The 576716-nt window shown below is 39.5% G+C and overlaps 10 protein-coding genes and 2 long non-coding RNA genes across 35 annotated transcripts; 8 read left to right on the top strand and 4 right to left on the bottom strand.

Annotated features, from left to right (window-relative positions):
• Nucleotides 1-162396: 162396 nt before the first annotated feature.
• On the bottom strand, nucleotides 162397-179812 carry C1H3orf85 (chromosome 1 C3orf85 homolog). Its single transcript, XM_030235171.2, has 4 exons — nucleotides 179705-179812; nucleotides 170698-170846; nucleotides 170415-170500; nucleotides 162397-168665 (listed from the first exon to the last, which is right to left on the bottom strand). Exons 1-4 carry the CDS (start codon nucleotides 179751-179753, stop codon nucleotides 168566-168568), a joined length of 384 nt encoding a protein of 127 aa, XP_030091031.2. The 5' UTR covers nucleotides 179754-179812; the 3' UTR covers nucleotides 162397-168565.
• Nucleotides 179813-208740: 28928 nt separating this feature from the next.
• Nucleotides 208741-211576, top strand: LOC108962807 (uncharacterized). The gene is made up of 4 exons (XR_001991517.3): nucleotides 208741-208813; nucleotides 209538-209653; nucleotides 209780-209892; nucleotides 210418-211576. It is a non-coding gene; the product is annotated as an uncharacterized LOC108962807 (long non-coding RNA).
• A 36928-nt stretch (nucleotides 211577-248504) lies between these two features.
• LOC127060237 (uncharacterized) lies at nucleotides 248505-293051 on the bottom strand. Its single transcript, XR_007779018.1, has 3 exons — nucleotides 292941-293051; nucleotides 261892-262001; nucleotides 248505-248616 (listed from the first exon to the last, which is right to left on the bottom strand). It is a non-coding gene; the product is annotated as an uncharacterized LOC127060237 (long non-coding RNA).
• Nucleotides 249129-286117, top strand: GUCA1C (guanylate cyclase activator 1C). Its single transcript, XM_009095472.4, has 4 exons — nucleotides 249129-249332; nucleotides 281441-281590; nucleotides 284237-284324; nucleotides 285987-286117. Exons 1-4 carry the CDS (start codon nucleotides 249129-249131, stop codon nucleotides 286115-286117), a joined length of 573 nt encoding a protein of 190 aa, XP_009093720.4.
• Nucleotides 293052-302478: 9427 nt separating the features above from the next.
• HJURP (Holliday junction recognition protein) lies at nucleotides 302479-328323 on the top strand. 7 transcript variants are annotated; one of them, XM_050981086.1, is made up of 17 exons: nucleotides 302484-302686; nucleotides 303524-303590; nucleotides 305637-305692; nucleotides 306621-306648; nucleotides 310300-310346; nucleotides 310927-310966; nucleotides 312401-312456; nucleotides 313382-313409; nucleotides 317069-317115; nucleotides 317696-317735; nucleotides 320301-320359; nucleotides 321510-321608; nucleotides 322374-322434; nucleotides 323316-324667; nucleotides 325163-325226; nucleotides 325395-325482; nucleotides 327481-328323. In XM_050981086.1, the coding sequence occupies exons 1-17, from the start codon at nucleotides 302603-302605 to the stop codon at nucleotides 327524-327526; spliced, it is 2262 nt and encodes a 753-aa protein (XP_050837043.1). In that variant the 5' UTR covers nucleotides 302484-302602; the 3' UTR covers nucleotides 327527-328323. The 7 variants fall into 7 exon arrangements, with proteins under 7 accessions (XP_030090749.2, XP_050837048.1, XP_050837063.1 ...); XM_050981091.1 differs by lacking the exons at nucleotides 317069-317115; nucleotides 317696-317735 and having other exon boundaries at nucleotides 302482-302686; XM_050981106.1 differs by lacking the exons at nucleotides 310927-310966; nucleotides 312401-312456; nucleotides 313382-313409; nucleotides 317069-317115 and having other exon boundaries at nucleotides 302483-302686.
• A 702-nt stretch (nucleotides 328324-329025) lies between these two features.
• On the bottom strand, nucleotides 329026-403242 carry LOC103820730 (T-cell receptor-associated transmembrane adapter 1). Of its 4 annotated transcripts, none has more exons than XM_050981165.1 (9): nucleotides 402931-402984; nucleotides 394731-394801; nucleotides 342603-355698; nucleotides 338495-338841; nucleotides 337250-337360; nucleotides 335651-335687; nucleotides 334232-334293; nucleotides 332888-332946; nucleotides 329026-331749 (listed from the first exon to the last, which is right to left on the bottom strand). In XM_050981165.1, exons 4-9 carry the CDS (start codon nucleotides 338517-338519, stop codon nucleotides 331489-331491), a joined length of 555 nt encoding a protein of 184 aa, XP_050837122.1. In that variant the 5' UTR covers nucleotides 338520-338841; nucleotides 342603-355698; nucleotides 394731-394801; nucleotides 402931-402984; the 3' UTR covers nucleotides 329026-331488. The 4 variants fall into 4 exon arrangements, with proteins under 4 accessions (XP_050837122.1, XP_050837124.1, XP_009093719.1 ...); XM_050981167.1 differs by having other exon boundaries at nucleotides 338495-338741; XM_009095471.4 differs by lacking the exon at nucleotides 338495-338841.
• Nucleotides 390157-401295, top strand: SH2D1B (SH2 domain containing 1B). Of its 2 annotated transcripts, XM_009095470.4 has the most exons (4): nucleotides 390157-391911; nucleotides 395123-395186; nucleotides 397468-397636; nucleotides 400850-401295. In XM_009095470.4, the coding sequence occupies exons 1-4, from the start codon at nucleotides 391673-391675 to the stop codon at nucleotides 400888-400890; spliced, it is 513 nt and encodes a 170-aa protein (XP_009093718.4). In that variant the 5' UTR covers nucleotides 390157-391672; the 3' UTR covers nucleotides 400891-401295. The 2 variants fall into 2 exon arrangements, with proteins under 2 accessions (XP_009093718.4, XP_050837130.1); XM_050981173.1 differs by lacking the exon at nucleotides 400850-401295 and having other exon boundaries at nucleotides 397468-397765.
• A 481-nt stretch (nucleotides 403243-403723) lies between the features above and the next one.
• On the top strand, nucleotides 403724-429737 carry CIP2A (cellular inhibitor of PP2A). Its single transcript, XM_009095469.4, has 20 exons — nucleotides 403724-403890; nucleotides 404857-405004; nucleotides 406637-406749; nucleotides 408651-408745; nucleotides 409363-409459; nucleotides 410407-410529; nucleotides 410681-410823; nucleotides 411563-411638; nucleotides 412715-412942; nucleotides 413426-413585; nucleotides 414429-414570; nucleotides 415350-415449; nucleotides 416319-416437; nucleotides 418926-419118; nucleotides 421324-421398; nucleotides 421482-421592; nucleotides 422370-422566; nucleotides 426341-426423; nucleotides 426923-427062; nucleotides 428123-429737. The coding sequence occupies exons 1-20, from the start codon at nucleotides 403726-403728 to the stop codon at nucleotides 428291-428293; spliced, it is 2679 nt and encodes an 892-aa protein (XP_009093717.3). The 5' UTR covers nucleotides 403724-403725; the 3' UTR covers nucleotides 428294-429737.
• A 19421-nt stretch (nucleotides 429738-449158) lies between these two features.
• On the top strand, nucleotides 449159-495541 carry MYH15 (myosin heavy chain 15). Its single transcript, XM_050981404.1, has 43 exons — nucleotides 449159-449279; nucleotides 452150-452298; nucleotides 453368-453471; nucleotides 454003-454146; nucleotides 455587-455743; nucleotides 457083-457110; nucleotides 457981-458089; nucleotides 459375-459392; nucleotides 459977-460069; nucleotides 461349-461412; nucleotides 461505-461603; nucleotides 463473-463576; nucleotides 463997-464135; nucleotides 464703-464821; nucleotides 465908-466057; nucleotides 466365-466535; nucleotides 467608-467787; nucleotides 469070-469202; nucleotides 470985-471052; nucleotides 472476-472563; nucleotides 472793-472910; nucleotides 473137-473260; nucleotides 473931-474067; nucleotides 474445-474700; nucleotides 475160-475402; nucleotides 476025-476201; nucleotides 476718-476863; nucleotides 477447-477537; nucleotides 478506-478895; nucleotides 479858-479984; nucleotides 481111-481229; nucleotides 481714-481910; nucleotides 482944-483293; nucleotides 483847-483971; nucleotides 485335-485450; nucleotides 487403-487595; nucleotides 488270-488473; nucleotides 489488-489613; nucleotides 489996-490166; nucleotides 490659-490763; nucleotides 492019-492114; nucleotides 492629-492766; nucleotides 494554-495541. Exons 2-43 carry the CDS (start codon nucleotides 452205-452207, stop codon nucleotides 494569-494571), a joined length of 5829 nt encoding a protein of 1942 aa, XP_050837361.1. The 5' UTR covers nucleotides 449159-449279; nucleotides 452150-452204; the 3' UTR covers nucleotides 494572-495541.
• Nucleotides 495542-496511: 970 nt separating this feature from the next.
• HHLA2 (HERV-H LTR-associating 2) lies at nucleotides 496512-508443 on the bottom strand. 10 transcript variants are annotated; one of them, XM_050981349.1, is made up of 9 exons: nucleotides 508278-508443; nucleotides 507955-508139; nucleotides 507264-507366; nucleotides 504346-504439; nucleotides 502953-503273; nucleotides 502244-502504; nucleotides 500147-500437; nucleotides 498072-498163; nucleotides 496512-497241 (listed from the first exon to the last, which is right to left on the bottom strand). In XM_050981349.1, exons 2-9 carry the CDS (start codon nucleotides 508017-508019, stop codon nucleotides 497218-497220), a joined length of 1251 nt encoding a protein of 416 aa, XP_050837306.1. In that variant the 5' UTR covers nucleotides 508020-508139; nucleotides 508278-508443; the 3' UTR covers nucleotides 496512-497217. The 10 variants fall into 10 exon arrangements, with proteins under 10 accessions (XP_050837306.1, XP_050837298.1, XP_050837295.1 ...); XM_050981341.1 differs by having other exon boundaries at nucleotides 496512-497189; nucleotides 508278-508441; XM_050981338.1 differs by lacking the exon at nucleotides 496512-497241 and adding an exon at nucleotides 497274-497550.
• A 51-nt stretch (nucleotides 508444-508494) lies between these two features.
• IFT57 (intraflagellar transport 57) lies at nucleotides 508495-521610 on the top strand. Its single transcript, XM_009095465.4, has 11 exons — nucleotides 508495-508721; nucleotides 510044-510206; nucleotides 511248-511366; nucleotides 512294-512384; nucleotides 514285-514353; nucleotides 514880-515002; nucleotides 517070-517141; nucleotides 517737-517868; nucleotides 518776-518838; nucleotides 520587-520653; nucleotides 521189-521610. The coding sequence occupies exons 1-11, from the start codon at nucleotides 508537-508539 to the stop codon at nucleotides 521365-521367; spliced, it is 1263 nt and encodes a 420-aa protein (XP_009093713.1). The 5' UTR covers nucleotides 508495-508536; the 3' UTR covers nucleotides 521368-521610.
• Nucleotides 521611-539413: 17803 nt separating this feature from the next.
• Nucleotides 539414-560873, top strand: CD47 (CD47 molecule). Of its 5 annotated transcripts, XM_030234024.2 has the most exons (11): nucleotides 539414-539568; nucleotides 542738-543088; nucleotides 546674-546763; nucleotides 548424-548525; nucleotides 548893-548985; nucleotides 549508-549603; nucleotides 551620-551712; nucleotides 553442-553473; nucleotides 555772-555796; nucleotides 556446-556473; nucleotides 558508-560873. In XM_030234024.2, the coding sequence occupies exons 1-10, from the start codon at nucleotides 539523-539525 to the stop codon at nucleotides 556469-556471; spliced, it is 954 nt and encodes a 317-aa protein (XP_030089884.1). In that variant the 5' UTR covers nucleotides 539414-539522; the 3' UTR covers nucleotides 556472-556473; nucleotides 558508-560873. The 5 variants fall into 5 exon arrangements, with proteins under 5 accessions (XP_030089884.1, XP_050842265.1, XP_030089886.1 ...); XM_050986308.1 differs by lacking the exon at nucleotides 556446-556473; XM_030234026.2 differs by lacking the exons at nucleotides 555772-555796; nucleotides 556446-556473.
• Nucleotides 560874-576716: the final 15843 nt, after the last annotated feature.

The raw sequence follows: 576716 nt of genomic DNA, 5'->3' as shown, positions 1-576716 counted from the left end.
AATACTAATCTGCTGAAGTTAAATTGACTCCCAAGATTTAGCTGGATGAGTGAAACATGAACATTAAAATATTCAGATGCCTGTGCAAAGAGTGACCTAATTATCCTGGATGATGTTCTTGTCTTAAAGCAAACTGTTTTTAGCTTTTCAGTCTAAACAGTGAAAAGGATGAGTTGTCTTTGATCTGCCTAGTGTTTGCATACGTAGGCAAATCTAGATCGCATGCAGGCATATAAGAGCTTTCCCAAATCCAGACTTTCATGCAAAAACATTACCTACTTAAGAACCCTAGGAAAAGCTTAAAGAGTCAATAGGAGATCCTGGAAATGCTGTGTTTCAGAGTCATCCTTTAAAAAGCATTGATAAATTGCATTATATTGTTTGCAGCATTACCAAAACCCTAAAAACACCCTCAAGTTATTATTCTTCCATTATCTTACTTTACTTTTTTCAAAAACTGAGTCCATTTTAAAACTCATAATCTTTTATTCAACCTATAAAAGTCTATCTTGGGGTCCTCTCTTTTTTCTTTTTTTAATACAGGATTGAAATCACTGCTTAGTAGCAGAATAAAAGCAGGTTGTTGTTTGGGAATTTGTTTTGTTTTGTTTTCAGTTATGTGATGTTCCCCTCCTGATCAGAAAGGTAAAAAAAATAATCCTTGAAAGATCTTTTTCTGTCTTTTTTCACTGGAGGCATTGTGAGTGCCTGTTTTTTTGGGTTTTTTTTGGTTTTGTTTTTTTTTTTTTTTGTTTTGTTTTTTGGTTTTTTTTTTTTTTTTTGCTTTGCAGGTCTGTCTAGCTTTTAGTGCAGCCAAGTTGTTTTTTGGTCCCTTAGGGGCAAAGAAAACCCTTCTTCATACTGAATTCAACAGTTCAGTATGTGGTATTCTCCCTTAGAAGGGAAAGTTTCTAAATGCTAAACCTATATAGAGAACTTTGACTGCTCTGTGTGACCACAGACTTCATCACATATGCCATGATTCCAGGAAGAATGAAACGGAATGGAATAGAAGGCAGGTCCCTAATGTGATTGTTTTTAATTATTTACAATGCTGAGTGTTTTTTAATGGGACTTAGGTACCTCTGCTCCAGATCATTTCTCCATCTCTTACCTTCAAAACTCAACAAATTGTAGGGTTGCAGCATAGTTCAGCAATAATACTCCTTCTTCCAGCTCTTAAACACTGATGATACTTAATTGGAAGATGTGATGGATATTCAGACTTGACACCTTTTAGTTTCTTTTCTGTTTCTCTCTTTTTTTTTTTTTTAATGGACAGTTTTGTTGCCCAGTTGGAAATCTATGATTCTTTTACATGTCTCTGCAATGATAACAAGCTTGAAAATAAAATAATACTTAATAATCTAGTAATGATGTATAACTTGGAAAACGAAGACCACAACTGATTATATTTTACTTTGGGTTCAGATGAATATACAACCCCATCCAAAGTATCAGCCTTAATTTGTAATGGGTTTTCCTCTGCTTTTCAGGGCTTTCTAGACAAAAAGAAATTTTCTCCCATTTCTCAAATTCATACATATCCCTCTCATACACATTCTTTTTTATATGTTTTTTAATTCTCAAAGCCCTACAAGGAGAGGAGCAGTATCAGCCTCTTAAAAATGAGGAAACTGAGGTACAGAGCATGGTAGAAGCCAGTCATCTCTAGCAGGGATGTACTCAGCTGCAGGGAGACCAGAGTTTCCAGAGTCCAATGAAAGTGATCTCAGTAGTGAACCAGTCTGGGAATCCTTCTTAAGAAGACCTCTCCATATTAGCTAGTTTGTTCCTATGCTTGCACTAGACTCAGCTGGTTACTTGAAGCATTTTTACAGGTGGGTATTACATAGCACCTTGGCTTACGGGAAACGATACCTTAGGACTTGATATGGTGTGTTTTGCTTGTTTGGGACAAACATGAATTCATGCAAATATCTATAGAGAAAGTACATTTAAAAAAAAAAAGAAAAAAAGGGAAGTGATTTTAATGTGTCTTCCCATGTGGAAATTAGCCCATTCCTGGGGCTGTTGTACAGTATAATTGTTTCTTTTGTGTTGCATGACATAGAATGTTGTTTCTTTTCCCTGACTTACTGATACTTGAGAAGGGCAATTACAGTAATATATTTATGTTTTTAGGGAACTATAAAAGTGTGTCAAACACAAATGTTTCATCTGATTGTTAATGTTCCAAACAGTTGGGTGTGCAGAACAGTCTTGACAAGAAATGTATGCTAATGTGAGATGAGTTTTATGGATCTGAAAAAATAAATAAAGAAATAAATCTCAACAGAACAAAACATATTAATAATTAAAAACAAATACTAAAACATAACTCAGGAGGTGACAGCATATGCAGCTAGTGTGACTCATGCAATAGGCTCCCTGTATTTATAGCTGGCTCTGAGTGTGGTTCAGAAATTTGTCTGCTGTTTTGAGCATGTCCTCACTTTTGTATATCCCAGCATGGCCACTTCTAGCTAAGTTCAGCAATAGGAAATACTCTTCATTTTTTAAAACAAAAGCAGAAAAAGTTTGAATTTCCCTTGATAAAGGTAATAAATAATTTAAATACAGATGTGGGAAGAGAATAAATAAAGCCCGGAGCAAGCAAGCTTATCTTTACAGCCAAACTGCTGGTACTGGGATGCTCAACAGGCTATTATTTTGTACTTGAACATTTGGGAAGCAGAACAGCAGAAGTGAAAGGCAGGTTCTCTTTCAAGACCATTATTTGGATAAGGAAATTTTCTCCTTGTGCAAATGTTAATGCTTGCATGCTTGAATTTTGTACCCGATTGATGAGGGTGATGCTTTCAAACTATTATCATTTCTTTGGTGTATTTTCTACATGTTAATAGAGCACTGGTATAAGGGAGAAGAATCTGTGTGCAGTACAGAATTGTTATTTTGACTAGGTGTAAGCCTATAATTTTTCAGCTGTGTCTCAATAGTACTTTCAAACACATCTTTAAATGCCTTGTGGGGGAATACAAGCCTGCAGTCTAAAATCATAGTTCTTTTGAGATATTTTGCTAAAAATGGTCATTGAGCTACTCTGAAGCAAAAAGAGTAATTGAATGAACAACACTCCGTTAAACTAAATAGGTTGTGTGAGTATTCTAATTATTGTGGGCAAAACTGATTAATTTAGTCTTATACTCTGGACATGTATTTATGCAGATTGCAAGAAAAGGAGAAAGGAATCCTTTCTCAGTGATGAACTCATCAGTGCAGGGAAGCTCACAGTGGTGGATTAGTCTGGAAAAATTAGGAGTCAGACTTGGCTGTATTCTTTAATGGAAATATAATCAGCAATACATCTTGATGAAATGTGCACTGCCATCACATAATACCCACTTGGAGGTGAAGTAAGGGCTGGAGGCAGTAGTCCAAAACCATTAACATCCCCCAGGGTGAATATAATAGGATGATAAATGCTTGCTGGGAAAGGATTCATTTCAGTTTTCAAATGATTTTGAAAGTAGAACAGAAAGTCAGTAATTTTATATCAATTTAGTCAACTCATATTTTAATTCAGTAATGAAAGACTTTATGTCCATCCAACCTCAGTGTAAATGTAATACCTGAGTTAGGTGTTGGCATTATTTTTGTTAGCTCAGTTTCACAAAGGAAGGTGCCAGGGTAGGAATCCTTCTGGTGTACAAAGTGATTCATTCTTCTACAGAACAGCATCAATCTACTGAGTTTCTTTAAAGGAACAGATAAGAAAGACAAGGTCCCTGGACAGATATTTGGGTCAATGGACTTGCCCTGACTGCATCCTTTCTTTTATTTCTGCCAGGAGTGATAGGGGCTGAGATGGATCAGAAACAAATGTTCATCATGGATATTTTAAAACCCTTTAGAGAAGGAAGGAAATGGCTTGACTATTTTGGTTTTATACAAGGACGCAGTGCTTTAGCAACTTATTTTTCAATTAAAAGAAAATAATTATGCAAGATATTTGGAGGTTGTATAGATGCTGGAGACTCTTAGTACTTCAATTTATCTACTCTTGCTACAGCAATAGGCACCTTGTGGATGATTGCAGAAGAAACATTTCATTTTAATTGGATCACTAAATTGTCATTAACCCCAAAGGATTAAGTTTTCTACAACATACACTGTATAGGTCATAGCAGAGAGAACAATATAATTGTGTTATTTTATTTTAAACCTTCATACTTTTTAAATCATCTTCCCCATTTTAAGGGATATGAAAGCAGAGAAAGCACTGTTCCTCTGCATCTGAATGGATGCAAGGAAATGTTATTGCTTTGTCGGAAGTATTGGGCTTTGAGAGAGATATTAAAAAGAAAATTACTTTCTCATGAGCTATCTTGCTAATAAATCAGAATCTGGTACCTACATTACTCATAACTGAAAAAAATGGGGCATATTTTACCTCTCCTTAGTAAAACTATGCTGCTGCAAAGGGATCCAAATTGAAAAATATTTATGTGTATGCAATTAGTCACTTAGATTTCACCTTTTGGTCATTGCCATATTTATTAAGGAGTTTAGTTCTGCTGGGCAAGTACATAAGGACTTTGCAGTGTCTCAGCACACCTGAATCCTTGGAAGAGCAGATGTATCTAGCACACTGTTAGTAAAGTAGCAGCAAACACAAATCTGTGAGTTCTTACCTTTGACTTAAATTAAGTAGAGAAGTAGAGATGACACTTGTACTGCTCTCTCCCTCTTTAGTTTATTGCTGCCTTGAAGACAGTCAATAATATTGCTGGTGCATAATATTTGTATCTTACTACTACTTTAAGTAGTGTCCTCTTACCAAAATTTAGCCACAACCTTTCCCACAAGCTCAAATTCTCTCTTAATGGTGTTCTTGTGCTTCTGGAAAATGGTCAGCTTTTATCAGAGATTTAGGAATGCTTTAGCTTCTGGCTAGGTATGGTCTGAACTAGAAGCCTAAGAGAAACAGTAATGAAATCTTTTTGTATTCAGAGTGGGTATCAAGTGCTGACTCCTAATGTCTGTCATTACCGTGTTGGAGAGAAATGCTAATAATGAGATAGGATGGAAGCAAACAAGTGGGTTAAATATAGTACGAATACTTAGGGGTTTATGTATTTGGATAGTTGATGGATAAATGAGAATCCTTCTTAACTTTGTATGTTTGTGTTGCTGATGTAGCCAAATGTCTTGCAGACTGTCAGTGAGTGGACAACCCTGCATGGTCTGGAAAAGATCAGTGCACTGCAGGCAATGTGCCAGCAGGCATGAAAACATCAGTATGTGAAGCATGGAGAAAAAAGGCATGTGGTACATCTCAGCTGTAGGAAAGGCAAGCCTTGCTGATAGCAAAATCCACAAAGTCAAACATTACCTGAAAGGCCACTATGCTGAATCCCAGCCAACTTCAGTTCACCTAAAATATACAAATACTTGGGTTAGTTCTGGAGTCTGAGAGCTGAGCACAAAGAGTGCAAAGATGAATAATCTGAGTGGTAAACCCAGGTGTGCTGCATATGTCTTTCATTCACTTTGCAATTGTGCCTCTTTCTGCTGACATGGTGGTTTTGCTTTTGTAGTTTTTGTACTCACCTCTTGAGCTTCCAGAGACCTGAGGGAGAATAGTTACAGTGTATTATTAAGCGTAATATAAAGTACATTAATTAATAAGTGTAGCATAAAGTGTATTATTATTCCTTCATGAGGAAGGAATTCCCTTTGTTAGCTGTGTCTCTCCTAAAGCCTTTTTGGGAGATGCTTACTGATGAGATTCAGGGTAGTAGCTGGCATCCATTTCAAAGGATTTGCTTAGGCCCTGAATCCTGCTATATGGCTTCCCTTAACATTGCTACACCAGTTTTCCAGCAACTGAACTAAATACTTGTCTCTGATATGTCAGAGGTGCCTGACAGACAGCCACTGCTAAATTACTGGTCAAGACAGGTACCCGCAATGACCATTCTTTCTGTTCAGTGATACAGGGAATCTGTTAGCCCTGGCTGAGAAAAATGTCAGACTTGTAGGAGAAGCAAAATCAATTGCCTGCAGGTAATGTCTTTCATTAAAGAACCTGTGAAAGAAATTAATAAATTTCCCTTCAGAAATTCTCTACCACCATTTCCTATTAAACGTCTCAGATTTATCCTAGTGACAATCATCTGGGAGGACTAATTGTGTGTAGATGTAATGGACATCATTCCTTTTTTAGAATGGTAGATGAGATTTAAGTGTAGTATCAAGCTAACCTTTGTGCTTGCAAAGAACCAAACTAGCCTCCTCCTGATCACTTTTCCCAAATTTGGGATATCCAGAATTACAATTCAAATTTTAGGGGGAAATTGATGCGGACGTTGACAGTATTTTATTTACCACAGCAGGAACATAAAAATGGTGTGAGGTTTTACAAGATCTGCCTTTGAAGGCAAGGGTAACTTAGGTTATTGCTAATGGGTTGTTTGGGGTGGATTAGAATGAAATGACACAGAGTGATTGGTTGCTCATAAATATGAGCACCAATGTGTTGGTTGCAAAGGAAAAGAGTTATGTAGCTGGTTTTGCTATTATCATCAGAAATATAGTAATATCAAAGCATAAAAGAAAGCACTTCAGAAAGGGTATAAGGAAAATAAAAAAAAAGAAAGGATAAGAGTAGATAGGAGAGAAGAAAGATCACCACTGTGGCTCCAGTGACAAGACTTGATGTTTGTAATTTTGGTGTCTGTTGTTTGAATTGATGCTCACAGTCTTTATCTGTCAGAGGTGGGAGAAGCCCATGAAACACAAAGTTCAATGGGTTAATATACACTTAGTTTTACATGGAAACACCATCTACCTCCCCTGGGGGGGCAGTCTGAGGCAACACTGCAAATCATGTGGAGTCGTCTGGTGGAAGGTCCCGGAAATTAGTCTGGGGGCACTTCAGGCATCTTTGATGGTTTATGACCCCTTCTAAGGCATGAGGGCTGCCTCACTGAGCCAGTCATGCCCCATCACAAGGGATGAATACCTTCAGGCCCAAGTGTGAATGTTCGAGTGCTACCCCAGGTAGAAGTTTTCCATGTGAGCCAGGTGTGTAAGGGGGGACATTGGCATGACAAAAACCATTATCCCACTTAGCAGAATCTGCCTTTTTACTCTTCCCCTATCTGGCTCAGAACCTGGCTTGTTGCTAAACAAAGGTTGGTTTGTTGTGGTCATTCTCTAGTGAGGGATGTTCACTTTCTCTGTCTTGTGCAGATCAGAGGTTTTGCCACCACACATAAAAACTCAAGTCCTCAACCTCATTTGAGGGGTGCAAACCTTCCCTCAGTAAAGCACCTGCTGATTTTGCAGATGGCTGAATTTTTGAGTCCTTAACCACTAACATTTCAGTATCTGTCAGATGTTTACTCATTTGACAAGAGACTATACTAAGAATTGTTGGAGACTCAGCAAGCAGAGAAGTGGCTGATGTGATCAACTGCCTTTTCAAGTGATTTAGATTATAGAAGTTTGAGAAAGGCTGTGCTCTAGTTATAAAAACTCTTTCAAATACTCGTCTATTAAAATAAATAAATTCCAAAGAAGAAATAGCTTAATATATCCTTAAGAGTGTTTGACAACTCCATGCTGATTTTTTCACAATGGCATTTTGCATCTGTAGCTTTATGGAGCTGGAGATGAGATCTGGGAGAACTGAGCTGAGGCTCAGGCTAGCAAAAATTGAGAGAATGGGATCTTAAAGTTAAACCTCCCTAGGCAAGTTTCAGGTCTGAAACTGCTTGTACGCCTAGGCTTTACTATGTGAAAAAAAAGAAAGTTTTTTTTCAACCGGAGACACTCTGGTCTGTACCTCTCCAACCTCATGGACTGGAGAAAAAAGAAAGATTACATCAATTTTAGAAAGCATTTTAGACTGCAATGGGAATTAATTTTTTGGCTGGTCTGGTTTTATTGGTGACTTTTTAAAACAGAAGATAAGCTATTACTCCAACAAGGAAGTCCATTCTGTGCAAGGGCATTGAGGGAAGTGTTGATCTTCTGGATTCCTAAAATCTGTATCAAAAGTGTTATTGTAATTTTAGTGGTTGAACCAGGCAAGATACTGCTGTCTGCTTTTTTCACAGAATTTTGTCTGAATTTGAATTTCTCCAAATGCAAAACTCCAAGAATTTTAATTAGGGACTCTTAATTTCTCCCTCACTGGTCTTTCTTAATTTCTGAGCTTTAAAAAATAGGGGTATTTAAGGATATCTATATATATATATATAGATAGATAGATATATATATATAATTTTTTTTATTGCATTCTGTTAAGCCTACAAATAAACTTTCAAAGACCTGTGTTTACAGCTGCAGTGCTGAATTATTACTCAGAGTAAGAAAGATGGCTGAATTCCATATGCACATATGCTATCAATTTTTGAGTATTGAGGATTAATTTACTACCACTTGCTTTAATGTTTTAGTCAAGAATTCTCTTTTTATATAATAGACTGAAGTGTCATTCTTAAAACAAGGAGTTGTAGAAAAGAGAAAAATGCCTCTCAGATGAAGAGGAGAAAAGTATGTGTCACCTTCGACACACAATCCAGACTTTTGCAGCTGTACTGTAGTCATGGGCAGGAGTCTAAAATAGAAAAATGGCAACTCAGGAGGAATAAAATTATGGCTTGACGACTCTCCAAAGGCTAGTTTGAGCTTTAAGTCAAGGCAAAGAACATTGATTCAAATGCAAGATGCCATGTCTTCCCCCCTTTTGTTGTATACTTTTCCTCTGAGGTTCCTCTTGCTTCTGGTTTTTCCAAGTGTGCTGCATTTCTTAGTAAAACTGAGGATTAAGATAAAAATAAAAGTGGAAAAGTGATGGTGAGTGTTTTATGTTACGGACAAAAGTTTGAAGGGAGAATGTAGCTGAGAATGAAAATGTGGGGAGCTGGAGCTCATTTCACCCACTGTAAAATATCTTCTGCAAGGTAATGATGAAAATGCTTTTAACTCCCAAGATGAGGCTGTGAGTCAGCTAAATTCTCCTGTTCTGATCTAATAAGTCTATTGTAGTTTTTGACTGTGAGCCAGCTGTTCCACACAGAAGGCCCAAAATTTGTCTTTCTTTAGTAACTGAGTGCAGCTTGCCAGGCAATGGTGTCAGTGAGGGGCCAGTGCCATGATGCAGAACAAATGAGTCCTTCAGACTCCTTGGTTTATTTGCTTGAGTTTTTTTCCAAAGGATGGTCACTTTAAAATGTGTTCCATTTCTAATTATGTGGCCTAAAAGATTGAAGCCATGTAATCAAAATATTATCTTAATTAAACTAATTACGGACCCTTACTCGGAGAGAAATCTCAGGATATTTCTAATGTGAGCAGCTAATTAAGGTCTAGTAGAATGACAGCTTAATTTCTTATGCTTGTGTGGAGGTATCAGTTTAAAAAAAACTTGTCTATAATCTGCTATAATATGGTTAAAATAGTCATATTCTTAAGTGCATTTAAGATAAAATTACAGTTTCTAAATTGGTTTAATATCATCAGCCATCAAGGGAAGTATCTTAACTTAGGGTTCTTTATTGAGAACTACATTTGATAGAGTGTGCTTCTAGACCAATATGAGGTACTTGATTTGTAAAATAGGATAAATAAATGTACTTGTTTAATATTGTAATTAAATAGCAAAATGCTATTTATTATTAATTTATTTATAATAATTATATATAATTAATTTAATTTAATTATATTAAATAATATATATTGTTATTTATACTTGAAAAGCTACTTTGCAGTTTTAAGTTTTCACTAGAGAATTACTTTTGAAACCTTGGGAAGGCAGTCAGTGAAGACAGACCTCTAATGACTTGTTGTCACTCTTTGACTTTGGGAATTCAGTTTAAGCATGTCAGGTCTTTTGAAAGGAAGGTTTGTTAATGCTCTCTCTATGCTACAGGATACACAAAAATTTGAAAAGTCAATATAAACCTTGCCGGAATGGCCATATGAAAAGGAACATGTGATAAGGAAATAAGGAATCCCTCAGACTTCTGCCTTAGGCTTCATACATCGGTCAGGGGCAAGTTTCCTAAATTGGAGGAGGAGCTGCTGGGTCACTGCCTGCTAGTCATCATGCCCAAAGATTCTGTTCATGCTTAAAGGCAGAATTAATTCAGAATTAATTCAGCTTACAGGCTGAATCAAAAATTTGCTTTGGTTTAGAGGAAGAGAAGCTTGAATTTTATTTTACTTTAATTTGGTTCTTTAGCTTTAAACTGCTTCCCAAATGTACATTTAGTAAGAGGATGAATGAAGAGAGTTTTGGTTAAAACAAGCTGTTTGAAACCTGGTAGTGTCTGAATGAAATGGCCCACGGCTGCTTTCATTCAGGGTGACAAGACAGGCATTTACTGTAATCTTGACTTCCAGGAATTGTTGGGCTCTGGAGCCATCCATAGGTTTAATTTCTGAGTCCAGCCTCTCCTGAGAAGCCCAGGGGTGACATTTTGGTTCAGCTGTGGCCCTAATCTTGCCCTGAGCAGAGCCAGGGACCCCAGCCCATCTGCTTTGGCTGGGCACCAGCTCAGGATCCTCGAAGACTCTGCCTGCCTGCAGGAGGCTGTACCTAGATTAGCCCCTATGGCAGCCCTGCTTCTCTGCTCTGTACCCTCACAGAAGGGGTTGCAAAGCCTGTGTTGAAAATATCTCTCTGCTTATAGCTTAATGAGGGCGTGTTGGAGTGTGGGGAGGAGTCTACAGCTGACCAAACTTGGAGGGAACTTCTTCAGAAAGGTGCTGCATTGTCTTGGAGAAAAAGTTTATGCTGTGCCCTCAACTGCTCAGGCAGTAATCCACAATCTTAAAAGGGGAAAAAAAAAGGACATAATTAAATATCTTCCAAATCTATGCTGTGAAATAATCTATTTTCTGGGAAGATTAATACTATACAGGCAAAGGCCTCTCCTGCCACAAACTGAGAATACTGCCTATCCAGCTCTGCTTTCTTCTTATGTCTGCAGGAGATTCTGTCCATTTCCACAATTAAGTTGTTTAACAAAGTAATTTTATTTGTTGGAAATTGCTGCTCACCATTAGACTTTTTTTCTGTGAGATTCTTGCAGATTAGCACAAACCTTGGGAATGCATGTGGCAGCTCTTGGATGCTGTATCCGTGGATGAAAATCACCTACAGAAATCACAGAATCATAGAATGGTTTGAATTGAAAGAGACCTTTGAAGGCCATCTAGTCCAAATTTGCTGCCATGAGCAGGGTCACCTTCCACTAGACCAGGCTGATCAGAGCCCTGTCCAACCTGACCATGAATATTAGCAGGAAAGGGGTATCTACCACCTCTCTGAGAAACCTGGTTCAATGTTTCACCACTCTCATTGTAAGAAATCATTTCCTCACAACTAATCTAAGTCAAGCCTCCTTCAGTTTCAAAGCACCACCCCACTTCCATCACAATAGCCCCTGCTACAAAGTCTGTCCCTGTCTTTCTTATGGGACCCTTCAAGTACTGGAAGAGCTCATGAGGTCTTCTAAGAGCCTTCTGTTCTCCAGACTGAACAACTCCAATTATCCAGACCTTTTGTCATCTCTTTGAGGTATTACTCTCCAGAATTGTTGAGCATTGATGAGAATGACTGGGTTTTCCCTTTAAAGGGATGTAGCCCTGAAAATGATAGGTAAATACTTGGCCCCTCTTTTGTGTAGGGATGAAGGCAGGAATGAAGAGATTTTTCATTAATTTTTAAATTATATTTCAAAGAGGTCCTTGATCTATTTGTCTCATGAACAAGTTACCCCTACTTGTGATTGTGAGACAACTGTCCACTCATTATTTCTGAATTAATATTAGTAGATATCACATGGTTTGGAATAAACATTCACTCTGAAGCCCAGCTGGGCATACAAACTTTCAGGCCAGCAGCAGTAGATGATGAAGCCATTCAATACCTCTTTGATGCCTCAGGGCAGACAGCATGCTGGGAAAGAGGGGCTCTTCATTGTAAGGTGCTCTGTCCACCTAGCCTTCCCAAAGTTTTAGTCTCAGCTCCATTGTCACAGAAGTACTCTCTTCAACGCTACAGGTTCCAGGAATTCCATTGTCACTTTTCCTCACATTTTGAGTGGAGTCTGTTGTATTTTTGGCCTTCCAGTTGAACCCAACCTAATCAAGCACTATCATCATTGATTGCAACATTCCTTTTGAAATACTTCAGAGTCTGTTTTCAGGTTCAATTTTGTGTCTCTTAGTCATAGTCTTGTTGAGTGTCATATCTTCCACACTGAGAACAATTCAAAGCTCAGTCCTTAACTTCAGCTTAATCCTTAGCATCATCTTTCTTCATTGTCATTGTCTCCATGTGTGATGTCTCCTTTCCTTCCTACAATACCTTTCATTACTCTCCAAATCAGAACTGTCTTAAGGGAAAACTGTAGTCATTTTTCTTTGATTTCTTAGACTAACTAGCAATAATAGCACAGGCTGTGAGGTGGGTACTTTCAGGCTTGATTAGATTTCAAACACAACATTTTTTTAGAATAGCAGCTGGAGGAAACAATAGAAGCTACAGAGGTAAAGGAACAAATTGTTCTGATTACATTTAAAAGTACAGTGAAAGTGCCTGAGAATGTAAAAGCAAACAAAGCCCTGCAGCCTTCTTTTACAATGTCTACATCAAGTCTTCTTTCTGAGAGTGTGTTTTCAGCTATTCTCGGTCCCTCTATCTACAAAACAACCAAAACTCTTCTTGTCTAGTGTAGAGCTTACCTCTATACATAGTGGTGTTGTTATTTTGGGACTTCATGGATTTTAGTATTCACAGAAACAGTTTATTCTTCTCCTATGTCTTTCTAGATGAGAAAGTAGGAGTGTAAAATTATCAGTGGAGAGAACTTCAGCTGTGAAGGACTTCGAATTGACTTGGATGCTGGGTTAAAATCCAATCTTTCATGAATAATTCAAGCTGTCTTGAATTAGTGTGATGGTTCCTTGAGGACACATCCTTGCAACTGACACATACAGCTGTCACTTACATACTCAGCTTTTCATGATAGAAAAGCAATAGAACATTTTGGAAGTCCTCTGGTGCTAATCTCATCATCTTATTGAAGTTGTATTTTTTCTGTGACTGAAATGAACATCACAAATGGGAAGAGTAGAATCCCTAATTGAGAGTGTTCATGTAACCCAATGTGGCAGCAGCTCTCTGGCCAGTGAGCTGCACATAACTTTCCCAGGCCTTTCTGGGAAAGGCTATGAGAAGATCAGAGAAAAAAATGAGAAACAATTCCTATCTTCACTTGCTGCACCTGTTGTTATGAACATGTGGAATGTGTTATGGAGATTTGTTTACCAGTGGGTGGTTTTTCAATTAGTCAATGGTGATGGCATTTGGATTGGAGGACCACTTAGGTCTACCTGTATCATAACTATATATAAATGCAATGGGTTTCTTAAAAATAATATATTATAATAAAGAGATTGTTCAGCCTTCAGTGAATCATGGAGTCAATGCTACTTATTACCAGTTTGGGGATGCCTCACAACAACAACCCCGTAGCTCCATTTGCAGTGTACATTCCTCTGTTAAGATTTGATGGGTCCTCATAGTTCCAGATGATTTGCCTGGTCTTGGTTCTTCAGATGCTGGTCCCCAGGAATCAAACTGCCAGAACTGGTCTTACAGCCACAGCCATATTGCTGCTCACTTCCAAAGGACTGTGCAGGACAGCTGTGATCTGAGCGAGCTTCTTTGCAGGCTGGATCCAGAACATGTTCCCTGAGCATGCATTTTGTGCCAAAAAATGGGAAAGTTTTTCAGAGCTATGTAGGAGATTGTAGTGGCCTTCTGGATCTCCATCTGGGATCCATGGTCTTTGTTCTACGGAGTGCTCGTGATAAAGTAAAACAGCTAATAATGCTTTTAGTTGACATTGCTGGTAATCAGAAACCTGGTAAGCCTGCAGTAAATAAAAGGTTAAATACTGAGTCTCAAAAAAAGATAGTTAAGACATGACTTAAATGAGCCTTTCTCACTTCATAGAATTTCAGTGAGAGGCTCAGCACTGTTGGCAATGTGTTTAAAACCATGTCTTTTAAGTTTTTTCTTAATACTCTAAATTCATAATTATGACAACTGAAATTATTCATCCAGTTTAATTTTGTCTGTTTGAATACACTGGAGATTTTGTTAGTTGCTTGCCCTCACACTTTTCTAATTTAAAAGTTACAGATAACTGAATATTTCTGTGTTTATGGTCTCTATAGCTGGGTCATGTCAGTTCTCATACTCTGTAAAATTTTAATAAAGGAATTTAGGATGAAGCTTGCTATTAAGTGTGGGATGAATTCTGCTATTAATATTATGATACTTTTATAACATAATATTAGTAATATGTTACTCTTGCCAAGAACATTCAAGTGAACAAACCTGAAAAGAACACAGGAAAATGACTAACAGTTAAACATGGAGTTATTTAAAAAAATTTATGTCAAACCAATGTAATTTTCTTCTCAAATTCTCCCAGGGTAAGAGGCATTGTGGTTAGAAAAGAGATGGTACGTGCCCTGGACCCTGAATTTTCTCAGGCTTTGTACACTGTCCTATATGACAGTCTCATTAGCAGACTTGAGAAACATAATGTGGAAGAAATTAATAAGGAGGATGCAGGGCTATTTGGAAAACTTTTGAGCACTGTTAGTGATTAACTGTCAAAATGAAAGAAAGAACTGACTGGGATTCTTCAAGGACCAGCCTAGGCTCTAATGCAACTCAACATATTTATTAATGACCTGGATGATGGAATAGCCTGTGTGTCATCAGATTTGAAGCTAGGATGGGCTGCAAGAATGACAGAAGACAAGGTCAAAAATGAAAATGCTCTCTACAAAATGAAGAATTTGGCTGTAACAAATAAGATGCTACTCAAGAGGGAGGAATCTTCTTGCAGAAAAATGAATGATTAATCCTACAGCATGATCTTGGAGGGGTTCACAAGCTGAGAGGAAATCAACAGTTATGCTGATGAGAAGAAAGCAAACATCTCCAGTGGTCTATACTAAGAGTTACATGCTGTCTGCTCTGCACTTGTAGAGCCCTGAAGTGCAGGAAGGTTTCAGGCAGATACTAGGAAAACTACTTTTGCCATGTAGATGTCATACACTAAAACAGATTTTCTGCACAAGTTACAGCAGGCAGTAAGATGTTTTGTAAGTAGGAAGCAGAAGGAGCTTCCAATAGGGTGAGGGGATGGACTTAACGAGTATTTTGTCGTCCGCCCTGCTTTCCTGCCTGTTTCTGGCATCCCTAAGGAAAGCCTGGAAAAATCAATGACCTGGATCAGGGGCAAGGCTCATGCTAGACATTAATCATAAGCTGGAAGAAGACTTATGCCACAAGTGCTCCAAATACATGTTTTACCTCAGTCTGCTGATCATGGAGCTTCCCAAAACTAGAGTAGAAAAAATCATCCAAAGTTTTGTAGGAAATATCATATGCTGACAGTTCATACATTCATGGTGACAAAAACATGACTAAAGGAATTCCCTAAAATTAATTCTGTAATGTTTCAAAAGCTTGCTGTAAATGCAGTGAAAGCATAGTTGGAGATTTAAGAATTGAAAAGTTGAATTCATGGCAAATTAGGTATTTCTGTAGTCTTGAGCTGTATAGTCAAGTAGGTAGGTATCTTCTCTCCCTAATTCTAAATTAAATGCTGACATACCTGGAGCATCTAATATCTTTAAATTATATACAGGGCCAATATATTACCCTTTGAATTTTCTTTGCTAATCAAAAGTCCACTCTCTTTTACAGTGACTTTTTATTGCATTATTAGAACCATGCACCACACACATTTTCCATAAAAATGTAGTTGTAATTATTCTTAGGAAAAACAATATAACAAAACACACAAAGCAAAGTTTATGCTCTGTGATTTCAGCTGTTGGCTTTGAAATTGCCTTTGGTTGTAGAACCGTATAAACTCTGCATTCTGGTGGTGGTGGCAGACAACACCCCCTAGCACCCTCTTACTGTGAATAAGAGAGTTGTCCCCTTTTTTCTCACTCCCAGAATGTCTCCTAGTCTGAAGTGCAGATCACCACACTGGTCTGACTGTGTTCACCCTTGTTTTGGTGTCTGTGGGTGAATTAGGGTTTAGCTAATTCACCCACAGAATTAGCTGCTCCTAGAATACAAATAACTCCCCATGACTGCAGGTATGGCAGAATCAAGGGCATTTTAATTAACTGATAACTAACAAATTCAGAAAGAAAACCAAGCAATGCACTTAAGAAGATGATGTAGTAAAGCCAATTCCTAGAATATTTACTAAAGGTGAGAATAATGAACAGAGTGTCTTTGGTCCCACATCTGAATGTTTTGAAAGTTGTGGAAATGGAGAAAGTGACAGGAATTTTTACTGTTGCTTTGGCAATGCATAGATCAGGATTTTATGATTTCTGCACCACAAATATAAAACCCTGTTGATTTTTGAGGTTAAACAATTAGCAGAAGAATTTCCTTCTAAATAGGCTGAAATAGTTTTAAATATATAGAAAAGATATACTGACTTAAGAAAATGAAACTTTTCTCTGGAGTATGTCTTCACCTTAAATCCCATCTCTTTTAAAGTGTGGGTTTTTTTAATAAATGCTGTGTTCTTTTGAAAACAAAAGGGTTTATTTTCACTACCATCTGATGGGCCTGCCTATGCCTGGAATGTAATGCCATTAATCTTATATGTGACTAATGAACACCAGTTATTCTCCAGGATAACTGTGATACATATGTGGAGAAGACTTTCATGTGTTAATTGCTTGACCCTGAAATTAGCACAAGCAGATGGGCCTGAGCAGATACTGAGGCTGACTTGAGGTAAAAGAAAAGACCACTAATGCACTCCGTAACATGTAGTGTGTGAGAAACAATTTTCTTTATTTAAATAATTTATTTCTCTTTCCCATCAGTTTCACTGTTTTAATATCTTGAGTCTGGCTGATGTGAGAAGGATACCAGCTTAGTTATTTACCACCTGTAATTTGGTACACTGTAATGATAAAGCTGTAAGGTAAATTACTGTTTAGTACCAAGAACATCGAAAAATATATTGCTTAATTATAAAATGAAGTAGAAACTTTATTGTGGACTTTCTTCACAGTTATAAATAAACTGTTAATTGTCTATATCCCTGAGTATGTGGGGAGGAAGATAGTGTTTACTTTTAATTTTGGACTTTAAATAAATTTTAAGTTGTCTTTGTTTCAGAAATATCTTGTGTATAGGTTACGTTACCTTCAGCCAACCCAGACAACATCAAAAACTTCCAGCCTTTTATGTGAAGTAATTCAGCACCAAATGTCATTTGCAGTCTATGTCACATGAAGAAAAGGGAGCTGATTGGGGATTTGGGGGAGGGAGAGCAGTTCTGTAGTAGTTGTGGCTTTGTTAGAGGCTGATACTTGGTGCTGGATTGCTGTTTGACTGCCTTGTACTTGCATCTTCTTCAGTCAGTTCCTCCAGGAGGTGTGTCACAGGGAAAAAGCAGCCTGTTGTTGGCAAAGATAGTTTGACCTCATTACTGAGGCAGAGAGGTGTATTCTTTAATCATAGCCCTAAGGCCTCAGGAAACTCTGGACTTTTTCCAAGATCAGCTGGGATTAGCCTAGTACTTTGATGTTGTTATAGACATCCCGTGGAGACTCTAGTGGAAGAGGGTGAGTGAATACTGACTGGCTGTGGTCCTGGGTTTCTTGGGCAAGAGAATGATTTGTGTGGGAGAAATTGGACCAAAAAAGAAAATTGTTTCATGCTAATTGCAATTTCCAATGGTAAACCTGGAGGTGAGCTGCCACTGACAGGCTCTTAAACTAATTAACCAAATAGTCCAGCACCCCATGCTGTGTAATGTTACACAACTATGCATAAACAACTCTGCTGAAGATTTATTCCGACCCCAAACTTCCAACAGGCTCTGCTGAAGTCAAACAAGCTGTTTGAAGTGTCATGATGATCTGCAGTCCTCCTGTCTGATGCACTATATGCTTGACTCTAATTAACAGTAATCAAATAAGGAAAACCTTAATCAGCATTCAGCAGCTATTACCCTCAACTTAGTAAAGAGAAAACATAATTTCAGAAGAGAAATAAACAAGTGGTATCATGTGGAACTATAATAAATGCTTTTAAGTGGCTTTGTGAAAAAAATTTGTTGTTGTAATATACCATTAAACAATGAAGGAAGGTCATAAGGGATAAAAAGAAAGGGTTGAGAGGAAGAAAATCCCATGATATCCAAGCTTGGCTTCCATTCAGTCCTGTTTCTGGAATGTAAGCAGCATTTTTATCTCTCTTGACTTTGGATGTAGAAAGTAAAGTGTTAATTATATTTCACTCTTAGGAAATACAAGCAAAATGTTATTTTATAAAGACTTATACAAGACTTATACTTAATATGTTACCATATATAGCTCATTGCAGTCTATAAATACTCGTGATCTTGTGATGGGGACTTAGGTAGGGGGTTCACACAGGTATCAGTACCCACCACATCCTGATTTGATCTATATGCCCTGCTTCCCACCTTCATAGCATCTGAAGGATCCTTTTTAAACTTTTCAGGGTGGTAGAAAAGTCATCTATTAGACAATTTTGATCGCTAAATACAAGCTTTGAGCCATGAGTCCCTGTACCTCTATGCTACACTGCTGCTGGGTTCATGAAGAGTGCCCAGAGCAGAGAAAGATTCTCAGAGAGCCCTATGGTCACTGCAGTTACCTGGAAGCTTCCTCTGGTCTAGAAGATAGAGATGCTTTCAGGAAATCATTTTCTCCTTTGAATGACTACAGATGATGAGATTCCTGACCTGCCTGGGCATCCAAAGAGCATGGCCCTTGACTGTCAGTTGTTCATTCCTTGCCCACAGATATACTCTTTCTGCTATATCAGAATAATTGTTTTGCATCAAGTCCTTTGAACCCACTTACAGACAGATACTGCAAATGCTTATCTTCAAATTCTTTTTCTCCTTTCCCTGTGTTCCCAAGGACATAAATGGATGCTCTGTGACTGAAGGCCTTTATTTTCTCTTAAGTACCATGAGTTTGTGCATAACTGTAAGCAATTTCTCTCCTGACTGTGCAATTTCCCTTGGCGATGTTTAAAGGAACATTTCTAAATTCTATTTTCAAACTGTTAGAAATAGCTCTCCAGAGCTTCCACTGCTGAATACTAATAACTTTATATTAACATAAAAGGATATCTTTATCAAAGATCACCATTTTAGGGGAAGGTGGTAGTATATGCATCTCAAGGGGCATGGGGAAGCTGTTCTTAGGCTCATGGAGGTTTTTGTTCTTTTTCTCATCTTCCATAGTTTGGTTACTGTTAAATGAAATTAAATGTGCCAAAGGATCTGTGGTGAGTTTTTGCTAATGTGCATGCAAGACTTATCAGAGGGTGTTAGAGAATGCTGATTTCTCCCAGATGCATGTAATTTCAACACCTACTCATCCTGAAACTTAGATTACTTTGCCCTAAGACTTTTTGTAACTGAAGCTGTTGTTGGTGACTTTGGTATTTTTGCGTAAGCCCACATGGCTGCAAGGAACTGCAGAGAGATGTACATAGTGGAACAAAGGGCAAATAATGGTCTGGAAAACCCAGAGTCCTGTTTGATATGTCTGGAAATCGTGTGGCTGTAGGCAGTGTTCAATTAAATAATCTTGAGTTTGTGTAGGAAAAGAATTTGCAACCACTGACATGCCCCTCAAAATCAGCTTTCTTGTTTACCTCAAGAATATAATTCATCGAATAAAACCTAAGGTGATCCTGCTAGGCCAATATATGTCCTTCATTCATGAAAGCTGAGCAGTTGTGTCACACAGGGGCTGTGGAAGATGTACCTGGCATGACCTTTTCCCACACGATGTTGTGTAAGTGTTGTGAATCTCCAGCTAGATCCAAGTGGAACTGAATAAGTAGAAAATGCATTTCCTGTCTTTCAAACCAGACTTTGCTTTCAGAATTCCTTCAGAAACATGTTTTGTGCAGTGAGCTGCAGAAGTTGGGGGAATTAGTTGAAATTTCTAATATGCTTAGAATATTTGAAGAAATATTTATTTCACAGGTACATTACAGGCTGGATATTGTCAAACACTGCATTTCTAGGAATCAGTAAGACCTAAACACATTCATCATTGCTTCTCCTTCATCACGCCACTCAATATTTTAAGATTTTGAAGAAAAGTGAAAACCAATCCATACATACAGCAATATTTTTGGCTGTTTAAATTTCTCCTCCTGCAACCCAGGTGCCTAATGTTTCTAGTCTGAAAGATTTCACTGTGATTTAAAAGGTATCTGATGTGTGGTGCTGTCCCAAGGAGGAGCTGAGGCTCTTGTGAGTGGCATTTCACTGCCTAGTAGCAGAGCAGATTGTCAGTGTCCCCTCGTCTGCTAAGCTCACATCCTGGTTGAAAATAGATGGTATTTGGAGGTCACAGCACCCAGCTATGAAATGTGTTGGCACAGCAGGGACTGCACTGCAGGGACTGCTGCATTTCCCAGGCGAGCTATGCTGGGGTGGGACAGGGAAGCAGCTGGATACAGCGACTTCTGCTGCCACCACTGACAAGCTGTCAGGTATCATGAGCCAACACACTGTGCTTCTGATCTGTGAATCCTTTGGCTTGAACAAAAAATGTTCAGTGTCTAGTACCTCTCATCACAATTTTTTATGAAGCAGCATGAGATTCTAGGCTGGACAGAACTCAGGAGTGAGAAATACTGCAATATGTGGTTTTTTCATCTGTTTCTGTAGTTTTTCTCTTTTACGCTGGAGTAATAGATTTCCTCAGAAACAAAATATACAATTACTCTTTGTGCAGACCTGTCAAAGTTAAAATGTTGAAATTGTTATGTAAATATCATTCACTACTGTTGCATTAATTGATGACTGAAATGAATAATTTTAGTCAGATTGTAGTTTTAATTTTTATTAACAGGGTTTTAAGTGCCTGGACCTGGAAAGCACTTAAACACTACATCATCCAGATTCCATAGGACAATATTACCCTTTTGATGATATTTTAATGAATTAAAGTAAATCCAAGACTTCTAACACCTTAGATTTCCTTACTTTTTCAGTAAGTATTTCATTCTGTGGTTTCTAATATTCATAGATTAATATGGGAAAAGGCCTATGACTGACATCTTTTAAGATTAAAAATGAATACATATAAAGTGCCCATTATATTCTGTTTTCCTCTCTTTATTATCTTTATTCCCCAATTCTTTTGGTGTACTACAAACATTCAATTGGTCTTTGAGAACTGGGAAAACAGGAAATTGTTTCTTTCCCCAGTGGAGAAAGAGTGCATGTTTTAATTTTCACTCTTAATTTCACCTGTCTCTGCTGCTTTTGGCAGCAAATACATTTTCATTTCTGTTTATTGTTGTATGCCATAGTCAGTGATAACATGAATTGTTTCTTTCATTTATATTTTAATATGACTCTGCAAATCACTCAAGTTTTAAAAAAAATACAATGCTGCCACTATCATTCATATTTGCTTCCTTCCTTCTGCAGAAATTTTATTATCATAGTCTTTATCCTCTGGTAATGCAGAGAATAAAGCATCTTGAGAGGCTAAACCAATGTCTCTGAAATTTTGAAAAATCTTCTGGAAATGTTTCTTTTAACTGTATAAAAGCCTGAAATACCTGCTTCTAAGAAACTTCTTAAAGCCAGGGTAGTCCAGACACCTATGCCACTTCTCTCAGGTTTTTTGGGAATGCCTCTTGTGGTACCTCATACTTCTCATTTTGCTGGAGTTGGTGGGCCCTGGTCCTTAGTAGGTGTTTTATGCAACTCTGAGTCACTGAGCTTTCATTAATGTAGGTTGATCAGACATTTCATCCCACGAGCTGCAGTATTTTGGAGCACACCTCCACGTTTTAAGTCTCATAAAGATCAGGTTAAAATAAATCTGCTGCACAGCTTGCATCTACCCTGAATTCTTCCACAGTGGTGGTGTGTTTCTGGTAAAGCAGCAGTGAAGTATCCCTGGCCAATTGCTGCAGAGCACAATATTTTCCAATGTGATAGGCTTATTGCGCACACAGTAAGTCTAAACTTCTACCGTGTTACTTCCCTTTTTTTTTTTTTTTTTTTTTTTAACTTTATGGAGACTTCCTCTGAGAATAAGGATGTTGTTTCAGTCTCTTTTCTGCAAAGGCTTGCCACAAGGGTAAAAATACCGTGTGTGATGGACTGTCTCTGTTCCACAGAGGATAAGTAAACTTTCTCATGTGTTTCATATGGGCCACTGACATGTTTTAAAATGAAACTGAAACACTGAATTAAAAGAGATTCTACTTAAAGAGGTATGAACCAGTTCTTTTGCATTGGTATTAAATGCATTCCTGACATTTTTTGGAATTCAGATTTGATTAAATTTGATGTTTCTCTTAATAACTTTTGTTTGCTCTGATGTAAACATATTGTAGCTGGATACATTCTATAACTGCTGCTAAGATTGTATTTTGATTAAAAAATCCCAGAAGTTTAGATTCCATGTTTATTTTATTGCTTTTTTTCTCTGTCTAGATCCTTTATCCATAGTAATATCCATTCTCTTAAGAACTTGACAATTTATCCTTCACTGAAAAACTCCTACCTTCAACATCATAAGGGAGATTAATTTTTCTTAACATCGCTCTTTAGTTCTACTAAAAGATGTCAAAATGTCTGCACTTCAGAATGAAAGTGTCTATTTTATCAGCATAGCAGATAGTGTACATGCAGTACTGCTTTCAGATTTTAAAAATGTCACTGTAGTTTTATTGTGAATTATCACTGACAGACTTGATTTTAAGAGTTAGAAACCAAGGTTTTAAAGGGAAGAATGTGTCTAAATGAGATGATGTAATATGGAAATGTGAGTAATTACATGGTAAATTGAGAAGACTCAAGTAATTCAGTTCAAACTAAGACTCTTCCAAACTGCCGTTATTTTAACACTGAGTTAAGTATTTTGTTCACTTATTTTAAGTTGTATTTATGTGACAGTCTGCCTGCATATATTACTCTTCGTTGTTGCAGAACAAAGAGCATCATCTGTGTTGACACATGGATACACTTGGGTCATCTAAAATCCCTCTAAATGATTTTGTAGTTGTGTATATTGTGTATGATTTCCAGCCACAGAATAAGGCACCCAAAGTGTCATACAAGTGCCAACAGTTGTCATGTGTCCAGAGCCACAACAGGGCTGAGCACAGGGATGTTAATCAGCCATTCTGTGAACTGCTTCCCTTGTCCTATTTTGCTAACTTGCCTACTGACTATTGAAATCAAAGTTTCTGCCAGAGATCCACTAATTTTTTTATAGGAAATATCTGTTGTTAAACAGTCCTTTTTTGCACCGTTCAGCTCTCATTTCAATACATTTCTTAGATAAAATATATAGTATGTTTCATGTGAAATATCATTATAACAGGAAAGCAAACTTACTGACTGGCTTCCAATGAAAATTTTTTGTTTAAAAAGTATGTTTGGATAGTACTCAAAACTTTGATCACTAACCTGGATGCTAAGGGATCCAGACAGTACTGGTTTAATCAAATGAATAAATAATATCAAATTAATATCTTAGAAAAGTTAATTGTTTTCTGGGCTTGTGGCCTATTGTGACCCAAAGATACAGCTTCTGAGAAGACAGCTGTTAAAGGAAGCAATATAGAATGAAGACATAATTTGATTATTTCTTCACCAGAGTAGTCTGACTTAAACAAAAACTATAACAGAGAGGGTATGAACTGAAAGACTTTTCTATCAAACCAAGTCCTAAGGATCAAGAAGTGAAAAAAATAAGGGTGAAGGAGGGAGGGAGGGAACTTTCAAAGCATACAAGGGATCAAAAATGGAAATGTCATTTTCTCCAAAGAGGAGGAATCCCTACAGAAGTGGGTTGATGGCATTTTGGAATTAAGCCTGGAGGGAATGGATGTTTAGTAACATCTAATACACTTCAGCTGGCTGCATTAATGGTCCTCTGGGCTATAACTTTCCCATAACAATGAAACACAAAATTCTTCAAATAAAACCTGCTGGGTGTCACAGGCACTTTAAGCACCCTCTTGATAACAATTCTGAATGTAAAACCCTTCTCATAGGATTATTTGTGTGACAGCTGTCACAGGTGCACCTCTAAAACACTAAGTTTAAAACACTGCACAGGCTTGTCTTTGCCAGAGTGCGAACAGTTTTTCCATTTCATCTGACCTACAGGTCTGAGAGCAGAGGTGCTAGATACGTCTGCTGTTCACTGGGGAATTGGGTTCTGTTGGGGAATATACCTCCCTGAGGTTTTTGCGGGCACACAATGGAAATTTGGGAAGGGAGAACTGCAACTGTAAATTGCCTGCATGGGAAGTCCTACAGGGGTAACTGTGGATAATATTTAGGCATGTGACAAAGCTCTTAGACTTCCAAATAGTTCCAAAATTTCAGTGGCTTTTGTGAAGCATGTAAGCCAGATTCAGAATCACTCTGCTCTGGCTAGACCAAATCATTCTTTCAAAATATATGGGGCTGATAAAGTGCTAAACTGATCTAACAGAGGGATAAAACCATATTTGTGTTCCTCACAGGTTATCTGGTTGAACCTTAACAAGTTTATTGAGTTTAATGTAGTTTTATTGAGCTCCAGTTGTTTTCTGCGATAGCTTCCTCTGTCTTCTCATCAGGTGCTTATGAAAACTTAAAGTAGTTAATTCTGTTGAGACACTAAAATATTAAAGAGGTATCAGTACTCCCCACATGATTTACTAGGCACCACAAGACAAAATACTGTAAGCAACCGTAGTCCTTAAAATGTTGTTTCCATCAGGCTGTAGGGAACTGGAGATGTTGTCTTTGTGTTTACCTAGGTCTGTGTCTCTCCTTGGCTGATAACAAGCTTCTCTCTGACACTTGTAATAGATGATTTTTCAAAGCTTGGGATTTTTGCTTAAAGATAGATTGCTGAGAGCCAGGAGGCTGAATCTGGCAAAGTACATTTGATGTAAATGTGCAGGCAATTCCCTTGGCTTGGCTTTATGACTTTGCAGCTGCCCTGCCCTCACCCTCCCAGGCTGTGCAGCAGGGCAGGACTGTGTTGTCCCAACCCTGCTGTGATACCAAGAGTCCGGGAGCATCCTGCAGCTCCACTGAGCATCATCTGGGCTCTCAAGGATTATCTACACATGATTATCTGCACCGCTTTTATCTGCACAGCTTATTTCCAAGTCCAGGACATTTGGAAATAAGTTAGCACATCTGCCTCTGCTTGTTTGGTTGGTTCTGGGGTTTTTTTGCTTCCTGGAAGAAGGAAGAGTAATCATGAGATGACAAGCCTGGCATGTTTGCAGCCCAGTTTATTTTTTCTAAGAGTGCATTCTGAATTCTAAGTGTTAGAACACTTAAATTCCCTTCTACCTAAGGTACAGTGCCATGTTGCTACTAAATTGCTTGTCAAATGGCCAGTTTCTTAATGCTGCATGGAAGACTTCACATGCATCATGCATATTTTGTTTGTTGGTTTAAAGTTCTTCAGCAACTTATTTATTAAAAAAAAAGAAAAAACAAAACATAAAAAACTCCAAAACCCAATAAAAAAACAAAACCAAAACCCCCAAGTTTTCCTAGCACCTGCTACACTGATGTTTTATTTCTGTGTCAGACTCAGGTTCTGTAACCAACTCTGTGTTGGTTAGAGACTTAAAGACTTTCCGATTTTTTTTTCTCTGCTTCATAAAAAATATGATTGATTGCAGATGACACTGACAGACAGAACTAGCTGGGAAAAGTTTTAGTGCTGGTTTTGCAGCCAAATCTAAAACCTCATGTGTAATGCTGAGAGTCAGCAGGATTTTTGCAGATTTGGAAACTGTACAATTACCAGAAAGGGGGGGGAAATCTAATGTCTGCATGAAAGCGATTGTAGAGATATTGCAGGCTGTACAAACAGTTTCCAGGGTTATTTTAAAAGAATCTGGAGTACATAAAAAGCCTTCAAGGAAAAGCTGTGTATCAGATGATTGGTGCCACATTGCTAGCAGTTGTGCCAGAGACATTTGAAGAATCACTTTGCTCCATGAATATCATGATAGTAAACTACTGTGCAACAGCTGTCAAAATACATATTGATGAATCTTGACATTCCCCAAGATTGTCAGATCCTCTCTTGCTTTTTTACAGGAAGTTCATTAATTTTTAATTGATGGTTTACACTTCTAATCAGTGTGGCACTTAATTATAAAGATGCCACACAGAGCTACTAAAATGACATTTTTCATGTTCTTTGTCTTGTTTCTTGGCTCAGGTTAAACTCCTGCCAGGATTGCTCTGTGTATTTACAACTACTATGATTACAAAACGGGCATAATTTTTCATCAGCTTTGTATCAGTTCTCCCCAAGACAAATTATATGCCAAGGTGCAGTCCTTGTAGTCTTGCATCCCTGTAAACACAATGACACAATTTACAAATACTAACATGTACGAATTATTCATGTAACAGTGTGTATTTATGCAATGGTCTGATTTTAATAAAGTAGGATAGAAATCTAACTTTTTAAAAACAAATGAGCAAAACCAACCTAAGAACATTAAGGATACTTTATGTGATATTATTTGCTTATCAATGAAGAAAGATTTTGCTAAATCCATCTTCTGCTTATTATAAAAAAACATTATAATAAGATTCAATGTTTTCTGTAACTAATATATAAGAGAACTTTTCCTGTCTACATATTTTTTTACCACAGCAAAAAGCTGATCTTCCATGTTGGATGTTCTGTGTCAGGTTTCTAATGGAAGCTTTGTTGAACTCATGGTGATTTAAGGACAATGACACAGAAAAGCTATGAAGTTAGAGGTGATCGCTTTTAAATATGACAAAAATAACCTACTTTAGAAACAACATACAAACTATGAGATGCACAGGCTGCTTGTCAAGTTAGAAAAGGCAGTAGCAAGCTCCAAAATCCAATACAGATTGGGAACAATCTTTATGACTTCCACTGGGAAGGCAGTGAGATTGATATAGTGTTTTATACCTGTAGAGCACAGAGTTGTTGGGAAAGGAGTTGAAGTGGATGTCTATATGGGAAGGATAAAGTTATGATTTGAAATGCCCAGTAGAATTGTGATTTATCACTCAGAAATATAAGACCAGGAAATTGAGGGATTGTTTTTGCTGTCTTGCTGGCAAGCATACATTTTTGTCTGTTTGGAATGGTTGTTCAGTTTAAGACACAGAAAGTTCAGGGTAAGACCAGAGGCTTTTAGCAAATTTCTTACACAGTGTTTTGGTGTTTCTTTCAAAATCTGACTTAATTCCTCAGAAGGGTGCCCCTCTGTGTACAGGGGGTATATTCCTCTCAGAGCAAAATGAAGTCTGACGGTGTAGTTATATAAAAGGGATTTTCTTTGGGGATGCATCAGATATTTACTGGGGTTTTAACAAAATGTATGCTTACCTTTGGGGTTTTTGATTATTTTAGTGTATATTGCTACTTCTAAGCAACCATTTTGGTGGCTAGTCATGCTAAACGAGAAATTGATAGTGATAAGGGAGTATACTAAATTTGCTCATTCAAAAGAGGAGTCTCCAAATTTATGAAATAAACTAGAGTTAAAAACCACTAATTTTCTTCACTAGTTTTGTGAAGATAATCAGAATGTCATCTGAATGTGCTAGCTTTACCACCAAAGATGTAAAACTTGTCTTTCAAAACTGGTGATGTAAATGGTGCTATATTTTGGGTCCTTCTTGATACTTCTGAGTCTTACCATATCCAGTTCTATTTTCTACATAGGATGTGCCAAAGAAAAGGTTGGAATGATCTTCTCAAAAGGATAAGATGCAGTAATTCTGTGACCAATACATTTAATTGCTTTCAAAGAATATGACTTCGTACCAGTTGGCATTGAGACTGGGCCTAAGTGAGTGTGTCTTTCTGAATGCATTATCAGCAACTTGAGCAAATTTTTGGCTGACAGATTTTCTATCGGAAATTAAATTTTGACTATAGAGAACATGATGATGAATAGCATCCCTGTTTTGTGAATTTCATTTAAGTACTAAGCATTTTTTTTTAACTAAATGAAACATACTTTTTGGTCTTGCAACTAAATGTGTCCTGACTAAAATAAAATTATGTGCTTTAGCTAAACTACTCAATAAAAAATGTTGCCCTCTCCTGTGTGTGATGCTTATCAGAAGCTCACAGGATATGTATTGACTGGAATATAATTTGGTTGCATATCACATTCTCTTCCATAGTCAGAGTCAGGACTTCACCCAGAGAAAATCTGAGGGAGGTGAGAAATAAAGGTGCTGTCCCTTGATAACCTGTAAATCAATTCTGCCATATCCCTTAGTGGAGGGTCTCAGTTAAACCCTGTAAAACATTGATTCATGGATAAAAATAAACATCTGCAGAAAGACAGTGTAATAAAATTAGCTTAATTTTTTCAGGATTCACTGTAGAAATGGAGTATTTCCTAAAGAGTTTGAAAAGTTTCTGTTATTCTAGGATTTTTTGCATAAGAAAATGTAAAATATTTTAATGTAGGCTACTAATTTTAATCACTAAAATAGTCTTATTTCCTTTAATAATGTTTTATAAAGCATTTTGAACAATGTGAAGGGAATGAGACCATTTTGAGTTGCAAATGAATCCCTTTTAATAATTGTTCATCTTTAGAGGTAGAAAGTATCTCACAGGATACTTTAAAACTGAGAGTATGAGCTAATAATGTTCTTCTCACTAGACTAGCAAGAGCAGGTCTACTGTCTTAACACTAACTCCCTGATTTGTCGAAAAATGTAATCAAATCTACTTCATGCTGTCCTTACAGGGTTTTGTTAAATAGGTTTCGCCATTAGATATTCATGCCCCAAAGGTATTATAATGTATTTTAATTTTGCATTTGAAAGGAAACAGTTACAGTACTTGCATACAGCAGTATATTGAGTATATTTTTTGAGCAATAAATGTGAAGCAGAGAATAATAAGATAATCAGGCCTCCAATTAGATCAGTGACTGTGATTCAAAGTTGGGTCCTGTTGGATTTTATGAAATCCTGTGGGGTTTTAAATGTTGCCTGGGCTGACTTTGGACATGAGCACTGTCAGTGAGTCCCTGACAGTTTTGTCATGAATTGAAGTGTTGAGTATATTTGCTTTTAGTCTCAGTTTAGTATGTATGGGGTCTCAGGTCTCATTTAAAAGCAAGGTTCTACATCTGATGGCTGCCAAAACAACTTAGGGACACCAAGCCTAAAGCTATGAGTAAACAAAACCAAGCAATGGGAAATAATTTATTTTTCTCTTTTGTTTTCCTTGACAGAAGTTTTGGACATATCTTACTGCTGTTATTAAGGTTTTTATTAGCTTTAAAGTAGCTCTCAGATTTAACTGGTCATTTATTTCTGGTTACATATTGTAATCACCTTTTGGTTAATTGAAGAACTTTGAGGTTTTGTACCGTTCCTTTTTGGCAACCCACTTCAAAAAAATGTTAGAATAACACCTCAGCTGGAACTGTGTGAGAATAAATGGCAGTTGCTGGAACAATTGTGTTTCCGCAATTCCAAAATATTTGGCATAATGGATTTTTTGGTTTTTTTTTTTTTTTTTTTTTTTACATTTTGCCACTGTGGGAATTAACTTTTTCATTACTCTCTTGTCCTTAGGAGCAGGTGTCCCTCCTCTGTCTGACTCAGTTATCTGCTGCAGCAGTTGATGAGTCCTTGTGTGTGTTCTAATATGTCTCACAGGTATTTTGGTCTTTCTCCATCAGAAAGAGAATTTCAAAATTCAGTGAAAGTTCTTGACATTTTTAAGAAGGGATGGAGAGGCAGTGCTCTAAAATATCAGGAAGTTTACATTTATATATGCACATATACACAGACATTTCAAAGCTCTTTTATAAGTAAAATCTTTGCTAGGATTACCTTTATCTTGCAGCTTTGTAATGAAACTCATATTTAAAAAAACTTCCCCAGAAGGCTATTAAGACACTGAGCATGATCTGCAAGTGAGAAATTTCTCCTTATTTCCCTCCCGGGGGAAGCCTTAGAGTTATGTGGAATTTTAGATTTTTATTTTTATGCCTTATAGTTTACCTGAAATTGAGAAAATCTTTGTCATAAATTTAAAAGACAAATAAGCTCTCTACAAAGTATAGCAAAGGGTATAATTATATTCTCATCATTTTACAGGGGAAGCATTTATGAGTAATTGGTGGTTTAAGTAAGCTGTTATGCTTGCCTCCTTTAAGCATAGCTACTTTATAACATATCTTCAAGTGTGGGTTTCAGCTTGTTTTTTGACAGCAAACTCATATTTCTGTAATTGTTGCTGTGAACATCTGCAGCTGATGTCATGGTCTTAAGCTGAAAGGACTGTAACCTGTCCTATCAAATCAACACAATATTTGTAGTCATCAGCATAATTTTACAATTAGCTTTTAATTAAACATGGCATTGCTCTTGTCTTTCCAGTTTCCAAGCAGCACTGGGGTCTGTTTTTGTTGCTGAAAATCCAGCTATTGTCCTTTGAGGCTGCTCATGCTACTTCAGACTCCTCCCGCATTTTCAGTATACCATTTAGGTAACTGCTTTGCCCTGTCTAGATGTTCTGGATCCACTGACTTCCTTTGCTCAGTATTTACTACAGTTAACAGAATTAAATAGAAACCTCAGCTCAAAATCCTTCAAGTTTATCCACTACTTTTCTTATAGTTTTTTGCATTTCTATTTTTAAATTATAGCTGACCTTTTCTTATAACATAAAGTTGTAGGACCATATGGTTTTGCTGGTAAAAGTGTGTTATGTCTAAATATCTTCTCTGATATCTGAGCAATAATACTGCCCAAAAGTTTCAGCAATGGATTCTGAATTTTTAGAAGAATAGTTATCCTGATTTCACACTGAACTACTTGGAATGAGTACAGGATTTTCGGTTGCTGTGTATTAAACTGCACAGAAACAAAGCTGTGTATGTCAGGCTTGCTATCTGTCAGTGTAGGCAGCAGTGAATTACTCACTGTGGGTGAGTTAAAAGTTGTTATAAGATTTGGTGTTAATGAACAGCAGGGAAAGTAAAACATGCTTTTCATACTAAGTACTTCATTGCGAAAAAAAAGCAAAGAAACCATGTATTTTTGTTCATAAGCTCTTGACTTGAGTTCAACAGAAGCAACATGACCCAAATGTTGTGGCAATTTCTGTCACTGATTGTTTTGATTCTCAAAGTGGTATAGCTATTTAGAGAAAAAGCGTCGAGGAAAAGCAGCTGTACACCCTAAGGCAAAGTGGCTGGGTTAAGTTGTTTAGGTTTAGGGGTTTAGATTTTATTCTTACTTGGGATAGATGCAGACATGTAAACAACATCAGGGTAGACTGTAGGGCAGGACAACTTAATGCTATTTTAAGCACAGTCCAAAACTTTCTGAAGCTGGTGCTCAGGCTAGTTCTTTATGTCACCATGAAACTTTTGATTTGTCTGTTCCTAAAAGAAAGATGGCATATTTTGTGTGTAAGTGGGAATTGCACAAGGACTGCTTTGTAACTTGGATTCTGGATCCAACCACTGCTACCTAAATAGTATAAAACATGGTAGTGGCTTTTGAGAAGATCCTTGAGGCCTTGCTTTTCTCAGTGCTTACTGGAAGAAAAATTTACATATTCAAAACTTGTCAGCGCCTCTGATGTGGGTTTTCCTCTCTGTCTCTCCATATTTAATACCTTTCAACTCACAGGCTGCCACAAATCTGACAATGTTCATGCTCACTCTGAAGGGTCAAATGTACTTCAGCACTGGGTGAATCAAAAGATTGATCAAACTACGAGTTTTCTGGTCAAACTACTGTGGTTTCAGATGCATGTTGCTATGACTGAAAAAAACCCCAAACTAAACTTAATATAAACTTATCCAGTTGCCTGCATGTTGGTTTTTTGGTTTTGGAGGTTTTTTGAGAAGTAGTTCAAGGCTGTTGTGTGTTAGCAGTTCTTGGCAAATCCCACATGCTGTAAATTCCATCTACTTTCAGGTACAGTTATGATTTTAAAAAATCTGTTAGGTTTTATTCAGCTCTTCAAAATAGAAGAGAAAGAACTGAAGAGCCATGATTTAAGATAAAGAGTGTGATTGAGCAGTAAGTGCATTTGACTATGTTCCTGTGGCTATTTAAGAAATACAGTGATTTGGGAGTTGCTTTATTTTAAGAATCCCTTCGCTTTGAAGTCAGTAGCTAGATGCCAAATTACCTAATTTGAAACTGATGTGTGCAACTCAGGGAAGAGAGATCCCAGCAGCCACAGCAGCTTCTCAGGTGGTTTCCAAATTCTGTGAGATGTAATAGTTGGGATATAGAAAGCAGCTCTCCAGTCTGCATTCAAACTGTGGTTTTTCTGCTGGGACTGACAAATGGGAAATGTTACGTGCTCTAAGAAGTGAGCTGAGGCCACAAGTTCTTCCCATATGCCACTGAGCTTCTGCCAGAAATTAATGATTTTTAGCCATTACCAGTCTGAGCTTTCTTTATAATGAATAAATAGTGACAAGCTACCTAGCTCATTAATCCTAGAACTATGAAAAGTTATTTTTAGCTCTCTCAGAATTATTCTATGCCTCTAGTAGAAGGATTTTACTGCTTCCAGAAGGCTGAGCGATGTTTGGGAAGCAGACTCCTGGAAGGAGGCTAGGCAAGCAGACTTCTGTTCAGTGTGGGTTGGTTTTAAAATATTACACTATGCAACATAGCTATAAGTGAGGAAAAATTAGCTTTGTTCAGTGCTTGGATTAATAATTATTTCTATTTTCAGTTCTTACTTTCAAAGAGAAGCTAAAATGATTTTAAAGTAAAATTTTAAAAAGTCTTCTGGCAATGAGTAGTGAGACTCATTGGGAGTCATCACATGGGACAGACTCATTGGGAGTCATCACATGACTGACAGACAGACAGAGGGAGGATGTACTTTCAGGTCACAGGTATGCTCCAGAAGACATCAAACTTGCAAACCTGCACATTATAGACAGCAAAGTATGTAACAGAGTACAGGAGCTCACCCATAGTGAAACCAAAACCCAAACTGCTTCTTGCAAGTACTGGAGCTAGCTAATTTCCAGCTGTGTTTCTAGAGCCACTCCTACTCCTTCCCCACCTTATTTTTCATTCTTTTTGCATGTAATATGAGAGATTTCCTTCCTTTGTGGGAAATACTGGTCTGAACTACATGTATGCTCTCAGAAGCTGTCCCAGAAGCCCATTTCCACCTGAGTCTGGGGGGTGACAGTGAGACACAGACTAAGGGACTACACCCTTTTGAATCATTAGATCCATGTAATGGTCCAGGGCTCCTATGTGTATTCCGCTATCATGGAATCTACTGTGAATTTGGCCTCAAATACAAAAGAAATGTTTAGTGGGAATGCTTCAGGGCAACAGTTTAGTCTCTTCAAATGTCTATGGTGTCATTAAATCAACAAGTCCTTGCACAGTCCCCTTTGCAAAGGAGGCAGATTAGGAACACAAACTGTGCCAGACTGAATCACCAGCACCAGAAACCCACACCCTGTAGCAGATTTTACTTGCCCCTCCTGGGTTCTGCTAATTTTTTTTTAATCGATTTTCATCCAACTAATTGATATTGCTTTCAAACACAGTGTTAGTAGCTGAACTTCAGTGCTCCAGCCCCATTGTGTTAGGTCACATTTCACTTCTGTAGTAAGTGGGTCGAAACACAGTTCACGGCTGACAAGATAGTTTCTTACGTCTTGCATTATTAATAGCTGACATTACTGAACGTGTCAGACAAGGTCTCCTTCTCCTACATGCTCTCACGTGCTCGCCCTCTTACTTGCATTTGCCCTCCTGTTGCTCTTGCAATCACAGTCACCTGCTCTCATGCACTTCCTTGCTCTCCTCATGCTCTTTCCCACTTGGTCTTGCTCTCTCCCCCTCCCATCCTGTCTCACTCACCCTCACTCTTTCTCATGCCCTCTTGCACACCACCTTTTACACACACCCTCTTTCTCTCCATTTCCCCATTAAGCTGTCAAAATCAGATTCCTGATTTCCAGCTGCCTAGAAAATCCTTTAAAATACCTTCCCAATTCATAAGCACTTAGAGATGCACGGTCATACTTACACTGTAGGCCTGTCTCTCATAGCCTCAATTACCTTGTACATATTGTTACAGCAAAATGTTTTTTTTGAAAAGTGAGACATACTTAATTGGATTGTAGACTGACTCACATTTTACAAAATAAGCACCTACATTTTATTCTGTAATTACAATCCTGGAACACTTTCTGGTTCTTCTTTCTCCTGCAAACTAAAGCTCAGTGTGGATTGTGCATGTGATTTTTGGCCTTAAGTAGCCCCAGTCAACTTTTCAGCAGTTTCAACTGTCTGACATACCTAAAAGTGAAGATCTACTTTTAGAAAGTTTTATGGGATTTTTAAGTCCTGAAATTTATTTTCTTTATTTCTTGGAAGAAGCACAAATGTGAAATGACCTCATTATTCATGTTTTCTTCACCACTTGTTTTTCCCACCCCAGTAAGCAAAATGAAAGACCAAAGGCTGAATGAATATTTTTCCATTTTGTCAGAAATCCGTTTCCTTCAAAACCAAGGCATTCTTATTTATTAAAATAGGCAGACAACTCAAAGTCACTTGTGTGGGTGTGTTGGTTCAATTTACTTCATACAGTAGGCAGCATCTAATTTAATTTATTTTGTAGAATAAGTCTTAGATGTGAAACTGTGTTTTTATTCTCAGAGATATGATACGAGTGATTTCTTATGTGTCTTTGTTGTCGAGGAAATTCTCAGGACACACAGACTCAGATCCCACACATTAAACTCCATTTCCTTGAAGTGTCACATGAAAAAAAAAACACTTGTATTAATGTATATCTGTGATTTTTCTGCCTGTGATTGTTCATGTAGTAAGTACAGGTTTTGTATGCAAGGGACATACAAAGAAATGGGGAGGTTAAAAGGCGACTTGCAAAGTATAAAGAGAATACTTTTTCAGCTGAAGTGTGTTCAACTCACTTCATTAAATTAGTCTTAAAGAGTAACTTACAAATGTTACTATTATAAATTTATACTTGAAGGTCACAAGTTCTAATCCTTGCTTAAAATCTGACTATACTGCATAAATGTGTTTAATTCTAAAGTCCTAGGAATAAATATTTTGGCTGATTTTCATAGGCGTGGCTGGATCAGTGGTAGTAATGAAGGCTGTGTCTTTTGCAATTAGTATTGGAAAATAATTTTGGTTTTGTGATGGGTAAGCAAACAAGCTAAACTTCTGTCTAAAGCTAAACTTTGTTTTTTTCACAAAACAAATGAAAAAGCTAATGGCATTTTATATTTTGCGGTTGAGTGCATAGCACTTAAGACTATCACGAGCTGTAAATGCCCCACTGTTCTGTTTTTCTTGCTGAGTTCCTAAGCACATACGATTTTTTTCTGCTGGAGAGCCACAGGAGTAAAGGATACATGTCCGATCGGCTGTCTGTCTCTGTCGGACATGCGTGGGGTGGTTCGCGTGGGACGGTTCGCAGGCTCCCCGCGATGAACAGACGAGTCTGGACTCCTCTATAGTTCAGTCTTCAGGTTGTTTATTAAAGCTTATCTCTAAGGTTTTTGTTCTGCCCAGCCGAGATCTGACCAGCAAGGCAGCCACAAGCACTCTCTGCCCCTTTAGGGCGGTCGCACATTCTTATACTGATAATTGCGTATGTGATATTTACAATTTTTCTCCAATACCCATCACCTTTATTAAACAGTGCACCTTTAGTATGAACCAATCTAAAATGCACACATCACAGAGAAGATGGATGACAAGAAGAAGGAGAAAAGCCACGAGGTCGGGCCTGAATCCTCCATCTTGCCTCCATTAGACCCCCCTGTACCAAAACCTTAAAACCTATATTCTATTCTATAAAAACACCTGCCCTACACCATTCAAACCTCTGAAACTTCCATACCCTCATGCTTTGATAGCACAACCCTTGAAGGGTCAAAATCAAGCCACCAGGTGCCTTTGGCTACATTCCAGGACTTCTGAGCCCCCCAAGGAGTCTCCCTGGGACTCAGAGCATCCGAGGTGATGCACTGAGTTCCCACAGATACACACCTCAGCAGGATGTTCTGAAGAAAGAACAGAGAGAAATAGATGGGATGAGGTTTTCTGACTAAGACTGACTAGAGACAGGTTGATGCTTTTTCTAAATCAGTATATACAATTGCATTCAAGGGCAAGTAACTTTCCTTTCATGCAAACATTGTCTTTAGAATATGTCTATTGAGTTTGTAGTCAGCTAAAACATGTTTGACAAAGCTATTTTGACCATCCTTAATGATTAAATATGGCTATTAACATAGAAAGGATTAAATAATTACATGCTATAACACTTTATATGCAATTACCTTCCAGTGACCCTTGCCTTTTGGCCCAGGAATGTGTGACAGATGTCAGCAGAGTTTTTTTTATGGATATTTTTAATAACTTGAAAAAAATATTTTGTTACATTCCTGGTACTTGTGCACAAGTTTAAAAGAAGCACAAAAAGATGTGACGTGGTTTTATTTTATATATTTTTCTGAATTGTGACAGTTGGATATTATCAGTATGCTGTCTGTTAGCCAATATTGTAACACTCTCAGCAATAATTCATCTAACTAAACTCTAACTTCTGGTTCTCAAAAGAATTTGAATCTTCTAGAGTTTTGTTTCTTTTTTAAAAAAACTAACTGTTGCAGTCCTTTTCTAGTGGTAAGCATAAGTGGGTACCTTAAATTACTACAAACATAAAAGATAAAATTATCTTGACATGAGATGTTCTGGGCTAGATTTTGCCAGCCCTAAAGGGATAATTTAATGAGTGCATTAGTTTCTGGTATATTTTCTCCAATAATGCAAGCAAGCAGGTTTTTTTCTTTTTTAATTACTTGATTGAAGACAAGGTAAGTCTTTTCAACCATTAAATGAAACTAACATGCATGTTCCTTCTTCATAAAAGCAATGAAATCCTGTATTTTCTCATGTGATCAACAGTTTGGCTGGTTTTTTTAAACCAAACCAAACTATACCAAAACAAAAAAGCACTTCTGCCACATAAAGAGGAATTTCCTAAAGACATTGGAGAAAGGGAAATAACATTTGAGAGTAATTTTTAATATCACTCTGATGCAGTGCTCAGTCATACTGTGGTTTTGCCCTTTCTATCAAAAGCGTCTGTGGAACCCTCTTGTTCTTGGGGAGCAGGAGATCATAAATGACCACATAAATGACCCTGGAGTCTGACACCTGCCTGTTTTTTATCCCCAGCAGACTTTGCTGTTCCTGAAGCAACTCCATAAAGTACAGCAATAGTCTAGAACTGCAATGAGTCTGCTTCCTAAACAACATGGCCCCTAGAAATGTTTGCCTTTTGTTTTCAGCAAAATCTTTACTCTAAGCAGATGTAGAATTCACCTGTAATAATGCAGTGTGTATTTAAGATACTACAAATATCAGTGAACAACCTTTAATAGGACATAACAGTTGTCAGGATGTGTTGGTAAAGGTTTCCCAGAAGAGACTATATTTCAGCTAGAAAAGGGCAAACCTGACAACTTATTTTGAGATTAGAAGCACAATCAGTGGGAATGTTCCACCAAATGCACAAAGAGATATTGAAGATAATACTTCATCTACAGATGAAGCATTGCCCTTTCTCCAAAGTAATATCTAATTATTAATGCTTGCCCAAGAATAGCTGTGCTGCTTCATGTGTCTCACCTTTTTAATACTTGCACTTTTAGACTTGGTCTTTAGGAATGGTAACATCCCCCATAACCTTTAGAGTTTAATTTTTGGTATAAATTATGTAAAGAAAAATCATTTATTAACCACTGACAATGGAGCTAGGAGGTCATCCTCGACAGTGACTAATAATCTTCAAAGAGAACTCTATGATGAAAAAACAATTTCTGAGATACCAGTGGCAGCAAATCAGAAAGTTATTAGCACACATCACATTGTCACAGCAAAAACAGCATGACCAAATCTTTGTTGAGAGAGTAAGGGATTTAAGAATTTAGGGGAGACGCATTCAAAAAGTTTGGCTTTCTCACTGCTGGTAATGGGTATGGATGAAATGGTTACATGTGTCAAGGGGAAGAAAGGACACAATTATCTATCCTAAACAAGCTTTAGCAGAGTTTTGTCTTCACTTGATACTGATACTTTCTAGTGGTTAATTTGGCTGTGCAATGGGACTTGGATGAGCAAAGCACTGACACTTGCAGCAGTTACACAGGATGAGAGAAGAACACAGTAAATTCTATGTTTCTGCACAACTCCATGCCTCAAAAAGTGTCAGCAGGCAGTGTTTTCAAACATGTGAACAGTTATCTCTCCCTCTGTAAGACCAATGATCAGAAAAGCTTGGATTCTGGGAGTTTGTGTCCATATTTTTTGTTTATGGGAAATCTCTTATTCCTGTTCTTCAGTAGGTGCAGGAGACCTATAAAAAGCTTTTTCTTATGGACTTGTCATGAGGTGTTCAGGTATTTCTAAACATTAAATAGCTGCTGTGTTTATATAAAATGAAGAACTTGTTTAACGTTGAGAATTAGTAAATGGATTAACTCAATTACATATTTTCATTTTTTGTCTCCATCTCATCTAAGCGAACCCTGCAAAATTTTGTCTCTTTCTATTCAGTGTTGCAAGAACATGTATATTGTAAGTTACTTAACAAAATTTCTCTGATTCTTAGTTAAGCTACAGATATGCAAGGCTCCAGATGTTAGCTTAAAGCTCAGATTTATTGCAATTTCAAGCAGAAGCTCTCTGCTTTATATAGCAGAAGAAAAAGAAGACTTTTTTCTTTTCCCCTTAAAGGTCATGTTGTTTTTCAGAAAATGTCCTCAGTATTTCTCCTTTGGTCACACTGGGATATTAACCTCTGAGGGCAGAAGCACAACAGGCTTCCTTCAATGGTCTAATTGCTCTTCATCCCTATTCAGCACGATGTGCTGTTTCCTACAGAACTGAGGAACAAAATTGACAAGATTACTATGACCAGTCATCTTGTTCCAGCATAGCCAATTCATGGATATTTCTGTTACAGTCTGTAAGAATTCGTTGCTTCATCCTCCTAGAAACGGAATTGAATAGAACCTGATTTTTCTGGAGATCCTGATGTCTAAAAGATAGCCAAGAGTAGACAAGTGGACAGGGAGATGGACTGGAAAGAAGCTGAACTGCTGGCCTCAGTATATTGTGATAGTGACTTGAATTCTTGCTAGATGCCAGTCACTGGTAGGATACCCAGGGATCAACACTGGGGCCGGTACTATTATTCCTGACCTAGACAGCAGGACAGAGTGCAGCCTGAGAAAGTCTGAAGGAAATACGAAAGTCCAATGGGTGGATCTGATGGTGGATACCACAGATGTCTGTGCTGCTGTTTGAAATATCTTAACAGGCTGAAGAAATGGACCAAGGAGAAGCTCATAAAGTTCAACAAAGACACGTGCAGGATCCAGAGGAGAATAACTCCACGCACCAGTACAGACCAAGGCCTGAGAAGCAGCTTTGAAATAGAGGTGTTGGGGGGCCCAGTGGACCAAAACCATTAAACATGAGAGAGTAATAAACCCTCATGGCAAAGCAGGCTACATTTGGAAGAACACTGCCAGCGGGGTGGCCCTTGGTTCCAGTCATGCCTGCTATGTCAAGAGTTCTATGTCCAGATCTTTCCTCTTCAGTAGAAGAGGAGACATGGATATACTGGAGCAAAGGGCACAGTGATTGAGTGAGTACATACAGGGACATATAGAGAGAAGCTGAGAGCTGGGATGGTTTACCCTTAAATGAAGGCTCAGCACAAGGAAAACATTTTGCCATATGCAGAGTCAGAACACTGGAATAAAGAGAAGCCTACTGCCTGGAAAGGTTGTGGAGCCCCCAGGCTGTGAGATATTCAAAACCAAACTGTTCATGATCCTGGACAACTTGCTGTATCTTGAGCTGAGGGGTTTGGACCAGACAGTCACCCAAGATTTCTTTCTGAGACAAGCTGTGATTCTGTAAACTTGGTACAATCCATGTTTCCCTGGTACAGTGCTAAATGGAAACAATTACAGCCTTTTCATGGAGCATGAGGCCAGTGGTTATTTAGCCTGAAGGTAGACACATTCCAATTTTGCCTAAACTGATCCAAACAAATGGGAAGAGAACTGTAGTTTTATTGTGCCAGACTTGTTTTCTAGCTTTTTCCACAATATTGACTCACTTAAATGGAGATAGAAATTAGGTTTCAAGTGCTGAAAATATCCAATTAATAGAGATTGTTGAGCAACTCTTTTGCAAAGCTCCTAATCTGCAAACACTTTTCCAATCGATAGCTACTACTGTTCAATATAACCCCAAGATGACTGTATTCTGTCAGCTGAGAGTGAGACACAGAGCTCTTGAAAGATTCATGTCTTCAGGAAAATATTTTTTTTATTTTTTTGTTTTATGATGCATCCTACAGAGTGGCATGAAATTCAACATTCCTCATTCCTTTCATTTATTGGTATAATCATCTCTTAGTTGCACAAGGTTTCCAAAGTGCTCTTTTTCTACAGTTCATACTATGATTCAAGGGCCATTCCCTGATGACCCCTGATGGGTCATTCCCATCTCTTGGTGGGAAAATGCTTGCACATCTTCCCCAAATCCTTTGTGTCCTCTCCTTCAGTCATTAACTAAGTCCAAGCCAAGAACTGACATGTCTTGAGAATTTCCAGTGGTGCTGTGAGTGGATTGAGATTATTGGCAAAATTCAACAATGTGCACTACAATGCATTTTTGCTGTAGTAAGTTTTAACCTACATTTCATGGTGAGGAAAGCCTCTATGAACTCACCTGCAGTATATAGTGGTGTGATTAATGAATATTCATGTAGAGAAAAGGGTGTCTGCTCTGACAGACAGAACAGTAATCAGTTTCAGGATTGATGAACATTTATGCTGCAGTCTACCCCAGACAGTGCATGCTGGAAAAATTAGCACCCTGCTTCCCTTGTCAAAGCTCAAAATGAGTGGAAACAATTTTTTTACTTTTTTTTTTTTTTTCTGTGCAAATTGTTAATTGCTAATTTTACACTCTTTTTCTGCCAAGTCTTTCTCAAGGTGGCAGATTACTGCATGTGGTGAATTTCTTAGTGTTGTCTGGAAAAAAGTGTCACTGGTTCAGATGATGCTACAGACTAGTAAGGAATTGCTTTTATTTTATTTCAGGGTGCATCAGAAGTAGCTGTTTTTCCTCTATGACCCTGATCAGAGGGACACCAGTGCTCAGTACCTGTCATTCAGGCAGAGGGAGCAGTAAATCTTGTTCAGCACATTGCTCCAAAAGGAGCCTCTGTCACACCAGGTCCCCTGAAATCTCTATTCCCATAAGATAAAGATAACCAAACAAGAGGATCACCAAGGAAAAGGCAAAATTCACAGATCCTTGAGGGGGAAAAGAAGAGATGGATAAATTTCATGCTTCCAAATAGCTTCTCAGTTACATCTTTCATTTATTGAAGAGAGGTATCTGTTCAAAAGGTATTGTAGAGAAAGGATTAAATATTCAGGCGACAACAATGTGCTGAAACCTGCAAGACAGAGATACCTGTTACAGGAATGCAGTGGAATTCCAGATTGAAAGGATGAATTCTTGCATTCAAAACTGGAATGCTGTATATGAAACTTGTTTATTTGCAACGTGTTTTTCCCCAAATGTATCAGTATTTCAAAAGCACTTACTAAGAAAACCAGATGGATTTACTGATGGAACAGTGCTGTTATGGATTTGATATCATATTTCTGTTGTTTGAGAGAAAGTAGGAAAAATTGCCCTGATATGTAAAATTGCTGATTAATATATAAGTACTTACACATGACAATCATTGGGTAAATCTCTTTATTTTACTGCAGGGATTACAGAGAAAATATAACACGCAGAAAAATTTTTTGTTAATCTATCCACATAACAGTGGAGATATGAAATCTTTAAAATGCTCAAGATAGACTACAAAAGACTGTCCTTAGTCAGCTTATTTTAAAATACAGTGGGATCACATTTAAAACCAATTTTAGCCCATTGATCAGGTGGAGGTTGAGAGATGAATAGATTTTTTTTAATCGTTAAAGTAGCAGCCCTTTATATCTGGCACTTACCCAACGGTCTGCCGTGTGCCTTGTGAACATTTCATCAGTACTTGCAGGGCAGCAAAGCTGTATTATAAGATGCTGTTTCTGATGAGCTAGAGAAAAAACAAACCCTCAGCAAAATCATGTTTTGCAAGTTTGCATGCAACACAGCCTTTCTGACCTGCTTACTTCTCCCAAGTCTGCAATTGAAATATTTTTCTGAAACTTGGGGATGTACATGCAAGAATAGGAGCAGACTGTACTGTGTATGTATGTGCGCCTGGGTCTCTTATTGTAGGAAAAGCCCTTTTTCCTTTTCATGGCTCCTGAAATTTATGCAGTTGGCAAGCATTACAAGTTGTAATTGTGAGTCACTGGATGTTAACCCAAACACTCTCTTTCTTTGCAGGCATGGAATAAGCAACAGGGGGGGAAAACAAAGGGGCAAAACAGCTTGCTTGGTTATATAAACAAATCAAATGACTACTGCTGCCCATCAAGTTTTTCACTGCAATAGAGACTCACTTCTCCTGGTGAGTTGATGGTGCCAAGATTATTACACGTTGTACTTATCATCAAATCTGCTTTCTATACTAATTAAATCTCTTGGCGTACTCTCTTGGCATCTCTTGTGCAGACTGGCTGTAGCTTTGGACACAGGCATAAATATGAGGCTCTGTCTGTGTAAATTCTCAGTACCATTTATTTTGATTCCTGGAAAGTGAAAGAATAGAGCTTAATATTTTCAGCTTCTTTCTGCTACTTTAATTAAAATCAATATCTGTCACTATGAAAATGGATGGTCTTCCTGGACAAGAGCTATCGGCCTGTTCAGAGAGAATGGAGTGAAGGGAAAGGCGTTGTAAGACTGTGATTTGTCTTACCCTTAGATATGACATTGAGATCTTTTAAAAACTAGTTTTTTGCATCTCCTATTGAAAGAAAAGGATATTGGGAGGGAATAGTATTTAAAAATATAAAGCTTATCAGGAGCTGTTTACATTTTAATACAGTCCCAGAGCTGAATATGGAGATTTTATGCATTGACCCTGACTTTTGCTGATGCTGTATTTTCAATCTGAATGGGTTTTCAGAATAAATGGGAATCACACAGAGAACTCTGTCACTGCTTAGGCTCTGTTTTGACAGTCTTCATTCTGGATACTGACCACTGTATCTCCACAATTCAGGTAAAGATTAATTTTTTAAAAGTGTGCTTGAACTACTGGTCCATTTATTTGGGAATAAATGGAATTTATATTTTAAGGTATGGTTTATATTGTTTTTTCAACACCAGGTAAATGCAGAGAGTCTTCCTGCATGTGGAATTGTTTAGTGTGCAGAAGACATCCCTGGTACAATGTACGTAAGAAATTAATATGTAAAATACATCCTGTAAACAAAGCAATAAACTCTATTTGTCTGTGTCTTTCAGAAAGATAAAAAGCAGTTTGGCAGTGTCATAAAAAAATTTGTTTCTTCTCTTATATTATTCCTTTTTAGTTAGGCCAAACTTTTTTCTGTTTAATTTTTCCCACGAAACTCAGCTTATCAGAGTAACTTTTATGGCCACTTTCTTTAAGGCAGCAGAACTTCCACGAGTTAAGATTGCTTGCTTTAGGATTTGTGGCTGTAATGCTGGAATGGTCTAAAACTGTAAAGTAATATAAGTGGGTCTTGGAAGGGCACAAGTTTGCACTCATGGAAAAGCAGAACAGTGAAGTTCCCAGTAAGGCTGTCATTAACACAACACAGCTTTTAGCTTAGAAACGGATGCAGGAGACAGAGAGCATAAGTTTGGATGCCGATTAAGAAAAGTCTACTTCGCTTTGTCTGAAGTTCGTTTAAACTTTATACTAGCCACAAAAAGGAAGTTATTGGTTAAAAATTGACTTGTTATGAAGCTGCTCTTAAGCAAGACACTTGATTTCTCTTTCTGGCTTTCCTATCATGGTCTGTCTTCTCTGTATTCCGCACAACTGGTTTTTTTCATATCTGCTAAGACAGTTGGACCATTTAGTGAGTAAAAGCTAAGATTCAGTGTGTTCATACCACCATGTCTATCTTAATATTTTGCTTGATAGGCAGGGCAGCTTCTGAGGATAGCGCTATTGACAGAACAAAAAATACAAGGAGCATGGGAGTATTGGAATTAGAGCTGTCTGGAAACCCTGGTAGCATTAGTTTTCCTTATTTGCTTCTTAAAATCCTGCTTGACACCTTTGTCTGCATGTATGCAAAGCTGCAGGCAGGTTGCTGTATCCAAATGGCTGGAAATGCTAGTTTTTTCTCCTCAGGCTGGCTGTCATGACACCGAAACAAAACAGCATAACTAAGTTCCTTTTTGTTACTAAGACAGCAAGGCTTGAAATAGTATTACTAATTCTCACTGGACATCTGTTGGTGAATGAGACAGAAAATTCAATCTTATTTCAGAAATAATGTGAATATGTAAAGAAACTTAAATTGAATATGATAATAGACCTGTTCACAGATCTGTTCCCCCATTTGTAAACAGACAATGGTTTTTGCGATCAAGAGTTATATCAGGTAGCATTTAGTTTGTTAGGACATAGGCTAGTGAAATCTAGACTAACAGTGAGTAGATTGTTGTTAACATGCAGCAATTGCATGTAGCAGCTACCAAAAACTGAAACAAGTGTTCCGTTCTACATATGTTTCTATAGTTTTATACATTTTATCTTCTGCTTGACTATGTCTTGTGTCAGAATATCAATATTTCTTGGACTGGTATTTAGTTAGATATATTATAGTGTCTCAGAATTAACTGTTACCTCAGGAAGGAGGCATGAGAAGCGTTCCTTGTTAATGATCATCTCCTAAAACATTGGAGATAAGTGAGCAGAAGATGAAGTCTGAGATCAATTCTGGTTTTTTTTGCTTAAAAACATGCAACTGCATTTTAAAAATTATCCATAATTTTGAAAAAAAAAAAAAAATTCTCTTTTAACTGAGCACAATGTGGTGCAGCTAAATCATGTATTACTGGATTTGTGTTCTTTGTGACTGTGGTTGAGGTCACGTTGCAGATTTCAGCTGTGATTTCAGTTTAGAGCCCCAGGGTACGGGCTTGAGCCCGTACTCTCTGGTCACTCGTGCACCAGAATTCGTTGTCTTTCTCCAGTCTGAACTTGTCCAATTGTCTCATCTTGTTCTATAAAAACTGAGTGCTCAAACTTTTACAGTTGCCTTTAGCACAAGCATCTGGGACCTCTCTGCATGGTTTTTTGCAATGTACATGTGAGGCCAAATGATGGGAAACTGGGATTAGGAGAATTATTCACATTTTTGTTGTTAGGAAATGGAGAAACTGCAGTGTGTCTTGGCACTTCCCTGACTCTATTCAGACTTGTCCAGCACAGACAAGTGCTGTTGGTATGTTGTACCTACAGTGTTATTCAAGTGCTGCTTTAAGAAGCTGCCCTGAAACTGGTAGGGATAGAGTTGGGAGCAATCACTGTGTAGGATTAGCACTGCAGGCCACATTAAAGTATTTTTCTGACTAGTATGGTGATTTGTATTTTATCCATGCAATATGTTAGTTATTTATAAGTATTCTGTATTCTTGCTAGCAGAATATGAAGAACAATGGAGATTATTTCATGCATCAGAGTGTCTGTGCACACAATAAATTCCCAGGAGAGGGAAGAAATCTGGGGAGTATGGGAAGTCTGGAGCAGAATCTGATGTGTAACTAGGGCTTACTTTATGAAAAAAATCCTCAACAAATCAAATATCTAAAGACTAGAGAATGAAATATCTTTCCGGTTACACAGAAAAAGAAAATTTTCACTGAGACTGGCTGCTTGCTGACCTGGCCAAATACATGTAGAACATAATTTTTAAAACTATTACAAGTGAAGTGTTTTGTTTTCCATATATTATTTTTCTGCCTGGATGCATTTTGTCTACTGTTAAGGAGATATAAGGCAAAAACTAAGTTATTGCAGCCATGCAAATGGGATGGCTCATGATGTTTAACTGGTCTAAAAGGAAGTAAATGATAATTACTTGACAGATTGAGCAATAGGTGTTTTATTTCTTAATCTCTCTAATTTCATTACTACTAAAGAGAACATTCTCTTATAATTCAATGAACAATGGCATTCATTGGTTTTTGTTAGAAATGTAAAAAAAAGGCCTGAAGAATTCAGCAAAAAACATTTTTTGTGCGTTTATATGTTCTGGATGCTGGTATTTTTCAAGGGTTTTCTGGTAAGGCTTCTTTTCATTTTGTTATTTTGCACAGTTTTTCCTGAATGAATCGTTGTGTCATATAGACCTTCACTGACTGAATTCTGACCTTCTCTATTTGGAGCTGCTGTAAGGAAAGGCACGTGGTCTGTGTTGGTAAGGATTGGACCAAATGTCCACTCTACCTGGAAGTGAGATCCTAAATAGTTTTAGGGCTGTTTTGCAAGCTCATATGAATTATTATTTGTCAGCTCCCCATGAACTGGATTAGAACTGTGGTTGCATATAAGTTCGCAAGGTCTCTTTTTGTTGACCCTAAGAGCAGCATGTTGCCACCTTTCACAAGAAACAGTAAACAGAATGCAAGGCTCTTATGAAGTTCAACAAGTCCAAGTGCAAGGTACTGCACCCGTGTCAGGTCAAGCCCAGACATGAGACCAGACTGAGAGATGAAGTCATTTGAGAGCAGCCTTTCAGAGGAGGACTTGGGGGTTCTCATGGATGAAAAGCTGGACCTGAGCCAGGAATGCGTGCTTGAAGCCCAGAAGACCAAACAATCCTGGGCTTCATCCAAAGCACTGTGGGCAGCAGGACAAGGGAAAGGATTCTGCCCCTCTGCTCTGTCCTTGTGAGACCACCTGGAGAACTGCATCCAGTTATGGAGTCCCCAGCACAGAAAGGACATCGACTTGCTGGAGAAAGTCCAGAGGAGGGCCATGAAGATGATGAGAAGGCTGGAATATCTCTTCTGTGAAGAAAGGCTGAGAAAGTTGGGGCTATTCAGTCATGGAGAAGACTTTGGGGAGAGCTTAGAGCAGCCTTTGGGTACATTAAGAGCTTTTATACAAAAGAATGAGAGCAATTTTTTTAATGGGCAGACAATAATAGGACAAAAGGGAATGGTTTTAAACTTAAAGACAAGATTTAGGTTAGATTTTAGAAAGATGGTCTTAACTGTGAGGGAGGTAGGAAAGTGGAACCAGTTGCCCAGAGAAGTTGTGGATGTCCCATTCCTGGAAACATTTCAGACCAGATTGGGTGAGGCCTTGAGCAACCTAGTCTAGACAGGGATTTGGGAACTAGATGAATTTAAGGTCCCGTCAAACCCAAGCCTTTCTATGAAATGACTCTATGACTTCCTAAATTCCCAATTCTAGCTGAAAAATGTTTAGCCTCAAACTAATAGTGTTTATGGGTCTAATCAGCAAGAGCTATAATGTTTTCACAGGATGCTCCTGAGTGCATCTAGTTATGGAGGTTCAACAAAACCTCTTTGGATATAGCAATTTCTGAAGCATTGTGATTCCACCTTCTAAATGAATAGCTTTAATGTGTCATAGCTGTCTTTTCCAGACATCAGCTGCTTTGTAAATCATTGCAGCTGATAGCATATTGGGTTGCCAGAAAGCAATTGCACAAGACTTTTTTGTATTTTCCCCCTCATCTCTCATTCTATCTGAACCCACCTCTTTTTCATGTTAATTTTAATGTAAACCTTTTTTGTTTGGGTTTTTTTTAAGGCTACATAGTGTCTGCAGCTCAATGCATTAGCAGTGCCCTGCAATCTGGGGCAGACAAGTTCCATATCAGTAATTTAATAAGCCATACATAAAAAAAACTCAGCATAGATTTATTTTATTTTAAAATTGAATAGGGTCAGCTGTGTGAGCAATGTATCTGCCAACTACTGTCATTGTCTTGCCTAGGCAAGCTCATTTATCTTCGTTAGTAAACAACTTAAAAGGCAAAGAAGTTGGATGGCTTAAGGGAATGTTATTAGGACACACAATCTCCGATGTCTTGCCTAAATCCAGGCTGAACAACTTATTAGACATCTACCAACAGTATGCAGTTAGGGGATGCAGCTAAATATACAACTGTTATTAGCCGGTGACAGTGGAATAGGCAGTTGTCACATCTGGGAGGTCAGCACAGTTAAAACAATCACAGTCAGGGTGTCTGCAGAGAAAACAATAAAGGTTCAAGCTTGTAAATTCTGACAATCGCCAACATTTGAGGTGCATGCATTCAGTTGCAAAGTCTTAAAATTTAAGGGCCACTGACTGGAAATCTTAGGCATAGCTGACAAATCTAATTTTTTTTTCTACCTTTTTAAACCTAAATTCTTTGGCATGTGGAATGCTTTATGTTCTCTGGTGGGAAACTATGATTTGTGATACATGAAACAGTTCAAATAAGCTGTTCAAACCAGTAAAAATTAGTGAACAAGTTGTTTAGTTTTCCAGTCACCTAATTTCTTATACCATCAATTCAGTAGTCCTATGTCAACTAATATAACATCAATTTGAATATGTGGTTTAAGCATGGGTACACAAATGGGTACACATGCTGGATGGTGGGGAAGGGTGTTCTCTGCTGAAGAACAACAGCAAAACCACTATAAATTAAAATCATATAATCTGCCTTCATAAAAGCCAGCATTAACTTCCAAAGCCTTTCTGGGACCATTAAAATGTCTGTATTTCCCAGAAGAACCCATTACCCTAAGTGTATCCCTGTGGACTCCAAGAACTCCAGCTACATTTGAGAAGTATCTCAAGGGCAACTGCTTCCTCTGTGTCTAAAAAGAGTGTTGTTTTTCTCTTTTTCTGAAGACAGCACAGACTTGAAATTATCTGTTTAGAGGAGAAAAAGAAGTTATAGAATATACCAAGTTTAATGTCAACACCTGCAAAGCTACTTGTCATGTCAACTGTAGAACTTGGACAATTTTATTATGAAGTAGTTTGAAACACTTAAATGATAAAAATTGATAATAGAAAACTATTGGGGTCATGTAGGCTTCTCAGTATTCAGACTGCAATAAATCTTTCTAGTGCTATTGTCCCTTTTTTCACTGAAGCAGAATGTTTCCAACATTCTTCTCTTTTGCTCCAGAAGACTGTTTCACAATACACTATATCTTACTGTTTACTTAATTTCTGAAACTTTTTACTTTATTGCAGAGATGACCAGAGATTAATTTGTTTGTATTTTTTTTTCTGTGATTTTAGTAATGATGGGAATATGTATTTCCCAGATAAAATTAAGCATCTGAAATTGCTGAATCACGCCTCAAGTCTGTTCTGTAGAAATGTCCTTCAGCTTTGCACATAAAGAAATGCAGTGAGTTATAACGGTAAGAGTAAGTTTTTTCTTACTTACTCTTTGCAACACAGAATACAACAATGTATGGTAAAAAGTTCACTAAATAGAGGTCAGCAAAGCCTGGGAAGGCAGTGAAAGGTTTTCCTAAAAAGCTGTCAAAGCAAGGAGTACAAAGTGTAGAAAGGGCTGATGATGCTTTGCTGTCTTGGTAATGCTGCAGCTATTTCATAAGCAGCAATTTTTTTCTCAGTGTTCCAGGCGCCAGAGTGCAGCCCCTTTGTTGGAAGCTGACAGCAGGGATATATGAATGTATGAAGGCTACTTGCAGAAAACACTAGGAAACTCTTGAGGATGCACTTATTGGGCATTTGGAAAATCAGAAGTAGCTGAATAGTTGTTTTGACTGTGAAGTTGGCAACACAGTGCTGCTTAGACCCTTTCTTAAACTTCCCAAGACTCCCTCTCTCACATACCTCAGAAAATGATAGGAAGGAGTGCTAGCCCAAGGTTGTTCTCTTCTCATTAAAGCATTGGGGTTTTTTGAAAGATAAGGGTGGTGATTGTAAGAACTGTGCTTTTACTTGGCCTACCAAAGGAGCAGAGTAATGAAACCAAATCTCTGCATGAAGTAATTGGGAACCAATTAATATCAAAACTCTGGGGCATATATTACACAAGACTTAAGCAACTAGTCAAAAATAATTTGACAAGAATGTCCCTTATTAGAGAAAACAAAGATGAGTACACTTGCACAAACAGGAAGAAAATAAAATTAAAAATGTAGTTTGAAACATTTTTTCATTGAGTTTCACTTTGTCTAACATTACATTTTACTTAGCTACTTAAGAAGACTATTTCTATTTAAGCATTGAAGATTAAAGGCCAAAGATCAAATGGGCTGTAATAATTTTTAAACTAATTTTTAAAAAGATAAAAATATTTATGAAAGATTGAAATTATTCAAAGGTTATAAGTATTGCTTCAGTACATATTTCTGAGATTACTATTAGCAATATTAGTTTTGACTTTATTCTTGGATGAAAAACTATATTAACAATATTATCATTATTCTCAGAGGAAAAAGTAAATACATCAGTTCTTTTAGCAGTTCTGCTGCTGTTTCAGTATTTTTCATTTTGCTGTTCTGACTTCTTTGTATGAAAACCAAAGGAATATGAAAGAACTGAAACAATAGGATATTTCTGTTTCGGTGGCTGACGGCATATTAGCCAGTAACTACTGTATCAGTGCAAACACTGCCCATTTATGAAAGAAGAAGCAAACAACAGAGAAAAGTGAAAGTATTTCTTAGGTAAGGGTTTATCTGCCAAATTAATAGGTAACTGTTGATGTTGCTGTAGATTTAAAATAAATGTATCAAATATTGAAGCCATTGGTTGATGAAGTAGGAAGCTGTATGAATGAAGGAAAAATTACAGATTTTCTGTGTCACATGTTATCTCAAAACAAACAGCAAGTGCAATCAAATTTATGAAGGATTGATTAATACTGTTCTCTAAATTATTTCTTTTATTGTTTTCCTGATAAGCAGTCACTCAAGGAGATCAAATTGTTTAGACTGGGGAGAAGGAGACTCAGAGGTGACCTTATCACTCTGTACAACTTCCTGAAAGGTGGCTGTAGTCAGGTGGGGGTTGGTCTCACTCTCCAGGCAGCAACTGGCAGAAGGAGAGGACACAGTCCTAAGCTGTGCCAAGGGAAATATAGGTTAGATATTAGGAAAAAGTTTTTTACAGAAAGAGTGATGATGTACTGGAATGGTTTGCCCAGGGAGGTGGTGGAGTCACCCTCCCTGGATGTGTTTAAAAAAAGACTGGATGTGGCACTCAGTGCCATGGTTTAGTTGAGGTGATAGGGCATGGGCTGGAGTCAATGATCTTGAAGGTCTCTTCCAACCCAGTCATTCTGTGAATTCTGTGAATGTATCCACAGTCTGACTTTGTTACAAGCTGGAAATATGTAAGAAAAAAGGGGAAAAATTTCCTAGCTATATATTATTTTCCTCTGGGATCTTTTTTTCTTGTTTGTTTGTTTAGGTTTTTGAGTTTTGTTTGGTTTTGTTGGTTGGTTAGGTGTTTGGTTGGTTTTTTGGTTTTGTTTTTCTGGTGGAGTGTAGTGGGCTTTTTAATTGTGAAAAGCAGTTGATGGGAAGAGCTGGGCAAAGTTTATCAATTGTCCGACTACTGTGCTCTCTGAGAACTTAAGCTGTTCACTGAGAGAAGTGTGTCTTGGCATTTTATAAGCATCATTCTTAAGAAAGCACTTAATGAAAAGAAGAAAAATCTAGGCCTAGCATAGATAATTTTGTTATCTCTGAATACCTCACTGGAGTAAGCCCTGCAGTCAGACCAACTAACTCATGGTTCTTAATAATGATATAATTATTCTGTAATGCTTGTACACTGAGTGAAACTAGCAAGGGACCATCCATTTTGAAACATTCTGCAGGTGGGGCTAATAACTGCAGCTACAGTCAATTAGTTAATTAGTTATTAGAGTTAATTTAGTGTTAAAAGCTTGATGATAACCTCAGAGCCACTTGTAAAGCTTTTCTCTTTTAGTTCTTGTCAGAGTCTTTTCTGAGCCCACCAGAATCCTATTAATACATATCCTGTCACAGGGTTTCTGATGAACAGAAACCAGCTATTTTTTTTACTAGGAAATTTCAGATTTTTTCAGGATTTCTACACACAAAGTATGTTTTAATGAAAAGTATTATGGCAAAAGCTATGGCTTTTTAAATGAGAGGTTTTCTTCTTTTTTAACCTTATGATTTGGTAAACTTCAAGAATGCAGCAAAGCAAAAGAGTTCCCTAGTGCCCTTGGGAGAGCAGCTGGGCTTGCTTGTTTGAGAAAACAAAAACCAAAAAACCTGTAGTGCTGCCTTCTCACTAAATGACTTGCAGAAGGGTCCAGATGAGAAGAGTTAAGGATGGCAGCATGCTGGAGAGAGAGAGGAGAGGACATGAGTTCTGAGAGCTTTCTTTACCCAGCCAGGACATGTGAAGAAGCAATAAGTTTGGTCCAAAGCAGGACTTCCAGTTTCTTTGCTTAATTATGTGGAACTACCCCTGCTCTCTTGGAATACCTAAAATAAACCAGCTTGAGACAGCGGTTAACTACAGCAATTGCAGAGCTTGTTTGCCTGACCTAGAAAACAGGGGAACAAAAGCATTCATTTACTTCCATTGCTGACCAAAACAAAAACAATCATCCCCAGTCCCAAATGCAAGACCTAGAAGATCTGATCATCCTCAGATTAAATATGTAAATTTTTTAGACAAAATAGTGGACAATTTTCTTTTGCTGAGTTGCCAAACACACAATATTTTTTCTCAAATATTTGCACATGTGTGTGTGGGAGCAAAAGACATTACAAGGATCCGTGGGTGCTGTTGCGGAGTCAAGAAGGTCATTCCAGGGCTGAAGTAGCTTCTGGGAGACCCTGACTGTCTTCCTGAGTTACTGACCCCTGAACAGTATCTGTCTTTCTTTAGGTGTTTTACCTCAAAGGGAGAAAGGTACAACTGCTCCCAAACCTTGAATTCTCGGGGCTTGTGAGTTTTGCTTTATCTGCCTTATTGGAAGGTGGCCAGATCTGCAGATGTTTGTTAGTTCATTTATAGTTTAATTTCATTTTCACTGGTAAAGGTGACTTAGAAAACACCCTGCTACAACTGACAACTTTGTCAATAGACAACATCTTGCAAACCATAAATGCTGGCTTACCTGACCTTTTATTTATTTTTTTTTTCTCAGAAATGGCAGCTTTGGATGCAGAATCCAGGTCTGGAGCAAGTCAGCATCGGCTTTAAGAGGTAAAAAGATACTTTCCATATTATGTTTATGGGGAACATTTTTTAGAAATTGTCTAAAGGTTGATAATTTCTAGCTTTTCTCCTTCAGCTTCTACTCATTCAATATCCAACCATTAGGAAAACTACAATTTTTTGAGCTATTGGTGTTTCTTGAGTCTAAGGACTCTATGACTCACTAAGGTTTATAGTTTTGTTACTCAGTGATCTTTTTTTTAATTTTTAATAACCATCTTCTTTTTTGGAAGGGTGTGCGGTGGTGGGGGGGGGGAAGTAAGGAGGAGGCTCATTAAAATTTTTGATAATAAACCAAGTTGTGTTGCATTAGTGTTAGCTGGAGTGAAACTAGTTGCTAAATGTAGATGTACTTGTATGCAAATGTCCTTGGCACCAGGCTCAATGCCAACTTCACAAACTTGGACCGCCATCATGTTGCTATTTGTAGGAAGCACCTAAACTCAAGAGTAGAATACAAAAGAAACTGCTAAGGCAGCTGTTGAAGATAAAAACTAGTTTAATTTCTTAACTATAGCACAGCTTCGTACTCCATTTGCTTTAACACTCAGCTCCTGGGGTCACTCCTGTGAAGGGATTTTCTGTTGTGCCAAGACAAAAACACACATAAACCACATGGAGGATACAACAATTATCTCTTATCAATATATAGAGTAACGAGCTGGGACTATCAATTTTGAGTGGAGATTTTATGTTTGCTGTTCTTGTGTTTTCTCTCAAGGAGTCTGTACTGGCCGAACATCTTCCAGTCAAATGTGGAAGAGTAAAACTCCATGCATCTTGAGATGGAATGACCCACAATTTTGCTGATCTGCCTTTGTTTTTTATTTTGTCACGATGTTGTTGCAGTCTTACTTGAAAACTCCTAGTAAAGTTTCAGCTTGTCCCTTTTCTTTCTGTATTCTTTCTTTATTTATACTTTTTCTCTTCCAGGACTTGGTAACTTCAATTAAGCTCTTGCTAAACACTTGCATTCTGACTGACATGGGAGTACAGCTATGATTTCATCTATAAGGTTTTTTTCATTAAAACCTGTCCACTATTTCCCCTCTTCCACTATATATTTAGGAAAAATCCATTTGAAGTTCTACTTATACTCATAATGTACGTACGAATTATGTTTGAAACTAAGCAGAAACTTCTGATTTCTGAAATTTTAATTGGCAGCTGTGAGAGCAACACGGTTTTGCTTATATTTTTATATTGCAACTGAGAATTCAGTCAAAATTTAGCAATAATAGGATGTATAGAGCTAGTAAATCACTTCATCTTTTTGTAGTCAGAATGAATTAATTTCTTCTTTCAAAGCTATCTGGATTCAACAGCATTGGCTAATTTAGCAAATGTAGTTTTTCAGTGCCCTGTAAAAATGGTGATTCTGCTCCCCAGCTTGATTTTGCTAGGTCGTGGAACCATGTGCGTTTCAGTTGTGACATGCAAAGTTTAATACATTTTCATTTAATGTCTATTGAGCTTGTAGAGCTTTATTTCTTTTTTTTGGCCTGGGTTTATTGTTGTTGTAAATAACAAAATGTAAGAATATAATATCACAGTAGGACAAAAAAAAAAAAAGAAGTTTGCAGAAAAAAGACAAAAATCTTCCACTTGTGCTCAGTGTTGGTTTCGCAAAGGACTAATCCTTATAAATCAAGGAAGAAAAAAGTCTTACAACTTTTGCTCTTGTGATGTCTTCAACTATGGTTCCTCATTGCCTGTATTTTACTATTAAAAAGCATAAAGTTGTTACAGAGGCCTTAGAACTCTGAGCTCAATTTAAAGAAGGAATGGCTAATTTCAATGCTGTCGTCTCAGGCCATAAATTTTACAGGTTATGAGTGTGAATAGCTGGAAGCAATGTTCTCATTCTCTTTAAATTTAAGTTCAACTTCTATTCTTTTCATGGTGACATTCTTGCACTTCTGAAAGGGAAAAAAGGAATAGTGGCTGTTGCAGGAAAATTCTCGAATGCCTCACAAAGGAAACATTCCTATTTCTCTTGTTCTTAGGATAACTAATTTGGGGGCTTTAAACCTTATTTTGCATGGTGTTCTCATCTATTTATAATTTTATGAGTGTCTTTGTGGTTGCCTTCCTTAAAATATTTTATTCTGATGATAGTATAAAAGCTATTCAAAACAGAGCACAGTCCATTTGACTGCTGGTTATCTATTGGCTGTCTATTGAATGTAATGTTCAAAACACTAAAAACAGAACCATGGTGTGCAGCACCTTGCTCAGTAGTGTGGTGGATGGCTTATTTTCCCTGTATACTTTGCACAAGAAAGCAGTGGAAAAATCATCTTTTAATTTGAGCAACTTTTTGGAACCATTTTATTTTTCAGTCTCTACATTCTGAATGATATATAAGACCATGGCAAAAAAAAAAAAATCTCTTACCTTGAAGAGGAGATGGTTTCAGCTTTGTCCATTATGCTCGTATTCTTCCTCAGTCTGAAAGTCTTTTCAGTGATAGTGCCAAAGGGAGTAGCTTGGCAGCATGAGTTGTTTGGCAGGGTGCTCAAAACCAGGGAAACATTCTTTTACTGTTTGTTAAGGAGAAAAGAATGTGAGTCATTAAAATTTTCTCCCAAACTGCTCTTTGCTGTGTTGATGACATTTGTACAAAACAGTAGTCATGAAGAGCTGATCCACAGTCACATCTGTGCCAGCCTTGAGGTCTCTGGTCACTTAATTCTGTCTCCCAGTTCACTTCAACATTTCTGTCACCTTAATCTACAGCATGATCTCCAAACTGGAAGTATTTAATTATTCCAAGTTGGTAAAACATGCTAGTTGGACTCCTCAGGAAGCCCGAACCAAAAGTATGACAATGTGACCAGATCAAATCCTGTTTGTGTTTGTGCTGTACCCTAAAACATCTATCAGGTTTTGTGGTAAAGTTTTCATATTCTTGCTAAGTTATTCTGGACTTTATAATAAGAAATTAATGTTATGTTGCAGGCTTTACATAGTCAGAAATGTCTGTGGTTTGGTGCTTTGTCTTCACTTCACTTGCTATTTCATGCCTTTTTTTATTCGAACCAGACACATTAATAAATACTTTTCTAATTTAGCAGTTTACTATGCTTGAGTTTCTCAGCTTGTTTTTTGTCTTCTTCCTGTAGAAAGATGAATCTTTGTGAATCCCTGGCTCCCTCCTAGGAGTTGTTTGCAACTAATATCTTCCCTAGTTGTCTTTTCCTTGACATGTTTTGGAAAGGGACTTTATTTTTAAGACTACTGTCATTTCCTCCTGTGTTCCTCAGTGAATTATTTCTCTTTCTTTTTCCCTCTCCCCTGAATATGGCTGTTTAAAATATTTCTTTCTTGACAGTTCTTTACCCAAGCTTTTTTCAAAATATGAAAATATTCCTTTTAAATACTTCTCAAAATACTATTAAAAATGTACAAAATGTACTATGCCTCCCTTTTGATAATTTTCTGATTGCTTTTTCCTGATTTTATTTCCTTCTTGGGAGAACTTGTGTTGTTTGTTTAAGTTTGAAAGTGTTATTTCCTGACCAGCTGCCATTGTTTCTGACAGGCCTTGGGAAGACTTGCTAATTATCTGTGCAAATAAAGAAGCCTTGGTCCAGATGGAATCAGATCTCTGATACCTGGCTTTTGAACCATCATGTGGACTACCATCAGGTGTGGGCTTGCAGAAAAGTGTATCAGGGATACAGCTCAAGGTAAAGTTTGTATCTGCTATTTAGGCATTAATCTTTATCCCTGGCGACTGCTTCATACCATGACTGTAGAAATGCGTGTCCTATTTCATTTGTGCACTTATCTTTCTATTCTGGGCATATTTTGTGGTTTCAATAGTAGGGAATACTAAATTGTTAGTCTTGTTTTTTCTATTTTTGTCATTTTATAAAATACAAACACCTAATTTCTCTCTCTTCTTGTAAATCTGAATGGTAGATCTGTGACAATTCAGCTAATCATGTCAAAAATGAGCAGCTTTGGTTCATGAATTGGAATGGAAAACTTGTAAAACTGCTTGTAATAGACTCTCCTGGTCTCCATCCCCTTGCCAGACCTCTGAAAAATCCTTTAATAATCTGATATTTTCAGTTATTTGGGGAAAAAGAAGAAAAAAATTTCCTTAGGGATTCATTGTCCCCTTCTCAAGCAATGCAAAGCAGAGTTATGGAATGCCATAGCAAACCTATTTGTCTAAATGTCCTTAATAGTCACCAGTAACACATTTAATTGTCTGAAACAGTCATTGTTAGTGATGGTTCTTTTAAGTCTTAGGGGATCATTTCTGCTGTTCACATTTAAGTTTTAGATGAAGCTGCCAGACCAGATGGGCTTCTGAAGAGAGCACAGAACAGACTCCTCCAGACAACAGAAAATGGTAGGACTAATTCTTGTTTTCCTGATAATAAAAGATGCCATGGGAAATTATCCTTATAATTTGAGTGTTGAAATTAGATATCTAAAGTCAGGGGAACATTACGAATTTTGTTTTCATGTCCTTGTTTTGTTTTGTTTCATTATTGTGCACTTAATTCATAGTGTGTCAAATTTGTGGATGTATATAGTGGCTTCTTAATTCAAGGATAGCTGGAAGCTTTTTGTGGTTATTTTTGGGCCATCTGGAACATGAACCTTAATCTTCCTAAGCTGTATTTTGAAAGGGCTGATGGACTCATTTGCCAGAGTTTAATTTGACAGAAGAGTGGTTTTATCTGTTCTATCAATTAAAGCATAGTCTATTTGTTATCAGTCAACAATATCATTTATAATAAGTACTGTAACTGTTAAATGCAATATGTTGCCCATAAGGTGGCTGTCCTGTTGTTGTCTCTCTCTTCAAACACCGTTTTTTTTTTAATTGAACAACCTATTGCTTTTGCTTGAAGCATGGTAATCAGGAATATAACACTGAAATATAACCAGGAACTCAGCCCACAGAACTCTGATGAGTGTGGAGGCTAAATGTAGCAGAACAGAGAGCAAAGTGGAATCACTGTCAGAATTACTAAAAACTTATTCTTTCAAATTTAAGTAAAGAGAAAGGGTTCTTACTGCTATTTTAAGTCAATAAAAATATTGTGACCAGTACATGTTCACTTATCCTGAAACATTCATTCCAGAGAGCAAGATCATACTTTGTCTGACTGTGTACCTAAAAAAAAAAAAACCAAAAAACCAAAAAAACTGGAAGAAATAAAGGTACTCTTTAGAATCTTTCATGGTTGGGAATATTGTTTTTAAGCTATGTTTATATTTCATCATTTGAAGCTTTTCACAAACATATTGTGGAAGTTTATATTGGTGCCAGTCCCACAGAAATGCTTTGAAGTGAGCTTCCAGCATTACATATAAGTAAAAAGTAGTGCTGGGGATAATAACATACATGTTTCTCTCATTCTTCTGAGTTTTTCCTGAGCCTTAACAATGACTATTGATTACAGTAGCTATGAAGTCTCTGCAAGTGCTGTATTTTTCCCTTGCTGTTGAGCTATCAGTACCTGCTCTATACTGACTATTCCTTACTATCAGGAAGCTCAGCCAAGAGTGACTGAGACTTCACCACTGAAGAACATGCCCACAGTAGAGGTCTGTTTCTCTCTGTGAAGCTGGTGCTGATGAAGTTTTATCAAAAGGGAAAAGGGTGCAATTAGAGGACTCCTCCCCTCTTTGGATTACTCTGCTTTTTAATGTTTTATGAGCTGTGCAGCATGCTTCCACCCTGTGTTCGGGAAAATATGTGAATACCCAAAGGAAAATAGAATTTGCAGTGCTGAGCCTTGCAAAGGGACATGGGCAACTTGGAGGCTCTCTGAAATATTTAATCCTTTAATTAAACTCCTGTGTTTTCTGAGGGTAATCAGTATCAGGGAAATTGCATTGGGCTTTGGTGTGCCAAGCACTGTGATTTGTAGTCACAGTGTCTCACAGAAAACAGTTTGTTGAGTGTACTCAAAATTTCTAAATATTTGAAGGAGTAAGCTGCTGACAAGTAAAAATGAATACCTTGATAGCAATTTCTGTACTTTTTTTTCTCAAGAAATTGTTCCAAAGCACTTTGAGAAAAGGAACAATACGTCAAGTTAACGTTTGTTTCAGGCCATGTGCCTGATTCTCCATCTGGAATCATATTTTCAGGCAGTCTGTCTGGACTTTTGAAGTTATTCAAGGCATGAGGTACAAGACTTGCATGCAGAGCTTCTGTAGAAATGGAAAGCTGATAGCCCTGTCTGAGGTCAGACATGCTTCAAATGGGCAAAGACCTCCAGAGAGCTCTGCCACTGTACCTTATATTTGGTCTGTGCTCTGCCTTGGTAGTCTTTCAGAGTCATATGCTGGATTTTGCATATGCCAGGTCGTTTGCACCGTCTGCAGCACAAGACTGTTGAGCAGAAGGAGGATGGGCACTTGGATAATTGATGTCAGTCTTTTTGGAGCAGGAACCATTACTGAGGCACAAAACTCAGGAAACTAAGATTTTGGCATTTATGTCAACAAGAACAGTCACAAGTGGTGCCATGTCCTGATCTTTAGCAACTCACATTTAAATGCATGTGCAAGGTGTAGAGTTTGTAGGTAATTCCTCCAGAATAGTGATGATGTCTGTATGGGCAGACAAGGGAACCTCCCATCCTCAGATAAGAAAATAATATAGAATATTTCTATATTCTTTATAGAAGAATAAGAATAAGAAAATTATTCTATATTCTTATAAAGAATATTCTATATTCTTCATAAGAATATAGAATATTTCTATATTCTTATTTCCTATATTCTTTTTCTATATTCTATATTCTTATTTCCTATATTTCCTATATTAAATATATAAGAAAAGAATATAGGAAATATGTGCTATATGGTCTCAGTTGCTGGGTACTGGAATGAATGGCTCATCTTTACAGACTGAGGACTTTATATAAGCATTTGTCAAAATTAATCTTGTCGTTACTACACATTTTAAGGTCTTCCATTTTGGATCCTGATAAAGGCAGTCCCCAGGGCTGACTGGAGTTGTGGTGAAATGACCAACTGCAATGTTTCTCATCATGACACAATAGCAAATATTTCAGTCTGGCAGCTGTCATTTCCCTTAACCCTTTTGCCAGCAAGTGTAAAATTCACTCAAAAATAATTTAGAAAAGAAAAATAAAACAGAAAATAAAACAGCCCTATGATAGTATTGTTGTGGCTTGACTCTAGACCCTAAACTTCTCTCTCATAGTGCAAAGCATTCCCTCACAGATCCAGGTGTGGTCCAGTCAACAAAAGGAAGTGTCAGACAAATAGACATAATGCTCAAAATATTCTAGTGTTGACATGGAGGATCTGATTGGACACTACAGAACAAATTAAGGTAAAAAATTGTGGGTTTAGTCTCAGTAAGAAGCAGCAGGGCTGTCCACAGCTCATTTCACAGCGAGCCTAACACTGTAAAATTTCAGAATTGCCATGTACCCTGTTCTTCATGGAACAGGTCCAAGCATAAGCCGAATTAGACCACAATCCACCCAAGCTATGCCAAATTAAAGTCACTGAACTATAATACTCACTGTGAAGATGTTGTTTTATTTTTGGGTTTTGTGTTGGCCGTAAGCTGTTTACAGGAACTTGCCAATTTAGGCTGATGTTGAAAATTGTCTTCCAATTACAGTTTGGGAGGAGGGTGATAGTGGTATACTGTCCAAAAATTTTAGAAATACCTAATACTTTTTGGGATGATGCCATTAAAAATGTTACAAACTCTACACTGCTTGGGGAGTTAAATTATCTCTTTTGAGGTATGAAAAAAAATATTGTGGTCACTGAAGAAACCAGATTCATAAAATCTCTCATCTTACTGTGATTTTTTTGTAGTTTCCTTTAGAGATTAGCAAACCAGCAGCCTTTGCATAACTCCTGCCACTGCCCAGCAGGCGAAAAGGCAGAGGGTGAGCAGATGGGTCTGGAGCCCTGACTGAGGGCATGGATGTGAGTCCTCAGGCCTCAGTCATGCCTCCCACAGGCCTGTAAGTGGTGGGTCCCAAACAGAAACAGGCTCCAGCTGTGGCTGCGTTGTTCTATCAGCAGCAAGAAAAATGTATGTGATTGTGCAGTGCTTTGACTTATCAACTTCTTCAGTTTGCACTTCACCTAAACGGCAGAGAAAAGCACAAATATATGTTCAAACACACAGAGATGCAGTTGTACATTTTTCTGTATGTATATACACATCTGTTCATGTATATATATGTACAAACACATTACACACATAAATCTGCATCACCAGAAAGCGTGGGTATCTTATACCGTGATGAGAATACAGTACTTAAAATTTTCATCCACACTGTTGTGGAGGAAAGAAATAGAATTAAACCCAGAAAGGTGAAGAGTTTGTGTTCATATGAAGGATCTTGGTATGATGGCAATTTCCTGCAACCTACTGCTAGTCTAAGAACCTCTGTAAAATATCTTTCTATAGAATACCCAAAGATCACATTAGTGTCTTTAAAATATCCCTTAATGACTCCTGATCCTTTCTGTATGAAACCCAAGAGCATTTACAGATAGCTCTATCATATTGCATCCTATGTTTTGGAAAGAAAAAGATGAAATTCAGCTGACTGCCTTCTCATGAGCTTGCTAAATTATCTATAATTTGGAGCATTTAGTTTTTGGGTGAGTTTGGATAATTAAAGCATAGTCCATTAGCTAAAATTTACAAGCATTGCTACCTGCACAGTTCTGTTCCAGGAGAAATGGTTTTTCACTTTTGTGGTGAGCTTTTCCTTTCACAGGGGAGTTTTCTAGAAACAATGGCACTAGAAGAATATGAATATTTGAATATCCCTATAAATTGTTATCTATCCATTGCAACATTTTTTTTCAAATACCTCATCACTTTTCTGTGTTTTTCGTTACACTTGCTTTCTGCATTTATTTGATTTTTTTTTCAAGGGTCCCTATTTGAGGAGATAAGGACTTGAGAAAATGAGAGGAGGCACTCTGGTTTTGCGTTACATACTGTTAATATAAATATTTTACCTCTTTTTACCTCTTGATTCTAATGATTATTGGAAAGCTGTCTTGTTCCACTTTTAGCATGAAAACTTCAATAGTTCCTTTAGTAGGTGTTTCTCAAAAGACCAAGCTGGAAATCCTATCCCTGCTATCTCCTATTGTGGATCAATCTATGGCCCCAAAAAGAATGGGTAATGTGCTGTGTCATTGCTTTCACCCTGAATTAGCAAGCTGTGGAGCTCTAGGGCAGGAGGTGTAGGAAATTTGCCCTGGAACATTTCTCATTTCAGAAGGTAAGAACAATTATCCTTGGAGCTCGTTAACACTTTGTGGAAGTGTTAACTAAGTAGGGCTCACCAATCTGAGAAAGTGCAAAATGTTTGAATTGTGTTGGCTCTTTTTCCCAAGCTACTCCTATATTTTTCCTGCTTTGTTTAGACACGGGATTTTAACAGCAGAGATAGAAGGACTTTCTTTGCCCCTCAGTGTTCTACTCTCTCTTGTGCTGCTGCTTCAGTCCTTTAAAAGTCTCTAGACTGTAAAGTGCAGTCATGTTCTTTCAATACAGTCCTGTGAGAATTAAAAAAAAAAAAATAAAAAACATAAAAAAACCCAACAAACTCAAACAAAAACCCAAGAAACTTGATGACCAGTAGCTCCTCCTTCTTAATGATCCCTGGGCATTTCAACAGGAGGCAAGTGGGAGCACTGATGTTCTCAGAAACTTTCCCAGTCCAAGCAGATAGAAACCAGAGTATTTTAAAGGTTTCTGCTGGTGATGCATTGTTCACATGGGTCTTAGGATGAGGGAAGAGACGAGAAAGTTGACTCCACTTTCAGAAGGTTTGGTTTATTATTTTATGATATATTTTATATTAAAACTATACTAAAAGAATAGAAGAAAGGATTTAATCAGAAGGCTAAGCTAAGAATAGAAAAGGAATCAACAACAAAGGTTTGTCTCTGGACACGTGGACCGTGATTGGCTATTAATTAGAAACAAACAGATGAGACCAATCACAGTTCCACCTGGTGCAGTCCACAGCAGCAGATAAGAATTGTTTGCATTTTGTTCTTGAGGCCTCTCAGCTTCTCAGGAGGGAAAAATCCTAAGGAAAGGTGTCGGAACTCAGGACATACCTCTTGGAGTCTGGAGTTTCCTGGGACCCTTGCCAGGGGGCTCAGAGACCCTGGCACACAGCCCAGAACACCATCGGGTTCGAGTGCGGGCTGTGGAACAGCTTGGCACCTTTGCATGAGGAGATAGAGGCCACGGCAGTTTAGATGGTATAGGGATAAAGTATTCACAGAGTGTAAATGTAGGTTTTAGGATTTTTGGTATAGGGGTTTCTGGTGACAAGATGGAGGGATTTGGGCGTGTCTAGCCTTTCTTCTTCTTCTCTACCTCCATCTTGTCTGGTGATGTTGGCACTTTTAGATTGGTCTAGAGTAGAAACTCACTGTCTAGCGTAGATGATAGGTATTGGAGAATAACTGTAAATATTGTGCACGTAGTTTTTAGTATATAAAGATAACACCGCCCTGGGGGAGGGCGGAGTGCCTCTGACTGTCCTGCTGAACGGATCTCGGCTGGACAGGGAGAAAGAATTTTATAGATAAGATGTAATAAATAACCTTGAGACCGAAAAATGAAGAGCCCTGACTCCTTCTTCAAGCACTGGGCTGGGAAAAGAAACTTTTTGAACTTTTTCGGGGTCACTCTGACCAGCTAGAGAGAGAGACCCCGGCAACTGGCAGTCCCTGGGTGGGCCAAAGAAAAGGTGCCTAAGAGTGTGTGGGGACAGAGACAAACAGCCGGACTCCACAGTAAGGATTTTTCATAGAACATGTCGGTGACAGGCTGGGAGATGGAAGATACACCAGAAGAATTGACAGTTTAGTGCTGGGTTCTTCTTCTAGGATATGGGGGCTGAATTGCTATTAGACACTGGGCTTACCTCCTCTCAGGCAGCTACCCTGATGTGATCATCACAGTCTTCTTATCCATGTTCAGGCCTTTGAGGCATGAACAGTTTTCTAAAGAAAACTTTGCTCTGGAAAGCTGTTGTGTTCCCATATGTGTTTAGGTTTGACAGAATGGTAGTAAAAATAAAATCTTTCCCTCCCCTGATTTTTCACTTAAAAAAAGAATATAAGGGTTGAATATTTCCACTGAGCAAATACCAAATACTTGGAGGATCACACAGTTTGAGCTCAGCCTTCAGGAGAACTAAAATAATTGGAGTAGCTCAGACCAGTGGGCAGCACTAGGTATATCTTTGCCTTGCACAGGACAAGAAGGAGAAGCAACACAGCCAGTTCAACACGTCACTGCATTTGGGCTGCTTGGTACAGCTCAGCCAATGGACCCCAGGGTGATGGCTCTGTTCTGGGGGACTCCTTCACCTTCTGCTCCCTCGTGGGGCATCTCTAACATCTCACCATCTTGCTCATCAAAGAGAGGCCCATAACTGTTAGTTGAGTCAGTAAAACACTTAAGCCTGGACGTTACTTGGGCATCAGGGCAGAAATGAGCAAAGCATACTGAAGTGCTTACAGATCTCCCAGTTTTCATAAACTTTCCCTTGGCCAAAATGACTTGTTCTACCCTTTTGTGATATTCAAAGCAGGTAAAACAGTAAGTATTTATAACCCCATTGAATAGCTGCTAACTCTTCTTTGCCCTGCCTCAAAATGTATGGTAACATATTTTTTAACTCCAGCAATTTGGCACCAACCTATACAAGGATGTAGAATATAAAGAAAAAAAAATTGGGGCTAAATCAATCTCAGATGATTAAAAATTAATCTTATAACTGTGTAAAAGAGTACATACTTATGAGACATTTAAACTGGAAATGTGTAGCAAATCATGTGGGCAGGAGAAATGTCTGATCTCAAATGGCAGTGCAAGTCAAGGGAGCTTCCTCCCTGCACACATTTGGTTTTAAAAAGTCCTTGTATTTTTGAGGGTAGTTGCTATTTACTAGCCCATGGTAAACATAATTACCTCTTCTATTTGCCAACTGGCAAATACTAAAGCAAATCCTAACCAGTGTGCTGGGGCAAAGAAGTACTTTCCGTTAGCCCCAGTGCAGCTGCAGCCTGATCTCTTCTGACAGCTGCCCCCCTACATTCCCTGGCCTCTCTCCATGTCTTCCCCCTGTAGCTGCTGGGCTAGAGCCATGAATTTTTTGTGTGTGATTAGCATGTTTAGCTTGGTGCTTCTCTGAACAGGGATTTGCTGCCTCAGTGACCAGTAGTTTTTGGGACCTGTCTGAGCTCCTGCTGACACCAGGAAAATTTGCTGCCATGTGTCCCTTACTGTCTCTGTGACTGTTTGCCAAGTGGCTCGGAGGAGTCTATGATATCCTCAGTTTCCATAACCTCTTCTGCTTTCCTGTTTGTCAACAGTGCTCTGACTTTTTTCCTGTACTGTAGGACACAAGGATATTTTGGTGTTGTACTTTCAAATAGTTGAATTTTTGATGCAAATGCCTTGGTCATTTGCACTGCTCACATGAATTTAATTCACATGAAAAGGAATCAAAGAAAATTCTACGAGGTGAAATTTTCTTCCCCCTTTTCCAGTTTCAATTCTAGAGATGTATTGTGATTTGACATTTAAAATTTTGTTTTATGCTACTTTTGGTCAGGAGGGGTTAGTGAGACATTGTGATGTCCTGCTTCCAAAAACCAAAATTAGGTTTAGGAAAGGTGGGTGAGGGGTGCATATGTGGTCATATACATGCAAAGACATTCCAACTCTGCTGCTACCTTAACAGGAAAATACAAGTTTCTCGGCTGTGTTTATTTATTATCCTCCTCTTTAAATTACTAAATAATTTTTTTTTTAAGTAGCTCAGGAATAAAGGCACTGTAATATTGTAGATAACAATTATTTATTGATGAGTAGTGCTTGGTCTGAGAAACTTAGTTTCTTATGACTATATCCACATTTATAGATATCTTTCATTAATAAGAGGTGGTTTAAGGAGGTATTTATTTTAAGTTCATAGGATTTATTGTGGACTTGGCAAGCCAGTATCTACTTTGGATTTATTTGAAGCAGATGTTAAGCAGAGAGAAGAAACTGACACATCTGTAGTGGTTCCATAGCTGTCTGAATTATTGTTAGAATCCCAGCACTGGCACATCTCTAATTTAATACACGTTTCAGCAGTGACTGTGGTAATAAAATCCGAAATGCCTCAATCTCCTTTCATTAAAGTCAGGAGAAAAAAAAGAGATCTGTATCAATATGAACAGAAGTGTTCCTGACCAACATGAAAGCATCCTTTTATGTAACAAAAAGAGACTAATCTTCTTTTCTATCTATTGCTCTATCTTGTTATTCTACAAGCTATCTATTGCAGGCCTGTGTTTCTTTTCAATCAAATGTTATGCTATGACATAATTCTTCATGCCCTCAAATGGTTAATTGCAAAGTTGAGTTTCAAAGGACCATGCCTCACTTCTGAACTGAGCAGCCGAAATCACAAGAGAGAGACAAAAGATGAAAATGGCTTGGATCTGAAATGTAGGAAATTAATAAAAACAGTATCAAAATCATGAGTTACCAACTGCAAAACCTATTTTTATTTCAAGGACAGAGGCCAGTCCTGCACTTCAGTGAACCGCAATAGGCATCCTATCTGGTTGGGGCAGGCAGCATCAAGGGGTGGGGCACAGAAAGCCCCTAGCACGGATTCCTGCCTCAAACAAGGGCTAGTCTGCTCAGCATCTTGGTCTCTGAGATGGGGTTGCCTTCCCAGAGCTGACTTGCAGTAATAAAAAGGGCTAATGCCACCTCCCTGTGCTGCCTTCTTTTAACAAGTATCTCAGATTGTTTCAACTGCTTGCCAGACAAGCATTCCCATTTTGTTTAGAGATACCTCAGAAAAAAATGGGGTTGAGCTGACTTCCAGGAAGACAGGTTTGAAATAAGTAGCAAACAGAGGCCATTTGTAAGTCTGCAGAAGCTAAAAGTTAATTATCTTCCCAGTATCTGAACAGATATTATACCACTGTGTTTTATAGCAGAGCCTTCTGTAGGGCGGTCAAACATCTGCTCAATAGAGCAGCCCACCACCAGGAGTGTGTCTGATTAATCCTGCTGTGCTGTGAAGGGGCATCAATCCTGTCAATCCCTTTGGACAGTCTTGCACTTGTTTCAACAATTATCTGCTGCTAAGTTACTATAGTAAGAGTTGAAAATAAATGGGGGGTTTTAGGACATAGATATCTGTGAATTTGCTGCCTTAGCATCTAGTTTTAGGATTTACCTATTATGTTGCAAATAATAGGGTAGGGAATTCATAATTTTGATGAGCTCTAATTGCACAGATAATGTTGGTACAGTTATCCATTTATGATTGCTTTGATCACTTGATACACAGTAATTCTCTGATTTAATGCCTTATGCAGTACAATATAACTCCCTCTCTTGATATAAGAATATACACCTCAGGAAGAAAGTTAATTGCCTTCAGAAACAAAAGAGAATTTAAACTTTGGGGCTAATTAAATTCTCATCTGCAGTTGTAAATTATTTTAACTACATTATACAGAATGTAAGTAGGATTTATCTGCTTCTCATTAGAAAATAGTATCATATAAGCACAGTAAAATGTTCCAATGAGACATTTTCTATTACAATAAAATATTCCATTGAACCTTGTTATGTTTAAAATTATTTACTCTAGTGAAGCATGTGCAAAAGTCAGAATTATAAATAAGCACAACTATTCAACCAAAGAATTATAACATAGCTAGAGAAGCATTCACTGTTATTTTGTTTCTCTTAAATTCATCTCTAAAAAAAGTGCTTCATCAGAAATTTAGGGATTTATTATTGGCTTCACATTGATAAGATTGAAAAAATGACTAATTGTGTGCCATGGTCATCTGGGAGAGTGAGGAAATATTTTGCCTTATTAACACTTGTCTATAATGCGTTTTAAAAGTTCTAAGTGATCCTTCCAATTTAGAGACTCAAATAGTTAAAAGCTGTGGGTTTTTCCCTAAGGAAGATAAAAAGAAGGAAGCATCTATGATGACTCACATACACTAAACCCAATTTGAAAAAAAATAAGCTAGACAGAAACAAATGCACAGCACACTGTGACATCCTGCTCTATTGCAGCAGATTAAGTCTCTCCAAATTGCTTTGAGCACTTCTAGAGGGAGAACACAAACATATGTCGATGTTTTGGTGAGTCACTTCCTAGAGACAGGATATATTCTCATCACATGGTCTGTCATTAGCTGGCAGAGTTGTACAACACTAACACTTTTGAGATATGACTGTCCAGTTTGGCTGCTTGCAGGAATTTTACATCTGACTACTCCCTTTAGATTGAACCAAATTTTCGCAGCTGTTTAACATACAAAAGAGATGTTCTCATTCTACGAGGAGAATGGCTTGTATAAATGGGTAGTTTATGGAAAGGTTTTGTCAGAAAGCACTTTAGTAGAAGACTATAACTAGATCTTTGGATCCAGAGAAGTACCAGTACTCATTACTGGTACTATGAAATATTTGATGTGAAGATTTTTTTGCCTCTTCGTTATTTGAGTTCTTTCCCTAAGCATTTTTTGGGTTTGATTTGTTTGTTGGATTTTTTTCGTCAAAAAAAAAAAGATTGAAAGTATTTAGTACTGAAGCTTTTTCACAAGCATCCCACCAAGTTGTCTTTTAAATTTGCCCTCTCCAGAAATTATTTAAATTTGTTAAATTTTCAGTAGAACTTGCAAAGGGAAAAAATATTTTAATCATCACTGTTGTGAAAGGAAACTATAAAATATAAGCAAAGAATATGATTAAAGTTAAAATTCAGAATAAGATAAAAATCTCATTTAGAGAAATTTTGTAATTCGGAGATTTTGAAGCATTACATTTTGAAGTTCTGCCTTGTCAAAGTATTTTTTGTCGAGTTATACTTGGCAAGAAACAAAGCAGAACAAAAATGATGGTAAAACATACTTGCTAGAACTTCATGTAAGTGTGCTCCTTCTGCTACTGAAATTTTTGTTGAAGGGTTTTGTTTTTTTTAAATTCCATTAAAATAATTGGTATAAAATAAATTTTCAACCTTAAAAAGACACAATTCTTGACACTCCTGGTGTCCAGTGGAGAATTCTCTCACCTGCACGGATCTGTGGCAATAGTAGAAAGGGCTTTTCCCTGTATTCTTGAAATTTAAATTGTGCATATACAATTTGAAGGGTTTTTATGGAAAGGAAAAGTAACTAATATATTTTTTTCATTCTATAGCCCATTATGTTGCACTAAAACTGTCAAAATTTTAAATGTGTGTGGGCTTTGCCTTTTTCTACATGTGGCTTTTCAGGAGTCTGGCTTTTTTATATTTTCAGGTTTAAAAAGCAAAGCTGCAACAAATGACAAACACATGGTGGGACAGAAATAATTAAAAACCTGCCAAGGAAACACACATTTTTCGTGGCAAAACATTAACATTTTAGTGTACAATAGTAACATTTGTGATTATGTACATGTTGTGAGATGAATTTAGTTACCTTTGCAGAGAGGAGTCAAACTGTGAGCAGAAAAATAGCCAGTGATATTTGACTTGAATCTAGAAAGGCTGTTAAGTTAGATTTACATTTCAGTAGAAATTTCTGTGCTCATCTTTTCCTCTAACATATGAGAATATTCAAACATTTATGTATAAATCCTCATTATAGCCTTCTGATATAGGAAAATAGCGTCAATTTGCCTGAAGAAGGGAAACTGGCAAATGGAGAAATTTTAGTGTTTGAATTAAACACCTCATCAACAGCATCAATGCTGCTTTTACTATGAGGCATTGTTGGTGCAGAAACAAGTATTTATTAGATTGAGTAAAATGGTATAATTGACAGATCTTCCTGGGTGAAACTTTTCACAAGGGGCTATCTGTGTAGATGAAGTACCGGTCAGGAATTGCAAGGAGCTGTGGACAGCCATTCATTAGAGATAGTAGAGTTGCTAGAAATAATTCAGCTTTATTAGTTTTTTTATAAATTTTAACTTGTGTTGATATAGCAATGTGTTGATTCATTGAAATAGCTGGTGGCTTGGACCTTGGTGTCACATCAATGGCAAAAGGAAATTACCTCCTTATTAGTGTATAGACTAAGCTAATGGTTTTGTCTAGCATCTTTCTTACTGACCTGCTTGTTGGCTGTGACCAAGTCACATATCAAGAAAATATGAAGCCCCTCACATTTTCTTCTTTGAGTTATATGAATGTAGCTTAATATGCCTGTCAGGTTAGATGTCAAAATTTAGACCCCATGTTTCACCTGCAAGTACCCCAGTAAATACAAAATATGAAGGACAGGAGTCTTCTCTGTTTGACACAGCCTGTAAGCTGAGTGTTCACTCTGAAATGACTCTGAGAAGTTAGACATTCTCATTTTCTCCTTCCCTTCTGTTTCACAGTGAAATGTGTTGGCTAGGAAGTAACAGTGAAAGGGCTGCTAACCTGAAGAAAAGTTTTCAGAAATGTCCCTATGCTAAATCAGGAGGAAGTCAAGACCTTTCAGCTTGTTGTGAGAAATTGGAGGCAACAGCCTAGTGGAAGAGTTATCACCTGAGACTGGGAAGAAGAAGAGTTAAATTGCTTAAGAATCTGGATTTGGCTAATGTAACTTGAATGACAATAAAGTAATAAAGAGTGATAAAATAATGAAGAGTGATAAAGTAACACCCTTCACACAGGGTCATTGGCTATCTGAGGACAACATGCAGTGCCTGAGTAATTCCTACCTATGCTTAAGATTTTTTCCAACTCAAATTTCCATCTAGAAACATCATAAAATATGTTTGGCTTAAAACTTTCTCTAAATATTGCAGCAAAAGCTTTGCATGCATTATTGTTTACTTCCTGTAAAAAGACTATCCTAGTACAAGACTTTACACCAAGAAAATTCGTTTTATTTTCATTTCAAAGGACTAGAATCCAGTGTGTGGCTTTTTCTTTTCCCTGGTTGATGCATGGTTTTTAACATATCCATTTTTGACTGATCTTGAAAGGGCTACAAAATAATTTCCTCATCAGTCAGATGTCCATGGTGGCTCAGTAGTCTGACTGTGATCACAGACTGTAATGTGTTACCTCAGCATTAGACTGGGAACCTTGGAGTTTCCCTTCTACAATGAAAAATTAATTAGGCAAGAGAATGGAGGCAGCCTAATCTTTTAATAATAGTCCTCTTAGGCTCTGTTACAGACAAACTCTGTTAAGTAAGTAATGCTTAGATGAGCACGAGGCATAATCTGATCAGAGCCCAAAGCCTGTTCTCTATGCTGAGCTCTGGGTGTCCCAAGGCAGAACAAAACTTCATGTCTGCAGGAGGTTCTAGGGCCTTCTCCTGATAGTATTGTGGCAAAATAGTGACTGCACTTCTGAATAGGATGTTTCCTTATGATTAACGTCTGCGGAGTTCTCTTTCTTCTCTTAATGTTTTTCTCTTGCCTATTTCTTACCTCTCAGATCAGACTCCTAGCTCAACAGGACCAGGTATAACTTCATTTAACAGGTGGAATGTGCTAATAGACATTTCATTAAGATAATGCCTAACATGTTCTAGTCAAATACCAATATCAGAATAAAAAAAAATTAATAATTGCCTTTTCACTTGAATCCTAGCTTGATTAATGTTACTAGCAGTGCCAATATTATACTCAGGTATATTTGAGCTTCTAAGGAGCAAGATGTGAAGCAGAAAAAATATCTTTTTTGTTCAGAGTAACAAATAAAGGATTTTAGAACTTACAGAAATCTCCTTTTTCTTTTCATCCATTATTTTATAAATTATTTTAAGTTTTCTTCCCTTGAGTGTTGCACAGGAAAATCATCTCCACAATTACTGTGTGTTTATCATTGCTTGCAACTGTGCATGCTACCAGTCACTGTTTAAAGCCCATTTAAAGTATTCCTACTGGCAAATGTCAGACTCCTGTGTAGAGTTGACATCCTGCAGTAAATCCTGCCTGCCTTGTCCCTCTGAGGGGGACTTATGACTCCAAGAGCACAGTCAGAGCAGAAGAAGTGTTCCAGCCTGTGCACTGGCAAGGCAAGGGGGAGCAGCAGAGGACAAGGGGAAGCTGCAGCTTAGCCCCAGAGAGGGAGTGCAAAGTGAGCAGCTGCAAGAGAACTGCCAGCAGCACACTTGAAAGCAGAATACAGATATGTTTGTACATGCCTTCCTGACTGCTGTCTCCTGACCTTCCTTTCCCCATCCGCCCATGCTGGAATTACCATAACCCACTTTCAGGGCAGACACTTCCTCTCTCCAACGGGCTAGTCATTTCAGGAGAGCTTTGTTGTATGAATACTAAGTTAGTAGAACTCTTCCTTATATCCACTTCCCCCTCCTGCTGCCTCCCATCTCCTGTTCTAAAACATGGCAGCCCTAAAATTGTGACACCTTTTCCCCAGCCATGTTGTGCTCCCTTCCTTACAACTCTCATTTCTTCTATGGTGCTGCACTCAGCAACTAAATAAGTTTTTCTAAGAGCTTTCTTTTTTGAAACCTAAAATTATCTCCACCAGTTTAGCAGTTCATGTCTTCAATAGCACTTGCCTTCATGATTCACAGAGGTTCAGTTCTAAGAAGGAAATATATTGGTAGTATAGAGCAATTATTATGTTTTTCAAATATTTATTTATGGCAAACATTTTAAGATCTTGTGTGCGCTGTCCCTCTGTCTGTTTATGGATGCAAATCTCTTCTCTTCCCCAGTTATTTTTACTTCATTAGCATCTAGAAGTCTCAGCAATGGCCCTTTAGTTATATATACTGGGGAAAAACCTTTGAGGAATATACCCTTTGAGGAAATCAACATGATCATAGCAGAATTCTGAACACCTTTTACTTGTTACCATCTGGTTTTCTGGATATGTATTAAAGGGAGTGTGAATGTCAGCTGTTGGAAGTGCATATGGGAATTTTTCATCTCATAAGACTTCTTTTCTAATTTTTATTATTAACCTGAATTCTGAGGGAATGTACATGTTTAGGTGGCGCAGACTGGAGTCTTTTTACCCTTAACTAGAAATATTACTGAGGCAGCAGCTGCTGTACAATTTTCTGCAGCAAAATGAATGCAGAAATGTACAGCATATTAACTAGATTATTTCAGGGGAAGTACGTAGGCTTTTTGCTGAAGACAGATTATTCTTAAAATAAAATTATACACACATGCATGTACATATGTACAAATGCTTACACAAAAATAGTCTAAAAGCAAGAACAGCCATGGTGATTTCCATTTCCAAAGTAGAATTAGAATCTATAAGTAAATCAGTTTGGCCTTATAGATTGTAGTAACCCAGCAACTTAGTAAATAGGGGGAACAAAAGTGTAGAAAATGTAAAGAAATGAGACAAAACTGCCAAAAATTAAAACATCAAAACATTTCTTCTTTGGGGGCAAGCGCTGACCCTAGGAGTAATGTCAACAATTTTATATCATGCTTAAAACCAGCATCTCAGTGGCAGAACATCACATGTAACTGTGAACAATATGTTTGCCCTCCAGCAAATAAATCAATGAGAGAATAAATAGCATGGCAGGAAAAAACAGAGTGAGACACATTTCTTCCTGATACACAAGCTCATCCTTTTCATAAATTAAGTGTGTAGGAGAAATAGGTAGAACATTCTACTGCTGAAAAAATGCTTTAAATGTTTGTTATAAACAATGCTCAAGCAATCACAGGAAATGTGGGGTTCAGATTGAGGTATTCATCTCTTCAGATGTATACCTAAGAGGAATTTTTATTAATTATACTGTCTTTTTGGGTATTTAAGTCTAATATAAAGAACCTATATTGGCTTATCGAAGGCAGACTGCAGTTCACCTTTAAAACACACAACACAAAAATTAAGATGAAAACTCTCATAAACTGCAGTTAACTTGAGAACTTTATTTGCTATTTGGTAGAGTATAAGCTGAGGGAAACAGCAGGTACTGAATGTTTAATAAAAACATAGGAATGGGGTGTTAAATTGGGACATCTATTTTGAAATCAAACTAGACAAGCATTCATCTTTTTATTAATCCTTCCTTGATTTCCAGACATTCTATCTGTCTTTCTAATTGGAATCACTTTGATGATAAATATATAAGTTTGTTGTCTTGTGTTTGTAACAATGGCCTGAAGATGCAACAGCATCCCAAGAAAGACACAGTTAACATCTCTTATTTAGACCATCTGAGCAGAAAAAAACTCTCACCAGTTTTTGGCCTCAATAGAAAAGCTGTATAACTAAACCTTAAAACAGGGTACGAGTGCCTTTGGTTTTTTACCTGTGTTTTGAAGGAGATTTTAATTGTCAGATCTGCTGGTGAGTAGACTTGCTCAAGCCTGAGAGCTTGCCTGCTTTTCCAGCTGGTCCCATTGATGCACACAATCTCTGCCTCACTAAGTTATGGTCTCACCTTAGGTATAAATATTTTAAAAGGCAGAGATATTTTTCTCAGACATTTTATTAATAATCACATAGCACTTGTATATTGTCCTCAAGATACTAGAACAACATGAATCCCCTCAGATGTCAGCAGTGGCTGAATTTAAGGTCAGAAAATGCAAACAGAAGGGGAAAAGTGTGCTATCACAGGCTCAAAAAATTGAATATCATCAATTCTTGTTCCACTCTCTCCCTAATTTCTTTCATACACCCCAAGTCAGAAACAGTGAGGAACAGTTTCCTAAAAATAATCACGCAGCCAAAAATACCAATGCACTAAATAGTGCAGTTGGACTACATACTTGAAGAGGGTAAAAGAGTCTGTGTTACATCTACAGAATGAGGCCTTGATCATCTTCCAGAGTACATATAGGAGATTTAGGTTCCTAATTAAGGCAATTCTCCACAAGCTTCCTTTATATAGTAAACATCCTTCAAATCAGTACTGGTAAACCTAAATCAGAAAAAGAAAAGCAAAAATCTAGTATCTGTGTTCAGCTACTAAAAGCTCTATTCTGCACACATTATTTCATTAATTTCTTATTTTAATGAAATACAGATTATAAATTGTGTTAGTATTTGTCTACTTTAATTTGTGTATATACTAGGTTCTAAATTCCATCATAAGGATTCCCTTAGTCTCTCAGCTTACCATTAAATGTTCTTAAAAATGCTCTAGTGACCTGGCTGAGAAGGTGTTCAAGATGGTCTCCTGAGGAAGCAAGTAGGTACTCTCTAATCTTAGAGTTGAAAGTGGGGACAAGTCATCAACACAAGCTAGATGCTGGGGTGTTTTCTGCCAGTTCCTTCTGTTTGACTGTCATCACAAGAGGCTTAATATCTGGGTATTTGATAGTTATTGTTTAAAAGTATTGTTTAACTGCAAATGTTACTGGGTTTGGTGCAGAACTTTCTACTTCTCCTGAGCCATGAGGATTCCAGTAAAAGTACTTTGAAATTGCTGGACAGTGTTCGGTGAATGAGGTAAAGAAGTGATGAATCCAGGGTAGGGTTCTCCTTTGAGAGACAAGTCTGAGGTGAGACATTTCTCTCTTCAGATATTGGTGAATTGAGTAGAATATTCCTGGCTGGTACCATATCTTTCCTTAGACATTACAGTACCATACTACTTCAGTCAGATAGTATATTCAACATGAATATAGGAAAAGAAACATTCTTAGAAGTCAGGAACTAGTCTTCTGATCTATTTCCATAATCATAAATAAATGACAATAAAGAAGTGAACAATCTCAGTAATACAGGAAGGTTTTTTCTAGCCTATAACCAGGTCTCAAACACAAATGTTACCTGGGTATTCTCTTATTTGTAACTATGCACTCAGAAAACATTTTCTAGACTTTGAGACAGCCATTCATTAAGCTCAACTTTGAACCATCTTCAAGTGAATTATACATATGTCTGGAGCTGTTTGCTCTATCACAAGGTGTGTGCTCTCAAGTCATGTGACCATTGTTCATCCTTTTCCTCTTTAAAGAAATTATGCTGGATCAGAGCAGGTGTATAACAGCAGATCAACAGTCTTTTCTCTCAACAAGTTCGATGAACTAGGAAAGAATTCAGGATGGAGGTGAGGGTGACCATGCTTGCCACTGCAAATTTGACAAAAGGACAAAACCCTCTTAAAAATGAAATAATCAGTTCCTTAAAACATACTGTGTGTCTTTCTTCATAGAGAAACATTTACTTTACTTAGATACATTAATAATTTGAAAACTCCTTCCTTCCCGCTATCAAAAAAACCCAACACAAGAACAACAACAACAAAAAAACCCCAAAACCTCACAAACCCATAAAGGATAAGTTCATGTGTTTCAAACAGCTGTCTTTATATTGGAATTGCCATGCCATGGAATAATTCTAACATTTTGGAGAGCAAAGCAGGTTTTTTATGTCATGCTTCTGTTTATACATCAGATTTACATCAAATTCTCTTTCTTCCTCACATACAGCTTTCCACCACCACTAGAAAACCTGATCACCTTCATCTGCTCAAATCCTCTTCTTTCCCTTCTTCTCTCAAAGAAAACCCCTCAAAGTCTATTATTTTTCCGGGCAGCTTGCTTGCCAAAAGCAAAAGTCATAAGAAATAGCATAAGTACTTTCTAGGAGTAAAAGAAAAGTGGTTGTTTGAAGCCTTCTACTCTTACCCCTTCTCTTTGCCTTGAATTAGTGTTTCTTAATTATGATTTTACCTATTAGATAGCACTGATAGTCCATCAGCTCTAATATCTTATCTCTCACAAACATCTGATCTTAGTGCTTCAGAGAAAAGTGAAAAGTGTATGTTGGCTTTGAGAGCCTGAGATATACTCAAAGGGAACAGGCATTTGGCTCTGGTGTCTACAGTCCTCAGCCAGCTTTGTGAAGTATCAGTTGGGATTTCTCTTGCCTTAGTAAAACTAATATGCATTAAGGGTACTGCCAGTAATCCATCATCTTGTAAATTCATAAAAATTGGATGAATGAAACAAAATATAATATGATTTTCAGGGGATGAAATTGTAAAATATCTTCGTGTTTCAAATTTGAATTCAATAGAAGCTGAGGTTTGTGGAGTTTAAGAACTTACAGTTGATTTTTGTACTTTATATTATTTGTAAGTGCTCTGAAGTGCTGCAAATCTATAATCTATTTTCTTTTGTTTACAAAGAATTTGAAATGCAATCTTTGCTTTGTGAAGAATTTTCTAAGAACTACATTTAACCTGTACTGTATTCAGAAATTCACCACCACAGATGAGGGAATTACTGCTTGCACAGTTACAGGTATTAACCCTCTCTTTTGGAAAGCACAAATTCATAAAGAATATCCCATATAGAGAGAGTGTTGCAGGTGTTTGAATATCAGACTTTGATGTAGCACAATGTTCAGAAACATAGCATTATTATCTGGATTTTTTTCATAGTAGAATATTAGAAATAATATTTACTCTGAACTTATTTGTTAAAGTGCAGCCTGGTTACAGCCAAATCCATGGTTAGTACAAAAATTTGCTTATTTTAGCTCTTGTTGCCCAGTGAACCTTTTCGTACACAAATGTCTAAATAAATTTGCTAAAAGCTTGATCTTGTGGATTTCAGGTTAAGAAAGAAATACTACCAGAATTATTTTTGTGTGTGCTCAAAAATTACCCAGATGGTTTCAACTCCAGTAGTGGTTACCCAGTATGCTGTACAAAGTGAAAGTTATATTAATTTCTTTATTTTAGATGAACTCTTTCAATATGCCACTCCTACATCAGATCAATGACAGGTGCTAACACTCTGCACTGCAACCAGAACCTGCTTTAGTATTGATTTTCATTGAATATATAGCTAGGTGGTCAGTTAGCAGTGTGCTTTTGGAAAACGCCCTAGTGCTAAAACTGTATCAACCACTACACAAACTCTCAGAGATATTTGACCTCAGATAAAACTTTATGGTGCATATTTATAGCTAGCACCAGAGTTAAATGGGTTTTAAAATGGATTCGTGTAGTCATGATAGGCTCCTTGTGAGGTTATCAGTTTAGCAGCTGAGCTTGTTTGCTTGTTATTATTGTGAGCAAGAGCTATGAGCCTCAGTTAAAGATAGAGCCAATCCACTCCTGGTCATAGACAGCGTGGATAGGCTCAGGTTTTCAGCAGATCTCCTGCCCTCTTCTTCCATGCATTAGTAACGGTTTCTTCGTGTCAAGCAGGCATGTTGTTTCTTAAGACATTTACCAAAAAAGAAGGATTAGAAAATCAGAGCTTCTCAAAACAAGAAATTTCTGTCTTTTTGGCACAGACTGCCTTTTAAAAATACAGCAAATTTGTTGCATGTGTGATGTCACATTTAAAGTACTGTTATATATTTTCTTCTTTGAGATGGCATCTACACAGAGAAAAAAAAAAGTTCATTCTGTAAATGAAATTGCCTTTTTGCCACCCTCAATTCAGACACAGAGCAAAAACCTGTTTTATCTCAGTGGCAAAAGCAAAGGTGTGTTTTGCTTTCCTACATTTCCTCCTGGTTAGCCTTAGTCAGGTGTAACAGACCTGCTTCCTGATGCCTAAATTCCTCTATATCAAATAATCTACATCATTTTCTGCATTACCTAGACACTCAATCACTCTTCTTCCATGGTTGCAGAGGTCTCAGAAAGGTGCTGAGCATGCTTAGCATACAGACTGAATCTAAAACTATCAAAGGGTCTTTATGGCAAATGCAAGTATTTTGAATTGATCTTAATGCAAATGTTCTGCTAGGTTACTACAGAGATGATGTTTTTTAGCCAAAGCAAGAAGAAATGCAATGTCAGTGTGCTTGACCTGCATGTACCTTTAGGTACACAGCAAATTCAAGTCCTAGATTTCTTTCACAATCCTTCTATTTAATTTCTTGACTGGTTTTACTTTCCCAAAATTTCTTTGATCGAAATCCACAATACCTGCATCATATCTATTGGTTATTTATTTCCCTTTGAGTAGGTATCACTGAAAATCTCCATTGTGAGGTTTGTGATGCAAGCACATTCACAAAGCCAAGAAAATTTGGGTTGAAAACATCCTGGGAAGAAGAATGTTGGTGAGAGATGGCTGCAGTGAAATGCTGATGCATGAAACCTTAATATTACAAGCTCTGGCAAGTGCATTGTGCTTAGCAAACTGTGATGTGCTGACCCAAGGGTCATGCAGACAAAAAGTTAAACTACTCATTTCAATCAAAGTAATGGGAATAGGCATGTTACAAATAAAAGGATGCCATCAAGCTGCCTTTGTAGCACAATCTGCATGTCAATAAAACAGGTTTACATGAGAGTTACCTTCAGAACATTATTCCTTTCCATTGGTATATATCTCTTAAGAATAGTTCAACCATAGTATTAGGAATTACTTGGACAGGCCACAAGATAATTAAATTTATATATGTGCAGATTTCTTTACCAGGCTACTCTTTGTAATGGCATAGAGTAATTAGCTCTTGATATTTCTTTTCCTTCAAAGTATGAAGTATAGGCTAGAATCAGGAATTCCTGCATGGTTAAGACTCACTCCTTGGAGGAATGAGCGAAAGATTTATACTCTAGAATTACGCAAATACCTGGAGGTGGGAAAACTGGTTCAAATAACTATTCTAACTGTTGGCTGTTCATTTAAGCCTCTCTCCTCTGCACCTCTGAATTTATTTGTGGTCTCTGAAAACATGACAACTTTTACTGGAGCTGATATGTCACTGCTAAAAGAGAAGAGGCATATTTTTTCCACTTTCAGAATGAAAAAAGTTATGACCAAGTCTGTGACATATACATATAAACCTGATCTTTAATGCAACACTCTGGTTACACTAAGATTGTGTTCATTTACATTGTTAAAAGGTGACAGAACAACCTACATAAAAACATAATAAAATATGTTAATTCAACCACAGTGCAAATTCATGATCATCATATTACATGGTGACAGCCCAATATGCCTTGTTTTGTCTAGTGACTTTCAGTACATGTGGAAAATGTTAGAAATTAAAGCTGCAAAATTCATTCATGTGGCATCTTTGCTACATGTTGATATCAAAATATTTTGTGTCATGAATATGCTAGTAATGTTCAAAATGCTATAAGGTACTCAATACAAATTGAGGTGTTTGTTGAGAGGATGTTCAATATCTTTAAGGAAAATTCTTGGGTCTTTTAGTCAGCAATTGCAATTGCATTAAAATACGTTCTTTGCAAATGCCTTTGTGTAATTAAATTAAGTAATTCATCCATTGGGAACCAGAAAGTTAAAGGTTTGATACACAACCACTTATTTAACTTTGTGTAACTGTGTATAAGACAGGACAGGTGTTGTGAAAGAGATTATGTTTATCAAGTACCACCTATTTGTGGAGTGTGGCAGAAGTATTTGCTTGCTTAAACCAGTGAATTGAAAGAATTTAGCTGTCACTCATCTAGAAATGGTCCCTCCCCTTTAGCAGTCTCCTCTTCAAATCTTAGAATCATAGAATAATGTGGGTTGTAAGGGACCTTTAAAGGCCATCTAGTCTAATCCCTGCAATGACAAAGGACACCTTCCACTAGACTAATTTCCTCAGAGACCCATCCAACCTGGCCTTGAATGTTTCAGAGGATGGAGCATCTACCACCTCTCTGGGCAATGTGTTATATAACACAAACTTTGAAAATGGGACAATTCAATGCCTTTGTAAAATGTTGCCTGTCATGGCTTGCCTTTGATATATTCTTATTGAAGCTTCTATATATTAATTGTATGCATATCTAAATGGAGCATAAAAAAATTTTTATCGATGATGTGAAAGAAGGAGTCTGTGAAGGGATCTGGTAAGGGGATTAATTTCAGAAATGAAATTGCTGCCAAAATTATCAAACTAGATACATGTGTATGAGTTCATTAAAATATTGTTATGGGAGGGGTTTCTGTGAGAGCCAATAGGAAGTTATGCATTAAGGTTGTCCTCTCACTTATGTACCTTACTATAAACACATGTAAATTGCAAATAATTATGCATGCATGGAAACAATAGCATGAAAGAGTACCTAATGATTGGTGTCAACTTCTTCCTCCTCTTCAGTACTTCTTCTCATCTCCCAGCAGGCCCTAACTGACATTTCCAGTTTGGGAGACAGTTATTCAATGTCTTCCTGCCAAATTGTGTGAGACATTTCAATGCATTAAGACTTTTGGGGTGAAGACTTTTCTAAATAGGTCTGATTGGGCTGATAACCACTTCTGATCCAGACTGAGTGTCATAAAAGACTTCCAGCTGTTATTATTTCAAACTCAGCAGCCCCCAGAATCAACCACGATGTTTAATATATGTTTTACAGAAGTACTTGTATAAAGCTATTAATTGAAACTATTTGTAGGATCTATTCAGAGTGAGACTTGGTACTGATGATGAATGGCTTCATTGTGCTAGGTCATTATGGTCCTAAGTAATTTTCTCGGTTAGTACTTTTTCTTTTATAGCCAAAAATCAAATAATAATGATGAATTGCAGAGAAATGAAAAAAGGTATAATTGACAAAATAGATTATTACACCCTGTGACTGGATGTAATGAATTGCAGCAGGAATTAAAGACAGAGCTTTACCAGTTAAACTCAATTTAATCTGTCTAGGTAGTGAAATAGATATTTCTGTAAAGCCCTAATCTTTTTAAGGTTATCTAAAGGTAATACAAAGTCCACAGACTTTAAACTAGTGGTGTTCAAGGGGCTTAACCCTAGAGGTTTGATTTTTAAGAAGTATTAGGTCTTGACCAAAGTGGTTAAGCACAAAATCAAACCAGAACCAAAATCAGCCCCTGCCCAATCATGCTTAACAGGCTTTTGTCGGTTCTTGTTTGTGCACAGCCTACCTCCAAAGATTCATCTGGCAAAATAAAAGGCCTATTCAGAACAGAGCAATGGCCAGATGATCAATGCTCAGCATCCCTTAGTGGTATGATCAGAAATACACAAGTTTGAGCTAGTAAACTGGCAGATATTTGATGTGGCCATGGTTCAGACCAAACTGAATATGCTAGGCATGTGTATACTCTTCCTGCCCTTCCATATCCCCCCCCCGCCCCTTTTTCAGTAAATGCATTGAGGTTTAAGCCTGTGCTCTGTAAAATCCAAATATATATAGCTGGAGAAGTAGAAGGATCCATTTGATATCTTATATCTTTGTGAATTGTTGAATCATTCAGTGATGCAATTGTATCTAAAATGGTTGGTTTGCATCTTTTTAATGTTTCATCACATTCCTGTCACCATGTGTTAATAAGGAAAATGGCTAAAGAATTCCAGAAATAGAAGGGAGGTAAACTGTGCTTCCTTCATTAATAGCTGGGAGGACTTGCTACACAGGAGATTTCTTAAGTATGGATACTTTGTTAATTTTGACTTTCCCCTTGCAAATATATTCATCTGAAGTCTAATAAAGATTTAGGAATGATCTTGTAGCTTGAAAATTTTAGTCTTTTAGCTCTCTAAACAGGCTTTAGAAATAATTCCATGCATTTCTTAGCAAGGAGCCTGTTAGCTAGCTTTCATTTAGATTGTGTGTTCTTTGCTTTTCAGTTTCTTTTATCCATTAAAAAATAAAAATATCCCAGCAATAGAGCTCTCTGAATAAAATCATTCTAGGAGGTGTAAAAGTTCGAATTCAGAGTACAAAACGGAATGTTTCCCATGTAGGGATTGTGGAATACTAATAAACCTGGCACATCAACTTGCTGCAGCTCCTTACAAGTCCTGTAATTCAAAAAGTTCACCTTGAAGTTTGTATATAATTTTCCAATTCATTGTAGATGCAACTTTCTTTGTTAATACTGGCATTTTTTTTCATACCCAGAATGATGAGACAAACAGGTTTCAGTAGCAGCCTTGTCAACACATTAATTTCTTTAGGTAATTTTTTTGTCCTCATGACTCTTCCTCTCCCTCTAACCTCAGTTACTGTGATATAACCTTATTTTATTTTCTTTCTCCTGTAACTCCTGCTGTTGTCAACACACATTGATTTTCCAGTTAAACACACTGATTTCTGAGCTTTTTGTATTTCATTCCAGTTGGACCAATCTTCTTTCTTTTACAGCACTTAAAATAGTATAAATTTAATGTTTTGGGTTTGGTGGGGTTTTTTTGGGGGAGGTGATGGGGTTGTGGAAGTGGTGGTTAATTTGATTTGGTTTGGTTTGATTTGTTTGTCAGATGGCCTTTTTTGTGGACAGCTGGTAAAGACAGGGGATTCCAGCCCTCTACACTGCTCTCATGAGAGCCCAGCTGGAGAGCCCACATGGAGAACCACCCAGCATAGGAAGGACATCAGTCTGTTGGAGCAATTCCAGAGGAGGGCCATGAAGAAGATCAGAGGGAAGGAAGACTTCTATGAGAAGAGTCTGAGAGAATTAGGGTTGAAGAGCCCAGAGAAGAGAAGGATCCAGGGACACCTAATAGTACCTTCCAGTAGCTAAAGAAAGCCTACAAGAAAGGTGGAGACAGAGTTTTGACAAGGGCAGGTAGTGAAAGGACAAGGAGGAATGGCTTCAAATTGAAAGAGAGCGGGTTTAGATTAGGTATATGGAAGAAATTCTTTCCTGTGAGGGGCGGTAAGACATTGGAATACACTTCCCAGAGAAGTTGTGGATGCCCCAACCCTGGAAATATTCAAGGCCAGGTTGGATGTGGCTTTAAGTAATCTGATCTCATGGAAGGTGTCCCTAGCCATGACCAGGGGGTTTTAAACTGGGTGGTCTTTAGGTTGTCTTCCAACCCAAATCATTCTATGATTCACTATTTCTATCTACCCACTGTCTCCTCATCTCCTGTGCTAGGATCCTGAATGTTTCAGATCAATTACTATGAACCTGAAAATTCATTAAATCTTTGGGATATTCTGTGTAGGCACTTGCCATTAAAAACAAGAATGGAAAGAAAATACACAGATAATGCAGCAAATGGTTATAATTAAGCATTAATATATTTTTGGGCCTCTTTTATTTTATTGTTCTAGTGTATGAGGAATACATATATTATTTAAGAAAATAAACCAGGAAATTTGGAAAAGTGTTTCCTTTTGAATTTAAGTTTAATGTATGTAATATTTCCAGGGATCCCCAAGGAATAAACTTTACATTTCTTTTATCCCTTCTTGAGCATTTTTACTGTGTTTATGAGGAGGTATAAAATGCAAAATAATAGAATAATTTAATATCCTGAGTTGGAAGGGACTCACAAGGATCACTGAGTTAATCTTGTGGCCTTCACAGGACACCCCAAGAATCACACCCTGTGCCTGAGAGCATTGTCCAAACACTGCTTGAGCTCTGTCAGGCTTGGTGCTGTGGCCACTGCTCTGGTGAGTCTGTTCCAGTGCTCAACCACCCTCTGGGTGATATCAGGAATATCGCCTATCCCTGATATCCAACCTAAACCTCCCCGGCTCAGCTTCCTGCCAATTCCTCAAGTCCTGTTACTGGTCACAAGGCTAAAGAGATCAGTGTCTGCCCCTCTTCTTCCCCTAGTGAGGATGTTGAAGACCACAATTAGGGTTCCCCTCAGTCTCCCCTTCTCTAGGCATGCTGAGCAAATTATGAGCAAAAAAATAAATCAAATTATTAGACAATTAAATATTTATTTCATTGGCATTTAAGGATCCATTGTGATCGAGGCTAAGGTATCTTAACCTGACTTGGAAATGAGTATGCATCCAGGTAAGGTGTGATGGCATGCACAAAATAATGCTTCAAGTGTTTTAAAACACTGGAAAATAAATTATTGGGGTCTATCTTCTGTGGAAAGGTAAACGAGATTTCTGCAATTTTAGTTTCCTTCCTTCTTCTCCCCCCTGCCCCTATCTGTTAGGTTGTCTTGAATGTAAATGGTAACATTTTCACATGACACCTTCAATAACAGTCTTAAATTTTGAAAAATCTGTATATCCCCCTGGAAACATAGTGTAAGATACAAGCATATAAAAATAATTTGAAGAAAAATTAATTCACCTGACTAAATTCTGTCTGAAAAGCATTTAATCTCTATTTGCTCCTCCCCAGAAGACAGCTGGATATAGGGAGGGAAGATAAACACCCTTGACTTCACTTCTCAGAAAATATCTGAACCATGACCAAGAGGAATTGCCTAGAGGCATGAAAGAAATGGCACAAAACATCTATTCAATCTTTGTCTCTTCTACCATCACCACTTAGTGCAAATTTATAGTATGAAGCATTTCATGTAGATGACTTTTCAGGTGAGGGCTGGGCTATGGCTGATTTGCCTTTCTCAGCCCACTGGACAAGCACCTGTCAGAAGGTAACCAATCTGGCAGCTGTTGCTGCAGTTTTCAACTGCACAATCTAATGCTTTGTAACTCTACACCCACTGTCATGAAATTTAAGAACCTTAATATGTAAAAGCCATGCTGTATTACTAATTGCTCTCCTGCTTCATCAGTGTGTTTTTCTCCACCAGCATCAACCTAGGGGCTAAGAAAAATCTCCTCAGCCCCCACAAGCTGCAGCAGTTCCTCAGTTTTGGATACTTTTGAGCACCGACCTCTTTCTCTCACCAGAGCTGGGCTTTATATTCTGGCTACAGTTACATCACACACAGGAGAGAGTTACAGTCAAGCTGTGTCCACAGAAAGGCCTCACATTTCAGGAAAAACACTTCCAAAACACTGAAGGAGTGGTTAATTACTTCAGAAATTACTTTATTTCAAATTGCTTCAAATACTTTTCTGCCTGGCCATTGAGAGCACTACATTTGGAGCACAGTCTGAAGTCCTGATCCTCTGCAATTGTGGGAGGTGAACTGTAAAACAAATGAGGCGCAGAGGTGATTTGGGAGGAGTGTCTCTCTTTAAAAAGATGTTGAAAGTCCTCTATTTATATCACTTGAGGAAAGGGAATGAAAGGAGTGAGAACAAAACCAAAGGCCTTAGTGAAAGGATTATGTACAAGAAACAGTAGATTTTTCAGTGTCTCAGAGTACAGCTGGGCTGGAGAGAAGATGATGTAAGCTTCAGGTATACCTGCCATGGTAATGGGAGATTTAAAAAACAAAAACAAAATCTATGTAAAATGAAATAGCATATATTTATGAGCAAGACTGTATGTTTTGTTTATAATAGCAGGAGACCAGACTTAGCATACCTGAAAATCTCATTAATCTTCTGCTTTTAAGCTACCATTAATATAGCCCTCAAACGTCAAAATTATATTTGAACAAATCCTCAACAGTGTATTTAACTACTTACTGCTCTGGAAATCTCTGTGAATGTAAAGAGCTAGTTTGCTTGTCTGCCCAGAAATTGATATAGTAGAAAAGTGTGTTGGATTATAGAGTATTACACCACTGTAGATGGGATACCATCGAGCAGCTCAATTGTTAGAGTTCTGTGTCTGACACAGTCCAGGTATGAACACCTTGACTGCCACTGGAAAGAAAGATTGCAGGAATACAGATTTGTGTTCTTGTCTGCAGAAGATAAAGAAGAATAACATACAGGTTTGATAAAATGGGAATGGCAAAACTGTCTAAAATACTCTCAGAAAGGCTGCACTCCAGGAGCTTTTTAAAAAGGAGGTAAAATACACAAATCTGTTTTTACAATAGCTGCACATTGATGGAGCTAGAGTTGTTGGAAGGAAACTAGTGGAAAAAATGAGAAAGCATCAAAAAAGTGAGGTAATTGTGATGTGCTGATTGTGTTAAGGGAATGATAAATAACCATGTTTAGGGTGGATGATCTAGTGAAGGATAGCAAATACAGAAAGTAAGAAAGGGAGTGAGGGACTTGTGCTTTAACTGAAGGTAATCACAAATGCTGATATTCTCTTTAATTAAATATACCTTCTTCTCATTTATTCTTTTTTAATAGGAAGAAGCAGTTCAGTTGCCACATCAGATGATGAAATTAGGTATTTTATTCCCTGACTAAATCTTCCATCTGGCAGCAGTGTAAGAACATCAGGATAATAAATATATTCTAAAAGCCTCTGGCATCTCTCCACAGGAACTCTCTGTCAGATAAAGTTCAAATTTTGATAATTTAGCTAAGTAAATCTTTTGGGTAGGACTAAAAAGCACAAGTTGTCATTCTTTCTTGCATAAATGCTACCTAACAATTTTTGCAGTCATTTTTAGACTTTGAGCAGTTCAAAATATGTCTTGGTGGGACAACCAAGTTGTAACCAGGACCACAAAGCCCAGCTGAAGACTGCTCTCCACTGGAGTACTGCTGAGGGCAGCAATCCAGCAACCCCATTCTTTGGCACTGGAGAGGCTGCACCTGGAGCACTGTGCCCAGTTTGGGGCGCTTCAGAAGATTGAGAGGCTGAGGTACTGGATGGAGCCCAGCAGTGTGATGCGGGCTGGTCCGGGCAGGAGTGCAGAATGGAGAAAGAAAGGCTGTAAGAGCTGGGATTGCTCAGCCTGGAGATGGGCAGGCTGAGGGTAAGAAGCCCTGACTGCTTCCTGATGGGAGTGTGTAGGGGAGACAGAGACAGATGGTTTTCCACAGTGTCAGGTAAGAGAATGGACGCAAGCTGCAATGCAAGAAATTCACATTTGCAATTGAAGAAAATAAATGTCCATAAAGAATTAGGGCAGGTTCAAGTGTCACCACTGGAGATACTTGAAGCGTGACTGGGTAGGATCCAGAGCAAACTGATTGAATTCTGAAGTTGGATCTAAGATCTTCAAAGTGGGTCCTGCTCTGAGCAGAGAGAGTAGACTGAATAAACTCAAAAAGTCCCTTCCATCAAAAGCTGTTCTACCTTCCCAGGAAAATTCAGTTATCATTCTGATAAGGAGATATTTTCTCATACTTCAAATGACTAAGCTGAGGCAGCAGTTACATAGGCTGCCTAAGGCTACAAAGCTGTTTAGTGGCATCAGATTTCAGTAAATGTTTGCTTTAAACCTTTCTTTTTTCTCATTTGAAATATGCCTTCATATATTTTCTTAGAATCTGTGTTTTTTCCAACTTACTGGGTCAACTCTTTTTTTCACAGACTACTGATCCATGTAGTATTAGCAACACTGAATATACAACTGTTTACGTACTCTTCCAGGTTGATCTTTTAATTGACCCTTGCATATTTTCATTTGTTGTAATGTCAGGAGGGCATAACAGTTTCACTGCATGTGTGAATGAATATACAAAGGTTAACCATTGCCTTTAAGCAGACAAAAGAGAGCCATGTGAGTGGATTCCAGATGACATCTAATGTTTAAAAATTATTATTGTTCAAATAAATGTGAGGAGAAAACTAAGCAGATGTTATACACACACTAGATGATAGATAGATAGATAGATAGATAGATAGATAGATAGATAGATAGATAGATAGATAGATAGATAGATACACATACCAAACTGATTTGTTAAAAAAAACCTACCAGCTTATAGGAAAGAAAAATGTTGGCTTTAGGGAGCTCCTGGGGGAATTTTCATTCACTGCTCCTCAGCCAGGCTGCATGCTGACACTGATTTCCTGACATATCAGTCTGCTCCTGAGAAACAGGTGCCACACACAGCCTACTTTGTAGGTGCTATTTAGTGCCTTCTACTGCCTTACAAGTGTGTTAAGATTACCTATGCCAACTTAACAAAATGGTAAGTTAGGGCCTTCATGTTTATATTTAAAGGCTTTATAAAGCCCCTAGTAAAGTAACAGCTTCTAGTAACATGATAGGCATGTTACCTGAATATAAACTAATGATCTTGTTCCTGTGAGTGTTGAAGATTTTGCTTTGTTTCATTTAGCACTGCTAAGTATTTCCAAATTTAAAGATGTTGAAAGTTTATTTGCAAGTCCTACACTCCCTCAAGTCTGTTAAACTGCAGGCCAGGGTCTCTCCATGAAAGTCAGTCCAAATTTGTCTCATCCCATTTCTATTTCTAATTGAAAAATTGTGGCTAAAAGCAGAGATGAAAGAGTCAAATCATAGTCCATTTACTGGAAAGAAGTTCATGCTAGTTATAACATTTTTTTTTTTTTAAAATACATGAAAAAACTATTGCTAAGTGCTTGCATATAGTGCAGCTGTAATTCTTTTTTATCTGTCTTGCTGCAGTTTGTGTGTCTGCGTTTCTTGTCTTGTTGTGATAATTGAAGAATGTTTTTTCTTTATTTTTCGGAGCTCTACAGTGCTGGCATTTATCAAGAGAAGACACACAGCACAGCCTTGCATAAATAATGGCACTGGACCAAGTACAGCTGAGGTGGTTGCCAGCACAACTCCATTGAACTCAAAGGAATCGCACCACGGGTGAGTCTGGCCCTAGGCTCAGGTCATGGAGGACTTTAACATGACAATTTTCAGTAATGCTTCAGCTGTTTGAGGTAGTTGAGTCTGGGTTTGCCTTTTGGTTGAGTACTGTATTTTGCTTCAAATAAAGGAGCTGAACTTCTGCTCAGTGGGGTGAATGGGGCTTTTGTAAGTGGACTACTTCTGCAGTTTCTGTCCTCACTTAATCCGCTGTGAGTGCTAAATGACTCAATTTCATAAGATATCGTGACAATAGTATTGGGGTCCAGCAAATTCCTGGGAAGGTGCACTGTGCTGAATATTTTGTGGGGTTTGCTCTAATCTTGTAGTTAATATATTGTATTTTACATGACAAGATGCTGCCTGTTGCCTGAATGTCTGTTCTCTTTTACACAGGTTAGAAACCTTCAAACAGCACTGATTTTTAATGGTGTCTGGTTTGGTTTCTCTCATTGGCCACTGTATACATACACCTGTAGTAATCAGCTTCACAAATAATGAATTAATAAATGACTTCTAGTCTGCAAGGACTGTGTTAAGCATGTTGCAGTAGGGCAGGTCAGTAAGTTTATAACAGTATTATAAACACACTAAAAAGCCAGAGACTTACCAGAGGAAGACAAAACAGATTGGATGTTAAATTTGGGGATCTATTAAAGAACAGCAAACCAATCCAGATGTCAGATTCATATTGCTAAGCACTGCTGAGTCAGTATCTCAGCATTAAACAGAGGTGCCTGTCACTTGAAATACATTATAATTCAGGCCTGGATTTAATTGATCATTGTTAGATCATGATAGCATCTCATCTTTTTTAATAGTAGGTGTTTTTCTTGGAGTCAGGGTCATGTAGTGAAGTGAGAAACTGTGGCATATGTTTAAATCAAGTGGCCCCAGAGATATGTCTTTGGACTTGAAGAAGTTCAGTGCCCACAAAAAGAAGGTAATGTGAAGCAAATGTGCAAATGTGAAGAATATCAATGACATTTCAGGGTTTTTTGTTTTTAAATATCAGATTTTATGCCAATATTTTCAAGCTTGGGGGAGTAGAGAAGAGAGAACTAAGATAATGATAATAAAAGCAAATTGTAGAAAACTTTGTGTGAAGAGGAATTTAAAATGCAATCAAATGAACAGTTCAAGCTTCTGCAGCTTTGTGTCATATTTTACATTTCATAAAATAATTTTTTTCTTCAATTGGTGGAAAAAACCCAACCCCTTTGGAAATAAAGTGTCATTTAAAATAATAAATCAAGTTTATTACAGTACACCCAAAATTTGTATTTCAATTATTTTAAATTTTAAATATAAAATTCTTGCTTGTCAGTAGGCAAATGTTCTATATTATCCTGAAGAAGAATATCTACCTCCAAAGTGCAGATGTAACTAGTTCGTGTAGCCTAGTTAATAATTTGGAATCAATAGATAACTCTAGATATGCATTTAATCATAGCATTGGAGAAAGTGCAATAAAATTTTGTAGAAAAATCCTTGTCTCTTTTACAGAAGCAAAAAAAAAAATCCAACAGAACTATGCTTTTTAAAAAGCATGCTGTTAAATAAGAAAGACTTGTTTTATTCATTATTAGTCTAATTTTCTCAAACTTTTGCCATGAATATTCTCCATAGAGATTTTTTCAGGGTAGGGGAAACCCAACAACAACAAAATACAAACCTGCATCTCCTTTTATGTAAAGAGGAGTAAAAACATTATTAAATCAATGTGTTATTCAATTAATGGATAATAAAAACATGAAGGATTAGTCCTGGGGAAAACACATCCCCACACCTGCTTATGTCCCTGACTCGAATTGCCTTCACTCTGTGTACTTCCACTCTAAGAGACAGCCCGAGCAGCAGACCCAGTGAGCAGCAGACCAGTGAGGCTGTGCACTGTGCAGGCTCTGAGGGTCTCACAGGCACATCTGGCTTCATTCAGCTTTCCTGTCTGCTGTACCCTGGAACTACTGTTTGCTCTCACCTACGCTTTGTTCCACTGGCTGCTGTTAGCCAAACAGAGCAGACTGCGGAGGAAAAGCAAACAGGGCCTCTGACTGTCTCTTCCTTAGAGGCAAAGTTCACTGCAAGCTCTTGGGGTGTAAAGCCTTCTTTGCACCTGGCTCCCAGACCCTCAGCAGTGCTAGGGGTAGCAGGGACGCCTTTTAAGCTCCATGGCCACGGCCTGGACTCTGTTAGGGTAAAACCAATGCTAGACAGATGATAAAGTAGCATGCTCTGCAGTGACAATTTGTAATGAGGTTTGCCAAGTTATTCAATTTCTGAATAATATAAATATTCCATTGGAAAATCAACCCTGCTGATGTTAATGGACAGATTACAGAGAAAAAAAACAACTGTGTGAACAGTATATAATCTGTCTGCGACAAACTTTAGTAGGTAAGACCTCCAAACAAGAGAAGCTAGGTGGTCCTTTCTTTGACTGAAGCCACTGTTACCAATCTTCTAAGCTAAACACACATTTCACAGCTTGTTGCTTCTTGAATACATTCAACTGAGTTCACTTTGTGTGCCAAGTACTTGTTCAGAATACACTGAACATAACATCTAGTTTTTCTGCCAAAGCAGCCTCTGTCAAGCTTCCCTCCCGCATTTAGCCAGCTACAAAAGCTGTTCCTTGCTAGTGAATTCCAGTACCACAAGTGTTTTCCCTGAATAATTATAGCAAATGCCCTTCTTTTATTGCTTTATAAAGTGAGTGTTCAAATCACCAGTTTTCCAGAGGAGACAACAAGGCTATTCCTGCCTTGGTTAACAGAAGGCTTGGAAAGAATGCACAGGCTAATACGTTGCTTGCCTTCTGTTACCTCTCTCCTTTAATTTTCTCAGTTTTGTGTCAAACAATTCATTAAATCATGTCCTTAAAATCTTTCCAAGGAAGTGAGGAGATTCCTTCTGTTTGTGCTACATGTGCAGCCTTAAAGCAGCTTCCTTTTCAGGCAAGTCTGCACCTGCTTGTCTGTCATCTCCCTGGACAGTCTGGAATTATACTTGCAAATATAATTGTCAACTTTTGTAGGGATTCAAACACAGTGACATGCATGCTAATTCTCCTGTTGCTTCTCAGCCTCAGGACAAATCACAATAATTTCCCTTGAATTGTTCAGAGGAACACTCAGTACAGGGCACAAAGTTGGATTTGGTCACTCAGGGTTAAATCGATAAACACTTTAACTAACAACTTTCCAGTGTCTGTCTAGGAGACACTTTTGGGGGTTCTAATATAAATGAGAAAGTGATGCGGTTTGGTTAAGCCCTGTAAAAAAAGCCTTAGACTAGATAAGGATGACAATTATATTAATGCTTTCATTGCAAATGTGAGCCAAGTGTATATTTTGGCAGTAAGGAGCAATCTGAAATCATGAGCTCATCCTTGCCAAAGCTGTATTTCTAAGGTCCCTTTGTATTTAGGTGTCTAGCTGCAAAACCATACCAGCAATGCACTGTTGTGGTGTGTGTTCAGTTCCCAATTGAGTTATCTCCCCTGTTTTGTATTGTTCTCTCCTTTTGTGATGCTTCCCGCAGTTACAACCCTATACCCAGTTCGATGGTTCAGTCCTGGTTCCCCCTTTCCCTAGAATGGTGTCCTCCCTGTCTGGGCTCGCTGCCAAGCCTTTGTCTCCACCCCCGTTCCCCTGGCAACTGCCCCTTTTTGTTACATTTTCCCCTCCTCCAGAGCCTTGTTCATCTCCTGAAACCCCCCCATCCTTCCGAAACTTCTCCCTTCCACAGGGGGTGATTGGGCAGGTGCCCCGAGCCCCTCCTTTGTTCGAGTATCACTTGTTGCCACCGGTGTCAGTCATGTTGAATTCCCCTCCTCAGTTTCCCCCGATTGGTTCTTGTACACCCCTTTATATACTGCTTCTCCCCCTTTTGTCCTGGTCTTTTCCCGCCGGATTCTGTGGAAACAATGATACATTAAAATCACTGGACTACACCAGGCGTGTTAAGACCCTCTTTTCTCTCCGGCTTCTCTGCCTTGCCGCTCCTTTCGATACTGTTGCTGCTTCTGCCGAGGCGCAGCCCGGACGTCCCTGATGGATCCGGGTAGTGCCCCTCGCTGCTAGCTGCTGCTGTGCTCCGAGCTAGCCCCGGCCGCCTTCTCCCCCGCTCGGACGGGAGGGAAGTGCATTCGACGCAGCAGCGCGGCAATGCACTAACTTTGAAGTCACAAGCAGTTCCCATTAGTAATTTTTTTTTTAATTTTGAGTCTTGGTTTGCCTTCCAAATATATTCAGTTGCCTGACTTGCAGAGAGGCAGCAGAGATTTGGCTCCACAACACAGTATTGCTACCTTAAAGATGACATCAGCTGCCCTGGATCCAGAGAGATTGTGTGAGGGTGGGTGACACCTGTATTGGATCTGGTGAGCCCAAGAGGGGTGTGAGGTGCCCTTGCACTGAGGACCTCTGAATTCTGAGGAAACAAACATTCCCAGCTCCACCAGACACTCACATTCCTTACCTTGTGCTGGCGCCAGTGGTGGGCTGGCCCTTGGAAAGGTAGTTCAAGGAGATAAACCAGCAGAAAATTAACCCTACCAAATTAAGTAGTCTTGTTTAATAAGTGTTTGAGTCTACAAGAAGAATGTTGTCACATCTCAAGGACAGTTTGCAGGTAAATCTCCTCAAAAAAGCATTGTTAAGTAATTTGTGATGAAATTATGGGAGTTGCAGTTAGCAAGTTCAAATTTACTGGAGTCCAAGTCTATAATCACCATAAAGAAAACATTAAGAAACACACAATCGGCTCTGTTTTGGCTTCTAGTATTTATCTCATCTGAGTTTTTGAGTCTGGGTGAGGCAAACAGAATAGAATTTTTTTATCAGCAATGTATAGGTGTCTGGCCATGCTTTAACTGGTTGTCATTCTTCTGCCACTTTCCTCTGCTTTCTGAGGATGTTCAATTTCTCCAATTATTTGTCTTAACCTTGGCCCCCCTGCACTTGAATTATGACTTCTAGAGCATCTTTTCAGTAAGAAGTTTTGGTTAGAACAGCTCTGAAAACTCTCTGACACTTCTGAGCAAGATCACCACATCTTATCACCTTTTTACTTCTGTTTTGTCTTAGACAGGATTTAATGGTGAAGTTGTAGTAAGCCAGATAAAAGTTCTGGAGGAATGGTACATTTCCAATTAGTTTCTGATGAATGAAAGCATTATTATAGAATAATATAAGGCTCCAAGTTTGTCTGGTGTTTCTCAGCTGCATCAGTTGTATTAATAGGATTTTTCCTTGCCAATGGGATTCCTCACAGGTTGCAAGCAGTGGCTTCATAACCTAGTTGATGAACTAATAAACAGAGACCTTGGTTAAGGTGAATCAGGCAAATTTACTGATGAGCAGATTTAGAAAACAGTTCTGCTTCAAGGAACTTCTTTTATCTTCATGTTTCAAATCAAGACAAACCTTAGTACAAATAAAAAAAGTCAACATCTCATTTCACTGTAACTAGTTTAGTCTATTTTGTGAAAATATTATCAGAGACTTTAAATTAATTGGAAGAAGGAGAGGATATTGCATGTTTAGGCATCCAGGTTTGCATATCCAGAAGGTGGGAGTCATCTCCTTGCTGGGTGAACTGTCTTGAGGGTTGCAGCCTTCTCTGAGTTATTTATGACCCTGAAATAGAAGTGAGGTTAATCAGATTTTTTTGAAATGCATCTCAAAAGGAGTTTTTATCTCACTCAGAAGAAGTTCAATAAATTTATTGAAGAACACCAGGAACGAAAACAGTGCAAGAAACTGCTGTTTGCCTACCATAATGAATTCAGTGAAGCAATTATCAGAGTTACAAAGATTTGAGGGCCTTTGCCACTCTGGGAATACTGTTGAATTGGCTCAGCCTACAAGACAATGAGGCTGTTGCTGGCTCAGCTCCTCTGTCTGGCCAACCACCATGCATAGAGGTTTTGTCCAAGCTGTTTTACATGTGCATTTTGAAACACTGATATGAGTCACATCACACAGACACATAGCCTTGGTATCACACAAGTGGTATGCACAACATACTGACTTCCTCATTCTCTATCTCCTTTTTTCCCTCTGGATTCACTCTGCGGGCTGCAAGAAGCTTGTGCTTTGGCTTTTGGAAGAGAGTTTTTCTCTACCTCAGTTTTATGTTATTTGAGGTATTCATATGTTAATGCATGCATTGAATGCTTACACTCATATGTATAGACACATGTAAACAGAAGACATATGCAAAAGTTACTTGCATATATAAAAGCTTAAACTCTTTTTTTTTCCTTTTTTTTTCCTTTTCCTTTTCAATATGAAGTTATTTATGTTGGAAATCATATCACAGTAGTGTGCATTGCCAGAGCATCTGAGTTTTTGTGGCTTCATATTATTTTTCTTTTTATATTGCATTTTCACCTCTCACATTAACTGTTCCAAGAGACTCTGGTTGCCACCATCTTTCTGCAGTGTAGCTCTGTTTGACAGCAGGTATTGAGTGTGTGTTCATAAGCACTCCAGCTCTGCCTTCAAATTCAGGGCTCACTACTGGCTGTTTAGAATGCATGTACATTCACACCAATATGCTCATGCTAACATGTCTTGTCTCTCTTATCTGGTTTGTTTCTCCAGGTGTTGCCTTCTGCCCCAGGTCGCCCTTTCCCTTCAAGAGTACAAAGGCGTGTGTGTCAAAGAAAAGGGAGCACATAATGACTCCTGCTCTGTCAGGAGAAACAAAGAAGGCCACTGTTCTTGCATTGTACACTTTTTCTTTGATAAGTTATTAGATTTTGTTGATGTCTTTACTTGTTCCTTGCAATGGAATGTCTACTGGCTTCTTAATGAGATTTTGAATTACAGTATCTGCATCCTAAACAAAGGGTGTTAAGCATTTACAGTACTTGAATAAATATTCAGCAGATCAGGAAGTGGAGGGGGTGGAGAAAGGGGTGGAGAAAGGTTTTCTGTCTCACACACATACACAGTTAATCTCATCTTGTCCAGGACCTAGAAATATATTTATGCTTAAATCTTCATGTTTTTCACTCCAAAGCACTTATTTTACCCATCTTAAGAAGAGGTAACAAAGTCTGGCTTTCTGTAACTTGACTGTGTAACCCAGCCAGTGGTGACCTTTGAACACAGGAAATGCTATGGTCAATTTTGCTTTGAAAGGTAGCCACAGGTAATGGAAATATGGAGATTTTGCTGCTTGCTACAGCACGAGTAAGCCTGTGATAAAGTTAAGCTTCATCTTCTCTCCTTTTGCTTCTTTCCCTCACCCCCACCCCAGTGAATTTGTACATGGCGAGAAACACTAATCTGAACTGCAAATTTCACACCAGTTATTGAATATAGGCCAACACTGGTGTCATGATTTGTGTCTTGCTTGGGTCAAAGTTCTGCTGGCTGAAAACAGCTGCTGTTTTAAGGTGTTACTGTTCCTACCTCCTGCTGCTTTTTACCATTCCACCACCAAAACTGAACTGAGAAAAGCCCAGAGCATTCCTCAGCCATCCAGATGCCAAGTCTATCTCCTTCTCTGCCACCAAGCCTTTGACACTGACATGCCAAGCTCTGTTCACAGACCCTGGTGGTGGTACATCAGCCTCTGGCACAGGATAGTGCCACACACCTGCAGACACCCATCTTTCCCACTACCAAAGATGTTTTGGGTGTACACAGCTCCCCTTGGCTCTAGGCAAAGATCGAAACACTCCCCTGTTTTTCCAGCTGGCCCTAAACACTCCCCTGTTTTTTCAGAGACCCCTGCACTTTATCTTCAGGGTTTTAATTAGTTGTTTGCCGTAAGTGTGCAATCCATTCCCAGTGTAATCACCCAGTGGCAAATATCCTGCCTAGGGAGTTCCTCTCCTGCTGAACTCATGTTAAAGTTGCTGGAAAACACAAGGTGTTCCCTTAAATTTGGAGAGTCCTGTCCTTGACCTAAGAACAACTGAATTTCACTGAGACTACATCAAAGGGAAGTGAAGCAACCTGAGACCACAAGTAAAAAATAAAAAAAAAAAACCAGAAATACATGCCTTTTTCACATTTCCCTAATCCAGTTGCAACCCTAAACATATTTACTTTCATAATGCTTACTGTGTAGTTGAAGGATAAAGGATACAGTTCATTTTGATGTTTTTATTCATATGCCATTTATGCTAAAACACTAGGCAGTTGGTGTTTTGTTGTTTCTAACAAACACCAGTCTCTCAATTCTTTTTAGTGACAAAATTTCCATTTGTTTGATCATTTGTATTTTCATATAAAAAAACTGTATTAATTTGACATGAATTTACTTGTTTACACCTTTCAGTTCTAAACTCAGTGGATTTGTCTTTTTGTTTCGATCACACTCAGACTTTTTATTTCACTGTGAGATCGTATATCCCAGCTGAAGGAGTAATTTCAAACTGACATTTGCCTTTTGTAATCCTGTGTGGAATTGCCTAGATAGCTAAGCTTTGTTCAGCCTGTAACTGAAACAGGAAGATGCAGACATCAACAAACGGGTGGCTCAGTCTCAGATGGCTCCATACAGCATTACATCAGGAGCAGAAGTTTACCCTGAATGACACATTGGCTTGGGTGCACTCCAAAGCAACAGAAGGACCACCATCGTGGCTTAAGCTGTCAAATTGCAATACCCTGGTTTTGCTAACATGAGTTTAATAATGACACATTATTTGCCTAAAGCACAACTTTTCATTGACACCTTCTAAATTTCAAATAATCCCTTGTCTTTATACCTAAGGTTTGATATTTAAAACCGATGAGAACTTCAAAGACTAGCTGACAAAGTCATGCTGAGATGAATTGTCTCTGAGCCTTACCAACATTAAGGCACTCTGAGAACTCACTTTCTAAGCATCTCAGATTTGGTGTCTGGAAAAAGCGGAATCTGGTGCCACTATCACAGAGTGCCTTAGTTACATGTGTCTGAAAGAGGAGTGGCTGCACACATGGCAGGGGACTGCTGCTTCAGGAAAAGGCACGAAGGGAACACTCAGGCATTTGCCTGGAAAGCCATACTGCTTTGAGAGAGTACCTATTTTCTTAATCTTAATAAAAGTTAACCAAATGGTGCAAACAGTGAAGTTATTTGTGCTCCAAGTGCCTACACTAGATCTGCAGAAAGAAAGGACTTTGAGGTATGATCTATTAAAGCACTGACAGCTTTTAAGGTGAGGTAGAAAGTTCAGCCTCCACAGAAGACAATTGTCCTTTGTTACCAGAGAGCTCAGAAGGAAAATTTATTACTGTCAGCCAAAAATTTAAGCTGGAGTCATGCCACCAGAAAGACTGTTTGCACAGTTCTGCTTTAATAGATACTGTCTTGATACTTGGGTGAGAGACTAATAATATGACATGGTGTACAGGAGTCCTCTCCAATTCATCCACTTGACTTCTCACATATTTTCTTTCCATCTGAAATCTTGTAACATTCTTAATCAAAGGTCACAGGAGACACTGATACGCAGGTAAACTTTATATATGGCGAGGCAAGGTTATCACATGTGATAAATCTGGGCTCTCTCTAACATTTCAGAATCTCTTGGAAGAGAGGAGCTGAACTTGGGGTAATTCCCATTTTCAAGCAAATTCTTATAGCTACATGCATTCATACTCCTATATTTTTATACATGTATATTTACATACACTGTATATATTTGTATAAAATTATGCATATATATTTACATGTGCATATATATATGGTGTATATACATATATATATATATATATATGCAAATGTGCATATATATATGGATATACACCATACATACATATATGCATATTTTAATTCAGTAGGTTCTCAGAAGATTACAGCTACTCCCCAGTTAATTTTTTCAAGTAACTCAAAAACCAGTCTTGGGAAGGAAAAGAATAAAATTAATGCTTCACATTTTCAATCCAAAGGAATAAAATACCTCCATCTTACATTGCAAAACTGAATAATTCATTTTCAAAACACAAACATTTTCAAGTGTGTTTTGAAATGTTCGTGGGAAGACAACATATTTCATTCTGCCCTAGCTTTTGCTGTCTTGCTCAATATGACAAAAGTCACCAGCAAAAGATCAGGAATGAATTGTTGTCTCCTGGAGGATAAATCCTCTCACATCATTGCTGTGAGCCATCTGCCATGCATTTTTAAGCATCTTGCCCCTAACATCAGTACTAAGTGGCTGCAGGGAGCACTCAGCATCCCAGGCAACTACCAACCAATTGGACAGATTGCTGGAAAACACCACTCTCAGAGCACCTTGCTGGGGTGAATCCAGTAAGAATGGCTATACATTTGGAAAAAAAGGGTCATCAAGTGCTGTGGCTTTTACAGTGGCACCTACTACGGCCTTCAATTATGTTTAGCATGTGAATATGTTACATTTACTACCTGAGGATTTTAAAATATTTTTAGCTTTAAGGGGAGTATTTCGCTGATGGGTAAAATAAGGCATACAAAAGGTGAAAAAAATCATTCCAGCTGGCCTGCTTGGCTCTGGTAGATGTGCAGAACGGGAATGAGACACATGGGACTATTTTCTTCACACCCATATATTGCATGATTCAGTATATAACCTCCTTCAGCCTCTTCCGCTCTGTTCCTTGAAAAGAGCCACATGATGTCCCAAAAAGCTGGGGATGCTCTTAATGGCATTACCACTGTAACAAAATTGGGCTGGTACTAAACAATCACGGCCACTCACACCTGTTCCAATTGGTGAAACAAAACTCTCTCAGGATGAAACAGATAAATAATAGGAAAAGTAAGTCTTTTCAGATCAAAATTCTGACAATACTGTGTCAACAAGAAAAATACAAGAAAGTTTAAGAATGTGTAGTAATCTTTTGAGTAATCTTTGTCTCTTTTCTGCTTGTCCGATCACACTTTATCATGGACAGTCACTGTACTGCAGCCATACTGATTTAAACATTTGTGCCTTTTTTTTGGTGGGTTTTTTTTTTTGGTTTGTTTTTTTTGTTTTGGTTTTTTTTTTGGGTTTTTTTTTTTTTTTTTTGTTAGGCTTGGCTTCCTGCTGTATTTGATGCAGAGAAGCCAATTTGGTTTTTTTCTGTGCAACACTATTTCAGCTTGTGTCCTCTGTAGCTTTCCTGCTGTCTCTTTTCCTCTCATATTTATCACACTACCTTCCTTTCCACCCCTTTTGGGCTTGTTCTGGTTTGAGTTACAAAGATATTATAAATTCTATTGAGTGTTGTTACAAAAATGCTTCTTCTTGTATTCTGAGGTATTGACCCCATTGCAGCTGAAGGCTCTTTTCAGGTCTAAATGGTGCATTTCTTCCAATTTGACCTGCTATCTCATATGTGTCCTTTAGTAACATAATTTTAGAGCAGAAAAGACATCAAGATCCACTGTGGGATGTAGAAAAGACTATAATCTTACAAAGCGAGTCTTTCTATTGCCTTTGACTGTGTGTCATTTTGGGGATGCTTCTTTCACAGGAACACTGAGTGAAACACAGGGTCTCACATTATGTGAAGAAGTATTTCTCAGAAACAAATATGAATTTGACCCCTCTTCCTCAAAGTAAAAGAAAAAATTCCAGCTGATATTGGCCACAATAGCAGCAGAATAACGTTTTGACACTTAACACATAGAGAAGTATGTATAGAGACACGAAGTACACAATCATATTGAGAAGCACATAAAGCATGTTATAAAGCTCTGGCATAACTGAGTAATAACTGAGCTGCTGAGTTAATTTGTGCCCTGTCAAAGAAAAATACCATTTCATAAATGCATCCAAAGGTTTATGCAGGGGGACACTTGATCCTGGTAAGCTATCTCAGACAGAATGGGTGTCATGGTTTTAGACTGGGCACAATGCCAGTACTTCCATGAAAACACATCCACCCTGGTGTCTACTGTGAGATGTGATCAGAAATAGAGCAAGCACACTCCAACTTAGGAATAAAGGAAAGAAAACTTTATTAACACACACACACACACACACACACACACACACACACACACACACAGAGAACAGAATGGAAATCTTCCAAACACATTTCTCCTCCCCCTCTCAACCCACATTACAGCATACAATACAAACTCAAATCTCCCTTCAGTCCCCATCTCCCAGGTTTTAATTCTCAGTCCATTATCCTTCTTCAAACAATCAATACATTCCATTAAAGAGGAAGGAGTCTTCTCCTTGTACCATTTCTTGACTAACCCCTTTCCATATTCCATGCTCTCACCATGGAAATGGACCAGAAGATTGCTTTTGGGGTTTCTCTTTTTAAGGATACTTTGGTCAGTTCCAGAAAACGACAGTCTCTCCATTTTGGGATAACAAAATCCCCCCCATTTCCCCCGGGGCTAGGGCTTCACGACAGAGATCATCTTCCTCATTCCTGATCTCTGCCCATCACCACTCTTCACTGCCTTTCTTGGATCCGAGCCGTTGCTTTCCCCCCAAAACTGCAGTCTCTGTGTTACAATAGAAAGTTAGTCCGTCCACAGCATACAAGAAAAAGTTCAGCCGATAAAACTGCTCCTCCATTTATCTCCTCCCAAGTAAATTCTTCTCATTATCTCCACTACTCCCTACTCACACAAACCTCTCATTTCACTTGTCCATTTCTTCTTGTTCTTATCTCTTTCCTCCGGGAGGATCAACGTTTGCAAGGTTTCCATCGTGAAGAAAAAAAAAAGGGTTAAAATCATTTGGTGCCAGACTCCCTTCTCACTTTTGGCTGACTTCCCAGGAGCTGCAAGGCGTGTCTTATCTCTTTTCTCTCCTTTCTCTCTCTCATCTCTAGGAAGCGGGGTGGGGGCGGGGGGGGGGAATTTGCTTGGTGCTTTCACTACTTCCACCCCTCCATCCTTTCACTTCCCCCCCACACCCCGGTCTCTCTCTCTCTCTCCCCACAGTCCAAGGCCTCCGGCCTAGCTCACGCCGCCTCGTGGCCTTTTCCCCTCCCCCACCCGGCCTACAGCCAGAGGGGGAGAGAGAACTGACCTGATCCCTTTGCTCACCGAAAAGCCACAGAGCCACCTCCTCCAAGTTCTGCTTTTTATACCCTGTGTTCTCAGAGGCGGAACCATCTCCTCATTGGCCCAAACAGGTGCCAATATTCACACCTGAGCCCCCACTGTCTCCAAAAAAAAACCCCACTTCCTTTCAAACCAGGACAATGGGCTAATTTCCTTCTTTTCCACATTTGCCCCTGTTTCCTGGAAAAAAAAAAAAAAAAAAAGAGGGTTTTGCTTAGAGGGATAGCCTGCCCATGCTATAATCTATGTCACTGGTAAATCATTTGCTTTGTGAGTATAAGGAAGTTTGCACCCTCATCTGGCTCTAGAACCTGTTTTCTAGGGCAGCTGCCACTGCTTCAGGAGGCAGTTAATACAACTTTTTCTATTTAAAATTTACTTGTTTACTCTTTAAAAATCCCATGCTCAAAAAGTTGAATAACGTAGTTCCAGTATAGCTCCAGTTCAATTTTCTTGAAATCAAAATCTGTGTCCTCCATACAATATAAAAAGCCCCATAATTTTAATACTGAATAAGTATAATTAAAATAGTCTGAAAGCTCAGCAGAGTTATTAATTATTAGAGTTATTAGTTAATAATAATCAGTTATTAAACTGACCACATAGCAGCTGAATCCTGGATGGCCTGAGGAAATAATGTATTTTCAGTACCACAGCAATCAAATTATCCCAGCTTTCTGCAAACACTAACTTTGTCCCAGGATGACAATGACCTGGTTGACTCTGCTGTTCCATCCTAAAGCACTGGTATAGCCATGCTGAAAAACCTACCTTTCTGGGCTAGAAATAAGATAACTGGTCAATTAGAACAAGCTTAGCAGTCCTCTCTCCTTTGACAAAAAAGGAAGGCTTATTAGATGGGGGCTAAAAGACTAAAAACCATGAAAAAATGTACTGCTTTCAGTCAAGTTCACAATACCTGACTGTCTGGAAATGGGAATCTGTGCGTAAAAAAGCACTCTGAAATTCCTCTTTTGCTGCCATTTATTATTGCTGCTGGGAGATGACAGAGGTAATATGGTTAGGGGAAAGCTACCTCTTGTGGAGAGGAGCCAGTGAAGATCTCATGGTTTGGCCCATCAGCATCAGCATCCCCCAACATTTGGGACAAAGGCTTTGGCCCAAACCTTTTGTGGCTAACTATGTTTAAATGTGGTTTAAAAAAAAAAAATGGAAGGGTTAGAGTTTTTTAAAAAACACATTGGTAATGTTTAAATTATTTTCTATTTTGGGCTAGCAGGCTATTAAACTTCCATTTTCTAATTCTGAAGTCAAAGTTCATTACTGACTATGAAAGTGTATCCCAGAACCAGACTGCAAAGCTCAGTCTCCACATATAAGGCAATAATTTAAGATGCCAGATTTACATTCCCTTAGTATTTGGGAGCATTAGAACCAGCAATACTTTAAAGTGTTATCAATGGATAAAATTAATCTGTACTCAGTTCTGATACCACCCAAATGTGGAAGCCTGTATGTACAATTGTGTGATATCTCTCCATCAGAGCCTAGTGTGAGGAGTTTTGAATGCCACACCTGAATGATCCCAAAGATTCAGAGGAAGATTAAGTGTTTGTAGGTTTCTAATTTGGAAGAAACAGGAAAAAAGAGAAGAGGGTGGTAGTTTTTAATCAATGGTGACTACATATACAGCTTGATAATTCTCAGCCTCCCATAAAATGCCTTATCACCTCTACATAAATTAGAAGTTAACAATTCCTAAAATTAAATATCTTTTTGTTTCTTTTTAATTTGCTTTTGATTTCTGCTTCACTAGTAAGGAGAGCTACAAAACTTTCCTTGGCTAATTCTTCCCCAGCAAAGCAGGAACGCCTTTTGGGGATCTGAAAGAATGCATTCCGGTTTTGGCTAGCAAAGCCTTTGTCTCCCTTCACTTCCATGTTTCCCTGGGACACCAGTCTGTCTTAAGACTTTCAGGAAGTGAAGCAATTAAGGGACATTACAATAAAGAGATAAAGAAAAGTAAAAACTTTTAAACTTTTTTTTTTAAAGTAAGAAGTATTTTAACTCTATGCCCCATTAAACTTCTGCCAGTTGCATGTTCAAGGCCATTGTCCCTTTATTCCCATTTTCCTTCCCATGCACAGCCACGTGTGGCTGTAAGCTGCAAAGTCCTCTACTCCACAGCCAGTATCATTTTCACACAATGTTATGGTCTGTGGTTCTTCTGACTGCCCAGAGATGCTTTTGAAAGTTAAAAATACTCTGTTGCAGTGAAAAATAATGATATTCTAAAAAAGGATATGTCTGACCTGTTTGAGTTGAAATTAAATATTAGGAAGGCCAGGATGAAAGGAGTGAAAAGATAAGATCTACTGATGAATCTATTACTGTGCCCTGGGGGCCTATTGACCCACTAGAGCTATGGGTTAAGGCAGGATGGATCACTTTTGGCTAGTTAGAAATCATGTAAAAAACCGTATTTAAAAGCAATGCCTTCTGTAAGCCTGAAGACTGTGGGCTATGCTGAGGACCAGGGATTCCAGAGACTGAGAAGGATTTTGGACATCTAATTCAGAGGAAGAGAGAGAGATTTTAAATTAAGCATTCAGCAGACCTGAAATGCAATAGTTAGTTTTAATGGATATTTCTGAAAGAAAAAAGCAAGAGGATGAATGGATGAGAGAAATAACTGGCCATATTGTCTAGCAGAGGAAAGAGGAGCAGAGCATGATGGGCAGCCAGTAGGGGGTAAGAGAAAGAGGGGAAGCAAGGGATAGGGAGTGAGTGGAAGAGGGAGGGAGCAGCTTACCTGCAGGGCTAGCAGCACCTGGACCTGCATTAGCAATTCCTGCTGCTTAGCAAATCCTGCCAGCTCTGTCAGAGAGCAGGGCATTACTATGCCATTCAGTCACTGGGGGAGTTGATGGCAAACCTCCTCCTGCCTCAGCACTTGCTTCCCCAGAAAAACAAAAGTCTTGGAAAATTTTGATCATTATGTATTGCAACTTGATCACATGCCTTGCTTGAGTATTTCTGCTTTTCATAAATCCCAGGTCTTGATAGATGCTTCCATACAATAAAAATGAGCTGGTGAAGCAGCAGAAAGGTCAGTCTAATTTTCATCTGCTTCTGGGTGAGGCTGGGGCAGGTGTTTTATGGTGAACTTTTTCTTATCAAACCCAGTCCTTGAAACTGCAGTTAATTCTTGACAGAATATCTTCAGTCATGTCTTAAAAATAGTTGGAAATTTAAGTATATGTTGCAAGCTGACAAGAGTGCTGGACCCTGCGGCTTTGCACTATCACACTTACTTGCACTAAGGAATTTAACAAGTTACTGTTGAAATATCTCACTGAGCCTTCACCAAAAGCTTCTGCAGCCTTCCTGCTGCGACTCTTGCTGAGTGAAAGCTGGTGTCCTTTCTTAATTTGAACTGTTTTTAGATTTCTTCTGAATATCAGATTTGTCCTACTGGGTAAACTGAGGCATAAGTCTGGGAAAGCCTTTTACAAAAAAGGTCATTTTCTCCTGGTTAGAAAAGATTACTGGAGAGTATGTCATGTTCTCCCAGCAGGTACTGTCAAAGGCTGATGTCTGCCTCTTCACAGGACGCACAAAACAGTGTTAGATCACAGCTGCCTGGAAGCTTATGGTAAGGAAAGGAAAAATAATCATCACCTACCTTTTTAAATGCTGCATTGAGCTTGCTGGAAATCAAAAACAACCCTGTCCTGCAAAGCTGACATTTGAAGAAATGTTGTGTTATTGGTTTTCAGTGTTTTTTATGGTAGGAAAAATGTCTTCCTCTGCCCTGTGTTTTCTACCAACCTGTCAATTGCCTGGTTACCTGCAGCCTGCCTGACTTCTTTTGAGCCTTCTTTTGCTGAGACTTCACGTTTTCAAAAACATTTTGGTACCTGGCTTGAGGGATCTTTTAATGTGGCCTGCAATTTATGATGTTCCTGGAAAGGCAGACCTTTTCAATTTGGCAAGACCCATTTGACTATGGGATGCTAGTACCACCTGGATTTTATTTTCTCCTCCCACCTCCACCACTTTGTTTTAAACTTTGCCAGGCAAAGGTCTCTCACCCTTTTCCCTTGAGTCTCCATACTTCAATATGCAGTAGTGCTGTGTAAGCAGTGTATTGGCCTGGTAAAAATTTCAGCCCTGTGCTGGGAGGTATAACAGCTTCTCTTGGGAGGACCCACTTACTTACCTGTTGCCCAAAACAAAGTAATGAATCTGAAGCACTCTGCACCTCAAATGATGCTTCACTTCAAAAGTTAGAGCACAAAAGTGACATTGGAAATAAAGGAGCAGGGAAGCAGCACCTGGAGTCAGCAGTCCATGCTGCTGTTGCCTCCCCTTCCCTTGGGTGCTTTCTGCACATTGTTAATGCAATACCTGCTGGCTCTGCAAATACAACTGTGGTTTCATCAAACACAGAGAATGTTTGGGGCTAAGACCTTGTTTTCCAGCTGGCCCCACAATACGTGCAGGCACTGAGTCTACATCCATTTGTTTGCTTCCACTGAGTAGGTTTGGACATGTGATCACCTTCTGGTACACACCTCCAGGGTCCTTGAAATGCCAGAGAGAGGGGCTGCACAACAAAGAGCAAGGTGACTTTAATTAGCTAAGGCATCACTACTGCAATGCCAATGCCTGTACATGTAGAGTTGGTATTCTGATTTCAGAAGTTAAAATATACATTTTTTGCTTTTTAAATTTATGTTTTAATGTTTCATTTAGGTTTACATTCTTTATTTTATTTTGCATTGGGAAATACTGCAATGCTTACTGGACTGCATGCTAATAAATATCATAAATATTAGGTAAAAAAATTTTGTTTCTTCTATAGCTTTATTTCCTTTTTATTAGTAATGCTAGGTGAAGTGCAGTCATTAAGATACATATATATGGATTGAGCATGAACCAGGTGTGGGAGAAAATTTTGGAAAGGAATTGACATTTGTGCAGTTTAATATCAATGGTAAAGCTTTTGACTTTTGTGGGAGCTGAGTTTAGCTGCTGTTAGGTGCTTTTTTTTAAAATCCTTTAAAAGAAAATGGAACCAATTTCATGCTGACTGTTCTCAAATGCATGAAAATATGTACTATTTAAGGCCTTTTCACTCTTTGACCTTCTTGCTGAGAACCAAAGTCCACCTGCTTATTTGGAACTACTTTGAATTCACCAATGTATCAAGGGAGACTTGAGAAAAATCTTCATTATTTTAGAGAGCCTTACACTTAGTAAGTGTCTGGCTGCCCAGAAAAACAAGTCTCTTATTTCTGAAGAGCTCCCAGCCTCAAAAGACATGGCTGCAAGTGGAGCTGACAAAGTAAAATGCCAAAGCTAAGTGACAAAGGGAGGAAGTGGGATGCCTGTGATTTATTAAGACAATTGGTGAAAATGTGTGCCTGTCAAATTAGTCTTTATATTTTAAGGAAAAACCCTACAGCTGCACACATAATTGATGTCCTTCATGGACTGATTTTCTGGTGATTAATAAAGAAAAAGTCACTGCAGCAAGGGACAGCTGAGGAGAGAGGCATGAGGAAGGGTAAATGCACGAGTATTTGCAGGACAGGTAAGTTAAGCAGCATCAGCAGAGGTGAAGAAAACCAGGAGACAGTGCAGAGAAGTGAGAAAATGATCAGTTATACAGATCCAGGGTGAAGAGACCGGCACTGTAAAACCTGGCATACTGGAAATGGCCAGCCTGGTTGGGACCAAATTATCTGCTTTATATATCTTCACTGTGGATATTTCTGGGACAGTATTTGTCATCTGTTTTTATGATTCTCCAAAGTGATTGTTAAAGGAACCAGACAAATACAGAAAATGTTTGTGGGGAAGCTCTGCATGTGAGTAGGGTATTTGCTGCTGAAAAACATTCCTAAAATTCCTTTTCTAGTATCTAAGTATTGATGTGGCCTGATGGTGTGTGACTGCCCTCACGACTGTGTCATTATCACTTTTACTAAGGATCACAATGGGCCATGGCTGAGGAGCCTACGCTGTCTGGGAAGCTCCTGTCAACCACGAAATTAATTTCCCTAGTCTCAGAAAAACACAAATTAGAAAATGTGGTGCATGGCTCATGGCTTTCAGCCCTTGCTTGAATATTAAGCTTGTCACTTATGGATCTGTGATTAATTTCAGATTTGCTTTCTCTTTGTTTTAGTAGCTTAATATTTTCTGCTGGAGTTACATGAGTGCTTCGTCCTTTAATTTGTATGGTCCCAGGACACATACGCTAAGCAAAAAAATTCTTGCACCCATTACACAAATGGGAAATGAACATACAGAAAACCCTCAGCAGTTTGCCCAGATTCACAGAGGAAATCTATGACCAAATATTGCACTGACAACAGATCAGTGTAAGTGCAGTGACCAGGCTGCTCTGTTAATTGCTACTGGACTCAGCACAGGTGCTTGTAAAGCAAATTTTTTGGAATTGGGCAGGCCAGAACACATTCAGATTAGCTTAGGCATGGATTAGTTTAGGCTGTTCTTGGGTTTTCAGTACATAACACTATACTGATACATATGAGAAAAGAGACTTTTCTTGTATTTTCATGCATTACACAGAAGAGTCCTTTATACATTTATTTGCCTAAAAATGTTGACTTTGCTTCACAATTTGTCATGAAAGTCTCCAGTGTCCTATTAAAATCTGACAGATAAATGAAAAATTATTTAAATGTCTTACATTTTCTGGTCTAGCACATAGAAATTTTTAATTGGAACAAAAGTATGTTAAACTGAATTTTCAAGGAGGTAAAAATTCACAGTTTTTGACTAACATTGTTTCAACTATGTTTTTTTTCTACCTTCTGTTCAGTTGCTCTTTCAGGGGTTTTCTCTTTTTTTAGATTCCCCTTTGCCATAAAAGTCTCTCAAGAGTTTCATTTTGTGAACAGGCATTCTATTAAATGTGTAATTGGATTCAATGAGATATACTTACACTTTGAGAAGAGTTTTTCTGTCTTCTCTGTAGTTCTAAACTGTCTCTATTGCAGTGATCAGTAATGCTTGTGGCTGGTGGGATAGTTCAGGTCAATCTGCAGCCAGGACTTATCCCTTGCCCATGGCTGAAGCAGGAGGAAAGTCCCCAGGTGGATCACTGAAGCTGAATGATCTTCAGCCTTATGGTGCTTCACTTCAGAACCGGGGCTAATCTGCTTTGCTGAAGAAACAGGTGGGCTATAGACACACAGAGTGGCTATTTGACCAGAAGGAAAGACAGACTTCAGATCTTTGACATTATTCCTAAACAGACTGCGTGAAAGATGTATTCTGAAGAGAGAAAGGGATGTGGCTAGATCAACAAAAAGTTATATTACAATAATCTTTAATACTTTCAGTTGTTCTTCAACAATTTACAGTTCCTTTTCACTTTTACATTGTTACTGTCTTAATCAGTTTTTACTTTAGAAGTCGAAACTCTGGTATATATACTTTCAGTGAAAAAATATGCATGGGCATATGGTCCCTTGGCTAGGAAAGCTTTGCTTTGAAGAAGCCTATTTATGACAAACTTCTTGACCAACTCTACATCCCCCTCCTTCCTATATGTATTTAGCTAGCCCAGAATGCTTCTCTGAGACAAGGTATTTTCCTTGCTGCTTCTTTTAATATAATGTTGATGTCTTCAGCAAAAGAAACTCCAGCACAGAGACAGAAACTGTAGAATGAGAGTGGAAATTTCTTGAATTGGTTGGATGTGAAAGCAGTGTGTCTCTGACTCAGAAAAATTTTGTGGAAGGGACTTGAATGTGCTAGTTTGTTATGAATTTAACAAAGCCCCTAGCCAAGAATGCACATTGTGCAAAAACAGTCCAAACACTACCAGAATCACCATCTTGAATGCAAAAGAGGCTGAGCCAGACAGCAATGTACAGCTGCCCGTATCCAGATTTAGAAGGTACCAGAAGTGATACCTTTTCTACACCCATCACATCTACATTAACTACGGAAAGAGCCATTCCCTTACTAAAACCTATCAGTACTGCATAAAATCAGTCTGAAAAAAAAATCCTTATCAAAATAAAGCTTGCTATTAGAGATTAAATTTTAATGGGACTCTCATTTTTTCAAGCAAACCAGATCAAGCATTTGCCCTTTTATTAAAGCACTAATTCCAATTATGAGAGCTGTAATTAAGGGCATGTCAGTGGCCCAAAGAGTGCTCATCTGGTAGATTATCTAGACCTTTTACTAACAGACTGAGAGTAAAATAACTTCCTAAGGTGTTTCTCCTCTCCCTCCCAACACGAGCCATCTTTACATGCAACCGAGGTGGTGCTTGTGGTGCTTATCAAAGGTTTATTCTCATGCTGGAATGGGAAGGACAATATCCATCTTCAGGTGAGGAGGAGGGTCAGCACAAGACTGTGTGGGTCTTGCCTTTCAAATGCCTTGTGCATTTTCACTTCGACTGAACTAGAGCTGCTTCAAAGGTTTGATGCAGTGAAAGTTGCTTGCAAAGGCACTGCGGGGGGTTGCGGTTCCCGGTGGTATGGGAGTCCCGCACGGGTCCTTGTCCTGGGCAGTCGGGCGGATCCAACTCCCCGGGAGAGCTGTCTCCTCAACTGCTCTGCAGGTGGTCCCGGTCCTGGCTAACTCTGGCACACCAGTTGATGAAGGAGGGCTCCACACAAGCAGTCACTTTCCAAAACCGGTTTATTTGAGGGAGGTGAAGGAAGGAGAAGGTGAGAAGGGGCGGAGAGAAGTGGGACGACAACCTGCTTGAAGGGTTGGCTGGCTGTAGGAGCCCTGAGAGGGGCAGGAACAAGGCTTAAGAGGGACCGGCGGAGAGGAGGGGTCAGGGTGCAGCGGTCCAATAGGGAGAGGGACCAGGGGAGGAGCAAATGTGGGGTGTTTGGGGGAGAGCGAATGGGGAGAAAGAAGAAGGGCGGAGCTGGCGCGCAGGCCAATGGGGGAGAGGGGGTAACAGAGCTTTCTAGAACTTGGGGAGGGAGCCCCGGAAGACGGGCACCTACAGGGGAGTGCCTTCCCACGGCAACTCCTCCCTGCAGTCCCCAGAGTCTCCTCCCACAAGGCACCTCTTCTTGGATAAAGGGAGAACACTGGAACAACATGCAGAGATGGGGTTGGATAGTCCTGATGTGCCTGGAACTCCTTACAGAGGGTAGGAGTATCAAATTATTCTATTGCTGGGAAAGGAATTCTGCATGAATTGGAATGTGGTGGCCTAACTGGGGCTTATTACTGGTTATGTTTTTTAAATAAAAACCTTCACTTATTCTTTTGGCTTCTCCCATTCAATTACTGATTCAAAATTGCTTTGATTCAAAATTTGGTTCTAATAGACAAATTGGTTTCCTGCTATATTATCTTTCCTCAAATGTAGTCTTAAATACTACCATATAGCTATTTAGACCACCTTTTCATGAAAACTAAATTGTGTGATGTCATCTTAGGCTTTCTTACCCAATTCTGTCCCAAAATCATGCTGATTTCCCATGATGTCTTCTTGGCTTGTAACAAACTGTCCTATTTTGAAAGGGAATCACCAGGAAAGTGTCTCAGCAAACAATATAGCCAACTCAGTAGCTGATGTGCTTGAACCAAATATTTCTGCCAAAACTGGCAGGAATTGCATGAGTGCTAAAGCAGCAGGCAAAGAATTTCACAGCAAGTTAAGCAAGTCTGCTTCACTCTATAAAGACTTGCTTCTGTCATGATTAACATCTTTTTTTCTTTTTTTTTTTTTTTCCATGCAGTAATAGTTGAAGTGAGATCTTTGCCACGAAAAGGTGTCTCATATGTCAGGTCTCAGAGTATGCAACACTAGAAGTGGAAGAATGAAAATTCCTTGAATTAAGATGTCTCCCAAATACCTGTGTCATCTATGTGTGGGTAGCTTGTCAGGATCCTTTTAAAGCTTAATCTTTCCCTAATTCAGAGCAATGCTTAAAAAAATTAAGAAGGATCTTCCAGCTACTTAATAGGGTGACTATGATACAGTTGATGGAAAAAATATTTAGCATTTTAAAAGCCTTCAAAGACTCAAGAGAGACATGAGTTTAATTCTTCCCAAGCCATATTGATTCTTACCTAATGCTCAGTTTGGATTGATCTGCTTAGAATGAAGATTTGGCACTAATGGCAATTTTAAAATGTCAAAGACCCAGTGTAAAAAAGAGTGAGAAAATGCACATAGAAAAAACTGTCATCAATATTGAAAAACATTTCCTTTCTTTTTTGTACTGACTAGGCTTCATTTGGTATTTTTAAAAATTCGTTATCCACATTTGTTTGGAAAAATGTCTCATGAGCAGCAGAGGGAAAAGATTCCCAGTTACAACCACCAAGTGAGGATTTTCTGGCAGCTGCTGAAAGATCACTTTAATCCAGACACAGGAAAAGGGACTTACTCCCTTTATTAGAGAAATAAACCCTCAATATGTTCAGCTTATGACCTACAGCAATCTGACAGAGCTGGAACGGTGCACTCCACTAGAGAGGGCTACAGCAGTTTCTTATAAAGGTTGTCTCTTTGGCAACATTCATTTTACACTGCCAAGTTACTGGGACTGGCAGGCTGCAGTGGCTGCCTTCGTATTTCTCTATGGCCCTGTAGGACAAAGGGATAAGTTTTAGTCCTATGCAGTCTTTTCTTCTTCTTTCCCTTCTTTCCCAGTGACACAGACCCAAAATATGTGTTGTTTTCTTACATGCCTCTATAAATAGAGCTGACTGCTATTAACCTCCCAACATTTCTGAAATGGTCAGTAATTCTTTCTGTGTATCTGCTTGCAAGATTGACTAAGTGTGACTTTGGCATTTCTCCTGAGGAGACCTCTCTTCAAAGTGCTTTGAATTAAGAGTGGGATACATATGACATAAGGATTAGGAGAGAAGTTCCTTCCTGCAGGAGTGCCTGAAGACCAGCGCCAGTGAAACAGGTAACAAAAGCATCAGCCTGTGAAGAATGCAGAGTGAGGGGAGAATCAAGAGTAATTTCACCAGGGGGGATTGCAATTGATTGTAATTGCAAAATGGCCTAGAAGGACATTTGCAGGTTTTTGCAAAACTTTATAAAGGAAACAAAAATTTATAAAGGAAAAAAACAGAGGGAGAGTGTGAAGAGGTGAAGAGAAGAGGTTAGGAAGAAACCAGAAGCGGAGACTGGAATATGCAATAGTTGTTTCAGGTGCAGACACCAACAGGGAAAGCAAAGGGATCGATCCAGAGCATCTGGAGCCTGATGGAGAAAATGAAGGGAGTGGATGTGCAAATATGCATTCTGAAGTAATTGATGTGCATCTCACCCTTCAAAGAGCTGTTTTAGACCACAGAAAATGGCCATCACCATAAGGCTGAGGTGACTTTTGTGGTAATTATGCAAAGTTCATAGCTGAAAAAATATTGAGTTGAATGCACTAGCTCTTTGGGTTTTAAACAAATCAACAACAAATTTGCATACATCCATGAAAAAAACAACTGAAAACCCATCACTGGTTTGTTTTGGAAAGGTAGGTACAAGAAACAGCAGAAAATGGTTGTTCCATAGCACAATCTCCTCTTTCACGACTTTATCCTGAACTTGCAGCTGTTGTTTCCAGAAGAGCTACTGCTGGTCAACAGAAACTGGCAATGGTATTGAATCATTTGGCTATGCACTTGTTTACACCAGAAATGCTGAGCAACACAGGATTAGGAAAACACACTGATGAAAGACAGGGGAGAATCAAGAATTTATTTTACAGTCTGTCAAGATTCCCTTGTTTCTCTTTTTTTCCTCAGATCATATGAGGTAATGAGATTATTTTATTATCCCAGTGCAAATGTTGAAAATAGAAAGGGTTGGAAAAACTACCTTTGTGTTTCTGGAAAGTGAGATGGGATTTCTTCATTAACAAGTTCATCTTTTTACTAGCATTGTATTTTTCCCATCCGAACAATCAGGCTTGGTTCTAAACCCAAATTTCCATGAAGGAAAACCCTCCCAAAGAATTTGAAATGGTGATTTTTATCTCTATTCATTAGGATTATTATTTTCATTTTGCCTTCAGCAGTTGAGGACGCTTGAAAATCCGAGACGGGCTCCTTGAGCAGGTCGCGGCGCTGGCGCCGGGAGGCAGCGGAGTGTGTGCCCCCTCTAGTGAGCTCTGATCCCAGCATCTGGGATCAGCCTGCCCGGGGCCTCCGGGCAGCTTTCAGGGCTTCATCCACAAAGTGTTTTCTTCCTCAGGTAACATTCATACTAATTGTGCTGCTCTGTCTGTGGAAACTGCTTATACAGGCTGAGTCACTGCTGGAGCAGGGGAATGTGGAGGAATCTAGGTCGGCCACAGGTTTGCTGAGAAGGTCATTGTGCTCTGAAATTTTGACACCTATGTACAGTGTTTCTGAAAATCCTTTTCATCATACTTAGACAGCTCTTTGAACCCTCTTTCAATGAACAGCAAGTTTAAATTAAGGAGGAATAGAGCACTGACTGACTTCATTCCTGTGCAACACTTTGAGATGCTCAGGTAGAAGGAAATCTTAGTGGAAGATAGTCCCCGAAAGAAAACTGTCAGTGGTGGAGCACACTGCCAGTGCAGAGCAACTCCAACCTGATGGTAAATTGCTCATATGCAACCTGCAACTCTGCCATTTGGTCATACTGATTCTATAATAGCACTCGTTTAGTATATAAATATTGAAGAGGGAGGGGAAAGTGTGCAAAATCTAGTTTTTACAGGGTATTTCTGTATTTGAGTGGTGTAGAGATAAGCATACTCTCTTAAGGAGAGCCTGGGATATAAATATCACATATCAAATAAGAATTTACATGAGAAGTAATAAAACTGTCTCTTATACTTCAGACATGGTTCTCTTTCATTTCAGGGTCAGTAGGAAGAGTATAAATGAGAAGGAAGGGAAACGTGTTGGTTTTGTCCTAGTTTATCCTCCATCCTTTAAAACATGAAACATAAAAAACAGAGGAACAAATTATTTAATAGTTGTATGTGATTGTTCACAAGGTTATAGATATCAGGGTCTGGGTTTCTGAAGAAAGATAAGGATTCTACTGAAATGGTTTCTTTCTTTTCTTGGACAAAAAGGTACCCTCTGACTGTTCTCGTAGCAAACATCAGTCTTGAATAAGATAGGAAAAATATAGGGGTAAGAGGAAAAGGAGTGAAATATTTGTTTGGAATGTCCTATGAAAGCCCCTGCAAAATCTGGGTTTGGATAATCAAGTTATTATTTAAGTCAGGGAAGTAGAACATGACTTTTATTTAAAAACATGTCTGTGACAAAGCTGTTCCATAATGCAAATCATTAAACTCCCAATGCATTTTGAGTTTTGACCTGGAGGGAAACCAACAGATTTCACTGCCTTCCCTTTTGGCCTCTGAAAAGGGCAAAAACTGTGTAGCCTGCAGAGGAAACATCAGTCTTGGCAGCTCTGCACCACCTATTTTTGTTCAAACTCTAATGAATGGATAAGATGTTGACCCCTAGGCACAAACTGCCCATTCATCATGATGCAACAGAAATATCTGAAGTCAGGTTAATAGTCACTAGAGTGTGATTTGTCTAAATATATACATATATATATTTAAATCCTTATTTTAAGTCTATAAAACACTTTGGTTATGGGCATATTTTCAAAACTTTGCACTGGAGACCAGGCAGAACCTGGTTAATTGTTTATGGATATTGAAGATTATTAAACTGTTGTGATTATTGGACTGGATTTTTTTAAGAGTAAAATGCATGTCAAGCTCTTTTAGTTTTCTTACACCAGTTGTTTATTTACAAAATTCTTCTGCCACGTAGACCTTTGCACAAAAATCAAGCATTTAATAAACTCTCAAGTTTTCTCCACTATCCTTAGACAAAAATAATTTACAGAGAAGGAAAGTGTAAAAAGAAAGCCAAAAATCTTACTAGGCAAAACTTTCCTAATTTTCAGTAGACATTTCATTCATGTATAAGATAACTTGTTCCCCCGCCCCTCCCCCCATTTTTACTGGCAGGAAGTTTCAGGAAACAAGGATGAAGTTCATTAAGTTTTCCCCTCTCAGAAATCTTTACTAAAAGGCACAAGATATGTATGAATGGTGTTAGAGTATAAAGGCTTCATGATTCCGACTGCTGACAGTACTTCCATAGAAGAAACTAGGCTTATCCATGGAAACCAAGGATTCACCAGAACTCCCTCCTTTCCCATCCCCTTTTAGCCATACAAGAACTAATTGTGGTGTCAGCTGCCACAGGAATGCAAGGCATGTATCTGGTGAATCAAAAGAATAGCAACTGCTGTCAGCAGCATTCCTGCTCCTCATCCAAAATTGATGGCACAGGGAGCAGTTTACACAATCTTTGTCCTGCTTACAAGTAGGGGAGGGGTGTAACTTTTTTATGTGTCTTTTATAAATCTTTCTTTCAAATACGTATATGTACACATATCTTTATGGCAACTACACTTATTTTTTGGAAGAAATATTTATGTTTGCCTATGGATGATTACATTCTCTAAGTATGTTAGAAACTTAAGATATTTGGGTATACAATGGTGCCATTTCCTTTTTACTAACAGTAGCTCAAATTTTCTTGTAATGATGTGAAAGTTCTGGTCCACTAAACAGAAGATGACTACTGTCATCTTTGTTTGAAGTAGGAATATTTCCTCTGCTCCCTTAGCTGAAGTGCCACTCTTTGAAGTGTAATAAGCTAGGCATAGGTCCAACATTTTATCTCAATTCTAATATGAAACTTTGATTTAACTTGTGAGAGAGTTGCATGTCTGGAAGGCCACCAAAATTGGGCCCTAAAGCTTCAAGCCATCTGCAAACCAAGACAGGGGTGCAAGTTGACTTTTGTAGTTTAGGTATTCTAAACAGAGCTATCTTATACATAGAAAAGAAAGCCTGTGAATATAGAGCTCCTGTTGTCTGCGCCTCTGTTTCATGCAAAGTATGTACATATTGAAACGAGACAAAGTTAGTAAATAACATTAGGCATGAAGAAACAAGCCACTGCTATTCTACATGGTTCATTTTGATGCTGTGGTTAAAAAAAAAAAACAAACTAACTAACTAAAAAACAAAACCCAAAGCAGCAAACAACAAAAGCTGTATTTTTTTTTCTTATTCAGAATGGTCACAGAGCTGAATGTTTGTGTCTTGTTTAGGTAGATCACCATGAAAGAGCATCTTTGTTGCCTTTCCAGCAGGCTAGAACTGGTTCAAGAAGATGGGAGAAGCAACACCAACAAAAATTTTAAGTTGTGATATTAATTTTTATGAGGTTTTTTTAACTGCCAAGTCGTACTCAACTATATTGCATAAGTGAATGCACTCCGAGCTGTAGGCAAGACAAATGAATGCAAATATATTCTCACAGAACAGCTTGTAAGAACATACCTTTTTATTTCTCTTTCCCTGATTTAGGTGACTAAAGGTATCTGTTCCTAGAAGCAGTTTAAGAGGCCCAACTGCCCTTCAGACAATTGCTGAGACTTTGAAGTTAATAAAGTAGCTTATGCTATAATTTTGTTTTCGTATATGCAATATGATGGCTTTCATTCTGAGGAGGTGGTTCTATGGTAGACAAGACTCCAAGACTCTTCCTACATTGCTTGTGTGTAGGCTGCCTCCATTTCCTCTGTTTGGGGGAGAAAAACTTGTACATAGTGATGGGGTAGCAATATTTACACATGCATTTTGACAACTAATACTTGTAATATATTGAGGTTGTGAACAAAAGTTGCTCTGAAAATTTTAAAATAATAGCCTTGAGATCCAGCACCTTAAATTTCAAAGGGTGAACATTGAGTCACACAGGAATGGAATGAATGTCCCTCTAAACCAGTAGGTTTTTTTTATATCCAGGTACTTCTTCAGTAGTCATTCTAGGTTCACAGTGATACAAATCAGAATAGCACTTTGCTTCTTTCTTCAGCTGGGACCTGCTTTTTCACAAGTTACTACCTGAGCTGAAGATACACATCCATGTGCCATATAAAGCCTTACTGTGCCATATGAGGTCTTACTGTTTAAAAGCCTACAACAAAACATAAGATAAATCAACAAACACACACCTCCACCATTACCCCTCATATCAAAGCCCAAAGCATTGTTCCATTGCAAAAAGTCTATAAGATTTTTGCTCAGATGACAGGTGCAGGTTACATTCATAACAGTCAAGAAACAAAACAGATAAATAAACACACTCTGGCACCTAAGCTTTGCATAACAGTTAGTACGATGCTGGGGCTACTTAACAAAATTTAGGATAGAAACAGTTGACTCATTTTATCACTTTAATGAAGAGGATAAAAAGCATCAGAAATTGGAGAGCCTAGTAAAAATTTTGAAAAGTAATGGTTCAGTTTAGAGATAAAATTAAGTACACTTTAAAGACTGCTAAAGGGTACATTTCACAACCTCTATGATTTTTAGCATAGGTATCAGTTTCTGGAAAACAGATAACAATTTTTATAGCCTACAGATAACGTTGAATAGGATGTTTAGAAAATATTGTTGCGATTAAAAAGCATATTATTTCTTTGTTGATTATATTATTTAAGATATGTTATATGAATTATTTAATCCTGACATTACAATATATGGAGAGAAATATTTCAATTTATCTTCAATTCAGATAATGATGCCACAGAAATAGCATGAGAGAAAATATTATCAAGTCATAATTTACCAGATTTGTGCTAAAATACTGAGGTATGAGCTGTAAGAATGACCTTGATAAGTTTTAAGTTTGTCGTTGTGCATAATAAAAGTGATAACTAAATGCATACATCTAAATTAATATTTAGAAATTATTTCTTCTCTAGGGCAACAGTGTAAAGTCTGAAGCACTGTGTGTAGTGCTAGTCATCCAGGCCCAAAAAAGCTGAACTGTAATTACAGCAGGAGAGGACAGACTATTGGAAAAGTTATGTGGAAATGCATTTTCTTTTCAAATGAAAAATTAAACAGGTTAACTTGTTTATCTAGCAAAATCATGACTGCAACAGGATATTTTCTAGAATACATGGTACAATGTGGGAAAAGAGACATTGGGAAATAAAGGGCAGTGTTGATTTGAGGATAAATCAGTTATGAATTAATTTGGGATGAACATTACACAAATTTCCAGCAAGTTGCAGAGCAGTGGGGTCACAAATATTTGACCTTACAGGGAATTATGATGAGACTGCATGAAATGAAAAGAGTTGGCAACAACTTTACCCTTGTCTTGCTGTAAACACAAGGAAAACTACCTGCAGATTTATTCTGAATTCAAGGATTGTTAATTCTGTTCACTTTCCCTACTTTCTCTTAGGTTACGGCTGTTTGACTTCTGAAAGAGACTTTTCAAGTGGGAGTTCCAGTGCAGTGAAGCCAAGGCACACCATGCTCGACGGTTTCAGTGTCTGTTGTTCCTTGTTGCCTTGTGTCAGCAGAGCCAATGGTGTCTGCAGGAATAGCTTGGGAGCTCTCCTCCTGTCCAGACTGTTGCCCTAATAATTCAGTTATGCTGCCATCCTGTAACTACAATTGTCTCCCTTTTTGCTGAGAAAACTTTAAGCTAAATCTCAGCCTGAACTGCCTTGAATGTTAAGTTGCAGCTTTGTTGCAGTTTGAATGCATGATGTCTTTTAGGCTGTTTCTGACAAGGCTTCTGAGTACTTTAACAAAGGTGGGTGAAGTGTTTCTTCTGTTGACACACGTTTCTCTATGAGCAGTCACAAGTGTGAGCTCTTGGTAAGGATGGCAAAGTCAGTTCAAGTACTTTCTGCCGTCTTCTTTTTTAATACTCAGAAAAGCTTTTACAAATTCATAGTTATTGCATTCTGTCTGACCTCCAGACAAGTTTTTCCTTCCTGGAGAGGAAGAGACTGCAATGCAGGAAGTTTTTCTGGTTTGTTTTTTACTCTGGTAACTTCAGCAGTCTCACCAAGAGCTCAGCACCTCATAGAGTTGCACAGGTACAGTGAAAAAATACTGAAGCAAAAGCTGGACCAAGCAGCAGAGGATCTTCTTGATCCAGCTTTGATGCCAAAAGTGTGTTTGTGTAGCTATACTATTTAACATGGTGTTAAACCCCATGTTGTGCAAGACTAATTGGATAGCTGACAGGTAATAAAGCAAGTGCTTAAAAGACTGCGGACTGGGCATATTTCCCAAATCCAGAGATAGGGCTATTCTGGGAGCTTGCTAGAATCTCCCTCTCACGGGTATAGCCATCTATTAAAAAGCAGCTATGTACATTTACATGGGTTTGGTTTGTTCTTGTAGCCTAGATGGAGGATTCCTAGGTACAGCTTATGATATCCAAGATTGATGGATTAGGTATGGCTGTAACTCCATTAATTTTCACTGGCACTGGCAGTCCTCTGAGACTAATCTGGGAGCAGGAGGCTGCTGGAAGGAAAGGCATCTGTCCCATTCCTGGTGTTTGTCATATGCTGGTGACAGGCTGGATGGGATCACTAAGATTTGGCTCTGAAAATTAGGGAGAACCTTTCAACATGTTTGCACTTGATGTTATTGGAAGATCCCAGTGGAAGACAGACCTGAGCCTGGTTTAAGATTACTTTCTTCACAGATGAAGTTGCAATTGATCAGGTTTATTTTCACAGCTGTTCAGCTGTGATTAGGCAGTACTTTTTGGCTGTTGGGTACAGCAGGCCTTGGGCACAGTGTGTGTTGATGTTTTCTTTTGTAATAGAGCTCTGTCGGTGGTGGTTTCATGGCAGCATGCTAGTGCTGGTGTGGGTCTGCCCTGGGAGTATGTATACACTCTCATAAAGGCAGGGCATGATTCTGCCTTTGATGACCAGGATGGCCATATGGTCTTCTCATACATCTTCAGCAACACAAACTAGGTAAAGAAGTAAGGACAGTTTCTAGGAATCTGTCTTACACCATAAAGAAAGGATTGAGTGGGACTGTGATGCCCTGTCATTACACTTAGAGGCAGGTGGACCTTGGACACCCAATGAGATGTCACGAGCCCATGCTGCTGCATGGGAGAAGAGAAGGACTGACACTGAGCTTCACCCTTATCCCACTTTGGCACAAGAGTAGAGATTTCCTTAGAGGAAAATATCTGGATAGTGTCACAGACATATTTTCTGAAAAATCCTTTGCTAGAATTTTTTCACCTGAGAAGCTGAGAAACCTCAGAGGAAAAGAAAAATAATAATTATCGGCTGGTGTAGAATGCAACAGGTGCATCTTTGTTTGGTCCATGTGAGTTGTTTCTACTTGATGACCAATCACAGGTCCAGCTGTGTTGGGACGCTGGTCAGTCACAAGATTTTATTATCATTCCATTCCTTTCCTGTTGAGCCTTCTGATGAACTCCTTTCTCTTTTCTTTAGTATAGTTTTAGTATATATTTTTCTTTTAATATAATATACATAATAAAATAAAAAATCAGCCTTCTGAAACATGGAGTCAAGATTCTCATCTCTTCCCTCATCCTGGGACCCCTGCGAACACAGCCACAGGATAGTCCCCAGTAAGAACAGTGTACATAACACCATAAAAGAAGGTAAAGAGAGATGGCTAAAATGGTCTCCTCCAGTCTTGACATGGGAGCAGCAAATGTCCTTCCTATTTTCAATGGAGGAAATACTACATAAAAATAATTGAAAGGTTTTGAAAAATACAATTTTGTGAGAAGTTAGTGAAGGAAGATACTCTTCTGAATTCACTATTTAATATATTCAGCAGTCAGTGTTAAATTCCTGCTCCTAACATTTGCAAGTGTATCAGAGATGTGCTCTGCCAGACTGTAGAAGCAGTTCTTCAGAGAGATCAAGAATACTAAACAACAGAGTTCATTTAAATGAAATGCATTTTCATATGAGAAGAAATAAAATAATGTGTCTAGAAACATAGATCAACATTAAAAAATAGGGGGAAAGAAAAGTAGTGACTCTGAAAAAGAGATTAGAGGGGGCATTGGATCAGTGTGACGTCCCTACAATGACAGGAAAGGTGGCATGTGCTTTGGAGTCGGGGAAGAATGTATGGAAGCAATAACATAATTTAATGTGTGAGTACAAGTTAGAACCTGGAAATGGTTTCATTTCATACTTTTTAAAAGGATATTAAAAATTGCAGAGTGAAGAAAGCAATAATAATTACTAAAGAGGAAGAGAAAAAGCTGTATAATGAGATACTTGCAGATCAAGTTGTTCTTTATACTAGAACAGATGGAGAAATTACTTGATTTGTATATAAATGTTTCATGGGAAGAACAAATGAATATGAAAGTGCTCCTAAATTAGCAGAGAAATACACAAGAACTAATAGCTGGAAACTCAATGAGACAAGCTCAAAATTAAGTATTAGGCAGGGAGTTTTTATTATTATATTTATTTAGCTGTTATTAACCAGTGGCAAAATGAACACAAATCAACAAAAACAAGGGTGGGATATCTTCAAATTAAGAACCAGCTTTGAGCTATTCTCCTAAATACAGTTTAAATACAAATACAGGCTACAGACAGAGATTCTTTCCATCCAAAACCTTGTTTTAAGAATTGTGTTGTATTTAAAATAATGTAAGCAGTGAGGAAATAGTCTTTCACTCCTCTGGTAATATCCTGGAACACATTACCTGTACCATTTTTCAATTGTTTCCATGTGTTTAGCACGGAATATCATTATTGATGTTAATTGAACTTAATCAGGCTTTCTTACTACCTCATGTGATACACTGACCTTCCTTGAGCCAGGCTCTTCCTAATTCACAGTCTACCTGGTTTTGTGGCTATTTTTTACAAGGCAATGGAAGTAAATGTGAATGACACCAGAAAAAAAAGTGTTAAGGTTTTTGTAACAAATGAGAAAAGGAATCCAGGGTTCCTCAGGATCTGAGAGAGATGCAGAATTGCTAAGAACTCTAGAGCTGCCCAAATGCTGTGCCATATCTCCATTTCTAAAAAGTAGCATAAACACCAGTTCTGCTGTGTAAAAGACTCAGAGGACTGCAGTCTGTATAGATTTTGGCTGGGGTGGAGTTCATTTTCTTCCTCGTAGCTCCTGTGGTTCTGTGTTTTGGATCTGTGCTGGTAACAGTGAGAAGTTTGCATGATTGCTGAGAAGAACATGTACAGCATCAAGGCCTTTTCCGTTTCTCTTACCTCCCCATCAGCAGCTGGGCTGGGGAGCACAAGGAGCTGTGAGGGGACAGAGCCAGGATAGCTGATCCCGGGATGTCACACACCATATGGCATCATGCTCTGCATATAATGCTGGGGGAAGAAAGAGGAAGGTGGAACACTGCTGCTTGTTTTCCTAAGTCATCTGATCCATCCTCCTGATGGAGCCCAGCTTTCCTGGAGATGTCTGAACAACTGCCTGCCTATGGAAAGTGGCGAGCAAATTCCTTGGCTTGCTTTCGTTTGTGTGTAGAGCTATTGCTTTACCTCCTACACTCTTTCTTTACTTTTTCAACTTTTATTCTTCCCATTTTCTGCCCCATCCCACTGAGGGGGGATGGAGCAGAGAATGGGAAGAATAAAAGTTAAAAAGTGAGCAAGTGGCTGTGTGAGGCCTAGTTGTTGGCTGGGGTTAAACCACAATACAGACTTAGTTATTGAAATGAAATTGTCCAATATTTGTACCATAGGCAAAATTATGTAGTAGTGAATGAGCAGAGTTACATTTGGTCTTAGAGATGGGCAAAATTTAAAGCATGGGCATAATATAATGACAAAAATCTGTCACTCAGCCTTCTTCCTCTCTTTTAAGTGCTGTAGTCTGCAATGCATAAATTATTTTTCTGTCTTTACATTAACAGGCCAAGTTCTCCATCATGCTCATAATTTTGATTTGAAGAGTCTCTGTGCTTGAAGTATTTCTGTTTTCGTCTGGTTCTAGCTACAATCTGAGCATCTGTCTGGACAGCTTTGGTTCTGCAGTAGTTAAACATCCTGTGACTTGTCTTCTGTTGTCACATTCCTGGTCCTTCCAAAAGGCGCATATGGGCCACTTAAAACTTTCATTTAGCTCATTAGTAATGTAAGTGTAGCTTGATGGTGTGCCAGATGCTCTCCAGTTCAGAGAAATATGCCCATCTGAGTGTGACTCTCTCCTACGAAATGTGCTTTCTACAGCAGATTTCCTCAGACAGATCAAATGTCTTTCATGGTTGTGAAGAACTGATTCAACATCCCCTTTTGTACAATTTGCAGAGATTAACTGCTGTTTTGTGCTCTGCTCCCAGCCTCAACCCAGGACATGTTGGACAGTGATACTGGGGCAGCTTGGTGTGGCCCCTGAGAATAGGTTGCTACAGAGATCTCTTCAGGGTCCCAGAGAAGATGGCTGAAATACAGGTGCAAAGCACCGTCTGGCAAGGGAGAACCTTTAGGTTTAAAGTGGACAGTATCAACTGCCTTAGATACTGATTTCACTGAACATTCTTTGTCCTTAGCAACATCACCATTGTGGTACACCAAGGGTGCTATTTGTGAATGGCATTTTCAGTACTATTTTTCCTTCAGCCCTTACCCAATAATGAGGCTTTCTCCATATGCTTTTCCAACCAGAAAGGAAAATCTTTTGTTTATAGATTGATCTACTTAAGGAGATGTGGTGCTGCTTCTTGTTTCTTAAGATTCAGAGCTCTTCTAGACTGTTTCTGTGTAAATTTCTAGGGGAATGAGTAAGAAAAAGAAAAGGAAGACAGAAGGAATATTTTATGCAGCTGTTTGGCAATCTGTGAAATAATCTGGGGTCTTAGCCCCACAGGTGTCTGTGTGACATTCCCCATCATTATTTTTAACCTTTTTGCTTTTACAAGCAAAGAGGGCAGGAAAGTGCAGGAAGATTAGGCCAGCTACTTTCCCATGCCTAGATGTAGTACTCCAGTTAACAGACAAAGATACTGGGAAAGAATATTGTGAAGGCTGTGCATAGGGAGCTGGTGGGCCCCCACGTGGCACCTAATTTTTGGAAGAAATGTGGGGAAAGGACTTTTCAGCTTCCAGATTGGTTTCTACAGAGCCTTTCATGAAAACTCTAATGTTGAAGATTCTTCGTTCCAAAAGCCCTCAGATATAATTTTTTTTTCATCATATAGAAAAATAAAATGAATATACACAGAGTTCATATATGGGGTTTCACATTGGATTTTAAAGCTAAAGCAGTGTCAATCTTGGTGGGAAAGAAATTTCATTAATTTTATTAAGTCAATGATCAGTTAGCTTTTATATCTGCATCTAGATCGGTGAACTGTAAACTTATGTGGTAAATTGGTGAGGTACCTTTTAAACCATGAAAAAACAACATTAGCTGCAGTGTTCAGTATGTCTACTTATTGTAGGCATAGAACTGAATACAATAGAACTGCTACTTTCAAACACAGCTGCAATTTTCAACCAGGTGGCTACGCTGAACAGATGATTGCATTTTGTTCCCATGGAAATTTACCCATGTGTTTAGCTATTTATAGTATCTATTGCTGATGGAAGCCATTATAACCTGGGTGAGCAAAATTGGGAACTATATTAGGAAACATATATTTTTGATAGTTATTTTCTGTTTACTGTACCTTTTTTTTCTCTCTACATTTTTCACTACATTGGCTGTCATTCAAAAACCTAGAGTTCACTGCCCACCCTGAAAATTTGCTGTTCCTTGACTTCTTTGGCCTCTATCTCAAAAGAAGGATATTGTAACTAAAACCAGGGTAGACATTTCAGTTACTCCAGACTCCGTCTTTAAAAGGCGGAGAAAGCAGGTTCATCAGAGTGAAAATTTAGGGAATGCTATTCCAGTATGAACTCTGTAAGAAGTCTGGGCTACTCTGTAAGAAGTCTGGGTAAGATTTGTGTGTCTGTGGCATCTTATAAGCATGAGAAAAGCTCAGAGAGAAAGGTGTGCATAAGAAGGCACTTGTTGCTGATAAAATGGCTTTTAAGCTCTTCTCTCACCTCCTCCTCAGATGAAGGTATGCATAGCAGGGAAAACTGATAAGGGATTTTAAATTATTCTGCATTAAATTTTACCTCCCTGTGATTTGTGGCTACCTCCTTGTTACTTAAATGCTTTAGAGAAAGCGCTCTGCAGACACCACCACACACACCTCTCACAATACTGATTAACTCAGGGGGGTTTTAATTTAGCTTAGATAAATATCATACATGCTTCAGATTAGCCCAGGTTAAAAAATGTTCCTCCTCTAGGAAAGAAAGTCACCTTGCTCAATAGAAGTCAAATTGTTGTGGTTTTTTTCTCAGGAGGTGTCTCAGTCGTGCTCAAAGACTGAGTGTCCCTAGTGATGGAGAGTGCCAGAGCAATCTGCTGTGACAGTGACACTCCTGTCTCTTTCCCAGGCTCCAACACTACAGAGCATCATGATGCAGCTCTGATGAGTGTTTTGCTGGGCTAGCTGGGATCTGTAGGGCCCAGGAAGAGAAAGGTTTTTAACAAGAGGAGGAATCTCTGCTCACTTCTGCAGAAAGTATAAGGTGGATAAGTTTTTTCCTTGTACCCTTCAAGTACAGGACTTCCTTGCAGATGGCAGTTCCCTTCAAGATCTCAGCTGGCTCTCCCAGCCAGCAGATGTGGTGTGCCTACACAAATCCAGCATGGGCATTTGATAGAAAAGCCAAAAGAAAAAGTGAGAAATTGGTGCATCCCCTGCTCCACTTTCTTGGAAGAAAAAGGCTGTGCAGTGTTCATGCCCATGTGCCAGGAGACTGGAAGCAAAGATAAAGCATGCAGGACAGACACTACTGTCACCATCATTGCAGAAATCATGGCCATGAAGCACGTAGATGACTAAATGCACCATGATGTTCTGCTACATTTTACATTGTGCCCTGTACAGCAATACACTCAATATCCACATTTAGTTTGAATCAGGTGTTCCTGATCACTTCTTTGAGCTGAATGACTTTATCATCCCTCCCTACCAAGCTTTGCTTCCCCTTGCCAAGTGCTGTGACAGCCCATGAGCTGAACTCCTGTCAGCTCAAACCTAGCTGGAAGATGCTCTCCAGCAGTCAGCATGTGCTTTCTCCACAGAAGCAAACTAAACTCTCACAAAATATGCAATATGTGAATCCTGGGTCCTTAACAACAAATATTTTCCCTTTTGTTCTCTCCTATTAGGATAATTTATGTGCAGGTGTCAGGAACATATACAAGAAATTAACTGTGTTTACCCAGTTTTTCTCAGAGAACTGATTTATGATTTACTGACCAGCTTTCTGTTGTTTCCAGCTTGCCTTTTTCCTTCTCATTGTCTTCTACTTACTACTATGACTGACAGAATCCAGTCAGGAGAGGAATTAAAAAATTTTGGGTCATTGTTTGACTATATGCAAGTGAAAGTTGAATCTTATTAGATGGTCAGTCAGTAAAAATAATCAATTTCTTCTTCACAGGTAATGTGATTTTCTCTGGCCTTGCAAAATGTGTGCACACTTCACTTGATACACCTTTGTCATCGTTTGAGCCTGGCACAATGCTCAAACGAGAATACCTCTTTCCCTGGCACGAGAATACCTCTTTCCCTGGCATCCACTGTGAGATGTGATCAGAGACAGAGCAAAGCAGGCTCCAACTTGAGGTTGAAAAGGAAAAAACTTTATTAACCTAAAGCTACAAAGAAAAACACACAGAACACATAGAACACAAGATGAAAACCTTCCAAATTTCTTCCTCCTCCCCCCACCAAATTTCCAATTCAATTACCACCCTTTAGATAATCAATTCTCAGTTCCTCGAGAAGAGAGGAGTCCCTCTTGCACCACGGACTTCCCCAGGAAACAGTCGAAACTTCTCGTGTTTCTGTGTCACGTGTGGCACCGCCCGGAGAACATTTGCCATCGTGACCTCTTCCTTCCATGTCCAGTGCTCTCACCACTGCACATGGACCAGAGCTGCTTCTAGGGTTTTTCCCTTTAAGGACACTTTGTCCAGTTCCAAGAAGAGCACAGTCCCTCTCCTTTTGGGACACCTGTTCCCCCCAAATTTCATCCCCTGGGGCCGAGGGGTCTCTTGAACAGAGATCATCTTCCTCTTCTTCTTCAAAGACGGAGGGCACCACCACCACCCTCCTCACCCGTCGTCTCTGTTCACACTCCTCCACATCACTGCACTCTCCTGGCTCTGAGCCATTGCCTCCCCCTAGAATGCAGTCTCTGTGTCACAGGAACACAAGTGGTTCTGTCATGGCTATACAAGAAAAGTCCAGCCAAAGGCCACTCCATCATCTCCTCCCACCTAGGATTCTTCTCAACATCTCTCAGTCTGAGCAACTTCAGGAGGAATCAGCATTTGCAAGGTTTCCATCATCCCAAGAAGGGTTAAAAGTCTCAGGCTCTGCCAGGTTTGCTTCATGAACTCTCACGGCTGGCTGCCCTGCTGGGCACTCCTCCTTCACGCCAGCCCTGCTATCACTGGCACAGGCTCTGGCTCTCTCTCCCTCTCTCCGGGGTGGGGGGGGGTGGGAATGGGGGATGGCTGCCCGAAGCCCTTGCAATGTTCTTCTCCACCCTTGGGCCCAGGCCTGGCCCACCTCCCTCCGGCCACATGGCTCCCCTCCCCCCCTGCCCAGCTCAGAGCTGGGCAGGGCGGATCTGGTCAGTTCAAAACTGGAACCCAAAAGGAAATTCCCCTGGGAGTTCACAGCTTTTAACCCCCTGTGTTCTCAGAGGCGTATCCATGCCCTCAGTGGACAAACCAGGTGCCAATATTAAAATCTGAACACCAATTGGCTTGACCACACCATCCCAAAAAACTTCATTTCTTCTCAAACCATGACAACCTTTTATTTCATGCCTCAGTATGCAATGATCGCTTTCTTCTAACAATTAAGCTGGGGATAATCTCTATCAATTTCGTAATAATTTTCTATTATATATTAACAAATGAGATCAGAAATTTTACACACTTACTCTTGTATTAGTTCTGTGCAGATGTCTTTTTAAAGTTCTAAATTGCGCAATGCAGACTAAAAACTACTAACTGCCTACAAGTGCATGCTAAGGAATAAGTATGTAAAAGCAGAAGCACTTGTTTTAGCTCACAAGCTTTTTGAAATAGGAGCGGGAAAAGCCCTTCTGTTGAAGTGTGGAAAACCAGCTTGTTGAAGTGCTATAATCTATCCTCGGTAGGATTGGGAAGGATAATTTACTTGAATCCTCTGTAGAGGCATATTGTAATCCTTACCAACTGTTATCAAATCAACCATTGCAGTGAGAAGTGGTTACAGCCCAGGCAACACAGATAAGGCGTGAACACAAAGAGACAGGTTTCCTCTGAAGAGATGATAATGCTATAGCCACAATCACATTGTTCTCTAATTCCTGTCAAGCTGCTTCAAGAGTGGGGGAGTCAATAAAACATTCCTATCATAGACTAGAGGCTCATTTGTATTACCCAACAAAATCAATCAAAACAAAAATTTCATTTTCTAGTGGCCTTGATGTAGGTTCCTCAATCATTTTCTCATTAAATATTTCTTGGATAACTTGTGATGTTCACTGGGGAATGACTAAAACATTTTACACATGATGGTAAAATATTTTCTCCTGGTACTATCAGGGAACATTTAGGATTTTTAGGCTCTGAAGCATGGAAACTATTAAAGCGTCAGGAATCTGAAGATCCTATCTTTGGCAGTGTAGTAAATATACCAATATCAAAATTCTGTGCCTAATGCTGAAGTCATTAAAAAGCAAGAATGATTTCTTCAGTGAAAGCACACGTTCCAAGGTAATAAATTTCCTTTGGAAAAGCAATGCCTGTCAAACTCATGAAAATTTTCCATTACTCTGTGATCTTCCAGAAAGTGATTGATAAATATTTTTCACTTCATTTCCCATTGCACTATTTAATGGACTCACTTGTGCTTGGTTGCTCCCCATCAAGTTTGGTAGGTGTGCATCACCTGATTAGGTTCTTCTTTTACTTAGAGGGTTCCAAAGATGTAGCCAAATTACAAGTTTATGGATGGTTAAATTTAGCCACTTGCCAGTTTTATTTTCTCACTCATAGGTCATTTAAAGAAGCCACTGTATTTTTCCCACATCATGCAATAGTATAACAAGTAGATAAAATTGCTATCTCTTCACACTGCACAAGAGATGTGATTCTAATAGGACCTGTAAAATTGACTCAGAAAACCTTGGAGAGACTCGAGAATCTGGGAGTTCTACTTAGGTCAAAGTTGAAGTAGAAAATTTGCTCTTTCTAAACCATTAAGTCTCTGAAGGCTCCATGAAGATGATACTCAGGAAGATTACTCTAGAAGTGAGAAAAAGAACATACCAGAAAGGATTTGGTTTAAGAGCTGTCAGGAGGACCTTTGGTATCAAACCTGGATTTTTTGTGCTGGCAGTAGGGTCAGCCCTTAGCTGTTCCATGAACTTCCAGAGCAAATTGTGGGTGAGGGTGATGTATCTGGTTTTGGTAGTGGCATAAAATGGGAAATTATAGCAAAAGGATATAATCTAGGTAGAGGGTCTCTGGCAAATTGGTCTTCACTGAGCACCTTGGTAGTGGGAACTGAGACAGCTTCTTGAGGCTGCCTTGGCTCTGGCCAAGAGCAGTGTAAGGGAAGACCTAAAATCTCAGGTGGACTATTCTGCTGGATTAGCTCCAGACTACATGTAGTACTGCCCCTGTCTCTGTGCCACAAGCCTCAAAAAGCAGCAACAGAAAAATGCTGCAGCTCACGAGGTGCTCATACAAATGTCAGAGGACAGAGCTGAGCAGCTGATGGGACAGCTGATATTGTGACGGTGAGCTCTGATCTGATATAACTGGAAAGCAGGCACGGCTTCAGAAGGGTGGGGTAAGGAACAGTCTTGACTATGCTGCAGCTGACTCAGATAGACTTTTGGGGGAGACTCAAGTGTTTATTTGTGATCAGAATAGGACCATTTTAGTACCAAGCCTTTAAAAACATTTCTTACCAATTTTCCCTTTTCATCCAGGGAAAGGATTCTGTACTCATCTGCATCCAACTCCTTGTAAAGGGCTGTCTCTCTTTAATGACTATGTTTCACTTCATCCAAAGATTAATAGCAGCACAATTATTAATTGTGAATCTATAGTCTTTTGCCAAGGTAGGGAGAGTGTAACTGCTCATAAACATTAGCTCCAGATGAAATGCCACATTCAAGGTCTCAGCTGTGAAGCTGTGCTTTTAATTAATTTTCAGATTTTTCATTCGTTCTCAGAGATATCACAAGAATCTGCAAATACTCATTTAATCTCCATGGGCTGAACCCTTCTTCCATCCTTCTGGTGGTGGTTTGTTTGCCTTCTTGAACCCACTGGCACAACAGCCAGTTTCAAGGGCCTTGAAAACTCTAGGAGCCTTTTCCACAAAATCAGAAGTACTTGCCACCTAGCAGCAGGATTTGACTGCAAAGACTGCCAGCCTAAGGAGATGCAGTAAGGAAAATGGCTCAAAAGAAAACCAAACCAACATCTAAACACCTTCATGCTGAGACCATCCTTTAGCCCATGTTGTTAGCTATTCCATTGTTTTTTTATTCCTGCTAGAAATGGTTACAGAATAAAAAGCTGCAGAGAGTCAGATCATTTTTGCACACTGATCAACATTCCTGTGTTGATCTTCAACAAATTGAGATGAATTTTTGACACTAAGTGTTGCAGGATTTTCCAGCCCCAGAATTTTCTTTTTCTTGGCTCTACTCCCATCTATTGGAACTGTTCCAGTTTTCCATGATTGGTTATAATATAAATAATTTATAAATGTTAATGAATTGGAGAACCCTTCAGCTAAGCAATTTTAGGCATTGTGGTGTGCAAGTAAGTTGCCTAGACTTGTTGATTACTTATGCCCATGTTTAATCATGGCAGATATGGCCTTTTTAAACTATTTTACAATGTTTTGTATTACATAAAATAGATGAATTCTCATTTTATAATTCTTTTTATAGAATGTAAATATCTAGTGAACATTTTAATTTTTCTCTGGTGTCATTCATAATATCTATCTTGAAATGTATTTAATCCTTAGTCAGGTGCTACTTATTAAAATTCCATTTTATTGTTCTTAATTACTTTGCCTGCTGAGATTTCACTGAGTTTTTAAATTACCATACATTGCTCATATGACTTAGCTGCTTCTCCAGTTTTTCCTTTTTTAAAATATTCATTTTCTCTATATTCTTGCAACTAGGTCTCTTATCAGTAGGATTTTTTTTTACTGGTAATTTTTTGAGTATTTTTTTCTTTTTTCTTTATATATAAAGTGGTGGGACATGGAGGTTTCTAGTAGCATATCAGTAATTCCAAGTTTATAGCTCTTGAAGTTTTTTAATGGTTCTGGTAACAGCTATTCTAAGCAAGGAAGAAATGGCTTTTAAAGTTTTTCCCAGGGTATATAGATAGTATGACTGACTGTATATTCTGGATGCACAGTGTAGATATATGTTGACTATGATTTTCTTCCATGGATGAAGACCGATTTTGGTTAATGTTTATTTCCTTTTTGCCCCTTAAGGAGAAATTCAGGTTTGAGTCAAATTACATTGAACAAAAAAGGTCCCTTGAGTATGAAATTTGTCTATTCCTTTTTTATTTTCCTTTTTTTCAAACTCAAATATTGAATTCCAGCATTTTGAGATGTGTGATACAATCTTTCAGCCTAAAATCAGCTATGACTTGTTCATTCTGCACACTGTAATTACAAGTTTAAGGAATATTTTTTTTTGTTTTCCAGTGGGATTTTTCTGATGTGGGATAAAGCTCATCCATCTCTTAATTTTACTTTAATCAGTTACAAATTTAAACCTCAAGTGTTTTAAATTTATTAATCTGATTCAAATTAAACAAATAAGTATGGTGGGCCCCAGCTTGCGATGTTGCATTAGAAAATAGAGATACCATGTGCCAGCTTAGTAATATGAATTGTTGGTTTATTTTAAAGTGTGTGGTCTTTGTGGAAACACAGCATCTTAATGACAGTAGTTTCCTTGACATATTTTTATAAATTGTAATCAGGCTATGAAAAATGCAACAATGAAAGTCATGGTACCAGGGACAAGGAAAAACAGGCAAATTTCAGCTCAGTTCTCACTCCATTGTAGCGTGAGAAATCAGTATGTCAAATTTTTGTGTAATCCTCAGACAGGCCTGAGAAACATTTCTGTTTACATATTCACAGGCTTATCACAATTGGTGTTATATTCCCTTGTAATTAAATAGTAAAGGGAATGTGCTTGAAAATTATTTTATATGTGTTGATATTTTGGTCATACTCAGATGACGGTGAAGAAACAGTCCCTTTAGCCTGACTCCAGTCTGGTATGGAGGTGTGTATCTCACAGCTGCCTCTGTGGCACCAGTCCCAGCTGCCTTCAGCATGCCACAGCAGCAGACAGGAGTTAAGGATAGCCTAGTAATTTGTGCTTTCCTGCTTTTTTTTTTTTTTTTTTAGTGTGTAACTATTTCAGCATAACCCCTTTGTTTTGCTGAGATTAACTTGGTTTGCATTTTTAAGCATCTCAAAAGGAAGCCTAATAGGCACTAGGGCCCCCTATTTTCTTGAAAACAATAGATTTAAATAAATTAGAGTTCCAAACAAACCCATCAGGGAGTCAGCAGATTAATCTGGGTATCCCAGAATCTGGAATGTTTTCCTTGACATGTTTCAAGAGCCAGGGGAAGGCTCATAGCATGACAAGTCAAAGGTCTGTGGGGGTGAGGTTGCAGAGCTCATTTACTGGCACACAACAGACCATGGCAACTGCAAAAACAATCTCCAGTTTGGCAAGCAGTTTGAAGTAATCAGGATGCTCTAACAGCAAGGATGCTCTAAACACTAAGACTCTTCCTTCTCATTACATAGTATGGATGAACCATTCATTTTAATCTTCCCATCATTCCAGCAAATTTTTCTTAAATCTGATCAGGTTTTTTTCCCCTCACATTCATATATGAATATTAACCCTGCTAGCCCCTTTTGTTTACTGTCTGGCCTCAAGCCTATGTGTACATTTTTGTGTTTATGTGCGTGTGTGTGTGTGTATATATATATATATATATATGTATACATACACACAGGCAAGCATACATATGTGTATACATATTAGAAAAACCTTTTCCCTTGTGCTTAAAGTTACTGCATATGTAATGTTGTGAGTCTGACATGTTTTGTGTGTGGCTGGAAAAATGCTGCTGAAACTACATATTTTCCTTTTATTTTAATAAAATTAAACAATTGCTTCTGGGTCTAGGCAGCCATACGTACCGTACAGTCCCCCTAACAGCTGTGCCACCTTACCACCTCCCTAGATTTGTGTCAGATGTTCTCACAGGCTAAATGAATACTTATACACTATGGCAAAAGTGGGCACAAATATTGCTTTCCTTCTCATTGCAATCAGATCCCAACAACCTTCTGAGGGATCAAGGTATATGTGAGGTCATTTTTTCCTGTGTAATGACAAGGAAGTGAAGCAATTTTCATTTATGCTTTAGGCAAGGGTGACAGTGTCTGTCCAAGATTTTTCCACAGTTTGCAGTCTCAGAGACAGGATTGAAATAAAAGCACAGTATGGATATTCCTTTGTTGCTCTCCCAGTCCTAGAAAAGCTCCTGGGGAGGGAAAATAGGTTTAAAAGAGAGTGCTAAGATGTCTGTTTCTGAAACCAAAAATAATCTACTGGTTTACGCTTCTGCTTCTGGAAAAAAAAGCAAACTTTGAGGCTTTAGCGGTTTTACAGATGGTAGCCAAGATCCTGTCCTTGCACCCTCAGTGGCAGACAAGGCCTTGATGTTTGTTTAAGTGTTCATATTGAATCCTGCTCTGGAAGCACAGGGTTCTTTTATTGAAGATGAGAGACACTAACAAAGGGTTTTCTGAAAGGGCTGACAGCACCTGCTGATGTTAAACTGAATCTCTTCCCTTTTGGACAGTGAGGCTGGGGGTGTGTTAGTGGTGAAGCTTCACTTTGAAACATAGTTGTGTGCCTGTGCAATCACTTTAATGTCCAAGCATGGTTTGGCACAGGGGCCTGCTTACTCTCTCTGTGCTGGGGAGGCAGTGAATACCAGCATGGCAGAAAGCAGAATTCTGGGCATTTAAATCTTCTCAGCCAGCATATTTGCCTGGCCCTGCATAGGGAAGCTGCTGGTGTACGGATAGTGAACCACTTTCCAGAGCTGTTCCTCTTCTCTCATCTACACCTGCCCTACATGGGCACCCACTAAGCCAGGATATGAAGGAGGCATTTGATTTCCTTGTGAGAAAATAAAGAATACATTCAGCTGAATTTGATAACTCCCCACTGAGGAAGTATTTTTTTTCACAGAGCTGTCAGCAGAAAGCAAGAGTGTTACATTCAGTTTATTAGCAGTGATCCTGTTGTATCAATTATCCAATGTTTTTGGTGGTGGTGTGCCAAGGTTATGCATCTTGGTTTGCATGGGCTTGACCAGCCTTCCTGTCTGTGCCACCCAGACCTTTGGAATAATTTTGCTTTGTAATTTGAGCTTGCTTTAGGCCACGATGAGCAAGAAAGGTGGCAGCTGCATCAGTGTCTGTTATTAAAATCTGTGAAGTTGAGTAGTGTGTTGATGGCAGCAGGGTTATTTTCTATTTTTCAACAACATGAAAGAAAAGTCAGATCAATTATACATCTCACTCCCACACTACTAGTGGATGGACAGACAAGGGGCTTTTTCAGCTGATGCCTAGTGTGCTAAGTAAAGAGATTATTCCCCTCAGTTTGATTCCTTCATGTAATGAATGATAAGTAGATTAATCAGTGGGGTAAAAGGTGTGACAGATAACAAATAAATTACACAGTGTAATTTTGCATGATGCCCTGACACATGTAGTAGGCATGTACTGATGTACAGACTTGCAGTCACTTCTGATTGTGCCTTGATGTTTCAAAAAGTTGTGCTTCCAACTGATTCCTCAGATGCTCTTAAAATTTTAGGATCTTTTCAGGGCACAGAAAACCCTTGATAAATCTTCTTAATGAGCCTCAGAACTCAATTTAGTGGGTTGTTGTTTTGGTTTTGCTTCCAAGGAATAACATTCTATTACAAACTGTGATATTTGTAGTTTTCTCCTAACTCCCAAGCGCTGCTTTGGCTTGTGGGGAATTGCTATCAGGTGACACAGAGGACAGGCAGGTGTCATGCGAACCATCCTCCTGATCACTGGCTGTAACAGCAAGACAACAGCAGAGGCAAGGCTTTGCTTCATTGCAAATCAGTATTGCACTCATATTAATAAATCACCTGGCATCATGAATGGTGAGGAGGAAAGGTAATAATTTTAATCTTTTTTTTTTCCTGGAATCCGTGAGCCAATAGATTATCAAAACTCTATTTAGTTCTTTGTTTGTAAATGGCCTTTTCTCAAAACATTGGTAGATTGACTCTGACCAGTACAATATCTTTTCTTCCATTTCTTATTCTCTTAAATTGTTCTCTGATAGGATGGTCAGCAACTCTGCTAATTAGGCCCTCCACTGACTCTCTTTAGGGGTATAAAAAGTAATATAATTTTTAAAAAATCACTTTATATGCAGTATCTATTTATTTTTTTTACTAATCCAGAAAAGAATACCTTATAGTCATAGTATATAATTTTTTTAAGTCTATGGATTTCAAATAATTCTTTAAAAATGTAAATAATGTTTACAAGTAACTGCTCTCAGTAAAAATAAATATTTGTCTGATATCAAAACGGTGCTAAACACTTTCAAGTTTCCCATTTGACTGTGCTGGCCAGGTAATATAAAAGCTGTCTTCCTAAATTCATAAATTGTAATTTATCACATACATAGCTTCTGGTGTTCACTTTCTGTGAATAACTCCTGAAGGATAAAAAAAAAAAAGGCGCAGTAAAAATAATACTTGCAGCAAAGGATGGACTTAAAACATCTAACAAATTTAAAACAGGAAGTGTCTTCCACTGGTAACTAATGTTTTGAATTCTGGAAATATTTTTAAGGTTGGCTCAAAGCTTTATTTTATCACAACCATGGCATGATGTATTATGAGATACGTGTATTTTTCATGTAGTAAATTGTAGCATGGATGAAAGGATACTGTCCATCAAAACAAATTTTATGGGATTGTTGTATATTATTCTTTTATTTTCATTTGTGTTATTTTTGCAAATGTTCACTTGTTTTGAAAGATCAAAAATATAGCAGAATTTCCTCATGATTGTAGTGAAAGCCATTAGTTGTGTTAATGAAGTTATAGGGAATATTTTTTTATTGCTGATTAACTGACACAATTAGTAAGAGGAAAAATAATTATCAGTGTTCTTAAAAAATAAATGCAAAGATCTAACGAACTCTGAGTCCCACAGGGACTTTTGATATTGGAAAGGATTTTTTAGGTCATATGAATATTTGCTTTTTGTCCTCATTCTAGCAGATAATGTAATTTTCTGAATTTATTCTTACTGTCTCACTTGGTTTCATAATTTTTTTGATCCTGTTAGGTCAGCAGTGAGACAGTAAGAATAAATTATGTGTAGGATAACATCCAGGTCCTACTGGAAGCGTCAATTCTTTACACCATGACTGTCTTTGGAATTGAAAAGTGCAGTGGTACTCTCAGTTTGAAAGTACGTGCTCTTGTCTTAGGCATTTTGACCTCAGGTAGCATTTGTTTTGAATATTTTTTGGCTTTTTTTCTGCATCCAAGCAAGGAGGAATCTGACAGAGCCTTTACCTTACATACAGCTTTCCTAGGTTAGATTGAATTTTTTTAACATCAAGTGCCTTTTAGGTTGCTCCCAGGCTTCAAAGACAACCAAAAAATGTTGTGTGATGTGACACAGAACCTAGAGATGACCCTTACTTTCCTGAATCAGCGGATGGAAGAGCCACAGGGTTTAGACACAGGCCATTAGTGTTTTCCATATTGATTATATATGATTCCACCACCACATGATGATGAACAGGGTCTCATCATGTCTCATATTTTAATTTGGTGTGCTTTATTTACTGTATTCGCTTAGCCTGCCAACTTCAGAAATATTCATAAAGGAGATGTAGCTGTGGTTGTTTTAGCAACAGTTTCCTAAAGACAGCCGGCAGAACCATGTGCACATGCATCTTTGATTTAAAGATTTCTTTTCAGGCACAACAGCCTTCCTCAGCTAAGTTAGCAGACTTCAAAGCTAAGCACAAAATGAAAACAATTGCTCAGGTACCTGTTAAGGAAACCACCTCTGAAAGAAAATGTCATTAGTATGGCAGAGTAGAGACAGTTCATAAGGCAGTTATCTTGCTAAGGGAAAGAAAGAAAATACAATTTCTACTCTGTGGAACACAGAAAGATTAGTGGAAGAGAAAGGATATTATACTATGCCATGAAATCACTATCTCTGCTTAATCCTTGTTTTCTGGTTACTACAAGTTCAAACTGTTAGTTCTAGGCTCTCCTTTGGAAGGCATTTTGGAGATCTTTAAAAATCAGGACTATGAGATCAAAGGTGGTATGCTTGTGAAAAGTGCTCTTTATATAAAACGGGGATATTAAATCTGTGTCAAGAGTCTTCACACAGCTGAATCTCAAAAATATTTCGTTCAGCACTTCTAGTCCTCTGAGTGTGTCATGCTGAGTCCCACAGGATGAACTTCTGAGATTGGAAAGGATCTTTTAGGTCAGATATATGTTTGGTTTTGTCTTCACTCCAGCAGATAGTGTAATGTATCTTGTTAAATGGGATTTACACTGGCTAAGTCTATTGACATCTCCCTTTCATCTGCAAGATAGCTGTGCCTAAGTGCTACTGCTTCTGTGCTCAAATCCTCAAGTCTATACTAAGTTTTTATTGACTCATTTCTGAAATTCCATGTTGTTCTTAAAACTGAAGTCAATCTCATTCACTGTGACAGTACCTCACAAGTGGGTAGGGGAGTCCTAGAGCACAAACTGCTGCCCCAGACAGAGATCTGCCCTGGTGTGCTGTCCCCACTCTGGAAATAATATTTTGATTAGTTAAGGACTTCTTGAACCCCCTTGGACTGATCTTGCAGCTGAAGCCATGCAACCTGGCATTTTCTCATTCTGTGAGGTTCCTTGCTCATTCTGCATCTCTTTCACTAATCTTGATTCTATAGGCCTGGAGAAATGCCATGGTCAGGGAGATGCTCTGATGTTCAGAGTTGCTCAGGTTGCTCATTAGTTTGGGTTGCTCAGAGCCCCATCCAACTTGGCCTTGAACACTTCCTGGGATAGGGTATCCACATCCTCTCTGGGCCAAGAGCCTCACCACCTGTGCCAGAGCCTCACTCACCCTATGCCAGAGCCTCACCACCCTCACAGTAAAGAATCGCTTCCCCAGTTGTCCTGTCACAACATGTCTTAGCAAAATTTCACCCTTCAGCTTTCTTGCAGCCCCCCCTTAGGTACTGGAAGATGCTATAAGGTTTCTCCAGATCCTTCCTTTCTCCAGGCTGAAATACCCTGTCTCTCTCTCTGTCAGTCCTTGTAAGAGAGGTGCTGCACCCTCTGATCCTATTCATGACTCTTTTCTGAAGTCACTCCAAGAGGTACACTTCTTTCTTTTGCTGGAATCCTGGACCTGGATGCAGCAGTCCAGGTGGGTTTTCACAAGAGTAGAGGGGAAGAATCCCTTCCCTTGCCCTGCTGGCCACACTGCTTTGGATGCACACCAGGATACACTGGCTTTGCTGGGTCACATTTGGCTTCTTGTCAACCAGCACCTCCAGAGTCTTCTCAGCAGAGTCACTCTCAACCCATTCTCCAAGCCTATATCTGAGCTTGATGGGACCTTCTTGTTGCTCAGCTGAGTCCTGGGCTCTTCTCCCTTCCAGAAGCCGCATTGCTCCAGTGGCAGGTCTGTTGTCACCACGCCTTTCCTGGCTCCATACATACAATGAATACTGAGGGAAACAGCCATAGCATCTGTGACACCAAATAAATGATTTTAGTTTGTCATTACAGTTGAGCAACAGTTAGTGGAAGACCTGGATACCTTTTATTCACCAACATTCATTTAGGAGTTAGGTGTCAGGACGGTAGGATTATTCATTCAATTCATTTATTTCTTATTTTCATCTCCTTAAGAATCTTCCTGGTCTGTGCTATTATTCAAGAAGGTGTGCACATCTTTAACACCTTCTCTTTGACAGCAGCCACTGTGGGGTATTTCTGAGGGATGCATGGAACTCCAAGGGTTGATATCTCAGTGCAGTTCTGTCTCTGCCATGTGGGACAGGTGTTTTACTGAGACAAGAGTCAAGGGGCTGTGGCAGGTTGTTTCTCCAAGCAGTGGTAAAATGAGACTACTGAAGTAATTAAGAAGTTGTTTTACCACTCTGGTGATCCCTAGAGAATCTATTACCATTTTTACATTAAATAAAGGACAGTTAGATCTGACATACTGTCTTTCTTCCTGAGATGATGACAGGGAACAAATTAATTCCAGTTTTATCCAGTTTAATTAAGCCATCTCAAAGGTGTTACATTCCCTAGGATGTTCTGATTTTTTATTATTTTTATTTATTGTGACAATATACTATTCTTAATCTGCCTTTTTGCTAGAAATACAGTGATTTAGTTAAACTTTATATTCCTAAGTAAGAGTCTGGGATACACTAACTGAATAGTATTATTGAGCATAGATGGTATAACAGAGGCTGGTACAGATACTTCCAACATAGGTTGGCAAACATTTTCAATAAGGCTCTTACTGTTCTGTTCCTTGGGAAACTATGATTGTGATAAAAATGTCACACCTGGAGCGTTTCTTGTTCCTTTTTTCCGGATTTTTTGAGCATAACTGACTATTCTTTCATTACTGCATAACTACTGTTGTTACCTATTCTTTAATAAGTTAGATGGAAAGTACAAAATTATTTTATGGAAATATTTTATTACAGTTTTGCAAAGATGGAAACCTTAATAATGAACGAATCACTTTGGCACACTCATGCAGGTTGGTAATTCAACAGTGCATTAGGTATGCCCATGTTAAAATAATTCCTTTTATTTAGCAGAAAAGGCTAGTCTGGCCAACTTGGTAGTTTTATATTTATTCATATGGTTTTTATAGAGCCTGTTGATGTTATAGTGCCTGAAGAGGTTATTATAGTGCCTTTGAGTGCCTTGAAATCAATAATGCATATTTATTTCGATAAAACTCAATTAGTTTTATTTTCATTCTATAGAAATAAAAGTGAAAAATGTCAAACCTGTAATTCTGAGGTGGCCCAGGCTCTGTCCACGGGTTTTTACCAATCTTGATCTGTTACTTTGGACCACTCTTGATTCGAAAGGATAAGAAGTTGAAACAGCTTTTCGTTTTGTTTAATCCTACTTACCCGTTGGACAAGAGTCCTCCGTGTGTATCAGGTAAGTTACTCATTTGACATTGGAGCCAGGGGTGGATCTCAGGCATCTCTGAAGACATTGGTTCCTTTAAGATGCTATGGAAGGTGCAGAGAGCAAAGCTGAACACCAAGGGTTATCCCTGTACCTCGGTTCTGGGCAGGTAGAGAAGCGATTTCCTTAATCCTGCTTGTAGAGTTTTCCCAGGGGCTGCTGGAACTCTGTAGTCTGCCTTTGCTCCGTCAGAGCAACACAAGAGCTATGACTCTGAAGTTCATTCCAGATTTGTTAGAATTATTTTAAATCACATTTATTTCACAACTAAATGTGGGTTGTAAGTGAAAAAAAAAAAAAAAAGTAAGGCTGAATTAATAAATCAAGTCCAAATATATTGTTTTACTAGAAACCAAGTATTCTATCTGTAGTAAAATTCTATGGTTAATGTTATTTATCCTATTTTTTAATAATATTATTTGACCTCAGCAACTAAACTGAAAAATCTGATTTCTAAACACAAAATTGCCAATCTTAACATTTAATTCAAAACAATATTTTTAAATAAACATTTTTATTTAAGGTGGGTTTTTTTGACCCCCAGTTATCTTGTTTCAAAAATATTCCTTGGAATTTAGTTAATCTCAAGCAGTGTTTTGGTTTGCTCAGATGTGCATATTTCAGAAGACTTTATTTGCCAGAAAAACTTCACTCAGCTCAAATTATTTGAGTTGAGATATCTTTTTCTTTGGCCCAATCTGAACCCAGTAAGTGAATTATTTTGCCTCTTGGTACCAGTGATGTAAAAAGTGTCAGAAGTAATGGATATCTCTGTGGTTGGAGGGCAATGGCTGATTTCTACAGCCAGTGTACCACCTTCTGCTGAAGCTGTCATCTGCAGGCAAGTGATTTCTAGATCCATCTGTGCTATTTGTTTCAAGCTGTTCAGTAGCTTCTTCACAGTCCTGTGCTGGTTTTTTTATGGTACTGTAACAGTAACCTAACAAATCCTCTCTGCCTGCACAAAATCAGAGGATGCTTAAGTTTTAGATGTTGCTACCGACTTACATATTTTCTTATGGCTTTCAACTTTTTTTGCTTTTCTGAATTTGACAGGTTTTCAGCTCCAGTAGGAGGTAAGTATTCACTGAGGGCATTATAGCTCTATCTTCATTTTTCTGCACTTTCCTACTTCTCATCCTCTGTTCTGATTTTCTAATTCAAAAATCAAGTCACTTTTGCAATTTCTTTGTAATGTATTCTGTGCAACCCTTGTTCTCCAGCATTTTTAGGAATTCATGTTGCCTTCTTAATTGACCTGTCATTTATGCACCGTATCTGTAATTCTTGGGTGATACTTGGTAACCATTCTGAATGAATGAGCTGTCTGCAGGAAGGATTATTCAGACTGGTTACTAAACCATCCTTGCTCATCAGACATGCACACATAACTATGTATTTTGAGTGTGAGTTTGATTTGGTCAGCTCAATCTATTACATCAATGCTAGAGTTAAATTAATCTTTTGACATAGACAACTGCAATTTGAGATAAAGTGCAACTGTGTTAGTCAAAGGCAAAATACTAGTATAGAATCCTGGCTTGCCTCATTGCTTAATTAGTTTCATAAATATGTGTTTTTACAAAATTGAGACAATGGTTTTGAAGATCTTTTTTTTTTTTTTCCCTATGAAGTTGTAATCAAAGTTTATCTCTCTTCTCCTTCCTTTTTCTCAGAAGTTTTATAAGCAGATCATTCTAAGTAACTGAACTTTAAAACCAGATATGTAGGTGGGAGTTATTGCTCCTCAGAAGCTGAGATGATTTTCCAAAACACGTGTGTTTTAGTTTGCTTTTTTACTGTGTGTGTTCTTGACATGAGTCATTTCTGATTAGTACACAACTGTGATAAGTCTTCTGCCAAACTTTGTATCTTAATGTTGCCTATAGCATCCATAGTTTTAGTATTCCTTGCCTGACAGAAGTTTTCAAGAGTAAACAGTGCTGAAAGAGTTAACATGCTAGGTTACAGGCCAGTTATATTACTAAAAGCAGAACTGGATGAAGAATCAACATTTCCCTGACATTCCTTCTCCTTCTTCACTGCACATGATCTGTTAATAACCTTTAAGATCGATCTCTACCAGAATTCTCATTATTTGTCCTTCTTTCTGCCCTCAAAAAGAACATGGTAATATCTGTGCAAAGAACAGTCTGTAGAAGGTCATGGCAGGCACAGTTAGGTCTCCCTTGGAGGCTTTCAAGAAAGGGTTTTCTTGCTGGTGTTCAGATATTCCTATTTATAGGATCATCACAATGCTATAAGGAGTATCTTGCAGTTAAACAAAACCCCAGGAAGTCCTTAAGCCAGATCAAGTCCAGATGGATGAGTTTTTTTACAATGTTCAGAAATTTAAAATACTGTCAAGAGGTGCATATGTAGTAAAAAGGAAGCTGTTCTGTTAATCTGTTAACCAGAAAGAAAACATCCTTCTTTCTCTTAGCCAACCTGTTCACATTGGGCGATTTTTGGCTCAAATTCTCAGGAAAGCATTATTGTCCTGTGTGCTCATGAGTATCATTAGATGCAGGACCTTCCAAGTCAATTGCATTAGACTTTGAACTGATTTCCTTGGAGTCTCTACATATATTCAAATGTTGATTTCCATGTCTATTCAGATCCACCTCTCCTTTCCTTCCCCATTAAATCTACACTAATGCAATAAAGAAAGAATCTAGCCCTTTTTTCAGGAAACAATTACTGAACATTTACCCCCTTAAGAAAGACTAAAGCAACTTCTGACAGATCAGGCACTATCTTCTGAACATAACTGCCTCTATTAAACTTATTAAGGGCAAAATAACTTTCCCTGACTCCCCAGCTCGCACAGCCTCTCAGCAAGCACATTTCACTGTGAAATGCCTCTGTCATTCTATTATCAAATACTAAATAGACAGATATACTCCAGGCAAATAATACCCACCACTGGTTGTTGGTTTAGAACAGATACTCTGTAAATCAGCTACTTTAGAATGATACTCCGTGGGTTTCTATTATAGTAGCAGTCCCCGCTAGAGAATAACAAGCATTGCCTCTATGATTGCAGAAGACTGATCAATCGCTTTATTGTTACTACGCTATGCTACACCATTAAGAAAAACCAATTGCCTTTGCCAGACAGTCACAACACATGCGTGGATCCAATTGGCCAATGAATCCAAAACATCATCACCAGTGTCCAATTAAAAAATCACGCTTTGGTAAACAAATCTCTATAACACATTCCACATGTGCACAACAACAGGTGCAGCAAATGAGAATAAAAATAGAATGTTTCTCATTCTATTCTCTGAGCTTTCTCACAGCTTCTCAGGAAATCCTGGGAGAGAGCTATGTCTCTCACTGTTCAGAGGCTATGCGATTATAGCAGGTTTCAGACAGACAGTCTTACAGCTGAGGGAAGCCATAGCTAAGGTTTTGGGGCAGGAAGAGTTATAGTGCCAAAGGACAGCTATTGAGAGAACTTTGGTGCACTTAAATTGTTGTGTCTTCCCTTAATTTGGAGATTGGTCAACATAGAGAATTGGAGCATGGCAGCAAACATTTAATATTTATGCAGTGGCAGAGGCTCTAAGTGTAACACTCCATTTGATGGTTGAGGCAAAAATGTCTGTGACTTTAGTCCCCCTTCACTCCACAAAAGTGAAATCATATTAATTCACAGAAACAAAAAGGATCATTCCATCAAGTCATACTCTTGAAAAGGTCAACAAAATGAAATAAGTCCCATCTTCATGCTAAATCCTGAAAGATTTCCAGGTTCTCCTATCTGTGAATTGAAGTCTGGCTTCTGTCTGTGACTCTTCATTTGCAGATAAATGCTCCTAAGAGATGATTTCACTGTAATTCCTAAGTCAAAACAAACTGGGAAATCCACTGCTGTGTGTGTCAATATCTAACAGTACACAGCATGTGTGAGTGCATAACATTACTTTGCATGCTGGCACGAGCAATGGATCAGACTACAGAACAATTACCTTTACTCTAAAATTGTGCCTTCTATTATAGTGTCTTCAGTTTTAATGAAGATCAGCTGTGACAAAGCTACACGGCCTAATGGAAGTACCAGAGTGAAATTGCTTTTCGAAAACAAAAAGCTGTTTAAAAAGCCAAAAAAGGACTGGGGGAGCCATGAGTGAATTTTCTACACTAACATTTTGGCATTACTTTGTGGAACCTTGTGCTATCAGCAAGAAATGAAAAATTGCAGTTGACATCTACACCTGGCATTTGTCTCCATTAACGATTAATGCAGGGACTCTGTTCTCTAGGCTTAGTCTCCACCTGTCAGGTACTCTTTAGGAGAAAAGAGATCAGGGAGAAACCAAATAGATTTAGGCTTCCTTATTTTGAACCAGATTTTCCAGTGAAATCTACAGGCAAGTGTTATACTCACATTCTTAAGGAGACTATTTCAAGTGTGGCCCTGTCTGTCTCCCCTCCTTCAAAGCTGCTGTTTCATTCACTTGTCTACCATGGGAATTTTCTGCCTGTCTTTTCATATCAGGAGTTATAAATCAATTGTTATACTTGGCCCATCATTCAAAGATGATGGGAAGCCTGTGGCATAGCTGTGTTTTGATAGAGCCCACTTCTGTGTCTCAGAAACAGGAGGCTCTGCTGGTAGACAGAGCCTGAAGAGTCCTTCTATCTGCTATGGGAACAGCAGCCCCTTGGTGGAGATTCAGTGAAGCAGGAAAGCTGGAAGGTGGTTCCTCTGCGTGTCTCAAAGGAACATCCCACTGCCAGCAGTGATCTTGGTATGGCTGTAAATGGTTCCAGATTCCCCATCTCCTCCTTACTCAGAGGATAATATCCAAGAACTTTGTGCTGAAAGCTGGTTGTTTTTTCTTGCATTGAGCAGGAATGGCTGCAGCTTAAGAAGACAAAGCAGAAGTACCACACCCCTAGCTTTTAAACGCATTGATTTTAGAGGTTATCCATATCTTTCTGGCATGTTAGGGGCACCAACTCAATATCTACTTGTTGTAGCTCCCAGGAGCTCTCCTCAACTCCTAGAATTGGAGGCACACTACAGCACTAACCCAGCTCTGTAGTTTTTTTGGGCAATGATCTCCACGATGTAAACTTGGGCCAAATTTTTCCAGGGGTGCTGGGGCATGATATGGTTCTCTTTCATGGCTGAGTTATAATTGTCTAACGAAAGTTTGCTGTTTTACCATGGTCATTGGAAATATCTTTGAAAGACAGCATAGAATGCAATAAAAGAAATAACAGGACTGAATAGAAAACCAAGAGTTGTTATAGCAACAGATGAAGGAGATTTTTTTTTAACAAACTCATGTACTTGGATCTTAGAACCCTAACATAGCTGTAAATGAGAAAGTCTAAATGGTACCTCTTAGTCTTGTGTGTGTTTGCTGTACTTGCACACCAGGCTGACCAAAGCTGAGTGCCTCTATTGCTGCCATCATAAGCTCTAGCTTTCAAGACACGTTGAGGATCCAAGCCTCGGATATATCAGCCCAGCCCATCATCTGCTGTAATCAGGTCGATGTTTTTGGAACACAGTCATTTGTACTGAAGCCCATGTGGACCAGGCTTCCACCTGCCCATGAGGTACTGTGCAGGCACAGCCTAGCTGAGCTTGCCTTGTTTTGCTGTCAGCAGCAGCATTCTGAAGATCCCAGAGATTTAAAGCAGACTGCTTTAAATGAGAGATGGTAGCTGCTGTGCCATCTCTCACCTGGCACGGGACATGTCTAATCCACTCACTAATAACTAAATGTCAGCTGCACGAGCCTGGATTTGAACTAGCATCCCTGCCCCTTGTAATGCTAAAATAGTAGCTACCACAAGAGTAGTTTTCCTCACACACAAATGTAGAAGGGATTAGAAACATCCACAAACAAGGCATAGATGAATATATGTTCCACTAGAAACCAACCAGATATTTGACCTCAGGTTCATATTTCTGTAAATGAAATGATACTTTGCCACGTATCTTGGCAAAGTATCATTCATTTTCTCAAAATGATGCAATAAAAGCCATTTCTCATTCATCTCAGCTGTCTTGTACTGTTATGTTACAAATGATTACTGTTAATTCTATGTTTAATTGTGCTTAGCATAATTTATTTGCTATCCAGTGTTTTTAACTATTGGATATAGCAAAATATGGTTGTTTTCTCTTCTGCTTCCTTCTGCTTCTCATTTGTGGATGCTGAAAGCAGCTGAACCTGTTCCATGTGAATGGAAATAATTATGGGTATGTACAACAAATCCATTAATCTCAAGTAGGTATCTCATGTGCAGCTATGCTTGGAGTACTCTTCATGAATTGTCTTCATCTTTCCTGTCCTTACAAAATTCCTTTCTTTTAGTTTTCTGTCGCAAACCTATTCTCTGAGAACCTAACTCCTTTCTCTTGCTAATAGGGTTTGCAAGCAAAATGCATTTCAACTAAAATTGTTAATCATGACATGCTTCCTTAACCAAAATGCCTGTCCCAGAGATTCTGGAGGAAAGGGAAGTCCTGAATCTTTCAAATGCAATTGGAGCAGTAGGACTATTTTGTACAATGTGAGCCCAAAAAAAAGCAATTTTGCTCAGTGTCATTGTCCCATACATTTAAAGTCTATTTTTCCTGGGTTCCAAATGCAGAGCACTCAGGACATTGTCGCTTTGGTTTTTTAAGATTTTCTAAGCCTTCTGATGTTGACATTCTTGTAGAGAACTTTCTCACATACTTTCCGTAAATAACTCATTGTTTTGTATTCTTTTATGGAGGAAGAGAAATTTGATGGACTGTTGGTTTGTCCAGTATCATTGGAGAGGTGGTACTGTCACCCTCCAATCCAATGTTGCTTTTAGAAAACCATAAATGTTGGAGTCAAAAAATAAACTTCCTTTTTTCTCTTCACCTTGAGAATAGCAGTGTGTGCCTGTGTTCTTTTGCATCCTATAGCAACAGGGCACAAATACTTTATTTTGTAAAGTTTAATAGTCTGAAAATATTCCATGTATTTCTGCTACACTCACTTTTATTTTCCTCTTGGTTTTGCCTTTTTAATCCTTGTGTGCCATTTGTCAGTCACTTATCAGACTATGAGTAAACCTCGTTCATTGGTGCCTAGAGGTTCTGCTTGCCCTTGAACCCACTGCAGGATGATTCTGTTAAAATCTTACCCTCCAAGGCTCCCAAAGTGCTTGAGTAGGAATCCATATGAAAAACCGAGCACAAACCAGGGTGCTGAAGTCAGGCAGCAACTAGGAAGTGCACCATGGCTTTCAAAGAGGGTGAGAACTGTGCATCCAGCATAGCAGCAGATGTGTTCAGGTCTCAGTACATACACATTAGTGTACGTATTTCCATGGCCTTTCAAGTATGAGAACAGGGACTTGTGTGCATAACCCTGTGGTACAGCTAAAGAACTTCCTGAGGTACGCAGATGGAAGTTGCTCCTCCATCTCAAAATCAAATCTGATAATGCTCTTATCACTGCCTTTTAAATATACTGGTTTTGATTATATCAGGGAATGTTTCCAGCTTATCATTATTCAATTTATGTTACTTTTGTTTTTTATTTACCAAAAATACACTCTGTGTGAAAAAATGAGATTTTTCATTTTCCTTAATGGAAGGAAGCTTTTGAGGATGTCTCAGCTTTTGTTCATTTTGTTCATTTTGCCTTGCATTTTGTCATTATTCTGCCAAACAGAATAATGACAAAATGCAAGGCAGTGCATAGATTGCATCTAATGTGATTAGTCTTCTAATGCAGAGGATGTAAGGAAGAACACTGTCAGCAAGTAAAATGGACACCATAGTAAATATTTAAAGAGTGCAAGGCTACTCTGAAATACAAAAAACCCATACAAAATAGCAATTTTTTTCCCTGTAGATTCTGGTCTTATGTATATATAGTACTTAATTACCTTAAGGAGGAACTGCAGTGAGACTGCATGGAGATGGAGTGTTGGGAGAAGCAACATAAATTTGGTATGGCAGGTTATGATTAAATCCTTACCCCAATTAGATTTTGCAAAGGTGCACTTCAGGCAGCAATTGGAAATATGGGAGGTGAATGGCAGTAGAAATTTAAGAATCTATTTATGTTATAATGCACTGTAGACCTCTCCACACAATTGTCATAGTTCAAATCCAGCTGGAAATGAAGCACTACACAGCTGCTTAACCAGGCAAAAAAATGCAGCCACAAAAAAAGTGACCTCAGTTAAGAACTGAGTTGTATCTTCTACCCAGTGTTGAAGTGGGGTCTAGCATTTTATCTGATTTCTGAGTTCTTTCCCATTTTTCTACGAAGGGTTTGATGATGGGACAAAGAGCTTTCTTGTTTGCTTTTGTGAATGGGCCTCCAATCTATGCACCGAACCTCAATAGATGGATAGTGCTTTCACAGACATGCCTGGGAACTTCTGGATTTTATGATCCAGATGGTTCATCTGAGATCTATAAAAGCAAAAAACCCCAAACCATACTCTACTATTTGCATATGCAGATGGATCTTACCATCTTCTGTTTCCCAGATAATATTTCTTGTATTTTCAGCTTGTCACAATTAGGGCTGGTCAGAATCATCTCAATTTTTAAATTGTTATATATTGCTGATTAGAGTTGTTTTTAAAACTTTTTTTTTTTTTACTTTTTTTTTTTTTTTTTTTTTTTTTTTTTTTTGTGTGTGTGTGTGTGTGTGTGTGTGTGTGTGTGTGTGTGTGAAATACTCCAGCAGTAGTGCTATCGATAATTATCAGCAGCCCATAATGGAATTTTTGCTTGAAAGAGAGACAGGCAAAATATTAGATGTAGCCTGGAAAATCAGCAGAATTGAAGTGTGGTGGAGACCACACCTGGGCCAATCACTAGCAATACATAGCTGTATGCTATGTATTGCTAGTGATTGGCCCAGGTACCTGCATGCAGACTATTTTGAGCTGTGTGTACATAAAATCCCTATTCCTCCTAATGCCCCGTATCAAACTGAAAAGCTGTGCAGTCTTAAGCTCATATGAATTAAAAACTCTCCCCAGCTTACAAACATCTGAGGATGTAAAAATTCTTGTTTGTTAGCAAACTTCAGCTACCCTTTCCTGATCTCTAACCTTACCACAGCTTACATGTCAGTGCAATGTTATTTTGATTTGAAAAACTTGTTTAGGAATTGAGGAGTTTTTCTGGTGTCACAGTTCCAAAATTGGGGTATATTAAAGGACTGTGTCAAAAATACATGGATAAAATTTAATAGTTTTGTTCTCAACATTTTGAACTATTCTGGTGTCTTCTGTGAGGGGAGCTCCCCAGAAGGTCATAAATAAATTTCATAGAAACATTTGAGTTCTTCATTTAGTACTTTTTCTTTTCAGCTTAATCCAAAGAACAGATTTGATTCACAGAGAATAGAGTGGTTTTGGCATTAATTTCTAAATAAAACCTGAGGATGGCAAACTCTGTGTGTGTGCATAGACTCACAGTAGGAACTGGGGCAATAGACTATCCTGTAAATGGTCCCTAGTTAAGTATCATTTTCTTTAAAATGTCCCTTTTTCTCCATAACTGGTATCTTTAGATAGATAATATTTTGCAAGCAAGGAAAAAAATCAGCTGTTTCAGTAGGGACACACATTAATTTAATTGCTGTTATTGCATATTTCCATATCAGCAAGGTATAATCTGCATTATTTTTCTAGTGTCATAATATTCTTTCCAGTTCAATAGCATTCTTCAAAGTGAAAATCTCAGCTGTTTTCTGTTAGTTTTCCACCTAGGACGAAGATTTAAAATCAGTTGTATCAGTAGCTTGTTCATGCTGGCATTGAGATTATATTTTCTTCCCCCTCCCTAAGTATCCTAATGTCTTTTTCTGTTCCCTGCCATGGCTCCACTCATGAAAAAGCCACGCAAAATTAAAGATTCAAGGCTTTCTTGCAGCAGGAGTCTTTTTCAGGAGAATGGGTATCTAAAAAGCTATGTGTTAGCAACAAAAAATATTCCACTCTGATTATGGAGATCTTTGCAAAAATTTTGTAATGGCAGGATTTTGCACTAACTGACATGGAGTGAAAAAGTTATGTGGGGACAAAAAAGAGTAAGTAATTGTTGATGTGAATGTAGCAGATTTTGTTCAGTTTCTTTACTGACTTTAGGACCCTAGAGCATAGAACTTCATACAGTCCTAATTAGGATGCCAGGGGAAAGAAATTATTTAGATCTCTGTTTAGTATTCTGTAGAAGTGGTACGTCCTACAAGAGTGTCAGATCCATGGACCTCTCCAGGGAAGGAGGAGAGCTAGGGAAGCATGATGATTATTTAATGCATACAAATGCTGGATAAGAATAGTTATATCTAATGAAAATGCTGTGGGGGTGATAGCCACTGTTTTCATTTGTCTCCAACTGCAGATGATATGTCCTGCACTTTTCCTCTTTGTGCATGTCTTCTTTGGAGTTGTAAATGTACAATTAATGCAGCATAGAAATGTGCGCTAGCCATGTTATTGAAAGTTATCATGGCATTAACTTTCAAAAATAGTAGCAACTTGAAGTTGAGAGTAGCAACTTGAAGTTGAAGCTGTATAAAAGATTTTCCTGTGAGGAACTCCATCATACAAAGCATTGAAATTTATTTCAATATTATTTTATTGGAGCTTTTTAATTACTATGGACAGATAAGCAGGTGTATCCATTATCTTTGCAGAACATTTGTATTAATAATGTCACTCAATTTCCAATGATTGCCACAGAATATTCTGTCCCTTTTAAGAGCTTTGTTTAAGCTTATATGCAAAAGCCAATCTTCTACAGGGCCCCTTCTCTTCCACTGGGCTCCCAAGTCACAGCTGTCTTGCTCAGCTGGCTGACAGCCCTCCCTTATGCAATACAGCCAAAGAAAACAGAAAAAATCCCTCCTGGAGCACATCCATAATAGCAAGTTCTGAATGCATGCATGGTAGACAGAACAATAGTCACCTTTTTTGTTTTAAGATAATCCTGCTGTTTATAAAATGTGACAAAAGGTCATTTTCTAATGCAAAACTGTACTTTGAATTATTTACAGGTACTTCTGGGGGTTTTCTTTTTTTTTTTTTTTTTTAAGATCCACAACCTGAAGCCCAGCAATTTATTTAAAAGCATAACTTTGCTTCTAAGTGGGATATTTGCAGCTATGATAAGGGATGAAAGAAGATATATTCTAGTTTACACATCCTCTTCAAACAAAATTAAGTATCAAGTTCTAACACTGAATTTGAAGTAGCGACAGATTTCTTGTAATACTACAGAACTCACCAAAGCCTTACATGTAATGTTCCTGGTTTGGAGTGATATCCAGATTTATGTTTCAAGCAGGAGTGATACTTTTAGTGGATAAGCTAGGAAAATAATTATTTATGGATATCATTTATGCTGCACTGTTCTGAGTTTTATCTGTGGGAGAGCCCATCTCTGTATTCAAAATACACATAATGAAACAATGAAGAAATTCAGGGTTTGCTGTAGCACCACAAGAAATACCCATTTCAGTTTGTAATGAGATTTTTAAAGTACTGCTGAGAAGATTTCAAATATCTATACTGGCTGCAAACAAGTTTTTGTCCTTGAGTTATCTTGATTTCATTTAATTCAGGACAGTTCAGTGTTTGTATTATACCTCCACAGCTCTCAGAATCTTACATAGAAAAGGGCCATTAAGATCCATTGCACTCCCTCTTCTTTGCAGGTCAAGGCAGTATTGTTCCTTAAATTGCATTTTTATGGCATTTCCCTAGCCTTGGTAAAGCTTTGTTAGGCTGATTTTAAAAAAGGACATCTACAGGAAATGACCACACAGAATGAAGATGAGAAGGCTTCCAATTTTGGGAGCTGATAAAATTGGATTGTGGTATTTATGCCAAAATGTGGCAGGAGTGTCTTGAAAAGCGCATTGTGGATGACTCCTGCTGATAAGTGTAGAATTGCAAGTAAGGGTGTCCACTTGTGGCTTCAGGGCATGAAAACACAAGTGAAAACACTTTATGAAAATCAAGTTTATGACCTTAAGGTTCTGCAGTTGTGCACTTTTAGGATGCTGATACAAAAGTGAGAGAATACTAGATTGAACTCTTAGACGTATCTGTTCAGGTATTTTCTCTTGAACTCTGAGTCTTAGATACTAGTCATACAGTTGAGAAAAATTGCAAGATATTGTCCTAATTTTAACATTAAAACAGATTTTGGGTTTTATATGGAAACTTGTAAGATTTAATTTTTGTCTGCTGACTAAAGGGAAGTGCTTTATCTGAGGGAAAAATTAGGAATTGCATAGCCAGCAGTAGAATGGTGGAAAATAGGATTTATACAACTTAAAATACCTTTACTTTCTAATTCTAGTGCTATTATGAACAAAATATTAAAAATTAAGATAATTTAGAATTTATCAGAAACAACTAATAGGATAAGTGTTCTGCTCAAATATCTGTTTTTAAAAGCTTTTCTACAGCTTTTTCTGGCTGCAGTCTGTGGTCTTATTTATAAGTTGCAGTTCAATGTGGAAATGGCACAGCTGTTAAAAATAAAGAGGTAACAAATATAAGCATTTATGTAAGTGACATTAGATGGCTTACCATGTATGGCATATGGTACCATATATGATATATGACTCAAACAGATTGGACAGTTGCTGCTAAGACTGCCTTTACCTAAAATTCCCTTCTTTCAGTATGTTTTTTTATTATTATCATCATCATCATTTTAATTTTATGAGCTAGTTTTGAAATATTAGTAATACTCTCCATGCTGCCCTCTGACTTTTAAATCCACAGCTCCTTCACTGGAATGTTAACTATTAGCATCTTTCATGTGACCCTTTTATTTAACAGTCTCATCCTGTTTTAAAAAACTTTTTCTCCTAGATTTATACATCCTATGTCTTCCTCTTCTCTGTAAATCAAGTGCCCCTGTAGGGCATGGTCACCTTTTTCTTTGATAAATACTAAGAACAGGAAAAACACCTAAAATGCTATTGAAAGTCATCAGTTATGGCCTCTCGAAATGAACAGGGCTGCTCATGGCTGAGAGTTCCAGTCTCTCCACAAAACCCCAAGGAATGCTCTCCACAGCTGAAATCCCTCTGCAACTGAAGCAGTTACAGACAGTGGGTTCCTCAGGCTGAGGTAACTGTCCTTGTGCTTACACACGGCATATGTGAAGTAGTGTCACTTATTTTGAGTTTCTGTCATCTGGAGAATCCTTGATGCACATTTGCAGAGTTCCTTTGTTTTGCCTTTTTTCTTGACAGAGGGATTGGCTTCTGAGAACAGGATTCACACCAGTCTGTTAGCGCATTCCATATGGCCACACATTCCTCCTCACTGGTTATAAAGGGTGCCACAAATGAGTTGATGTGCTCATCCACCTCCTCTGAAATTCTGAGAAGATAAACCCTCACTAAGGCAGGATGGGCAGGTGATACAGCTCCATGATGAGCAGCTTCTGGGAAAGGAGTTGGAGTAGGGGCTAAGGGTGAAATGAGAACTCAAAATAGAGATATTGTCTCAAATTCAAACCTCAGCACTATGCTATGAAGGAAATCATCTCCATCCCAGTCAGACAGAGTACACACACCAGGAATGCTCAGTTCACAAAGAAAAAAAAGACCTCATTCCCCAGCCCTTGAGGCTATCTGCAGCCAGCTCTACAAACGTGCCTGTGAGATCCCAAACCAACTTGACGGTTTTCTGCAGCATGTAGGGTTGGGCATTTTCTGCAGGACAAATTCTGCCCTAATTGGTGACATCTGTACAAACACACTTGACAGTGGGGTTTGGGTGGGACTGATTTCCTCCTGATGTTTACGTAGGTCATGAATGAGCAAACAGCAATAGCATCTTTCCCTCTGTAGTGTGGTCTCATTTAATTGGCAAGCTAGGAAAAAAATAGGGAGAAATTTCTATCATGGCAGTCTGCTACTATGATGGTTGACAGTATATGGATCTGTACAAAAAAAAGAAAGATCTTAAAGTGGCTCTTCAGAGAGGCAATCTACTTGGAATATTTTTTCCTCTGTCTACACAGGATGATGTATATAAAGAAGCACAAAAATACTAAACACATGTGATCTTGTGAATGGGAATTTGCTGGCTACAATTACACATGTAAGTCAGACTTGAAAATAAACCATTTAAAAAATTAATCCTGCACAGAAGACCAAAAGAAAAAGGAGAGTGACCACTCTGAGAGCCAATAGTTTGCCAATTGTTCATATACCTGAACACCTGCTATATACTGTGAGTTTCCTGGTTACCATTAGGCCTGCCTTCCATGTGGGGTTTCTCTCCAGTAGACTTCAATGTAAGGGACCAGAAACAGGGGCTACTTAACATGAGTGCTGCTGGCTGTGTGTAGAAGGGTGCTTTGTATTTTTAATTCCCCATTTTTTGAGAGAGCAAGCACTAGTATCCTGGAGCTCTTCCTTCAATAAATTACTAGACATTTTAATAGAAGAACATCCTTGAACAGAAAAGAGAACAGGGTTCTGAAAACCACGTTTGTTCCACTGACTTACAATGAGCTTTTTTTTCCCTTGTTTTTTGATTTTTAAAGTTATCAATACAGCACCAGTAGCTTCATTATACCTCAATTTCCAGCTTCTCTCAATTCCACAGCTTTCTCTAACTGTTGAGGTGGTGTTTGTACAGAGAAGGATGAAGAATGAGTGGTTAATTCTCTTCTTATATGCTTCAGTGTGTCCACTGCAAAGGAATCAGGCCAGGCTGGAGGGACTGCAAACCAAAGCCAAGTGCTGATTGATCTCTGTTGCCCCTTTTCTGCTTTTTTCTCATGCTCTATTGGTATTCAGCTGTATCTCAGCATCTCCTTAACTTCTCCAAAGCCAAAGGTAAGTCTGCATCAAGAACAGTATTGCTTTACTTTCTTCACCTGTAACTATATTATACAGGTCTGTCTAAACACAAATTGTCAAAGTCATATCCCTGGGATGTTATGGTACAGGGAAATGCCTCCTCCAGCCTGTGGTGGACTTGTGTCTATTGCTGCAAAAATCCTCTGTGCTGAGAAAAAAAATGTAAGCGCTGGATGGGAGTTCAAAGGTGAAGTGACTTTTCAGAAGAAAGAGAACACTGTGATTACAGTCTGGAAAGTGAATAATTTTAGATTAGTTCTCTGTATAATCTTCTGATGGTGCTTGAAACCATCTTAGTGTAAGGGGGTGTGAAGAACGATTGCTGTTTCTCTGGGATGGAAATGTGGTTTATTGAGGGAATTATGTGTCAGAAGTTTCCATTGTAACAGCACCAATAAGGGGTGGAGTGAAGAGGTTCTTTGGTGGGGCTTTTGTTTTCCTTTGATCCCTTCAAAACAGTATGGGCTGATTTATTTGTCTGAACTGATATCAGTGATGTTCTATTTATCTACAGAAAAAGTGCAGCTGAAGCTGGCACAGGCATAAAAAAAGTATTTCTATTTTAAGCACCTGTCCATCAAGTGTCTTTCCATAAATTCATTTCAAGTAGAGAGATCACTAAGTGACACCTTTTCATCATTATCAAATTAGATTTGGACAAAAGATGTTGACATAAGACTCACTGACTTTGCCATTACTTGTGAAGCACAGACCTTTCCTATCTCTGCACACAATTTAAGACCACAGTTATGGTCTGAAATAGAAAATATTTTGCTTTTATAAAAAAATAATCTGAAGGTTGGAACGTCAGCTGCTCTTCTGTCTGTGAGAAATCTGCTTGTCACCTGGAGGAAATAGTTAAAATGGCTCTTGCAGAATGCTGATACTGATCTATGGTGTCTTTTAAAAGTGCTTTTTAAAAAGGCTGGTAAGTCTGACTAGTCTATTGATGAGCAAATAGCACTGTGCAGGATTCTTTCTTCATCTGAGACAGGTTTTTTGACAAAATTATGATGGGACTGTACATAATAACACTTGAACTACAGAAGAAACTATAATTTCCTAAATAGGACATGGGAATTACAAATGGCAATCCAGAATAATAAACAGGGATTAGCTAATTAAATTTTACCTGCGCATGCTACATTCTGTCTCTTTTTCCTGTTTTAGTTAGAAGATTCAGACATGGGTGAGTTGCTTTAGATTAAAATAAAAAACTATAGTGCTCTCATCTTCAAACTCAATTAAAAGTAATTACCATTTTTTAAAAACTTTTTCAAGGCAGGGAATTGCAGGATTACACTTTTGCATGTTCTCACAAGTTCCTTTCTCTTGGCATGCAAGCAAGTTGCCAGTCATTGTAGAAAATGTTTTGGCAGTACCTTCCTGACACTTCTGTGTGGGAGGTGTAAGAAGAAATAGGGAGTTCGCTCTTTGCTGCAACCATTCTTTCAAGAAGTGAGATTTTCGAGGTGGAGATGCTTCCTAAGAACTAAGCAATGGGGGTTATCAAAGATTTCCAAAGGGGAGAATAGCAATATTTATAGAATGGCCTTGAAACATAATATTTGTTTAAAACTTTTACTACATGAGCAATAGCCTGCTGTAAACAGATTTATGTGGTGTGCATGATCCATCTTACACCGAACTCCAGCCAACTTCTTCAACTCTAGAATCCAAATTCTGTGCTTCAGATGCTTTCAGGGTGGCTTTCCTGGCTTGCACTTGGAGCCCTTTGGGTTGACTGACTTGTGCTGGGAGCCCTGGGGGACAGCAGGGAAGCCAGGAGCAAAAAGAAGTGATGGCCCAATCACAGCTGTCTCCTCCTTGATGGCACATACAAGCCTTGGTAAGACAGGTTTCTTTGGACTCTGCACAAATTCTGCAAGGTCAAATGATGAGTGGAGGGTCCCTACTTCCTCTGACCTCATGGGGTCTCCTAGCTGTGTCTGAACTGCCTCTCCAGAGCCCCGTCTGGCTCCATCTTCTCCTGTCCAGGCCAGTGGTGACATACACCAGGTGACAAACACCCTGATCCTTGTTTAAAAAACACAAGCCCCAATTTGACCCTACCCCAGTCTTCTCTGTCCAAACTGTTGTGTTGCCGTTTTCTACTTCGTGTCAGGTCTGCAAATAAGCAAAACCTCACAGCCCTTCCCCATGTACATGATGGTTCCACCTTTGAGTATGGCTTGTATGATGCCACCTCCCATTTCTGGAGTTATTCTGTGCAGGGCCAGAAGCTGGACTTCATTATCTTTGTGGATACCTTCCAGCTCAGGATATCCTGTGATTCTGTGATTTCTTCTCGCTTCCTCCTGCCAGGAAGGGAGATCTTTACAGTAACAGGCACAGCCATGTGTGTAATCCCAGAGCATGATCTGAGACCTTTTTTGGATAAAGGCTGGAGTCTCCCGCGTGGTGTCTTTTCAGCAGGCTTGCCTCCTTACAGTAACCCTGCCTAAGAAAGGAAGCAGCACAGCAACACACTGTCATCATGGCTTGTGTAATGATAAATACTCTGCTGGATGACTAAATCACTTGGTCTTCCCCATGATAGCCTTAAGCCAAAAAAAGTCTCAAGAGGGAGAAGAAAAGATGTCTTTAGAGGAACAGCATACAAAATTTATAAGTTATTTTCTGGGAAAGAATGCTCTGTGTGCAAGATCTTTAAAGTGTGAAGGTTTTAAAGGCACAGGGATGAAAAAGGTAGTAGTTCAAAATCCAGACATTTTATTTTTTGAAAGAGAAATATTTTCCACTCCTTTTAGTTCATTAATTTTTCCTACTTTTTCCTACTTTCTATGTCTTGAGGCCACATGAGTTTCCAATTCCCAGACAATGTGATCAGAATCACAATGTTTTGTGTGACCCCCATTCCCCTCCACCTGCACATGGCACATTTCATCTTTTCTCCTTGCTGCCCTCCTGCTCACTGTACCTTTTTGCATGAGCTGCCTGGACACTGGGCTGTTATCTCACAATCACTTGCCCCAAAAACCACTGAATGAAAGGGTTCATCTGCAGCATCCAAAAATGGAAACATTGGCACAAATATTCATAAAAGTCCTTGCAAGGAAAAGCAAGTAAATTTGAAATTAAAATTCTATTCAAATTCTATTGAAACTAAATCTAAAAGATCACTTTGTGCTTCCACTTCACTATTTTCAGCTGCCTCATGCAGACACTTCCCCTCCTCACCTGTTCTGTGCTTCTTTGTGCCCCAGCTCCAGGCTGCATCTGCCAGACATGAGCTCTTCCCAGCCAAACTCACTCACTCCCATGGATGCTTTGCTCTCCTGGAAGGAGGCAAACTTATTTTTTGATTCAGTTTTTACTCTCCCAAGCCAAATTTCTTTCCAATGTTGTGTTTCCACTAAATAAAGACTTGCTCTCCTTATATAAGAAGAAGCTCAGGAGTATTTCTGTTGCAAAATAGGGCTCATAGTTGGTGTTTAACTATGCTATTTAACTGTTTCTACACTTACCAAGGAGTTACACCTTCATTTTTCTCTGTTCTTTTCCCAGACATATCAATATTAACCTCTGAATGTGAAATGTGCTTATCTGCCAAAGTTTTTAGTGGATACCAGCTCAAAAATTGACTAAAACACTTTTTCAAACCACTAAATCGGAAAAATACATGCAGCTCATTACTAACTCTTGCCACTAGGCATGATGGTAATCAATTGATTTAGGCTGATTATCGGCTGATTTGAGAGGTGTTTTGGGCTTTACAGAAGGTGCTAATATTGAGACCTGGGATTTATTCAATGATGTGCTGAATGACTTCCAGGACTGATGTCATCTTGCAAGAAGAAATTCTTGAGTCATCCCATGTAGTTTTAAAAATCTGAGGCTCTTTTTGGAAGACTCTCTTTCTCTCACCATTATGATAGTACTATGAAGAGGAAGAAAAAGTCGGTGAATTTAATTCAAACAATCTGGAGCTTTGTGGGACAAAATGAAACTCGGTCCAGAAGCTAGAATCACTAGTAGTAGCTGTAGTTTCAATAAGGCTGTGTCAATAAGCCATTTTGCAGATTTAAATTAATTTCATATCCTTTTGACTGACCTGATTTCCTCTGAATGTGCTTAAAGAAAGTATTTCCTCTGTAAGTTTGCCAAGGCCACAAGGTTGAGGGTTAGTGCTAAAAAGCATCTCTACTAGAACATGGAAAGGAATTCAGGTAATTCAGATGGTTATCTATGCATAAGTTAGTAAAAATACAAGTAACCTCTCTTCATGCAACTTTCAACTGGAGTTGAAGTGTCATGTATATCCATGCATGTATATTTGTGGGCTGAAAATTTTAATTGTTCTTCTGCTGGTCAATAAGATGAGTGCCCAGCAGGACCTGTGCTCATTCCTCCTAAAAGGAAAGACAACATAACAGGATCTGCAGCAAAATTTGCAGCTTGGCATTCAAGATTAAATATGATTTTATAGTTTCTAAGAAATGTAATATTAAAAAATGTATAAAAGCTGTAAAATTAAAATAAATACATAAACCCAACTGAAAAAAAATCACAACTCTTATTTTCTTCAAATTGCTCAAGCCTGCTTCAGTGACATTGAGCCCAAGGAAGAGATTAAAATTAAAAATTGAGTTTCACTCTCAAAGGAGACACTGCTAGCACATTATTATATCTGTCTTTTGTAGGGATTGTTCTATTCTACCTGTGCAATCTTTGCATGGATTCCTCACCCTCCAATGTTTCCACTGATGAAGTACCTGTATAACTGCTATCGTTAATTATTTTTGGAGGCACTGCCATACCATATTAGCAGGGCATCCATACATGCTGGAAAAGCCTCAGGCCTCATTATCACCTTGTAATCCACTGACACTTTCCAGCCTTTTTTGGAAATCCATGTTCCCACTGTGAACTGTTATGCCATCTTAACAGACAACTTTTCTGAGTTTAAAAAAAAATCTGTGGTACATATTTACTTGCATTAATACAAGCTTGGAGATCTCTAAAGCCCATGGTTTAGCAATCTCTTATTGGTCCATTCCATTTAGCTTCCAATCTAGGCAATGGGGAAAAGAAGAAAACGAAGCAGGCATATATATATATACACATATATATATATACACACACATATATATATATATACACACATATATATATATATACACACATATATATATATATATAGAGAGAGAGAGAGAGAGAGAGAGAGATACATGTATTTAGCCTGTCCTTGAGGAGACTGTCTACAAAACTGTAGTTTAGTCACAAGTTAATAACAATCCTGTCACAAGATAATGAGACAGAAACACAATCCGTTTTTTGCATTGGACATAATGATTGGTAGGGCTGCTGCACATCAAGTGATCTTGTACTAGAAAGGTAATGCATTCACTTCTGTCCTCTTCAGTGCTGTGAGCTATTTTGTGTGAGTCTGAAACACACGTTTCAGGATGTCCAATATTAGGGTGTGGTAAGATCAACTCTAAATTGATTGAGTCCTGATGCTGCAAGACTTGTACGAGAAGATATATCACTTGTACCAGGGTCAAATGCAAAGGACAGATCCAGTCTTTGCCAGCCAATTTATTGACACAGATGAGCTACTTTCAATCCTTGCTCAGAACCAGAACTGACAGTTTCAAAACATTTCTCTGAGAGTTCCCATTCCAGACAACTGGATATTAACAGCAGTCTCAAGCTAGCAGAATTCAGGGCACATTAGTTCAATTTGAAAAAGATTCTGAGAAAACTTGGCTTGCCAAGGCTGTCTAGTGAGCTTCTGAAACAGATACAGTTATCTGTTCCTGGTTCTCCTGACTCATTTCTTCTAATCAACTGGCTACACTGTAGGTGATGCAGTCTTCTTCTGCGTAAATCTCTATTACTCATTAATAGTTCTTTCAGAAGCTGATTTTAGGAGGGTGTGAGTAAATTTTCAGCATATGTTGGTAACTGCCCCTCCATTTCCACCATGAAATTTAACATGTTATTTAAGAACTGACAAGAAAAATCTTGTCAAATAGGATCCTGTCCTCAGTTGTCACTGCTCCCATTAATAACGTAGCTTCAAAGCTTTCACTGTGGGAAAGAGGGGTCTATCCGATGAGCAATTCTCTCAAAATCCTTCAGCCTTCTTTTCTGGTATCAGACTAGCATGCCTAAATTACAAAAATTATAATTTCAAGAGAAAGTACTTTTTTGTAAATCTCTTCTTTTGTAATTGCTGCTGCATATGCTGTTCCTGATCCAGTTGACTTGACAGATCAAGGTAACCTGGACATTTTAGTGAGGCACAGAGTAATCTCTGGTTCCTATAAACAGTACCTGTAGTTGTACTTGAGCTAGATTTAATCCTCTGGCAATTATTAAGAGAATGAAAATAGATTTTAGCTTGGGGCGGAGAGGATGAGAAAGGAGTATGAAACCATGTAATCCTGAATAATGAAAAGGGAGGTTATTTTCTTATTTGTAGAAAAATTATTTCTGTTATCCACAAAGTATGATATTGAATTGTTTGTACACTTAGCAAAAGGTAACTGTTTCAAATGATTTATGAGTAAAATCATGGGGTTTTTAAATTTTTATTCCTCTTAAGTTCACTATTGAAATGTTTTAAATAGGCTCTTCCTCATTACTGCAAGTCCTCTAAATTTAAAAACCACAAGTCAGCACATGTAGCTTTGCTATAATGTAGTTGCTTTATGAGATACCACTGGAAAATTCAGACTGCATCCTGCCCACATTTTAATGTGGGGCTGTATAGGTCCCAGGCCATCAGGAAGCTTGTGTTAGATCTTTTGGCAGTGAGCCTCCTGCCTGAACTCCACAGCAAGGGTAGCACCATAAATATTTCAACAGAGACACCAAGAGGAAGCAGCACTTTATAGTTCTCAGTGCTCTGTTCAACTAAAGCCAGTTTGAAGTTACAAATAATATCTTTTTTAAGTATTTCTTCTAAATAACTACCAAATCAGTTGTTTTTCACTGCTAGGCAGCCATTGCCACCATCCACGGTTTTCTTTTTTGTCACTTTCTTTCTGTGCTTGTTTTCTTGCGCTCAGATAGTCCTACCTTCATTTTGAAGATGTTACAATAACTGCCTTCTCATTGCACCTTGCACAGTCCGGCCTTGCATTTATGATAATAGGATTGACAGCAGTTGTAAGGATGTTTTATAAGCCTTCCTTGAGTAAGCTCCCCGCTGCACAGCAGCTTTCAATCACAAGCAGAACATAGCTGAATTATTCAGATGGGATTTCACATACTTATTCAGTTCTGCCACGGAGGCAGTGACTGGCATGAAATCACCTTAGCAGTGGCTGCTATGACCAGGAATAAGGAGGTGAATAGAAAGTGTCACTCCAAGCTGACTATCCTGTGATGCCTCATAGAGAAAGAAGCTTTTAGGAGTTTACCCTAGAGGGCTGAAATTCATCTTTCTGTCCCTTCTTGTCTCCCTGTCCCTGTCTGGATTGACATTGGCATAGGGAAACCTTGCTCCCCTTGGGAGGCGGTGATTAAATTTGCATTATGAGTCTCAATGAGTACTTGTTCTATCTCTAAGGCAGTCAGCTGCAGCTCTCAGCCTGCCTAGTGCTGCAGTGGGATGTGGCTTGGGCTCGGGCTCAAAAGGAACAGATATTTCCTGTGTTGCCTTGCGTTGATCACCTTTACAGATATCCAGCTTGATACCACTTATCTCTCATAGAAGGAATTGCTCCTCTTTTTAGCAGCTGGTAGAAAATTGAAATTCATATCTCTTCAACAGTCTTTGAGGCAGAATAGTAATTATTGATGTTTGTTTACTTAATAGTCACATACAAAGACTGCTTATTTCCTGGCTGAACTTTTTGCTTTTTGGATAACTTTCCATGTTTATATTTTAACTACTGAGCTCATGTTCTCTAGTGCAAAACACTAACAATTTATTTCACAATCTACATGAAGTGGTTGTGGCAATGCACCTGCCTCAGGTGGGTGGTTTATATACTTAATCAGCCAACATAAATTGCTTTGAACACAGCTCACTCTTGCTGGCAGCCAGCAGCAGGTGCAGATTAGATGAGCATTTTGTCTCAGCTGTTCTGGTTTAAATTAAGACAACAGAAGATCAAATGTAAAGCAAGGCACAATATCAGTGTGATACAAGCTCAAAAGGTTTATGCATTAAAATTATCTGGGACCAGGTTCAGTCACATGAACTACAACAGTGATGAAGCAGTGCATAGAACTTTCATTGAATACCAGTTGCCACTGTTCTGTTTGAAGAAACCATTTCAGGTCACAAAACAAGTGGTTTTTTCTCATTACCTCTATATACTCACCTGCTGAGTTTATAGACAACTGTATCTTAGTACCTATCCCACATTCAACACTTGTAATGTAGATTATATATAGGTTACTTGGATTCTACAGCTTTTTCTATTCATTGTGTTCAGAATGACTTGCTTTTCTCATTAAAAGAAAGCTGTGGAGTACTAATCTTTTTCTTCAATTATTATTGAAATGACCAGTCTTCTTACTTCTCCTGTCATGTCTGACTACAGTGAATTCCTTCTCTGTTTCCCTAAAAAAGCAAGGCTCCTACAACCATGTTGTCTCCATAGGTACGTGTTTATCCCTTATGCCTAGCCACAGTAATTTTTTAACTTGTGGGCTGTTTTCAATTCAACTTGGCAGAGTAGAAAAGATTGCAAAGGCAGTTTGAGTCTTCTAAGATTGGGAAAATTAGGGATACAAAAAGCTGGGGAAATAGGCAAGTGCTCTGAGGAAGGATTTGCAGCATGACTGACTTGCCACTCCTGTGGGAGGGATACCCTGTAAGGGCCTTGCCTGGCAAAAAGCTGCTGCTGGAAATAGATATCAGCGATGAGACACCTGGAAATCCTGATTTCTGTCATTCTGTTATTCTAATCACTGTGTTCACATAAGTCAGAAAGAGTTGGAAAATCAGGCTGCCTGGTGGATGTTCTTCATCCATCCAGTTAACATCTATATAGAGACAAACCTGACTCTAGCTTCCTGTGACTACTCTTCCTCTCTGCATGTTCCCTCTCTCTCAGAGGAACTCTGTTCTCTCTAGCCTCAGCGAGCTCTGGTATTTGTGTGGCTTAGGGTTTTTTTCCTCAAGAAAACTTGCAGTATTCAGAAAATAATAATAAATACTGCTCTCCGTTGCACCAGAAGCAAAATGCCCTGAGACCTGTAATTCCACTCCCACAACCAGCACAGATGTACTTGAAGTTCTCTTTAGTTTAACACTATTCCTTCATTTTCTCATTGCTAAGGTATTGCATGTGTCGAAAAAGCTCTGCTGCATAGAAAAAGCAAGGAGATAAAACTTGTAGGTGGAAACATAAAGATGTGTTGGAAAAGTCAGCAGAAAAGGGTCCAGCTTTACTTGTGTTAAAGCGCTGAAACAATATGTGAAGATAAATGGGGAGCAAATTCACAGAGTAAACATTTTACCCTGTTATTAATAAATGCAGATGAAGGAGTTTAATATTCAAATGCTGTGAAAGCCATTTGCTCATTGTCATGAGTGGCATGTATTTGACAACACAAAATAAGCACCTCATCCTCCACACTACTCATGCGTGCACAATTCTTCCCATTTAATTCAGCAAGACTAATTATCTGAATTAGTGACATTAGCTTGAAGCTATGGATTTGCAGATTGAGTATCGAGTCTTTGGCTTTCAGAACAACTCCTTTAAAGGAATTAGTCATGTCTAAGTACAACAGATCTGTCAAATTGCATCCCCTGGCATTGTCTGACTTTTTGGTCGCAAAGCCAGCTTTGTCAAGACTGTCCTCTTGGCAATAGACAGTGGTTATCCTAATTTTATGGCTCTGACAACCCTAAAATGGCTCATAAGGGTTAGGCAGTTACCTCACTAGCTGACAGCAGATAGTAGCTGATAGCACTTCACATTGCCTTCCACCTCACTAATGGACTTTGTCATCCCCACTCCAGGGATGTCTACTGTCCATCTGCAAACCAGCTCCTGAGCTACCCCCATTTTGGTTTAACTTGACATGCAGGCATGAAAACTGCAATTTATGCACAGAGAGATCACAAACCTCTGCCTTGACAGAAATGACATCAATTAGAGAGATGGGCAGAAAAGAGCAGTACTTCAGGAACAGGTTCGCAAGTGGTGTGAGCATCAACGCCTGCAGAGTTGCAACTTCTCTGGGACCAGCAAGATGCTCAGCTGGAGCAGGTGCATCCTTGCAGTTGTAATGCATATCCACTTAAAATAAAAGGCAATGCTTATCCTTACAGTCCTGCATTTTGCTATAAATTGAAGAGTTTCAGTAATTCCATCATGTCTGTACTGCTGCTGAGGAAAATACTGGAATCTTTTGGGTCTGGAGCCCTAGCTTATCCAAAATTGACCAGTGCAGAGAAGGCAGGCAGCAAGGACAGGCCACGACTGTGTTTAACAAGTGAGGTCTTTAGACTATACATCACTTGTCACCCCTTATCTTTGAATGAACTGTTCATAATTAAGTAGTGTGACTAAAGATCTAAAATCCTACATGGCAAACACTGAACTTGCACCTCATTTATCTCTTTCAAGTGTTTAATGTATTTTCAGCTTCAGTTAACGAATAATGGCAATTTCAGGCCCATTGTCCTATGCAGGGAAATTAATAATGGCCTAAGGATAGTTTCATACCTAGAAGCATGGTAGATTGCTAAAAAGCCAGAATGTGGATTTCTTTCTAGAAGATCCAACATTATCTTCAAATTTGTTCCAGTTAGTGTACAGTCTATATTCACAAAGAATCCTGAAAGCACAGCATGAAGAAACTGCTCTTTTTGCACAAAAAGCAAGTAAAAGTTTCCTTCCTTGACCTACCCTGCCATTAGGTTACCATACATTTTGTTTTCCTCAACAGGTCATCTTTATTCATACAGGAATTTTGACCAAGTTTGAAAAAGCTTTTAATTGCTAGCATTATATTAATAACATATAAAAGAAACATAGAAGCCTCATCCTCTCTTCAAAGATGTTCTGAAATAAGGTATATTAATTAATAGGAACCAGGAAACTTCCAAGCACAAGAACATAAAGAACATTTGTCACCACCATTTTCTTTATAGAAAAGGAGCCGTGAATGTTTCTACCATTTCCTATTTCTGTGGAGTAAGAAAAAACAACTCACAGTAATAGCTATGAGTTCAGTTCACTTTGGCATTTGAGACCAAGTACAGCAGATTAAATGAGGAAAGAGAAGTGTTGACACAAATGAAAGTGTACTACAACACCTACTACTAGTACTTGAAAAAATGGAAATGCACTTGAACTACAGAGGTATACCTGAAGCAAATGTGCTCTACTTCTCTCATCCATCCAAAGTGATGGGTTTTCATTACTTATTCACCTCTCAAAAATGTTTAATGTTTAAGGAAAATACTGAGAAATAAAAATGTGGTTTTCAGTCACAGAAGCAGGAATGCATGCCTTCAAATAATTGTTTAGTCAAAATAATGTTTTACGTGAAAACACTTGGTATTTTCAAACCCAACCTGCTAAAAGTTCATGGTTGGTTTTCTTCAACTTCTTATTCAATTTACCACGACCTACATCTCAGTTCTACTTATGAATATAAAATATGCAGTATTTATACATAGAATTAGTGTGTTAATTTTAGGTTTAGACCCAAGTGGGATGAGATAAAGTCATCTTATGAAATACATAATGGCAAATACATAACATGCTATATCCTAACATCGCCAGATACAAGATGTGTAGGATTTAATAGCTTGTTGCTGGAGAAGAGTCCCGGACTGCTGTAGTTGCTCCATGTAGGATCTGATGTTGCTGCTAGAAAAGATGGAATAAATTGCTTTTAGAAAAAAAAAAACCAAAAAAAAACCACACAGAATTAATTTAAAGACCCTGTCAACATCTGTAGTCTTCAGATTTGCCAGCTTTTGCAAATGTTTTCTTCTGGAAGTACAGCCCATGAACCAAATCCCTGCATAGGTTGTATAGGCTTTCCATTTCAGAATTATCACTAGTCAAGAAAAAAAAGGTTGAAAAAAATTGTTCTACTTTTCTATAATGGTCTTTGTAACTTCTAGCTTGATGCTTCTTTGCTACTATATGGCTTCTCAAAAACTCTAGATGTCAATTCCAGTCACATTAGCATTGGGAAGTTTATTTCAGTCTGTGAGTTAACTAGCCTTGCTTTGAAATCATAACCATATTTCAGTGGGAGTGCCTGCAAATGTGTTTATGTAAGTGGCTTTAATCCTGTCATACGACAATCATTAGGATTATCTTTCTGGAGGCATAACTCATTCTGAAGTCTGCGTGGCAGCTGCTGAAATCACAGCCATCAAGCACATGGATGCACAACCAGTAATTAGACAAAGGGCTTTTCTCTGTGAGAAATTTTTCTGATGGGAAAGACAGTGGGTTTTTTTCAGAAAACTGAATAAAGTGTCTTCAGGTAAATTTGTCATAAGGCAGAAGTGACTGCTATCCACCCATATCAGTATCAGAAACTGTGAATGAATAACCTGGTGCTTCTTTCCTGTTGCCCAAAGGCACCAGCTGAAGCCTCAGCAGAAGAGAAAGTAAATTATAGCTTTTAGCTATTCTCTCCTCCTTTGCTTCTGCTCAGGGTAAGTGAAACTGGTGTCACCTTTCAGGTGGAACAGTCCTGAAAAGCTCAGAGAGTCTCCAAGTCTTATAAAAAGGTCGTTTCAAAAGCTGCTTTTCAAAATGAAACATGTTTTCAAAAAGAAAGGTACTTTCATCAATAAAATTCAAAGCATATGCAATTCAAAGTATATTAGAAGTTTACCCATTTTCCTATTAGTGGTTTCAGTTAGACTGACAGATTGTTGTCTTAGTAATTATTTTAAGCACTGAAACTGTAGAGTTTAGTTCTACCTGCTCCTGTCTATTTTTAAGGACTGCAGTATCTTCACAGGAAAAGTGTTCCACAGGAATAATGTGGATACTGTGCTTGTCCAACGCAATAATTTAGTAATTGTTCCCTAAATTTGAAAAAATTTTGTTCCAAAAACGTGTCCAATTTTAGTACAATCCTTAACAATTTCTCTGAGACAGTTTGCAACACTTCATTTCATGTACTCCTGTGCCATTCTATAAATATTTCTTTTACCAACTGCTATGTCTCATTCTCTGTTTTGTTCTGCCGAGGTTTTAGTCCACACTGAATATAGTTTTGTCACTGAAATAGATGGCATTTTTTATCTTTTCTTTTTCTCCTCAGGAATTGCTTTCTGTCTGCTTTTTAAATCAACTCTATAGGAAGCAGTTTAGTTGGAATATATATTCTTTAAGCCCTTAATGAGCTTTTCCAAAACATACTCAAAAAAGACTCTACCACAATAAAATGACCGCATTTAAATAACCATTAAACTTGGACAGCAGAAACAAATCGTCTTTAATTTTTCAATATACAATTGGGTTTTTCACTGTATCAGGTTATGACACTATAAACCAATTGTCAGCAGTTTTTTAGGGGTCAGTTTTACTTACTTAGGTACACACAGGCTCCAAGTCTATGAAATGCTCTCTTGAGATACCCCATTGAACACAGCTCTCGAAGGATCAAAGGCAAAAGGGTCCAAGTCCATGTAGTATTGTGCTGTTTCCCTCAAAGCTGCCCATGATTCACTAATCTGAAGTAGATCAATACAGAAAGGAATATTCTGAGCTTTAATACTAAATAAATATTCTCTGTGACTACTGAGCAGCCTTGCCCATGTTGATAAATCAGAAAAATTTTCTCCCTTGACCCTAAGGATTTATGTTACACATTAATTCCAGACCCATGCTTTCTATTTCTCAGTAGGTGCTGCATGAGGAAGGAAGATACCTGTTCAGCCACAGTGTATGCCCACGTGTTCTGGCTGCTGTCTGAGTCCCAGTAGCTTGGAGAATATGGTACGTGTCGTTTGAGCCGCATGAATTGATTCGCTGATTCTTCTGTCAGAAAGGGTGCTCCAAGGACACTCAAAACAGAAGCTGGTGAATATTTTTCATATCATAAAAATATGTTAGAATGTGCACTTCAATAATACACTTTTATCCACAGAACACTGTTTTGAATCTGTAGTAATAAAAATCAAAGATGGTCCTACCTTAGATTCACAGAAAGAATATTTCTTTTCAGGCCCGAAGTTAATAAAATAAATGTTCTAAATCATTATTTTGCTGTTGAATCTGAAGTAAATAAATTTGCAACTTAATTAAGGAACTAATTTATTTTTAATGCTGTAACGGTTTGAGCTTGGCACAATGCTAGTGCCCTCATGAAAACGCTTCCTCCATGGTGTCTGCTGTGAGATGTGATCAGAAATAGAGTAAAGCAGACTCCAGTTTAGGAATAAAAGGGAAAAAAAAACTTTATTAACTGACAAATATAAAAGAAAACACACAGAACATGGGATGAAAACTTTCCAAAAACATTCCTCTTCCCCCCACTAAATTTCCAATACATTCACCCTTCAGATCACCTCATTCTATCACTGCTCTTCAGATTATCAATGCTCAGTTCATGGAGGAGAGAGGAGTCCCTCTTGCACCATGAGCTTCCCCAGGAAACATAGTTGAAACTTCTTGTGTTTCCATGTCACACGTGGCACCGCCTGTAGATCTGCCATGGTGACATCTTCCTTCCATGCCCAGTGTTCTCACCGCTGGACCAGAGCTGCTTCTAGGGTTTTCCTTTTTAAAGGATGCTTTGCCCAGTTCCAAAAAGAGCACAGTCTCTCACTTTTGGGACACCTGTCCCTCCCCCCCTCCCCCCCCCCCCCAGATTTCACCCTCTGGGGCCGAGGGGTCTCGAGAACAGAGATCATCTTCTTCTTCTTCTTCCCTGGAGATGGAGGGGCACCAACCACCACCCTCCTCACCCATCGTCTCTGTTCATGCCACTCCTTCACATCACATCACTGCACTCTCTTGGCTCTAAGCCATTGCCTCCCCCCTGAAATGCAGTCTCTGTGTCACAGGAAAAAAAAAATGGTTCTGTCCATGGCCATACAAGAAAAGTCCAGCCAAAGGCCACTCTATCACCTCCTCCCACCTAAGATTCTTTTCAGCTTCTCTCGTGGCTCATTTCCTCTTATCTCTTTCTCTCTTCTCATTCAGCTCCAGGAGGAATCAGCATTTGCAAGGTTTCCAGCATCCAAGAAAAGGGTTAAAAGTCCCAGGCTTTGCCTGTCCAGAACTCCCACGACAGCTCTGCCAGGCACTTTCTCACAGCACACCCGCCCCACCCACACGCCACCCCCCCTTCTCGACCGGCCGTGCTATCAAATTTCAAGGTGGCACAGGCACAGACACGAGCTCTCTCTCTCTCGGGGGGTGGGGTGGACTGCCCAAAGCCTCTCAGGGTTTCAGGGTTCCTCCACCCTTCCATCTCGCAGGGGCCTTCACCTCCCTTCTCTGTCCAAGGTCCAGCCTACCTCATCCAGCTGCATAGCTTCCCCTCCCCCACCCAGCCCACAGCTGGGCAGGGAAGGTCTGACCTCTTCCACCCACTGGAACCAAGAGATCTTCCCCCTGGGAGTTCTCTGTTTTTAACCCCCTGTGTTTTCAGAGGCATAACTATGTCCTCAGTGGCCACACCCGGTGCCAATATTCAAATCTGAGCACCTATTGGTTTGACCACAGCATCCCAAAAACCTGACTTCCTCTCAAACCATGACAAATGCAAATTTCTTTTTACAAAAATCCTCTTAGACTGTATTGCACTAGTCTCAGGAGTGCTGAGAGCCTAACATCTTTTAAAATAACAAAAACCCTACCCATGAATGTATCTATGGTTTCTGAACTTCCTGGTTTATATATGATATTTACTCTCATTGATATCAACATAGAAATTGCATGCTTGGAAATTACTTTCTGAAGATATTGCACTTCTAATCTTGTTATTGCATTGCTTCAGATAGCTTTTGAGGTCACCATAGATGCAGAAGGAGTCCTTGCAGATCTTGAAAAAACATATTTCACAAGATAAAGGTCAGAATTCCTCTTTAGCCTCATATAAAAGTTCCTGGTACAGAAAAAAAGCCTTTTCCTTTTAGTCTCAAGTGTTTGAGACAAATTAATTTTGAGACATAAATTAATTTAGGGCTAAAAGAGTCCAAAATAGTATGTCAGTACAAATCACACGATTTTTAATGAACCACTGATTAAGATGGAGGTCAGATCCATCAGCTGAGCTGAGGCCAGTGTCTGTAAACAGCTGTGCTCCAATTTAGTCAAGTGGGTTTAAATGGACACTTGAGAGTGACTTGCACATACTTGGAACACAAAGGGCCAAGAACTTGAACCCTTTTCTAATATGTCTTAGAGTAGGAGCTCAGCAGGGCAAGCTATAACCTCACTCACAGCTCTCCTGATTCCTGAATTTCTAGGAGGAAAATCCATCTGGGAGTATCAAATGTTTGCTTTCACATGCAATTTCAGTTGAATCCAGTTCACTTGTAGATGATCAGGAAAGCCAGCAATAATTACAATATCGTTGCTTTTTATTTTTTTTAATAAAAGAAAATGTTTTCTGAATTCATATAGGTAGAAAAAATGTGAGCTAGAGTGTTTGCTGCTCCCTTTCACTTTGTTTATTTTCAGTGCCAAAAAATGCTTTAAAAAGAAGATGAGAAAGAGTTTATACAGTAATGAACAAAAAAAAAAAAGTGAGGATGGTTGTAATCTTTGCTCTTAATATAGACATCAAATAGTACTTTTCTAAAGTTACTTAGCAAGCAATCACAGTCCCTGCTACTTCAGTTTCTTCATATTCCAAGTTACTATAATCATAAACTGGAGGTAGAAGTTTTAGGGTAGGGAGTTTTCAAGGAATACCATCTTCAAAAATGTTACCAACTCCATGAAAAAAAGTAAGTTCAGACATTTGGTGGAGAGCTGGGAAAGAAGAAAACATATTTCATGCATATGTCTATTAAACTGCTATACTTGTATTCTAGAGCTGCACAAGAGAAAACTAAGCTTCTGCCAAATTTTAACATTCCTCTGACAATTTACTATTTTCCAATAGAAAAATCTATGAGCCGTTAATTTCTCTTTAGTGAATAAGGGGATTTTTTTTTTTTGGTATTAAATATTTTGTACGCTCATGATTACATTTCTGGACTGAAATAACTGAACTGGATCAGAAAATGACTCATTAAGAGGCTTCCGTTTTCTTTAAATGTACATATAGTTAGTAAGGGCTATTAAACATTACATTTTATCACCAATATGTGCTCTGGCCCTCCAAATTTGAAATAAGCTGCAAAAAAAAAGATCATTAAGCAGGTCTACTTTTTTTTTTTGCTGCCAGCATCTTCAAAAATGATCTCGTCATTCCACAGATGAGACAGCGAGGTGTTATCTTGGCTACTGTGGTGCAGAGACCTGCATCTTCAGGGTATTATATGTCAATTTTTAATATATAGTGCGCTCTGGCTGCATCTGTATCCAATAAGAAATGCCACCCCTAACTAGGCTAAGTATTCACTTTGAAGTGCATTTGCCTGCTCTGAGGAGAGGCAGGTATGCCAGCACTGCTCTTGGCTCTTCTTGTCAATGCTGACACCCAGTTCTTATTCTTTTCTAGCTGCTATTTCATTTCCTGGGAGCTGTCTCTGCAGAACTTGTCCCCAGCTGCTGGGGCACTCCAAAAATGCAGAAGTACTAAGAGAAAATCAGGTAAGTGCCTTTATATATCACCTAATCCTTCAGGCAAATCTCCTTCTCTCTTTGTCTTGCTGTAAAGATCACAATAAGTCTCTGAACACGGCAAACTTGATTCACCTCTGGAAAAACTCCAGTAAGATGATTGCTAGTATAACCAGAATTAGCCCTGTTGGTCTTTCAGTACAGCAGAGCTCAGAGAAAGCAAGGTCTTCATTTAGCTCTTATGTGGACCAGGGGCCATCAGACCAGCTGTCTCCATCTGAGAAACCCCTCTGAATGCAGTGTAGAGTTTTCATCAAATGAACTATGTCTTCCTTCAATTTAAGTTTCTTGGACTGGGTGTAATTTTCCCCCTCCTTTTGAATAGCTTAACAAAATATTGTGGAAGGATTTGCTTTATAAACACACAGTATTCCTGAAGGAGTGTGTCTTGAAGAAGATTAGGATACTAACCAGGAGATTGGAATTTCAGAGCATCTGATGTGAGACTAGAGGGAGTTAGGAGCAGGTGGGTGATGTTAATAAAATGGCTCATAGTGCGTAAAGTTGAGCTGCATAAAATTAAGAACTTCAAGTTGTACTGAAACAGTTAACTCACCATGAAGATCAGCCAGACATGCTGTAATCTTTTTTTGGTTTGAGGTTTTGGGTTTTTTTTATTATTCAGTACTGTTTTCCTCTCTTAGATAAATATGTGATTTGAAAAGTACTTTTAGATATAAATGTCCCTCTGGGAAAATAGCAGGAACGTCTGTGGAGGGTGAACTATTGCTGAGGTTCTATCAGCTGCTACCAGTTAGAATGTTTCCTTTCATCATCTCCTGAAGATTCACTCAGTGTTCTCACATGAAAAGCAAATTATACAAAGAAATTGGCTGATTTTAGCAAGCAGATGCTTAGCTCACATAATTATTGCCTTCAGCAGATAGTTTTGTCTATCCTGCGCACCTAAAGACATTGTCCAGAGAGAAAATTGTTAGTAGTCATTATTACTACCATGCCTTCTGAACATCTAATTTTGGATTACTATGATCTAAGACTAAAATTGAGAATATATGATGATACAACCTTGCCATCTTTGTCAAAAAAGCAAATGTGCACTTAATCCAGCATTGAGTATATTAAAAAAAACTAAACCAATGACAAAAGTCTGATTATGAAAAGGCATATAAAATATCTTGTAATGTCAAAGTAATAATAAAAAATATCACAGTATAGCAAGCAAACTGCACTCAAAATACAAAATCAACCTGGACACATCTTAAATTGCTGTGCTTTAAAATATCTTCATCCTATACTTGAATGGAAGCATATTTCTCTTTACAAGGATAGATTTCCAGAAAGCAACATACTCAGCTTGGTGCAGCCACAAAATCTTCCCAGGAAGAAATCTTTTTCTATCAGCTGAATGTGCAGTGATCCACTTCATCACACAATCAAAAAGGTGATTATGTGATTAAGTTTTGACACCTTTGCCTGCTAATGGACCTATTTAATTGATATGCGTTTTCTTCTGTAAAAGTTAAGTAGCCATAGCCATTGTGTGCTTCGTAGTCTGGGGAGAGCAGGCAGGCCACAATTTGCACATCTAATGGCAGAGTTTATTGATAAGAAGACAAATCTTCAAACTTGCCTTTGTACAGGATATGTTTCTTCCACTCTCTACCCCAAAGCCTGTTTTTATCCAGATCAGCACTATTGTATAAGTGGTAAGGAGCAAAATTTGGTCTTAGGACCAAAATTTATCCCTGGTGTGCATCTACCACAGGGAAAAGTGCTTTATCTCTGATTTGTTGTGATATTTACAAAAAACCTGACAATGAATTAGCAGCACTTCAAACACTCTCTGTGCACACTATTGTTTCTTCCTAGTTTCTGACCACTTGAAAACACATTACTTAAGTTAATACCAATGTAATTTAAATGTCAAATGTTGGCAATTGCTCTGGGTCCTTTCCTTTAGGTCTAATAACTCTTCTTATTATTGTCTATGGTGACTCTGGTCAAAATCTCAGCTCATGGAGGTAAGGCTGCCAGTCTTATCAGCTCTTTAGGACAGAGCTCGGACAGAGGCTAAACCTGGACAGAGCTAAACTTCAACCTTGCTGAGGTGGCAGATGCTGACGTGGTAGGAACTTTGAAAAGTAAATCAAGTCTGTAGTTCAGGTGTGTTTCCTAAGACTGTGAGCCAGAATGGACCACCTCCCCACCACATTTCAGCTATCTGACTTTCTAAATTTAAGTTCACAAAGTCAGACCACAGAACTCAGTCTGAGGACTCAGAATACCACAGTGCAAGAGCTGAAAAGAACATGGCAGCAGCTACTTCTCTCCTCACTCAAGCATTTCTCTAGATTATGTGGCATTCCATGGAAATCAAGATGTGACTGTCAGTGCAATGCATAAACTAGTTAGATTGCAGCAAAGACAGACTTGTGGATTCTGCAGGCCAACTCTGGCCCAGATGTCACCTTTTTTCAGTTGAAAAGTATAATTGTATTAATGTCTAACACCTGCACATTGCTTTTTTAAAATATTTTTTTTTAATGCTTGTATGTACATGTCAGGACTCATCCCCATAAGGGCCAACAATTGTTGGCATCAGTTCTTGGCACCAATCTGTCACCATCATACTACTAGTTTTATACCCTCTCTCTGGGAGTTCCCATGGGCAGCTCCTTTTAACACTCCTTCACTCTTCTTTCTGCACAGCCAGCTGACACCTTCCAGTCCCTTGCATGACCGCCTTGCCCTTACTGCTCCGCACTGACAACAAACCCGTGCCCTAAATGCTCCGCGCTGCCAACAAACTCCAGCTCTCCTCTTTATCACCTAACACACTTTTTTATAACACCCATCCTTATTGGACATAGCTGTGACCTATTAAGGGCAGGCCTGTTCCTACTCTTTGGTAATTAGTACAGCTGCAACTCCTCAGGGATGAGATTGCCTTCAGCACTACCTCTATTCTCCTACAATCCATCCTCCCACATGTACATAGGCTTTGTATCCTGGAATGTTTGTATGATAACAAGCCATAGAATAGAATTAAATCAGTCAGATTTGCTAATACCTGTTGACAGCAAGATTTAAAGTCATTGATTAGGTGCTTCAACTCTTTCTATATCACCCAGTCTTTGAAATTTTGGCTTTATCTGTTTATTTTTCAAGCTTGAAGTAAAATAGATTTTATTCTTTGACAATTCTTAATTTTATATCACAGGACACACTCTGGTTCAAGAGATGTCATTAACAATCCTTAGAGATACAGCATCAGCCTCATTCCTTCATCAGCAAAGGCAGAGAGGTTACAGACACTTAATGCAGAATTAGCTATTGAACATATTCAATATGTGTGATGATCCCAGGGGTCAGGACAGTTTTCAGGCATGGGTAAATAGCAAGGCAGTTTGGTAAAAATCCTAAATAATCCTAGGGAAGGAGCTACTTCCACTGTAGCAAAGTATTAGAAAAAGCACCAGTCCATTGGTCCTCTCAGTGGGTCCTGTTGAGATTTCCTTTCTACATCCATTTGAGGCAAAACACCCCCATCAGACACCTGAGAGACTTCAGCAATTATCTCAGTGCCAAGACATCACACTCCTACCTCATCCCTTGCTGTTGCACTCTCCAGAAGCTAAAGCAAAAGGTCCAGAGTGCCTATTCTCAGCGCTGTGACCATGGTTTACTATGAGGAGTGATTTATAGCAGCTGAATTGAGGGTATGAAAAAAAATAAGATTCTCATGAGAGTCTTATAGTCTCTATTTTACTTCACCACCCCTTTCACTGTTGCTGAAAAGGATTTACAATTAGTGAAAAACTGAACTGATTGTGATCAATTAAATTTTTAACAGCTCATTAAAAACTAGTTATAAGTAGTTCTGCAAGTATTTTGGAGAATAGAAACCTGAAAAAGAGGGAAAATCAAGACAAGAGACATAAAAGAGAGGAAAGTAAAGTCTTCCAAAAGGAGGGGCCACAAGCTGCTGTGCTCCCAGCTTGGCCTCAGGTAACACTGTTTGTGCTATAAATGGCCTTCAGTGGAAAGGAGGTGAAGTTCAAGAAGATAGGCAAGTACTCAGGAATTGTATCAGTTCAACTGAAGATCAGGAAGGACAAATAAGGGGAAAAGGTTTATAGGTGAGCTCAAACTTGCAGGAGAGACAAAGTCCCTTTCCATCTCCTTATGTCTCTAAATAGCCTCACCTCACTGCAGCCAGAACTCAGTTTCATACTGCATGGAAGTGAATTCACACCATAAGAGAGATTATACCTGACTGTGGTCCCAATTTGCAAAACATTTTTCAATAATCCACAATTAATCATTGTCTCCCTCATTCTGCCTTAGCTACTCACATCATGTATTTACTGCATGTGTATTGGAGCACTCAAATCTAAGAAATGCTTTTAATGCATGCATGTGGATAGACCATCCTGACAAGATACAGGCAATCACTTGGGAAGTCAGCTGTCACTTACTGCCTGCCTGGTTTCTTCTAATTTTCTGAGAAACAAATTAATCCTGCAGCACGTGCATCACTGATCATTGACTGTACCAGTGTGTGCTGCTTTGGGAAGAGCATGTGGTAGCCCTACCCCATCCATTTTCCCTCTGGTCCAAGTTTTACAGGTTGAGTCTTGTTTGTAGATGCTCTGGTTACACAATGCTGTGAAGGATCAGCATCCAGACAGCCTGAGAACTATAAAACAAAGTCTCCTTAAGAAATTCAAGCCAGGTATTCCAGAAATCACTTGTGAAATAGATAATTTTGGGTCCTTATAAATGCATGTGAAATTGTTTCCTACAAACAATAAATGTTGAGATAAGAATAATATTTAAAGAAGATTTTGTAGAAACAGCATCAAGCTCTTTTTACAATTTTAGCAGTTCAGGAAATCATCCTGTAAGAATGCCTTTCAGTCAGAAATGCATCCTTGTTCCTTATACATGAGCAGTAAAAGGCTCAAAAGTATTCACAAGGAGCAGAATCAAACTATATTTCACAAAATTTGCCATGCAATCTTGCGCTCACCCACTCTCCTGTATGTCCCTGCTGCAGTGATTTTCAGTTAATTGTCTTCCTTTGGTGCTATTCTGGTGGTAACACAGGGTTTTTTGCCAGCTATTTAACAAACATGAAGTGAATGACATGAGATAGGATGCCGAGCACTTACCTGTAAACAGCAGAGCAGACGCCAAAATTTGAAACATTTTCAGAGACATGGCAAATTATTCAGAAAGGGTTTCCTTTGTCAAGTGAAGAGAGTGATACAGTTTTATACTTTGTTATCTTTAGGTTTATTAATCATTTACCAGATATGTGTAAGGGGTTGGTTCAGGCAGAGGGCAGGGTACAGTGCTTAGTTCAGATTTGTCCTATATGCCTCTGTTTGTACACTTTGGACTTTGTAAACTGAGCCTCTAATGAGCCATAATGGCTCATTATTGTGTGGATAGATTTACTTCTCTATAAGTTTTATGGTGCAAAATAGCAAATTGGGCTTGTTATATGAGCATTTAACAGGTAAGCCTCAGTCAGTCTTTTGCATGACTATTTTCCCCCTCATGCTGGTGATAGGCACAAGCAGTTTATAGTTTGCTGTAAATACAGATAGTGTTTGAGTCCACCTGCTCTGAGAGCAGTGAGAGTATGCCATATATTTCAGCTGCATACTGCTCAGGTTAAGAAGATAAAGCTATAATAAAATTTACTGAAAAAGCACTAATCAGGGAAGAAGGGAAGAGATTTGGGTTCTGACCTGAGCCAGGCAGAAATCCCAGGGTGTCTTGTTGCCTCCTGCTGTAAGGACTCTGTAATGTGGGACACTATGAGTTCATGCTGCCTTCCCTTTCCCACCCATCCAGTTATCTGTTGCCTTTTCATATTCAACTCACCTGTTGGCAGTTGTACTGCAGAGCAGTTTATCTTCGTAAGCTCACCTACACCGACGATAAGAGAGTAGAGCAAAGCTGAGCTCTGTCATGCGTTGGCACTCTTAGATCTGCAGTCCATCAGCACAGGCTGGTGTGTACTCCGAGGTCTTCATGTCAGGCAATCAGACCCTGCTGACGTTACAGGTCAGGGACCAGGCTCCCTGTGGATGGGCAGTAGTACTTCATCCTCAAATACGCCATCCAGTCTAGAGAGTGCATGGAGTAAAGGTTTGCTGGGAAGCAAAAGAACATCGAGTTATGTAGTTACAAAGCCTAACAGTTTTTTATTGCACACAGGTGGGTAGGAGGGCACACTATTGAACAGCAGGTCTAACAGTGAAATCCTTAACTTTGCTGTACATCATGTCACAAATTTAGTATTATTTTAGTATTGTTCCAAAAAAGAAAAGAAAATCAATCCATCCATCCCTGGTAGCAAATTAAATATGGAGGCAGGTGTTCTGCATTCTGGTGCCATATTAACAACAAATATTAATTATCCAAACTTATGATCAGTTTCCCCACCTCTGAGCTACTATATTAAATTTTAGATGCCAGCTTTTTTGTGGACTAGAAAAAAAGATGTAATGACTGGGATATTTGCTAATAGGTGAGCAAGAACTATAGATCCCCCAGAAACAAGTTCCAGGAATGCATACAAGTTATCCTTTCACCTCACAAACTTTGTGGGTCATTGACTCTCCCCTTCCACACTTTTCTCTTAAATGGGCCTGCATTTCTATTGCAGCTTTCCTCCCACAGGTTTTCCTCGCAGTTCCTGATATAATGATTGGAAGAACATGTTGGTGTGTCATTTTATATTTATTGAAGTTATATCTTCTTTAGCGTGCAACCTGCTCACAGAGGTGGTCTCTGCTAGGGATATGGTACAGATGAAGAGAAAAGAGCAGCCAGCAACAGATCACAGGGAGGCATGCTGGACTGGTAACAAAGACTCAAGTCACCTACTCCTTCTATTTCATCTTAGGAAGCAAGAGGAAGAGAGGAAGTTTTTTCAGGAACAGGAGTCGAAAGAGTGGTAAAACAGTTAGAGGCCATAAATCCCAACTGATTCTGAGTAACCTAAGTCCAGGCTCCCAGCCTCGCTCCCATGATTTCCAAATAAAACCTGGAGAATATGACTTGTCTATATCCTTTACTGATGAGGCTTTGAGTCTATTATAGGAAACGTCCTCCCCGAGAGGCACAGAATATCTTCTGGTAGGGTCACAACATGATGGGGATGTTGCAATGCTTGGATTTGGCTCTGAGTTCAGAGCATAAGGCTTTCTCTGCTGTAAAGTAGAACAGTGGTCAGCCAGATTAAGCTTTGATACAAGATCTAGGAAGCAGCTAAATTACAGGTAGCCTGTCCCCTAGGACATAGAGATCCCTGACACCTGAACACTCCTCCAGTTTTCCTTTGTTTCATCCTCTATCCTGCCGGGTTTGCTTCTCGTCTGTTTCAGGCCTTGCTCTTGTCCCACACTCTTGTCTTGTGTAGACTGCCCAGCTCTGCGTTCTTCCCCTAAGACGCATCTTCCGTCTTGCTGTGTGTTTTGCAATTTCACATAAAAAGACGTTATGCCTGTAAAACCCAACATCTTTAGACTGAAGAATTTATAGATCTCATATGAGGAGAGTGGCTTTCCAGTGTGATTTTTCTTTCTTCCTTCCTTTGGTGTCCTGTTTCCCATATCCACAAGGGATGTTCAGCTCTGACATTCACTCCCTCCCTACATCCTACCCCAGTCATGCTTTTGCGAAGTCTCACTTCTGCTCACAATAGCCAGTGCTTTTCCTGAAGTCCTCTAATGTATACGTAGTTTGGGGCTTGCATGCGCCCTACTGGCTCACATACAAAAAATTTCAGAAGACAGATGACTTCTTAGCAGTTCTTTGAGGGCATTATACAGGCAATCTGGATATCACTAAAAACCCATGAAAAGCATGAATTTTTTCATTGAATGTAAAATTTCAGCTGTTAAACACTAGCAGATTAAGGCTGTAATTTTTTGGAAGATTTGTAACTTGGCCCAAAGGCTCAAATTTTCATATGGAGGAATCAATCATTGTATCATTCTCTTATGATGCCCTCCCTCTCCTGTCAGACTTCTATTCCCTACTTTAAAACACAGAAAGCTTAGTTAAAGGAGTTGTCATCAGAATATTCAGTGCAAATTAGACTTTCCCACACACATCCTCATCTCATTTGCAGAAATTATCAAGATATTGACTAAAGTGGTTCCAAAAATTTCAGCTTGATGCAGATATCTTACATAGTAAAAAAAAAAAAAAAAAAAAAATTAAAAAACTCAGACCAAATTGTAAAAGTTCAAATGAGTTATAGGTGAGTGAAAGTAGGATTATCTGAAGGGACATTTTAGGCAATATACAATGCTACCACACTTACCAAGAAGGTGTAAGGTAGACTTCAAACAGCAGAACTCTGTTTGGGAAAGAAGACCAGACCATTTTTTCTTTTGCATTTCATATCCTTAGACAGAAAATCACCATTTCAGAGGAAATATCTGTGTTCTTCCAGTAATACTATTAATTATTTTTCTTTAAGAAAAAAGAGTAAAACCCCAAGCCTTAGCTGATTGTAAATGAAACCATTTTAGCAAGAAAAGGATTTAAAGAGGTTGGATTCATCTTAAAAAACATCCTGAAGAAGTTGATGGTGACTGGCTATACCATGAGGTTTCCAGCTCCTTGAATGATTATTTTATTTATTTTTCACAGGTGGAGTGGTAGTAAAATATTTGAGAGGGTAGCTGAATATCCTTAAGATTTTTTGTTGCTTCAATTTGGTTGAAAGCAGGTAACATAGAAAGTTATTGGGAAGGACAAAGCAGGTAGGAAATCTTAGTTGGGTTGGGAACAAAAAGCTGAACAACTTGAGATGGAAAATCCATATTCTTTCTCTTCTTTGGCACCAGCTTCTCATCTGCCTTGGAAACTTGATTATTTTGATTCACTTTCACCAGCTAAGTATAATGCTAATATATAAGATTTTGTAAACCTCTATGTAACTGCTGAAAAATGTAATCTTCTGATGTATTCAATATGAACTTCCTTATTTATTGTAGCTTGTCTAACACTTACCAGTTCTCTTTGCTCATCTCTAAGACATCTTTGATTTAAGTAAATGTGCCAACACCAGTGTTTAACTTCAGGTTTTGTGCATCTGAAAATGCCTGTTGTATTGCTGTGGTATCTTTTCAGAGTACAGAGGAAAAAAATGCTAGGTAATATTTAAGGGAACGTGAAACATATAGAAAAACCTCTCTCAAGAAAAAGGACTAGGGAGAGGGAAAAGAAAATAATGACCATTGTTGTTGTGACCAGTACCCCATGACCTGTACAACCACCATGTTGAAACTCAGGGCTTAAAATTAGAGGCAGTAGTTTAGTCTTTGTGTTTCCTGACTAATTTTCAACACCTTAGTTTTGTAACCACTTCTAATATCCATAGATGAACAAGTTTCACCACTGAACCCTGCCCCTGATCATTATTTGGGCAACATTTTTTTCTGTTACTTTTGTCTTGTGGGAAAGCCTGGCATAATTCTACATCCTATTTCTTGCTTGGTGGAAAGGCAGGAAGGCTACAGTTTGACCTGTTTTCAGTGTGTTTGCTGCTGCAGTTCGGTAGAAAAAATGATCCTTGGCAGGAGTTTTGAAAATGTACCCCATGACTTTCAGTATTTTGTGTCAGTCACTGATTCCAGTGAATGTTTTGTATATTCTGTCCCAGAGCGTCTGAGAAGTGCAAGTCTGGAAAGACACCTGCAATCAGCCTGGCTCTGAAGGCACATTCCCACACAGGAACTTGGGGCAGCACACTGGTTCCAGACATGGCAAGTAGTGCAGGAGAAGTTGCCTCTCTGGAGTTATCACTGCTGACTGACTTACCTCTAGAAAATATTCTCCCCTTGCAGAAATTCTTTATTCCCTATTTTTCCAAGGTGACAATGTAAAGGCAGTTTGCATAAATCTGTGTGGTGTGGAATTTAACTAAGACCCAAAGAGAGGTCTAATTGTGAGCAAGTTAATAGATCTTTTATTAACCACTACTTCAAATATATGTCATATTTTGAAGTAAGCCTACTAGCACAAGGTGAGGTATTTAGCACAGCAGGACTGTGCACTTTACACCTTCTGACTTGGACATGTGCTTTAATTTAATTTTTTCTTCCAAACAGCTACAGCTCCACCAGTCCCATCCTGCTGCTCTTGTACTTGAGCACTTTTGTTCCTCTTGTATTTATGTCTCCCAAGGCTCAAGTAGCTCTCTTTTCATGGTGGGAGAAGGCATGAGTGCTTTATCTTGACTTGTCTTCCCAGAATTGCTCTCTGTAAAACTCTTACCTTCCAACGGCATGTACTCTTCATGTACAGTTTCCCAGTTCCAGGAGCAGATTGTCCCCAGTATCTGCACAGCATGGCCATGTCTGAGGCAGAATTCCCACACTGGTCTGCAGTCCCTCTGGCTTTCTGGGTGTACATAATAGTTTACAGCCTTGTTCTTTCCATGACCACAGGCATTTCAAGCCCCCTGCAAGTATCACCCACTGGCTCAAATCTCGTAGTCATTTTCTTAACATGTGTTGAGTCACCAGCACGCACGACTACTGATGGTGGTTTCCTTCCTCTAACTGGTGCAAAGTTTAAGAAAGGATGCCAACATCCAGATAAGTAGACTAGAAAGCTAATCACTGCTTTAAATGGTCATCTGCTTCCCAAAGTCATGATTTTCATACCTGACTGTAATGCCTAAGTAGTATATTTCTTGTTGCTGAGATTGCAATGACTGAACTTCTAACATTCTTTGCAGAACATTTCCTATGGTACAAACAGTGTTTTACTAGAATTTCAGCAATTTCATTATGCTTTACAATATGACTGATTTGGTAGCTGTTGAGTGCCTTATTTTCATGGGATAATGTGTGTCTTCAATGCAGAGTGAAATTAGAAATGCAAAAGGAAATTGGTGGAGCAACAAATATGTGTATTGCGTAGATTTTTTTTAACCATTGAACTCAAGTACATGTCCCAAGGTGTAACCGAGTGACCTGCTTAGTCACTCTCACTGATAATTGAGAGTGGCCTTGTTCTCAGTTCTCCTGAATGCAGCTGTTCCAATGAAACAAGAAAATACAGTGGCATCAGAATGCCCAAGAAAGTAGAGCAGTGTGCGAAATCTCCAAGAGGCTGTCAGTGTTTTATAATCTGAATGCTTTCTTCCTGTTCTGCAGAAGATTATGCAGTCTAGGTGCCTTTTCCTGTTTAAAGTTTAGGTTTCTACTTTAAAACCTCTCATGGAACTATGACCTGCAGTTCTCATGGCATCAGCCAGAAATTGTCACAGCATTCCAGAGGGGTTGCTACTGTCTGATCTTGCTGCAGTGTAGATATTAGCTGACAGCTCTTGGAGCCATTCTAATCCATCACTCCTGATCCACAATGGAAAAATTCTGGCTTGCAAAAACAAAACACACACTCCATGATCCTCTTGATGTAGCTTAAAGCTACATCCAGAATCGTCTGTATGTTTTTCTTGTCTTTCTGCCACAAGTGATGTAGGAACTGTAGTAGCTGCAACTTGAAACAATTTTAAATACATATTTTTACAAGCCCCTCCCCTTTTCTAGAAATTAACATATATTGCTTCCCCTGAACAGATCTGGGATGGTGTTTATTAAGTCAAGATGATCTAGGGAGGGCAGGACCTGATCAATCTGCTCTCTCTAACATGATCCCTTGGAGGCAGAGCATATGAATACCATTTCTCAGTTAAAACAATAAAGCTGTTGGGAGTGTCTTGTGCTGTCACCCCTTTTTACTTACGTAGTGCCACAATTTCTAACAGCTATAAACAAACAAACGTTTTAGTTTGTCATAGAGTCAATTTTTATTACTTCTTAAAAGCTGAATACCATGCAGCCAGAAGAATTTACTTTGATGTATGGGACTGAGCATCAAACCGTAGCCTGCATTCTCACAGTCCTGTTACACAACTGGGAAAATTAGTGTCCCAATGAGAAATAAGAAAAATTCTATAGCTAGAGCAAAATAAGGGGCATTTTAGCTCTGTCACAAACTACAGTAGGAATTAACTGCCATTGGTGTGACTTATGCCACGGGTGTATTTAACACAGTCAAGCTAAATCCTTGTTCTGTGAAGTCCATCTGTTAATCTGGCTTTGATCCTCCTGTCACCTACTGTTGCTGAAGATGGATGAGCTGATCCTTATGTGCACTTGGAAGATAAGACTTGGGTTTAAATCTCATGTGCTGGTAAAACATGGATAGATGCCCTAAGAATGGAGCTACACAGGTATGAAATGTCATTAGATCTCGCTAATTACAGTAGCACAAATCTGCATAGCTCCAGCTCTTCATAGATCATTCTGTGACACTATCACAAAAGGAAGGGGGTGCTATAATAGATAAAAAAAAATATATATATTATCATTACAGCTCAGTAGAGAACAGCCCTGGAAATTGCAGCACCATTTTAAAGGGTTATTAATGGATATACAGAGTGCAATATAAAAAAAACAGGTTAAAATGTAGTTTGAGATAGGGGATTAGATGCCTTGGTCTGCATTTTGCTGCTTAGAAATTCCTAACAGAACCCTCTGAATTTGTGTTGGAATCACCACAAAAAGCAGCTCTCAGTATATCTAAAACTGAGGATATTACTCCTGTTCATTAACATGGCACAGTTATTTAGTACTGCTAAGTAATTCTAGTTCTTAAAAACATTCAAATTTATTTATTTTAGCTCTACTCATTACTTCCATAGTTACTGCAGATATGTTCGATAATTCGCCATTATTATGTTTTTAAGGATATATTTTTCATATTTGTGGGATCTGAAGTGACTATCGCAGTGAGAAAAATATCAACTCTCAGCTGGTTGGTAAAAGCTTTTTCAAAATCAACCATGCCTTACAAAAGTGATACAGGAATTGATAATGATGTCAATGAAGTAATATAATTCAAATGTTTTGGGTTTCAGGTTTGGCGGTTTTTTTTTCATTGTTTCCTAATGAGAAAAGGATTTTATTGGGTCACATCCTCCATGATTGTGTTTCCTTTGCTATTTCAGGAATGACTGATGTCTGTGGCTTATCAAACTCAAGAAAATACCAAAGACGTTCTCTGCATTTTATAGGAAAAGTAACTGTTACAACTTCATTATGATTTGTCTGATTGGTCAAAATCACAGTAATTATTAGCACTAAATCTGGGAAGGTATAATCTACTTTGGCATGGTGGAGACGCAGTCTCTGAGCCTCATATCTTAATTTCCTACACATACACAACAAACACAACACATACACTCCTCAAAGGAGTGTAACGTTGTGTTTCTTGTCTCCAATAACCAAACAGCATATACCTCTAAAACTCTTTACTGTGTGTGCCAATTTATTGTTTTCCATTTTATTATTATGATAGATAAATTCTTTAACATAACTACTGAGAATACATGAGAAATTGCACAATGTACAAGTTACTTGCTGAAGTTACTTCATGAGAGCACTATAGCTTGCTAGCAGTACAGGGGGAAATAGCAATTTTAAAATAATTTTTGATGTAATTTAAAAACCAACATAAATAGTTCCCAGATTAATTATATCCATTTTCTTTTTAATCAAAAATAAGTAATCTTGTTTAAGAAGTAAAACAATATTTTTAAGTCACAAGATCTAGAAATTTACTCTTTATATTTCAAGCACTTTCAAAGTGCAAAGTGCCTGGATGCAAGACTGAAATATCTTGTCAAGATAAAAGAAAGTAGCGAGTATTATTTAACTTTCACAGTAGAGGATCTGTACTTAAACAGGAGGTGGGAGAGAAATTTCTTATAACTGAGTATTTCCAGAAAGTCATTAAGTAAACATGCCATGAAAACATGATAAACAGAAATAGTATTTTGACAAGGTGTTAATTCATCAGTCTGCTCGATGAGCCCAAAGATTGAAAAAAATTGTCCAAGCTTCTTAATGCCTTCCTGGTATTATTTCCTCTCCTTCTGGAGGCAGGGGAGGAAAACAAAGTTCATTTGAGATGTACTTGTGAAATAAAGGGTAATATAAATAATATTATACCTAAATATTTCTCTGCTTTGTGAAAAGCTAGTGTTCTTCAAGTTGCCTATTGTCAGGCTGTGTCTTGAAGTTCATAAGTGAGCCTATCAAATGAAGCAATTGGAGAGTATTTCCTGCTGTGCCTTGCCTCTTGTCACTGACAAGTCTACAGAAAACACCTGGACTTACCTCTGCCTTGTCCCATTCCTAAGAAATAAATGTAATCCTTGTAAAATTGTTCTACTGTCCACTTTTTCTCCCAGACTACATGCTCCTGATGATGGTGAGACATAAGGGAGAAGATCTGTTAAAATATGTCATTAGAGGATGGGATAGGAAAAGGTAACTGTGATGAATCCATCTTTGTGAAATCTCTTCCCTTTGGATCTGACCAGACTCTCGCAGCTGGAAATGTGAAACTCCACCCACATCAGCAACATTCAGGTGTTAATGAAAATGATCAATAAAATGACAAAGTATTAGCCCTCAAAGGCACCCTCAAATGTCACATCCTTCCTGAGATGCTGTAGACGCATCCCTGCAAATTCCCTTGGCAAGTGTTGGATGTCTCTGATGCACATTTAGTGAAGCACTTGCCTTGGCATAAAAATCAGATTGAAATATCAGGATCCTAAAAGTTGCATAGCAACATCTGGAAGGCCTAAGGGCTATTTTATTGTAAGTGTCCCTAAGATGTTTAAGCTTTCTGACCTTCCCCTTGCGTCAGTGGTGTTCTCTCCTTCATTTCACTTGAAATATTCAGTAGCTTACCTTCTAAAGCTTTCTCATTGTCTCTCTTGATATCAACCTTAGCTGCTGATGTGACAGCTTTTTCTAATGTAAATATATGAACTAAATGGTTTGGATAAGAGCCAAGAAACATCTTGCCTCTTGGAGAATTGTAGTAAACAGATATTGTATTAAGACCTTGCTGCTCAGAGTTAAAAAAAAAATCCTAGCAAATTACTGCCTGAACAACAACTTACTTCTACAAATCACGCAAAGGACACACAGTACTCACAGCTCTTGGTCAATCCCACTTGCTTCCTGGGCTTCAGCATCCCTGAGCTTCCCACAGATGGGTAGCAATGGCTTTAAAGTTTAAATTACATTTATTCTTTGGAGTGGCTTTATTCCATTCCTGCAGATGACTTGTAAAAAGAAAGCTAAAGCTTTTTTGCCTTTTTGTTCTGCTTTTTTTATGTTTTTTTTCTTTATACAAGGACTTTAATTTGGGAATCCCTCCCCACCTGGAAGAGCCAGCCACAGAGCTTTCTGGCACTTTTGGCCTTAGTCAGTGGCCACTAGGTGCTGAGAGTGTCATGATGCAGGGTGGTTTGATGTGTTAGACATCCATGTGCATCCCAGTTGCTCCCTCCTGCTAAAGCTGGGCCTGTCCCTGCTTGTATAAGCAATGCCATCCATTTACTGAGGACAGGCCCAGGATGGTGCACTTGGAAGGAAGCCCAGCCTGTCTTCACTGCTGCTTCCCTCCTCCTCAAAGGGGAGAGACCCAATCATCAGTATCAGGATTGAGATGAGGAAATAGCTCTCTTTCCCCCAATGTTTGCATCTCAGGAGGAGGGAGTGAAAGGGGAAAAAGTTTGTTCTGATTGCTCCTGTGTGGGAGAGGGCTTTGGCTCCAACTCCCCTTGCTAACACTCTGTTAGTGTTGACATCTACGCAGCTCCTCAGAGGTGATGTTTTTCGTAAGTCGTAGAGGGATTTTGAAACAAAAATAACTTTAAATAGTTCTGTGGATTACTGAGAATTTTAAGACCTTTGAAGCCATGTGCCAGCACTGGCCAGCAGCTCCCCCAGGCAGCCTGGTGTGGTCCTCAGGCACTCTGGGGGCTGCTGTGAGAAAGGGGCAACTCCTGACATCCTGCTGGTTGGGGCACCTTGGTGTTGAGCTGATGCCTTCAGATTCCTCAGGGAAAGTCTCTAAGGCATGATGCCTGTGTGTTTGCAGGAAACCTTCTGCCCCTGCATTGAGAATCCAGCTGTGCAACAAGAAAGGAGAGGATAAATTAGGCAGCCCAAAATTTTCCCTGACACAAGCTTTTGGTTAAATATGTTCTGGTTCTCTTCTCTGGGGATCTCACAGGGGAATTCAGAGAACTTTCTTTGAAAGCAATACTCAACTAAAATTTTTTTTTGAGAACATATAAGTTAGAAGGATTAATTTTTCAATGTAAAGGTCCTGTCAGTGACTCTGTAGTGTTTGTTTTCAGAGTGACCAGACTTGACATATTCACTGGTAAGCACAGTGAGCCCCTTCATAGGGGAAGTGACACTAATTGCCCCCGGGAAACATATGGAGAATGGAGAATGTACTGGTCTGTGACTAGATCTTCTGTTTAACACTCCTGCAGGCACTCTGCTCAGGAGTTGAAAGCTCAGCTTCAGAAATGTCAGATGATGACATTTTCACTTCCCTTTGAAAACTATCCCACATTCATATGGATCTTGCCTGTTAGGAACCTTGTTTTCCCTTTTTTTTTCCTCTAAACTGTTTTGTGCTTCAAATAGAAGGCATGCAAAACTATATGTTTTGCATTTGTGTGCAAAGCCGATTTCTTGTTATTATGGACATCAATGAGCCTGGGAAAGTGCTATTTCTGGGTGAACTGTTTTCCACTGACCTTTCTAATCTTTGTCATTGGTAGAAAGGAATGTCAACTGCACAGAGCTGAGCATTATCAAACATGTTCTGCCAGTTATCTTGCTAGAAACATGAGCTGAGCTGATCTGTTTGATTCCCCTAACAGCACCTGTTTCTGACAATAAAGATCCAACCATTATTTTTTACTATTGTTACTATTACTATATACTATTATTATTATCATTATTATTATTATTATTGTTATTATTACTACACAGGAGACCTATAAAACAACTTTTTTTATAGTTTTGTGATGTCTCAGAAGCTAGCCTTCACTTGTGCTCCTCCCTTCTTCCACCATGTGTGTTATTTCCTCTGCATGCTGCCAGGAGTATCAGATGTGGCCTTGAATGGAGCCCAGCATTTGTGTAGCTCTCATCAGGTGTTTACAGGATGCCATGAAAAGTTTCCTTTCTGCACAGCTTGCAACAAAATTAAATACACCCATATGTAAAACACGACATTAGTAAATGGCAAAAAATTGAACTAGAATAGCACATCAAAACATTTTATCAGCTCTCTTCTGTGAGTGTAAGGGAAAACTTTCAACCAAAAGAGTGTTAATTTCCTGATTTTTTTTTTTCCCAATGTGTAGAGGTGAGCTAAAAGCAATAGCTATCATGTGACCTTAAGTAACGTAGTTGCATGAGTCCTGAGCTGAATCGGTAAACTTCTCTCTGCTGCTAAAAGGTAAATTTCTTTAAATTTTTGAAATACCATGCACATAGACTAATTTATTATAAAAGGAAAAATATTTCTAGATCAATGAATATGTGTACTTTATTTTTATTAGAAGAAAAAAATCAATATGAGACTGGGGGGATTGCTTTTTATTGTTTCTAAGATGACTGTGCATTTTTTAAAGGAATGTCTGATTGATCTTTAGAGAAGCCTCTCTGACTTGCTTTAAACAGTAGCACCACCACATGTCAGGAAGTGGTCAGAGGTGCAAAATCCCATATTAACTCTTAATCCTCTGATTAGAAGATAAAAAACCATAAAAGTACGCTATAAGGAAAATATTCAGTAACTTTTCTTAATTAGATAAAACCAGGATATTAGTTCTATTTGCAAGCCAGAATAATTTCCTGGCTAAATATTTTTCCTATGATTCTTCTTCCTTCGTTGTTCAGTTTTAAGTAATTTCTTATACAGCAGTTAAATTGTATAAGGGGTCAGAGAGTCCCCCTGACTGCTGCATTCTGCCCTTTCTCCAGAACCCATATTTCATTACTTGTTTGCTGCAGCCCTTGTTGTATTGTCCTTTTGGTTTGTCTCTGCATGTTGCAGTCCTCTGGAAGAAGAGGTAAAGTGAAAATCTAGCCAAAACCCCTAAGAATTAAGAATTAATTTTGGGACTCTCATGCTCTCTTAGAGATGTAGCCATAGTGAAAAATCAAAAGAGCACTTGAGAACACTCTTTGCTCTGAATTTGCCAACTCTGTCATGCTGTACAGCTATTGCCATGGAAAGCTGACCTGCAGCAGTGCAATTCGAGCATTAAAATAAATTGTGGCGTAAATGAATGCATATGACCTTTTGCTTTGAAGTTAGTGAGGGAAGAAGCTTGCAAGGGATTCTCATTTACTTTCCGAAAAATATGTAGAACTTTAATTGAAACATGATTTGAGCATTAATTCATGTGCTTAATTGCTTAATTCATGTTACTGAGGTGTGGCTGGCACCTGAATTCCAGTCCTTGTATTTTGCTTAAACCAGGTAAAGTGTAACGACAGAAGATCAGTTATCTGGACAAGATTATATATTATTTAAATCCAATATTTTAAAGGAAACTGCCATCAACACCATCTCTCTGCAAGAAAAGAGTCAAGACATATTTGCATCACCACATATTATAGTTTTCTACATGGTCCCACACAGTTTCCAGAAGTTCTTTATAAGAAATGGCTGTAATGGTAGTAACTTTTATTGGTTTGGAGGCTCTGTGGTAAAATTTTGTGCTTAATTTTGCCATTGTGTTTTGTAATCTCACATGTGAACACCATTAAAGTGTTCTGGTATGACAGTGCTCTCATTCACAGGTTGCTCCTCTCTGGGGAAAAAGCCACACGCTGTTGAAGTAAGGAGTTCTTAGCTGTCTTAAAAGTGTTTTCTGGAGTTCTCTTTCTGTGTCTTTATTTGTATGTCTCTTTTGAAGACATTTGCCCTTTTTCTAGTAGCCAAATTGTGTTGTAATAAAAAAAGTGTCTTTGTTATTTGCTATCTCTACCACTGTCAGGCAAATAATGCAAAACTTGTTTCCTGGTATCTTTAAATTTGACACAGGCTGAAAATAAGCTGTTCCTAACATGGTGTTGCCAGGTATTTTTGCAAGCAAGAGCTTTGTATTTAAGCCTTTAAAAAACATCAAGTATGTGGATTTTCCTAAGAAACAGAGCTCTTTGCTAGTTTCAGTAGGTAACAGTACCTCCCAGAGCTCCCAAATCTGGTTGTGTTCCCCTTGCCGTGGGACAGCAAATCAGGCTGGTCTCTGTGAGGCCACTCAGCTCTCTGATCTCAAGTATAAGACATTTGCTGTTAACAATATTCTCCTTATGCTAGAAATGGGAATGATGCCCTTACCTTTTCTGAAGATGGAAAATCAATATACTCATGATCCTGAAGTATCCAGAGCTTTATGCCAAATACAATGCAAATATTGGCTAACTTGTAATTAAGTATTATATATATTATGTTGCAAATAGAATAGAATAGAATAGAATAGAATAGATATTTATGGTTTTATATAGCTTTATAGAATATTTTTGGTTTTATATATGATTAGAGGGTGGATCCAGCCATTGCAATTTGTTCTCTTGTCTCTGAAATTCTTCTCTGGCTTCTATTGGTGACTTGACACAGGTGGAAGGGTGAACGTGTTAGCTGCATGGTGTTTGCTGAGCAGGAGGAAAATGTGTTTGATTCCCACCAAGCTCAACAGATAATAATATACCCTTGAGTTCCGATAACTGCTTTGTTTTGAAGCATCATGAGCACTAAGAAAATTACATTTTTGAAATTCTGTATTGCAAATAAAATTTGAGGTATTATCTGATGAATGCCTCATAGGCACAACTCAGCAAATGAAAAGCCTGTTTGTATTTCAGACAAAGGAAAGTATTTAATTTATTCTGGAAAGTTTCCTAAATGGACTTGAGACGTTAAGATTACTAGCTATAATTGTCTCTGATCTTAGAAAGTTGTTCATTTAGTGACAAATTCCAAAAATCAGGCAGAATTAAATATATGGCTGTGAGTAGTCAAAAACTAATGAGTTAGCTAACTCAGTGCTTAGATTACAGCTGTGGCTAATAATGTAGATGAGTACTCTGGAGTACTTATTTTAGTTATCTCTAAGAAATCTCTCAGAAATGTATTTTTTTCTAATCATCCTTCTTCCCATTGTCTTATAGGAGTTCTGAAGAATGATGTCAACTGTTATTCATATTCTTGCTTTGTATGGATGGAGTTTCTAACTGATCTAGATAAGAAAAACAGACAACTTCCTTGGTACACAAATTCTGCAGGGCGGCCTGAGATTGAAATGGTTGTTCCCTTCTCCAGAAACATTGGTTATGCTGGAATTATAAGGAGAACAACAGTACTAGTACTGCAAATTTAACCTTGACACATCAAAGTGCATCAGATGTATTTCCACATTCCTTAAAATAGAGTAGCATATTGATAACAAGCTTTTGAGACTAATCAGTTCTTTCCTAATTTTTTTGCATGTGAATATTATTCTCTGAAAGAGAAGAGATAATGACATAAATACTTCCCTTAACTGTTTTCTCAGAAAGCAGATCTTAACAAGGCAAATTGCTTTTCCTTATTTGCCACATAAGCAGTTTGGGTAAAGCCTTCAGTTAACTGTCTCTTCCGTCTGATCAAACTCAAGGATATTTAAGTGAGTGATGTTTCTAAATCAACATCAACATTTATACTGTTTTGAAAAGAGCTCTCACTAATGACCCTTCTTGCTCAAAGGCTGGCTCACTGTCTGCTGTTTGAGGGAAAATCAAATAGATAAAATGGGCTGTGTCTGACCTTTGTGCACCAGAAAACAGAAAGAAAGGTAGTAGAGATAGAGTAGTATAAAATCTTATACTTTCACAAGAATTTATTCATGTTTCTGGCAAAGACAAGAGAGAGTGGGTCTGTGTCCCTGTGAAAACTCCTGGACAGTAGAAGTCTGAAAAATGTTTCAGTCTCTGCGTAGATGAGACTCAGCATCCTTGCAGTTCATATGCTGGTGTGTTTAAATGCCTGTGAGTAAGTAGTGGCCACCAACAATAGCTATTGGATATTTTCTCATACAGTCAAAGCCTCAAGTAAGAAACCCAAGAAATTTTCAGCAAGTGCTCTCCATCTGTAAATGCAGATTCGCATCTGCTGAGGAGAAATGTGATACCAGCACAACAATAAAAAAGAAGGGCAAACATCTTCATGCTATAGAAAAAAAATAAAACTCTCAAAACATTTCATGTGTGTTAGGGGGAAAATTATAAGCCAGAAACCCTAAAATAAACATCATGTTTCTGTAAAAGAGTTACCAAGGGTAAGAAACTGTGACTGCAGAACAGTTTCTTATTAGCTGTTCTTTTCTGTCCTTCTTCATGTCACATGTTGCAATACACAATGCATGGATCTAAATTTCAGATATGCTTTATATGTGTTTTGTATTGCCTTTGGTAACTTTCCCACTCCAAATACATAACTCAGTAACAAGGATGTTGATAAACTCTTACAAGAAAGGACTGTGGATAGCAGCAAGTGTGATCTGGGGTGTTCCGTAAAATTTTGTTATAATAACAGTTCATGATGACAGCTAGGAGGGCCAAAAAGATAAGGAATATTGTACGAGTTCCACTTGGGATTAATCTATTCCTGGAAGCATGCCGTAGTTGTCTTCCTCAGTTTTCATTTGTTTTTGTTTTTGTTGTTTCAATTTTGGTTTGGTTTGGGATAATTTTTTTGTAAGAGAAAAAGCTTTCCTTTGTTGAAAAAGTAAATTGTCTTTCTCAGCTGTTTAGTCATTTCTCCTTGAGGTAATGAAGTAGTGCAGGAGCTTCAAGCATTCCAGATATCCTTATCTTAGTTAATGTTTTACAGATGTTGAGAATTTGGCAGAAAAGGCCAAATAGCAGTTAGAGCATATCAAAAATTTTAGAAGAACCTTCCAATGACAATACCCCTGTGAGAAGGACAGTTCTTTGAACTGATCTCTAGTCATACACTGGATTTCTTATTTGCAGTCATTCAATGAGTATGGTAGAGAACAGATCTGAACCCAGTTCTTTAGGCTGCAAGGTTACAACAAAGTAGTTCAGGCATTCTGCTGTAGGTTTGTAGCGTATATCCATTGGTTGGTGTCTGGGTGATCAGCCAATTTTGCTACCTGTTTCAGGGGTAGTCCTTGAAAAGATCTCCACAAAAATAGTAGTCAGCAGCATATATTTCAGAACTATTAATCACATGTCTTGAAATGAAAACTATTAGCAGATTTCTCTCTGCTTTTATTTTCCTGAGCAAAAACTCTTTACAAATGCCTTTCTTTTGTGAGGCTAAATATCTTGAGAACAATTCTTTCAGTTGTGATTTCTCAAAGAAATTAAACATTCAAGAGTAAGAATGTTTATTTTCTATTCATGGAAAACTAGTGCATGGAGTACACTTTTAATTATTTTAGATAATTGTCCTAATGCTTTTAGAGTGACTCAGTGCCAAAGAACCAATCACAGATTATGTTTCTTCATGTTGAGGAGATGCCACTCACTTTTAAATAACTTTTTAAATACTGAGGCTGAATTGATGAAATGATTTGGTGCCTTCTGTGGTGCAAAAAGTACACAAGCTCCCATTTTATTGGTGATAGCTTTACAATGATCTAAAAATATCATTAATGTGCAGACATTTTAATCTGCAGCAACAATGAAGTATCATTTATGATGCCATGTAGTCACCACTTTTTATAGTGTTCAGTTCCTTAATTTTCTCTTTGGCCAGGTTTACCATTGTTAAAATACATCCAGCAAACGCCATGCTAAGTGACTCAGGCTAATACAACAGAAGTCAGCCAGATCTACTACATTTTGAGAAGAATTCATGTAAATGCTATGTAGACATTGAGGGGTTTTTTTGCTCTTCACTTGCCTTTGGTGCCATGTTTTTTTAATGTCTTTACATAGGATGCAAGCATATTTGTTTTAGCTTGTGCCTTACACAAGTGACAGAAATTCTTGGGGTTTTTCCCTTCACCTTTACAATTCTGATTTTACAAATACTTTGAAGTTCTCCATGATTTCTCTCAATTTCTTCTCTCATTGCCTTTGCCTGAATCAGCACAGGGTGTTATCCTAGTTATTGTGTTCCAGGCATCTAAACGAGGCAAGATTTGGGAAGAGAGATTGGTGTACTTCCTCCTCCTCAACTCTACTTCTGCAGCAGAAAACATGTATTTACATCACTAGTGGCTTTCCTAGCAGGACTACGACCTGAAACTATGAGCTTTGCTTCCATGGTTTTGTCTGAACTGAAGCAGACCTTAGAAAATAATATCCTTCTTTGTGTGTGTTTGAAAAATGAATATTTTTCTCTAAGACCTTTAATTTTTTCAATGTCTTAAACTTTGGGGCAATGGAGAGCCCAGCTATATACAGAAAAAATTTGAATGCTGAGCTGCTGGGCAATTGGCATGGCTTCATTGGGCTACTGGGATCATTTCTTCAGCAGACTCAGCAGGAGCATGGTCTGTTATTACAGCAAGCAAATAACATCTCTGGAGGTGAAAAATAACATGGAAATGGTGCTACTTTTTTAATAAAAAGGAATATAGAGGCCTGGTTGTAAAAATGAAATCAAGTATGGAGGCAGTAACAAGGTTTGGTTGTAGAAAATAAATGGGACAGCATTATGACAATAGTCAGGCATTTTTCAGCAAGGTTGGAAGAACAGTAGAGAAAACATTTAAAATAAATAAATACTGCCTATGTTAGCCAGGATTTTTTTTACAAGAACTACCTAGAATATAAAAAAAGGCAAGTTCAACTCTTAAAAAGGAGGAAGCCATGCTGGAAATAGGGAGTGCTTTAATTAGTGATCAATCTTTGTATTTATTTTTGTGGCACTTTTGTGTCTTCCGGTCCATAAGGGTAATTTCAAACAGATTTTTAAAGCCCCATCTTCCAGTGATGCTTTTAGAGGAAAGTTCCAAATTGCTGGGATTTTTTTTCTTTAGAGAGCATGTCAGATATGTCAAAAAACCTGACTCTCAGTTCTTAGAAGGAATTTCTTAGAAATCATGAGCTGAGAGGAAGAAATAGCCTAAACAGAAAGGCCATACCTGGTGACCAAAAGAAGCTGTGAAAAATAAAGACTTGAGGCTGTGAAGGACAAATCTGTGGAAAAGCTGCAGGTCTCCATGCTAATCTCCCATGCTTTGTTTCAGGTTTCAGCAGGGAGCAACAGTGAGCACAAAAACAAGGGGGAAAGGGGGAACTGAATCTTCCTTTGGTCCTGGAGCAGAGCGCGCTGAAAATGGGTGAAGAGCTCCCTGAAGCCACACTCAATGGGCAGGAAACACAACCTTGTCCTTCGTAGTTGGCCAAGAACTGCAACCAGGAAATGGCTAACAAAGCAACATAACCAGGGCAGAGGAACAAGTCTGTCTCTCCCAGCAGCCCATGCTTGTTTCCAACTTGTTTTTCACTACGACTCTTTCCACACTGACAGCAGTTCCTGCTGATTTAGTAACTCTGCAGGACAGCCATGCCTTGGACCTGTCTATCTATCATTAAATCCCACCAACTAGTAAATTTTTATGCAACATAGCCCCAGTATTCCATTATAGGTGTTGTTTCTAGCCAAGCATAGTGAGTGTTTATTTCTTAGATTCAACTCCAGATAAAATGCTCAGCTGAATCTTCCTTGTAAGGATCTGACAAACTCACTGTGAAGAAAATTTACAAAATCCTCTAAATTTACACAAAGCTTGTGGAGGTCACCTAGAACACTCCAGTCTAATAACTCTGTGATGAATGTGTCTTCTTTGCTTATTATGCACTTCATATTCACTATATAATAGTGTTTTCACTTTGAAATCTGCAAATAAACTTATTTACATGTTAAACATTTCATCCCTCCAGGATGGCAATCACTGAAAGACTAGGTAGCTATTATTGTATTTTGACCCACAGATGAGAACATTTCTTCAAGCTGAGAAGGCAGTTGCAAATCACTTGCCTTCTTTTTTTTCTCTAGACTCAGGTGAGCAGATTTGCATTATTGTTGCACTCTTGGATATTTTACTTTTCGAACCAATGCACTTGAAAGTTTAAGTAACCTTTTTTGTCATGGTGGGAATTGACTTAGATTGTGGGGTTACTTATAATTTAAATAAAGTTCAAATCACACTGGCAGGCAAGTCTGTTAAAGCGTAACCATCTGTGACAAAAAAAAATGCTTGGCAGTCACTGCCACCTAAGGCAGTGAACATGGTCCAAAATATCACCTTAATATGGCCCTCTCTTTTTTTCCCTTGTGTCCAAAATGTACAAAAGTTGTCACATAAGAATATAGGTCACTTATGCAGGTCTTTTAAAAGGGCCCCTAATCCTTTAAACACATCTTTTACACAGAATTGCTCCTTAAGTAAATCTTTCTATACCTAATCAGTGGACAGATTCCCACTCCTGCTGGAACCTGATCCAGCTCTCTCAGATGTCAGCACAGAGACTCTGACTAAGTGTACAAGCTGAAGCAATTCATTATTTAGCAGCTAATTTGTTAATACAGGTCCTTAATGGAAAGACTGATCATTGTCCCTATCAGTCTGTACCACATGTACATATGTAAAATGTTGCTGAGTCTTGTCATGGAGGTCTGAGTAAAAGGTCTCTGTTAAAGCTTCTGCTTTGTGTGAAATGCAGCTCAGCCAAAAGAAGATATTGGAATTTCAAGCCCCATACAAATGGCACAGGGTTTTCTGGGTGTTCAGCCTATGTCAGATATATTCAGGTCTAACACATATAAATGCTGGTGGCACAGCTTCTGTAAGAGCTTTGAGTAAGTCTTTAGGAAGACTTGTTTCCAGTCCTCTTTGTTTGTGATAAATTACAAGTGTTGGCATGCTGTTCCCTGTGTGATGTATGAACAGACTTGATTTTTATCCTGATCTGGTTGTCAGGTTTTTATCAGGATTAAGTTTACTGCTGTTTAGATGCACATTTTCTTGCATCCTTTGTAGCTGCAGAGTCCAGGAATAAATTTTTCAGTGTTTAACCTTGACCTTATTTCTGTCTTTTCAAGTTAATGGTGTTTGGCCAGTGCTCTTTCCCTGCCTGCTGCTTGTAATCTGCCTGCTGGCTGCGGGGTGAGGTGCAGATTGTACCTGTCATATACACAGCTGGATTTCATAAATGATTCACAACTATTTTCAAACAAGTGCACGTTTCATAAACTCCTTGTAGTAGATGTTTTATAAACTCAGCAAGCCCAATGAGTCCGACAATATAAATCAGAAAAGACCAAGGCTCTGAGGGGTTTTTTTATTATGACCTTGCCTGTCCTTAAACCTAGATTTCAATCACAAAACCAACCTTTCCAGCTCAAACTTCTGAAACTGGATCACAAACTCGTGGCTTTCCTCTTTCTTGTCTCATGTTTTCCCTGTGGATTTACTGTCACAAGTAATTCTTGCTCTGTGCCTTTATTTTTGTGTTCCACTGAGCTTGACTAAGGGCTCTTTTGCTTGGGGTATATAAGTTTAAATATTTGGGTTCTATCTAGCAGTGTTAGCATTTCTCCTACTTCTTTTTCTAATTGTGATAACTGCTTAATTATAATAACTACTTAAGAATAATAAAGTAATTGTTCCTGCTAGGCAGTTTTCCAGTCAGAGTTGTAAAAAAACTTGTAGAGTTGCTACCCTTTTTTGGGTAAATTCAGAATTTATTGAAGTATTTGTATAAATTTTGTAAACATTTAAGCTGAAAATAGATATCTAAAGTCAACTGCTGAGCCCAGTAGAAAGCAGCACACATAAAACTTGAAAGGTACACTTGGTCTGAGGAGCAATATCAAAGTGTGGGTGACATTTTGGAAAATGCTGAGCACAAACTTATCAGGATAAAGACGTACAACAAAGACTGCTAGCTTGAAGAAAGTGATGTTCAAGAGTTGTGGTATTGACATAGTGTAATCTTTAGCTCCTGCCCTGAGGAGTTGCTTTTCATTGCTTGAAGTCTCAAGGTGGCTGCCTGCTAAGTAGTGTCAAAAAATGAGTCACTGCAGGTTTCCTGCTTTGAATTGGAAAGCACTCTGGATCAGAAAGGATTTCAGGAGCCTAAGCCTTTCAGTTTCTTCAGCATAAAGCAAGTTAGCTGATGTCTTCTAGATGACCTCTGAAAGTCACTTGTAATTCTTCAGCAGGCTGGAGCCCCTGCTGAAATGCCACCGCAGCTCACGCCACATTGTGATTTGAGTCTCCTAGAACAATAACCATCCAGAGCCACCCTTGCTGCAGATGCTAGGTAAATATTAAAATACTTTTTGAGTGACCAAAAAAATCATTCCTGCTGAAAATAAACTACAATTCTTCTGTTCTAAATATGTGGAATAGTGACAATATTCACTTTTCCCATCGTTTTTGGAGTTGTATCAGTTTTTAGCGTAGTATTAATTTAATTTGCATGTTCTTTCTTTGTTCAATCATTTTTTAAATATTAAGCCCATTATCTTGGTTCTCAGTCATGTTTAATGGACTTCTCTGTGATTTGTTCTATTTTAAGTACTATTGCCAGTTCTCTTTTTTTTATGTATCATATTTGATTTTCCCCTTTTTTACTTCATTTTACTATGAAATCAGAATCTCTTCAGATCCTGTAATGTGCTGCTACATTCTTACATTTGTTACAGATTGAGAAAGAGAAATTAGAGTGAAATTAGCTCTAATCAACTCTATATATTACCTCCCTCACCCTAGAGTTTAGTGCTTTGTTCAGTTGGCCTTTACCTGCTCTTTTTTTTCCTCCACCAATGTGTGCTATTTCAAAATCCTTTTATTTAGTGAGGAGAGGCAGCTGTAAGGCAAAAAAATATCAATCCAACTGATTCTTGATTGCCTTTAATTCCTAAATTGTTTTTGTAACTTGCTCAGTAGTGGAAATGTCAGAGAGTCACGTTAGTTGTTCCTGTCAGCTAAATTCTATGTGCTTTCCACATTCTGCAGCTCCTCCACAAAACATGTAAATTCAGGGTGTCTGTGTTGAATGCTGTCATTACTGTTCAACAACTCAAATGCTCAGGTTTGAGTTCCTGGCTTTCATATCTCTCTTCATTCACTGATTCCATAAGAATCAAAAATGAAAAAGGGATGGCTCATGCTATCAATATCCAATTTTTAAGTCTTATTTCTTTGCATCCATAGAAATTGCCATCTTCATATATTCTTGGCTCTTTCAGGACTGGCATCCTTTGAGCTATGTTCCTCCCACACCTGACGTTCCTGCTGGTTTGGGATCCCAGTCTGCACTTCACATTGTGTTTGTTAAGAAAATTCCTTCACACAGACAAGTGGCAAGCAAAACACTCTATATTCAGGACCAAGATGCTCACAATTGTGTCTACCTTTCAAGGAGTCTGACTCCACCTTCCCTACCCACTGATGTAAATGTTTTCTTTTTAGCATAACTTGAGTTGTTTAATTACAGCATGAAAATATTAGGCGTATGTTCAATTTCCAGTTATTATCAGTGTCATTTCTTGTTTGGTTTACGTGCCACAAAGATTCTTTTTTTAAAAAATATCATTTTGTTTTGACATTCCAGGTTCTGCATATTTTGAGCTGTGCTGTTGCCAGTGCTCTATGGGTGTTTGGTCTCTGAGAACCCTCTGGACTAAATAAATGCCTTACCATTCACATTTTATATCTGACATATTCTTGAACACTTCATTGCTTCAGGTCCAATATTTTGTTCTGCCTATTTTCAGACTCAGAGAGAGTCATTCTGACTAACTATAAGAATCTTTCAGGTAACATGAAAAATTTGTGCTATTCATACTCCTGTTGTGCTGTGCTGCCACATTCCTTTGTGCTTTTCTTAGAAAGTGCTAAGCACTAGTTATTGATTAAGAACTTTTGCTGCAACATATTTCACTTATTTCTCCCCTGTCAACATGGTCTGAAGGTGTAGGAAATACTTATCTGAACTCCTGTTGTCCTAAAGGTTTCTGCAATAACTGGAATTTATGGCTCTGAGCTACTCTGTGGTCCCATAAGGCATAGATAGATAGATAGATAGATAGATAGATAGATAGATAGATAGATAGATAGATAGATATAGACAATAGATATTGAAAACCAGCATTCATTGAAATTGCATATTTGACTCATGCTTACTGTTCTTAAAGAGATTAATCTTTTGCTAAAAGCACAGCTACATGATTATATTTTTTTCAAAGTTTTTTTTAACCACCATGCTATTCTTCCAGCTCAAAGTGAACTTCACATCGGCCAATCTTTTCTTTAGTTTTTGTCATCCACAAAAGTACACCATAAGGGTCATCAATTGCTTGTTCACTTCATGGTCCTTGAATAAACAGAATATCTGTTGCTTCATAAAAACACCAGAGTAGCAGCATCCTTCTGAAATAACAAACCTTGACTTTTGTGATAGTCAGTCACATAAGAAAAGGCAGAAACAAACTCTTCAAAATTCCTGGAAGTTTCAAAAACAAGCTGCTGCTTCAAACAGGGCAAGCTGATTGACTTCCATGACTTTAATATGTATCTGATACTACCTGATCTTGAGCAGGAGTACAAGTGCTGATCGGACGCCTGTGGCAAATCTGTTCCAGGGTCTACACAGACCCTCAGTTGCTCCAGTCCATTACACTGACTAATTATACCCCTTCCAATCATTTCTGATTGCTTCAGTAGGTGGAGCTGTAACACATTCAGATTTTCTCTTGGCCAACATGTGCCATTACTGGTGCACTGAGAAGCACAGCATCTGCCTCCCAGCCCTGCACATATTTATCCCTTTTATACAGATTGGCATATTGAATCATATTTAAATTGCACATAAAAAGGAAATTCAAGTTCTGTGCTCATTCTGCTGGTTGGGAAAAGCAATCAGTCTCTGTTTCTAATATGCAGTCATCAGGTCTTTGATGGCTGTTTTCTACTTTTCGAAAGAACACAAAACATGTCTAGGCTCAATTTTGATATTTTGTGTTTTGGGGAAAAATAATCTCCAGCACAGTACATTTTTCTTATTTTTCCACTTGCTGGTTTGAAACAGTCTCTTTGGAGCAGTTGAGAATTCATGAAATCATCTCATTAAGTTTTTTATCAATTTTAGAATCATATCAAATCCACTGACAATTGTTAGTTTTCATGTTCTCAAGCAGTTTACTCTTTATATTGCCAATGACAGCCCTTTAAATAATAGAACACTTTTGTATAAATGGACATTTCTGATAATTTTTGCAAAATTGCTCTTAAAAAATCAGTGCAAGTGAAAAAAAAAGAAGAGCCTGGTAATGAGACTAATTTACTCTTCAAATGTTACAGCATCATTTGAACATTGTCACATCATCTCAAATCATTCTTAATTCTAAAAACCCTTTTCCATTTCAATTTTCTGTGGAAAGCTTTCTGCAAAAGCAATGAGAGTATCCAAATTAATTTTAAAGATCACAAAATTGCTATTTCCTTTTAGAAGAAGAGCTGTCTTCTACAGATCTCCTGTATGCAAAATTATCTTAATGGTATCTTTTTTCATCTTAGTATTCTCCCTTGAGCACTTTGAGTGCTTTCTAGTTCTCTTTGGTTGCAGCTCAATATTTCAAGCAGGCATCAGAAACATTACAGATTTTGGCTTCTCTCCTTTGAGTTCTAAGAGCTTCTCTGATGGGAGCTGACTGTTCACATCTTTTCTCAGTGCACCATATAACCCAGCAGTTCCTACCTTTTTTCTCTACATTTTATTTTTCTAGGAGTTTCTAAGGTCCATGAGTTTTTCTGTCACTTCACTGCCCTGCCCATGCAGCCCCATGGAGGGGCTGCTGCAGTCAGTGTCTCCAGCCTTGGCCCTTCATCCTTGTCTTGTCTCTTGGGCACACTGCGTTTCCCAGGGGCAGGAGGAATTTAAGGGTGTCAGAGGGATGAAGAAAGGAGGATTCATTTGCAGATTTAGTGTCTCTCTTGGCTAGCCTGTGTTGCCATCTCCAGGGTTTAATGCCCAGCAGAGCTCAGCAGTTTGTACATTGACATATCTCTTGATTAAGGTGTGCATGCCCTACAAACCTCTAGTATAAACAAGGACTAGAAAAGAACCAATCTTTCATAAAATACCTACTTTTTCTTGTTAGTTCTTGTAGAAGATTTTTCATGATCTCTATCAGCAATTCTACATTCATTTTCAGATTTAAATATAGCTGTCCCATTTGGAAAATGTAATTATTGACACTGGTGTTATCCAAGACACTTTATTTGTTTAATCAGCTGAGTTGTCAGGTCAAGTTAGCAAATCCATTTGTATGAATCACAGAGAAGCTTGCAGCCCTGGTGTATCAGTTTACGGTATTTATTGGTACATGTGCTGGATAGTCTGGAAAATTACGATTCCTTTGCCACATTCCTATGCAATTCATCATACACAAATACTTTTGAAAATCCCTGTGAAAATAGTACCACAAACATGAGAAAAAACTTGTGGATTTTACATTGGAGTTGGAATTTTAAGGACACATTTTAAGGAACTTGCTTAACATTATAGCTAGCAGGTGCTGTGCATTGTAGAGCCATGTGTTACTGCTTTGTCAGAAGGTAAATTGGTCAAAACTGTGGTAATCCATTACAAAGGCCTTAATGTATTAAGAAACATTGTATGTGCTTGCAACTGTCTTGAGGGGTCTGAAAAATCTACCCTTTGAAGAAAAGATTATAAGATTATAAGAAAAGATTATAAGGGATACATGTTATGTTATTCATAACATGTATCCCTTCACCTCAATCATCAATAAAAAGGCTGCAGTAAATGAAGTTAAAAGGCAGGAATGTAGCTGAAGATTGATATGCAATGTTAACCTGCTGGCACCGTTTTGTTGCATTGTGTGCCCTCTCACATTGCTGTTTAGTACGTGCTTGTGGTTTACAAAGGTGAGCTAAGCTTAAATAACATTAAAACTCAGTAACATTTTCTTGAGAATCTTCACACTTTGTTCATAGATCTCTATACTTCCAGACTGTTTAAAAGCAGCATCCACAGTGATATATGATCACTGTTTAGGGATACTGTCTTTTAGAGAAGAATCTTGCTTATTGAGTGAGACTGTAGTGATTGTTCTTGAAACTGGTAAGTGCAAAAGGACGGAAGAAAGGTCCAGTGTAAAGCATAAACAGGAGAATGAAAATTTACAAAATATATCAGTTTGTTAATGCATAGAGTTCATCTGAGTATTTTCAGTTAAAAAAATAAAAGCAAACTTTTCACTTTGATCAACTGATTTCCCCATGGCAATGGACCTGAATTTTAATAGCTGCAATGAACAAATGCTTTTTCTGTGGAAATTTATTTTCTTTTCTCTTTCCCTATCACTTTTCTCATCCTTAAAAAAAAAAAAAAAACCCACACACAAACAAGAAACCCCAACAAACCAAAACCATAAAAAAACCTCAAATGTACCTTTCTTTGAAATGTGTATATCTATCTATCTATCTATCTAATCTATCTATCTATCTATCTATCTATCTATCTATCTATCTATCTATCTATCTATACATATTTATATTTATTTGTAATTCACACATGTGTATGAATTACAAATAAAAAACACGTTATTACTTCATAATTATAGTAAAGAATTGAATTCCAGGTTTCCTAGAAGAAAGAACTGGAAAACAATAATTCTCAAGAAACCAAAACAAAGTCATGAAATCCCTTCTCTGAGAGGCAGCCATCTTTTCATCGGTATGTACCCAAGTCTGCCATCCCATTCCCCTGCACTTCCCCTCTTGCTTTTGTAAAAACCATTCATCAGTTAGCATGCTCCTAAGGAATAATTTGGGTTACTGAAAAAGTTTTTTCTTATTGTTGCAGGTTGCATTATTTGCTACTTCTCCTGCTCTAGGTCTGCAAGCGAACTGCACTTTCTCACTCAAACTGGGGTTATTGTGAGATATCCTGAAAAGTGGGGAAACTCACTTCTCAGAAACGTCTGGCTAATTGTTGTTGAGTTTGTGCATATGGCTGGGGCTGGCAGGGGTGGCAGTACCGCTCTGCCATCTGCAGTGGCTGCAGCCACACAGCACCAGGCAGCTCGCAAGGAACAGGTGCCTCCCGGCAGTTTAGCCACGCTCCTGGTGGCTGTACATGCCTGGAGGTGAGCAAGCACTTAGCATCTCACAGATGCGAAACTAATGACTTTTAAATCTAATATGGCCAAGTTTTCATGCCAATTATCAAATGAATGTTCCTATTTCCTGTAAAGATGTGCTTTATAATACTCCCAGCTACACTTTAACTGACTATGTGGTGCAGGCTGTCTGGGCAAACAGGCTGTAAAAGAAGCTAAGTGCCAATTAAAGCTTTGGGAAGCAGCTCTTTTGTACAAACCCAGCAAGGCACTGTAGCGTACATAATATTGCTTATACACATCCTGAATTTCTGCCTTTCATTTCTAATACACTTCAGCATCACCTGGCTTATAGGACCCTGGACATTCCTGTGGAAAATCAACAATGGCAGGCCTTTAGAAAAACAATCTGTTTATTTTTAATTTAATTGTTCCAAACCATATCAAGAACAAGCTGAAGGAAAGGTTCTTGACATTATCCCTCTGGTGGACTTAAATGATAGAGAAGATCAACAGACCAGTTTGCTGTTAATTACATATTTACTGTTACCAAGCTGGAAGTGTTTAATAGCTTTGGGATCAAATTCTGTCCATCCTCCAAGGCAAAATCTTAAGAAATTGGGCTGATTATAATTCCCTAAGTTTATGTGTACTGAATTTCTTATACTTCCTTATGTTTAAATCAATTGTATTGTGGGCGACAACAAATAAATGTTTTTTTCAATTTACTTCTTTCCACAGTCTCCTGTCTCAACATGTACACAGACTAGAACTCTCTCTGTAGCTTCTCTAGAGATGATAACAGCAAGGCTTTTTTCCTCTGCAAACATATACAACTTTGGTGAATTAATAGAAACATGTGGATTTTACATGTTTCTATTAATTCACCAAACAGAAACATGGAAAAGGAGGACCAGCAGTAGATGCAGGTAGGTAAACAATTGCTAACCATGGAACTAAATTACTTTCGAAATTATTTATTCAGAACATTCACACTTTTCAGTATTTGGAAGGAGTCTGCCATTTCTATCTGTGTTTTACAGTTTATTTTATATTTACTTGTCAAGGCCATTGGTTTTTATTTTTTTAATTTTTTTCTTATCTTCTCATCTCACATCTGGTTTTGCTTTTTCTTTTTTTTCTTTGTGGAGAGGAAATTCCTTCAAGAGGTCAACGTCAATGTATCCTGCTGTTGCTTTCAGCTCCATCTCCTCTATGAAAAGGTGGGAGCAAAGGCTTGGCAGCCTTTTAAATTTATTATGATTCAGTTTCCATCGTACAAACATTAAGAAGAAAAACCAAGTCAGCTTTCTGAATAAGGGGTAGCTTTGCAACCAACGTAAGACCCAGACTGTATTCTCTTTTACAGAAGAATGTAACTTGCTCTGTTTTACTTGATGCAAAATTAGATTTATTTTTCCTCCTTCTTCTCCTGAAAAAATAGCCTGCTTAGCTGTACTAGTATCTGTACAGGAAAACATAGAAAGAATGTGTCAGGAACTTGAAGAGAAACAAGGACAGAATGCAAAATATTAAAAGATTGGTTCTTCCATCTAAGGGACAGAGAAAAATGCTCTGGGATAATTGCAATGCATAAAGAAAGCAATGTCTCACATTCTGATTCCATTTGTTAGAAGTGTGGGGAAAATTTTCTTCTGTGCCTGGGAGATTAATTTAAAACTATGTTAAAGTTGGTTCTGGAGCCCCGAAGTGCAGCTAAACCACTCAGGACAGCAAGTATGTAACAGGCAAGGCTGCTGGTAGTTTATGAAGCTGGGGGTTTTCAGAGGAATATTCTGCTGTCAGATTCCAGCTGGTATATTCCTGTACTGGTTTCTGGGAGGAGCCTGTACTTGCTTCTCCACAACATCCTGTTAAAAAAATGATTTTTATGATTATGAGCTTGGGTCGTAATTCCTAATGTTCGGAATATTTTTATTCATTTAGTGTATTCTTTTGGAAATGAAGGAAACAGAGAGCCTGGATTATCTTTCTTGGCCAGGTCATCTTCAAAGTAGATCTCGGATATCCTTGGGAATACCACATGAGGACACCAGTATTCTGTAGGTACCCTGAGCCCTTTTACCTCCTCCTCAGCAGAGCTGTGACTTTGTGTTCTCTGCAAGAACAACTGAAATCTAAAGCTATCTCTGTTATCTCTTAAAAACTCTACTTATCTTCCCTTTCAGCCAAGTGCTTTGATTTTTCATCAAGATTGCAGTAGGAATTCTATGGTGGCTCATATTCTCTGTATCAGTTACCAGTATTCGGAAGCCTCTGAGTTTTCTTGCTATTAGAAAAGGTAGATTAGTAATTTTTTTTCTTGCTTTTGCTATTATTTTCTCTCACACATTGACAGCTATTCAATGTCAATGAACAAATTCTTTCCAAACACAGCTTGGCAATTGCCATCAAACAGGAAATATGTAAAGCATTAAAAAAAAATTAGAAGTAACAGCCTGTTCATTTTTTACAATCTAGAAAATTATGTAAGTCAAAGAAGTGCTATCAAATATTTGGAATAAATGTAGAAAACAGAATTTAGGGCAGATATTTAAATTGTAACAACATCTGTGGGATCAGAATGCATGAAAAATTACAACCCAAAAATAAACCACAAACTTAGCAAGGTTTATATTTAGGAGTTTTTTAATCATTAGACCTTGCTTAAAAACTTACATGTTTTCTCAGGAAACACCAATTTTTAGTTGTTGACAAGACATTTACCAACATTTGTAATATCTGAAATTTGAGATATCTAAAATTATAGCAGGATAAAATCATTTGTAGGAGAGCTAAAAAATAACTGGTTCTTGCTTTCTTCCAGGTCATCCTGCCTACGAAGTTGTTACTCCTGATTATGCTGTTTCAAGTTGGGGGTTTTGCTGGAAAAAAACACAGGAAATGTCTTTGTTACTTCCTCAGGCTCCAAAAGCTCTTCCTTTCTTTCATCTGCTATACATTTTCATGTTTTTGTTTTATTCACTGCTCCAAGTGCTTTTAGTTCCAGCTAGTTTTTTTTTTGGATTTGGAGCCCCTGTAATAGATATGGTGGGTGTGCCTTTGGATGTACAGTGAGCAACTCCTGATGCACAGACTCTTACTGGGAATGAAGCCCCTCGGAGTCATCCTCACAATGCCTCAGGTGGAGCACTAGGAGAGCATAGCCACAAACAAGCCTGACCACTTGGCCCAGATGAGCAGGGTTTCTTAGTTTCTTGTTTTTCATGTTGGTTTTTTCTCTCTGGATGACATTGCCAATCCATTAAATATACTCAGTAAAGCAGAAGGGAAACACAGGGAGAGGATGTAAGTCAAAAATTGTACCCATGGCAATTTCTGGATAATTTTTGCATGCTGAGCATAAATAGTAAACAGATAACTGATGCACTTGCTGTGCAGCTGTCACCTTGTCTGGGAATATATGTAGGATCAAAGACCAGTAAATGCCCTGACACCTCTTAAGAGGCATATTTGGTGTAGAAGGATTTAGCAATTCAAAAGCTAAACTGGGATCTACGAAAGGTCATTGTCTGGTCAGCCAGTTTATTTTTGACCTAAGCTGTCTTTAATTCAAGAAACAGAAGGACTGGGATAAGCAAGTACAAACCTAAATGGGCAACTGGCTGCTGGGTGATGTTGAAGCTGAGTCACCCTAAAGGCCAGCCCACTTGTACCCTCAATCAAGAGAGGAGAAGGTAAAGACAAGAATGATAGAAAGCATATCCTCCCTGCCCATATGATGCTTTGGTATCAGTGAAATCAAGCCATTTCTGTTACAATGTCAAAGAAAGAAAAAGGAAAGGCAAATAGAGAAATATGTAAATTTTAAATAAAATCTGCCTATGTACACTTGCAAATTATCTGAAACCCTTGGTTTGTCCAAGTAAAAGCCATATTTTAAAGGTGGTAATCTGGTTTTTGTAATATTTCTTTATTCCAGTGTGTATTACAAATTTATGCAGTATGAATAAATCCTAAGCTTTCTCATAACAACTCAGGAGGGAAAGTAATGAACAATCTTAATACGGCTTTCTTATAAATAAAACATGCTATTATGTTTTGTTTAGGGTCTTAAGTCCTCAAGTCTATGCTAGTGTCGTGGTTTGAGAGGAAATGAGGTTTTTTTGGGATGGTATGGTCAGACCAATGGGTGTTCAGATTTTAATATTGGCACCTGGTTTGTCCATGGAGGGCATGGATACGCCTCTGAGAACACAGGGGGTTAAAAGCTGTGAACTCCCAGGGGAATTTCCTTTTTAGTTCCGGTTTGGGACTGAGCAGACCCTCAAACCCTCCCTGCCCGGGCCCGAGCTGGGCAGGGGGGGAGGGGAGCCATGTGGCCGGAGGGAGGTAGGCCAGGCCTGGGCCCAAGGATGGAGGAGAACATTGTAAGGGCTTCGGGCAGCCATCCCCCATTCCCTCTCCCACCCGGAGGGAGAGAGAGAGAGAGAGCCAGAGCCTGTGCCTGTGATAGCACGGCTGGCATGAAGGAGAACGGGGGTGTGCCCAGTAGGGCAGCCAGCCATGGGAGTTCATGAACCAAACCGGCAGAGCCTGAGACTTTTAACCCTTCTTGGGATGATGGAAACCTTGCAAATGCTGATTCCTCCTGAAGTTAATGAGATAGAATGGGATAGCAGGAAATGGGCAAGTGAAAGATATTGAGAGAAGTTGAGAAGAATCCTAGGTGGGAGGAGATGATGGAGTGGCCTTTGGCTAGACTTTTCTTAAATAGCCATGACAGAACCCTTGAGTTCTGTGACACAGAGATTGCCTTCGAGGGGGAGGCAATGGCTCAGAGCCAGGAGAGTGCAGTGATGTGAAAGTGTGTGAACAGAGACGACGGGTGAGGAGGGTGGTGGTGGTGCCCTCTGTCTTGGAAGAAGAAGAAGAAGAAGAAGATGAACTCTGTTCAAGAGACCCCTCAGACCCAGGGGGTGAAATTTGGGGGGGGACAGGTGTCCCAAAAGGAGAGAGACTGTGCTCTTTTTGGAACTGGACAAAGCATCCTTAAAGGGAAAAACCCTAGAAGCAGCTCTGGTCCATGTGCAGTGGTGAGAGCACTGGACATAGAAGGAAGAGGTCACGATGGCAAATGTTCTCCGGGCGGTGCCACACGTGACACGGAAACACGAGAAGTTCTGACTGTTTCCTGGGGAAGTCTGTGGTGCAAGAGAGACTCCTCTCTTCTCGAGGAATTGAGAATTGATTATCTAAAGGGTGGTGATGGACTGAGAGTGGGTGATCTGAGGGGTGGTATTTGAATTGGAAATTTGGTGGGGGGAGGAGGAGGAAATTTGGAAGGTTTTCATCTTGTGTTCTGTGTGTTTCTGTTGTAGTTTTAGGTTAATAAAGTTTTTTCTTTCATTCTTAAGTTGGAGCCTGCTCTGCTCTGTCTCTGATCACATCTCACAGTAGATACCAGGGAAAGAGGTATTCTCATGGGGGCACCTGCATTGCATCAGGTTCCAACCATGACAGCTAGTGACTGGAATCATCATGTTCTGGTTTTAAGGCTATGATTTTTTTTTTCAATAAAAGCATGAGTTTGTCACTCTTAAAAAGGAAATTTGTCCTGTTTCAGGTAATATTTTTCTCATAGTTTGGGCACCCAGCTCTGTTTCTTGCCAAGTCTATTTTCCTCATCCTTCACTACCATCAAGAATGTTCTTTTGGGGAGGAGCTTTTGGCTGCCTCAGAAGAGTTGCTGTCTTTCTATTTCAGCTTAGGTTTCCTTTTCCCCTCCCTTTTCCACCTTGGACACAGAGGTGTTGTTGCAATACTTAATTAAGCAGTATCTAATAGACCAGGTGTGATAGAACTCCCCAAAATCTCTATAAAAAGCTTTTTACCCAGTTCCGTCCTGAAATATCACTGATGTGGTTGTTTCACGGATTTGTGTAGCTATAAAAGCTCTCAATTACTATCATTACACAAGTCTCTAAAAATATATTGATAGGCTTAAGTCTCCCTATTTCTGATTCAACTCACTAAACACAGCCCCAGTCTGTTTCTCTGGCTGACTACCTTTTTCCTCTTGTCCATTTTCATCTGTTTGTTTGACTCTGGAGGAAGGAGGAAAAAAAAAAAACAAAGTCATTGCCATGACCTCAACAGTAGCTGGGAAAAAAAGGAGTGAAGGAATGAAATATTTCCAGTACTCCAGTGTATAAATCATAAAAGCCAAAGTGGGATACCTGCTTACTTCATCACAGTGCATCAGAACCCACTTCTGCTGACTTCCCCACAGCTCTGACCTGTGTCTGACAGCCCAGACACCAGATCCCAGCTGAGCACATGCTGGGATCTCAGGGACAGTAATGTGGGGAAGAGAAGGTGCAACTCATCTTTTTGCAGCTGCCAGTACCTCTGGGTGCAGCATTATGGCTTGTTTGCTTGCTGCTTATGAGATTTAGAATACTAGTGATAGTTGCTGAGTTGTATGAATCAAATGAAAAGCAATTTAGCTTTGGTAAAGCATAAAATCAGGCAGAAGTCCCTGCTGCAAAAGATGCACAGAGGCCCATAGCTAACCTGGCCAGATGTGCGGTACCCAAGGATGTTTTAAGAGGAGAGATGCTGGACTGGGGCAATGAACTACCAGTTCTGCTGTCACAAGGAGCAAGGGTGGTAATTGCAAGGGAAATAGTCACACAGGGCATGCTGTCATTAATATTTCCTGCCTGTCTTTGCCCATCAGGCTGTGCAGCAAAGCTGTGGACTTTTTGTGCAGAATACAAACTGACAGAACTGTCTGGACACCCAGATAACTTGGCAGTCAAGTCTATTCACCTGGGACCAGGACATAATTTTCAGCAGTTCTCAATGAGCTTCAAACCTAGAATAAGAAAACAAATTATACTTGTGTATGCCATGTACACTTATCAACACTTCCTGTACTTTGTGCTCCACATACTTCACCAAAACAAAATTGTCTCATTCTTCTGAGACACATTCTGTCAGAGACAATGAAAGGATGAGAAATATTTTCTGGAAGTTTACTTGGCTCTGTATTTTTTTACAGTAAATCTTCCATTGTTTCCTGTGATCTTGAGATTTTAACAATTTATTTTCTAAACCTAAATGCCCATGGGTAGGTTTATAAATATTTTGGAGTTAAAATATGTAGGTTTTAAGCCGTAAAATTAAATATACTAAGCATTTACATAATTTAGGACACCATTATTATTAATTGCTTTGATCCAGACATGCCCATTAAATTGATGAGAACTCCTCAAAATTTTATTTTGAGTGCCTCAATAAAGTTTTCCCAGAATTTAAATGCATCTGCATTCAGAAACCTTGCCTGGTCTGCCTCTGTTTTTCATCATAGGAGACAGGAATATATTTAGCTTCAAGAAGAATTATTTAGTTAAAATGTAGTCTTAAAGCTCCCATGGCACTGGAGACTTTTTAGGAAATGTATTTTACAAATTGATGCTAAAGTATCTTCTTTTGCTTACATTTGTGTTTTGGGGTTTAGACAGGTGGGAATGCCTTTCATGCTGAAAAGAAATAACACATCTCTGTAGAGTGCTCTACTCTCTATACTTCTCCACTTCTATTTTGCACTAGGCACTTAAAGCATGTCTTCAAATTATAGATATGCAGGAGTTCACAACTTGCCTAGTGGAGTTTAATGATGAAGAGATGCTTCTTGTGAATTTAAGGATTTTCAGAGGACTTAGCAGAAATGAGATAATCAATCTTGCTGCAACCATTATGTGAGATAGATAGTTAAATGAAAAAAAAACCAGCCCTGATGCTTCTGTGGCCTCTGGAAGAAAGCCCTGGAAGGGCAGTACAAGGTCACACAGGCCTGTGCCCTGGCAGCTACTTCCTTCAGTTAGCCTCTTGTCCAGGTGTGTTTCTTGATATGGATAAAATTTGGATAAAATGTGTATATTCTTCAACCATAAACTCTGAAAACTACTCAAACATGTTGCTCATGCAGAGGATAACTGGCTGGTTTTGGTTTGTTTGGGTTTTTTTTAAATGCAAAGAGGGTAGCTTCATTCTGGAACATGTTTCATTTGTAAGTGACAAATGGTATGTGAAAGCCTCAGGGGCAACTCAATATTAATGAGGCCAGACAGCAGAAGTCCCCATTGCTGCTCATAGTGGTGAGCCAATATAATTGGAACTACATAAAGTGAAACAGAATTTCTCAAGGTAGAACCGCTAAAAAGTCATAAAAATAAAACACCTTGCTTCTGCTCTTTCCAGCATCTCAAGAATATACTGCCATTCTCTCATTTGATTTTTTCCACATATGTTTTATTTCTTAATGCCCTCTTCCTTCATTTTTCACCTCTGCCTAAAAAGTGTGTTAATATTTTGTAAAGGCTGATTTGCTGATTTCATTTTTGTCAGTTTTTGTTTGGTCACTTCTAAAGACACAAGAGACTGCAGCAGTTCAGAGCATCGCTGTTTACCAGAACCCATTACTTCAAGAAAAGAAGAATGGAGGCAAAATTTTTAATCTAAGTCTAACCATCAAAATCTAACATTAATCCTCATTCTTAACTCTTCTTGTGAGTATTGTCTTACAGAAGTGTGCTCCCTTTAAAGTTGTCTCACTCTTCCTTGTGTACTAGAGGCATGCAAGGCAGGACTCTTCATATCAGCAGCACACTGTGAACAGAGGCCTTGCCAGCTTAGTTCAGGTTTAATTTTCAACCTTTTTTTCTCACAGCTTCCAGCCATCCTACGGAAGTGTTTATTTTACAGATGGCCAGCTTGACCTACTGACTTTATAACAGGAAAATATTCCTATGTCTCAGTTTATCATAGCATGGTTAAACAGGTGCTGCACAAGTCATTCTGAAGAACTGAGAAGACAGATGTTTCAAGTCAAAAGTTTAATAAGGGGTGTCTTCAAGGAGAACCTCCTGTAACCGGGTGGGTATTCTTTCCACTCAATGTTTCTGAAATACAGTATTTTATTGTTTAATTTGTCTGTTTTCATGAAGGAGACTACGGTAATACCAGTAAGAGTGAAGAACGTGATATTTAAATGGCCTTTACAGTTAATAAGGAAAAAGACACAAATGTTGTATGAAAGTTTAAATGTCTTGTTATGTTTGCCCAATTATCCCTTTATCAAAAAACCTCAAATATTAAGGTAGCAGCAATTTTAATTGAATAATTTAGAATATATAAAATCAGATACACTTAAAATATTGTCAATATAATTTGGTTAAAATAAGGGATATTTTGGTTCCAATAATAGTGCGTAAGCAAAAGGAAAGAAAATAACCATGGGGTATGGAGTGCAGGGTCCTTGGACCCCTGCCACCTCACGTACAAAGTTGCCAAACAAAGTTCTGCCTTTTATGCCATATGTTAATGCCATCTCCTCCCATTTTCGATTCATCACACTTCTACCTCCACCCCCATCACCACCTTTACTGCACATGCTCCACTGCTCTTTTAGGTAGTCGCACCACTCTTTGGGGGTTGTCACTGAGGAAGGCCTCTCCTCTTCCTCGATGTCCTTTAATTCCCCTTTGGGTTACACATGGGCACCAAGCTAGTGTAATGTAAGCGAAAACTAACATAATATTACATTTAAGCATAAAAGCAAAAATCTCATATAATTAGCATTTTCCTGGGAGCCAACCAGATTTCCTTTTCTTTCTGGTAATTTTTAGTAACTGTTATCTCTTGCTTTTTCCTGCTTTGAACATCTGCAGGAAAAGGGTGGGTGGAACCCCTCCTCTCCCTTTCTTTCTTGGCAATACACCTTTTAACTGTTTTATTATTTCCAAATATTAATTACTGTATCAATATTGATTACTGTTTCAATTTTGTCAGCACAAATCATACATATTTACCACAGTCTTTATATTATATATGTTCCTCTGTTCAGTGTAGAGTCAAAAATATAAAATTATTTTCTTCTGTCCATGAGATACATGTATTTTCATACACCAAAAATTGAAAAATTGTTGCAGAAGAACTGATTATTTGACTTGTACTTGCACTTAATGCCCAGCCTATGTCAGTGGCAGAAAATTCTCTGCTGCAACACAGAAAAACTATTGATAAACATTAAATGAACAGGACTCACCAAAATTTGGCTTAGATCAGAACCTCACACTGCTCAATCTCAAAGCATCATGCAAAAGTACTCATTTTCAGATTCAGAAAGACACAAAGACTTGAATAATAAATTACAAGTCCTAAAATTTAATATCTGTCTGATTTTCCCAGGGCACTTGAATTCAAATGCATTTGATGACCTTCTGGAGCAAAACCGGTGGAACAGGAAGTTAGCTGGAGCTGAAGCTGTCGAGCTACTGCTTCCACAACAGTAGCACAATCCTTTGTGCATTTCTGTGACTTCTGTGACACTGAGAGTGTTGGAATTCAGTGGAATGGAAATGAAAGCCAGCAGTGTGAATTGCAATATGACAGCAGATTTAGTGGTTAGTAATTTCTCAAACAGCTTTAAGATGTTGGACTGATAGTTAGAAAAATATTGATTTCTCTCACATAGGAAGCAACATTTAGAGAATATTTTCCTTCCTCTATTACTGTTTAAATCACACAAAAACACTCTATATAAAAACAGATTAATTCCGTTTTGACCAAGTAGGAATGAAAAGAGTGTAAGCATTTAAACTACTGCTAGATATCAATGAACTTAAAAAAATTCTACCAGAAAAAACAAATCACATGGTTGAGCAGTTTTGGCTTTAAATTTGGATGGGTGATGGAAGGAAATTATTATTATTTTGAATAACACATACTAATATTGCAAAATCCTGGTATATAGAATGGCCTCTGTAAGCAAAATCAGACCTACAGATCATTATGCTCAAATTTTTATTAAGGGCAAAAGAAGAAGCATGCTTTGTGCAATGCCAAGAATTTAATTTAAATCCAAATGGGAAAATTAACTATTTAATTAAATAGTGTTTATTATCCCATTGAAGTCATTGTTGCCAACATATTTTATGAAAAATCCTTTACTTAGGATTTTTCCTTTCCTGAGAGCTGAGAAGAGTCGGAACAAACTAAACAATTCTTATCTGCTGCTGTGGAATGTCACGGGAAAATCTGTGATTGGCCCCGTCAGACTGTTTCCAATTAAGAGCCTATCACAATTCACCTGTTTGGCCCGTCTCGGGCTGAGAAGACTTCAGTTTACACATTCCTATTCTATTCTTAGCTTAGCTTTGTAGTGAAATCCTTCTCTTTATTCTTTTAGTATAGTTTTTATATCTTATATATCATATCATAATAAATCAAGCCTTCTGATGCATGGAGCCAACTGTCTCGTCTCTTCCCTCATCCTGGGACCTCAGAAAACCCTGTAACAAGTCATCATGGAAAAAAATAAGTACTTTAAAAGAAAAAGTATAATACTACAGAGCTGCCATATTCATGCTATCTAGTATCTGCTGCTTCTGATATTATGCTCAGCTTTCCTGTGCCCCTTGGGCATTGGAGCTTTCAGAAATAAGAGGGGATCATGCAGCTCAAATCTTTAGCCACAAAAAATATGATCTTTTTTGATTTCTTCTGTCTCATCTTGGGAGCCTCTTGAGTAATATTTCTGTGTTTTTTAATGTGTCATGCACCTTGCTTGCTCTTTATTGAGCAGTTCATGGTGCAGCTGGATTTCCTATCCATGGTCTATTTCACACAAGCTGAATGTTTGTTCTCCATTCTCTTTGTACCTCTGCAGGAGGTGTTGCTCAGCTCTCAGTCTGCATTTCTCCAGCTGACCATTGGTGAGTTGTGGATGGTGCTGGGGCTCCTGTGTGAAACTGACCCATCTCTTACCATCCCATGCCTCCACTTCTCTAGACCATCTCCTGTGTCCTACTTTCCAAGGTGCTAACATGCCTTGTCTTTTACAGACAATATCTAGATAAAACTATTGTACCATAGAAAGATAAGCAAAAATAAAGCAAATTAAGCATAACCACATGGTCATTTGAAAAATTTCTATTATATTTAAGCTGGGAAATTGCAGGCAGCTCAAGAAAAGCTTAGACAAAGTAAACTTGGAAAGCTGCTGTCCTGAGGCCTCGCAAACTCAATACTGCTGCTAGCATGGCAATACACTATGTACTGGGCACCAGGGCTACCCTGCACCAGCTACAAAATGATATATATTGTCTCCATTAGTATTGTGATTCCTGTTCAGGACATCACTCTTGGAAACATTTTGGAACTACTTCAGTTCATTTTTTATGTGTCATGTCATGTCTCTGGTGCCATATTTTCCCTCCTTGAAGGGTTTATGGTCCCAGTTCCTGACTTTTTATTGGGAAGCTGACAGCAGGTTTCAGTCATTCCTACTCAAGGATGGGCCATCATTTCTCACACTTCAAGTCACGGCAATTCATCTGCCCTGAGTGTTACCCATTCTGGGATGTGGCAGTAGGTCAGGGAATATGAAAAGCAGGCTCCTCTGTGACGGGCTACACTGAATGTTTCCTTTTGTTTTTAACAAGAGCTGTTTGCTTACATTCATCTTGATACATTAAATTTATACAAGGTCCAATGAATAATTAGTCATGAAGGATGCAGTTAAGCATATTATTCAGAAGAAAGGTAAAAATGGGGCACAGAGTTAGACATTAGGTTCCACATTTACAATAATTTGGGAAGGGCTTTGATTTGCTGTCTCTGGTTGTCCCCTGATTTGTGCCTTACATGGAGAGTTCAAACATACTCCTCTAGTGTAGAAGGTAGAGGCTCTAAGGACTTGTGCAAAAAATCCCCATGGTTTTAGAGAAAACTAATCTTTCAATTCATCACTTGAGTCCTTTTGATGTTGTTTCTCCACTAGCTATCTTCCATATTGCCACAGTAATAAATTACACCCAGTAAAGTATGTGTAGAAATAAATGTTGAATGGCCTTTTGTGTTTATGATCTGCTCTGTTATTGCATATAAATGTCTAAATGCAGCTATAGGGAATTAAATACATATCATCTTTTGACAAGGAACAGCTGACAGCAAATTCCCTCAGGTTCATTCTCATGACTTAATAATAGGGAGTGGTTCTGCTTCATCTCTGCAAACATATATCAAATATTTATGGCTCCTGTTGGACCCAGCCTAACAGTGAACTTAATCATTTGAGCCACCCATCCTTTTCTCTCATGTTCATAGTTTCAGTTCCCAGGGCCTCATCCTGGTGAAGGTAAATGGATATGTGATTGAAAACCAGGCAGCTTCATGGGATCTTATCAAAAAGCTGTTCTGTGTGGGAAGTGGAGGAGACACACATCCCATGGAGAGAGTTGGAGACCCTTTTGTTTGAGCAGAGGATATAAAGTCATGTTGGAGACCTGCATGCATGGTGTAGTTCTAATCTGAAAATTAAATTTGCAAACAAAATTTCAAATGAAACCTTGCTTCTGGTAGCTCTACTAAAAGAAACTAAGTGACAAGGAAATGCTGTTGTCCCTCTGATGCTCAGCCAGTCCCTTCACATCAGTGCTCTATTTTGCTTGTATAATTTTAGCACCATCTTTACAAAAAAAGTGGCTTTTGCCTGCCTCTATTGTAATTAATAACTAGCCTTTCTTGCAGATACAGCAAGCAGTGGTACTGTGCATGCATCTGAGAAGTGTACGCTTCCTAGAGCTGACAGCTAAAATTAAAAATGCCTATTTTATCATTTGGTGTCAAAAGGAACAATGCAGAGTGCATTCAGAGAAGGATCTATTGTATAAAACAAAGCCTTTCTTCCAGTCACTCTGGAGACCAACACTGTGTGAGAACACAGTGCTCTGCTTTAAATCATTAAAGATAACTTCTTGCCCTGTAATGCAAGATAATGATAGCACATGATATTCTTCTCTTGCTGGTTCTTTCTCATGTATTGATTTGCTCTATCCTGTAGGTGTGATAGACCAGGATGCTTACCCTTTATTCCTCTGAGCACTTTGAAGAAACTACTACATTTGACAAATGACTAAAAAAAAAATCATCTTAAAAGAGTCAACTGAATCAAAAGCAACTGGAAAATCTGCTGTCACAGGTGAGCTGTTACTTGAAGATTATCCAGCTTTCGACTAATTTGTGGTTTGTCTTTGAAAAGTTCTGCTGAACTCAGTCTGGATATGAGAACTGAGCAGTGGATATTTTTTGTTTGTTTTCTGGGCTCCCTTCCCTCCCTATCTCCTGGGAAGAAAAGATAAAAAAGCCGAGTGGTTATAGAGATTTGTGGGCCACAGGTATTTGTCCCATGGCAGCTATGGGGTACCATCATCTAGTTAAAGATTATTTGTTTGAACATACTTTTTGTAAAAGAAAAAAAATTACAAAAATATCTAAATCTATCTGTTTTCCACACACAAAAAAAAAAAAAGTTCTGACTGTACAAACATTAAAACAATGATACTACATTTAATATATGAATGTTTTTTAAGTTTGCCTTAACTCAGGGGTTTTCATATGGGCATTAGGAATCTTCAATCTGCTGCTGTAACCTCGCATCCAAACACAGTGCAGATGCTTATAACATCTGAAATAATTATACATTATTGCCAAACACCAAGTTTGCTGGGAATGAAACAGATGTTGACAAGTTTGAAGGATATAGACCTTCTTCTTCCTAAACCTGAAATAAAGAAATCAGTGCTTGCTTTAAAGTAGTACTATGTTTAAGGAATTTAGGTTGTTTAAGGAAGAGGATGTATTAGTAGTGTAGCCAAGTTGTTAGCAACAGCCAAGCTTTTTCCTAAATGCTGTTAAGGAATTGTTTTCCTAAGTCCCTGGAAGGAGTGGTCAAAAGTAGTTCAAATGCAAGTATGTCATTCAGGATATTGAGCCTAAGCCCAGCACATGGTTTCCAAGGAGACATCTTGCATTAAGAACTGTTCCATTAGATCAAGGGGCAAACGTCTGCTGTTCACAGGAATTTGCACCACAAAACCATAGAGTTTAGTGCTTCTTCAGATGACAAAGTTCTTGTTCTCAGAAACAAACTTCTGATAGTGTGAGCTAGGACATCTGCTTGTTTCTGCCATATTTAGGGAACAGAAAATTACTGCTTGGTCAAATTATCATTTTGTGATGCATAATACCATTCTTTTAATTCTGATTTCTGAATATGTCTTTTCTTGAGAGAAAAAGAGATCATAAGACTTTCCTTAAATATATTTGATGTCTAATTGCTGTCTTAACAGTTGAAATTTTCCTTATGGACTAGATATGCAGTGGTTGCATAGTTCTAAAAATTACTTGGCATGTTCATTTTTAGACGACATCATTCCATCTTTCTGTCACATTACGCTCTTTTCCAAACTATTCCATTATTTTCCAAGAAGAGGACTGAGAAAGTTTTAACTAATAATTAGAGATGAAGCACCTCAGGTAATTTCTGCCCTTTGCTACGTAGCAATAAAAGGACAGAAAATTGGTTCATGTTTTATTTGTCTTTATAGCCCCACAAGTATATATTAAGCTGATTTTGTTAATTGATATGAAATCAGTTCTCCTGTGTCCATTGTGCAGTGTGCTCTCAAGTTGGGCAGTGTCACACAAACCCTTCTGCCCTGTGCAGCAGCTGGAGCTGCAGTGTTAGTGCCATGGCACCAGCTGCTCTTCAGCTGCACAGGGAGCACCTCCAGAGCCTGGGTCTCAACACCACAGCCTGCTCTGTGACAGAGAGACAGTTATTGGAGCTTCCTTCAGGAAGAGGGACTTCTCCACCCTGGGGTTTCCAGAATGGTAAGTGCTCCCTTTCCAGGAGCCCTATTCGGCGCTGGGACTTCTTTGTGCTTTGTCTCTTTGAACACTGAGGTGTTCAAAGCTGAAGGTGGATTCTGCACATAGTTTCTTAAATGTTTGCTTTCTTTCCGGCTCTTTGGTAAAGTAGGAATTACAGAGTGCACCATTCTGCCATTCCTCAATCCTTACAGGTTTTTACAGGGTATGGTTTGATGTTTTCTCACACTCATTTTCTTTCCCATCTCCATTCACTCTATTATGTATCACTTCAAAAGATCAGGCTTTCCTTCTACAGCATGGAGCCTTCTCTCTTCCCCACTGTAAACTGCATCTTTAGCTATCCTGACTTTTCAAACTATCCCTTTTTGCCTGTCCTCAGTCTCATAGCCCATGTGCTTTTTATCTCCATAGTGACATCTATCTACCTGTTTCTTCATCAGATTTTCCATTCAAGTCACTTCATTCAGGGAAGTTAGTTCTGTTTAGGATTTCACCACTGCTCTCTGGGCAATATCTGTTTGGTTGATTAAGGATTTCTGACCAGTTTATACAAGAATCAGATGCTTGGACACATGTCAAGTCTTGCAAAAGTTGCCAGCCAGAAACATGCTCACAAAAGGATAGTCAGTAGTTGTGTGGATTATCTTTGCATCTGTTTTTAATAGAAAAGCTGAAATCACTCCAGCTACAAGAAAGCACATTGACTCCACCTCTTACTGTAAATCAAAGATGACTCCAACTCCGACGAAGGGGAGAGAGAATGATGCATCTGACTCCATCATCCGAAGGCGAATTAATTACTTTATTATACTGTACTATGTACATTTCATCTGAACTAAATCTGCCAAGCACTCAGTCTTGCTCACAACTGCACAGAACAGCACTCATCTCCCATTCTCTCATGACTGTCCCATGACAGTCCCACACACACACACTTCTTGGCCCTGATAGGCGAAGGGAACAAAACATCCTCACTTTGGGTAAACAATCTCCACATTGCATTCTACTTTAGCACAACACAGGCACAGCAAGCGAGATAAGAATTGTGTTTTCCTTCTTCTCTGCTTGTCTCAGCTTCTCTCTGTTCAGAGGGCATGTGAATGCCACAACCTCTCATGTTGTTCTTTGCAAGGATGGTAATACTCTTCTCTTTTATCCCTTCAGCTCATCTGTATATTTGATAATTTTTCTGCTCTACTTAAGGAATTTACAAACAAGTTCCTCATTATCAAACATCACAGTTCCTATTTATATTTCTTTCTTCTCTAGAACAAATTACATCTTCCTATGTAGTTGATACAGTGATCAGAAATTATGCATAAATTAAGTTACAAGTAAAATTACTTTTATTTCAGAATTTCTCCTTTAGTTTGCCAAATGCACGTCTTCTTAGCAATATTTCCTTAAAATTTCTTTTAGGAATTTTGCTTCTCCCCAATTTAACAAATTGGATTACTCTTATCTTCATATCGTTTTCTTTTTTTTCCTGAAGTTTGTCTATTCCAGCATTGATTATCTTTGTTTTTGTTGTGCCTATCTTCTATATTTTGGTATTTAATTGCCTGGTAGCATAATCTCTATTTTCTATTTAGCTCAGTGTTTTCAGTTCTTACTTAATCCTGGTTCATTTATGCCAAGTTGTTCACTCTCCCAGAAGAATTATAAGACAAGGATTTGGTAAAGTTGAGAGTTTAGAGCATGTAGAATATAGGAATGCACTGATGGTCCATAAATGGGATAAATAAAGGTTTCATGAGTCATCATGCACCAGCTACCACAGAAATGCTGAAACTTTGCTTTAAAATTTAATTTGATTCACTTGTGTTACTGCCATACTGACGTTTTTTCCCTTAGAACATCTCACATTTATGTAAACTATATAAACTATTGGCTTTTCAGTCTGAGGGCAGTTTCTGGCTCCCAGAACTCCCTCTCCAGAGGGTAGAAAGGGTGCAGGCATTGGAGCCACCTCTGCTGAACTGAAAGCTTCCTGTTATGAAGGTTTTCTTTTTTTCCGTTGGACAGCTTTTTTATTCCATATTCTATTGTACCTTCTTTGACGGAAATCCCTTGCCAATTTCTCTTGAAAAATCTAAATATAACTCCATCCTCTGAATTTGCCTTTATCTTAGTGGTAATACCTTGCAGTTAAAATAAATGTTTTTCTGCTGTACAAATGAATAAGGAATAACACTTCAGCTGTGCATGGATCCAAAGGAATTTTGATAAATGTGTGCATTTTATCAAGGTGGCTTTATACTACTTCTTTATACCATAGTCTTTTCAAGTAAAACACCATTGATTTCACTAGAGTCCCTTTTTTCCAAATTCTCTCTCAAACTACAAAATCTTTTGAGGATTTCCAAGTGAAGAGGGGTTAAGCTCTTTATTTTATGCTTCTTGAAATTAGGTCACTTACCAAAGAATAGTAAATTAATTCCAAAAATGTAGTGATAGCACAATGCAGAAAAGTAGTGCATAATATATACTTCTCAAAATGCAATGCTAACCTTTACTCTTAGAAAAGAAAAAAGAAGAGAAAATAGGCATTGTTACATATGGTTTAAGTGGTAGTAATTTTTTTTCTCAGAAAGGAAGTATAAATGCATACATATATTTGAGAATTTGTGGGGGTTTTATGTATAAACAGAGTTTAGCTATTTTCTAAAAAATGAACAGAAATTTCACATAAAAAAATTTAGCTGAAAGTAGCTGAAAGCTGTTGCAGTAGTATTACATATGGCTTGCCATGTTCCTCTTCTCCCTTTAGAATTTTTTATAGCATTTCTGGGAGTAGACTAGGTGGTGAGAAGGGCCCTTGGGCTGAACCAGATCACAAATTTACCTGTAGGATTTTGGCCTCACACTTATGAAATTAATATATGCATTTATTCCATCAAGAAACTCCAAATATAATTTTATGCTGAGTGACCACTCTTACAAAGCCAATAATATTTCCATAATATTCTTTGTGCCAAGAATATTATGGAAAAAATTTCTGCACATAGCATGTTTTTTATGTGTTGAAAATGTATGCAAAATAGGAATCCCAAAGTGAGAATAATTTAGTGCTGAACTAGTGTGATCTATGAAAATTTACCATGCAAACTGCTCATATTAAAATAAATTTCTATTCCTGTTTTTGATAAGTAGTTTTATTTGATAAATTTGCATTCTGTTCATCCTCCAGTCTTCTGGAGAACCTACTTAACACCTGACCTCGAGACCTTTGAGAAGAAAAATGAAGGGACATTTCATATTTTCATTTTCTAAGTTTCCTAAAAACAGAAAATACAGAGTTCAGGTGGTAACACCCAGAAAATTGTATGCCTGCAGTTTGTGTGTTTGTCCTGCATGGGAGTAGGGAGAGGTGGTTTGATATTACCAGAACAGGCTGAATGATCTCTGAGAAAGGAGGTGTTCACAGTTGAAGTGACCTTTTTTTCCACCTGCTTGTAAGGGTAGTTACACATTTGGAAAAGAGGGTTTGCAGCTTATTTCTGTAGGTGTTTCTTTGTGCTGCTACATCAGGGGGCATGCTGAATCTGAGCATTAACTTAAAATGTCAGTAGCTAACCTTTTGATCAGTCATTCAGTAAGTCTTTACCATTTAATGACAGGCATATATAATGAAGTGCCAAAATTTCACTCACCTTTTTCCTAGAGGGCTTTTCATTAGGACCACAAACAGCTAGCTCTTCATTCTGGAGGCAGCAGATCTCCAGGAACAAATGTATTTCTTTCTTTGGTTTCATGCTTTCTAACAAGTACTTATGCTAGTGCTAGAAAAAAAAATGAAAATACTCCATGCACACAGTCAGCTTTTGGCTTAACACAGTACAAAATAGAAACTTGTCCCCAGAAAAGTCCTGCTGTGTCTCACAGGGATAGTGCACCTCATTGGAAACCCATTTAGTGTTAGCAGGGAAGTAGAAAAGGTCAAACTTTACACTTATTCATGAGTTAGTCTGTAAACCCAAACATAGATAATTCTTAAGTAGTATAACCAAGCAGAAGCGGTGGAGGTCTCAGCATAGCTGGCCTCTTCCCTTCTCTGAGGGGTACATGAATGCTTGCAAAAGCAAGCACCAAAACTAATTTTACTTGAGGGATCTGTTTGTCATTTCTCTGCCCAGAGAACTGTAGGGGGGAAAGGGCCACATGCAAAAAGTGGGTTCTAAAAGGTGCTGTACTCAGGATAAAGACTTTCCATCTTCAAATAAAACTAAATCACCTGGATGATAAGCATATTGTCTTTTCCTTTGGAACCATGAGGATCATCCCGTGCTCCTGAGATGCAGTATTGCAGTTTTTTCATTCTCCACCTTACCTTTAGCTCTGCAAAGTGATTTTTTTGTAACCAAGCAGGTTCAAATGTGCTTTCAAAAACACTGAAGATTATGCAAATACTGTCAAAAGTGATTTGCCAGACCTACTTCAAAGTAAAATATTTGTGCTTTATTTGTGAGCCCTGCTTGATGGCTAACCCACACCTCGTGAGAGAGGTGTGCAGGTGAGAGCCACACAGGTCTCCCCAGCACAGACTGTTGCTGAGCTGGGTTTGTGCAGCTCTTGAGCTGCTGGGCCACCATGGTAGCAGTCACTTGCTGCACTAAAGCTCTGTGCACTAAACACCAAGAGGTTACAGCAAGACAAACCTCCAAAAGGCATTTGTCACAAACCAGGGGCTGATGTAAGACAGCCCCATGTACTGAATCTCGCTTTTGAATCTTGTTTTAGAAGAGTCAGTTTCTTGGAGGAGGGACTTTTCTCAATATTTTTAAAAGGGTCTTTTAAAAATAAAATAAAAACAAATAAAACAAACCCTGGGCTGAAAAAGCTTTTGGAGTGTGTATAGTGATTGCTTTTGTGCTTTCTTTTCCAAGAACATAAGAAACCTCATTTCAAATTCTGAAGTAGTTTTAATAATTAAAGAACCACTGATTTTTCCCAGGGGATCATTTGTGTGCACAGGCCAGAGTGTCACTGAAACACAAGTTTTTCCTTTTGTCATTTGACAGACAGAGGCGCATGGAGGAGGAAACACAGTCAAATAAAAATAAAAATTATTGTTAAAAATCTGTTCTGTTAAATACCACATAGGGAAGACCAAACAATCAGAGCAAAGAAAGGGCAGCCTATGGCACAGTTGCAGGAACTTCTGTACTCAGTAAGTGGTATCTGACTTTATAGGAAGAATTAATACATTTAATGTTGAGCTGGTTTGGTTAGGTTTTAATGCATAAATTATGACATTCCTTAGCACTTCAGTGGACACTAACTTCCCTGGAGCAATCTCCAAGTCTCCCAGAAATAGGTGTGTGCTGCTTTTGCTGTTCTTACACGCCTATTTTCATGTAATTCTCTATTGTTTCACTAACATTCGCTGCACATCTAAACACAAATATAAGGTTAGCTCAAGCTGCTTTTATCATAGTAGTCATTCAGGGAACCATTAATATGGTAATATCCCTCAAGCATACAGAATTGGGTGTCTATTTAAAAATTTCTCTCCTAGGACCTTTACCCTGCACACTGATCTTAAAATTGTAAACATGGTGATGTTACATTTCTCAGTGAAAATTTTCTTGTAATTGTAGATACTGGCTATATGTTTTAACATCTTCATTTTGAAACTGGCTGGTAGTTCAGAGCAAGATATGGATTTTTTTTTTCTCCCATTGACAGAGGCTGTGTGAAATACCAAATTCAGAAACACGTTTGGTATGTGCCATATAGTTAGCAAGTGCTTTGGAAAAGGGCATTCATTTGCTAAACCACAAATATTTCCACTCATCTTTTAGCTGATAAATGATGATGAAGCTCATCTTCTGCAAAGATAATTTTATTACGGTGATTGGATCAACTCAGGATTAAAGCTTCTTAGATTTGGCAGTAACCTCTTATACTACTGCAGGTCATGCTTTTGACAAGGGTACTAATTGCATTGCTTATGTGAAGGTTTGGTTCTATTTGTTTTTCCATTAGAATAGCTCCATTTTAGAGACAGTTAGCTCATTGTACTTTGCAACCTTTTTTTATTCAGAACAAAAAGTTAACTTTTCTTCAATTAGATTGTTCTCACATTCCCTCAAGTATCAAAAAGATAGAACCACTTTTATTTCACATGGCTAAAAACTCTACCCACACACATCTTGAAAGATTAAAGACAGGGGAAGGGTGTATGCGTGAACTAAGCAAATGTCTTTGCCTTGGATAGAGACCAGACCTCTCTTACTACAGATTTCATTCCTGAAAGAAATTGATAAGAATGGTAATGTATATACAATTAGAAAATAATGTGGTGTAATGGCTCCTATGATTCACCTTGCCCCAGATTTCTGTGTTGTGCTAGAACAAGCAGAATGTCAGAGAGTAGTAAATAAAGCTGTATGTTAATACAAGTCTAAATTATAAGGCACAGCAGAAGTAATGCTTTTAATTAAACTGGCTGGGATAAAAATGTATTGGTGCTGTCAGTCTTCATGCTTTAGGATGCACATCGATCACTCAAAAGGGTTGGGGAAAAATTTATCCCCTCCCAGCCTATTCTTCCTCCTTTCACTGCAACTTTATTGAGTATAAGCATGACTGCATCCTGGTTTATTTGCTTTCCCCTATTGTTGACTCCCCTATTGTTGACTGAAGATTACATGAAATATTGGTTTAACCTGATAAAATAATGCCTGGTCATATTAGCAGCAAGTAGTAGAGAGGCATTATGTGGCCACATGTGAACTGATTAGGCTTTTATTGGTTTTCTGATTTTCTGAAAAAGAGGTGTGTCAGATCTGTCTTAGCAAGATTAACCTGTCATTAACCTAAGTGCTAGGAAAAAGATAATGGTTTACCAGCCAATAAGCTGTTAATAGAATTTTTTTTTTTCTTATAGTAGTTAATCAGTGAAATCTAAAAGCATCCCTATTTTTCTACAAAATGTAAAAGCACTCATATTTTTCTACAAAAACTGCAAGCAGGATGTTGCACCAGAAAATGGTGCTTTAAAGAGATGCCTCTCTCCTGAAAGCTGTCCACTTAAACCAGAACTCTGAACTGGGATTTTTTAGCATGGAGGTACGTTCATTCATTTTCCAGAAATGTGATTTAAGATCTCCTCCATGCACCCCAGGCACAGAAGTGCAAGTAAGATGTGGAATATCCTTTAACAATTTCAAGGCTTTTTCAAAAGGAAACATTCTGCAATGTGACAGAGAAAGAGACATCCCAGAAACTGATTTCAGATTATGAAAGCATTCAACATGCATGTTTTTAAGGTAAAAAAAACCTCCAGCCTAGCTTGGCTCCTATGTAATTTTGCAGGTACCTCTTCCCAATCTCCAGGAAATCACCTGTTTTGTGAACCACGGATGCAGCTGAAATTGATGTGAAAAACAGTGGTCCAGAAATTATCTGTGTGAGGAATTTCTTTAAAATGCCAGAGCTGTTCTATGGTAACAAATTGCATCAAAATTGAACACAGGGGTGATGCTAAACCTCCTGCTGCTCAAAGAAACATCTTTTAAACTGGTGTCTTATCGTGCTGTACTACCACTGCAGGTTGAAAGCATTTGTGCAAAAATGTGAATTTACCATGGTTCTTGTAAACCATGACAAAAGGCTGTGCTGTGGCAGGAAAAGTAACATGGATGGACTTTCAATGTCTTAAAGCTGTAATACTCTTAATATGGTGACTGAGCACTCTAAATCTCTGGCTTGGGATATCATTTGCCTTAATTACTTGTGGATCATCTGTCTTAAAGTTGTTCTTGAAAACATAAGGTTGGTGATGCAGTGAAAGTCAACTGAAAAATTTGATATATAACTTCAATTAATATTTCCTTACAAGTAGTTACACAAATATAAACAACTTAGAAAAATATAAAGCCCTCTAAATAGCAGGTTTATCTTTTTCTTTCTCTCTTTACCCTCCTTTCCAAATAAAAAAAAAAAGAAAAAAAAGAGAAAAAAAGAGAAAAAAATAAGAAAAGAGAAAAGGTACTGATACAGTATATGAGGGGTAAAGACATTTAATACATATTAACTTTCAGAAATAGAAATTTGATAGTCAAAGGCCAATTACCAAAATTATGAAGAAATACTGCAAAAATAATTTTTTAAAAATACTTAGAATTGAATTTTCCAGAATCAAAAGGGAAAAGCATAAGAAGAAGTTAAATCAGGTAAAGATTAGATGGTATTAGCAGGTTGTATTCATTGATTTGTTGTAACATCTCACTGCAGTACACATTGGGATTTTTAAAGCACAATGAGTATTAAAACAAATCCTAATGACATTTTTAATTGAACAAAAGAAATCTGCACCAATTTTTGGCAATTTTGATGGAAAAGGAGAAGAACTTTCAAATCAAGAAGTAATAGCAGTATGTATGGATAGCAGGTTTGCATTAGGAATTAGCAGTTAATTTAAGAGCAGAACATTCCTGAGTTGATTGAAAGCAAAATAATTCTATTAAGCTACATGTCAGTAAAGTTCTGAGTGCTTATAGCACACAACTGTTTGCCATAAGGGATACAAAGTTTGGTACTGAGCAGGGCTCCAAGGGTGTGTTACATCTATTATCAGACCTTGGAATTCATCCATTTTGGGGTGATATCACAGGAAGCCATTTAGGTTGCAGTCCTTTTGGTCAAGATGAACCACTGCTATGTTACTTTTGTTTACATTTTGTTCCATGTTTTTCCTTCATTTGAATACTTGACTGCATGCAAATAAACTCATTTTTAAGAGGCAGCATGAATGATAGAATTGCAGCATAAATTAGTATCATCCAGCCTAATTCTTGCAGATCATTACCAAATGTTGGAAATGAAATTTCCCACCAGCTGAATCCTTTCTGTAATAGATGGCCTGTTCTCCTGATGTGGAAACAAAAGTTGAGTCTATACACAGTACTTGGTGCTGTGGACAGCACCAAGACATCTTGAGGACACTTTTTTGTTTTACACCAATTTTTAATTTTTTTAAATTTTTTTAATTGAGCAAGCATTCACCATAACACAAGTTTTACCCATCCTGCATCATTCAATCCTAATCTGTCTTTAATTCCTGCTTAAATACTATTCTGGTTGTCCTATAAATGGTGAATAGCTATAAACTCACCCCAAATGGCTATGCTTTAAACATTAACTTTTCAAAATTACTGTATAATTCTCCCCAGGTATGCAAACCCCCCCCCCCAATGATTATATTTTGCGATTCCATGGAGTTTCTTTTAGCCCTTTATCACTGTCTCAGTTTTTTACACTGATTTGCCATTGATTTGCCATTCCTTGCCTTGTTCTCCGCACAGAGTCTTTCTCTCAATTTTATGTTTTAAGCCACGCAAATTCTGGCATTTTGGCAGAATAAAATAAGGTAGTAATTTTTATTACGACTAAGCCCAGACTCTTTGTGAAAACTAGCCTGGGTTTTCTTAAGTTCCTGGATATCTGGCAATTTCACATGTACTGAGATCTGCCATTTAATCTGTCACATGGAATAATGTAGGATACCTTTGATAGATAGTTTGCAGAATACGTATTATTCCTGTTTCAGAACTAGCTGAAATGTCTGATAATCATTATACCATGCTTTACCTCATTTTTATGTGTTCAGATAGGTAGCTTGTTACTTTTAACACTTCTCATCATGCCTGAGTGGTGACAGTAATAGCTTCAGCATTGCTTTCTATTTGTAGGAATGTGTTGTTAAGAACTGGAGTAAGTTACATCTGTCCTGATCCTTTCCTTCCTTGGAAAGCATGACGTTGCTTCCTTTCCTCATCCCTTTAATCATCTGTTGGACCTGGTTGGCAATAGCTGCATCAACACACTCAATGGCACAGCTAAGCCTTCTCAAAACTGGATTGAAAACTCACTGTGGCCACCAGAGAGAAACAAGAGCTGTAATTGCTCTTCCTCATGCTGGGGCCTTTTCATCCCCTGACAGCACCCTGCTCTTCAGGAGCTCTCAGTTTTCTTTTCTTTAATTCTGGGGGATTTGAGGTGAGTTTTGGTGTTGGATTTGGTTTTCTCTTGGTTTTTTTGGTGGGGGGAAGTGGTTTTTTTGGTTGGGTTTTTGGGTTTGTTTTGGGGTTTGGTTTTTTTTTGCTTTAAATTTAGAAGTTTGCCTGTCTTGTTTTGTGAACTAATAATTCTTGACTTTCCTTGACTTCTGCACCAGACATCTAGCTCCATGATTAACTTTTGTAACTGGTCTGATTTCATCGTGGCTGATAATCAACTTTCTCTTATGGCAAAAAAATTTCAGTACTGTACAAAGACACTACATAAAACCATCTTTCTGGGGTATCTCTACTGATAAGCAGCAGTGCACATGGACAGAAGATAATCAATGCCAATTACACTATGAAAAAGAATCTGCTATTCTCAGATGGTAACTTCTATCACCTGTATAATAAAGGCCTGCTACTAGCCCGGTTAAAAATCCCTTTTCTTCTGAAATATGTAACAGTTCTCTAAGATAAAGTTTTGTATAATCAGCCTAATATCCAAGAGCAAGTGTGAAATTGCCCACTCATTTTTCAGTAGGCAATTAAACAGGGCGGTTAAAGCAGTTGTGTGCTATACAGGAATGATGGGAAATTGTACACCAGTAGGAATCTGTACCTCAGATTAAACCTCAGGGTTTTCAGTTTCTGTCTCCAGCAGACAGCCTGCACTCCACTGCTTTCCCTGCAAAACCAGTCTTGTTTCTACTTCTTCCTTTTGGACTTTGCAGGCCCAAGGGCAGAATGAGCAAAGAGACCGACCTGGCACTGCTCTGGGAGGTTCAAGCTGCTTCTGTCAGATTTTCACAGCAGCTGTTAACACCCTCATTAGTTCAACCACACCTCTTAGACGTCTCTATATCTGCTTATGATCTGTTATTTAGTAACCATCAGCAGACAGATATATTTAAGATAATTAAGTCAGTCAAAGCACTTGCAAAAAGTTTAATCTTTTTCACCAGATCTAGTAAACTGCTTTATGTGTACTTACATATATATATATATATATATATATATATATATATATATACATATATATATATATATATATATATGTATATATATATAACCTTTGTTCAATATTGTGAACAGCAACTGGGTATCCACCAGCCCCTCTCTCACACCCTCACCCTCTCCATTCCCCAGGGGCTCGAGGAGAGAATAGGAATAGAAAAAGTGAGAAAAATTTGTGGTTCAAAATAAAGACAGTGTCATAATCTGTTTTATCATAACAGTGAGCTGGTGTTTGAAGCGGTGTTGATTGAAATGGGAAATAACTAATACACAAATATTTATAGCTCAGCTCCACCATTTTACACCCATTAACATCAGTGGACCTGCTTCTGATGAATTTAATTTTAATTTAATCTGATTTTAATTCTGATTTTAATTTTAATTTAATCTTATGCATGGGATTTTGCCTTCTATACCCACTGAAATTATTCTTTTTTTCTTTTAAAAATTTAAATCACAACTGCAGTCAATTTTGAGAAACTAATTCTACAAGCCACATTTTTTGTTAATAAATGCCTTTTGATATAAATTATATCTTGTTTATTATTTTCTTCTTCATTTACTGGTAATTTATTTTATAAATATTGGGTTAAGACAATAAATCTGACATTGTTGATGGAAAGTAGCCTCAACTTTTTTCAGAAAGAAGAGTTTAAAAGCAGTTAATAAACACCTATTTTCTAAACTGAAAAATAAATAAGGTTATTTCTAAGACCCTGCTATTCACCCAGTGTATTAAAGTCTTGTCCAAGGCCTCAGATCCCTTAATCATGCTTAGTTTCAGTGGTATATTTTTAGCACTTAGTTAGAACAATATAATTGCTACTTTATGCAGCTGCAAGAAAATGTAGCTGCTTAACTCCAGTGTGCGAAACACAACACGTAGTCTTGCAAGGCTTGGAGCAACATCTGCTCTCATAAATTTGCTTTAATAAGACTCCCTAGGCCAGAGTGCTGAATGTCTGACCCTACTCTTGTCAGGGTGGTTAAATGCAATGTAGCATTCAGCCAGCTATCTTGTTCTTTTTTGGATGGATGAGTGTAAAGACATGTAGACTGTGTCTATGCAGAGGTAAGATAAATGGAAAAGGCACTTCAGTAGCACTAATGCAGGTGCTAAAATAGTATTATATCACAATGAGGTAGTATCTGGACAAATAATTTTCCTGTAGTACCTCAGTCATTTATCTTTATGTGGTATCTTGAACTGCTGCTGTATACAGCATCAATTTCTGCACTTTACAGTACATATCAAAACTAGGAACTGTTGCTTTGAATTTTTCATGTACTTCTTTTAAATGTCAGTGAATGGAAGCCCATCAAAGTTTTCAGTTCAGCTTATTTCTCAAATAGTGTAACATTTCTGAAGATGGCAACAGTCAGAATATTGGTGTGGTACTGAAATACTAGATATTTTAGTGTAAAATATCCAACACTTTTTTAAAATCCAAAATACAGAACACTAGGTGTTTCTTAAAAGTTTTAGTCTGTTTATTTTTGTGCAAAAGTGCCTATTGATGAATACGCAATGATGAATTGTGTTAACTGTTTGATTTTGCATGTTTAAATTAATTCATTTCTAAGGTTTCACTCCACTTCTTATTTGCCCTTTAATAAAATTTACAACTCTAATTCACTTGTCTCCCTGCTAGAAAAGCACCTGTCTCCTGCTGGATGAAAGAATATGTTGAAGGATGACTTCTGCTCATCCCTGACTGATACTATTGAACTCCTTTGGGCAAACAAACTATTTAATCTACATTTATCTGGCTTGCACTATGTGTTTTACACTCTACCCTGCACAGCTAGGCTTTCAAGGATTCCATGCTTCTCCAAGAAACATATACTCTTGTTCCCAAAGCACAAGCAGACATTTAATACTTGAGCTATTTTCACTCCACTTCTTCCAAACTCTTGCAACTCTTTATCTTCCAGAGAATTATTAGCACCACCATTGTTTGGAAGGGCTCAAACCTACTTGAACTTAGTAAGTTTTCTGTCAGCTCTTTGCTTTCACTTAGCTGTTATGCCTAATTTTGTTCTGCCTGGCTGAAGTGACTAGGATAGACATCCCTTGCTCCCTGCTTTCTGGACCAAGTGTGCTTGAGGATTGTGCTGCAGGGTTGGAGAAAACCAGAGTTCCCCAGCGCAGAGCCCTGGGAACAGCATTCTCAGCCTAGTTGAAGTTTCACCTGATTCCAGAGCCCTGACTCAAAAATGAGGACGGCATGTCTCCCTGATTTCAGGTTTTATTTTGACACTAACTGTGGTAGCTGTAGCATGTTAACAGCCATAAGAACTGCTGAGGAAGAGAACCTCTAACTTTCTTTAAGTTCTTCTTCTTCTGCTCTCTGCTTATTTAGTGTACTGAGGAAGTCTGTAACATCACACGGAAGCTGTTGCAGTGACAGCATTCACGGGATCTTGGGGTCCTCCTTGTGCATGTGTAGGAGAACACTGGAAATGCCAATCTCTTATCCAAAACAAGATTTCCTATGCATATGTTTTAGAAATCCTGCTGTGCTCACCTTGTGTACAGATTGTTTTCAGTCATTTTTCAGTCTTTTTCAGAGCCTTATGGGCAAATACAAACAAAATTTGAGCACTGTGAAAAATACCCAGAACATAAAAACCTCTGACCAAGTTTCCACCAGCCCAGGACATGTGCCCCACAGTTTTATTCTAACCAGAAATTCTCAGGCACTCAGTGATCACTCTGGAATGTGATTTTGTAACACTATGCTTGGGTCAGAGTTAGTTTTCAGGGCTTGGCTGTTGTTTGTTTCTATAGGGGCAGTGCTGTTCATCCATGAGAGCAGTGATTTTAATAAGGAAGGGAACCAAGAGATTCCACCCTTTGCACGCTGAATTCCTATTTTACAACATTATATAATTCTAATCCCTGTTTCAGCCCTTCAGCAGGATGAAAATGGCAGGTATTTGGCACTTTTCCTGTCACTATCTCTATAGTATAATGGTGGATTTAGCGGGGTGAAGTGAGGATTTTCATCTCTTACTGCCTCTTATGTATGTCTCTGAAGCCAGTAATAGTCATCCCTCCTGTGGGTATTCAGGACTGGTGTTTAAGGGCCGAAAGACTGTTCCTTTTTCTAGACAGTGAGTTGAAAAAGCTGCAAGTAGTTTGTCCTTGGATGAGGGAGGAAATCTTTGCTTTAGTGCTGAACTCAGCACTCGGGAAATTGTGTGAATTGAATATGTAAGTTTTTGGCAGATGTTGCATTTCTACCAGATTTGAAGGAGGAATGTGGATTTGAGAGTATAGCTTTGAAACACTGCACTTAGAATTTAAAACAGATGCATTGTGGCAGCAGTGCTATCTAAATTGTCTTTGTCACTCTCTTTCACTTTCTACCGCATTTTAATTTGGCTTGTGATGCACTACATGTTTTACATAGGCATAAAATACCAAATTTACTCACTTGGCAGATTTGTCTCATGAGACTGGTGTGTAGTAAAAAGCAAAGTGTTAATTCAGGTTCTGAATACAGAAGCAGTAAAAGTTTTAGATATATTCAGCCCATTTACCCTCTGAAAAAAAGGAGAAGTATACTAACTTCTTATTTAAATATTATCAACTTGTGAAATAAGAAAGTGGAGATATGAATAAGTTTTAAATGTAGTTTTCAGCAAAATGGTGACATTTCTGTTCCAGTGAATATAGCTGCTGTGGCCAGCTATTTCATTAAGATTGTTAATATGATGACTCAAAGTTATTTTCTGAGGGAGAAAAACAGTTTCTTAATTAGAAAACATGTTGAAGTCACTCAAAAACTTTTTAGTAATTTTGACAGAGGAAAAACTGATGTGTTTTGTTTTGTTATTCTTTTATTCAGTAAATGCAGTTTGTAGAAAAGCGAGAGCATGCTGCAATTGAACTGTCCGATTTTATGTTATGCATCAAGCAGACTCTTCAAATGTGTGTTATAAGCATGATACAGCAGCCTTATCATTACTATGTGCCTGAAACTGAGCAGATGCCCAATAAAATTGCCAGAAACACCAGTGGTTCCCTAAAGTGACTTTTCTGCCAATAGGGAAAACTGCCCTAAACCCAGCCTTTCAACACAATTCTGTGGGAAAAGACAACAACCTTAAGGCCAGAAGCACAGGCATCTGAAGAGCTACCAGTGTCAGACCTGTTTCAGGTAACACTAAGCTTGCTCAAAGCTGATTTCCCTTGCTCTCTGAGTGCAATGGCATAATAATTCAGTGTTTAAGGCAAGGTCTCACACAAGCTTGCAGTACAGTTTCTAGGTGTGTTTAGCCTCTATTTGTCATTTTGGTTGCACTTCATTTATTGAAATGACATGACATCATTGACTGCTTTGCATCCCTCTTAAGACATTCAGTAATTCAATCAGTTATTAGGCAATGCAGATTAGGCAACATGAATACTCTGTCTGAAAGAAGTTCCTCCTTCACCCCTTTTCTCTGCTGTTACTCCTACTCTCCTTGCTGAACTCACAACCACTATGCAAGCAGAGCCTTGAGTAAATACACCCTAAAATGTCCAGTGGGAGCTGCTGCAGCCCTGCAGCAGAAGGCAGCTCTTCATAACCCCTTCCACAGATGGAGACAGAGCTGTGGGAGGGGATCTCATCCCCAAGATGCCAAGTGACTAAGTCAGGTGTCAGATCTGCACACACTCTGGCACCAGCATGGTTTTACTGCAGCTCAAATCTCTTTCTGTGCTGCAGCTTCTTATCTGAAATAAAGGAATTGTTTTTTAAAACATGGACTCTTTCTATCATTGAAGTATAATTAAAATAAAAAAGCTTTCTGCACTACTGGCACTGTGTGGAAGGCACATTGATGGTGTCAGATAGTGCAGATCCAGTGTGAAGACTATTGACATAGTAAAAAGAGTTGGCCTGCTGTCCAGTTCTTTAATTTTAATCACAGCAAATTATACACTATAGTGGCCAGATGGTTTGGTTTCACTTTATACAGCTGGTTGAAAAAAGTCAGAATTAATTATCATAAAATTGAGAAGTTTTTAGCTACTTAAAAGCGTACTAAATTAGAAACTGCCCATTAAGGATGTTTTCTACTTCGTCTTCTGGTGGAATGGTGTGCACTGAAATCTTGTAAGCACTTTGTAAGTATGATTTTAATCTTTCTCCATAAAAGCCCTGACCAAGTTACAAGAAGTTAAAGCTTTGTGGAATTTAAAAGCATTGGTTTCATTTGTTGCACAGTTTGTTTTCCTCCACTGTATGAGGAGATAACTGCATTACAAAGTTCTTAGTAAGATGCTCTGACTGAGTGACCAAGACATGGCTTTCCTGGCCTGGGTGCTTTGGAAATCTTCATCATTGATGTATATTTGCTTTTATTATCATTGAACTTTTCAGATATCTGATGTTGGTTTTTCCAAACATAGAGAGAGAGAACTGTTAAGAGAACAGTTTTCCTGCACACCTGGAGAAAATCTTACATCTATGTTTACAGTCTGGGAACCAACAGCTGCCTTATTGTATTCACTCAGAATGCAGAGCTGCTGTTTCATGGTGACCCTGACTGTGGCATTGTCACAATTTTTCCAGTGAGTTCTGTATGGGAAGTGATTGGTTTCTCCTGTCTTTCCATGCAGACAGGGTCTGCTTTTGTCCCCATCCTCAGCTGCACTGACAGTGTGGTTGAAGCAATGTGCAGGGTGCTGGGGAGGCTGTAGAGTGGCCTTGGTGAGGAGGGGTGAGGACTGCCCCATGCTGAGCATAGCCAGTTCCAGCTCATTCCACCGGACTGACCACAAGGCTCAGCTGAACCCTGCAGCCACAATGGCAGTGCCTCAGGGAAAGTCCACGTGAGAAAAGATCAAATGCTGACAGTGAGTGAGGAGTGGCAGGAGGGTGTGAAAAATAGCCCTGTGGACACCAAAGTCAGAGGAGGAGAAGATGTTTTAGGTGTCCAAGCAGAGATTTTCCCTGCAGGAGATCACACTGGAGCAGGCATCCACACTGCAGCCTGTCGCAAGGACCACACTGTGGCAGGTGGACATGCCCTGAAGGAGCCACAGTCCATGGAAAACCCATGCTGGAAGGACCCCACAGGAAAGAGCCACCCTGCAGGAAAGGAAAAGAATGCAGAGGAAGGAGAGGCAAAGAGGAGCTGTTATGGACTTACCACAGCCCCCACTCCCTGCACTGCTTGGAAGGAGGAAGTGGCGTCAGGAATGAGAGAGTGAAGTTGATCATGTCGAAAAGAGGGACTTTGGGGAAGGTTTTGTTTTGTCTTTCTTTCTCTGGTTGGTACTTTATTTTAATGGAGTATAAACTAAATTAATTTTCTCCAAGTCAAGTCTGTTTTCCTCATGAGAGTAATTGGTAAGCAAACTCCCTCTCTTTAACTTGACCCTTGAGCTTTGTCATCTTCTTTTCTCCCCTGTCCTGCTGAGGAGGTGGAATGAAGAGCAGTTGGGTGGCATCTGTCAGCTGGCCACTGACAACCCACCACAATCACAGCAGAAATTGTTACACTTGAGGAGTCACTCTGGAAAAGTACAGCTACTCAGCTTGATTAGTTTTACCACTCCAAGTTACATGTGCTTAGTTGTCATGTTTTGCCTCTGTGGACGAATTGCCACCCAATTGTTTCTACAACTGTGCAGATGGACAACGAACTCAGAAGACAGCACTGCAACACCATTCAGAGGAGCTGCTGCTCACTCTGTTCCCATTAATAAGTTGCTTTTCTGCAGCTTCTGGAAACTGCTAGTTCAATTTAGAATTAAAAGCTTTCAGATACCTTTACAATGAAAAGTAAAAATCAGATATTTGCATGTGAAGTTTGAATTGCTTCCCCATCAAGGACCCAGGAATTTTTTTTCAGAGACCTTTACTCCAGTACTGCAGACTTACTATTTTTAAATACTCCAATGTCATCTTTAAGGTATAAGAGGACAAATCAGCTATCAGTATTCACCTGCTGATGATAAAGAGTTAATTTGCTCAGCTAAGGCTTCTATACCCTCCTGAATCTAATTAATGTTTTCTCTATTAGCTTTTATTCAGTTATTTCTTCTTTAAATTTTTTTTTACTCCTTTTATACACACATAGTACCTTGTGAATGTAAATGCTAATTATTTTTCTTTTTAAATAAGATTCCACCTAAACAATTAAAATCATGCTATGTCCAGGTAAAAAAAAAAATTTCTTTAAAGACATGCTACTGAATAGGTGTTACATTGCTTTGTGGATGCTCTTTCCAAGAAAAAGAGCATGATTTTATTTCTATTCTTGAATTTATTAAGAAAACTATGTTTAATACTTCGAGGAGCTTTCTTAAATTATGTCAAGTAGACAAACAAGTCAAGCCTAATTCAGAAAACCTGCACATGGCTTTAGCTTTCAGTTATTGTTGCAAAATATTTTGACAGTCAAAACTAGCAAAAGAGTAATGAAGACTGAATTTATTTCACTTAACTGGGTTTTTTTTATTATTTTTCTTTTTTGGGGGAAGCGTGAATACATTAATTTCTTTGCTAACAGCCTGGAAAATTGGTTTCAAACTCATTAATGCAAAGCAAGGATTAATTTTGAGTAACTCTTCACACTGAGAGGAATTACTCTAAGAGGTGTATCTTATGTTTTAGACAAATCATATCAACATGATGTCTTTTAAGAACTGTGATAGAAGAAAAACTATTAAAGGGTCTATTAAAGGGTCTTAGTTTAACAGCTGAGGGGAACCTACCTGGTTTCATAAACAGAATACGAAATGCCCACTTCTTAAGCTAAAGAGCACATTTCTTTTCATGAAATTAAACTTTCAGGCAGCTTCAGAACACCAATCTGTTTTTTCCCTCCCTTTTTTCCTTTTCAAATTGTGATTCCAAGTCTGAACCAAATTTTTCACAGCTTAGAGCTCAAGTGATTTACCCTTAATAGTGAATGCTGATATCATTACCTGTTACATGATGATGAAAACATTTTAAAAATGAAAAAAATAAATCTGTAATAGATCAGCAAAAATGTCTGGAAACAAGGATCTTTGCATTCTAAATGCTAACAGATTTCCTTGCCTTTATTTTAATTGCATGTGCTGATTAAGCACATTAAGCACATGCATTCCTCCTCTGAATACACTGGAGTTGTGTCTTCTTACTCATAGAGCCCAGCTTCTCAGTGCAAGTACTCTAATGTGTATTTTTATCAACTTCTCAGACTAAAACACAAAGCAATACTCTTTGTCAATACTCAGTTAAAAGAACACTCAAATAAATGTTGTTCCTGCTAGTATTTTTTCATATCTTAAAGTTTGTTAAGAATTGCAGCAGCCAGGAACTACCTTGAGATTGCTGTGGCAGCATGAGACAACTTTAGAGCACAGTCAGAGCTGCATGGCACAGTAGTGATAAAATTCCTCTTGAGGAATATAAACTATAAAAGATTGAAAAACCTTCATGCATCTCTTTTCTTTTTAGTTACATTCCATGCTGGTTTTATTTTTATGCATTGCCTCTGAGGCTGTAATATCAAATGCTGATAGTAAGATAAAAAGATATTATTTTCCTTTTTGTTTTCTTTGTCCTATCCTGTTATGATACTTTGCATTCAACTCTTCAGGGTCCTTCTGACAGAAAAATACAGGACTAACAAAGTTACCAGGTTCTTTCAGTCGGAACTCACTTACATAAAAAATTGGCATCATGGCTGGCCAAAGGTTTTGGATATGGTACAAAGTTACTGGAATCACACAAGTCCATTCTATATCAGTGGCTGCTGACCAGACATGAACCATGGAAGGACCTAACAGGCCTCCTTGCATGTCCTCTGTTAGGGATTATTAACCATGCTGAGTTACTAGCTGGTAATTCGTAATTCTCTACATGCTGAAGAATATTCATAGGAGTTCTCAGTAGTTCTCACTAGAAATATATTTTGAAGGGACTTTTGAGTTGCCTATATTCAGGATATAAAATGAAATGTCTGTTTAGATTTAAAAGATCTCATACTGTTTAAAAATGAAAGAGAAAAATTCTATCCTCACCAAATCCACAAAGCAGACTATGCTTGCAAACTGCAGCAAAGCTGTGAGCTGCGAACATATCTTTTCAAGGAAAACTTAATAGTCTGAGGGGAAAGATGGCAGAATTGCTGAAGTCCCTTCACAGGGTAAATTACATTAAATTACATTTAATTTTCAAATATTTATTGTTATGTAACAAAGAAGCAAAATGCGGCTGATTCTGGGCTTCCAGAGTTAGTAGCATGTTTGGCTATAAGCACAGATGCACACAGATAGCACAGATATCCATCTTTGGATTTTTTGTAGGGAAGCATCTCCTGCTGCACTGGACTTGAACATGCTTGTGTTTCCCACTGAGTCCCTGTGGTTTGTGAGAGAATCTGGTGCTTTGTGTGCCATGAATTCCTCTGCCTCTTTACCTTGCACTCATCTTGCCACTTAGATAAGCCCAGACTCTATCCCAGGGAGGGACTGACAGATTCCATGCAAATTGCTATGAAGTCAAATTGTAATTTATTAAATGTCAGATTTAATTTAAATGAATTCTGTGTAAGCATATTACATATGTTCTTCAAATTGTGTTTAAATAATCACTTACTAAATATTATTTGTTAAATTGTTTCATTAATTCCTTTTGGTGAATTTTATGATATTTACTCTCCTTCTGAAGAAGAAAGAAGTTTTTTTATCCTATCTTTTTTTATACTTAGGTAGAGGAAAGGGGATGGTTGTCTTTTTTTTTTTTTTTTTTTTATACAGAGTAGTGTGGGTTGTGTAAGAGTCCCAGAAAGATTATGAGATTATGGTGTCACCTTAATACATTATAAAGGGCTTTAGTAGCATTAGAATATTACTTAAGTAGCCTTAACAACAATTCAGAACCAACTTACAAAACCAGTTTTAAAAGGCATCTAATGAAGTTTGAGAACCACCAGGAATTATTATTAATTATAAAAAGAGAAGAGGAAGAATTAATGTTTAATTGTCATCTAGTCATCTCCTCAAAGCAGGCTATCACAAAAATTTGTTCTCTTATTAGTTGATATCAGTAGAACCTTGCTGTCCCTTTATGCTTCATGATTTTGATAGCAGACAGATTTCTGCATAAGTATTTTTGTCATGTGAGAAAACACATACAGGACCTAAAACAACAACAAAGTATTAATTTACAGGTTTATTATTGTGTATTCAGACTCATGTATTTTCACATACAATCACACTGTGAAGCTTACAAGCAAATTAAATCAGAAAATGTCCTAATAAAGAAGCATTAAACCTGTGTAAAAAAATTATAGGAAGATGCAAATACGAGCTGTAGAGAAAATATAATTTACATGAATGCTTTTATGGTAAATATGCAATTTACAAATAAACTTAGTTTTTTACAAATAAACCTGGGTACAATGCAGGTTTGCCTGCATTGTACCCAAACATCCATTTAAGACATGTTTCAGAACAACATAATTTTTCCAAAATTATTGATCTTCAGTCAGTCAGTCTGACCACCAGCTGGATAAAGTAAGCCAGTTAAACACTCTCTGAGACATGTCTGGCATAAAAATAGCCACACTTCACTAGACAGGTCTAAGATACTCAGGTCAACTCTTCAGTCTCTGCTCTCCTGTCTCTGGCAAAAGCCAGGAGACATGCCTAGGGAACAGGCACCCCTCAGTCATCCTCTCTGCTTTAAGCAGCCTATGGCCACACAGTCAAAGAAGAGATTCAACAAATCAGTTAAATGGGCTTTTCCTGCCTGAAATTATCTGGATTTTTTTGACTCATATTTACTTTTAGCCTCCATACCACCTTGTGCTAATCAGTTCCACATTATAATTGCACTTTCTTCTTCTTTTTTTTTTTAAGAAATCTAATTCTTTCTCAAATTGGTTTGCAGGAATGTTTGAAAGAATTCCTGAAAGGCTGCCTTGAGGTTAAAGGAAAATAAGATTTTCATTTCAGCGACCTGTGGGTTTTATGTCTACAGATAGGATCATTTCCTGTCACTGTAGTAAGGGGATCAGATAAAACTTTTAAATGTTGCTGTCTTCCTACATATGTATCCTTCCTATGTATCTTTAAGTCCAAATGTTTTATTCCTGTGGCTTGCAGAGGCTGATGGCGCTAATATATAGCTATGAGAGAGACTCAGTGTGAATTTTGCTTTGGGGGATAGCTGGGGTCAGAGTTTAGTCTCTTGAAGCTTCTCCCTATAATAGATGTGGGTTTCTGTGTACTAATATTGTTGTCCTCATCCTCTGCAATTCTTAATTGTCAAATGTCTCATTGAATTTTCCCCTATATTTTATAGCATCATCCATAGCAAACTTGAAATTTCCTACATACAGTCTGTCACACCCTTAAGGCTTTTTATTTCATAAACAATGTAAGTAGCCTTGAGTCCCCACCATCACATATGAAGGCCTAAGTGCCATCTGGAACAGGGCTAGGAGGTTCCAGGTGACATGGGTGGTTCCTTACAATCATATTCAGAGGCAAATAAGCACATGCCTATTTGAAAGAGACACGAATAGGCAATGGATTTCTGTGTGTGTAACTATTGATACTGGATTTAAGTCATTGGAACTAAATTTTGTTTTTTACTGTAAGCATAAATTCAGTTTTTTCTTTTCAGGCCTCACATTTATGGCAGAATTTAATATATATTTTTTTCATCCTTTCTTGAAGCACCTTGCATTCTGTCCCTCTGATAGGTGTTGCTTTTCTTTTCCATCTGCCTTTCCTCCCTTTTGTATTACATTGCTTGCAGATCTACAATATGAGTTCCCTGCTTCTACTCTCTCCCTCATTCTACATCTGGACTTTGTTGGAGGGTAATACACATGAAAAAATGTACTCCACAGCTAACGTGGATGTGGACATGCAATAGGTCTGAGAAAACTGTGCTTTAAATAGAAAAGTAACTTTTCCTCAGAGTGAAAGTGAGGATATTAAATGGCTAAAAAGAACGCTGTTGCCAGCAAAGCCCTTCTAATCTGTGTGCCCTTCATCACTATAATCCCTTAGTAAAGCTATTCCAGCAGGAACATGGCCAAGAACTCCTTGAAAAGCAGCTTCTTCTCCTACTGGTGCCTAATTCTGGCTTTCATGTTTCCATTTGAGTCTGGTTTATTGCACTGCTTCTTGATGTTTTTTCATGTTTTCTTTTAATTCTTTTTAAATAATGACATTGCTGATAAGCATGTCACATTTGTTCGTATGCCTATTTTTTCAAATGTTCCACCTTAAAATTTGATGGGTTTTTTCCAGATTCATCAAATAGATAATTTAGAATAGCTTGATGATTATCATGAAGAGTTATTTAAATAAAATGCAGATTTTTTTTTTTACATTTTTACCTTGTCTTCTAGAAGGACAAAAACAACAGAGTTCAGAGAGTCTTCCATGCTATCTAAAGGATCTGTGCACACTTTCAAGGATGGACATGGCTTATTTCTTAACATTCTCATTTATGCTGTTGCTTTTTTCAGAAGAAAGTTTGAAAATAATTATGTACAAAAGAACTGTCTATGGCTTCTGAAACCTGTGCTTCAAAGCTTTGATTTCTTTTCCTTTGAACACTGCTGGTATTTCGGGAGGCCAGGGGTGCGGGGGGAAAGAATACTGAGTAACATTTGAGTTTTTTGAAACTTCCTCTTTTCATTGAACAAGAAATTTGGTAGATATACACTTGGGAAATTCTGTTTTGGCATTTCCAATTCCTAACTATTGAAAATTTAAATTTTATGAAAAATAATAAAAGACTGAACATTGCTATTTTAAGCTACCTTTCTTTTGCTTGGTGTTCATTTTTATTTAGAATATGGTATTCTTTGCCTGCTAGGGATATTTTGAAGTGACATATTTCCAAATATGACTTCACATGTTTCAGGTTCTGGTTTTATTCAGTATTTCATATAGAAAATCCCTGCTGCTTCTCAGTATTGAAGGTCTTGATCTTGTAACTGACAGGATGTTCGTGGGCAACTATTTTTGCTCTGTTAAAAGTGATGCAAGGAATGAGTAGATATTAGGAAAAAAATCACATTTTAATAATAACTACAGTATATGTCTCTGTTGAAGTCCTCCAGGCATCCATGTGCACTTTTTTCCCCCTCCTCTCCCTCCTCAGCAGCACTGCCCTGACTAGCTGCAGACTCTGGCTTATGCAACATAGGAGCAAATTTGTGCTGAAAGTCTTCCAGCAACATCCCAGCTTGTTGCCCTTTTACACTGAAGGCTGGTACCCATTTCTGAAAAATATCTTGCAATTCTGATGTTAAATGAGTAGCACATCACAGCTCTTTATTTGCCTAAAAATACTGGAGGACCACATGAACCTGCACGCCGTGGCCCTAAACCTTATGTATCAGAGGCAGCTTGCCCAGCTGGTTCTGCCACCAGTTACACGCCATGGATGCACCACCACAATGCTCATCACTCTTGGCACCTGAAAACCAGGACTCATGATATGTCCAACAGCAGCATTCAGTTCCTTCGCTGTCTTGAGACCAAATTTGTCTTTCCTGACTGGTGATACTGCTTTTGCAACTGAGCGTCCAGGAGCCTTGGCCCAGAGGAAGATTGATCTTATGCAGCTGCACAGCACTTGAGGGCAATAGGACTGTGCCCTGCTCTCCAGAGCCAAGCTGCTCAAGTGGTGCTCACCTTCCTCTGGTGAGACATCACTGCAGGCCACTGGTGAGACCACCACCTTGGCAGTAGCCTTAGGTGTAACAGCTGTATTTTTACATTCCCCCTGTTTAGTTTCGAACTACTGTATGCCATAGTACCTGCTGTAGTGCTTAAATGCTGTAAACTTGTACACTACTATGTACTGCAATACAGCACAGCCATTATGACTCTACAAATTTCCACAAACAATTTTGAGGCAGTAGAAGCAGCAGTCCTGCACCCCCCATACTGCTGCCCCTCCTTTTCCACCCTCACTTTTTCTGTTCTCTTGTAAAACCCACTATTGTGACACAGGCAATGCAAAAATGTAAGCAATGTTTTCTAAAGCTAACTATATTTATTGGTATTCAATCTTATTGCAAGCTTTTGCATGGATCTGTTCTAACACTGGTCCCCAAGTGCAACCACAAACTCTTCTGCTGGCCTAAGGGAAGGGAAAAGATGGGATTGAAAGAGAAATGGCAGTAGGGAAGCAATTTTCAAGACAACATTCACTCACAGGAGACTCAGTTGCTTGTAGAACTGCTGACTAAAGACAAGCTTTTTGTGCTTAGTGTACAGCCACTTTCAGTTTTTTCAGGTTATCCAAGTCAAGTTATTTTGCAGTTTTGACCTGTAAGGTAAAATTTGGATCACCATATATACTGAAATAATAAAAAGGAAAAGTCAACTGCACAAAATGTATACAAGCTCCAAGGCAGCTGCACAAAATGTATACAAGTATTATAATGGTTCTAAGTTTTTGTTAAAACTTTATAAATTGTAAAAATAAAGGTTTAGAAACTACCCTCAAAGTTTCTGCATGTTGCTTTTTCAATATTCATTCAGTTTAAACACCTTTAGCAACACAGATGCAAGCACAAGATGAGAACTGGTATAATCAGTTCATCTGAGGCTCTGCAGCCTGACTGTGCACAAAGACTCTAATTAGCTGCTAAAACCACAGGGTACTAAAACTGGGTGCCAGTAATCTTTCTAGGGTGCTATATTTACTTAGTCTATCTTGGTAGTGACCTGTAAGAGGTTTAAAGTAGCTCTCAAAGGCAGAGTTGGTATTTGAATGATCATTGTTGGGAAGCAAGAATCAACATTTGGATGAATTAATACTGAAAAAGATTACCTGGTATGTTTGATGCAATGGGTGCTGCTGGATCAGCAGATGACATTAATGCTATGGAAATTCATCACTGGTACACAAAGTTTATGAAGGAATGCCCATCTGGACAGCTTTGCCTGCATGAATTTAAACACGTCCTGGATCTACATGGACTTACTCCTGAAGCTAACAACTATGTCGAACAAGTATTTCATACATTTGACATGAATAAGGTAAGAATTCATTCTTGACTTCTGGGCTTTCTTATGGCTGTATCATTTGATGCACTCAGAGACATGCCTCAGAGGGCTGCAAGCTCCCTGCTCAGAGGTAATGGAAGTGATTCCATTAGAATAGAAAAGTCTAAGCATATAACAAAGAATGGCGGGCAAACCATGTTGAATGCTCTGTTCCCAGTACATTTTGCCAATTTGTAAGTTTTTTATAGTCATTCTAATACATGCTGATGGTTTCTCATCTTTGAAAACCAGATTTTTATAGTTATTTTCAGTGTGCATTAATAATTTAAATTTTTATTTATATAGCTGCTTAGAAAAATCTTTCTAAGGCAGTGAGAGTTCAGCTGAACCCATAGGTATTAATGTTTTCAGTTTATGCAACATAGGCACAAGAAGATTCCATCTGTCACGGGATTCATTCTGAACACCTTCTGTGGCCTAATTCGGTATCAGTCAATCCCTCTTTCCCAAAGGCACATGTGTTTGGTTTTGATCCATCATCCCAGTTTTACTGCTTAACATCCTAGCTCCTGCTAAAGATCTGTCCAGCAGCTGCTAGATGCATTGCTGTCTTATGTTATTCCAACGCAGCCTTCGTACAGGTTCCTCCTAGCCACAAGACTCACCCAGAGTTATTTTCCCCTTAAGCCACAGTAACACTTTCTACCAAATGTGACAAAAGGAGTGAAAAGTCATCTGTAATCCCTAAAAGAGTCACAGAAATTAGGCTTAGGCTGAATTGCCAATAATACAAACTCAGCTTTCAGCTAACAGAACAGATGGGCCCATCTTGGTAGAAAAAATATTTAAAAAAAACAATAAAGCATTAATGTTCTCTACCCACATTGTTTATCTCAATGAGTTTAGAGATATGGAATTAAGTAATTATACTTGTTTCAGAAAATGCTGAGTATGAGGTACCTTGTTTGTTTTCACATGCAACAGTGCCTCTATTACACTGTTTTCTTTTGTTTCCATATACATCTCCACTCCCAATTCAGCTTGCTTTTTTGGAATTATGTAATTCTTTCTTCCATAATCCTCGAGGATTCTTCCTATAAAACGAGGCTCCTTGCATGCTCTTTTCTTCCCACTGCCAATTACCAGATGGTTAAACATACTGAAATTTGATTGGGTAGTACCACCTAACTCAATAAATGTGCTAATTACAGATGAAGAGCAAACTTCCAGTCTGCCTGACTGGCAGAAATTGTTAATTGACTGTGCTCTTTTGAATTAAAGATTTGACGCATTAAATTCTCCAGGAAAGCTTTATGAATGCTAGCCTTCCTGGACAGCGCACATGGATGGTGTCTGAGCTCACCTAAGAGCTTTTCTAGTTTAAGTTGTTTAAGCATTTCCAGTTTAACTTGTTTAAGCATTAATGTGCACTGCAAAAAGCCCTTGACTCTTCAGTGATCTGGAAAAGTGTGGGGAGCTTTGGGTGTTGGGGATTTTTGCTTTTTATTTTATGGGAGAACATCTTTTTGGTAGTGTTGGTATTTTAGAAGTCCCTAATTACCTTTCTCCCATTACAACTAGCTTATTACCCATGGAGCAGTTTACCCAAGTCACCTGAGGAATATTAAGATGTATGCCTTAAACTTCTCAGGTTATATACACATCAGTTAGACTCTTGCTACCATTTAATCTGTCATCCCCTTCTCTGGTATCCCGAACTTTTTAATCAATTGGTATATTTCCACCAAATTTCAAAGAGCAGGCATTTCAGTTAATCACTTCCTAATGTTTTCATAAAATTTGGCAGTTGGGTAGCAGGGACACACCCAGAATGAATGCCCTATTCATGCAGAATTAAGGTTTTATTCATTGTTTAAGGCAACAGCTGGCTGACAAAATGATCAGAAACTTGTTTTCTTTTGCCTAGAGAAAATACAGGATGGAGCTGGGGTACCAGTGTTTGGGGTTTTAGGAGACAAAAGACACAGTTTGTATGGGTCTAGGCTTTTGTTTTGCACTTCCCAGAAGGCCTTTTTTAATTAATATACCATGTTAGACAGAGAAAGATCCTTCAGTTTTTTATCAGTTTGGAAGTCTTCTCCCCATTTTAATGAAATTTAACAATGATTTGGCCTTTAGAGCTTCATAAAATCCACTGTAAAAATGGTTTTGCTAGGCTTAAACCTCATTATTTAATAATGTGCTCCCACTGAAAATCTGACGTTCATTTCCTGTTCTGCAAGATGCCGTAACAATCCTCTACTAGCTACTACTAATCTGAGGCATAGATTTTATTGTGTGCTTTCTTAATTGAGCTGTTGCTCAGCTGCAGCAATAGGACCAGGCAAAGTTATTTAGAAGGCAAAACAGGAATGGCACATTTAGAATTGTCAGTTACATAAGATTTTATAGTCTATATCCATTTGGAGATGGAAACAAGATGAAGAAAGGGGCTTCCATTCCCAGAAAAACGGCTGGCAAGTTTTAATCCCTGCCCAATCTATTTATATAACTTAGCAGTTGGAAAGGCTTAAACACTTAGAAAAATTAATCAAATGAACCAGAGTGTTTTATTAGAATGTTTTAAATTTTTCCTTTAAATACTAATTAAAAAGTCTATTTTTTATTAAATGGCAACAGTATAGCTACATTATTCAGATAAAACACATAGCATCTAGATAAGCTGTAGCTCAGTTTTATTCTTCTCTTGCCTTGAATAAAGTCTTGTGAAAGCCTCATTGAAAACCGTGTGGCAAACAAGAACCAGGACCTCTCAAACAAGGAGACAGGATTTCATAAGTTTCCTCTTTGGCATTTACACTGCATCTGTTTAGACAAGATGTGTATATTTACCTATTGTAATTTACGTTTTCTGTGAAGTCATTCTGTGGGGCTTCAGGCTGGCTTAGGGGACTGCTTTACATAACAGAATGAGCTCAGCTCATACCAGCTTGCCAAGAGAAATGCATTTGTGAGTTCTATGGCTTGGCATGGCTTTCTCAGTAACAGTATCCTCATAGTATTTTTGGTCATTCTGACTGCATCAACACTTCTAAGGAGAGCATGGCTCAGGCAGAGTACAATGGAAAAGAATTTGTTTTCTGGATTCTGGTCTTAATGCAGAAAATCAGCTCAAGACTCCTTTCCTTGCTTAGCAGAGACAAAGGATCTTCGAGATGACTCAGCTCTTTCCAAGTTAGATGAACCAAGTCTCTCTGCCCTGCCTCATACATCAAGGGAAAAGCAACTTACCCGAGTCAGTGGAAACTAACTCTTGCTTAACAGAAGATTTTTTTAAATCAGTTTATGAAAAAATCCTACACGTAAATCAAGTTTCTGAAGTGGCATAACACATGCACATGTAAAAAGCCATAATGCCATTTTATTTTGACATTGAAAATTACACCATTAGTTTTTTGTTTTCTTCACCCTGTTCCCTCCAAACACACTCTGCCCTGAATTCTGCATGTTAATTTTCTCTCATCGAGGATTAAATCTTCTCTGCTGCCATGGTGGTAAAAATCACTGTCAGATCTATGACATTAGTGGATGAGGAAAAGAATTTGAGATTAAATTTCTTGCAACACGCATGCATTTATTTAGGAAGTGAGATTCCAAGCAAACAACAAACTTATATTAATGCAAGCTCCTCCCTGAACCTGAAATTACTGAAGATGACTCTGTCAGCTTCCAGTTTCTATGATAACAAAAGTGCTATGCTTTAAATATTCAAATTTCTATCACTTTATTATCTGAAAATCCATCACTGAGCCTGTGAACAGAGCATGTGTGTTAAGTGGATTATGCAAATAAAGCAATATGATTGCTTTTTAGTGTCTCCCTATGCTCTTGCTGTTTCAGAATTATATACATAAAGACATGTTGCTAGTTTTTTTTAACCTTAGGATTATATTAGGGAAAGTACTTATACCATGCTTGGTTTAGAGGATATGTTAAATCAAAGTATGTACCTTTAATTGGAGAGCCATGAAGAACCTGTTTTCCATAATAAGTTCCCTTCCCAAATTTCATTAGCTCTGATTTATACCTTTTCTTCAGGTGCTGTCACGTGAACTTCACCCAAGTTTGTATTTAAATAACTTGATATTTTCTGTGAGACATTTCTGTGAAATCTGAACATTCTCATCCCCCCCACCCCCACCCCCGCCGATGCTAGTGATGGTGTATGGTCTATTTCAAGTCTAGCAAGAGTACCAAGGCTGCAAACCTAACACAAGCTCTTATACAATATGAGCATAAATGTCATGTTTCGTCTTCAAGAGAGTCCCTGCAGAAGCACTTGAGAACACCTCAAGGTCACTCCAGACAAAGAGAAGGACCCACCTATTGACAAGCTCTTAAAAAATCTCCTAAACAAGTTTGTTTCCTTGTAGGTGGGGATGAATGAGAGCCTTAAAACCTTCAGGTTTTCCCCTTTCACTACTGGTAGGTTGTGTGAATATTTTTGTCTTCACCCTCCTTTTTCAAAATTACTTTTCCCACCATCTTTAAAGTAAATTCTGTTCAGAGCTGCATTTTCAGACAATTACAATGAATCTTTACTAGCTTTCTTCTTTATTTTATCATTGCCTTTTTTATTCTTATTTGGAAAGCTTGTAAAAGACTTATGCAGCTGTTTTACTTCCCTATTCACCTCTTATAAAAAACAACTTTTAAAGCTAGGTGGTGGAAGGAAGGCAGACTCCAATTTTTGCATAGATCAGAAAGATTTTTTTTTTACTTCAAGAAGATAAATGGAAAGAATTGATAAGAGCAGTCAAAAAACCACCGGGAATAAACAGGAATAAGTAGATAACAGCTTTTGAGGGGAGGGAAGAAACAAGTGAAATGTAAAAAAAGTAAAATTTACAAAATCGAGGCACAAGTATAAAGAGATGGGAATAAACGTTCAAGGAGCAGAAGGAGGAAATAGTGCCTCACCCCTTCTTTGTAGATTAATTGAAACCCTTGTGGAACTGAAAAGCCAGCTATGGAGAAAAAGTGTTGAAAAGATAGTTAGAATCTTAACCTGAGCTTCATTCTCCCATCAGAAAGAGAGCTGATAGCTGGACAGAAACAACACACAGGAATAAATATGGTTGTTTGCTCACTGCAGTGAGAGAGAGAGAGGGCTGGCAGTGGCAGCCTCAAGATCCAACCTCTGGGGGTGTCTCTCTGCAAAGCCTCTCCCGTGTCCCAGAAAAGCACTGGAACAGGGATTACTGGACCCAGAAATACCAGGGCGCTCTTTCGCAAGAGCAAGAGCCCTTGTCTTGCGAGCCCAGGCCACTAGGAGATGCCAGTGGCTCACTGTCTGCTCACCTCGGGAAAGACTTCAGGCACCAGGAAGGAAAATGTCTCCAGTCAAAACAATGGCCCCTAATTAGGGAACACAGCCTCGTCTTTGAATTAAATGTTTGCTGATGACTCTATTGGATTGGCTTTCCTTTTCCCAAAATGCTTAACTCAGAGGATTCTATTGCTATAAGGAAAAAAAAATTGCAAAAAAAAAATTTCAAATTCCTTGCCAATAGCCGTGCTGTGTAGGCAGATAAAAACAGGAAGCCGGGATTTAGAGTTGTTTAAGGATCTATATGTAGCATTATTAACTGGCAAAATCCAATTTGTCTAAGTTGAAAGCCTTCACAAAAACAGTCTGTGGCATCAAAACATTGTTGGGGGTTAGAGTGTATTTGGATCTATCACCGTAACATGAAGATTTCTGGAGATCTCCCATCTAGTTCATCAGCATGGAAAAGTTCCATGATTTTTTTCTTCTTAATTGTCCCAGTTGGAGCCAGGACATTTCACTGGCCTCTCAGAATTTCCCTGGATGAGAGGACTCTTTCACTTAATTTTAATAAGACCGCTGAAAAGTAGCAGGTTAGCAATAGCAGGGATTGTTAGTCCCACTTGCAGTTCCCTGATGCCCACCTGACAAGGTGCAGCCCAAGCTCTTGCCCACCCTGAGTTTAGGAAAATCAATGAATTCAAATAGCTACTGAAAGAAAGTATTCCTGACTTATTCTCCTGACAAAGGAGGATGCACCTCTTCGGCAGCTAGAAACTTTGATGAAAATAACAGCTTCAGCAGTGGGTCTTCATTGTAAATCATGAACTAAAAAATGTAAAATGTAAAATTGGTATCTCAGAGCACTTCCCATAATCATTGAAACTAAAGGAACAACACTACAAATGGTTCTGTGGAAAGGGTAAAACTTGATATTTCATTATGCATGGTTTGCTGGTTTTATAGGTACAGGCACGCTGTAGCATGTGTGGCTAACAACACCCACAAAATTACATCTGTAACTGGTTTAATGACCAAAAAAGCCATCTTAGACTGGGCTCTGCAGAATTAAGATAAGCACAGTTGACTTTCTCATCACGAAGATATGATGAGCTATATTCCTAAGCTCCATGTCAGGAATAATGAAGTAGTACTACAAAAATAAATCAGACATACTACGCTCTTATAGCTTCATTGCTTTAAAAGTCTATTATGTCACTGCTTTCTTTATCAGTTTTAAAGCTATACAAAAACTCAGAGTTAATTGTTTGTCCAACAATGGTAGGGGGCACACAAGGAATGTGGCTGTGAACTAGCAAAGTTGGGCCAGTGCTTGACCAGTGTTTTCAATGAGACAATAATTCAGCAATTGTATGAATTGCTGAATGTCCCACAATGGTGCCAGAGTTTAAACACCACAGAAAGCAGCAATGATCTCATTTTTCCCTATCCCCATTCTTGAGTTAGTAAGAATTTGTGAATCCTCTTACCTCACGCTAGCGGGTTGTGTCCTTGAAGAAATTTGTCTCATTGGGGCAAAATCTTTCTGGTTTATAAAGAAGTACAGCCCTTAAAAGCAAGCTACATTCTGATGAAGATAGAAGAAAGAAGGTCAGCTTGGTCATCCTTGTATTATGGATAGAAGAAATGCAGAATTTAGAAGCTAAACATTCATTCAAATTGTTAGAAAACTGTAGAGTAGTCCATTGGGAGAAGATGGTGATGGTTGAGGCCTAATAGTTTGGGTCTTAAAAACCAAAAAAAGCAAGCCATGAAAAAAGAAAAACCCCTTACCAGTGAAAGCATTCAGAGGTAAATTTTCTGACTAGGATAGGCCATTCCAGCTCTTCTGGGAGGATAGCCTTCTCTTTCCAAAATTTTATGTCTTGTCCACATGACTCTCTTTCATTTGGGCTCTCTAGGTAGTCTCTCTGAAAACACCTCAACCACATCTGCTTGAGCTGGGAGATAGGTTGCATCTACCTTAAGAGACATAAATGGACTCTGAAGTTGGCTACAGATGATGAGTGGCCACATGCCTATGTGGAGTTGGAAGGTACTGGAGGGAGATGGCAGGATAGGGGGAAGAAAACCATGCTCTGAAGTCAGGGATATGGGAATGCCTGCAATGGTGCTTTCTCTTGTTAGGAAAATTAATCCACAAACACCAGAGGTTTATGTCCAAAAAGGAGACAGAGGAGTCCTTTTACTTTATTCAAATAAAGGGAGAGGCCATGGGGCATTACTTGGGGGCCTCTCAAATTTTTGGAGGACGCAGCCTCCCTTTTTATCCAAATTTCCTGGCCACATTTCCCTTCTCTCATCCCCCATTGGCTGAGGTACTGGAGAGGTACAGACTTCCCGGAACACCTGATACCAGAGATTTCTCGCTAATGTATAATTGTCCCTTTAAATTTTTAATTCTTATGGAATTTTGGGGGTTTTTCTTCTCCATTGTTTCTTTCATCTTTCAATGCCTAATTTCATTAATCAGCAAACCTAAAGTTTATTTGTAAAAGCAAATATCTTTTTCCATTAATCAGTGGAATCCTTCCCATTGTTTCTTTTACCTCCCAGTGCTAGTTTTATCTACCAGCAGACCAACAGCTTGTTTGTAAAGACAAATCCACTATTCCTCTCAATCCCTCCTCTTTTATTTTTTTAATAATTGTCTTTACAAACTTTAGTTATCATTGATTTAATTTTCTGTTCCTAGGTCTTTTTTTTTGTTTGTTTTGCAATTGTTTGAAGAGATCAATTTCTGTCTTTTTGTACCCATCTTTGGATCAGTAGGCATGGCTATTACCTGCATCCCTTTGATCACATGTTGAATAAATTGTACTAAGCAAGGGATCATACATGGTAAAAATATTAGAGTTGCTACAGTACATATGAAAAAAAAGCAGTTGTTTAACCCATAGTCCACCAGGTAATGAAAACATGTATGTCCCATTCCTATTCCCATCCTTTCCATGTTTGGAGCAGTACATAAGCTAACTTTATTTCTTTTGTTATTTGTTTTACTACCTTTCCATTTTTATCTATTTGCAAACAGCAGTTTGAGTCATTTAATTTGCCACGCACTCCCCCTTCTTCTGCTAATAAATAGTTTAATACCATCCAATGTTGTAATATTGCACTTCTCATCTGAGTAGATTGGTCAGCAAGGAGGTCAAGAGCTGCACCTGTCTGGTTCATTATTACTTCAAAGACAGCTTGTAACCTAATTATCTGATTTAAATTGTAAATGGGCTTTCTGGAACTCGATATTAATTCATTAGGATTCCATGTTGCTGGTCCATAGTGTTGTATAATTCGTTCAGGTGGCTATTCCTCTTCACCCCAACTAGGGACAGATCAATTGACTGCTTTTCACTAATTAGATCATTACATACTTTGATTCCTAACTGATTTCCCTGAACTTGTGGTAGCAGAAAGAACAATGGTCTAATATACCCTATATAACATATCCCTGACCAGTTTGGGGGTAACCTGTGGTAAGCATATCAGCCACAAATCCAGCAATGCCCTTTTAAAGCCCAGGTTCCATTGGCAAAGGGACCTTTCCAATTTTCATCATCAATCAGTGAGTCAAAACACAGCTTGCTTCCTGGGCCTAGTGGTCTCCCAACAATGGTTGCCTCACCATAAGAATCACAATATTTGCATCTCCAAGCTCCCACCTGAGGTTTCCACCTGCAGTTACATCTCAGGCCTGTTTTGTTATATCTGGACCAGAATTTATTAAAAAGAGTTCGAGTTCTATTCTGGTGTTGACACTTCTACTGATAGTCACGGACTACATGTGTCCTACTTGTGGAATTATCTTGGGGACAGCTTTATAAGGGGTCAAAAAACTTCTCCTTCCCCACTGCTTTACAGCCTTCAAAATCCTTTCGGTAATTAAGGAAGTTACACCTTACCCAACTAACATTAGTAAGCTTTACATGTGCTTGATTTCATCTACATTGACATCTGGAACAATCATAAGGAGAGCAGTTGGGGGTCCAACAATCTAAACCCAAAGATAAAGTCCAGTCACAAACGCTTTTTCCCACATATATGTTTTCTGATCTATTTAGACAATAAATGCCTCTTTATTGTCTAAATAGATCAGAAGAATGAAGCTGCCATGGACTTCCTTCTTCATCTCAAAATCCTGTTCCATTATGGACCTCACTCAGGGTACTAACCTACCATTTAGGCTTGACTGGGCTGGCCACCCATGGCCAGCTTTCAGATACCCCTGGCCCTCTGCAGACCCAGCAATTGCTAAGGTTAAAGGTTTTTGCTACTTCTCCCAAGGTTCAATCAATTATTTTTCCAGTTTTGTCCCAACCTAACTGACAATATAAGGGTAAGATTATTAGGAGAAACATTCTAATGGTGTAACCTAATCTCCTAAATCTAAATTACATGATCCCTTCTAAAACTAAGAACCTCTAAACCATTTTCAGAGCAGAACTAAGGAATCTGATCTATCTTTTTTCTCATGGTTCCCTAGAGAGACAGTTTTGCTTTACCTGCAGTGTGCATTTTCCAGGTGCCCATGTTGTTCCATTGATTGCCCTTGAACGAAAACTCTTTATTATGGGACTATAATTTTCAGTGTAAGTGTGTAGTCCCATTTTCACATGTTTGTATGGGTTTTTTTTGATTCCCAGGATATTGTACAGGTTGCAGAAAGGTTCTTGGCATCTCAATAGATACTGTAATTTTATCTTCACCTTTTAGAATCAGCTTTGTTTGGTACAGGTAACTCATTAGGAATTGTTTCACTGTGTTTTATATATATATATATATATGTAATATATAAAACATAAAATATATATACAAAAACATAATATATATATACAAAATAAACATAATATACAAAAACATAAAATATATAAACTTTGTGGTTTATATCTATACACAAAGTAGTCTCTACACCCATGGTTTCAGCATTCTTTGAAATGTCTTTGTTATATTAATTTATTCAGTTTAGCTCCATATTGTCATCAATTTTCTATTTTTATTTGTAAATAGAAATGCTCCAATGCCTTTGGCTTCTGGAACAGATCATTTCTTTACAATTTCCACTGTCTCAATACGTGCTTTGTCTGCAGCTCATTAAGTGCCGTCAGACTATACAGAGGGTTATAAATTTTAATCTTATTTTGCTTCATAAAACTCACCTTTCTTTTTATGTCAGGTGTTATATCAGCCAAATTATACCATTCTAGTCCCCTGCTAGGGGTGAGGGATGCTGTGAAACTGAACTGTAAATCAGATTATTTTTTACCCAGGCATTTTTGCTGTCTTTACAGGTGTTTTAGTTATTCCTATTAAGCTATAGGGATTTTGAAAACAGGCATTACTTTAAAAGCATTCCAACCTTGACTTAGCATTCTCTTATAAGACTTTTGCCAGAATGTACAAAGTCTGACACAAAGTTGGATATCTCAGGCCTTTCTTTAAGGCAGCGCAGAAGTCTCTCATGTGCCTCAATCACTGTGACCACACTTCCCCAAGACTTGCTATTTGGAAACAACAAGCAGAAGTAATGTATGATTTTTTCAGGGGGAGAAAAGAGGAAGGAGGGTAGAGGGATCAGTATGTGTGAGCAAGTCCCAAGTTCCCTGTGCCTAGAATGAAATCCAGTGACCAGTGTCTGTACCAGGTAATGTGAAGAGATGGAAGGGAACTGTTATTGCCCAGGAGAAAAAGAGAAAAGAGGAAGGATGACTAGCACTGGGTGACTTATTGATGGACAGTTCTTAACCTAACCATATCATGTCAGATTTTCAGCCTGCTTAAGTCTTGTTCCTGATACCCTGTTGTCTTGGTTTCAGCTGGGATAGAGTTAATTTTCTTCATAGTATCTGGTACAATACTGTATTTTTGATTTAGTAGGAGTAATATTGATAGCACTCTGATGCTTTGGTTCTTGCTGTGTAGTGTTTATCTTAAGTCAAGGACTTTTCATTGTCTCATGCTCTGCCATTGAGGAGGTACATAAGAAGCTGGAAGGGATCACAGCCAAGACAGCTGACCCAAACTGGCCAAAGGGATACTCCATACCATGGAATGTCATGCTCAATATACAAACTAAGGGGAGCTGGGAGGGGCCAATTGCTGCTCAGGGACGGACTGGGCATCTCTCAGAGGGTGGTGAGTAATTGTATTGTACACCACTGGTTTTTCTTGGGTTTTACTCCTCTCCTGCATTATTATTATTAGTTACTATATTTATTTTATTTCAATTATTAAACTCTTCCTATCTAAACTCCCTAGTTCTATCAGTTTTTTTCCTGTTCTCCTCTCCATCCCACCAGGGGTGGGGTGGGGTGAGAGGGAGAGCACAGCTTTCTACAGTACTCAGTTGCCACTTGGGGTTAAAACACGATACCTGTCTTTGCTGTTTGACGTGATGACTGGTCATTTCTTTAAGAGCAGGGCAGGATGGCTGAAGAAGAAAGTTCAGAATTGTCACCAGACCGTGCATCCCCAAGAGTTTTGTCTGCTTTCCTTTCACCTCCCTTGTCCTTGCATCCCCTTCATTCACCCTCAGTGTTCTAGCCAGTGCCCACCTGCAGATGAAATGCCTACACAGGGTGTGTTCCCATTCTCTCTCACTCACTGGGATCACACAGCAGGTCTAGGGCTGGGATGTGGTCTCTGCAGGAAAGGCAACACACTGACTATCCACTTTGCTCTATGTTCTTTGCCTGTTGAACCAGTTTGGGCTAAACTGATGGCAACGTCTGTATCTTTCTGTTTGATCTTCAGAGGTTCATGGGCCCTGAGAAGTGTCCAAGGTTTCTTACTCAAATAACACATTTTTAAGTATATGATAATAAACTTGTTGATGTCCTTGTGGAGAGAGCTGAAGCACAGACCATTAGGAGTATGGGAGTCCTTCTCAAAAACTGACCTCATCCTATAATATTGGTTGTTCTCTGGCTGAATTCAGACTGGAGGATGGTTTCCATTTTTCATGGTCACTCACTTCCTCACAGGACTATGCTCTTAAACTCCCCTGATTATAAATGAAAAGGATGAGTAGCAGTGTCTTGTTTCTGTGTCACTAACATCTTGTATGTTTACACCGGTATTTATAGCTCCTCATTTCTTTGTCCTATAGTAACGCCCCTGAGCTGATCATCTCCTTGTATAAAAGCTAATCAGTACAGAAGTATTACTGATACCTAACCCCTCCCTGAGCCTATGGAGGAAGAAGGAATTCAGCTCCTGAAAGTTGTAAAATAAAAAGCAGGACTACAGCACTGACCAAGAGCAAACCTTTTTTAATTTACTTACCAGAATAAGTTGATTCCTGTTAAGGAAATTACTGTAAAAGATTCCTCTTCCACTCAAATTCTGTGACAAGGCTGCTGACCAAAACCGTGTGTTATATCTGGAAACCCATGCTGAGAGGGAAGAAATAGGATATAATTTGCACACAAATACAAAATCCCACACAGCATATTTATGATAAAAGGTATATCAAGGAGGAATCCAAAGGCCTCAATTTTTAGAAATGCTTAATCCACTTAGAGCAAAGAGGATGTAATTACAGGCATTGCTGCTTGCACTCTCAACTTTTCCATACCTATTTGCAGCAAAAATTATAGATATTCCGTACAACTATTCCAGAATTAGACTCTTGTGTGTTATTAAGAGTTTGTCCTTAAAATCAATCACTTCTACAATATCCTCTTTATTTTTTTAATAGGCATGTTTGTAGTCAACAGAAGTGTGATGAACTATAATTTGACCATGGTGCTCTTTGCCACAATTTGAAATCCCATCTATTTTGACTTGGGCATTAAAGGTAATCTCATGAGTAGAGATAGGCACTACATAAAAATAGAAACTTATGCTGTAAGATGTTTAACGTAGCCATTTAAAAGCCATATTAACCTGAGCTGTGGTCATGAGCAAGACATTGAACCTGGGAGACAGAAATGTGAACAGACAAAAAAGAGACGCTTACTGTGTAACAACATGGGCTCCCAAGAATCCTTACCAGATCCCCCTGCACAGATGCACCATTATTACAGCAAATTTATGAGAGAATGTCCATCTGGGCTGCTTAGTCTGCATGAATTCAAGAAACTTTTGGATCTTCAAGGGCTGGATCCACAAGGAGACCTATATATTAAACGAGTGTTTGATATCTTTGATCTGAACCAGGTAAACCTTTGGTTTTTTTGGTTTTTGGGGGTTTTTTTTGTTTGTTTGTTTGTTTTTTTAATCTCATACTATTGCTTTGTTTGTGAGTTGTAGTCTGCAGGCTCTTTTTTGTGCTATCCTCCCAAAACTGCTCTTGTGGACAGGTTTGGCATTAAGGTGCACTAGAAGTGAAAAAGTGAGACTGTGCTTTGAGGGTTTGCATTAGGACTTCTGTTAGTACTTTCTGGGGACACTAAAAAATTTCAGGAAACAATTCTTAAAAAGAGAGGCAATTTCCAGATCACTGGTTATTTTTGTATTCATTGCTTATCCTGTGCTTGTATATAAGCATATGAAAGGCTGGTGTGCTCAAAGTTAATAAGTTCTTACAACAATGTTCAACAAAGGGGAAATGTGGTCTGCACATAACTGAAGATGAAGGGCAGTGTATCTAAAAAGATTTAAATGGATTTTCTCAGAGTACTATATTGAATGTGTGGCAGAGGTGAAAACAACTCAGATGAGGAGTTCACACTCAATGTACAAGTCACAAGACCAAATACTACTGAAGGAAGATGTTCAGAAGTTTCTCCAGGCTATACTTCTAATTTACCCTTTTTTCTACTACAATAACTGCTTATGATTGCAATCAGCTGTCTGTAATGTAGCTGGCTCCCAGACAGACAAGATATATTTTCCTTAGCAGTACAGACAAGGCTGAAGACACAGTCATCTGGTACTTCTGTGTAGCATCCTTTTCTACGTCTGTCTTGAGCACTGCCTCATGTTTGTAAGGTCCTGGAGCTGGCCACCTGGAGCCCTCCAGTCATTGTGATGCTGAGTGGCCTGGGGCACACACTCTGCAGTACTGTGAAACCTCCATACTTGTTGAGACCTTTAGATTCTGGATTAATGTAAAAGTGAGGAGAGTGGAATCAAAGCAGGTTAGAGAAAGAGCATTTGCTCACCCTTTGCTGTGGCAGTGGCCAAAGACACTTAAAATAGGAATCATCTGCTAATTGCTGCTACTCTATTTGGTTTTACAGAGCTGTGTCACTCCTCTGCAGGCTGTCGTCACTTGTACACAAAGTGGTTAAACTACCAGACACTAAAACATCTGCTTTTATGAGAAGTAGAGCGAGGACAGATGCTTGGGGGGACTTAACACGCATTTTAAATGTAGACAGGAGGTATGTATGGCATCAAAACCAGAGAGGCATAAAGACTGCACCAGGACTGACAGCTGGAGATCACACTGCCTTTTGAGCACAGCTTTCGGGATCGCTGTCCTGAAAGATCTCAGCTGCCTCATCTGTGTTGCTGAACTCCCTCTTTTACTGCCAACTTTCTTGCTACATCTTTCTGAACTTTTGTCTTCATCCTTGTCTTCCTCAGATGTGCTAAGATCAATACAGGCTAAAGAATGGGGTAATGGCCAGAGTAACGACCAGGAATTCAGTCTAGCAGAAAAGCAAGTTCATCACCCATCCCATTGCTGGCTATCACAACTTTCAGGAGCACATCCTCAGGGGACTGTGGGGTATGGCTGTATAGTCATCACAGGAGAAAGCATTTCCCCCTGCTGTCTTCTCCCTTGACTGTATTTTGTAATTCTTTGGGTCACATATGCCAGACCAGTGAGGGGTGTCCTGTTTGATTACACAGACTGGACAGGTTGGAATGCAGTCCCTTCACCAGAGAAAGTCATGTGTGTCCAGATGGTTTCTTAGTGGATCACCTCTACCAATCCCTACAGATATCCTTTCTTTTCAGGTGTTTCATAACTAGTTTTTCTAAAAATTTCAGCTTTCCGTGTAATGTGGAGTTGAATAGCAAGGACATCCCAACCAGTAGATCAGTTTCCAAGCAAAAAAGAAAAATGAGGAAATAAACCCCCAGAAAACAGAGCAGAGAAATAGGTATTAAACAGTAGAGCAGCTGGGAATCAAGCTAAAGTGCAGCAAAGCTCAGAAATCTATGCTGATCTATAGCCTGTGAGCATTTGTAAAGATATGTTAGATATTGAGAGGATAAACCTTGCTAGGGAAGGATGTCAGGCAAACTAAATTAAAACTGGCATATTTGAGACAAACAGATATTTTTATTCAGAAGAAAATTAAAAAGAGCAATTTAAGATGCAAGATTTATGTCCTGTGCCCATGGCAATATTTTACAGAGTTTTACAGATTTGCTGTATTTTAATTTCTATTCAGTATAATGATTGTATTACTTTTCTTTTTCTAGCATTGTTAAAAGCACTCTATTTTCATGAATTTAATTTTTTTTTATTTATTACCATGATGAATTGCCACTATGTTTAAGGAATACTTTTAGAAACAAGAAGCATTGATCAAATGCTTTTCAAATACACGGCTGTGATTTTTTTATATGATTAAACTGAGAATAAAGTGGCAACAGCCAGCTTCTTAGGGCAGGAAGAAAGGAATGTTGTATGTTGTTGATGAGGTAAAATAAGAGGATCTCTTCATTCCATATACTTGCTTTTTGTCCTATAAGCTTTCTACAGATTTTTATCTGCCCCAGGATTTTTGGAAAAGATGTAGGATTTCATTCTGAAAAGTTTTTAGTTAAGTACAGATGCGTGAAGAGCAGTCAATGGATGGCTGACTGGGGGCATCACACTGTGGGCTCTGAAATGGCAGCTATTATTGTACAAATAAGGGGTCTGTGACATTTTGTCAGAACATTTAGGCACTGTGCTATATTAAATAGATGAGAATCATTCATCTTCAAGCCACAGAAGTTATTGGATGTAAGTACATAATGCACAAATACAGAAATAATTTGGTCATTTTTGCTTGCACTCAGTTCCTTCAATACTTTAACAGCTTGTAAAGATCAAAATTTTGCTTTCTTTTCTGCCACATTATGTCAGCAATAGAGAGAGATGGGGAGACTGACTAGGTGATCAGAATCCTATTTTATTGTGGGATACAAACGCTTACATACTATTTCAGAAAGACTAGTAATGTGTCTTGTACACGTACACAAACTTATGCATATAACAACACCTCTTGATTGCAGAGATTAATGAGATTTTCTTTTTCCAGTAAACCTGTCTGATTTACTCTTCTTGCAATCTAGGTCTAATTTTCAAAGTTCTTTTTGCTTTTGCCAAGGCATCCTGTTATCAAATCTCTTATGTTAACCAGGTCCAAAATCCATAGTCTGTCTTGTGTCCCCCTAACATCCCAAAAACATTCTTTTCTGGTTTTTGTTTCCTAATCAAGGGGTCACTATCCCAGTGACTGGCGGAGTATACAAAACTTCTTGATAGAAATTATTCCCTTTGTCTTAAAAGTACCCTTCATACTAAAGTGCTGTTATAAATAGATGGTTGGCAAACTTGAACCTCCTCTCATGCTTCCTCCAGCTGACTTTTTATAGATATATGACCTGATTTTTTCCTGCTCTAACCATGGTTTAATAGTGGACTTTTACAGTTTAAAATAGTTATGACTTCTATTGCTGAAGCTTATAATAATTATTTAGTTTAGGGACTAGTTTACAGTTGATCTAAATCTAGAGAAATCCGATATGGAAAACTTGAGTCATTTAATGTGGTCTTCTCAGCATAAAATGTATTATTCACATGTAGGCTTCCATTTTCTTAAAATAGGAATCTACTCAGAAAGCTCTGCTAAAAGAGTTAGTCCTGTGATTATCTACAATTCCAATTATAGCAGCTTAATGCCTTGAGTTAATCTGAGGACATCCATGTTTGGAAGTATTTAACATAGATCAAGATGTAAAACACTCTTGAAAGGTGCATAGATTTTCTCCTCTGTGTTTCATGTGTGCTCAGTTTAAAACTTCTAGTATGTAAAGTGTGGAATATTAACCTTATAGGCTGCTAGCGCAACAGTAGAATGTAACTACAGTAGTGAATTTCACCTTCTCATCAACTTTGCTGCTTCCTGTTACAGACACTCTTCACCCTCTTAGGATTTTCAGCAAAAACCCTAAATTCCAGTAAACTCAAAATAGTTTAAAAGGAATAATAGCAGCATGGTAAGATTTTTCTGACAATTTTTGATAGATTGATAGCCCATTCAAAAATCATTACACTCAAGTTATCCATACAAATACCAACAGGAATACAGTTGCAAGCCAAACCTTATAATTTCCTGCCTTTCTCTAGGTTGGAGATAAAAACTAGTTCAGCTCCCCACTCACAGAAATTAATGGCCAGTGAACAAATGACAGGGAAGAGGACATAGTAATTTAATGCCATGCGGAGATTGTGGTCTCCTGTGGTCTCAGCAGGAGGGAAAGCATATCATGCCAAAGAGGCAATGGTGCTGTGGCTGTTTGGCCTCTTGGGCTCAGTTATCTCCCATGCTAATGTGTGTACAGGTACCTCTGTGAGGTACAGGCACACCTGTGAGGTACAGGCACACCTGTGAAGTACAGGCACACCTGTGAGATGCAGGTACATGCGTGAGGTGCAGGTACAGCTATCAGCACTGCACAGGCATTTGTGACTCTGGCTCACCAGGGTGCCCCTGTTCAATGCATAAAGGCCATTCCCAGGCAGCGCCTGTTTCTGTGGGAGGTTAGTGACAAAGGCTGTGTCTGAAAACCTTTCTTCTGAAGAACATATTAAATAAGCACTAGTGAGTCTCTTGTGCAGACCACCAGTGGTTTCAGAACTAAGTGACCCTATGGACCAGGAACACAGCTATCTTTTTAATTTTTTAAAAATCTATCTCTAGATTTTTTGGGGGGGATGACGACTATCATGTGACTTTTTTTTCAGGCCTTCCTCGCCCTTTGTGGGATGCTTTGCTTATAAATAAACATACAAACAAGCAAACAAATAAATACGCTAGTGAAGTTTGAAAGCCATTCTTCATCATTCTTAACAGCACTGAAAAATAAAGGTGTAGAACATTCAGAACTGTAATTGCAAAATTCACTTTCCTTGAGATTCTCACAAGGAGTGCAAAAGGTAACATTTCAGCAAATATTTTGTTGATGACTCATACGTTAACATTTGTAAGCATTACTTTATAATGACATTGGCAGAATAAGTGGTAGGTTTATCTTTTGCCACAGCTTTCCAATGAAAACTTTCAAAATAATGTGTTTATTAAAATACAAGCGCAACCAAATTAATTTTTAAAGCATTTCTTTTCTTAGATTTGAAGAGTCCCTTCTTAGGGAAAAATTATCTCAGTCTTCTTCGCCCTTAAGCTATTTGTTATAAAAGAGTAGAAATCTGCAAGCATTGGACAGACCACGTCAGAGAACAGTATTTTCTGCTACTTCTTATGCAGAGATAAAGTTGGTAGAGGCACAAAAACGGACACTCCACAGCAGTTTTAGAAATCTTTAGATAAGGAGCCACCAGCTGATGTCAATCCTTAATCATTTTTCTACTTTATGTTTTTCGTTTAAAATGCAAAGTAGTTCTCTGATAGAGTTCATCTGACATCATTATGCAGATTAGAATGATTTAAAAAAAAATTAAATTAATCCATTTAAAATACAAAGAAGAAAGTTTTAAAAAGATGTTTGATGTAGAACAGATAATAAGAAGTGCAAAAATATGTTACATCAACAGAACTTTGTTGTGTGTAGGGATGACTACACAGCAATGCAAACTGAATCCCAAGTTATATCTTTTTTTTCCTTTTCTCCTTTTTTTTTCCTGAAGAATAACTGTTTCCCTTCACTCCTGATACTTTGAACAAAGCTAAGAAGTGTTGGGAGGCAGACCACCTTTCCTTTTTTTCTCATCCTAGCTCCACTGTCCTGCTGTGTCTTTATAATTCAAATTATCAAGTAGACTTTTCAGCATGTGATTTTGTGTTTTGGATATAAACAGATGTTATCTTCTTCTGGTTATAGGGACATGAATGTGGTTAGCCAAGCATAACATCTTCAGTATTGTAGAAGGAAATGAGAGTCATTTGGCCATGAAATTCCCTATCAAAGCAATGGTTGCACCTCATATTCCATGAAAAGCATAAAAATGTCCAAGAAAGATTTCATAATTTTCAGAGGTCTTTCGCTGCTGATTGTAATTTATTCTTCATTTGACTTTCAGCTGGTTTTTTCCTTCCACTTTTTCCATCTTGAGAATTGTGTGAGAGAGAAGAATGTTATTTTCATCTCTATGAAGCATCTAGTATAGAGATTCTGGTGAAGATATTATTTTGTTAAAGACTGCAGGGCCAAACTGAGCAGTTGTTACCTAGCATTATTGGATATTTACCAATATAGCCGGACAGGATGTGCCTGAGCTTGTCTGGCCCTTGGTGCTGAACCAAATAGCGGCACTGTGGTGTTTCACCCCAGAGACACTTTTGGCTAGCGGTGTGCTGCAGCTGAGCACATGGAGGCAAGTCCAGGCATGCAGGAGCTCCAGTGGCTGTGGGATGGACCTTCCCCCGTAACAGGGTCTGCTCCTCAGGTCTGCCTCTGGCGGAGAAGTTTTAAGACGATGGTGAAGGAAAGGAGTCGGTTCTGATGGAGGGTTTTGATCCAGAGCTTTATTCTGGCCCACAGGCCTCTGAATCCAGCAACAGCTCAAACAGAACTGCCCGAACAGTGTGGATGCTGTTCTTTTAACCCTGGGGAGAGGGAGAGGGAAGGGGTAGGAAGCCCACCAACCAGGTACATGAGAGGAGGTCTTAAGGCATAAAGGACACCTGGAAGGCCCAATGCCCCTCCAGGGGTAGAGGGCATCCTTTGAATCTGCCAATCACTCCACACCCTTCTGGAATGCCAGGATTGACAGACAGTGCTGGGAGGGGTCAGAGAGGGAAAGGAGAGGTGATTGACACACCTGTCAGGGAATTATCAGGGGAGGGACTGAGTTTCTGAGATAAACCCTGAAATCACAATGCAACATAGTGTTCATGTGTTAGCTGCCTTCCACATGATCGCAGAAGGTATGAAGAACTCTTAAAGGATTAAAAATATGGGTACTAGAGAGCAATGCTTCAAAAACTACCAGGAACCAAAATATTAAGCATTTCCACTTCTTGTGGGATTAACTATAATGGCTCAGAATAACTTTGCTAACTGTCCTTTCCTGGAAAATATAATTTTCAGTTGGGCTTCCTTTCCCAGACTGTCTTGCTCTGCGCTGTGACCTCAGAACAGCAATAGCTGTTCTGGAATAGCAGCTGTGATATGAATTGTCAGGCTGCCTAAGCAGCCACTTAGCCCCTTTGCTACATCCTTACATGTTTGCAGGCATTACCAGAACTGACACAATAAAATTGGGTGCAATAGTTAATTTTATATATATATAATATAAGGATTATAATCAGAGAAAGATTTCCCCAAACTTTCCTGAACTGCTTTCCTCTTTTGTGCCATGAATCTCTGAATAATTAAGCAAACATACGTTCAGCAACACACATAATTTTAGGGATGTCTTCAGCCTGAAATTACTCCTTGATGCCTTTTCTTAGCCTACTCTAACCAAGCAGCTTAGGTAAATCAACAAGGTTACAGCAGCAACATCTGCATGACACTATGGGGTCAATAATCATATAAACTGATATTGCATTGAGGCAGGATGCTTTATGTTATTCCTTTTCCATGGTTCTTGCATTGGCCCAGCACTTCCACTTTGCCCAGAGAAGTCTAACTCTTGCTTTTACTGATTTTGAAGATTGTGTCACTCTCACAAATGTCTCCACAACAAGAAAACACCAGAAAGCTTTGTTTTATGACAGTCATTGCTATCACACTGTAGTCAGCAATAAAAGCCTGTATGTAAAAAAATTAATCAGCTTCTAAACCAAGGGCTGGAAGAAAAAAAGACTCTAGGCTGGTCTTAGACAGAAAGAATTCTTCTGTCAGAAGTAACAAAAATCTACAGCTTTTCCTTCCTGATATATTTGGACTTTTTGAAGGTGACATGTAAAAATTCTGTTCCCATTAGTTTCAGACACAATCCAACAAAAACAACAAAGCCAAATCATTTGCTTTTCCTTAATTTGGAGTAATGCTGCATAAAATTATCTCAAATGTAAACTAGCCTGATTACTGTAAATGAGGAGGTTAAATTACGCTTTGCTGTGTTAAAGGCAGTATAGTTACCTAATTTTTCTCAGTATGCTTAAATGCCTTTGAAAAGTGCGGAGCCTCGATAAAAAATTCCATGTTCTATGAATATTTCACTGGTTTCCAAATACTACTCTATTCATTTACAGACTATACTAAAGAATGCCTTTGTTCTCCTTCTAAACTGTCTCCCAAATTTTTTACATTCAATTTTATATATTGGTTCCAAAAAAAAAAATTCTCTAATATTATAAATACTTCACGTAGTTACTGGTGCAATTTCATAATCTTAAGTTTGTTTTCTGTTTGTTTATCATGGGGCACACTACTGCGATAGTACAAACTTATGCCATAATAAGTTACCATTACCAGCTAAAAGCCTATATTATCATTAAAATCATCACTTGCTTAATGCAAGTACAGTTGAATTCTTGACTGAAGGATTTAACATTATGAGTTTTGAGTTATAAGCTAAAAGTTTTAGACTAGAGGTAATTCCCCAGTAGTGACACAGCACCCTCAAGCATGGGAGACCAATTCTTTACATGGGACATTAAAGAAATGCCTGCTATAGCACTGCAGAATTCAGTGGCCTTTGTTCTGTTCTTTCTTTGTTTGTTTTTTTTTTCCATTTTCAAAAGGGTAATCTGAATTTCCAATAAATGTTTCTCTTTAAAATCCAAATTTTAAAATATTCAAGTAGGTAAGTGTTACAGATTAATACTCCATTGAATTTTCCTTGCATCATACAGCCTTGATATGTAACTGGTTTGGATCAGGTTAGGGTTTCTTTGAAAAGTTAATTTAAGTGCAAATAAATTAGCATGTATTCTGCAGCCATCATTGAGTTTAAGAAGCATTTGGACCATGCCATTATCAGGTAACACTGTAATTTTGTCATGTTATGTGAATAGGCAATGGAGATTGACTTTGGACTATTAATCATAATTATTTTAAGCATTACTTTAAAATTATTATTAAGATAAAGGCAAAATTAATTGTAATGGGAAACAGTTAGGAAGGTGCTTCTATTATTCAAAGAAATGGTAAGATTTAAGGCATAACTGTCTTTTTTTTCTATTTATTTATACATTAATTAAGAGTAAACCAGTTATTATAGTAACAGTCTACTATAAAAATACAAGTAGTTTAGGCAATGATAGTATATGCGTGTAACTTCTAGAAGCTGTCTTTCACACATCCCTTGAGATTCACAGAGCATTATATGGAATCGCCCAAATCTGCCCAATAGAACATCTTTGCCACTAGAAAATATGTATGTCTTCAATGTACCTTTGTTGGGGGTTAGGATTTTTCCTTTTGTTTCCTTTTCTTATGGAATTTTGTCCCTCTAGTTGGTGAGAGACAGACTAATGACTGGTACCTTGTAGGTGTAGAAGAAGGGACTACAACTTCCCTTGCCCCTGATAAGTCACAGTTGTACTAATTACCAGAAGAGGAAGAACAGTCTTGCCCTTAACGGGTTGCAGCTGTGACTAATAAAGATAAGTGTGATAAAAGGGGCCAGTCCCCAGTCAGGGGGAGCATAGAGGAAGAAGACCTTGAGGAGGTAGAGGAGCTCTGAGGAAGAAGTATGAAACAAGGAAGAGAGCTCCTACTGCAAAAGATTTGCTGTGAGGTTAGTCTGGGTCTCATAGAGCTGGAGCCTACAGTCATAATTGAACTAGTAAAAGCCTGTATTCAGAGGCAGCAAGGAAATACTTGCAGTCATATTCCAGTAGGATATAGCCAGCAGTCAGTCTGACAGAAAAGCCAACAGTAGGAACTCGCTGTAGTCAGAGTCACGATGGCTAAGCGTAAAGAAGAATAAACTGAGACCCTTTTCCCATTGTTAAATGAGAGTCTGGGTCTTGGCTCATTTCTACCCCTAATGAAAGGTCTGCTGTTAACAGACAAGAGAAATGGCCAAGGTGGAGGAGTTCATGGAAGGGATGGACAGCATGGTAATGATCCTGACAAGGTCAGGTGCACAGGGCAAATGTTGTGGGCCCTGGAAGAGCTAGGCCCATCTCAATACAGCACCTTCAGTGCAACAATTAATGCCATGGACAACCAAGAGACAGTAGGTTCCATTGCCAACAGGCACAGGTATCAGAGAGTCAATGGCCCAATGCAGGCTCATGTCTCTGTTTTGATTTAGGACCTTAAAGAGATTAGAAAGGTGAGGAAGAACAGTGTAGTACCAGTGCGAGTCACAGTCCCCAGTATCAGAGCCTGATGTGCTCCAGCTAGGGAGAGGGAGTACTCTGCCTGAGCTGAGCTGTGGTTCTTCCTGTGTGACCATGGGGAACACATGGGAAGGTGGGATGGGAAACCCACTTCTGTCCTGGCAGCACAGGTGTGTGAATTTGAAGAGGAAAACACTCACTGAGGGAGTTCCACTAAAGTGAAAACAGCCTCAGTCTCCCATGACCAAGCTGCCAGGTATAAGAGAAGGGATGATGATCTGTTGGATCCCCTTGAAGGTACCTCTACCATGTTTGCCCAGGAAGAAAATAATAACCAGGGTTAGAGGGTAATCTATCCAGGAAGATGCATGGGAAAACTCGATCTTCTGGATGGTGTGGATCCTATGGCCTGGCACGTTGGAACCACAAAAATACGATGCCTTAGTTGATACTGGTGTGCAGTGTACCCTAATACCATCGGGACATGTGGGGGAGGAACCTGTTTCCTTTGACAGGGGGAACACAATAATTGACCCTGTTGGAAGCCAAGGTGAGCCTGACTGGGAAAGAGTGGAAGAAACATCCTATTGTGACTGGCCTAGAGGCCCTGTGTATTCTGGGCATAGACTTCCTCCAAAATGACTATTACAAAAACCCAAAGGGGCTTTTGGCATAGCTGCTGTAGAGGCAGAGACCATTAAGCAGTTGAACACCTTGCTTGGATTATCAGAGAATCCTTCTGCAGTTGGACTTCTGAAAGAGGAGGAAAAACTAGTACCAATTGCCACCTTGAGAGTGCATTGCTGTCAGTACCAGATGAATTGAGATGCTGTGATTCCCTATCCACAAAATGATCTGTGAGCTGGAGAGCCAAGGGGTGGTCAGCAAGACCCACTCACCCTTCAACAGTCCCATCTGGCCTGTGCACAAGTCTGACAGAGAATGGAGATTGACTGTGGACTATCATGGCTTAAATGAAGTGACTCCACCGCTGAGCCCTGCTGTGCTGGACAGACTGGAACTCCAGTATGAACTAGAGTCCAAGACATTGCCTACACGTTTTTCTCCATTCCTCTGGCAGAAGAATGCAGGCTTCAGTTTGCTTACGCCTAGAAGGGTGTGCAGTGCACCTGGAACCGACTGCCCCAGGGGTGGAAACACAGCCCCACCATCTGCTATGGACTGATCAAGGCTGCACTGGAAAAGGGTGAAGTTCCAGAACACCTGCAGTACATTGATGGCATCATTGTATGGGGGAACACGGCAATGAAAGTATTTGAGAAAGGAGAGAGGATCATCCAGATTCTGCTAGAAGCCAGCTTTGCCACCAAAAAGAGTAAAGTTAAGTGACCTGCTCAAGAGATCTGGTTCCTGGGAGTAAAGTGGCAAAATGGATGGCATCAGATTCCCACCAAGGTCATCAATAAGATCACCCCAATGTCTCCACCGACCACCAAAAAGGAGACACAAGCTTTCCTAGGTGCCTAGGTTTTTGGAGAATGCACATTCCCGAGTACAGCCAGACTGTGAGCCTTTACCTGGTCACCTGCAAGAAGAACAATTTCCACTGGGGCCCTGAGCAACAACAAGCCCTTGCCCAGATTAAGCAAGAGATTGCTCATGTGGTAGCTCTGGGCCCAGTCACCACAGGACCAGAGATGAAGAACCAAGGTGCTCTACTCTGCAGCTGGGAACAATGGCTTGTCCTGTAGCCTTTGGTAGAAGGTGCCTGGGGAGATTCAAGTCACTGGGATTCTGGAGCCGGAGGTACAGAGGGTCTGAAGCCAGCACTGCTGTGATAATACAAACTTCTGTTGTAATAATTTGTCAATACCAACTAAAAGCCTTCATTATCATAAAATCATCACTTGCTTAATGCAAGTACAGTTGAATTCTTGACTGTAGGAGTTTTGAGTTACGGTCTAATTGTTTTAGACCACGTGAGGAAGTTGTGACCGTGCTTGCACCACAGCGCACCCTGCAGCTCTGGGGGAATCATTGCACCTGCCCTGCCCAGTGGGGAGCCAACAGTGCCCCTGCCGGCTGTGGGCATAACTGCACCGAAGGGGAAAGTGCCTGCGGCTGTGGTTGGGATTCTGGCTCTGTTTCTTGTTGTTTGCCTTGTTATACATACTAGTAATGAACTGTTACTCTTTTTCCCATATCTCTGCCTGAAAGCCCCTTAATTTCAAAGTTATAGTAATTAGGAGGGAAGGGGATCATATTTCCTCCCACTTTCCTTAGGAGACATCATTCTTTCAAACCAAGACAACTTTTCCTGGAGGTTTGTCCTGCTACATTTTTGAATTTGTCAAACAAGAAAAATCTGCTAGGATTTGCTGGGAAATGTGTTAAGATGTCACGGTGGCATTTTTCTGTTTTTTTCCTCTCTTGCCTACTGCTTTAATTTGGGAAAGATGCTCCTAAAAGCACAAGCAAAGGCTCAAAATTAGGAGTGCAAAGACCTAAACCCCAGCATACTGGAGAAGATGGCAGAGGGCTAGGTCTTTACAGTACAGCCTTCCTGGGCAGAGGCCCCAGCCTGGTGAGTTTGTCTTCTCCAGTAATATTAAAAGAAAATTGTCTATGACAGCAAGGAGTTAGGGGGTAGTTGTTCATTTTAAAGAAATACAATTGTTTGTCATCTTAACATTTTGTGTTTTACCAGGGTAGCCTGCAATTCCGAGAGCCAGGACACATAGCTGGCTCTGCATTTCCAACTCCTCCAATGTAAATGTCCTGGTAATTTTTAAGTCCCCAAACCTTGCAGGTCCTCTTCATCTGGGCAAAGCAGAACCTTGTGCACCGGCCTGGTCAATACAGCCTCATCCCTTTACATAACCATGAGAGTGCAATGATTACAAAACCGCTTAACAATCTGCAGCTCCTAATTCCTGGCTTTGTTCTTCATCCTTATTTCATAATCTTTGCTTGCTGAGGTCTTCCCCACCCCATCACAAATGCCAGCCCTGTTTACTTACAAAACTTGTGATTCTGGCCAAGCCCAAATTCTGATATCAGATCCTAGGGAAGTATCAAAGTAACAGAGTTACAAGTAGCTCTTTAGTTCTTCAACAATTGCATCTGCAACCTCTGAGGAACAGATGAAAGTACTCAGAAGTAAAAACAAACCAAGGATTGTTGGATTCAATGATCTTTAAGGTCTTTTCCAACCAACATGATTCTATAATTCTGTGATGCCATGAAACGGGGGAAGAAGAAATGCAGTGAAATTAATCCTCCTTTAGGTTTCTGAGGGCAGAGAAAGCAGTGCTACATTTGGAATTGGATCCAGAAAGAAAGAAGCGCATAGGATTAGCTATAAATTTCACAGTTATTCTGAGCTGTTTGACCCATGCCTCCTCCCTCTCCCTTAAGAGGTTTAAGGACTATTCTGAAAGACAGGCAGTTGGCAAAGAAGGTGACTTAATGATCTAAACCCTAGGTTTGAAATACCTGCACCATTTATGTTTGCACACTTATTAATCCTGATAAACAATTTGAGCTATTCTCCTGCTGTCGGATTGAGTTCAGAGATTTTTAAGGAATAAATTTTGGAAATAAGGCACTGCTTATTGTGCCACTCCACTCTTGGTGGAGCCCACAGTGGTTCAAGTAAAATGATAAGTTCACTCACCATAGGGTTTTCAGGGACAGAAATTGTCCCTTTCCACATGCCTGGCCACAGCATGTCGTATGAGATGGCTGACTATCCCTGTAGGGGATTCCTGTCACTGCTAGAAAATCACTCTCAGGGAAGAGCTAGGCAGCCAAAACACCATGTTCAGATCACTCTGGCACAGCCTTGGATAACCATGCTGTTTCAGGTCAGCTGTGTATTCATAGCTGACAAGTCAATTATTTTTAATCTCTACTATAGTTTGAAGTCCTAAGAGTTTTTAAGGATCTGTGAAGATTACCAGGGCTCTTCTGGAAGCCAATAATGCCCTCCTACAGCTCCAGGGCTGGAGTATTAATGGCCCTTGTATAATGTGGCAGTCCTGCCCAGCCCAGCTCTGCCCCTGGGGACACACGTCTGTGTCCTCACCAAATAATGGTGAACAGCCTCCAGTAAAGGTTCAACTGACAGCCTGAAGCAAAAATCTCTCATAAAAGGACAAAATTAAATTCCTTTTTCTTCAGGAGATCCAGTAGCTAATGAAAAACTGAAATGGGCTCTGGGCCTTAGGCACTCACAAATGATAGTGCCCTGAGGACCAACTTCATACCATCAGCAAGCTCTACTTGCATTTTTGGAGCCTCTTTCTGTCTTTGTTGTATGAATCAATCTGTTGCAAGAGGCTTAAAAAATCATTCATCAGCAAAAGCAAAACAAATTACAAAAGCACAGTATCAAAGGGCACAAACACATGCATGACCCTAAAGAGTCCTTAAACTTCTCGTTCAGCCAGTCAAACTGTTAAAAGACTAAAAAGAGGTCTACATTTTTATTAAGCCTACTATGTATAGAAATACTGGAGACTTTGAGGCATGTAAAAGAAGCTCTGAACCCATTCTTTTGGTATGTCTCCAGCCCACTCCTCAGAACCACATTAGGAGAATTCTGTCCCTCTATTTTGCACCACACCCAGAAGGGTACCCTGGGAACTGACTCCACCTGCTCCTCTCTGTTCATTTGGGCAGGGGAGGGTGCAGAACTTCACCATCCCTACAGGTGCCCATGGCAATGTGCTGCAGGCAAGGAAGGCAGAGCCAGCACTATGCAGACATGGAAAAGAAACCTTCACACACCCAAATTTGTCTTTTCTACTAAACTGATGAATAAGCCAGTTTCACTAGCATTAATTTAATTTAATAGAAATATTACAAATATTTGACAATTACAGAGTTAAACACCAAAAGTAAATAATTTGTATCTTCCACCACTGGTAATCAGCTCTGCTTATTATGTTGTTGGGCATTATTTAAAAATTATTTTATTATTCTTACAGTAGCTGTTTGTTGGTGAATTAATGACTTCCTAACAGGTAACAGATACATTGCTGTGCATTCTACAGAGAGATATTTTACAGAGCCCAGAGACACATAAGGACCTACCTAGATACTTGTATTGAGAATGATTATAGAACAGCAGATGGGTAAATCAGTGCAGCAGTATTCTTTTAATAACATCATAACACATTGATTGCATTATTTGTTGTACTCACAGAACCACAGGATGATCTTCTTAGGTTACTGTTATGATGTTTTTCACTGTTTAATGTAGTATTTTGAGATGCTACTGTAAAAAGTGCACTATTTCTCCTTATCTCAGAAAGTTCTGTATATGTGCAACAAGATCACTGTAGCCTTCTTTGTCCCATAAATGTTTTCTTTTTTACCTACAATGCATGTTTTTTGGTGTAGAAAGGAAAACATTACATTTCTCATCAATGCTTTTATGAAATGCTTCTGGTTCCACATCAAGTAGACAAACATGTCTAAGTCTTCTCAGTATTTCTGTTCCTGAGAAATAGAAACTGTCTGCTAGCTACCATGTCACCAGTAGTGTTCCCATGACTGCTCAAAGTGGCAAGGGCTTTCCTGAAACTGCAGTTTCTCCCAGGTGTTTTTCAGAGGTAGGAGTTTTTTCATCCTGGCCTTCAGTCCCTTCCTATTTGGGACAGGCCATATAATCCACCAGATCAGAATTATACACCCAAGGACATTAGACTGGTTATTACACTGTCCAGATTCCTGATGTTTTGTCAAAGCAACAATAGTGACACCAAGATGCAGAAAGAAAGCAAACAAAATTATATTTTCCAAAATCCCAAGTGAAATGTAAGGGAGCAAGAAGAAAATTAATCTGCTCATGCATATCCAGCAATCCTTAAACTAATCTGTAGTTGCAGTAAGCAGTATGAAATGCAGAAAAAAGCAGCAATGTAAAATGCATTTAACCACATTCTTAATAGATATATCAAATCAGATTATGGAAAATGAATCAGCAAAATGCATTTTGACCTCCAGTAAAATACTTTATGAGATCCTTCTTGAAACAATACTTGCAAAATAGAAATTAAAGCCAGTGTGCCAAAAAGAAGATTAAGTTTGTAGTGCGTGATATGACATTCTTGCTTAAGCATCTGTTTTTAACACTGAGCCTAATTTTGTTTGAAAATTATATGTAGTTACTGTCAAATCTTATTTAATCTTAAACCGTGGTTGAATGGTGTCTTTGCTGCATTTGCTTGTGATTGGAATTACAGTAAAACAAGCAACTACTAGAGCCTCCAGAGGGTCTGTGAAGCAATGGTCAGTCTGCACAGCTTATGCACACACCATTTCTGCACGAAGGCTGAATCCAGTGTGCTTGAATACATTGGATTTATCTCTTAGGTGCCACTTTGCTGATCAGCCTTGCACAGAAATCAAAACAAACACTACAAGGGTATCCCAGGAGGTCTGACCCTGATTAGTATCATGAGGGCACAATTGTGAGGAATCTAAGAGGAGAATGAAGAAACGAAAAAAAAAAAGAGGATGGACTCCTATTTATAAAAATATATCCGATATTTGAGAACCTACATTCACTTGCACAATCTATTGTGATTGAATCTAGGCAGGTAGATGTGGGGGGATGCTGCTAGGAAAATTAATCCACAAACATCAGAGGTTTATGTCCAAAAAGAAGACAGAGGAGTCCTTTTACTTTATTCAAATAAAGGAAGAGGCCATGGGGCATTCCCCTGGGATCTCTCAGATTTTTGGGGGACACAGGCTCCTTTTTATCCAAATTTCCTGGCTGCATTTCCCTCTCTCTTTCCCCACTGGCTGAGGTACTTGAGAGGCACAGACTTCCCAGAACGCCAGATACCAGAGATTCCCCTCTAATGTATAACCCTCCCTTTTAGTTTTTAATTCTTATGGAATTTAGGGATTTTTCTTCTCCATTGTTTCTTTCATCTTTCAATGCCCAATTTAATTTATCAGCACCCTAAAGTTTATTTGTAAAAGCAGATATCTTTTTCCATTCCTCAGTCAGTGGAATCCTTCCCATTCTTTCTTTTATTTCCCAGTGCTAGTTTTATCTACCAGCAGACCCACAGCTTGTTTGTAAAGACAAATCCACTATTCCTCTCAATGGTTTAGGCATTTCGGTTTGTTTTCAATGGAAGTTTGGTTAGAAGAGCTCTCAATTTTAGTATATTCTAGCCCTGACAAATTCCTGTTTGTTGTCAGTCGTTGCATGCTCACAGGTTTGGTTCCTTGTCACAAAAATATACTGACAGGAGGTCTTCAAAAGACATGTAAGGTGTGGCACTTAGGGACACAGGTTAGTGATGTACTTGGTAGCTGTGGGTTAACTGTTGGACCTGGTGACCTTGAGGGTCTTCTCCAACCTAAATTACTTTAGGATTCTGATTTTGGCAATGAGTTGCCGTGCATCCTTACAGATCTTCTTTTCCTGTAGTACAATACTGAGGACTGATTAAAGCCTGTAAACCTCAACTGGCAAGATGTCTATTGATATACAGCAATAAAACTAAATAACATGCTAAACTTACTGGATACTCATCCAACCTTTTCAGTCAAAGGCCATCTGAAACTGACAAGTCTTTCCAAGGTTTTCTGACCAATTGGATTCTGACCAATTGGATTCTGATCACAAGACTAAATTTACCAGTTGTTAATTCATTTTGTATGCATATGAGAAACAGTTGGACCAAGCAGGATCCAAATTCAGCAACTGTTTCTTCCATCCTAATCACATGTCTACAGAAACAGAAGAACCTGATTATGGAGGCCTGTCCTTGAAAGGCTTCTATCAGTAGCTTGAGCAAAGCAGTAAGAAAATTAATCTGAAATCAATCTGAAATTCTGTCTCCCTATAAATATCCCCAGTCCTCAATATTTAGAGTCGGGTTTATGCCTTGAAGGCTTTGTATCCCATGCAAAATGTTTATCAGAGAGACTTGATTTTTATTTGGATAAACCATAGTACTTAGGGTTCATGACAGAGTATTGGTTACAATTTTAAAACACTTATTACAGGATCCCTAAGATGAATAACACCTGGAACAGCTCTGGAAATCATATATATTTCTGTAGTATAGATGTAAACAACTCCACTCTAGATATCTCATTAGTACCAAACCAGACTATCCCAAACTCCTCTTTTCCACATGTCAGTCTGTCACAAAACTGTTTCTTTTCCTTTTAAAAACTGTCAATAACAATTGCTCAGAACAGATTTGCCCCTCACCTCCACAACACCTGGATTTCAGGGGACAACAAAACTGTCCTTCCTAATACCTTTTCCTGTAGCTCTTCCAGTTGAGTGCATCCTTTTATCCTTTTTTGATACCACAGAAAATTTCTATATTAAGATGGTTCATAAATCAATGTGTATTGTAGGGACTTTGATGACCTGTTTCCGTGCAATTGCCAGAAAGAACAGAAAACCAGTGTTATTAAATAGGTGTGGTTTTTTTCTCTCCCTCTATCTCTCTTAGGATGGATTTATAGACTTCTTGGAGTTCATAGCTGCAATAAATTTGGTTATACGAGGGAAAATTGACCAAAAATTGAAATGGTATTTCAAGCTATATGATGCTGATGGAAATGGATGCATTGACAAAAAAGAACTATTAAGCATATTCAGGGTAAGTAAGTTATGACCAATAGCAAGAGCATTTGATATAGTGCATTGCCCTGAAACAGTGGTTCATCATGTGCTGTAAATGGACTGTCAGTACTTTATCCAAAGTTTTATGCTTGTAAAATCAGAATTAACAGTGGCTAGTAGTGACACTCCTGACATTAGTTTCTTCCTTATTGAGCACATCTCAGAAGCATTTTACTTTAAACCATAGTTCTACAGATAAAGTGCTTTACTGGAAGTGAAATAGAAACAGTAGAGACATTACTGTGATAAACTGTGCTACAAGGCAGGGTAAGACAGTAGCAGCATAATGAACAAAACAGATGGTTACAAGTTTATGTGCCAGTCTATGGTGGAAAACTGTCTTCTCAAACTGATCTTGCAGCAAGAAAAATATAGATGTCAACAAAATATTACAATATTTTAATTTTTTGAAAGGCTTTTAGATTTGTTTACTACAAAAACCATTTTAAAACTAAATCATAGAAATATAATTTTAAATCGCACAGTGATATTTGGATAAAAATACTTCAAAAATTTTCCAGAAAATGGGTCCACTTCAAACCCATAAAACCAAAGGAGTGCAATTATTTCTTTAAAATTATCTTCACAGTTTTCAACTTGCTCTAATGAAATAACATTATCCTCTTAATTAGCTGCTGTCATCCAAAAGGTGTGTTAAGAAGGCTCCTTACAAGTAAATATGACTCAGTACTGCTCCCTAAATGTACAGGACTCACTACAGATCAAAGCTTTGCTGCAGGGAGCATCAAACCTAAATAGAGATTTTAGTGCCATAACAAACAAGGAATATACTTTTCCTGGATTCTGCATTACTGCTGGTGCCAAGCCAGTCGCTGTTAGAGACTTTAAATAGCTGCTGCCAAAACTGAAAGGAACTGGAGCCGGATGGAGCTACCAGGTCAAACAAATAAAGCTGATCACCTAAAGAGCAGCTTTCTAAAGATAGAAGGAGAGGCTGAATCTTCCATATTTCTCCTTTGAGACTAATGAAATCTTTCTTTCACAAATATTCTCCATTAATTTTCACCCAGAGCCAATGAGTCAACAGTGTTTCATCTGGGGCTTTATCCAAAATGAAAATTAAAATCAAAATCCTTCCAATGTAAAGAATATTTATTTTTTAACTTACCTGTTTTTAAAACCAGTGTATACCTCTGTGTGTTTCCATCTCTTTTGTAGTATAAGAACTTTAACTTAAACCTGCCTAAATCATTGACCTAGACTAGATTTAAAATGGTGGGCCCAAAAAGAAAAAAAGAACAAACAGGCTCACAGCCATTATGATGTGCCCAGCTTATAATAAGCATCAGTAAACAATGGCTTGTCCAAAAAGATGTGTAATATCTGAGACATTCATTTAGAAACACAGAAGTGCTATTAAAATTAAATCTGTCTCCACAGCTATGCAAACTATGGACCAACATACCACTACCAAATTCCTTCCAGATAACCATGCACCCTTTCAACGCCCAATATTTTTTATTTAAGGGGCTTCTGTGGTAGTCAGTGACACAAACACTTCAGGAACCACTGCTTCACTCTTGGCACTGCAATAAATTTAACTGTGGAAGGGATATAACTTTCTACTTAAGACTGCGGGAGGGTCAGACATATAAAACACCAAAAGTATGAGTAATAGAAACAAGTTTATGAAACTATTTCTGTAAAATTATTGCTGCTTTTTGAAACAGACAGGAAGCTGGGGCATTTGGAGGGGGCATTTTTATGATTTTATTTGGTCAAGAATTATTTATCAGTGAATAGATGAATAATTGTTTTAAAATATGTGGTCTAATATAATATTTGGAAAGAGACACAAAAAGAAACAAGTGGCACATATAGTGACTTATCTTACATAACACAGTTCACCTCAAGATAATTCAAGTGCAGAAAACCAAATTCTAGAGTGTTCCCATTATACAATGCATATGCATGTTGATATATGCACATATTTTCCCCGTCAATGGGACACAGTTTTCCAAAAACATACATTTATACCTTTACTCCAAATATTGAGTCCTATTGCCACAAAAAAAACCCAAAACCAAAAAACACCAAACCAACCAACCAACCAGAAAAAAAAAGGAAAAAAGTAGAGGGGTTTCTTCTGGTTTTCTTATCTTCTCTGAAGGACAAGTAAACTGCCAACTTCCAGGACGGCCAGTCTTACTTTATTTCTGACTTTATTTCTGATTACTAAATTAAACACGTATTAGTAGAAAAATGACTTAGGATTTCTCTGCATGTCCTTTCAGATGTGAAAAACAATACTGCATTTTAATCACACAGACCAAAGGGCACTCTCTGAAGGCATGGAACTCTCTAGGGCCAGATAAAAATGCTGATGTGGACTCGAAAGTGAATTACAGAGCCAGCGGTACCACAGGGTTCTTCACACCTTCAGAGATATGCAAATTAATCTGTAATCTCTAGGCTGTGTTATGTTAATTAAATTTCAAGTCCTTATTACTGACAATTTACTTGAAGTAACTATTTATTTAGTGATTTTTGAAAGGGTTTGTGAACTAAAGAGTTGCACTTCAAGTACTGCATCTTACAGTGTATTGTTTTCACAACTTGATGGGAAAAACTCTGAAAGAACTTTCTGTGTTTCTGCCCTCAGGCAATCCAGGCTATTAATGGCTACACCAACATGAGTGCTGAAGAGTTCACTAACATGATATTTCAGAAGATAGATGTGAACAATGACGGTAAGAATCTAGGTTTTGTTGGCATTGGCAGGGACTCTTCTGCAAGAAGGGATTTGAACATGCAGCTGAAGGATGACTGGTTTAGATAACTGAAAGCCCAAATCTGCTCTTTGCCCTTATTTTACTTCAGTTTCACAGTGGAGTGTAAATCAACTGACAAAGAAATTACATGCAGTAAAAACAGCTCCTGCACTGTTCATCCAAAATGCCAGTTCTCAGGTCGCATAGCAAAATGAAAGTGTGATTGGCAGTGGGAGAGTAATATATTTGTGTTGGTATAATCTATTTTAAATCCTTAAAAAAAAACCAAATAGGATGAATGGTTGCACATGCTCTAGCATGTTCTAAAGACTGATGAGCAGATTGGATGTTCCTTGAAGGCTGACTGTCAATGAGTGCTAAGATATATGCTCATGGCTTTTCCTCAAGATACTAAATTAAGCCACTTGGCCTTGCACTTGGAAACTATAATTTCATTTCACTGCTTCAGAGTTGTTTCTAATTGAAAATTTATTACGGATGAATGTCCTTCCTTATACTTCTAATCATGAAGATAATCCTTCCACTGGCAACTGTTTTACAGCAATTGCTGCAATCATTAGTAAATTAGGAACATTAGGAAAGCTAAAAAAAGCAAAGTCAGGTCACAGACAGTAATTCTGGGCAGTTTGGCAAAGGGAGGGGCATTTTTATGGTCCTATTTAGTGTATTGAAGTTACTCTTTTAAAGAGTTGTTTGCAATATATAATCAGAGTATAAACAGTGGTCTTGCGATGCGTGTGGAGGATGCCTTAGTGGAGAATTTTTTTGACCCACCTCCTTGGCCCACTCTTTGGTGAAGACAAATTATGAAAGGAGTGCAAATAACACAGTCAAAATCTAACCCAAATTCTATTTTAGGATTATTCACTGCTTTGACCATACGTTTACTGGCAAGTAATAGCTGTATCACTGGAATAACCCCTAGACAGAGAAATATGGACATTTCTGTGCACTATGCAAACAGACACATGCTTAGAACTGGCCTTTGTTGACAGGGAAAAGAGCGGGAAAAGAGGAGAACATTAAACAATATTCCTACTCTTCAATAAAAGAGATTTTATTGTTGTCTTGAAACTTCAAAGTTATTAGCTGATTTTGACATGACCCCAAAAAAAATCACACTCTAAATGGCCATTTCAGTTCCTTGAAAGAATTTACCTATCAAATCACTTTGCTGTTTTGTTTTCCCTACATTTGATAATGGCTCTAAATAATCCTAGTAGTCAACACAGGGACTATGACCACTAATCCTTAGCAAATCACACCCTAATCTCTTTTTAAATCAGCTCAAATATAAATTCCAGTTAGCTCAGTGAGAAGTGGCCAGTACATCCAAATTCAGCCCTGATACAGGCTTCATTAGAGCCCCTTAACACATATTTATGAGCACTTATAGTTGTTTCAGACTTCAGTGAAAGCTATATTTGACCTGTTTTAACAGAAAAACAATTGAGTGAGGATCTGACTGATGCAAAGTGAGAAATCATTAGTAAATAATCTACTTGCATTTGCCTATCAGCAGCTTGCATAAGGGATTCAATCTGGCGTGAATGGTCATTTGTTCGCTAGAGAGATTGCTGCAGTTTCTCAGCTTCTAAAGATTATCTGACTTTCTTTTAGGGGAACTGACTTTAGAAGAGTTTATCAATGGTGTGGAAAAAGACGAGGACCTAATGGAATTAATTACGAAAAGTTTTGACCTTTCCAACGTACTCAAAGTCATACAGAACGGCAGGAGAAACAGTGTCTGAAGGATCCAGTCATGGAGGTGGTGTCTGTCTCATAATTTCAAGGAAGATAATATTTGCTATATTCAGAGAGGCTGATGTTGTCAAAGCCTGCCTGGGCAATACTGAGCAGCCTTCTCCAGGAGTAACAGTTTTCAATCTTTCTATATCTCCTTCTATTTTCTTTATTCTTTCCCTTGCTAATGACTGTAGCAGCCATAGGGAAAAAAAAAAGAACTGAAAAAAACCCCAACAACTTTTGCCTGCATATAATAGAAAAGATATTTGATGCAGTAAAAGTCTCTAGATCTCTATTAACATGTTGTGGTCAAACCCTGGTTGACTAGCTGCTCGCTCACTCCACTCTAGTGGGATGGGAAAGAGAATTGGAAGAGCGAAAGTGAGATAACTTGTGGGCTGAGATAAAGACAGTTTGTTATGGAAAGAAAATGCGCACAAGCAAAGCAAAGCAAGGAATTCATTCTGCATTTCCCTCAGGCAGGAAGATGTTCAGCCATCTCCATGGAAAGCATGGATCCATCAAGCATAAGGGTGACTTGAGAAGACAAATGCCACCACTTTGAACATCCTCTTCCCTCCTTCTTCTCACCCAGCTTTATATGCAGAACATGACTCCACATAGTGTGGGACATCCCTGTGGTAGATTGGGGCTGGCTGTCCTGGCTCTGTCCCCTCAGAACTCCTTGTGCACCCCCAGCCCACTCAGTGGTGGGGTGGGGTGAGAGGCAGAAAAGGACTTGTCACTGTGCAAGCGCTTCTCAGCAGTAATGAAAACATCTTTGTGTTATCAGTATAGTTTTGGTCACAAATCCAAAGCACAGTCTCATACCAGGTACCATGAAGAAAATTACCACTATCCAAACTGAAAACAGCACGTTCTCTTCTGCTCAGACTAATGGATAAAATAATGAAAATTATGTAAACTGCAACTTTTCTAGAAGACACAAAGTTAAATTCTTTTTCTTTTAATAATGTGTTCTTTAACCTACTATCTAAAGTGTGGGCACAAACTTTTAGATTGGACTGGGTTCTATCCAGATGAATTAAGAACAAAGCCTGCTTTGTATTAACCTAACATTTGCTCTAATCAGTATTCAAAATTGGATTAAGTTCTCCGGGAAACACTTCAGACAGCTTAATATTCCCAAGATGTGTATCCTCCTTAACAAGCTCTCTACTACTCTTGATTTTATTACATTTGTTAATTAAAATAATGTGGTATTTTGATGGTTTTTCCAGGGCTCAGCCACTGTTCTTTTAAATTAACCTTTTATAAAAGTGTTGGAGTTAAATTTTGTTGTCTTTGTAAAGCAAAATTAGAAGTTCAAGGAATTGCAAAACTCAAATCATTTTGTAAGCGCTCCCAGAGATTTGTGTCCTTTGATTTTATGTCCTTCTTTGCAAAAAAAAAAAATGTTTTTACTGGGCTTTTGCCAGGGCTGTATGAAACAAAAGGTAAGAGTTATAGGGCCACTTGTACTTCTGCAAAACAGACAGCCTTTCCCTGACTAATTTAGGTACCTTTGCCCTGTCCAAATACCTCGGTGAAGGCTTTTAGCAATGGAGTCTTTCTGAGAGTTCTACCTCCTGTCAAACTGTCTTGCATTTGTCTCTCAATGTGGTAGCCAGGACTGCAGGGAAGGCATCTGCAGGTGGCATGATCACATATTCTTCATTTTTTTAGGAAAGCAGGCTCAAAGCACAACCTTACTTTGTAAATAACAAGACTAATTCTATGAACTGTAATGGAATGGCATGAAATGTGTGCAAAGGGAAAACTATAGCTCTTTCTGGTTCTATCAGTATTGATTCTCTCAAGTCTGTAACAAGTTTTATCAAATTAATATATTATATCATAGGACTAAGTTCTCCTTGATTGACAATGCCCAGCAGGAATTACACTAATATTAATTACTGTTAGAAACATCAGAATTAAGCAAAATAATTTGTGGAAGGATTGGAGCAAGTGGAACAAAACAGTTATTAAGACTTCAATATGAAAAAGTTTTTCTTCAAAATTCACTTCAACTCCATGTTCAGTTGCACATGAAATGTACTACTCCATCATCTACAGTTATTATCCCAGGTTCTGGTTGATCAATGAAATATAGAAAGAATATGCAACATGCATCACTTGACATTACAAACAATTCCAAAATTATAGAACTGACATTTGAATCTTTTACATCCTTAATTAAAAAAAAAAATTGTGTATGAGATTGCTGGTGTTTTGAATTTTATGTTTTTGTATTTATTCATCTTTGACACATACATATGTCACTGTCAGCTTTCTCACACCCAGACTTCAGAAAATCACTGTTCTTAGTCTGATGCTTTTGTATTTAAAGCCTATGAGGGTCTTTCAGGATTCACTATACAATATTTAAAATAAAATGGTCCAGTCTAAGCAGCTTGGGCGTATGGAAACAGCTGTACTTGGGATTTTTTGTTTTAAACGAATGAAGTGATAGACATGCAAAAATAGCTACTGTGAAAAACACCAATCACTTGTTTTTAAAATTTTAAAAGTTTAATAGTAATAAAATGGTCATAAAAGTAGTAATACAATTAGAGTAATAATAATTTGGACAATTTGAATTAGGACAATACGAGACAATAAAAAAAAATGAGTTGCGGAAGTCTGGGCACCTTTTTCTGGGCAGCACAAGCCCAGAAAAGGACACCCATTAACAGAGGATTAATCCTTAAAAACAACAGCCTGTTGCATATTCATACACTTCATACATGATGCATAAATTCCATTCAAATACAGGATTCTGTCTGGTCATCGTCAACTTCTTCCTCATAAGCCTAACAGCATCATCCTGGCTGTGCAAGCTGGGAAGAAGTTCGTTTCTCCTGATAACGGAGCAATAAATTCTCTTTCTCTGGAAGATGCTTTCCTGTGGCTGCTATCTCAGTGAGGCCTTTCTTTAGAAAAAAAATTATCCTACATAGCATAGCTTCTATTTTAACATTTTGTTATAACCTAAAACTATATTTACCACACTACTTAAGAGAATTAATACAGCATTACTTTCTAACACAACACGTATAATACTCATTTTAATATTTGCAAAAAGCCAATCATAAAATACGCATTTTTCACACTACTATCTATAGACACTGACTCTTTTTTCATAAGTGGATTTTTTTAAGAGTATTTCCAGTTAAATTTGCCTAATTTTTCTGCATAACTGTAATTATATGAAGTGAATTACCCATTCTGGGGGAGTTCTGTGCTGCATTATAAAACAATGTATGTAAGGAAATTCTTGGTCATTTTTTTTAGATTAAATTAGGAAGGTGTATCTGAAATGCTCATTTCCTACACTAATTTGAAATCATTTAGCAGAAACCTGTGTAATTAAGATGCAAGCATAGATGTATTTTAATGTAAAGACTGTGGCACATAATTTCAAAAATTATTTATCTACAGTAACTCCACATGTTGGCATGTGGAAAAATTCTACCCAAATTTTTTTCTAAGTTGATTAACATACATTTCCTTTGACTAGTTAAACACAATTTAATCTCAAGCAGCTGCTTGAGATAAATGCATTATGGCCATAACTTCTCTCTAAACTTGTCAGCTGCCCATCAAGCGTATCAGTAAAATCAGGTGACATATGGAAAACCTGTCAGGTGTGACCCCGCCTCCCAAAATCTTGTTCTGAAACAACATGATGCTGCAACTCATCATTCTGGAGGCAATTTGTAGTCACAAAGGTATACTGTAAATTGACCATCAGAATGCCTCATTGAGTTGCTGGTTGCATGGACAGCAGAAAAAGAAAAAGAAAGCCCAGTGTTAGTGCATGTTATATACACACCTTAGTAAACACTTGCATGGTTCAGGGCATTGCTGACCTGATGATCCTGAGGGTGCTTCAGCCCACAAGGTGCTTTTGCTTAGAAGCCCCGCATGAGAGAAAAGGTTCTTCACCCAGAGGGTGGATGGTCACTGGATCAGGCTCCCCAAGGCAGTGGTCACAGCCCCCAAGGCTGCCAGAGCTCAAACAGCATTTGGACAATGCTCTCAGGCCCAGGATGTGGCTCCCGAGGATGTTGCTGTGTAGGGCCAGGAGTTGGACTTCATCATTGGATGGACATGAAAAGTGACATCTCCTGCTTAGGCCTGCACTGATTTTTGCCTTACAGCAGCCATATGACAGAAGAGTCAGCCACTAAAGGTAACTTAGTTATTCTAAAGGTGTTGCTGTATCACTGCTTAATTTTTATTTCCACCTCCTCTGCAGTAGAATCATAGAAATGTTTGGGTTGAAAGGGACATTAAAGATCACCTAGTTCCCAATCCCCTGCCACGGACAGGGAACTTTCCACTAAACCAGTTTACTCAGAGCCTCATCCAGCCTGATCTTGGACACCTCCAAGGGCAAGGAGTCCACAACCTGCAAGACAATTCAAGACACCTTGCTAGGCAGTTTTTACTGTGCTTAAAAACAACACTGCATTGAAACAATAACTTTTGAGTTCCAAAGAACCATCCAGCTCCAGTTTGAAATTAAGGCCTGAATTTTTTGTCACATTTCAAGCTGCACAGTTTACAGAAACTCATGTCCTGTGCAGAATACTGGAGATGCTGGGAGGACTGGATGGAGTCACAGAACACCCAAAAATCATAAAGGAAAAGAAAGGGCAAGAAACTATAAAAGGGAAAGGAGGTAGCAAAGATCTCAGGCAAAGATCTCAGGCAAAGGAATATCATGATGTGACAATCTCTGTCCCTAAGGACATATTCTAAAGGTAAGTCTAAATGTCAAAGTAGGGAAAAGAGGAAAAGGAAGAAGAGACTGAGTCTACAGAGGGGCACATTCACGTTCTCTACCTCAGACAATACCTGACAAAAGGTGCACAACAAAACCAGAAATATATGGTACTTAATCTGAGGGTCTGTCTGAAATTTGGCTTTCCTTGCTGCCCTAATAGAACCAAAATCTTTTCCAACAATGCACTGAAGGTAAAGCTCAAAAGAGGTCAAACACGTTAGCCTGTATCTCTTTACCATCTCCTGGGCAAAGCTAACAGTCTTCTGATATTTTCTAGACATAAATAGTCTTTTGAAGTTTTCTAGCATTCAGAAAAAATCAGATTAGTACTGTTACAAATAAAGAATCTGAAATAGTGATAATCTGCCCAGCAGTATCTTCTGCAGGGGTACTGAACCTGATTTCTCCTGTACCAAGGGAACTGATCACTCAAGACGTCTTCTGTTTATTCACTGAGAATGTTCAACAGCTCAATAAAATAAAGGTACTTTCATTGCTCCTCTCTATATTATTTTCATTAGCTGGGCAAGTTAGTAAGGTAGCAACTAATGTGTTGGCATGGAGAGTTTTCCATGCTGTGGAAAACTGCTATTTATTTAGGAAACACAGTAAATTCTTCCTCACAAGTTCCTTCTGAATAGCAATTGGTAGCTGAGTGTAAGCAACTGACATAAAGAGAAAATGGTAGTATTTTAGATCTCCTATCCCATGAGTCATCTAGTCACTTGCATATAAATAGCTATTACAGATGTCTTAAATTTCACCTTTCCTGGAAAACTCAAAGTACACTCAGAATGATAAATTAATATGAAATTGTAGTCCATTTGTGGTCCCATGTAAGTCAATGATCCCATTGATTGCAAACCAGAACAGAATTTCTTCACTAACATTTAAACAATAGATCAAATCCTTGATTTATTCAGACTCTGACTAACCTTTTGTGTTGCACTCATTAAGCTTTTATTAACCTTTTATGTATTTCAGTGGGTTACTGGTAAAGGCTGTAGGGAAGGAATGAAAGAAGTATTTTGAAACATTTTTTAAAAACAGGTGATGTATTAGAATCGTGATAATTTTTGTTTTAAAGGCCAATGAAACATTAATGAAAAGGGTTGACACAGTTTTGAGGGCATCAAAAGAGACTAAACTCCCATCAGGCTTCAGGGACAGCTTTTCATTCTTATCATCCATTCACATGCCCCTTCCATCTTTGTTACCAAAGCAATAAAAACTACGTGGGTTGTTTTCTTTTATTCTTTTACACTTGCAGCATACCTCCAGCACTTAGCTTTACTGGTTCTGAACAATATTGAAAGAGTTTGCACCTTTTCTTCTATATTTTATTTAAATTACAAATATTTGACAAATCGCTTCTATTGTGGAAGATTTCAAACCCCTCCAATTTAAAATACAGATCACTATTAAAAAGCTGCTAACAGAAGGAATATTTGAACATTGCAATTAAACATGTTTTTATTGTTCCTATTATACTAAGGGTGCTCATATCAAAAGAGAATCTTTTTTCCCTTGTCCTCTTTTATTTTCTAATTAGGTCAGTTTTCCCTTTCATATGCTGTTCACCACCTCAGCCTCTAATGGCCATGTCAGTTAGCAATCAGATTCGAGGGAAGAATATAATAATTTAGTAATTTTCTAAATCATGAAAAAATACACAAAAATACACAAAAAAATCCAACATGATTTTTAACAATCAGTCAATTTTTTTTGTTGTTGTTATTTAAGATGGTGAGATTCCCAAGTACACAAATTAGGAACCGCTTTTTCTTAGCTCATCAGTGGAAAGAGGAAGTTCTTGTAGTGGTAGGTCAGCACATGAGACCCACCATCTTAAGAAGCTTGAGTATAAAAAAACCCAAGCAAAATAAATGCATAGTCTTGCTCCATGAAAAGGGTACCTCCCAGAAATGTGTTCTGTCTGCCAGGGTTAGTAAATGCCTCTGGAGAACACAGTTATAAATATCAATTTGCTATTTTCTGGTGGTTTTGATTGTTGTAGCAAGCACATTTGTACTCACTCAGATTCACAATGTGTTCTGCTGTCCCCTTCACAGCCTCCTCCATAGACAAGTGCCAAATGCTGCCACACCCTTGGAGAGAATCCAAATGTGCACAACAGGCAAAATTGGAAGGGACCAAAAAGATATCTGCTTACAGCCCTTCGCCATGTGCAGGGATGCCTCCCACCAGAGCAGTTTGTACATAACCCCACCCAACCTGGCCTTGAACACTTCCAGGGATAGGGCATTCACAGCTTCTCTGGACATGTTCCAGAGTCGCACCACCCTCACAGAAAAAAATTTCTTCCTAATATCTAATCTAAATCTGCCCTCTTTCAGTGTGAAGCTGTTCCACCTTGTCCTGTCACTACCTGCCCTTGAAAAAAATCTCCCTCAATGTTTCTTGTAGGCAGCCTTCGGGTAGCAGCAGGCTGCAATTAAGTCACCTCAAAGCCTTCTCTTCTCTAGGCTGAACAATCCCAATTCCCTCAGCCTTTCCCCTGGAAGACAGGATCCATCCCTTTAATGATCTTGGTGACTCTCCCCTGGAACTCACTGATTGTTTGCATCTTTTTTCCTGTTTTGGTCTGCTTGTTGCTGAGGTGGGATTTTTTCCCCTGCAAATCCTTTCTGCTTTCTTCTACTTGTCCAAAGTACTACTGCAAGATCAAGGGAGAGGGAAACAAACCCTGAGAACAAGCAAGAGAGGACAGATAAAAATGGCTTTTTGGCATCTGGGGAGTAGCTTTGTGATAGAGAAAACTTTTTACTTACATATGTGCTACTCATGCTGCATGGTTTAATTTCTTTCATTTCTGCTTTGCATTAACATTCAAGGCCCACTGAGAAGAAGAATCTTCCTTTTTACTGAAGAGATATAATCAAGCATCCTTTCCTATACATCTAAACCAGAGACATCTGGAAATGAGAGCCATGGTGCAAGGAGGCCTTGTGACACAAGGCTCTACTAATCACTGAGATAAATTTCACATGTTGTGGTAATTTGCAGTAAAAACTGCCACAGATGGTGTTAGTTAATTTCTGTGAAGTTTGTGAGATTAGTATTTGGCTACAAGCCTGTCTTCACATATCATATCTGTGATACTGAACAGAGTGCAGAGATGGAGCAGCCCAAATAAGTAAAATTTTTCTTAAAGAAGATTTTGTTGAGACTCAGTATCGCTGCAGCCTCCATAGTAATCTGGGGACCAGATACAGTGAGCTGTATAAATCCAGTTCTAACTTCCCTCTATAAATAATCCTACTATATATCTGTAAATGATTCCTGATCAGCTGTTGTTTCTCCACACGCTGGTAATCCAAGTAATCCTTTAAAACACACAAGCAAAAGGTACAAGGCCTTCACTGGCAGCTCCTTTGCTCCCTCCCAGCACCCATCTCCTTGCTGAGACCCCCCCACTTCACAGTGTAAGTCCGTTTTGACCTTACCAGACATCCTCTAATCACAGAGGAATGTCTAAGCAAATAAATGTTAACCTCAGGCATCATAAGAGTAAGGCAGAAAAAGCAATTATTTTGTTTTCTTTCTGAATTATTTAATTGTACCAGAAAACAAACAGAATCTTTAACTGAGCATATTGGGTTAAGTTACAGGGAGCACAACATTCGTCTTGTTAAAGCAGCACGAGATAAACAGACATGCAGCTTAGAGTCAGACAATAGGCGCTAAGGGTGCCGGATGATGGGAAGGACCACGGTGTAACAGGGTAGACTGGGAACATGTCCTCAAATGGGGCATTTCCAAGCACAGGTTCTATTAGGAAGCACTGTACTGGTTTGTGTAGAGGGTGTACGGCTGGAGCTAGGGGAGCTGCATGAATCCATAAGTGTGAGAAGCAGGATTGGATTAGTGAATGTAGGCAAGGTGCCTCAGGACACCACAGCTCTGCAGAACCCTGTGCTTCAAGACTTTCAAGGCTTTCTCTGTTCCTCTTGACCTTGCTCTCAATTCTATCTACCTGCACCCAAGCTACCCCAAATCAACGCATCACATGTTTTTATTTGCTACCTAGCACTTGCATCCAGATCTTTTATCCCTTATGATTTTTTTTTTTACACTCAAATTTTTCAGCCACCTTCACACAGACACTATCTTAATTTTAAAGTACTCTTCCTGGAAGACATTTCCTTCCACTTTCTTGCAGAGATCTCACAGAAGGCAACTGAAGGGTGGGGGCAGAAAGAGAAAGGAGAGAAATTCAGAACTCCAGGCATCAATGCAACTGTCCTTTGCATCTCAAAAGTGACAGGCCAGACATTTAACTCCTCATTTTGCAGTTCACAGTCATCAGGAGCCAGAGAACCGAGACAATCAGCACACAAAAGTGATGCCACCCACCAACCCTTTAGCCATAAATTCCTACGAGCTTGGCAAAGGGGGAAGGATTCACAGCACACCCTTTTTTGGGTAGGATATAAGTCAATTTTACAACACATAGGTGTACATACCACGTAACTCTGACTTAGCCTGCTATACAAAAATACCTGAGAACACGTCACCATGTTTGAGGACTTCCTGGTGTATAGCGAAGGTGCCCATGCCCTGTGTAACACTACTATCCTTGTTAATGCTGCAGTCTCGGTTATTTGGAAGCCACTGAGATACCTCTGCCCTGACGACATTCACATCTCCCTTGGCAGGACAGATCCAGCAACAATTGAATTCCACAAAGATTGCCATAGATGAAAGAGAAGCTGAGGATTGCTTCTTGAAAGGGGAAGGGAAATAGTAGCTCAGACATAGCTCTTATTTTGGTTTTGTTCTCCACAGCAGTGAGCTTAGCTTAGAAAAGTGTACGTCTTCACAACCAGAGCCCAGAAAGACAATTTCCTGTTTTCTCCTGGCAAACACTTCTGCTCTTTAACCCCATAGAGCCTCTATAACCAGACACTACCACAGCATTTGTGCCATTCTGAACAAGACCTTTCACTCCCTGCACACTCCCTGCACACAGTTTGCTCAGCCAACTGTAAATGTTTATGAGCAGTTTTCTAATTAAGACAAAGACACATCCTTATAATGAAATCAATCTTTTCTAGCTAAGGAATCATTGGAGTTTCATCTGATTTGAGGGACCAGGCATATGTTGTTCAACCATGAAGACCAAATACTATTGTGATCACTTCAAAAGTATCTTGTGGGCTAACACTGGCTTGCCCAGCCATGGTTAAACAATTGCAAATGAGAAACATTCACAGCATCTTTGTGTATAATTTGTACACTTGGTTCAGAAAGCACTGTGTATAAATCTCAGCTAAATCACTTGCAATGAACAATTCCACCATTCAGTACAGATACTAAGCATTGGAAGCTTACAGAACATTATGGAAATGTATCTTCCATCCTCAGGAGATGGGAGGATTTTAGTTCCTGGCACTGAAGGCATGCTTGAACGAGAATATGATTAAACTTTTATAACTGCTCAATGTTTTCTTGGCACAATCAATATTCTTTTCAATAAGCCCTCAGCCTGTTCTGGAAACACAGCCAATATTTGTTGTTCAGTAAATGGGGTTTTATTCTTCATTCCCGCTGATCTGAGCAACAGAATACATTGATCACAATGAGTACTGAGTTCAAATATTTTAAAACAATTTAATCGGGTCATGCAGGACAGAGGTTAGATAGTAGTGATGATTACAGTACATCTTTTAGTGGTCTCTGTTACAGATGAATGTGCTTTTACACCACCTCCAATGTACCCAACTGCAATCATCCACTTGTGCAAGCTGGCAGGAATGAATGGGGTCACACGCCTTGATTGCTTCCTTCCCTTCAAAGGCATATTGAGAGGGACACCACAAGTAGCCGCACATGCCTCAGGAGGACCAGCATCCAGGGGGGATATCCTGACCTTTCTATACTGACGTGGGTGGGAGCACCTAGGGGAATTGCCTATGATTATTTAAATGTTAATACTGTCAAGAAAGGGGATGCTAGACCAGAACTTAGGGTGTGCTTACAGCCTGTTCACTGATGTGCCAACAGCATGTGCACAACCCTGGGCAAATCACCTCACTCTGCACCTTGGGTTCTCTGTCTAGCAAGGCAAGGTTAATAATTCTTGCCATCTTTTGTGGAGCAGTTTGATACCTCTGCAAGAGAGGCATGATGTGACTGGAAAGTTGTGGCATTTGTTCAGCACATTGGTGACACTCAGTTTTTTGCCAACCCAAGCAGGAGTTACAGAGCTACTTCTACAAAATGCCTGAGAGAGTGAAGAGTTTGGAGCAAAAGTCAATCCAGACAGTTTCAACAGATGCTGAAAACTGAGAACAGTGGTGAGTAGTAAAAGGGACAAGAATCACTCATTCCTTTTCAAGGAAATTCTCATCCTTTGCTTCAATAGTAATACAATTCTATTAGATCAGATTTCTGATCTAAATTATTAAAAATAATAATAAGTCCTAAATTATTAAAAATTACTTTTGTTCTCTCTTCTGCATTCTCACATGTGATGGAAAAAGGATTGACATTTCTTGGTGATTGCTGTCCTAGTAATTGTTTATTCCTCTATCCACAGATGGAGTGGTTGAACTTGGGATCTGTCTTTATAAATGAGCTGGCAGTCAAACATATTTCAGTGATCAGAAGGCTTCAGAAATAACCAGGTTATACAGCAAAAATAACCTGCTGTAGGTTGAGTCCTGCAGCAGCCAAGCATCCACATGCAAACCAGGACAGAGTAAGAAAACAGAGAAGTCAAGGTAAAGACACTTAAGTAGGTGACAGAAGAGGGAAAGCATCCCCCTTTGAGAACTGAGAACTTTGTGATGCAAAAGAGTCCTATGAGAACTAAGTGATGCAAAAGCAATGACTCATTATTTCCCATAAGAGAAGTCTTCAACTAATGGCCAACCTGAAAGAAAAAAGCCTCTCATCTTCTTCTTTATCTACTCCAGGTTTTATTGCTGAGCATAACGTTGTACAACATGGAACATCCCCTTTGCTCAATTCAGGTTTAGATGTCTTATTTGGTCTCCTCCTGACTTCTTGCATAGGTCCAACCTACTCACCCTCACTGGAGTGGAGGAGAAGCAGCACAGAGGGAAAAAAGAAAAAGCCTTGTGTTTGCAATCACTGCTCAGCAATAGCTACACAATTGCTGTCTTACCAGCACCACCTTCTTTAGCCACAAACCCAAAATTTAGCAACCAAAGGGCTGCTATGAAGGGCTAGCTTCATCCCGGCCAGATCCAGTACATCAGAACCAAAAAATTAAAATAGTGAAATCCCATTCTGGCAGAGGAATGATTAGACTGGAACTAATAAAATTACTCCCAAACAAAAATACACATGCTCTTGACAACTGGGGGCAGTACAAAGCCTTCAGAAAACAAGGAATCCAGTAAGCTCAGCCTTAGAGCCTGCTCCAAATGTGCTTCCAGCAGGACTGCCCACAATTTTTAGAAATAGGGAAATTATAGAACTAGCGTTATTAATCCCAGGGCTATGTTTGGGAGCTCAGCGACATTTTTTACTTGACAAGCAAGATCTTTTGATGCCTTCCTGATGGCCAAGTGTGGTTGGTTTTTTTGTTTTCTTTCATGCTTTATGTAAGCAGAGTTAAGGAGTGCTTGGGTGTGTTTAAGTATGATAAGGGTTGAAAACATTTCTCTGTGTAACAGACGCTCATGCAGGAACTGCCTAATGTGAAGAAACTAATTTATGACTTTGGGTGGAGTTGTAAGTAAGGAGGTGTAAAATAGCTCTTTCTCTCCCACCTCTCAGAGAGCTGGGAAGGCAAAGCTCCTTTGCAGAGGGAATGATAAGAAGTGCCTGCCGCAGCACCTGGCCTGTGCTGACTCTTTTACTGTGGAGTTTTCCTGGGATGCCCACACTTCCCTTCTCCACAGCTCTCCTGCACACCTACAACTACTTCCCCCTCCACTCTCCTCAGTGTTTTTTTTTTTTTTTTTACAGTCTCTGAATTTCTAACTATATTCACTGGCTTGACACAAGCTGATCTGTGCAAGGTTTTCTGGAAAAAAACAGCTTTTTATGCTTTTTTATTCCCTTGTACAAAGAGAGACAGTAGCATGCAATCCTAAAGAAATACACTGAAGATAGAGGAGTTTGTAATTTCAACAGTTAACGTGATGTTTTGGCTGTATCTGAAGATCAACATTTACAGAAAATAGATGTGTAAATTGCCTTTTATATAGTTCTTCAGAGGCTGCTTTCAGGAAATTATTTATTATTCCAGATGCCTAAGTAGTCAAGGATACCGACTGACTGGAAAAAGTTCAGAGCAGAATAGTAAAAATGATCACTCAGTGAAGATGAGCTGTGGAGGACACATACAGGCCTCTCCAAATATGAATAAACACCATGAATAAAACAATAACACACAGCAGTAGGGTAACAATGACACACTCAACTCAATAGGGTAAACAATGACACACTCAACTCAGAGCCAAAAATTATTCTTCTATGAGTCAAACTAATCAAAGGATAGTTGAAGTTAAATCTTCTGCCACATATTTCTGAACAGCTCTACTCAACAGAAAGGCAGAAGATGTAGAGCTTGGACAGAACAGAGGATGAGGTTCTGTTGTTACAAAGGCACCAAAGTTTTCTTCTTGAAATGTCTGTTTCTGTATCATATTAATACATCCTCTTTTCTAGCAAAAAATGGCACAATGATCACTGTTTACTTATTACTATGTAAACAGTGAACATTGTGCCACTTTCTTTAGTTTGTCAAAAGTTTGATACACAGTCTTGCTTTGCAGTCAACATAAATTCACCCAAGCATTAGCTAATCTTTGTTGACTTTGTGGTTCTTAAGGTCATGCAGTTTAAAATTTTTTTTGGTTACACCTTATCAAATACACCAGTTACTGCTGGCTTAGGACAGTTTCCATGCACAGCTGTTGAATGTCAATCTCATTTTCTTATACGGGTGATAGACGAAATTTTTTGCTCTTGAGGGCTCCTGTCACTCCACTGAAGTGTACCATGAATTCAAAATAGACAAAAGTAACTTCTGGATAAAATTGAAATAACTGGATCACACCCTTGTTTTCCTAGGTTGATGATTACCTCAAATATTAAATAAGTCAGGGGCTACTTCTATTATTTAGGCTGTGAAGTCAGTGAGTCCTAAGCTAGAAAATGTTAGAGGAAAGTATTTAATCTCAGCCTGTGTGTGCACTGTATTTCATCCTTAAGTTATCAAAGCACTACAAGGGGACCACAGAACACCATGATGAAGGCCATGACAACCCTAAATCTGCCGGTGAAAAAACAGAGATAGTCTGATGCTTCTTTTTTAATCCCAAGTGACTTAATGACGCATTTTTTTTTCCATATCATTAGCACTTTGAAAGATGGAAGTATTGGATAGTAAGTTACCTGTTATTTCCTTTTATCCTTCTCTAAATGTGGGGCTCCAGGTCTCATTCTCTGCATATCATGTAAAGCTGGCCCTCAATATGCATAGATTTACTTGTCTACTAATAAAATTCCTACTACTAGTCCAAACTAACCCGATACTTGACCATGTTGGAAGTATCAGAGAAATTATATTTCATCTATTCAAGGGAGTGAAATTAGTAGTATATTTTACCAATGGGAAAGGAAAGATTATAGGCACTTGCTTCAAACTACTGAGTGCTCATCAACTTTGTCAATCTGCGACACAGAGATTCTAATTTATTTAGGGTAGTTACACTTTTCCCCCCCTATTTTTAAATCTTAGGAAGTTTATATAAGCTTTGATATTTCAAAGCACAGCTTCCATCAAAGTGAATGTAAAGACAAAGTATTGAGAGCTTCTGCAAATATACTCCTGGGTATGTAACAGGAAAATAAAGAACACAGAATTAGGTGCTCCTCAGTGAGATTCTGGGTTTTTAAAGATGATTTGTCGTGCAGTCATCCTGGTCGAAATAGAGTGACAAATGTAGGAGTGGGACCTGTTATGTCACCTTGGAATTACCATGCTCATCTTTTCCTGCATGCTGAAATCAACACTTCAGAACTCTTCTGGCTGGCCTGCTCAGCACACACATGTGATTTAACCACTGAGAGCAGTATTTCAATGCAGTGCTGGCAGAAAATCATACCCTGAAATATGGTAAGACCTTAATGAAGAACCAGAAAAAGGGTAAAGCCTTAGTGCAGATCTTACCTGCCAGAAACAGGGTAAAGCCTTAGTGCAGATCTTGTCAGATGTGAAAACTTCACAATCATACTAGTAAGAATGCTTAAATGTGGATCAAATATGTATTTTTCTGAAGCACTACCGTTTAAAAAAGTAAAATTTAATACAACTAAGTATTAACATTTTATACAAATAAGTAAGTAAATACACGTCAGCTTTAAACAGTAAGGGATTATGAAAAATGCATCTGTCTTTACGTTACCAAAATGGAAAATGTTTTTTTAATGGAAAGTTCCAAGGAAATTGACTTGCTTGATGGTATTTTACTTAAAAAAAAATCTTTATTTATAGAAAACCAATGCCTACTTGAAGAATACTGGGAAGGAACAGAATGGTATCCAAAATACCAGTGCCAATAGGCAGGTAACGCTTTGACTTTGTGTCGTGGGGTGACAGCCTTCATCCCAATATCGTGTGTTGTGTCTGGCCTTTCTTCCCCCCCCCCCCGGCCGTCTTGCTGCGGCGGGGCGGGGGGGGGGGGGGGGGGTGAGGGTGACCGGGCACCTCGGCTTTTGCTTTTGGCTGGCTGCTGCTGCTGCTTAGCTTGCTGGCTGCTTTTGCTTTTGCTTGCTGCTGCTGCTTAGCTTGGCTGGCTTGCTTTTTTTTGCGCTCTTCTTTTTTTTTTTTTTTTTTTTTTTTTTTTTCCTTCCCTTTCCCTCTTTCTTACCCTCCCCTGAAGATACCGTACCGGCTCCGGACCTGACCTGGGACGTCCAGGACCCCCCGGAGTCTGCGAGAAGAAGATCAGCACCCTCCACAACACTGCCTGGTTTCTTTTTCTTTTCTTGTGTTGGGGAGTGTTCCTTTGTTACTTGTTATTAAATAGGTTTTATTTTCCACTTTGCTCCTCCGAGGAATTCCTTCCCGAACCCGGTATTGGGGGAGGGGTGGTTGGAGGTTTGTTTTAGGGGACTCCCTTTCGGAGATTTCCCCTAATTTGTCCTAAACCAGGACACTTTGCTTCTCCCCAAAGTCCTGCAGGCTTCGCGGACCCGATAGACAGTGACTGGGGAGGGCGTGACCGCCGGCCACTGAACGACACTTACAAATTCCCCAGCCCCCACTGCTCTGGCGGTGTGTGCCGAACCCGACAGAGACACAACATTCTGGGCGTTTCTGTCTGGAGCAGCCCAGGGGGCCGCCTTGCCCTGCGGCGGCGAGTCCCGCCGGCGGCGCCGTGCGCCGCAGCCAATGGGAGCCCGCCGCCAGCCCGCGTTGACAGTTGAAACAACGCCCCGCGTCGCGCAGGTCTTGGCGCCCAAAGCCAGGACTTGGAGGCGGGGGGATCGGGCACTCAGCAGCGCCTCCAACCAATCAGAATATAAAGTCCGCTAATTGCGGATTTTTATTGGCTACAGCTCCAGAACTGATTTTAGCAATAACCAATCGGACGCGACGAAGCGGCGGCGGTTTGAATTGGGGCGGCAGCGGCCGGCCGCGGTGTGCAGAGTGGAAGGTGGCCTGCGGCAGCTGCGGGAATGATTTTTCGTCATGGAGGGCGATCCCACGCTGAAGGAGGGTCTAGATCGCAACAACTCCCGATTCGTGTCATCCATGAACCGGATCTTAAAAAAGGTGAGCTATGGGGACCGACGTGGCCGCCGGTTCCGGGCGCCGTCCTGAGGCGAGCGGGGAAGCGGGGACTCAGAGCAGCCGTGCTGTCTGTGCTGGGCCACGCACTCCTGTGCCTTGGCAGGAGAGGGCTGGCAAGAGCCAGGTCCCGGGATACAGCCACAAAAAGGACAACTGGGACTGCCCGTGCTGCATACGCGATTTAGTCACAAGCGCGAACTGCCTTCAAAGTGTCCTTAACCCTGACTAGCTTGCGTTAGACGGGAGGTTTTTTATGAACTTAAAGAAAGTGGGGGACTCTGTGAATCCTCGCTTGGGAGCTGTTCTGTGTTTAAGGTGGGGGCATGATCCTCCTCCGTGCACAGACTTACGCGTTTATCCCGGGATGCGGCCTTTCCCGTTCAGGAGATGTTTTGTGCCGCCGCCGGCCTAAATCTGGCTCTAGATGGATTTTCTCGGCTAGTGCCACATCGGATGTTTTTACTTGTCATGAGCTGTTGGTCTTAGCTGGGGGCTGCTATTAGTTTCAACAACAGAAATTTGGGTGAAACTCAGAGAGCGACTTAACTGCATTTTTAAACTCTCTGGAGCCCTGTTTTGGCACTGGCTGGCTTATACCTGAGGTTCAGTGGCTTGCACACATGCTTAAAATACACCGGTTTCCTCTAGGAGTTAATATTTCCAGATTGCTGATTTATAGTTTTAGCCAATAACACAACTTACTGATAAGTTCATATTTAGGGTAAAAGAAAAAATTGTCCTAAAACCAATACATAAAACAGACATTGCAGATATTACTTTGATAGTTTGTTCTAATAGTTAATGGTTCTTTTTCTTTAGTATAATCATCCATTCGAGAATGACATACTCATATCAATGTCTACTCTCACTTATGAAACACCTGACGGTAAGAACTCCTTAAAACTACAATGTTTACATACTGTATGTGTAGACTTAGTAAAGCATGCAAGTGTTGGTAGCTGCAGAATATTTAAGTGTGACAGATACTGAATTTTGTTCCCTAAGGTATCTTAAAGAATATGTAGACTTTGGAATATACCAGAGATTCCCCTGTAATGTATAACCCTCCCTTTTAATTTTTAATTCTTATGGAATTTAGAGGTATCCCAGGCCGGGGGTCTATATACAAATCACTAACAGGACGCTACTGCTGTGGAACGTGCCTTGAGCTGTTTTATTTTTCAGCATCAGTCTCATTACATGGTTATGACAATGGGAAGATGCCATCAGCTCATCTCCCAGGCAGCAAAGAACCTAATGTTACAACTTACTTTATAACTTTTTTGACCAATCACACAAAGCAGAGGCATATTGACAGTAGTTCCATCCAACCGCTATAAGCACATGCACCTTTGGTTAAAACAATGCTTGCTTATTTCGAATACAATGCCTGCTTGTAAGCCTTAAAACACAATGCACAGAGCTCCATTATTAAGCTTCAAACTTCCTAATATCTTCTTAGACATACTTTTCTGCAGCTTAGTAACTTACACTAGACAACCGTTGACAGAGCATTGTTCTATTTGTCCTTGCTTTTCAACTTTGTAAATAATTTTTCTGGTGACCTATCTGATTAGCTCTAATGACAGTTCTGTTTTATCTGAGACCTGCAGATTTTTTGCAGCTTTCCCAAAACTCTCTGATTTGAGGTTTTTCTTCTCCATTCTTTCTTTCATCTTTCAATATCTAATTTCATTAATTATCAAACCTAAAGTTTATTTCGAAAAGTGTTATAACTGACAAGATTCACTAGGCCACTATTCAAACCAGCTCCAACTGGCGCCTTTTGTTCATGCCAAAGAAAAGGCGCAAAATGGAGCTGGCTTAAATAATGGGCGCTGAAAGGGAGAAGCCATCGCCCTTGCCCACTGTCTGGAGCACGGCTGCCTAGAAGCGGGCAAGGGAACTGAGTTCATTGCCAGCCCTGCCAAGATAGCAGCGGCCTCCAGCCGGGCATTCCCGGCCACGTGGCCGCTCTCAGCACAGCTCTCGACCACGTGGTTCCTTGCCGCGCCGCACGGGCCCGCAGCATGGCCCTGCAGGCTCCACCAGTAAATGGAGCAGCGCCACTCCTCGGAGACCACAGAGATAGAGAGCTTCTTGCAGTTTTTCTGGTCCTTAAATACATTGTCATAGAGGCATTACCAGCTTTTCTAATTGGCTTAGCAGCATGCCTCCTCTCAGAGCCAGCCAGCGATTAGTTTTGCCAGGCACGGGAGAAGCTTTCAGCAGCTCTTCCCTGAAAATCACTTCTGTGACTGGCCTTCTCCCTCTTTACCAAAAATCAAGCTCTATGAAAACTACCACATTCATGAACTGCCGTGTCAGTTTCTATAACTTACTGGAGAGATCGGGGAAGTAGAAGCTGTGCACCAAAGGTTTTTACAGACTGGCAGGCTTACATTTCATATGCATTATGCAGTGGGAGAGGAAGGAAGCATTCACAGAGTACTGTAATGGACAGCTTTGCATATCTAAGGGTTTGGCGATGCTTTTGGGTTAGTGATCTGTGTTCGGTATGGAAGGAATACGGATCTCAGCCCCGAAGAGCCTTAATTGTGGCTTTAACTAACCTCAGGTACCATGGAGTCTGCATTCATCAACTGAAATCTAGAACCTAAAATCTTTTGCCTCTTTTCTCCTCCTGGTAGAATATGGGGCTGTAGTGCTCTTTGGATTTTAGCTCAGTCTTGTTTGACTCAGCATGTGATTATGTTTTTTGTCTTGCCTGACTTCTCAACTTGAATTGCCATATTCTCCTGGTTTGTCTTTCTCAAAACTTTTATTTCAGCAAATGTGGTGGTAGACAGTTCAGATTTGCTAATGCTTTCTTATTCTGTAATATGTTGTTCCTAAATGTTTGTTAGAGCCATACTCAGTATAGATGGTATTATGATAAGTGGTAATATTATTACTTTTTGGTTTTTTCTAGGACCTAAAAAATGGGACACGGAGTCAAGGACTGAAAAACAGAAGAAAAAATTTACGGTATTTAGTAGTGCAGTCCTACATAGTGCAGCCAAATGCAGCAATATTTCTTTATGGATGTATAGATAGATAGGATTATATTCTAATCTTGCCGTGCTACAGAATATTTTCAGAGGTATTGAAGAGGTCAACATGTGCTTTACAATAGAGTTTTAGGGTAGTTTAATATTGTTTCCGATGCATTAGGCTAAAATAGATGACCATTTATCAGTGGTTAGCACCACTTGTAAACCTGGAGAGATTTTTTTTTTTCCAGTTGCTGTCTGTTGGGAATGTGTATTTTTGGAACTCATCAGAATGTGTTCTGTGCAGTTAACGAATTGAATCGATTTATCTTTGTTCAGGCAGTCAGCTCTTTGATTCTGCAGAGGTTTCTGGTTTCATCTTTAGTTTCTTTCTCTTTCCCTGTGAAATAATGCCAGATTAGTTAAAGAACCTTTTCAGTCTCACCAGTCAGTGTGTCAGGTAAACCCATGGCCTGTATGGCGTGCCCTGGCAGTAACACAGAAGCCGTTCTGAGCCCCACAGAGTAGGGGCATGGGTGGATTTAATGGAGACCAAAAAGAGGCTGTATTTAGGGTTCCCTTTCCACTCCTGGTAATGCCTCGTGCGCAGTCTACTAAGCACTGCTGCCCAAATTCTCCCAGCCTAATCCGTAAAAGACTGTGAGGGAAGTTCTCTGTCTTGGCCTCTTCTGTGGGCCCAGGTATGTTCTCGCAGTGACTTTAGCAGCAAGAGTAAGGGAAAAAGTGAATGATCAGGTAAGTTTTACTAGGTACTTGTGGCTTTCCTGGTTCGTCCAGGGGAAACCTGAGACAATTGAATGGCCTTGTAGATGTGGGCTATGCCAAAGGAACTAAAGACGATGGCTGTAATTATTTTGCTGTTCTTTTAATCCTTCTGACTTTTTTTTTTTTTTTTATTGCAGAAGATTAGTCCAAGGCCAAGGAGCAGAGGTAGTGTTTTTTTTTTTTTTTTTTTTTTAAATATCTGTTGCAAATTATCTTAAGCCAAGAGTCTTGACTTTAAGGACGGTATTCAGGTTCATGCTAAAGCCTTTAGGATACGCATGGGTTTTTGTGTGAGAAACCGTCTAATATTTCATCAGCACTTATGTTCGTAAGGATTCAGAAATGTCATCTAAAGTGTTCAAGATTAAGTACATTATATTTCATGCTGCTATCAAAACCAGCTGATCAATTGATAAGCAGCCCTTATCAATTAATGAAAGAGTTTTTTGTTGTATTGTCAGTTTTGTCAGATAACCATTGAATCTTAAAGCTTCCAAGCCTGACTTGCGTGCACGTAGTGGTGAAATATGAATGTTGTTAGCTTTTTGAAAATTACTAGGTAAGTGGGCATATTAAAAAATATGTACTAAACTAATCTCATGAAGTTGCATAATGGGCTATCCATAATGTAGCAGATTATTCAGTGTAGTCAATGAATCAGCATGCCTCCAGGAAAAAGTAGCATACAGTTACTTTATTGGGAATCACTTGCAGAATAGAAATCAAAGCATGTCTGTAAGTCAGAGTGTAGATATGATACTACTTGGACGGGATGTGTGACATCTGGGCATTTTCCTGAAAAGGAGCTGTATGTTCCAGTAAAATATATATCTCCAGTGGGATAAATGACGGGGGAGAAAATTTTCCAGTGTAGTAGAGTGAATCACACAGAATCACTAGACTGGGAGAGACCTTCAAGCTCATTGAGTCCAACACCTCAGCTAAACTGTGGCACCGAGTGCCACATCCAGTCTTTTTTAAACACATCCAGGGATGGTGACTCCCCCACCTCCCTGAGCAGATCATTCCAGTACTTTATCACTCTTCCTGTAAAAATCTCTTTCCTGATATCCCACCTGTATTTCCCTTGAGTCTGGGTCCTCTGTTTCTGTCCATTGCTGCCTGGAGAGAGAGACCAACCCCCACACCCACCTTTCTGGAAGTTGTAGAGAGTGATAAGGTCACCCCTGAGTCTCTTTTTTTTTCTCCAGGCTAAACACCCCCAGCTCCCTCAGTCACTCCTCCCAGGGTTTGTGTTCCAAGCCCCTCAGCAGCCTCGTTGCCTCCTCTGGATGCGCTCCAGTGTCTCCAGGTCCTTCCCAAACTGAGGGGCCAGAACTGGACGCAGCACTGCAGGTGTGGCCTCACCAGTGCCAAGTTCAGGGGAAGAATGACCTCCCTGCTCCCGCTGGCCACACTGTTCATGACACAGGCCAGGATGCCTTTGGCCTTCTTGGCCTCCAGGGCACACTGCTGGCTCATGTTCATGTTCTCCAGTACCCCCAGGTCCCTTTCTGCCAGGGCACTGTCCAGCCACTCTGTCCCCAGCCTGTAGCGTTGCAGGGGGGTTATTGTGGCTAAAATGCCACCTTGCCAAAACGAAGGTGTGTTGGGCTCTGTTCTCTCAACGTTGTGTAGTTGGGTTTTTTTGGTGTTACAAGTGACATTTGTCTGAGAAACTTTTATTTGGAGCACCATAGGACAAAGCACCGCCTCGCACCGGTCTTCCTCCACAGCACTGCCAAAAACCTTCTCCGTACGGTGGTCAGATACAGGCTTTGAATCACCCTAAGAAATCTAAATGTAGAGCTGGAAATTGAGGGTCTGATACTAAAGGTTTGAGATGGTCCTGACCTTTACCTCTTGTTCCATTTGGCTAATGGGGCAAAGTAGTACAAAGCTGTGGCTATCACTCTCTGATAAAACAGGGAAAGAAAGTTAAGGTTTTTTTCAAAGAAACAGTATTTAAAATTATTTAGAATAAATATTTTGCTAATCTTTGCAAATCTCCTTCATGGTCTGAATATCCTAGAAGCTCTTAAGAAATAGAGTTTAAGTTCTTGTCTTAACTACTAGAAAGTCTTGATCTTATCAATTTTAAATTTAGTGTGCTCCATTTCAGATGACCATGAAAGGCAGAACAATGGGTAATATGTGGTTTTGCAGCTTCTAATGTTACTTGAGAAAAGTATGACTTGAAATAAATCAAGTCATCCTAGGGAAGAAATTTCTAACTAAGTAGTAAAGTTGGGTGAACAGCTTTCTTAGAAAAAACGTAAGCCTTCCATAGATTTGTGTTTTTATATGTGTATATACATATAAATCTCACAGAATCTCACAGATTTTTTCCAGCTTAAGAAAACCATGCTCTGCTCTGGCTTTGTTTAATTGAAACACAAGGACCCATGAAGCCATTGGAACTTGTCTGGTTGTGGTTATTGTTAGCCTTAAAAAAACCCATACACCTTAAACCCTCAACCCAAAAAAGATACATCTGTCTATGGATTATTAAAGCTCATGTACAGATTTTACTCACTCTTAAGTAGGCTTAAGTGTTTTAAATTAGGATACATAATGGTTTGTGCTATTAAGTCTAAACATTAAACAAACACCTATGAATGGACCCCTCCCCTTAGAATATAACTAGTGTTGTTTATTCCAGCTCACAATTCTGCATTTTGCTAGATTTGAGTTTTCCTATTTGGGTGGCATGTCCAGCACCCTCGTCAAGTTTTACTGATTCAAACCTCAGTCCTTTGAGTGCTGGGCTTTTTTTTCATATATGGCAGGTCTCAGTGAGGGAGGACCAGGTATGTTCAATTTCAGCCTCCCACAGAAGGGAAATTTTTGTCATATATTGGCTGCTTAAATTGGCTTTTTTTCCTTGAGAGTTTTTTGGGAACAAAATGTGCTTCGTGGTGTTTCATAGACCTTGCTCAGTAAGGGATTTCAACTGGACGCTACTTTGTTCTTCTAAGGCCCTCTGTTCCCAATCCAGATATGTTTGGAAGAGGCACTCTTTGGCTTCTAAAAGAATTTGTTGTTAAGGAAGCATTACAGTAGTGTTTTGCAAAATAATGAGGATTAATTTCCAGAGAAGGTCACAGCCTTAGTCAATCCAGAGCCTTCTGGTTATATGCTTGTTGAATTTTATGAGAGAATGGTTCTCTAGCCACCGGTTGGAAAATTGTGCTTTAACCAATTATCAGTGCTCTGTGTCCAAACTTGAGGGGATCATGGCAGGTTTTTTACAGGACTTGTCCTGTGCGCTTTTGTGGTTATGTACTTGATTTAAGTAAATAACAGAAGAGGGAATACCCTTTGTTAACACTCAGATGATAGCAGGTCGGGTTGGCCACTGAGAAAGGTGTCTGACAAATTTGGGCTAAAAGTTAAAGAAAAAATTTCATGCCAAGAAGTTGAAGGTAATAGACTTATTTTGGAATACTCAAAGGCTGAAGAGACAATTTTTGAAAGCTGCTTGAGCCAACCAAGGATATCACACCCCGCTGTAAAAACAGCACACACAATGCGTGAAGGTATGCACAAGTGCCTTGAAAATAAAGCACCCAAAACAGGTTTTCTGCGTGGTTCAACAGTGATAAAAAGTGTGCTGGAGTACTTTGGTTTGTGTTTCGTTATGGTGTGATTGGCCAGAGTGAGTCAGAAAAAGAAACCAGTTACTAGAGCCACTGGTGATAGGATGTAAATGGAGGGAAAAAGAAAAGAAATTGAAAACAAAAATAGCAAGAGAGGCTAAATATTATGAAAGTAATAGAACTTTTTTTCCCCTCCCATCATGCTACGAAATATCAGAGAAGCAGAGCCGTGGTTTTGAAGATAAGCCCTCAGCAGCACACGAGGTATGGGTGCTACCTTGCATCTGTTTTCATGGAGGGTTCCAGGCCAGGCTGGCTGAGGCTTTGAGCAAACGTGGCCATCACAAGAGGGGTTGGTACTAGATGGTTTTTGAGGTCCCTTCCAACCCCAACCATCCTACGTCAGCCTCTTTGGGGAAATGTATTTATGTAGTCAAAAGCTAAGAAGTCGTTTATGAGCAGGTGGTCCTGTACCACGATATCTGTACTGGATTGCAGCTGTATTATTAGGTTTTTTTTGAAGGGGGAGAGAGAGCAGTTGGATATAGGCTCTTCACCAGCAAGTGCCTTTTTAGTTAGGCAATATGTGGGCCTAACTTTTTAAATTACTGTTTGTAAAACCTGTGTAGTCTAGAATAGCTTCTTTTGACTCAAAGTAAGTTTGTGACTAGACTTGTTAATAAAAATGGTGTGATTTGGTCAGAATTTGTGGACTACAGCTGCGTTTGTTTCACTCCCACCACTCCACAAAGAACTGAGCAAGTGGTGAAAGCAGAAAATTCTATGGGCTAATTAATATAGCGTAAGCTACCAGGCTTTAAAATTCTTTTCATGTGCTTTTAAGGAATCTTCTGAGAGCTCTGGTGCAGATACATCTGATACAGGTGGGTTTTTTGTATTTCCTACTTATCTAACCTTTATTTAACTTTGTTGAGAAAAGTGAAAGATAGCGAGGTTTTGACCTTGTATTCCCGAATAGTTACTTGATTGTGTTAATTAGTGGGAGCTGCCTTTGACTTTTTTCATATTTATAACTAGTACTATTCAACATTTTTGATCTTGAGCAAATGCAAAATTCCAGTGTTTTTCAGCGACTCAGCTAAGGCTTGGAAGTAGCCAGCATTAATGGCTGAAAGAGAAGTTGCAGTGTAGTATGGTTAGCTTGGGGTTTAAGTATTCTGGTATGAAATTAGCTTGTTCATCTACATAGCTGCCTCTAAGGCTGGCAATTACTTCCCAGTTTTGAGGGAAATGTTTCCTACTCTCCATTTGAGAGCATAAATTCAAATAAGCATTTGAATGATAAAATAATTTCTGCCAAATTAGACAGGACACCGTTTTTCTTGACCTGCTCAATGAAAGCCAGGAAAATTATTTCTCGGCCGCGTGGTTCCTTGCCGCGCGGCACGGGCCCGCAGCATGGCCCTGCAGGCTCCACCAGTAAATGGAGCAGCGCCACTCCTCGGAGACCACAGAGATAGAGAGCTTCTCGCAGTTTTTCTGGTCCTTAAATACATTGTCATAGAGGCATTACCAGCTTTTCTAATTGGCTTAGCAGCATGCCTCCTCTCAGAGCCAGCCAGCGATTAGTTTTGCCAGGCACGGGAGAAGCTTTCAGCAGCTCTTCCCTGAAAATCACTTCTGTGACTGGCCTTCTCCCTCTTTACCAAAAATCAAGCTCTATGAAAACTACCACATTCATGAACTGCCGTGTCAGTTTCTATAACTTACTGGAGAGATCGGGGAAGTAGAAGCTGTGCACCAAAGGTTTTTACAGACTGGCAGGCTTACATTTCATATGCATTATGCAGTGGGAGAGGAAGGAAGCATTCACAGAGTACTGTAATGGACAGCTTTGCATATCTAAGGGTTTGGCGATGCTTTTGGGTTAGTGATCTGTGTTCGGTATGGAAGGAATACGGATCTCAGCCCCGAAGAGCCTTAATTGTGGCTTTAACTAACCTCAGGTACCATGGAGTCTGCATTCATCAACTGAAATCTAGAACCTAAAATCTTTTGCCTCTTTTCTCCTCCTGGTAGAATATGGGGCTGTAGTGCTCTTTGGATTTTAGCTCAGTCTTGTTTGACTCAGCATGTGATTATGTTTTTTGTCTTGCCTGACTTCTCAACTTGAATTGCCATATTCTCCTGGTTTGTCTTTCTCAAAACTTTTATTTCAGCAAATGTGGTGGTAGACAGTTCAGATTTGCTAATGCTTTCTTATTCTGTAATATGTTCCTAAATGTTTGTTAGAGCCATACTCAGTATAGATGGTATTATGATAAGTGGTAATATTATTACTTTTTGGTTTTTTCTAGGACCTAAAAAACGGGATACGGTGTCAAGGACTGAAAAACAGAAGAAAAAATTCATGGTATTTAGTAGTGCAGTCCTACATAGTGCAGCCAAATGCAGCAATATTTCTTTATGGATGTATAGATAGATAGGATTATATTCTAATCTTGCCGTGCTACAGAATATTTTCAGAGGTATTGAAGAGGTCAACATGTGCTTTACAATAGAGTTTTAGGGTAGTTTAATATTGTTTCCGATGCATTAGGCTAAAATAGATGACCATTTATCAGTGGTTAGCACCACTTGTAAACCTGGAGAGATTTTTTTTTTTCCAGTTGCTGTCTGTTGGGAATGTGTATTTTTGGAACTCATCAGAATGTGTTCCGTGCAGTTAACGCATTGAATCGATTTATCTTTGTTCAGGCAGTCAGCTCTTTGATTCTGCAGAGGTTTCTGGTTTCATCTTTAGTTTCTTTCTCTTTCCCTGTGAAATAATGCCAGATTAGTTAAAGAACCTTTTCAGTCTCACCAGTCAGTGTGTCAGGTAAACCCATGGCCTGTATGGCGTGCCCTGGCAGTAACACAGAAGCCGTTCTGAGCCCCACAGAGTAGGGGCATGGGTGGATTTAATGGAGACCAAAAAGAGGCTGTATTTAGGGTTCCCTTTCCACTCCTGGTAATGCCTCGTGCGCAGTCTACTAAGCACTGCTGCCCAAATTCTCCCAGCCTAATCCGTAAAAGACTGTGAGGGAAGTTCTCTGTCTTGGCCTCTTCTGTGGGCCCAGGTATGTTCTCGCAGTGACTTTAGCAGCAAGAGTAAGGGAAAAAGTGAATGATCAGGTAAGTTTTACTAGGTACTTGTGGCTTTCCTGGTTCGTCCAGGGGAAACCTGAGACAATTGAATGGCCTTGTAGATGTGGGCTATGCCAAAGGAACTAAAGACGATGGCTGTAATTATTTTGCTGTTCTTTTAATCCTTCTGACTTTTTTTTTTTTTATTGCAGAAGATTAGTCCAAGGCCAAGGAGCAGAGGTAGTGTTTGTTTTTTTTTTTTTTTTTAAATATCTGTTGCAAATTATCTTAAGCCAAGAGTCTTGACTTTAAGGACGGTATTCAGGTTCATGCTAAAGCCTTTAGGATACGCATGGGTTTTTGTGTGAGAAACCGTCTAATAAGTCATCAGCACTTATGTTCGTAAGGATTCAGAAATGTCATCTAAAGTGTTCAAGATTAAGTACATTATATTTCATGCTGCTATCAAAACCAGCTGATCAATTGATAAGCAGCCCTTATCAATTAATGAAAGAGTTTTTTGTTGTATTGTCAGTTTTGTCAGATAACCATTGAATCTTAAAGCTTCCAAGCCTGACTTGCGTGCACGTAGTGGTGAAATATGAATGTTGTTAGCTTTTTGAAAATTACTAGGTAAGTGGGCATATTAAAAAATATGTACTAAACTAATCTCATGAAGTTGCATAATGGGCTATCCATAATGTAGCAGATTATTCAGTGTAGTCAATGAATCAGCATGCCTCCAGGAAAAAGTAGCATACAGTTACTTTATTGGGAATCACTTGCAGAATAGAAATCAAAGCATGTCTGTAAGTCAGAGTGTAGATATGATACTACTTGGACGGGATGTGTGACATCTGGGCATTTTCCTGAAAAGGAGCTGTATGTTCCAGTAAAATATATATCTCCAGTGGGATAAATGACGGGGGAGAAAATTTTCCAGTGTAGTAGAGTGAATCACACAGAATCACTAGACTGGGAGAGACCTTCAAGCTCATTGAGTCCAACACCTCAGCTAAACTGTGGCACCGAGTGCCACATCCAGTCTTTTTTAAACACATCCAGGGATGGTGACTCCCCCACCTCCCTGAGCAGATCATTCCAGTACTTTATCACTCTTCCTGTAAAAATCTCTTTCCTGATATCCCACCTGTATTTCCCTTGAGTCTGGGTCCTCTGTTTCTGTCCATTGCTGCCTGGAGAGAGAGACCAACCCCCACACCCACCTTTCTGGAAGTTGTAGAGAGTGATAAGGTCACCCCTGAGTCTCTTTTTTTTTCTCCAGGCTAAACACCCCCAGCTCCCTCAGTCACTCCTCCCAGGGTTTGTGTTCCAAGCCCCTCAGCAGCCTCGTTGCCTCCTCTGGATGCGCTCCAGTGTCTCCAGGTCCTTCCCAAACTGAGGGGCCAGAACTGGACGCAGCACTGCAGGTGTGGCCTCACCAGTGCCAAGTTCAGGGGAAGAATGACCTCCCTGCTCCCGCTGGCCACACTGTTCATGACACAGGCCAGGATGCCTTTGGCCTTCTTGGCCTCCAGGGCACACTGCTGGCTCATGTTCATGTTCTCCAGTACCCCCAGGTCCCTTTCTGCCAGGGCACTGTCCAGCCACTCTGTCCCCAGCCTGTAGCGTTGCAGGGGGGTTATTGTGGCTAAAATGCCACCTTGCCAAAACGAAGGTGTGTTGGGCTCTGTTCTCTCAACGTTGTGTAGTTGGGTTTTTTTGGTGTTACAAGTGACATTTGTCTGAGAAACTTTTATTTGGAGCACCATAGGACAAAGCACCGCCTCGCACCGGTCTTCCTCCACAGCACTGCCAAAAACCTTCTCCGTACGGTGGTCAGATACAGGCTTTGAATCACCCTAAGAAATCTAAATGTAGAGCTGGAAATTGAGGGTCTGATACTAAAGGTTTGAGATGGTCCTGACCTTTACCTCTTGTTCCATTTGGCTAATGGGGCAAAGTAGTACAAAGCTGTGGCTATCACTCTCTGATAAAACAGGGAAAGAAAGTTAAGGTTTTTTTCAAAGAAACAGTATTTAAAATTATTTAGAATAAATATTTTGCTAATCTTTGCAAATCTCCTTCATGGTCTGAATATCCTAGAAGCTCTTAAGAAATAGAGTTTAAGTTCTTGTCTTAACTACTAGAAAGTCTTGATCTTATCAATTTTAAATTTAGTGTGCTCCATTTCAGATGACCATGAAAGGCAGAACAATGGGTAATATGTGGTTTTGCAGCTTCTAATGTTACTTGAGAAAAGTATGACTTGAAATAAATCAAGTCATCCTAGGGAAGAAATTTCTAACTAAGTAGTAAAGTTGGGTGAACAGCTTTCTTAGAAAAAACGTAAGCCTTCCATAGATTTGTGTTTTTATATGTGTATATACATATAAATCTCACAGAATCTCACAGATTTTTTCCAGCTTAAGAAAACCATGCTCTGCTCTGGCTTTGTTTAATTGAAACACAAGGACCCATGAAGCCATTGGAACTTGTCTGGTTGTGGTTATTGTTAGCCTTAAAAAAACCCATACACCTTAAACCCTCAACCCAAAAAAGATACATCTGTCTATGGATTATTAAAGCTCATGTACAGATTTTACTCACTCTTAAGTAGGCTTAAGTGTTTTAAATTAGGATACATAATGGTTTGTGCTATTAAGTCTAAACATTAAACAAACACCTATGAATGGACCCCTCCCCTTAGAATATAACTAGTGTTGTTTATTCCAGCTCACAATTCTGCATTTTGCTAGATTTGAGTTTTCCTATTTGGGTGGCATGTCCAGCACCCTCGTCAAGTTTTACTGATTCAAACCTCAGTCCTTTGAGTGCTGGGCTTTTTTTTCATATATGGCAGGTCTCAGTGAGGGAGGACCAGGTATGTTCAATTTCAGCCTCCCACAGAAGGGAAATTTTTGTCATATATTGGCTGCTTAAATTGGCTTTTTTTCCTTGAGAGTTTTTTGGGAACAAAATGTGCTTCGTGGTGTTTCATAGACCTTGCTCAGTAAGGGATTTCAACTGGACGCTACTTTGTTCTTCTAAGGCCCTCTGTTCCCAATCCAGATATGTTTGGAAGAGGCACTCTTTGGCTTCTAAAAGAATTTGTTGTTAAGGAAGCATTACAGTAGTGTTTTGCAAAATAATGAGGATTAATTTCCAGTGAAGGTCACAGCCTTAGTCAATCCAGAGCCTTTTGGTTATATGCTTGTTGAATTTTATGAGAGAATGGTTCTCTAGCCACCGGTTGGAAAATTGTGCTTTAACTAATTATCAGTGCTCTGTGTCCAAACTTGAGGGGATCATGGCAGGTTTTTTACAGGACTTGTCCTGTGCGCTTTTATGGTTATGTACTTGATTTAAGTAAATAACAGAAGAGGGAATACCCTTTGTTAACACTCAGATGATAGCAGGTCGGGTTGGCCACTGAGAAAGGTGTCTGACAAATTTGGGCTAAAAGTTAAAGAAAAAATTTCTTCAATTTCACGCCAAGAAGTTGAAGGTAATAGACTTATTTTGGAATACTCAAAGGCTGAAGAGACAATTTTTGAAAGCTGCTTGAGCCAACCAAGGATATCACACCCCGCTGTAAAAACAGCACACACAATGCGTGAAGGTATGCACAAGTGCCTTGAAAATAAAGCACCCAAAACAGGTTTTCTGCGTGGTTCAACAGTGATAAAAAGTGTGCTGGAGTACTTTGGTTTGTGTTTCGTTATGGTGTGATTGGCCAGAGTGAGTCAGAAAAAGAAACCAGTTACTAGAGCCACTGGTGATAGGATGTAAATGGAGGGAAAAAGAAAAGAAATTGAAAACAAAAATAGCAAGAGAGGCTAAATATTATGAAAGTAATAGAACTTTTTTTCCCCTCCCATCATGCTACGAAATATCAGAGAAGCAGAGCCGTGGTTTTGAAGATAAGCCCTCAGCAGCACACGAGGTATGGGTGCTACCTTGCATCTGTTTTCATGGAGGGTTCCAGGCCAGGCTGGCTGAGGCTTTGAGCAAACGTGGCCATCACAAGAGGGGTTGGTACTAGATGGTTTTTGAGGTCCCTTCCAACCCCAACCATCCTACGTCAGCCTCTTTGGGGAAATGTATTTATGTAGTCAAAAGCTAAGAAGTCGTTTATGAGCAGGTGGTCCTGTACCACGATATCTGTACTGGATTGCAGCTGTATTATTAGGTTTTTTTTGAAGGGGGAGAGAGAGCAGTTGGATATAGGCTCTTCACCAGCAAGTGCCTTTTTAGTTAGGCAATATGTGGGCCTAACTTTTTAAATTACTGTTTGTAAAACCTGTGTAGTCTAGAATAGCTTCTTTTGACTCAAAGTAAGTTTGTGACTAGACTTGTTAATAAAAATGGTGTGATTTGGTCAGAATTTGTGGACTACAGCTGCGTTTGTTTCACTCCCACCACTCCACAAAGAACTGAGCAAGTGGTGAAAGCAGAAAATTCTATGGGCTAATTAATATAGCGTAAGCTACCAGGCTTTAAAATTCTTTTCATGTGCTTTTAAGGAATCTTCTGAGAGCTCTGGTGCAGATACATCTGATACAGGTGGGTTTTTTGTATTTCCTACTTATCTAACCTTTATTTAACTTTGTTGAGAAAAGTGAAAGATAGCGAGGTTTTGACCTTGTATTCCCGAATAGTTACTTGATTGTGTTAATTAGTGGGAGCTGCCTTTGACTTTTTTCATATTTATAACTAGTACTATTCAACATTTTTGATCTTGAGCAAATGCAAAATTCCAGTGTTTTTCAGCGACTCAGCTAAGGCTTGGAAGTAGCCAGCATTAATGGCTGAAAGAGAAGTTGCAGTATAGTATGGTTAGCTTGGGGTTTAAGTATTCTGGTATGAAATTAGCTTGTTCATCTACATAGCTGCCTCTAAGGCTGGCAATTACTTCCCTGTTTTGAGGGAAATGTCTCCTGCTGTCATTTGAGAAGATAGCTTCAAATAAGCATTTGAATGATAAAGTAATTTCTGCCAATTCAGGAAGCATGCCATTTTTCTCGAACTGCTCAATGAAAGCTAGGATCACTATTTCAGTAGCTTGGCTTCTGTAAGTTCCTTTGCCTTTTGCAGTTATGGGGATAAGTGAGTGAAGTGCTTCAGACTCGGGTATGTTCATAGCAGCGTGCAGTAAAATGATCATGCGCTTCTCCGCCTCCTCTTACGAATGGTCTGCGGAGAGGCTGGTGAGGATTTGTAGAAACCTCTGTGAGTTCCAGCTATCTCCAAATCCTGTAAGATGTAGAAATTAGATTCTTAGGGATATGGGATTGGATTCCTCACACAAAACTTGAGTGCACTGTGGTGTTTGGGATGGTAGGGTGTTTTGGCTTGTGGTAGTTTGGGTGGGTGTTTTCAGGGCTTTTTTTCTTGGTTGGACTTTGGTGGTTTTGTGAGGTATAAAAGCTTGCCAATAGGGCGCACTAACTTAAGGAAAGCAACCTGTCTTTAGCTGTTTTAGCTAAGTCTTTAGTTTTGGCAGGTGTGTTCCATTTTTAGTATTCATACAGAATACGTCACACTTCTCAGGGAAGGCAGAGTTTCTTCCTGGTGTTATACACTGGTTTTGTGTTGAAAGTGTGCAAAGCTTGTCTCCAGCAGGTAAAAGTCAAGTGGAGCAGCTCTCACCTGGGCCTGCAAGTGTGATTCTGTCCTTAATAGGGAAAGTTACTAGGGTTACCCTCTTGCTTTCTCAGGAAGTGGCATGGCAGAGGAAATCTACCAATTACTTGTATCTAGCAGGATCCTATCCCAGACGACTGAATTAACTTGGAGAAAGGGATAAATAAGTTATAGCTTTGGGAATGTCAGTGTTTTGGATGCACCTCCTGTGAAATGGCTTTCTGTAATAAAGGTCATATTTTTAAGAGAGAAAGGTGGAAGTTTTCTTTTTTCTTCTCTGCTCCGCCTTTGAGGTGCAAAGGTGTTACTGAATTTCCCTTTTGGCCTTTAGGACCACTTTTAGATTCCCTTGAGAAAATACTTTTCTTTTTCCCTTCTGTGCTGGTGCCCACTGCTAATTACTGAAGTTCCGGTGATTTGAAAGTATGATTGCCAGCGCGTTGAAGGTATACTGCAATTCGATTTTTGAGGACTCGCAATTAGAAGAATTTTCCGCTTGTGTACGAATCAACTCATGCTTTGATGCAAGCTATTTTCAAATAATTTATAGTCGGTGTGGTGGAGTCAACACCTCCATGACACAGGAGCTGTTCCCTTTATCTCAAGAACTGCCCATTTGTGTAGCAGTGTCCAGTCTGTTCGTCTTGATGAACATTTAGGAAGCAGTCTGACAGGTTTGTGCCCAGTTGTGCTGGAGGAAGAAGATTGTATGGCAGAAAGGGTAATAACAAATTAAGAGTAGCATGACGAGGCAGTGATGTGGTAGTATCATAGGCAAGATTTTTTTCACTCGCGATTTCTCCTCTCCTTTTTCCTTCCCCTCTGGTGAGTGCAGGGAAGTTTAGAAGTCGGGGCTGAAAATGCACCATATATTTTATGCTCATGGATGACTGATTTTAGCTAATGATGAATTGGAAGGTCTGGCTACATCAAGGAAAAAAATAATTTGTTGCATTTCATTCACAAAACCACCCACAGAATAACTAAAACTGAGGTAAAAAGATTCTGTCTTGTTGTTTCATATTCTCAAGTCTGCCTTATTTCTCCCTTTGTCAGTCTTAAGGCGGTCTTGCCAACAGGAAGCTACCAGGAGGAAGCGTGAGAGAAAGTCCTTGCTATCTTTGTTGGGATATTTAGAAATGTAGCGGGGATTGTGCATTAATGATTAATGAATCTTAGAGAGCCACAAAAGAAAGAGCTTTAAAAATATTTTACTCTCTGAAATGTTGAATATAAATCGTAAAGAACTGATGGCAAACAAGCTTTCTTTACCCTTCTCTGCTCCACCAAAGTCATCGATGGAGCCACACACCATGCTTTTCCATTGGAATTGAAATGCAAATGTAATACAGTTAAAGTCATGGCGTAGGAAACTCTTTTCCAGAATGAAAACAGTGTAGTTGATAACTTGCACAGTGTGTGTTGAAAAGCATTTCTGGTTCGAGTTCAGCTGTGTTTCACTTAATATTTGCCTTCAAATTGCAGGTGAAGAAAGTGGTGCCGTAGCCTCAGTAGGAAGAAGATCTGAAGGAATTCGTCTCCAGGTAAGAATTTTGGGTGTCTAATAGAAGGTAGCGATTCAATAGAAACTATTAACTGTTTGAATGGTTTACACATGCCTGATGAGCTGATGCAGTCAGCGGAAGACTTGATATCGTCTGCATCCTAATGCACATTTTTGGCAAGTGAGGGGTTCAATAAAAAGCGTCCCAGAGACCAGTGACAAGTGATGTTACTGTCTTGCTAATACCAGCGGGCCAGAGAAAGCCTTACAATGTGCTGCATCAACAGACAGCCCTGAGAAAGGCTTTTATAGGTAAGGAAAAAGAGGAAACCAGATGGATCATAAGGTGAGAACACCTAGAAAAAAGAATGGTCATTCAATTGAGAGTCTAGCATAAGTAGGTAACATGATTTGGAGCAAAAGGTAAATGTGCAATAATGGCCGCTATCACAAAAGCAGGCTGGAATCTTCTGCTGTTGCTTCCCAGGCTAGACTCTATGGTCGGGACTAGCCAGACTGTTTACAGGGTTGAGGAAAAATATGACACGCACTTTGTGTGTGCAGCCATTCTAACCCTGTGCTCTGCTTGCTCCGATAGCATTGGTAAAAATGGGATTTACTTTCCTTACGTGTCTAGCACTGTGCTGGTGTCCTCTCTCTGACAGCAGCTAACACAGTCTGCTTCAGAAAGTGACAGTTTGACTAATAGATTGCCTTTACTTACAAAACTCTCTTAGGATTGACATTGAGGGTGGTTGCAGAGTAGGCCTTAATTTGTATATGACTTCTCGTGGGATGTGAAGAATACGAGTAGAGATTTGCAGCTGTAACTATCAGAGCTTTGTAACCGCTTTTCATTTTTTCGCTTTTCTTTATTTGTGTGGGTGTTTGTTGGTTTCTGTCGGAGGATCTTTAAGGCAGTGTGTGCTGTTCCCTGAATATTCTTGTTTATTATCCCTTTTTATTTATCTTCGCATGTAGTTCCTTCTTGGGATTTATGGGGGCGGTGGAGGTGGGGAGGCGGACTTTTTGCCTAAAATGTATACATTAAGAATAAGTGTATGCAGGTTGCATATCCTGATCTGAAGAATACTAGTTGGCAGTAAATCAGTTATAAATCAGAATAATCAGTTTGGAGTTGCCTGTGCCAATAATTTCTAAGTGTTTTAATAATTTTGTTTTCCTCTAAGAATCAGAATGTAGATGATGGACAAATCCTAGAGAAAAAAATAGTTCCAGTGGATGTGATATTACAAGGTGATGAGAGAAATTATCCCAAATGGATAACGGTAAGATGGTTCTCCTAATCTGACTTATTAGCTAGTTAGAATAAAATGAAAGCTCTTTAACTGGGTAGCAGTTAAACAAATTCTATCACAGCTTCTCTGTGGTTCTCCCATTGTTCTACTACTTGATGTCTGTGCAGATATTGTAGGATCTTTGCGTTTTTACAGCGATGATATGTAAGAAACGGGGCAAATGTTTTTAAATTTTATTTTCACTTTTTTTTTTTTTTTTTTTTTTTTTTACTTTTATATGTAGTTCTTGGAACCCTGATGTGCAGGTTGATCTTTGAGCTGTCAGTTTTCCTAAAAGTCTAAATAGAGGCTCAAAGAAAAAGTACTAGCTCTGTTTTATTTTCGGGGGCGAGGAAGTTCAGTGGTGAAGTGTCGGGATACAGCTTCTCTTTTCTGCTGGAGCTAGCAGAGATGTGTAGATTACTGAAGTGCGTGTGTGTAGATATATATCCCTGGATAAATTCTTACATTTGGAGTAGGGATTAATACATGACATACAGTGTATAAGTTGAAAAAATTATGAATAGCTTTCCAAGAATAAAAACTAAAATTTTCCTACTTTCTAAACCTTCGTACTGAAGCCTTAGACTAGATGTTTTCCACTTTGTCTGAACTTGGCTGAGCCCTTAAAGACCATAACTGTACATGACCCCAAACAGCAAGAGGCAAGGAAGTCACAAGTAAGGTTTTGATGATGTCTTTAACGTGCAAAAAACTCAGAACATTTGATTGTTTTTTTCTTTCTTTGTTTTTCAGATTACCACTCCACGTTCGTCAAAAAGTCATCATTCAACTTCGCCAGGGCAGAAACAGCTTGGTACAATTAAGTCTTTTGTCTGTTGGTCAGATGTACTTGTTTAAAAATGTGGATTTATTAAAATTCATTGGGAGAATTATTTAATTTCTTGTAAACAAAGGCTTTGTTTATCCAGTTGATAATTTCAATTTGCTGAATTTTAAAGGGAAGTCAGGCATGATTTTTCTTATGACAAAATGCATTTGGAAAACAGAAAGCAAATAGCTTGTCTATATAAATCCAGCTTTTCTTATGCACTCTAAGGAGCCAATATGCATAGGTAAAAAGTTCAGAAGCATTTAGTTCACTATAAGCAGTGGTTTTTAGTTCCGCCTTCTTTAAACCTGAGGAATGTAATATAGTAGCTTGGGGTCTGCTGGCAACTGGTAGCAGACTTAGTTCAGAAGCTTTCCAGGCTTGGTGCAAGCCTTTTAGTATAAATATTTTAGGCCTAACAACTACTGAAATCATTATTTTCTTCATGGTTTATGAGAACAAAAGCTGCACTTTTTCTTGCCAAGTACAAAGCTTTTAAGGTAGACAGTAAAGAAGTGGCAAAACATTTTGGATAATTTTGTTACTTCTGACCAGGAGTCAGAAAATTGCAAAGTCTTCCTCTGCATTTAATATCTGCATATTATGCAATTTCAATAGTGTGGTTTTTCCAACATGTAATTTCTTTCCTCTATAATATGTGAAGCCCATATGCTTTGAAGTGTATTTAGTTTTTTTTTACTAATCAGTACGGTTATCTAAATCATATGCAGTTGGTTTTAAGGTATAAAATATATCATTGCAAGTGCCGTAATAGGTTTGGATTTTTTTCTGTCTTCTGTTTTTGTTTTTTTGACTCATTGTAGTTTTTTGGTTTGCCTTTTTTTTTTTTTTTTTTTTTTGAGTAGGCAATCGAGCTATTTGCAGAAAGAAGCTAGAGTTTTCAAATGAATGTTCTTCATCCAAATATCCACAGTTACAACATTCTGCTGTTCCCATTTCATCAAATACAGTAGCCTCACCCAGTCATCAACCTCCTCCAGAACTAAGCACGGCTTCATGTGGTAGTATCCTTGCAGAATACCAGTCTGCATATGAGGAATGCTCCTTTTCCAGTACAACCCTTTTAGGCTTGTATCCATCAATGGTAGCGTTACTTACAAAGCTCATGACAAAGCGTTCTCAGAGAAAAGTGTTGAAGTACATGTTTGGACTCTTAAGGTCCAAGAGACGGCATTCTAGAAGACCAAAGCTCAATGTCACTGTGGACAAAATGAGAGGGTTCAGAAAGGCATCTGGAAAAAGCCAAAGAGTCTGCAAACACAGTGCTTTTCCTGATGGTATGGATAGAATGGGAGAGACATTTATAGTTGAAGATAAATTACAGACTACTGACTCACCAAAAGATTTAGAATACACAGAAGATGAAAAATCTACTTACAAACACTTCTCAGAACCCAGTTTTATAACATCTACTGCCAATTCAGATTCAAGAAAGTTTCATCTTGTAAAAGAGAAGACTCAGAAAACTGACTTTCATGTTGGTACCTCAGAGTTGTGTTCATCTGCTTGCAGTTCCCATGGCAATAGAAACAATTCTATACCTACCACAAATTGTTCTCCTGCAAGATCATCAAATACTATGTTCATATATCCTCAAAAAACAACTTCTTTCCAGTGCAAAGAGTCATTTTCCTCCTCAAAGCAGAATTCTTCAAAGACGGACAAAGAAATAGATGCTGCATTTGACGAGCTCTACTACAGAGGGATTTCTGGAGAATACCTAAAGCCTTTGACATTGACAAGACCTCTTATAAACTCACAGAATCTTAAAGAGAAAGGAACATTAGTGAAGAGTAATCGAAGTGATTCTGAGAGGTCCCTTAAACAGTGTGATATAGAATTTGAGAAACTGTGTGGGAACTCTATTCCAAGATCTCCCGGGCTTCAGACAGCTTCAAATTTCAGGAAATATGAAGAAATAGAGATTCCTGAAACTGTAAATGCTCTTGTTAATTCTCCTGTCAGAACTTATTCTGCAATTTCCAGTGTTAAAAGAGCAGGAAATTTTCAAAACCATCCTCTTTGTTCACCAGTAAAGCGACTGAAATTTATACCAGGACATTGTTTTTCTTCAAGCAAATGTCAGGAGATTTCCCACAGTAAAGAGGGTAATCTTCAGACAGGAGGCATGGATTTTTTGAGCATGTACAACTGTAGCAAGCCCACCTTTTTTGCTGATCACAACTGTCATTGTCAGGTATTTAAGGACCTTGGGGGAAAAAAAACCTGTGCATCTTTAGAAGAAGGGCTTCAGAATTGATTAGAGCTGCAAGCTGTTTTAACTAGGGATAGCATACTTACAGTGCTTTTTGGCCAGTAGGGATATTTTACAGCTCTGGGGGCTTGTGGATATCAGGTCTCCTGGATCCATGTGATGAAGCTCTCTAATAAATTTTAAATGGTTCTAAATGAAAGTTTTTACTCCATTTTAATAGACAATGTCGCTGGAAAGAATGGTCTCAGATAGTGACTCAGTTATAGTGTTGTCATTCTGAAATAATGACATTGATTTTATAGATGGACAGGGTGAAACAAATTAATCTTTATAGGGTTTCACAGGAATCATTGAACTTTTTGATTTAAATCAGACACTTACAAGTGTCTGTGACAAGTTCACAGTAATTTCTTCTTAAGCTAGCTGTGAAATAGTACATCTTTTAATGAATGTTAGATGTTGCTGCTTTATTTTCAGGGCTCTGGATCTCATGATTCTTCACATCAAAGCTTTCTTGGTATTCCTGGTACTTCCCTGCAAGGTTAGTTTCAGACACTTTATTAATTCATGCAAGGGTATTTTCATAAGGAAATTTGCTCATGAAAGTACTTCAAATGTTTAAATAGGCTAATACTTAAACAACATTCTGTAATGTTCATGCTACTCAACATTGTTCCTGCCCTTTTCATCCACTGTTTCTAATCACCAGAATCTGGGACTGCGGGTGCACACTCTGGTTGGCCTGGGGCAATGGAGAATTGCAGCTCTCTCAGAAATGTAAGCAAGTGTCACCCAAGGTAATAATAGCCTCTTTTTAAAAGATATTTCAGAATGAATTCTTACTCCTCTATGCCTGCATTAAAGATATGGAGGTGACATGCATGCTTTTGTGGAATGAAAATGAATGTGGGAGAGTCCAAGCTAATCACAGCTGCAGACTTGAGCACAAGTGTCTGTGGTCAAAACTAGCCAGACTCCAGCAAGGAGAGTTGCTGAGCACAAGACAGTAAGATGACCTGACTGAATACCTACTGTAATCCTTATCTGGTGTTCATTATAGAGGCATTTATTATTTTACATATGCTGTGGAGTTGTTTTGATTGTGCCTCTGTGTTTAAGCTGACAAGTCCTCTCAGAGAGGAGTGCAGCATAAATTTATTTAAAAGGACTTGCAAAAGTTTGCCTCTGTGCAGATGGGCATCATTAGCTGCATTTTGGCTCTGTGTGAACAAGCGGGGGCTCTGTTTGGAACATATCAGAGATCCTCTCCTGCTGCTATTATCACTGGCAGTGTATTTAGATCTCTAGAAGCAGGACACTCTTTTCAGTTCCCTGAATACTGTCCTAAAATGTCTGGTTTTCATAGAAAATAAGTTTTAAAGGATTATCAATCTTCAGATCTCTTCAATTTTTAATTACAAACATTTAATATTCTAAGGATTTTTAAATCATTAAATGCTCTCTAAAAAATTCCTGATTTTATTTACCAAAATATTTTATACATGCTTTTTTGCCATAAGTGTAATTTGTCACCAGACATTATGCTGGCTTCCGAAGCTCATTCAAGAAATATTTTCACTATGCTTGAGATTATCATATGGCTGATATCAATATTAACTGACAATATTTGAATTGGAAAGTCAAAGGAAGGCTGAAAGCACCTTTTAAACTACTTGTATTGAGAATTTAACCAGAAAAGAAGTTTAATGATGTAAAGAAATAAAGTTTCAGTTTAAGCAAAGATGAAATTGAAATTTAGAGGCTTACAGATACATACAATATTGATAAAGATTATATTTTGATTATTTCGTATATAATGAAAGATTGGAGACAAGCTGATGAGTATGCAAGGATGTTTCTGTGATGTTGAGTATGTCCACTTGACTGAGCAAAGTTCTTCTCAGTTCTTTGATTCCCTTTTGTTTTTCCTCAATACATTATCCTGTCTCCCCATACAAAACAGCCATTCCTGTTAGATTGGTTATTGTTTTAAAGGAAATGGGTTTTCTGTATTTAATGCCTATAAGTAGAGAAATTAAGATTTCAGAGTTTTCTTCCAAGTCATCTGAAATAAAATCTATTTCTTTCTTCTTTAATTACACAAAGACATGTTTGCTGATTTGTAGCCAAAACGGACTGTCAGCTGGAAAGCTTCCTGAGGCCTGTGGTGTGATATCTTTAGCTTTCTATGGTTCCCAGCAGTGAAGCTTTTTAATGGCTTCAGATCCCTCAGACATTTAATGCCTAGCCATGTGGAAAAATGCTCTCTTTTCTAATGAATGGTTGTGAAAAGAGATTTCTGAAAAGGAAATGTGCATAACTAATAACATAACATAAATGTCCATAACTAATGTTCATAACAGCTCTTTGTGAACGCTGTCCTACAGCTTTACTGCTATACTTAATTGTCAGATGTAAATTCAAAATAGGAGAGAAAATATATGCAATTTCTTAATAATATGCAAGGTGTTTTCACTTGTGTTGTTACCTTTTATCTAGTTCTGAATGCATTCCAAGATTGCATCTCAAAGTTGAATAGATATACATAACTTAGATCTAGTAGGACTACTGAGGCATTAAAATGACATAGCATGAAAAGCTTCCTCTCCATGTGACAGCACATAGGAAAGCAGATAAGGAGCCCTGCTGCTGTTGACAGTCAAGATGTTCAGATACGTTGCTTTGACAATTTGTTTCAATTTCATCCTGTTCACTGGAGTTTCAGCAAATACAGTATTTTTGTGTAATGTACTCCATTATCTAACCATACGTTTTGTTTTTTTTTTTTTCCTTAGAATATCCAGAAAACTAAGCTACACTGATGGGAAAGACCAATTGTAGGAATCCCTTGGATGACTCTCTGGTTAAAGCTCACCGAGAAGCATTAATGCACTGTTGCAGTTTAAAAAGTTTTGTATAAGTTGGGTTTTATTCAGTGTTGTTCCTTCTTCCAAGAATCTAGGATGTATAATTTTATGTAAGCAATATACAAACAGTTCTGATTTATACTTTTTTGTGGTTCAAATCTTTGGGAAAAGGTTCATCCCTTTTTACAGGGCACTTCTTACTCAATCTATGGCTAAGTTGGATTTTTGTATTTACAGTATTTGTAATAACAGAGTGCGATCTGTATTCTTTTTATTTGCTGATAAGCTTTGATTCTTACTGTATTAATAATAAGGAACAAGCTCATTTACCTGAATTGCTGCTTATTCATGTTTTTTGAGTGTCTCAGTACAGATCCAAATTCACTGCTATGTGCTATGTTAGTGTTAACATTTTCTCAGTATTTCACCAAAGTTGATATAATAAGATTTGATTCTTACTGTGTTAGGAAGGATCTTATTAAAGATCTTAGAAGCTTATAAATAAGCTTGTTCCTTATTAGGAAGGAACAAGCTTTTTTACCTAAATTGCTGCCTATTCATGCTTTTTGGATGCATCAGTACAGAACCAAAAGTCACTGCTATATGCTATGACTTAAGTCTGCTATGCAATGGTAATGTTAAAATTTTCCAGAGTTGATTGTTCAATAAAATTTTATACTGTTTAATAGGTTTGATAAATGCACTCTGTGTTTTTGACAAAATTGTACCCAACACAGTGTATGTTCCAAATAAAAAACTGTTCTGAACAAATATCTTCCTTCAACATTTTTTTTCTCCTATGTGAATTCTCAGGAGGAGTTTGTATACCTGCACAAGCAAGTCCATGAGAATGAGTTACGAGGGTCCCACAGTTTTTCACTGCTGTGTCCTTTCTTGGCGAGGGGGGGATTGTTTTAGTGGTGTCAGATCAGGTACTTGCTGTTTTATCAGCACTGCCCCGTGTTAGCTTTCTGAGCTTCACAAAAGGAAGAAATTGGTTTTCTTTGGCTTTACTTTATTTCGAGACACACAGGAGGGTTTTATTTTAGCTCTTAAAACCAAAATTTTGTTATCTTAAGTATTGTACTTGAATAGGACAAGAAGCCAGCTCTAGTGAAGTTTTCTCTGCAATATGAACTGCACACACATTCCATCCTTCATAATCTGGATATTATGTGTCTTTCCATGACAGTAGCAAAATACTGTCTTTAGAAATGCTCTTGGGGCTCTTTTTTCTTCCTTTTCCAGACACGGATGCACTTTAGGGAATATATTTCATGAACTATCTTCCTCTTGGATTTGTTGAGATAATTATTTCCCAGTATTTCTTTATACACTAGTATTGAGAGATTGCATAATTCATTTTTTTCTGTTCTAAAGTAATTTAGAAGTCAACTGGAATTGTGGTTTGGACCTGTTCTGAATCTAGGTATGACTTCTACACAGCAACTTCAATGCAACTCAGACAGGGGAAGGAGGTGAAGTTGGTTTATTCAACATAGCAAAATTGTCTTTGTGAAGATTACTTTGAAATAATTTAATGAGGTTATTCTTGGAAAAACCTTTTAAGTGTTGAAAGATCATACCAAATGCCATGTTTTAGGTGCTAGCAGTAGCAAAAAAGGGAGAAAGAGTTTCTATTTTTAGAGTTGATCCTCCTACACCATGTGAGCCAGCAGACTTTTAGAAGTACGATACAAGCTGTTGTTTCTCCTAACGATACTAACTGCTAGACCAGGTATGTTTAGCCAGGTACATCTGCAGTGATTATCAAATGCTATAATTACTGCTGGAATACATCTGCCTCAACTGATAAAGATGTCAGTGTGCTACCTGATCTCTTGTGTTTTGAGTTCCATTCTTCCCTCCCAAACAGTATTGCTTTTTCCACCATATTTCCTCTTGTTTACTCATTCTTTACTGTTCCATTGAACTGGTACTTGAATACTAAGCTTGCTGTTAATAAAAAAAAAACTTTACACTGCTTCTCTTTGCTATAAAAAAAAAATTTAGGGAACAGTGGAAAAACAGATGAGGTTACTGAGACAGTGTAAACCTAGAACCTAGCCCCTCTTCTTACATTGTAATTAGTTCAAACTTGCTCTATATGTAAAGAATTTAAGTAGTATATCATAGTTTATGTAGGTCTTTCTCTAATGTCTTGAAGATGGAACAATATTGAACATGCTTTTTTATGTAAGGATTCAGTAATCATTTGAAAACTACCCCAAAACTTGTTTAAAAAAAATTAGGTTGTTTGGTTGCTTATTTAAGCAGATGGAGGGTAAAGAGCCAAAAGAATAAAGCGAAATTTAAATGTGGCAGCATTACAAATGCCTTGGAATTAGTTGATAGGCTATTAAAGATCATCCTGAGAGCCACAATCAATAATTTATTGGTGGCAGTGATTAAATGTGAAAAGGAAGTGTGTATAGATATATATGGAGAATATTTACAAAAATGCTCCTTGAACAAACTATGTTACAAGGGAAAGCAGCTGATGAAAATTAGCATAAACATATAGCTGGACTAAACAACGAAGACCGAGAACAGAAAGGAAACTAAATGTAGTTACTTCCCGTGAAGTGAACCTTATGTTACATGTACACTCAATGAAAGAAGTGGGTACCTCATTTCCATTAAATTAGTTACCAGATTGAAATGACAGGTTGAATTTAACTATTGTTTGGGGGTTTTGGGGTTTTTCTTTTGGTTTTTTTTTTTGGTTTTTGGGTTTTTTTTTTTTCATAGATTTATCTCATCCCTTGATGTGTCCATCCATTTCTGCTGTTAGAAGGTGTTGGCTCTCTGTACTATGGGCCTTTTGTTTCCAGGTTTATCTCTCAGGACCTTACACACGTCTAGCGCTCTGTGCGCTTCTGAGTTTTAAGCTCCTTGGCACTGATTGTGGATTTTAAAGGCTATAATATCCTGGTTTTTGGAGAAGGCAGAAGTGTCTGACACCTAGAGGCAAACACATTACATCAACTTGCCTTATTGCTTCCTGCTGCAACTACTTAATGACTCCCAGAATATAAAATATAATATAAAACAGATACCCACTCTATAAAATTTAACATTTAAAGAGTTTAGTCTTCAAATAAATGTGCATACAGTAAGTGAGGGGTTTGGGGAAATAAAAAGCTCTTGTTGTTTTTGTAAAATAGTTAAGGATGGCAATGGAAAACCCAATAGGAATGCAAACATAACATGGGGTATTGGAAGAAATCCTTCCTAGTTTTATTGTTACAGATGGTGTGATAATCTTTATGGACCATTGAATACAGGTGTATACAATATTACACTAGTAGAGGAGTTGAGATTTGAGATGTATTCTAGTGTGGTTAGAGGAAACTGAAGATACACAAAGATTCTGCTAAGTCTTGCGAAATGTACAATTACAGCTTTAAATCAGCTGTTAAATTATTCTCCAATCATTGCCATAGACCAGTCACAGTCAGGATGTTCACAGTGTGGAACAGCAGATTAGTTCTTATTTGGTAGAACAACTAATCACCAAGTGTGCAAGTACAAAACGCAATCTCATTTCAAAAGTATTGAAGTTAATATGGAATAGTTGTACTCTGCTAGAGCTATATGGACAATAACGGGGTCTTTTAGGACTGCTTGAAAGCTGATAATTGTTTAAAACAGGATCAGTTCATACTGGAATCACTACCATGTGAATGCTGAGCTACCAGCTTCTGCAACTCTTTCAAATTGTCTTCAGAAGGGCATATCCATCTGAGTAGCAGTCTGGACCTATGTCTTGCTTAGTCTATAAATATGTTTGGCAGACAGTTTGGAACACTTACCCATTTCATACCACTGTTTAGTATGTCAGCTTTCCAGAATATTTTCTCTGGGCAATCATTGATCCTCCGGAATAAAAAAGCAAATCTCATTTTATGGTTACATATTTGGTTCATTGCATATTCAGTTCTCCCCTTTTGTATTATGAATCAAGCCCATTAATCTGACAGGATCATCATGAATGGCTTCTACTTTCCCTGTGTTTTCGGCAGCCAGCTGCTCACTGTTGAGGTAAATGCTAACTTTGGAAGCCACCATGGGGTTAGATGATCTTTCTCCTTCATCTTCCTCTAATGAAGGATCATTCTTTCTCCTTGGTTTTCTGCATTTTCCCTTGACACTGTGATCAAGTGATGCATAACACATTTGACTGGCAGGCTCCACCTGAAAAAAAATTCACTTTATGCTCAGTAGTTATCCTTGCTTTAAATTAATATCTAAGTCTTCAACGATGTCTATGCTCTAATCATAATCCTGCCTGCAATTTGCCTAAACTAGCTATAAAACAGCTCATTAAAAGTACAAATTATTAAACTGTGGGAGAATGGAAAATGGATCAATATAAGCTAATGGTAAATGACTGATAGTGGCAATGTGGAAAAATTGCTCAAGGTATCACTGGAAAGACTCTCTATGGGAAAGAGGGAAGCTCATGTAATAAGTCTAGGTTCTTTGGGATGCAAGACATTATTTGATCTGGTTTTCTTCTTTTTATTTTTTAGTTGGAATCCCGTTATTAACAGGCTTTCTTTGTACAGAAATCCAAAGATGGATGATTGTTGTCTATATATATGATCTCATTTCCAGTGCAAAATGTATGCTTTTTGTGTCTTTTCCCTGATTTTTGTGCTTTTCAAGCCAGACCATCAATGACTGTTGACATTGGAATGTCTAGATTTAAGAAGTTGTTCTTTACCTCCTGGAAATACCCTGTGAGAGAGTCTGAAAATCCATTCCTATGAAATATGTGGCAATCAACTTAGGAAATTGATGCTAGGAATGCTTCAATTACAGGCAAATTTCATTTGAAGCTTTCATACTTTTAGGCATACAGGTATCTCAACAAAGCACAAACCAATGGAAAATAATCTTTCCCTGGTTAAGGCATATAGATTTTGCACTGGACAGGAGGGAGCCAGTCAAACCCATGAGTATCATGTGATGCATGGTTTTCATTCTTGGTTTTCAGTTGGTTGATAACTAAACCAAATAAAATTAATTCTTTACATTAGCCATGGATGCAAATTTAATTCCACGTGATCTGCATGCCTGTGGCTGAGCTTTATTATGCTGTATTGCATGGATCTGAACCATCTATAGTTATGCTTCCTTATTAATGTCTCAGATTGAATGGAGGGTCAAGTTTGTACTGAAATACTTTGATGAACTGAGATACTAATGCATGGTAATTTTTGTGAGAGTGTGAAGATTTTTGTTATATACTCCTATAGGATAAATAAAGGAACTCTGAGACAGACCATGTTACTCTAATTCAGAAATCTATAACTAAAATTAAAGATACCTGTAGCTGGTTAACTGGTCTTTGAGGCTGGGACTTCATCTGCTCGTAACAACATTCTTCTGTAATTTATCAAAGTAGAAAAATCTTTTTATTAAGACATGCTACTGAGTCTTAAATGATCAGACCAACAGATTTTCTCTGTTAGAGAATGCTCTAACATTATATTAAACTAATGCTCTAAACTCCCCCCCAGTTTGCTTTGGTAGAATGTTTGTGTTTTGAAATCACACACAATTCTCTCCCTCTAATTATAGAGAGGTAAATAACTAAGAAATTCAGACACATACTATGAAAATGGAAATAATAGTGTTCATATGAAGGAGAGGTTTCTCACTATTTACTTACATGAGTGTCATTTTAGAGTGGTGGGAGGACTTCTTGCAATTAAGAGGTAGCCATGTAGTGATTAATTTTTCAGCCACAGGCTGCAACTCACAACTTCTTTCTTTGACTGAGAAAGAGGTTGTGAGTTGCAGCAGCTGGTGATTAAATTCTGTTCCTGAGTCTACTTCAGTTTTCTGTAAATTTGGTTCTAGTTATTTTCTCATGTTATATCTCATTTCAGCCGCCAGTAAAAGAGATTGCTTCCTTACAGTTTTCAGACTTTTACAATGTCACTGCATTTGAGCATTGACTTGATTCAATTTATGCAAACTGTATGAAAAATTTGGGTTTGTTTGGGCTTTTTTTCCCCTGCAGTTGAAGCGCTTTAGTTTTGCTTAGCTCCAATTAAGGCTTGCAGAAAAAGTCGTTCTCATTACTTAAATACTGCTTTAACTCTGTAAGGGCTTTGAAACCCTCTGCACATCCAGCTTTCACTGCAGTTACATGATGTTACAGCCTTTAATGTGCCTGCCAAGCTGTCTGCCCACCATTCAGCTGCTGGGCTTCAGCACATTTGTCAGTGTTGCTGGTGATATGTGGATAGCCACAGCAGAGAGCTGGTATGTGTTTGTTTCTGCCTGCTTCTGTGGGAGCACTGACCTTGGACTGTAAGTAATATGTGGTTTAGATTGCTTTAATAGGCGTGGATCAAGCTGCTGTTTGAGTTAGTGTAGCTTTACATTTAGACAAGCTATTTTGAGATACTTGGCTGAACAGGAACATATGGACTGTAAAAAATCAAATTCAGTATGAGATCTGCTCTTATAAATAGTAGCGTAGTATGAAGGTTTGCATTTCTATCCCAAGTATCTTTTAACAATTTCAATTATATCAGTAGTTGAAAATATGTAGATTCTCAAGTTTGCTGTTTGAGAAATGCAAAATATGTCAGTCAGTCATTTTTTAATCATACATTTTTATAGCTACTGAATAGACACGTGTTCCTAAAATGAAGCTTACCTACAATATCTTGATTGAGATTGCCATAAACAGGATAATCTTCTGTGGGATAGCCATCATAGCTACAAGGGGAATGAAAAAAAACTTTTAATTCACAGAATATGCTTTATTTATTTATAGCACCCCAATACAATATTTTAGTGAATGTTTTATGGACATATGCAGATTGTGTGTATATATCTATATATAGCAGATTGTTTGTTATCTTATAAACAAGATCAAAAATATCAGAGGGGGCAGAAATCGCAGTATGAGTATTCTCAGGAGAGATTTGTTACCTAGCCCAGAACTGAACTCTCCTTTCCTGTAACTTCATTAAGTACAAAGCTAATCTCAAGGCTATTTATTAAGTTAGTTTGAGGTAGGGTAAGAAATATTGATGATCACTGAAAGGAACCCAATTCATGTCCTCTGAGACCACTCTGCAATACAAACTAAAGCACCGTATGTGTCTTTTGGGACAATGTTCTTAAAAGGTCCCCTCTTGATTCAACTGAAATACTTCTGTCAACACAAACAGAGAAGACCGTCAGCTTAGCATTTTTAATTGCATGTTGTGTTTCATTACCTGGTGTTATTGAAAATGTTTTTAAGTGGATTTGTAAAATGGGAATTGTTAGTGGGAAGCACTTTGTAACCTTCCTACTGCACCCCTATATTGCATCTCATCAAGGGGGTGAAGTCGTACTCTAACACCACATTCAGTGGTCTTTTTCACTTGAACAGGAAGTAATAGACAAATATAGACTTTCTAATTTCAAGAACATTTGTAATTGAGAATTAGTTTTGGGTAACAGGTGCAGGCTTTTGTATTTTTGTTTCAAGGGCCTTTTGTATTTGGGTTGAGATGAGACTATCCATCTCTGTTTTCTAAAGTTTGGGCTCGGTTTGGGGTTTTCTTCTGTGTGGCATAAGAGAGAGACACTTGAAACAGATTTGTGTAACAGATCATGAGATATCCTACACCTGTTAACAGACTTTTTTATTGCTTTAGGATGCTATGTGTAAAAGATGGTTATGAAATGTAAATACATGTAAATTATCGCTCCACAAGTATTAACTATCAGACTATAATTTGTCACTGCTTCGTGAGACCTGAGAGTTCTTTTAAATTATTATGGAATTATTGACTTTAAGTGATAGGTAAATGTGGTTTAACTCAATACCTTGCACTTTCAGATAAAATAGTATTAGCATGCAATTATTTCATTGTTGATAAAATGACTGGAGGGTGTATCTCAGATGTGAATATTTTTTCTCTAGGTTTTTTGAATTTTTTTTTTCCACTACCAACATTTCCAGGCAGACTGCATGAGATATTGAATTTTCCTCTATGCCATCTCTCCAAAGCAATCTGTCATTATTTATTGCATTGCATATTTTAGCCTTGCCAGAAAAAAACTTTTTTATGCAACTTACCTTGGGTCATTCTCTTCATAGTCTTTATGCATTTTAGCTGGAAATTTAAAAAAAAAAGAAGTTAAGAGAAAATGAAATGTTATTTTAGAATACTTCAGTCTCAACAGGCATGGTTTTGTTTTTGTTTTAGAGAATACAGTTGAAAGCTCTGGCTCTCAGGATCTTCATTTGTCCCTCTACTTTTCTCAAATATTTTGTCAAATAAAAAAAATGTTTGTGTTATGGTCCTGTGCTATGTCTACAAAGTCTACATTAGTTTACAATACCCAAAAACCATATTGTAACACATGTGATTCATTATTTATTTCCTCCACATTCTCCTTCTCCCTCATTTTTTTCTCTCAGACTTTCTCTGGGGAGGTGAATCATGTTAATATTACAAAGTGATGGGTTTATTTATTTCACTAGTTCAGGTATGGCTGAAAAAGAGATTCTGTGATCCACACAGATGAAGAAACTGAAGCAGAAAGGCAATGGCTACAAAGAGATTTCATGCTAGAGCTTGATGAATAATTCACGGATGCCTGACTTTCTAAACTCTGCTCCACAACTCCAGAATTTACCACAGTAAGCTCCAACTCGATGACTAATGCAGCATCAGCCATTCTGACCTCAGTCTTGGTCAGGTTAGTTTTGTAAACTGTTGTGATTCTTCCTCATAGAGATATCTGCCTAGTAGCCCTAAAACACAAACCAAAAAGCTCAACTGACACCCATCCGAAAAGACCTCCAGCAACTCTCTTAATATCCTGTGAATATCTGACTCTAATACTTGGTGAGCTCCGTCTATAAGCACAGGCCTTCTCTTTATGTAGATTACATACACAAGTGTATTTAGCCTTGTTGAAGTCACCAGTGTTTGCCTGCCCACCCCTACATGTACAGCAAAGGGGATGTTTTCCCTGTGTAAAGGGGATTGTCAGAACTGTTCAACTTCCTAACCATAGAATCACATGCATAAGAGAGGTTGCACGGGCACAATCTGTCAAAAAGTAAAAGTTAATTTCAACCAAAACCAGAGTATGACTGCAGCCATATGAGAGACACACTGATTTAAGAAATACATTAGAATCCTGTTATGAAAAGCAATTACAATGTTTTTCGAAAATACACTGATAAGGCATAAAATCTGAATGAAATCTGAAATTCAAACAAGCATTCTGGAATTTGGGGAGGAGAAAATTTTCTCAAATGTATTTTCTATCAATGCATATACTTAAAATAATTTCTAAATGGAAATATAAATAATAGTCAGTTGTAGGAAAGGTATACTTCCTAGGAAAGGAAATTGCAAGTATTAAAAATAGACTTTAAAAATAAAAATTTAGTCAGAGTTAAATTCTTCTTGTTTCACTGATTAACCTTTAAAGAATGGATTTAGGTAGTTGTTTTTAGCAGTGGATTGGTCAGTTAGCAATCGTTCGGTAACCATACCTGACTCTCCTAAAAATTTTCAAAAGATAAATCCTCTCTAGTAAAATCATTCTTGCCAAAATATAACTTTAAGATTCAGAAGCATCAATTTGTCGACTTGATTGCTCTGAGCAAGGATGGCTTTAAACACTGAAATTTGATTCCTTACAAAGAGACATTACTTACCTTGCTTCTTTTTCATACAGTGTACAATATTCAGTGTCACTGAAACAAGCAGAGCCAAACTCAGGAAGGCCAAAACTCCCCAGACAGAAAAATGGCAGTCCATTCCTGTAACTGAAAGAAAATATACTATTTGTGCTGTCAAACAATATTACTGTATTCTTTGTGCTTGGCTGGTTTTTGGTTTCTGTAACCAAAGCTGCTATTTCTTTGTTTACTCTCTGACTGAGAGTATATTAATTATTTAGCTTGTATTGCTATACAAGCTAAATAATTAATATCAAAACCAGATGCTAAATATTAAGAAAGCAACTTTAATAAACTTTTAGCAGAAATACAGTTTAATAGGAATTCAGCCAAAGATTAAGCTATTGGTTTGCCTGTAAGATGCAGTAAAAATCAGAAATTCATAAACAAAAAAGTCATTTTACTGGATAGCTTTGAAATTATTTTTGCAGCTGTCTTTATGTTAGTATTTGCAGTAAATTCTTAGCTAAATTCTATAGTTCATGAAAGTAGTTCTGAATTTAGCCAAAACAAGTTTGCTGGATGTGTCTCAGAATAACAGCTAAGACTGTAACATTTTAACAATTCTTGAAAAAAAGTCAAAACTTGGTTATGTTTTCTTGCATTGTTTTCCAGCTATGAAAACCACTTACTTGTTCTTATTTTCTTGCCTGAGAAACCAGATAAAGTGATGGCATCAGCTGGGAACCAGTGAAGCCCCAAGAAAAATTTCAAACAGCTCCTGGAAAATCACTTGGTAAAAGGTGGCTCCACTTATCTGAAGAAAATCTTTTGCTCTAAACTTGCCACTCCTTGCAATAAGAAAGACAAGAAGGAACTCCCCTGCACAAAATGTGTTTTTTCATTTAATTAATTCTTTGATTAACCTAGTTTATACAAATTTTCCATCACAAACCATGCAGAAGAAAATAGCCTATTTGTGGCTGTCTAGTGGCCAAAATTATCAGCGTTGCTACAAATGGCCTGCGAAAGCCTTCTGTGACAGAGGAAACACTGAGCCAAATAAATGAGTGAAAGGAGCTTGAAGCTTTATTCTTAACTTTCCCCAGAGGCGTATTTCATGTTCTCTGAGATTTGGAGTGTTTGAAATAAAGCCTGGTGCCTAAAACTAATGCCCTCTAATAGTGCATAAAAAGAAACATGTAGCTGAAGCAGAGCAGTCAAGGGGCTGTCATCAGGACAATACTGATCCTTAAAGCACTTTGTTGTTTTTTGACATACCTGGATTCCCTCGGGAAGCCCACATTTTGTTTGTTTCCTAAGCCAAGTTAAAGGAGTACAGGAATGCACTTTTCCATGTTGCTGGCCAAGGGAGGGTGGCAATGCATTTGCTCCTGCTGAGAAAACAGAGCTTTGCTCCTTGACTGACTGGGCTCCATCTCAAAACCTTCTAACAGGTTTTGCTGCCTCATTGTGCTGGTGTTGCCAAAGCTCTTTTTGTTTTGTTGTACTCCAACCTCCAGGTGTTCTTAAAATGATGAAACAAGATGATATAAGCGCTGGCAGTAAAAGAAATCACAAATCACCTGGGCTTCTGGGATGCAGGTTTCTTTCCTGCTCAGAGTGCTCTTTTAAAAGGAACAACACAAAGCAAATAAGCTGTAATTTTCTGACAGACTTTTAACATTTTTTTGCACATGGTACTTTCAGTGACCATTTATTTTTCTTTTTAAACTAAACATCTTCTTTCCCTTCTTTTCTACTACTTGAGTTCTCCCAAAGGTGTTTGAGAGTTCTTTATTACTGCAGTACTTCTTTTCATGTTGAAAGGCACTTTTATGCAATGAGATACAGACATTTATGAGGAGAGACAACATCCCCATGGAGCAGCTATACATCATTCCAGTTTTTCAGGGAAGGAATTAAAAAAATGGGAGACCTTACACTGAGATGTTATCATGGTGCATCAAGAATCACCAGTCTTTGGAACCTGGTTACTTTGCAATTAGTGACTTAATATTGCATCTCGTGCAACCTGTCCAAAACTACAAGTCTGTCCAGAACAAGAAATTACAAGATTCACTGTTGTGCCTAAATAATCAGACTCCTCTCATTCTTCTCCTGTCTTTTTTATCTTTTCTGATGTGATTGGTTTCCATTCTTCTCATGTTCATTTCATATTTCTTTTCCTACAAACACTTTTCCCAGGGAGCAGAAGCAGCATTGTGGCCTATGAGAAAGGAAGCACGTATAACTGTGATAGAACCACAGAATCAACCACGTTGGAAAAGTCCTCTGAGATCATCGAGTCCAGCCGGTGACTGAACAACACCTTACCAACTGCACCATGGCACTCAGTGCCATGGTCATTTTTCCTGAAACACCTCAGGGACAGGGACTCCACCAGCTCCCTGGGCAGCCCATTCCACAAGGCACAACACCGAGACTCATTAGAACAAAAAGAGTAAGCAGGTACCGAAAGTACAATAATGATCTAACAGTGTTCCTTTTTCTTCTTATAGAATGTTGTCATTTATCTCTCTGATTCAGGAATCCAATTTTTCCTTGGTGTTTCCAGTGTAGAAGGAAAACTCTTAGCTTCAATTTGACTATTTTCAGTCCTTAACTGGCCCACTTTTTGTTGACAAGTATTATTTTCTTGTTTCAGTTTTTGATTTAAATTGAAATTATTGTCTGGAAAATAGTAAAGGTTGCATAAAATTATTTTCTTTTTAGTTTCCAAGTTTAAATTCTATAGTATTTGAGCCATCCTACTTCTCAAGAATTTAAAAAATGTTTTACGGAAAAAAAGATATATGACTTGGAGTTCTCATAAAATGTACCAATGTTTTAAATCTCACAATCTGTAGTTCTTAAGCATGATTTAGGAAGTTTCATGGGTGTGGGTAGATTAGGAAAAGAACATTTAAATTTCTTCCTGGATGAACACTACTTCGTTTATTTTTAAATTTATTTTCCATAACACTGACTTAAACATCTGCTTGTGTTTCAGTAGAATGTATACAAACATATGTGTGACTTCAGCAATTTTTTTTGTTTGTTTGTTTTTGCAATACTAGCTATTTGTTTGTCAGACAATACTACTTATATGGGAGAAACAACAGCAGTTTTTACTCAGCCCGTAAAACCATAGTAAACACCTTGATCAGAGATGTACTGGTGCTCTTCTGAGAGCTCCATGCCATTCTAGCATTAGTTTCAAGCTAATCATAGTACCCAGATTTAAAATATGAGAAAATCTGATTTTATATCCTAGCTTTACAGATATGGGACTCCCAGATCTTTCTATGTTTTCTTGTTCTTACAGGTGTTTCTGATATGCTGCTTACATTTGTAACTGCATTATTTCAATATTAACTACTTCGACAACAGCAGCATTAGAAGGAAAGCTGACCAATTGTTTGAAGAACAATTTGTCTCCATGGGTAACTACACTGCCCTCCCTAAATGTACAACAGCAACCTCTCACACTTAACAGATTGTGCTAAAGACAAAAATAAGATAAGGAGACTGTAGATGGTGAGTGAGATATAAACAGCAAGTCTATTAGACTAATTATATTACATTCTGAAATGTTGTCTTTTATTCTACTGTCTAATTTTAATTCTCATGCAGGTCATCTATTCTCAAATAAAGCAAAATTATAATAATCTTTTTTACGTAACATATAATTAGACCAAAGAACCATGACACTGTATTCAGGGCCATTCTCATTCAGCCATCAAATTGAATATTTAAAAAAAAAGAATGTTTTATCTTTTGAAAAAAGTCATATGGAATAATTAGGCCACTTAGGAATAGGACACTATGATTCTAAAAGGATAAACTCAAATTCCATCAGGGTTTTCTGTGACAGTCTCTATCTGTGATAGGAAAACTTCAGGGTGGTGGTAGTTTGTAACAAGAAATAATACTGAAGTCTTCTTAAAGTAATGTGCTCCTCTGTAAAAGGAAGATGTTCATTACATACTCAAGGTTTCATGAGAGGGACAACAATTCTTTTTATTTTGTTAAAAGATTTTGGAATGTAGGAGTGGAGAAATATTATATTTAATAATTATAAAGATGACAGTATTTTGATTAACTAATATCAGACTCTCTCTAGTATTAATGACACATTCTTATGTTGCTGTTCTTCCATTTATCTTTGAAAACCAGGTTAAACTTGGAGTAGCATCCAAGTAGAATGTCTGTCTTAGGTAAGTTGCTTCATTTGTTTAATGTTTTTATTTTTCTGACTTCTCACCACCTCTTAGGATATTTTCCAGTGTTATAAACTGAATGTACTAAATTCATGCCACAAAATACAGGCAAACAACAGACCTTCTAAATACATAGTTAACTGAGCTTTTTCTCTTTTAAAGTCTATTGACAACTTTCTCCACCAACAGAAACATGGGAATAGATAGAGTTTTGGTTATTTGTTCTTAGATTTTCTCTTTACAGGGTTCATTACATTGTCACTGGAGTGCTGTGAGGGAAAAGAAGCAAAAATAAAACCCAACCAAAAAAAAAAAAAAAAGCCTCCAAAACATTCTAATCTTTCCTGGGTGAATTTCTGCTATTCCTTTTATTGCAACTCAAAGGAATGGATATAATCCTGTACTTACCTGTAGGGAGTGGAGCCAGATTTAACAATTCATGTTGGATATTTGTCCTATTAACAACATAAGAATAGGTAGCAGAAGTGCTATGTTTTGTTCCTCCTTGCTCTAATATATTTTGTTTAGATAATCCATCACAAGGGAGATAGGATACTTCTACCAGGTTTTTGTACTGAAAAGAATGTGAGGTGAGGAACACAGATACCATCTAGCTGGACATGCCATCTGTGGTATCAACGTGTTATCCACAGAGGCAGATTAATTGCTACCAGATTTATGTGACGATCTGGAGCACAGAATGGTTTCTTTCCTTTCTTTCCTCTTATTTTTGTCTACAAATTTGTTAAAGATTACATAAAACTGTCTTTTTCCCCCCCTTCCAATTAAACATCGACATAAATAATATTTTGTTCTAATGGCCCTTAGAAAAAAAAACCCATTAAGAGACTGATGAATGTTAAATTAGCATTAAAAATGCTTCCACCTGTGTGAGTATTTAATACAGGATTAATTATCTGAAAAAGATTCCTTAAACTGCAATTAATTAGTGCACAACTAATTGCTTTGTAAGATATCAGCTTCATACTTCAGAAGGGAAACAGTACATTGTAAAACAAGAAAGCCCACAGCACAGTATTTTCAAAATAAAACTAATGCCTTAGTTAATGAAGGTTTAGCACCCTGAGCCACCTTTTTAGGAGACTGCAAATCTACCATAGCATTGTACTGCTCCTATGCTTACTAATTTAAAAGATAATGCTTACCTGGTTCTGTTGCTTCCAGGAATACTCTCCTCTCCTTTATCCAACAGGAAATCAAGTTACGTTGGCAGAAATTGGATACTCTTTTTTTGAGCCTGGCAGCATGAACCTGTCTTTAGAGTTGCTGTTAATCTCAAATCCCTCCAGTCTTTTTTTTTCACCTTCTTTCTTACAAACAGGAAATGTGGTTCAGCTTTTACAAGCAAACACACATTCTCCTTCAGTGTTTGCCTCCAAGAGAGAATTAAAGTATTAATGTGTACTTTTGTATTTACTGTCTACCTGTCTTGTCTCAGAAGAACATGTACAGGACAATTAGTTTCATTTATGTGATACAAACCTACTTTTGTAATATTCATATTCAAGTTCTAAGTCTTCTTGGGCTTAATGTTATATTGAATTCAACAAAAGTATTTAGATACTTCTCAAAGTAAATTATGGAACTATTTTACCTAGGAGTGCTATGTGACTCTTCCTCTCTTGTAGTTTCTAAACCAAGGCAGAAAATCATTGCTGAGAGCTTACAGTTTAGCAACAATAGGATTCAGAGGCATGATGAAGGAATTATAACACTGCCAGCTCTTGAAAGTCAGGTTAGAATAATATAAGGTCATTCCTCCATTCTTTAGAGTTTATGAATCTGGGGCCACAGTCCAGTACAGTTGTAGAAAGAAAGGATAAACCAGTATGTGGCTTACTGTGTATATTTGTCTTTAGAATTTAATGAAACATGTCTGTGTTTAGGTAGAGAAGCCATTTTATTCTCAGAATCAGAGTAGCTTCTTCCAAAGGAAGTTTGCACGCTGAGCACTGTCATAGAAACCTTCTGTTAGCTTCTGATGTTTTAGGTGTAGTTTGGCTTTTGGGGTTTTTCTTCAGAGCAAACAGTTTTATTTTCTACAAAGAATGATGTAGAAGTGGGATGGGGTTCTTATGAAAAGAATGTGAATCACATGATTGTGTTTGTCTTTTTGGAATACATAAACTGAAATAGCCCTCAGTGTAGTCTAAGGAGCAATGTGCTCTTTCTCTAATGTGAGAAAATGTCCTCTGCAATCTGTGTTTACTTTGGATTATTATTTCTGTATTAACTGCCTTGGATTCAATGCTTAAGAAATAATTTACTGGATTAGCATCTTATTTGAACATGAAGGAACAGATTAGTCTTGATTAATTTAATATATCCCATTCAAGTCTAAGGGTTGTATAGACTCTTAACTGCTCAGAGCTTTATCATAATGAAGTGAATAGAGCAGGAGGAATTAAGCTGAAAATATTCAGAATGGTGGCAATTCTTATCAAAGGAAACTGAACTGAGAGAGGAAATGGAGAGGGTGGAAGATGTACGTTGTGAAAACAAAGACAGTTGCTTCGTTTCTCAGCTAGGAGCATGTGGAGTAAATCTGAGATCTGCAGAAGATTCCAAATAAAATGCTTATCAGCCTGACCAAGAAGGTTACAAGAAATAAACTCTTTGGAGATAATTAGGAGCATAATGGAAAGGTGAACACTGAGAAGGCAGCAGGGGATTTCTGCGTCTGTAGTCCTGCTGGTGTGTTAATAAATCTGCTCTCCAAGAGCAAATCATTCCTGTACTGTATCAGCTTCGAATGGCTGCAAAAGCAAAGTCTATTGGAATAATGTGAACTTGGTATGCTATTTTGGGCAACCTGCAAGAGACAGAAGGCTCTGTTAGATAGCAAGAAAATATTCGCTTCAGGCAGTAAAATCCATTGGGAATATGAGGTTTCTTTTTTTTCCCCCTTTCCTTTGTATCAGTGCTACGTTTAAAAAAATTAAGAGAGCCAGTAGTCTGGGTAAAGTGCTATTATTCAGGACAATAGAGACAAGGACAAATCATGACTAAATTTAGAAAGAGAGGACATAAGGCAATGCTACTTCATCCCCATCAATTGCATACAAAGGCATTACCTCCTCTGTTTTAAGTCCCCAAGCTATAAATTCCTGGGTGCATATCCCAGCAAAGTGTCTCTGCCTGCTTAATTACTTATGTGATCTTTGGTAAACATATGATGCTGGTATCTCGAGAAGAGAGTCTGTCTCAAGTGGACATCTGCCTTGGCTGGGAATAGCTCTTGCTACTGAAGTTCTTGGAGAAGGTAAACAGACCACAGTTAAATATTGATGTGCACAGATGTACATAAAGGAGTGAGTCTGTGCTGAAATGGAATCAAACAAACAGTACAAAAGTACATCTTGTGGTGTTTGTGAGTTGCCAGCAAGTTGTGCTTTTCTAAAACTGCAGAATGCATGTTTATTCTGGCTTTCTGAAGGTGAAATAAGTTGCACAACTGACAACACCATCAGGCCTCAAATGCCTACTTTATCTATTACTACTCAAATTGCAACCTTTCTTTGAAAAATCGTATTATTTTCTATGCTAAGTGCTAAGTGTAGTGGAAATTCCCTTGCAAAGAATGTAAGAGACACTCTTTGTAGTAGCAGTCTTGAAAAGAATAGGTATTCCTCCAAGATGTAAGTAATATTTCTGTTTGAAATGGAAATCTATTTTTAATAATAAAATTTCAGAATTTTCTGGGCAAAGTACAGCAGAAATGTTTTTAATTGGGTTTATGCTGAAGTGCAGTCTGCTCTGGTTCTAGTCTCACAAACATATTGGAGAAATAGAACTGTTCTTTTAAGCTGAGCATGTGACTCTACTTTGATGTTGAGTGCAGACCTGGTTCTCCTTGTGCTGTGAGCACAAATGAGCAACAGTGCTACAGGAGAGATGTTGGTTTAAAATAGCTGCCAGAAAGAGTCAGGCTTTCAAGTGCGCTTCAAATGCTGCAGAGAGCTCTTCTATCTCTCGCCATGAATTTTGTACTTAATGATAAAATTAAAAAAACTAATCAGGGTCCTTTGTGCATTGTAGACAAGCCTGTCTTTAATCAACGCTTTATTTAAAACCAGTGTTAAAGCAAAATGCTATCTCATTAACTGCCCCTGAAATTGTGGCTCCTATTAAAAGCAGTATCATGGGTTTCCTGTGGGGAAACCACTGGGTGTTTTTTTCTGAATGTTACAAAACCTTATTATCAAGGACTATAAAGAGAAAATTTCTTATCTTGATAACTCTGCACTGAAAAATTTCCATTGAAATCTAACACTGCATACTTGAGCAGCTTTGGGTGGGGTTTTCTGTGCTGCACGTTTTGAGATAGCAGAGCAGTCCCTGTGTACTTAGGAAAGAGAAAGTAGACAGATGCCACTTCATTCAAAGCCTGCAGAGATAAAGTGTGGCTTTTCCCTTGACTTTGCTAGATTTTATTTTCTGTTCAGATAGACACTGTATCCTGAGAGAGCTGTAATCTCTAGTGATTTTACTTTCAATAGCTTCAAGAAGAATGAATTTCCTATTAAAGTGCTATCATCAATTCACCTGGTTTTAGGGGTTTTTTTAGTTCCCTCTTGACACACTTATACAAGTGTGGGCAAATACTTTCTCCTGGGCAGCCAAAGGCCTGGCCCTGCAACTATTTCTCATGTGAGACATCCTTGTGAAGCCAGCAGGCTCTACTCTATGCTTGGTAGCATGCTTACAACTGTATCAACTTTGACCAAGGTGCAAAAAGAATTTGTGAGCAAGACAGCAACTCTAGAACACTGAGCTTGTTCTTTTAAGAGTTCCTTGTGACTACCACGGGCATGTTCATGTGGCTCTGCTGGACCCAGTGTAGAAAACTCAGACTGTCCATGTGGCCTGAAGCTTTGTGGAGAATCACCCTGAACAGTCTAAGTCTCTTGCTATGGCCTGAGCTGAGAAATGGACTCCTCATGTGTCCTCATTGCTGAAGTGATAAAGCTGACTCCTGCTCTGCAGTGTGTCCTTAACCACCTTAGCCTTCATAGTGGACTTTCTCATCATGGTTAAGAGAATGTCAGAAGCTTGTCCTCTTTTTCCAATGGGTTAAACTTATTCTACCTTGAATGAAGCGGTCCCAGCCACAATTCTGAATGAAAATAGCCCTTACTTTGGGCGAAACAACTCCTGTGCTCTACTGAGTGACTGGTGTTACAGGGAATGAGTTCTTGTAACTCAATGCCTTCTGTGCATTTGAATACTGTCTCTTCCACCACTTTTTGGAGCCTGTAATATCACAGCATGGTTCATGTTGACCTGTTCCTCTGGGCACAAGAAAAACTCTGATCTCTTTAAAATATGATGGTGACCTAGCCTAGGCTGTTTTGTTGAGGGTTCTTGTTAGAAGTCAGACTCTGGTGTTTCTGTGAATGCTCCACCTCACTTTACCATGGCATTGCAGGTGAAAGCATTTGAACTACATTTCTCTGAAATCTCTTCTGAAATACTTCCTGAATTTTTTCCAGAGGGACACTATTTCCCTCATGACACAGTTGCTAGGGGGCAGTAGGAGAACCACTGAAGTGGAAGTGCGGGTCATGCACATGTCTGACAAGTCAGAAACAGTGACAAGGAAATGAAAAAATGTATGAGCCTGCCTCAGCTTAATCTGTGATCGCAGATATTTACCGGTAAGCCAAGGCATCTCTGCAGTGCAGCTTAATGACTGCTTAGATTTAATTAATGTGTGTGTAGGTTAAGAGAAAGATTTGAAATAAAAACTGTGAAGCTAAACTAAGTCTTAAAAAGTGGTCAGTAATGCATTGGAGTAATGAATTTGAAGTGAATCACCTAACTACTGAACCTTTCAGCTTAACAGTGTTGTAGCCGCATCTCTATTTAAAGAAGTTTCTGGTAAGCAGATCAAAGTGCTCTTCTTGCCACATTCTAGGCTGTTAAAACATTGTTTTCTTACTACTTCCTGTTGAGCAGCACATTTGGGCACAGCAAAGCTTGTGCTGCTTCTCTTGTAGTTTAAACTGTCAGACGCCTGTTAGCATTCACAGAAAAAAAGAACACAAGTGCATGGAAAATGGTTGTCTTGTCCCACAAAATGTGGAAAGCCTATGAAGTGACTGTCCTACATTGGCATGTACATTTTGGCGTTTCTCAGAGGCCAAAGTAGGTACTGTTCCAGGAATTTTCTTGGAGCGTGAGAGTCTTTGACTAAAGTGTCTGTGTGAAGGAGGCAGGGCATAGGCAGAACTGTCTCTGTGTGAGAGATGAAAAATGCAGTCATGGACTCTTTTAGGTATTGTGGGTGACCTTACTCTGTCATGTACAAATACTACAGCTGCAAAGGGAGGACTTTGGTTTGGAACTAGATTATCTTTAATGTTCCTTCCAAACCAAACCATTCCATGATTCTATGACAAATTTTTTCAAGAGAATTTTCCCAAGAGAAATGTCATAGCTCATTTCACTAAACTTATGGGTTAACAAGACCTTATTCTTTCAAAACTCTGGCATTGCCAATACACTGATAGGCTCTAAACAAGCTCTGTTGTGGCTACCTTGAACTAACAAAATAATCACATGAGTCCAATTTTTGTTTTGTTTATAATCTAGGCTACTAAAATTTTTTATTCATGTTCTGTCCTTCGTAACTCTTATTTTGAGTTTGGTTAAGAAAGGTGTTTTTCTCTTTTATGAAATGTGCTCCTTAGGAGTATTTTCTGTCTTCTTTATTGTGTGTGTGCAGCTCCCACTTCCATAGTTGATGACTAGGAAAGAGTTGCTCTGTCTGCTGTTATTGGTGCCAACAAATTCATGCTGGATTCCTTAGTCAGTGTTTTATTTGTAGCACTATATTTGCATGAGTGGATTGTCTCTTTTTATAATCTAAAGAACAAAATTACTTAATATTTAAAGGTGATAGCCAATTGTGTGATTTGCTATTTAGAGATTTCTGTTCAGATACTGAGGTAACTGATGCATAAAATAAGATGTAGGTCCTTCTACATCACCACTGACGTACACGTGTGTGTAGGTTCAGTTGTCAGGTATGGCCAGGGAGAGCAAAGACATTGTGGCTGAGATGGGAGTTGAATGACTTCAAAGCAGCCAGCAGTGCTGTCCCTCTATGTCAGCTCTACAGAAATAGATGGCATTTCCATCTTGAAAACAGGCTGTCATTTATCAGAAAGTGTGCTGTAGCTGTGTAGTTCATAGAATACTCCTTAGGTCAAGCTCTGCAGCTGTTGAAAAGGAAGGTTCTTCTCTGTGGAGCTCAGGATGGCAATCCTTTCAAGCAGAGGAGGCAGGTAGATCAAGCCATTTTCCAACCTTTCCTACACCTCCCTAATAAAGAGGTAGCATGGTTTTAATTACTATAGGGGGATAGAGAGGAAAAGAGTGCTGGATAAAATGCTGCACCCACACCTCAGTGAGGGAACAAAAAAAGTACCAGCATGCCTGAAGCTTGAAAGCAAAGGGAAACAAACAAGAGATTAGCGTTAGTATTTGATCTTTGTGCACTGAGCTTTATTTTCTTCTCAGTACATAAATAAATGCATGCTTAAAACTCTTCATCTTTGCTGTGACTCAAGCATCTTGGATAAAGCATTGGTTTCAAATTTTGCTCTGCCCTTTACTTAAAGTGAAAAATTTTTAGGAGTTAGAGCACCATACTAAAATTGAGAGAAGAGTGTAAATAATTTTCTGTCAGTTTTGAAAACAGTTATCCATTTTAGCTGAACAGTCACAGGCTGGGCTTTTCAGCTACTTGGGAAAAAATAAAAGTGGTAAAGGCTGACTATTCTGGTTTGCAGCTTTCTCCTGCTGAATGCTTTTATTCTGTGCTTAAAACCATGCACATCATGATTTTACGTCGTGGGACAGACAGTTCACAGAGGGTCACTGGATCACACAGAGATGTCAGGTTCTGATGTGCTTTGCACTAGTTTTCCTGGAGTTGTGCTTAGCTCAGTACCAATAGCAAAAATGTGGCACGAAAAGAAAAGCTGGAATCTTCTTCATATGTACATGACTGGTTTTCTTTTAACTATTGTAAACTTCCAGAGTACATAAAAAATTTGCACTAATAAAACTGTTGAAGAAACATGCAATTTTGACATCAAAACCCAGAATTTCTTTCTCCATAACTGGAGGCTAAGGGGATTCTTTTAAAGAAACTGTAGATAGCTTCTCTTTTTTTTAATTGGGAGGAAAAAGCTCTGAGACCTCACTAAGTTTTCTCTGTCACTGGTTAAATGTGCAATTGGGTGCATGATTCTTAGGCTAATGCTGTGACTTGAAGCTAATTATTTTCCCTGCTACTATATAATGGAGTTCTGTATTTTAATGTGCCTGCTTATTTTAGGCAATGAAATCCAGAGACAAGCCATACCAAAAAGAATCTGTACTGAGGTGCTTTTAAAACCCGGGTATTATTACAGGACTGTCTGTCTTTGAAACCTATCAAAATCCTTCTTAAAGGGAAACCAATAAATACGGTGCACCATACAGAGCATGAACATTCACCCAGCCTTGAATTAGAATGCACACCTCACCCAGTAGCAACTCTGTGAGGTTGTTCACAGCCATGATGGAAGGGTAGTCCCCAGTAAATGCAGATTGCCTTCTGCTGAGTGCAGGCAATTACAGTTTCCTTCACACACTGGAGTAACTTTTTTCTCTTTGCAAATTGATCTATGGTATATATGCAGAGTCTTGGCTCTGGATTTCATTTGAGCATCCCTGTATTTGCAAGATCAGGTCTCCAATGATTTGCTGAGAGTATTAATTCATGTCTAATTTAGCACTAGAGAAATCTGAAGATTTAATGCATTTATAGATAAATGTGTGCAGGTTTTCAGGAAGGGCATTGCGCTAGTGCTTCTACAATTCCTGGAGTGAAGCAGTTCCTACGCTACCTAACAGACTCCTGGTTTATAACATGACTTATTGTATCAACTCGGCAATGTTTCCCAGTGCCTGTAGAGAGCCTGACAAAGTAATTATGAAATACTATCTGTACTTCTCACTTTGATGCTAGTGTTTTTAAAGATGTCATATAGATGATTTAAATGGTTAAATTTCAGCTTTGGAGACAAAGGAGGGAGCTGAGCACTACCAGACATCTCGCTAATGCATGGCTGGCAGTTCTTAGAGTACCATTCCTTTGTGTCTGTGCTTCTCTGCTGGGACACCTACTGCTTTGAGCATCCTGGTCCTGTGGTGGGTGAGGGACTCCCCCTAGGCTGAACAGCTGGCAGTTTGCTATGGGAAGGGTACATTTTGAGCACTGTCTTTTTTGACATGACTTGCTTCCCTAGCTGTAGAGCAGAGCTGGAGTGTCTCTCCTGCACTGATTCCCAAAGGAAAACTCTGATGACAGTGAAGCATGTGATGGGAGACAATTGGGTTGTCTGAGGTTGTCTTACCTCAGATGAAAGACTTGACAAACTTAAAAGGAAAAAGAACAGAGGCTTGGCTGCATGCATGAGCCTTTCGAGCCTGTCACTGATGTCTCCAAATACAAGGCAGAGGGGACTGCAAGCAAATCTTTTAAACTTAGAGAATGCTGACCAGGTTGTGAGGTGTCACCTGTGAAACTGGCATTTCTTAGAGCCAACTAGTTTCTTGAGTGGTCAAAGAGATCCTGTCTCACTTCAAGGTTATTTTGTACAGATTGGCCATGTCCTTCCCTTCCCTTCCCTCACCAGCAGACTGAGGATGCCAATTAATTGGCAGCTGCCTTGCTGCAGCTCAGATGAAGATGTTTGTTATCCTGGAGTGGAATCAATACCTGCCTTGCTTTTATATCCAATGCCTGTAAATTCTGGCAAGCATAATGACTTTTCCGCTAGCTTAACCCCAACTAGGATTTAATTAGAAGATTTTAAAATGGTAAATACATCCATCTGTCCTGTGCAAAGACTTTCTTATGATGATAAGCTGAGCAGCCAGAGCATCAGATCCTACCAGCAGACATCTGTGTTAATTTGGAGAGCTTGTCAAGCTCCTTTCTTTCAGGTCAGCTCTATTCTCAGCTTTGTACTCATCTTTCTGCCTTTTAGAATGCGTCCCATGCCCTCAGCAGGAACTAGAATCTTCCCAGTGCCAGTAAATTCTCATACTCTTTTGTTACCATTTCCTCTTCCCTTCTCTGTCCAAAGTGTGTCTTATCTAGAGAGGCCAGAGCATGGAGCGAAAACAAACCAATTTATATGTTCAGTAGACATCGGGTTAAGACACATAATTCAGTTACCACAGCAGGGTGTCATTTCTGAGAGTGGTGTTTAAGGTACAGAAAGGGATTTTTTGGGCTATCGGATACATGGCTTCTGTTGGGAAAAAAAAAATACTGGGGTTTGTGTTGCTTCATTAGAATAACAAATGAAAAAGCAGACTGCACTGAGTGCCAAAGCTGTATTTATCTTCATCCCATATTCAAAGCTTTCTCAAGGCAAATATTCTAACACAGAAAGAAATAATGAAAATGCAGACTGAGACAGCAAGTTCCAAAGTCTCTGTGCATGCTTTTCAGCAGCACATTTTGAAGCTGAATTCCTTTGCTCTCAGGAAATTTCTCAGGTTATGGATACTTGAGTTTAACAATGACTGTTACATCAAAGGTTGAATTGGATCATGAGTCTTACTGGAAAGAACAGCTGGGCAATACTGCAGGAAAAAGAAGGGCAAGATTCAAGATGAGGAACAGGAAAAAATAAAGAAAGATATGTGGGTGGAAAACACAGAGCAGAACTCTGCTGATTTCAATAAAGGATAGATAACATAGGCCCCATGATGTGTGCCACACTTCATTAAAGTAGCCAGAGGCATTGAGCCTCAGATGATGATGCTAAGCTCTGTGGTGGAGCTCTTGGACAGCACCCTTCTGGAAATCTTTGGAAGCCCTGCTGCAAGAGCAAAACTGGACCCTTACATAAGGACTGTGCCAGGTCAGGGGCAACAGGTAATGGAGATATCAACCTTATCCATTTATGTGAAAAAAGTCTGAGGGAGTGTTGAATCTTGCCACTACATCTTTCTTCCCCTCACCTACTCTAAAGAAATACTGTGCCTCCTGACAAGGACACAGAGCAGGCTCTAAACAAAGGCAAAAGAGAAAAACAAACAAACATAAGCCCAACAATCAAAAAAACCTCAACCAACCAAAAAAAAAAAAAAAAAAAAATCCCAGGGCCTTTTCTGGGTTTAAAAAGGGAGCAGCTGAGGAGGAGCTCATTGCTGTGGGTCGTTCAGTGCCAGAGATTTAAAGACTCAATCTCAGGCCGCTGAGGAATAACACCTCCTGGCCAGGTGTGCTATGGAATTAAGGCAGCAGTTCAGGTTACAGATACTTGGAGATTTTTTTGGGTGGGGGTGAAATTTTGACTCATGTTGTTTATTAGTTGGTTTCCCTTCTGGTGGGGAAACTCATGGACAAGTACTGCAGAGTATTGCTACCTCAGTGGTGTCAGTGCCACTTTTTGTGGTTTGTGGTCTTACTACTGTTGTTGTGGATTAGCTGCATTTTCCACAGCTCTTAATAAATTTACATCATTTTATACAACACATTGTCTTTAGAGTAATTTCTAGAGCCAGACTCAGAAGGAAGCCATGAAGAGAGAAAGCTGTTTATAGAAGTCTATAGACTTTAAAGGCAACTGAGAAACGACAGAGTTCTTTTTCAGAGTGCATCATTTAGAGCACTTTCATGCAAGTGTGCCATCTTCCTTGATTTATGTGTATGTATATTTGGAGTTATTTTCTTCCTATTATCCCAGAAATTGATTCTCTTTCGTCATGCCTCTGAGCCTATTTACAGCCCGCATGATATTCCATCATCTGCCTGAGTTACTGTGAATACAGTGGAACGAATGCCCAGATGCTCCATTTCCAGAGCATGGAAAGGGCATTTGTGCCTGCCTGTGGAGATGAGGACAGCTGGATTTGCTGCTGGATAGATCATGCATGTCTCTGTTTTGGGTACCAGAAAATGGGATAGTGTTTGTGCTGCTTTCTTAGGATGTGTCCTCCCTCATTCTGCGCTTGGAAATTTTATCTGAATATGACTGATTGCAGTGTTTATGATTCTGAGAAGCCTAATAGGAATATGTGGTGTAACAGAGGTGTGCAGGATGGTTTTCATGTGCCTCCAATGTGTTAAATTTAAATGCTGGCTGTAAACACTGTGCACCCACAAGCACTTGTGAGAGGTGGTGTCACTCTGCTGCTCAGGACAGCCATGGACACAAGCATGGTGAGACGCCTTCAGAAGCACTTACAAAAGAAGGATCACATTAGTATTTACCGAGTAGTTGCCTTCCAGAAAGGCACAGAAATCCCACATGTTCTCTGCCTCCTTTGGTTATTTACCATGACAGATAATCTTAAAGTTCCTGACTGAACCCATTGAGCACTAATATGATTATTGTCCAGCCACCTTAGAGGGAAGAAGATCTGGCAATTAAAGGAGATGAAGAAGGGTGTGTGGAAAAAGCACTTAGAGATTTCAGCCCCAAGCATAAAAGCACTGTGCTTAGAAATAACCTCTGAGAGAACGTGAAGAGCACCATCTACTGATGCAGAAGAAAATGAACGATTTGTATACAAAGCCTTTTTTTTTCCCTTTTCCTTCTCCTTAGACAAATTGTTGGTGGCTTTCTGAATGCAGACTTTAATGTGGATTTTGATTGTCACTAGCAAGATATTTTAACTATTGACTCCCCTTCCTAACGGTGCTGATAAAGAGGCTGTGTTTGTACATGGTCTGTTCTGACCCTCAGCAATCCTGGCAAAGAAGGAGCCTCGTTGGCACCCTTGATATGTATAGATATGCCAAATATATCAGCTGCCTGCCTAATCCTTATTGTCATGGCAGTTGCTTTCAGTATCAGCTTAGAAAAGCATGCTGAGCTGCCATAGATCATCTCTTCCAGTGCCAACTGCCAAAGTGGTCTCTTTCCAGTGCCAACTCCCCTCAGCTTCCTAGCTAAGAGCTGAATGATTTGTGACAACCTTACCAGACATTTTTATGTGCTCCATGCTTGGAACATTGCACAACCTGTATGCACTTGACACCATCATGGTTTGTTGTGCATGGGAGTGGATCATGAAGGTCCTCTTGCTGTCAGCTCCTAGGCAGACCGTGCTGTGTTCACCTGAGAAACCATCTTAAAATAAAAACGCATTTTTTGTTCCTCTGCATCTCAGTCAGCCTGACCTGCCCCTCTCTGCTAGGGAGGACTAACTCTATATTTAATCTTAGTCAGTGATTATATTTAATTTAGTCAGTGATGTTTCCTCATCACTGACTAGTGCTCCATCATCAGGGCCTCTTTTTCAGTGTTAGATTGGGCATAAAGTTGCATCATTCAGAATCTCAAGTTAGTTAATTTAAGTTTGCTTTAAGGGAGCTCTGACAGGAACGATTAGACCTGCAGATATCCGTGTCAGATGTTGTAATCTTTCTATCCTGTCACTGCCTGATGATGTATGAAGAGGGAGCACAGCCTTGCTTCCTTTTTTACAGAAGCACAAGGCTCTCTCTTTTGTCATACACCAGCACCACTTAGTGCTGAGATGTTCCAGAGGTCACTAATGGAAAACATGTTTCTATATGATTATATTCAATTTCTAAGTGAAGCCCTCATTTGTGAGGCTTTGTATTAACACTTAATTAATTTTTGCTCTGTCTGTGCTTTTTCTCACCCGTCTACCTCAATTTCATAGAAATTATAGCATCTTTTCCTACTGGAATAGTATATTTGCAAGTACACAGCTTATTTACTGGATTCTGGGTATAGCTCATGTCTTGGGCCACCCCTTCCCAGCCATCAGCCAGTAAGTTCTAAAATTATAGATCCAGAAATGGTTGCAATTAGAAATTTGAAGATTCTGAGCATTCTGCATCTCTACGTTTTGTAAAATCTAGTAGATATGAACAGACTTAATAAAGTCAGAATATTAACAAGGGAGACAGACTCTTGGAACTAGTTATTCTGTTTGGTGAAAAAAACACAAAAGTGATCTTCAGATCTTCCAAGCTACCAGCTTGGAGTTTGTTTTATTTTTCCATCCATTAATCAGCTGATTTAGTAGAGGGATTTTCTTCTTACCTTGTTTTCCAGAAGCTGAACAATTTGATGTGTTTAGTTTAGTGCAGATGATTACAGAGAGGGGAAAGAATCTTTTTACCTGCTTGTGTCCGTTACCTCTGAACTGAATAAAAAAAACATGTCTGGAACCATAGTAGCATCTCGTTTCCTAGGAGGGAAAGGGACAAGTAAGCCACTGAACCATTCAAGTCTTCTGAACACATTCTTCCTAATGTTAGATCAAGCTACTGCCTTACCTTGCTCCAAGATATAAACAAAAATGAGCAAAAAGAAATATGTAAGACTTTTATGCATCATAGGCTTATACCAAATGACACTTCTGGCACCTTACACATATTTAAATGTGACACTTTAAATACAGGCTTGAGATGTGTCAAAGCAAATTAGTTCTTTCATTGCCACAGAGAGCATTTGGTGGTCTCCTTCTGAACAAGAAAATGCCAGCTAATGCTTGTTTGCAAACAGTAATGCCTAAGGCAATCCGGGAGAGGGAGCACAGGACACCCGAGCAGAGCTTCTCTACAGAATAGGCAGCAGAAATTGTTGGTTGTGGCACACCAGGTTCTAAATGTTTGGACAAGAATAATATCCCGGTGTTTTGATGGCAGTTTTGCGAGTGCCAGTAATCTCCACTGTCCTCGCCAAAACCCTCCTTGGCCTGGTACCTATGTGTAGCAGAAAACAACAAAGTACAGAGGTGACAGCTGCAGAAGGACACCAAGATCTTTGGGATCAGGGCACAGGGGAAAAGGAGACTCCTCTCATGTAATGTGCCCAGCATTCATGCATCAGAGAGGGACTAGGGCCTAAGTACCTTCATCTAGCATGAAATGTGTCAAGATGAGGAAAGTACAGGCTCTTATTTCATTGTGAAGGGAAATATGTTCAAAAATACTGAATAACTTACAATGGAACAGCCCTTATCCTTTTATATTTATTTATTTACACCTGGTTTTGCTATCACATACCCTCTGTTTTTCATACAAGAGTGGGGAAGTGTGGAGATACACCAGTCTAAAATTTCTAAGTTTGTCACAGTTATCTGGCAAAACCTATCAGGAAAAAAGCATCATTTTTTGCTCTATGCTTAATTAAGGCCACTTTCTTATTTTGTTGTAAGACTTCATTGTAGATTCTTGTTCACTCAGCAAGTGAACTGAAAGAAGACTTTGTTGCTTCTTTTTTCTGCACTAAATAATTTGCTGTTAGTAACAGATTTTTCTAGTTCAGAAAATCAAATGGACAATTGGTGACAATATCCACAGCTAAAAGAATTTAATATATCACAACAAAATATATTTAGGACCAGAAACTGATCTCCAGATTGGATAGAAGGTTTTGTGATCTATATTTTTTTTTTGCAATGAGTAGTGCAGCTATTGTATCTTTGCATATTGACTAGAAAAAACTAATGATAGAGTTCAATTTTTAGAACTGTTTCATTATTTTAAAAAATGTGTGTAGGTAAAAAAAAGGCACATTTTTGTCAGGCTTTTTTACTTTGTATCTCTTTCTTCAGGTCTGAAGCTCAGGCAGATCTTGCAGCAAAGATGATGTTTCAGGAACAGCAGTGTGAAATAATTTATTTCATGATACTTCTCTTCTGTAAAATTCAAGGGTTTGGTCTTAAACTACAAGGAAAGATTTTTACCTGTAAAATTTAACACTCCAACAAAGTAAGGCTAAACAGAAATACAAAACACTTCTAGCTGTGTATTTGTCATTTGTTCCATTCCAATGGCTAGCAAAACTTAAAATTTTGTCTTAAAATTTAAACTTTTTCTAGGAATTACTTTTCTTTTGTTGTAATCTACTCCTGGGAAGTTTGGGGAACAAGTAGGATAGTGAGACCATACGTGTTGTCTTGGTTTTGATGTTGCTTGTTTGTTTAATAGTAATTCTAATGCTTGGATATTTTCCTTTGTATCTAGAGCCAAAAATGTCTAGATAAAAAGAACCCTATCTCAAGGAATTCCCAGTTGCACATGAACACATTAAGTTTGTGGAAGGCTCGTTGTGCTGTCTATTCAGGCACAAAGGTAGGAGGGAGAACAGTGGGTGCCCAGGAAGGCAAGTCAGCATCTGGAGTTAATAACTGATCTAACAGCTGATCACTGGCAGCATGGGGGACAGGTCCCCAGTGCCTGCACAGGGCTTGCATCAGCACTGGTACCTTACTTAGCCCATATAATCCACTGAGCATTCAAACCTGCCACCTCTTCCTGAGCCACTGTAGGGACACAGCCCTGACTTTTGCCTTGTGTGGGCTCTGTGGGGACAGTTTGGCCTTCCCATGGGGGCCTGAAGTGGCACAGCCCCGGTGAGCCCAGCCCAGGGCACGCTGGAAGCACGGGTGCTGCAGGGGACACAGCAGGGCTCTGCCAGAGGTGAGTCCATGGTGCCATTTGCATCTCATGTCCAGCACTAACGACCTTCACAGATGTGTGTCCCTGAGACAAAGCCATTCTCTGGTGGTGTCAAACTCCACATTAGCCAACTTACATTTATGCAATGACAATAAAAATGGCAATATGCACCTTTTTCTGTTTGAGTAGCTCATCTAGAAAGCTCACAACTGGAGATGGTAACATTCACTGTATGAGTTTTCCTCCAAAACCTCACCTTAAATGAGCTCTAAAATTGTCATTAAAATTGTTATAATGTTTCATTTTGTAATTGTGTGAGCAAGTATTTCTTGAACACCCTGAATCTCCTGATTCCGAACCAGGTTACCATATGTTTCTTCCCTTAAAAATTGTGGATATATAGTACATAGTTTTCAGAAACTAATTTTAAATGGTTGACTTTTTGTTCCCTTTGGGGTCAAAACTATTTGAAACCTTGGAGTCCTTCAAAGGACAAAGTAGCTATGACTAGTCAGACTAATGTATCACCACAGTGTAACATGTTCTTCTGAGTTTATTATCAAAACAACTTTCACTGGGTCTGCAGAGGAAAATGAGAACACTAAATGAAACAAGGACTGAAGAAACAGAAAGCAAAAGGCAAGAAAGGTTTTTTCATCACTGTTGAAATGAGACGTGAAGAGATGTAGGGAGAAAGAACTGTGGTGAATTCATAAGGAAAGGAAGGTCAGTGGAGGAAGAAAGGGAAAATTTTCTGTTGATGCTTTAGATAGGTTGAATCCTGATCCTCAGGGGCTGGAACATTTCCATCCCTTACTGCAGCAAGCATGTAGGGTAGGTGGTTAGTACCTATGAGACGTGAAGTGACTTGCTGAAGACTTCAGTCAGCTGGTGTCTGCTGCCTCTCCACTGCTCAAGATGCTGCCCACCTCTGCATGCCAATAAACCTCAACAAGCCTGGGGGTCCCCTAATGGAAAATGCCTTTATGGGGACATAAAGTTAAGTGCATAGCATTTACCTCCTAGAGAAAAGCTCTGGGACTCTCTGTGGACAAGAACTGGCAAATCAGAGGAATTAGAGAGTGGTTTAGAAGATGAATGACAAAGGTATGACAAAAGGTTATTGACCTTTCATGATATGCAGCCCTTGTTAGCAGCACTGCTACACAGTGAATTATCCTTTCTTAGGTCACTTGCCTGACTGGCTGACAAGCCTGTTTGAACCTTTGCAATTCAATCCAATACAATTCACTAAACCCTCTTTAAATGTTAATTCTGTCCCCAACTCCTATCCCCTATTTCAGTTACATAAGAAATAAGTGAAGCTAAAGCCTATATTTAATTTTCATGCACAAATTAAAGGCTAGATGGCTATACTGTGCAGACTTCTTGTAGTAGTAGGTGAGCTGTCCTTTTGATAGTGAAAGCAGTGTGTGGCTGAAGATGTGGTGTCCTGGAAACACCACAGACACCCGAGTGTCTTTGCAGCAAGGTTCCAGGTTCCATATTAATATCTCTCAGCCAGTGTCCTGGATGTTGGTGTTTCTCCTTTTAATTTCTGAGTAATTTAGGTCAAGAATAGTGAGATAGTGAGAAATCAGCTCCCTTCTGAAGGTCAGGAAGAAAGTAAATCCAGATCAAACTCATTTAGCAGCAGCTACACAAAAGATGTTGGATTTTGCTTGGTGGGTTCATAAACTAACTGCTGGAGCAAATACCAGCAACAATATACAGAGGAGGGTTATAATGGCAATTCTAGGCTAAAAAATAGATCTAATTCACAAGTCCTTCACTACTGGGATTCTGAGAACAAGCAAATCCTGCTTCATCCTTCACCCACACTTTTATTTTCAATGTTTGTAATGAGGGAGTAAACTGGCTTGTGGTAAAGAGAGGAAGCTCTAGGAGGTCTGGTGACAGAATACCCCAAATGGCTAGAGGAGGGTACAGCAGAGCAAACAATTTGCCCCTGCAGTGAGCTATTTTGAATTCAGGATGGTGGGATGTGATATCCTGAAATACTAAATATTGAATTCAGGGCAGGTGGTATATATTAGGAAGAACTCAGACATTATGATATCTCATCATGTGGTCAGTACTGGTAACACAGGACAAATATTCTTAAAATAGTTCTGTATGATCTCTGTAGCTACATTCCAGCCCTGCTCTTCTTGGCTCTAGCACTTGCCTCATTACTGTGCTGCTGTAAGAGGGAGCACAAAGAAAAAACTTGCTTTTGTTGCTAAGTGAACCTGAAATGCTGCTGCATTTGGAGAACCCTTGGGCTTGCTGCTAGAGTTTGTCTGAAGCCCATGGATACATACAAATGGGATGGGGGGATGCATAAAAATCCCATGAATACTACAAACTCAGCTAAATCCTAGAGTCTGCACAAATCCATTCCTCAAGTAGTGATAAAGTTTGGAAATTCTCTGACAGAAGGAAATGGTGGGTTTATCTACTCTGCTCCCTTTTTCCTTTACAAGAAATAGCTGTCTTGTAAGTGGGAATATAAGTAGGTAACACAACCAATTTCCTCCTGTGTCTTCTTTTATTCCTCTTCATGCAAGGCTCTCCAAAGAACAATTGAAAACCTGGATTACTACTCAGTATGCAAAAATCCTAATTTTTTTTAACATCTAGTTTTTGGAAGCTACTTCATCACACAAGTAGCTTAAAAACCTACCTTAAAACAGAAATTAGCTCACAAGCCAGACAGGTATGTCTGTAGTTTTGGGGTTTCTTTTTTCCTCACTTCTGGCAAAACTACTGCAAATTGGAGAATGCCATATATTGAAAAGGACTGTGAAAAATATTTGGTTTTGATGATCATCTGTCTCCAAAATGAAAAAGTCCCATTTCAATATTCTTGCCTACATTTTCAATTTTGGTGCAAAATAATTTTACTTCAAAGTTTTTGTATGCTATGGTCTAAAGGTTATTAATGCTTTGTGGAAGCTTCCTTGGACTGAAAAGCAACATTAATATTTTCTTAATATTTACTTACATTTTTGTGGCACTTGGGTTTTGTGAAAATCTTCCTGTCCTAAATTGTAGAATTATGGAGTCATTTGGGTTTGAAGGAGTTTGGTTTAAAGGTCACCTAATCCAACCCCCTTGCAGTAATCAGGGACATCTTCAACCAGATCAGATTGCTCAGAGCCTCGTCCCACCTGACTGCAGGCACTTACAGGGATGGGGCACCTACCACCTCTCTGGGCTGCCTGCTCCAGTGTTTTACACACACAAAACTGAGTGTAGTGAAATGTAGTTCTTTCTTTCCAGCAGAGCAGAGCTTTCTTTCCAGCAGTTTGTTCATGCCAGCAACACAAGGTTGTTTTACCTAGAGATCCATAGGAACTGTCTCTTGTTCTATTAGCTGTTTTCCTGCTAGATGCTGTGACTATGTGGAGGCTATCATGGCTCCTGGTCAAGTGGCTGAGGACATCCAAGAGCAAACCTGCTTGAAAAACAGTCATGTGGAGTATAGTCTGTGACAGGACTCCACCGAGGTCAGGTAAATATGCAAATTCTTGTCTGCTTTTGCAGATGCTGGCTGATATAAAACTAACAGGAATTACAGGAACTGCTAGCCATTTCTGGTGCTAGAGAAAACCTACACAATATCCTAGCAGAAGGGGGAAGGAAAAGTAGTGATTTGTGGTGTTCAGTAATTCCTGCATACCAATGGTGTCATGGTTTAACCACAGCTGGTAGCCAAGTACCACACAGTCTGAGAGGAAGGTTGAGGTTGGTCCATGATCACTGAGCAGCTCTCTTGGGTTTTTAGCTGTCTCTAAGAGCACTGATACTTTCGTAGAGGTAAGTAAATATTGTTTAAAGTCCAATGAAAAAACCCAGCATCTAATCTACAGTGTTAAAGAATGAAGGCATACTGAAAGCCAGCAGCCAAGTAGTACCTGCCATGAATGGCAAGTCTGAAAAATGCACTGCTGTGAGAAGTGCCCACTGGGTCAGCTGGGCAGTCAGTACAGCATGCAAACAATATTTGCTTGAGTGCTCATCTTAGGATTTCATTATTTTGATTGGAAAGAAGAATTATTGGTAGCTTGTTAAGATAATTTGTATTAAAGAACTTACAGGGAAAGACAATTTACTTTTTCTTCAGGCCAAAGAATAAAACCCATGAAATATACAAAAAACTTCTAAGGAACTTCTAATCAACTTTTGAAATAAAGTTAATCCCTTTACATTCATAAGACTTGGGATTTGCTTTTGTTTCAGGCAACTAAAATATTCTGCTGGCTCTGAGACTGGCTTGCAAGTTGCTACATGAAATTAAATTTTAAAGCTCTCAAGAAAAAAAAAACAAGCAAGGCTTATGCTACTTGCATGCTGTGCTAAGCCAGTAAGTTTTTTAAAGAAAATGCACTGCGTCTTTAACTTTTCTGGCAAGCTACGGGAACAATAGGAGGAGACAATAATAAAGTTTTTTAGTTTAGGGTCATTCATCTTTCTCTCTTGGTACTCAGTCTTCTAAATTCATATCCGTATATAATAAAGAATCATTTTGTAAATGTCATCTGGCAGATTATTTCCTTTGAAGCTGGAAAGAACATTAAGGAAATCTGCAGGTATTTCATGCATTACTTTATAGCTGTATTGGTAAGTGTACATATTAAAAGACTGGAGTTAGATTTTCTTGTAATTAAGTTATTAGGTGTACATTTTAGGCAAGGATGTTAAAGTTCCTGGGAAGCCAGAAAGACTAATGCTCTCTCAAAAACTAGATGCATACATAAGTAACTAGCAGTATTACATTGCTTGCCAAACATTGCTACAAAAACATGAAAATAGGAACAAAGGACAAATCTTTTATATATTCTAAACATTGCACAAACTACCCATTTAACTACTTTGTACTTAGTGTTCTGGACTAATGTATCTTTGAATATATGCTTACGTGTATGTGTGTATATGTTCTCACTGTCAGGCTCCCAGAATAATTCAGCAGTTTACAGGCATAATTGCTATAATATTTATGTAAGATATTGTCATGGTTACAATTTATTGCTTTTTCTGCCCAGTAGGCTTCTTTCTTTGAGGGCAGAAAGGATCCTAGAGGAGGGACTTCATTTATCCATCAATGCAAAGTGCCAGACACAGAGTAGGTAGGACTAAAAATGAAGTGGTAACAGGTAAGTTCTTTGTCTTCTGGCCTAATACTAAATAAAGGTTTGGGCCTCATGTAGATCATAGGCAATATCTATTAATCTATTTTCAAGTGATTTTCTTTTAGGAAAACACTAAGCTGAAGTACCTTTTACTTACCTTTGTCTTCTTCAGCAGCATAGCTACCTAACCTATAAATGGTACCTCTTATTCCCCTCATGTTTAAACATTTCCTAAAATTTCAATACACTAATTTGCAAACCTGTTCATCTGAGTAGTTGTTCCCTCACCAGCACTTAGAATGCAAATGCTGTGAAATAGTGTTGCATTAGAAAGTGCTAATTAGCTAAACGTGAAGCACAGAAATGGAGAGTGTAGGTAGGTTATGTCCATCAACCTACTAGATATTTTCCTAATAACTTTCTCATTAATTTAGAAATACATTTTCTTGTCTCTCATGGCTGTTTAAATGAGTCCTACAGTAGTTAAACAATATGAAAAGACTGAATGCTTTGCAGATCTCTAAATGGCCACTTGAAGTTATTTAAATCTTACAGCTGCTTTTCTTAGATAATATCTTCTGATAAACTAAGCCTTTTGAAAGCTCATCTTTCTTCCTTTTGAATATAAAAGGAGATCAAAACAGAGTATTTCATGGGAACACAGTAAAATCTTAAAATATGGAAAATTCATGCCTCCCATGAATAAACCAGAGACTGCAACAGGCTGAGAGGGAAGGGGGTTGAGTTTTGTAGTTTCTGGTAAGACCCTTGCTGCTTCAGTGGCAGGAAGGAAAGGCTGATTCAGAACCATTCTGCTTAGCCTCACACCAAAAGGGAATTTGTTCCCTTATTTCCAGAATCAGCAATCAATAGAATACATTCCCACTTGGATATTTTAGGATTTGAGATGAGTTTAGAACTTTCCAACCATTTTTCTAAACGGTCTTGAAATACTGTTTCACATCTTAGTCGAATATCAGAATAACCGAAGAAACTTGAGCCACAGAAACTTGAGACAATGTATTGTTACCAGCTTAGGGTTGTGTGGTTTATAAGGATAAACTGCGAGTACTTTCTTCCAGTTTCCCTGTTTTCAGATTAAAGAAACACTGCAGAGCAGCTTTGTCACACTGAAGTTTCAAAACCAAACTTTAATAGTGTACTTGCTTTGCATTTGGGTAACAAGGCCAAAGTGAGAAGACAGCATGATGTCCTGCAATAGCATTGCTGGGGTGTCTCTTTTTCAGATTATCAGAATTTTGGCAAAGCAGCAGGACAGGAAATGTGACAAATACAGAAAAAAAGAAGGAACCTGTAGGAAGAATCGCAGCAATGATGAGTTTGAGATAATTAATCAAATCTGGCATTGCTGGCAACTGGTCACCTCTGTGCATCAAATAAAATTTTCCTTGATTTACACCTGGGAGATACATTTAAGAGGTATTTAAAAACATATTTTAGAGGGGAGAAAAAACAATCCATAGTTACGCAGTTACATTTGACTTACTTTCTTTAGCTTAACAAATGGTCTACCAGCTGAACTCAGGTTTTTCAAGAGGGTTCAGAAATACTTTGTTGGCAACTCTTTACTTTATTCCAACCTTTATGTTTCAGATAATGTTGGAACAAAGTAGGAAACATGCATTTTGTCATGACTCAGAGCAGCTGTTGCAGGTGTTGTGCCTTGGAATTTGTGGGATCTTGCACTGATTATGGCATGCAAAAATAATTGCAAGTTACATATGTCCATAAGCAAAAACCCATTGCTCAGATTTAATTGGGTAGGATTACAAGTGGAAAATGGCCTTCATTAGCATAATGTTATTTTCAGGATACTGGTAAGGATTAGGAGTTTCTCCAGAGAACTTGCAGACCACACTCATCAACAGGAAGCAACAGCAACTTTCACTTCAAGAAAAACTGATTTACATAACTAGCCTTGAGTCACAATACAGGTTTTATAAATTACTTTGCCAATCTAAAAGATGCTTGCTATTCATATTATGAAGCCCCTGTGAGTACCGATCCATTTCTCTAAATAGAGAGACCATGAAAACATCAGTAACTCTGGCATAAAACTGATGTATTGTGTAATAATGTTTCACATAGAATCTGGTGCTTCATTTATCATCAAAGTCTGTAGCTACCTGGTACAGGTTACAAAAGAAATCCTGAATGCTTCAGTCACATCACAGATTTTAATAAAAGGGCATAATAGTGAGGTTGAGCGAGATGAATTTGGGATATAATGACTCCTACAAGCCAAATACTCATGAAGATTAGTGGAGGTTGATTGATGGAAATCTGTGCTTTAGAATTGTGCTGAACATCTTCCTACCTATAGCAAACTGACCAATCTGCTGTGGAAGAAGTAAATAGATACAAGGCAGGTTTCTTACCTGTCTACTTGCACAATTCAAGCTCACTTTAGCAGTGACATATTACGAGTTGCTGGTTTTGAACATTTGGTAGGGAAGGTGAAATGGCAGAGAGAGCAGGATAGGAAAGAAGGGTGAAAGAGACAGGATTCAGGAAAGTCTAAGGATAAATGTAAAGCTCAAATGTAAAGCAACCCATATAACTGAGAGCTGGGGTGATTTTTTTCTCTTACAGTAACCCATGTGTGAATTAACAGTGAGTGACTTAGAGGGTAAAGAGTTAAACCTTCTTGACCACAACCTGGCTCTGTAACTCCTCTTACCAAGCCCTAGAGATTTAGTTTTATTTCCTTAAGAGCTCTTGGCATGTGTCTGCAGCATGGGAAAAAGGTTGTTTCCTGCTAGCCCTGACTTGTGTCATGTGTGAGCAGTTAGATGTGACAAGAGAGACCCATGCATGGGAGGTCAAGGCTGTTTAAGTTGCTAGTCAGGGTGAAAGCCAACTGCAACCTGGCCACTTTCCTCACTTAATGTACTCTGCTTTCCATCTGAAAGCAGATGAGACGAAGTTAAAGTAAGCAGTGCCTCTTGTGAAGGCATTCTAACTGCTCTTGTCTTTTTGTATCTTTAAATATTCTGCTCCTTGATCCTTCTTCCTTGCCAAATGCTCTGCTCACGGAAGGGACAAAGGCTCCAGAGGTGTCCATTACAGCATTATGTCCTTACCTACAACAATATCTTATATCTGTCATTGTTCATGTTGAATTCAGACACAGGAACAGGAACATCAGCAAGGCTGAAATAGGATTTTTAGGTAATATATCTTAATTTCTATAGAAGACTGCGGAGACAAGTGGGCTCCTGTGCTGTATACTTCTAATTAACTACTGGGCATTCACCACTCCACTTCTTAGGAAATATTTATTTATAGAAAAAAAGGGAAGTATCTATATAAACTGCAGAATTCTAGCAAATGTATCATCAGGTTCCTTTTGAATTGCTTCTGAGATGCAATGATAAATTTTGCCTGATGTTTTATGCCACTCTCTTTGTAAGGAGAAAAGTAGTTTTCTACTTTCAAAGAATGTAGAAAAGCATGCAGTTTCATTACTTCTCTCCTGAAATCTCAGATTATAGTTAATCCTGTGCTTTTCAGATTTACAGTTTTGATTCTCACAGGACTAAAGATCTGCTACTGAAAGCTTTTCTCTCCCACCTCTCTCATCTTGATCCCACATGCTGTTTTTCAAGGTGACACACCACTCTTCAAACATAGGAGGAAGTGGGGAAGGAGGGGACGGGGGGAAATCATTCCATTTTAAATTGGTGCAAAATGAAATAAGACTTTAAAATGTTACAAAGAAAACATTTAATCTCCCAAAGTATTACAGAGCCAGCACATCCCCACCTTCTGCATCCCCCTAATCCTATTAGATAACACCAGGAATAAGCAGCTGGTACAATAAAAAAATGCCAAATAAATGATTTTGAACTGCTTAAAAGTATGAGAATAAAGTACTGGGAACGTGACAAGAATATGAGAGTATTCAGCCCCTAGTCTTGTGCATAATGGCTGTCACTCAAGTGTGTCTAGTTAAGACTTGGGGAGATATTCATTTCACTGGAGACTTTTTGATCTGGGTATCATCTTGCATGACATTTTTCATGAATTGTTTCTTTCAGTAGCTTGATGATATTTCTTTTTTTAGCTAAATGAAGAGAAGTATTTATGAGAGCTTTGCAATTTAAAAATGTTCTCAAGGAATATGAACATCTGAGTGCCTACCTTTGCTTTTCAATGTATCCTGTAACTCACTAGTCAGGAATGAGGAGGTGGTGATGTGCTGGTGCTACCTGGTGCCCCTGTTCCTTCAGATACTCCTTGCAGCAGAATGCTCTGGTAATTGCTGGGGTTTTGGCTTTTTAATCTGATGCCTCTCCATTCATGAAGTGCAAAGTATTTACATAGCTGTCACTTCTGCCTGTCACTCCATAGAGGAAACTAAGGCAGGGAAGAGAGGAATGACTTGCACTCAAGGAGACAATGTTAATGCAGAAATACAGTTTAGGTTTTAGTCCCTTGGTTTTCTCTGGTGAGGCGTTCCTGTCTCCAGCTCTGCAGCAGAGGAGGGTTACTCACTCCCTAACAAAGGAAAGTGTTGAGCCCATACAATGTTCCTTTCAGATGCAAACTGTAGAAAGCTTCCCAGGTATCTAACCCCAAGCCAGTGAACCTACACTTGTAAATCACATCTGTACTAATACAGATTTTCCAAAATTTAGTTAATTTGCGAAGTTTGACTTCTGAAAAGTCAGATGTAACTGTGGACCTCCTACATCCTTATTCCACTGTGGCAGTATGAATAAACTGTATAAAAAATTTCTTAATAGAGTCCCTTTTTAAGGTGAATTAAGGCTTTGGATGAGGTGGTTGGGTTTTTTCCACCTCACGTAGGACATATATGAATGAAGCAAAACAATTACCCACAACTACCCGTGGCTGTGACTATGCCAGATGCACAAGTTGGCACAACTGTAATGCAGACAAGAAACTGCATCTGACGTCCCAGAAGAAGCCTGTGATGTCTTTTAATCCTAAACAGAAAGGGGCACAACTTTAATATTGAGATCCAGTCCTGGTAACTTTTTGCACACTTTCTTAAAATTAGGTCAAAATGTCAGTCCCAGCTACAAGCTGAGCCCAAATTCAGGAAACAGGGAGGAAAGGGAAGGACAGGTGAAAAGATTTCATTGTTATAACCAGATCTACAGATTAGAAAGGAGTTGAAAATACACACCTGTGACAGGAATGATTTAAAAAAATCAATATGTCTAAACAGCATATGTACACACCTCTTCTTTAGAAATCCTTTTTGCTTCAGATCACTTTGTTAAAGTTGAATATTAGTAAACAGGGAAGACATTGGCAGAAACTGACACCTCGTCAAGCTCTGAACCAAAATCCACACAATATGCCATCATTGCTGATTGCAAGGCATGAGTGTGGCAATGAATATAGGATTTCACTCCAGGATGTAAACTTTAGAAACTTTGATAAATGAGAAATCACTTTGAGTGAACTGATATGTGAAATACATGATTTCTCCACCACCTTGCTACTACCAGGGTTTCTAGTAGCCACAGGGTGGCTACTAGGTCTCTTACTTGCTCCAAGCCCGTGACTAGAGCATGCCTCATGCCAAAACAGGAGTTTTGTATAGGACTATAAAGAAACTTGGGAATTGTTCATGGTCTCACTGCATCTCAGCCTGTGGATAAGCACAGACATTCATGAGTGCTGTTGTAGATTTGAGGCTTTAAGGCCATTGTGGATTTAACATTCTTTCCCTGCATGCCAGATTGTTGTGGGGGTTTTTCTCTTTTCTTTGCTGGAGAGTCTTCACTTGCCAAGGTTTCCACTCAGAAGATGTCTTCAAACTTGTTTTCCCCATCATGTTCAGAGATGATGTCTTTAGTTTCAGCATGTGTGCTCAGAATACAGGGTTAGTTTCATCTGGGTGTTGTTTAGGAGCTGCCTGTTCCAGTAGACTTCAAATGCAGCATCAGATGGAGATCTGAATATTAAAGCAAGTAGTGCTGATGTGTCGTATTTAACACAGGCTGTGCAGGGAAATCAACCTTAAAAGATTTGTAGGTGTTGATCTGCTCCTTCTCTAGTTCTTCAGTTAATGTTTCAAAATTATTCCTAGGTCTTTGTGGTAGCCTAAAGAATCATTTATATGCTGGTGTAATCGCTTATTAACATTACTGTACTTAAAAACAGCCTCTATTCTAAGCCTAAAACCACTGTCAAGATTGTGGAAGCAGCACTGTTAATATTGCACTGCAGTTGTCAACTACACAGCCTTGGAGTGGGGAGATCTCTGGGCTTCCCAGAAAAAGTATGGCCTGTCATAGCAGCAGGGATACAGTATGCAGTTCTACAGTAGATGTTGCTTGTGCTGCTACTTCTCCTTTTGAACTGATAAACTAAGTTTTTAATTACTGAAGTGCTGTGTCTGAAGTCAGCCAATATTTGATGCTTCAAGGGCTGATTAATATTTTCTGTGACTCATAAAACTGAGCATTTTCTCTACAAACATCCTGGAGGAAAAAAAAAGCCACTATTTATTTTTCCAGAGGGTGAGAGGGAATCTGCATCCCACTGGTAATAAGTAAACCATTTACTTTGATTTTTCTGTTGTTTGGATTCCTCCATTGTACTGCATTAGTCCTACATGGAATTACAATGCTCACCTGAACTAGAGGAAATAAATAACAGATGGGAAGGGGTAGCAGTTCAACAGTCTATAAAATATGTATGAAAATGATCAAAATTCTCACCAGTTATTAAGGCTTTTTGAAATAGCTGGAGGTTCACTAAGCAGAACCACGTGCTGTGACCTGAAAGAGGCACTCTTGCACTCAGCTTCAGAGGTAGACAGACCAAAAGGCAAGCTGATTAAATGGACTCCAAAGACAACAAGAAGTCTTGTTTTGGCACATGAAACTATGTAAGTGTTGCAAATTAGAGATTTCTATTACAAAACTGAATGTCTGGTTCAGAACATGAGCTTTTTGCATAATTGGGATGAATACAGGAGTGCAGGAGTTCTGGAAGTTTAAGTGTGCCTCATCCTCAGAATATAAATGTGTCATTTTTGCAATTGTTTTTACAAAGATAAAGACTAGATATACCAGCCTTTCCTTTACAAATGAAAAAAAAAGAGTCTCAGATTTAGATTTGAGTCATAAAAGATGTAGTTGAAAATGAAGGATTTTAAGAAAGCAAAGTTAATGTAGAGATTATTTCAAATTCAGATGAAATTAATTCACTGTAATTTTGTATGCATATTAAGTAGAAAGACAATTTGCGGGGGCGGAGAAGGAAGGAGCAAGTGAGATATAGTTGAAGACTAATGCATCCCACGTTTCACCAAATCAAGGAGATGAAGGAGCAATCTGTTATGGACTTAGAGCACTACCTGCCTGCAGCAGGCAGCAGAGCTGCTCAGGAGGAGCCTTGGTGTTCCACATTGATGGAGACGGTTCAGGGACGTGCTAGCAGCTGCCATTCAGAGTCAGTAAAAAGAAGAACTTAAAGTCCATGAAAGAAGCAGGTTACTCCCCCAAGTACTACAGTTTTACACATAACAAGGTCTATCTTTGATCTGTTTCATTGCAGTATCTGGGTGTGAAAGTGCATATATTGGCATGATGTTCTAATGATACAGAGAAGAGCTGGCATTGATGTTTTAGAGACAGAAACTGAAATGCAGAATAGTTCTCTGCTCACTCCAGGTGCTAACAAACACCAAAGTTCCACCCTGCTGTACCTCATACAGCAAAATCTCTGAATAGATGACAAAATGGGAGATGATTTTAGCTTTTTTAGTTATGCTACCTGTAGCTGAAAGGAACTTCTGTGTTTAGGTAGACTGGGCTGTTTGAAGGGTTTTGAGTAGCTCTGTCAAAGCTGCAGGGAAGGGGAGTCTGATTTATCCCTCCTCTAATTTCACCTCTAGTCTTTCCTGCCTAAATCTTGCTCAGCCTCTTCCCACCTGCCCCAACAGATAAATTTCTCTACTGCACTCCTGCAAAAGCCCAGAAGAGAAAATGTAAGGTAATTTCTAAGCAGTAGAGACTCTCAGAGCATGTAAAGGATGAAAAAGGTATTGGAAAATTGAGGGACAGCCTGAACCAAAAAATCTCTCTAATTTTGCAGAATTTCTGAAGGCTGTTGTTATCCTACAATTGAATGCAAAAGTATATCCTGGCTCCCACTTGTGCCAATAGAAATGGATCTGCAAATTGTTGCCCATGTGAAAAAATTTCACATCAGTGAAGTAGCTGTAATTATGGTTTTGTCTTCTAAGCAGAGCTATAAAAATACCTCAGATTAAGGCTCATCCTAGATGGTAGCCATGGGGATTTACTTGCTATTTATTGAATCTTGTGGAGCCCGAGATAGGCTGTTTGGGGGGAATGTGCTTGTTCCAGCTATGGAAAAGGGGATGCATGAGCATGGCAATGTCAAGGTTTGTTTTTAGCCCTACGTGTTTTTCATGTGACAAAAGCCTAAAATCCCTTTCAGTTTGAGTCACTGGCTATTTTTGTCCCTCCTTTAGCAGGTTCCTATCCACTATGGTATTCTTCATGGGTTTAAAGTTGTGAGTACCAGCATAAAAAAGAGCCTATTTTTAACTCAATAGCAAAATTATTTCTGTCAAAGTTCTATAACCGTGTAAGACCCGTAATAGATGTTCTTATCAAACAAATGGAGGGGTTTTTCTTCTTGTCAAGTAAAAACGTTCTCTAACTATGCCAGTTCTGTAAAGATCACCAAAAGAAGAACAAAACAGTTTCCAACTGGAAAGAAGAGTATCCTTCTACATTTAAAAGTAATTTTCTCTCTGGGATTCTTGTTCTAAACTGTAAAATACCACTTTGTCTAGGTATGATTCCTAGTGTCAAACACACAGTGTACACTCTGAAATTTTAAATGGCTCACTTTCATAGACCAAGCTGTTATGCTTTTCAGCCTGTATTAGCATTAGAAGGGATATCCCCATAAATATCAGTGTGAATATCAAGGACAATGAAAATAAGCCCTGTGTGATGCAATCCTGCAGGTTTTGTGCATTCTGGTCATGATTCTCCACAACACTGAGTAGCATATATTTTGTCTTATATGCACCTATTGAACTCAGCAGGGAGTTGTCACAACTTTTCATTCTGAGTGTTAAGGAATGTTTTACTTCTGTAACCAAGCTCTAACTTAGCTTTATGACAGACTCTTTGAAGGCTTAATCCTCTGAGTTTTGGCAACGATTGTAATGGTTGTCCAATTACAGTGAGTCCCAAAACAGGGAATAAAGAGTCCAAATGGTCTTGCTTTATAGTGGACATTTTACTATTGCACTTGTCTATGCCAAATCAAGCTCACACTACTAGTCTGATACATAAACTGCTTGAGCAGGATCTGTGTGCTTAAGGAGAACGGCATAGTGCAATGTAGAGTTAAACTGTTAGGGAACTCCTTCTGATGCAAAGGGCTGCCCACTGTCTCTGTCACTGAGCTCTTCCTTCAACAAATACATAGATATGAAGTGCAAGGTCTGATCCTGAATAGTGCCAGAAAGCTGATGGTTTGGCATTTCCATTCCAAAAGCAGAAATCAGGGACCATTCCAAACCATGCTTAAACATGTAACAGCCTGCCTTCTCTTAGCACATTCCCCAACGTCAGTCTATTGTTTGTTTGGGTTTTTTGTACTATAATTGAACATGTTCTATTAAAAAGCAAGGGTAATTGTGTAAAGGTCTTGAAAACCTTTAACTATTGCGTGATTGTAGAAATGGTTTTCTGCCATATCTCTCTGTTTTGCTCTATCTGAACTATAATTTCTTTCTGGAGTCAGTCTTTGTCTGCAGCAGGCAGCCTGACAGGCTACATGAAGGGCAAATGGTGCATATTAGACCAGAAATCCCCAATTCTTCTTTACTGATCTAGAGCACATAATCATGGTCAGCCTATGAAGTCATTCTGGGCAAGTGGGGAAAGGTTAGGACACCAATAGCGAATACATTTTTGAAGTTGTCAGAACAGGACTGTTAGGAAAGTGTCATGCTAAAACACTGACATAAGGAGGAAATCTTTTGAAAAGCACTGGCTTTGTGCCCCAAGCTTCTCAGAGAAATTTCCATAAAGATGCTGTGGCTGTTCTTCCAATCACTGTTTTGCCTGAATGGTGTATGGCAAGATGACCCTTGTGTAACACACGTAAGGGCTGAATTCATTAACAGCAACACTGCCTGAAAGCTTTTTCTTTGCCTCAGAGCATGAGGGTGGTATCATTTATGGAATTCAGGACTGACAGATGGAATTATTTTGACCTTGCTTACACAAGCAAGGTTACGTGTGGTAGGTAGTCTGACTCTAAGTACAAGGAACATATCTAAAATGCTGGATAGAGGTACAGAGGTTAAAGGCATTATAAGCCATAGAAAGAAGTCACTTTAAAATGGGCAATAGTGCTTAGCTTGAGAAATTAGAAAGATTTCTTATTTCAGCTCCTTATTTTCAGTCATGTGCTGTTGAATCGTGTGCCTACAAAGCAAAACAAGCACTAAACAATTTGCCCAAAATGTTTTAAGAATAGCATTTTAGCCTTTCTAGCTAGCATCCTCAGTTTGATGCATAATTTTTCATTTCTCTGAGGAAATACTATGACTGCTCAAAAGAGATTCTTCATACAAAACAGAGCTTGATTTGAAACCTGAGACAGAAGCTGTCTCTGCACAAAAAAAATTGTGGTTTTTCCCCTGAACACCCTGTATAACACAGCCAGAATATGCTGCAATCTGAATAGTACATTTAAACAGAGCCTTTGGTTTTCGTCCTTACTGCAACTGGAAACAGTATAATTCTACAGTTTCCATTCTTTGACTCCACAGTAAATATTATTCAGAAATAAAGATTTATAATCAAGTAATTGAAAGTGTATGGGATTGACTAGTATATAGGTGGCACTCAATTGTAGCTGTCTACAATAGGCTTAAAATTATGAAAGTTATTAAATGTAAAATAATAATTACCTTGTAACGGCAGAAAATTACTGAGAACAAATGTTTTAGGGCTTGAGTCCCCTAACTGCTGCAAGTTTGCACCATTATTTTAATATGACAGATCACCTCCTGACTTGCACTGGAATAAAAGGAAAATTTTATTTCCCTCTCCATTTAGCAGTGACCTACATTATGACTGGATGTCTGTATTGGTCGAGATCTTATGCCTAAATTACAGATTGCCAAATTTGGTAATTACAAGACCTTTTCTCTATTTATTAATACAACCAAAGTTGATATTTCCCCTAAATGATTTGGAGTAACAGCCCAGAAAGTAAAGCAGTATCTGGTGCTACTTCAGCAGTATTCCACACAGCAGTATAGAATCAGAAAAAAAAAAAAATTTGACTGTTGCCTCTTTAAGAGCAGAATATAACATTTGACCAAACAGGATTCACTTGTGTTTTGGCAAATCCCTGGAGTCTTTAAGTAAAGGTCAGAAACTGATAAACATCCTTATACATATTTATGACTTCATGCTTCCATATCAGAGTGCAAAATAATCATATCCTACCTGGTAGCTACACCTGGGATGTGATTACTGCTCCTGCTAGTATTGGCCTCCACCAGAAAGCAGGCAGGGCTTTTGTGGCCAGCTGGGAGCATGCATCAGTGCAGGAATCAAGAGCCACACTGAGTTCTGGGTTTGCCCATGTCATCTGGAGGTGGCCTTCATTAGACTAAGGTCCACAACGGAAATTTCAAAGCGCAAAGGAACTGACACCAAATTCAACTTTGCTATCTACACAGCAACACTAAAATCACATTTAAGGAACAAAAGGCCAGACAGCACTAAGACAGCTATTGGCAACCAGCTAATAAAAAGAGATGTTAACACAACAATTTAAAATGATAGTGGAGAGCAGAGTTCCAGTTTCAAAAAGCTGGACTTGCACAAGCACATTTTCATCCCCTTTAACTCTGTCATGTGAGAACATCTCTAAGCTAATGGCTTGGGTGTTTTGCTGTGTTTACTCTCAAATGAATAAATGGAAAATCTATATTAAGAAAGTAAACAAGCAAAGGTGAGCCTTGTTTTTTTCTGTGAACACCTGCAATAAAGATTTAAAAAGATTGATGTAAAACAAACCACAAGACACAAAATGAGTCAGAAGTATTTGAATAACAAGGAAACTTAAGGAGATGCAGCAAAAGGCATTGGTGATTCAATAACATTCCTCAAGATATGTACTTGTACAGGACCTCTTACAGCTAAACAAGGAGACACAGGACAGAAAAGAACAAAGAATAATTGTTGAGACTCTTGGGGCACAGCAAATAGCCTGGAACTACAAGAGAAACTGTTGACTGGCAGTAACTACATGCACTGAACTAATCCCTTCATATCATAAGCAAAGAAAGGAAAAATGAGATCCAAGTAAAAGCCAAGGGAAACCCCAGGGAAATTCCAGGTTTAAATGCTGAAAGCTTGTACTAAGTGCCTTGGTTCTAGCCTGAGCCTATGAAGAGTGTCCTGACAAAACAGAATGAAATGCAGATTTTTCCCTTAGGGAAATAAATTAACAGTTGAATTAAGAACAAATATTCAATTGTAACATTTCTAAATTTCTTGAAACTGAAGAATCGGAAAAAGGAGGAAAATACTTAGGCCCCATGTTCAGGAGCACAGGAGAGCTTAATCAGATGGCTAGGGCAAACATTGCCAATGCTCTGCTGTCAGCTAGGAGGGATTACTGTACCCCTATCCAAATTATCCCACGTGGTACACAGAGGTTGCTCTATGTGTAAATTCCCAGTCTCATTTTGCAGGAGGACAACCCACGAAACTTTTCCAAAACATTCAAAGTGCAAGTAGTGATTTATAACATTGGGCAGATATCAGAGAAACTTCTCAAAAAGGTATTTAACTGTTTCCTTGTCTCTTCCTGGGGTGTGTAATGAGGCAGATGCAAAGAAAAAGAAAGAAGAAAATTACAGTGCAAATTAGGTCGTTTCAAAAATTGAATTTCCAGTAGGAGAATCAGTTGAAGTTGATATATTTTACTGTGAAGCAGGGCAATGGTTAAATCATTATTGCTTCTTAGAACAAATTTCTGAAATATTCAAATCCCAAACCTTAAAAAAAAAATCTTTTCAAATCTTTGAGCTGAAACAAAATAGTTTATGTTGGGTTTTTTTTCAGTCAAAATCATGAAGGAATCATAAATCTGAACCCTTTAAATAAGAGGTTTTGAATCAAAATCTGTATCCCCTTAAACAACTGGGTTGCAATCAAAAGTGGGACTTCATGGCACAAATGCATAAGAATAAGGCTTCCCCCCTTCAAACCTTCCTCAAAACAACTTTTATCTTTCATAATGACCTTTTATGTTTTCTACTGATTTGGAAATCAGATTTGTGAATTGTCTTTGAATGCTACGTCTGTTCCCTAGATAAAGTATACTTCTCATCTTGGCATAGAACAAACTCGGGTTTTGTTTTCTGTAATGTAGCAAGAAGACAGATGTGAGTTGGTGTTCTGGAATCAGGACACCATTGTAAAATGGTATTAAATCTGTAAGTAAATGGCATTTGAGAACCAGAAGCAGGTAGACTTTACTGGTAAGTCATCTGTTTTAGCTTCCTGGTATGAATAAAATCAATAGATCCTTAGATTTCCAAGGAGCACAGTATAAATTGGCAAATAAGATGCAGAATTATTAAAGTGCCATATTTACTGTCAGATGCACCATCAGTTGCTTTATTCTTGGGTTTGAATGAAGATGTGGCGAATGGGAGATAGGGCCAAAAAATGCAAAACCTGCTCCATTAAGTAAAACTGCTTTCACTTTGGTTCTTCTCTGGATGTGGACAGTAAAAATATGGTATTCCTTTTGCAAAACAGAAACTAGATAACTTCAGATTAAGTTCTCGTTTAGTTCCAATTTCTAGCTAAACATAGGTCAGAACACAATCTCATTGACACTGAAGCAAGAAGCAGGCATAAACTAATTTATTGCTGTAATTCTGTGCCTACCTTGGTCCATCCATTTCCATAAGACCTATGACAGCTGAAGGGCACATGCTGCCTAGCTGTTGGAGAGGTTTTGTGATCTTCAGAACTCAATCAGTTGTAGTAGTTATTTCCACCATGCTGCTGCTTGTATAGCAGCATATTTACACCACAACAACAAAACACACTTGTTGATGTAAAACATTCCTCTCTAGGCTATTCTGGGTAACAGTCCAAGCCCGCCAGATGTACACACTGCACCAGCAGTAACTGGAACCCAATCATTTTCATCCTGCAGAATGGGACCCCAAATGGCCATTGCTTGTCTCCCACCTTGCCCTGGCACCAGGTAACACAAGTTTGCTTCAGGTAATGTTCAAGCCCACCTCTGAGGGCAGGGAACTGCTTGGCTGTTCTGGCAAAGTTCCTTGTTGCTTTGAAAAATGTCTAAAACAGGCAAATAATCTTGGAGGAACATTGGGTATATTAGAAAAATTAAATGTAGCACTTGAAAACCAGCTTAAAGCTAAAAAGTTTAAAGTTTCCTCACTTAATCTATTCAAGAATTTACTAATTATATCTTACAGTTGTGTCTTGTTTTCCCACTGAGATCTGAGACACAAAATTATGAGCCAGCATTATTTATTGGCAATATTTGTGTGGAGCATCCTCACACCATAATGCTCTCTGGTCCTTGATGGCCATTATAAAGAAATTTGGAGAAATCTTTGTCTATGACTTGTTGGAATTCAGTGGTGATCATTATTTCTCCAAGTCCTCTTGCCATCCTCATAGATGGCCGTGCTAAGAAATCATTAACACCTAGTCTGAATACAGCCTGCACGCACTCTGCAGGGCAGAAGCTGAACCAATTGACTGCCTTAGGCCCCGTGGCCTCGGCTTAGGCTTCTCCTTCTGTTTACAGCAATTAAATCATCTTTGTACAAACCTGAAACATTTGACCTGAATTTAGGAAAGATACGTACCTTTGCATCCCAGAGGTGAGGGTAAAATAGCTGAGGCCTCCTTGGTACGTGACCATCAAGAATTCTGTCATTTTCACTTGATAACTTGATTCTAACTGCCATGCCTTCATTATAACATTTATTTGTATCTCCTTTTGAAACATAGTTGGTCACGTAATGAAAATATATACCACTACTTTAAAGTACTTATTACAAATAAGAATGGATTATACAATGCACTGGACTTCTCAGTGGGTTGGAACAGATTAGGCTTCTTTGTGAAAACTCTCTTCTTCTCTCATCCTAATTTTGTAGCGCTCTTAGAGACAATATCCAACTGCAGCCCAAATACAGAGAATGGTCATACAAAATGTTAAGCCTGATCTTTCATCATGACAGCTATCATGCTGCTTTCCATTAAGGAAATAATGTTAGAGGCTTTTATCGTTATGAATCAGGAGGTGACTAAATGCCAGTCCCTGATAATACAAAAGATCCCTGTGATCTTCAACCTGCTTTTGGTTTGTTTGTTCCCTGCCACGTACACTTGTGTTTCTACAAGCGTCTACTCTGAGTAGTAACATAGATTAGAAAGTTGATTTATACTAGAAAACTTTTAAATTATATTCATTTCCAGTCTGGAAACAGGAAAGAACATTATCTCTATTGATTTGGACTTTGGATAATATATTTCTCCATGTCTTAAATAACATGATGGCTAGCAGTAAATTCACTAGCACTGATTGATCACACTGATACCCTGCAATTGTGAACACCTGATTAACCCTTCAGTTATGTGCTTCTAATCAGACATAACAACCTGGCTATAGGTACAGCTATATCCAGAGTACAGGTTCTGAATAGTAGAGAAGGGAGCTCTAATTGGATAATTCAGATTACTTAAGAAAAAACATATGAGTAAAACAGCACCAGCTGGCTGTATGTGTGGTATTAACTGTGAACACACTGAGAGAGGTATTTTATGAAGCACAAGCTTGTGCTGTGACTGAAGAAGTAAATAGGCACTATAAACCCAGCTACTATTGCACGTCTGCTATATAAAGGATGGAAGATAGTCACTTGGCAGCTGTGATTTCTTATTCAATTGGCAATGTACTATTTTACAAGGGTTGGTCATTTGAGATTAATCATTATAAAGAGTCACAGTGCCATCTAGAGACTGCAGACAGCTTTCAGAACTGATACTAGAGGAACAGAGAAGGCTTTGTTGCCATACTTAATACGTTATGCCTTGAGAACACTGTCTTTCACTGAAACAATAGCTTGCTTTGTGGTTATTAATATCCAGTTTTGATCACGAGCCTACTTCTTGTCTTCATGGGGTTTTTTTTTGTAATCCAATCTTTTACATGAGAATGCAAAGAAAACTGGGGCCTGGTGGAGACAGACTTAAGCAAAGCTAACCTGACAACCAACCCGAGCCCCTGAAGTATTTTTGGCTGAAGTGCAGGTGTGGTGTTATACACCAGAAGGCACTAGGCACTCATGAGATAATCTGAGGGAACTTCAGAGTGAATGCAAGTGACACATGCTGTCCCTTGTTCTGTTTATGGGGGTGGAAAGCAAGGTTCCTATAAGAAGTATTGTGCACTTCCAGCCTTTCTGGTTAGGGCAATGTTGGGAAGCCTGTGCGCTCAGTGTTGGCTGTGAAAACACAACCCTCACACCTACAGGAAAGAAGGCAGGCAGAGTGGCATGAGTGTCTGAAGAGCCCATAACCCTCTCTCTGCTCCATAATGTGTGGGGGGAAAAAACACTTGGCAAAAGCTAGTTACCACAAATACCAAGGTAAACAATCTGGGATTAGCAAACGAGAAAAGTAACACATTCTGATTTTTTAAAATTAAACCAAAGAGATTTAATTAATGTTTTCTAATGACAAGAAGCCACTCTGAATTTTACTGAGACCTGAAGCAGGAGTTGCAATCTGCCCCTGTTAACAGTCTCCTGCATCTGTGTCAGACAATTTGGGATTCAGATGGCCCAAGAGGAAAGCGCCAGTTTTGGGAGTCGGGTGACATAGTTCATGGCCAGTCACGTGTCCAAAATCAGTTGGGTTATGTCTCCTGTTTCTGTGGAGAAGATGCAAACATTCCATTTAATCTCCACTTCTGGGGATTTGGAAACCCAGGGCCCACAGAAGTGCTATAATTTGTGCTTATACTTCATATTTTTGGTGCTTTGAAGGAGAAGGAAGATTTGGAGGCCTGGAGGCTCTGCAGGTTATTTGTAAAGCCCAGCGATTCCCCAGAACTGGCAATCCCCCATTGCACCCTTCTTGGTGTCTGTAAAGCCATTTCAGAGCTGGGACAAAAGCTACCCACAGCCTTTACACTGGATGTTGTTGCACAACTGAATGGGAACTTTGGGAAAAGTTTATCAGGGAGACCCTCTTGCTAAGTCACAAGGTGCAGGATGTATCATCATGCTTTCTAAACTCCTTCTCAGAGAGGAGTCGAGATGCAGCTGGATGCATTCCTGCTTGGTCATTAGTTTATACCTAAAGAATTGTATAGGTGAAATAGAACCTCTATCTGAGTTTGTCCTGCAGGATTTAGGACGGCAAACCAAATATTCAGTATTAATAAAATGAACTATTTTAAAAAAAATTGTTAATGATTAGTTAAGGTAAAAATTGAAAAAGTGAAAATGGAAAAGAACAAAAGGTAAAAAAGACAAAATACTTTAATCAGAATTATTTACTACACAATAAAACTAAAAATATAGTGTACTTGTTATTAAATCAATAATATCAGAGCTAGCTTATCAAATATATATTGATGTTACTCACCCATACCAATGGCCATGGGCAATCACTTTCACCCAGCCTTGAGGGGTGTCCTTGAGGGCCAGTGCCATGTAAGAGAAGAATCTTCAGACACCTTAGAGAGGTATGCTAGAAATCCCCCCGTGAAAAAGTTGGTCTGGTCTTTTATAGTATAAAATGATTGACTGTCAATCATATACAATTACGTGCTGTACCCGCTGTGGTGAGCTGAGTTTGGTTGGGTGTCAGGTCATCAAGCCACTCCACCACTCCCCAGCTGGACGGGGAGAGGGAATAAGATGGAAAACAACTCATAGATTGAGATAAGGCAGTTTACTAGAGCCAAAGTGAAAGTATGGGAGTGCATAAGCAAAGAGAAAAAAAAAGTTTATTCTCTACTTCCCATCTGCAAGAGATGTTCAGCCATTTCCCAGGAACCAGGGCTTCAGCAGGAGAAATGGTTGCTCCAGAAGGCAAACATTGTAAAGAGCAAAAGTTGCTCTCCCTGTTCCTCCTCCTTTCCTTAGCTTTTTTTACGTGAGCTGACACCCTGTAGTGTGGAATACCCTCTGGTTTATTTGGGTCAGCTCTCCTAGCTGTGTCCCCTCTCAGGATCCTGCCCACCCCCAGCCCCCTGATGGGGGTGGGGTTATGTGGATAGACAGTGCTGATGCTGTGCCAGTGCTGCTCAGCAATACTCAAAACACTGGTGTGTTATCAACACCTTTCCAGCCACCCATGCAAAGCACAGCACTGTGAAAGCTTCTAAGGGAAAAGGAAGTCCAGCTCAGACCCAATCCACCTGCTCAGCAAAATGTGCTTTATTGCTGAAAAAGATATTATCAGCTCTTGGGTTTCTCCTACTCGACAGTTCTGGCTCTCACACTCCTCTCTCAGCGCCTGCACACCCGTACTGCTGCCAGCCTCAGCCAGGAGGCATCTGTCTGGCACTTGCTCATGATGGGTCCAAACTGAGATTGTTTGGCAAGCATTCTTCAACACCAAAAATCCTCTTTGCTCAGTCCATCATTGCCAACTTGCAAATGAGGCAAAGTTTGAGCTGCTGTACCCTAGCCCAGAGAGAGTGTCCTGCTACAGATGCTTGAATACAGGACTTCTTAGCATACCGTACAAATTTAAAATCTTCATTTTTCCCTTTTAAGCAGCGTAAAAATGGAGTTTGGGTAATTGAATGACAATAATAACATACTGTGTTGGTTAAGGAAAAATCACTGGCAGATCTATTGGACCCTCATTTCTCCCAAAAGTACATCTTGTTGAAGAATTACTCTTCCCCTGGCAGAGGGAGAGAGACACTGCTTTTTGTTGCTTCAGGAATGGGCACATAAGGATGTTTAGCTCTCATACCCTCACCTCACTATTTTGTTTTTATCTCATGAAAAGCTTTTTTCTCTTTGAGAAATGAAGGTAGAATGGTGCTAGAAGCTTGATGACTATCACAGCCAACCCAGGATTAGCTCCTGCAGGAAGAGTCATTGTGCATATCTGCATGCAGTGACCATTAGGCAGGGTAAGTCTCAGCCCTCCCTGAAACAGCTGGTAGAGTGACTGTGTTGGGGCGCAGAGGATGTCAGAGCCAAAGGAAGACCTACCACTGCTTTTTGCTCCTGCAGTTGCTGGGTGGCCCATGGGGCAGCCCTGCTCCTCCTGCACCACCACAATGCTGTCTCTGAAGAAACCAAGGCAGCCCATGTTGAGGTGGGTGTGTAAATCCCTGCCTTGCTCTATTCTGTACGTGTTCTTTAACATATAAGAGCATTTGTTTTTGAAGTGACAAGCCTTATACAGGGCTGGAATTGATTAATGAAAACGGGACATATCAAAATTTGAGGCTGGCCTCAGCATCCTGCTGTAGCCCTCAATCCAGGGAGAAAAGTCAACACAAAAGGAATGCAGTGTACGGGGAGTTATCAATCTCCACTGGACACTGGGTGACCATGTACCCGTCAACCTTATTCTCTCCTGAGATGACAAAATGAACCCTCCTTTTCTTTTCTCTCTTTTAACTCTGCTGTGTGAAATGTAAAAAAGGGGGGGAAATGATGTGTTCCAAACAAAAATAACGATACAAGGGAGCCCCACAGAAGCCTCTTGAGACTGGTCTCAATTATGGGTCCTATCCCTTCACAGAGTTAGTCCTAGAATTGTGATAAAAACCCTCTATGCCTCTCTTTAAACATATATAGAGAGATGTGTATTGCCCAGATATAATATGCTAATACAGAGATGAGATCTCTCTGTTGATTTATATGAGTTACCTTGTTGGTGCCTTCTTAGCTTCTATACATAATTTAATTGCAGTTTAAAACAAATATCTGGACAAATTCTGTAACATAATCCAAAAATCCGTTTTCTCACTCACTATGAAAGAAATTTCTCACTTGTTTTGGGAATCTAAAATTAAACAACTGAGTACCTTTCTAAAGCCAACCCACCTGCTGTTAGCCCAGTATTAGATGTAACCATTGCATACTTGTCTATAACAAGCTCAGTGAGATGTTATTTTATGAAAGTTGTTAAGGAACCTACAGAGCAGCTCTCAGTTTGAGAAGGCAGTTTAATGGATCATGAAGTGACAAACCAGCATGACAGGCCTTCCATATTTTTCAGCAGTAAAACTGCTGAAAAAACTCCTCACTAAAACAAAAAGCCCAGCATGCAGTAAAGAGAACGGGCTGCAGAGCGAAAGGGCCTAATAGGGCTCTCAGAGTGTGTGCAAGAAAACAGATTACTTGATAGTCTGCTGAAAGGTCTGCAGTTAAAAATCACCTTTTAGTATGAGACTAATAATCTCCAATTTTTCAAGGAAACTTGTGGATAATACCTAGTTTTGCTGTAAATCCAGATGTTCCACTTGCACAGTTTTACAGTCATGTTCAGGGCTTTTTCCATGGGGCTGGGGACAGGCTGGCACTCAGGGCCAGCACCAGGCAGGCATCCCTGAGTTGCCAGTTTCCTGGTGCTCCTTGACTGAAAGCAGCTCCTGAGTCAGGTCACTGTCCCTTGGGAGCACCCAGGACACCCTGCAGCCATGCCAGTCATCTCTAGGGGCTGCATTCAGGGCCCTTGACGTTTGTACATAAAGGGTTTCTGCACTGCAGTTTCTCTCTTTTGGTCCTAATTACAGTTGCAGAACATTTTAAATTTTTTGCATATATGTTAAGTGGTGTCTCATAACAAGTCTTTTCTTCACAGGTGAGTAATAAGGTCCTTGTGAATTCATATCCAGACAGATATGTTCTCTAGATCACAGAAGAGAGGTGTCGAGCTGCAAGTAGGACAGACTCAACAAACAGAACAGGGAGAGCTTGCCACATTTACACTGCCAGTGTGTCAGGTTGCAGAGATGAGCTGAACCACAAATGATTGCATAGTAAGGTGTATTTTCCTCCCTTTTAATGGAGCATATCTATACAGATAGATTATAACAGTCTTTATGTAAGCACAAAATCTTACCCCTCTCTCCTCCACAGGAGTTAAGTAAACTTTGTTGATAAACTCCCAGACTTTCCAAAGAAAAATTGAAGTGTTTGTGCCATTAATTTTCATTTCTGCTTCCTCCTTCATGATTATTTTAACCAGTGCAGTGGAGTTATTTTCAGAGGCACCAAGCCAGAGAATCATTGCACTCAGCTTTCATGCTGTGAGATAGAGCATTTGGATTTGAATATGAATTTGATAGTAGCAACAGTAGCAGTGGGAAGCTTTATCTGTGAAAGGAAGTCAAAATGAAACAGAACTGAGAACTCCATCGGCAAGAGAGTCTGTTAGAGCTGTGCTGCAGTAGTTCAAGTCCTTTCTTTTTCCCCTGTTAATCAAGTGAGAGAAAGCGTGTTCCTGCCTGGCTCAGCACTTCTAATCTAGGCATGCTGTAAAAACACAAAGCCCTTGGAAAATGTTGGCCTCTACTAATTTGTGTCAAAAAGAACAAAGGTTCTCTAACTAGTTTGGGGGTCTACAAGCACTGATTTGGGCTGAAATGCTAAACTACAATCTAATTTCCTAAATTTTCATCTAATTATTTGCAAAATAATGAAATCTCACAGGAGACCAACTAAGGGTTAGGAAGAATGTTTCTCATGGAGAGCGGGCAGGTGCCTTTGCAGGCAAATAGTAAGCTGCCAAAGTGAAGCTCTTAGGCTCTGAAATCCACAGAAAAGCTGGGAATCGTCACATGGTCACTTTTATAAAGTGCCCTTGGAAAAGAGAAAAGTTCACTTGCTCATATACAACTGTGTTGGAGAACATCAAAATTAATTTGATCAGAGAAGCTGAAGCAGTGTGGGAAGACCATCCTGCAGTGCAGTTCATGGGCTATGTTCACATGAAAGTCATGGTATCTGTACTTCATACTGTCCTAATGAATCATTGTCGTGTGATCAGTGCTTGCTGATACGTCTTTAAACAAAGGTGAGTCAAATAGTCTTTAGATATTTTTCCCTTTTTACTATTCTCATCAGCCTTTGATTGTTTTTTAGGAAAATCAGGTTCTGTTTCATTCATTAATCTTCTTTTTTTTCCTAGTTCTCTTCCTTTCCCTTCTTTGTTGCCTTGCCTCTGCCTTTCCCTTCCCATGTGGCTGACCTCAGCCACTGACCTGCTGGATGAATGTAACTGACCTTGAGACACCTGCCACTCTTTCCCATGGTTTTAGTGACCCTCACTTTAAAGACTCCTTACAGGATCTCACTTATTCTTCCTGTTGCCTGCTGCTTATCCTGTGCCCCTTTTGTCTGCCTCCCTCCCTTCTATCCTATGATCTGCTCTGTTGTGTTTTCCACTCTCCTTGAGGGATTCCCTTTGCTTCTTTCTGGCTTTCCTTTGAGGAATCACAGAAGATTTTGACTGAGACAACTGGCTAACAGAACCCTTTAAATTAATTGATGCATTCTCTCGGAATCTAGGGCTACCAAGCCAGTTTTCCCTAAAATCATTCTTCCCTTATGTTTTCTACCACAAGGCACAACTAAAGGGACACAAAGCTGAATGTCACCTTTGCTGGGGCATCTGTAGGTTCCCATATTCAGACTTCATCTGAACTTTACAGCTTCTGTCTAGCAGGACATGTTTTTTTCCTACTGATTTTTACAGATAAGGTTCCTATCCTGGCTGTCTTTTCACAGTATTTATCCTCTTACGTACAGGAACTGTACTCACCTTTGTACAAAAAATGTGTATCTTACTGTTTCTTTTTCTACATATCCACTAGTAACCATTTTTGGAAGTGGGATGTTGGCTTTTGGCTTGAACCAGATGGGCAGCCTAAGTGCTTTCTTTGCTTTTGACATGCTCCATAAATTTGTCTTTAATCAGTTCTCCTGGCCTGTTATTTTGACCCCATTTTTTTATGTCTGTGACTTAAACTCCCATTTGTGTTTTAGCCTTTAGCTTTAGAAAGTTGATACTTTCAAGCATAAGCTTCTCTATGGGTATTCATGTCTGTCTTGCCCAAGATATGAATCCAAGCCTTGTGTGAACCTGTCCTGTAAACTCCGGAGTGCTGGGACCATCATTTTGTCCTGTGCATGCCCTGCATGTTCTTGGAGAGCCTGGTTCTCTGATCACCTCTCTGTAGTGCTGCCCAGACCATCAGTAAAGGAAGAGGATTATGTGAAGGAAGTTTGGTAGTTGTGGGATAAAAATTAAATGCTGGCACCCCTGTGGTTTAGAAAATGATGCAAGAGCCCTCTTAAGTTTGTATGTTGTCACCCAGCTGTTCTTTACATTCTTCAGTGCCCAATTGCTATGGGGTGGGGGGGAATAAGTATTATTTTCAATATTATGCAAAGATGGCACTGTTCCAATGTCGCAAGCTGTAGTTGTCATGTACACAGCATTCTGACAGGACACTGTAAGTTAGTGACTAGGAAAATATTAGGAATGGTAAAAAGAGCTACTAATAAGAGAAAATTCACAAGGTAAAAATGATGGCACTGTTAATACGACTCTAGATGTGAAGGACAGATGAACACCCTGGATGGAGTCTTGTCAAATCATAAGACAAAAACTCCAAATTTTATAGTGCAGTTATATGTGATGGAGCATGTAGCAGGAGTATAGAAAAGTGATTAAGTGTAAGTGAGGTTTGTCACTTCCTACAGTTCTATTTGCACATTTCTTAACAGGAAGGCATTATCATGTGAGCTAACTTCTTACTGCATTTCATTAATTGATTTATGTGATATTTGAGACCAATGAATGATGTCCTAGAAGCTGAATTTTCAGGAAACATTTTTATATTTTTGTAGAAAAGAACTAAAACAGCTACATTCCTTCTTTCTCCTGCAATTAAATTGTTTTAAAATAAGTATGACTCATATATAAACAGGACATTTAGTATTGTTTCACTCTAATTCACTCCAAGGGATCTATTAACAAGAGCCTCAGTTACCCTGCCTCAGAGGCAGATCACAACACTTAAATACAAACATTGCAGCTATTATAATCTCAGGGAGTAATTGAATATGGATCACTCTGAACCCTGACAATGTGGTTGCCAGTGAGAAGGAAATTATTGTTTTATGACTCTATCCTGTAAGTAAACATTTAAGCAAAATTGCAGATAATTTTAAGACCAAAACCCACTACTTACACACATTCACCTTTTTTAATTGTTTGGCCCTGTGACTTTTTAATTCAAATTTTAGCACAGACATGTTTGAACTACCATTGTGAGCTCATTTTGAACTACCACCTTCATTCTGAACTGCCATTTTCACTTTACTTGTATTTTAAAAAACAGGCAATATGTTATGAGAGTTATAAAACAGGTTTTCCTCCTAGGTTTATATTTTATTAGAAAGCTAATAGGAGAGCTCTGATGCCTTGGGGCTCCATAGACAGCTGTAGCAGCAGTATCTAAGTAACAGACGCACTAGTTCAATTTTCTTCTTAAATTTACATCATAATGATTCTTCTTTCAGTGTCAAGTAAATCTTGCCATCAACAGATACTGCCAAAATTACTGTACCTGTGTCCAGGCATAGTAATTGCAGAAGTACAGCCTGGTGTAGATATCATGCTAAAGCTGTAAATTGAAATTAAATGTAATTTTTTGCTGTAACAGTTCTTCTTGCAAAAACATTATTGGTTCTGATGGTAGAGTAAGCCACAGGATTGGGACTGCCCAGAGACACAACTGAACAAGAATTGATATTTCAGGAGATTTAGCTAGAACTCAACTTACTTTCTGTTTTCTTATGTTGCGGCTGGTTTTTTCTTTCTGGTCAGATAACAAATGACCTTCAGCTCCTTGCTTTACTCACAGCAGTTCAAGCACACTGGTTTTGCTTTTGACCACAGCTTTTATTTAGCCCCACTGTGCCTGATGACTCACTGAATGTCTGACCCTCACTGCTGTCACGCAGCCTAGCTTCTCCCCAGATTTCCTGTTCTTACAGAAGGCACTGTCAAGAGCTTTCCTGTGCTAGAGCTGCAGCCAGCAGACATTGCAGAACCAGAGCTCCAACTGTGCTTGTTAACATGAGGTGTCACTGTGAAATAGCTAAGTTTTACAATAAAAGGAGGGGAAAAAAAAAAAGAAAATTAGTCCAGGCAGCTGAATGGCAGAAAACCAATGAGCTATACAGTCAACAAGGGCTTGGCATTGCTGCCAAATGTTTCAGGTCTTGTTTCTCTAACACCTATTTGTGAAGGGAAGAGTGGCTAACTGTCCTGCTCTTCTAAGCAAAAGAATTGCTTATTTATAAGCATCAAATTTTGTAGAAGTAGTAGCCAAAGTGGTGCCAGAGAAAAGTAAAGAGAACAAAAAGTGTAAGATTGACTGAAGGATGTGATTGTTTTGACATACAGACGATTTTTAGGAAGCGAAACTCTGTTTCTTTCCCATGCTGTGGTAGAAGCAGGTTAAGAGACAGTCTCAGGAAAAAGGAGTTTGTTTTCCCCCTGTTCTCTGCCATCTGAAAGGATAGTCACTGCAGGAGGCTATCCTCGGTACTGTGAAATCTCCTTAAGTGGATGAGAATTTAAAAACAACCCAATTTTATTTTGCAATGGAGGAAAATAACTTTAGGCACAGATTAACAAGCGCTATTACTTGGTTTGGTGTAGCTAAGATTCCCAGTGGCTCAGCCTGGTGCAACTGCCCCAACCACCCAAGCCCCACTGCCTTGGGGCATCACTGCCATTTCAGCTCCCCAAGTGTCTCATCATACATTTAATCAGACTTAAGGTCATCAGGTCATATTTCTTACCACTCTTCAGACTTGGCTGAGGAGGCAGCCTGGGTATGCAGGTTTGTGTAAGCCAAAAATACTTGCAAGATTTGTTAAACTGGAAATGTTTGTGTTAGGAAATGTTTGCTCAGAGTTTACATTATGCTACATTAAGGCACATGGAAATATATTGTTATGTGACCCCTCCATGCACTGTAAAGATGGAGTGCTGTGCCATACAAGTTGTGGTGAGGCTCATGATGCAGCTCTGTGGTGACTGGCAAGGAAATCCCCCACCTGCCAGTTGTTACACAGCATCCGTCAACAGATATCCCAGGCTGGGATCTGCAAGTTCTGTTGTATATTTGCCAGAAGCTGGGTGGTTTTGCTCTGGATGAGCCCTCAAGCACACACACATACACACATACATCCCCCCACACCAACACGTCTATTTTACTGACATATATTGACTGACCAGACCATATTTAAAGCCTTTCTCCTTTCTCCCTCCCAGACCCCTTTCTCTAGTATATTTCAATGATTTCTACTTTTAAATCAAGCATTCTATCCTGTTCTCAGGTCCATTTGAATATTGCAGACAGGTGAGGCGAGGTGAGGTGAGGTGAGGTGAGGTGAGGTGAGGTGAGGTGAGGTGAGGTGAGGTAAAAGGACAGAGTTAATTCCTGAATGCTCTCGGGGAGCTGTGGAGACAACTGAAGAGGAAGGTGATTGGGCAAGTGGGTGGCGCCTACTGCTGGAAGGAGACCCCAGCCCCATTTCTCCACAAGCACTTTCTCCTTCTTAAGATTTTTTTTAATCAGACAAACACTCTGCTAAGCCAACAGCAGGTAGCATGTGGTTGCTGTTTCACTTTAAGTAAATTCCACACTTAGAGCCGCAAGATCTACTGAAACTACTGTCTTATATTTCTGCTCCAAGGTAATGAGACCTTCAGGGAAAATTATGAAGAATGTCTATTTATTACCTTCTTGGAATTTGCAGTTGTTTCCTATCTACTTTCCTTTCAATGCAAGCAGAGAACCTGCCTGAAGCATGTTACATGGTTTTCTGGGGTCCCAGGATGAGGGAAGAGACGAGACAGTTGACTCCATGCATCAGAAGGCTTGATTTATTATTATATGATATATAAGATATAGAAACTATACTAAAAGTATAAAGCTAGAGATTTCACTACCAAGGCTATCCTAAGAATCGAAAAGAATGTAATCTCCCAGCCCGAGACGCTGGGCAGGTGTCCTGTGATAGGCCCCCAACTGGAAACAGTCCGACGGGGCCAATCACAGACCTTCCTGTCGCATTCCACAGCAGCAGATAAGAATTGTTTACAGTTTGTTCCTGAGGCTTCTCAGCTCTCAGGAGAGGAAAATTCCTAAGTAAAGGATTTTTCATAAACTATGTCGGTGACAGAAGCAGAACAGTGCTGAGCAGTTGCTGCTCTTCATTTGCAGGGCTGGGCTTCTGGAAAAGCCATTCACCTCACAATACCTCATGGAAAATGTTTATTTATACAATGTGTAGAAAAAAGGCCACAAACAGTTTTGACCTGAGGAAAATACAAGTGCGTTTGATAAGGAGAATCTTTGAAACATAAGGATGTTTGTTCTTAAGGATGCTTACAAGACTAGGATATTTCCCTCCCAATATCACTATCCCCATCCCATTGGAGGATAAAATAAGACTTATTCCAAATGCAGCTGTCTGCAGACAGCTGAAACTGGAGGATCTAACTACATAAAAAAGTTCATCCCCTTGGTGATCAGGACTTTTTTTATCAGTAACTTGTGTCACTCAGCGACAGCATCACCTTGGACTTGCCTTTTCTCGGTTTCTCTCTTGGGATATCTTTTTTCGTTAAGTTACTGTTTGAGACAAAACAGTACCTTTTTAGAGGTACTTTATTCCTGAAATAACTATGATACCATCTGGAAATGGTCTTAGTGTGATGCATGATCAACTTGCAGTTAAACACACAAATGTTAATGGAAGATTTTTGTGTGTACAAAGCTGTCAGAGAAAAAACATGAATATAACAGCTGCATGTAAAACATGGTTGGTTTTGCTTACAGTGTTCCATCAGTATTTACCTTGGTTTTTTCACTGTTCTTTTTTCATTATGATCAAGATGACAGCAGTCCCTGCATCTAACACTGTTCCTCCATTAAACACCTTGTGTCATTCTACAGCTTGTTTTGATGAAATTTGTTTAAACTTCTGCATGAAGAGAATTACCAATTTTTTTCTGGCACATCCTATGGCTTCATGACTGATGCTAATTAAGATATCACGAATACTTATTTTCTCTCCTCAAAATCATCTGTAAACAGATGAGAGTGCTTTTGCGTAATTTTATCCTCCCCTATACAATCATGACTTATTCCTGAAGCATAGGAACCTATTTGCTGGGCTTTGAGCCACTTTAAACATAAAAGTTAACTTAAAAATGTAACAATACCTCAGTGTCAACTTAGTGATTTCAGAGCTTAGAGGTGTGATACATAACCCAAAAGTCTGCTGGTATAGTGTGACAAAAGTGTTTTACTTTTTGATGTGGACTGTGACCAGTGTAGACCAACCTTTTCCTCCCTCCACGGAGCTCATGAGCTGTCAAGCTGCAGAGCTAACCCACCTCACTGGGGACAGTTCAGTAAACAACACAGATGAACTCCTGTGTGTCTTTGGCACTTCCAACTTCAGATGTCCACAAGAAGCTGCCTTTTGAATAAGGTTTCTTCTCATGCTAGGCTTCTGACTTGCTCTAGAATTGCTTTGAAAGGCAACATACCTTGTTTTATTTGGTCCATGGAATTCCCATTTTTTCATGGAAAGATAACAAGAAGAACCTGTGAAGAGCTGCTGAGCAAGAAGAAAAAGAATGGCAGCTATTTAATACGGGAGAGTGAGAGTGTGGAAGGAGCCTTGTGTCTCTGTGTTTTGTAAGTACTCTAATACTGATTTTTTATGAGATTTCAGTTGGATCCAAAGACAACAATCATCTTCTCTAACATTAATAGTTCTTCCCTGATATTAATAGACTCCAAGGGAGTGTCTCTACGTATTCAAGTAGTGCTGGTTGCTTTAGATTTCCTTTATAGTGACAAGTGAGGGGGTGGCATTTCCAAAAAGCCATTTTATGCAACAGATGATAAATGAACTATAGTCTGGTGATGCTGGTCTCTCTCTGCAGACAGTAAGGGGAGCCCAGAGAAAATACCTCAGCCTGCCAAAAGATACTAAGATACTTACTCAAAGTAACTGCCTCTGTAATGATGAGTAAACAGCATTTTAGCACTGTTGAGACACTGAAAAGTCTCATGGTGTGTTACAAAACACTTTCTTCTTTGTAGACTTTCTGTCTAATAAAAACTCAGCCTTGTGTTTCAAAGGAATTTTACCTGATATAAGAACACAGGCTGAGACTGAAAATTACAAAGTTCTTTTTGAATTTATATGACAAATCCAAAGACAGGGTGGGCATAGAAAACTGCTACTCCTAGTCCAAAGCTTTAATTACTACAATTAAAACTTTATTTTCTTTTTCTGTAGGGAATAGCACTTTTATTTTCCTTTCACTCTTTTCATTTATAATTGATCTGTTCATAACACCTTCAAAGTTTAAAAACTAGAATCTAGGTCTTTGTTTAAACCTATGAGGTTTTGTACTCTTGTTGCAGATACATTTGAATGTGACATGAAAACCTTTTAACACATCTAATTAATGAACAAATATGAGAAGACGTTTTTATCAATCACTAAAAGTGAATTTGTTATGAAACAAATCAATGGAAAGGGGAGAAAAAGAGAAAGAGAAATGGAGTACTACTGGGTTGGCAGGTAGAAGAAAGGAGATCTGCAAAATAACAGAACAAGTTGAAGAGAAATTGCAAGTTGGGGACAAACAGAGCCCTCAGCAAGGCAGCAACAGGAACCTGCTTTCATTATGGTGTGCAATGAGACAATGCAGGGGCTGAGGGGAGGGCAGGAAGGTGGGAGGGAGGGCACATGCATGCCTTGTCAGAAGGGTCAAATGGGGAACCTGACACAGAGGAAGAATGACAGTGTTAGTTAGAACCTGAGTTAGACTTTGTGCCACACCAACACAGTTGCTTTTCCTTTCATCTTTTTATTTTTTTAAGGGCAAAGCAGATTTGCCTTGTGATGTCTGCAAGACATACTTTGGCCTGTCACATGTGCCTGCCACAATATTCTGTACAGGCACATGAAAACTCATGACTTCCAGCTTGCCTCTGTGGGTTTTAGTGTTAAAAGCTGATAAAAACTGAAGTGTTTAGTGGATTTGCCTATAATCCTGACATGAACAAATGCCATAGTTAAACTGCAAAAGCGGCAGCAGTGATACACAGATGGTGGCTTGCACAGGTCAGAGCAAGGCTTGTGTTCAGACAGCACATGGAATAGTATTAGTGCACTGGCTGAGAATTGCCCCAGAAACTGGGCTGCCTGGCAGTGCTTCACTAGGCAAACGGCCCTGAACTGTGGTCAGCCAACACTGAAACTCTTAGTGATGTTCAAAGGCAACTTTTGAACTGGCGTTGCATCTCAACACCTTGTTTAGCACCTAGCATGGTTTATGTGCAAACTGATAAACCCTTCTCAAATTAACATATCTGGGGGCAGAGACATTGATCCACTTGCTAAAGCAAACAAACAAACAAACTTTCTTGTCCTTTTCTACTGGGCTATGGGGGGGAGTGCATTCCCATGGAGGACCTGGGAGGCAGAATGGTGTGATCAGTTCAAATGCATCTCTCCTCTAATCGGGCAAGGTGCACAGCTCTTCCTCCACAGCACACTGTCTCTTTCATCTAGAATTATCCCAGGTCTCAGCACTTCAGTTCAGACCTACTGTTTTTGCTACTGTTCTTACTGTTCAACATGGCATTTTCCCTCTCACCTCGCTTTTCTTCCAGACCAAACATTTTGTTTTTTTGTACCTTTTACTAGCTCTTGGTAAGCATTTAGTAGATAATGAGGAGAAAGAAGTCTCCATTTTAATGGTAGTTTCAGGTTCATTTAGTAAGAATTACAGTACCTGAATAAATCCAGGCAGAAACTAGTTGATCAGTAAAGAAAAAGTTTTAAAAATGATCAGTACCTGGTATTTCTTTTTCTCACTTCTCTGTCTCTGTAAGCACTCATATTTGTAAAAGTACTTTTCAGCAAGGAACATGCATATTTCCACAGGTATCTCAAGAAGACAAAAACCAAAATATGCATCCTTGTGATACTACTTTTAGAATTAAATTAAACTTATTATAACTGAAAGCCTTATTCTAATTTCAGTTCATAGTAACTTTTTTTGCAGAACAAAGTAGTTTATTTTCAGTAACCCTTCACTTCTGTGCAAGTGCCCTGAGCCAGGTTTCTTCCCCAAGATTCTCCTCATGACAGTTCATTTCACATAGCCACAACTGAAGTCTGCCTGATGAACAGGCACACAAAAAAACTTGTTTTCAGATGCTGCTCCCCCCTCTCCCCAACCTCCTCACTTGTTTGTGTTGTATATTTTCTTACAATTCTGCTACCTTTTTTGATCACAGTCACAATCTCCAGTCCACCTCCTGAATTGCTGCTAGTGTGGTATCTGATAAAGCTTTTCTTTCTGTTGACAAAATATATCCAAAGACATCAGCAGCCTCAGTGCTCAAACACGTGCTTATTATCAAAAATAACAATGACTAAAACCTTGGGAAATGCAAAGGAAGAACATTATTCTCAGAAGTAGGAGCCATACCGTCATTTTCTGGGTGCTAGTGACTGGAGGCCATTTTCTGCCTACATCTCTCCAATAATTCAGCAACCTTCCTGTGACAGAAATGCAAAATGAAGGTTAGAGCAGTGAGGAAGATAAGAGAGAGATGAGAAGAGGTGATGTCTGTGGAATGAAATTATGTGTGTTAAAGGCCTGTGTTAGGCTTAGTTCATATGGTCTTTGAAACTCCTGGTCAGAGTAACCTTGTATTTCAAGATATTAAACCTTCACTCATTTTGTAATCTCTAAGATCTCGTTTGCTTTCCTGTCTCTGCCTCATTCAATTTTACTGCACTTCTCATGTCTTTAATACTGTTTACAGATATGTCTACCTTGTTAATATGTTGTGTTATGTATACAATGTTTTTTCACAGCTTTGAGGACCTCATCTACACTTACCGTATCTTCAGAGAACACCAAGGATATTTTAGAATACAGGTGAGTAACTCTCATTACATCTCTAAAAATTGCATTAAGGATCATAGTTTTTAAAAAACTCATAAATTAAAATATCTTAGATTCATCTATGATCAATGATAATTTTAATCTATTATCATTTTAGTCTATGATCACAGATTGCAAAAAATCAATAAACACAATACTATAGAAAATATTTCCAAGTTTGCTCTCTACTCAATTCTTATTATAGATGAGCTCAAAAAGTAGCTCTTGTGTTTGTGGAATTTCCTTATAATCTATGTGGCTCCATTATTTATTAACCACCTGTTTTCTCATTTGACCATTTCTTTTTGATAGCACTGATGAAATATCTAATACTTTTCTTACTTTCTCCTGTTCCTAATTACCTTTTTCTACTTGAAAGCACTGCTAGTGCATGCAGCATCTCATAGGGATTTGAGATATTGCAATGATCTTCTTGATTTAAAGAATCTATAATTCTGTGTGATTGTGAGGCACCTGAAGTGACAATGCCAAATAATGCTGCTTATTCAAGTAAAACAAATGTAAGAGACACTAATGCATCAACCAAATCCCCAGGAAATGTGAAAGGACACTTAAAAGCTGGCTCACTCCCCTGCTTGTAGTAGTACAGCCAAGAGGACTGCCAATATTAAGCAGCATTTAAGTGGAATGAGGAAATCACTTCATAAAGAACACTCCAAGCTCTCATATGCTGGTAATTTATTGCTTATTAGTGGTATTGCCTGTGTATGAAAGGCAGTTTCACATGAAGAAGAATGGTTTGCTGACAAAAAATATTCTGTTTTGGATCCTACCCACTCTACTGGGGTTATGCTGTCGTTCTTGTCAGCAGGTAACTCAGATATTTTTAGACTTTTCAAACCCATTCTTGCTTATAATGTTTTGCCAATAATGTGAAAGAAGAATTAATTTCTTAAAAATTTTAAGTCAGATTATTTTGGCTCACTAAAATAATTGACTTCAATTATTTTAGTGAGCCAAAATAATGCATTGATGGTGGAAGAGATGTTGTTTGGGTCTTTTTTTAATGCCAGATTCAGACATGAGCATTCTAGAGTGCAGCAGGCTGGCCCCAACCAGCTAAGCACCCCCACAGCTGCTCACTCCTTCCCTCCTTAGTAGGACAGGGTTGGGGGAAGAGAACACAAAGAGCAAAAGTCAGGAAACTCCTGGACTGGATAAAATACAGTGTAATAGGTAAACAGGTAAAGCAAAGTTGTGCACACAAGCAAAGCAAAGAAGTTCAGCAACTCCTTCCCATCAGGAGGCAGATATTTAGTGACCTCCTGGAAAGTGAGGCCTCAGCACACACACAACCACAAACGTCCTCCCTTTCCCTATGCTTTTATTGCTGAGTACAGTGTCAGATGGGGTGAGATGGGACAGCCAGCATCTTACACACACCCAGCCTACTCTCCAGGAGAACCAAGTGCAAGAAAGACATCCTTAGTGCTGCACGAACACTGTTTAGCAACAGCCAAAATGTGGCTGTGTTATCAGCACCATTTCAGTCACAAATACAGAGCACAGCACTATATAGGCTGCAATGAAGGAAGTCAACTCATCCCAGCCAGACCCAGTACACACAGGCATTGACACCCAGTCCATCCAGGACTGAATGGAAGAAAGCCAAAGAAAATAAATATATGTTTCTTTGTTAGCTAGCAGATTAAGAGAAAGCCCCATTCTCTTTTAATGACTACTAGTAGGCTGCTCACTGTCTGTCACTGCCCTGAAGTCACAGCACTGTAAAGTCCGTGCACAGATCCCTGCAGGGCTGAGCTGCAGGAGCAGTTCAGTCCTGTCATACGAACCCATGCTTAAAGAATAATTTTTTGCACATGACCCTTGCTTCCCAAGGCTGATATTTTGTAAAAGTTTGAGTTCTGTTTGTCACCTAGTTATTTAAAGGCAGCATTTTAAGTGAGAACTAAATATGTTATCCCTAAACATTTACTCTCAGACCAGAGTGCAGTGTGTAATGCTGTCGCTCTTCAACACTCTGCTGTAGTGGATCGCTACAGCACACATCTACCAACAATTTCAATGATGTTCTTTTGGAAAAAAAAAGAGGGTGAGGGAGGTTACTTTTAATGCCATAACCATGGCTCCAAACAGGTGTCCCTAGCGTTTTAAGGACAGTGCAATATTCTGTCACCAAACCTATTTACAGAACAGGTCCTTGGTAAATAAGAAACAACTTATCATTATTTTCATTTAGGGGACTCCATGTGAAGGGAAATTGCAAACACATTTTGTTATCCTTTCCTTACAGACTTCTGAAGGTGTTCCAGAGAGGACCTTCAAAACATTAAAGGACTTAATACACACTTTTGAAAAGCCAAATCAAGGACTGATAACAAACCTCCGCTACCCAGTGAAGAAACCAAAGGCCTTGCAAAAAAGCCACAGGTTCAAGTCAGGAATGGACAGTGTTTATGATGGTGAGAAACTTAGTTCTGCCTTTGTGAGTTTTTTAAAGATGACAGCATTGACAGGTTTGTGGTGAATACTTGCTAAATATTGTCGTGCATGGACAGAAGTTTTACATCTTCCCTTCCCTCTTATGTTCACTGAAATGGTTATTCTTAGCTCACAGGTTACTTACCCTCACCCACTACAAATGAACAAATTAAAATCACTAGAGATACACAATGATGAAAAAAGCTGCCTCCAGCTCTCTCCTTCATGGATGTTGATGCTTCTAGGCTGGAGAAGACTGAGAACTAGTTTTACTCAATGTACTTCTGCCAAGGTACCAGGCCCTTGCACCTGGGGGTTGAGGGTGTCCTTTACCTTCATTGTCCAGGTTTTAAGATATTTTTATATCAAAACTTTACTCAGTTAGTTCTAAGATGGGCACACAAGCAAGCCAGCTTGTGATTTGTATTCAAGCATGACTAAGTGATAAGCATGTAGACTTGTGCTCAGAATCACAGCTTTGGAACCAGAGTTCAGCCTCTCATTGCTCTTCTTCTGCTAATTTATGCTCAGGAGTCCCAGGTGTAGGATGAGGATATGATGCTTCTACCTGATAGAATTATGCAAATGGATACAATAAAGACAGAGGTTCTCATAAAGCTCTAGACTGTGTTGTATAGCCCCATGTCATACTTACATCTTTATTTTGAGAAGCATGATTGCAGATATTGTTGAGAACTTGCCAGTATACCTCATACTATTCTTCATATTCCTGCTGTACAACACACAGCTGCAGCATCCATCAGGCCATGGGCTGCAAAATAACTGTGAGACTGTTCCATGACCTCTGTCAGAGTGTGCTGAGAGCCCCAGCCAGGGCACACGTGAGTAAGGGAAATCCTTTTGCTAAGTACAGATATCATAAAGGAAACAAAACTTTGGAGTCTCCACCCTGCCCTGTGATTTGCATCTCATGCCCAACAGCAGCTCAGCACGGTGGTGTGGGGCAGTGTTATAATCCAGTTATTAAAGTTATTAGAAATGCCTCTGCCCGAATTAAGGTGCAAATGAGACCATAAGCCAGTGACAATAGTTTGGGTTTTATTTGATAGTAAATATGAGAGGGAGAGAGAGAAAAAGGAGAGTAAAAAGAAGAGAAAGGAGAAGGAGGTGGGGGCGACAGAAAGAGAGCGACAGAAAATATTACCACTCAGTGAATCCCAACAATGTTCCTTTGATCCTCTCAGCTGATCTTCTTAGTGGTGAAGGTCTCCCCAGAATGCACAGAATCCAACGGCTTAATAGACATTATGGCTGGTTAGGAAAACCCAGGCACCTGCCTTGGGCAGGGGGGAGTTTGCCACTGTCTCTTACAACAGACTCTGGGTTTTTTGCATCACATGCAGTCCTGTGATGCAAGGCTTCAGGAACGACTCTAGGGGGGCACTTCAGGGAGTCTTTGATGGATTAAGGCACTCTCTCAGCTGCCTCTCACGTGAATGCCCTGTGGATGTGGCCTTCCCAAGGTTGGGGGTTCTATAGCCAGTTTGTGTAAGGGAGGATGGGTTCACTGCCCCTGAGCAGAGGTTACAACACGCCAAAACTTCCTCCCCCCACCTAGGCTGCGGGAGAAATCTGTACAAACCTCCTCCCAGAAAAGGTGTCTGGGGGCTATGGCCTCCCCCACCTTGAAGTGAGGCAGAGATGATTCTGAGTACGGTGGCTGGGTTTGACTCACGTTCCTCTCCTTGTTTACTTGTTTGTTTCAGGTGAATGAAGAATGGGTTTTCCTTTATCTAATCTCAGTAGCTTGACTTATAGTCTAAAGTTCCAGTCAGGCAACTTCAGGGAGGGTTATTTGGTTGTAGCTTCTTTATACAGTTTTTGTTATAATGAGCAGAACTTTATATCAAAGTTTGAGGCATGAACTATTTCAGACTCTGACAGACAGCCCCTCTGTGCTGCAGTCACTGGGGTTTCACACACAAGAGCAGTGCAACTGCTCTGGCCAAGCTTCCCTAGTGCTGCATGCACTGCTGCAATTTTAGGGCCTGAGCCCCAGCAACCTTGCTGAGGGGAAGCTACAGAGATACATTTCCCATGTCATCAACATTACCTTGTCACCTGTATCACACAGCAAATATGCTGTGCATTTGCTCTGAAAATGTTGTTATACTTTCTTATCATTGCTGTTTTAGGGAGACAGAAAATATTGCAGTAACATGGATATGTGTTTAGGAATTTTTGGTCCTACAATAGGAATTTTCTAGAAGATGAATAGTGTCCTCATCTGGAATCACAGGGAGGAAAACAAACCCTTTTATTTCAATGTCAAAATATAGGTAGTCTTCCATAAATATGGAGGCTTTTTAGAAATAATCAAGCTACTTTGGAATTGTTTTTATTAAATTTTGATTTAAATTTCACTTATACAGCATTCCAAACTTCCCTCTCAGGCTGCGTTATTATATGTCCACAGCAGAGGCTTATGTAAGTGTCATGCTCTCCGGAACACAGGCACTGCCGAAAGCTCCCTAAAGCAAGCACATCCCTCACGTGCTACCAGCAGCTGGCTTTGCTGCACACGTGGGACTGAGCGCTCCAGTGCGATCAGTGGAACACCTCAAGGGACTGAGGTCATGATCCTGGTGGTTGGATTATTTGAACTTTGTTTTCTAGCCTAGGAACAGCTTTTCTAAGAGCAGCTGTTTGAAAAGCAATAGGTTTCCATAGTGGAGCTTTGAGTTCCAAGCGTTGAATTTCTGCCTTTTCCCTGGCTTCTCAAAAACCGTAACCAATCTTACAAAGTGTAAGAGAGAACAGGATTTTTCAGGCTCTCCTCCTTTAGTTGGGATGAGAACTTTTCTCTTGGGTATTTATTTACAGAACAAGGGATGCATTATGAGTCACAGCTATCTCAGCTACTGATTTGATTTAGCAAGAATGGATGATTTCTGACATTTGACTGTTCCTCAGGAAGGAGGGGGTATCATGTGAATACAACCATTTATAACAGTGTTTGCTGGCTCAGAAAGGGCAATGCAGGCTTTGCCTTTTCCTGGAGAATCCAGTCCATAGGACAGGGGGCCTAAACGTTGGCCCTGCGATAGCACACTGAGAAACCAAACTGAGTTACTGATACCTGCCCTGCCATAGGCCATGTTGCTTCCCACAGCCTTTCAGAACAGTGCCTTGCAATGACTTTTTTTTTTTTGTTTGTATTTATTACTTCACAGAAGTTGATGACAGCGGTGATTATGTCGATGTCTTACCCTGAGGGATCTGCACCTGACTGTTTCGGAAGCTGCCATTCCAGGATGTGCCCCAGCACGGGGCCTCAGCTGGGGAGAGCTTCCAGTTGGCTGTCCTCTGTTCTAGATCTGGAATTACCTCCTCCTTTTGCAGACTAGCTTTCTCAGAGTAGCTGTATCTTCAACCAGTAGATCTGGTACAAGCTATTATGCATGTTTGCTCAGCAATAACAGAAGTACTTTTTGTTACAGACACAAACACACACACACAGGTATGGGGGAAGGTGTCCATGTATGTGTCTTCTAGTGGTTTTTAGTCAGCAAATTATCCAAGATGGTGACTGCTAGAGTGAACATTCTGCTAGAAGGCAGCAATATAAATACAATAAATGAATAGGCATAAAGCAGTAATTTATGGCAGAATTGATAGGTGTTGATAAAAATCATATGTGACAAAACTATTAGCATTTTAAGATGCTTTAAAACCCCCAAACTCTGTTATTTTGCACATGATTCATGTTACCAATGAGGTTGGAGGAGTGAATAGTATTTCAGCAATGTCAAGGAATGCTAGTAGTCTGTAGCTTGAATAATGCAAATTAAAACAAAAATGCTGTGTTAAATCCATGCCATAAAAAAATAACAATAACCAACAAGAGGAAAATGGTTTGAAATGCTTTTAATGTTGATGAATGGTTCTTGCAGATTACAAGAGGACTACAAGTTGTACATACATGTCAGCATGAACATGTACTTTTTTTAATAGGTTCTGTACATATGGAAATACTCCATTTCATTTTCTACTGCCATTACTATTATGTATATGTCTTTTGTTGTTTGTTGTTTTTAATGCAAGGACTTGTTAATATTAACCCAAATTTTAAATATTTAATAAATACTTCAGTTCTGAAGGTGGCGGCAACTAGCAGCCACAGCCAAAACTGGAATGTATGTCCTGAGTCTTCCAGTCACTACTACAGACTTGCTCACCATTTGAGACTGTGAGGAAGACATTTGTATTTTTTGTATGCTTAAGACCCCTTTAAAACAAGTTATTTATGTATTTTAATGGGTAATACTAGTTAGATTTTTTTTTCTATAATGTTTCTCTCACACCATTATTTGTCAAAGGAATTTTAGATCTTTCAGAGCTTTGGACTTCATTACGAGTTTAACAGTGCTGCAGAGTTTTTGGCTGCAGGTTCAACTAGTATTTGTAGCATGAAAGAGACAAAAAAAAATACTATTAACTAACCCTAGAAATGCCAAGAAATACTAAAATATATGTCCAAAACTTCATTAACTGAAAAGAAAGTAGTCATCCATGAAAAACATGCTATGGGACATAAATACCCCACCCCTTGCTCTGTAGAAGCACATAACTAATGTGTCTCTTCACTTGCAGAATTCAGCAGCCTGACTGATAGCTGGTTATCATAGGTACCAGACTGAGGAGCTGCTGTGTTGACGCCTCACCTCCAGCAGCACGGCCCTCAACAAAGCACAACACTGTAGTTTTTCTGAAATGACAGTCTCAGCAGTCCCCCAGGGGCTCACTCAGTCACACTGATGTTCAGCCTTGGGAAAAGGCCGAGTGACAAGGAATCCCAGCCTGTGTCTCATGGTGCCTACTGAGTAACTCTGATGGCTGAGGAGAGGACAAGGGCCCAGCCGTGGTACCTTTCAGGTGGCACTTGACAGCATGTTTTGGACTCAGACTTAAATTGCCAGTCGTGGTGGCTGTAGCTCCTGGTGCAGAATCCAGGACTTCAAGCCCACACTCCAGTCACTTCCCCACCGTTCCCTTGCAGCAGCCATGTGAAAGAGGGGGACACAGGAAGGATCAAAGACTTAATTAAAAGAGGAAAAAGAGACACAATGACATTTACATTACATTCACATTGCTCACCTGTCCTTAATGGCAATGTTTGTCCTCTTAACGGCATAGGAAAATACAGAGGCCGATATAGACGCTCCTACACATATCTGCAGGCCTAATAAGACAGAAAGCAATCTATGCACGAGTTGAGAAAATATGTTCAAAAGCTTCACACAGCAGCATCTACCTGCCAACATCCGAAGGGTGGGTGGGCGAGTGGTTGTTCGTCCATGTCGGGGGGCTGAGTAATGGGGGCGCGGAACCTCTTGTATCTCTTGTACACTCGAACTTCGAGCACATGGTGTAAGGAAGAACGTGGTCCAAGAAGGGCGTGATCCCGATGTCCCGGGGCACTCCAGCTGCAAGGGGTAGGAGGAAAGGATTCCTGCTGCAGCGAAGGCAGCGGGAGCGGGTGCTGTGCCCGCAGCGGCCTGCGGCGGTCGCTGTGTGAGGCGGACGAGCGGCCGCGTCTTGGGGCTACAGGTTCGGTCCCCACCATCGCCAGGACACTGCCAAAAACTTCCCCGTTCCGCGAGAGGCCAGGGAACCACAGGCGGGAGAGGGAAGCTGGCTTCTAGCCGGGCTTAAACCCTTCCAAATAGGAGAGGAAAAGATCATAGGGACTAGAAAGACAGCAGGAAGGCGAGGCAGGGCTGCGGACGCCAGGTGGGAAGCGACGGCAGCTCCAATCGGAGGCAGCCCTCCAGGGGCTGGGCGGCTGGAAGACTCAGCTTCCCCCGACCACAAAGAGCTCTGTTTAGGAAAAGCATCCCTCGCCCCGACGGCACGTGAGCCCTAAAGCCGCTGTCACCGATCCAAGCGCCCTCATTCCCTGGATACCGCGGCGCCTCCCCCGGCTCTCGCCACCTGCCCCAAGCCGTGGTCGCTGCCCGCCCCTGCCTCCCTTAAGCAAGATGGCGGCGGCGGCGTTTCCCGTGCTGCCGCGCGGCTGCCGCTCACGCTCAGTGGTCGTTGCGTCACGATGGCGGCGGCGGCGGGAAATGCGAGTGAGGGCCGAGGGGAGCGTCTGGGGCACCGGGCCGCCATGGACCCCCCGAGCTGCATGAAGGCCCTGCTCCTCGCAGCCACGGAGTACCGCGCCGCCAAGACACCGCACAATGCCGCGCTCCTGCAGCGCAGCCTCGAGGTGGGAGCGGCGCCCGAGCCGGGGGCGCGGAGGGAGCGGGGCGTGGGGTGTGCTGTGGGATAATGTTTTATGGTGTGTTTACAGAGCGAGACGTGTTGTGAGTCTATATGCACTCAGGACAAGCAGATAGTGTGGGTTACGGGGGACTTAATTTTTTATTTACCCCCTAAATTCTGGCCCGCGTCAATCGTTTCACAGCTTAAAAAACAGCGTGTGAGTAACGAACTGGTCTTGCATCTGGAGTTTTCCAGTTCCGCTCAACACTTATTTAGACGTGTTTTAACTAAGGAGATGGACCAGTTCATTTCCCTGATCTTCAGGTACAGCTTTGTGTACAACTTATGTGGTGGCCTTTGAATTAATCTCCAAGTTACTTTTTGAAATACAGATTTATTTTAATTGCTAGAACGTTTATGTGAGAGTTAATATCTCTCTTTGCTTTCTTCCCTATAGCGCTTGTAAGGAGATACAGAGGGAATACACAAGCAACATTATGTGTCTCCCATATGCAAAATATTAATAGCGTCTACCTGTATTGGTGTAAAGATATATAATTTTTGGCCTCTTCTTATGTAGGGTTCCCCTAGCTCAGGTTCAATTTTTTCATCCCAGTCACAGAGTCCTCCCAAAACAGCACTGACTGCCTCTGCAGATCCTCTCTGCGGAGTGCCACCTTTGGGTCCCTGTCCAGGCCTTTGGAAGGCAGGCTGATTGCAACGTGGTTATTCTTTCAAAATAAATAAACTTGGTACTTTCCAAGCATAAAGGAATAAACCAATTTTTTTTCCATTTCTGCCTTTTTTTTCCCCCCAGCACATGTGAGCATAAATCTCCCAGTACAATGACACATTCTCAGTTTGTCAAGGAGGACAAAATCTATTTCATGCAACTCTGTGCTTCGACTTCCGTGTCAATTACATTGTTGCAGTTGAGTAAGTGAGGTTGTTTCTCTCCTTTCATCTCTAGGTTATCTCTGGACTGAAGCTTACCCGTTTTTTTGCTTCAAACCAGATTCTACCAAGTGAATGTCTCAGTTGCCTTGTAGAGCTCCTGGAGGACACTAATATAAACAATTCTCTCGTCTTGGCTGTGGTTACTTGGCTATCACAGCTAGGTAAGGTTTGCATCTGGACTTTTTATCTTTTGTCTGGGCAAGGGAAGATAAGACAGATGCTGATTCTGTGTTGTGGGTGATTAATATCTTGGAAGAAGCATGACGTGTGAAAGATGAACTATTTTTCATTGTAGTGGAGTCCTTGGCTAAGCTACCTATTAAGAAGTTTTGCAGTGAGAAGGAGATTTGAAGTCATCCCTGTGAATGACAATGATCATGCTTGTCAGAATTTATCCGCTGGGTAGAGTGAGAAATTATTCTCTTGTCCTTTATTTTTGGAGCTGGAAAAGACTACTTTTTTAATCAAGTGAGAAACGTGGCTAGGGCATGCTCGGATAGGGAGAGGTGGTGTCACATCCTCTGTTGTAATAACAATCAGTCGGACTCAGTTTCCTCATGCAGAAGAAGCCAATTCTTCATTCTAGTAACTGTTTTTACACAGTTTTCACAGACCTCGTGCTCAATTCCTGCTGGCTAGTAGTTTTCTTGCTCCATAATTCTTTGTTTAGAAAGTGCTTGTGTGTGTAGGTGTTAAGACTCTCTCCGTCTACAGGTGTTTACATATTTATTTGGTGGATTCTCATGGGACAGATCTATTGTTTATTCAGGTGCCTCTTATTTTTCCCTATAATAGGTTATTATGCAAACCAATTCTCATTCTTAGGATTTCCTCACTTGGAAACTTAAAAACTACTGCTAGCTTTAGCTATAGTTGAAGGGCCTAAACCATATTTTATCAGACCTTTCTTTTATAACATCTTTTACCTGTCTGCAGCAATCCTCAACTGTCATCACTGCAGTGCTTGCTGGCAATGTGGGCTTTCCAATAGCCTGGCCTATGTGCATCAAGTATCCCCACTGCAAAGAGGTTCTACTGCCTTTTGCTTGTGTATTAAGATACCTTTTTGTGGGTTTTTTCCCCCTTCTATTTCATGGAAATGGGACTTCATTGTCCAGGGAGCTCTGTGCTCAGAGCACAACCTACGTATATAGGGAAAAATTATCCCATCTCTGCTTAGTTTCTCATCATATATGAGTGGTTATTCCAGATTTGAGTCCTTTATGATGCTCCCTTGCTTATCTTCCTTGATTCATGGAGTTTAAGCCTCTCTGAGCTTCCTTTTATGTTTTTGGAACAATTACTGTAAAATTATATTTGTTATGGGGTTCTGGAAAATTTTAAGAATTAAGTCCTCTTCCAAATGATCTATTGTTCTTGTTTTGCTACAACTCTTTGAGGATTGCCTAAGCAGAACTGGCTTCTATTTATTTTTATAACTTGATAGCCTTATCAAGTTATCAGTTTGAGTCTACCTTTCCACCATAGCATGAGGCAAGAAACTGAGCTCATCAAGACCTAAGCCTTTGAAGTGCAGGTTTCAAGATCTCAGAACTGAAACTTGGTAGATAGGAGGTAGACTGTTCTTTCAATGTCCAACCATCTTAAGGAAATGGATTAGTGTTATAATTAACTTTATGTCCAAAAGTGAGGTAGAGAGGCAGGAGCATAGGAGCTGTCATTTGTTTGTAGTTACCTTTAAAACATAGGTGAATAACTGCTCAGAGGCTTTGGCTTCTGCTTCAGCTGGTAGCTAATGCAAGTTTCTTTTGCTAATAATTCCTAAATTCCAGCTTCAGATACAGAGACTAGAGAAGCTCTCCAGGACACCTACAATCTGACTAGCGTGCTGGCAGGAGTGGTTCGTCGAAGTTCTACTAATCTGAGTGACCCAGTCTTATTACAGGTAAAGGAACTAATGCTTCATAATGTTTGGCTACTGTTGCATAATGAACATTATACTGTATACATGTAATAACCCTTCAAAAGCTCTATTGGAAGTAATGTGTCGAAGGAAAGTTGGTCTTAGCTGTTTATTTGCTGTATGAGGTGGGTATGAGGAATTTAACAATTTATAGAGTTCTGTGTACTCTCTTTAATCTTACTGTGCTTTGCACAAAAGAGCCCCTAAAGAATCCCACAAAGCAAAAGTAACAACCAAGCAAAAAAAAAAAAAAATGCTGCTCTTTAAAAATTGTTTCAAGAAGTCATTGTTGAGAGCTCAGAAGATTGATTTCCAGTTGAGGTATTTGGCTGTTTCTCCTGACACAAGCCGTTTCATAACACAAACCTGGAGATCATTTTGTCTAATCAGTACTTTGATAGGTAACTGTGAAAGAATGAAAGGAGAGCTGTGGCTGCCTGTTTTCATGGGAGGTTTGCAGAGCATGTGTGGCCTCCTTTTTTCTGGTCAGTGCTATCTGCCAGTGAATGCCTGGCACTATACTAATCAAAGCTTACAGTGAATGTCTGACTATCAGTTTGAACTCACCAATTTTAACCTGTCCTTAAAGTTTTCTTTATTTTTTTCAAATATGCACTGCTTTTCCTCTAAACTTTCAGCAAGTACTTACTGGTTGCCTGTTGTCACTTGTCTCTTTCTGAAAAGCAGAAAATTAATTTACTAGTAGTCCTGTGGCCCTTGTTGTGTGGAAAATAAATCAGGCATCCAGTAAAGAACTATTTTCCTGTGGTTTGTGTATTTCTCAAAGTGCTAGGAGTACCACAAGATCTAGGGATCCAAGTGACTCGCCAGTCAATGGGAGAGATTTTGTAGTCACCAGATAGATCCAATCTTAAGACCTTGAAGTTCTTAGATATCTAAATGATGAGGTTTTGTTTTAACTGCTAAGCTCTGCTGTGATTTTTGTCATATTTGAGTGTATTGACTTCAGTTATGTTCCAGAAGAGTGCTGTATGAAGGACTTTGCTACCCTTAGATCTGTTGGCAGTCTTTAGAGCAAACCTGTTTTCCTGTAGGCATCCTTTCTACAAGAGCTTGCAAAGTGCTTATTTGGACTTTGATGAGACTTCTAAACCTTTCAGTAGGACAAAGCCTGTTTATCACTGACAGAATGGAGAACTTGCTGGTGAGGCAAAGGTGGAGAATTGAATGTGATGCCTTGAGAGGCTGATCTGGAGCAGAGACTAGACAGAGCTAAAAAATAAAGAAGGGATTTATTAAATGGCCTTAAAAGGATACACCTTGGGCAGTACAAGAGCCTCGCCTAGGCTACGCCCAAGATTGACCCAAAATGGTCACAAGTTTTCACATTTCTATAAGTTTTGGTCTATTTACATATTGGGGTTAATTGTCCTAAACCAACTTCAGGTTATGAAGTCCCATCCTCCATGTTTGCTCTCTTCAATTCACTGTTGTTTATGCTCTTTGGGCTTGAAGCTGGTAACAGTTGTCCTTGGTTCCTAAGATGGAAAAGGATTGTTTTGTCTATCTACCCTGTGAAGAGAACTTACTAACACTTAGTATAGAGCTCAGAGTTACACACTAAGGCAGTACAGAATATGAAAAATATGACAGCTAAAACACAAAATATCAAATGGGCTGAAAAGGTAACTCCTCTGTCAAAATAAAATCTTAATAATCTTTTTGGGCTTTTACTAAGTAAATCAGTATGTTAGGACATACAATGTGCTTGCAGCAGCTTGTGTAATTGTTATATTAATGTTAGAGTCTAAAGATTAATTTGTTTGTGGTGTCTTGATATTTGTCCTTTCAGTTTCATCTTTTGTAGCATTCCTCCTGAGATGGTGTAGGACAAGCATGTGAACAGCTTTCTGTTTCCTCAGGGTATTCAGTTGCTGCAGAGACTAACATACAACGTTCCCATCTTTTGTGCTGGTGCCAACATCGATGGATTAATTTTGTTTCTAATGCATCATGTGTAAGTGTGTACTCAGTGTCTTTTCTTATGGGAAACAACAAGCTAAACTTTTTGAAGACTATTAGAGTACTGTACTAACCTGGTCTCCAGAGCGAGCTGTGCTCTGAAGTTAACAGACTTTCCTTTGAAAACCATGTACTTGTTGCAGGTTGTCAAATGCAGTGATTGTGGGACTTTGAGTCATGGAATATCAATTTGCCTCACCCACCTCCACACCTCCGGGAGCAGGGAGCTAACAAAGAGAAAAGCCAGGAGGAAATTCATGCTTGTCACTAGGAGCCGACCTGTTAGATTAATAAAAATTCAATTCAAGTGCTCTTGTAAGAAATCTAATGAAACTTATATGTAATAAACAACCTCTGATAGCAGTGGCCTCTGATACTTTGGGGTTTTTTCAGATGTACTCAATTTAAAACTGCCCACACTGCATGGATTACACTCTGAATTTTGCTTTGCATGGTGAAATGGTGTCTCATTAAAAAACAAGCTCTTGCCAAGACACAAAACAAAATATAAATTCCCCCAGCCACCCAGCTCTCCCAGCCCCCACCCTACAATTTCTTGTAATTAAATTCAGGATGCTTCAATGAAAACATCTTCTGGGCTTTTCTTTTAAGTCAATCCACTGAAGACGAGTTAACAATACCGTGTTTAGGACTCCTGGCAAACCTCTGTCGTCACAACTTGTCTATTCAAAGTCAGATAAAATCTTCGGTAAGAGCTTTGCTTTTGTGTTATGATTCTCCAGCTTACAGGTAAGAGTTAATTGACTCTACCAGGTAATTACCTTAGTACTTCTTTAACACTTTCAGCAGTGATAACCCTGACCTGCTTGTTCTGCTGCAGGGCAGTTGTTTCTCCCATGTTGGAGGAAATAACCAGTAGAACAGGAAGTGGGTGTCCTCTTCCCTTGGTACATTGCTGTGTTGTTGCCCTTGCTTGTGTTGTGTTTGGTTTTTGCAACTGTTCTCCGCAGCTGAAAAGTGAATTGAAAATTTGATCATTCTTTCATAGAAAAAACTAAATGTTTTTAAAACATAAAGATTATAAGTTGATTTTTGGTAAGCAAAAAGGAGATTTGCCTTTCAAAAGATAATTCAATAAAATAGCACTGATCTTCATGCCAGGATACTTGAGCCCTCAAATACATATACATATCTGAACTGCTTTGTTCCTGTGTGTTCAGTGCAAAATCAGTGCAAACATTTAATTTTTTAGTTCAGAAAGAGAGATCTACATAAAAGCAAATCTTCTGTTTACCTTGGAAAAGAGGCAGAGGATAAAAAAAGGGAGAAACTATTGTCAGATCCAATCATTAATCAGAGAATGAATAGGAGTCAATTTTCAGTGATAATTTTCTCTAATGGGCTTTAGCAAAATTATTTTCTCATCTTTCCTTAAAATAATTATGGAATTTATTCCTTGGTTGGTTCTCTGTTGTTTTGGAGTGTTTTTTCTCATTTTTCCTTATACAGGTTGAAAAGAACATTAACATCAATGCCAGTATTGTGCAGCAGAACAATGAAATAGCTTTCCCAGAGAACTGTTACCATACTAACATTTTTTTGTATTATTCATTATTTATATGGCTTATGTATAAATATGTCAAACCTGTAAATTTGTTGGGTTTGTAATATCTTTGTTTCTCCTTTTTGCTGTAGAATAATGTGAAGAGTTTCTATCGTACCTTAATAAGTTTCTTGGCCCACAGCAGTTTGACTATGGTTGTGTTTGCACTTTCGGTGTTATCAAGCCTTACCCTAAATGAAGAAGTAGGAGAAAAAGTAAGTGTGTCTTTGAAGTTGTTTCTATTCTTAAGTTGTAGATAAAACCAATTGTCACCCTGGCCAAATAAAATCCTAATTCCAGCTAGTTTTAATAAGCAAGACACCCAGCAAAGTATGTGCCTATACATAACTTTCTTCTTCCTTCCAGCTTTTTCACGCTCGAAATATCCATCAGACATTTCAGTTAATATTCAATATTGTTGTAAATGGAGATACTCTAACAAGAAAATATTCTGTTGATTTACTCATGGATCTTATGAAGAACCCCAAAGTTGCAGATTATCTTACCAGGTATGGCTCCATTTCCTAAAAGTATTTTTTCCAAGTTCTAGTTCAGTTTCTTTGCTGTATGCTATTTGAATTCTTAACCAAACACGAAGGAGAAAAAAAAAATCCCAAGATGCTTTTTGACTGTTGCTAGTTGATTATAATTATAACTGCTATATCTGAACCAAAAGGGTTGCTGGGTTACTAGTTTTACACAGAAGTGTGACTTAAAACCTGTTTTTTTCATTGTCAAGGAACGTTGAATACCCTGTTCTGTAATGTTTTGTCTGGACAGTGTTGGTAGTCAGACAACAAGATGAGTAGCTATTCTGCCTTTTACAGTGTTATATAATCTGGAAGTGGAATAGTATGGTTGAAGTTGCAAGAAGTAATAATTTTGTTGGGGGTTGGGGACGTTAGAGTGGTTCTGTGGAGAGCTTGACTAGTAGTTCTGCAAATTCCACTAGGAGATTTTTAGGGGCTGATTTTCAATCTAAATCAAGCAGTAACATGGCTGAAAAATCATAGTTTATTTTAAGGAATTGCTTTCATTCTTAGTGATAAATAACTTTAAATATTTTTAACGATTGTGCTGTTAAATTATCAAAAATTTAAATAGAAATATAATTATCACAACCATCACTTTACCTGATGTGTTTGGGGGGTAAGAAGGAGAATAGGGCACTTTCATTCATCACTTGGTGTAAATGTCTAAACTGAAATTTCAGTTTTATAATTTTTTTCTTCTCTGTGCATGCTATAGATATAAACACTTCACCTCTTGCCTTGGTCAAGTATTAGATCTTCTTCATGGAAGGGATCCTGATTCATCGTCTAAGGTATTTATACTTTTTCTGTTAAAGGCTGAGGCTACATTCCTAATCTAGTTTCGCTTCTGTTATTATAAATAGGTTCCTTGTGTACAAGGGTTGGTCATGAAATACACTGTCGTCAGGACTCTTAAATGACCTAGAGAATTCACCACGTTTATATTTTCTAGTTATTCAAAGGGCTGTCAGGTTGAATTTGTAATGTTGGAGTTTTGCCAGATCGTGTGTCTGCTTTCAGGCAACAGATGTAAAGGCAAAAAGCCAAGATAAACACCTTTGTGCTTTGGCTATTAAGAAATTTTGGCATCTGCCAGGAATGCAGTGTATCCTACTTTGCTCTCTAAACCTAGTAATACTACTCAGACTTCAGCTGGTGATCAGGGAACCCTGATGCTAATCTCAAAGGTGTAGGAATAAGTGTCCTTGCCTTAGCTGAACAAATTGATGCCACTTCTGTTTAAGCTGTGAACTGCTACATTCAGCTTTGTGTTGCTACCACCCTATGTAACTGAAACATTGGCTATCTGTCATTAAAGGCTAAAATATGAAATGTGAAAATGTTGGGGCTAAATAAAGCTGTGAAAGAGATCTGGAGCTTTTTTCTATGAATGTGTTACACATCCTAGTTAATAATAGAGGCTATTGTTTCTCTCTGTGGTTTTGCTGTTGTTTATTTGGTTTAGAGAGGCATGTTGACATGGAGCTTTCCAGGGTGGTTTTTTTCTTTGTGCATGCTCTGAGAATGGATGTGCATCTATTCCTGTCTCAGAATATTTTCTCTTTGACAGCTTTCTTCATGCTGAGTGTATACAATTTTGTACTTTTACTTGTATCACTAGCCAGCAGTCATGTCAGAAGAAAAGAATGCAATACACTGAATACTGTCACAAGCCTTCACAGTCCAATGAACTGTTTCTGCTGCTGACTTGGCTTTAAAGAAAGAAAATTATTCCTCAGAAAACTTTCAAGTGCTAAAAGGAGTTGCATAGAACTTGCATATATCTTTAGACTTGTGTTATGGGAGTTGCAGTTTCTGTATAAGTTCTTGATTTAAAAGCATTTCAACTCTTCTTCACTTCACACAGATCTTAGAGCTGCTGCTTGCCTTCTGCTCTGTGCTAGAACTGCGTCACACCCTGCGGAAGGCAATACTGGAACCAGCTGGCTTGCCAGTCTCTGCAAACACCAGACTTGTGACTAGCTCAAAGAGTTTTGAACCATCTGTTGCATTGGTGCACTTGTCAAACCAACCATTGGAAGGCTCTGAAGACTGTTCAGGGCTAGCATTGCAACTACTCAAAGAGATTTTTGAGGTACCAAGACTGAAAACTGAGTTTAAAGAGCTTCTCAGAAGCTCTTATTATTAAATTATTTTTAAACAACTCTTATAATTTGACTTGAAAAGTAGCACATACAAAAATACTTGTAATAAAGTTCATTGCAAAATAGTTATGTTGGAGTAAACATACTTCATAAAACAACAATTCTTTTAAAGACATGCAGTATTTTAGAAATATGTCTGTGATGTAAGTGGAAGACAAGGCAGTTTATGAAGTCATGAGGTAGGTAGAACACTATCAGAGTTCCTTTCTAGGACTTACAGGAATGAGGAAGTTCTTGATATTTCTGTTTCCTGAAAACTTCCTCCTCCAGTATGATACTGGTCAGCCATCTTAAACCTGAAATAGCAAGAGGCTGGGAAAGCAGGAGCACAGACTGGTGCAGGAAGGGGTAGAGGAAGCTTGGCTTCCTTGTGTTGCATTTTTCAGTATTGACATAAAATGTCTTTACTACAGGATGTTATCAACAATAAGAATGGTAAATCAGCTGAACACTTTATGGATCTTTTGCTGCCTGTTCTTCTTGATCATCTTCAGATGCCAGAACAGATTGTGGATGAGCTATTAGTGAAGAAAAAGTGTGAAAGAATGGTCAAGGCTATTAATGTCCTCACAAATATCCTTTTAATGTGCTTCTTGGCAACTGATTTATTATTCCTCCACTCTAAGATATTAAAAGGCATGTTCAACTTGGGTCACTTTAATAGCTTCTAATGACAATAACTGCCCTAATTTAACTTAGCAGTGTCATCTTGCAAGATCTAAAGTAGCTTTCTAATTGCGGTGGAATTATTTTGTGAGACAGTGGTGCAGGGTAAAATGTTGTGGCTATTCAACAGAACAGAAGCCCTTTGCAGATCAAAAACAAAGATGAGTGTTTTCCATTGAAATTATGGGGAAATTTAGGCAGCCATCTTCTTGATCCATGTAGTATTGTTGCCTAGCTAAGACAAGTGCAGCTCCCAGCCAAATATAAAATTTAGATAAGAGAAACTGTGAAACATAACATGGAATGATACAGTTTTACACTCCTCATTGAGTCCTTAGTGTCCACAGTAAGTTTAGTAAGGGGGACATGACTGCAGCGTGTAGTCCTGCATTCAAGCTGAGTTCTGTGGAGAAGTCTCTGCTGGCTCACTTTTAGGTAACTGAGTCTTGGATTAGGGACAGCCTGGTTCCTGCCTTTTGTTGACTATGCTTCTTTATGCCACCCATTTTATTAAGGCTTGCCTTCACTCTCTGTTTCCAATAAGTGGATGTATTAACTAAAAGTGAAGCTTATTTGACTTGTTAGGCATGATTTAAGTGCTTTTTGTAGTTGGGTATTACAAGCATTTTTAGAGGCTCTTGTGCTTTGATGCCCTAGCTTTTGTGCCCTAGCCTTATTATTATAAAATGTTGCCTCTTGGTGCCAATATCTAGGTATAGGTATATTGAATTTATTCTTAACTCTGCCTACTGCTCTGCAGAGATGACACACTGAAAATGCATGTCTCGAAGGTGCTGACTGCCAGCCAATGCACATGTCTGATAGAACACCAGTTTCCTTATTGTGGGATTGATACTGGCTATAGGACCAAGTTGGTGGACTCTAAAATGTGGTGAGCACACATATTTATCTAAAATCTAACTAGACATGACTAGTGTGAGAGTTGTGATATTGTTGCAATGGAAAGAAATGGTAGTTGAAAGTACCATTTAAATCAATATAAATTAAACTTGGTATTTCGTGGAATAAAAAGTAATTTTGCTGATCAATTCATTCAGATAATGTTTTTGGCATGAGCTGGAAATCCACTTATGTGGAATAAGGACCTTAAACATCATGCAGTAGTTCATGCTGATCCAAATGAAAGCTTACTAGGACTGCTCATGGCATGTGATTTCTCATTTTGATTTCATGCAATCAGAGTTCCAAAATATCACACATCATTGGGGGGGGGGGCAGTTGTTGCACTGAAAATTAAATGCATGTTTCTTTCAGCTCAGTGTCATTATAGCTAAAAGTCAATATAGCTATAAGTTAGCTATAACTTATAGCTTAGCTATAGCTATACTTATAGCCAGTTTCACTGGCCAAATATAAGTGAAATATAATTGGACCTATAATTAAACACTCCTCACTTTCACTGGAATTGGTGGTTTTGGTCTTCATTGTTGCCATCCTTGACATGCTGGAGAAGCTCAAGCACATGTCCAGGGAACTCAGTATGATCTCTTTGGTTCTAGCATCATTGCCTTGCTAGATATATTTATTTTCTTTGTGAAGGTATTTATTAGGGTTTTTTTTTTTAATTGACTGGATTTGTCAGTGCTGATTTGACGTATCTCGCTTTTTTTTTTCCCACCCAATTTGCTTTTCTACTTGGATGTTTAAAAGCAAACTTGCTACTGATATTATTTTGAAAACACTTGATCTTATGAGCAGATTACAGCAGGATATACCTGGTATGAAGGTCAGCTTCTACAAAATGTTACAGGTATGATTTTAAAATGTTTTATGAAATGTATCTGTGAAATAAAGTGTCACTGCACTGCAGTAGTGTTAGTTATGTTTTGTATGGTTATCTCTGAAGTGGTAAAGCTTCTAAGAAAGTACAGTCCCTTATGTACAATTCTTATAGGTTGTTTCACTGTTCTTCTAAAATAACAGTAGTTTGCTTTTACTCTAGTCATTCGTTTTGGTAAAGCATATGAAATCATATTTGAGCTGCCTGGTAAGAATGATCCTTTTTATGACTGCATTATGACTGCAGTTTAAAGGTAGCAAACTAGAAAACAATTACCACAACAATACAATAATTTTTGGGGTTGGTTACTATTAAATATGTACATCTAATTTGGAGCTTTGCATGGCCAAAACAGTTTCTGGTCAGATGATACCTTAATACATTTATAGATGGAAAAGCAGTCCAGAGAGTCAAACACTTCTTGCTGTTTTGGAGATTTTTTATTCTAGAATGGGAATTGTGTAATTTAATGGGTAACGATGAGTTTTACAGTCCATGATATCTTTATAACTTCTGCTAGTGACCTTTTATGTTGAGTATCAAGCACTTGAAAACTTGCAGGAATTAACTAGCCTCTTTACCTGTTGAGTTGCCTTTAATGTAGAAGGTGATTTCAAATACTCAGAAGTATAGACTGCTTTTAAAACCACATGTCTTCCATGGATTTCAGGCTCAGAAACTTAGAAGGGCAAACTTTAAGAAGGTAACTTAAGTTTTGAATAAAACATATATGTGGTCATGGGCTTTGTGATGTTTTGGTAGTTTGTATTTTGTGGTTTGAATTTTTTTGTTGTTGTTGTCTGCTGTGTCTTGCTTTGACCAAACTAATTTATTTTTAGGATCAACGCTTGATTACACCTTTGACATTTGCTTTAACATCAGACCATGGAGAGCGGGTCCAAGTGGGGCTTAAAATACTCTTTGAGGTTGCACCCTTACCAGATTTTCCTGCCATAGTGTAAGTATTTTTGTGATACTCTGGTTAGATTTGACATTTTTATGGGCTTAGTGATATTAATGTTTTTGGAGTACTATTTTCAGCTCATCAGACACAGAAGCTTTAGAAATATTGTCCTGTTTCTGCTTTATGTGCACTTGTGAGACTGCAGTGATCCTGGAGGCCAGAGGAAGCCATCACAATGCCGATGGTGTTCATTTTGTGTCAGATTCTAGAGAGCGGAGGAGCAATTGACTCCTGTCCCTGTGTTCATTTATCTGAAATCTGTGCTTGGAACTTAGGGTGCATCTGACTATCAGAGTTCTCCCTAATGAACTCTGTCAGATGTGTCATTCTTCAGTTCCTAAAGCTTTGCTCACCCTTTTGCAGTATCTTCCAAGAAAGACCAGATTAGGGTAAGACACAGGCAGATGACAGTTCCGGTAGTATTTTAATAAGGTGGTTTAAACAATGAAAAAAGTGTTGAGAAACTCTGATGGAGTCAGAGTTTTTTTAAATACATCTATTTCTGTAGATGTAATTAATTACAAAAAAAAAAAAAATTAAATTGTATCACAACCTGGAGTTGAACTTGACAGATATCAAGGCAGCAAGAAAGACCATTACATCAGCAAAAGCCAGACATGAAAATATATGACTTTCTGCTGAGTGAAGCAGGGGACCTGTTGATAAAGGACAGGGAAAAAGTTGACATACTGAATGCCTTGTTTGGTCTTCACTGATAAGGATTCCCAAAGGCAGAGCAATGTCCCTGAGAGCAATGGGAAAGCCTAGAGGAGGCAAGACGTACTCTGGGTGGTACAGGGTCAGGTTATTGAACATGTAAACTGACTGGGTGTACAGAAGTCCAGAAGACCTGACAGGATGTGCCCTTGAGTGCTTAGGGAGTTGCCTGTTGTCATTCCAAGGCTACTCCAGAATGCCTTGGAAAATTCATGGTGACTGGGACAGGTTCCTGAAGACTAGAAGAAAACAAATGCAACTTCTTCAAGAATGGCAAGTATGATCAGTAGCACCCTGAACTGCACTTGGAGGAGTCCTGATGACAGGGCAAAGGAGGGCATTCCCCTCTGCTCAGCTGTGGTGAGACCACACCACAGTGTTGTGTCCAGGCCTGGGCTCTCCAGTGCAAGAAAGATACAGACATCCTAGAGTGAGTCTAGCGAAGAGTTTGAGGGATGAGCATGTATTACACAAGGTGAGACTGCAAGAGCTGAGCTTGCTTACTTTTGGGAAGACTTGCAGGCTTCTTATCAGTGTGTTGAAATGTCTGATAGGAAAGGAAGAAAAGAGACAGAGCCAGACTTCTCAGTGGTATCCACTGAGAGGATAGATATAGGCACAAACTGAAATATCAGAAAAAACCTTTTAGATTTCTTTAAATATCAGAAAAGAAACCCAATTATTGTAAGATGAGGTCAAACTGGAAAATGTTGCCCAGAGAAGTCGTGGAGTCATCATCCTTTGAGAGAGTCAAAATTACTAGGCATAGTCCTGGGAAACCTGCTAAGAGCAGGAGAGTTGAACTAGGTGATGTGTAGATGGGTCCCTTTCAATCTTAATTATTCCATAATTATATGGGTTTGTGAATATAAGAAATATTTTTATAGTAGCCAATAATGAATAGTCTGGCTGAAAGAATGAAAGATCTATAAAATCAAATATATCTGGAATTGTACAATGGAATAGCCAAATAACATATCTATAAATGCAAGTTAAAAATAAGCTATGCTCAGTTAGGAAGCAATTGAGACAGCACTTCAGTGAAGAGGCTGGGATAGCTTAGTAATTAGGGAATTTATCAAGGGCAAAAATTTATAACTGGTGCCTCTAAAATTGGCTCTTGATTTATCATTCTTGTTTGAAACATGTTATTGGTACCTGCTTTGAAAATACCAGCCACAAATTACATACAGACACTTGAAATTACTTTTTTCTAAGCTTTTGAGTTCTCTTCCCTATACAAATTTAAACAGATTGCACTTTTATCTGCATACTTAAATTTTGGTTAAAACTTACAAAATCAAATGTGTTGTACGCAATACAGTATTGTAAAATAGAATTGCAGACAAGGTAAAACTGAGGTTTATTGATTGCACTCTGCCTTTTCTTGATTCAATCTTATTTTTATGCCCAATAAAAATTCTTACTAATGCTTTCTTCATCTTCTTTGATACAAACAGTGGCCTAGTTAATTTGTATAATAACAGATGAAATAACCTGTTTCTCAGGTGCATAAGAGATATGATCTGTTGCTCAAAAACAGCTGAGCACTCTACCCTTTCTAATGTGGTTCTGTATTTGTCTCTAAAGGTTAGCCATGTTACATTTTCTTCCTCTTTTTCTGTGCCTCTGGCCAGTTTGAGCACATGCCCAACACACATCTTCATGAGGTGTGGTAATGCAAATGTGACTGTACATCTCATCTTCAATCCTTGCAATGCTATTTGTAGCAGGTTATATCATTAATAGCCTCATGTTTATGCAGGCTGGGTGAAAGCATTGTAGCAAATAATGCCTACAGACTGCAAGAAATGCAGCACAGAGCAAAGAGAATCCAAATGCAGGCACCTGTGACCAGCACTACTTCAGCGAGGTGTGCTTCATCCTATCCTTCAAGTAGTGACTCCAAAGCTTCAAATATTGAGGAATTAATACAAAAACTTCATTCTGGACTAGAGGTTGGTAGAATTTATATACCCTTGTGAAACATTTGACACTTTTTTTAACTGGGAGGGATGGAAATGAAAATCCAAGTGTCAAACTGCTGTGTGTGGAACAGTTAAGTTTTGTTTAGATTCCTGTCTGTTTGGAATGTGCTCTTTTTACTGAGCTCCTGAACAGAATTCAGAGATGCTGTGTTGAGCTATACATGAGGGTAGGGCTCCTTACTGAGGGCCCTCGTCAGGGGGGCTGTCAGATGCAGTCATCTTAGCTGTCAGATGCAGAGGCAGGAGCCAGGTACAGTCCAACTGCTTAGACTTGCAGGGACACATACAAGGGAACCTCCTCCCTCTGCTTCCTAAGCAATAGCCTGTAATAGAGTAGAGATACTGTGCTACTTTAGAAAAAGTGTGGTGCATCTCTTGTGTGCCTAAACATGCATACTGACATTCTCCTTTTGATGGCTGTAGCTGACTCTAGCATTTGCAGTGGAGCTTTTGTGGCCTTCTTGGAAAGGTGCTGTTATTATTTCAGAAGGCAGTTTTTACTTCCCTCCGCAGCAACTTGCGTTGTGAATGAAACACCCAACCAGGAACCACATACCATGTGCTGCTTTGTGGGCCATCCTGGCAGATACCGAATATATCTGCTCTTTCCCTTTTCTGTTCAAAACAAGTTAGCTGCTTTGTCGCTGCTTTAGACTGAGAGATGGATTGTTGATTCTGTTTTCTGTTGGCTTAAAAGAACAGTATGCAAATTGGAAAAAGAAAGTTTCTTGGTAACAGCATGATATCTGTATGTGTGGTGTTGCCTCCAGCCTTAGCTTTGCAACTCTTACCTCTTTGTTGTAACTGATAAAAGTGAAACTTAGATACCAGTTAGCTAGCAGAGAGCTGCCATCTCAGAGAAATGCCAGAATAACAGTGAAAAAGGTCAGGTGAGTCTTCCTTGCCTTACTTTTTACTCTGCCACTGGATGCTCCCATTGATCATTCTTTTAAGGACTGCATGACAGTCTGTGGGTGCATTGCTGTGTTTATATTAATGTAAATCAAAGCAAGCACAGCACTAATGCAGCAGCTTCACGGTAATGTGACAGATTGTAAACCTGCTTCAGTTGGGTTTTTTTTAGGGGAGAAAGTTGTTGATGAATTGTTGAGTGATTCTTTTCTTAGACCTTCTAATTAGTAATTCAAAAGCAATATAGACATTCATTTAAAATATCCAGTACTTGAGCTCTCTCTGTGTATTTTGTGAAGCTCAAATGTTTGTAAAAACATAATTGAGAAAACACTTTTCATAGTATCACTGTTCAGAGAGAATGAGGGGAATTTCATTCTTAGAGCTTTTCTTGGAGTCATTTCTATGTCCTTTAGATATTTTAAGTTTGCATGTAGGAGAATAAACTACTTGTTTCATACTTTAGGGACAGAAAAATCAGCAGAGAACTGGAGCTACACAGGGTCTCCTGTTAATTTGCAAAAAGCATTATTGCATAGTAGTTCAGGATGCTGCAGGCTTTTCGGTAGGTGTTTAATGTATGAACAGCTGGCATAGTTTGCCCTTGGTTGTGCATCAGCATCTGTGAACAGCTGCTCAGAACTGGTGTTGTAGCAGCACTGCCTAAGAGAAAATACCCTGAAATCACTAAGTAGCATTTTCACTTGACTCAGGCATATACTTTAGTAAACACTTAGATTTTGTCCTGCCATACATGGTGCATTTCCTCTACTAAGTCACTGTAGGCTCTGTAGGTCCTCAATAGTATAATTTCCAGTATCCTAGAAAAACTTTCCTTGGCCTTTTCTCCTAATATGTATGTTGAGAAAGCAAGAGTATAAACAAGGAGTTTCAACCATATGCATTTTGTGCTGTTAATCTTAGGGCAGATTATTTTAGGTGTCCTATGAGAGGCCTGCTAATTCTCCAGCAAAGATTGAACTAAGTGGAATGATTTTAGAATGGTGATTTTACCTTTTTATAGTGCTGGACTGATAGTCTTCTGCAGATGAATCCTATTAAGCCTAACCAGTTCAATTGCTCACAAACTTCCTCAAGGATGAGGTGGATATTTTTGAGTAGATAGCCTCAGACACAAAAATGAGAATTCAAAAAGTCTAGTGGCAAGGGGAGTTCACAAAACTACTGAGCTCTTTAGTGACACATTACCTGTGTAAGTAAATTGAAATTTCCAGTATCAGTAATTGGAAAACGTTTCCACAGATGAAGGAGCCCTTGGCTGATGTGAGGATATCTGACATAATGGATGTCTACGAGCAGAAGCTGTTGGCATTAGCAGTGAGTACAGCCTAATGTGCATGGGGACACTGCAGTTGGTACTTTCAGAAAATGTTAATGTGAAATGTTCTCCCTATATGCAGTCTAAAGAAACGAGGCTGCAGGATCTACTGGAAGTAAAGGCAGTAGCTCTGGCTCAGGCTGAGAGGCTGATGGCTCAGTACCGGTGTCAGAGAGCCCAGGCTGAGTCTGAGGTAAGTAGAGGAGCTTCAAGGTGGGACTGAGTAATGATTATCTGGGTAGCTTTAACTGTGATCACATGTGAAAACTATATTGCTTATCTATAAGCTGTGCTTGCAAGTTAGGGCAGTCCTAATTTTCACCATGAACATCCTGTTTTCCTCTGGACTGTTCTTTGGCACAGTTTTCTTTAATGTACTTTTCCTTACAGGATGTCAACAAAACCACCTTACTCTGCTCATTATAATTTGTTAATAATGGTTAACAAATTATAATAATTTGTTAATAATGGTGATAATTCAGCAATATTAAAAAGTAATAAACCCACTTACTAGAATTCTCTATCAAATTTGCTGGTATATAAAGAACTGTTTCCTGTTTGTGCCTCTTGATTCACTGGTCAGAGATGAACTTTCAAATAAAGCTTGCTTTTGTGGGGTCTGTATTTGGGCTGCACATTGAAAAATGAGAATAATTTCTATTATTTAAAGGTTATATTAAAGATTGTGCTACTGCTTACTAAATCCACAGCTAAAATGTATCATCTTGTACTTTGTTCTTCCCCTCTTCCTTCACAATGTCTATAAACGGAGCTAAAGGAATTTAGTGAACCAATTATTTTGTAGTTAATATTAGATGAGAGAATTTATTCTCTTAGTGTATAGATGGTGACATTTTGGTGTTAGATCTATGGCCTCAAACATGTCTAATACAACTTGAGAAACAGAATTCCCTTTAACGTATGTGGCTTTTTTTTTCCTTTGTATTTGGGGGTGTCTTTCCACTCAAAGGCAAGAACTCTTGCTGCAATGCTGAAGGATGCAGAACGAAAAAATGAAGAGCTTAACGATTTGCTGAAGGCTCAACAGGTAGAATCTGAAAGAGCACAGACTGATATTGAACAGCTCTTTCAACACAACAGGAAATTGCAGGCAGTTGCTGAAGAACATGAAATACTAAAAAAATCCACTCTTGATCTCCTTCAGAGGTAAGACATGTAGGATCTCTAAACAAGTATTTCATATGAAAAGAGTTCTGATGTCCTTTACTGTGCTAGGCACAATAGAAGAGCAACAGTACATGTTGTGTCATGTTTTTAAATTAAAAGTTCATTGTTTTTTCTTCTGTATGCTTGTCAAGAAGGTGTTTCAGGAACTCAAATTTATGTTACATTTAACATACTTAAATTTATTAATGTATTAACATTCAGCTTTCAGTGGAATGAGAACTGAATTGTAGGTGCTGACGGTCCAGTTCAGGAAATAGCACGAGCTTTGTATAAAAAGAGAGCATTGTTCTCTAGACACAGAACTAAGAGTGCTTAGTTTCTCCATGCTCTCAGTGTCTCTCTTTGATCTTACATGCTGTCTTGGTGACATGCTTGCAAGAGTTCTGGAGAAACAGCCAATATCAATGTGTTTGCATTATGTAGGACTTGCCATTGTTGGTCAAGTCTCTACCAATTCTGACTTAAATTAGGTGCAAGTGAGGTATGGAGGAAGGAGACACATTGTGTGTCCTGAATTGTTTATAAGCATTATTTCTTTGGGTTCTTAAGCTAAAAAGAATATGTGAGACACACAAAGTACATAAAGATAGAAAATATTTGAAATTAGAACATGCTTTGGAAGAATAAAGGCTTAAGAGAGCTCTGACTTCTCAACTCACGAGCTGACACTAGGTGTCAGCAAGACAAAGAAACTGATAACATTGAGATCAAGTTTCTTGCTTAGGTGCAAGCATTATTGGACGATTTTGAAAGCATTTTGCTGCCAATTAAGGAGTCATTGAGGGAGGAAAATGTATAAAATTTTTTTCCACTACTAAATTTCTTGAATAAGTGTCTAGTCACTGTGGAAGTGCCTCCATTTTTGCTTGAATTGTAGGCAGTCATTCACTTTGTGAACATGTATTGTCTAATTCCTGGGAAATAAATCAGCCTCTATCTAGTATCTAACAGTTTTAAATTCTAGGAAATTTAAAACTAGGAAAAAAACTTTCTAATCCTTACAATGTGTTTCTAAAGCAAAAACTTACTTTTAAAAACAACCTTCATACTTCAAATATGCTGTTTCTTGAAAACAATCAATTAACTGACACCAGGGGATAGAATTTGCCTTTTGGTGGGAAGGTAGGAAAATGTTTGCTTAGAGCATGAAATCTGCCTCATAAGCTTGTATTAATTACACACTGCATTGTCTTCAGTATGTTCAGATTTTAGTATCACAAGACAAGATCATAGAAGATCATAGACTAACTTAATGGGTCCCTTAAGAGATGACTGACAAACACAAACTGTTATAGATTTGCTCTTCGCAAATTTCTAAAGGTATTTATAGTTTTGTCAATTCCTAAAAGTTCTCTGCTGGAAGGAGGTTGCTTCCTGATCATGAATACTTCAGGATATGTAAGAGATCCTCTGATGTTTGGCTGGTTTGTTTGTTTGTCTGTTTTCTTCTTCCAAGTCAAGCATTGGAACAGGCTGCCCAGGGAAGTGGATGAGTCACCATCCCTGGGGTATCTAAAAGATGTGTAGGTGGGGCATTTAGGGACATGGTTTAGTGGTGGACTTGGCAGTGCTGGATTAATGGTTTGACTCAATGATCTAAAGGGTCTTTTCTAACCTAAATGATTCTATGATTCTAGGTATGTTGATTTAAAAAGAACAAACCCAAAACATCTAACACACTAACAGCCAGCTGTCACCAAAACCACTCAGCTGAACAACTTCCAAAAAACACCTTGCTTGTCACTTGAGTGGGATGATTGCACAGATCATAGCAAATATTTTTATTTGGCAAACTATTAAAGTAAAAGCTCTCTTCAAAAGCAATTACATTTCATTTGTAGGTATGAAGCAACTGAAAGGAAAGGCAATATAAGGATCTACAGATTACATGCAATTCACTAAATAAACAGGTGGAAGCAATGATGAAACTAAATGAATCACTCATGCAGCAGAGCAGTCTTTTTAAAGCAAGTGAAAGAGTAAAACTAAATAGCACTTTAGTCTCAGTTTTTCAACTGTGCTTTAACTAACATCTGAGAAGTGAAGTTATCCAAAGATGCTTCAGGGTTGGTTTATACATTTACTTTTGATGAGAATCTGTTATATTATATATGTATATATCTGTTATATTATATATATATATTACTGACTTTGGTTTATTTTATTTGCTCCTTAATTGGTTGAAGCAATTGGTGAGGGAATATTGACAGACTTCAGGAACAGTATGAAGAGAAAGATGATGACCTAATTCTTAGGTGCACTTGGGAAGAGTGTGGAGGTGTTATTTTGGTTGTCGTTGAATTCTTAGATGCTTTTATCATGAAAAAATTTCCTTGTATTTTCTTTTAGCCTGCATGTTTTCTCTTAATGTTGTCAAGTTGGGAAAAAAAACCAAAACAACCAACCCTACTAAATGAACACATTTGAAAGTTAATTAGAAGTCATGAGGGGTGGTATTCTGCCTGTGGTAGAAAACTTCTTTTTCAGCTATAAAACCAGTATTACCTATGTCTTCTTCAGGAGTAATTGTAATTTTTGATGGCCTAAAATAGAGGTCTGGTGTACCTTTCACCAATGTAACTAAGGTAATATAGGCTCTTGACAGATTTTATTTAATACATAATTTTCAGAAGATGTCTTTAAAAGATGTTCATAGGCAGGCCTTGTATTCAGTCGAGAAATAAAATGTTGTTCTTGGTTTTACTTGGAAAGTTCACTTCACCCTTCCAGGCTCTTGCCTTGCCAGTAATCAGAGCAGTCCAAATCACTGCCTTGAGTTCTGATTCAGATGGAAAATTTTCATACTGATACATTAGTTTGCTACTGAACAACTGTGGCTACTGACATCAAATGGTGCAATATGCAGCTCAGGGTAATTGAGAAGGTATTCTGATGAAAGCTGATCCTTGTTAATGCCAGTCTGGAGGAGCAGTTTATTATATAGGTACTCTTGAACTGCCACAGAAATGGACACACTGGAAATATATTTCCCTCCCTCTTGCTAAAGGCTGCAGCTTAGAAACTGGTAGATAGGAAGTGGATAAACAAGTAAACAAAAGTGACAGCAGATGCCATCTAGGCAAGGCAAGTGGCAAGTAGAATATGCCGTAGAAATTAGTCTGGCTGGTAATGGAAAAAGTAGATTAGCTTCAGAGAGTCTCAAGTGCTCATGTTAGAGCTGTATTCCTGGTAGATGCCAGTATTTCTGTATTAAATGAGGAAACTGAGGATTACCCAAACTAGTGAGAACTGAAGCAGGCCTGTATAAAAGCTTTGTCACTGTCTTATGGTATGGTCACTTTTGAATATTGTGTGACAATCCAGGAGATATTCAGAATGGTATTTTTTGTGTATGGATACAGGGATAATACCTGAAACAGGTTTTAATAATTGCATTGTCTCTTCAGGAGCATAGTAAGAGCTAAAACCCCAGCATCCTTAATCACTAATGGCAGGGAATTTTTACTTGCATTGAATGCCAATTTTAGTTCTGCCACAGTACTTTGAAATATTTGTGGCTGTGATCAAAGGCACCAGTTTCTGGCCTTTGTACTTCAGGTGTCAGCCTTTTCAGTAGTTCCTACCATGATGGGTCATGGTGGCAGGAAGGAAGTAAGATCTATCTCTGCTCACACCATGCACATTCATAGGTTTGACAGCGATAGGAAATAATACAAAAATCATTTTAGTTTCTTAGGAGAATGGTGGCATATCTCATTTTAATCATTAAAATTTATTTCTCTGCACTTTTAGGAATGCTGCACAGTTAGTAGAAAGTGAACATCACAGAAATGAATTACAGCAACAGCTGCAGGAGAGAGATGGCACAATAGCAAGTAAGTCACCTACCTTAAGATCACTGAATCTAAAGAACTAACTGTATTAACTAGATGTCGTTATTATAGGCTCTAGATAAGCTGCTGTATCTTAATGAGCAACTTGTAAACCTTAAAAGTTGGGCACAAATAGATAATTTAATAGTTGAATGAAACAAATACAAATTTTAATCTTTTAGAAAGGATGCATGAAGTTGATTTTCCAGACTTGACTGAATCTCTGCATATTGTGTCCCTTCAGGATCTTCTTGCGACATGTCCATTAGAACTATTTTCTGTATGAAATGCAAATTAGAAGAGCTTAATTTAACTCTCTGCAAATGACTGGAAGCAACCACTAAAATTTATCAGTAGGTGGCACTACTCAAAAATTCAATTAGCAGCCATGTTGAGTCTAAAAAAAAAAAATTAATAAAAAAACTCCCTTGTTTCCCAGGCCAATGCAGTATGTGTTTTCTAAGTTTGGTATTTGATCTTTTAATGTGTTCATTTTCTTAAGCCTTGCAACAGAATATAAATGTTCTGGAAGAAAAAATAAAAACTCAACAGAAAGAAAAAACAGATATGGAACTAACTATCGATATTCTTAGAAAGGAATTAAGTGAAACACAGCAAGCAAGGAAAGAACTGAGTGTCAAGGTAAGGAATTACTCATGCCTGCATTCCTGAGACTGGAGTTTTAGGTATTTGTTTAATTGACAGAGTTGGTAAATCAGTACTTTGGTAGCTAAGTACCTAAAGACCCTGGATTAGCTGATGTAGTAGTGGACAAGAACAAATTCTCTCAACTTTAATTGCATACCTTTTGAGTTTTAAGTTAGGATCAAGTTCTAATGAGACTCTGTGTGGTGTGGTATGTGAGTACATAATGTTGGGAAGGGAAAAAAACCCACCAAATCTGTGGCATGATGTTAAATAACAAAATGTAACAAATTCCTTTCCAGTAGTTTTGACTACTGAAAATGTAGGTCAGCTTGCTCTCCCTCCCTTTTTTCACATTGAATTAAGGCACATATGTATGCACCAAAATGCGCCTGGAATTCTTTTGATCATTGAAATTCTAACAAAAAAAACATTTTTATCTCCAAGAAAAGGTGTCTTTTTTCGAAAGAGAGATCACTTTGGCTCTACCAAGTCAACAGGATAAAGTTAATAGAAAAAAAACCAAACAGAAAAACCCTACAAAACTAATCCCCCAAGCTTTAGTGCAGCCTACATGTCCTTGACTGCAAGTAAGACTCCCTCTAAAATCACATAGCAGAGATTCATTTTACATGCAAACTGATCAGCAAATGTAAAATGTGCAGTCTGACAACCATGTTTACTGTATTTCCATTTCCTGGAAGCAAAGGCTTAATCTCTTCAGGCAATGTTATAGAGTATATAGGAAATATTTCTTTTGTTCTCAGTAAATATTTGCTGTTGTGATGCTTGAAATGAAATGTAGATGGTAGCACAATGTTAACAAAGGGGTTGATGTTTTCCCATGGTATCCAACATTTTACAGTGTGGCAGTAGCTGTAATCACTTATGTGCACCAGCTGTACAGCTAGGGGAGATTTCTGAGACAAGCTTGTCATTTTAAAACTGCTTTTTAAATACTTGCTTAAGTTCACCACCGGGCCACTCAGCTTTCACTGTATTATGTGTTTTTCAGTTGGTAATAGCGGAAACGATAACATTTTGTTTGTTTCTGCAGGCATCTTCTCTGGAAGTTCAAAAATCCCAGCTAGAAGGATGCTTGGCAGAAAAAGAAGCGCTTATAAATCTGCAGAAGGAAAAACTGGATATACACGCCAGCGTGATTGCAGCAATTCACAAACTGAGTGATGGCCAGCAAAGTGCAGAAACAGTGAACCTCAGTTTGTAGGGCTCTGTTTCCTGTGCTTTACAAATTCTGTTAAACGAGCTAAATTATAGGGGTGACTGCCAGCTTTGTGCACAGCACATGCAGTTTGGTTGCCCTCTTGCATAATGCAGTTATTGCTTAGAAAGGTCAGCAACAAAAATGTTATCAGAGCTGCTGAATTAAGGGGTTTTGTTGGAGTTTTGCAAACTCATTTGGGAAATAAACTATCAGTGTAATGGGTTAAAAACTTTTAATGTCAATGTAAATTTGCAGACATGGGTGCTTTTGCTTTAAATGTCTTGGTCATGAGGAAGGGGTAAGTAATGTTGGGGAAGGGTTTTGTTGTTTGGGGTTTTTTTCTCCTTTTCTACCAGAAAGTGCTCAAGTAAACAAATTCCAGTAGGAAATGCCAAGCATGTTAATAACTAAATTGATAAATGCCAGTTTGACTTTGTCAAATGGTGGAATGGGAGGGAGAAGACAACAAGCTGCTCACCATAGTAAGGTGGCAATAAGGTACATGTCTGCAGAAAATGGTAAATTAATCTTTAGCATTTATGTGACAGAATCCAGAGCATATAAAGATTGATTTTATTCTTTTCCCCCCCACCGGAAAAATGTACTAAGCCAAGTGTAGCTGAACAACTCTGGGTTGCATAGAAAATAAATGCATGAGCACATCAAGATATTTTGACAGCATTTCTGTGTTCTTTTGTGGTAGTGTTTTTCCGAATGGTAATGAATAATGGCTAATGGAACTAACAAATAAATAGATGTCTGTTTAAAATTTTATTTAAAAAAGATAATATGTTCTTCTTCATTGTAAAAAAAAAAAAAAAACAACAAAAAACCAAAAAACCTGGAGATTTTTGTATTCATTCATGCAAAGAAATACCTGTGTAATGGGTTTTGCTGTTAGGCATCATGATATTACCAGTTCTGTAATCTAAATAGTTCTGTAATAAAGTTCCCAGTGCTGTTTTCATATTCATGTTATGTGCCTTATCCACCATGCTATTGGACTTTTTTTCCCTTTCCCCACAGGCTCTCTCATTTAGTGCAGGGAGTAGCTGGCACCAGCACAAAAAAGAGCTCCGCAGCAGTCGATTTTTAATTATCTGAGTCATGTCAGGTTGTCAACAGCACAAAAGTCTCTTGCATGTTCTACAAGCAGAGACTTTTGTGCTGTCTTAGTTCTGAGTACCTTAATATCTCAATTTAGGGGACTCCAGTACTTCTTATTTGAAAGTAGCTGCCTTTTATTCTACATAATCTGGAGAAAGTTTTCCATTTAACATGTGGTTCTATATGGCTTTGTATGTTATTTCATTCATGCCTAAAAATACCCTTAAACATATATTTATTTTTCTGTACTCTGTGTTTTCTGTGCTATTTCACTTTTGATGTACTTACTGGGAATAATGACACAATAAAGGGTTTGGAGTTGATGCTCTTCAATTCATCACCTGTTGTGTGTTGTCTTCATTTTAGCACTCCTCTTTAGATTCTGCATCCTTTGATCTTTTGCTATTTCCCTGCTAGTGGTTTATTTTAGGCTTTCACTTTCCCCTTATTCTCCATCCCTTCACTTCTCTTTCACCACTCATTCCAATTGACAGTGCCTACCATTTGCTTTTCCCTGGTGAAATCTCTTTTATTGAAAATAGGAAGCTTTTCTTGTGTGCTGTTTGGATCTATTAGTAGAGTCTTTTCCACCCCTGGGACAAAACAGTCTCTGGAATGGTACTCTTACTTATCCTCACCCTACATGGAAGAACAATGGGAAGCTTTACCTGAACTAATTCCTAGCTTTCATTGTCCCCCTCACCCCATAGTTATTTCTGTTATAAACAAGGCAGAGCTTTGTGGTAGTAATGTGGCCAAAATATCTGTGCTGAGGTATTTGTGCTGGCACATGCCAGCATGTCTACATCTCATGTAGACAAAAAACCTTTTCCTCCCAATGTTGTGAAACTTCAGCTGGAATTTTCCTAACTTCAGGATGAAGTTAATATCCTGCACAAACAGTAGGAATTCTGACCTTTACAAACTGAAAGCATGACCTTGCTGTAGGAAGTAAAAAGTTATCCTAAATGTAAGGGCTGGTAAGAAGGCCTGTTTAAAACAAGCAATCTAATGAACAGCTGCTGTGATCTTGGACAGATTTTTCAGGAAGTACTTAGTGAAGTACTTCCAGATTTTTCAGGAAGTACTTAGGTTGTGGTGACCAGTAGGATTTATTTAGTGATGGTGTAAGCAAAACATAAGATTCTGAATAAAGAAATCTAGAAACCACTTATGCTACAGATTCAGCAGTGCTGAAAGTGATTTATGCTTAAAGTGATTTTAGCTGCTGGTCAGGATTTATGCCAGCTCTCTTTAATGTTTACAGTTCTCCTGATTAAAACGTGTCCTGATATGTCTAGAATTATCTAGCAGTGCACTTTTCTGGAATAACTGGAGGCCAAAAATGGGACAGACTCCACTGAAGTTATGACATCCAGCTTTATAGGTTTGGTTCAACATTCTTGTGAAGATGTAAGAAGAGGTTCTCTGCTCCTTTTTCTTAGAGTTTATTGTTAGTAGCTAAGATGAGGTATTTTTAGACCAGTACTTATTTCTCAAAAAATGCTTTCAACCTTGCAAAGTTGGTTTATATATAAATAAACTCCTCCATGCGTTGCCATCTGGTAACTTTTGAAATCTTCAGATTTGTTCATGAAGCATGCTTCCTTTCCATCTCCCTCACCAATTTCCCTGCTGCAGAGCGCTGAAATTGGGAACAGCCTGCTAGCTTTATGTCCCCAGTGACACATCCTTTTCTCTCTACCCTAGCCCAATCTAAATTGGATCCTTTCCCAGGAGTACAGAGAAATGAGGGGTAAATAGGCTGAGTGATGCCACAGTGGAAGCTGTAAATATGTTGATGTAAATATCCTGGGAGTCCCAGACCACACCTGACAAGGGTCAGGTTTTTCCCTGCCTGCTGAATGGCAGTCTGGGTTGCTCTGCTCAACTGTATCCAAGAGGGCATCCCTGTCAGAGCAGATGTAACAAGATAATGTGAGCCATTTTTATGCCCAGCCTCTGTTGGACTCTGCTTTGCCTGAGGTTCTCATGGTTGCAGTATGTTAAACCTTTCCTAAGGAGCAACCTCGTGTCCCTTCTGGCATGTTGCTCTTTGACCTGTGATTGCTTGATGCTCTTGGCTGCAGAGCTGCTGGTTAGCTGGAGCATTTTGTCTTGTTGTGAATGATTCCTGTCAAAGGCAGTTACTAAGAGCCAGCTGGGTCCATGTATGTGTTTCATGCTCAGTGTTACAGTTGAACCTCTCTGTGTTTCCTGTTATGTCTGCATGACTTTGACCACATGACTTTTTAACTGAGCTTTCAGTGCAAGTTTGAGTGCAGAAGGTGGAGTACGGTTTGGTTTGGGATTTTTTATGGCCATTAGCTTTTTGCCTAAAAATGGGAACTAACTTATAGAATCCCTTATATGTTGTTCCCAGTGTATAGTCAGTCTTCCTGACCCACTATTTTTGGGCTGTGTTGGGTGTCGAGCAAACATTGCAGCTACTTTGCACTTTGCCAAAAATAGATTTGGCTTGATTACAGAGGATCTCTTTGGAAATGGAAATATGCAAACTCTTGGTGCTTAACTATTAAAACTTTTGTGGTTTTTGCCCCACTGTCCCAGGAGAAATGTGTAAGCACATCATTTCATGCTGCATTCTCCTACCAGTATCTTCCCTTCTGAGCAGAAGGTTTGAGGAGAAAAAAGGGAAAGGAATATAATGAAACTTGGGGTACAACTTTCTCATTTAGGTAGCCTTGTGTATTTTCCATACATAAGAGACAAAGAAACAAAAAAGAAGATGTTGGGGGTAAGGCACCTGGCTGTGAGGAAAGGTCTGTGGGTTCACCTCCCACAGAACTGAAGTGTGGCAGTGCAGGCTCTGGCCTAGCTTGGAAAATGGACTGTAGGGAAAAAAGGCACCACAGGTGAGGCAAGAAGTCTTAATGGCATTAGGAAGTATTCAACTTCTTTCTATCAACTCTGCATTATTGTAACACTGAATCCAAAGCAGCTGAGACAATGGCTGAGCCTTTGCATGACCATGAGGAAAGAAGGCACTGAAACACTTTATTTGGTGTATGCAGGCAGGAAGGAAGAAGGTCCAGAGGTTCTTGAAGTATATTTGGGTGTGATCTGAAGTATCTTGTCAGCCAAAACCCAATCTCAGTCCTGAGCACAGCATACTGTACACATGTGTGATAAAAAGCTCAAGGCTTTCTCTTTAAATAAAGAAGTGACATGCCAAGGACAACATGTTACCTGGGAGTGGGCATTGTACTCTTGTTGCTTAGATGGATTTTGAAAGTGCTGGTTGCTTGCAGGGCATTAAAAATCTTTTCCTTCTAAAGCTCTGTGTCAGAAATGATCAGTGTTTGAGCAATGTGATGGAGGTGACTTGTGGATGCCATGGGACAGGGGGAGAAAAAAATCAAGCATTTCTCACAGTGGCTTGTGAGACATTTTAGGGAGCTGGAAAGATGTGATAACCTGTTGACTATAAACAATTTGCAGGTGCTGTTTTTCTGCTTTGTTTTTCTGTTCCTCTCAAGGACAGTGTGTGAGAAAGATGCTTTTGTTAGTTAGCCAATAGAGTAGAACCCATCGTACCACTCTATAAAAACTGCACGGTTCTTTTGAATAAAGTCCTGCTTGGCCTTTGCGACGATCCTGCCTCTCGCCTGTTCCTGCCCCAACCCCGGCGCACAAGTGACAGTGGCTTGCACATTCCTCCTTGCAACATGGCAAGTCTAGGGAGACAGCACAGTTTTTTTTGTTTGTTTTTTCTGAGACATTTCCAGCATTGCTTGTCCTCTGGGATAAGGAAAGAAGAGAGTAAACAGAAAGGGGAGATTGTGTCACCAGATCCTAAGACAGGAATGAAAAACTCCCAGATTTCTTTGGCTGTATCATAGTTGACTGCAGTTTTCTTTGAAAGTGATTGGCTCATGTTACAGAGACTCTAGTCCAGGCTGCGAGTTTTCACTGGATAAGCACTGATTAAATTCCAAAGGATCTTGTAGATGTTTGAAAAGGTTATCTCTGCATGCAGAACAAGCACCTCATACTGCTGGGATACCCCTCATAGCAGGGATGGCCATCCCTTGATTTACCCATATGTTGCTAAGCCTTTATGTGAGAGAACAAATACTGAACTGGTTAAATGTTTCTTTAGAGTAACTGAGCTAACAATCTGGCTTAGGTTTTTTACCATGTATTAAGTTATTAAAAACTAATTTTCTAAGCAAATAACTCTTGTTTTGACTCAGTTTTACTTCAGAATAATCTGAGTGTATTCTTTGCTTATATTGATACTCAAATATTGAATTTCATCTATGTTTTACACCACAGCCAGGATGTCCTATAAGAAAATATAAGGCTATTGTAATTTAAAAAGACAGAGGCTACTGATAAGCCTGATATTAAAAGGAGAAAATAACCAGTGCTGATCAGTTATAATATATTTTGTTTAATCTTGGTTAGAGTGTGGGAACCATCTCTGCTTGCTCATGTATCATGGTGAGTGCCTTAATTGCTCCTCTTTTTATCCTTTGATGCAAAAGCTGAGGAAAATATCTTTGGTTTATTTTTGTCAAGTATGTAGAAATTCAAAGTGAATCAAGTTTTGAAAGAAGCATTTAATTTTCTTGTGTATATTCAGGATGAGGTGAAACAATGTGAATTTTGTTGTGGCTCTCTAAGGCAGTGGGAAATCTCAGAGTTGTTGTATTCATTTCAGTATCAGTTAAGTGATTTCCTTCAACACCAAAAAACTCAGAATATGCTTTGAGGCACTGTGCTATTGCTTTAGTTGTGTTCTGAAAAGACCAAGCACCTGCCCTCATGCCTTTCACTATCCAGGACAGAAGTTGTTTTTTGGGGGAGGAGTGTGTACGAAAATGCTGGGAAACAGCATCCTTTCTGATTAGTGTCTGGCCAAAGTGCTCTGTATTTTTGGGCAAGGTGTGCTTAGATTGCACACTCTCTGGGCTGGCTGATGCATGCTACCCTCCCAGATGACTGTTCTCCCCCAGAGAGGTTAACAGACTGCTCTGCTCTGGAGTGCCATTACAGAGGCTGCTCCTGCCTCTCCCTGTGTCAGCAGAACAGGGCTGCAGTGTGTGGCTGCTCAAAGGCTGCTGCTGCTTAGACGGCGCTCAAACACTCCCACAGGAATGGCATGAGACTGTGTCAGAGGAGGTTTAGGTTGGATGTTAGAAAAAAGTTCTTCCCCCAGAGGATGGCTGGGCACTGGAACAGGCTCCCCAGGGCAGTGGTTGCAGCACCAGGCTGACTGAGCTCAAGGAGCTTTTGGACAATGCTGTCAGGCATATGGTGTGACTCCTGGGATGTCCTGTGCAGGGCCAGCAGTTGGACTCAGTGATCCTTGAGGGGCCCTTCCAGCTGAGCATATTCAGTGGTTATGTATGTGCAAAGATATGCCTGCCTGTAGCTATAAAGCCCTAAGATAGAGTATGTAATGTGTAGCCTTTCTCAGTCACTCATTTCTGTGGGGTACTTACTGTTACAGTATCCACATACAATTGCCTTCACAGTACCAAGATGCATTGGGGTAAACTGCTGTTTTGGGGCTCCTTATGTGAAAAGCTGAAAATGTCCATTTGTTAGTCCATGGCACTTCACACCTGCATGCACAAGTGTGCTTTCCATCACTCCAGAGGCTGGTCCTGGTGGCTTTGGCTGCAGCCCTGGCATGCCATACTTTTACGTGCTTCCTCTCAGCATTTCCGTGTAAATCAGGGGTTTCAACCTCTAGCCACACAGGAAATACAACCAGTTATGGTAGTTGTCTGTCTGAAAGTTGGTGTGTATGGCTTGCTTGCCATCACACAGGTACTTTGTAGTGAAGCCTCCTGTCATACTAATGCAGCAAGCAATTACTTGAATCTCAAAATTATCTTTCTTTTCCCACTTCTGACTCATACAGAAGGCAGCTTCTGCAATAGAGTGGAAAGGGACAAGCAGACAGCAGAGTCTCCTTCACCACCTGACTCTGCCTTCCTGCCCACGCAGACCTATCTCATAAGCGGAACAAGGCAGAGCACCCAGGGGAAAAATAGCATCTAATCACAGCACTGGAAGCAGAGCGCTTAAGCATGCAGGTGCTGGTGCGAGGTCACACAGCCTCCAATTTGCATTCTATTTCTGAAGCCTGGAGTACTCAAATGACATTTTTCCTTCTCTCTTTCCCTCCTGCTCCCAAACCTTGTTTATTATATATCTAACTACTCAAGGCCTGATGAGTCTGTCATATTTATTCATAAGTTGGTGAGAAGAAAAGATGGAAGCTAGACCTAAGCTACAGTCAGGATTTTATTAGCTAACCAACTCTGCTTACAAGGGAGGATTGCAACTGACCATTGCTAGAGGATGAAAAGCTTTTTGGCCAAACCCAAGCGAGTGCAAGTTGTGAGCAGCAGCTCTCCAGGTGATAACTTTGCTGTTTTTTGGAAGGTAATACTTGTTAAGTCCCCTCTATCTCTCATTATCCTGTTGAGATAAAGGATATGAGGTTCTATGTAAATAAGTCTAAGAGGGAAAGGGTTTAAAAGTAAAGTCTTAGTGTTTAAATCTGTAAGAATTTTACCACTCTGTGTGATGCATGTAATTTAAAAAACTATTACACTACAGCCATGTAGTGTAATATATGGATGTAAGAGTGGGGATTGCTCCACAACCTAAGAAGCATGGGACTTGTCTTACACAAACTTGAGTGTCCCCTATACCACCACCTCTCCCAAGTTCTTCCATTTCTCAGAACTTAAGGTTCTGAAAAAGTAATTAGAGGAAAGATAGAAGGAATGGTCCTAATCTTTGGGAACTATTTTCCATTCACTGAAGTGTGATAACAATTTTAGATTAGGTAGCTGAAGTCTGGCATCAGTCTCTGTCTGTTGTTCCGTGATAACATTTTCCTGGGTTTCTCCCAGACTCATTAAACATCATCAGTCCCAGGAAAATCTAACAAGGACATGTGCTTGGATGAGAGCTCTGCTGGACTGAAATATTAAACTATGACCAATCATAGCACTGATAGAAACTGGAAATTTTTTGTTGCACTCATCTTCACAGCTCAGGGATTCCATGGGCTGCTGATGCCAGCTGGGCTTTGGTAAGTCCTGGGCTCAGGCATTCAGGTCAAACCTGTTTTACTGATGTCTAAAATAGTTGCTTTCCACAGTTCATGCATATGGCCAGCTTCCATTTCATTCAGTAAAGTACAGTGTAACAATTAAAAATATCACAATAGCTTAGGGCTTTTTCTTGGTCTCTGCATATTATTCTTCTATGCAAAGGTCTCTGTAACCTCTTTAGGGCTTTCTGGGGAAGGAGGTGAGATTTTTTTCTACAGGTCTGTAGTCTAAACTGCCATATGAATCTTTTAGTTTATCTATAAACACCACTATTTACCATAAAGAGCTCAACAACTAAAGTAGCACTTGCTGCATGCCCTTTTGAGGTAATCTTTGCTGCTTGGATCAGTTCTTTAGAGCACAAGTGTTCTTCCTTCTTTGCAATTGTTTTGTGTCCATAAAGGGCAAGAAAGGATGTGTTTATTTTTACCCATTTAGAAAGGGATAAAGCTTAGATCAGATCTGGGACTTGAGTTCAGCACTTGAGTAGCAACACTTACAAAGGCTGATCGAGACAAGTGAAATTGGATTTTGTTATCTTGTGTTAGAGGCTCTGGCATGCTCATATCTTTAAAGCATTAAAAGCTAAATGTCCTCAGATTCAATATCCTTTAGGCAGGAGAAATGCTAATGTGAATGTTAGCTACAAGCCTATTTTCCTATGAAACTTCATGAACTTGTTGAAAATGTTTTTCCAACGTCTTAAAACTATTAATACCTTGACGAAGAAATTTGTTTGGAGATATTACTGCACATTGATGATGCATTTTTAATAACCCCGCCTAGGAAAGAGAATATTGGCTGGTTTATACTAACTCAAGTGGGTCGATAAGTGTGTAACAGATGCATGTGACATGTTGGAAAACCACTTACAGGACAATAGCCAAGGTCACTCCTTGTCATGTCTGCAGTGTGTGGCAGAACTGCAGAGCCAGAACTCCCTCTCCTGCCCTTCCAGACAGGAGAAATCTGAACTCCTCTTCACAGAGCCATGCATGAGCAGATTGCCTTCAGAAGCGGAGGACTCGGTGGCAGGAGCTGGTTACTATGGCTATGTGCATTGCTCACTCTAAACGGAGGAATCAAGCCAACAATCACTGTATACATTAGCTATAGTTGTATATGAAGGAAGCACATAGCCAGCAGCTGTGTGAAGGTGTCATGATGAAAATCCAACTTGGCTCATGCCAGTCAAGGACTTGGTGACTTTCACACCTTTAGAGCAGGGCAGACTGAAAGCCTCAAAATCTGTGCACCGTGGGATCAGGTCCTTTGTCCTCCTTATGCCTTTGTTTTGCTCTACAGAAAAGTTTCTCCTTTTCTGTGCTCCTAGTGATCACAGAACAGCCCAGGTAGGAAGGGACCTGGGAAGATCCTCTGGTCCACCCTTTCCTGGGAAAGGGAGCCCAGGTGGGATTGTACAGCACCTAGTCCAATCACATCCTACAACTTTCCAGCAATGGAGTCTCTCCTCTGTCCCTGGGGTAGAAATGGCAAGTCATGATCCTGGCTTGGAAGTTATGGAGGTGGTAGCAAGCCTGGGCTCTGGGATACAGAATATGACAAAAGCAACTCCTAACTGTGTTAGTTTCATAGTCCAGCCTGAAGCCAGCTACTGACTTGTAAGTCTGTCACTGGTGTCACTTCCCCTTTGTCAAATGACATTAGAAATCGTCAGTGAAGACAAAAGTAGCTGTGGGTGGTGAGATATCTGCAGCACAACCACTGCCTTATTTTTGTTGCTTACAAATTTAAAGTCTTTTGCCTTTCTTTTTTGAAACCACCCACTAAAGCTAGAGTTTCTGTGGGGTACCTAGCAAATTTTGTTGCAGGGTGGCTGTCAGAGGGGGCCATTGTTTTTCCCTTTATCCAGTGCTGCATAAAGAGGTAAGTATTTGATAAGTGAGTGGTTAAGCCAAGACTGTTACCAGCAAAGGCTTGCTGAAACTCTTGTTCCTGTCTCCAGTGCCCAGATTTTCATGCAAGTGGGAGCAGTGGACTTGGGAATGCTCAGGAGGTGATTTGTAGCACACAGCCCAAACCGATGGAGCATTTCTATTACCTGCTGTCACTTGTAATTCCACTGTTAAGGCTGAAGAGGGTTTTGCACTTCAAACAAGGGCTGGATCTTTAATCCCAATGGAAAATAGAGCATATTTGCTGCAGATGTAAAAGCTTGCCTTTTAAAAATGAATTAGGTTTTACAATCTACAAATATTTTAATTAGCCTGAGTTCAAATTAATTAAAAACTGTCATTTAAAGAATTAAGTGCTTGCAGGTTTTACAGAGTTTTGAATGATCGTAATGGAGTAAAAAAGACACTTGGAACTTTCCATATAATTAAAAATAATTGAAATCTTCTGTCTGCATGTATATTAATAAATCAGCTAATAATTAAGCTCAGTTATTAGCAGTGGCTGTATTTAATGTTACATGTAGAGTATAGCCTAAAAAATTTTAACTAGTTCCACTATGAAACTGGAAACAATGCAATTTACCATCATTCTTCTGCAGTGGCTGGGATGTCACTCTCATGGGAGAGACAGAGAACACACAGACTTTCACTGGTGGATTAGCTGTGGCACTTAGCTTTAGTCTTGAAAGGTTAAATGGCTTAATGGTTGAATGGCTTGCATGTTTCTGTTTGAAATGTCCCCCATGCCACTGAGACCTTGCCTGCTGCTGGGAATGAGGGAGAACTCCAAAGAACATTTGGTGCCGGTAGGATCCTTCCAGCATTTCTTTGTATGTGTTCTCCCTTTAGTGAAAAAAATGCCCTAGTGAAAAAAATTCCCTAACCCATATTAAGAGCCAAATCTGTGTGGAATGGGCTGCTTTGTGTGGGGCTTCAGTCAGGCAAACCAGGTGCCAGCCTCTTTAGAGTTTGGTGGCTGCTGGCTGTCATATGCTTCTCCAGTGACTCTGCCCTTATAATAGCACTCTGCTCCTCTAGAAGACAGAAATCTTGCACAGGAACCCCAGCTGGTGCCTCTCGTTCAGTCTCCACACAGACATTTTGAAATAGGAACTCCTGAAGGGGAGGAAAAAAAAGCCAGATAAAATGAATGAATGCTAGTGATTACTCATTCAATAAATCCAGAAAGGTGAAATCAGCTCGAAAAAGGCTCATAAGAATACAAACAAATCCCTTAGTCACAATCTGTCCTCACTGTGCCACAACATAACGACTTTTTGAAGACTGTAGCTGCATGTTTCTTATTTCAATTCATTTGGGTTCCTTTTGATCTCATCTCTTAATTTCCTGGATTAGTGATGCTTGGTTGGAGGCTATTGGAGGCAACATCATTGTCATATTCCTAACTGTTATTCTGTCCTTAATATTTTACTTCAAGCTGAGTACATAGATGCTGGGCTGGATTTACTTAGACTGGCTGATCAGAAATACCATTGGTGTGGGAGGATGGTATATATCCTCTCTGTATTTGCATTTTTAATATTAATGATCTGTTCTTATCATCAGTTCACACAGAATTTTTAGCTTTTCTTTTATTTAGGGACTCTAATCTTTTATGGCTGGAAGATATTCTCTTAGAAAGTACTGAATTCCTTTTTTTTTGATATTTGAGATCTCCAAAGAAACTCTGATAAACATGGCAAGTGCTGAATCTTGTCAATTATGTCAGTGCTTAATATCTTTTGTCAGATTGCAGCAGCAACCAAGGTGAAGTGTCCACACTTGTTTCATTGAGGGTTTTTTTTTGAGGAAGGAAGGAGATATCTTTGAAGACATTAATGAATAAAGGAGGAATAAGATTGAAACAAATCTCTGCTAGCTATTCTTTTTTGCCCATATCTGTTTGTCTTGGTTTGTAAAAGTGGAGCCACAAGCAATGAGGCCTGTTGGTATTCTCCTTCTGCCACGTGCCTTCCGCCAAGTCCAAGAAGAGAAAGGTGTGAAGGGAGATCACACGTCACCTCTTAAACCATCTTGTCCTTAGGTGAGGGCAGGGAGGGAAAGGAGGTGACACTGAGGAAAACCAAATGCTCTGAATTTGTTCAGGTATGGCTGAATGACTGGTTTGGATTCCCTTGGAATGCCCACACTCTGAGCAGCCGTGGTGGCTGCCTCCCGTGCCCCACACAATTGTGCTCCCTGTGCTCAGCTCCCTGCTGCTGGACTGGACAGTGGGACACAGAAGGAACCCCGTCTAGCGAGGGAGCACAGGGCCAAAATACCTTTCTATTGCTAATACATCTGCACTTCTGGTTCTGATAACAGTGGTAGGAGACACTTACAGGAGATAACAGGATTATGGCAGGTGTTGCTGAGTCCCAAAGCTTGACTGTTGTGAAGGCACTCAGGCTGCCCTCTTTTCCATGTCATGACTTTATCAGTGATTCAGGGTCAGGGAAGTGGAGTTCATCTCAGCAGAGCCCCATGTGACATGTCACACATTGTTACTGCTAACAAACAGGCTGTGGTATTGGGAATAGGAGAGTGTGGAAAGTTCTGTTTCATTTGTCCTTTTGGACCTCCTCCCATAAGCCTCATACTTCTTTTTAAACTGTCATTAAAACACATCTTGAATCTGTAGTCTGAAAGACTGTGTCCTTTCTGTTTGGGGAAATACTTGGGTTTGAACTTTGAACTTCATGCATATGCTATGAAAAAATCAGTAAGACTTGTCTGCATTGCATGAGTATGGGACAGAATGGGGCCTACTACTTAAATGTCATTTGGTTTATTATTTCTGGGGAATGGAGCTATACATCTGCTTTCTGATTAGTTCTCTTGTTGAAATAAATTCTGCTCATTGGTGTCATACTTAATGGGCATGCTTTTTACCTGACAAGGTACAGACATCCCGTGTGGCACTAGAAAACTGTAAGCAGTTCAGGTGTATTCACAATAGTTTTCCACTTGTTGCAAATATCTAAAACCCAAGTCTGTGTGTCCAGTGAAGAGTGAGCCAAATCTTCCTTCAGTGTAACTGGAAGTAAAAAGGGCATTGCTATTGCCTTTGAATGTATCTACTTATTCTGTTGTGAACAACAGTGCCAGTTAGTGCATTGCTCCTTACATGTGCAACACCTAAAATCTGCTCCTCTCATTCTTCATTCAGAATAAACTGCCATAAATTGCCATTCATTTTTACACAGGTAAAATTCCTACCTTTACGACCAAGTAAGTATGACAAAGATGACCCATGTGGTGAGAAGCCTGTCTGCCCATGGAGAAGAGTGGGACTTGCTCAGAGGGCACTGTCAAATTCTTACAGCCCTACCTGGACTCCTCGTGGCCCAACAGCATGACCATGAACACACTGCCTAGTCCTTCTTTGAAGGTAATCTGCTTTCTCTGTGTAACTCCACACGGAGAAAGCAGTGGGAATTGAAATCCTCACTATTTATATGGATGTAGCCTCTACCTTTGCCTCAGTTTCCCTTTCCTAGAAAGGTGACAGCAATTCCGGCATCACACCATTTATTTAATTTGATTTTCCTTCTGATCATGATGTATTGCATATCTTGAAGTATGAACGTGTGTCAGTAATGGATAAAGGTAGGCCTCCAGGCCATGCTGGCAATCCAATGGAAATCACCTGGTCTTTAGATCTGCAGTTCCCTCTCTGTGGTTCTGGCGTGCATTTGGGTGATGACAACAGGGGTGCATTTGGGTGATGACAACAGGGGGGATTTTTCTGCTCTGGAAAATCCCTGTTCAGCAACTGCAGTAGAAGAAGAGAGTCTACCAGGACTGTATTGCTTGACAGGCAAGAGGCAGAATGATCCAGCTCAAAAAATATATCTTCCTTTTCTTTTCTCTTTTTTTTTTTTTTTTTTTTTTAAATAGCATATTTTCACACCAAAGAATAGCCTATATTTTTCTCAAAGTTCTGTGGTTAATATTTTAGTTACCCTCCTGCTGTAAGTTTGGATCCTCAGAAAAACATCAGGTTGATTTTTAAAACATGATATACACTTTTCTGTAGCTATATAAATAAAAATGTTACTTTGTTGCCCATGTTGAAGAAGTTATTGTTTGGATCTCACTCTCTTCTCTAGCAGAAGCGAGGCACAGCCACCAGACTTGCAGAAGGGCATCTGGAAAGGTGAGATAAATAACAGTGTACACCCACAGAGTGGTAAACAGGCTTTCAACCAAGATTGTTCCCAAATGCTCTGTTGGTGAAGAGATGAACCTGCTGGTGAGAAGTTGCTGTGGGACATGCTGCATAGATCCAAGTCCAAGGTTTTGATGAAAATGAGTCACTCAGCTGGGCTGGTGATCTTGTCAAATGAGTACTTTAGTGCTTTCATGCTGTTGAGCTACTGGTATTTGAAGTGAAGCTCCAGAGGGGCCTAATGACGCAGGGCAAGTGTTCCATTCTTGTTCAGCATTTTTACAGCAATCTAGCTTTGCATCATCATACTGGATATGTTGATATTTTCTTTCCCTTTTCTGTTCTATACAATTGGGTGAGACTGAAATGCATATAACTACATACACAGCAGATACTTTGGCTTTGTGTGAGAAGCCTCAAGTATATGATCTGATCTTTTTTTTTGTTCCATCTCCTTCATTATTTTTTTCCTGTAAAGACAAAGTGCATATTTCAGATACAAAAGAAAAAAAAAAGATAAAGAAAAATATATTTAAAACCAAGTCAAGTCAATTCTGTTACAACAGAATTGGCTGCTGCTGGGGATCCAGTGTGACTCTGAAGAGAGTTCTGCCTATAGCCTCACTGGAGATCTCAGCTGCTGTCGTGCTTTTTATCACTGTTGTGATAAAATTGGTTGTCCTCTTCAAAGGCAGTCCCTGGCAGGTCTTGGTGATGGTGTCTCCATGTGTTTTGGTCTGGGTAGGTAGTGCAACCTTTCTCCAGTGTCATCCATAGGTTCCTCTGCGTGGTCCAGCACAGCCTTTTCTCACCATCCCTCTCTCTTGTAACTCCTGTCATCTCATCACTCCTGGTTGTGCCGTCTCTGAACAGCTCCCCTTTCCCATCTTGCCCCGCTGTGCCTCTCCAGAAATTACCCTGGCTTTGGACGAGATGCACTCGTCACACAGGATGGGAGCCCCCTGTGCAGGAGAGAGGCTGAGCCCAACGCACTTCAGGGGGTTTGCTGGGGTCAGGATTTCAGCTCCAGCATCGGGGGAGCACAGCAGGGGGAGTCTGCCACGGCTCGGCTGTGGACAGCAGCACTGGCAGGGTCAGTTCTGCAGGTCTCCAAGGAAGAGGCTGATTTATCTGGTACTGAGCTCCAAGTGTGGCACATCACAGCTGGGAGGAGAGAGGTTTAGAAAATAACTTGTTGTCACACTTATAAGTATATATTTATATATATATATATATATATATATGTGTGTGTGTGTGTGTGTGTGTGTGTGTGTGTGTGTGTGTGTGTGTGTGTGTGTATAGATATTTATAGATATAGACGCAGATGTATAAATATATATGTGTGTCTCTCCTATATATACACTTACATGCACACACTAGCCAGTCATATTGCTGTTGGAGAGAAGGATGTCATGTCCATTTTTGGAGGTGTTTAAATTCAACTGACAAAAAGTGTCAAATCATTAGGCCGTGTGAAAAGCACAGACTTGTGCTTTTTCAGGCAGAAGGTAATACTCTTGGAAATAGGTTTTCTTTAAAAACTGGCCTTAATATTTCAAGAAGCTGACTGAATTTTCAGCAGAGGTGACCAGCCCAGTGTATCTGTATTTGGAAAGAAATAATATTTTGTTGTTGCTTACAAAATGTAAATGCTGAAAAACTCACACAGTCTCCTTCCTGCAGTGTTTTCCTGCTAAATTAACATCATGCCAGTCACATTGGGTTTATTCCGTCAGCACTTGCAAAGTTAATAAAGTATCCCCATGACAATTGTTTCACCAATTAAACTGTCTCTGCGTGTTTTAGTGTGGCTTGCAGTTGGCATAAGGTAAACAAAAGATAGCAAACAATCCTTGACTGAAAGCCGAGTTATGACTCATAGAGTTACAGCAGCGAAAAATTGAAAAATCACAAAACTTCCTGTGCATGAATATTTTACTTCTTTCCCCTTCAGCTCTTCTGAAAAATAAGCTTCTACAGCAGCAAAACCAGGCAATCAGCAAGGACTGTATCCACCCCTACCCATACCTGAAGGGCCGGCTCTGAATCCTTGAAGCTGAAATATAAAAAAGCCAAAAAACGCAAGTTGTCTTGCAGGAGCTTGGCACCAGGAGCTAGAATATGTTGTGTCTGAAGACCTAGGAGTATTTTAGGACAGCGCTGCCTATTGAAATGGAAATGTGATTTTCAGGCTGCTTGAGCAGACAGAGTGCATCATAGTCAGAGGCTGAAGTAGGCTAATGAAGTACCCTGTCTTTGAAGTCTGATTGCGTAATACAAACCCCAGAGAGACGCTTAGAAGATTTCTTTTTTGCCTTGCATTGATCAAGACTAAAATACTTCTGCTATTAGCTTCAGAAAGGTTTAATGGAATTGGTGGTGGAACTACGGTAATTCCAATGACGTGCTATGCAAACAAAAGCTTCCTTAATGAATACTCAAAAGATTAACCTGAACTGCCTACATGCATTATTAGTGCTTTTAACTCCCTGCCTTCCCCCGGTGGTTATGGATAATGCAGAGTAGTTTACGGTGAGGTGGGGGGAGGGAAACCCAAAACTCATTAATGGCAATTAGGCTATGTGAGAGTTGGGAAAAGGAGGCACTGCAATTCTCAAAACATGCCATTAGTCTCTGACCTGATGGGCAGGGTGAGATGCTCAAGATCATTGGAGAGGGAAACTTCCAGCAGAGCGCATTGGCGGAGTGGGGGAATGTGGTCAAATTTGGAGAAAGAAGAGTGACGAGGGACATGACAAAAGCTTTCTTTCCTTCCCCCGGCGCATCTCCAGAGCCGAAGAACTAAGACCATTTATTGAACTAGGCTCCCTTTTCATCTTCTTATTTTTCTTATGGCTGTGAGTCAGTCAGAGATTGATTTATCAGCGCTGCTAATCTGCTCTCAAAAGGCTGTCAGTCTCACTCCCAGAAGCCAAGTCCTCCCATTAAAAACCTGACCTATTTAAACGTTCTTAAGATACCGTAATGATTGAATGTCAGCAGGGGAGAGGCAGCAGTGACAGCTCTGAAATGTTTATTGTCCCGGGCCGGACTAGGAGGGGAGCGTGCCTCTGCAGCCCGGAGCACTGCGCTTGGCATGGGATCGGAGGCGGAGTGACGGGAGCTACCAAGTGGGAAGATCGGCAACGCTCCTGAGGTTTAGGGGGTTAATGCTCTGAAGTCCCTGCTGACCCCATGCTGCTCAAAACGGAAAGAGGTGGCAGGGCTTTGCATGTTGATAGCAATAGATCACAGATTACAGTGGCTAAAAAGCCACTTAAAACATTTTTGGTGGCTTAGGAATTATTTCACCAGGCATACTTGTATGAAAGCAGATGCTTTCCATAGAGAGATTGAAATTTCCATTCTACTGTCACACCACACAGTAGCTGTCAGCAAAGAATTAACTGAGGAAAAATATTTTAGATTATGATGCTGAAAGGAAGATGAAGAGATGGTTCTGATACCTCTTCAGGCCGCAGGTACATGTGTCCATGGCCAAGCACTGGCACTGCAGCAGGGGGAGCACAAAGGCTGGCAGAGACCTGAAAATCTCCAGTCTAATAATGGGAATCTAGCATACTTTCAATGTACTGTTCAGTGCCAATTTTCTCATCCTTAAGGGATGTAGCAGAGTGCAACTATTTTTAAATCTAAGTTTCTTTCCCCCTCCAATTTTGCTTTGGGCCATCAGTGGCTTGAGGAATTAAAACATAATTCTTCACAAGACAAAATAAATCACTTGTACAGAGTGCGTCTGGCTTTGCTCTGGGATAAGACGTAAGCACCTTTCTTCTCCTGAAACTATTCCCAGATGGATGAACTTTCTCATCCAACAAAGTAATTTTGGTTCTTTCCAATTTGTTTTTTAAACAGACGCTGCAGCAGCAGCATGGACCAGTGACCAAAAAAAGCACTTGAGGAAAACAATAGGTTATCATTCTTTTCAGAATCTTGTGGAGTGATGGTCTTTCTTGCTTTTTTTATAGAACAACACAGAGGATCCTGACTGCAAAGATGTTTTCTCTAAGCATCTTTCTCTTAAACTGGTGTCCTTCTCTCTCATTGATCTTGCTTTTCCTGAGTGCCAGGTTATTACAGTATACATTTTATTAAGAGTAGTCTAAAGGCCAGCTTTTGTCAAAACCCAGCTAGCTGGTTGATCTTTTTGTCTAAGAAAATAGAGAGGGTTCGTAACTGAGCTTTTTACAGATCCAATATGTCAACTTTTCTATATTAGACCACAATATTGACACTATCTTCTGTCTAGAGCTGATAAATGTTATTGCATTCCTTTCCAGTATGTAATGTTATTAAAAATAGTTTAGTCACAAGAGCTCCTTATCAAAGACCCTTGTTTCCCTAGAAACAGTGACCAGCATTAACCTTTCTAAAACTAGCCCCTGCAAAAGAAAATGTCTTTGGTTGTCCCTGTTACAAATTTAATCTAGGGAAAATGTGCTGCAATTTCTGTTTCATGTTGAGAGAAAGCAAATAAACTCCAGAATGGTGGGATTAATGTGCAACATCCATTCACATCAGGCTAGCAAAGAAAATAAATTGATTATGTTTGAACCAATTATTTGTGTTCCTTTCTAAGCAACACAAGCATTGAAATTACTTTAGAATTAGCTATGGAAACAGTTGTTTGCAACCTCAAAAAAGAAAAGGGAGGCGTGGGAGCAAGATTGTAGTGCTCATGCAGGACTGATGAAAGCTAACTATTTGAAGAACAGAAAAGATGTAAGTGATAACAGTGTATTTGTAAGAAGATGGCTTCTTCTAAGCAATGTAGGTGGTAAATGAGAATATTGTGTTTGGAAGTAATGCTCCTGGCTATGTGAGAGAGGAGCAAGAGGGAGAGAGTATCAGCATTTTGTATCCTCATGGCTTGAAATAATAATATTCTCAGTTTCTCAGCAGATTAACAATGTCCATTAAGTTTGGTGATGCTTGTGATTTACCTTGTTTTCAATTATGTGATCAGGAGCATCCGCTTGAGTTTACACAACCACTCACTGTTCACTTCAGCAGCCAAAATCACCACCTCTCTATTCTTTTTTGCCAGATATAAAGCAAAAGATGCTGATTTAGATCTGACATGGACACACATCTGTGCTGCAGGGCACCAAACACCTCTAAAGCAGCAGGCTAGGCAGCAGTTCTGGTGTGAGTGTGACAGCCAGTCAAACTCTAGAATGTGACACAAGCTGCTTGTGTTCAGCTGGAGTGCAGGATCCTTTCACGGATGAATCCAGGACAGGATGGAAAGCTTCATACCTAGCTCTTATCCCTGTCTTTGCTCCCTAGCAGAGCGCCCTTTTCTCCAGTTTGTCTGGCAGTGAGCATGTCTCTAGCACAGCAGTAGTGACTCTTTGTCTCTTGGTTGCATTCCCCAAATGCTAAAAATACCAAGTTACCAAAGTGCTCAAATCCTCAGAGCTGCCACATCAGTCTCCTGTCTTTGAGCCTATCACTTCCAGAAATTCCTGTTTCTTACAGACCAACTTTGTCTGTACAACCTGTTCCTGTCCAGTCATCAGCATAACAGCTTTAAAAATAGCAGACTCACTATGCAGACATTTTCCTTCTTGCCTGGTCACAAACCAAGCCACTTGTTCCTGTGGGTATCTAGGAATTCAATGAAGTTGTGGATAAGGTGCCTCCTTGCTTCCTTGGAATTGAATTTGTAGAGCACAAATATATTGCCTTCCCTTGTGCCATTATCCACAGTATTTATTTTCCTTTCTGCTTTTATATTCAGCTTCTGCTAGAACCAAAGGAAACCTATATATCTACCTATGCTGGGAAAAGCAAATCAGTCTGGCAGTGTCAGTTGTTTTGTTAATTATGGGTTGCAATGAAATGAGACCTGAGTTATTCATGGTGCGTGTTTCACAGGAAAAATGAGTTTACAATAAAAAGGCCAAACATCGCCTAAATTGGGACTCATAAATTAGTTTCCTGACGCAAAGGACTCGCTAAAATTGATGCTTACTTTGTCCCTAATCTTTGATTCACTTTCCGGGCAGAATCAATACATTCTTAGATTTCTTCCCTGTCTTGCCTTGTTCATAAACTGGGGAACACCTGTGTATTCCAAACCTGAACCTATAGTCTTGGCTTTAAAACTCCTGGGGCTCAAAAAGGGGTTTTAAAGCCCTTGGCTGGGATGTGAGAACCCACTTTCTAGCCCTGTTGTTTGAAGGGAATTTGGCTCACGTAGCCAAATTCCCTTAATAATCACTTATTCCTGGTGCAAAAAGCTTTGATTTTCATATTCCAGAGGAGTCATGTCTGAATAGTCTTAATTTGCACACACACACCCACCCCCATGAGCCCACAGTAATTAAGTTCTGAAGCACTTGGAAAAGCAATACTTGTCCTAGTGAAAACACAGAAGCAGGAAAGGCTTCTTCCATGAAGTCATGGAGCAAGAATGAAAGTGTGGCGAGGGGTGGCTGGGACCGAGAGTGCCATTCCCCACTGACATTCCTGACCCCCTTCGTCAGGGCACAGCCACATGTGTCCCCTCCCTGGGCATTGTCTCCTCAGCTGGGTTCCAGTGGACAAATATAGGCATGGGGAAAAACTGCAGATGCCTTTAAACAGTTATCAGCAGTGACCTTGAGATAGGGGCATATAAAGCCTGGACCAGGCAGAGTCGTAACACTTTCTGTGTGCTCTCCAGGGTGAGTACCAACCTCTCTCACTTTTAAATGTGGCTGCTGTGCTCTAACACTGTACCACGGGTTTGATATGATTAAGGTTTTCCTGTGGCTTAAAGTTTTAGCAGTAGTATCAGTAAATTTCTAGATGTGGTAGCCACTGTAGGATGCTGCTCGAATGGTAGAATAGCAAATAACGTGTTTCTTCTCTAACCTCATTGCATTCATTTAACCAGCTGGAATAACCACTTAAGGAAGTGTCAGGTCCCCTGTAATTATGCATCTGAGTGAAATCATTAGCCAGTGCCTGCAAGCCATCTTTTTGCCTTCTCTATCATCTGTGAGAGATGATGGTTTATTTGCAATTTGCAATTTTAAGCAGCTTGTTGGTCCGAGGCATTCTTTAATCCAGCCTGAGTTACAGCCCTTGGAGCGTTACTGGGCTCCCTTTCCAGGCTTGGCAGTGCCACCACAGTTGCTCTTGCATTATCCCTGCCTGCCCTTAGTGCTGCAGCCACTTTCAACAGCCCCAGTAAAGACAGACCAAGTCCCTTTTTTCCAAGCCTGGGTGCACCATCAAATTGTTGGTCCTGGGCATGCCACTTCACTTTATGCAACAGTATAGGCTTTCCACAGGGAGCAGGCATTTTCAAGGATCTCTCACAGCTGATATACAAGGGCTGGCTCTTTCTGTTGTTGGCTACAACAGGTTGAAAGGGAACACCTTTAGCATTAGCCTTGTCTTTCCTGACTATTTTGCATTTTAAAAATAATCCATAACAAAACAAAATTCCCCACTTCTTGTATCTGTTGATGGATTTGCCTCAATGAATTCTCTGCACCCCAAGGTGTGCACGGCCTGGACTCCAACCTCTGCTGTAACTCCAAACACCCAGGCTGCTGAAGGAAAAGGATTCTCTCCCAGCTGCCAGAATGCTGCTTTACGCCATAACATACTCACTGTAGTGGTCCACCCTGAGCATGAGGGGGAAAAAAGGAGGAGATAAGGAGGTGATAGCTGAGGAACTGCCTTTAGGAGGTCTGCAAATGGAGCCAGGTTGCACAAAAGTGATTCAGAGCACTTTAGTGTATTCTAGGACTTGTGGGAACCTGCCTTGGGTCCTAGAGATTAACACTGGTGGGGCCCCTCTGGAATTTGCACATTTAATGTGAAATTACACTTATTTGCTCTAATGCTGTTCTGTTTAAGTGTCGGAACTGATGTGATTTCATTGCTCTACTAGAGATGAGACACACTTGGAGAGAGAGAGGCTCTGCCATTGAGTTGTTTCTCCAGCTGGGAATTTTAGCCAGTTTAGATGATGTTAAAATAATTGGCAATTGTTGTGCTTCTGTATGTGCTTAATCTTTAAAAATATTAAGAATTTAAAAATTACTTAATAATCTGGAAAAAATTAGGGCTAATTCTGAGAAAGAAAATTTTTGCTCTACAGCAGCAAGACAGAAGGTATCAAGCTTTTACTGCAGCAGTGGGAGAGGGCTGGATGTAACGCTTTGGCAACTCTGCTGTCTTAGACTTTATATTCCCTAGGAGGAACATGTTGAAAAAAAAGCTGCCTTGGTTGATGAGGAGCTTTTATCTCTACCAGGATTTTCTTAGACATAAATTGAATTAAATTTTGAAAGACTACAGTGTCTGTCTGATAGGGGTCTTGAAAATTTGTCCAGCTGGATATTGCACAGTAAATAAAATAAAGGAAGAAATTAACCTGAGGGTCATTTACACAGCTTTAAATAGTAGTCAAATGGTGTCCTGATTTAAAAAACCCCAAACAAACAAACAAAAAAAACCCCCTGAAATTCTAAAATTGTGTGTGTACACCTTGTAACAGTGGAACTTCTTTTAGACCAGGGCTGGGAAACTTGCTGAGTGGTTTATGTGCATGTAAGTATTTATGTCTAAGTCTGTAAAAAAATCTCAAAAATAAACCAAAAACCCCACCCCATTATATCCATTTGATGATTTTAGAGAGTACAAAACAAATTAATTACTTGGCTGTACAAACATAGCAAATTAGTCTCACTGAGACCCACGTCCCCTGCCCTCGCTTTCACAGAAAAAACTCCTAAACACTGTGCCCTTGTCATTTGAGAAAACAAATGTAGGCATTAAGCTGGACTGATAAACTCAAAGCAATCCAAAAACATATGAAGTCTTTGCACCAATTCTTCAGATACACTTGCCCTCAGCCGTGCCCTGCTGCAGCGGGATGTCCAGCCTGGTGAATTCAGAGGGAGCAGCACAGCACAGGACCTCCCAGAGCCGCGTTAGTCCTGTTTTTATTGGCGCGCTAATTCCTGAATCGAGAAGAGCAGGGAGCAGAGCTGTTTCCAGCTCCAGAGCTGGCTTTCTGCAGTGAGAGCGTGGGCATACAGCCCTGCAGCTTTGCAGCAGTGAAGTCTCGCTCCTTGTTTCCCAGAAAACGCCTGCCTGAGATGGTGCTTTAATCGGCTGAGCGGCACAGCCCCAGCGAGAGCTGCGGGAGAGCACACCTTTGCTCCAGACCACTTTGAAAGGGGCCAGAAGAGGCCCCTGCTAAGTGGTTTTTAAAATCACAGCTTCAAGTGGTCCCTCCTGCTCTTAAGCACCATATGTGCCACAAAAAAAGAGACAAAATCTTTCTGTGGAGAAAACTGTGACCAGTGTTGAGGTTTAGAAGCCTTCAAGACCTGTCTGATTTTTAATAAACTGAGGCAAGGAAGGGTTTAACTAAAAGTGCAGTCTAGTCCCAAATCTGTGTTAGGCATTTGTCTTTAACATTAATCATCCCTTTGATCAGCCACCAGCCATGTCATGCTGAACTTTTCATATTGCCTGACATTGTTCACAGAATAGACAATTGTTTTAGTTTTTCCCCCTCTTTCTTTGGTAGACTGGGTGCCTTTCTTTTTCCTCTGTGAGCTGTGCCACCTTGAACCCTTGCCAAGATGATGGTCGATATGTCAGAGTTTGGGGAGGCTGCTCCCTACCTCCGAAAGAGTGAGAAGGAGCTGATGAAGGCTCAGACCGTGGCCTTTGATGGTGAGTTGCAGACTCACAGCCCTTTGTGCTGCCAGGGGCTGGTTCAGAGGGTTACATCTGAATGGAGTCAAAGAAATGCAGAGCAAAGCAGGACGCAAAGCCTCTGTTGTCACTGCTACGCTGCTGCTGTTGGAGGTAGCTGGTTCAACAAAGTTTGGGTTCCTTTATTCTGCAAAGCTATTAAAAACTCCTGGACAGGAAAAATTAAAAACAATCTATGGCAAGTAAGTGTTTATCTAGATTTAGAAGCAAGGTGTATTGGTACTGCTCTGCTAAGAGGGGAATAACCTCTCTGTCAGAGGTTTAGAGAAAACTTTGGAGAAAAACAGCAGACATTGATGTCTCTGTGGCCTGACTAGATGTCTTATTTGCTCTGCAGCTTGTATAATAATGTGATGTTAGCTTTTAGTTCTCCTTAATTTATTTTTCATTAAATGGGCTTCTATGAGCCCTGAGGTTTAGTAGTAAGTGTGAATGCATCAACAACTGCGGCCTTTCACTATTCACAACAGTTGCTGTAACTTAGACCTAAAATCTTGTGCAGCTGCTCCAAACTCTAAAAAGACACATACATAACTAAATGTGAGTTGTTAATATTGCTGTTTGTCAGCACAATACTAGGAAGAATGTGAAGTAATAAGGTTAAATGTGATAGATGGCAGTTGAATAATGTGGGTTGGATTCCTTGAACAGTTTGAAATTCTCTGTGTGACTTTTCAGCAAATGCCTTAATTTGAGCTTGAATCTCAGTTCCTCCATCTGCACACTGGTGATAATGATTATGAATTTCCCATGGAGGCTGAGGCTTAGCCAGCATTTGTGAAATATTTTGACACCTTGTGCTAGAAGGATCTAGAGGAAGCCAAGCAGTAGTTTCAAAGGAAGACAACATTTGGGAGCCCTATGCCTTCTGCTTCATCACACAGCTTCCCAGCACTGCCAATCTGCTGCAATCCCAGAGGTTTTGTGTCGTTTCTGCAGAAAAAGTAATCCAGCAATCTCACTTAGCTAGGCGTGGTGTTGCTGTTTGATGCAAGGCTGTGAACCCTCAGTCTTCTTAATTTCACAGGGAAGAAGAAATGTTGGGTTCCTGATGAAAAGAAAGCTTATGTTGAAGCCGAAATTACAGAAACCAGTGAAGGCAAAGTGACCGTTCAGACAACGGATGGAAGGGTACAAAACTGGTTTTGTCTGATCTGTGACTAACAAGGCTAGAACTGCAAGCTACAGAATTGTCCTTGTTTCAGTTTGGTTGCTTGTTTCATGAAATGGGCTGAGAATGGGAAGGCTCAGTAACTGGTGCCAGCTCAGGATGGGATAACACATGAAAAACCACCAAGGGAAAACCAGCAATGCAGTCATGGGTGGGTGAGCATCAGCCACCACACAGCCTGGGTGAGGGCTGTGACTGGAGGTTTGCAACCAGCCAGTTCTGGTTTGGTGCCCAGAGATAAAAACCCAGGCTCTAGCCAAAATTCATGGCTTCTTTTGCAGCCATAGCATCCTGCTTCTTACTTCTATCATCTCAGTCGTCTCCCATTCTTCTCATACCTGTGGAAACACATGGTATTGCACACATAGGCAGAGATTGACCTGAAGAACTTCCCTCTGCTGGGGGAAAAATAGGTTTTCTTCCTTAAGGTGTATGAAGCAACAGAGAATCCCAGTGTCTTCCAGTATTGCTGTATTTGTTTGTCTTTGCAGACCATGACTATAAAAGAAGATGATGTGCAGACCATGAACCCTCCCAAATTCGACATGATTGAGGACATGTCTATGCTGACCCACCTGAACGAGGCGTCTGTGCTGTACAACCTGAGGAAGCGCTACAGCAACTGGATGATCTATGTAAGGGCCACTGCAGGGGTGGATTTAGAGACCTGCATTTCAAGTGCTGACATCGTGTGTGAACATGTTGTGTTCATGTTCCTTTTACAACTCTGATAAGTCACAGAAGTCAGGTTCAACTGAACACAAACACAAAACTGGATGAGTAAGATGGTGCTTGGCTTCTTAGTTTTGCTTGCTTGCCTAAGAAAGGGATGGTGGGGGACATTTTTCTTAAATCAAAGTGCTGGGGAGACCCACTTTATTTTTCCATCTTCTAATATTAATCCATGTCAACGCCAGCCATGGGGATTTCTTTTGCTCCCAGTTAGCTGCATTCAATTGTGTTTTAAATCAGTCAAAGGAATACATTGATTTTTACAGCCAACCCTAGCTCTGTGTTTTGATATTCATCAGAAGAGTAATTCCAACATTACCCATTTAAATTCTGATTGTCAAACATTTTCTGTGTTTCTCTAATAACCTCTTTATGGACATGTAGGGCCTAAAGCATAGCTTTGTTTGCAGATCAGTATAGGCAGAAAATTAAACTGGCATCTTGCCTTAATCCGTTTACTGTTAGGGGTGGATTCTTTTTCTTTCTAGAAAACAGGACAGAGGATTCATGCCAAGGCCCTTCAGGAGCATGTCCTAACACTGTTTTTAGGGGAAGAGACCTGGATTTCACCTGAAACTTTTAGAACTTAATTTAACTCAATAATCTATGTGCATATAGTGATTGTGCCCATATGATAACTGGGTTTCTTTGAAGATATTGCTCCAAGCTGGGCTAAGTACTTGAAAAGTTACCAGCTGACACCAATTGCCTGGGGTTACAAATCAAAGCTCATTCTTCCTCAGAGTGACCAGGCCCCAGAGAACCAATGTGTATCATCCAAAGAGCAACTATAAAGAGATTTTTACCAACTTGGCATCTCCAAAAGCTGAAAAAGGTTCCACAGCTTTGGGGCACAACACTATCATGTGATTTTTCTCTTTGAACACCCACCAGAAATTGTCTAGAGGTTCTTGCATACAATTAATAATGGAAGGTTGTTTCTCCTCCTAAAAATGGAGTTCAAACAGGGAAGCTGTGTCTTTCCATTGCAATGCCTGTTTTCAAGAGGAAACAACTCCCATGGAGCAGCAAGGGACAAAATCAGACACAAGTCTCTTTGCTGCTCCTTTGTTTTCTGAAGGCGATGTTTTAATTTCAGGTTGACATCTCATAACCCCTTTTTCCCATTTGAAAACCGTTCAATATCTGTAGTTTTGGTATGAATTGCAATTAGGAAGTCACTTAGCAGATCAGTAACTTCCAAAATTTAGAAAGTCTGAAATTCAATTCAGAAATCAAGCTAAATCAGCAGCTGGCAATGCCACATCCTACTTGGTTAACCAAGACTTTTTGCCTTATCACTTGAAAGAATTTTTTCACTCTGGCTTTGTGTTACTCTCTAGACATACTCCGGTTTATTCTGTGTGACCATAAACCCCTACAAGTGGTTGCCTGTCTACAAATCGGAGGTGGTTGCTGCATACAAAGGCAAGCGGCGCTCGGAGGCTCCTCCCCACATCTTCTCCATCGCTGACAACGCGTACCACGACATGCTGCGGAGTAAGTGCCACTGCCTGCCTCCCCCAGCTTTCTCCTCGTCAGTCGAGCTGGTGGGATTGTGCTGCAGGGAAGTGGGTGAGAGCTCCTGCAGCATGGAACAAACACGAAAATAGTCCACAAGCGACAGGGGCATGGCAGTCTGTGATGATTTTATATACATGTGTGTATCCGTACACTTCTTTCATTTCTAAACTGCCCTGCCCGTTCCTGTGGCACTTCTGGTAACCATCTGTCAGGTGCACAAATGTAGCTGTCTGAGCTGAGTGAATGCAGAAATGGGGCCAGGTCCCAAAGGTCTGTTAGTGCTTTCCCAAACTCAGAAACAGCTCTCCAGTCAGTTTCTGCTCCGTGTCATGACGCTGGTGAGATGTGTGCGTGCCAGCCTGTGGCTGCCACACTGGCCCTGCCACACTGCTGCCGTGACCCTGACCTGCACGGGCACCGATCTGTGGCAGCAAACTTCCAGATTTCCCTGGGAAATTTCCTCACCCTGACCCTGGTGTGACTGGGTAAAAAGGAGTTTATCAGCAGAGGGCAGCAGCGATGTGCTCACACCAGGGCCTGCGAGGCAGCAGGATATATCCAAAAGAGACTTGACCAGAACACATGGTGCTGACACTTGCTTTAAAAAAAAATGAAAAAGCTTTTTGTGAGGGGACAAAAAGCACTGGGCAGAGGGAATGTGTGTCTGGCTGCAGAGATGCTCTTTTATCAGATAAGTCTCCTCAATATGTAGCCTGCCGTGACGACTGGAATTATAAGAAGAAAAGAGGAATTTAGGCTTAATGACTTGGGAAGCTGCCATGATTTAGTGTTTTCTGAACATGATTAATAATATATTAGGGTTGCAGAATGTTCTAATAAATGCTTGTTTCTGATCAGGCAATTAGGCGTGGACAATAGGCAGCTTAGTTCCAGTAGCATGGCTAGCTGAAAAGGAACATGCATGCATTTTAAGGAACAGCCTGTGAAAAAAAAAAAAAAAGCAAAATTATTTGGGTTGATCAAGTATTGCAGGAGCAGAAAGGTCAGACATGAGCAAAGATACACTCAGGAGTAAGAAAATAAATGTTTTCAGAACAGGAAATTACTTTCTTTATTATAGTTTCCCAGACATAGATGAATGTGTACAACTGACAGGTAGTTAATACCAATTTGAGCAAAACACAAGACAAGGATTCAGGGCAGGGCTGGAACCCTCACTTCTGGAAATCATTCTAGCCAGTCTTCATGTGATTCTCTTCTGTCCTTGCATGACTGATTCTGGTACCCATTTGCAATTATAATAAATGATTTCTACACCCTACTAAGTTTCTTTTTCTTTTTTTCTCTTTCACAGATCGGGAGAATCAGTCTATGCTGATCACGTAAGTTCTTCTTTATTGACTGATTTGAGACTTTGTTGTTGTGAAAAACTTTGAAGAAAAAAAACCCTCATAAAATACAAGTTGACTCTTAAAATCTCAGCTAAATTGCCTGGAACCAAGTAACTGTCAATTTGTCCATCTGATGGTTAACTTGACCTCCATGAGAAAGGAGTAGCTAAAGATTTGATGGAGTCTGGCCCACTTCTGATCCCCATCTGATGAACATTCCATGTAGGCAGCAAAACAACCCAGCATGCAATTAAAACTGCTCCTTGCAGGATTAGCCTTTCTGTGGCTGTCATCTTTGGATGCAGAGGACTCCTTCTGTTCAGTGTGGTTACTCTTGCTGAAAGTTATGTTTCAGAGTGTTGTGTAGATACATCTAAAGAGGGAAGAGATGACCTAGGTACAAAGAGCAGGTGTGATGTTTACTGGCAAGCATAAAAGGATGGAGACTCAGGTGTCTCTACTGAGTTACAAGTGCTCTTGGGTAATGCTGGCAAATAACTGCAGCTTTTATCTGCTTTTACTGGCTCATTAACTGTAGATATATGTACCCCAGAGAGTTAGTCTGGATGCTTGTAATTAAACTTCATGCCCCTAAAAGAAGCTCTGTGTAGGGTGGGTTTGTACAGAACTTCTGAGCTCAGCTGTGTGAAGAACGAGTTACTGCTGTCATAGGACCGCACGTCTTCATTCAGTCAGTTTGAGGTATTTCCACAGAAATGGCTGAGCAACAGAAAAGGCTGCAGATACCAGAGTCAGTGAGTCTGAGAACAGCCTTGATGGGAGGGGCTGGCTGGACAGGATTTAAAAGGAGGAGTTGCAGCTGTTTGAGCAATGGTTTTGTTTTCTTCCCCTTTCCTCTAGCGGAGAATCCGGAGCTGGCAAGACTGTCAACACAAAACGAGTCATCCAGTACTTTGCCACAGTGGCAGCCCTGGGTGAAACTGGTAAAAAGAATGTAAGTCTGCTGCTGGCTGACTCACTTCAGACTCCCAAGGTTCCCCTCTTTCTTGTACGACTAATCTCACCAGACTGCAGTACTGAGAGCATGCTGCTCTGAAGGGAGAAAGGCACACATGAACTTACCACACTCCAGATGGAGCAGAAACACCACCCCTGTCTCTGGACAGATGCTTGTTGATGCCACTTTTTTTTTTTTTTTTTTTTCCTCAGGAGTTTTAGTTTTTGTATGTGCTAAATATCCTTCTGATTGTATTAAAACCGGTCAAAAGATGGAGAGGCTGTAAAAAATAAGATTCTTTTTTTTTTTTCAAATGGAAAACAGTCTTCAAAAAGACTAGGATTATAACTTCTCATCAAAATATCTGTTTCATTGAATGTTTTTTTGTCCACAAAAAAAAGGATTGCTTTGACAAAAGATATTTTTTCAATCAGCTTTTCTGTATTTCTGTTGGGATAAGTGCTGTTCTGCTTATAAGTGCTCTCTAAGGTTACAATGAATACTGTATTCATATGCTGCTTTTTATCTTGTGTTGCTATGAGCTTATTTGCTATGAGCTTCATTGCACTTGAAGGGTTCAGTGCTCTTTTGTGGTGAATTAACTGATTCCTGTGAACTGTATTTATAAGTCCAAAATTTCAGCCACACTTCAAGTCAGCACACAGAACTCACGTCATCAAACCCTAATATAAGTTCTCCTGAGGCCTGCAAGGCTTTCTTAAGAAATGGTTGAGCTGTCCAGAACCAACTTTCTGCATGCAATGAGGCTGGTGCTCATTGTGGTGTCTAAAACCTGCTGCGGTCATGCAGCAATGGTGCTCCCATCCCAGGCTTACTGATTGAATTTCCACTACAGAAATCTACCTGGTTTTGCTCTGGAGATGTCCTATGATAGACCAAAACACCAACTAAGTGGACAGAGAAAAGAGACTGCCACTAGGTAGCAAGAGTAAAAGAGGATAAATGCAGACAGACAAGTTCTAGGCAATAAGATTGTGCCCCACTTGAACTTTTGGATAATTTTGGAGTAAAAAAGGGTGATGAAAATGCAACCTGACCTGATAAACTACATGAAATGTCTTCCAGCTGCAATACCTGGTTTTACACCATTGTGATGTATGGGGAATGCAAAGTAATAGCTACACATGCTTTTTGAAGGCTTCAAAAAGCACTGCTGGCGTGTTGGTACCCATGAGACAGCTAACCTTGTTAATTGTTATATTTTATATTGTTCTCTGTGTTAGTATTCACATTCTCTCTCTTTTTTCTCTTCATTGTGTTCCTATTTTGTCAACAGCCAGCTACGAAAACTGGGGTAAGCCATCAGCTTTGGTGTTTTATTTTTGCCTTGCAGAATTGGTGTTGGGCTCTGTCAGATGTGCCATGAGCCTCACCATTTCACTTTGTATGGTTCCCAGGTGAATAGTGAATGATCCCAGAAGCCTCAGCAGGAAAAGTCATCCACTTCCCAAACTGTACTCTGTGCGAGCAACAGTTAAAGCTTTTCTCATTTCCAAGAATCCCAAATGTATTCTAGTGCTTGTCACTGTCTTCAGTAGCCCCCTCCCACACACATTCCTCTTTCCTCTGTGTCCCCACATGCTCCGCAGTACAGCAGTACACGAGGTGATTTCTTTCGCATGCAGATGGCACAAGATATAAATCTACAAAGCCAAACAGTAGGGAGCAGCAGAATGATGGAGGCCTTTTAAAGCACTCATAATTGACTGATGGTCTCGCTGTTCTGCCATTCCCACTGCGTCACCCCTGGTGTGAAGCTAAATAAATCACTTTGCTACAGAGGCTCAGCTCTGTAAGTGAATGCATGGCTGAGCTAGTGCTGACAGCTAAGTCTGTGGCCTGTAGGTTTCTCAATAGTATTTCAACCTTGATTTCTAGGGAACCTTGGAGGATCAAATCATTCAAGCAAACCCAGCCCTAGAAGCTTTTGGAAATGCCAAAACCCTGAGAAATGACAATTCCTCACGTTTCGTAAGTCTGCAGCATACTCCAGTGACGTCTTATTCAACAGTGGCCAGTTAATAATACCTATGTCATAATCCCTTCATAGATTGCATTTTGCCCATTAAAATTATTGGATTTCCAGAGTGGAAAAATAACATAGTAAGATCTAACAAAAACCTGAAGAGAAATAAAGATCAAGCTAGAATAATTGTTTAAACTGTTTAAATTGTTTAAAATTTACAGAAGAAAAGCAAAACCCAGTTTTAGAAGGCCCTTTGAACAGCAGTGGTAGATCTTCCTCAGAACTGCCTCTGCATTATTTTCCTACCCCGTTTTCCTCTAGGCTGTCTCTCCCTCTTCCTATAGTAGCTGCACTTTGCCTCTAAGTGTCAGAAATACAGCACAGCCCCTGATCCTTCCCACACCCTCCCCTGTGCAGACCCACCCTGCAGCAGTACTCCTACCCTTGAGCCATTAGGTTTCCCTTTTTTGCTCAGTAAACTGTCTCTGCTTGTCCCTCCTTGCTGCCATCACCTTGGGGCTCTCCTCCTCTCCATTGGGTTGGCAGGAGAGCAATCCTCTTGGGAGGTCTGCCTCTGCCACATTTGGTTGACATTGTCTGAGAGGTCTGAAAGGAATGGCATGAGGATGACAAGCCTGAGTTTGGAGCCCATGCTTCCCTGACAAATCCTGTTAAAAATTAAATTGGAAAGGGTGGATAGGACCAGAGGTTGTAAGCATCTGGAAAGCTACCCAGTTGTATAAGGAGCTTGTCAGCTGGAAGGGAAATTAATTATTTTTGTGTGTTTGAACATGAGAAACTAAATGAAAACTACTAATTTTTTATGAATTGGGAGAGATGGATATGTAAATTTAATGGGCAAAGCTGTGTAAAATCACAGCACTCTTCTGACATAAGTAGGTGCATGTAAGTTAGAGCTGCAAATGAGAAGCCAAAAAAGAACCCTGTGTGTCTTAAGCCCAGGCTTAATGGTCTGAGTCCTACATTACAGTAAACCTGCATCATGCAACTGGAAGCCGTGTGCTTTGCCATATCTTAGCCTGGCAGATAAGTACACTGTTATCCTTTCTCCACAAGCTGATTACATAGCTCTATTTGCAGATTTAGGCTTGGAAGACAGTAATATTATTGTTTGAGATTTTTCATTGAAAATATGCCTGTGCAAAGCCAAGGAGTTTGCATAAATTGATTCTTTGGGCCAAATGATTGCTTTCAAACTGCATTCTTTGTCTCCCTCTGTATATACTATATGCACTAATTAGAATATTCTTCTGTGTGAATTAGGGTAAATTTATCCGAATCCATTTTGGAACTACAGGCAAGCTGTCATCTGCTGATATTGAGATTTGTAAGCAGCAAACTCTCTCCTATTAAAAAATACAATTGCTCATCTGAAAGCTGCAAAACCTTTTCTCACTGAATTTTCCTTTGTGCGACCAGATTTATTGGAGAAATCCCGAGTGATTTTCCAGCAACCTGGTGAAAGAGACTATCACATCTTCTACCAGATCCTGTCAGGAAAGAAACCAGAGTTACTAGGTAAGCGTTATGTGGATCTACAGCTTTTAAGAGCCTGAAACAGTGGATAAGGAGTTAGGAGGCAAATCCATGTGCAGAAAGGTCCTTATGCTTCCACTTGATAAATCTGAACTTCCACTGTCAAATACAATCTTTTAGAGGTGTTGTTCCAGTGGCAGCAGCAGAGACCATTTTTCATATATGACAGATTAATCTAATGGGAATAAGACTCAGGCAGGACTTTTAAAACATAGCACCATAAAGGCAAAAAGTGTCACACTGAATTTGTGTAATCCAAGGTCTCAGAACATCTGCAAAATGCTATGCCTCCAAAGCATTTGTGGTGATAAAACTTTAATTATCCAGATTTTCATATATGAGAAGATTTGCTTATAGGTCCACAAAGAAAAGCTAGTTTCCTCTTTGTGCCCCAAGTGACAAAACTGACATTCCAGCATGTTTTGTAGCAGGAGAGAATGTTCAAAGCTGCCTGCTGCTGATTATGTGGCGATTACCCCTTTCAAGTTTCCCCTGGCTCAGCGTGGTCCCACAGACCCGCTGGAGAAGGGCAGAGAAGGGCTGAGATGCCTTTAATAAAACATTCACTAGTTATTTAAGTGTTGTGGTTTGCTGACTTCAGTTTGTGCTCTGAAGGAATGCATTTTGTAAAATATGTTGGAGGGTCACTTCATTGCTCTTCTACACTCCCACTAAGCCATAGCAATCATAATCTCTTTTGAAGTCTTACTATCCTGACAGTGCGTGGTCAAATCCCTAACACTCTAAGCTTTATGTGGCCTAATTAATGGCAATTACAGGAAAGATTTCAAGGGAGCTTTGCTCTGAGATTCCTGTGAGAATCCCTGTGCTGGGAAAATGCTCTGTTTCTCATAAACTCTCTGTGTGCTCCACAACAGCACACACCTTTCTGTTCCAGCAGGAACATGTCTGCAGGCTCTTGAAGAGGCTGAAACCAACAGGGGTGTGTGTTTTGTAGACAAGAAATGTATGTGCTTGTATATAAACACATCCATACCTAAATATGGATAAGTATCAATAGCAATAACTATGGATAAACATAACTATAGAAAAAGTAATTTATATCAGAGTGACTACCTAGCAAAGTAAGACAAGCTTATAGAGAATAAGATTTCATGATAGCCATTTAATTATTATATATGATACATATTTATTGATAGCCACATATTTAGATCTGTAGAGATGTATGCCTGCATAAAAAAGATTGAAATCTAGACTAAATCTTGGTCTGGGGAATGTGGGTGAAACTTTCAGTTGATTTAAGGAAGCAGGACTCTGACTGTACTTTTAGAGGCAGCTAACTTTGTAGACAACAACTTTGCATTTTTGGGTTTTGATATGAAGGAATGACAATGGAGCAAGCCATATTCTGTCTTTTGTTTATCAAAAGCCAAGTGTCTTCTGCAAAGGGCGCTGGAAGTCGCTCTTCTCTGGGTCTGTTATAGAAAAGGAAAGCCATGCTCATACTCCTGTCTTGGATCATACTAAAAGCTTTTTCACCTCACTATTTAGATGGTGAGGTGAAGTACCCCTAAAAAACATGTGAGGCAAAAAGTAGAACTATATAGGAAATTATGGACTCAGTATGCTGCAACACATGCTAAATAGATGTGTATGCACAGCAGATGCTAATATGCAGTATTTCCATGTTCTTTTTATTCACTTTCTCTACATCTTCAGACTAACATAGTAGAATTGGAGAGCTGGTTTCTGCCCTGCAGTTATTAAAATAAAAACAACAAACAATGCAGTAGTACAGAAACAAACGTAGGTTACATTTGATTTTTCCATCTCCATTTCTGAGGATAGCTTGAATGGATGGCAGTTTTGACCTTGGCAGTTCTTTTACAGACATGCTCCTGATCTCTACCAACCCATATGACTACCACTTCTGCTCACAAGGAGTGGTTACAGTGGACAACTTGGATGATGGAGAAGAACTGTTGGCAACAGATGTAAGTTTGTATGGATATGACTTTGGGTTTCCTAGATCAGGGGAGGAAGACTACTGGGAGGAGCCTGACTTCTGTCCCTGAAACGGTTGGACTAAAGCAGAAGTAGGATTGGGTCTTAACTGCATTCAGACGGTGAAGCACAAGGTCTGGTAACTGTTACACTTTTGAATCTGGCCTTGCTCCGTGTAATGTCCAGCTTTTATAATTTTTTATATATAAAATGCTAGATGAAGAGAGCTCTCCCCTTGGTCCCTGCCACTACTGGGTCTTCAGGGTGTTCCAGTGGCTGCTTTGGGTGATAACACACCTTGGCAGGATAGTAATATCTGCCCTGCAAAGGTAGGATAGTAATATCTGCCCTGCAATCACCACTGCTTTTGAGCAGGGAAGTGACAACATGTCTGTGTTTCCTTTTCACAGCAAGCCATGGACATCTTGGGATTTGTGCCTGATGAGAAGGCTGGTTCCTACAAGCTCACAGGTGCCATCATGCACTTTGGGAATATGAAATTCAAGCAAAGACCTCGAGAAGAGCAGGCAGAGGCTGATGGCACTGAAAGTAAGAAAAACACCTAAAATTGCTCCTCAGCTTCAAAAGTCTAGCATGTACCAGGCACTGTGCTGAGGAAGCAGCTGCCTGTTTGCTTTGTTCTTGCACACTTGTAGCACTCCTGATCAGCCAAGAGTACTGTACTTGTAACAGGCTTATTCAGTGGTGGATAACCTTGCTCAGCAGGAGATGAACACAGCCAGACTAACAGGATTGAATTCCATGTTTGAGACCATTTGCACAAAATGGTTGTGAAATCCTGCTGCCTTAACTTTCTCTTTCATCACTACAGGTCCTGCTTTTTTATTTTCTCTTATACTTGAAACTGTCTATAACTTGTGTGGAGATATGTTCTTCTCCCTAAGCCTGAAGAGCTTCTTCAGTGAGATTCTTGCAGCAACTGGGGTTTAAAGTAGTCAGATGACCTACCATAAGGGAGAGTACAGGCACAGCTAACACAAATTAGGCCTTTATCCAATTTGTCTTTTAAAGTGAATGTAATTAATATTTTTTTTAGCTGGGCATGTTTCCATGTAGAAGTTTAAAGCCAATTGAAACCTTATATCTCCTGACCAGGTGCTGACAAAGCTGCCTACCTGATGGGAATCAACTCCTCTGATTTGATTAAGGGTTTGTTGCACCCTAGAGTGAAAGTTGGCAATGAGTATGTGACCAAAGGTCAAAGTGTTGAACAGGTAAGGACACTTTCTTGATATTTGGACAGATGTCTTGCAAGCCTAGAGGATTTGCCTGTAACATCTCAGAGAGACAGACAGCTGCTAGAGATATTAACATGAGCCTCTAGTACCTTTTCTCATTTTATATGACCAAACTAGGGGAAATACATGGTGAAATTGAGGGAAACTGGGGAAGAGACTGACAAAGGAATACTATCCAGCACAACTTTTGATAGAATTGTTTTTCTGATGTGTTAGCAGTACTCCAAGAAACCAGGTGCAGTAAAACCACATGGGGATTGATAGCTAATTCTGGATGAGGATAGTTACCTAGAAGATTGGAGCCATGGATTATTTATTCACTCATTGCTCATTCATTATTCATGTAATTTTTAATCTCTGTGTGAACTCAAACAGCTAAAGGCAATATCCACTTTAAGTTATCTCCTAATTTAAGGGGAAAGGAGTCCTTGGGTTGCTATGCTGCAGCTGTAGCAATATTGTAGAAGATGCTGCAGCGTTTTGGTTACAATAATAGTTGCTATTTGAAGACAGCCTGTGGTACAGGCTCAGAAAGTAAAAAACCACTACAGTGAGGTGTATCCTGATGATGCAGATACTCACAGGCTAAAGAAGATACTTTAGACAGACTTTTCCTATTGTCTGCTCATGCCATAGCATCCCTCAAAAATTATAAGATGTCAATCAACAACATGAGCATAAACCTTCACTCCTCTCTGGCAGTAGCTGTGGACATCATAGCTGGCTTTTGGCCTGTGAGTTTCTGCTATCTTACTTCCACAGAAATATAATGGATTAAAACATTTGGAACTTGTCATCCAGCTGTTGCCCAAGATGTACTTCAAAAGCACTTTATCATATGTGTTGGAAGACATCCATATATTTAGCAGTGATTTGAAGGAAATTCAGCAGAGATAATAGGAGAAACTGTGTTGTATTAACAATACCTTGGTGATTATTCAAAGCATCGGGAAATTTCATTTAAACTGTAAACAGACATTGAATTAGTCTACTGCACCAAAATCTTTGTTTTCCCCAGTGAATTTTATTTCACACTGCAGTGTTCTAAAACATGTATTTTAGGTTCTGTACGCTGTTGGGGCCTTATCTAAGGCAGTGTATGATCGAATGTTCAAATGGCTGGTGGTCCGTATCAACAAGACCTTGGACACTAAGCTGCCAAGACAGTTCTTCATTGGAGTCCTGGATATTGCTGGGTTTGAAATCTTTGATGTGAGTATTAATGTGTGAGGACTGGTTGGAAGGACATAAAAGATGCCAAGAGATAGCTATTGGCTGGGTGTTTCTCTTTCTAAATGAACAGAAGGCAAAGTGCTGAGAAAGCCATAAGGCAAATAATGTGTATGGTTTTACATGGAGTTTTTTTTTTCCATGAATAGATATAAAAACTACATGGCTGGACATGTCAATAGCTCCTGGGAACAAGATCTCATATGCTTTGGGCTATAAACAGTTTCCTTCTTGCTGTTCTACCAAGTTAACTACAACGCAAATGCTTATTTTTTCTCTCTTTCTGCAGTTTAACAGCTTTGAGCAGCTGTGCATCAATTACACTAATGAGAAACTGCAACAGTTTTTCAATCATCACATGTTTGTCCTGGAGCAAGAAGAGTATAAGAAGGAAGGCATTGACTGGGTATTCATTGACTTTGGTATGGACCTGCAGGCCTGCATTGATCTAATCGAGAAGGTATGTACATGCCGAGGAGTATTCCCTGAATTGGTTGGATTCAGGATGCTCCTATGAATGTGTCCTCATGGCCCAGTGAACAGAGTAGGATAAACAGCATGACAAGTTTCTTGCCTTTCTACCTGAATACAGAATCACAGGAAAATCAGTATTTGTGGCCACTCAGCTTTACCTTTGGAATTCTGCCTCAAAGAGCCAAGAGCAGCCAACAAGATGTAACTGGTGATTTGTATGGCTGCATCATCTTCCCTGGTTTGCACTTTTCTCTTTCTCTGTCCCTGCTGTTCCTTCATTCAGTCTGTACCACATATGCTTAACATCAAACTCGTCAGCTACTCAGGGCAAAATGTTGCAATGCAATGTTTCAGTCTTGGGCCCTGTACATCTCCTGTGAGGCTCCTCTTTCTCACATTACATGCTGATGTGCAAAGTCCTTTGTGCTCTTTCTACTCTGAAAAGGAAAGAAACCTCTCACCACTTCCCCAGCATGGGATATGCCTTTCATTTTCCCTTTTTTTGAGAGTATAATGTGGTCCTGGTGGGGACACCTGTCGTCTGCTGTATAACCTTTGTATCTCTTTCTGCCATGTTTTATGGCACAGCATCTAACCCTGCTGATCTGTGAGGAAACATGAAATTTTGCATCTTGTGTTAGCAGGAAATTTGTAACAGCAGAAGTAGAAAGTCTGATTATTAAGCGGTCTTCTATTTGATCACTTTCTTGCCCAAGGCAGGATTTGTGTGCATGATCCTAATCCCTCAAAGCCAATCTGCCCAGTGCTATGAGGTTCATTCATCTCTTCCTGAGACATGAATTATCATTATGATAAATGGTCCAGCTGCCCTGAAGGATAAATCAAACTCTTTCTGGAAGCAACCATAAAGCCTCCTGAGGCAGAAGTGACATACTGAACAGTCAAAGGTGACATACGGAATAGTCAACGGGGTGGTTACTGTTTTAACAGAGTAGTTGGTTAAGAAGAAATTTTGCAGGCTTAACATTCCAGGCTACATAGCCACTGAAAGCAGGTAGCCTAAATGTTTCTCAACAAAAATGCTCTTAAATCCACAGCCACTGGGAATCCTGTCTATCCTTGAAGAGGAATGCATGTTCCCAAAAGCCACAGATATGACTTTCAAATCCAAACTCTACGACAACCATCTTGGCAAGTCACCCAATTTACAGAAGCCCAGGCCTGATAAGAAAAGGAAATATGAAGCTCACTTTGAACTCCTTCATTATGCTGGTGCCGTAAGTTCCTCTGCTGGCAGGCAGACTTTGTATCAGAGGTTTTTCAGGTGGGGTTTGGCTGTAGCACACAACAAGGGAGGGTGGGAAGGATGAAGAGGGGAAGAAAGGAAAGGTGAGGAGTAAAAACAGATATCTGCTTTCTCTGCACAAGTGCTGCAGCAGAGTAAGATGCCACCAGGACATCTGCTCCTTAGATGCAGAAATAGAATGAAATAATCTGAGGAAGGCTAATAGTACTTTTGGTGGAAGTATGCCTTGCTTTGCCTTTATCACTTTTCCTCCAATCTGAGTAAGTCTAGTAATTAAACAGCAGCAGCATCTAGCTTTTCACCTCAGTTTCCTGGAAAAGTGATCTGATTTCTGCTTTAACTCAAGGGATGGTTTAAAAAAAAAAAAAAAAAGATATCACTTTTTACTCATTTTAGGACCGGTGTCAAAATAGCAAAAGGAAGTGTGGTTAGCTTTGATGTGGTGGTTCAGTTTATAGTTTCACTGGTGATGAGGTGAACGAGAACATAATCCAGTACTGTGATACCTGAGCCAAAACTTGTCCAGTTTTGAAGTTCTGTTTTCAGACCAGATAGGCAGGAATAATTTGAGAGGGTCACAGGAATTTTTTAATCAAACTACAATTGAGAAGAAGCCTGCATAGCAGAGCAGGAATTTACCTGATGCTGATAATTTCAAATTATAATTGAGCATTAAGCTAATTTTGTAATTATTAAAAGAAATAATGCTGATCTTGGTACTTATCTGAAGCTGTTAATGCATTCAGCAGAGAAAATTAGAATTTCTATTCCCTTGTGGTACTGATAATGGAACGTATTTCCCACTAAACAGAGCTGTGGCAAAGTCCTTGAGTTAGTTTGTAATCATTAAGATTCTATTAGAAAACCCCAATTGTTCCAGTGTAGCATGCTATTTTGAAGTTAAATTATTACTTGTGTGATTTATACTTCAGCACTTTTTAATAGCGTTCCTGGGACACCAATGCCACATGGTATCTCCACAGATAATCACATGGAGTCTGTGAGAAGATGCAGGGACCAGATAGTTTGGAAGGGATGTGTGGGATTCACATGCTAATTATCAGGAAGAGAGGTTTGGGAATCAGGAAGCAGACAACTGGAGGGGAAGTGATGAAAACCTGGGCAGCTGGTACTGCTTTGAGAACAGCTCTTCACAAAAAGTCATTGGCTTCAAGCCAAACTGCAAAGAACGGCTGGCAGCTCTGAAGGGGAACATTGGCAACCTCTGGTTTGTTTTCAATGCCTTGCTGTAGGTTCCCTACAACATCATTGGGTGGCTTGAGAAGAACAAGGACCCGCTTAATGAAACCGTAGTAGGCATTTTCCAGAAATCCTCCAACAAGCTCCTGGCAAGCTTGTTTGAAAGCTACATTGGTGCCGACAGTGGTAAGCAGAACCAGCTCACACGGGCTTGCTTTGGGTTTCAGGATGCGTGCTTGGGAATGAATTTCAGAAACGAAGCAATTCTCTCGCCTGCAATTGCCTCAATGCTAGATGGGGCAGTGACTAATTACTTAGATGTGCACAGCAGCTGTAGGAGTTTGCCAGTTATAGGAAGGAGACCATTAACTCAGCTAGGTTGAATGTATAGCACCTCTGAGCAAGGAAAGCTGTGTTGTGAATAATCCAGTGGGAATTTGAGTATGCAAGTGTTCAGATATGCAGCCAAGTGTTGCACAAAAGACTGTGTACATAAATGCCAGTGAAAAAGGACAGCTCTTGTTTCGCATGCTTTAGTATCCTTCCTAGCTCCCCTGAAATAAATAAGAAATACAAAGTTTAAGAGGGAGTTTTGGAATATTTTATTGGATTAGTGGCAAGTACACACTGAAGGTACCAGAACACCATCCCACATTGGCCATAGTAGAAGGCTTTGCCAATATGTCTTCCTTTTTGCTTGCTGCTGTTTTTCTTCTATTTGACAATGTACATTGAACTCATGTACAATATAATAATGTATATCTGAGGACATATTTAATCGCTATTCTTTACATAGAACTCTTATTTGTGAGAAGACAAGTAGCAAACATTTAGAAAATTGATCTTAAGTAAATAACTGGTATTCATTACAAAGATGTAGCTCTTATGCCCTGAAGTTGAAATCACTTACAGCCTGTTTATCAGAAACCTCATTTCAAGAGATGCTCTTGAATCTCATGACACTTTCGTAGGAAGCAAGCAGGCTGCAGACTTCATAATGGGAATGAGATGAAGACAAATGTAAATAACAAATATCCTGCCATGAGCAAATCCTTGCAAGTTACTAACGGCCTATTTACCTGTGGATATTCTGGTCTGTCTGAATACTACCTTGCTTTTCTTTGGTACAGGAGAAAGGAACAGCCTGTCCAGATTAGCCTTGTCCACTCTCAGCAGTATCACCTTCTGAAGGGGAAAAGGCTGTCGATAATTGCATCAAGCACATTTCACTCTTCACTTATTTTATGTTGACAGGTGACACAATAACAGATCTCCTGGGAATGATCTGATGGCCCACTGCTTAAGAAAGCTGCAGCAGCTGCTGTACATTTTTGGGTCCTGTCATGAACCTGTGAAACTTTGTAAAGGTCTTGTCAGAAACTAGCATTCCTTGGGAGGATCTGAGTGATTCTGACTCCAAAGTTTTAAGCAAAATTCAGGGGATGCAAAGTTACTATAACTAAAATTATAAATATTTATTTCCCTCTATTCTAGACAAATCTTACTTGCACAAGTGCAGCGTCTGCATGGCAGAGAATCAGTTTCTATACAGTACAATGTGCAGTAGAAATTTTCTGTAAGATTATTTTTCTTTAAGTTTTTCTTTTTCTAAATCATCTCACCCTATGGAGCTTTTAATGAACTACAAATTACTTTTGTTAAAAGTTTTTTTCTGCCATATTCATATTTATGGGCTTTTCTGCATAAGAAATGATGCAGCATAGATCAGAAATGCAAATGCAATCCAGAAAGTTTACAGTGGTCTTTGACAAAATTCCTAACTATGGACAGAGAGTTGCAAATGTGTGATGTATCATGCATGATTTTCAGAATGTCTTCTATAAAATTTGAGCAATCAGAGCCTTTTAGTCAAATAGAGCAGCACTACTAAAACGGTCTGTTTTCCACACTCTGCCTGCACCCCTTACTGAGATATGAATTGATTTATGCTTCTTTTTTCCTTCTTAGGGGACCAGGGTGGAGAAAAGAAACGCAAGAAAGGTGCTTCATTCCAAACAGTGTCCTCATTGCACAAGGTTTGCTCCCTCTCCTCACCTGGTGGTTTGAGTTAAGACAATGCATTGAAGGAGAATGTTAAGGGCTGTAATGGTCAGGAAAAAACTGAAATCCAAGATTGAAATTTGATTTGTGGACAGGGTTATTTACCTTGGCTAAGGAAATACATTGCTATTAAAGCTGCATGCCAGGGGCTGCTCCATTTCATCATCTTGGAGCAGTCAGGACATTGTTCTTTTTACTGTGTTTGAGAAAGTTTCACAAAATGGAGCCAACAACCTATATCACTTATTTTGTTGCTTACAGCTTCATGCTTGTCTCTGGAACAGGAACTGATTACAAGTAATTTGCTAGTCCCTATCTGATTACTGCTTGTAACTGGATCCTAGGGTTAGAGTAGACATGCAAAACAAAAGTTGTTGAATGAAGAGGCATAAAGCCTTTTGTTTCCTCAGTTATTCCCTTCTTCTGTGACTGGCATGTGCTCCTGGTGGAAGCTGTCATTAGGAATCATGGCTGAGGGGAAAACAGGGCTATTTACCTTTTTTTACCATTACTACCATTTCTATGGGTAACATTGAGGAAGCCGTAATGCAGGTAAACCTCAGGTTGGGAAGGATGTAGTTACCCACTAATCATGCCATTTTATCTTGTTTGGAGATACTCCCCATGAAGGGAAATCACAGGAAACAGAGATCTGTATCTTACCAGCTGATGAGGTGTGAAGGCGGCTGAAGGGGCACTCAGACAATAATTAATAAGCCCTGTACAGAATAGAAGCCCACTTTCCAGCACACAAGCTGCTGCTAGTACCCAGCTCAGATTGTTTGTTGTCTTGACTGGCGTATGAGGAATCTGCAGTTTGCACAGTTGTGCTAATGGCATGGCATTCCACCTCCCATGATCTCCATTTTCTACTTACTGAACAAAGCACTTTCCCTAGAGCCTGGTGATCACTGAATGGCTGGCTTCTCCTGAGCTAGTTTGTCCCATGCCTGGGACATGTCTGGTTAAATCCAATAAAGGGAAAATGTTTGGCCAGGAGACAAAAACCCAGCTTTTATGAGGAACGGGTGGAAAATGTGAGCTCTTCCCATTGAGCGGGGAATGACTAGGCAAAGATGCAGCTGGCTTTACCTAAATGCTCCACCAAATGATGCTGAGTCTTGCTTGCTGTTCATCTGGGGTTTTAAATTTCTGAGGTTGTAAGTAAAACACATATCTTCTTTGCTAAAACTGATGTGGAACCCTATAATAATGTTAAATCATACTTCCGTTTATTTGAACACATTTCTCTCTAATAATTTTGGTAAGCTTATCATTTTGTCAGAGAATTTTTAGAAAAATTATCTTCTTAAATTAACAACCAGCAAAACAAAGAAATAGGATTGGAATTCCACTAAACCACTAAAGCTAATCATGTTTTTAATGTGTCTGTTCTAGGAAAATTTAAATAAGCTGATGACTAACCTAAAATCTACAGCCCCTCACTTTGTACGATGCATTATCCCAAATGAATCAAAAACTCCAGGTATGAAAAAGACAGTAGTCTTAAAATTTTAGAATATTTCACTCTGTCATTTTATTACTTACTTCTGAGTCACCAGATTGCACTTAAATACTGTCTGTGCTTTTTACCTTATCCAATCATGTTGTTCTCTTAGGAGATGACATCTCACATTTTCCGATTTCCTTGGGGAAATGAAGATGAAGCCCTGTGGAGAAACTCCTTTTAATTTAGCCTTGTTTTCCTCCTGCAGGCGAAATGGATGCATTCCTTGTTTTGCATCAGCTCCGCTGTAATGGTGTCCTGGAAGGCATCCGCATTTGCCGGAAGGGTTTCCCAAACAGAGTGCTTTATGCTGACTTCAAACAAAGGTAATGCAGAGCTATGATTTTCTCCTGTTCCATTCAAGTTTACCTTCCATTCAGTTTGCCTGACTTGGATGGCAGAATTCTGCTCTTCCTTGTGTCTGTGTAGATACAAAGCAGGAAATTACCCTGACTGTTTTGGTTTGGGTTTTTAAAGTTTTTGGGGGAAGAGGGAAAAAACCTAAAGTGTTATCTAAGCCAATTTTACACATTTTTCATTTCTTATTAACAGGTACCGCATCCTGAATCCAGGAGCAATCCCAGAGGATAAGTTTGTGGACAGCAGAAAAGCTGCTGAAAAACTGATGGCATCTTTAGATGTTGACCATACCCAATATCGTTTTGGGCACACCAAGGTAACTGGAAAAGACTATTATTGCTCATGTAACAGGAAAAATGATAGATCTGGTATTTAATTTGCAGAGTAGGACACTGAAATTTCTGGTGGTGGTGTTTAATGGAGATTTAATAATAGAAGAAACCAGCAAAATAGCAGCAAAATAGCAGCAAAGTGATAGTAAAGCCTAAGCTGTGCTAGAGGAAATTCAACTCTCTGGCTCCCACAGAGCTTTCATTAGAGAAACTCTACAAGCAGACACAGCACCAGCTGATGCTCCATGCCCCCCAGTAAAACAATAGCTTATTTAGTACTGCATAGGTACATTCAAACATAGATGGACCGTGAGATCAGCTGCATCTTTTGAAATGAGGCATGTGGTACTCTCACATGATCCCATTAGCCGGGATTTCTGGGAGTCAGGAGTTGTGGTTCAGTTGACCTACAAAGGTATTGTGGTGATAAAGTGGTTTGGCCTATTCAAAACTGGGGAGATAAAACCCAGTTTTAAAAGAACTCTGGAAATGTACAGCAAAGTCCCTTACTCAAGCAGTATTGGGCCCTCTATACTTGCCTAGGTTATAATGTATCAATAAGAATACAGGGTGAATCATTTTAGCAAGGTAGCTGAAATGTAGCTCTAATATAAATCCTTCTTTGTGGTGAACTGACATCTGTGCATGCAACAGGTGTTCTTCAAGGCTGGTCTCTTGGGCCATCTAGAAGAAATGAGGGATGAGAGACTTGCGAAAATCTTAACGATGATCCAGGCAAGAGCGCGCGGCAGATTGATGCGGATTGAGTTTCAGAAGATAGTGGAGCGCAGGTATGAAGGCACCCCCTTAAATCTTAGCAGATAATAGTAATTATCATTTAATTATAAGTTGAATAGAGCTATTAATTACAGTCCCTAAGGCTATAGATAACCCTAAATTAAAAGCTTTAAGTGTATGTGTGATAAAAATAATAGCAACTGTATATTAATTGCCTGCAGCTTTGGTGAAAATGAGATTTTGAAATTTTTTATGTCTCTGAAAATAAAGCGATCTGGAGGAAGTTTCTTGCATCTCTTGGAAATTAGTAAAGGTTCCTAATATTGCTCAGAAAAAAACTTATGAAACTGACTGAGAATGAAAACAAAACCCCTCATTTTTTCAATTCAGGCTAAGATTTAGGGAGTTTTTTTGTTTTCTCTTAAACCAGGGACGCCCTTCTTGTAATCCAGTGGAACATCCGTGCTTTTATGGCTGTCAAGAACTGGCCTTGGATGAAGCTTTTCTTTAAGATCAAGCCTCTCCTGAAGACTGCAGAAACTGAAAAGGAGATGGCCAATATGAAGGAAGAATTCTTGAAACTGAAGGAGGCCCTGGAAAAATCTGAAGCCCGGAGAAAGGAACTTGAGGAAAAGCAAGTCTCTTTAGTTCAGGAAAAAAATGATTTGCTTCTCCAACTCCAAGCTGTGAGTAGACATATAGACTTATATACTTATTAGTCATTCTTTGAAACTCAAAGGTTTACAGACTAGCGTGTTAGTAGAATTTAATAAAAATAAGCTGTTGATACTGTCAGAGCCTTTCCAAAATTCAGAGTGGATAAAAGTTCTTATGTTTTAGCATATGTTTCAGCATACAGTTCTTATGTTAGCCCAGGTAGGCTAACAATACAAATGTTAACAGATTCTGTTCAAGGTACTGTCCACAGCAGTAACACATGCAAGTAGTCTCCAATGTGACTAGTCATGCTCACCACTATCTCATCCTGCTCTGTTAATTACTTGTCTTCTGAAATCAAGAGGAGAAAATTTTCCTTGCACTACTTTGTTGTTTTGTGTCAGGCTCCCTGACCAGTTACAGGCTAGGGGAAAAGTGAGGGAGAAAAAAGGTCAGTCATTGCTGTCCTCTTCCTTGTGCCACACCAGGAGCAAGACACTCTGGCAGATGCTGAGGAACGTTGCGACTTGTTGATTAAATCCAAGATTCAGCTGGAAGCCAAAGTCAAAGAACTGACAGAGAGGGTCGAGGATGAGGAAGAGATGAATTCTGAGCTGACTTCTAAGAAGAGGAAACTGGAAGATGAGTGCTCTGAGCTCAAGAAGGATATTGATGACCTTGAAATAACACTTGCAAAAGTAGAGAAAGAGAAACATGCTACTGAAAACAAGGTACATTCAGAACTTCACCATGTATTCAAAAGAGGCTGGGCACGGATTACCTTTGTGAGAAGTGCTATGGGTCTTCTGATGGTTTTACACTGTTTGTTACACAGGCCACAGTGAAGGATCAGTAGATACAGTAATTTGTGAGGTGAAAATTGTTACCTCTGAGCCTAAGTTTCCTTTTTTTTTTTTCTTTTTTAAGTGAGTCTTACTGCACTTCAGCTAAAGAATTATACCTATTTGTGGCATTTTTAAGTAAACAATCTTCTGCTGTAACTATGAACTCCTCCAGATCTCCTCCTTGAACCTGTAAATGTAAAAAGCTCATCTCCTACTCTTCCCAGAGAGATTCAGAAGCTGGAGTCCATCAACAGGAGTGACTCTAAAAAGAATTTAGTATGTTTGAAATAATGTACTACCCCCACACCAAAAACTGGCAGACATTACTCCCATGATGGCAATTTAACTCAAAACGCCATGAGGTGCAGGGAGGGGAGAGATCCCTTTCTTTCTCTTGTTTTCCTGCTTACAAGTTCAGTCCAGAAAGTCATTTGAGACTATTCAGACCAGATAGAAATTTAATCCCTTCCTTCAAAGTCTAACAAACACACCTTCCTTTCTCACCCAGGTCAAAAATCTGACAGAAGAAATGGCAACACTTGATGAGAATATCAGCAAACTTACTAAGGAGAAAAAGTCTTTGCAGGAATCTCATCAGCAAGTTCTAGATGACCTACAAGCAGAAGAGGACAAGGTCAACACACTGAGCAAAGCTAAAGTGAAACTGGAACAGCAAGTGGATGATGTAAGCTGGCTCTTCCTTTATGTTTCACAAGGCTTGTTTGACCACCACTTACAGTGGACCTTTCGTGAGCTGAAAAGTTGCAAAACTGAAATATATTCCTCTCCTTTTAGAAATGTATTCCTTGTACTGTCTGTAAAAGGTATAATTACAGGAAGACCACCAAAACCAATCTGTGTTCAGCCTTTCAAAGGATTGCAATGACAAGGAAAAATCCTCCCAACTTGCACTTGCAGTGTAACTGGCATGAAGTCAAACAGAACTTTGCCATTAAGAGAGCTGTAATGCTTGCACAAATGTAAAGCATAGACTAACCCTTTTGTTCTATTTCTTTAGCCCCATATGCCCACTGGCTGCTAGTAAACAAAACCTGTAAACTAGGATGCTTGGGCTTAAGTGCTTCTGCTTCACAGCTCACTAGAACTTGGCACTAGCTCACTAGAACTGGGCATAGCCTATGTCTGGCTGTTGTAAACCATCTGTGTTCAATATATTTATTAAGTGACTTTGCTTCTAAAGCTCGAGGGATCACTGGAACAAGAGAAGAAAGTGAGGATGGATCTAGAAAGGGCAAAACGCAAACTGGAAGGGGACTTGAAGCTGACCCAAGAGAGTGTCATGGACTTGGAAAATGATAAACTGCAGATGGAAGAAAAGTTGAAAAAGTAAGAAGTTGATTTTGTTGTGCCAAATAAAGCAGCACAGTTATAGTGTCATTTAAGAGCCTTCAGGTGTGTCATCCTGCTGGTCGCTGAAAAGAAAATTCTATTATGAAAATGTGTAGCCAAGGAGGGAGGCAAAATAACTCTTGTACACATGACACCTGAAACATTAGAATTCATTAAACTTTCATACATTAAAAAAAGCAACCCAGAAACTTATTAATGTTTTTCATTGCTTAGAGGAGAAAGCTGAAGAAATTCTATAAAGTTGTTCATCCTAACTAACAGTGGTAGTATTGTTAGGAGACCTGACTGTTAAATATGTTTTTCCATTGAGTCTGAAAATAGCGTTGCTTTTGTATGACACAAAGTCCCAGAAATATAATTGCACAAATGCATGCAGAGGCTTGGCTTGGGATTTGCTGCTCAGAGGAAAATGTGTTTTCATGCAAATTGCAATACATGAGAATTGTTTTTATTTTTAGATACGTTAGAAGTTTTATCAAACAACTCTTTAAAAATTTAAAAATCCTAACTTGAAGCTTCAAGGCAAATTGTCACAGTAGGATTTTCCTTTCCGTGCCAGGAAAGAATTCGAAATGAGCCAGCTGAATTCCAAGATAGAAGATGAACAAGCTATAGTGATGCAGCTGCAAAAGAAGATCAAGGAGCTTCAGGTCAGCTTGCTTTTTTATTGTATATCTTAGGACTAGTGTCTCTTTGTGCCTCACTGAAAGATCTTGCAGAAACTTTTCACGGCTGGCTGCAGCTCCTCTTTGAGACACAAAGTGGTACATCTCCATAGCTTCCTAGACAGATCCCTTTTTTCCCTCAGGATGGTTGCTCTATAATGTTTCCTCCCAGTAGCAGGACAGATGACCACAAGATGGTAGTGGTTTCAGGCAAGGCAGAAAGGCTTTGGTGTTTTGTTTTAAGCAAATAATATTGTTCCAAACCATGGAGGCCAGGGTAGTTACTGGAGAGGAGTTCAGCAGTGATAAGAATGGATTTGAAATTTAGAGAAAAGGTTAAAACACACAGGAAATTTTCTACAGAAATTAAAAGGCCAAGGAAATTCAGCACAGTCCAAACACAATGTCTGGACCCAAAAACAACAGCTCCACCTTTTTTTGTAAATAAAGAATATTTGTATAACTTGGATGTAAAGTGCAGATTGGTGAAAATAATCTTATAATAAAAAAGACTGCTTCCAATAAATATTCGTTATCCAGGCAGTTCTACACACTGCTGTATTGAAATCCTGTCTTAACACTCCTAGAGAGAAATTACTCCAGTCATGGAAGTAATTAAAATGAGAATTTGTTGCTGTTACTCCTACTAGCATGTGACTCCTCACATGTATTTCAGCTGAATGTCAAACCTGCGAACATAAGGTCAATGCAGTGGAACTATATGTCTTGAATTAGATCTTGCAGCACAATCTACTGCAAGCAAGATGTGACTCACCATCATTACTGTAGCTCAGGATCTGATTTACTGGCACAAATGGGCAAGTCCATTAACAGCTGAGCTTCTGCAGTGAGGTAAAATGTGGGCTGTCAGAGGGTTTAACAGTTTGTAAGGTGCCTCATAGCCTTCTGATGGGAATAGCACTGACCCAAAAGTGTTCATGTTTCTCTGACAGGCTCGTATAGAAGAACTAGAAGAGGAGCTGGAAGCAGAAAGAGCAGCTCGAGCCAAGGTGGAAAAGCAGAGATCAGATTTGGCCCGAGAGCTGGAGGAACTGAGTGAGCGGCTTGAGGAGGCTGGGGGAGCCACAGCTGCCCAGCTGGAGATGAACAAGAAGCGTGAGGCGGAGTTCCTGAAGCTGCGGCGGGACCTGGAGGAGGCCACGCTGCACTACGAGGCCACGGCCGCCACGCTGAGGAAGAAGCACGCAGACAGTGTGGCCGAGATGGGGGAGCAGCTGGACAACCTGCAGAGGGTCAAGCAGAAACTGGAGAAGGAGAAAAGCGAGCTGAAGATGGAAGTGGATGATCTGTCATCCAACATGGAGCAGATGGTCAAGGGAAAAGTAAGGGTCCTGAGGCTTCCCAAAGCACCAAAGTCATGGGTAGCTAAGGCTGGTCTGAAGGTTTCCCAGGACACCTGCTATGGCTGAAGTGCTTTAGAAGGTGGTGTCTTGCATCACGTCTCCTTTACCCAGCTGGTGGTACAACCCTTTTTCCCTAGAGATGGAACAGCAATTAAGATGGCCTGTCTGAAACACACAGTGCACCCTCAGTCCCAGGCATATTGTTCATCCATGCATCTCAGGGCACAAAAACATGCCAAATTAGGCTCTTCCAGGCTGGTGACAACTGGAGTGATGCCATCCATGTCAGGATATCTCTCACCCTAAGCAGAGTCCTTTCAGATCCTGCCCTTGGTTCACAGTTTTGATCCATGCTAGCACGGAGTGCACAGCAAAGGCTTGCATGATCACACAATGCATTTTCACTTCCTACAGCAGAATTGTGGATTTTATTTCCTGAGTAGATAATCTCAGAAGCTTTCAGAGCACTCAAAATAGATTTCTTTCAGTGCAAGTGAGGAAAAGAAATGTCAGTATTTTCAGAGTTAGAAAGCTGTCATCAAACCCAGTTTATGATAAATGGTAATTAAAGCAGAATCAGTAGAGCAATTTTCATTGGAGGTGATTTTCCCATCTAGCAATTATGAAGTGGCTATGCCTGAACTCCATAGGCATGTCACTGCTGCTGAAGTTCTTGCAGAGCCTTTTTACACTGTTGCTTACATCCAGAACACAGTTCAGGGAAAACAAGTGGGGAAGGTGATCTGATGGGGAGTCCCATGTCCTGGCATCATAGACATGGGGCTGCTCCTCCCTGCTACTGTGATATTTGTTTCTTTGCTATCTGCCATTCCTCTGAAAGACAAACACACAGAAAAAATGATACATTTTGAAGGCTAGAGCTTCCAAACAATAGCCTGGAGGCTACAACTTGCTTTGTCTTTTCTCCTGATTCCCATTAGGCCAATGCAGAGAAGCTTTGTCGCACTTATGAAGACCATCTCAATGAGACAAAAACAAAACTGGAGGAAATGACTCGCCTCATGAATGACCTCACTACTCAGAAGACTAAACTCCAGAGTGAGAATGGTATGTGCATGTTCTGCCCAGATAGAGTGTTTCCCGGGAATTTATCAGGGCACCTCTGTACTGCATCAGTGAGATGTGTTCTGCAGCGGCAGCTGCTCTGAAGGTGGCAGGCTTGGGATTGCTGAGTGGAGCAGTAGCTTTGTGTCTTTTGACATTTCTATCCTCAGTATTCTTATAACCTTGGTGGGGACACCTTGCCTTGGACTGGCTTTTAAAACAAACCTGTACCCGCATTTATCAGCATACAGTGATACAATCTCATGAGCCAAAAATGGATGTGCTAGCTTGGAACCCAGGATGTGCCAGGCTGCCTAGGTACCTATTGTTTTAGGAACAAGGATATGTGCATCTAGAAATACTGGAGGGAAAAAGGAGTTGAGCCCGTGTGAATCCCATCTTCCTCAGCCTGACCTTGAGCATTGCACCCTAGAAAATGTTCACATATCCTCTAAATACCACATATCTTCTAACTTCTTGCTACATTTCTGGCCAGAGCAGTATTATTTAATTTCTGCATTCTCAGCAGATACCACTGTTCTGGGTATTTTCAAAGACATATTTTTCATTTACTGTTAGTTGTAACTTCTGTGTCTCCTGTAAGACTGTGGTTTTTGGTCCTGCAGTGACACACTTCATGTGCCCAATAAAGTTTTCCTTACATATTCATCTGTTCTGCATACTGGTCTTTGTGAGGTTCTCAAGGTGCTTTGCAGCCCTCTGAAAAGAAGTCTGTGGAAAAGCAATATAAACCAGTGAAAAAAGTAAAACCAGCTACCACTGCCCATGAAAGTAAGCATCAGTCTAGTCTGATCCACAAACTGAAGTAAAATTATTGAATCAAGCTATTGACAGTACAAAAAAACCCAACTGACCAAACAAGAAAATTCAAGTCATTAAACCCACCAAAAAAAGGGGGGAAAAAAAAATCTGAGAAAAACTGTCCTGGTGAAGTATCTGATGGTTACAACTTTGGAAAAAGCTTCACAACAGGTCAATTGCAATCACTGTGAGTTCTTTTCCTCAGCAGAATTGGACAGGCAGAACTACAATTTTTGACTGCAACTTTGTAATTTCATCATCTTGCTCTTTTGTTGTTTGTTTGCTTATTTTTCAAATCTTGTGGCAGGTGAGTTTACTAGACAACTCGAAGAGAAGGAGTCACTGATAAGTCAGCTGTCCCGGGGAAAAACGTCCTTTACGCAACAGATTGAAGAACTTAAGAGACAGCTAGAAGAGGAAACCAAGGTAATACTTTATCTGTGTCCCATTCCTTGAAATGGAATGGCAAAAAGTATTCATATTCATGTAGTGCAGATAAAAGCTGAAATGAGGCATAGCCGTGACAATGATTCCTACTAACTGTAATGATCTAAGTTCCTGCCCCTGACTGAGGCAAATCACAAGAGAAGAGTTTGGGAAAATCATTGGCATACATAAATGCTAAATGAAATGTACCTAGCAGGACAGCAAAAATCTCAGATCTTACATCTTAAAAGTTTGGGTTGATTCTCCAAAGTTGTTAAATTGTCCTCAGTCATGATAGCTTCCTCCTCATATCACCAGTTAGGGGTGACTTCAAACAGTTTTCACCTTACTTGACCTGGACTGTCAAAGACAGAGGCGAAAAGGTAAAAAAGAAGCTTAAGCTTCCGTTTGAATTTCTAGGGGCTGTTTGTTTTGGTTTTGCTGTAGGTAACCTTGAAATGTTGTGGCCTTTCTATCCCTGCAGTCCAAAAATGCCCTGGCTCATGCCCTGCAAGCAGCCAGGCATGACTGTGATCTCTTGCGGGAGCAGTATGAGGAGGAGCAGGAAGCCAAGGCAGAGCTGCAGCGGGCCCTCTCCAAGGGAAATGCAGAAGTGGCACAGTGGAGAACAAAGTATGAGACTGATGCCATTCAGAGAACTGAGGAGCTGGAAGATGCCAAGTGAGTTACGAGGGCTTCAGCCTGTCCTTGACTGGCAGAACTGTGCTCACCAAGTCTTATTGTGTGCTAAGGAAATAGGGTTGGAAATTTTCCTGGTTGGAAAGTCCTTCTGACTCAATGCTGTAATTTGGGGCTGCCCTTCTGTTCTTCTTATTGCTTGGGCAGGTCAATATTTCTGCTGAGTGCTTGTCTCTGGAGCAGTGGCTGTGGATACAGGGGTTTATTTGAGAGCCAACAAAATTAGATAGTCCTACTTAGTTACATCACACTCTCTTACTTTGCCCCAGCCCAGTACTATGTTTCCTTGGTCTTGACTTCCCTTTCCCTCTGGGAGATGATGGCTGCCCTGGAAAAGTAGGGTAGAAAGTCATGTTGGTTCACACTGTACAGCTGCTCCCAGTTACCAGGCTCAGGTTGCTGGGCAAGGTCTCTGAACACCTCCAACTTCTACCTCTGCACATCTCCGATCTGCAGGATCTTACCACACTTTCAGCATCTTTTATTAACGTAGTATCTCTACGATCCTCTTTCTAAGCCATCGTTTCTTTCCAGCACCTCTTCTTTCCAGGACTCGCTATTTTTCTAGTCTAAATAGACTATGAATAAAAGCCCAGGGCATGACCAGCCTCCTAACTGGTGATTGTCTCATATCTCTTAATTGGAGGAAAATGACACTGTCATTTAGAGCAGGGCTCATAAAAAATTTACAACCAGCCCATACTGGTTACAGCTAGTAAGTAGCTAACTGATGCCTGAGAGTTCAGAAGTTCAATTTCAAATATTCACAGACACACAACAAAATGTTTTGTCACATACCAGTATTCATAATTTAAGCTGTTTTTTCCCATCATAGCCCCTTCTCTCTAGAGGCTCAACTTCCCTCTCTGTTCCCCTTGCTCCATCCTCATCCTCACCCCCTCGCTGTTTTCCCTTTCAGAACTGATTTACTGAGTTATTGCTTTGGTGTCGGTTTTTCTGGATAACACGGCCGCAGTGACACTTGGTCATTTCACTGTGTCTTCCCGCCTGATAGGAAGAAGCTTGCCGCTCGCCTGCAAGAGGCTGAGGAAGCAATTGAGGCAGCCAATGCCAAGTGCTCCTCTCTGGAAAAGACAAAGCACAGGCTGCAGAATGAGCTGGAAGACATGATGATTGACCTGGAGAAGGCCAACTCAGCAGCTGCCTCACTGGACAAGAAGCAGCGTGGTTTTGACAAGATCATCAGTGACTGGAAGCAGAAGTACGAAGAGTCACAGGCAGAGCTGGAGGCTTCCCAGAAGGAGGCCCGTGGCCTCAGCACTGAGCTCTTCAAGCTGAAGAATGCCTATGAGGAGACACTGGACCACCTGGAGACTTTGAAAAGGGAAAACAAGAACCTCCAAGGTAGGCTTCATTCAGGTCCCGCAGCCAGTGCAAGAGCCCCATCAGCAGAAGGCTGGAGGGATGCAGGTACCCTGCAACAGTTGTGAAGAAAAATATTTATATCATCCTGAGATGAGCTTTCCGATGTAATTTGAGACACTGATGGTGCCAGTGAATGTTTGGAGATGGATATGGCCAGAGCAGAGAAGGCTTCCCTTTGCCCCTCTGTCAATGAAACTCACTGCCTGAGGAGGCAGTCTCCAGGGAGGAGCAAGAAAGATGATAGAGGTGCAGTGGATGAAGCCTAAACAGCAGAGCATGGTGTTCCGAACCTACATATCACAGATAAAAACTAAATCACTATAGCCATTTACAAAGCATTCACAAGAAAAGCTATGCCTTCAAGTTGTTCAGGTAAAAGATCTTGCTGTTAGTGAAAGTAAGGCAGGGCTCCTATACAGAGGAGCCCTTGAGGTAGCAGCTTGAGGCATAGGTCCTCTATTCACACTCCATGAATTGCAGGGTGCTCCAAACTCTCTGTTTGCTAAATCCATCCATTCCTCTTTTGTTTCAGAGGAGATTTCTGATCTGACCAATCAGATTAGTGAAGGAAACAAGAGCCTCCATGAAATAGAAAAAATCAAGAAGCAGGTTGAGCAAGAGAAGTCAGAAGTTCAGCTGGCTCTGGAAGAAGCAGAGGTAAGAAAAGAAAGCTCAAGGGAAAAGGAAGAGGATGTCTTTATCAGGATTTTCCATCATTTTCATCTGCCCTACTTTCCCAGAGCATGTCTTCCTTCCACAGCTCTAAGATGTGGAGAATGATTATGTACTCTGTCAAAAAGCTTTCCTTGCTGGGAAGAATATATCAGTTCTTGAGGGATCTAAGGGGCACAGTTTACTTTCCTGGACTTGTGGAATGGCTTTCTAAAACTCAGTGGTATTAGGAATTAGCAAAAGTGATGATGTATCTTACTCTAAATGTGAAAGAAATGGGTTAATGCAGATTTTCTCCCTTTCTTGTGAATTGGAGCCTCTGGAAGTCACTGCTGATGACAAAGAATTTCCACAAGCTTTTCCACTAATATGATGTGGCTCCTGGTCATGATGTGTGTATTTGACTGACCTGCTGCATGTTGGCTGGAGATCAGCAGGGATTTTGTACAACTTTGTTTTCACAATCCTCATTCTGTTTCCTCATTCTCTTGATGGAAGACTAGCTAATCTTGTGCAGTTCCACCCTTCAGAGAACACCTCCCAAAATATGATGTTCAGTTCTGTGCTTTCACTCATGTTCAGTGTGAGCAGCAGGGGGACAGAATGACACTGAGCTTGGCTTATGCTAAACCTGAAAGTCAGAGGCCTTGTTATTCCTTTATGGGCTGTGAACTACTGCTTAGTTCTTCACTTCTACATATGAGAGAAATGTGGGAATAAAGACAGGAACAAATCACTCCTGTTTCACAGACTTGTCTTCATGTTAATTGGAAAGAACGGGCAGAGAGTTTGGGCATTTTGTCATACAGAGCTGATGTCTGTTATTTCTTTCCTTGAAGTCATCTTGCCTATTATGTAAGATTATGTAATGGGGAACTTTCCAGCACTTTGATTTGCAGAGATTTTTGTGAGCGGGAGGGGATGGATGTGTGGATACCTTCACTCTCCCAACAACAATCTGTTTTAGCGTATCCCTGTCCCTTACAAGCCTCTGAATTTCCAGGGGGAATCTGTACAGAGGTGTGGAGCAGGGAACATCTGTTGATGTCAAAACCATGCAGGCAGGACTGAAGGTGTTGGGGTGATGTTTGGGTGGTTTTTTGTGAGCTGTGGACTGTTTAACAATCTGTTCTCTGAGGAGCTTGCCGCTTGGTTTTCCAGCTGTCAAGTTGCATTAGAAGGCAAATAAATGTGTTGTTTTGCCATGTAAGCTACTTGTGTCCTTGCCTAGAGAGAGGAGGAGGAAACAGGAAGAGAAGTGTGAAGGGATCATGTTTGTGCTGCTATTTATAGTTTGGGAAAAAAAATCAATTCCTGGTTTGCAAGCCCTTGGTGTTTTCTATTTCAGGGAGCTTTGGAACATGAAGAAAGTAAGACGCTTCGTTTTCAGCTTGAACTTTCTCAGGTTAAAGCAGAGTTTGAAAGGAAACTGACAGAAAAGGAGGAAGAAATGGAAAATATAAGGTACTGTGCAGGAAGCAGCATGCTTCTTAAGGGAAAAGTCTGGAAAGACTGGAACTATTCTCAGGACCCAAGCCAGTTAAACGCACCACAGGTAGTTATGCCAGCATAGGCAGATACTGTCCGTACCAGAAACCAGACAGCTCTGACTATCTGCCAAAGGCAAGCCCTGACACATTTCCCTTGCTCAGTTCAAACATTCCTGTCAGATCAGTCTCTGACAGTATACCATTAAACCCATCATGCATAACACACTGCAGCTGTAAAAAACTGGCTGGCATAATCAATTCACAGCAGACCAGGACCACTAACTCTGATGTTGACAGTATGGAGGTAAGTAGGTCTAGAGAGCTGCCATCTCCTAATCCTGTGTGGGATGGCTGCCTCCCAAGGGGACCCCCAGGCTGTACTTGCCTCAGTGGTGCTCAAACCCATGTCAGCTGAGGGCATTTAGTTAATTTATGCAATTACAGCTACACTGAGTGTGAGAGGATGTGAGGAGCTTGCTGTTATGGGTACACCATTTGGGTAAGAAGTGAGAATTGCAGACATGCAGAAAGTGTGAATGGAACAGGAGAGGAACTTGCAGGTAAGATGGATAAATAGGAAAAAATGGAACGCAATTAAGTGGGAGGAGGATGGTGTCTTTTGTCTCTCCTCTCCCACCCAGCAGAAAAGTAAGTCTAAAGAGTTAGGCCCTCAAGAGGAGGCCATGCTAGCCTATGTGTCTGTGCAGTTATTCAGCAAACTTCAGCCCTGAATAATCACTGTTGTAATATCATTAATTCAAGAATCATGTCATTGGTTTTTGATAGGGTAAAGGGTAGGGAAAGGGAAGTCCAAGGCCCACCCTGGCCAGCATACCCACAGGGATTGATATGTTAATTGCTTCAAAACCAAGAATATTTTGGCCCTTTAACCTTCTGGTGTCTTGAAGATGTCTGGATTGCAGATATCTCAGGAGACAAGCTGTGCTAATCAGTGCATTTTGCTTCAGCTTCACAATGAGTGTTCAGTAGACATTCTGTGTTGATTTCTGGGAGTCTTGGGCACAGTTCAGTATCTTCCTGGAGCAATAAAGCCCTCAAGTTTTATCTTGTTGACTTGGTGATTTCCCAGACCTCCTACACTTTCAGCAGAACTTGGCCAGCAGTGAAATAAATGTTTCCATGTGTGTCATATTCTGTGCTTTGAGTAACTTTCTGGTTGTAAGAAAGTAAAACTTTCGTTGTAGGATTTCTCTGTTACAGAATCAAGACAATTAGGTTGTTTGTATCTGCTTTGTCTTTAAATTAACATTAAGCTGCCTTTCCCAGGGGAACCAGGCTGTCAACTGGGTGGGTTTTAATCACTTCTAAATTTAGATGTCCGTAACACACATTTATATGAATGAATAACTTCCCTTATAATTAGCACAAAAAAAGTTTTTTCAACATCTATTTTCAGACACAATAAATAGTAGCTTACACATGCCATTTACTATAAAGAGCACCTAGAGCTTAGAATGTAGCAACCTCACTTCAGTTTGATTAATCCCCTCCACTAATGTCTTCAGCAAAAGGCTGAGATATAAATCATTCCAGGAAATTACTCAGTAAATATTTTACTAAGTGACTGTTGGGCTGGAAGTGCTTCTTGTCAGGTTCAAATCCATACTGGCTTGTGTTTACAAGAACTCTGAGACCACTCCTTGCTCCAGTACTGCCAAAGGAAACACAGTAGAAGGATGTTAGAGGTGCTTACAGATCAGGAGTTAGCTGAGGGTGTGAAGCCCGCCAGCCAGTTAGACAGCAGTGAGGCACTGCAAACTTTGTGTGAGTGCTACCTATGTCACTAGTCAGAAATACACTATTTCTGGAGGAGAGACATTTCAGAAAGTGAAGTACTGCTGCTAGTATTCTGTGTCTCTGAACAGAGAGGAAAATCATTCCATTTACCTTTCATGTCCTTTTCAGGAGAAACCAGCAACGTGCCATAGACTCACTGCAGTCCACCCTGGATTCTGAAGCCCGCAGCAGAAACGAGGCCATCCGGCTTAAGAAGAAGATGGAAGGGGACCTCAATGAGATGGAAATCCAGCTCAGCCATGCTAACAGGCATGCTGCAGAAGCAACCAAGTCAGCACGAGTCTTGCAGACACAGATAAAGGTACTGGTGCCCCTCAAGCACCCAGTGGTACTGAGGGGCTGGATTCCCTTAGCACAGACCAAACCAGCAGTGGTGATGGTAATTAAGAGAGAAGCTACTCCCAACAATGTAAAGGGAAAGCCTTGGTGATCATGTCTGGCATAAAAGAATATTGAAATGTGGATTTCTTCTCAGACATGCATACAAGCTAGACAAGATTCAGTCATAAAACCCTTAAAACCCTTGCTGGCTGCAGCCTCTTGCAGGGGCAGAAAGCTGCAACATGAAGAACTGAAAACCTGTGATTTTCTTGTGAGCTTGCAAGGCTTTTAAAAGAGGCGAGAGCACGTGGGCTATTTGGAGTACAGGGACTGTGTGTATATTCAGCTTTGTTGTTTGTATCAACATTTGTAATAGCTTTAAAAAAAAAAAAATTGTTTCTTGCCAAGGCACCTCTTCTGTTGTCTCCTCTTCCAGAACCACCAGCTCTTAGAGATTTGAGAACACAGATTTTTTCCTCTATTGTACCACATACCACAAAAGCTATTCAGCTTACAGTTTGGAAATAAAATAAAAATATAATAAATTTAAGAAGCACTGAAATTCTTGAGATTGATCCCAGGTAGCTGCTGCAATCTGCATTTCTCTGATATAAAGACAGAGGCTTGAGATGGGGTTTTGTTGCTTTATTTTAGGAGCTTCAGGTGCAGCTGGATGACTCAGGACACGTGAACGAAGATCTGAAGGAGCAGCTGGCAGTCTCTGACAGGAGAAACAACCTTCTCCAGTCAGAGCTGGATGAGCTGAGGGCTTTGCTGGATCAGACTGAAAGGGCAAGGAAGCTGGCAGAACATGAACTGCTGGAAGCCACTGAACGTGTGAACCTGCTTCACAGTCAGGTAGGCTTTTTCTGTGCCCTCTTGCTCACTGGTTAACCTGAGCCTTCTCTGTTGATCACTGACACTATTTGTCCATGGCCACCACAAGTCAGACACACCTGGCATCCCTCCAGAGGGAAAATGGGGCAAAGGAGTTAAGTCACTCTGGGGATGTGCCACCTGGCTGCAAGTTAGCTGGAACAGATGATTCATCCAACTGCTTTAAACAGCTTCCAGAAAAAACACTGATGGAAAATAAAAAGAGTAAATTTCTTTCATTCTTCCCTGGAGTAAAACCAGTTTCCTGCTGTAGTTAAGCCATATCCTGGACAGTGAGGTGTTTCTCTGGAGAACAATGCTGGTGCTGCTTTTGTGATGTTACTCAGCAGTGAAAACCCCAGGACTGGGCTCTCACAATAGGGAGATGATGCAGGGCAGGAAACCACAGGAACCCACCTGTAGCAAAGTGCCCTCTGTGCCTGCAGTCTCCACTGAGATCAGCATTTGGGTGTGGTCCAGGTGGACACTGCCATTTGTAGGGTGCCATGGAGGGGCATGTCCTGACTTGACAGCATTTTTACTAAAACCCAAAGCTTCTCTTCACCGAATAATAGTCACAAAGAAATGAAAATGTACTACAGGCTGGCGATGTTTTGCACTGTTTTCTCCAGCCCATTGGTGGCATTGTTTTATTCACTTCACTGGCTGATTAAGGGTCATTAATTCACCAAAATAAACAGCCTTATTAATTCTTCTATTTCAGTCTATTGTTTATTATTTTATCTGAATCAAAATCTCAATATTTACAGCTTTGAGAGTATTTTTAATATTTCTTTAGTTTGAAGCTACTTATGCTAGTCAAGGCAGCCATTACCACATACCTGGGTCTCATTCCCAAATATTGCTCTGAGTAATCCAGAAGTGGCAAAAATCTAAATACCATAGCCTTGGTGTGCTATGGTATTTAGAGGAATTGTCTCTAATCATCACTTTTCCTCCTTTTCCACTATTCATTTGGGGAAAACTTAATAAAAGAACACAAGCCTGATCAATCAAAAGAAGAAGCTGGAGGGTGACATTTCCCAGATGCAGAATGAAGTCGAAGAATCACTCCAGGAGTGCCGGAATGCAGAAGAAAAAGCCAAGAAAGCAATCACAGATGTAAGTAGGCAGGTTTCTTGCTCACTTATTTTCATACCACAGCATCTAAGGACACTGTAGAGTAGTGAATGTCACAGGCTTACTTGTAGGCATTATAAATGAGAACCCTAGTGGTAAAGCAGAGGGGAAAACAAGAAAAAGGGAGAGGTGGAATCTTAAATAAAAGCATTAGAACAGAGAGAGGGAGAAAGGCCTCCGAGGTTTTACTGTCCTTCCATTTTCCATGTCCAGGCAAGCTATGCACACAGAAGGTATTCTGTGGAGCTTTGGCTGCAGTGAGTAATCCAAATAAGGAATAGTTCAAGACTGATCTTCCACCATTCATTCTAAATCATAACCCAACAGCATAAGGGATTTCCTGTAAAATGTGGCTGTTTTTCAGGCAGCAATGATGGCTGAGGAGCTCAAAAAGGAGCAGGATACTAGTGCTCATTTAGAGAGAATGAAGAAGAACATGGAGCAAACCATTAAAGACCTCCAGAAGCGACTGGATGAAGCAGAACAAATAGCTCTGAAAGGTGGCAAGAAGCAGATCCAAAAACTGGAATCCAGGGTAAGTTTGTGATCCAACTTCAGACCACTGCCTCTGTTTATAGAATTGGCACAACATCGGTAGCCTAGTGCTGCCTTATAAGTTCACAGAGGCCGAGAAGAGGTAGTATGGACACTTTCCTCTGTTTCACAAAATGCAGGTGAGCAGTTCTTGGAGACATGCTTCCCCTTCATTACCCAGCTATGAGCTGCTGACCAGCAGATGAACAAAGCCCTTGATTAAAAAATAATTAAAAGCCCCAGCACTTAAAAACAGCAAAAGTGTCTCCCAATGCTTGCTTTGGTTAAACTTTTTTGGCCTTTGCACGTATGCACCTCTGACTGATGGTGCAGCTGGAATACTTTTATGAAAAAAGAGTGGAAAGGTGACATTTTGATCTCTTCCTGAAATTTGACTCTATGGAGATACCTAGCGTTTCTTGAACTGTGAACCAAATTTTGTACTGCTTTACATATCTGTAGCATAATGGCAAGGGTTCTTCCTTTTTTGCAGGTTCGTGAGCTGGAGAATGAACTTGAGACTGAACTCCGTCGCAATTCAGATGCCCAAAAAGGAGCCCGCAAGTTTGAGAGACGCATAAAGGAGCTGACTTACCAGGTATGCAGTAACCACCAGGCAACTGGCAAGACACATCATAAGTAGTCTCAGGGTTACAATGAAGGAGGATGGATGGCCTTAGAGCTTTCTTATTGCTGGAAGCTTCAGGCACAGGAGGAATATCTCCCTATGGCTTCCATCACAGATGCTTTGGGCTGGAAGGGACCTTGGAGATCATCTCATTCCAACGCCCCTGCCATGTGCAGGGACACCTTCCACTACACCAGGCTGCTCAAAGCCCCATCCAACCTTGCCCCATCCAACTTCCCGGCATGGAGCATCCACAGCTTCTCTGGGCAACTTGTGCCAGTGATCATCATCCTCTTGCCTGATTTGCTCTAACTAATGTTAGAAAGCCTCTGTTGCTGGGATTTGGACATTTGTAGCACAGTATTAATATGGAACAGGCTTCAATGTAGACTGTTTACAATGCAAGGGAAGAAAGAGCCCAGCTCCCTCTCAGCTGTGCTGCTGTTGCTAAAAAGAGCCATAAGGACTCAGTGGCTCTAATGCCCTGCTCAGTGTAGGGTTGCTGAGTCCCAGGGCTCCATTATTGAGCAGCAGGGTCTAGTCTTGAGCCTCCTGTAGGTTTGCTAACAGCTGCTCATGCTGCTTGGCCTTCAAAAAAGGCCTGCAGCGCTGAGCACTTACCCTTTTTCTTTGAACAGCATTAAGAAGATAAACCCATCCATCTGCCTTAGGAGATTATTTAGCCTCCTACCTGTTGTTTTACTTTGACTTTTGTATGCAGAAGCTGAAGGTTGTTTTCTTTGAATACAGTGTGCAGGCAGAATTAGCTGGTCCCTCTGCTTATGGAGCATGACAGCTTAAACAAGGCTTTTTTTACCAGAAATGCCTGCGAATCAAACTTCAAATTATGTAAATTATACAGTTCTAGGCTCACCCGCATCTGCTTCAATATATAATGACATGCTTTATAATGGCAAGCATGCTGCTCACCCTGGAGCACAGAACTCTGCCTGTGTATATCTGCACACCTCTAAAAGTGTGTGCACATATATATCTTTCTTTATAGACATTTATATTTACATATCTATTACATGGGAGTTCACCCTCTACACACACATCTTCAGTGATGATGTAAAAATTTTTCTCACATGTACACAGGACATGGCTAGTTTGTGCTTTGAGCTAGAAGTTTCTAAAATATGTATGGCATCCATAATTATTGTATTGTGGTAGATGCTTTAAGCCCTTTTACTCTATCAACCCAATTAATGGTGTTTTGATACAGTCAGAAGAAGATAAGAAGAATCTTGCCAGGATGCAGGATCTGATTGACAAGCTACAATTAAAAGTGAAGAGTTACAAGCACCAAGCAGAGGAAGCTGTAAGTAACTATCTAGGCTTTTTTACCTTTGAGAGATGTATTGTTCTAGACATATCCATATGTTTTATCCATAGAAACTTCTAGTACAAATACACATTCTGTGTCCATAAATAATTCTTTTCATATCTATATAAGCCCTGCATATAAAACTATATTTATATTATATATAAAGTAAAATATATAGCATATGTGTTGATTATATTTGAGAAAAAGTATTCAATTTTATCCTAAGACTGCAGTATAATTTGCAAGAGAAGGGGGGGAAGGGAAAAAACAGCCCCTCAGCCCCTCCTAGCCCCTCAGAAGACATGTTGAGAGCCTCTCAGTTCACTTAACATGGAAAATGCCACTAGAAATATCAACTCTGTAAAAGAACAATCTCAGTTCTGCAGGAGGCAAGTGGTGCCCATACAGCTGTTACCTACTCATGCTGAGCACTTTCCATCCCACTTGAAATTAAAAGCTTTGTTTCATGTGGACAGGAGGAAATCAGCTGCACTCTTTTTCTCAACAGGAAGCTCAAGCCAATCTGTACCTCTCGAAGTACAGAAAACAGCAACATGATCTGGATGATGCTGAAGAAAGGGCTGAAATAGCTGAATCTCAAGTTAATAAGCTGAGGAGCAAGTCAAGAGACATTGGCATGAAAAAGGTATGGTCATACTCTATGGGGTAGATGTGAGGGTTTAACACACAATAGTGGGTCCTCTGTTACATCTCTGAAAGTAGTGTAGACTACAATAAATTCTTGGGTTTCTACATTTGTTTAGTTTCACTCTTCCCTTTATTTTAATATTAAGGCAACGCTGTAGGACAGCAAACTGACCCTTAGACAAAATATATTCTCTGTATTTTTGTTGTCAATTAACCCCTGTTCTTAGCAGCAGAACTGGTGACTTGGTGGGTTTGTTTTGGGTTTTGGGGTTTCTTTTTGCAAGGGATATTAAAGGACTGCACCTTTTTCTCTCCCTGATGATGTAGATTTCTATGTATGTAATAGAACCTGGGCATTACCACATTAGCAAATATTTTACCATTGCTCTTTCAATGAACTTGTATTGATTGGAAGAGCTGGACAAAAAGAAAATATTGGTGATTAGTCACTTAGATGCTGGGAAGTCATTAGTGATTAGAGATATATTTGTGGTGTTTTGCACTTGAACTGAATGGCAGCAGAATAATGTTGATGAAACTACAAGGCACTTAAGAACTTAGTCTGGAACTGAAAGCAAACTTATCTATGGTTGCCTTGTGGCAAACAGAGCAAAAAAGAGTGAGGCTGTTACTTTTAGGAATGATAGAAAGAGGAGCTGGGTCATTGCTAAATCTATCTCATTTGCAAGTTTAACAAACTTCCATGCTTAACATCACATATGTTTTCTGAAGTTGATAGCTCCCAAGCTAAGAAAGGGAGAAAACCCCTTTACACTCTTAATTTCTGCTTTTGTATTGGCCTAATGAAATCACCTTTGACTGATATAAACTACTGCTGCTCCACCATCTAGAGCAAAGACACATTAAAACTACCTGAATATCTGGTTCATCACACATTTATGCACAATGGAAGCAGTACTGCAATGGAACCTCAAAAGATTTGCAGCTTTTAAGGATAAAAAATTTCCACAGATTTTTTTTAAATTATTCTACCCCTACCAAAAAAAAAAAAACCAAACAAAAAAACCCCAACAAACAAAAAACATTATAAACTAATTTAAAGATTCACAAAGCCATGGCATCACACAAACACTGAAATAGGTACTCCATGAGAATTATTTATTTTTTTAAATACTGTTAAGGTTGCTGCTTATTTCCTGTATCTTACTGGTACCCTATTTCTGCTTCAAAAATGCAGAAGTCACAGAAAAGTGGATGCCTGTTTTTACTATTCAGATGCTGTTTGCCAACACCATTGCTTTGGCAATGGAGCAGAGTGTTGCCAAAAGATGAGCTCAGTGGTGCATGCAGCGGTGGCAGCTCCACAAGAAGGGTCTTGTGGCAGCAACTGCAGGAGCTGCCAGGAAACACATTCAGGTGGAGACCGCTGTCCCAAAAATCACAACATCTCCTTTGGAGAGAGAAGGGCACTGAAGAGACTACTTTAATCCTGCAGCATCAGAAATACCTTATCTACTGCTACTAAAACCCATTTCCTGGATATTCTGGGGAGTGTGTGTCATTCAGAGCACTACCATCAATTAAAAAAGGGTTGTAGAAGTCCTCTGCCATCAAAAGGATCTATATAATCTAGAACGAGGACAAGATACCTGCACTGTTAGCTGGAATTAGATGGGAAATGTGCTAATCTATTTCAGACACAAACTCGTAATACCAGGGAACAGAAGCATTAGTGCAGCTTTTGTCACTTACTTGTGAACTTACACTACAACCTCTTGACATTTCTATTTTTAACAGTTGCATACTATCTCAATTGTCTTTCAGGTTCATGAAGAGGAATAAAAAAGTCCAAGCTGACAAATATGAGACAATACTTGACATAATCAGGCACAACTGAAAGCAGATGTAGGAAAAAATAAGCACTTACAGAAATAAACATCAAGTGAAAATCCAAATAGACTGTAAAGCATATTTAATTCATTTATTTGTGTTTTTATCTTGCCAAGCCTTAGGGATCAATAGAAGATTACATCTTGCCAACAGCTGACTTCATTATGTTGGAACACATCCTAATTGGCAGATCTCTGACCAAATCAAAACTAAGGGCAAATCCAGTCATGCTACTCAGCCTCATGTATTTCGTATGCAGATTTTTGAAGCAGCTGTCCTGGTTTATGAACAGTACTTCTCCCTTCACCCTCTCAAACCACACTGCCACTCCCTTCTCCCCCTCCACTTCCCACTCCTGGAATGGAGTTGGGATTTGAAAGCACAGGTAAAAAACCATGGGCTAAGAACAATTTTCTGGAACAGCTATGAGATAAGAAAATTAATAGTATCAGCAACAATATTAACCAAAAAAAGTATACAAAAGAGAGGGTGATGCACATGCAGAAATGCTCACTGTGGACCCCTCCCTGAAGGAATTCATTTTACTGCACAGACAGTCCCTCTCCCCACCCCCACCCTCAATGAAGTGGGGTGGCATCAAATAACATTAGGGTTCTGGTCATGTCCCCTCATGGCTATTGCAAAATAATAACCCTGTCCTGGCTGGAACCAGGACAGCAGCACAGATTAAACCTGTGGAAGGGACAGCCCTTAAAGCTGAGAAAACCCAGCTTTCATTTGTCCTGCCCATAGGACCCTGAGTTTTGGAGAAGAGAAAGTAAAGACTTCCTTATGACCAGTCAATTTATAAGCTTCTACTACCACCAGTCAAGGGACTTCTCTTTGCCAGCTGCAGGACAGGCAAAGGAGATGGTGTCAAGGGACACATCCCTGTGGCTCAAAAATAAAGAATTCTCTTCAATCTTTCTTGCCTTTAAACAGGGAACTGGTCCATGGTGGTTTAACACCAGCCAGAAAATTAAACTCCAAATAAGCCACTCTCCTTCCCCCCTATCCCCCCCTTTCTGGTAAGAGAGAGACAAAAGCAGAGATTGTGGGTTGAGATAATTTACTGAAAGCAAAGACCAGCGATGTTAATAACAAAAGTATACAAGAGATGCTTTACCCAAGCAAAGGTGTTCACCACCTGGACTTAGTTCCTTGTAGCTACTGGACAAAGACAAGATGGCAGACACTCCCCATAGGTCACATCCACGTGGTCCCCTGGGACAAGGACAAGATGGCAGCCGTCCCAGTGCTGCTGGCTCCCCCTGTTTTTCCAGCCTAAGACAAGGTGGCAACCATTCCTACACAACATGTGGCCCCCAGGACAAAAGCAGGTGGGGAAAACTCCCACAGCCTAACATTTCCCATCCCTGAGCCCAAGACAATGGAGAACTGCCAGTGGATAAACCCCCAAAAGCTGGATCATCCATGTTACATGGCCCATTTTCCAGACTGCTGTGCTACGCTGTGTTTGGCAGCATTCAGCTTCTCACACCTCAGTCTGCCAACTGTTTTGTTCCCCACAGCTGCTCCCACTTGGACACTTCTCTGCTCCCCCCACCACTGCCAGCCCAAGTCTGCTGGGCTCAGACTTGCCACGGTCAACAGCAGACATGCTCTTTAAAATAAAATACTAAATGAAATGAAGACCAGTAAGCTCTCTTTTCTTCACCCTAAAAAAACAACAAACCAAACCTCAAAATTTAGGGATTTCTTCTTCTCTGGAAATTTCTTTGTCCCTTTAGGAAATCCAATTTTGCATGCTGACTTGTCACAGGACAAGTGGGAGCTTCACACAAGCCCTGCCTTAGCCTCAGACTTTAAGCAACAGCTTAAATTGAAGAAGTCACTCTGGCCCTCAAGTTCTAAGGATGGCAGATCAGGTCTATTTATATAAAATGAGTTATTTATTGAACAGACAGGAAGTAACACATGAAAGGGCTTAGACTGAGTTAACTATGACACAGTATAAAACAAAAGAACTACCAGCAGATTACATAAAACAGCGCACGATATTAAGATACCTATATCAAAACTAGCAAAATAAGTAGTCAGCCTCCGGAGGAATAACTGCAAAGCAGGCGTCCCTGCTCTGAGGAGAAACTCCACGTTTCCAGGAAAATGTGCAGAATATTTCTGCTTTGTGGAAGTTTGATGTAGCTTATATAGATTGTCAAGGCAGGTGCCTGTCAGTCAGAATTCCAGTTTGTCCTTCCAGGTGGCAATCCCATGGTGCAAAATAACTCACTACAAGACAGTTCTGTCTGGTTTGAGTTAACTCACCAGTTAAAAAGCAGCAGATAAGCTCATGTGGGGGGTGAGATGCCCTGCTCCATGACTTTTCACATACAAGTGTCCATTGATTTTTTTTCCTCTTCATTTGTCCATTACTGTTGCTCAGAAAATCACATTTCCATGTGGCTCTTATTGTAACTCAAAGTGGAAGGTGGAGGAACTCTTTGTTCTTTTCATCACCAGAGTCAGTAGTATCTGTGTGCAGAGAACTATTTTCTTCCTGTATGTCAATGTGTTCGTGTTCATATGATTCCTCTTTTCTTTTTTTTCTAGACAAAATAAAAATACTTTTAAGAACTACTGATGTGTAAAATTAATTACCTAGTGGGGGAACAAGAATAAGACACACTCACCATAAAGATAAGTCAGCATTTTCCATTTTAGTTTTGTCTGAGTAAAATAAGCATCCACACAACAGTGCAGAAACATTCCTGATTTTTCCATCTAGTCCTCCATCAATGTAACCAGAGCTGAATTAACCTGTCAACTGTTCCACTTCCTCTGATTATGTTTGACAGATCTCAAGATAACTTAATCTTGCTTAATTTGTTTAGACAACTGCATCTCAAAGTACATTATCATTTCTAAAGCATGTTACAACTGTTTAACAAGCAGCATGCAAGTGAGTATCTGTGTAGAGAGAAAAATGAAAAAAGGCTGAGGCATAATAATTTCAGATTTTTCTTTCTCATATGTTTTTCCTGTACCTCATGGTACCCATAAAATGCCTCCTGAAGCTTACCAAATTCAGACTGACAAAATCTTCAGACAAGCATTCAAGGTCTGGATTTAGGTACTTCCCTTCAAGATGAGTTGGGGGTCCATTTTGAGGAGGTGGTCAATGGGTTTCAATCTCCCACTGACAGAATTACTTTTCCCCACTTACTGCTCAGTTCTTTAGACTTTACTTCTTGTGCCCCTTGTCCAGACAGCCCCTTCACATTGGGATTGTCTTCCCTTTTTCTTAAAACAGAAGATCAGCCTAGCAAACAATGCTAACAAGGCAGTTGTTTAATCACAACTGTCTAGCTACAGCTACTGATTACCAATTTTTTTAAAGTTACAAAGTTTGGCTCAACCCTTATTCAAATCTTGAGGGGCTTGGTATCAACAGTATCGTAAAAAATAAGTACTCTAATGATTGTACATACCTTGAGATAGCAAAGTACCACTGCTATTGCCACTGCTATTGCCACTGCACCAAGCACTCCTAGCACAATTTTCCCAGTGTTACCTGAATTTTCTTTAAAAAGTACAAAAAAGAAGTGCTTATTATTCAATAAATATATCAAAGCTATGATTTTCTTATTTATAATCTAAAAGGTATGATTTAGGGAGAAAGAAACATTACAACGAAAACAATGTTTAAGTTACTTGACTCATACTCTAAGACTGAAGTGATACTTTACTGACTTAAGTGTGAATAGCTTAAAGCAGATTATTTTACTTCATTGTGCTGATAGCAAATTTCATGTGTGCTCATAGGATAGGATTTGACAACTTCTTAATACAAGTCCCATTTAAAACAAATCAACTGCCCAGTGTGCTGGGCACTATCTCCAGGTACAGTGCTCAGTGCCATTAGCACTACTGATTTACAGTATAGCAGCTGTGTAAATGTTATCCAGCCTGGATCATAAATTTCATGACTCCTGCTGCAAAATCTCAGCAACTTTAATCTGAAACATTGCCCAGCTCCATAGTGCGACCATGCAATCCAGGTGGACACAAGAAATCCTGAGATAAGTGAGTGATAACCATGGATTCCACAGGGGATCAAATCCCACCTAGAAGAAACCTCTGCACAGCACCAAACTGCCAAAAGAACTGTATGGCTCTTCTACCTCAGGTTGTCTTTGCCCTGCTGTGTCTTGTCCAAAGAATTTGAAAAATTTTACACTCCTCTGGAAACCTCCTATGGATGTCTGGAAAACAGCTAAAAAATAAGAACTGCTAAAACAGAGCATTTAATCTAGTCATTGCCTTTAGCTTGACTCTGTAACCATATGCAGACCTATGTTTACATCTTGTAAATTCCTTTAGAAGAGCAGCTTTAAGCTGCAACCCTTCCTTACACAGGAGAGATGACTGTAAATCTCTTTTTTCCCCTCAAAAGCCTTCTTTCCAGTGGCCCTTGGAAACCATTTCTGATGGCTCAGCAGCTGCTGTGCTATGGCTGCTATCAGACGTGGATAGCCCACAGCCACGTATTTGCTTTCAGGCTGTGCTGAAAGCCACAAAGGTGCTCATCTGTAGTTATTATCACTTATTTCTCCCTTTTCTATTATGCTGTCTCTGTTTTTCATGTCTTACTGGCTTGCTTCAAGTTCTCTTCTTTGTTTAGAAGAAGTGCCCTCTATTAGTTCTCAATCTTTTTGGTGATTGTATGTAATTGTGTGAAATGTCTGTGTGCTACTGTTGTATGTGCTACTGACAATGAAATAACAGTAAGTAAGATTTCACAGCTGGGCATTCACTATAGCTCATAAAAACACAGACATGCATTTAAACATATATATCCTCAGGCCTAAAAAAGGCCTGCTGTGTAGAATTAAAGCTTTGAAAATAACAAGTGTGTGTTCTCAACAAGCTTTCTTCTGCAGCCAAACTTATACCACAAACTCTGGGCTTCTCATCATCTCTCTGCTACATTTAAAGCTATGTGTGCTGTCAGCAGAGCATTTAGGACAGAATTCTAAGAGCCCTGCTATGTCCTCAGCTATGAGAGCAGTTGGTGTCAACTGAAGGCAAACACTGATTTTGTAACCTTTGCCACAATAAGCTGCTGACTGAAAAAAATAAACTTCTAGTCATAAATAAATACATCTTTGGAAACTTTTTTTTCTCCTGAGCCAACACAAATAAAATACATTTCTCTTCCACCCAACTGTACTGATCACAACAAATTACACAAAAGTGCATGTTGCATCAGCGTACTGAGAGCTGGCAAACAGCTATCACTGCTGTCCCACTACATTCTCACCCAATTCATGTAATGAAGGCTGAGGACATTCACAGAGAAAAGCATCTTCCAATGGAGCCAGTGTCTCCCCTCAAGGGGTAAATTCTGAACTCTAGAGCTGTTTCACTGACTAATTTTTAACTCATTCTTTTAGTATTGATTCTTTATATGTAATTATTATTTTTGAGATTTCTGATTGACTCTTTGGCTGTGCGTTGTCCTAACTGGTCCTCATCCTCTGAAATGGAAGGAGTGGCAACTTACCGACGTGCAAAGTTGTCACAGCAAGTTTTGTGTAGAGAGGTGTTGAAATATTACACAGATATTCTCCACTGTCGCCTGCCGTAAGATGATCCAACCTCAGCGAAAAGTCACTTTCGTTAACCTGGACTCGAGGCTGGTGAGAGTGAGATGTGCCATTGAAGGAGGCCAGGACTGAGGTCACTGTGTTTCTGTGTAATGTCCAGACAACACTGAAAGCGTCAGTGCTTGCAGTGTCAAGGCCGTATTCACAAGGAATTATGGTGCTCTCTCCTTCCACCTTAGACAGGTGGTCTGAAACAGATAAAGAGTCTGCAATTTTTTCGGAAAATACTGTGAAGGTTATTTAGACATTTTGTGATTTTTTTTCCTTAGGTTTGATACTACCATGAAAATACAAAAACATATTTCACTACTTTGATATTGCATTCAAATATCATAGTATGTTTCTAGAAGCATCTGAAGATTTTAAAAACACACATATCTTACACTAAAAAATCTAATTGGTATTGGTAATATTTATGAATATCCTTTTTTTAAAATTTGACTATTTTTCCTCTAATTGAGGGGCTCATTAATAGAAGTGATTCAGTCTAGTCTAGGTTACTGTGAAAAACAGCAGGAAATTCCACATGCTGGGAGCAGAGAGAAAATAGAACTGATCAGATAACTGCACACCTGAAGCAAAAGGATAAAACACAGCATAATTTAACTAAAAGAATAGAAAGATTGCATGTAGTTAGAAATAACTTTCAGTTATGGTGAACTTAAGTTCTTTACTTGTCCATGTTGAATGTTTAACAATAAATAGCTTTAAAAAAACAGGAAAGGGAAGGAGAAGGCGGGTATGTGGAATTAACACCTAGTATATAAAATACTAATACGAGACAAATTAACATCATAGCACAACTGCGAATTTGACAACAGGGATTTGAAAGCAGTGGTGTCTGGCAGTCAGCTGGAGAGGAAGATAATAGATTATTTTGACGTGGTATAACTACACTCAGTTTCTGTGGGTGAGGGTTTAATGAACAAAGGCGTGGGGCTGAAAAATCATGAAGACAAAAAACCAGAATTGTACTCCACACTGCTATTATAGAAACAAAAGGAGAACAGTTTGTTTTCAAAATATTCTACTGAGGGGCTAGATGGATGCAGGGAAATGCAAGTATGTGTTTAATGGAATGCACCTTTTTCTCTTGTGGACCAGGCATAGATAACAAAAGAGACACAGTGCACTTGGTAGCTACTATGATGCCATACTTGAAACCTTCCATATTTTAAGCTATTCCATGTAAATTAAAAACTGCACTCTTGTTCTGGAGCTTATGCAGTGGGTTAGGCACTGAGAGTGTCTGGATACACTTTAGAGGGTAATCAGGATGATGGAAGCATCCACGCACATCTCACAAGAGAACTGCTCTTGCATTGCTCTTCCTTCAATTAAAAATATTTCCTAAGAAACAGGAAAGGTTGAAAATCACCAGTTATCTACTCAAAGTGAATTTCCAATGAAATTCAAGAGGAAAACAAAGCAGAGTTGAAATTTCATAGTCCTGCTTTTCCTTAACTAAAAAAAAATGAGCTGCTGTTCACTAAAAGGCAAACTGTTTGCTGCTCTCCATTTCCATGCACCCCAGCACTCAGACTGGTACTTAAGGATACATGTGAAGAGAAGTACAATGAAAGGATCAAACAGATCATATGCAGCTAGAGTAGCAGGCAAACTTTCACCTCCCTCGCAGAACTCACATATTCTCCAAGGTTTCCATGTATTTTGTCCAATGGGCAGAATTCTTTTATTGATAGAGGGTAAAGTTTGTTTATTAGGCAACTCTTAAAATGTGAAACTGATATAGAAAAGATGTTAAGAGTAAAGGTAACTTACAGAAGGGTGAGATAGCCCCTCTCATTCCTATTTCTTGGAAGCAACTTGTAATGGTACCTTGTAATCTTAACAAATGCATTTCAAAGAGAAAGGTAAATCCTTTTGCACTGTCCCATATCCATACTGCCCCACTGCAGAAAGACTGTCTTTAGTTTGACTCTGAAGCCAGCTGTGAAATTCAGTAACAATGCTGAAAGAGATTTCATTCCTACCTTGCATCTTCCATTCAGCAGCCCACACTTCATGATCCAAATGAATATGACAGTAATAAGTATCTGTCACATTTATAATGTCCTTGTCACTTCTAAGAGAAGAGAGAACTCCATTCCTAGTTTCCTCCCGATCTGTCTCTCGGATGGATATACTGCCCTGTACCCAAGATATAGTTGGTGCTGGATAAGTGAGAAAAGCATAGCACTTCAGTCTCCTTTCTGTGTTTGTCTTTTGGTATTCCAGTGCATAAGAAGAAGGAGCTGTAGATGAAAAAACAATTTAAAAAATAAATCTTACTACTTACAAAATGGTTTTTAACTTAATTGATTACTATTTTGAAATACCATTGGAGGGAATGAATATAGCTGAGAACAAAACTTCATCTGTGTTTGATTTCAGAAGAAAGCACAGATACTTACAAGGCCAAGATTTGTACTGTTCTGAGAAGCCACATTATGTGTACCACATAATTAGCCCTCAGAAATCAAGGTGCAGTAGGTTATGAAAACGAGTGCTGCACTAAAATTTTCCAATCCGCATTGCAATATTTCACCAGAGAAAAAAACCTGCTGCATAACACCATCAGGCCCAAAAGGTGCTCTGCTGAGTTGGAAGATTTTGATTCCATGGGAGAAACAACACAAGGAAATCTGCTGGTGCCATTCCATTTGCGGTGGTGTGATCCAGGGTTTTTGATGCCTTACTGACCTTTAACGTGTAGCTGCACTTCCACTTCTGTACGATGTTGTGCTGTTCCCACATAGCAGGTGTAAGAGCCCTCGTCAGTCATGGTCAGGTTACTAAGTTTCAAGGAGGCATTTCCACTAGGGATGTTCTCATGGAAAAGGTGTGTTCTGAGTCTGTAAAGTGGATCTTGTTCTCCCAGCTGATCCTTCTGCTGGTAGTAACTGTGCACATTTTTGTTTTCTTTGCTCCAGTGAATTACTTCATCATGCCCAGGTGGGAAACGACAAGGGAGGATGCAATCCTTGGAAAACAGCCCTCTTACTTCTTCCTGTTCTGTAAAATCTAAAGCTCATAAGTACAAATGACTAAGTTTAATCCAGTCTACAAGTATATTTCTGCACCTATTTATCCCTGACAAAAAAATACTCTTGCAGGTGTGCCAACGACTCTTTCATGACTTTTCTGTCACATGAGTCTCTAGGGACAGCAAGGGTGCCCATTCAGTTTGAACTTCTAATCTGTTTACATAGGAATCCCAAGTAAGCACCTACATACTCAAATCAGCACACTGCCACCTCACCACCTGAGCTTCAAACATGTTTCCACACCTTGAACCACATCTTTTCCACCTTAGACTTTAAAAGCCTTTTGAGCTGCAGCTTCCTACGTGTTCAAACATTCACAGTGCCATGCTGCAATGCCCCATGTTACCAACCACCCTCACACAGTGCCAAGCAGTTGTACCATCACAGGGGAAAAAAAACATGGCTCTGCAACTGATGGGAAGGACAGAACTTCTTGAAACAGCTTTGCCACAACAGACAGGATGACGAAGCTCTGTCTCAGCCCCTTGAGATAATTAAGGTGTGCATTCCACAAACTGACACAAGTGGTAGCATCTCATTACTGTCAACATTTAAGTTAAGCTTTGGTGGCATAAAAGAGTAATTTAAAATTAATCTTTCAAAAAACTGACTCCATTGACTTAGCATCATCGCGTTGACTTCTTGGCCAAGGTCAACCTGTTAGGATGGTAGTGAGTGACCAGGGGCAGCTGCCCCCTCAGACATTCCAATGCCCTCTCTAGCTCATCTGGCAGAACAATCCATATGACTTTGCCTTAGTGCTCTCAATGCAAAGTCAGCCAATTTGATGCAAATCATTTTCAGTCTGAACTGAAAAGCACTGCCTGCTGAGCCAGTGGGGCAGAAACCTTGGCAGGTAATAGTCTGGGGGTTCACTGGCCACAGCCATCCATGCAGCCACCTGACAAGCAATCTTTGGCTTCAGAAGTGTTTTATATTACCTAAAATTGATTCTTTACTATTATTAAACAGTGTTTGAATTCAACTAACTCTCCTTAATAAAAGTTAAAAATAGTGGTCTTCTTTTTTATTTTTCAGCTACAACCTACCCCAAAGTGTAGCACTGATGTGAAATAAACAGATCATGACAGCTGGTATGTTCTGTCCTTTCATTTCTTCATAGGTTCGTAGATTCAGGTCAAACTGGCAAAATAAAAGTAGGGGATAAAACCTGTTTAAATGCAGATAAAAGACAAATCCATATATAATTTCCTTTCTACAGCTTGCTAAGGACTATAGGCCTTTGTATCATGTTTTTTATTTGCAACAGACTTGGTCCAGATTTTTGACATTAAAGTCATTCATTATGTGATCCTACACATTACATTGTTGAGTAATGTGTAATCCTACGCATTACTCAACTCAGTGAGTTGAGTCCCACTCATTACCTTGTAGCCCCTTGCAGATTGATGCTTTATTTTTAATAAATAGAAAGTATTTACTATCAGTGTGGTTGCAGGGCTAGGGAATATTAATCTTCCTCATTCCTGAACAGGACACCAAGGAAACTGGTCAAGTCAAATTTGCAAAAGTATGTAAGAGGTCCCTTGTCAAGCCTGATTTCTTTTACTTTTTTTAAAGTATTTTTCTGATTACTGCAACATTTGACTTTCTGGGGTGGGAAATTTGATTGCATTTGCAAATACTACAGATATAGAGAGCTTTTCACACTTTTTACACTTTCAAAAATGTGTGCATGGAAATTTAGGGTAGGAATGCAAAGGAAAAGGAGACTCTCATCATATCTTCTGGTTTGTTAGACAGCAATGAACGGGAACCTCTCATGTGTAACAGAAAAAAAAATACTGTAACTATTACCTGAGTGGAGGAAGAATGTAGTCTTATCCTAAAACACAGCATACCCCAGTGGAGAAATTACCTCATGAATCAAGTAACCTGAAAAGGTTTTAATGGATTTTCCCAAGACTTTTTTTTTTTCTCCCCAAAAGGCAGCTATAGGTACCATTTCTAACTGGCTTAACCAGGCTTTCTAGCCAGTATTATGAATAATTTTGACTGGTGTCTGAGACTATATTTGTGGTGAACGTGAATCTTAAAGATTTTTGAGTATTATTTCTTTTGAAAAGGTAGTGTGCTTGTTTTATGTATTCTCACAATTCTTTTAGGAGAAAAAAACAGAACAACAACAACAACAACAAAAAAGAATAGAGGCACCAAAACCATTAAATCTGAGGCAGAACTAGATGCAATGGTAAAATAAACATTTGACATATAATTTTATTCCATGTCAGCAACAATTGCCAGCACCTTCTTTCTTTACCCCTTGCACTAGCAAGTGGGACAGATCATGTTTTATTGGAATTTTTGCTTATTTACCTATCACTTCCTACTTGATTGATCAAGCATAGTATATTTTATGTTTGAATTTCAGAAACTGCAATCAATGCTGTCTTTCCCTTAGTGAGGGATCTGCCATGTTTAATTGACATGTCATCTTTCACCGGCAGTGATGCTCTGAGAGTAACATGTTTCCAGTGGTACCTCTGCGATGCCTTTGGGGGTTGCATGGACAGTGCACACTGCCTCCCACCTTCTAGCTGTGCCCCATAACCCTGCTCCAAAATACAACAGCTACAGTTACTTAGCTGAAAATTTTCATGTTCAGCACAAACCATAGCTTTGGATCTTCCCATCAGAGAAAAATGTATGCCAGTCTGTAGAAAAATCTAAGGAGTGTAGGCTCTAGCCAGCCTTTTCAGCAAGTTCTGGGGTCTTACAGGAATAAAGTGTGTGTATGCTGATAATTAGAGTCACACTGCAAAATACGGAACAAACATGCAACAAACAAACAACGCCTGTTTGTCGCAAATGTAACTGGCACAACCAAAAAGTCACGCCCTAAGGCTTTGTAGTGAAATATCAATATGAAATAATGTATACAGACAGCGCACAAGTAGAATTAGGTTCACTGTAGTCATGTTAGTTACTGATGCTCTAGTTTTCAGGAGAATTATTTCATACAGAATCACCACAGGCTCAACTGGAAAGCAGCTCAGCCAGGGTTTCTGAGAGCAAGTCAAGGTGCTAAAATGTGTCTCCAAAGACATACGGAACAGCTCAAATAATGATAGGGGGAAGGCTGTATTTGCTTTGGCCACTTCAGGAAAAGAACACATGCTTTCTCTCTTCTGTTAATCAGTGACCAAACTGTATCCAAATATTTCCCCATTTTTGAACTCTGCAGTCAAGCCAAAACCTGACCAAAGCACTCCTGCAGCAGCCACTGGGATTGGTGGCTGCTCAGTGTACTTTGTGACCTCTTTGAGAGCAGGTATGCATATTGAAATATCCTCCTCTCAAATAAAATTTATTTCTTAGTACAAAGGATTCTGATTTATTCCTTTTCAATGCAACTTAATAACACATTTCAAGCATACCCACACTTAAAAGTGGGTACAAGTCCTTACAAGGACTGGGAAATACCAGAAGATTCTCATTTTTACCAACAAGCAAACAAGAAAAAACAAACATGTAAAATTCTCAAAAAAACATGTTAATCACATACTGCTAAAATCTCCTGCCACAATGATACCAACTTTCTAGAATTTCCTCACTGAATCTACAGAGGATTTCCCACAGTAAAACAGAGAAGTCATTCTCTGCCTCCCCACAATGAAACCCTTACAACTTAAATGCTAACTCCATACTTCAGTTGATGAGAAATACTCCGAATGGAAGAAAATTTTCACAATCTCTCTCCCGCTTGATCTTTGCCTCTCTCCAGCTGCACGCTAGCAACTAACACAGATGTTCGCGCACTCCCTTTAAGGGAAGCTGCTGTTTTTATAGTGAGCTCTACGATTCGATACACGCTAAGATTTCACACCTTTAATGTTCGTTTTTTCGGGCCTAAGAAACTTTTTCTCTTAACCATTTCTTTTGCCTGGCAAACCCAAAGTTCCTGCAAGCTGTAACGGAGGAAATGAGCGAGCAGAAAGAGGCTTACAGCAGTCACGATGCCGCTCCTACGCGCTCGGGGAGGCAGCGACAGCGCCAATTCTCCTAGGGGCAGAGCGCAGGAACCTGGCACCGGGAGCGAGGTCAGAGCCCTGCGGGCTCAGGAGAAAAGAAAAGGTAAGGTAAAAGTAATAATCACACTCTTCTCAAAAAGCTGGTCGTCTGAAACAACAGGTAGGTGCCTAGGGCTGCCTGCAGGGTTAGGCAATTATTTTCTAACAGTGACTTATTCTCTCTGGACAATTCAAGACTTGTCTGTGCCGTCTGGTTTCCAGCAGAACAAAACGACTCAAGTATTTCCGGGAAGAGGGCTTATAAAAAACCCCAAACAAAATGAAGGGAGAAGTGGCAAGAAGACTTTGGTGGCGCTAGGAGTTGACAGGTGAGGTGTGTCTTGCATTCACAGAGTCATTTCAGTTGGAAAAGATCTCTGAGATCATCGAGTCCAACCTTTGACTGATGAACTTCTCAACTAGATCATGGCATTAAGACACACGTCCAGTCGTTTCTTGAACACTTTCAGAGATGGTGAAGTACGTGGGCAGCTCATTGCAATGCTTGAAAACCCCTTCAGTGGGGAAATTCCTCCCAATATCCAATCTAAACGTCCGCTGGCACAGCTTGAGGGTGTGTCCTCTGGTCCTGTTACTAGTTAATTGGGACAATAAACCGATCCCCACCTGGCTACAACTTTCTTCCAGAAAGTTGTAAAGACTGGTAAAGTCTTTCCTGAGCGGCCCCTCATGGGAGCTGCACTTCACGCCCTTCACCAGCTCCGTTTCCCTTCTCTGGACACGCTCCAGCGCCTCAAAGTCTGTCGGTAGTGAGGCGTCCTGAGCTGGACACAGCACTCGAGGTATTTCACCTGTGCCAAGCACATTCCCGGGAAACAGAGCTTTCCCACCCGCTGCCTTCCCCCCTTTCCCCCCGCCCCCGGGCACGCTCAGCCGGCACCCGCGGCTAACGCTACAGCTCTTGGCTGCCCGGACTCGCTTTTCCGCACCTCTGGCTGCAGAGCACCGCACCTCAGGCCGTGAGCCACCGCCGCTGCCCACTCCGCACCTGCCCGGAGCGAGGCGTTTCGAAGTTTGTCTTCAGGAAAGGAGAAAAAGTTTAAAAGTTAACCAGCTCCGTCAAGTGCCTCAACAGCTGAAAGGCGAAAACTCCGCCCCGCGTGAGTTGGCCGTCGGGCCACGCCGGCACCGCCCTGAGCCTTCCGTGGCGGTGCGGCCCCGCCCCTGTCGCCGTGGTTACGAGTCAAGATGGCGGAAGAGGGTGCTCCTGGCCGGCGCGGGGAGCGGGAGCGGAACGAGGAGGCGCCGGTGGAGCGCGGCCCCGGCGCGGCTTTTCACATGTTCGTGCTCATGGAGGACCTGCTGGACAAGCTAAAACTGCTGAGCTACGAGGAGGAGGCGCTGCTGCGCCACAACATGCGGCCTCTATCCAGGTGCTTCTGACCCGCGCCTCCTCCTCGGCCTGAAGGCCCTGGCGTAGCCGTGGGCGGGGGGCGGTGGGAAGGAATCCCTCCGGGCCGTCAGAGCCTAGCGAAGGGCCTGCATGACAGGATGCCTGGGAAAACCAGCCAGTAGCAAAGCTTCCCCTGAGAGCTGGAAGCTTTCAGAACGCGAGCCACCGCGAAAGGCTGAGATGGGATGAGTAAATAGTCCCTTGACCTTTCCTGCCCCTGGCAAGTAGTGGGTGTCTACATGCCAGGGTGCAAAAACTAATTCTACCTAAATTCTACCTCTTCTGCAGAAAACAGCTCTGCCTAAATTCCAAGTTGTTAAAAATAACTCTAAATATCTTGAATTCAGGCTAGCTGTTAATGGTGTTTGTATATTTTTTACCCTTTAACTCTTTAAAAAGAGGGTCTTGGACCCGTTTTTGGTAAGGCTGGGGTTTTGTATCCAGTACATAATTGTTTCATATGTAGTGTTTTTTTATGTCTTTCTTTAAATTGTGGTGGTGACAGGAAATCTGGGAAACAGGGCCGGTGTGCTGCCCAAATCACTTTTAAACCCATCCATCACTTTCAGCCAGATGCCACTGCAGGGTGTCACAGAATTAAGCTTCTTATAAGCAACAGTTTGGTAAGGGAGTCCAAGTTACCCCCTTTTTGGGAAGGAGGCTCAAGTATGAGCACAGTGGCTGTAAATTATTTCTAGCCTGCTGTTGAACCATTGGAATGTTTGGAGCAGGACAGCAAACCTTTGTGTACTTCAGTGAGTAGCTGTGTTGGTAAAGGGAAGCATTTCCAGAAGTTCCCAGTATCCAGTGTGCATGTAATTTAGACTTTTTGGGGTGGTCTGGTTTTATGGATGGAATTCTTGTTAGGACCACATATTTGAATTTGGTGTGGTCCAAGTCAGATCCAGTTTTCATTGCTCTCCAAAGCAGCCCAAAGCACAGTAGGTAAAGACAGGTGGAAGGATCACTTCAAAAAATGCTCCTGATCTGAATTTGCAGATGTAGGAATACCATCATTCTTCATTTCTTGAGGAAAGCATGAAGGGGAGGTGATTTGGGGAACTTGGCAGCCAAGTCTGGTGTTGACTAATAACTTACTCAAAGCTGGAAATAAGCAAGCTGGGTGTAGAAAACTTGGTCTGCTGTGGTAATGTGTGAAACTAGGCATCCTGATTTTTGGTCAGGAGGGTTGCTCATTGAGAAAATTGAGTAAAGAAACTGCTCTGTAGCCTGTGATTACCTATAATGTTGTAAGAGCTCCAGAAATTCACAATACGTGCCATTTGCCCACTTTTTAAACAGGCACTACTTTGCGCTGCCCACCAATCCCGGAGAGCAGTTCTTCATGTTCTGCACGCTTGCCGCTTGGCTGATCAGCAAAGCAGGACATCCCTTCGAGCAGCCGCAGGAGTACGATGACCCCAATGCAGTGATTTCAAACGTGCTCTCAGAGCTGCGGTCCTTTGTGAGTGTCACACAGGCTCTCTTCTCAAGTGTGTTGCAAACGCCTGCATTCCCTTCAGAAATAACAGCAGTCACACACTGTTCTCCTTCTGGGTCTGGTCCCAAGGACTGGACAGACTTTTCCAGCTGTAAGTTTGTACTGTGTTACTTAGTTAATTGGAAGTTTACATAGGCTGTACCTACTTGCTATTTTTTTAGCACTACAGAAATGGTCTTATAGATGATTCCAGTTAGTTTTGTTCTGCAGTCTGTAAAATGGATTAAACCAGGCTTACATTCTGTAGTGCCGCATATGTTTCTCATTTATAGTAGCATAATTTTCAGAGATTTCATCTGGAAGGTTTGTGATCCTGCTCCGGCCAAAGTCAATGACATAATTTCTAGTGTAGGAAGTGGTTTAGAATAGTGTTTGTGTTTTCTTCTTCTTCTTTTTTTTTTTTTTTTTCTTGTTAAGGAGTGAAAGGTTTTACAAACTGCCAGGAACTACTGAGGTTTTTTTTTTTTAATTAAAAAAAGGAAAAAAGCCAAATTCCAAAGGTCAAGAAGTATGATCTTATGGAAGATTATACTCTGGTGCAGCTGTGAATGATGTTAAGGACGCTGTTCTCTAAAGGAGTTAAACTATCAAACTACTATGTTTATTCTGCATGACAGCAGTAACTTAAAATATTTTATAAGGCAAATCTGGACATTGAAAAGTTCGTAGTTAAGTCTCAATACTTGAGTTTCTTGGTACCTGTTCTTACGTTGCTTTGTCACTTGTGCGCTTGACCATCCAGATCCCTTGTGGCTTCTGTCTCTTCTGCTACCTGGGAGTATGCTCTTACCATATGCTTAAAGATTGCTACGCTGCATCTGTTCCTTGGCTTCATCTGGTTTTCCTTCTGTTGCCTCACTGGAGCTGCATAGGAGAAGAATGTTAATTGTCATTAATAAAATCTCATACACAAGGGACACTTTGGTTTTACTGTACAAAACTTATCTCTCTTTGAGAAAATTTGGGTTGTTAGGCCATTAGAAACAGCCTGTCTCTTTATTTTAGGGAAGGCCTGTGGATTTTCCTCCCTCAAAATTAAAGACAGGCTGTGGAGAGCAAGTGTGCTATGTTCTTGATTGTTTAGCTGAAGAAGCCTTGAAACACACTGGGTTTAGCTGGAAAAGGTACAGTACACTTCTATGCACCCTCCTTTATGCATTGTTTTCCAGCAAAAAGGTGTAAGTTGTAGTGGTAAGATAAAACATAGGAATGACTAAAACCATTTTACTTGATGTTTCATGAGATGGAAGATTCAACTAGGCTTGAAGCAGGGTGACCAATTAATTCCTAATGCAATTTCACACAACTGGCCCATTGCCAGCAAGGCTGAGTTTGGACCATTATAACTTAGCTAAGTAAGGTTTAACTGATGACTTCTTTTTTTTTTTTTTTTTTTTTTTTTTTTTTTTTTTTTTTTGTTATTTCCCTTCATATAACTCCTTGTTAATCTGATACTTGAGTTGAAACATGTAATGTCCTTTTAGATTCTATCAATCAGTAGTAAATTCCTGGAGTTATGCACAGTATGATCATGTTACAAGTAGACTAGAGTAATTTTACTTAATCTGAAGGAAATCTTAGGACAAATTAGATGACAGATAATCTCAAATGTATGAAAATGTCTTTTAAAGTGTTCTTTATTTTAGTATTTTCCTCTAATGGGTTTTGAAATGGATATAGCAAAGTAATTTTTACCTTGGAAATATTTTACTGTTACTTCTCTTTAGTACACAAATTCCACTGTAGGCTGCAAATAAGCCTGTGGTGAATTGCACTTGAATTTTAACAGCTTAGACCAATAGAGAAAAACTCCCAAATTTACTTCCTAGATGACTTTGTAGTGTGGATCTACTGTACTGCCTTTACTTTTAAGACAGTCCAAGATGAACAAGACTTTCAAGGCAAAGTATATCTTTATTTAAGTTATGAAACACTAATCACTGTCTAGGTATGTTCCATATCATCCATTTTTCTCATTAAATGTTTTGTTTGCAGAGGTATTTTTAATTTATTGTGTTTAAAAGCTCTGCTGTTCTTTGAATTAATTTCAGGCCAGCATACCCAACAGAAGAGCCAGAAGAAGAAGAAATAACAGAAGATGATGCAGAATTAACACTTAGTAAACTGGAAGAGGATGTTGCAGTAGGTTTATTTGGTTGGTTTTAATTATATTAGTATGGGTCAACTATGAGGAAATTTTTATTCACTGTTCATTTTGTTTGGCTTTGTTTAAGAAGTCTTTTCAATTAGCCACTCAGGTTTTTTTCTTGCAGCTCTATTCCTGCATTGTCAGATTCTCTGTAGGGCTTTTTGTTGCTTTTCAGATAAGATTAACTCTTCAAGACAGAGTGTATGTTCTTATGTGCAGTGGAATCTAACTATGCATTAAAAACACAGAGATTCAGAATTGTTTCTTTTCTATTGATAACTCTACTTTTGATGTTAAACTAAAGGGTTAAAATAGGAAAACAGTCAGCTGTTATCTGTATCTTGTTGAGGTCTAAGCTGCTTAAATTGGGAAGTGGGGATGAAACAGTTAACTAAACCACAGTTGAAATCCTTCAAAGAACCTCTGGGTTTGTTCTCAGGGATTGTCCTAGGCCATGATTTTCATAACTAATATGTTCTTTTAGCTCTTTGGAATGTATGTGTGTTAATAAAACCACTGAGGTGTTATTCCTTTACTAGGTATTACATTACCAGGCAGTTTATACCAAAAGGATACTCACTTTTTAGAGCCCCTAGTAGTTCTACAGGGATTAATTACATGCTAATGTAATTTTTTTCCCTGGTCCATTGTTGCTGCCAGTATATTGATATTAACTATATCCATAATTGAATTAGCAGTATTTCCAGCAATTAAATGTTAATGATGGGGTTGACTGATTGTTCTTTGGTTTTGATTCTTCTGAATAAAAATGACGAGGCTGACAGAGACAAACCTAGTTCTGTAAATCAGGGATAGCCTGTATTAGGTGGCCAGCAGAAGGCAGTGAGGCTGGGTGTGCAAGAAAATTTGCACAGTTTGGTTTCTCAGTTCTGATAACTAGTCTTCTTGTTCTGGTGGTGTGTTCTTCTAAATGCTGCACAAATGTGTATTGTCCATTTAGCAAAAGATAGTCTTAATTTCTTGCAGGTATTCAGGGGACTCGGGGTCAGACATGCCAGAAGAAAATATTTAAAAACTGGGTAAAATAGAGGAAAGAGAAATAAGCTCCAAGGTTTTCAGTGAGTCTTGAAGTATTTTACCCTAAGACCTGTGTTATTGCAGCTTTTCTGATTTGTGTAGAAAGGAGGTAGATGATGAAATTTCACTTTGGTGGAAAAGACAGTCAAGAGGGGGACAAGGTGTTTAGGGGATGAAGTGTCTGTGATAAAATGGCAGATGAAATACAGTAAAGATAAATGAAGGTTAATGCACAGAAAAAGCATCGTTACGTACGGGTGATGGGCTCTCAGCTGATCATAGTCACAAAAGAAGGGGATTTTTGAGACTATAACAGATTTATAGAGTATGTGAACAGAACGTGTGGTCTCATGGGCAAGGAAAAAAGCAGTTGCCTCAATTTCAGTTGTGTTATTCTGTACACTTAAAATGTGGCATCATTCTGTAACTTCAAACACATCGTGCAAACAACATCTTGAAAACTGTGTTGAGGTCTGGTTGTGGTTTGGCTTTTGTTTTGATGGGGCTTTATTTTTAAGGTAGACCTCTAAGAAATACATAAAAAAATACAATTACCATACAACCACTGACAATGGGCCATTGGATGTCAGAGGCTTTAGGGTTTGGGTTTTGTTGGTTTGTTGGTTTATTTTTGTAATATTGTGGTGCTCTGAAGAATATGTGGGGTAGCTTTGATCTTCCAGCTTGTCCCAGGTATTATGCCTCTTCATAAGCTCCATATCATAAATTCTCCATGTCTTGTTTTGTTCAGAAATATGGAACTTAATACTCCTTGGTTTGTTCTCCTGCAAAAAAAAATTATGGAGAAAAATTCTGCAATAGTTACTGAAGTCTTGCTTTGAAACTTCTCTTAAGGAAGAAGAGTCAGACAATGAAGAAAATTATATTGACCTGAATGTTTTAAAGGCACAGACGTACAGATCAGTAAGTTGTTACCCATTAGTCCTCTCATGAGAGATTTTTACATCTGTTGGATTTAAATCTAAAAATCCTTGTATAGTCTTTACTTGAAAAAAAACCCCATCTGAAATGAATCAGATATTATATATTAATATTAATTTGAACAAAAAATGTGCAGCCAGTTTCTAAACTGATATCACTGAAGGGCTGCTGGGAACATTTGCAAGAAAGTTTTTGCGAAGACTTCTAGAGAAACATGGTATTAGTTTTATGAATATATTTAATCGCACATACATACACCATTTCTGAGATGTATTATAATTTCTTATATATACATTTAATTGTCTTCAGTTTTAAGTATGATAAGAAGATATACTTTAATTCCAAATCTTTATGGACTCAAAGAAAGCCATTAAAGAAATTTTTTTCATCTGTAGTCTAGATCATTCTGGATATAGGTATTTTTCTGATATTAACACTGCAAGCCATTATAGTGATTTCATTGCATAACAGTGATATTTTGTGTATAAACTTTGTGATTTTTACACAGAACATGAATGACACTGCAAAGCAAGAAGAGATTTTACAGTCCACAACAGATGCAGCAGAATGGAACCTGGAAGTGGAACGTGTGCTTCCACAGCTGAAAGTCACAGTCAGGACTGACAATAAGGTTTGGAAGAATGGATTTGCCTGTGTACATGTCGTGATTAAAATGTGATTTCAGTCATTGCTTTTACTTTCCATTTTGCAGTTGTTGTCCTCTGTCATGCAAAGACCTGTGAGTAATGGGCTCTCCAGTGCTACCTTGTCTGAACCTTTGTCTGAACTTGCTTCGACCCTAGAAGCAATAATTTTCAGTAAGGTGTTTTTTCAATGTCATAATTTTTTTCTGCTGCTTACAAGGCACCTTATTTCTATATAATTTTTCAGTGGGGATTTTTTTCAGTCCGCTGACACTTCCAATGTATTCACAGTTCTAAAAAATCATATCCTCAGTTAACTGTTAAAACATCTTCTTGGAGGACAGCTGATGATCTTACCTTTCAACTCTTCTATTTTTTAACCACATGAAAGGCTGATTGTATGGAATTCCTTTTGGTGAAATTTACATGACAATCAAGTAGGTCTGTACCCTGGTCTAGTCATCCTGCACTCTCCTAATGTTTAGTGAAAATAAGTGATCACTTTTTCAACTGCCTTCGCTCACCATATCCTGATAACTGTCTCAGGGTGAAATTCATCATGTTTTAGAACTGTGTATTTCTCTCCATAGTCTGTTTCAAGGAGTCTAGAATGAGCAGCTTAGAAGTAGGTATCCGTCTTTGGCAGGTCCAAACCTAGGGCCTGCTCCTGGCATTGCCATAAGTATTCTTTCCAGGAGCTTGTGTAGCACACAGAGATCAGTGCAGTATTGAAATTGTTCATTTGCAGTGACCCAGGTAGTTGGAGTGTTGGAGCACTGATACAGCAATACTATACATATACCTGAATACAATGAAAGATAATTACCTAGCCAAAAATAGGGGAAACCTTCAACTGTCTGGTGAGCTGCTTGCCTGTCTTATACCATACTGCATTTTTCTGTGTGAAGAATTGCCTGGCTTGAACCACTCTGCTGTGATCCTCAGCAAGCCTGTCTGTTGCAGAGAATGCTTGATGCTTGAGTCTCACAGTGAGTAATTAAAACTTAATAAAGACATAGATGAAAAATTAAAGCCACTGTAGGATCTGAGGTTTACTAGCTTCCCACTTAATGCACCATCTCTTTGCCTTAAGGAATATGTCAAAATGAACATAGAAAGAGGATTCATCTTTTTCTAGCTTCTTTCAGAAATAACTGGAGAGAAGCGTTGGGCCTTTTTCTGTTGTGCCAGAAAACATTCTATTTCCTAAGCTGTGCATGTTTACATAGTACCAGCAGAGTATTAATAGTTGAATCAATGGCACTAGAAACTACAACTTACTGTCAAGTCCTGGACAGAGGTGGGGTCAGTTGTGTGCCTGTCGTTTTTACTTAAACTCCAAATTTTGGCAAATTGTGAGCAACTGTCACCAGACCAACAAGAGATCGTGAGTCTCCTGCAAACATGAAACACAACATAAGCACATTTTCTCTAGTGACTCATTACCTGGTGTGCAGGGCCAATTCACAGCACCTTTTCTCAGCCCCCACCCCAGAGTCCATGTATGTTTCCTATGATCTTGAAGCTGGAAATAATTTTCCCCTTTCTAATTGTATCCTGTTACCAAAACCAAGTTTTGGTATTTCTGCCTCTTTTTCTTTCCATTCTTCTCCTGGTAACGGTAATGACTGAAATAGAAAGGAAAGAACTGATAGTCCAGAATTGGTAGGTGTTGGGCATGAAAAGCAGTCATTTTGTCTAAGAGTAAGCTGAACTAGTGCAGTTACAATCAATATATTTAGTATTTGTGCCCAGAGTGGTTTCTAGCAGAAATAGTTCCATGAAGATCATACTCTAAAAAGCATAGCTACTATGCTGTCAGTGAGGATGTCAGTGTTTGTTTATGGATCTGAGTGTCACGTGTGACATTTAGGAGATTTATAAATTGTGTCACATTGAGCCAGTGCCCCTGGCTATGAACATGGCACTGGCAGGATGATACATGGTAGTATAAAAGAGAACTGACCCTGCTTTGCATACATGCTGTTGTTTAGTAACCAGAGAAGGATAAAAATTTTTCTTACCTGTGTTTTAATTTGTGATGCCTTTTTTAGGATTGGAGGATTCATGTAGATCAAATGCATCAGCATAAGGAGGGAATTGATTCTTCTTTGAAAGAAACTAGGGTATGTCTTGTATGTACAGAATATTTTACTAATCTGTCAGCATTTGTATTTTCTGTTTGATATGCATTAAAGACTAAATTGATTTTTTTTTAATTCATTTTGTTTGTGCTATTGCTGTAAAATTTTAAAGGGAAAGATACGACAATGATCATTAAGGACAGTGCTGGTGGCAAAATACCTTCTGGGAAAGAGTTGTATGTGTGAGGATTAACAGGGCTATCAGGGTCCAGTAATGAATGCATTACTGTAAGTGCATTCTGACTACTGAGGACAAAATAGAATAATACAATCTGAAGGTGCTGCTAAAACCTCCCAAATACTCTCAAATACTGTTGCTAGAGTACTTTACTGACATTGACACTTGTAATTAATTGAGGAGGGGAGAACGATGAAGCAGTAAAGACTGAAATATGTGTTTTGGTGGTGGGCAAACCAGAACACATTGGGAATAATTTTTTATTGGCTAAACACAGTAATTCTGTACTATTTTTCTCTCTGTCTGTAGGCTTCCATAGCCTTTCTTAATTACAGCATCATTTTGATACTCTTTGCATACTGTCTGTATACTGTCAACCCACAGAATGTGATTTTCTAGGGTTACCTTGACAAACTCCATAATGAAATCAGCAGAACACTGGAAAAGATCAATAGCAGGGAAAAGTACATCAACAATCAGTTGGAGCACTTGGTTCAAGAATACCGTTCAGCACAAGCCTTGCTGAGTGAGGTATTGCTGATCTTTTGTTGTTGCCTTGTCCTGTATTAACTTGCTGTTAAGTGAGGGTAGAGGCAAAGACAACATGGAGTGAGCTATCTATGAATTCTGCTGTTGGATATAAAGCAGGGGCAATGTTGATTGGCTGTCAAATTATATTCGTCCTAAGCTAAACTAGCAATTTTTATTCAACTATTCTGCAGGGGAAAATAGATGGTTTTGCCTGAGTATTATGTATGTTGCCAGCTCAAGCTGTTGCCAGTCTTGAGCAGCTAGTAAATTGCTAGTTCTGCTTTCCCTGTGAAGGTCACACATCTGTCAGGAGTAGACTAACTACAGTCCAACATTCATCCCTTAGATTGGGTACTGGTGCTAACTTGCACAAAGCACTCTGATTACTTCTTTGCTTCATTTAGTTTTTATGCCAATAGATTGCTGTCTGAGAAGCTTTTTATCCCCTATTTAGGAGGCATTATAGTCTGCCTTTTGGCAAGCCCTCGTGGTTGTGGCCATGCTGACCGTAATGCTAACAGAATTTGACTTCTGCACCTTCTGTTTTCCTTGTTGTTAAGGTGTCTTTGAGATAGTAATTTACTGTTGATGAAGTATTATTCTGGATTTCAGTATTCAATCCTTTCTGCATTATGGCAGATTTTCTTCATGTTTCCTCATGTAAATGATTAGAAAGTATAGTTCTTATCAAGTGTGCATTTGGACTATTTACTGCTTTACATTTTTGAATGATAGTCATTGCAGGGGCTGATGTTTCAAGACTGTCCTCATTTGTAAACCTCACTGGGGCTTTGTGGGAGAGTTTCTGGAATTTAAACATATGAGAGCAAACATTGAAGTTTTCTCTGAACTATCTGCATACATCTCTCCAACTCTGTCATTACAGCCAAGACATGTTTTTTTCCAGGCTAAAGAGAAGTACCAGGAGGGAAGTGGAGGAGTAACTGAAAGGATTAAAGTGCTTTCTGAGGTAAAACACATCTTACTTTAAAACAGTCTTCAAAGAGTTAGCATCTAGTGGTTCCAGTTTAATGAAACCAGTTCTCTCTGATTTGTTCTCATGTTAAACATTATTCATTGTTTGGGGGAGGTGATCTAGTCCAGTCTCTAAATTTTAAATCCAGGCTGCCATTGATTTTTAACTCATGAAATGTGAGCTCAGTTTGAAAATGAAGGTTTATGTTCTGTATTTTAACCTGTGTCCTAGAATTATGGGGGATTACTAAATCATGCCCTAAATTCTTTGGAAGAAGAAAAGCTTAACTCTTATTTTTAGTTAAAATGAACAGTTTGAAATTTTATCTTCCAGGCACTTAAAAGCAATATTTGACTAAATAGTAATTTCTTCCATACATCAAATTATCTTATTAAATAAAAATCTGGTTTTCTGTTGTGGATTTTCTTTTATCCTTTATATTGGTGCTCTGACAAATTTAAATAAACATCTGTCTCCTAACTGCCTCACCATGTTGAGTGTTTCATGGCATTTAATTTAGAATTACAGCCCAGTTTCCAAATACTTCAACTCTTTATCCAATTCACAAATTTTTTAAATGGCTCTGTTTGGGTTTTAGAAACCAGGTTTACTTATTAGACAATAAAGCCTCTGGAATAGTTGCATAAAATAGGCCATACAATAAGAATGTGTTCAAAATAGTACAACAAGTTTGAGATGTTTTAGAACAGATAGAACAGTTGAGTTGGAAGGGACCTACAGTGATACCAAGTGCAGCTGCAGTAGGTAATACAGCAGTTTAATGTGAGTTTTCTAGGAAAGATTTCTGAGTGTATGAATTCTGCAGAATTAGATCTGCTTTCTATTTCACTCTCAAGGAAGTAAGCTTGAAAAAGTATTTTGTGATGACTTCAGATTTACAGTGTGCACTTTGGGACCTGATTGACTGATAAGTAATGGTGAATATGTTACTAGCTGGCATCCTTCAAACTACATAGGTGCAGTGGCACATGTCTGAGGTAAACCAGACACATTGGATGTTAGTACTGATCTGTTTTCAGGCATGCAGTCAAGACCTCAGCCCATCTAGCAATACTATTGCCACTGCATGCATGCAGTAGCAATGCAGTGATGATTCCTTTTCATTGCTGAAAAGGCTTATTGAAGCCTTAATGAAGGACTATTTTCACATTATTGACAAGAATACTGAATTATTTCCCTGGCTATACTTTAGAATCATATATTTGCTTTTTTTCATTGTTTACAAAGGCAAACTAGTTGCTAGACAGTGCTGAAATGCACTTTTGTTCTTCAAATGTGGACCTGTACCTGTGCCAGTAGGCTGGACTGCTGCACCTTCTTATGCTGCAGTGCTGTTTCTCAGGTTTCCAGTGTAACATACCAAAGTCCTGGTGCTTCCAGAAGGGCGGTGGGCATAGTTATTTGATGAATCTTGATCTGTAGGAATATTGGTTCTTTTGTTCATCCATCCAGCGTCACACTGAAACACTTAATATTGTTGTTTTTTATTGGGGATGCACAGATTTTCAGTAACACCATGGTGTTCGGTCAAACTGTTAACCTTTTTCTGTAATTTTCTACAACATTAATTTAGTTAAATTAAAAATTTCTGAATGTTTGAAAAATTGTTCCTCTTTACGTAACAAGTAAGATGGATCAGTTTTTTTTTTAAAGCAGTTATTCAGCAGAGACTTTTTTAAATTCAATATTCATCTGGTTTAATTAAGAAAAAATCTCTTAAGATTACAGAAGCATTAGAGAAAGTAAAGCAGGAAACAGAAGAGAAAGGAAGCAGTATGACTGATGGTGGTAAGTACATTTTTGCTTCAGACAACACATCCTTTTTCTTGGTGACAGTTTCATGATATGTACTTAATTAAAACAAGAATAAGAGCAATTGCAAGGAGCAAGATGATGCAGCAGCATCATATTAATGGGAAGGGAGGGGCTAGAAAAAAAATGTAAGGCACAAAACATTTTAATAGCTTTTCACAGATAAGATTTTCACACCCTGCTGAAAGTGTGTTCAGTTCTCTACCAAACCTCAAGTCAGCTATGGGGATAAGGCTTTCAGCTGAGCAAAACACATCATTGAAAAACCTGTCTTAGTGTTGATGCACATTTTTATGAAGTTCTTAGATGTCAAAGAGACAGCAAAATTGTCATTGCCTATTTCTGTCTTTAAAGCGTTTTGCATATTAAAAATGATGTATCAGTACAATCATGTCTTTAGAGTAGAACACCCTTTTGTTCAACTCTTCCATTTTAAGGAGTAAATTATAGCAAACAATGCTTTTGTGTTACGTGGCTGACAGAGTTGTACTGTTTATCTTTTTTTGGACAGCTCCTCTAGTGAAGATTAAACAGGCCTTAACAAAATTGAGGCAAGAAACCATTCAGATGGACATACAGATTGGTGTGATGGAACACACATTGCTTCAGTCAAAGCTGAAAGAGAAATCCAATATGACTAGAGATATGCATGCAACTGTGATTCCAGAAGCGGCAGTAGGCACCTATTAAAATAGGTTGGACCTGACTTGGTTTGCCCAAAATGCAGTTTTCTACCATTTGTTTTTTTGCGAGTTCAGAGGTTTTGTTTATGTTGTGTTTTGTTTTCCTGTTGCTTTTGAACAAGATGCTTGTTAAAAGATGCACTTTTTAAGGAAGTAACTTTAGACTCAAGAGGGAGCCATGTTTAGTTTTGTGCTGTAAAGATTTACTGCATATCTCTTCCAAATATACTAATAAATTCTTGTTAGTGAAGATGTGTCTATTTCTTTGGAGAATGTTACGTAGTGTGAAAGTCTGTAGAATGATGCTGACAGCCTGTAATCTTGATACTCTGCAGTGCTGAAAGGAAATTGCTTGCAAAGGACTTGAAAGGAAGGTAAAATGTCTTTCATTGCCATTTTCTCTAAATGTATGTAAGTATTTAATTATTTCAGAGATACTGAAATAATACAGCATTACCCTTTCTAACAGGCTAGGTCAAAACTGATATCAGCTGCAAGACTCCTTTAATATCAGCATCAACATCAAAATCTATATAACACCAAAGAAGGTGAAAAGTATTGTTTGGAAATTGCTCTTGGCTTTCTAATTTTTTTCCATGTGCCATCACTTTTTCAGAATCACTTTATATTAGCATTGAGTCAAATGCTGCTTTCATTATAGTATTTAGAAGAGCTCTGCTGACCAGATTTGGATTATTCCTATTTTCTGTTCTTGTGTTAGAACCCTCACTTTTGATTTCTGTGACGGAAAAATGTTGCCAAATCTAGTTGAGTAATACAGAACAAGAAGAAAAATGTAGGAGGACGGGGTTGGGAATGTAATGGCAACAGGGTGCTTGCTTTGTCTTAGTAAATGTGTAGGTAGAGAGTGATTCTAGATGTTGGTGGTAATGGAGGAGTATGGAGCAAAGAAATAACCTTATTAATGTATTAGTACATCCTTTTGGTTCTGGTTGTTTGTGAGCCATGAACACTATTAGTACAATTCCAGTGGCATTGAAATCCTCGTTGAACTTCTGCAGGCTATTCCATTCATCTGACAAATAATTTCTCTCTCTTAAATGTGAGCAGTATTTTGCAGAATCAGCAGACCAGTTCTGTGTCTGAAAGTCAAGATACTTGATACAGTCAGTACTATGAGCCAGTATAAGTTTGTTGTGCTTCAGTATTTCATTTGCCAAAAAAGAAAAAGCCCTAAACCTATTGGATTTTAATAAGTGAAAAGATGTGTGTAAATGTCGACTATTTCAATTTACCTGTGCAAACCACTGCTGAAAATCTCTATGAATCACACTGGAAATTGGTTTTCAGCTCCTTTTGCTGCCTACCTATATCCTCCCACATTCAGCTGAAATTAGAGAAGTTATTATTCATGTTCCCTTTGTTAGGTGCTGTTGCTACTGCATATTTACTTTAACAGTGGCTTTACTTCAACTTAAGATTAAGCAACTCCCTTTTGCATTGCCTGCAAAGCAGCTCACTGATGCTTTTGGATTGCAATGTTGTGTTGTATAAGTGTTGTTTATGTAAACGCTTTCCTCAAAAAAACTCCTCCTTCATGCTAGTACAACAAACATGATTAATCAAAAACCTTTCCTTATGAACTGAGCCTTTTATTCTATTAGAAATGAATCTGTTAAAACAAGCATAGCAAAAAACCCTGTAATGTGACAAAAATCTCTGGAGGAAAAGCCTCCTTTGTGCCAAAGTAATTCTAAAATAGCGTACTAATTATCTGGAATCGATCAACATTATTTTTAATGGTACTGTCTGAAACTGCTGTCATTTAAGTAGAACACTTCTGTTGTTATCTGTGGTATCAGTGATACATGGCCTTTAATTGTTGTCTGGCAAAGACTGGCATTTGCCCCTTGAGATAATTAAAGCACTTGACCCTGCTTTGAAAGCAGCCTTACTGATCCAGCAAGTTGCCACACCATCTTCCTTAAAAGCAGAGGAGAGCTGCTTGTCACAAGCTGCTTGTGAGGCCTGTCACAAGCAGCCTGAAAGGCCCTTACAGAGAAGCAAAGATCTGTGTAATTAGTCCACGGCTGAATCAGTGCAGGAAGGAGAAGCCACATTAAAATTAAATCACTTGGTTCACATTACATCCTGCACTGCTCATTATCTAATGCAGTGTCAGAACGGAAGACCAATAACACAAAGATGTCCCTAAGTTAGTAGGATGCACACAAAGCTGTTCTATAAAAAGTCTCTCTTCATCTGGAGAGGATTTAGGAAAGGACTATTTGCAAGAGTTAACTTTTGTCCTCTTCCAAGGTCTCTTAAAATTTTCAGTTCTCTGGAACATCACTATGAAGGCATTTTCAGATTTTACCCAGAAGCCAAGTAGAAGCTGGCTGTAGACAGACCCAGAAATCATGCAGGGAGAGAAAGAAGGAGCTTCATTTGCTCACTTTGGTTAGAGAAGCCATGGGTTTTGTCCTTGCCATGAGGAGTGCAATAGTTCAGTCTTGTATGTGACCCTGGTATGAGCTGACCACTTGGGTTTTGGAAACCTGTTGTGGAGGAAGGCTCATCAGTAGCCAGCTCACTCTCTTGCATGTACTCCTTAAAGTTCCAGGAAAGGAACTCTTGCAGCACATTACTTTTTAGACTTTCTTCAGCTCTGAAATACCTCTGAACCTCATAACATGACCTAATGTCTTATTTCCCTGTCTTTTGTCTAGGCTAGGATGTAAGTGCCCTGCTGGGAGCTAGAAATAGTCTTAGTGCTAGGTACTCTATTAGAGGTGCTGTTTATAGGCCATTTAGGATACCTGAGAGTGATTACATACATTACCTTTTTACTTTAATAAATATAATACCTCACTCCCTATTCTCTTCTAACGTCAGCAGATAGCATGAATTGCTGTGCTGATAAAAAGTGCAAAGGGCAATTTTTTTACCTTTTAATCCATTTCTCTCACAGAGAACCTTCTATAGAGGTGGTGACTTAACACTGAAATCACAAGAGTTTAAAAGTGGCTCTCAAGCATATGCCGAGAATTCATTGTTTCAGCACTGAGTCAGGTTAATTGTTTGAACTTGCATTGCTGAGTGCTGTGCAAGAAGCTGGATGAGTTCACATGAGTTTGAGAAACCACTGTTGTAAACAACTCCCAGATCTGGTCAAAATATTCTCTCTCCTGTCTGTCGAGCGTTAAAGGCCCTCTTCACCCACCCAAAGGGGGAACTTCAGTGAAAATTCTTTCTTGAAAGGGAAAACCTTTATGTCCACCTACTATTAAACTTTGCCACTTTTTTTGGAGTACAGCTTTACTGTCCACTGTGACATACCAAAAAATGATTAGTATTGCCAATTGTAAGTTACAGTAAGAGCAAGTAAAAAATCTGTGCATGACCTATAAAAAAAACCTAAGCATAAATGAAGAGGCTGTGTGTGAACATTTCCAGCTTCTGTGCTCTTTGAATTTTGCATCCAAATTTTGCATCCTGGGCTTCTCTCCAAGTTTGTCAAATGTTAATTAGAAAAAGAAGGAGTTGGTTGATGCTGTGCTGCCACGCTGGCCGTGTGCCCACGTGGGGATGTCAATGCTGCAGTGTACCCCCACAGGGCAGCTGCACGTGCATGCGCACAGGCCTGTGCGCACAGTGGCCTCTCCTGGGACTGGCACCAGCAGCAGAACAACATGACTGTGAAAACCCTAGCCTACTTCCTGCAGCCTCACTGCTTTTCCTTTGCTTGTGGATGGATTCGTGTTTTAGGAAATGGCTGGGTGATGCCTGGCAAAGGCGGGAAATAAAGCTCAGGAAAAGTTAATCACTACCCCTGAGATTAAAGTAAACATAGGATATGAGCACTGGCTTTTCTGCATGAATACTCCTCATAGGTGGGGACTTTCTACAGAAGGCTTGGAGATAGCAAAGGTTATTTTCATCTGCCATTTCCTCCTTTTGATGTATTTCTTCATTGAGCAAATGCCATTACCAGGGCTTTCTCATGTATAGGCTAATACTTAACTATTGCTCCAGGGCTTGGTGTTGCTGGAAATGTCTTTCAGCTTCCTAGTAACAGCCCTACCATTTCACAATTATTCCCACGCAACACTGGAATGAGCAGGGTTGAGAGTAAGTAATGATTTGAATAATGCTAGTATTTCACTAACTGCCTAGTTTTACTCTGTTCTTTTTCATTCCTGGTCTTAGTAGTTAGGATTGGCTGTATTTCAGTACTCCATCCCAGAAATAGGTGAGAAACTCAACATGCATCCTGTTGTAAAAAATCAACACAGGTGAATATTTTAAGGTCAGAAGAACAGAATAATTATTTCTAATAATATTCCTCTTGATAATGCACTAATTTCAAATGTTAATTCAACAATATTTTACTGTTTCTGTGGTTTTCACAGGATGACAATACTTCAAATGACACCTTAGTAACACCTTCAATAGTAACACAAAGAATTAAACTGTGAAGTGTAGGCATCCCCTGGACAAAAAGTTTCCCATCCCTCCTCTAGTTTTCAGTAGGGTAGAAGTTTCTTGTTGTATCTTGGAGGGGGACTCATGTAAGGTTTTAGAGAGTTCTCCCTATCCTTCATCAGCATGGCTTGTCCGTGAGCATTTTGCCTCCCTTCAAAGAATCCATTTGGGAAAGAATACAAGCCAGTAGTCAGACCAAAAGGGACAGGCTGTTTGTGAAATTTTCCTGGAAACTAGTGCCAAAAATTGTACAGAAGGTTTCAAAAGGTCTGACAGCATCTGTTGAACATCATTTCCTTTGTTACAGGAGATGCTCAAGTTCCTGATATGATGGCAGGAAAGATTTCTGCTGAGTTTATCAAATGCTGTCTAACAACAGTAAAAACAATGAAAACTGTGATCTTAAAAGTGTCACTCATTAATTTTGTAGTAATTTGTCCAGCAGCCATTTCACCACAGTCTTCTGTAGAGTGCCTGTAAACTCAAGTAAAATATTCTTGAAGATTTTCATCATCTTCAGCTATATAATATTGACAATGAAGAATAAAAAAAACTGTTCTAAGAAGACTTTTCCTGGGACAGATGATTATACTCTAGGTACGGCAAGGTGTTGCAATTTTGGAGGGTTTTTTCTATAAGTAGTCCAGTCTGCAGACTTTTGTTTGAATAAGGACATACCTGTTAATATGTTTGGGTTTGTGAGAACTCTTATCGAAAAAAAGGAATTGCAGGTAACTGTGTTAAAGAAGATAAACAACTGAAAGCCAGTTCTGTTTTCTCTCAGTTGTGAACAGGATCGATAAACACATAACAAATTCATATGGATAGAGTGAAAGAGCTTCCTTTAAAAAGCTCTTCCATACTATCTTGGCTTAAATGTACAAAACATGCCTTTGTTTAGTTTTATTCCATTTGCTGCTACTAGTTAATCCTCGTCTCTGAAGTGCACAGTGTACTTCTCTCTGATAACGTTTCCCTCCAAATAATTGGAAGTTGGACAACTTGACCTGAACATAACAGATGTGGTCAATCCATCTGAGCATCTGCTAAGGTGGGTGGAGCTGACTTAGTGTGTCTCTGTAGAGTGCCACCTGTGAGCAGCTGCCGCTGACACTGATCCAGGGTGGCTGTCAGGAGATAAGAAACAGGAAGCTGGTCCCACTTCCTGTCAGAGAAACCACAACCTCTAGGGTGCTTGTCTCCTGTAGGAGACTGCAGAAGGCTGGACAGACTGAATTTGCTAGTACAGTTACATACAGAGGGAAGGTGAACACCATGGTGCTTGTCACCCTTCTGCTAAAAGCAGCTAATCAAAACTCAGTGTCCCACTGATTGCTCTAATCAGGGGGAGAAGGAAGTGGTGAAGAAGCCAAGTGATAACTTTTATGCCTAGAATGAATCAAACAAACAGCAGAAAATAAGACACAGAACCTGCTCACAAATACAAGTATTCTTCTTATATTGGTCTCTTGACTAGTTTTTGGGGTCAGGCTAAACATTCTGAGTAAGGATAGGCTTTCCTACCTCACCTCTGTTTTTTCAGATCTTCACCACCTCTCTCTTTTATATATGCAATAACTTTTATGCCTGAAGCCTCAGAATTTAGGCTGGATCATTTATCTCTGTCTGGTGGACATACATTTTTATGTTGCACCTTTCAAAACCATCTGCATCTGGAAAAAAGCTCCCTTTTTATCTGCACCACAAAGAGTTTCAAAGCAGCTTAACTTTACCTTTAGCAGCATCAGGTTTGGCTAGGAGGAGCAAAGCTTTCATTTGTGAGAAAAAGTTGTTCTGTTCAGTGGTGGAAGAAAAGAAGAAATGGAAAAAGATATGGCCAGACAATGTGTCTTCTAAAAGCTGTAATATCTCCTGCAGCACCCAGAGTTTTATGCTGTGCCAATGTACTGTGTCTCTAAACACCTGAATTTGCCGTTCCTAATTTTAGCAGAGTGACCCCAACTTAAAGCTTGAAGAATACAGCAATGAGCAAGACCCATGGCATACAGCAAGATCTTTCAGTGCCTAGCAGTAACTAAGTCTGCATTTGAGAGGAAGCATGTCATTTATTTTTTAGAGATTCAGAATACAAAATACCAGTTTATAAGTGTGGGGGACCTTCTGATGAGCAGCAGATAAAGCTTTACTGTGATGAAGAAAATGCAATAACAATAAAGAGTTATTAAGTCTTTTTATGACAGTCCATCCTATATTTCATCCCAGAAAATGCTGATAGCTCATTTTCACCGTGTCTTAAGTGTGCCAGCTCTATTATACAGATCCCAATCTTTAAACCATGCTTTGGCAAATGTATCCTTTGTGGCACTTGTGTGATCAATTATGCTTTACTCAGTGCTGTGATTGTTTACAACACACCACAGTCTTCTACTGCATGTGAAGACACATTTATTACAGACAATGGTGCCAGTATGGATCTGTTCTTATTGGCCATTTCAAAACAAAAGCCAGACAAAAAGGTATTTGTTTTCAGTGGCTGGTCAGGTTAGTACTGGAAGTCTCTTCTTGGTACTTTTCACCCTATGTCGGAATACAGCTGTCAGTGCTCAGGGGCCCCTTTCACTGAGGGCCTAGAAGAGCTGCTGTGGACTCAGACTAATTCTAGCACTGACCTGCCTTTCACAAGCTGTTCGCAAATCTTCACACTGAGTCATTAGAGCCCTACAAATGGTATACAGTTAAAACATCCAAGAGTGTCAAAATGAGTCATATTTTTCAAGTGACAATTGCTATTTTGAGTAACTGTTTTGCATTACACTTACCAGGACATGCAGGAAACAACAGCATTTCAGCTTTCCTGCTGCTCATGGTTCCTAGCACGTGACCAGCCAGGGCAGTTATATCACTGAGCCACACCTTGCTCTTACCCAGAAATCATATTCCCAGGCATACATACCACTTTATCAGAAGGAAGTGACTCTGGACCTCTACAAAAAGTTGTTCCAGGCAAAGAAGGGGGTTGCTTTCAGTGCCAGCCTGGCTTGCAGACAGTACACCCTCTGCCTTGGAGACAGCTGAAAATGGAACTGAGACTCTACAGGTCCACAACACTACCAGCATGTAGAAGGAAGAAAGGCAGAGTTAAGGACATGGTAGAAGTGACCATTCCCATGGATTACAGACTTGGAAGACAAAAGCTGGGGAACACAAACAGTTTGACATTCCCATGCGAAAAGCAACCCCAAAAAGGAAATGGTGAGGCTACAACATGGGAGGAGTCATCAGTAGGTGGAGACGTATGTCTCTGTCATGCAGAAGGGCAGAAGAGATTTCTGATTTGCAGAGAAAAACCAGCAAGGAAGAAGATAGCACTGGAATGAGCATATTTGCTGTCAGAGTGAAAAGTGAGAGAAAAGCACACAATAAGAAAAAGGTACAGCTCATTGAAGGAGGTAAAAAAGAGGTATTGAGGGTGAAGAGGACAGACTGAAAAGAAATGGAAGTTCTCTACAGCCTTAACATAAGCTAACACAAGTCATGGGATATTCCCACCAGCCTGTGCACTCGCACGAACATCACAAACAAACAAACAAACAAACAAACAAACAAACAAACAAACCTGTTTACCACAGCTACCTTTGGTGTCCAAAAGCCACAAGAAGAAATGAAATAAGGAGAGGAGAAAAAACAAGGGAGTTAAAAGGTTAGGTGAGGACAAGAGTCTAAGCCACTTCAGAAACAGATACACAAGCAAAGGAAATTCTAAACGGAAGAAGAGGAAGGGGGGAGGAGGAGGAAGACAGAAACCAGTGAGCTGAGTATGTGGGAATAGTGCTGGTTTCCACATAAACCTCCTTTGTTAGCAGCTCTTCCAGTTCTGGTCTCTGAATAGCTGGAGCAGTTCCCACTGTTCTGCAGGGAGATACTGCATTATTTGCTGCAGCCACAATGAAACAGTTAAACGCTGTGTAAACTCTTGCAGTAGTACAAGCAAGGCCCTACCCGTAACAGCTACAAGCCTGATTATTGCCTCGAGAAGAAGGGGGAAAAATTCTTTAAGTAACCCTTTCCAGGGCAGTGTTTTCCCTCTTGCTTTTTTTTTTCTTTCTCTATGGAGATGAACTGCATTGAACTCCTGCTTATTGAGATTAGATAAACAGGATTTAACTATTTAATGTTGCAAGTTTGGTATAATTTTCACAAGTAATAGGGAAATTTCAAACAAAACTAAAGCTGATTTACAGATTTTTTCAGTTGACCAGTGGTACCTCCAGTGGAGTTCCAGTTGGAACACTCCTCTTTTTATTCTTGTTTGCAAGTTCAAATTTGGCGTCAAAGGGAGACCCCACAATTATCACTTCAGGCAGGTTTAAAGACAGTTATAGTTAAACAAAACTTAGTTGAAAAAACCATCTGTTGGAGACCTTCTCTTTGAGGAGAGCCATAAGCTAAATTTAAAGTTGCTTCCTGTAACTCAGAAAATTAATTTCATCCTTGTTTCTTCTTTGTCACTGCTCCAAACTGAAGACTTGTGATGACAAGTTGGTTGAAAATACTCATGGGTAACTAAACTCAGGTGGAAAAATGTCCACATGAGGAGGCCAAAATACTGTACAAACCAGTAGCAGAGTTCCAGCTAGGGTTCAGCTGGAGCACTGCCTGTCCCTGGCATCCTGCCCCAGAGCCACAGACCAACCATATGTCTGTGTGCCCTGGGCCTGGGCCAGTCTGCTGGGAAGGCTCCTGGCCCCACAGGGATCACCAGGCTGGAGATGGCAGTGCCTTGTGGTCTGCCTACACTGGCTCTGAAAGCCTCAGCAGCCCCAGCTCTTTAGAGACGCTCAGGCAGGTGTTGGGATGAATCCTCTCCAGAGATGGAGCACTCTGCTGGACAGTTTCAGTGGGGAAAAGCAAACATGGCCCTGGGACTCCAGCTTTCCTGCTGGGATAAGCTGAGCTAACAAGCTGCTGTGGGTGTGTTCAGCTGCCCATTTTGTTTCCTCATCTGCATGTTTCTATCACTTCTCTGCACAAGCTGCCAATGCACAACAGTGTGATTGCTTACAGATCAGGCTGAAAACTAATCTGGTATGAGCCCTCTGTGCCCACCCACCCTATGCAGTCAGCTCAGCAGCCCCTGGAGAAGACAAAGAATGGGAAACAGAGGCAAGGAAGGCATTGGGGAATTTTCTGTTGGCAATGCACAACCAGCTTCACAACCAGCTTGCACTGGTGGTCTAGCTACCACCTGCAATGCCAGTCTGTGATTCTCCATTAGCCATTATTGGGTCCTACCAGTACTGAAAAGTTTCACCATGCAGGCAGAAAAACAGTACATAATAACTAAAACTAAAATACTCTGCTAATTTTTCCAGTAATTCATTTTTCTTATATTTGAATTCATTCTTGAGAGGTTTTGTCAGCGAAACAATTAAGTGATCCTACCTCCACCTTGCAAAAGCTTTTACTTTCAAGACAGAATAGATTCCTTGCTGGTCACTCCTCTCTGGACTCTCATGAATACAATTTTGAAAGACCTTCATGGCTAAATTAAATATTGGGGAAAAGAATGGAAGAATGCCAGCCACTTTATCTCAAACTATTATAATAATAATGCCAGTCACTTTATCTCATACTATTATAATAATAAAGATCATGTGTAATATTATTACCCTTTTATACTCATTTTGGCGTTTTCCCTGTTGTCTTGGAACCTCTCCTTTGTCATTCATTGATTTTATTCTTAATAATAGCATTGCATTGAAGCATAGGGTAGGCTGAGGCTCATGCACACAGCCATACAAGTCAGAACAATCACATTCATCCACAATGCTTTTCAGCGTAGTATCTATTGTCTTCGTTGCAAGTTGCATCTCCTCTCTCTCTCCATTGTGGGCTCTAATACATGCAGAAAAGAGGAGCTCAGGGAGTCTGAGCTAAAATAGACTGGAGGTTGAGGACCCAAGAAAGTAAGGACTATTGCATGTTTGCCCTTGTCCCCAGGCACCCACATCTGGGCACTGTCATTACAGAGTATGGGGCCAAACTGCTTTTAGGGCAGACCCACCACAGACAGTTCATATATTCTACAGCACCTGAATTTGGCCCAGATCTCACAGAGTTCTTGCCATGGACTGAAGCTTTGTGGCTAGCAAACTACACATCATCACAAATCATGTTGCACAGTCACTAGGGAAACATTCCTCAGTCAGTCTCCCTGTTCAAACATCTTCATGTGCTACTCATAATGCTCCATAGAAGTAGCATACATGACATTACATGTACATAAAAAGTCTAGAAAAATTAAACACTTGCTAATCTTTTGGGGACATTGTGCTGAAAGGGGTGTATCCATCAAAAGAAAATTCCATTTCATGCAAACTTATCAAGAAAACATACACAATATGCAACCATTTCACAGCTGCCAAAAGAGATCAGTCTAATTTCTTTTTTTAGCTAGAAGGGGAAATTTACCCAGGCAAAGCTGTTGGAAGCCAAGAAGACTATTTAAAAAGAAAGTAGAAACCATCCACAATTTCATCCAAAGGCAGAAGAGTTTGTCTGTGAAATCAAACACTTGGCCAAGTGACATAGTTGTGACATTAATGTGGCTCCACATGAGGTATGTCAATTAGTGAATTTATTGGTGGACTGTCTGTAATCCTGAGAACTAAACTTAGAGAAATTTTGTACAGTTCTGTTTCTGGTATTTCTCTATCCTTATCTCTCCCATCCTCCCTCCTCTCTATTTCCTTCTCATCCCTCTCCCATACAACAACTGGTTGCATGCTAACAATAGTTTTCTTCGTGTCTCTGCAAATACCATTAGATCCAAGCGTGTCTCATGGTATTTGAGACTATCATCTGTTCATATGTACTGGATAGTCAGCAACTTCCACAAGACAACCATTCTCCTCACCCAGATTTCATTTGCTTAAAACCATCTCAGGAATTCTTATGAATTGTTTAACTGTTTTAAATTAGCACTGAAAGAAGCCCTCCCACTTGCCTCCGCAATTGCACCCAACCTGAATTTGGATGCATTAAGAATAAAATCAATGAATGCCAACCCACATGCCATTAGAAACCATTCAGGCCAAAGAGAGGCCAGATGTTAAAATTTGCAAAAAATAACTACTGAAAGAATAAGACTGTATAGGGTGGCTGGATTATCCTGCCCAGTTGGAGACTGAGAGCTGCTGAACCAAGACAGAGGGGGGATGAGGCTGAGAGTCTTGGGGTTTTCCAGCCTAGGGAAAAGAAGGCTCCAGGGAGCTGTTAGAGCAGCCTCCCAGTACCTAAAGGGACCTGCAAGAGATCTGGAGAGGGACTACTGACAAGGGCAAGTAGTGATAGGACAAGGAGGAATGGCTTTAAACTGAAAGAGGGATTTACATTAGATGTTAGAAAGAAATTATTAGCTGTGAGGGTGGTAAGACCCTGAAACAGGCCGCTCAGAGAAGCTGTGGATGTGCCATCCCTGGAAGTGTTGAAGGCCAGGTTGGATGGGATTTTGAGCAACATGGTCTAGTGAAAGCTGTCCCTGCATGTGGCAGGGGTGTGATGGGAATTGGAACTAGATGATCTTTAAGGTCCCTTCCAACACAAACCATTCTGTGATTCTAAGAGCTGCACAGTCCTTGCCTGGGCTCCTCTAAGAAGCTTAGTGAAGCATGGACTCCTCCTGGGGATGGCATGTGAACTGCCGCAGGAAAGGTGGTTCCAGGAGACTGTGTTTTGGAGATATCAAAACTTTTCTGTTTTCTGGGAGAGGGCAGTTAATGACTTACTCCAGGAATACGTGATCCATGTCCAGCAGTGGATCTCCACGCAAGTAGTCCTTATAGACACTATGTGAATATGCTTACATTTTTCTGTGTTTGTGGTGCAGTCACTATTCAGATCCTTGTGGCTTAATTATCCTCTTGGGACCTCAGTTACTGCCTCTGAGGGGGCTGATATGTCCCTATCTAGGTACTCCTCAGATGAAAGCAGTGATGTTATTATTACTACAGTATCATCGTGCTGCAAAAGGACTGCTTGTGCTTCGTAACCTACCACAGATTTAATCCATGGGCATAAAACTCTTCTCTTTGTGTTTTCACAGCCTGGCTCTTCAAAGGAAGACCTTTTGTTTCCATCCAGGATGATAAATGGGTTTTAGCTTGATTTTCTCAGAGGGAAGCTTATGTGATTGTACTGTCTGTCATCTGTCTACACCGATACGTTTTTAACCGCCACAGCCAATTATAATTATTTTCAAAGAAAAAAACTGCCAGAGGCAGACATCTCCATGATAATTATATTTCTATGGGATTTGTAAAAAGACAGCAGCAGACTGGGTTGGGGCTAAGGAGGAGGAGGAGGGAGAGGACAAAGCACAAGACCACACTGAGAGTGTGCCATGTCAAGGAAGTCTGGGAGGCCTCAGCTGATCTTCAGCCCATCCTGGCTGAAGGTAGGCAGGCAGCCAGTCTGCAGCACTGGAGAGTCAGTGGGCACGGGTGTCTCAGCAGACATCCCACAAACGTACCGTTCTTGTCCAGAGGTGTGATTTCATAGGGGACATCAGTGTGGCTGTGGCTGCGGTGCTGAGCAGGAGCAGGCACAGACTTTTTTCTGCTGGCTCTGATGCAGGGATATCATGTTGATGCAGGCAGTGGCGCTGTGTTGCCCTGGGCCTGTATTTGCAGGGTGCAGAACCTGGGTGGTGGCTGGGCTGGGCTGGGCTGGTAGGTGCCCCCAGGCAGGACAGACAGGCAAAGTGCAAGGCACGGTCAGCATATGTTCCATGCTGTGACTAATTGAATATAATGGGTGCACTGCTAACAAAGACTCGTAGTGTGGAGGACAGTGTGTTCTCTGTGCTCAGAGACCTGCCAGCCACTAATGAAAGCTGCTAAGGCCAGCTTTGTAATACATTTACGTGACTGAGCCAGATATTTGAGGACAGGTAGAACCTAATTCTCTCTGACATCAAAAGGGACTCTGACTTGCACTGCATGGGAAGTCATGTCTTTAAACAGCTTCAAAGCTGTGGACATTTCTCCTTAAATATTTTAGAGGAATTGACCCTCTCTCTGAGTGAATCTGGTGTGAAATGAGAGGTTTCTAGAACCCTTGAGAACCAAGTAAGTTAGCTGAACCTTTCCCTGGAATAAGACATACTGCTTCACCATTACAGAACGTTCTTGGAAGGAGCAAAATGCCTAGGATGAAAGCAGATCACCATCTTCACTGCCTAGCTACCATGACATGTAATTCCTCCTGGCTTGTCAATAACCTGATCCAGTTCTCCAGGTCTTATGTAAGTGGAGGGCAGCTGCAAGTAACCCCCAGGTTGTCTACCCGGCTGTCTCAGCTGCAGCCTGCAGCAGGAGTTCAGTGACCTGGAACACAAATCTGCTTTCAGAAGCCCTCATGGCAGAAGAATTTCACAGGCTGGAGTTCTGCCCCCTTTATCACACTGTTAGCTGAACCTTTCCCAGAGTGCTTTCTGTTGAGCAAGAATGAACAGGTTTTCTTGTCTCCCACTAAGTCACTAACATCACTAAGTTGCCCAATGAATCCCAGCAGCTACAGAAGCAGCTGAAGAAAGGAAATTGCAAAAAAATGCATTCAAACACACAACAAGAGTAGAAAGAGAGTAAGCAAAGAAGGGGAGACTTGGGAGCATGAAAGAAGCACTGTTTCCCTAAAACAGTTTGTTTTTAAATGGAAGACAAATGACTGCATTTTAGCCCTACCAAACATCTGTGAAAGGTTAACATTTCTTCACAGCATTGCTTTATTTTTGCCTAAGTCTTCAGCAAGTATTACTCAAAGTTAATTCAGGCTTTGGCCCTTGGGAACTTATTTAATCTGCTAGTGCTTAGAAGTCCATTAATATTTATAAATGTCACTTGAATTCCATTTTTACCTTCTTATCCAGGCAGGAGCACTCGTAAAAAGAAATTTTTTTTCCTGTGTTTTTGTTGGTTTTGGTTTGGTTTCTTTTTTTTTTTTTTTTTTTCCCAGACCCATAGTAAGCTCTGAGTTGAGCCTGTTCTAAAAATGTCATATTATATACAGCTGTGATATATAGTTTTGCTAGCCTGCCTATGCCCCGAAGAAGGGCCTGAGAGTTAGATGTTAGGTCTGAAAAAATGGAGATGGTGTCTATTCTCAGCTCTGCCACTAGCTAATTATGCAGCCTTAGTCAGTTCATTTAACCTCGGCACGCTTAGGTTTCCAGATCAGAAACGAAAGGAATAAAAGGCTGCTCTGTGAATCCTTTGTGGAGCCTGAGGGAACAAGGTATTACCCATCACGTTGCTGCCTTGTGAGCTCTGGGTGTGGGTGGTTTCTGTGTTAGGGTTGGATACCTGTGGTGAGTGAGTCCAGGAACACGGAGGCCTGGGCACTTCATTTCTTGCCAAGGGAGACAGCCCTCACAGTCGGTTTGACAAATCACAGCTACTGACACCCTTTGCTTCAGGCACTCAGGCTTTTATGTCACTCTTCAGCAGTTTGCTGCCAGCCACAGCAGCCACTGCCTCCTGTACATTGGTTTTTGTATGTGACTCGTGCCTGTCACAGCTTGCTGACCCTAGAGAGTGATCAATGGCATTCCAAAGAGCTGTAAAACAGTATGAAATGGCAGATCTGTGCCTAGTAGTGGTAATAAAATAAGTTGCCTAATTTAAACACCAGAAGTGTGCCTTGAAAGTCATAAATGAGAGACTTGGATTTAAACACAGCGTTGTGACAGCAACTGTGCTTTTCAGAGCTGCTGTGTTTCTCTGTGAGCTTCTACACCATGTACTGCTGGGCAAAACAAGAGTGATGTTAGAAAGGGGTTAAAAGCATGCAGCTCTTGTATTACAGCAGGGGTTGCTCTGTGTTCCTGGTTCAGAACAGAAAGCAGAGCTGCCCAACTTCTGTTTCAGTGGGCATCTGAACTGCCTTGTTCTGCACAGTCCTGCTGCCCAAAACCATCAGCAAGCAGAGGCATTGCAGACATGTCTTGGCAGCAGAAGGCAGAGCAGTACAAGACAAAGTATTTCAGGTGCACACCTAGCTGGATGGCACAGCAACCTCCAACACAATCAGGGAAACTGCATGCAAAGAGTTATCTCTGAGGGATTTGTGAGACTCGGCTTGGTAGTACAGGAGGCAGCAGCACCTGAGAGAGTAGTGCTCTCCCACGCAAGGCTCCCGGCCCTCCGAAATTTCCCATGCGCGCTGTTTTGCTTCTAGGCCAGTGTGGGTGTGATATGTGTTACCTTAGCAACAGGGACAAGTGTGTGCTGCAGATGTAGCCTTCTCTTTGCAGCAGGAGAGCATCCCAGGTTTTCTTACAGAAAATGCTGCACAGCTCCCCACAAAGGGGACCCCAGTGCCTGTGGCTATCAACGTGCTGACATGCAGGGCACAGATACAGATACGAGCTATGGCGGACAGAGACATGCCTTCCCTGCTACCCCCTGCTCCAGCTCGTCTTTTCTGGCCTCCAGAGAACATCATCTGAGTCAGTCTGGCAGGAGCAGGATCAGCAGCCTTGTGCCAGCCCCCTCCATCATTTCTTGAGTCAGATGGCTCCCACAGCTCAAGGTTTTTTACTAAACTTGAATGCCAGAGGATGTCTGAGAGCTTTATGAATTTCTGGAGGAAAGAAACACGGCAGCCAAGGCATTGGCACCCATTAATCACTTAGGGAGTGATTAATTTGCCGGGGGAGAATTTAAGAGAATAGAGACTCAAGAAGCAAGGGGGTGTTTGTGGGGTAGACCCACCCAATATAAAGCCAATATAAATGTTGCAAAACCCCATAAATGCAGTAAATCCGTGTTCACATAAAACCTATGGAAATTCAGTTTATCACAGAACTTTGATTCTGCCCTGGCTTTCATTCTCTGTTGAACTTTGGGACTTGTAACAACATTGTAAATACAAACATATCTATAAATGTACATAAAGGTGTATTCCCCAAATATATTTAACAGTCCTTTTTTTAATGCCTCACCAACACGTATGTTTGAGAACAACATGAAATACAAAGCTGTGTTTTGTGTCAAGTACATACAGGCAATGTGTGTATTTGTGATTGTAATATGCATGGAAACTGACCATGGGACAGTTATAAAGATGAATTCTAATAATAACTGAGAAAAATAAAGCATGAAAGAAGGCCTTTGAACCTATCCTTTGTTCCCAATTAACTTTTATAAGTCTTAAGTTGATTCAGGAGCATTTGAATTAAAGCTTTAAGGATGTTGTTTTTCTGACAGGAACTTTCTGCTTGTAGTTAAGCCTTAAAGAGTTTTGCAATAATAACCTTTTGAAATATAATTTTAGAGTATTTCTTGTAGTAAGTATCCTTGAAGTTATAGCTTTAGAATATATAAAAAGGAAACATGCAGCTTGAGAAAGGAAGATGAACATCAACTCAAGGATTAATAGTTTTGACCAAGGAAAGCTGGACATTGCTGTTATGAAATTTATAGTCCTTGCAATCAAAAGGTGGACCCACATCTGGAGATTGGACCTCACCATCTGGGAGATTTCTTCCTTCTTTCAGAAACCGAACCACCACCACCTGGGATACTCCTTTTTCTAGGATACATCCTGAGAAAAACTAAATCACAATAGTGTATAGAATTGTGATGTAAAAATTGGGACTAGAAACTGCTGATGAGTAAAAATTTGGAACAGAAAATGCTGAGAAAGCATTAGGAGTATCCTCATAAATACCTGTAAGCCCCAACTATCCGTGTGCAGTTGGATGGAAAACTTCCCCCACTGTACCCAGCGCTGTATTGCTCATACTTTACCGTATTAATTAATAAATCAATTGCTGCTTGAATATTGGCCTAGTCAAGCTTCGCATTTATAACAGTATAGGTTCAAAATTTTAAGGTAACTCTACATTAAAAGTTCTAAGAAAAGCTACTCCTGAAAAAAAGAAAACCACCTCATTGAAACATTTGCTGAAACAGTCAAATGTATGTATTACTGCAAAAATAGGAAAAAGGAGCATTTATCCTCGCTTTTAGATTAAGTGCAACAACTCATCACAAGTTCTTCAGTGTTTTTGAACACTTTGTGTTTCACTTGCACTTAGTGCATTTGACTAAAGCCAGAAGCAAACGCACCCCTGGCAAAGCTGCTCTTCCACAGGCTTTTAGCGATAAGGAGGATGCCCTCAGCCCCGACGTCAGCTGACTAAGGGGAAGGGACGGGGGAAACCAAAGTGCTCCCTCCGTCCCCTCCCGCCCCCGCCGGGCTGCTGCCCTCCCCACCCCAACGGGGTTTTTGTCCTTCAACAAATCAAGATGTTTCGTAATCAACAAAGCGATGGAGGAGTCACCCTATCATCGCTTCCCCTTTTATTGGAGCCGGCATCTTCCCCTGGCAGCCATTTTACGCGGCCCCGAACGCCACGCTGTGCGTGCGGGAAAACTCGATCCACAACACCGCGGCTGCAGAGCTCAGGCGGGCGTGAGATATACGTCCTGCTAATCACTTTAAAAAGACACCACACATCACCAAAAACAAGCCTTATCGCAGCTCAACTCCCGCGGGCTGCGGCGGAGTACCGAGGTGGGGCGGGGGGGGGGAAGCGGGGCTGTCCGCGAAGGCGGCCCCGCCCCCGCACCAGCGGTGCAGCCAATCAGCGGTGCGAGCGCCCCCCCTCCCATTCCTCCGCCGCCCGCCCGCCCGCTGCGGCGCTGCTCGAGCCGTCGCTGCGCCGGGCCGCGCCACCGCCGCCGCTCCGCCATGTGGCTGCTGGCCGCCTCCGTACTGCTCGGCGCCCTGCGCGCAGGTGAGTGCCCGCCGTGCCCGCCCTCCTGCCTTTCTCTCCCCTTCCCTCGTCGTCTCGGCTGCTCCGGCTGCGGCCGCAGCGATCGCCCCGAGGCGCATCCCGTGCGATCCCGGCACGAGTACCGCGGCGGTGTCTCCGGCGAGGCCCTCGGGGTGCGAGGCGGGCGCGAGGGAAGGGCTGAGCCGCCCGCCGAGGCGTGGGAAGGGGAGGGTCGGGTGGCGGTGGCGGCGGACTGGGGCCAGTCCCGGGGCCAGCGGGGCGGAGCGGCCGCCGCCCGTCCCCCCGCCGCTCGGTGAGGGGACTCGCGGTGCTCCTGCCCGGAACTCCCGGCTGTTCCTGCTGGTAGCCGGCGCGTGTGGCAGCGCGGATCCGCCGTGGTAGATCGCCATGCTTTGGGAAGGATCGGGGACACACACACACACGCCCACAACACACGCTGTTATCCAGTCCCCACCGCTCCCCGCATTGTCCCCGGGGCAGGCGGTGGGCTGCTCCCCGCAGAAGTTGCGGGGGAGAGGAGAGACAGCGTGCCCAGAGCTTTGCTCCTCACCTCCCTGAGCATTAGCGGAGGCTCAGCTCCCTGAGCTTTCCTGAAAGTGTCATGTTGGTCCCCCGCTGCCCAGGGTCTAAGGTTGGCGGCGTTTCTTGATCTTTAATGTGTTTGTGTGCCATGGAAGTGCAGCTGACATTGCACAATCTTAAATTCTTATTTCTCTGCCTTGAGAAGAAACTCGGTAGGGGGACGGGGCTAAAAAGATTTCAGCGAGGTGCAGGTGCTGTAGTGTTGTTCTGTCAGTAAGCAGCACATCGAAACTTGCGTGCTTAAACCTCCTGTCGAAATCCCAATCTGGTTTCCGGGGTTAGCAATAGACTGGCTTAAATGTCAAGCGCCCCGGCGTGGTTTGCGTGAGGAGGTGAGAAGGGCCGGCTCCCATCAGGTGCAGTGACCACGCTTAACCAGGTCTGCCAACTGTGTGCAGCAGTTCTGAATTTGCTCTGCATGTGCAGAGCCTTTCTGTGGCAGCTTCGCAACTGCAAGTTCTTCAGAAGCCCCCACGCTGCGTAATGTAAGGCTCTAAAATTGCCACCTTCATATGACACCTCTAAGATGATAATCTACGGGAAAGTTGGAGGCGAAGAGCCCACCCAGTAATCCATTGCCTGCAGGATTTGGTAACTGGTGGGAGAGGGTTCTCTTGGCTTCCTCTTAGCACCAGAATTGTTGGGAAGTCGGTAGTGGAAGTACCATCTACAGGAAGCCGTGGGGCTCCCTTTAGTGGGAGAGCAGCCACACAACCTCTTCCGTCAAAGCAGCTGGGTCACAGAGGACAGAGCCTGCAAAAATGCAAGCATGCTGGCTCTGAAAAAGAAGAAAAATTCCAACGGTTATTATCATGATATAGTGTGAAACAGGTGTGAAATTTATTTCACAAAGAACCGTTGAATGTTTTAATTGTTTACGTTTGATTTTTATTAGTGCATAGGTTGAGGCTTATGTATGGTTTCCCTTTGTTCTGCTTTTGTTGCTTTTATTAGTTTAAAAATGCAACACAATGAGTAAACCAGAGAATACTTCTTCCTCATTGTGAAGTGCGGTCATGCATAACATATACAGAGCCAGTTTATTTTAAGCTTTTGATATTCAATAGTAATCCAGGAAATAGTGTTAGAATATTAAAGCAATATTTAAAACTAGTGGTTTTTTTAAATGTGATCTGAGACTCTTGATTTGAGGGGAGAAAAAAATTAAAGAGCTACTGCAAATAGTGACATAACTTTTTCTTTCCCTTTCCTTTTGTTTTTTTTTCCTTTCTCCCCTTGCCCTCATTGAGTTTAGTCATTAAATACATACCATCATTCTGAGCTGATTTTATACATGTGAATATAAGTTTCCCTGAAGTCCCTGGAGCTGTTCCAGTGTGTAAGTCTCAGTGTTTACAGTGTTAGGGGGTTCTCATATCCTTTCCCATATTTGGTTTTATCAGTTGGCTGTAGTAAAGCATTTTGAATTATTAATGGCTCTGGGACTTTGGGGAGCAATTACTATGAAGAAAGCTATTAAACTTTTTGTTATGATTTCATACAAACAAGGAAAAATAGAGAAAATAAAATATTCAAAGCCTTCATAGCTTACAGCCAAGCTAGTTTAATTAACCTATTTTTTCTGGTTTCTGATGTAATTTATATACTGCTGTTACAATTTTTTATATTCTTAAGAGCTAATGAATGAATCTTCATTTCTGATAAAGTCTTGGCATAGGGCTGAGTTCTGTCTTGAAACAGTTGTCAGTCAGTACTACTGTTTTAGAGGTGTGATGCCATGTAGGAGAGAGATGGGAAAACCCAGCAATGGTGAGGTAATCCTTTGAGGTGTTTATATTTTTCTTCACCTGCATTGAATGTGATTGTTAGAGACAATAGTCATGGTGATTTGTAGTACGGGTTGGTGATTTTTATAAATTCTCCATTTTCCATTTTGTTGTGTATGCAAATACTAAGTACTGATCTTATTTAATATATGGTATTGTGTGTGCACATTCTCCACTGGAAAGGAAAAGAGAGAATTTGCAAGAAATGATCTAAACCTATGGGCATTTGGCTCCACCTTCAGAGATAAGAGGGAACAAGTGACAAAGCTTTCTTGACTAAGCTGCCCTGCCTTTTCTCAGAAGTGTAATAATGAGACTTTCTTCCCTGTGTCCTTAATGAGCTGTAAAGGGAGCTTGGCTGGAGCTGATGCCTGGACCTCTGTTTATAGATACTTTGTGTGATCAGCAGCAAAAAACTGAACATCAGTGGCACAGTCTGTAGTTAATGTTATCTGTATGCTTTGCAGAAACCAGACAGTATTTCCCCTTGTGAAATAGAAGTGTCCAAGTAAATAAATGGCAACCCAATTTTTTTTTTCTAATGTATGATAGGTTATGGTATCTATATATTTAATTAATGTGAGAATGGCTTGAATTTGTGTAGAATTAGAATTGTGTAGTAAGTAGAATTATAATAATTTTTTTCATCTTCTGTTGATCCCTTAAAGCATGATTCTCTTTTTGTGGTTTCACGGTAGAGTTTGTTTTATTTTCCCAAGTCACTTGTTGTAATTATTTCTTTTTGGTTTTGAGTATTAAGAAATAATTCTGAATGTGTCCATTTTCATTTTTCTTTATAGGTTCTGCCCAGTTGATACTCTCTGGGACAAGTATTGTAGAAAAAAATGACTGTAATGAAACCGTAGTTTTACCTTGTTACGTGACTAATCTAAAGCAGAACAATGAAAATGTCATGTTTGTTACATGGAAAAGGCAAGGAATTATAATTTTTTCTTATCATGGAGGAAACAAGAATTTAAATGTTCATCCCTCATTTTCATCTGCAAGACTTCTGTCCAAGCCAGAATTAGTCAAGGGTGTGGCCTCACTGGTGATTGACAGTGCACAAGCAACTGTTGGAAATTACAGCTGTAAAGTAACAGAATCAAACAGAGAAGGAGAAATAAAAATGGAACTTAAAAACAGCTCAGGTGAGTCACCTGCTATTGTTTCAGAACCTATTGGAAGGGGAAAGCAAACAAAATCTTAAGGGAAAGATAAAAATAATGAACATGGTAACAACATGGGTTCCTTTAAAGTTAAAGACAAAATATGTAGCACCCAGGCCTTCTAACTTGCAAGTTAATATGGCTTATTTAGGTTTAAGTTAGAGGGGAGTGCTTCCATGGGAAAACTCTGAACACATTTTTTTATTCTGTAATAATGTCTGTGCATGATTTAGGTCCCATATAGGAAAATCTATGCTTTCCCACATCTTTTTGATTATGTAGATGCTGAAATATTCAGCAGTCTCATGTTACTATGTGACATATTTCTGATCATCTTCGTAATACTGAAATGTATACATCCATCACAGTGTCTGCAGAGATCTTTTCTTGGAATAATTGCTTCTTGCAACCTTTAACTCTGCTGGAAGACTACAGATAGAACTAACAGAAATTCTGTTTTAAGAGCTCTAAAACTCAGTCTGAAAGTAGGCAGTTTTCTAGCAAGGTTGAAGATGCTGCTGCTAGATGGCAGCTTGTTGGGTTTTCTAGCATTAAATGTCATCTTCAAAAGATGGTGTTTAAAGTGATGTTAAAATGAATGAGATCCACTAAATGAATTTCTCATCTAGAGAGCTGTTTTACTTTATCTTGTCAGTCGCAGACCATGTTCTCCAGTGCCTCACTGTTGGATAATGGATTCTGCTGTACCTGTGTTATCTGTCCAGTGCTATGCAGATGTGACAATTTCACTGGACATAGGTGTGCCCTGTTCTTCTGTTTTGCACAGGGGACTTACCTCTGGAGAGCTGCTCAGAAGCACTGAATGTGTTGCATATGTATAGCACATGGAGCCTTACTCATGCACTCTAGAATTTTTTTTGGTTTTGCTATTAGTTCTCGCATTTCACAATAAAATATTTGTGAAGCTCAAACAGATGTTGTGTCCTGCTGCAGGCCCTTGTGTAATTCTCGGCTGGGTCTGGTTGTTGAGTTTACCATATACCCTGCATAGCAAATGTGATCCTGAAATTGAGAAAGGCACAGCCACTGAAAGGGAAGATGCTAGAATGTAATTTTTTTCTTAGAATGCTGCAAAAACAGGGAAGAGGTATAAACAGTTTCTGTTTCCTTCATTCTCTTACAGCTTAGTCAGCCTTTTTTGGCTGTTTATGCAATTCAGTTGCTCTCCAGAAGAAGAAGCAAGGCTTGAGAATGTAGGAGAATCAAGTGCCATTTGCAAATTTTATTTTCTCTATGTTTATATTTATGAAATTGGTATAAAGACAACAGAGCAGGAAACTGATAAATTTTTTCTAATTTCATTTTCTAGTTGTCAGTTGCGGCGACAAAGGACCAAAGGAAAAATATGTTTAGTGAAAAACTCATAGTTTTGAGGTTGCATTAGGTTTGAGAGTATATGCTAGAAAATGTAACACTTATGTTTGAGGGTGAAGGAAAACACTCTCAGTTCTTCTACACAACTTTTGGTTGCTTGTTCTTCCTCCTCAGTGTTCTGGAGAAACTCTTGAGACAATAAGCTAATCGAAGAAAGTTTAGTGAGTGAGTTTTGTAAAGGGTTAGTGGATAATGGAAATCCTGTACCAGTCTTCACCGGGTCATTTCTGAGCAATGATTTCATGCTGTCACTACTAGCATGTTCCAATTGATGCTTTAACAAAGTCATACGAGAGCCAGCTATCCTCCATCTCTCTTAAAGAATTCCTGGATTCACCTAGGCAGTGGGTAAGAGTGTGAGCAAGATTTCTGTGCAAGTGCCCCCATCTTTGTGCACAGACATGCTTTCATGATCAGGAGAGTGACTGTCAAGTTTTCCTGCTTCCTTTTCTTTTTCCTCTCTTCATCATCTCTTTTCTTGCTGCTTTTTCTCTTCTTTCGTCATCCTTCTCATTTCTTCTTTTCTTCCTTGCCTTTTCCCCTGTTTCCTTTCCTTTACTCTTCTCTTGACTCTTCTTTCCCCCAGTCTGGAAGTCTCTCTTCTTAGCGTGGACCTGACTGCCCTATATTGGCTCTCAAAACACTCCTTTATACCAGGAGTTCAGTTGATTACTATGATGCACCAGAGTAAGGGAAGTATATTTCCAGGAAGATGCTTTCAGCAGTTCCTCTTCTTTGCATGTTGCATGTGTCTGCAGTATTGCAAGCTCTTCTGTACAGGAAGATTTTTCAGACTCCATGACCTGGAGTCTGGGGCTTCAGCATGCAACACATGGCTCTGTGTTGCATGCTGAAGTCCCAGCAGATATCAGGCTTCTTGGTTGCTTTCTCTTTGCACTGGATAGTGTCAGCTGGAAATGCTGCAGAGGAAGTGAATTGGCTCTCAGAGTCTCTGCTTGCAGTTACTTTCATTAATTATTTTCAGTTGCATCAAACAGCATCACTGGGATTTGGTTTATCTAGGGAGTCGCCACTGTGCATTACGAGTTACTGTTCAATATTAGTTGCTTTTTTGATGTGCTTTTTCAATATTTGAATGAAGCAAAAAGCCTTGCATTAAATAATTCAAGGAATCAACCTTGTTTTGGCGAGTTAGAAGTTAGAAGCAATTTCTCCATTTTCTTGCCTTCAACTTAATGTTTGCCTTGTATTTCTGTTGTATGTACTGTATCTACTTCTGTGACCTCTTGTGGGAGGAGGGGAGGGAAAGAAGGAAATTGGTGAGCTTAGAAGCTGCCCTTAGGGTATTTAATTGGCATTTAAAATTGTGAGGTATTGCTGCTTAATTACATGTTTCTGGAGCAAGAGATACAACTTTATGTATGGAGAAAAATGCAACAAATGCATCTAAATAAAGATTAGAAATTTCTTTGGAAGCAAATGTGTAGGCAGAGGAATGATGGAAAATACAATCTAAGAAATGGAAGCTTTGGATTCCACTGAGCGAACCTAAATGAATATATGAGCAGAGATGCAAGAATTAACTGCATTTTTTAGTTCAGTGGAGATATTTTCAGAATTTTATGTTGGAAGGTGGCTTACAGGGTCTTAAAGCATGACTGACTGAACAGCCTAAGGCATCCAAAATGCAGGGGGAAAAAAATCTAGATGGATGATGTTGGGAGGACTTAAAATTGTTTCCCTCTCACTTAGGCTAGCTCCTGTATTCCTTACCACACATCCGGATTTCTTCCGGAGTTACTGCCATTGAAAGTAGAACGGAATGGCTGAGGAGGCATCAGATTGGACCTTTCATATCTTCTCTGCTTAACCTACATATTGTTTTTCTGATTTACAGAGATTTTTGTCGTTCCACAAGTTCAGTAGCTTGTAGTGCTAAAAATTAGCACCAGCATATTCTCTGCTCCAGTGGAAGTTAATAGTTCCAGTTTGGGAAGTACTGGGATGGCTGGAAGTCCTGAAAAAGTAGGTTGTCGCGCAGAAAAATACAAAGGTAGAGGACATAGGTTTCTTAGCCAATTATAATTATTAATGCTGAATTACATATAGTTTTGGGCAATCTACAGCATAGCCTAAGAGGAATGATAAATACAAAGCAAATAGCTGCAGTTTTTGTTCTCTTCCTACTATTTTTCTTTGTTTATTCTCTAGGATCATGGTTCCTTCTAGTGGAGAGGGCTGTCATCATATCATTGATGTGCTTACTTGTTATTTTATGTGCAGCTCAGTTAAGTGTTATTGGTAAGTATTTACTCTTTAATCCATTGCAGTTGCTGATTTGTCCTGAAATCACTTCCATGCATAAAGGCATCCATGTAAAATGAAAGGTGGTACTCACATCTAAGAGATGTGTGGAAATTGATCCAGATAATACACAGAGGCGTGGTATGTGTGAAGCTTTTCTTCGCAGTTGATTCACCATGACAGTATTGAATAATTCAAAAATGTTTCATTATATGGCCATGAAATCAATATGATAGAAGGATGGTGTGCTCTCTTCTTAATGTAAGTCTTTTCATTAGTCTTTTAGCACTGGCTTAGTTATAATTTAATACTGACATCAGTGCTTTTGTTAAATATTTTTAGAGGCAATGCATCAATTCACCAGTGACAGACATCCTTAGATGTTCTTCACACACTGTTGTCCAACATCTTTGCAATGCAGAGTATGCTTTGTGTCCTGGTCTTTCAGATGGTGCAATTTGTTACCTTAGTCTTTGAGGTTTTTCAGCCTTTTTCAATTTGTAGACTTCTAAAAAATAAACCAAAAAAAAAAAAAAAAGAGAAACATTTCAGCTAAGAGCCAAGTCCGTAAGAAATGGAAAGTAATTGCACTGAGAGTGGTTTGTAATAGTCACATAATATTCAGCTATCTCTGTATAACTTCCGTTATTACTTTTTTGGGAATCTCTTGAAGTGTTACTCTTCAAAGGTCTATCTATGGTCCAAGGTTGAAAACTAATACATACTTTAAAAAATGGTTTTATCTCTGTATTGTTATATTCCTGATTTTCATATTTTATAATGGTATAGGAACTCTGATGTGTTCAGGACTTGTCATTGCCCTGCATTCCTAGCAGAACTTCCAACATATTTAGGAAAATAGTAATTTCATGGAGAAGCACTGTTTTTGCGCCTGGGCAATTCATTGAAAAGTCTTGGCTTTTGTGAGGAAATGAGGTGTCCTATCTGTAACTTAATAAATATGGGTGTACTTATTGTTTGTTGGGATTTTTTTGTGTTGGTGCATTTTTTTTCTTTAAATTTTACTCTTTTAGGTAACCTGGGAATCCACCAATGACACTTTAAATAGGTTGTTAAATTGGGCATGATTTTTCTTTGTGCTGTTCAGAAATGTTTGTTTTCTTGGTTCTGTGCGTTGGGGGGGTGTTGTATTGGTTTGTTTGAGGTGGGGTTTTGGGACTTTCATTTACAGGATCGGCTTTTGGGATTTAAGTTCCTCTGGGGGGACAGAGTTGATGTGATGTGTCTGAGCTCACACAGTGTCATAAAGAAGAGACTGAAACCTGGAATTTCTAAATCCCTCTCTTGACACTCACCTGGGTAAAAAATTTACTGTAACATTTAAATATTAGCAGTGCATCTGCCTGAATTAACCTGTACCATGTCCCAGAGTTGCTCTGATAACATGTCAGCTGAAGTGCGTGAAAGGAGAAAGTGAGAATTTGACTTGAACCCTGATGCTAGGTGTAATTTTTCTGAGTAAGCCATATTAACCATATCGATCAATAAAAACAAATTAAATCTTGGGAGCGGATATAGTTGTAAATTTTAGGAGTTTGGGTGTCTTTATTTAGGAACAGTCTGAGTCATAAATCTGTGTATTTCAGTGGGAGAATTGGTGTGTCTGAGTGATTGTTTTCCTCTCTGTCTCTTTAAGGATTAAAATATGAAATTGAATCTCAGAGGAAAGTGTACATTATTGTAGCACTTGTCATCTTTGCAGTTGTAGCTGGTGTAGGTGCTGCTCTTTTTATCCAAGGTAAGTGATTAAAATTGCTCTCAATTTAAGGGAACAAGAGCGGAAAATAATCTCTTCAATTCTGTAGTATGGAAGTTAGTACCACCTATTAATTGCCATCTACTAATTTTTAAATAAAAAGAATATACAGACTACAGCAGAAACCGCATTGGAGTTGTCAGGCCCTCAAGTGATCATAGGAAGATACTGACTCAAAATTTATGTATATTTTCTATCCTCTTGCCTCGGGTAAATAATAGGGACTAGAAAGTGACTTCTGGTTCATTCAGTGGGAAATGTGGTGATGCCAATGAGTTATGTTTGTTGCTTTGTGCGTTACTCCAGTTAACAATTTTGATTTTACTGATTCCCACAAAAATGTTTGCAGATGGCTATACTGTACGGAATCAGGCTGGTCTTGGCCTAATTGTAATCCCTGCTGTCATTTTGGTACCGCTTCAGTACGTTATGTTTGGAATTGGTGAGTATTTCTTTACTCGTAACACATGGATTGAAGCAAACTGAGCTATTCCCATAATCTGCAAAATATTCTGATTTTTATAAACAGGTCCTACAATAGCACCCTGGGTTCATCACATTTATAGTATCTTGAAAAAAAATATTTAGCTTGTGTTTATTGGGCTGAGTTGCTTCACAGAAGATGTAGAAGTTACATACTTGAACAGTGAAATTTAGGGTAGCACAGCTGAGTGATTTCTGCTCACCCTTCCTGAGTTTAGGGAGTGGGTTGGATAATTGGCTCTGAGAATGTGGGTTCCATTTTTTCTAATTGTTGTTTGATTATAATGTTATTTATATGTATATATAATTGTATGTGTGTGTATACATACAGGAGCCTTGACTTGCAGTGACTTGTAGGCTTGTTACCATGCTGATTGGCTGAGCTTAGAATGTAGGAGAATCTGATTTCCAGCTTTATGCAATTATCTGTATTTTACATCTCTGTAGTTAAATTTTATAATTTTATTTCTTTTTTCCCCAGTTTTTGACAGTCTACTGCAGGCAACATTGGCTCTGATAGGTTTGAAACTTCTTGGGTTTATAATTGCTGTAGTTGGTTTTGCACTGTGTGTCCCAGGTAAGCAGTTAAGTCTTCTGTGAAAAATGTATCTTTTACTCTTGTCTACACCTGATGTTTGTTTATTTCTAACACTAAAACTTTGTGAAAATGGCTTCACTATATGGAATGTTAGCTAGTAACTTCTGTAAATGTACTTTAGGACTACCATGCTAATACTTTTATGAGGTAAAAGAAGAATAGCCTAAAGCAAGTATTACGTACATCAGTTTCATGACTGCATTCTGTGAGCATTTGCTTTAAAAAAAAAAAGTTGTTTTAATTTTGCATGTTTGTGTTGATTTTAGATGACTATTACTGTTACTGGGGCCTAGGGTATTTAGAAATTAAGTAATACTAATTTTCACATGTTAAGTGATTAAATCAGAAATTCTTTGCTAAGATGAGTCCATTAGTATTTCAATGAATACCAGTAAAGCACATTAAGAAGGTAAATGTAGAAACAGTAAACCTGGGTTTGTTCTCAGGCTGTTGTAAGTGGGGTTGTGGCTGACACTGTTTCATCACTCAAAAAACTGTCACTGTGGTCAAGGAACACCACCTAACCACCACACACAGTGATGTCCCTTATCCCTGCCCCTGGTCTCCCTTTGTCCCCTCCCTGCTTTCCCCTGTGCCACCAGAGAACCCCACAGCAGAGGAAAAGGTCAATTTGAGACTAGTTGTCCTTGGCAATATATTTAGTAGGAGAATACATATTTGTGTTCCTTGTAGGCACTTTATGTTCCTGATTTATTGTTTTGTACACATTTTAGTCGTTGATTTGTTTGGGGACTTAAGACCTATTTCTTATTTCTCCTTGAAGTGGTTTCTAAAGATCTGTCTAATCTGGGTGAAATGACAGCCCTTTCAGTGGAGTTGTGATTTGAATTTTATGCTTTTTGTTTAGTAGTTACAGAAGTATTTGTAAGTTCTGTAAGTTAAATTAGTAAAATAAACTGATGAGAGATTTCTGGTAAAGCATTAATGCAAGGATTTTTTTGAGGATGTTTTATAATGCTTGTAAATGCAAAGTGTCCCTAGTTTTTTTTTCAGGGTGTTCTTCTCCAATACATACATTGTAGTGTTACTTGTATCTCTGGGAGTTCAGCTCAGTGACCCTGTCCTGGATTGAGTTGACAGATAGTTGTAACAACAACAGTATTGTATTCTGTCATGTAATACAATTACAGGCCATTACAGTTGGGACTGAAGATGTATTAGCTAAGCAGGATAAATCAGTATATGCCTCTGTATTGGAATAAAATCCCAATATTGCTAGGTGGAATGTGCCTGGGCTTGTCCAGCCCTGCTCTGGACCAAAGGTAACAGCTGTGGTGTTTCACCTCAGAGACACCTTTGGCTGGCTGGCAGTTGCAGTTGGGCACTCGGAATAAGTCCAGGCATGGTAGAAACTCAGTTTACCTCTAGTGGAAAAGGTTCAGGCAATGGTGAAGAGGAAAGGGAGCGGATTCCGCCGGAGGGTTAAATCCAGAGTTTTATTCCAGGGTCAGAGAGCTCTGAATCTTGGTAACAGCTCCAACTGAAAACCGACCATATGGTTTCAGTGTCTTTTAAGCCCACGGGCGGGGGGGGGGGGGGAAGGATAGGTGAGCCACCAACCAGGTAGGAGGGGGAGGGTTTCAGGGGACAATGACACCTGGACAGGCCAGTGACCCCAGGTCTGAGAAGCATCTTTTGAACTTCTGCCAATCACACGACACCCTTACTGGAATGTGGAGCTTGATGGACATCACTTCGGAAAGGGGGCAAGGGGGAGGGGAAGGAAGAGGTTGGCACACCTGATAGAGGAACTGGGACAGGATATTGCTTCACACTGCAACACCTGTGTATCATTAAAGAATGTATACAAAAAAAGAAATATGCAGGAGTAGTTCTGGGATAGCTTTGAAAGTGAAATTAAACATGCCTGTCTTTATCAGGTTTATTTATTTTACTAAGCAGTTATATCTGAAAATAAGAGTTTGTGCTTTTTTGGTGTCAGTTGACACAGTTCTTTTATTGTGTTTTTCCCAGCCTGTCCTCCATTACATGGGTCTGTTCTGATTGCTGGCTCAGCTATTATGGCTATTGCAAGTTTGCTTAGTCTGGCTTACGTGTTTATTATGGGTAAGTAGCACCTAATATTCTGCATTATTTTCCTTTCAAGTAGACATAATTTACCTGAGCACAAGGTGTACTTTCACAGTTACATAGTTTTAAAAATTATTGAAAAGTTGTCTGTATGTGTTGGCTTTGTTTCACAGAGTGTGTGGGGAATCTTGAGTTAAGAAACCCACAGTTTATCATCATAAACTGTTTCGAGATCAACACAGCCAGGTTTCTTAAGTAAGAGTGTTTCAGTGGTAGGAGGGATATTGCTGTTTAAGTTCTGCATTTACACAGTTGGCCAGCTGGCTCTTAGAATGAAGAGAGCAAAAGGGTGTAAAGGATTCTGTAGAGTGGGTTGTGGGATGGTGGTGACAAAAGCTTATCAAAACATGGATTTAAAGAAGCAAAAATCTGCCTACTGATTTGCACTAGTTAGAGGTAGGTTAAAAGAAGAGCCATTTGAACGTGCACCTTTCATTTTAGTGAACCCTGTTTTTCCTCCTGCTTAATTTTAAAACCCAGGAGAAAAGCATAGCAAGGCATTGTTTCAGAAACTGATCTGTTCATCAGATCTCAAAGAGATGAGAGATTTAAAGATGTGATAAATAAGCAAAACCCAGCAATGCTGTGTGATTGCAATGCTGGCACACCATAGCATAACATTGCATGGACTCTGCAGCTTGGGTCAGAGAAGCCTTGGTTTCCAGCTGTGCACAGGCTCTTGAAACACCTTGTTGTTGTCCACCCTCTGTGGACAGAGAACTGTGCAACTGAGGATATGTTACTTCCAGACTCAAGTTGCTGAAGTGTTTACAGTGAGTGCAGTCACAAGTCTGCACTGAACCATTGAGTCTCCCAGGTTAATGTGTGCACACAATGTGTGGGCATGGCCAGAAGTAGACCCTGAGACAGGGAGAATTTCCAGTGGAGAAGAAATTAAGGCAGAATGCCTAATATTTGATATGCAGGTTAAATGAAGATGAGTCAAAAATATGGCAGATGTGAATCAAGCCTCTTAATAACAACAATAAATTTTTATTTTATTGACTTTGGTTTACTTCTTGAAACTTGTATAGTATTCAATGCTGTGTGCTCATGGTCTGCTTAAATGTTGCATTTCTGGTTTGATTGTGCTGGTGAAGAAGTCAAATGTGACTATTGGGGTAGATTCTAGCATGCCAAAATAAGCAGAATGAATAGCGAGTAACCTAATTCACCTTTAGAGCTGAGTGCATGAGTGGGACAATTCACATGCTGTATGTGATAAGATTTTTTTTTTTCCTAAACAGAACAGTGCTTAGAGGCTCTAAGATTTCCAGATCATAGAATTGAGTACCTTTGGACAGGGAAGTTGCAATTCTGTGTGTTACAACTCTGTTGCAAGTTTTATGAATAGACAATACCTTTTCCAAGGTAACAAGTGACAAGATGAGAGGAAATGGCCTCAAGTTGTGCTGGGGAAGGTTTAGATTGGATATTAGGAAAAAATTTTTCTCTGAAAGGTTGGTCAAGGATTGAAACAGGCTGCCCAGGACATGGTGAAATCATGATCACAGGAAGTGATGTTTAGCCCCTTGGGGACATGGGTTAGTGCTGGTGATGCTCCTTGGGTTGGGCTTGCTGTTTGCTTGGGCTTGATGTTCTGGGAGGTTTTCTCCAACCTTAACAATTCTATGCTTCTATGTTTTTATTTGGTTGATTGTGACGTTTTTTCATCTGCTTGGTCACTTTTTTGTAACTATTTTAGGTTCCAGAATGAAAGATCATCCTCGTCCGGGGGTAAGCTTAAAATTAATAAATTTGGGGTGACTAGATGGCTCAGGGGATTGTAGTGAGATACTGAACCTTTCTTCACTAGTTCGAATTCAGACCAGGTTGGTAGCAAGCAACAGTTCTGGCTGTGTAACAGATGTCTAATGTTGAGTGAGTTGGTGGTCTCCATTGTCCCTATTGAGTGTGTCTCTAGTACTGTAATTGCCAGCCTGACATAAGGCTACTCTGACTGTTGTGCCCAAATGGAGTTTCCATTGCTGTCACTAAAAGGTGGTGGGAGTTTGGTGTTCTTTCACAATGCACTCTTCCACCTGAATATTTAAAAGCCATTTTGCTCACCTTATTAAAAAGCTTTTTCATTACCGTGAGTGTAAAACATCCTGGTGGTCTGTAAGAAAGAGTTAAAAGGTTTTTTCCTGTGGTCTTGTACACTAGAACCCTTTGGTATTCTCTTCAGTTCCTGGCTATACAGATGGCATAACCTTGAACTTTTTTCTCATTTTCCTGTAATGCCCCATAATTTGATGGGACCTTCTGAAAAGAAAGTGCCTGTCTTTAGGTAACACAGAACAAATTGAAAAATACCTTGTTTTTTTTAAAGAAGGTTTTTCAGTTGGTAGTTTTGAGTTGTAGAATAATAATTTCCAAAACAGGAATTTTCACAGACTTACACAGTGCTTTTGAGTGATCCATGAATGTGAACTGCCTGATTTCTGGTGTTTTCCAGAAGCAAGGAAAGAGGCGCAGCTGTAGAATACCAGTAAAACTTCCTTGCAGCAGGGAGATATGGCAAATACTAACTCATCCCACCTCCTGGATGCCGGCCATCATTTGAGACACATTTTCAGGTCTCCAGTCTAGAGCCTGAAACCCAGCTGTTGAAGGAAGATGGTTTCTAACAGTGGGAGCTGACTGCTGTTGGGACAAGAGATTTTTTAGATCTTTTTTTTTTTTATTTCCTTTGCTTTTGCTCATCCGTTTTTCTTGTAAGGAATGGTATTTCAGAGGATTAGTCTTTCTTTATGGAAGGAATATAAGTGCACAGAGTTTAAAAAAAATGGAATGAAATGAGGTTAAAAGCTGTTATAAAAATGAGCTGAGAAGTGAATTGAAAGTCTGCTTTATTCAAAATGAAATCTTGCCTTTATATAACATCCTTGTGCTTGTAGAATGGAAGTCACCAGGGTAAGAGGAGGGCGGGTTTTTTCCCTTAACTTAGTTTTGCTTGTAAATAAACTTTGAACTAGAAACCAGCATGCACAATAGCATCCTTTGATGGGAACTATATCCTGTTTATGAGCTGCTTTCCTCACAAGGTGATCTTCCACGGCAGCAAGGAATTGAGAAATAAATAGCCACAGCAGCACAGGAATGAACATCATGTTACTCTCTGAATTGGAGACAGGAATGAGATCAAAAGAAGTTTCTAAAACTTAGAGGTCATTGGAAACCTCAACTAGTACAAATATGTTCTTTGCAGCTGCAGGTAGCTGAGGACTAGATACAGAGGAATTCAAGTGATAGAATTTGTGTTCGTGAACTTAGGGCTGCTAGGGAAATTCCTGGTGGAAAATGGAGTGTGTTAATGTGCTGCTTGTTTCCATCAAGGGCTCTTCAGCCTATATTGCTGTGCTTTGAGGCAGTAAATAGGTGTGAAGTAATTTTAAGAATACACTTTGATTCTGTGTCATCTAATGACTATGGAAAACTTAATATTGGTGAAGGGTATCATTCTGACACTGGGGCACACTTAAAAATTATAATTGAGATTTTCCTGAGTTGGAGAGTGAAAAGGTTTTTGAAATTTGCCATCTTAACCAAGTACTGCCTTTTTTTTTTTTTAAGCATTTCTATAGGTTGCATGTGTTGTTTCTGTCTACCAGACTAAATGCACAACTGTCATGTATTTCTTTCTGAGGAGATCCTACTTGATTTGCTTGGCTACTAATTTTCTTTTCTTTTTTTAGTCCTGCTGCTTTGTTACTAACCATTGATCAAATGACAGAAATTATCAGTTAGGTTTTAGAGCTTAAAAGTAGTATCTGCATGGCTTCCGCTGCCACCTAGGGGTATTTCATCTGGGTAAACATTACAGTAAGGAAAAACTACTTGGAGAATGCAGCTATTGACTGATATAAATTTTTTTTCCGACCTTTAGTCATTAATTTGATTAACATTAAGCTTTCTTCGTTTTTGTAGAATCACTACTTACTGTATATGTCAATTAGAGTAATTTAACTGTGGCCAGCCCGAAGTAAACATGAAGGCTTTTTATACATATATATATTTTTAAATGTTTTGCAGAAAGCTGTAGAAGAACCACTAAATGGTAGGTGATATTCAAGGTTTATCTTCTCATTAAGGGATTAATTATGGAGAAAGATGGTTCTAGTTCCCACTACCACAACACTAAGATGGCAGATCAGTGTGGCAACTTATGTGGCTCTGTGAGTCAGTAAGAGTTTGATTTCTCAATAAAATATTGCCTGCAGCTCCAGACTCCCTGTTTTATGCCACTGTACTTGCTAGCCAGAGGCACTGTTTGACTGTTTTAGGACAAATCTAGTATCTCACTATACTATGTCCACCCTCTTTACTTTGCAAAATGTCCAGCTTTTAAGGGAAGAAGAGGGACTCGTATTGAAAGTTGATGTTAATTCATAAAGATTTATTTAGGTTAAATACTTAATGATCACAGAAAAAAAAAATCTGTTCTTACCACTCTATTATTTTCATATTTCTTTGGGTTGGGGAAACTCTCATGGTATTGGGAGACAGATAGCACTTAAGGTGAGGGAGATTTACAGTGAAAAGGGGATGACTTTGAATTTTTTTTTTTTTTTGCTATTATGTTCACTAATTGGCATGCTGAATAGTAGCAAGTTCTAACCTGAATTTTAGATCTAACCTTAATATTAACCTGTGAAGCTTTTATTTCTGTTTCACTCATTACTAATCCATCTTCTTGACTTTTAAAGATGCAAAAGGAGTGATGTTAGAATGATGGTAAGTCTTAACAGATGCTTGTTTCAATGGCTAAGCATTTGAGGGTTTTGATGTTTAGAGTAACCCAGTGCTAATCAATAAAACTTGGAGGACAGGTTTCAGGGCAGGTGCTGTTCTTATTAAAATTGTATTTAATTGAAAAGAAAGAATACATGTATCCTATATCAAATATAGGGGAAGAATGTGTATTCCTAAACCGTGAAGAGGTTGAGTCAGTGAGAGAACTGTGCAATGGTGTGTTTCTGATCAAATGTGGAAAGTCAAATAGCTTTATGCTTCCTTTTTGCTCATGTAGTATATTTAGGATGCATGGAATGTTTCCTTGGTTGTTCTATTTGGGTGTGGGGGGTTTTTTGGTTTTGGTTTTTTGGGTGTGGTTTTGGTGGTGGTGGTGGTTTTGGTGGGTTTTGGGGTTTTTTTGGGGGGTTTTTGGTTTTGTTTTATTGTTGTTGATATAACTAAGCTCTCTCGCTGCATTTAATTGATGATCTCCAATGGAAATTCACAGGAAATTGGTTTAAAATTAACTTTCTCTCCCTCTCCCCCTCTTTAGTTGTTACTTGGATTCTCTGGGTTTTGTTAGATTGTATTCCAATCAGATTTCACTCAATTTATTATTTTTCAGATTGCTCTCATTGAAGAGCTTAAATTTTAGGCTAGATGGTAAAGTTTGAAAATGAAAACAGTGCTATTGAGTCTTTTCTATTCAGCAGCTGTACTTTTCATGGGATAGGATAAAAAAGCACTTGATGCTGTTGTTACTTAGGTTTCTCCCTGAATTCTGAGCAAGCTTGTCATGAGGTATCACTAGAACCCTTAGCCTAGTATTCCTGCATTCAATTACAACATTTTGCTACTTAGAAGGAAGAGCAAACTCACTCCAAATCTGTTAGCTCGCTTGAAATACTTTTCTAGCATGCCGTTTCTAGGAGGCATGAATTGACAATGAGCAAATAAATGAGGTACTAGTTAGCTCTAATTGGAAAAAGGTGCATGAGTTTTAAAAACAGGTTTCCTTACAAATACCATGTGCTGTTTCGATTTGTGTTGCTTATGACTAGCACATTTGATTCATCCAAATATCCCATGTAATAATTATCTAAACTAATAGGAATACAAGCACTTGTACAGTACAAAAGGACAAGTGCATTGGTGTCTCATAAACACGTTGGTAAATGTATACCAGTTAGTGTAATCTGAGCTGGATGGAGTGGAAGGCAGGGCCTGCTCCAGGACTGGTTACTGCTTATTCTTGACAGAGTTGAGACCAGGAAACAAGTAGATATTTGCCAGTCCATTGCAGTAGAGCAGACCAGAAGGGAGATCAGGATGGGCTCTCTGCAGTTACCTCATCCTGCTGAAGAACAAGGCAGAATTTTGCTTGGAGATGAATTTTAAATAAGTTGCTCGTTTTTTCTTGGGTCTCATTTAGGTTATGAAAACCTACCCTGTAGTGCTGAGGTGGAGCTTCCAAAAGCACAGAAATTGTCAACTACCTATTTAGTTTAGGATAGAGGTAGAAGTTTGTTTTTTCTGCTCCGTAAGATGGCTCCTAACCAGTGACAGAAGGTTTTACAGATGGAAGGCAAATGCTCTGACTCACATGCTTGAGGCAGTAACCTATTGAGCTTTACCTGCTTCTGTGTTAACCTTCCCTGGAAAATTCACACACAGACTGAAGCAGGGATGAATCAGGTGCTGAAGCTGACCAGCTTATGAAATAGCACATGAAAGTAAACTAGCATTAGAATATATGGACAGGGTGGGTCAGGCAGCTGAGCCTCTGAGCCAATTCAGCTTATTTAAATTCACAAGTGGAAGTTCCAAGACAGTGTCCTCATTTCTTTTGTGGAGAGGCTGAAGCATCACTTGTTGTTAGTAACATCTTTTTCCACTATTTGAATGCTTTAATGTGCTTTCAATTTTGAAATGGAAAAAAAAAAAAAATCTGTAAGCTGTGACTTGCATAGGCAGCACAAAACATGGCTGTTCTTCCCAAACAATATTTCTTTTTCTTTCTTTTTAAATTCCCAGAACTGCAGAGTTATGTGATGCATATATAAAAAGTACACCGTTGTTGATACACCGTGGCCTTGAAGATGCACTACTCATCAAGAAGAAATTCAGGACTCTAGTTGTTTTGCATGTGTGGCAAAAGTGCTTTTGATATAAATGACATAATTTTATAGTCACAGCAGCTGTAGCAAGGAAGATGTGTGTTTGCCCACATGTGATTTTTATTTTCTTTTATTATGTTGTATATGGGATGGTTGAGGGTGAGACTATAAAAAAAGCACTATTTGTCCAGTACAGAGTCTCCCTGCAGTAATCCTTAGTGGTATTATTTTCAAAAACTATCATTAGTCACCGCTTTGATAATGGGCCTGCTGAGCCCAGAAATTGCAATACCATTTAGACTTGTTTTCTTTATTTGTGTGCATGGACAAAGTATGGTTTATGTGTACGATACAAGCAGGAAGTAGAGATTGTACAAATACATCTTTTCTGACATTCAGCAAGATTTTATTAAAGAAATACAAAGTTACACACAAAGTTGCATAAGTACAAAGTTTATTCCCAGCTCTCCTGAAATTATTAACCAAATTCTAATTCCACGAGATGTTAGTATTCCTCTCTGTGGACAGTAGTCATGTGTGCTCTGGTGGCTGATATTTTTGTCCAGTGAGAGGGCTCCATGCCTCCTCTGTATCCTTTGATGAGAAACTGCTCAGCTGTTGGAGCCTAATTCAGCACTGGAATTACAGAGCACAGGAGCTGGTAATCTTAATGCTGAATGTGGTTCTTGTGTGTGTTCATGTTGTGCAGTGTGTGGAACTGGAAGCAATTTCAGGCTTTCTTAACTCAATGAAATTGTGAAAGTCGCGGATGCTTCATAAAAATAGAAGTTTCCTATTTAGTATATTTTTGACAGTTTAAAACCTTGTTTTCTTGAATGGAAAAGAGCTATATAATTTCTGGCCCAGATTTGTGTTGCTGCCATTACATCACAAATACATAAAATACAAAGTAGGAGGAGCTGATGAGGAGTGAGGAAGCTCAGTTTCTGTATATATCTAATGATATGGTTAAAAATCAGTTTACTAGGACTTTCACATTCCATGAGATTCTGCTATGTTTTACAGCTACTTTGAGAGTTGTTCCAATATAGTTGGCTGCTCTTGGACTTTACGTATGCTTTGTAGAAATCTTGACACTGTTTCCTGTTTGTACTAAGGTACTGTATTTCAAAGGCACACACGGTTTTCTCCTTCTAACAATTTAAAAGTTGGTTTGGAAAGCTGTTGCCAAACGGTCACGTAATAAAATCCATGTTTTTAAAGATCCTGAGTAATTTGGCAGTTCTCAGAATTGAATGTTACAAACCAAGGTTCATATCCATGTTGTGGGTGCGTGTTGCAGGGATTTGCAATGGATCTGTGCGTTGAACTCTTTGAGTCGCATTAAGAATTTAACAAAGCAAAATTGAGGTGTCATATTTTACAGTAGGTGCTGTCATAATAGTCCCTCTTGCCAAGGCTGCAGGACTGAGCCTTTTAAAGCAAGCTATGGGTCAGCCCTCACTGGGATCAGTGGAACTGGATGCAGGGAAGAGGGTCACCCATGCGATAAAATATGGGAAAAACATGTATGGCTCTCATTTACTGGCCTACTTTGCTAGTGGAAGTATTCACGTAAGGTTTGAGCTCTTAGAGATGAATCTTTTGGTGCAGGTTTTTCCATAATCTCGGTGATACCTAACTAAAGATGGGAGATGGTTCTCCATTACAATTCAGTATAAAAGTTTTACTAATTTAGTATTGTGCAATGCTCCTTGTTTATAACTAGTGATTCCCTCTGGCGAGTTCAAAGTCTTAGCAGCTAAGTTAACTGGAATTCTTTTGAGGTATTCTGCCTTATAAAAACAATTATGTATAATAGCTTTATGTTAATTTCTGTTAAGCAAACTGCAGCAGAACCCCGCTGTGTCACCGTGGGATCAGGCCGAGCTGTTCCTAGGAGCTGTCAAAACCTGAGGAGCTCAGTGGCTCGCTATGGGCTGCAGAATTGGGGCCCCAGAAATGGGGAAAAACCTACCATCCTGTTGTATTAAGGGCTGGATTTTTTGTAGGTGGGAATTTAAAAGTGAGAGTTCAAAAAGTCATTGGTACACCTAGCCAGCCCTTTCCCACCAGTAATTTAAACCAAAGTTGTTCATAACTGTATGCTTTCATTTGTGTGTGTACATATGTGTGTATATATAAATATATAGACATTTAAATATCTATAATCTATAGTCTTTACCCAAGAAACTGTTTTTATTTATGAAACATGAAATTATTTTGTAAATATTGTGCTAATATTCTTAAAAAATAAAGTCATTTTAAGTTGTTTTTGCAGGAGATTTTCTTGTTGCTAGCACATTGAACTTCTGTAGCTGCTTCCATAAATTCATAGTCATAGCTGCTCTTCTCCCTGTCTTTGTGTATTACTTCCTGGATGTACAGGAATGTTCTCAAGGTTACATAGGCTGCTGCAGATGATTTTGGGTGTGTTTCTCCTTAGAAAGGTCATCCAGATGGTGAAGTGAGTGTGTAGGCTGCCTTGTAATAACTTCAGTTGTGCTCTCCAACATCAGCCATCAAGTGCTGTTGTCCCAGTGTGCTGTGGAAAGAAATGAGGAGTAACAAGCTGCTGCTGCCACTGTAACTTCAGAAACAGCAGTGCAGCACCTCTGTTCAGTCCGTCTTTGTAGCCCTGCAATGGAATTTCTGTGAGAGAAGGATCCCTTGTGTTACTGCTGAAGTACTGCTGGATGAGTTCTGGATTTCCTGAAGTTGTCTTTAATGTTCGTTTGACTGTGGAGAGAGGAGCTGCAAGTTGTGCCTGGTAGTCTTTCCACTCACACATCCTCTTCAGAACAGCTGAGCTGATGGGCAGTGGAAATTATTGGCAATTCCCTTGTTTGTTCAAGGTGACTTTTAACTGCGGCTGTTGAACTTCAGTGTCTCTACAGAAATGTTTTGTGACTTCTCTAGACACACCTTCCTCTCTAAAGGAGCCATGAACCACAATTTGAGCTATTTAAACAGAATTTTAACAGTTTTAGAATTTTCTGTGCAGGGACCCAACTGCAGGGTAAACTGCAAGCTCAGGAAAACTGGTCTTGAAGCTCAGGAAAGCTGCATGCTTGAACTTCAGGGTGAGAAAGAAACTGTGCTAGTCTAAATGTATGTGACTGGAGAATATCTCAACACAGTACCTATCAGTGATGCTCAGTACCTGTGATCCAGACTGCTTCAGTCAGTTCAACCAGGAAAACCCAACACAGATGTGAACTTCCAGTCCAGAAGCCTTCTGAAAGCACTTGATCAGAGCAGAATTGAGCAGTTGCTACTGAGTTACCTGCATAAGAACAGAAGTGGACAGCCTCTGGTTAATTTCCACTTTGCAGAAGAATTTATATTTCTTTCCTATGGAAAATAATGCTTTTGTGCTCGAGTCCTCTGAGCCTTTGTCATAGATGCAGCCAGTACTGTCGTGGACTTCAGTACCTCCTTGCTTCCTGTATCCTTGAGGATTCTTGCAAGGCTTTCAGGATGAAAAAAGTGTGAGCTGGACTTCCTCTAGTTTCCATGTTGCTTCCCTACTGTGCCTGCAGCAGAAGCGCAGCAGGGGTAGGGCATGGCCTGGGAAGTGCACCCCAAATCCTTCACTCTGCAGCTGGGCTGCAGGAAAAGGGCAAGCAGTACTCAAAAATTACAAGAAAAGGGCAGAACCAGACTATTTTTCAATGAAATGATGAATTGGCAAAAAAATTTAATACACAAATGTAAATAGCACGGAGACGAGGATCATCTGCCCTGGGGGAGGAAAGCTGCAGTGTTGAAAAAAGTTTTTGTTTCTTCTTTTGCTTTTTTTAAAGACTACAGACAGAAGGCTTCTGAAATTATTGGGCTGGAGAGTGGGTGCTGTGAAGGGAAGAGAGAGTCTGCCATGAATACAAGTTTGGTGGGAGAATTAAAGAGCATAGGAACTTCAGGTTTGCCAGAAGAGCGTGAACAGTTTCTCCTAACATTGCTAAAATTGGTACTTTTGGACTTTCCAGAGTTATGGGACTAATTCTGTTTCTTCACTGAAAAGGTTGTCAAGCACTGGAGCAGGCTCCCCATGGCAGTGGGGGAGTCATTGGATGTGGCACTCAGTGATACCGTTTTCTTGACAGGGTGGTGTTTAGTTAAAAGTTGGCCTTGATGATCTTGGAGGTCTTTTCTGACCTTAATAATTCCATTATTCTGTATAGTGCTGCTGTCTGCATGTGACCAAGCAGCTGAGCATGTGGAGGTCCTTGGGGATTTGCAGTTGTCACATGAAGTCAGACTCTACCTCCACACCTCAGTGATGTCCCCTAGGCACAGCAACTGCTTTGTGCAGAGTAAGGTCTGGCACACCTTCAACTTGAATTAAAGTACTGAATTTTACTGTCATTCACAATTTATGTACATGTAGATAGTGAAAGATTTTGAAACTCCTCTAGTAATTAGTCTTTCCCCCTTTCCTACCCCATCCCACGCCCTCTCTGCCCTTCTTTTAAGGCTTCACGATAGGTGGGTGCAGGTTAAACTTGGAATGGTTACCAGACCTGGGGAAAAACAAAGGATACAACATTTTTCAGAATTTGGCTGAGGGTACTTGTATTTGGCTGCATTAATTTAACTTTCCTTGTTTTCTTCCAGAAGTGCTGCAGGAATTACATTTAGAGCAAGAACATTTGGTTGTATTTTGGGCATTTGGGGGTTTTTGGGTGTTTTTTTTTGGGGGGGGGGGTGGATTTTGGTTTATTTTTGGTTCGTTGGTTGGTTTTTTGGTTTTTTTTTTTCTGTGTAAGAAAGCAGTATTCTTTAATAAACTAGGTACATGGGAAAAAGGGGGAAAAAAACAACCCAACAAATCAATGGGAATCCACTGTGCTGTTAAACAGAAGGTTCATCCAAGGACAAATGGAAGTTCAGGCAGCAGTAAGGAGAAAAGACCTTTTAGATCTATTAATTGTGATTAATTTCATCTAAGTTTGAACATAGCCAAACTTAGTTTCACTGAAGAAAAAGGTGATCAGGTTTCTCTGGCATTTCATACTAATTCATGTCAATGAAAAAGAAAATTCACCTATTGAAGATGAAGTAAAAGCACTGTGTTGTATGCAGACCTCTGCAGGTATGGGAGTTAGCCTAAGTAGAACTTGGAAGCTTTGATTTGTCCCACATCAAGAAACACTGAGAATTTAAGGATCATAATAAAATTATATAAATTGTAATTAAAGGAGCCCAACATGGAAATAGACTCCTTTGTATCCTGCACTGTAATTACAAAACAGGTTTTCAGAAACAGTCACTCTGTTAGCTGGAGTTAATGAAAATGGAGCCAGGCACTTACTGTTCTAGGAAGTTTGTGAGGTTTTGGCTGGCACAGGTAAACAGGTACCACTGTAGGAACCTAAAATGTCCTCCCTTACCTGGTCTGTAGGTAGGAAAAAAGGTTTTTTTGATAGAGTGAGAAGATGAACACTGCTGTGATGTTATTTAATGTGACAATGTAAAGAAATGTGGGTTAAAAAGGTGGTTATGGGGAAGAGGGCAATTGTTTTGTCTTTACAGTACCCCTTACCTGCTCTGTCCTCTGATGCTGTGGCTACTGGACAACCTCATCCCAGCAGAAGATTGGGTAAGGGGCACTGGGGCCCTGCTGCCTTTGCCTCCTGTTCCACCCTGGGTGCCTCCTCCACTGCTCCCACAGCGGCAGCACAGCCACTCCTTCAGGATGCAGGCAGAGGAGGACATGCAGCTCCTTTCCTGCCTCCAGCAGGGGAGAAAGAAGCTTCCACAAAGAGGATGAGTGAGAAGAGGGGAATGGGTGCTCAGCAGAGCCTTGGAGCAAGGTATTAGATGTGGCACCCTACCAGCCTTACAGCTCTGTTTATTTAGCAAAGGTGATGCCTTGATACTCCCCTAGCTCTGTTAGGTTGCCCTTCACGCTGCCCTTTTTTCCTCATACCAGTTCTCTGAAAATGTGTAAACCAAATAGTAATGGGCAATTGGGGAATAAAATCACCATATCCTGAACCATGAGGTAGCTGTTGGCATTTGCAGTGATGGTATGCCAGAACACCAAAGCATAAACAGTTTTAAATGTCTTACTGAACAGGAAATGGAGCTGGTTACAGCATCAACGAGGAAGTACAATTAACGTGGGATAAACTATGTCATGACTCTGGCAGTCACAGGGGAGGTGACAGAGGAGAAGGTGGTTCCTGTCCCCCAAGGCCAGCTAAAGGAGCTACATCTATTTCATTGGTGACAGTGTGAGCTCTTGACATTCTCTGTGGGTGCATTATTAGCACAGTGCGTGTCAAAGGCAAGGAGGGAAAAGATGCTAAAACAAAACAATCGGCACAAGAGAAAAGCCCTGTGCAGAAAGGTACAGGTCGCTACTTGTTTACCCACCACAGAAAACAACCCATTTACCCATGTGCACTTGGTGAGGGACTGGTCCCTGCCCCGAGCCTGCTCTTAATCCAGATTGCAGCCTTGGGCTCTGAAACCTGAACAAAACAACCTCAGTGCATAGCAGGACCTTCCAGGCCAAGGGCTTGGGAGCAGCAAAGAGAAAGTGCTGGGAGCTCACAAGGCTTTGTAGTGAAGAGCAGGGACTGGCAAAAGGAAAGAGGAGGGAGAGGTTCCAGCAGTATTTTCTCCATGCTGAGCTGGTTGTGGGGGTGTCACAGCAGCAGCTGTTGTTGGTACAGTTCACCAAACTATGGGCAAGGCCTTCCCTTGCCTTCATGCTGCTCCAACACCTTTAACTTCCCTGGCACTGTTCCAGCAAGATGCCTTTGGTGAAGGAAACCGCTGTCTTACTTTGATACTTAACCCCTGTTGTTTGCCATCACCGCTTCAGCTCAGGTTGATTTCAGCCATCCCGAAGAGGAGAAGTGAGACCAGGTTTTTTGTTGAGTTGCTTCTTTGTATAAATACCTTCATTTGGAAAGTGTCCCCCTCCTCCCAGTGAGTGACTTCACAAGTGAGGCAGGGCCCATTGCAAAGCTTGTGCTTCACTTGAATCCCACAGAACTGGAGAGATGCTAAACCCACAGGATAAAAGGGGAGTGTCCAAACTGCAAGCTCTGAAAGCATTGCCCTAGGATGGTCATACAAGTTTGAAGACCTGTGAACCTTTTGCTGGAATAGTTCCTAAAGGGAGCTACTTTCTGGATTTAGAGGTACCTTTGCCAGCCCAGTCAATCTGTGCTAAAATTTATTTTTTAGTAACGCAAATGTACATGCATTTGCTGTTGTAAGCATGTCTTTAGCATAACATTCCTCAGTATGGTGATCTCACAGGTCTGAAAAGAAACCCAGTGAAAGAGTAGCTTTGTCAAGGGAAAGACTTCTAAAGCCATGCACGCAGGTGACAGTCACACCTCACTGGACTCCTAACATCCCTAAGTGCCAGAGTTCCCTCAGTGCCTAAGAGGAACTGATGACATTTGAAAGTCCTTGAGGTCTGCATTGTCTCCTATCTGCATGTCTTGGAGAGAACATTGACACACTGGGGCCTCCTCTTACTGTCTGGGTTCCTGAAGGTGTTCTGGTGACCCCAAAGGAAGCAAAACCCAGTTTTGCCAGCAAAGGTCTGAAGATGAGAGGAGGGCTGAGTGTGGTCATTGTGCAGTGACACAAGGGGTGTGGAGGGTGGCAGGGAGCAGAGCTCCACATCCTTCATCATATTCATAGCTCTGTACACCTGCCACAAGAGGAGTCTTAACAAAGTATAATAATGGCCTAGCTGATGCAGCAAAAAGTGGCTTTTTGCCGCAGCACTAAGGACCTCTCCTTAATAGTGGTGGATCATGCTTCCTTTGTCTGATTATACCAAAGTGGCCTCCTTTTAACTCTGGTGTGTGACCAGGTCACCCAAATTAAATAAACAAGACCTGTGGAAGGGGCGGGGGAAGACAACTGCTTTGAAGGTAGTGCCACTGGGCATATGGGTGGTTCAAGGCCAGTGCTCATTCCAGGCTTCTCAGTCCAAGAGAACACCTGGCAAAACCAGGCAGTCCCTCTTCCTGGTTCTGCAGAGTTAATCATTAGTAGGTTTCTCTGCATTCTAGCCTAAAATCGTTAGGCTGGGGAGAGTGCTTTCCCCACTTCCCTTGGATGCCCCTGCACACAATCATGAGCCTCTGAAGGGTGGCTGGTGAATCAGGTTCCTGGATTAGATTTTGTCCCCTCACTTCTAATCCTCACCCAGAGCAGCTCAGCCAAGCTGGCTGGATTCTGCAAGGTGCAGCCTCTGAAAGGCCAGCTCAAGAACCCCAGACTCCCTCAAGACAGCACAAATGCAGGGTTTCATTTGGGTTTGGTTTAATAGCGGGCTGGCCCCTGTTAGCACCACAAGAGTGAGCTGAACCTGCTCAGAAGGACACAGCCTGTGCCAAGAGAAGCAAAAGGTTATTTGTGCTTTGGTGTAAAGGCAAATAAAAATCAAGAAAAAAACCCATAACTGCTCTTAATGCAGGATGTTTGACAACTATCACAAGAAATGTAGGTAAGAAATGTAAAATCTGTACTCCCTTCCAGTGGTGTAGTCCTAGACATGTTGTGATTTTGGGGCCCGTTAGTGCTTTTGAGTCTAAAGTGAATTGTGGAGCCACAGAGAGAGAAAGTCACAAATTACACAGAGGAAAAGGAAAAAAAAAGGGATGTGCCAATGGAGACTCCAGGCCACAGCTGGGTTTTTGGAGCTGTGACTTTGTTTCAGGGCATCCAGGCGAGCCCAGGATAAAAATGAAACTAAGTCCAGGAAAACATGGCCTTGGAGGAAGGACAGGAACTAAGTAAATTAAAAAAAAAAAAAAAAAAAAAAAAAAGCTGTGGCAGGGCATGACAACATGAGGAATGAAAGGTGCAAGAATCACTTCCCCAGACCTGCAACAGAGCAGAGCTGATGGAGAGACAGACCAGACACTTTTAAAAGTCCTTTCGCCAATGCTTATGTTAATGTTGCAACAGCTCAAGAAGAGCAACCAAGGAATAAAATTTCCACCACAGTGGTTTCTTCACATCCATCTGCACAGGGAGCTGCTGCCACAAGCAGTGCTGGAACACACGGGGAGGGACGGAAGCAGAAGGCTGGGATGAGCTCCTCACACAGCAGGCCAGCGCAGCAGAAGGGCTCCCACACGTGCACACCTCTGGTGAGGCAGGATTCGGGGCTGCACTGATGCACCTCTACATTTGCAGTGCCACGCTGCAACCCCATGACTTCATCTCAGCCTGCAGCAGGTCAGAGACATCTGTAAAAATGGTAATCAGACTGCCAGGATGGATGTTGCTGTTCTGGGAGATAGACTGCAGGAAAAACCTCCTGTCAAGATGGGATGGACAGGATGGGATGGATGGGTTGGGAAGTGTGTGAGAAAGGATACACTGACAGTCTGAAACAAAGTTTCATGGAAAGGGAAAAAACCTAAACCCCTGTGATTCCTGGGATGGGCAAGGTGTGCTTCTGGCCGGAAGAAGACTGAGGACCCATGCATGAGGGCAGAAAGCATTCTGGGTCTTGAGAGATCATGGTGACAGTGGTTTGTGGCTCCTTTTCCTGGGTAAAGCCTGAAGCCCACAAAAACCGCTGTTGTTCCTGGGAAGTTCTGAAATTCTGTGTATGTCCTGTGCCAAAATGGCCGACAGCCATCCTGTGAGGAGGGGAATGGTCAGCATTACGTTTTAATGACCAGCCCATGCATCTGGGGAGAGCAGGGCCCATCTTGCCTCCAGAGGCTGTTTGTCTTGAATGCTCTTCAAACTGGCATGAATTCTCTTAGTGCAGAGGATTGTATCTACTAAAAGAAAGCTAGAAGAGAGCAATTGGGGAAAAATGTCATGATTATTTATAAAGACATTAGAACCTGTCTTTGGTGGTTTAATTCTCCCTTAGTGAGTGTGATTGTTGGGTCCGTGCTTTGTTTTGATTCAGATGGTATCTGCATCAGAGTGAATCATTTGAACAGAAGCCCTGAGCTTTTGAAATACCGCCATTTCTTTATGGAAGCAGAAAAATAGAGCCAAAATTTAAATTCAGATGATTAAAATAACCAGTTTAAAAACACCTGCTTCAAAGTTCTCATTTATTTTAACTTATTAAAGCAAAAAATGCTGAGTAACAAATCATTCCTGATCTATCCCATACCCCATTGTTGCACACAGGCACTACCAAGCTGGTGCTAGACTGGAAAAATGATCCAGACAAACCTTTTTAATTTTTAGATGGGACATGTGAGTGCTTTCCCCCCCCCCCCTCCATGTTTCCTAGATAGGCTCGGCACCACGCTGTGTCATTTTTCCTAAATGGCAAACCACGGTTCTTTTACAGCTGGCTTGTAGCAGGGGGAGTATTTTGTCTGAGTCACCAGAGCTATCTGGTCTAGGGAAATATTTTAGTGAATGATCTCTCTTTCTTACTTAGACTGCTTTTATTCTTCTGTTTCTGTGAAGACAAAGGCAGGGTTATCTCTCACCGACTCGCTCTCCCTCCCTCCATGAGCTGGCATTAAACCATGGCATCACCCAGCTTCAACACCACCAAGCATTACAATGTCTGTGGGCAGACTTTCAAGCTGTGTTTGAACTATGAATTAAAGTTTTAAAAGAAATGGTTTTTGCTTCCTAGGCATTCGCAAACAATTCTCTTCAGTTCCCTGCAGATTGCTCAGGGTGCAAGTACATCATGTGGAGGTTCCTCAAAACATTGACCTGTGTGTGCTTCCTGCAGCACTTGGATATCATTCCAGGTTCACAACTAGTGTTTCCTTGAAACAGCAAGTTCCTTCCCTCATTGCAATGGGGTTTGGGTGGCTTCAGCTTTATCTCCTTCCCTTGGCTCTCAAATGATGTTTGCCAGTGCTGGTTCATGGTGGTGTTAGACACTGGGTCTTCACCACCAGCCCTGCCATTCTCACACAACAAATACTTGATGTGTTATAGATATCTGATCTGATAAAAACCTTCCATGGAGACAGCATGAGAAAGCCATAGAGCAGATAGTTAGAAATAACATTTCTTCTGAACAGCAGTAGACTGGCTGCTGGAAAAGCAGCTGTTCCAGAGACTGCTGCATTTATTGAGTTAGCCGTGCTGGAGACCCCACGTGTGCTAATGCTGTGTGAATGCAGCATGAAAAGAGAGCCCGAACTTGCAGCTGAAGACCACTCAGTGACATGGTCCCACTGGAGACACCACTGCTGCTGGTTTTGCTCAGCCCTTGTGACCTGAGCGTACAGACCCAGCCAGGGGCCTCTGTCCCTGCTTGCACACCAGCCACCAGACCCCAGCACACGGAGATGGGAGGGTTCTGGGAATGGGACAGAAAAAATGCTGCTTTTGTTTTCATGGGCTGGTGTCTGCCCTCAGTTGCCCTCAAAGCCAGCTCTGCACACAGTTTTGGTTTCCCCTTTCTCCAGCACAACCTGCACTTAAAGGCTGAGATGTGTGCATGTGGGCACCTGCTGAGGAGTGGCAAGGTTGGACTTTCACCTGTGCTTGTGTTCCTTTGCACCCACGGATGGCTGACAGTGCTCTGGTGGCCTGGTGGCCCTCCTGGACAGGCCCTGAGCCCAGGCTGGCTCTCCCTAAGGTCTCTCTCCCTCCCCCTCAGCCAGCAAGGCAAAGCGGCATGACAAGGTCACACATGGGTAATTTTTCAAATGACTCATTAGCAAATAATTTTCTGCAATGGACTAAAACAAGACAGCTGAGTCACTGCCTCTGTATTGAGGTTTCAGGGGTTTTACATACCACTGGGTGTAGTCTGTCTGTCTGTCCCCATGCACATGCACAGAAGGCTGGAAGATGACCAGAGGAGGATCCTGTATGTCCTTCTTAGGGCTGGCTTGTGTTTGGTGCATGTCCAGCCCGGAGCTGCCAGCTCATTACATGCCAGAAAAAATTAGTGCACACTTACCACCATCCCACTGCCAGGAGGATCCAGCATGAGCCAAAGCATTACTGAGTGCACCAGTTTTGCAGCAAATCTGGCACAATTTGGTGGTTGCAAGGGGTCCCTTGGGTTTGAATGGGATTTGTCCCCCCTTGCTGGGTGTTTTGGGTCAGGTCCACTTGCCTATGATATAACCTGAACAATATCTGGTGTGGACATCAGGATAGAGCTTGTTATGGCTTAGCTTGCAACAGCACCCAGTCCGTGTAAACTGTGGATCCAGGCAGCTCTGACACCACAACAGGAGTGTACTAACACAAGTATGTACTGTGCTACATGAAAAGCATCACAGGCTTGCCTGGGTCTGCAGAAGACTGATAACCTATGGGCACACAGTTTGAGAACCACTGAATTTCCTAAATAATTAAAAGTTAAGAGAAAGCTTTGGATTGGGCTGCATTATTTTTCACGATTCTGCACTGATTTTAGTGTTTCTGGAAGTTGCTCAATAGCATTTCCCTCTCCCAGGAACACCAGGGTGTCTCCAGGAGTGCCACACCTGGTGTTTGATGCTGCTCTCAGAAGCATGACCCCTGAATCTTGACTGCAGTGTCAAAAAATGATGGAACTACAGCCGAATCTCAGAGCTTGGGTTATTTATGCTGCACATACAGTTCAGGTGTTTTGCTCAGGAGAAGCTCCACTTGCACCACCCTTCCTCCACAGGGCTGCTGTGAATATTTCATTGCCACCAAATGCTGTAGCTGAACTCTGCCTGTACCAGCCAGCCAAAGCCTTTTCATGTTCAGGCAGGGGTTCAGCCTGGATCACCTCACTGGCTGAAATAAGTCTGGGGAATAGAGATGAGGGTGAAATAAACTGGTTTTCATAAATATAAATGGTGCCAGCTTAACAGCTCTTGAGAGTTAGAGCAACATTGATGTGACCTGAGAAATATTCAGCATCTCCCCAGGCTTATGGCAATTTAAACTGACTCTGATAAAAGTCTGATGAGCCAGGAAGGATGTGTCATTGTCCTCCTCCCTCCAGTGCTGTGGGTAATGGGAAGTGGTTTACCTCCAGTGGCTAGTTATAAAAAGGAAAAATAAAAGAAAAAGCTGCCTCAAAATTAGATATATTTTGGGAAATGCTTTGCTTGGCAAAGGGAAGCCATTGGAGGTGCTCCTAAAGTCAAATGTTTTGGGGAGTGAGAGTCCTCTGCAGGGACAGAGCTGGGAAATGGGTTAAACCTCTGCAATAAGATACATCTCCAGGCAGGCAGTAGCAAAGCATGGAAAGGGTAAAATAATAAAAAATTAGCAATAATTAGTTAATTGGGATTATGCCTTTCAGTAACACAGTTACTGAATTAATAGAACCTGTTGGGTTTTATTTTGTTAGACCATAAATATGCTCCCTGCACCAGGTAGCTGATGTGGTTCTTCAGCCGACTTCAATTGAATTGAACTTGCACAGCACAGAAAAGCAGGAGAGCTTTCCAGAAAAGTACTCACAGACCCCTTTTTGACCCGATTTGAGAGAAAAATGTGGGGCCAAGAGCATGAGCAAGGGAGCAGGGAAAAGCAAGCAGCATTGTCCTTCATCCCAAGTGGCTCAGTCAGGAGATCTGTCCTGCTCTACAAGATGCCAGACCTTGCCAGTGCTCACACAAACACCTGGAAAATAGGGATAAGTCTTGGAGCAGGGGCTGGCAGGAGGGGAGGGTGGCAGCATCCTGCAAGGGTGGGGATTCACACCCAGTGCAGCTCTGCAGTCCCAGCCTTTGAAGGCATAAACCTTCCATCGGGATTATGGAACTCCCACCAGGGATATTTCCCCTTCCCTCTTTTTTTTTTTTTTTCCCCACTCGGGCAGACACCTCCACTGTGCTGCAGGGGATCTTTCCTTCCCTCCAAGTTTAATCTTCTTCATCACTGGTGTTTTCTCAGAGCTGCTGGACCCAGCCCTGGTGCTTCTGGAAGAAAAAAGCAAAGCACAGGGGAAATGGGTGGCAGCCCAGGCTGTCTGCCCTAGGGGCAGTGGGGCGGCTGCTGGCTTCAGCCTTTGCATCCCTGTGCTCTGCAGGCTTCCCCAAGGAAAACACTGAGATTTTTCAAACATTTCAGAGAATTAGCAGGTCCAACTCCTATTAAAATCAACAGGAACTAGACATGCAGCCAGCTGGAAGAAGAAAAGGAAAAGGACATTTAACACCCAGCTAAAGCTGTAGTGATGAATCAACCATACTGCAGCCCCCAAAGGATGAATCAAGTATATCACTCATCCACACTTTTCAGACAACTAAAATTTGCCTTAAAAGTCCATGAGTTATGAATACACTGGGGTTTTTTTCAGTAACATGCAAAGCAAGGGAATCATTCTATTGCACACAAATACACTGGAATATTTTCTGTTAACCTTTAAAGGACCAGCTTGTAAAATAATCTTTTCTGACTGTCATTTACTTTTACCAAGGATCTGGAGATTAAGCAAGCAGGGGCCAGGCCAGGCCAATTTCTCATGTGGTGAAACTCCACTGAGTACAAGTGCATTTAGGGTAGGGCAGTGAAAACATTCCTGCCAGGAAGAACAGGAGTAAGAAATGCGTGGTAGAATTACATCCCTCTGAAGGCTGCCTGGTGTGCTGCCTTCTGCCATGTGGCTGGGGCTTTTCCATCAATCCTGCCATCTCCATTATGGTGCCTGTTGAAAAGACCCCACAGCTAATAAAAGAGCAGCAGCTCACTGTTGGACAATGAGACGTGCAGGCCATAAATCCAGGGCTCCCGACAGCCGCATGGATTTCTGTCACTCTGCTTTCACAGAGGAGTGCTCCAGACCCCTGGCAAAGTGATTCATGGGCTCTGGGTTGAAGGCAGCTCTGCCTTCCTGTGCAAATCACAGATCTCTGGGTGGACAGTGTGGGCCAAAACTGGCCTCTGAGCAACAGGGACACCAGGAGAGATGAGCGCCAGCGTGCTGTTGCCACCCTGTCACGCAACCATCACTTGCTTACATACCCTGGGAGGTTGGCACAGTTAAATCTCATTAACTAAAAGCAGTATAAACACAGTAAGAAACTGCAGAGCTCCCCATGCCTCCTGCTTTGCACAACTGCTGGAGATCCTGGGAGAAAAACCTTCTTCCCAGGCTTCTTCTAGATCTCCCTTCCAAAGGAAGGCTAGCACTGAAAATATTTGCATCTGGTTTTCCTTTCCCCAACTCTACCTGAATAAAAAAGAATTGCTGAAAATGTGCAGGCAAATTTCCTCTCACATGGTATTTTAAATCTCATGGTGTGCCATCAGAACAGGTTATGTATCAACCATTTATAGCATAGAAAGCTCAAGGGAGTACAATGAGTAAGACATATTAGTGACAAAACCCCTTTTAGTTAGCTAGAGAGAAATTAGGACCAGAAAAGGTGGAGCACTTTGGTTAAGATTTTTCATCTATGAGCACCACTGACACAGAGGGTTCCTCTCTGTGCCTTGCAGGGTCAGGCTTCTAATTAATTTAATTGTCCTTATGATGGGCAATTAAGTGCCAGCCCAAGTGTGTCCTCCAGCCTATCTAAATGAAGAGGAAGCTGATGATATACAGTAAGGGGGAGAGGAGGATGATGATTCCAGCATGGTGCCCAGCTTTATTTATTTATTTATTTATTTATTTTTTTAATTACACGGATTTGAAGCACAGCAAGAATTTCAACACCAACCACCCTGGAGGATCTGGCTGCTTGAAGAGGGCCTGGCTGGTCAGGAATGAGCCCCTGCCTCAAAGGGTCTTGTTCAACCCAGCCCCTGTGCAGCAGATGGAAACCCATGAGCTGTCAGGATGCTCCCACAGTTGAGCTCCAGGACTTGCAGGCTGAAACAGTGCCCATTTTTTGCCCTAAACCAGCTGGTTTAATTGAAGGACCTCTCCATAACCCTGATAGTCAGATGTCCTGAGACTGCTGAGCTGATAACCAACACTATTTCCTGAATCCAACTGACTGGTGGGTCATCCCCTCCTCCTCTGCTTTCACCCAAACCAAGTAGCTCCATTTGTCAGACTTCCATCAGCTTGAAAGCATTACTTTGTTCTCTAGGGTGCAAGATCTTGGCTTTGGCAGGCTGGCTCAAACCGTTCACTAAATGGTGCAACAAAAGACAGAGGAGCTCCAATCTGTGGCTGAAGATGTGGGGTTTACCAAACTACAGCTCTGGAGGAGCCTGGAGCACATCCAAGCCTTCCCTCCACAACCCTGGGAGCACCTGCTGCCCTGGGCTTCCTCTGAGGACACCAGGCCCAGCACAAACACACAGTTCATTCTGCTTGTACAAACAGTCCCTGTGATTACCAGCTGGACTGATATGGAGAGGAAGGCATTTACCTTCCCCAAGGATCTGCAGCAGCTCTTCTTTTTGCTTATCTCATTTGTGCTGGCAAAAAAAGCCTCTGAGGATCCAATTTGCCCTATGGAAAACAAAAAAACCAACATCCAACTGTCAGTCATAAATATGCCCTAATTAGCAATTTTAAAAAGTTAAAAATATACAATGCAGACACATGCATATAAAATATGCTTCATAATTGAGACTTCTCCAGTGCTCATTAGTTGCTGAATATAGATGTTGTGGGCTGCTGTACCCACTCAGAGCTACCAGCTTTGCTGCTGCCTACTTCACCAACTGATTTCTCCAGGTGGGATGTGAAAATGAGGCCAATTCTTGGCAGAGGCATCTAAGGACATAAGAAATAAATAATCTTCTTGAGGGGGTCAAGGTCCAAGGGAGAAGCCTCACTGCTTAGAAGTGGGAGTGATCTTTTTCCCCCATCATGCAGAAAGCACAGCAAGATGACGCCAGGCATTTCCTGGATGCAAGTCTCTGGTTCATCTTCTCTGCTGATGCAAAAAAAAAAAAAAAAAAAATTAAAAAACCCCACAGATACTTAAAAAAGAATATTTTTTTTTTCCCAGCAGGAGAGGTTCAGATGGTAAGGGACCAAACTGGAGGTTTTTACTTTTCACGGGGTCATGTGCAGCAGCCTGTGCCTGTCCCCTCTCCAAGAAACACAGCTTGTGGTGCAGGGACTAGAGGGGCATAGGCAGGAGCTTGAGCAGGGCTGCACAAATGCAAAACTGCAAAACTACTGTCATGTTCACAACTGCCACCATCTAGAACACCAGTACCCAGGGAAGAATTATTTTGAATTACTAGTAAGGATGGACTAAGATGTACTTATATGTAGCATGCACACATGCAGCCACACAAAAAGCAGAAAAATATGTGAAGGTTAGAACTGAAACAAAATAAAAATCTGTTTTGACTTACAAATGAGAGGTTTTTACTGTTTTTTGGGAAGCTTTTCTGCACAGGCTGTGCCGCCATTTTGACTTTTGCTTCAGGATGGAAAGGGGCAAAACAAGCACCAGAAAATGATGCTGACTGATAAAGGCTGAGTTTTTTAGCAGCTTCATTTCCCCAGATGCCAAAGCTGTTTGTTTCTTAGGATCTTTACTGGGAGGTGGGCTCACCCTGCTCACCCTGTCCCCTGAGCTGCTGCACAGGAGCAGGGCCATGCATCTACATCCCAGCTGCTGGAGAAGAGCTGGCTTGGTCAGGTGAGTGGCCTGACTGCAGCCCCTCATGCTGCACTAGGGCTGTTGAGGGGAGGGCAAAGCACAGGGCAGTGCTCTGTGTCCCCTTGGAGGGTGACACAGCACTGAGGTGGCCTCTGAGCAGCTCAGCTGAGGAAGGGAATGCAGCAGAGAAGGATGTGCTCCTCCTGCCAACACACCCAAGGGTGCACCCCCACAAGTTGCATCTGGCAGTGAAGCTTCTGAACCACAGAAAAAAATCTGCCAGATGTCAGGAGGGAGGAGCTGCCATGCAGAACTTGGCTCCCCATTCAAAGCCAAGCAAAACAAAGCAATGCAGCCCCTAACAAGCAGATCAGGTCCATCTGGGGTCTGAGTGTGTTGCCTGGAGCAGTTTCAGCACACACTGCCCGGCTGTGTAGCTGCTGGGCATGGAGGATGCCCTGCCTTGTGTGTAGAAGAGCACAGAGTGCCCCTGCTGTTACAGGACCTGAGCCTGCCATGAGCACAGAGCCCTGCTGATGTCCATTCCAGGAGGTGAAAACCCAGCAGCATGAGGCTGTCAAGAGAGCCAGAAGCTGCCACTAACAGTGACAATACTTGCCACTGCCACTGCTGTCCATGCCAGAGATGTTAAAGGGGTGGTAAGAGTTCAGAAGAGATGCAG

This window comes from Serinus canaria, chromosome 1 (genome assembly GCF_022539315.1).
Source record: "Serinus canaria isolate serCan28SL12 chromosome 1, serCan2020, whole genome shotgun sequence".
Taxonomy (NCBI): Eukaryota; Metazoa; Chordata; class Aves; order Passeriformes; family Fringillidae; genus Serinus; species Serinus canaria.
Note: the sequence above shows the minus strand (reverse complement) of the source record. Positions and strands in the feature narration are given on the sequence as shown.

Excerpts from the sequence above, each read along its gene's own strand:
- C1H3orf85 (XM_030235171.2), bottom strand. The coding sequence starts at position 179,753 with ATGTCTCTGAAAATGTTTCAAATTTTGGCGTCTGCTCTGCTGTTTACA. Across the intron at positions 170,847-179,704 it reads GTCTGCTCTGCTGTTTACAG|CTTCTGTTTTGAGTGTCCTT; the intron begins GTAAGTGCTCGG and ends AATATTCACCAG. Across the intron at positions 170,501-170,697 it reads CATACACTGTGGCTGAACAG|ATTAGTGAATCATGGGCAGC; the intron begins GTATCTTCCTTC and ends GATCTACTTCAG.
- GUCA1C (XM_009095472.4), top strand. The coding sequence starts at position 249,129 with ATGTTTGATGCAATGGGTGCTGCTGGATCAGCAGATGACATTAATGCT. Across the intron at positions 281,591-284,236 it reads AACTATTAAGCATATTCAGG|GCAATCCAGGCTATTAATGG; the intron begins GTAAGTAAGTTA and ends TTCTGCCCTCAG. Across the intron at positions 284,325-285,986 it reads GATAGATGTGAACAATGACG|GGGAACTGACTTTAGAAGAG; the intron begins GTAAGAATCTAG and ends ACTTTCTTTTAG.
- HJURP (XM_050981086.1), top strand. The coding sequence starts at position 302,603 with ATGGAGGGCGATCCCACGCTGAAGGAGGGTCTAGATCGCAACAACTCC. Across the intron at positions 306,649-310,299 it reads TCCAAGGCCAAGGAGCAGAG|AGAAGCAGAGCCGTGGTTTT; the intron begins GTAGTGTTTTTT and ends ACGAAATATCAG. Across the intron at positions 322,435-323,315 it reads GCCAGGGCAGAAACAGCTTG|GCAATCGAGCTATTTGCAGA; the intron begins GTACAATTAAGT and ends TTTTTTGAGTAG.
- LOC103820730 (XM_050981165.1), bottom strand. The coding sequence starts at position 338,519 with ATGTGGGCTTCCCGAGGGAATCCAG. Across the intron at positions 337,361-338,494 it reads GGCTTCCCGAGGGAATCCAG|TTACAGGAATGGACTGCCAT; the intron begins GTATGTCAAAAA and ends ATTTTCTTTCAG. Across the intron at positions 332,947-334,231 it reads TCTCAATCAAGATATTGTAG|AAGAATGTTGTTACGAGCAG; the intron begins GTAAGCTTCATT and ends GATAAATTACAG.
- SH2D1B (XM_050981173.1), top strand. The coding sequence starts at position 391,673 with ATGTCCACAAGAAGCTGCCTTTTGAATAAGGTTTCTTCTCATGCTAGG. Across the intron at positions 391,912-395,122 it reads GCCTTGTGTCTCTGTGTTTT|CTTTGAGGACCTCATCTACA; the intron begins GTAAGTACTCTA and ends GTTTTTTCACAG. Across the intron at positions 395,187-397,467 it reads AAGGATATTTTAGAATACAG|ACTTCTGAAGGTGTTCCAGA; the intron begins GTGAGTAACTCT and ends CTTTCCTTACAG.
- CIP2A (XM_009095469.4), top strand. The coding sequence starts at position 403,726 with ATGGCGGCGGCGGCGGGAAATGCGAGTGAGGGCCGAGGGGAGCGTCTG. Across the intron at positions 413,586-414,428 it reads GGCTATTAATGTCCTCACAA|TGCTCTGCAGAGATGACACA; the intron begins ATATCCTTTTAA and ends AACTCTGCCTAC. Across the intron at positions 416,438-418,925 it reads CCAGATTTTCCTGCCATAGT|GCTGGGTGAAAGCATTGTAG; the intron begins GTAAGTATTTTT and ends ATGTTTATGCAG.
- MYH15 (XM_050981404.1), top strand. The coding sequence starts at position 452,205 with ATGATGGTCGATATGTCAGAGTTTGGGGAGGCTGCTCCCTACCTCCGA. Across the intron at positions 453,472-454,002 it reads TTCAGACAACGGATGGAAGG|ACCATGACTATAAAAGAAGA; the intron begins GTACAAAACTGG and ends TTGTCTTTGCAG. Across the intron at positions 476,202-476,717 it reads TGGAACAGCAAGTGGATGAT|CTCGAGGGATCACTGGAACA; the intron begins GTAAGCTGGCTC and ends TTGCTTCTAAAG.
- HHLA2 (XM_050981338.1), bottom strand. The coding sequence starts at position 508,019 with ATGAGGGGCCGCTCAGGAAAGACTTTACCAGTCTTTACAACTTTCTGG. Across the intron at positions 502,505-502,952 it reads AGTGCAGCTACACGTTAAAG|CTCCTTCTTCTTATGCACTG; the intron begins GTCAGTAAGGCA and ends TTTCATCTACAG. Across the intron at positions 500,438-502,243 it reads TGCTGAATGGAAGATGCAAG|ACCACCTGTCTAAGGTGGAA; the intron begins GTAGGAATGAAA and ends TATCTGTTTCAG.
- IFT57 (XM_009095465.4), top strand. The coding sequence starts at position 508,537 with ATGGCGGAAGAGGGTGCTCCTGGCCGGCGCGGGGAGCGGGAGCGGAAC. Across the intron at positions 517,869-518,775 it reads CACAAGCCTTGCTGAGTGAG|GCTAAAGAGAAGTACCAGGA; the intron begins GTATTGCTGATC and ends GTTTTTTTCCAG. Across the intron at positions 520,654-521,188 it reads AAGCAGTATGACTGATGGTG|CTCCTCTAGTGAAGATTAAA; the intron begins GTAAGTACATTT and ends TTTTTTGGACAG.
- CD47 (XM_030234023.2), top strand. The coding sequence starts at position 539,523 with ATGTGGCTGCTGGCCGCCTCCGTACTGCTCGGCGCCCTGCGCGCAG. Across the intron at positions 543,089-546,673 it reads GGAACTTAAAAACAGCTCAG|GATCATGGTTCCTTCTAGTG; the intron begins GTGAGTCACCTG and ends TTTATTCTCTAG. Across the intron at positions 546,764-548,423 it reads AGCTCAGTTAAGTGTTATTG|GATTAAAATATGAAATTGAA; the intron begins GTAAGTATTTAC and ends TGTCTCTTTAAG.